The following is a 554,530-nucleotide window of genomic DNA, read 5'->3' on the forward strand; positions in this document are numbered from 1 at the left end:
TTACATGGACTGGATTCCTTTTTCTGGCTCCAATCTTTAGGCAGGGAACTAAGATCCAGGGTCCCACAAAGCACAGGGTATGCAGCCTGAGCCACAATTCTCTTTCAGGCCTTAGATCCAGCCCACTTAACTTATGACTGTCTCTGATTCTCCTCAGAACTATTTAGCTGTTCTCACCCCTTCGATTTTAAGTTTATTTGTAGTTTCTGGTACTTATGGACATCTTTTTCTTGCTTTGGAGCTCTAGCATATATAAGAAGAACTATTTGATGTTACATTTTATCTAGCATTTCTATGTGTCACTTGTGTGTATGTGTGTATCTTCACACTCAATAATCTGCTGTATTGAATAGAAACTATCTATTTACAGCTAAGGAATTAAGCACCAGAACATTTGCATGACCCAAGGTTGCACAGTGAGTTAATGACAGAACTGTCTGCACTCCCATTTCTGGTGTTTCCACTTTACTTTCCTGATCGTGTGGTAAATGCAATAGTTAAAATTTTAAGCCTTTTCCTAGCTGGGCGAGGTGGCTCATGCCTGTAATCCCACCACTTTGGGAGGTTGAGGTGGGTGAATCACCTGAGGTTGGGAGTTCTAGACCAGCCTGATCAACATGGAGAAACCCTGTCTCTACTAAAAATACAAAATTAGCTGGGCATGGTGGCACATGCCTGTAATCTCAGCTACTCGGGAGGCTGAGGCAGGAGAATCGCTTGAACCTGGGAGGCAGAGTTTGCGGTGAGCCGAGATCGCGCCATTGCACTCCAGCCTGGACAACAAGAGCGAAACTCCATCTCAGAAAAAAAAAAAAAAAAAAAAAAAGAACTGATAGGGGTGGGCAGAAGGTCGTGATACCCTCACAATGGATTCCCCTTTGTTTTAGAACAATTTGAAGTATATTTAATTTGCAAGCCTGCTGGAACAGAACAGTGCTTGGCAAACAAATACTGCCAAAGTTTCAGAATTCATATATAACTCAAATATTAGCCCTATGCAAATATGTTTGTTTATTGCAATTATATAGACAATATTTATAGCTCAATCCTTCATTTTAAATATATTTGTCTAGATTTAGAGATGCAGGTCAAATTCTGGACTTTCTCTTCCTAAGGAAGAGGCTGATATGGGATATATCAAAGTGAAAGTCAACGTTTGCTTTATGGCTCAGAGACTGAAAAAAAATTGTTATTAAAATATTCTCATTTTGTTGGGCTTAATCTATTTTTCCTTATTACATAGTATTTGAAGCAGTCAGTTGTCCTATTTGTGGTTGTTGATTACATTTTAAAAGTAATAATACTGAGAAAATTTCTATATGACCAAATACTCTCAAAATTAAAGCACTTTATTGATAGGATAAATTGTATAAAATAAGTAATCAAACATTGTAAGTTTATAGTTTTTGCTGAGACACTAGTAAAGACAAAACAAACAAATAAGCAAACAAAATAATATGAGTATAATATGCTGACCTCTCAGCAAACTTCTCCACTGATGTCAGATGGATATGAGACATAAAACGTGACTGAACCTTTATTACTCGTATTATTTTAAAGCAGAAGAAATGACCCCATCAAAAATGCATTCTAGGTTGGGTGTGGTGACTCAGGTCTGTAATCTCAGCACTTTGGGAGGCTGAGGTGGGTGGATGGCTTGAGCCCAGGAGTTCAAGACCAGCTTGGGAAACATGATGAAACCCTGTCTCTACAAAAAAATACAAAATTTAGCCAGGTGGGGTGGCATGTACCTGTAGTCCGAGCTACTCAAGAGGTTGAGGTGAAAGGATTGCTTGGGCCCAGAAGGTTAAGGCTGCAGTGAGCCATGATTGCACCACTGTACTCCAGCCTGGGTGACAGAGTGAAAAATAAAAAAAATACATTCTAAATAATTCACCACTGGGATGTAAGAATCACTTAACCAGAATTCCTTCTTTAATTTTGACATCCACATTAATAATGGCTAATGCTGATTAAAACTTGAGGATTAATTATGCTTCAATAAATGATAAAAGCTACCTTTTAAGCCCAAATTCTGCAAATTTTTATAGCAAATATCAGATGTAATAAATATTTAGTAATTTCTGTGGACTTCTCAAAAGCAAATATCTTAAGAGCACGCTTGTATATTTTGTGGGGCATTACTAATCCTTTTAAAAATATTTATTAAAAGGTAGTCACTGAAACTATATTTCATTTGACTTATCCTAAGAACCAAAATGCAATATACAGCCAAGAGATTTTCTATTCATGGTCATTAGTTATGAGTAGCCATCAAAGTCTGATTAATGTTACCTGGAGATGAAAGTGTCCATTGAGTGTCAATATTTATACAATTTAAAATTTTTTATTCATCTACATAATCTAGAAAATGTTAATAGAAGTTACAATTGGGTATGATATAATTGTTCTCATTCTAGAAAATACTTAAGTATTATGGGAGATAGGGACCCCAAATTCAAAATCACTGGCTGTCATTGTTTTTTGTTTTTTGAAACACAGTCTCTGTCACCCAGGCTGGAGTGCAGTGGCACAATCTTGACTCACTTCAGCCTCAATATCCTGGGCTCAAATGATCCTCCCACCTCAGCTTTCCAAGCAGCTGAAACTACAGGTGCATACCATGAAACCTGGTTAATTTTACATTTTTTTGTAGAGACAGGCTCTCACTATGTTGCCCAGGCTGCTCTCAAACTCCTGGGCTCGAGGGATTCTCCTGCCTCAGACTTCTAAGTGTTGGGATTACAGGCATGAGTCACCATGCCCAGCCAACTATAGACTTTTTAATCTTTCCTATTAAAAGAGAAAAGGATGTAAATTAAATGAACCATTAATTTATGTAAGTCTGGTAATCACTGAGAAATAATTTGGAAGCCCAAGAATTATGTGAGCACTTGATGAATTAATGTCTTCAGTTCTCTCTCTGAAGCATCAGGGAATCCCAGTGGTTCTGGTTATTCCCTTTCCTTACCCAGAGATCCAGGCAGTTTAGGGCCATGAGCCTAATGTTGAATAGAATGAGCCTTCCTCCCTGCGTTCATGCCTGCAGGAATTTATTAGCTCTGTATGTCCACATCTTTACTAGAAAGATTAAATCCTCATACTGTACAACCACACTCTGTTCTATAGGTATACTCTTTCCCATTTTGATCCTCTCTCTCCTGCTTTCAGGAACTTTTATAGCAGTTTATTAGCAAATAGCAGCCATATCCACAGTGACTACTGTTGTGAACAGATCGCTTACCCCAGTTGTTTTCTCCTTAAGTGACTCCATGTGGGTACATGAAGTAATGTGCCATCAGTAGCATCTTGGCTCATGGACCAACGTGTACATCTCGGCACACGCACCTGCTTTAATGTTATACTGAAGATGCAAACTGTGTCATTCTTTAAAATAAAAGAGCAAAGTATTTTTATTGTTCTTTTTCATCCTTTGCCTTTCCCTTCTTTTGATTCTCCCACATACACGTGTTTTCTCTAAGAAAAGAGGTCACCCACTGACCCTTTGATTTATCTTATAATTCCTGACTGTGCTTCAAGGAATAATAAGCTTTTTCAAGAGGATAGTGGGAACATTTTTATCTTAGCAATTCATTACTATTTCTGAAGGAAAAAAAAACATAATGGGGTGATGGTTATATAGCATTACAGGTCTATCTGTCTCTTTTACTCATTTCTTTCTGGAAGTTCTAAAAGCAAAATTTTCTACTGCTGGTAGAGAGAAAAAGATTGTGTGTGTAGTATAAAATAAGATGAAACAGTTAAGTAATTAAGAAAAACAACTACTTTTCATTTTCTTTTCACCTTCCCCACCCTTCACTAAGCATGTCCACACTAACCAACTCTGCTGAACACTCAAGAACATTTCCATAATGACCTCATTAGGCAGCAGTGCCAACACCTGATTATGCTCTTTTATCTTGTCAACTAAGAGACATTTAGTTCTCGTGGAAAAAAAAACATTTGAAAAGATTTGACTTTTCCCTCTTAAAAATACCTCAATTATTTTAAAAATGGTGACACATTAGCAATTACAATCACTCTTCATGAATGGGATCCTGCCTGGCTTCTCTTTAGGAACATTAGCTGCCTCCACACTTCACTTGGCTGCTCCAACTGAGGTGGTTCTCCCACTGTCACATAGTCTGGTGATTTGTCTCTTTTCTAGGTGGTCTTGACAATTCAACAATGGTGACATGGGAAGGGGCTTGATGCTTTGAGAAGATGATCACACTCTTTGATACTGGTGAAATCCCACAGGGAAGAAAGTATATTTTATAGAAGCCTTTTTGTGAAGTAGGTGGTGTCTAAGAGTGAGATATTTGAAATAGTTTGATGCCCAGTTATCAGTATTTACTGGATGGTAATACGGATGCTAGCCACCCTGTAGAGTGTGGGACAACTTTATAAAAGGAATAATGGTCCCATCAAAACGCCAAAAGTGCCCCTAATGAAACACCCTGAGTCTAGTGTATTTTGAGAAAGGAAGAATGTTGTTGTCTTAAATCCTCCCTGAGTTCCCTATCTGACAATTGCTCCTCTCTTTCATATGCAGCCCCTGTAGCTGCCAGTTCCCCCATGAGCAATAAGTCACTTAGCTTTTAGTTAGTTTCTTACACCCCTGACACAATCTCTTTTGGAGAATATTGCTCTCTCTCCATGGAAACCAACATGAGGACCAACTCCACCAAGTCTTTGTACTTTCCACATTCCACCATTCATGTCTTTATCTGATTCTGTGAAGATTTTGGCATAACCAAAGGGAATAGCATTGTAAATAGGAAAATAGTGAAAACTTTACATTAAATATAGCTTTCTCCATAGTTCAAGGGAAAAGAAAAAGTTCATGACCTTGCTAACCTGTTCTTAAGTCTGAAATGCTCCACTAGAATGTCCTCTTCTTTTAATCTTTTCCATGTGAGTCCATTTTTCAGAAACTTTGTGCTATATTCAAGCATTTATCTTGCCCCAGGATCCATCACTGTTCTCAGTAGCACATTTTTTGAAGTCTGGGTAAGTCTGTGCAGAATATTATGTGTGTGTGTGTGTGTGTGTGTGTGTGCATGTAACACTATATATGTGTAACATATATGTGTGCCTGTAACACTAGGTGGTTTACACACACACATTTACATCCACACACATAATGTTTCTCTAAGCAGCAGACAGAATTGTTTCCCAAATTATAAATTTAATCGTGTTGCTCAAACTCTCCAAAGATCACCTGTAGCATTTAGTTTAAAATGTGAAATCTTTTTGGCCACAAACTCTGAATCATCCACTTCGCTGTCCTCGTCTGTTGCTTCTCTGCCTGTGTAATCCTCTCCAGCCACTCTGGCCTCTTTGCTCTCTTGTTTCCATTTCAAGCCCTTTGCACTTGTTGTTTCTGCCTGGGATTCCCTTCTTTCTGATTTACATATCTAGTTCCCTTGCTTCTTTCAGGTCTCAAATGACGCACCTTCGAAAAGTGCTTCTTTGACCACCCATGGAACATAGCAGCAGCTCCTCTTCATATTTCCTTATCCTCTTACTCTGATAGAATATTCTTCATTGGTCTTATTTTAACTGACATTACATTAAATATTGATTAGAATGTAAACTCTGCAAGGGCGGGTATTTTGACTTTCCTGTTTACTGTCATACTCCTAAGGCCTAGTACAGTCTTTGGCACATACTAGGGGTTTAACTAAGACTCACTGAATGGATGAATAAGTAAATGCAATAATGCATGAAAAAGCTCCGCTCCCCTTCTTTCCTTGCAGTAAATCCTTTTTTTTATAAGATAGTTGGATTTGGTTTCTCTTGTTTGAAGTTAATAATCCTGACTAATACAGAATTGAATTTTTTTTTTTTTTTTTTTTACAAAATCCTTAACTTCTGAAGAAGAATCCAATGCAAGTCTAGTATTTGCCAATAGACCGAATTTGTCAGTTACTCTTGGCTGAACTCTCACTGTTTTTGGGCACTAGTTAAAAACCCTTCTCAGAAATACAGTTGAATAATAGTGGATTCATAATTCCATTTTAGGTGTTTAGTAGACTTTCTCCTAATGTGGTTCTATGAACTGAAATGAGATCTTTCCCTAACTCTGCTCACTGACTTTCTGATACCTGAGTAAATGACATACACAACAACTTCAATCTATGAATGTTGTTATCACCTGTTCCTGACACCTTCACATAAATACTTTATGAGGACCAAGCAACCAAATATATCACCATAAATCATTTCACTCCTTCTCTCTTCCTGCCCCTTTATTTCTGGGTGTAGCCTCTGCGTGACAGTAGAAACAGAGGTTCTGAGGAAGAGAGAGGTGGAGGAGGGACTCTGGCATCCCAAGAAGCATCATTCACATGGCAGATGGTAACTTGCCCAGTTTTCTGATTGGTGTTGTTTGTGTGACCTAGTAATTAAACAGTGGGGGGTAGTGAAGTTGTCTCACTCCCAGTTATCTTGTGGGTATTGCATGGGACCTCCATGTAGTTAGTTTTATCTGTAGTACACTTAGAGGAAATTCCTCTCAAATTCTGCAGATCAACTGAATGCCATTTTTAGGTTGTAGTCTCAGAAATGTATACCAAATTCTTTTTGGGTCTTTACAAATATTCCAGTGGATGTTTAGAGAGATCATGTCAGAACTTTAAACCAAAAACCCTAATAATTATCTCTATGCATTAGATTTCTTTTTTCTTTTGTTGATATATAATATTTTATGTATTTATGGGGTACATATGAGTATTTTTTACATGCATAGGATATGTACTGATCAGTTAGGGTATTTGAGTACTTATCATTCTATCCAGTATTTGCCAATAGACAGAGTATGTCAGTTATTCTTGGCTAAGCTTTCTTTACCCATGCTGGATGCTTCCTGCCCTGGAACAGGCCTGTGATGGAAAGGGCTGCTGTGAAGGTCTCTGACATACCCTGAAGATATTTTCCCCATTGTCTTGGTGATTAACATTTGGCTCCTTGTTACTTACCTAAATTTCTGCAGCTGGCTTGAATTTCTCCCCCCAAAAATGAGGGGTTTTTTTCTATCACATTGTCAGGCTGCAAATTTTTCAAACATTTATGCTCTGCTTCCTCTTGAAAACTTTGCTGCTTAGAAATCTCTTTCCCCAGATACCCTGAATCATCTCTTTCAAGTTGAAAGTTCCACAGATCTCTAGGGCAGGAGCAAAATGCCACCAGTGTCTTTGCATAGCAGCAGTGACCTTTACTCTAGTTCCCAACAAGCTCCTCATCTCCATCTGAGACCACCTTGCCTGGACCTTATTGTCCATTATCAGCATTTTTTTTTTTTTTGAGACAGAGGCTCACTCTGTTGCCCAGGCTGGAGTGCAGTGGCACAATCTCAGCTCACTGCAACCTCTGCCTCCTGGGTTCAAGCGATTCTTGTGCCTCAGCCTCCCGAGTAGCTGGGATTACAGACAAGTACCACTATGCCTGGCTAATTTTAGTATTTTTAGTAGGGGTTTCACCATGTTGGCAAGGCTGGTCTCAAACTCCTGACCTCAGGTGATCCACCTGCCTTGACCTCCCAAATTGCTGGGATTACAGGTGTGAGCCACCATGCCCAGCCCATATCAGCATTTTGGTCGAAGCCATTCAACAAGTCTCTAGGATGTTCCAAACTTTCCCACATCTTCCTGTCTTCTGAGCCCTCCAAGTCTCTAGGAAGTTCCAAACTCTCCCACATCTTCCTATCTTCTTCTGAGCCCTCCAAACAGTTCCATCCTATGCCTGTTACCCAGTTCCAAAGTCACTTCCACATTTTCTGGTATCTTTACAACAGCACCTCACTACCTGGTACCAATTTACTGTATTAGTCCATTCTCACACTGCTATAAAGAACTGCCTGAGACTGGGTAATTTATAAGGGAAAGAGGTTTAATTGACTCACAGTTCAGCATGGCTGGGAGCACCTCAGGAAACTTACAATCATGGTGGAAAGGGAAGCAAACACGTGCTTCTTCACATGGTGGCAGCAAGGAGAAGCGCTGAGCAAAAGCCGGAAAAGCCTCTTATAACTTGCTAAGTTTTCATCTATTATTTCATTAAATAGATTTTCTAACACTTTTGTTCTCTCTTCATCTTTATATAACACATTATATTTCAAATTGTTTTTTTCAGGGTCTTTATTAAAAAATGACATAAACATGCATATATAAACCAAACTAGCACTTGCACTTATACACTGCATTTATTAATTATGTGATTCTCTAATTTGAGGGCATGGTCTCAAGCTTTGAGCCCTCACCATTGCCGATATTGGAATTCTGGTCTCCCTACCTTCGTTCCAAAATTTTCTAGGAAGGTAATAAATTATAATACTCACCAGTAAGTTGTCAAATATTCCTGCTGCCTTGAGGCCTTCCATTCTCTGTTGGTCCATTTTTTTCCAAAGATGACAGTGACTTTACTGTGACTTTCAGCATTTATCTGGAGCCTCATTCATGGCAGCCACAAATTTCACTATTCTCACTAGTGAATGCCCTTGAAATACTTTTATTTTCACTTATATTTCAGTTCTTTGAATGTGGAGGTCATGCCTTATATTTTGTTAGAAGTCTGTGGGTCACTCACAGACTCTGGTGTCCTGAACAGAGGACTTGATTCCTGTTGGTTGATTGATCACTATTAAGGCTCAGGTTGTCACATGTCAAGTGGCACGCACAGATTGGGATACTGAATTTCAACTCTACAAGCCACTAGAAAACTGTAGTGTAATAGAGAAGGATTTCTACGTGTATTACATTTTGTTGGCATTTTCTGTTTGTACTAAGCACTTTCTATGTGCTATATCATTTAATTTAATATCATTCTATTTTTACTGACAGTAGAGTTCAGACTCAGAAGAAGTGATTACATGGCCACAAGAAATGCTTCTACATAAATTACATTCCAGAAGCTGAAAAAAATATTAGAGGATGTACATGTATGGGAAAAATTCTTTCTTTCTTCTTTTTTTTTTCCAGAGACAAGGTTTGACTCCATCACCCAGAATGGAGTGCAGTGGCTCAATCATAGCTCACTGTAACCTCAAACTCCTGGGCTCAAGAGAACTCTCTGCCTCAGCCCCCAAAGTAGTTAGGACTACAGGCATGTGCCACCACACCTGGCAATTTTTTTTTTTTTTTTTGTAGACATGGGGTCTTTCTATGTTGCCCAGGCTGGTTGAGAACTACTGGTCCCAAGTAATCCTCCCACCTTGGCCTCCCAAGGTGTTGGGATTACAGGCATCAGCCACTGCATCTGGCCTGAGAAATTCTTAAAGCATAATGAAGGCTAGGATAATCTGTCTGCTGGGGAGATAGCCTGGGCCTGAGACATAACTCAATAGAAACCTGGAGTTCTAGAACCATAGATTTCAATAGTAGGACCCTTAACTTAGAGGCATACTTTTGCAGCTTTTTTGTTATTTTCATTCTGAAGAAGCTATATCAGGGAATTTGAGCAATATCATAAGGGAATTTGAATTTTCTCCAATTACTTAGCATTTTACATTGTTCATTATTAATCATGCTCAAGTTGGACATCAAAAGCTCTTATCAGAATAATGACATCATTCCTGATTAAGGAAAACCATGTTTCCACTACTAATTGAGACATTGTCCTCTAATTGCCCTGGTAAATAAAATATAACTAATCCTGTATGTTTAATTTAATTTTAGGAGTTTTCTCCTTAAAGCCCTGTAGTTCAACAATGTGAAGTCTCAGCATCCTATTAGTCTAGTACAATGTTGTCCAATGGGGAGATGTCAATCAAGGTATGAAGTTTTAGCTACATAGGATAAATAAGTTTTGGAGACCTAATATACAGCATACTGACTATTGTTAATAATGCTGTATTGCATACTTGAAGTTTGCTAGAAGAGTAGATCTTAAATGTTCTTGCCATGCACATATGCAAACATCAGGTGATGTGATGTTAATCAGCTTCATAGTGGTAATCATTTTAAAATGTGTGCAAGTATCAAAACATCATGTTGTATACCTTAAATGTATACATGTCATATTTAATAACTATATCTCAATATAGCTGGAGGACATTTTCTGCAATAATGGATATATTCTATATGTGCTCTGTCCAATAGAGTAATAACTAGCCATATATTACTGTTGAGCACTTGAAATGTGGCTAATGAGACTGAGGAGTTGAAATTTAAGTTTAATTTTAATTAACTCAAATTTAATTTTAAATATCCTCATACGGCTACTAGCTAACATAATGGACAGTATAGCTCTAGTGTTTAGCTGAAAAAAAAAATCAATTTCTGGTTAACTCTCAGTCTGCTCTTTCTACTAAATTCTTGTCTTCAAACAGAGCATTTTCCTCTGTACCCTGATGTGATTCCTTTCTCCTCTCACCTTATTCAGCTAACTTTCTCTGACCACTTGTTTCCTAGCATTTTTCAGCCATTACATGCTTGCTTCTAGCAGAAATTTCAAAATTGCTTCATTTAAAACATTTAATCATTTTCCCTACTTCCTCACATATTTGGAAAACTAAAGATTGTGAAAGGTGTTTCTTTCATGTCCATTATTAATGCAAAGCAGTATTTCCCAAAGTATGGAGCATATGCTCCTGGTGGAATGAGAGACAATTTTAAGTGGCACAGTGCCAAGCATTTACATAATTATATTACTTATTTTTATTTTAATGGGTATTAGGAAAATGTGATTAGCATCTTAAAAGTGTAATTTCATGAATATTATTGCTTAACATGAAGCCAAAATAGGCATTTACATTTTAGAAAGTCATTTTAAACAATGTTAAGTAAGTAGTAGTACTATTGGTATACAGATAAAGCAAAATTTATTTCTTTATTTTATAGATAGCTAAACTCTAGGAAATGTAGTTGTTAAATAAACTTTTGTATCAGTTCTATCCCGTGCACTTCCCACACATTCCCTGAGCTCTATCCACCCTTGCAAACATAGTGTGCATTGCTTCTCCATCAGGCCTTTGTGGATTTGGTTACTCTTGTCAGGAGTGCCCTTCTGCTCTTAACCGCTCGTTCTCCACCAGGTGAAATTCTCCACAGTTATCAAGGTCAAATCAAACCCTTGAAGAAGTTTTCTCTGTAACCTCTTCTTCCTCAACTCTTTCACAAAGTGAGTCACACTTACCTTTCTATTTTCATTGTATGTTATTTATTCTTCCCTTGTAACACTTATCATATGATGATTTAGTTGGTTGTTATAGATGTTTTGCTCACCAAATTGAGAATTCCTTCAAAGCAGAGATAGTCTTTTTTTCCCTAAGATATGTCTTATTTTATCCTAAAGCACAGATCATAGGCTCCATTAATGATCTCTAACATCAACTTTATAAAGCAAACACATTATGAAAATATACATTTTTAATACATCTCAACCATAAGCTTTCATAAAGTAGTTGCTATGTATTGTGTATGGCAAAAGGCACTGAAGTCTAAATTATTTTAATAACTTTTACACCCACGAAAGTGGCTACTATTAAAAAAGGGCTAAAATAACAAGTGTTGCTGAAGATGTGGAGAAACTGGAACCCTTGAGCACTGCTGGTGGAAATGTAAAATGGTGCAGTTGGTATGTAAAACAGCATGGCAGTTCTGCAAAAAATTAAAAAGACAATTGCCACATGGCCCAGCAATCTCACTTCTGGGTATGTATCCAAAAGAACTAAAGGCAGAATGCCAAAGAGATATTTGCACACACATGTTTATAGCAGCATTATCCACAATAGCCAAGGGGTGGAAGGAGCTTAAATGTCCATGAATGGATGAATGAAGATAATGTGGTATATACATACAATGGAATAGTATCCAGCCTTAAAGAGGAAGGAAACTCAGATAAATGTTATAACATGGATTAACCTTAAGAACATTATGCTAAGTAAAATAAGCCAGTCACAAAAAGACTGCATGATTTTACCTATATGAGGCAGTCTTAGTCTGTTTTGTGTTGCTATAAAAGAATATCTGGGCTGGGTAATTTATTTTTTTTTAATGTTTATTTGGCTCACAATTCTGGTGGCTGGAAAGTTCAAGATTGGGCATCTGCCTCTGGTGAGGGCCTCAGGATTCTTCAGCTCATTGTGGAAGGTGAAAAGGAGTTGGCATGTGCAGAGGACACATGGCTAGAGAGGAAGCAAGAGAGAGAGCAAGACATTGTCTTAACCACTTTTATATCTTAGAATCAATTACAGTACCTGGTTCATAGTAAATGCTTAAGAAATATTTGTCAAGAAACAAACTCATGTTTTAATTTAAACTTAATTATGTAAAGTCAATTTTTAAGCACTCCCACTCCCCAACATTCATTACATTTGCAGACAGCCTTTGGCTGCACTATAGTAATAAATGCTCTGGGAAGCAAGTTACACTTAGTATTTACCAAAATAAAACAAATAAGGATGTTAAATATATGAAGAAAAATCACAAAACTTTCCAAAGCTAAAACACAATGAATTTTTGAAATTACTTTCACCTCTGCCACTAAAGAGTTAATTTATTCAAATAATGCAGTCTAAAATACCATGCTTTATTTAAAAATGAAGACTTTTTTTGGCTTGAATTATGAAGCCTATTTATGCTGATTTCCTTCACCAAGTAATTGGCTAACTCTCCTTTTCACTTTGTGTGGTTAGCTGCATTACAAATATCACATAGCTATTTACTATCAAGGTCAAACAATAAGAGAAATAGAAAGAACCTCTGAATACAATACATTTTCAATAAGCCTCTGTATATGAATGAGTCATTTACTTATGTCTAGAAAAACAGGCAAGACAGCAAAGAACAGTTTCTGTTTAAATAAAAAGTTAACTGCATTGCTTTCTAGAAATCTCTTGGCCTATTTTAAAAGTGTATTCTGGCTTGAATAGGCAATATATTTCTTCAGGAGACATTTCCTCTCCTTTTAGCTTTTTATTTCCAACCTTAAATGAAGTCTAGTATATAAGGCCTGGTTCCAACTTTTTTTTTTTTTTTTTTTTACATTATCTGATTTTGAAAATGTGTAGGACAATTCCCTAAGTCAGTTTCTTCATTGTCAGTCAGTTATTTGACAGATACTTATTGCATGCCATGTACCGTACTAAGTGCTGGGAAAGAAGCTGCATGAGACAAGGTACTTTAGCTAAAGGAGCTTATAGCCTTCAGATAAATACATAGAAAAATTGATGTTATGTTTGGTGCACTTAGAGAAGGCTGTGGTTACACTGCTAAGGGCATCTAATTAGGCTATGGTGTCAAGAAAAACTTCCTGGAGGAGGTGATTCCTGAGGTGGTTTTTTAAAAACAACTAATAGATGTCAGCTGAATCAGGAAAGGAGGGAGAGATATGTAGAATGAGCAACATGTGGGAATGCCCAAAGGCATGAAACAACACTACACAGTAGGGAAACTGAGCATTCTGAGCAAAGGAAGTGCACACTAGGGAATAGGAAAAATGAGGCTGAAAGGGGTTGGCAAGTGGCCAGATCATGAATGAGCTTCCATTTAGCTATGGAATTTGAACTTGGTCCTGTAAGCTGATGGAGCCATTGAAGGACTAACAGAAAGAAAGTGACAATGTAAGATTTGTGTTTCTGACAAAGCACTTTGGTGGGAGCCCAAATCAGAGGTCACTGCAGTGACCAGACTGAGACATGACAAGAACCTGGACAAGGCTTAGTGATGTGATAGGATAGGAGTGAATGAGAAGGGTTTTTTTAGGAGATAATACTTTAAGCCATGGTGACTGTGGGGTAACTGAGAAGGCACAGTTTGGGCATCTCCCAGCACTCTGTTTGAGCAACTGATTTGGGATTAATGTTATTCACTATGCCAGGTGCCACAGCAGGAGGAGGAGGTGAGTGGGAGGAGTTTGGGACATAGTGTTTCTGATATGTGTTTGGAAGTGTAGGGATTAGAATTATCAGACAGTTCAGAAAAAGAAATAGATTTTTAAAAATTTAAAAAGTTGATTAGAGAGAGCCATTGGAAGTAGCGAGTGACAGCTGAAGTCATATAGGTGGATAAGATCACCTAGAGACCATGCATTGAAAGTAGAGGACCAAGTTTGAGGCTCTGGATAAAACCAACAGTTAAGGGGCATTTGAAAGAGAAGAAAGCCTGTAGATGAGACAGACAACCAAGGAGATAGGAGAAAACAAAGGAGATGTTCTTCCAGAAGCAGAAAGAATAGAGCAATCAGGAGAAGAATGTCAACATTATCAAATATTCCCTGGAATATTCAGGTAAAATAAGAACAGAAAAAAAGTTAATTGGTGTGATGGCTAATTTTGTGAGTTGACTTTACTGGGCTAAGGGATGCTCACATAGCTGGTAAAACGTGATTTATGGGTGTGTCTGTGAGAGATTTCTGTAAGAGGTTAATATTTATATCAGTAGACTCTGTAAAGAAGATCCATCCTCACCAAAGTGGATGGGCATCATCCAATCTGTTGAAGGACTGAATGAAACAAAATGGTGAGAACATACAAGGTCCTGATTCTCAGGCCTTCAGCCTCAAACTGGGAGTTCCATCATCTGCTCTCCTGATTCTCATGCCATTGGACTCAGACTAAACTATACCACCAGCTTTCCTGGGTATCCAGCTTGTAGATGGCAGATCATGAAACTTCTTTGCCTCCATAATCAAGTAAATAACTTTATAAATGTAATTATAAATCAAATTATAAAGCCAATAATAAATCTCTTCTTATATTCTTCTGTATGTATTCTATTGGATCTGTTTCTCTGGAGAATTCTAATATAATTGGCTTTGGAAAATGCAAGAGATATGAAAGTTTTTGGTGACCTTAATGAAATCCATTTCAGTGATGTATTGGGGCAAAAGCTGTCCTTCAGCAGATTACAGAGTGAATAGAGCAAAATGGAAATATAGGCTTGGTGCTGTGACTCATACCTGTATCCGAAGACTTTGGCAGGCCAAGGCAGGAGGATTTCTTGAACCCAAAAGTTTGAGACCAGCCTAGGCAACACAAGGGAACCTCATCTCCATAAAAAATATTTAAAAATTAGCCAGGTGTGGAGATGTGTGCCTATAGTCCCAGCTACTTGGGAGGCTGAGTTGGGAGGATCACTTGAGCCCGCAGGTCAAGGCTGCAGTGAGCTGTGATCATGTCGCTGCACTCTAGCCTTGGTGACAGAGTGAGACCCTGTCTCAAAACACACACACACACACACACACACACACACACACACACACACACACAGAGAGAGAGAGAGAGTGAGAGAGAAAATATAGACAGAATATAAAACACTCCTTGATCAAGCATTTAGATGGAACACGGAATTGAGAGAGGTATTGGTTTTGTTTTGTTTTGCTTTACTTTTAAAGATGGAAGTTATTTCAACATGTTCATATGTTGAGGAGACAATCCAGTGGAGATGGAATTCAAACACTGGGTGATAAATTAGCCTTGGAGGGATTGGAGGGAGATGAGGGGGACATGGCATGTACTATGCAGAATAGAAAATTGTATTTAAAGAAAGATATTTGTAGAGTGGAATTTGAGGAAATTTTCTCCTGATGATGTTCATTTTGTTCCTGGAGAACCAGAAAGGAGAAAGTGGCAAGAGAAGGGATTTGACGAGAGGCAAAGTTTTGTGGTTTTGCAGCAGCTTGTAGGATTCTTCTTTCCCCCTAATTTCACTGTGGCCTGAAAGAAGGAAAAGAAAATTTGAAGGCTTGAATTTATTGATGCTAGGGACTTTTGGAATATGTGTAACTGGAGGACAAAGGAGATTAAGAAAAAATGTAAGCAAGTGACTGAAATGATAATCCACAGGGTTTAGGCTATTTGGCAAAACTTAAAATGCTGCAATAGATGGTAAGATACATAGAGTTTTCTCAAACTTTATTTCAAGATAATTAACTGTTAGCTAAGCAAAGGAGCGTGAAGGGGGTTTAATGCAAAAATCCATGAGGTGAAAGAGAGTGTATCCTATTCAAGGAAATGAAAATAATTTATCATACCTGGAACATAAAACATGATAGTGCAAAATTTGAAGACAGAAAAAATAAATAGGAGTCAGATTATAAAAGGTGTGATAAGCAAAGGGCAGAATTTGGACTTTCTTTTGTGAAATACTGGAAACTATTGAAGGGTTTCAAGCAAAGTAGCCAACTAGTCATATTTGTACCTTGTATAATCAATACGGAGCATGAATTAGAGGGGAGCAGGAAGGGCCAGACAGAATAGGATGTAGTATGAAGGAGGCATTGGGAGAAGGAAAGAGCGGACTCAGGAGACATTTGGGTGTTTGATGAGAGGCTGGAGATGACAGGGAAATGGTACATTCAATGAGTTAGTGAACAGAGGAAGAAGTTTCAGGAGAAAGTTATTGAGTTGAGGTTTTGCATTTTGAGTTTGAGATGCTTGGGAATAAATAAGTGAGATATTCAGTCAGTAGTAATTTATTCTAGTCAGAACCTCTGGAAAACAAGCTTGTCCTACACACAGATTTTAAAGTCACTGGCATGTAGATGGTAATTAAAGCCATAGGAATAGATGAGACTCTGTAAGGAGAGATTGTGGAGTGAAAGAGAAGAGAACACATTTAAGAAGCATGCTGAGGAACACATTTAAGAAGCATGCTGAGGAAAAGATTATTGCAAAATAATAGAGAAGGAACAGTCAGAAGAAGAAAAGTAAGAGAACAGAAACCAAGGGAAGAAAATTTCAAGAGGGTCAGCTGTGTCATATGTTTTATACATTACAGAAAATGCAGCAAAGTGTCTATAGATTCAGGTCATCAGTAACTTTAGAAAAAACAATATCTAAGGTGTGGTGTGTGGGAGCAGCGTGGGTAGAAGTATGGCAGCATAGCAGTGAGGTTGGGAAAAGGAGCAAGGAAATGTAGACAACATCGTCAGGGAGTTTCATTGTTGAGAAGAGAAAATACCCTTAAGTAAAAGGCATTCCTCTGACATAAACTCAGAGGAAGCATTGTTGAATTTTTAAGAAAGTGGAGATTTGAACATGTCTAAATGTGTATGGTTAGGAGACTGTACAGTGGAGAAGTTAAAATTATAGTACAGGCAGGGGTGCTTGATTGACCAAGGTCTCTGAGAAGGCAGGAGAACATAGGGTCCAGAGCATGGGTGAGGAGAGTAGCCTCAGGAAGGCTGAGGGACACTTCATCCACTATAAAAAATGAGCAGCTACAAAAGAGGTAAAATTGTAGGTTTGGTTGTAGGAAGCTGAGGGAATTCTCTTCAATGGCTTCTATTTTCCCCGTGGAGTAGGAGGCAAGTACCTGCTGAGTAGAGGGAGGAGGTGGTGGGATGGTGGAGGTGACGGAGGTGGTGGTCACAGTCATGGAATGGAGATATACTGCCAGAGATCATGAGGGTGGAAAGGTTTAAAATAGCTGCCAGTGAAACACAAGAAGATAAATGGACTACATTGAGGCCACCCTTAGGGCTGGAGGCCATTTCAGACAAGGAACAATTCTGCGTTATAATAAGGTCCAGGGTTTGGCCATGGGAGTGAGTTTTTAAATTGGAGGTGAAAATCCCATCAGATATAAAAGTAAAGCACCTGGGTGCTGATGAGTAATCTACATGAACCTGGAAATAGTGTAGGATAATCGCAAGTCCAAGGTGAAAGGCAAAAGGAAATCAAGTGAAGCAGAGTGATGAGAAGGTCAGTTAATGCCTATGAAGATGAGCAGATAAGGGCGAGTCAGTTAGATAGCATGTAAAAAAAATGTAAAAAAAGTTTGGAAGCAGCACTGGGAAGTAACAAAGCTGACTTCTTACTCCCCATACCTGTGAGGAAGTATTAAATAAGCAAACCCAAGTTGAGGAAGATTCAGGAGAAGTTGGGATGTTTGGGGAGGGCCAGATCTTAGTGAGAAGGTCGTGAGGAAGGGCATGTTCACAGTAGAGTTTGAATGAATAGTGGAGTCCATTCCTCCATAATTTATTCATGTATTTAATGAAAGTTTACTGTGAAACTACTATGTGCCAGGCACTTGATAGTGCTGGACATACAATGTGAGCAAACCCGTTCCCTACTCTTACGGAGCTTACTGTTTAGTGGGGAAAGCAGTCACTACTCAAATAATCATACAAATTTAAAACTGAATGGGCAGTAAAATGGTGATGAAGAAAATGAACTTATTTCTCTATAACAAAGGAACATAATCTATTCTGAATGAGGATCAGAGACAGCTTGAGGAAATAAAATCTGAGCTTAAATATGAATGAAAGATAAAAAATTTCTAAGCATAGCTGGGGGATGGTTGGAATGAGTGGAAGAAATGACAAATATTCCAGGCAGTGGGGCAGCATATACAAAGACTGTGAGATAAGAGACAGCCCTCCAATTTCGAGGAACTGACAGAAAGCCAATGTGGCTGACGCAAAGGAAAAAGTAGGAAACTGGAATGGGATGAAACCAGGTAGGGGAGAGACAAGAAGGAACTGAAGATAGCCTTGTAAGATTTGAGAAGGATATGAAAAATACAGAAGAGTTTTAAGCAGGAGGGTGGCATGATAACATTGTCACTTTGAAAAGATTATTTTGATTGCAGGATGGAGAGAATTTTGGGACTGGGCCAGAATGGATACAAGGGGAACGATTTAGGGACTACTGCAGTGGCCCAAACAAGAGATGATGTAGCTTGGACTAAAGCAGTGGCAGTGATGATAGAGAAATGATTGGATTCTGGAAATATGTAGAAGGCCAAATGGACAGGACTCACTGGTGGATTAAATTTGGAAAAGAGTGAAAAAAGTGTATAAGGGATAATAGTTAAATTTCAAGTTTGTGCATTTGGGGGGAAGGTTGGTGAGCATCAGTTTGGATTGAGAATAAAATTATAAATTTTGTCTTGGACATATTCAGTGGAAGATTTAAAACATCTAAGTGAAGACTCTGAGTTCACTGTATATATCTAGAAGCCAGAGTAAAATACCAGGCTGAAGACAATTTGAGAGTTATTCATTCAATTCATTAAAGCAAACTTTCTGAGCAAGGGCCATGTGCAAAGCATGTTTTATGCACTGGATAAGGAGGTGTTAAGTTTTAGAGGCAGTGCCTATAGTACTTGAGGATAGATTGGATGCTGGGGCAATGAAAAGAGGGATGAAAGGTCACTACTACATATTTTTGTTTGTTTGTTAGAGAACTGAATAGATGTTAGTGCCATTTGCTGAGATGGGGACGATGAATCGAGATTCATATTAGAAATTCAAGGGGAAATTTCAAGGTGGTAGTTAGATACATGAGCCTGGAGGTCAGGAAAGGAAGTGGAGCAGGAGGTATAAATTTTGGAGTTACTGGCTTACGTATGGTAATGGGACTGGAGGGATCACCCAGTAGGCATGTATATGGTTTGGATGTGTGTCCCCTTCAAATCTCACGTTAAAAGGTGACCTCCAATGTTGGAGGTGGGCCTACTGGGAGGTATTTGGGTCATGAGGGCATTTCCTTCATCAATGTCTTGATGCCGTCCTCACAGTAGTGAGTGAATTCTCACTCTATTAGTTCATATAAGAGCTGGTTGTTAAAAAGATCCTGGAACTCCTCCCCTCCCTCTCCCTGCTATCCCTCCATGTGACATACCTGCTCTCCCTCTGCCTTCTGCCATGAATAAAAGCTTCCTGAGGCCTCAGCAGAAGCTGAGCGGATGCAGTTGCCATGCTTATAAAGCCTGCAGGACAGAGCCAAATAAACCCCTTTTCTTTATACATTACCCAGCCTCAGGTATTCCCTTATAGCAATGCAAAATGGACTAATACAGCATGTATACATTAAAAAGAACAGGGATCCTAGGAAAGAGCCCCAAAGTTCTCCAACCATTGGAGGAAGAACAGAGAAAGCAGAGCTGGACAAGAGACTCAAAAAAGAGAGGCCAGTGAATTGGGAGGAAAGCTGGATAAATGTGTCCTGAAACCAAGAGAAGAAGAAATTTCAAAAAGAAAGAAACGATTCCTGGGTTGAATACACTGATAAATTGAATTATACAGAGGATTAAGTATTAAAACCAGAAACAAAGAAGTCACTCACACACTCGTGACCTTCACAAGTGTTGAATGGAATGATGGTGTAAACCAAAAGGTATCTGAAGACAGGTCTCCATCAATTTAGGAAGTTCATTTTGCCAAGATTTAGGATGTGCCCATGACACAGACTCAGGAGGTCCTGAAGACATGTGCCCAAGTTGGTTGGGGCACAGCTTGGTTTTACACATTTTAGGGAGACATGAGACATCAATCAATACATGTAGATGTACATTGGTTCAGTCTGGAAAGGTAAGACGAATCTAAGCAGGGAGGAGGCTGCCAGGTGATAGGTAGATAATAGACAAATGGTTGCATTATTTTGAGTTTCTGATTGGCCTTTCATTGAATACACAATTAACAGGAATAGTCTCTTATGCCTTAGTCTGGCTTAGTGAAACAATAGGGCAAAGAAATCAATCAGATATGCATTTGTCTCATGTGAGCAAAGAGATGACTTTGTGTTCTGTCTGTCGTTTGTTCATAAGGAATTTTCTTATGGGAAAATTCTAAGCAAGGTATGTAGCTTAAAAAAAATCTTTGTGGCTATCTTATTTAGGACTTGAATGGGAGGGAGTTTTGCCCAATGCAGTTCCCTGCTTGACTTTTCCCTTTGGCTTAGTGATTCTGGCGTCCTGAGATTTATTTCCCTTTCACAATGGAGACCAGAGCAGTAGTGGAACATGTTAAAAAAAGAGAGGTGAAAAAGTGACTATAGACAAGCTAACAGACTGGATGGCATTTAGAAGAATGTGTGGAAAATGCAATCAGGAACCTAGGAAGTCTTATTTTCTGAGATGAGAGATATTAATGTTAGATATATAGGAGAGACTGGGAATAACTAAAGGGGCGAAGCCTTAGAGTAAGCAAGTAGAGGGTCAGTGAGACAGTTAATTTTTTGTGTCAACCTGGGTAGGCTACAGTGCCCAGGTATGTGGTAAATGTTATTTTGGATGTTTCTGTGAGGGTGTTTTTAGATGATACTAACATTTAAATGGGTGGACTTTGAGTAGAGAAGATTGCTCTCCACAATGTGGGTGAGCCTCCTTCAGTTAGTTGGTAGCCTGAACAGACAAAAGAGCAAAAGGGAGTTCTGCCAGCAGTTGGTCTTTGGACCTGAACTGCAACATCATCTCTTCCCTGATCTCCAGCCTGCTGGCCCACCTTGCAGATTTTGGATTTACCAACCTCCATGATTGGATGAGCTAATTCTTTAAAATACATCTTTTCCTCTCTCTTATATATCTTACTGGTTCTGTTTTTCCTTAGAACCCTGACTAATACAGTCAGCCTTTGAGAGATATTTCCCTCATTGTATCTGGAGGAAAGGTAAAGAGTATGACTACAGATGCAGGTAGTTTTAGTGGCAGGAAGACAAAGCAGCTTCTGTCTGATTGTTTCTATTTTCAACAAAGAATAAAAAAAAAATCCTAAAACTGATGGTGGAAAAGACTCTGAAGCAGCTTGGCAGAGAGAGGAGAACGTGTAGAGAGAGGGAGACCAAATATGTAAAGAAACATTAATATCATTTTTGGAAAGTAATGCATATGTATTTGAGTTTTGCGGGCCATGAAAATAAAGAGATCATTCAGTAGGCTTTTGTGTTCTCCTTTAGCAACATCCAGCTGCTAGGTACATGCATAGAATAGACAAATGGATAAGCAATTAAGCCAGGTAGCATTTTGTCATGTAGATCAGGGGTCCCCATCCACTGGAACTTGGACCTATACCAATCCATGGCCTGTTAGGAACTGGCCAAAAGGCAGGAGGTGAACAGTGGGCGAATGAGCATTACCGTGTGAGCTCCGCCTCCTGTCAGGTTAGGAGGTGAGCCCTATTGTGAACTGCATATGTGAGGGATCTAAGTTGCATGTGCCTTATGAGAATCTAACTAATGTCTGATGATCTGAGGTGGAACAGTTTCATCCCCAAGCCATCCCCCTACCCGCCCACCCCTGTCCATGGAGAAATTGTCTTCCATGAAACGCCAAAAAAGTTGGGGACCGCTGATGTAGATGAAAGAAATTAAGGTAATTTGAAAAAGGATGTTGGAATAGAGGCTCATTGAATCTAAATTTGGTAGGGATGGTGTTGAGAATTTGAGAGGAAGTATTGATGAGGTCAGTGGAATGCTAAGGTGAAGATACTAGACATAGTGGTTAGAGAATATGATGGTTTTTTTATCCATGTATCAGAGGGCATTCAGTTTTTGAGATAAGGACCCTGGAAGTGAAAGACGAGTTGAAAGAAAATCACTGGAGCCAAGGAAAACCTCAGTGCTAGGTGACACAAGTATTATTTTAGGACTGTATCAACACACAGGTGATTAGTAATCCTCACAGGGTCTTCTGACTTTGTTAAAGCTCAGCTCTAACTGAACTTGACATGGGAAAGATTGGCCTTCAGAAAGGTTTCTGGCTTCTATGAAGTTTATCATCAAGTAGAGAATATGGAATGTTTAAGTCTGAGTCCGAAAATAAGAAACTGGAGTTAGGCACAAAATTAGGAGCTCATTTGGGTTTCCAGGTAAACAAAAATAACACAAATATATTTTTGTATACTTACCAGGAAGAATCAGTATAAATGGTTTAAAAATAAAAAGAGTTTAGAAATGCATGAGAAATTATTACTGGGTTGGAGGTAGACTATTCAGCTTTTTAATGTTCTACAATATGATATTGAAAGATATCCAATATGTGATACTTTATTCCAATTGACTTTAAACAGCCTTGAATAAGCCTAAATGGAAAAGGAAAATCTACTACAACCAACTGAATGAATAAACTCAACCATGTTTAACTTTTGATTTGTAAAGTGAAAAAGAAGTTTACTATCTTTCTATCTTTCCCTACCTTGTTGATAAAGAATATTAGCTAGAAAATAATGGCTTCTTGTTTTTATAATATTCTATCATTTCATATCTACTTAAAAGACAAGAAAATATTTGTTGAATTGCAGCTAAATTAATCTATTGGGAAATCGAACATTTATCAACAAAGAAAAAGTAGACATCTCTACAGAATGAAAGAATAATTGGCAAATTAATGAACTTGTTTGCAGATTTTCTGTGAAACTTCTTTGTTAGCCTAAATAAGAAACTATTCCAGCTCTTGGCATCAACCTCCAATTTTCTCCCTTAGCTGCAAGCTCCTCAGGAAGGTGCCTTGATAACACCAAGAACTCAACAGAAACAAAAATATGTATCAAGGTTACACTTATGTATTTTCCTTTTTTGTAATTAAATTTTGTTTTCAAAGTTATATCTAGAAATGGCTTAAAGAGTCAGATAATTCTACAAGGTTTGTTATGTAAAACAGTAGTGCTCCTCCTCCTTTTCCACCATTTTCCCCATCACTGGAGGCAATCACTTTGCATTCTCTTAGTTGATTCTTCTAGTGTTTTCTCACTATGAAAGCTGTCAATTTAGCTTTCATTTTTCCTAACTCCAAATATACCTATGCATCATTTTGTCCTGTCATCAGTCAAATATAGTTATCTAGATCAAAATTCAGTGTCTATGTTGTTATAGCTCAGCAAACGCTATTTAAAGCTTTGACAATTAGTGAACTACTTTTCATCTCCTGCCCAAAAAACTCTTGGTTATCATTACAGTTAATTATTATCATTTTCTGAAATTTTTCGCTTGTCATTAAATTGCAAATTCTCTGCCAGATGTCTAAATATACTTCCAGTTTATCAGTTTCTGCAAAAAAACCTGCTGAGATTTTTATAGGGATTGTATGGGATCCGTAGATCAATGAGCAGTATTGTCATCTTAATAAAATTATGTTTTCTCATTCATGAACATGGGATGTCTTTCCATTTCATTAGATTCTTTCATTTATTGCAATAATACTTTGTGACTTTTTATGTAAAAGTCTGGCACTGCTTTTATTACATTTATTTCTAAGTATCTTATTCTTTTTGATGTTATTGTAAATATAATTATTTAATTTCATTTGCAGATTGTGCATTACTAGAAAAAAAATACAACTGATATTTGTATATTGATCTTATATCCTGAAACCTTGCTGCATTTGTCATTAATTCTAAATGGTGTTTTTGTGAATTTCTTAGTATATTATACATAAAAGATCTTTTTATCTGTGAAGAGAGATAGGTTTACCTTTTCCTTTTCTTTCTGAATCTCTTTTATTTATTTTTCTTGCTTATTGAACTGGCTATATCCTCCTATCCTTCTACTGTTGAGTAGAAGTGGTGGGAGTAGATATTTTTGACTTTTTTCTGATCTTGAAGGGCATTTAGTCTTTAAATATTAAATATAATTTTCATTGTAAGTTTTTTGTAAATGTTCTTTCAGATTCAAATAATTTTCATCTCTTACAAGTTTTTGAGATATTTTATCAAGCATGAATGTTAAATTTTGTGAAATGCTCATGAAGATTTTGTTCCTTATTCTATTAATGTGGTATATTACATTAGTTGATTTTCAGATGTTAAATTAACCTTTCATTCCTAGGATAAATCCTACTTGGTCATGGTATGTAATTTTTTTAATATGTTGTTGGAATTCATGCACTAATATTTTGTTAAGGATTTCTGCATCTATATTTATGAATATTGGTCTGCTTTTATATAACTCCCAAGTCTAAAATGGTTTTTACATTTTTAACTAGTTAAAAAATAAAAAAAAAATTCTTGAATTGTGAAAACTATATGAAACTCAAATTTCAGTGTTCATCTTATAGATTATTATTTATAATAAAGTTTTACTGAAACACAGCCACATTCATTTACCTATTGTCTATGGCTACATTCACATGCAACAGCAGAGAAGTTGCAACAGAATAATTATGAGAGAAACTAATGCCTCCAAAGCCAAGAATATTTATTACTTAGCCTTTTACAGAAAACATTTGTTAACCTGTACTATAGATTATCTGTAACCTTTTCCCTGCTTCTTTGCATCTGCAGTAATTTCTGATTAATTGCTTGATATTATCAATTTACAGTATAGAGATTTTGGATGATGGCATCTTTTTCAAGAGAGCATTAAGCTTTAATCTGGAAGGCAATCAATTTGTCAGTGGATCACCTTTATCAGGTTGAGATTTGGTTTTAGGCTCTGTTAGGGAAGGTCTATTGTTTTGTCTTTAGTCTTAGGGCATAGCCCTTATTACATGGTTCTTATACTTAGGGTATGGCCTTTTTAAGAGTTTCTACAAAAGTCTGGGGACTCACCAAGTATTCTCTACAATCACTGTGCCTGAATGCCAACCTATATTCCTTTCAGCACTATGCTGCCTCTGAAATCTCTTTTCAGCCCTCTAGCTTCTGAGCAGCTTTCTTTGCTTGATCTCCCAGACTCTTGTGCTGCACATATATAGCATAAAAGTTGGCTCTGAGGGGAATTTTCACACAGTGTTTTTAAGGTCCTTCTTTTAGGTCCCTCCTTTTTGGAACTCTGCCCACCAAATTCCAGTTGCCTTTGCAGCTCTGAATTCCCATCTCTGTCCCTTTTACCCAGTGAGACTGCCACTCTGATTGGGCACTGTTTCTCTACACTGTCATCTGGAAAATGCCCATAGGGTGAAAGCTGGGATGAACATGGGCTCATCTAATGTGCTTCATTTCTGATGTGTTTCTGTTCCCCAAAGAATCATAGTCTTATATTGACTCCTGTCCAATATTTTATCCAGCTTTTAGAATTGAATTGTTCACATGGGAAAGTTAATTCCAATAACAGCCACTCTATCATGACCAGGTCCAGATCAATTCGTTTTTAAAAATAGTTTTTATGCCAGATATTCTCTCTCTTGCTATATATATTAGAAATTATAAACATTAGAAATTATAAACATGATTTTATATAATACATATCATAAAAATATAACCATGTTTTATGTTTATAAAATTATAAACATTAGAAATTTTATATATGATTTTATATATTATAAAATCATAGATGTAATCATGTTTTATATATTTATAAAATTATAAATATTAGAAATTATATATATTTATATATTATAATATATAAAATCATAATTTCTAATGTTTATGTGTTTTGAAAGGTATATACCTTATCCCCATTTTTTTTTTTTTTTTTTTTTTGAGACGGAGTCTCGCTCTGTCGCCCAGGCTGGAGTGCAGTGGCGGGATCTCGGCTCACTGCAAGCTCCGCCTCCCGGGTTCACGCCATTCTCCTGCCTCAGCCTCCCAAGTAGCTGGGACTACAGGCACCCGCCACTACGCCCGGCTAATTTTTTTGTATTTTTAGTAGAGACGGGGTTTCACCGTTTTAGCCGGGATGGTCTCGATCTCCTGACCTTGTGATCCGCCCGCCTCGGCCTCCCAAAGTGCTGGGATTACAGGTGTGAGCCACCGCGCCCGGCCCTTATCCCCATTTTTAAAGATTAGGAAACTTATGCTCAGAAAATCTGAGATAATTGCCTAAAATTAACCCAGTTTGTTAATGGAGCTGGAATTGGAACTGAGATTACTTGGGCTCCAAGTTCCACCTACCTAGCCCTAATAACTCAGTGTATAAATTCCACACAAAAGTCATTACAATTTTACCCACAATTTTCCATCAGTATTTTTATGTATTAAAATATTTAGAAGGAGAGAATATTGAAGTCACTGGCTGAAATAATTGATGTTTGTATAAGGATCTTTCTCCCTTATTCAGATATTTGATAACTGATTGTATGTAAAATAGTAAGCGCTTCTGAGATATCATCATCTATAGAATTTTTTCCTAATATCTTAGGATATTAAGATAATCCTACTCATTTAGAGGAAATTGATACTACTGAATAATTCCTTCACTGAATGTGGCAAACTTCCTGTCAACAGAGACTTACCATGTCACCATGACAAAGACATACCAAACCAGGCTTTTGGACATGGAATACTCTGCAAATAATACTTAGAAATTTTAAACTCATCAAAATGTAGTCTGACTCTGCAAAATTAGCCCTTATCCACAACTAACAGCACTAATCTCTAATCCTCCATCTCTCTTAGCAAAAAGGTCAATTATAAACCTACACAGTATTCTGGGTTTACTCCAAAGGAATAAGTTTCCAAAATGCAAAACAAAAAAATTACATAAACAGAAACATCGTGTAGAATGTGTGAACAGTCTTTGATATCTGTTGCCTAGTGTCTGTTTCCCTGCTCTGTGCATATTTTCATATCCACTAATACCATTTATAGACTATCTTCATTGATGATGATTGTTCACTGAAGTTCTGTGCTTTAACATGCCAATTATTGTATCCATTTCTTGGATGTAAATTGATTTACCCATTCTACTCCTCTGCCATTTCCCCTCTCCACAAATTTTTCACCAGTTTTGCCTGGCTTTCTCTCCCATTCAAGTTCTATTATGTGAATCAAAACCACAAAGCTCTATCATTCTGGAGGCCATAGATTCAGTACTACATGTTGAGAAGATTCAATCTGACTTAGGAGATAAAGAAAAAGATTAAAAGAATGATACGGGGAAAGCATATGGCCACTGGTCATTTGCAGCAGCACAAGCAATTCCAGATAGTTGTTCAGCAATTTGGGGAGGATCATCAGTTACCTCTGGTGCATGACTGTGAAGCTTTTTTCTCAATAACGTGCACAGGTGCAGTCTATGCTAAACAGATTAGTCAGTGCCTGGTGACTCTGACATAGGCCAAACTTCACTCTTCCCCACATCAGTGGACATGTCTTCAAAATGAGAAACACTAAAGAAGGTATAGCTGATAGCCAACTTCTGCTTCCTTAAGGAATTCAACAGAACTAGTCTGTGCCTGAAGAGAAATTCGGGTGATATAATGGTAAGAGAGGCAGAATTTTTTGTGGCATGGAAATTCTGCAATAGCATCATACCACTAACCACAGCTGACAAAGAGGAGGTAAACTGAGAAGTAGGCATGTCCCTGGAACCCACATGCCACCACTGAAAACTACATACAGATCCTTAGCCCATTGCCTTCATCTCCCTTCCTTTTGGTCAGAGCTCGTGAACTGATTTTGAGGTCAGGGATGGACAAAAGTCTTGCAGCAGGAAAAAGGGAAGCAGCCCTTTTCTACATCTTTTATGTTTAATTTCATGTCAGACACACCATTATGACACTTGGACATTTGACTCCTGTTTACTTACTTCACAAATGTTATCTAGCTACTTAAATATTTTTTTCTTTTAGAGATGGTGTCTTGCTATGTTGCCCAAGCTGGCCTCTACCTCCTGGGCTCAAGCCATCCTCCTGTCTTAGCATTAAGAGTAGCTGGGACTACAGGCACACACCAACACACTTGGCGGTTAGCTACTTTCTAAGAAATGAGCATGGAGTACAGAATCAGAGGATAAGAAGGGATCTGATGCTGTATTCCCCCAGAAATGGAGTAACAAAAGCATAAGGCTTGAGTCTGCATTGAGGTCTTACCAACAAGATCGAAATTTTACATCTCTCATCTTGTTGTTCTTTCATCTTGGTTTTCTCCCTTCCTGACTCAGAGGAGATGTAGAGCATTTGGATTTAGTAGTCCCTCTAGAGAAATGACCAGATGCAAATGCAGACATTGAAGTGCAGACACAGCACTGAGTCGTGATGTGCCAAAAACATTCAAAGGGAGGCAAGCCAAATGTGAAGGAAGAGGGCACTGAAGCAACCAGTTATTCAAGGCAGACACCTGAAATTACCATAAATGTTGTTTTAATAGAGAGACTTCTACCACGATTTGCTGCCAGGTTCAGCTGAAGTGCATTTTATTCATGTCTGCTACATTCGGTGGGTCCACTAAGGGTAAATTTATTGCCACTATTGGAATTTTAATGCCCAAGAGGCTACAAGCCTTGGTCCTGTTTGTAATAATTCTTCAGAGTGTCCTGTGCAAATCTGAGGTGGAAAAATCAGAGAATGAAAGGTTGTTGAGAAAGAACAGGACGACATTTTAATTATAAAAGGGAAAATGTTCCAATTGGGGTTAATTTCTGTAGAAAGAAACCTCAGGGATATTTCAGGTAGCAAGTAGGTTTTACAGAATTGAAATATAGATTGAAGAGATTTTGCAAATACCCGTTTTCTCATATTTTTGATGATTAAAAAAAGACTCCGAATTTTGTTAAAGGAATTGGACCTTGTTAACTGAACAAAGAATCCCATCTTATTTATATCCTTCCATATTCCTTTTCTCCTCTGTTGAAAGGACATAGTCCATTCCTTTTTTGAGTGTTATTTTCTCCCCAATTCCCTCTCTCAGTGGCAAATCCTATCACTGGTATTTTTAATTTGCTGGTTTCAGAGCATTTGGATTCAGTAGTGGTATCAGCATGCCTTTGTGTGAACAAACTTACCTGTTAAACTTACTCAATTCCCTGCACTGAAGCGAAGAGTTTTTTAAAATGCATATCATTTTTCAAGGCAAGATCCCTATCTAAACAGTCTAAATAAAGGAAAATTTGAAAAATATCTCTCTTTCAAGAATCGATTATTAATTGGGATCCGGATCAATTGGTATAAGAATGCCCGGGACAGAGAGTCAGTTTCCATTGGTAGAAATATGGTCCAAGATTTCTGTGGCAGATACACAGGACTTTCCCTTTTGGAGTTGGGGGACTATTAAAGGAGCTGTTAGGCTCCCCTGCTGCGTGGTTTACCTCATTTAAGTCTTACAACTCCCCTGGGAGAAAGACATGAGTAGTCTCGCTGCACAGAGAAGAATGTCTCAGAATTTAATTGCTTAGAGTCTCTGCGGATAAGTTTCAGATGTGCCACTGAAACTCAAATCTGCCTACGTTCCTTTCACAGCACTACATTGCCTCAAATGGAGACGTTTTGAGTTGGTCTGATATGCTTTTTCCAGTTCCCAGAATTGATTCTTTGTGAGAAGTAGTTTTTTCTCCCATTTCCACCAGGCCAATTATGGCGAATGTAGTAGGAGCAACATCTAGGATTCTCCGTTTGGGTTTCTAATCCGGGGCCGGCACCTGTCTCGGCGTCCTGCCGCTGTCCCAGGCCGGTGGTGCTGGATTCCGCGGCGCTTGGGCAGAAACGAGGAATCCCCGCCAACTCCACAGGGAGGATCTATTCCCAGCCCCCTTATCCCCCTAAAAAACACCCAAACCAAAACAATCACCACAACCTAGACCGTGGGCCTCTGCGGACGGGGCAGTAGAGGGTCGGGGGCAACAAGGCACCTCGGCAGCGCCCTCTGGCGAGAGGAGAGCGCGCAGGTCCCCCGCCCGCGCCCCGCTCTGCCGCCGCCGCCGCCGCCGCCGCCGCCGCCGCCGGCGCCCCCGCCCGGCTCTCCGGGTTCACCCTCGGTCTCTCACTCCGTGAGACACAGACGGTAGCTTTCCGACCGAGCGGGGCACAGGCTGAGGCGGCGCCAGCACAACTGCCGCCGCGCGCCCCGAGGAGACCCGGGCACGAGGAAACAAGGAGAAATCAGGACTCCTTCCCCGGAACCGACCGGCAGCTCCGCGCCCCCGCGCGACACCCTTCGCAGCCACTTCGCGGGGCGGGCCAGGACTTGGGGACGCGGCTCGGGAAGAGCCGGGGCGGGCGGCGGCGGCGGCGGCACGGGCGCGAGGGTGCGCGCACTGGGACTGGAGAGGAGTGAGTGGCGGGCTGGGCGGCGGCGGCCGTAGCCGCGGGTGCCTCCCCGCCTCACCGCTTCGCAGGCAGCACCGCCTCCCGGGCCGCGGCCGCCCGGCCGGGTCCTCTGCGCGTTCCCGGGCCCGGAACCGGCACACGATGCACCCGGCTGCGTTCTGATCGCCGCCGCGCCTCAGCCTCTGCCGCGATGATCCCCCCTGAGCAGCCGCAGCAGCAGCTGCAGCCGCCGTCGCCAGCCCCGCCGAACCATGTGGTGACCACCATCGAGAACCTGCCGGCCGAGGGCAGCGGCGGCGGCGGGAGCCTGTCCGCCTCCTCCCGGGCTGGCGTGCGCCAGAGGATCCGCAAAGTGCTGAACAGGTGAGCGGCGGCGCCGGGCGAGGGCGCGGGGGGCGGGGGCTGCGGGCGCCCGGCTCCGGGTCCCCTCCGTCCCTGGGGCGGCCCACGGGTCCTTTGGGACGGGGTTGCGGCCGGAGGAGACTGAGGAGATCGGGCGACGACGCGCTCCGCGGGCGCAGAGAGGCCGCGGCAGCTTTGTCCCGGCGCAGGGAGCCCTGGAGTGGTGGAGCTGCAGCTGGTCCGAGGCGGGAGTTCGGGGAGAGGCGGGGTTTTTCGTACCTAGCCACCCTGTATGTGTGTCCGCACTCACACCCTCCATACGCGTGCCGCCTCACTTCCCTTTCCCTCTCGCACCCCGGCTTTGCGATCGGGGGTCGGGGGGACGCGGGGACCCGGCCAGGGCTGAGGAGGGAGGCGCGGGGCTGCAGAGATGGCGTGGAAGTCCTGGGCCTCGTGCTGTCCTCCGCCCCGCCCCGCCCGGGGGCTTCGACCCCTTGCCGGGGGAATGGGGTCGCAGCGACAGCCTAGCAGGCGGAGGGAACCCACTTCTCCAGCCTGACGCTCCAGTCGCCTCTCGGACTCTTCCTGGCTGGGAGCAGCGAAGAGAGGGCTAGAGGCCTGGAACAGACCCAGCAAAGTGCAAAACATTGCGGGCAGGGTGTGAGCCGGCGGCGCCCAGTTATTCCGAAGCGCCCATGCCGGAGGGGGCGGGTGCCGATCGCCGGCGCCTCCAGTGCTGGAATCTGCGTAGTGGATTCAGGACGTTGACGTTTTAGGATGAGGACCTGGGTTGACGTGAAAATGGGGGTACCTCTGGCACCTCTGACTCAACTGTGATGTGAAAGGGACTTTTTCTACTTAAGTAACTTGAAATGGTTGACGAGCTGACACCTTAAAAAATTGTATAGGGAATGGGTTTTGTGTTCTTTTTTGTTTGGATGCGTGGGTGCCTTTCGATGCATCTGTAGGGGTAACTGTTCCAGTCGCTCTGTTCATACAGGTTTCTGTGTGGCATTGTGTTGGGTAGCAGAGATTCCCAACGAATTCACACGGAACTGTCTGGGGCTCAAAGCTCTGGTGGGAGTACAAACTATGTACAGAAATAGAATCTTGAGAAATATCCTTATTTTGGGAGTATAGTTTAATTTAGTTATATCAAATCCCGAACCATTCAAGAATCCCTGGTGGGGAATTAATGCGTGCGTTAGTTTATTTGCGGGTACTTCTGTAGCTTTCCATTTATTATCAAACAGAAAGAAATTCACTCTGACGGGAGACAGGAGTTGGTAATAGAACTAAGTCTTTGATTTGTAGCTGAGAATACCACCTTCCAAAAGATAAAGTAGAATAAAGCAAGAAGACGCTGGCTCAGTACATATTATGTGGGTTTTGTATTTTTTATGAATACCTGTGAGTTTTTTTTTCAATTGCAATTACCTTGTCATTGGCTGTTTAAATTTTTAATCACAATATATTTTAATTATTATTATTTCTCATCAAACTAGAAAATATTGATGTAATATTTTGCTCAGTTTCTTTTTGCTCAATTATAAGTTATTACTGATTCCATGTAGGTTATTTCTTGATATGTAATGAATCATAGAGCCCAGAAAAACAAGATCACTGAGGTAGGAGTGAGGGGTATGTTGTCATCATACCTTGGCCAGTAGCTAGACAAGTGGTTTGCAGCAGAGCCATTTATCTGCTTGGTCTTGGTTTCTTCATTGTAAATTATGTTTAATAATACAGTACTTGTTTTACTTCCCTACCATGATTTTGAGAATTAGATAATGCTGAAGAAAACACTTGGAAAAGTATAAAGATCTACATGAATTAATGTATTCAACTCATTTTTTTTCTAAGGTAAGCCTATGGGGTAAACATAGGCAAATGAAGTTGAAGTCATGCTACGTTATGGGTAGAACCTTGTGTTTCTAATGAAACGATCTGTGACATGAGTTGTACTAGTCCCAGTGTATAGAGGAGGAACTTATACTTATGTTGGGTTGACGGCATTTCATCGCAGGTATACAACCGTGAATGGAACCCTAGGTTTGTAGCCTTTAGACTTAAGCTAAAACAATTATTTATTTATTTGTCTTTCAAAGTTATTCAAAATTTTCAATATAATATTTTGTATTGAGTAACTGGCTTTTCCTTATCCTTAAAGGATAAGAAGAAACTCTTTGTTTCAAGAAAGAACATTTTTAGTAAGGAGACTGAAAAATCTGAGCAAGTTTTAAAATCTCAATGGCATAATTTATTTAGCATGCTGATGGGCTTGGCTTTTGTGCCATAATTATGTCAATGAGAGCCTTAATAGTGGCTATAGAGTGATTAGGCTCTAGGTAAAAGTGAGAGTATGGGGGAGAGTGAATTTTTGAGATTCTGCAGAGTGCTTGGATGTGGCTCCCCTCTGGTTTGAACCCTCATGATGTGTTGGACTAGTCAGTAATGGATATCAGGCAGGCCCATTGGGGCCTAATCATAAGCATCTTTGTCAATTTTCTAAGAACTCACCATCTGCTTACTTTCTCCTTTTTTGCTTTCTTCTTTTCCTCTTCCTCCTTCCTGAATACTTCACCCACATTGCCCTGTCCACTCATTGTCTTCATTTGTCTTCTTTCCTCTACCCTTGGCATGCAGCAACTTAGCTCCTAGCAGAAAGTGGTTCCAAATCGGGAAGCTGGGAGCCAATATAAAAAATATCCCTCCAACTTTTGACATGCAGATATATGGTTAGCAGCATTCTATTGCTGTGGGCTGGTAGGGCTAGTCTCTTCAGTGACTGAAATGGGGGCTGTACCACTGTCAGCTCCTAGCATCCCACTGGGCCAAAGGGGTAATGCTGAGACACAGAGTGGTGCAATGGGACGAGAAATATTAGACTGTGAGCAAGCCAAGCCTGGCGAATTGCCTGCCATTGGTCACAGTCTACAGGAACAGCTATCTGACAACCCAGAGGAAGAACTGCAAACACATACGCTATCTATATCCTGTCTACCCAGGGAGAGTTAAAGAGAGAATTGCTCATCAATAATTAATTAAAGGTACTTCTTGCTCTCAAGAAGCTTAGAATGAAATATAGTGTTATCTTAATAAAATCTGCCTTACATTATTCAGCATCATTTTATTTCCATAGTATACTCCATAGCCTCTCCCCTTACTCTAAAGGCTTGTCGAGTTGGATTGCTGCATTTTGTACACAACAATTGGGGTATTTCATTGGTTGACTACTCCCTTTCTGTGAAACAGTTAGATTAGAATGTAATTATATTCAAGACTTGGTGAAAGAGGAGGCACTAGATAATTTTTTAAAATAATTAATGGGACATCACATTTTTTCCCCTGGTATACTCAAAATTGTTTTGGCAAAAGGATGCAAGAAACATGACAATTTAAATGCTGGAATAATTACTACTCCTTTAATATTCAAAATTGTGAACCAATCAATATATTGATTCAAACAAGGAAAAAATACGGCAAAGTCTTCTTCACATTTCCCTCCCCTCCCCTCCCCTCCCCTCCCTCCCTCCCTCCCTCCCTCCCTTCCTTCCTTCCTTCCTTCCATCCTTCTGGCAGGATCTTGGTCTGTTGCCCAGGCTGGAGTGCAGTGGCATGATCACAACTTATTGCAGCCTTGACTTCCTGGGCTCAAGTGATTCTCCCACCTCAGCCTCCCAAGTAGCTGGGAATACAGGTGCACACCACCATGCCTGGCTATTTTTAAAAAATTTTTAAATTTTTAGTAGAATCGAGGTCTCGTTCTGTTTCCCAGGCTGGCCTCAAACTCCAGGCCTCAAGTCACCCTCCCACCTTGGCCTTCCAAAGTGCTGCAATTGCAGACATGAGCCACTGTGCCTGGCCTTCCCTTATTTCTTAGCATGGTATAGTATATATTACCCTGCCACAGGCAATCAGAAAATGACGAAAAGAAAATACTTCAAGGGCAACAGTTGATGACCCTCTCAAAGAAACTGCTGATCAGGTAGATTTCTTAGACACATACAGGAGTAGCTACTGACCTACATATTAAAGTGCCTGAAGATTTTGTACTCTAAATGATTTCTTAATGAAATGTTTTTGAGAAATGAGTGATAGCTTGTTTTGTGTTTTGCATATGTGTGCTTTTATCTTTTCCCACATGAGTATTATTTTCAGTTGTTAACAGAAATATCTGTGAATTTCTTGTTTTGATACACTTTCTTCCCATTAAGACATACAGTGGGTTGTCTCAAATTATAAAGGGGTTTCTGCCTCTTTGAGTCTTATGGCGGGAATGTTTAATCATTAGAATGGAATCACTACTGATTCTGACTCATCCATTCATTTGATTTAGAATGAACTGATTTCCAACTTATATTTAGATTTATTTTCAAATTTCTGAAACCTTTTTGAATATAAACCAAAGATCGTTAAGGATATACATAGAAGAGTTTGAAGCAAGCCTACATAAAATCAATGTCCAAGTAGGAAACTTACCATGTAAAATGGGACAATATGTGTACATAGCCTTTCTGAGTCATTAAATAAGGTGGACAGAACATCATGAACCAATGGATATGACTGAACTCTAGGTATTCCATACAGTTGGTGGAAACATATAATTTAGATGATCCTTTCTGATCAAGTGAGAAGGCTTTTGTTAGGAAATTAATGGTGAGAATCTTCCTCAAGCTGCTCCGTCTAAAACATGTCAAAATGAAAAGAGGAAGATCAGCTAGTAATGAGGTTGATTAATATAAAATATTCCAAGTGGAACTGGGTGGTGTGATTAAAAACAGACTTTTCTAAGATCAGTAGTAAAGAAAAGATGTCTGAAGGGTGCATTTGTTTTTAACTAAAAGGACAAAATTATAAAAATAAATGATTATACCAGTATACTTGTATTTATGCCCAGTGCTTGGAGAAACTAATGTTCACATTAAAGGGATATTTGGATTACCTCAGATAAAGATGATGTGTTTTCAGGTAATTAACGTGTATTAAAATATACTTGTCTTTGTGTGATTTTCTTTGAACTTTTACTTTCTCAAAATCCTTCAGTGTCTTAGGGGCATCTTAACTGATGTCTGTTTTCACTGTACACATCTATAGATGTAGAAGGTATAGGCAATTGAGCTGCTGCTCATATCGCTCATATAGCTCTAAAGTTACTTAATGCAAGAGATGTTTTATTATGTAGTTGCCATTTCTCATAAAAATAATATGGAGCATGTGAAAGTACCACCACCAGATTTTAGTTTAGCTTGCTTGTTCATTTGCGTTCAGGCCAATGAGCATGCCCTGTACATTGTTCAGACACATTAATTCTTGATTATGCTTCTCAAGAAGTATGCTTAGGAAGACAAACTTCAGTAGATGTATGGAAAAAACCTATGAATTTTGGGCATGTTTCTTAATGGTAACATGAACATATACAGGTCTATATTCATTTATTCTTAAGCAGTAACTGTATGCTGAGCCTTCTTATGGAATACACACATGTGACGAAACATTATTCTTGGGCCAAAACCTCAAAACCTAACTGGGAAACTTGACATGTGTATCACTATTTAGAATGAACGTTGTAATTCATAATCTGAATTGTTACACATAATGCCTAAATAAATGCTTCCCAGTGTCTAGATATTGGAATAATGTAAATGAGCTGTTCAATATGCAATGCGTATTAACCTTGTTCTGACACTTTGGAATTATACAGGGAATCCTTGAATGTACAATAGTTAAGAAGGAATTTCACAAGAAATGTCAAAGAAAACAATAACAATAAATATTCTTTAGGAAGTATTTTCTTAGAAAAAATGTTAGTGGCAACTCAGTTAGTTAGTGGCAACATGAGTATAATTTTTTGAATTATATTATAATTTAAGTTTTAAAAATATTGTTTCAGCCAGGGGCGGTGGCTCACAACTGTAATCCCAGCATTTGGGAGGCCAAGGTGGGAGGGTCATCTGAGGTCAGGAGTGTGAGACCAACCTGGCCAACATGGCGAAACCCCATCTCTACTAAAAATACAAAAATTATCTGGGCGTGGTGGTATGCGCTTATAGTCCCAGCTACTCAGGAGGCTGAGGCACGAGAACCACTTGCACCCAGGAGGCAGATGTTGCAGTGAGCCAAGATCACGCCACTGCATTCCAGCCTGGGCAACAGAGTGAAACTCCATCTCAAAAAAATCCCCCCAAAAACAAAAACAAAAGAATCCTATCTATCTATCTATCTATCTATCTATCTATCTATCTATCTATCTATCTATCTGTCTATCCACATATATACACACACGTGTATATGTGTGTGTATATATATAGAGAGAGTTTCTATTAATTTAAATTCTAAACTTTGTCTGAAGAATATTTACTATGTGACTCTCTGAGGATTAAAAAAAAAAAAGCCCTTAAATATAGTTTTGCAAGTTCCGAGATTATAAGCCACCAATTCCTAATAAATTCCATTTAAAAAAATAGAGAAACCTACTATAACTGAACAAACACTGAATAGATTTTTAAAACCAAATCATACTAATTATATACAGATTTAGAGTGACAGGGCTACAATTTGTGATCATATCTGAGTCTGAGAAAGCACAAAGCACTCTGGTCTGTCGTATAAGATAGATCTCCTCACATTCATTGATTCATTCATGCAGGGAGAATTTTATTCAATGAGTGTTTATTGAGTGACTATTATATGTTGGGCACTGCTGGATCACAATGGCTAGTATGGCCTCTGGGTGCCATTGGTGGAGTTTCTGTTATTACCCTTTGAATATAACCCATCAAGGGAGCAATTTAACTAAAATAGAAATAAAGATAACATATACCTCTCAAAATGCTATAGTTTCAAAAATGATGTTTTCAAGCTGATCTGACAAAAAATCCCCATAAATTAGTTGTTTCACTTTTAGGAAAACTGCCCAGGTAGAAGACTGAAACATAATAAAATTACTCAACGTCTACATAGATTCAAGAAGCAGACCTTTTTTGATGAATACCATTGAGTTTGTTTCACTTAGGGCTTAAAAAATATTAAAAAAAAAAGAGGAACAGCTATTAATGTTCATCCAACTTCAGAATGTTAGAAGGAAAAGGAGAACAGATTTGAATCCCATTCTTCTGTTCAGGGTGAACCTATCAAGGTCCTTGCCATGTAACTCAAGAAAATAGAGTTTTCTGAAAATATTAATGTGCTGACAGTGCATAGGCAACTTTTTGGGACTTGGGGACATGTTTATGCATTGCAGATGGAGAGATTTAAAATATGCAAGAGTATATTTTATATATGGATTTTTATATATAATTTGATACAACCTAACGAGAGTGTTTGAGATGTTTGAGTTAAAATTAGCATTTAGACAATGACTCAAGTTCTCTGATTTTACCTTATAAGGCATATACTTTATAGTATAAAACATTACATTGTATGTTTTTCTTCTAATAACAAAGATTAGTATTCTTATCCTTTTCTAGAGAAGAAAACAAATTTATGTGGTGATACAGCTAAGTGCTTTTGTAAAACCACAGAGGAGGGAGAGAGCATGCTAGGCTGGAGAAAGGTCAGGAGGGATCAGGGATGGCATTTGTCCTTGGCAATGAAAGATGGGTAGGAAAGGAATATGTGCAGGGAGAGGGAGGTGAGACAGGATGAGCCGTTCATGGAAGTAAGAGATTGGGGAAGAATTAAGTGTCCAGTTTGACAATATTATAGGATGCGTCAATACAAAGGGAAGAAGAGGGAATTAAGGCTAGATTTGTAGGATGGGATCAGATAACTGAAAGTCTTAGATGCTCTAATAAGCAGTTAGACTTATTAAGTTATTTTAGGTTACTGAGTAGAGAAATGACATGATCAGAGATGTGCCCAAATATGATACTCTGGGGGAAAATCTATAGGACAAAAGGAGAAGGAAAAGACCAGAGTTTGGGGATCAGTTAGGAGGCTACTGCAGTCATTTAGAGGGGAAGAAATGTGAGTCTAAGTGGGGTGGAGGCAGCCAGGACGGAGAGGGAAGTGCTCTGATTTGAACAGAATCTGGACCAGGTCAGCTAAAAGAAGATTTGATTATTTTTGAGAAGGCACTCAGCAGTGCCTGTCAAATAATGGGTATTTAATACTTGTTTGTTGAAAGGTTATTGAAAGCCACTACAGGAAAGAGATCTGCTCTCCAGGGCCTAGGGTGCTGAGTGAGCTAGAGGCTGCTGGGAGGACAGCAGCTAGCTATTCAGACCGTGGGCTATGGATGCCTGCCGGACTACAGACTGTGTGGCCAGACCGTGATGAGAACAGAAATTGGGAGTAAGCATTTAGAAATAACTGTAGCAGTTTGAGAGAGCACTTTTATATTTTTTGTCCTAATATTTAAGAATCGGGTCTTGTATTTTGGTTTTTGTTTTTTTCCATCTCATTTTTTCTCATAATTGATTTTTATTGTATTTCACAAAAGTATTGTCTTCTATGAATTGTTAAAAAACGGGTATTTTATGACAGAATGTTTGAGAAGCACTGGTGCCAGCCAGATATCCAAGTGGAAGTAAGAGTGAATTTGGATTCTGGGAGTGCATCTAATCATGGATGGGGGGAGCGGTTCCTCATTGTGGGGGCATCAGGTTGGTACTAGTCATGACCCTGAAAATCTGTACCTATAAGGTGATGATGTGGAAGCAGTAGAGTAAGGCTGACAATAGCTACAAGTATCAAGGCCCCAGCCAAATGGCCTGGTCTTCAGCTGGGGCACCTTGCCTGAAAGGGATGCCCTGGAATGTGAGGCAGGGAAACTATTTAGGAGTACAGGACAGCAGCCCAGGTCTGTAGAATGGGCAGTAAGTGGGGAGTAAGACTTTTCAGAGATCACGCAATTAAGGAGGTCACATTCTGTGTTTGGGTGACAGGAAGGTGGGTCAGGGTTACCTGGGGTCCCAACATGAGTGGCCAGACCACTGATACAGCTTCACCTCAAGCTCTGAGGAGCACAGACCAGGAGCCCCTCAGCCATTTAACAAAGAATTACTGAGTCAGGTTAGAGGCACAATCTAGCTGTTAGGGATACTTCGGGAAACAAAGCAGAAAAGACCTCCACTCTCATGGAGACTACATTCTACAAGAAAGGCAGGCAATAAAAACATGAAAAAGGTATCCAACAGTGGCAAATAATATGCAGAGAATCAAAGTGGGGTGATGTGACAGAGAGGGAACAGGTGGTACTTCAATTTGGCTGGTCAGGCCTCTCTCTCTCTCTCTGATGACACTGAAGCTAAGATTAGAATAGCCAAAAGGAAATGGCCACTGGAGGGTCTGGAGGAAAGTCATTCCAGGCAGAGATGCTAAGATGAAACAAGTCTTCATAATGATGTGAAAGAAAGGGAGGCTGGAGAGCAGGAAACAGGAGAGCATAAGTGAGGAGGTCAGAGAGGGTCAGTTGTCAGTTCTAAGTGGGCTGGGGAACAAGTGGAAGATTTTAAGCAGAGGAGTTGTCTGGCTAATGTTTTGAAAAGACCACTCTGGCTGCTGTTGGAGAATGGATTGCGGGAGAAGTACATACCTACTAGATGAAAGAGATGTTGGAAGCTGGCTGGCCTGTAGCAACAGAAGTGGAGACAAGCGGTTGTGATCTGCAGTGGTTTGCACTGGGAGGTGGAGTACACAGGACTGGTTGAGTGATTTGACAGGGCAGATGAGGGAGAGGAATAAAGAAACATTTCCAGTTTTTTGGGCTTGAGCAATTGGGTGAGCGATGGTGCCATTTTCTAAGGTGGGAAAGACTGGGAGAGGAACATGTTTGATGGTAGGAATTAAAGAGTTTACTTTGGCAAGTAAAGTTAGAGATGTGTAGTGAAACGGTCAAAAGAAAGCTGGAGTGTGGAATTCTGGGGAGAAGTCGGAGTGTGGAATTCTGGGGAGAAGTCAGAGCTTGGAATTTGGATTTGGGGATCATGAGTCCTGGATGCATGTGTAGATAGAGAGAAAGAGGGGTACCAAGAACAATTTGGGGGGCACACTAACCCTCAAACACAGAAGGACTCAGCAAAGGAACTGGAGAAGGAAGGATCTGAAGTAGGAAGGAAACCAGGAGAGTATGGTGTCCAGAAGCCAAGAGAGAAGATGTTTCCAGAAGGAGGCAATAAGCAGTCCACTGTGCTGAGAGTAATTGAGGAAAGGACAGATAAATGACCAGTGGCTTGGCAACACAGGGAACCCTGTGGCTGTGGCAACCACAGGGTCAGAGGAGTGGTGCAGCTGGAAATGTGGATGGAATGGTTTGGGAGGGAATGTGAGGTGGAGGTGTTGAGAATATGACTTTTGAGAAATTTTGTCCTAACAAGGAATAGAGTGTAAGGAGAGTCTTTTAATGGGAGAGATAATACAACAGGTCTGTGTGCTTATGGGAATGCTGTACTGAAGAGGGAAAATTGCAGGAAGGAGTGAGATAAAGGAAGGAGGGAACCTTGAGAAGGCTCAGATGGTGGAATTCAAAGCATGGTGGGGAGGAACTAGTCTTTGACAGGACTAGGACACTGTCCATAGTACAGAGGAGACACTGAGAATGGGGGTGTAAATGAAGGTAATTTGGTAGATTTCATGATTTCGTGGTGGGAATCATAGGCAGTTCCTCTCTGGTGGCTTCTCTTTCTCTGTGAACTCTGAGGCAAGGATATCAATAGTGAACAAAGATGCTAGTTGTTGGGGGAGGTGTGTAGGATGTTTGTACAAAGAGAAGTGGGAAACAGTCATTTCGAAGAGTAAGAAAGGAAATATACTAAAGAAGTGTTATGTGTAAAGTTGACATTTGTGGTGGGGATTCAGTAGAGGGCGTGATGAGCAGAAAGAAGCTACCGCTGTTTAGAATCTGCGACCTTGGAAAAGATGAACTCAGATCTGTGCCCAAGAAGCCAGAACCATCATCTTATAAATGAGGATAGTGGGGCAGTGCATATTTGAGGGGGCTCAGTAGGACTTGGGTCCTGATTGTACTGGGGAGTGGGGTATGAGAGAGAGAGAAGAGGGAATTAAGATAATTTTAAAATAATTTTTTTTTTAAGAGACAAAGTTTCACGCCATCATCCAGGCTGGAGTGCAGTGGTGCAATCATAGCTCACTGCAGCCTGAAACTCCTGGGTTCAAGTGATCTTCCTGCCTCAGCCTCCCGAGTAGCTAAGACTACAGGTGTGCACCACCATGCTGGGCTAATTTTTAATTTTTTTTTGTAGAGATGTTGGTCTTGCAATGTTCCCCAGGCTGGTCTTGAACTGGGTTCACGTGATGTTCCCACCTTGGACTCCCAGTGTGTTGGAATTACAGCCATGAGCCATCACACCTGGTGATGAGATGTGACTTAGCAATCACTTCAAGGTTTTATGTCTGGTCCACTGGAGTGATGGTGTCCCCTTTAGCCTGTGTCGTATGTTTTGTTTCAGGAAAACAGCTTAACTTTTGGGGGTTTCAATTCTCTCATTTGTAAACTGGTTAAAATAATTCTAGTTTTTCATTTCCCCTTGGATGTTTGGGAATTTTACATGCAATAACATCTGGGAGAGGGCTTGGAAAGCTGCCAAGCACCATGTAACTGTTATCCTGGTCCCAAAATTAAAAGGAGAGCCTGGGTTTTCGTGGCTTTGCGCTGTCATCTGGCCTGTGATAAATGCTGACCGGCTTCCTCGGCTCGCAGTGACTTTGATGCATAGTCCCTACTCTGGGGACTGTCGTTTTTGTCATGAGCCTTGTCAGTCAGAGTCTGAAGTGAAACCCACCGATCTATGAACTAGGACACTAGGCTGTTTACTTCAATGTGTTCATGTTTGTTTATATATATGTGTGCATATAAAGTATAAATATATGTAACAGAAAGTAAAAATGCATATGTATTTAATAAAAGTATAAATATATGTATTTATGGAAAGTATATAGCAAGCCTCCTCTTGGGAAGGCGATTTCAGCACTAGCATATGTTCTGCTGTCTAATTGTGCCTCTCAGCCCAGGAGCTCCGCGGTACCTGTGGTTCCTGAAAGAGAGTTTGACAGGCTTCAGGAAAGGGTTAGTGCCTCTTGAACTGGGGAGATTACAAAACGAGCGTGGGCCTAAAAGGCTCCACAGAGGCAGGCAGCGGGATGGATAGAGCGGCTCAGAGGGAAGGGACAGAGCCGCTTTAATGTGCTAATGAGGGGAAGCCCAGATGCCAGCGGGCTCAGTGGAGCTCTTTGTGACGCCGGGTTCCCGGGGCTGGCTGGAGTCTCTGTACCTATCTGGATCCTGCTGCAGGCCGGGGAAACACTGCGCTCTTAGAGAGGGGCCCTGTCCTCCACAGATAGCCCCGCAGACCCTCGGAACGCGGGTGGACGGGGAGGGCGTGCGCGAGCCTCGGGGCTTGGGTGGTGGCTGGAAAAGGGAGAACCAGGAGGCGGGGGAGGGGCGCTCGGACTACAGAGGACCGGACGGGGGCGAGTGTTCCGCGGGGTGTGTGGAGTAAGAGCTGGGACGGACCTTTGTAGCTTTGCGAAATTAACCGTTTTTCCTCCACAACTGCCAGCTCGGCGAATGGCCTTCAAGCCCATCCAACAGGAGATAATCTGTCCTTGGAACTAGTGCAAGTCAGTTTTTAACTACTTGCGGAGAAAGTCTGAAACGTCACAACCAACCAAACAAAAATGACCACCACCCAGTGAGTGCTGGAATGAAATTCATGTTCTGGTTATTTCATTCAGAGATGGCTCCAAGAATGCTAGATGGGAGGAGTTAGAGCACCCATTGAGTGGCAGCTGGGTCAGGGGGTTGTCTTGAAGTTGTGTTTGCATATCAAGAACACAGTGCAGGATTTACAAAGAGTATGTTTACTCGTACTAATCCATCTGCTAATGGAAAGATTGGGTAATGGGAGCTCCTCCAGCCACCCTTAAATGCTGCCTCTAGATTGCATTATAAAGTGTTGGGTCATAACTGTCTCTGGAAATATAAGTTCCCAGATAAAATAGACAGCTGAAGATGATCGATCCATGATATCTTGACCTTTTGTGTCCTATATTTCCTTTCTGAATATTCATGGGGGATATATAAATATTTAAATATAACATATATAATGTGTTATATATGTTATTTCTCAAATAATGAATATGAGATATTATTTGTAATGAGTCTTTGTCTATCCGCCTGAGTCTCTTTTTATGCTTTGCTCTATTTCTCTTTGACACACACACACACACACACACACACACACACACACACTTACTTAGACTGATAGGTAGAGGATAGTCTTTCACTTAATTGATGATAGCCCCCCAACTTTTTTTACTATGTTTTTTGGGAGGAGAGCTCAAGAGTTAGTTCAAGAAGAATGATTCATTTTTAAAGTGCTTCATTTCTATTTTGGAGTCACACTGAATTGATACCACCTAAGAAAAATAGAAGCATTTAATGTAGAATTACCCATGAGCTAGCTATATTTGGAAGTGTGAATGCACCTGTAGAACAGTCACCCCGTAAGGGGTTTCCCCCCATGTTCCTGAGCCATATATGGCTTCATTATAACACTTCAGTTCCAGGTGACAATAAGTACTGTGACTTGGATTTCAAATTTTACTCTTTTTTAGCTGTTCTAACAGTTTGTGTGATTTTAGTGCCTTTCAGGCAAAATTCTTCTATTTTATATAAAAAATTTCTCCTTGTTGCTTCCCATCTATTTCCTGCCCCTAGTGGGATACATGCCTTTTGGATTCACCTTCCTTAGTGAAAGCGGGGTGCTTTCAAGCCTAAAGAAGTATAGGCAATGAGGTGCTTGCTAGCACTAGTTTTAGAAAATTGATCATTTGCAACTCTTAGGCTGATAAATGAACTCATTTGTGTCCAAAGCAAAGAGACCCTAATTATTACTTCCCTGGCCCCAAAGTTAATTCCAACCTGAGAGCATGCCTTCCACAATGATGGAAGAAAAACACCATTTAATGCATTTATAGCAGTGGATATAAGATTGTTCATTTTGGATATCAATCGTCAAAGAAAATAGTGATTATGAAAAAATGTAAATGGGAATGTAGGTAGAATAAACTGGTGTACTGGACTTGCAGTTGGCTAGGCTGTGGCTTGGTGAATTAAGACAACAACAAAAAAAGATTTCTTAGCCAAATTGTCATCTTTATTGTCACAGCTAGAAAGCCATTCATTGGATTTAAGATCCAAGGATTCTCTTCCTTTTTAGTTGCTATTGAGCAAGCATGTAAAGGCCGGAGTCTACAAAGTACTTTTTTTCTAAAAGAAATTTCCACAGCCTGGTATATTCCACCACCAAGAGTGGTTGGAGGAGATAACACTTGTTTAATGAGTTAGTGGTGTGCTTATGGTAGGCTGGGGAAGAAAAGCTAAGAGAGTTGTATGGTAGTTAGGTAGTCCCAGCTCAAAGTAAGCATGGGGAAGGGAGAACAACATTTTCTTATTCTCATTCATAAATACTTTCCTGAACAAGTTCTACCAGTTAGATATTAATTTGTGTTAAATTTCTTCTGTATATACATCACCCTGGGAAAATTAAACAAAATTAGATTTATATCATTTGCATGTTACTTTAAGGACAGCGTAGTCCTAAATGTGATTAGCAGATGCAAAGAAGTATAAGGTTAGGTCCCTGCTCTCAAGTATACATATATTTTTATTTGTATGTATTCATGGAGTACAAGTGCAATTTTGCTACATCGTTAAGTATATTTTAATTTAGTTAATCAGTTATTATTTTAGTAATCAACTTGATTGCTTTCCCTTTAAGAGCTGAAATCAATCACAGAGAAGGATGGGAGCATTACTTGAAGGCATCTTTAGAACATGGGACATTGGACATTAGGACAGGTCTGATTGCAGTGCTACATGCTTGTAGCTTGCCCTGTCACTGGACTTTCATTATGTGGGATAATTAATATCCTCTTTGAGCCAGGTTTAGTTGGGATTTGTTTAACTTGCAGCTGAAAGCATCCCTAAGCATCTTCCTGTGTTACCAGCAGCCACTTTATGACCATGAAGTTGGGGTTTTACAGGGGAGCAAATTGTATCACTAGAGAGTTGGAAGCATTTTGGGCTAGCGGAGAACACATAAGCATGGAGAGCTTAGAGATCATCTTTGCTATCTTTAAAATATGTTCAGGACCCTCCACCAATGGAATCAAACATCATTTCACCAGATTTTCAGAGGCACACTGGTCAATAAATGTTTGAGAATATATCTGTGCAACAGCTATGCAAATTTTGACAAGTTTGCTGAAATACATGGTTTCTAAATCCCTGCAAACTCTTAAAATCCGTGATTATACATGACAATACAGCCCAAAGTCCTTCTGACAAACCAGATGAAGTTTATTTCTAAAGCATATGTATAGTCTTTCTTCTTAATGTGCTGGCACCTCAGAATAAAACTACAGCCCAGCCATTTCAGCAGTCATTCCGTGTGTGCTTGTGGCCTACAGGCAGACAGCCCATGCAGAGTTTAGAAATTAAACGTCTTGTGTGCTAAAGCTAAGCTCCGAAGAAGGAATTATTAGATACCCCAGTATATTGCGATAACCTTGCAAAAGTGGGTTCAGTTTAACTTGATAGGTTTTCTGTACTGGAATAGAATGGAAATTGACATACATGTATATATATATAAAATATATATATACACATACATGTGTATATACACATATATGGAATAGAATGGAAATTGACATACATATATACAAATACATATGTGTGTGTATATATACATATGTGTATATATACATATACATATGTATATATACATATATGTACATATGTACATATGTACATATGTATATATACATATATGTACATATATACATATGTACATATACATATATGTACATATATACATATATACATATGTATATATACATATATGTACATATATACATATGCACATACATATGTATATATACATATATGTACATATATACATATACACATACATATGTATATATACATATACACATTACATATATGCACATATATATGTGTGTACATATATACATATGTAGATACACATATACACATATATGTGTGTGTACATATATACATATGTGTTATGTACTAGATTGACACTTTATATATACATATATAGGGAATAGAATGGAAATTGACATACATATATACACATACATGTGTGTACGTATATACCTATACACACATAGGTACACATGCATATGTATATACACACATAGGTACACATGCATATGTATATACACACATAGGTACACATGCATATGTATATACACACATAGGTACACATGCATATGTATATATACACACATAGGTACACATGCATATGTATATACACACATAGGTACACATGCATATGTATATACACACATAGGTACACATGCATATGTATATACACACATAGGTACACATGCATATGTATATACACACATAGGTACACATGCATATGTATATACACACATAGGTACACATGCATATGTATATACACACATAGGTACACATGCATATGTATATACACACATAGGTACACATGCATATGTATATACACACATAGGTACACATGCATATGTATATATACACATACGCATAACACATATATACACATACCTATATGTGTGTACATATATACATATGTATATACGTATATACATATGTATATACGTATATACATATATATATGTCAAGTTCCATTCTGTTCCATATATATGTGTATTTATATATATTTAAAGTTTCTGTTAACCTAGTTGGCTTTTAAATTCCTGCTCCAGAAAACACAAATGTAACACCTTGAGGAGGAGGGCAATGCCAGAAGGTTGTTTACTGTGACAAGCTTTCTTTTCCTCTCTCGAGTATATGTTGCTTCACTAAAGCAGGGTGTTTTATCCAGTGTGATGTGATAGAAACTTGCTTTATAATAGTATCAAGGATCTGCCTACATAAAGAAGAATAATGAAGTCATTTGGCTTACATTTTTGATATCATTTGTATTGCCTCTGTGCAGGGTTGAGTGAAGCAGTTTCTATAGCTGCTGTAAGCAATAAGCCTCTAAATGTTAAATGCTGACTCAACATAAGCATGTCTGCAGAAGAAGATGATTAGCTTGAAGAGAAGCTAGCATCAGCAAGAAGAAATTCAACTACACATTCAAAAGGAATATAGAGTATTTACATGTGACATCTTCAGAAGCCACCTGAGAAAGAGAAAAACGTAATTGTGTTACATGGAAATAAGTGTGTTATCTCCCTTCTATCATTGACATTTGAGATTTTGTTCCCCAAAGTCTTGCATTGGTTTTCTCATCTAGTAAATCCATTTTACCTCAGATAGTTAATCTAAGCCAATTAGTTTATGGCATTTCTCTGGAGTCCAGGGCATGGAGATTGTTGTTGGTCTTGGGGTGGGCAAAGGTCCTGGGTTGGTACAACCAGATTGAAGATAAAGGACTTGCATTTAGATGGGGGAGGAGCTGTCCCTTTCTCTTGCTGAATTTGACAAAGCCATCTTGCTACCAGCTGCTAACAGTAGCCACTTTATGACCATGAAGGAAACCAGCAGTAGGATGTTACTAATGCTAAGGACAGCAGAGTGGACAGAAGGAAACTAGCTGGGTCCTTGGAGATATTATTTAGCAACTGATTGCATTGCTACATGCTTGAAGCTTGCCCTATCACTGGATTGTCATTATGTGGGATAATTAATATTCTCTTTAAGCCAGGTTTAGTTGGGGTTTGTTTGACTTGCAGCTGAAAGCATCTCTAACTAATATACACCTCTTTTACTCTGGCCTGAGACTGATGACCTTTGAATACAGTTCAGGGCCTTTTCATTTCTTTCAGTCTGGACACATCTGTCAAGGAAGAGCAGGGGCAGGTTTGCTCGAGTGTGTGATGTGCAGGGTGGTTTGCCCAAGATGTAGTTCTGCTGAGGGTAGAAAGAATGGGCTCTATGGTAGGTGTCATCCATACTGGTCTGTATATCCATACCAGTCTGTGGCACCTTTGATAATCCAAATCAGGTCTGGATTAGACAAATATATTGAGGAGCTTGAAGTACTGGGTGAAAGGCCCCCACTCCATGTCATCATCCATTTATTTATTTGATAAACATTTATTCTGAGCCTGCTTTGCCCAGGCTGGGGCTGGCATTGGGTATATGAAAGATCTCACACAGTATAATAGAAAACCATGGGAGCACTCAATAAAAGGAGTTGGGGAAGGCATCTAAGCATATGACAGTGATATGGTTTGGCTCTGTGTCCCCACCCAAATCTCACCTTGAATTGTAATCCCTATAATCCCCACTTGTCAAGGGTGGGACCAGCTGGAGGTAATTGAATCATGAGGGTGGTTTCCGCCATGCTGTTCTCTTGGTAATGAGTGAGTCTCATGAGATATGATGGTTTTATAAGCATCTAGCATTTCCCCTGCTTGCACTCATTCTCTCTCCTGCTGCCCTGTGAAGAGGTGCTTTCTACCGTAATTATAAGTTTCCTGAGACCTCCTCAGCCATGGGAACTGTTTGTCAATTAAGCCTCTTTTCTTTATAAATTACCCAGTCTTGAGTTTTTTTCGTAGCAGCATGAGGATGGACTGATACACACAGCTATGCTGACAACTAGAAAAAGAGGAGGACATAGCCAGAATTAAAAGAGGAGTGTGTGTGTGTGTTTGTGTTTGTGTGTACATGTGCATGTGCACATATGTGGTGGCAGTGGGGGTTATAGAGAATAGAGTTTTAGGCAGAGGAAACAATACATTAGAAGCCTGTGAGTGGGTGAGTATGTGATGAATTCTGGGAAATGAAACAGGTTCAGATGGCTGCAGCCATATATGAGAGGAAGAGATGTCAGAGGCTGGAGGAGTAGGTAGGGGCCAGATCATGCAGGGCTTTGGAGTTAAGTTGTGTATTTTGTCTTAAGAGCACTAAGTAGCATTGGAGACACTAAGCAGAAAAGTAACATGACTGATGTGTTCATAAGATCTGGCTGCCTGCAGTATAAACAGTGAATTTGAGTAGGGGAGCCCAGGTAGGAGACAGTTGCAGAGGAGAAATGGAGAGTTATGATGTACTCTAAAGTTACATTCTAACTACCCTTTTTGAAACCACGGGTTTTGATTGGTAATTACTGCATAAGAGAAATGTGAATTGAGTTTGATGCTGGTCAATGTTTGATTTCATTTGGTGTACCAACCTCGTGACCTCAGACAAGTTATCTAAACTCACTGAGCTTTAGTTCCATCATCTGTGAAATTCAGTAAGAGTACCTACCTCATAGGGATACTGAAGAGGATTAAAGATGGTAATATATTTATAGTTCTTGGCACCATGCCTGAAACATATTAGTCATTATAATGATTAATATTTAGCATAATGCATGTGTAAGGAAGAAGCACAAGAATGAAGGCAGAAGAAGAGAGTCTTTCTGAGCTCCTTCATGGTCTGAGAGTTGAGATTCACATGAAAATCACAAAGTGTAACTATGATGCTATCCTTTTATTCTTTGGGAGTGGGACTTGTAGTTATTATGTAGGCATCACATTTCTAATAATCTTTGATCCTGAAAGAAGCAGAAGTAAAAATCAAGACAAAACTGCAAAGCAGAAGGTGTGCTTATTTTTGGCTAAGAGGAAGAGGAGGGAAGGCGTGTTGACCTCACAGGGCAGGGAGAGAAGGAGTCTTATCCCTGGGAGATGCTGGGAGCAGGGGCTTCAAAAGACCTGTGCTTTTGCAGTGAGAACATTCTGCAGAGACACACCTGGAAGCTGATGAAAGTAGGTGTACATCTTTTAGGGCAGGGACTTCTGTTTGTTTTTCTAATCGCTTAGAACAGTGCCTGCCATATGGTAGATATTGTAGTCAACAAATATTTGTTGAATGAATGAATGAAAGGTGATGGGATGGATGTGCTTCCACCAAGTTTTGAGTTCTGGGATTAAAATTTCTGCCAGGGCATAGACACATGCTGTGTTGGGTTCCCTCCATTTGTTGCCTACAAAGCAGCCTTGTACTTTCTATTGCAGCCATTAGAGGAGCTAATCAGAGAAGCTAATCAATAGCTGATGAACTGATTCATGGAGATAGATTTCTCGAGCCAGAGTTTGAAAGAAAAGAACAGATTCTTTCCTTGAACTGTGTAAGCAGCTAATTTTAGTCAGCAGGTGTTGCAGCTTTTAAAAGGCATTTGGCAGGGTTTCCTTCTACTCCCATTTCATCCAAAATATGTAACTTTCATTGCTCCCATTCCAGAAACATGCTGCTTTGTGAGTGTTTTCTGAGTAGAAAAGGGAATTGTGGGAAAGTATAATCAAGAAAAAAAATGAAGTGCTTAGCTCAGAACCTGGCCCCAAAGAAAATGGGAAATAAATGAGAGCGAATATAGAACTGCCATTCACAGAGTCTGGATGGAGGAAAGAGATGGCGGGTAGACACTGCTTCATGCTGAACGTGGAGGAAATCTCTGCATCACTAGAGATAATGTGTTGCTTTTAGCTTCCGCAGTCTGAATCAATTTCTGTATCCAGAGCCTTGGCTTATAATTTTACACATCAATACCTATTTACTTAGGGAAGGGCCAATTAGTTTTCTTTATGCATTGCTTAAAAACAAACAAATCCCCTCCAAATCAATTGGTGAAAACAACGTAACTTAATGCCTTGAAAAAAAATGGATCCTTAGGAAAATAGTTTGATACATAATTCTGAGATGAGAACCAGGCCTCCAGAATAGTTATTTTCCATGATAAATTTCTAATCATTAATTAGATGTATGCCAGAAGTTGATAACACATATAAGCCATAGATACTAGTTTGCTCTATGTTCATACAGTGCACTGTGAGATTCCAGACGTAGGTCTTTGATGAAGACAGTGTGGACATTTTTTGCTTTTTGGAGAGCAGTTGCACAAGTCAATCAAGTATGCTAACAGCTTGCTTCAATGAGCTGTACATGGTCTGCAGTTATGGCTCATGTCTCACCAGTACTACAAAGGGGTTGGAGAACAGCTAGGTAGTTACGGTGATTGTGAAACTGGCCCAGTTGTCCCATAGAATTGATATTTATAGTTTCTATTGAATAAACATAGAAATTGACCCTCCTAGTCTTAAAAACTTGAGAAACCACATTTGCCTTATCTGAGTTCCTTTTTCAGGAAACCAATCATCAGGCCTTCCAGATAGTATGAAGGAACTGAAACTTACGAGATCACCACATCCGGACAATGAGATGCAAGAACCCTCACCCATCATGATTGCCTTTCTGACCATCAGCTTCCTTTTGACCAACTCTTCTTTCTTACCCCTCTCTAATTCCTGTTTTCCCACACATGGTTATATTTCTTCCCTGCTATATAAACCCCTAATTTTAGTTTGTCGAGGAGATGGATTTGAGGCTAATCTCCCATCTCCTCAGCTGCAGCACCAGAGTAAAGCCTTCTTCCCTGGCAATACTCATTGTCTCAGTGACTGGCTTTTTGTGTGGTGAGCAGCAGGACTTAGACCAAATCCCTGGCATTTGGTAATAATTGTGTCAATAGGATCTATCTATCTATCTATCTACTATATTTATATGTAAGTATAATATATTCACATTTGTATATATGTGTATGTATTTATGTGTGTGTGTGTGTGTGTGTGTGTGTGTGTGTGTATAGAGAGAGAGAGACAGAGAGAGAGATTGATTTACTTTAAGGAATTGGTTTTTGTAACTGTAGGGGATGGCAAGTCTCAAATTTGTAGGGCAAGCCAGCAGGCTAGAAACTCAGTCTGGGTTTCTATGTTACAGTCTTGAGGCTGAATTTCTTCTTCTCTGGAAAACTTCAGTTTTTGCTCTTAAGACCTTCAACTGATTGGATGAGACCCACCCATATTATCAAGGGTTATCTGCTTTACTTAAAGCTAACTGATTGTAAAAGCTAATGACATCTATAAAATACCTTCATAGCAAACATCTAAACTAATATTTGACTGAACAGCTGGGAACCATAGCTTAGCCAAGCTGACACATAAAACGAATCATCACAGTGATAATGACAATTAATGGTAATAGTGAGGTTACTCTCAGATGTCCTGGAATTACTATGTATCAGCCACTTTGCTAAGTTTTTACGTTTATTTTCCTGCTTAATCCTTTCAAACCATCTCCAATTTAAAGATGAAGATACTGAGCCAGAGACATCTGCTAAATTGCCCAAAGTCACATAGATACCAAGTGGCATTGTTAGGGCTTGAACCTATTTGGATCCGAGCCCATGCTCTTACATAGCTTTCTATAGAGCAGATATTAGTTGGTACCATTTTGTTTTGTCCCTTTGACAGAAAGTTGACTTAAGCTAGGATAAGCAAACATGGCAATTTATTGTCTTATGTCCTCAGGAAGTCCAAGTTACGTGGATCCAGGGGCTAAAAGGATGTTGTCTGGACTCTACATTTTGCTCCATCTCTTGGCTCTGTTTCCTCTTAGCATTATTCTGCAGACAGGCTCCCTTTTATTTATTCTGCAGAGGAAGGCAGGACTCATATCTTTTGACTCAACAAGTGGAGTAGAAATGGGCTTTCCTCTTCCACAGCATTATAGCTGAATTCATTTTGTGGGAGCCCTGTTTTTAGGGCTTGAAAGGAAAGCCCTAAACTATCTAGAATTTAAATATGTACTTAATTTTTTTTTCTCTGATTCAAAGTACAGGACCTAGATAGGCCTCTTTTCTAAGCCTTAATGCTAAATTAGCTTCCCAGTAGGTGCCTAAACAGCAAAAGCAGTCTTAGGGAGGTAATAGTGTGACCTAATGCTCGTATCACTTCATCCTTCCTAACTGCTGATCACAGACTGCCTCGAAATATGACTGTTTGTATTCCAGTCTTATCTTCCTTCTTGACTATGGCTATTGGCGGGCAGGCAGGGCCCAAACTTATTTCTCTTAGTAACTCACTGCAGTTCCTGGTGCAGATTTCTGTTGCAGTGGGCACTTAGTAAGTGCTTTTGAGCAAGTTAATGAATCTGAGTCATTGTGGAGTAAAATAACCCATTGTATGCAGCACTAAAGAGTTCTCCAGTGTAATTTCCGGAAGGAACAGGCACAGAACAGGATTAAAGGCATTGGTTCTGGGTCAGGCCATCTGAACTTGAGTCCTTTACCTTTTACCCTTTTAGCCTCTATACCCTTATCTGTCAAATGGAGATAGTAACATCTACCCCACAGAGATGTTTTGAGAATATATTGTAAGCACCTGGCCCGTGGTTAGTTTTCAGTAGACATTACGTGTTATAATTATTGGTGTTGTTCATTGTTTTTGGTGCTAGGAGGTTACCACACCCTATTTGAATGGTTTTGTTATGCTTATAATTGTGCCTCTATCATATATAAGAACTTAGGTCTCTTCGTGCTTGCATTGCAAAAATAAAGAAATATCTTTTAAAAAACTACTTGCTCCTTTTTATTTTATTAAAAGAATAATGTATATGTCAATAAAGTGGTTACAAAAACAGATACAAACAATACTAGTATACAGGTTGTTCTGTAAGGATCCTGATCTCAGGCATGATAAACCTGCAGCTGGTCATCTTGATAATCCCCAAAGACATTTTTTTCTTCAAGTTGACTGAATTATTTTCACTGTGAATGTGGCCCATTTCTCTCTAAGCTCATGTTTGACTAGTGAATTTAACCTTGTCATGTTAATTCTCTTATAGTTCAGTCACTTCCTGGCACAACATTTGATAATCTTTACATTCCAACTACATTCAAATCACTCACAGGGTTTTTTTGTTTTGTTTTGTTTTGTTTTTAACTGCAGGTAGATCTACTTAATTGTGTGAGTAGGTGAAGGTAGGGTGGAGTGTGTCAAGGCTTCTCTGGAATCCACTCTGGATTTCTGGAGATGTGGGGAGTACTAGAAGTGCTTGCAGAGAGGTCTTTAGACTTGCTGCATACAGTGCAGACTCCTGAAGGAACTACTGCAGCCAGTTGCTGCTTAATTATTGCTAGTGGTTTTTGAAAATCTATGGATAAAGAGTTACCTCCAGATCAAGGTGAGAAAATGCCTTTATTGTTTTTTGCTATAGTTGCCTAATACATTGCTGTGGTTTGAATGTTTGTATCCCTCCAAAATTTATGTTGGAACTTAAATCCCAAGGTGATGATTAAGAGTGGGGTCTTTGCAAGGTGATTAGGCCATGAGAGGTCTGCCCTCATCAATGGCATTGATGCCTTTATAAAAGAGGTTTCAGAGAGCTGCTTGGTCCTTCCATATCTTCTGCCACATGAGGACACAGTGTTCATCTTTTTTGCCCTCCCACTGTGTGAGGACGCAGCAAAATGCACCATCTTGGAAGCAGAGAGCAGCGCTCACTAGACACGAAATCTGCTGGCACCTGGAATGTGGATTTCCCAGCTTCCAGAACTGTGAGAAATACATTTCTACTATTTATAAATACTCAGAATATGGTATTTTGTTATAGCAGCAGGAACAGACTAAGAAATACATTTCAATTTTTTTGACCATTATCTATATTTCAAGGTATAAGAAACTAAGGCACATGAAGTTTAAGGTAACAGATCAAGTAGTAGAGCTGAGAGTTGAATTCAGACAGTTTGGCTTTAGTGTCTATTCTCTTAACCATCATACTATAACGACATAGATGGCAAAAAAGAACACCTTTTAAAGCTTCTGTCATCTCTTCTCAGATAAATTAACTTTCTGTACCCAAATCCAAGATGAAAAATGTTAGATAAACCAAATCTCAAGCATAGAGGCTTTTCTTCTGGATGACCAAGACATTCAAATCCTTCATTTCTAGAAATGTACTCTGTAGTGTAATTAGCATTGTCTGAACTACATCTTTTCAAGGATGATATGAAGTTTTCAGGAAATGAAAACACCATGTGGGACTTCCAGAACTTGGAGTAACTTGGAGTTGATTCCCATTTTCCTTTGGAGGTGACTGGCAAATGCAATCTTTAGGAAGCTCCTCTGACCCAAGAGACATGCACACATATTTGAGTGGGATTCCAGGGCCCGTGAGCCAGCAGTTTTCCCAAGGCTTATCTCCTGTCCTGCACCATCCCAGATCTCCCTGATAGACTTCTCGGAAGTTGCTGCTCAGAAAACTAGTGATAACAAAACAAGTTTCTTACGTTGATTTTACTAAAACTGTAAGGATAAGCTCACAACTTGTTTGACTTCTGCTTTTTATGCTTCATAACTAGAAGCATAAATCTGCACAAAGACTTCTGATGCTCATGAAATAAATATGATGTATATTGAAGTATGTTACAGATGAGGATACAAGCATTTATTACTACTGAATTGATTCCTTTCTTACACTTTTCACTCTGGTAGTGTCTCTTGGACATGCATACATTGTCTTGAGTTATAAACCTTATATATTTATGTCTTAAATAATTTATCAGTACGTACCATATTCTATATTTAAACTCCCCTCCCTACTGTTTGCTGCCTCCTGACAAAAGTAAACTCTACGAAGCTCTTCAAACTGTATTGTTTTAGAGTAGCAAATTGTCTTTAAAACAACACACTTAAGGGACTCCCATTTTCTTTTAAGCATTTTTATAAAGAGGGTATACCACACTCACAATATTTCTGAGTAAACATAGATTTCTTGTGATGTAGTGGTTGCCATAGTAATTAATCACCTCCCAAAAAGAATAGTGGAGAATATAAATCCACGTAAATTATTCAGAACACTGGTTAGAACTGCCCTCTGGGCACCTTGGTTTATGAGAAATTTTAGAAAAAAAAAGGATGTTTTCCTCTCTTTCAGCTTCATGGAAAGCAGGATAGAGAAAGCTGCTTTTGTGCTCTGATTGCCCAGCTCTCTCTCTTCCCACTGGTGAGTGCCAGAGGCTGAGCAGCAGTCAGGCAGCCATTGTAGCAGACAGAGAGGGCTCTTGTGATAACAAAGTGAAAAATACGCTTGGGTGTGGTGGGCTCCATGACTTTATGAATATTCTTCATTCAGGTTCTAAACTGCTAGTGCACTTTCTAGGACCCTGCGTGAGAACGTAGAGCTCAGTGCTCACTGCTTTGGTGGATGTGCTTCTGCTTGTCCCGACCTATGTTTTGTTTCAAATTAAAGTGGAATCAGTGGACCACTGATTTCCATTCAATGGAAATAACAAAAGTGGAAATCATTTGGAAAGTTGGCTGTTGATCATGGGTTTGCTCCGACAGAGTAAGGCATTGTGGAGGGAAATTCATGAACTACAGAAAAAGAGCTGCAAAGGGAATGAGCCGCTGAAGGGTGATCTCCGAAATTTAAACTATACTGAGCAGTTGCTGTTGGGCATCTAGGATAGGATTCAACTTTTTAACCGCTCCTTGTAAATCAAACCCATAGCTTTCAATTCTTTTAAAGACAGTCTGTGGTCCTCAGAAGTATGGTGCAGTTCAGCGTGGCTGATGTGAGCCATTCTTGATTGAAAGGATTTCTTACAGAAAAGCTAATGGAAACAGGTTAATAGGAAACAGGCTAATGGAAGGTGTTTTTAGCTAGGACAAATGCAGGGACTCATATTAAAAAGATACTCTGGGACAGTATTGGGGAGATACATTATGATAAGAGAATGATAATTATTAAGGATATATTTTTAGATATACTTAATAGTCGCAAAATAGCCTCAATAATTCATATATAGGTTTACCTCACTTTGCACAACGTATTTTAAAAGGAACTTGTAAAATGAATTCTGGTCTCAATAAAAACAAAGTTGCTTTGGCTAGAATTCAATTCTCAGTTATGAAATTCATAAATTATTATTTTAGGATTATATTTGGTTAAGATATAAATATCAAACATATGAATTAGACAAACCATTATATTTAATGGTTTCATATAAATAAACTCTTTTCTGATATTGTACAAAACAAATGTCAAGATATGAACATTTTTAATGTTTTACTCAACGGTAAGATACAGAGTTCAGTGTATAACCTGTTAGAGCCCTCTGGTGTGAAAACTACTCACTTGGCCGGGCATGGCAGCTCTCGCCTGTCATCCCAGAACTTTGGGAGGCCGAGGCAGGTGGATCATCTGAGGTCAGGAGTTCGAGACCCAGCCTGGCCAGCATGGTGAAACCCCATCTCTACTAAAAATACAAAATTAGCTGGACATCGTGGTGAATGCCTTTAATCCCAGCTCCTCTGAATGCTGAGGCAGGAGAATCGTTTGAACCTGGGAGGCAGAGGTTGCAGTTAGCTAAGATCACACCATTGCACTCCAGCTTGGGCAACAAGAGCAAAACTCCATCTCAATAAATAAATAAATAAATAAACTACTCACTTAACCATCTGAAATAACTTATGCACAAATTCTACACCAAGAAAACCTATCTATCTTTTCCATTGGACAGATTTCTACTCTCATACAGCCTAGTCTTGGATTCAATGGCTTTTTAAATCCACATGATATTAATTATACAGTTGATTTTTATTATTCACTGAAGTTATGCTCTATAAAGTTGCTGCAAATTAGTAAGTAAGCAAATACTGAATTCATGAATATAGAATCATTACTCCTAGGGGAAATACAGGGTTAGGCTCTTGTGAGCTACTGATGATAACATTTTCATCAACTGATTAATACAAACCTTTTTAAAATGTGTGTTTCTGTTGAAGACAGCTTATTTAATATATATTGTTGATTCATAAACATTGAGCCACAGTCATCAGCACTATAACTCCTGCCTGAAGGAAGCTTATCTAATATATGTATTTTCTCCTTAAAGAACATCACAACCTTTTGGCACCTAGGAACCAAGACTACTACTTCAGCACTATGCTTGGTGGAGGGGAGGGTGAGCATTTAAACAGTGAAATCACCAACAAAATGCACAAAAATGTGAAACATAGCACTAAAATGACCGCAAAAAGACACTTGCTTATAGTACGAGAGCTAAAACAAGAAAGCAGAGTGTTGCTTTATTTGACCTCAGCTAGGAATGTGCATGTTGTGTGACTCAAATTTTTTGCCACTCTAGATGTATGTCTGTGAATGATCATGAAAGTGGCAAGAGTATTGAAATGGGGTTATAAATAAGTTTTAGCAAGTAAGCAACTTCACAGTTATGGAGTCCGCAAACAATGAGGATCAACCATACTTCTTTGAAAGTCACCTTCTCTTTGTTCAAGTATGTTTGAACAAAAAGATGTTTGTGGTTCTCTTGATTGAATTTGGTGCCCTCTCTTATGGGGCTGGTTTTCTTGAACTATTTGATGATTCCTGTATGTGCTCATTGCTGTATTTGAGATTCCTTGCTTACTCACCTGTAAATAACATTTCTGCTTACTAGGATCTGCCTTTGTTGGAGGGTGAGAGTTGGGATGTGCTGCCAAGTGTGGTGTTTAAATGCTCCTCTTCTGCATATAGGGACTTTCTGTTTCTTGTGAACACTGACAGTCCAAGTCCCTCCAAAGTCTACTGTCCTCACATGCTGTGTAGGTCCAGGGGTGGATGCTTCTGCTATTGCTGTTGGGGGTTTGGGTAGTTGGTGGTAGGATTATAGAAGGTGTGAGGGTGGGATGTGCTAAACTGTTCCCCAGCCAATTACTGGCCCACTTCCCTAGGACTTCTTCCTGCTGCCTTGTCTGTCATCCCTGAATTTTGAGTGTCTCAGAGTTGCTCTCATCTTTGCAATTGAGTTCTCCTCCATGTTATCTGGATTGTGGTTTTCCTCATCAAAGACTGAATTCTTGTCAGTCTCGAAATCCATAAAATTTCTGTTCATCAATTCCACCCATTCTTGTTATCTAGCACTGTTGTGAATTTATTCTTTTTAAAAACAGATTTTTGGTATTTTTAGGAAATTGAGGTGGGAGTAGATAGGCATAAAGGCTTAGTCTGACATTTGGATCTAATTCCCTACTATTTTAATTAGAAAAAATTACAGTTCTTTTAAAAAAAAACTTTGTATTTTAAAAATGTTCACACAAAGATGTCTCAAATCTGGATATCAAGGCAGGATTTGCATGGAATCCTTTATTGATGGCTTATGTAGGCATCTATAAGAATAAACAAGTAGTTCCAATTTATTATTGTTACTGTTTTACTTACTGTATGATTTTATCTGCTTCAATGATTTCATAATCATTGAAAAATGCTTTATATTAGTTACCTTTTATGTGAGCACCTTCTGCACTCTAACATGTTTGCATCATAACAATGGATGCCAGACACTTTATGGTTCATTATCTCACTAAATTCTCACAGAGGTCCCATAAGGAAGTGATTGTCATTCTCATTTTGAGGATGAGGAAACATTTTCACTGACTTTAATTTACCTGTGGGTTCCAAATAAGTAGTAGAGTTGGGGTCTGATCTAATAACTCTTCGACTCCAAATTTCTTCAGTCTGCCACACTCTTATGGAAGATTGGCATTCATTCCATAATGCTGATTATTAGCTTTCTGCTTGTGTACTCATACACATAAGAATCAGGAAGGAAGGCAGCGCACTACGAGGAGTTAGATGCACATTGCAGGGACTGCGTGGTAAACATTGAAGCATATGCTACAGCCTTCTATTATTGGGTTCTTCTTCATGTTAGAATGAATAACTATTTAAAAGTTCATCTTTCAAAACAAATTAATGCTAAATTTACTGTCATTATCAACCACTAAAAAACTCCTGCCCAAATTAAGGCATAGCAATCAAACACTTATTTAAGGAAAAGAGTTCTTTTCTCCCCAGGGTTTTTTATTTGAATAAACAGATAATAAATCAAGAAATACTGTACCCAGCAGGCCTTTAGCTCAGAAGAGCTAAAAAATTCTCCCAGTGTCTCAACATCTATGATGTAAAAACAAAACGTAGAAGAATTATAATGATTGGATTTATGTTGGAAAAATACTGCTGCTTTTATCCTTAGAGATTATGAGTACACTGGGCAAAAACACAAGGTCCCAATGTCTAAATTCTCCATTTTGAGCTGTTCGAACTCAGAATGAACTCAAATTTAGGATAATTCCCTGCGAATTTCAGGCCAAACATCACATCCATGTTACACCCTCTACTTGTCTTCACCCTCCAGTGCCTGATGATCTGATTAGAAGAGAAGAGTTAGGTCATACTCTCTTCCAATGTGTACCTCCTTCCCCTTATGCCACCACACACCATACTTCAGGGCATAATTTCTCTCTGTGGGTCATGGCACCATATTTAGAGACTAGTTCAATCATCTATGGCATAAAATGACATCAAAACTAAATACAAGCCTGCTGAAATCAGGCCTTAGGCAACAGGTCTAAAAAATAAACTTACGTGTTTCTTGACTTCTCTGTCTCTTTACTATTTTGGGGGGCTCTGGGGTAATATAGAGGAGATGATTTGTTGAAATCCCAAGTGTTTTTATCTCTGCTAAGTGCTAGTTACTGATCTGTCAGTCTAAGTCATCTGAGAAATGTAACATATAAGTAAATATCACTAAAATTAAACTGGATAAGTTTCATAGGACCAAAAAAAAGTCACTCTTATGATTTTGGTTAATACTGCCATACTGGATCATATTGACATTAATAACTAAACTCACTATTCGAAACCTTGATTTGTTCCAACAGAAGCTTATCTCTTCTGGCAAACTTTCAGGAGTTGCCTCACACACCTCACAAGCCAGTCAGGAACCCCCTGTGCTGCCTCCTCATGCATTCTCTGCAGGGCTCACTGCCCCCAGCCCACCTGCCCCCCTGATTGGCATTTTGCCAGCAGGAGGGGCGGATTCCTGCTGAGTCACTAAGGCTCCTGAGAAGCTTCAGCCTGCTCCTGACAGCTTGGCCATCTCTTGGGAAGTGGGAAGGAAGATGTTTTCTTCCTTTTTGGTAATTCTCAGTGGTGAAGGGCCCAGAACAAGGGTTCTTGGGTCCAAACTATGGCAGAGTTGAGTGGGATGGCTTTGCCAGGTCATACTTAGTTCTTTGCCTGCCTGGGATATACGCACATCACAAGGTAGCTTTGTCTGAATAGATTTAAGTGCCAGCTTACTGAATGCTATCCCCCTCCCCCGCCCTCAGGCCCCTGGCTTGCTGTGTTAGACAACTTCTGCTCCTAAAAATAATTTTGTTTTACAGGCAGTCCCCTCTGTCCTCCCTGAATCCAGTGTCCATTCCTTTTACTTCCGAAGTTCTACCAGATATGCCTGTATGTGCTTGAATTCTTGTTCTTTTTTTTTTTTTTTTTCCGGAGACAGCCTCCTGCTATGTCACCCAGGCTGGCATGCAGTGGCGTGATCATGGCTCAAAATCTTGAGCTCAAATGATCTTCCTGCTTCTTCCTCCCAAGTAGCTGTGACTACAGGCACGCATCACCACAACTGGCTAATTTTTAAAATTTGTTGGTATTATTTTGTAGAGACAGGGTCTCACTGTCTTACCCAAGCTATACTTGAATTCTGAGCAGAGACATGATTCAAATGTTTCCACTACCCCACCAAGGCCTTTCAACCCTAATGAATATCAGTAGATGCAAATGTGTCATTTTGAGAAAAAGCAGCGCTTAGCTCTATTTCCCAGACAGATCTGAGTCTGACTTCACCCCAGCCAGGGACTGCATGTGAGTTTTGCATTTATTTATTTTCCTCGGGTTCTTGCCCTTCCTCTGATACTTTTATGTTTAAACAGCAAGTTAAGGTATGCTAAGATTCTGTGGCCATTCTGGATCTTGATCTTCTGTAACCCTCAATACATCTTTGAAATTTTCTGACACTGAAGGTTACTAAAAAATTTCAGAGTCAGTTGGAATCCAAGTAATACTTTTGTCCTAATAGTTTCCTGAAAAGTACCAGTTAAAAAGGACCTAAAGGGAATAAACCCGGAAATATAACAAGGACATCTTACTGTGGAGTTGATGGAAGAGAAAAATAGGGAGGAGATGGTTTTTTAAAGAAGTGAAAGGTTATGCTTTTTTTTTCACTTACTTTCTTTTGTTAAATTAGGAGAGTTCTCCTTTTAAATTAGCCCAGAGAGGTAGGACCAAGCAAGTGGAGTGGGGACAGGTCATTGCATCCTTGTTGCCTGGTGGGGTCAGAGCGGTGGAGGGTCCTCACACACTTTTCCTCAGGTCCTATAGCCCTGTGGCCCAGCACAGCATGGAAGGTAGAATGGGCAAATGAATGTGCATGACTTCAGTTGTCTTCATGCCAGTCTAGGAGCACACAGTGGGTGCTCTTTTAAGGCAGCCTTTACCTTGCTGATTAGAGAGACCCTGCTGTCAATTAGCCATGGCAATATAACCAAGTACATGGAGGCACTATGCAAGAAAACCATTTTTCATTTCAAAATGAGTATCTTAGAGGGAGAGAAATACATAAGGGTCAATAGCTCTTTCTGTGCTGATTGCTTTTGATTCATTATATATCTGTTTGTTTAATACCTAGAGGGATCAAAAACAACAAAACAAGCACGAGTCTTCTATTCACTGTTGGGGGATAGCCATAGGTACTTTTTGTTGAAGTGCTGATGGAGGATGGAGTTTTCTTTCATTACTGAGGGTCATCTGGGACATTTAATCTATACTAGGACTGTCTGTACGTGCTGCATTTGTTCTTGCTTATTTATTCATTTATTTATCTATTTATTCAGCATTATTGAAGCATAACTGACGTATAAAAATAGAACTACCATGTGATCCAGCAATCCCACATCTGGTTGTATATCCAAAGAAAAATAAATCAGTATCTCAAAGAGATATCTGTACCCCCATGTTCATTACAAGATTATTCACAATAACCAAGACATGGAATCAACCTGTGTTCCGCAACAGATAAATGAATGGAGAAGATGTGCTTTTTTTTCTCCTTTCTTTTTTTTTGTGTGTGTGTGTGTGACAGGGTCTTACTCTGTCACCCAGGCTGTAGTACAGTGGCATAATCACAGCTCCCTGCAGCCTCCACCTCCCAGGCTCAGGTGAACCTCCCACCTCAGCCACACGAGTAGCTGGGACTACAAGCACATGCCGCCACACCCATATAATTTTAGTATTTTTTGTAGAGATGGAGTTTTGCCATGTTGCCAAGGCTAGCCTCAAACTCCTGGACTCAAGTGATCCACCCACCTGGGCCTCTCAAAATGTTAGGATTACAGGTATGAGCTACCATGCCTGGCCCAAAGATGTGGTTTTTTAGATTATTTCACACATCTGAAAACTTCTCTTCAAAATACAAAATGGCAACTTGCATTTATATTTATATGATGCTCACTGTTACCTGAAGGCTGCATGTCAAATTTGATCCCTGGTCATGGTTTATCTCCTTCTTCGTTATTTTAAGACTTGGTGTCCCCATGTTGGCTATGCTGTTTACATTTGGGTTTAAGAATTTAAACATATTTTTCTGATTTATAGATTCCATATTAAAGAAAGTGTTTCTTAAAGCAAAATGAAAGCTCTTGTACCTCTTGAGAAAAACCTGTATTTAGAATCAATTATTTTTAGTTTTTTTGGGTTAGATGAGAAAACATATTGGAAAGAGTTTCTGGTATTTAAAAGTTTTTAGAAGGAAATGAGTCCTTCCACATTGTGTACATTCATGGTAAAGCTCTATCTTTACTATTCAGTTCTATGATCAAGATAGACAGGCTTACTGAATAGGGGTCACATCTTTGATGAAACTATGAAGCCAAAGCCATTCAGTAACAATAGCAAAACCAATAGCAAATACTACAACAATGACCCTTCAAGTAAACCAGGAATCATAGAGGTGTCAGGGACATCTTACCTAGTTGTGACATGCCTACTTACCTTTAAGCCAGTGGATTTCATTCTTTTCTTTTATACAATATTATATTTGCCTTTGGAGATTATTGATTTGGTTACTAATATTGCAATAGATTAGTTTTCAGTTAAGAAACAAATTCATTCCATGGGGTGAATTGTTCAAGTATCACTAAAAATTTGAGCCTATATTTAAACACCATTTATATTTAATAGTGTTTCTTGTTTACTTGAAGCTTTTCCGAAAGAAAACAGTCCTGCTCCCCCAATCCCCGATGTGGGATTCCCCATCCACATATGGAAAACCTGGATAAAATTAGCATGACTCAGTAGTTGTTGTTGATCACCCTGGAGTTATCTAAGCAGATATTCTTCTTCATTGTATCATCATTAGGTTAATAGTAACCTTATATTTGAATACATCTGTGTGCCAGGAAGACCTTTTTCTCAAGATCTTAAGCATCATTGTCATGGAGGAGAGTAAAGTGTCAGAAAGGTCAATGACATGTATTTTATCAAAATTATCATTTAATACTCTCAACAACACTTTGCAGTATCACATCTTTTTACAGACATTGGTACTTACCCAGCAGAACCTCAGTCACTTGTTTAAGATGATGCAGCTGGTGGTAGAGTGGGCTTGAATTCGAGTCTCACTGACACCAAGGCCCATGCTCTTGTTCTGGGATTCTGACCTAATTCTATTGTTGTTACAGAATATGAATTACATAGACACTGAGAGCTTAGATATTGTAAATATCCAGGAAAGGGGGAGAAGAGTTTTTTGAATATGTAGTCAAGAGATCAACATCACTTCGTTATAGAATGTTTTGACCCTGAGAATGTTCATGACTTTCTGTTCATAAATTTAAATTTTTAAAACTTAATTAACACTGGTTAGTCTAGTCTTTTCTAGAATTAACCTCCATTCTATACAGAACAGCTAAATTTCACTTTTTATGTCCATCTTAGTTTAATGGGATTAATTTCATTGGATGGCTTACATTTTGTATAGCTTTTAAAACAATAATTTAACATATTATTCAACTTTCTGGCATGAATTAAAATGTTAACGATTATAGCTTCTGTTATTGAAATTGCTGTTTCATGAAGTCCAGACTTCTTGGTCAAATATTGGCATGACTGAAATTTTACGAGGAAGATTTAATTCTTCTATCAGTGGTTAGCCACTGCCAATTTTGTGTTATTTCTACTAAATCTAGTTTTCTAAAATTGGTGTTGTAATTATCATTGTTGTTAGCAAAATCACATTTGACGTTTTAGCTATTATGAACTTTATTTTATCTTACTTATTGTTACAAGTAATGCATTTGTTTAGAAATGAATTAACAGCCTGTAGTTTTTATTTATTTCTTACCCAAGCCCTGAGACAATTATGATCAATTTCTCTTAGTTCACAGTTTATCCTTTGTCAATATACCATGCCAATCTCAATTCTTTCAGTTCTAACACAGTCAATAGTCAAGTGCCTCTGAGACAATTTTTTCCTGTCAAATGTACCGATCTTGTTATCGATCCATTTTGGATTGGGTCTTGCCGATCCTGTTAATGGATTTCTAAAATACAGAGGAGTGCTCTATTTCAAATTCCATTTGAACGTGACATGTGTATCTCTAACCGAATTGTTTGGTAGTTCATTACTGCTGATTGACCAGACCTGTGGAGGTAACCAAAACACATTTCCTGAATCAATTTAAGTGTTATTATAATTTTTCTAGTATATTAACTGCTAAGGTCTCCAATGAAGCCCTAGCTTATAAGTCGGAATTTAGGCAGGTGACACAATCATCTCCTTTGCATGAGCAAAATACGTGTTATCAGATGTGCTGTTAACATTTTCTGCTCCAACTTTCACTGAATTGAAAAAAACTAACAAATTTAATGTCAGGAGAAATTGAACAGTTGTTTTAATGCCTCTTGTTGAAGTGATGGACATTGATACCATTGTGAAATTTTGTGTAAAGTTCTTATGGCTTTAAGAATACATCAGTAGGAGGTCAGAAATAATTAAAATTATCTTTCAATGGAAATTTACTAAATCCTTGCTAAAAGAGTTGGCTCTATTTGAAATATTTTATGAAGGAGGTCTTTTCATGTGATTGTTGAAGTGAACATGAGGACTACTGGCCAGATCCAAACCAAATAAAAGTTTCCCATATTTGTAGGTCTGAAAATGTTCTTGAACCTCAGTTTAAAACCATTGATTTTGCTGGAGCTAGAAGAGATTCCTAAAGCTTTACATCACTTTTTATCATTACATCTGGCTTTAGTTGTTTTTCTTTTGCCTACTCTTATGTGCTCTGATAAACACATATATGAATTAAAGAGTGTTCAAACTTTGTAAGTATCAGTCATGGCAGCAGGAACTCTGGCAACAACACTTCCATGAGAATGTTTCTTCACCATCCATAGATCTGATCTTTTCATGGGGAATGTGAAGTCTAGCTTTGCAAGTGTGAAAAAAAGCACTAAAAATTGATGGTTTCATTGTCATTTATTTTTGAAAAGCAGAATAAGTGGCCATGATATGATAATTTTCTGTAATTATATTTGATACTCTTGTTGTCCTATATTTGTGGTTGCTATTCAAATATAAAACTTGAACAATTATGGAGAATTATTTCTATAATTGAACTTAGTCCTGTTCTTGTGTCTGTTTGCTATCAGTTTGCTTACTATATGCTATCTGTATACATCACTGGCAGTTCAAAAACCATTAGCAAAGAAAAGATAAACTGTCTGTGTGTAGGGAAGGGAAGAATCATCTCAGAGATCAACCTTGTGAGGTCAAAATATCCCACTTTGTTGCCAAACATAGTATAAATTTGGTTGTTAGGCTCAGAAATTCAGAGCCATGCTGCAATTGAAAAATGCTATGAATAGCTTAAAAGTTCAAAATATATTGAAAAAATACTGAGTATTGAAATGCTAGTTATTATTTTTGTTTTTATTTTCTCAGAAAAGCTTTCAAGTTTGTTTTTTGAGATCCCCCTCTCCCAAAACACACACATACACATACACACACACACACACACACACACACACACAGAATATATTCTAAATGCAAACACATGATACGTATTAGTTGATTTGTTTCAACTTACTTTACTACCATCCCTATGGATGCATCTGTTCTAGAGAGAGAATGCCTGCATATAAACAAGAGAAATTTAACTAAACTTTACAGGATTCCAGTTTTAAGGAGTAATTTGTAAGCAGTTTTTGAGATGTGATTCTTATTTCAGTATGAAGCCATTCTTCTTTTAGTTTCAGTTTTGTTGTCTAAATCTGAGTGCTTTTACTGTGTTCCCAAATGGTCTGGATCTGTCTTTGACAAGGTACAGCAGGCTTAGGGGGCAGAGGGCATTTGTTTAACAGGTATTAACTGAGTGCCTGCTCTGTGCCAAACACATTTTTGGGTTTGGGGGAAACAACAGTGAACAAAGTAGACAAAAATCTGCATTCATGGAGCTTGCATCCATTTGGGGGAAGACAGATGATAATAAGTTACATATATAAATATATATGGTATGGTAATGGCTGAGGAAGATCCCTCTTGGCAGGGCATTTGGAAAAGCTGTGGGGCTCCGAGGGCCAGTGCTGTCCCCATCCGTGGGTCATCTGGCAATTGCCCAGTCCTCCTCTAATGCTGCTCAGTCTCAGTTGAGTTGCACTACTGACTCTTCTTAAGTCACTTAGAGATGAAGTTGGCACTATTTGGAAAGATCTGTTGCAGCAAAGGGTATGTTTTTCCTTAAGTTATTTGTTTTCCACATATAGTCACAAATTTACTACTATTTATTCAGTACTTGCTACATGCATTGTATGGCTTAATCCCCATCCTGCAAGGTGGGCAGTAGTCACTATCCCATTTTACAGATGAGTAGATTGTTATTTAGGAAGAGTAACTCATATTATGGGTATATAATACTCCTCATAGCTTTTCTGAAAAAATAAAAGTTAAGTGCTCATGATGACTATTTTAGAGAGAGTTGCAAGAGTTTAAAATGATCACTGCTTAAAAGTTAGTAGCAGCATTCTTTTCCCGATTCTCTAGTTTTTAGACCTGCAAGTAAAGACATGCTTTCAGTATTGCAGGTTTAATGAGACTCTGCTGTCTTTTCCCCACTGATGCCATGCTTCCTGGAGTTGCCATGTGTCTTCACAGCAGGATTGAAGGGAAACCCTTTTCTTCTGCATAGTAACAAGCTTTTGCTTTCACTTTGTAGGACCATTTTTAATTTTGGAAAAAGTGTAAGTTGCTCAATATTATGGTCCCCCAGAGTGAACTTTTAGAGATGGGTCTCGGAAGATCTTAAGACCAAAACATCAAAAGAGAGAGACCAGGGTCCTAAGAGAATATGAGAGTTGTTAAAATCATGAGCATTTTCCGTAAGCTGCAGAGAGTTTTGAAAGTAATTGCAGTTTATGTTGTTGTCTTAGAACTGAAGAACAGAAACTCTCTTTCTTTGTGCTCCATTTTCCTGACCAGACCTTAGTGCAAGAATAAAAGGAAAATGAACTGGATTGTTTTCCCTGTGGCACTCATTTTCCTCCCTTCTCTTCACACCTAGCTTCCAAGTCCTGACCTGTTTCCAGATACTTTTTTTTTGGAAAAGGTTGAGGTTTGAGTAGGAGAAGAGTAGTCTAAATGGGTTTGCACCTACTCCCAAAAATATGGATTTAAAAATTATTATCTTAATAACAATGACATCCATATAAATAAACTGATTATGAAAGCAATCTGCAAATTGCCAATCAAATATAATTCTCACAACAATTCTAAGATAAAAAATAATGGCTGATTTTGTGCTTCTTAGTTCAAATAAGAGTCAGCTGAAGTTTTGAGAGATTGATGCATCTGCTCACAGAGGTCCTAAGGGCTGGAGCTTGGGTAAGAATTCAGATCCTATGACATTTAGTCCAGTGTTCTTCAGTTCACTATTACTTTCCAATTTTAAGCTGTCATAAGTTTGAGAGACCATCTAATATATCTCTCTTTGAGATGACAACCTACATGTAAACTCTTAAGTGGTTTGACCTAGAGGAAAGCCATTAGTGGCTAATTGAAAACTCTGTGCTTTTTTACATTACCAAAGAAGTGTGAACTTTGATACAGTACCAAAGAAGGGATGAATTTCTGTAGAAAAACATTGACCTTTTTGCACACTAAGATTATTTAGGCCACCCCACCTGATACTGAATTTTAACTATTGCAGACGTTTTTAGAAGTTATGGAACACTGTCATTTGTTTTTATTTTCAAAAAGCAGTCCATTTTCAACATGGAAAGCTGTTAATTTTACTGGTTCATGCATTCATTTAACAGGTGTTTACTGAGTGCCTGCTCTGTGCCAAGCACATTTTTAGGTTTTGAGAAAACAGTGAACAAAGTAGACAAAAATCTGTTTTCATGGAGCTTACATCCATTTGGGGGAAGATAGACAATAATAAGGTATGTATGTAAAATATATGGTATGGTAATGGCTAAGGAGAAGAATTTGAATTGGAAGGGTAATATAAAGTATGGAAAGGGTAATGAAATTTTAGATGAGATGGTCAGGGAAGTCCTTGTTGAGAAGGTGACTTTTGAGTAAAGACTGGAAGGACATGAGGGAACAAGCTAGTTAGATATCTGGGGAAGAGCTTCCCAGACAGAAGGAACCAGAAATGCAAATGCCTGAGCCCAGAGGTGTCTTGGATGTCCAGAAAATAGCAGGAGCCCAGGAAGGCTGGAAAGTACTGGGAGGACAGTGAGAAATGAGATTCTAGAGATGAAAGGAGGACTGGTAATTGGAGAAGGGCCCCGCAAACCATTGTAAAGACTTTGGGTTTTACTCCTAGCACAATGAGTCATTTGGGGGATTTTTTAGCAGAGAAGAAGTGTAATCTGATTTATAACAGCTCTCTGGCTGCTGTAAAGAAGAGACAGTCATAAGTGGGCAAGAACAGAATTAGAGAGATCACTTAGAATGTAACATCTAGATGCAAGAGAATGGCAACAGTGTCAATAATAAAAGGTGGTAGGATTCTGCATATTTTGAAGTTAGAGCCATCAGGATTTCTGTACTGATTGGGTGTAAAGTATGAGACAAGAAGTGTTAAAGGTTTGTCATCAATTATGATAGGGAGGGTGCAGTGAGCAGGTGTGGGGGAGGACCAGCAGTTCAGTGTTGTATTTGGAATGTATAGTATGTATTCATGTCAAGTTGTTGAGTAGGCAATTGAGTATAGGAGTCTGGAGCCTGAGAGAGGTATTGCCAAGCATACACTTTGAGAGTCATTGTATAGTTGATATTTAAAGCCATGTTACTGGATGAAATCTCCAAGGAATTGAGTATAGATGAAGGAAGAAGAGGACCAAGGACTGAGTGCTTGGTCACTCCTATATTAAGAGCTCAAGACGAGGAACCAGCAAAGAGATTAAGAAGGAGCTATCTGTAGCTAATACAAAAACATTTTGTGTATTACTAGATTTAATTCATGTTTCAAATTTCTTTTCATTATGAAACAAATGACATTCAAGGAATCTGAAAAAGTGTGGCCAATGGTTTAGGGAAAACCCAGGAAAATGTTCATAAATGACAGGGCTTTAACCAAGACAAATCTTAACTGTGTTAAGTAGCAAGACTAAGTGCATGGAGGTTGGGGTGAAAAAGCAATACCACTTCATTTTTTTTACAGTACTTAAGACCTATGAATTCTAATTTCTTTGGATTTGAACTGGTACTGAAAAATTATTTAAGCTACCATATCTTGATACTGAGTAAAGAGTACCTACTCCTTTACTTTACTCTGAGGTCAAGTCCCTTGCTCTCTAACTCACGTTCATATAATTTGGGGAAGGATTGGTTATTTTCTCTCTGATTTGATTCCCAATTATCTACTTTTCTTCTGGTGCTTGAGTTTAAGAGCATTCTGGTTCTGGTGGAGGGTCTAGACTTGTCATCATAGCCCTTATTCATTTATGTAGCAAACATTGTCCAGAATCTATCACATATCAAGTTTTGCATTTGACATTGGGGATACAAGTATCAAATAAAGAGCTCTGGCTGCTGTAAAGAAGAGACAAATGATACAAATAATACAATTGATAACTGCCTGCCCTGAAAGAGTTCCCATTCATGTGTGAATGAGCAATTATAATATAGGCTGATGTGTGCTATAGTGGAAATGACTATTGAGAAGGGATTCGTTAAGCAAACTCAAGGGAGAGAACAAGCAACTTCCTGGTAAGGGTTGAAGAGTACTTCACGCAAGAGATAATACTCAAGCTTAATCTTGAAGGATCAGAGTTTCTCGGGGACTAAGACAGCAAAAGATATTCCAAGCAGGGAAGCAGTACATGGAAGGGGAACTTAGTACAAAAGAGGAAGGACAGAGTTTCAAAGACATTTGGTGGATAAAATCAGAAGGGTTAACAGGAGCTGGATCATGAAGGCCATTTTATGCCCCAAGCGGGGTGCTATTCATAATGCTTTTTGTGTATTTACCCACTGAATTCTGAAACAACCCTCTGAGATGATACAGTATTTATCCAATTTTTGCAGATATGTGTCCTGAGGCATGGAAAGATTGAGTGGTTTTTCAAAGTCTTATACTCTGGGATGTTCCTTAACTTCACCAAGCATCCAAAACCTGGAAGTTAGTAAGAAGAAATGCCAGTTCAGAGTTGATAGTAGAGCTGTAATACGTTGTGCTTCTGATGCTGACAATGTTAGTTCATTAGTCTTAACATGCTTCTCCAGTATTTTCTTCTTGAAATTATTAGGAATAATAATACAAATGATAACCATTACAAGTTATTGTTTATTCCTCTCTTGGCACACCTGCTGTCTTCCATCATATCCAATTTGACAAGCACTTTATTATTTTTTTCGAGTAGTTATTTCCCCTCTTTCCAAAAATTTGAATTTAAAGCCTCTTTGTTAGGTTGGTAAACCTTCTGCCAAGGTGTGATTTATGTGAGACGCCCTTGTGACCCTTTCCAGCAGTCCACGGCTCAGAAAAAAAGCCTCCATCCTTTAACACCATTCCTGGAACTGACTGTTTACTATGATCATTTTCATCATGTAATTATCGCCTTCAGGTTGGACACAGTTTGAATATGTTACTTGTTCACCTGTGTCAGTGAAGTTTTTGGTTCATAACCTATCACTGTAGGTTTCTACTGAGTGATTTGCAAAGGGTAGTGTGTGTGGCATGGGACCAGGAAGTTGGTGCACCACCTGAAGAGCCACAGAGGATTTACGTTTGGTCATCTTTACTCTCTGTCTCGGGGATAACTGGGTTGGGGGGTGGTCTACGCACTTGATAATGTATCCTCTCAGGTGTTGTGCAGAGTGAAGTGTTTCTCCATCTGCAGGTCTAGAATCGTCCCCCACCCACTCTGGGCAAAGTCTTACCTCTTTTGAGTAGCTCTTTTGGTGTATGTAGCTTTTTACTCTGTGTTGCAGTCTCCGTTCACAGCCCTTCATTTGGGGCTTGATTCTATGCTACCCATTTTCTTGCCCCATACCCAATCTTGTTCTTTGGGGTGTTGTTTCTGGCCGTGGATTATTCATTTTCTTTAATAAGCTGGTAGAGATATATTCCTCAAGATCTTTCACATTCTTTCCTAGCAACGAGTTTGACTCTAAGTGGCAATAAGATGATTGGGGGCCCATACATCTAGCAAGGGCATGCCTGAAATGGCATTTATTGTAGACTCTACTGACTTCTAGATTTTGGATGCTTGTGGAAGTTAAATAATATCCCAGAATGCATACTACTATCATCCTGAGGCTTGAACCATGACTGGCTGGACTCCAGAGACACAGTTCTCTGTTACTGTGTTCTGCTGCCTCTCCCAGTTCTTAACATTAAGGACTAGTGATTTTGATTTTGCTGATTTTGTTTGATAAGCACTTATTGAGCATCATTTATTGAGTACTCTGTACCAGCTGCCATGGAAGATCCTTGGCATATATAAATCTGTGCCTTCAAGGGGCATCACTCTTCAGTAGAGTGACTCAAAAGATGGATGTGAATGACAATGGCTCTGGCTATTGACTTACTTCAAACATTCTTGGCACACATAGCCACAGATTAAAGTAAAATAGATGATTTCCATTATAAAATTAAGATGATAGATATAGAGAAACCATCTGAAATAACGTTTACAATTTAAATGAGTATTGAACATTAACAGTAAACATGATTAAAACATTTAATTTGAAAATGTGCAGTGTTGGAATTATAATTCCTTAAATTACAGTTAAGGCACAGAAGAAAGCAGGTGTTGAGACATCAATGTTGATAAATAAGGGCCTTTAAAATAGTCTAAGTCATTTCTAAGAAATGGAAATAAATTTTTTTCATATTATTTAACATATAGTCAAATAATACATTCTTAAATATGTCTAAACTAAAATAAAATCACAGACATGTACAACTGAATGAATTACTTTACTATTCACTTATGTCTAGATGTTCTATTCTTAGGCTCGAATGGGAACATTTCTCTTCATAAGTTTTCATATAATTTATCTTGATAGCATGAATGCAATCTATGAAAAAGATGTATTGTAGGGTTTGCACAGAGCCCAGAATCCTTCCAGAATGTACTGAGGGAGCTTTGGAGAAAGGCTGGAAAAGTCTAAAGATTTGTGGATGAAATTCAAAAAAGGAAGGGCTTAATCTGTGCTTTTACAGGAAGAAAAACAACAAAAAAACCAAAATCATACTAGAAGGAGTAAAGAGTTTTCTGCTGTTTGAGGTCGAAAAACTTAGTTATGTGTCTTGATAATGGTCTAAACATAAAACTGTCTTGGAGATGGAAAGAACAAATCTGACTTAATAGAAATTCAGCAGTGTGATTTTGTCTTGCCAAGAAAAAGAAACAAAATGAGATTTAGTTGTTTAGTAGAATTGAGTGATGTGGGGAAAATTAGGAGTATGTATAAGATACAATATGAGATGTTAATATACTCCAAGAAAACACAATAATAACAGAAGTAAAAGTAAAAGAAAACATTTCTGCAAGTTGAAGGCATGATCTAATTTTTCTTTCTTTTAAATTTCTGGCTTCCTTGAAAGAAGTGTTAACCAGTTTGCTTCTTTGTGCTGTGCAGGACAAGGAATATGCTAAGGATAAGAGACTGGGGAAAGAGCCCTGTGCAAACCCAGGCTAGTGTTCAAGGACCCCACACTAATGCTCTTTTGACTGGAGCCTAACCTTTGCCAAACAATGTCAATGGTGCAAGTAGAGTGGGTGGGAGAGAAGACCTAGGGAAATGACAAGGGATTCAGTCCTGATTGCCAATGGACTGCGCCTAAAGCTATCCATTAAGCCCAAGGGATTTCCTGCAAAGTGCCAGTGGAATGCAGAGCTTCTGAAAGGAACCTGAACTTACAGCTGGAGTGAATGCTGCCTGAGTTGTGGCTGCCAGCCGGCAGCCTGCCTCATGCTGTGTCCTTCTGCAGAGCAGCCATCTGCTGCAGCATTAATGAATGTATCTCTCTCATTTTGTTTTGTTTTGTTTTTTTGACAGAACAATAGCTTCCATGGTGTGATCTGCATTCCGATGGATTGAGTCCTTTGCTCACACTTGTGTGTGTCTGTATGAGTGTGTGTGTGTGTGCATGTGTAGGGCTGGGGAGGAGACAGTGTAAGTCTGAGAACTCTCAGGTGGGGCCTTGGATGTTTTCAAGAAGGTTAATGTTTTAAGTTTGTTTTTAATTAGAATGTTCAATCAATTTTTCCTCTGGAGACCTGTACCATGGGGCTGCTCCTCTTTACTCTACATTTTGCATATCTGTTGTCCCCTTTTCCATAGCCTGAATGCTAAAGGATGGATTTGCTTCTTTCAGAAAATGCTGGTGAAGTATAATTCTGTTAAAATAAAATATTTAAGAGGATTTTTCTTTTTCTTAAATCACCTGACATTAACTTGGCTTGATTAATCCCTTCTTGTTCCTCTTGCCTTGGCTGGTGTCTGTAAATCCATTTGGCTGCCTTTGAAGCAGTAGCAAGAAGAACCCTCTGTAGCAACTGTCAATATTTCTTTTCCCCGTGGTGTACATCAAACTCGAGACTGGAGACAGATTCTTCTTAATTACAAAGGAGAGAAAGAAACACCCCAAAAGACAAATCAAAAACTTTACCAAGAGAGGATTGATTTGGTCTTCAGTCTAATCATCCTTAGAAACAGAGAAAATCCTATTTTGCCCATCAATAATGGCCCTGTGTTTATAATTTTTAGCCTACCAGAACTAAAGAAGAACCTAATTTGGGGAAAAACTTTTGAAGATTGGTTATTGGGCTCAGTGAAGTCATCTAGTTTCTGGTTTTCAACAAAAAATTATTTCAAACAAAATATTACTGAGAACCTTCACCTATAAACCAGATACAGTTGTAACTGCTCTGGTTGAAGCAGAGAGAAGCGAGAGAAGTGAGCAGGAAGTGGGCACTGGTCCATGTTCATGGGCTCCACTGGACAGTCTGTAAAGATACTCATTGAGGGTATTTCTTTTTCTTGACACTGATGGTAGAGAGTAGTTGTTATTGTTTATTTTTATTCTGCCTTTTAACTGTTTGCATAAATGTTATTTTATATCCCTCATTGGTATCCTTTTCTCTCATCATTTTGGGCTACATTTGGCAGAGAATGTAATAGGTGAGAGCTAAAATCTCTTCCATTCTAAAATTCAAAGGCAAAATACCTTTACTTTCTTGTGGTTATATGTTGACATTTTCTTACACAGTTGTCACATGACAACCTTATTATTTGCTTTATTTTTTATTGAATTTTTTTCTAAATATGGCTTTGTACACATATATATCGACATGTATTTATTTATATACATGTCATATACATAAGAGACATGTTTGTATAACTCTTCCATAGTTCTTTCTGAGAGACACATATATCTAGTGGTAGACAGTAATATGGAAAATCTTGAAACTCCTATTTACAAATCCACTTACCAATCCCTGAAAAAATCATTTTTATAGTCCACTTACCTGTCCAGAAGCATGAACAAAACCTCACCCAGTGTAAAAGTTGTTGTTTCCCATCTGTGGGTCAGCCAGGGACCAGAACAGTAGGCCAAAGAAGCAGACATTTGTAGTTACATTTGTATTTGTCTTATAAGTGAATGTTCCAGAGTCCCCAAGTGGTTCTGGACCCCTACAATCTGGGAGTATGGGGAGATTCACATCTACAAGTAGGCCCTATATGAAGGTGTCTAAGTAGGTGGGTAACCTGCCATTGTCATAATGGGGCACAAAGCAGATAATTTATTGTTAAAACTGGGATCATTTTGAGAGTGATAGAAAGGGAACATGAATGGGATCCTGAAACAACAAGTTACCACCCAGGGCATGTGGTCAATCTCCTTGTAATTTTTGCTATCTCCCAGGGTCCCGTGGATGAAGAGAATCTTCAGCCTTATAGATTTCAAAGTATAGTCTTAGGTTGTATAAGCAATTATGAAGAAAACCTCAGCAACTCCAGAAAAGGAAAGCAGTCATATTTTTGTTAAAGCAAACTGATGCTTTATAGCAATCTTAACAGGTTACAGTGGCTTCATCTTGATCATGGATTATGAAAGCAGTGCAGTGAGAGAGCCAGTTGAACAACCATCAGTGTAATGAACATGGTGAATATGGTGACCAAGAAGACAAGAGTTTGTTTTTTTTCTTTTTCTTTTTTTTTGAGACGGAGTTTCGCTCTTGTTGCCCAGGCCGGAGTGCAATGGTGCAATCTCGGCTCCCTGCAACGTCCACCTCCTGGCTTCAAGGGATTCTCCTGCCTCAGCCTCCCGAGTAGCTGGGATTACAGGCACCCGCCACCATGCCTGGCTAAATTTTTTTGTACTTTTAACAGAGATGGGGTTTTACCATTTTGGTTAAGCCAGTCTTGAACTCCTGACATCAGGTGAGCCACCTGTCTCCATCTCCCAAAGTGCTGAGATTACAGGCGTGAGCCACTGCGCTTGGCTGTTTTTTTCTTTTTAAAGAGTCACTGAGATAATGCTACTTAATCTAGACCTACAGAATTAAAATATCATAAGTTAAGAAGTAGGGCTGGCAGGTGGAAATTATTCTCTCCGCTGGATATTTGTTCTACTGCATCCTAACATTTGAATATGCAGGAATCTGTGGACCCAAAACTTCTGTATGAAGGCTCATGATCCAGACTTTGCGTTCAGATGGTCTGATGGTGCCTAATCACAGGCTGTGTCCTTTGGTTCCCAGTTTTCTTGTCTATGTAAATGGCTAAATCTGCAAGAAATACAGTGGTGACCCCAAGATTTTCTTACTCATTGACTGTTATATGCTCAGTATAAAATTTGGAATGTTAAGCATATTCTCTTGTAATTCTTTGAAAATATTAAATATTACCTCATCTATAATTTATTTTGAACTCCAATTAGCCTTAATATTAAATTAAACTTCACCATGTATTCCTAGACTATTCCAAGTACCTGGGAGCTAATACTTCATTTAAAAATGTACCATGGGTAAGTTCTTTTTTATAGTTAATACATTTTTTAGCATTAAGTTGACTAACATTTTTACATGACATTTATGCAACTTCATCTATTATGGATTAATTTGGCTATTTTATATTTCAGGACTCATAACTCTTGATTTTCTAAGAGATTTTTAAATTGCTATTGCCAGAAGAAGTACCTTTTAGGAATTACAAGCAAAAATGAATACTTAAACTGCATTTTTAATACTTATTTACTCCACAAATTATGGAGATTCTGTTTCCAAAGCTAAACTTGGAACCTATTGTTCAATGCGTGGTCTGACAAGTGGTCTTGAGAAATGGATTCCTGTTTGGAATCAAGACTGTCTAGCCTGTGGATACCACACTCAGAGAGGCTGACACAGTGCTTTGCATAAGCTAGAAGAAACTTGCTGGAGTGCAGGATTGTATTGTGTCTGGCTTCAAGTTCTTCATTGCTTCTTTGGGTCTTGAAAGGACACTTGATGCTCCATGGTCAACAATTATAGACAAGATTTCCAATGCTGTTCCAAGAACTTTCTCCATCTCACCACTTCACCAGAGACCCAAGGTGAAGAAAATAAGTTAGAATAATCAGGAACTGGAAAGGGTGAGAGAAAAATGGGGATTGTGTTAGGATTCAAGCCCAGTGTGATCTTGCTTCAGTCTGGTGTTAGCCACTTTTTCTCATGCATGCCTGTGCTGACTCAGTTACTACCCTTGTTACCTTGCTCAATTTAAAGTTTTGTACCTGAACTCAAGTGCAAGCACAAGTACTGCCTGAGGGTAGTCTAATGTAATAAAAAGCAGAAGTGAAAACATAGAACTAAGCACTGAAAAGCAAATGTACAGGCATTTTATAACTGGAAGTTCATCTTCCAATGCCACAATAGTCATTAAGAGAAACAGCATGAGGGATCAATATCGTGCTGGCTTAAACCAGCTAGCTGTGCTCTGGCTCATGGGGATGGCAATGTTTTGTCACTTGGGAGAGTATGAGTTGCTTTATAGGAAGATTAAGAACCTCCAACCAGAGCTGAATGTAGTCCCTGCTTCCAGGCCTACTATTACATGTCTTTTCTGCAGTTGTATTGGATGCCCCAGGGTAGTGCACAAATACCTGTCTTTCAGTTCACAAACAGGTGTTGGCTTAGGAGTGGGGCAGGGTATCTTCCTACCGCACAGAATGGAGCACCTCAAGCTCTTTGTCTCCAGCATTCACAGCCTTCTGGACAGTGGACATCAGGCTTTCCCAGAAGGTGAGCAAGCCCTGATTCTTTGCCTTGCCCAGCTGGAGAGAACATATAAGGGGCAATGCAGAGCAATGGTGCTGTCTTTTGATGTGCTGTTGAACTGCCTTTTGCAGGGAGGATTCTGCCCCTTGCATTGTGGATGTGAAACTGTGATTAAACCTTCAATGAGTGCTGCTTTACTAGGCAACGCGGGGACAGTGCCTGGAATCTAGTCAGTTCATTGATAAAACTCGAGGTTGAAAGCATGACTGTTCCTTTGTGTAAGTGCATCCAGGCCTTATTAACGGGCCACTGCCCAACTCTGCCATCTGATTCAGCCACTGACTAATAGGAGACATTGCAGAGGCCATTTTAAAGTGCCTACAAGGGAAGCTTTTAATCTCTTATTGGAAAATTTCAGGACTCGCCAAATGTCAGTAAGGCCCCTGTTGGTAGGTTAGGATTTCAGCAGAGACTGTGGACAGTTAATATTTAGGCAAATATCCAGGAGGGCAGGGAAACCCTATCCTTCTCAGTGCACATATTTTCTGTATTTTCTTCAAGCAGCTATCTAACTTCAAAGTCAGGCATTTGTCATAACTCTTACCATCAAAATGAAAGCTGAAAAAGGAGAGAAGATGAATAAGGACATCTATTTCTTCCACTTTGGTCCATGGAGCAATATTCTAAGCCTGCGGTGATGACTTCCTTCCTGGCCCTGGGAGGGTGCTTTTTCTTTAGCCATGTGCTTGGTGGGCATCTCTCCTCCTGACTCGGGTATCCTGAGTGATTTGTGACTCTGCCTGTGCATCCAGCGTGTCATCATTTTTTCTTCCATCTTCCTCAGACATATTTCTGGGTAAAACAAATATTTATCAAAAGAAAGAATGACCCCAATCACCCACGTGAATATTTTAATATTTATTGATTCTAATTTTTTTTGGTCACTCTTCATCTCTTCTAGAAATACCTTTGTCATTTTCAGTTTTCAGAGGTTAGTGAGCCTCAAACTATACAACACTGGAGCCCTGTGCTTTAGAAAGCCACAAGAATTAAAGAAAAAAGAGCATCAAAGTGTAAAACATTGTAATGGTACTGAATATGTATAAGAATTTTCAGAATAGTTTCTACCAAGCATCCAAAAAGCTTGAATTTTAGATGCGATCTTGATAGAAATATCTGAAAAACAGTTTTGTCATACAGTCCATTGTTCCTTTGGACTATTTATTGAGAAATATGGAAGATTTACATAGGGTTATATAAAGTTGTGAGTCCTTGGTACTGGCTGTTAAGATATAGTCATGTGCCACATAATGACATTTTGGTCAGTGACAGACTGCATATACAGTGGTCCCATAAGATCATAATGGAGCTGAAAAATTTCTATCGCCTAATGATATAGCCATTGTAATATTGTAGCACAAGATACTACTCATGTGTTTGTGGTGATGCTTGTGTAAACAAACCTGCTGTGTTGCCAGTTGCATAAAAGTATAGCACATACAATTATGTACACTACGTAATACTTGATAATAAGTGAACAAGTTACTGGCTTATGCATTTACCATACTATGCTTTTTATTGTTATTTTAGACGGTACTCCTACTTTAAAAAAAAAGTTAACTGTAAAACGGCCTCAGGCAGGTCCTTCAGGAGGTGTTCCGAAAGAAGGCATTGTTATCATAGGAGATGACAGCTCTATGAGTGTTATTGCCTGTGAAAGCCTTCCAGTGGGACAAGATGTGGAGTGGAAGACAGTGATATTGATTATCCTGACCCTGTGTAGACCTAGACTAATGTGTGTATTTGTGTATTAGTTTTTAACAAAAGTTTAAAAAGTAAAAAGTAAAAATAAAAAATTTTAAAAATAGGAAAAAGTGTATAGAATAAAGATATAAATACAAATATTTTTGCATAGCTGTACAATGTATTTGTGTTTTAAACTGTTATCACAAAAGAGTCAAAAAGTTAAAAAAATTAAAAGTAAAAAAGATATAATAAGCTAATGTCCATTTGTTATTGAAAAAAGGAAAATTTTAAAAATAAATGTAGTATAGCCTAAATGAATCACGCTTATGGTCTACAGCGGTGCATAATGATATCCTAGACCTTCACATTCACCAACCACTCACTCACTGACTCACCCAGAGAAACTTCAGTCCTCCAAGTTCCATTCATGGTAGGTTCCCTGTACAAATGTACCATTTTTTGTCTTTTATACCATATTTTTTCTGTACCTTTTCTATATTTAGATATGTTTAGATACACAAATACTTACCATTGTGTTACGATTGCCTACAGTATTCAGTAAAGTAACATGCTGTACAGGTTTGTAGCCTAGGAGCAGTAGGCCATGCCACAGAGCCTAGGTGTGCAGTAAGCTATGCCATCTCGGTTTATGTAAGTACATTCTATGATGTTTGCACAAAGAGGAAATTGCCCAGTGATACATTTCCCAGAGTGTTTCCTCATTGTTAAGCTACACATGACTATATACTTCTTTATATGTTTAAAGAGTAACAGTTTTACATCTCACTTCGTTGACAATTCTTAGTTAGCCACAGAGTGTTTCAGTGAAAGACTATAGTAAAATACTCATTCATTTGGTAGAACTTTGCATTTTGAGAATATCTAATCCCTAATTTGTTGTTACCGTAACTGTGGAATTCCTGTTTTGGAGAGATAGTTTAGTGAACTAAGAGCATGGACTTCAGAGGCAGGCTGGTTGGTTTAGATTCCAACTTCCACGTGCTTGTTGCAGGATCCTGGGTGAATCACTTAAACTCTCCCTGCATCAATTTCTTCATTTATAAAATGAGGATATTCAAAGGGCTGTTATGAGATCTATCAAGCTGATCTAAATCATGCATGTTCCCTTGAACAGTGTGACACATGGGAACACTACACGAGTGTCCATTATTTCCTAACATTGTAAGTCCCTTAAATGGGTATAGTAGTGCACTCTGAGCAGGATGGGGAACTGCAAGAAGAGGAGACTGAGGCAGCCTCCTAGTTCTCTTGTTAGGACTGTGTTTGAGAGTTGAGTACCCTCCTTTTTTAAGCACATTGTACTAAATGCTGTCCTCCAGGTCCAGGACTTATGAGTGAGACTTCCATGTTACAAGGGCCTTTTGACATTTCAGTAACAAAATCTCTGTCTGTAGGGCCAGAGGCAAAGTTTCCCAATGCTCAGCGTGTCATATCTGAGGGAAAGAAAACAATTCTAGCATCCAGAAATAGACATGTCTTGCCATACCTGAGATGTAGGAAAATTAAATGAAATATATTTGTACATAATACATAGATATAAAGGTAGGATTCACTAAACACACTTTTTGGATGAATAATGTGTGGATTAAGAAAAGGAATGCACAATGGCATTTGAAATTCCTCCCCTCTATGTACAGTTGAAGAACAGTCTGCTGAACCAAGAAGTTTCGACGTATAATACCTGACATATATAAATGCATAAAGAATGCTACTTATAAGTTAAAACAATTATTTTTGATCCCCCTACTATGTGATAAACAATTTCACAAGCTTTCTCAATTAATATTCTCCATAGATATATGAATTATATGTTATTTTCATTTTTAGAGAGAGGAAAACTGAAGTCATGAGAGATTTATTTGAGGTTATAAACAGCTAATAATTGACAAGGCAGCATTCAAATCCAGGAATTTCTGACTCTGAATCCACACACTTTTCAGTATCATCTTACTCTTTCAAGGATAATTTAGTTCAGTCCAGTGGAAAATTACTAAGCCCCTATTGATTGCAAGGCATTGAAGAGGGTGCTAGGGTTATGAAACAAACCAGACTGGCATGCTCCCTGCCTTCGAGGAACTGATAGTCTAGAGGGGTTGACAAATATTACAAACTATCTATGTTTGCTTCTTTCTTTCTGTGTATTCCTAGATGTGTGTATTCAGAACACAGTGCCTTACAAACTGTCTAAACTGTATAAACTGTATGGTTTAGACAGTTTGTAAGGCACTGTGTTCCCTTGAAGATAATATCTTTAAATGAACTTGTTTGTACAGAAATATGCACATCTCACATTCTTAACCCCATTACCTAACATTGCCACCTGACAAGGCAGTTTACAGACTAGATTATGTACATTATAGGCTCATCATTGATTTGGTTTCTCTAAAGAATCAGGGGGAGGATTATAATTTAGCAAGTTACTATGTATTTCATGTTAAAATAAAACATCTTACTATGTCAGCTTTCTTACTTCCAACACTGCAACTAAAGCTGGGTAGATTTATCCTGATATTGTAGAGCTCATGTAGAAAGGGGGAAGAGGGAAAGAAAAGCGATTTATCTGGTATATCCCCCCCAAAAGTGGGTACAGTATGAATGAAGTGTATTCTCTGCAGAAGGAAAAGTTGTGTATCAAGTGATGCTTGATAGAGAAAGAACAATTAATAGTATAGGCATGGGAGAGACAAAAGTCAGGTGACCAGAGAAACAGGGAGAGAATGAGGGGTGATGGGATGTTTCAGAGCTTATTTTAGGAAAGATTGTACTGTTTGTTTCTTACGTCTACATAGTTATATGAAACTTGCATTCCTTCATTGACTGGGCTCTTTCCACCTAGGAACTTAAGAGCTTAAGAGGAGAAAGACATGTGCCATATGATACCCTGCTCTGAATCACTTGTCTTTGACTAGCTTGGTACTACTTAACATAGTATTACAATATCTCCTTCAGGTCTGTATGCAAAAAAAATTTAAAAAAATGGAATGGAAATCAAAAGGAGAATGTGTTACATTTCTCTTAAGTGAATCACACATTCCCTTTAGGTCTAGCCCCTTTCTTTTTTTCTATCCTCAGTACTTGGGCAGTTGCTCATTTACAATGGGAACCTCTATAATGAACTCCATGAAAAACTTGGAAATGAGACAGCTGAATCGCCATGAATGGATAACTGAAGAATCTCTAGCAGATTCAATTATTCTGACAACATTTTTATTCTGCTTTATCACTGAAACTATTCAGAAAGCTAGAACTACTGCAGGCAGGACACCAAGACCCCTGGTCATCTCTACAGGATGGGAACATTTAGTAAAACCAAATGGAAAACTTGTGAGCTCTTCCTTCCCAGCTGATGCTCAGGCAGTCTGGACAAAGGACTGATTAATAGAAGAGAGCTCAGCCTGAAGCTCTGGAGTTGCTTCGTCGGGTCTAGAAGGGAAGTGATTTCCAGGACCTCTCAATCCTGTGTCTGTCTTCCTATTCCTCCACTCCTCCTCTTAGTTGCCTTTTGTGCTCAGTTAACATAAAGCACAGATACACAGTGTTTCCTGAAGGACCTGACTGCCATTTTTTTTATTCCACTATCAGTTTCTTTAATCTAGCTATTAGTCCGTTCTGAAGTCTCACATTAGATATACAATCCAACATATACAAATGTAATGTTTCCCAGTAATCCACTGTGAAAGGAGAGATTTATTTCTAGGGTTGAACATACTAATATATGACATGTTTCATTTTCTGTGATTCTAATTCAATGCAACTCAATCAATAGCTCTTCCTATATTTATGTCTAGCTTGTGATACCTAGTCTTACAGTTTATACATAAATATATGTGGAGAAAAGTCTTGGCTGGAGGAAGATGGTGGTAAGTTATATCAGAACTCAGTTTATGCATAGAATAAATACCCATAGTAATTGTTATTCATGTGTGTGAGGACCTGTGTCTGATGATACTATTGAAGATGCTGTGTAGTTATGTTTTTAACATTTAGATGTTTAGTAACTCTTGTATTATCGACTGGATCACTCGGTTTCCATTTAAGGGTTTGAGTCCTCAATGTATAACATTGCTTTAGAATTCAGGATCAATCCATTGCCAGACTAAGATATAACCATATACAAGAGGTGAGATGAGCAGGGGACTGCCTTTCCCATCCTGTCTATCAGCCTCCCTTCTTGAGTACTGTGTGTAGATGAGGAAGCAGCATAGCTCATGAAATTAGTCCCCTGGTATTTTAATACAAAAAAACAAAACTTGAGGTGTGATGTTTTGCAAGGCAGTGAGAATTATTTTTTCCCTTCACTTATTAAAACTTCCCATTGTTTCAGTAGTTGTTTCAGCATGTTTACATTTTGAAATGACTCCCTCCTTGCTTTTTAAAAATGCAAGTCCTTGAACACCACCACACACACAAACACACAAAAGATTTTGATTCCGTCTTCTTTGATGTAAAACCGTGGGGTCTTATATAATCATCTGCTCACCCAGAGAGCAGATGCTGCTCTCTTTCTTGGCAAACAAAGCTTGGATGAAAAGGGCAACAATGCAGGGAAGATGTGAACGCCCACCACTCCTCTCCTACTGATAGACACTGGACTCCCCTGGAGGGCCTGCCAGCTCCCATCAGCTGCAAGACTTAGGGTACTCCTGGGGGATCAAAGAAGAAAGTGTCTTCATTGTGTACTTGCTGGAGAAGAAACACTGAAAAATGCAGAAAACATAAGACTCGATCAGCTAGGCACTCTTTAATTGTAATTTTGTTGCTCTGCCCACTTGCATAGTGCTAGAAGCTCTGCTACATGTGTGAAGGGGACAGTGTGTTAGAGCTTGTGCTGGGGGACCTGAGACATTGGGGCTCAGAGCCTCATTCCATCACTTCCTACCTCTGTGATCTGACCACACATCTTAAACTCTCAGAGCCCCGGTTTCCTTATGCTGTGGTGTGTTCGTAAACCCATTGGAGGGGAGGGGGAAGGAAGGAAGCCAGGGACCTGGATTTGTAACACTTGCCAATTTCCGTGATTTATCTACTTCCAATATGGCAATTTCAAAATACCTAAGGTTGTGGCTTGCAAAACTCTGGAATATTTAACAGTAGGCTCATTAAGTGGCCCAAGTACATCATTGCTGATCTATAAAATGACCATACTAGAATTTACCACATATGATTGTGGTAAGGATTACTGAGACAACATATGCAAAGTTCTCAGCACCCTAAGTTTTGGCGTAAAGTAAATAGTAAATACTTAGTGATTAGTTACTATTTTATTTTATTGTTTTTTTTTTTTGGCTGCATATCACTTTTAGGGGGACTTTGTGCCAGCGATTCTAACTCTGGCTTCAGAGTATCACACATCACATATGCACAAAATGGTTACATGTGCGCATTCTAAGGGTAAAACTAATTTTTATTTTAATTCTTAATCATTGTGTGCTACACGATAATATTAGAGGGAAAAAGGGATTCTTAAAAATGTGAAAGTAAACATTTCCAAGAAACTGTTAATTGATGCTTTTTAAACTCCTAAAGTCTTTCTAGACAATTTTCCCCCCTGAATTCTTGAAGATTTTTCACCAAATCTTGAATACTTTATGTATTTTTAGTGACTGATTCTGTACTCTCTTTCACTGGGGAACCTTGTTAAGGAGGTTTTATTGATGACCCTTACTTTGGTTGGGTATAAACATGATTGTTTTTGCTTGTTTCCCCACCACTTTATTTTTTTTAAATTAAATTAAATTTTAAGTTCTGGGATACATGTGCAGGGATACATGTGCAGGATGTGCGGGTTTGTTACATAGGTAAACATGCGCCATGGTGGTTTGCTGCACCTATCAAGTCATTACCTAGGTATTAAGCCCCACATGCATTAAGTATTTATCCTGATGCTCTCCCTTCCCTCTGTACCCCTGACAGGTTCCAGTGTGTGCTGTTCCATGTCCCTCCCTGCATCCATGTGTTCTCATTGTTCAGCTCCCACTTACAAGTGAGAACATGCAGTGTTTGGTTTTCTGTTCTTGTGTTAGTTTGCTGAGGATAATGGCTTCCAGCTCCATCCACGTCCCTGCAAAGGACATGATCTTATTCCTTTTTATGGCTGCATAGTATTCCATAGTGTATATGTACCATATTTTCTTTCTCCAGTCTATCATTGATGTTGCCCACCACTTTCACCTGTGCTTTCTCATGTTCTCTTTGCCCAGCCTTCACAACATATTGGGAATATCCCTAACCTTTCTGGTTGCTTTGACTTATTAAACATTTAGCCAGTCCAGTTTAAATTTTTACTCTCACATCCAATTTAAAACTTCCTCTCTTCTCTAGTGCAGACTCCACTAGTGACCTAAGTAGCTTGGAGGTGGGACCTAAACTACTATTTGTACACTGTTCTTTCCTGTTTTTTTCTAGGCAAACTCATCCATTATTGGCTGCAAGAAGGACCTGAGAAGAGAGGGTGATGTTTCATCATGTAATTGAGTGAGGCCTAGGCCTCTCCTTTTGCTGTTTCTTTGACTGATAGTGACTAGTCACTGGAAGAGGTGTTGCCTCTCCTGTAGAGCAGAGAGCACTCTGGAGGACCCTGAGGGCTTCCTAACTCCACTTCTCTCTGGTGTGAAGATTTAGGCTCTGGCTTGATCAGCATCCTCCCACTTAGCTCAAGCCACTGTTACAGAAACACCAGGGATTTGGTCTAGGACTTGCTGCTCACCACACAGAAACCTAATCACTGAGACAACAAGTATTGCCAGGGAAGAAGGCTTTAATCCAGTGCTGCAGCAGAGGAGACGGGAGGTCAGTCGCAAATTCATTTCTCTGACTGACTAAAGTTAGGGGTTCATATAGCAGGGAATAAATGTAACTACATGCAGGAAAACAGAAATAAGGGAGGGATACGGAAGAGGAGTTGGCCAACAGGAAGGAGACGGTCACTTAGGCAATCATAATGAGTGAGGAGTCTGACATCTCATTGACCAGATCTGGTCATCTGATAAGTTTCAGTTGCTTGATAGGATCTGGTAGAACTGACAGTTGATTTTCTAAGAAAGGAACTCAGATAAGACAAATATAATTTTCCTGAGTTTCTAAGAGGGTGGATTTCTATGTTTATTCAAAATACCCATAAACATCAGTTATATGAGACAGTTGGGTCAGTTTCCACCACCACTGCTTACCCTACAGCCTCTATGGTGGTGCCAGCAACATGCCACAAGTCCAGTGGCCTCCAGGAAAGGACATGCAAGTCATAGTTCACAAATCCTTGCCCTCAACCAAGTGGTAGGAGCAAACATTGAGCTACTGGCAAGCCTTTTTTCAGGCCTACCATCTCTCCTCAGTTCTTATGAACCCTGCTTAGATTGCAGAAACAGGTGAGGCTGCTGCCAAAGCAGAAGTTTTCCTTCTGGCATTTACCCCAGTCTTTTGGAATGAATGGCCTGGAGGCCCTCTCCATTGTATTAGGGAGGAAGAGCACCCGTCCTCCCTCCCCAAAAGGATTCTGGACCATGAGGTTGATTCCCTCACAGAGCTGAGGACTCTCATTATTCCCACCCCACAGCTGGGGTGGTAGACGGTGGATGTATGTGTTTGCTCTGGCTGACATAACATAGTACCACAGACTGGGTGGCTTAAATGATAGAAATTTATTTTCTCACAGTTCTGGTGTTGGCAGTGAGAGGTGAAGCCAGCTGGGCTTCTGGGTTGGGTGGGGACTTGGAGAACCTTTCTGTCTAGCTAAAGGATTGTAAATGCACCAATCAGCACTCTGTGTCTAGCTAAAGGTTTGTAAATGCACCAATCAGCGCTATGTCTAACTGATCGGGTAGGGGACCTGGAGAACTTTTCTGTCTAGCTAAAGGATTATAAATACACCAGTCAGCACTCTGTGTCTAGCTAAAGGTTTGTAAACGCACCAGTCAGCACTCTGTCAAAATGGACCAATCAGCACTCTGTAAAGCAGGCCAATCAGCACTCTGTAAAACCGACCAATCAGCTCTCTGTAAAATGGACCAATTAGCAGGATGTAGGTTGGGCCAAATAAGGGAATAAAAGCAGGCCACCGCCCCCCCCCCCACTCCCGCCCCGCCCCAAGCAGCAGCGGTACCCTGCTGGGGTCCCTGTCCATGCTGTGGAAGCTTTGTTCTTTCGCACTTCGCAATAAATCTTGCTGCTGCTCACTCTTTGGGTCCACACTGCCTTTATGAGATGTAACACTCACGGCAAAGGTCTTCAGCTTCGCTCCTGAAGTCAGCGAGACCACGAACCCACCGGCAGGAACTAACAACTCCAGAGGCACTGCCTTTAAGAGCTGTAACACTCGCCGCGAAGATCTGCAGCTTCACTCCTGAAGACCACCAACCCACCAGGAGGAGGAATGAACAACTCGGGATGCGCTGCCTTTATGAACTGTAACACTCACTGTGAAGGTCTGCAGCTTCACTCCTGAAGTCAGCGAGACCACGAACCCACCAGAAGGAAGAAACTCCGGACACACCATTTTTAAGAACTGTAACACTCACCACGAGGGTCCGTGGCTTCATTCTTGAAGTCAGCGAGACCAAGAACCAACCAATTCTGGACACAGCAGGATTGGTTCTTCTGAGGCCTCTCTCCTTGGCTTGTTGATGGCCATCTTCTCCCTGTGTCTTCACATGGTCTTGTCTCTGTTTCCTGTGTCCAAATTTCCTCTTCTTGTAAAGCCATTAGCCATATTGGATTATGGCCACTCTAAAGACCTCATTTCCACTCCATTACCTCTTTAAATACCCTGTGTCCAAATACAGTCACATTCTGAGGTATTGAGAGTTAGGACTTCAACATGTGAATTGTGGGGGACACAATTCAGTGCATCACAAGAGGGTAGGGCTGTTTCCTGGCCCCAAGTGTCACTGATACTTCTCTTTAGAAACTTTGATATTTTTGATTTGTTTCAGCTTGGGGCCTTTTCCTCCAATTCTACGAAGACAGAAATAGCCCACTCAATATTCCATTCACTGGAAATATAAGTAGCTAATGCTGAATATTTTTGAGACCCTTGCTTTCTTTAGTACTTTGATACTTTGCTATATCATCCAAATACTTGAAAGTATGAAACACACAAAATAGAACATTCTTAGAGCACACAGAAAAAGGAGCTGAAAAGAATGAAAGGAAAAATTAACTACAAAGCATGGGAAACAACTGGAAGAAGGATAGAAAATACAGGAAAAAAATGAAAATATCAAAAATACATTTTGAAACCATAGAAAAAATTTTTACTATATTTCTAAAAAATGAATAAACAGGATTCTGTCATCAAAAACTCCACTGAAGAGAGTGTTTTAAGAATTTAAGTAATCAGCAAAAAGGTACTAATGTTGCCTATCAGTAACACAGAAATTGGTAGGTTATTCCTACTGACGCTTGTGTCCTCATCCTCTTATGGTTTAATGCCTTGGTCTTTATGGGGGTTTCTTAACACTTCAAGATAACGTTTGTTCAACTTGACAAATTGAAGAAATCGACACATTGTGACCCTGTTTACTCTTGTTTCTAAAGTGAATTGCTGGCTTTTTGGCAATTTCTGAGGGTTAAGAACCATTAATGTCCATTGAAATAAATAAGCCATTGAGAGCAAAAAGATCAAACAATCTTATGCAATGAGTGAGTTAATGAAAGTTAACTTAATTATTCTGCTCCTTGGTAGACACAGCTACCAAGAAAGGGTGAGTTACCCAAAGGACATAGCTCTTTAAAGTAACTTGGGGGAGCCATTTCAATCCAATATGAGCATAATACAGGAACAAATATTTTTCTTTGTTTCAGAAACTCTCTTGTAAGTCTTCAAATTCTTAGTTATAGGGAGAAATAGAGAGATGGATATATATGTGAGCTTAATGCAGTATTGCAGAGGATGAAGATGTTAATATTTTCCCAGAACACTATTTTTATTTTATTTCTAAAATAAATGACAGAGAGATTAGCATAAGTTCTGGTAATCATTTCATAATTAGGTGTTTATGTGAATTGTATTTGACTTCTATACCCTAGTAGAACTTTCTTGTTTGCTTAAATTACTGCAGAAATGCATTCGTGTTCAGACAGTACCATTCACTTTTTTATCCTCCTTCTAGACCATATTCCTATTTTTTAAAGGAAAATAAGAACCTCATTTTAATTTGTAAAAATAATAAACCTTGCCAGATTAACTGATTTTGTGGGCTTTCTCACTGAGAACAGCTTTCCATATTAGGGCTTTCCTAACAGTGTATTTTATTTGTCTATTGTTTGGTAAGAAGTTACATTATTTGGTAGTATCAGGAATCGTACCATTTCAGGGAAGTTCAAGTGCAGGATGATTAATCATTAAGATTTCTTTTGGATGTTGAGGAGCAGTAGGGAGGGATAGAAAATAAATCGAAGAGAGGTAAAACCTTGCTTCAAAGAAGGCTTGGGGAGTGCCAAAACTCTACCAATATTTCGTTGCAACTATTTTTATACAAATTGTGCATTAAAGTCACAAGTGAGGTAGATTTTGTTTATTTTTATACATCCAGTGAGATTTGGATTGACAGTTGTATACTCAGAAGTGGTTTGGGATATCTAATACCCAATCTTTGGTATGTTTAAAGACTTTTGGAAAATATGGCCCCTAGTCTACCTGCATCAGAAACATCTATGGTATAAACCTGCTGTTTCTGGGTCCCTGAGATTCTGATTCAGTATGGCTGTGTCCAAAGACCTGTATTTGTATAGGGGTTTCCAGTTGATTCTGGTGCACATAGAGATTTGAGAACTATTGTTTTGGGAAAATAACTCTGCTCACAGACAATTTCTGTTGGAAGCATTGGAGTCTACTTGTCTATATATCTCTTTTTCCCTTCTGTCTGTTGTATAAGTTCTCCAACTCCTAGTTTTGCTCTGGAGAAGGGTTATGTGATGATTCTTTTATATGGGTAGCTTATAGCCTAGAAAATGTTTTCTTGTAGGTTGAAAGTTATTTCATAATTTCAGTACTATATTATCTACCCCATGTGCCTTTTAGTCTTGGATGGATGTATTTCAGCTCACAGAAACAAACTGAGAGAGATGGTCCTTTCTGAAGTGAGAAAAAGGAATTTTATTATAAAACATGTTCACATTTTCACAATAAATTTATCTGTAATATAGTTCAACATTTTTACCTGTAGGCTGAAACAACTTTATGCATCTTTAAACAAGAATATATTTTTTATTTGTGTCCATACTTTCCAAAAAACAAACTTTGATAGGAAGGTATATAGAGATCTTATTCAATTTCCAGTCAGGACTCAGTGACATGGTTGGTCTTGTAAAAAAGAAAACATTCACTTATTTTTATTTCCTGATTCAGAAACGTAATGTATGGACATGGTCTAACTTTTGAAATATAATGAAAAGTATAAAAACAAATAAACCCAGGCCAAGGAGGTAGGATCGCTTGAGATGAGTTTGAGACTGACTCAGGCAACATAGTGAGACTTCATCTCTACAAAAAAATTTAAAAATTAGCTAGATGTGGGCCTGTGGTCCTAGCTACTCTGGAGGGTGAGGTGAAAGTATCACTTGAGCCCAGGAATTTGAGGGTTCAGTGAGCTATGATCATGCCTCTGCACTCCAGCCTGTGTAACAGAGTGAGACCCTGTTTCTTAAAAAAAAAATCATCTGCAATTTCATAACCCAAAGAAAAACATTTTTTACTTTTTGGTGTATGTTTTTCTTTTCTAGAATATACATAGCTATTGTTAATATTTTATACCTAAATCTGTGGGCATTCCTGATCATCCCTTTAGGATAAATTCCAGAAAGTATAATTCCTGTAAAAGAAGATACATTTTTAGGGTTTTTGATACATATTGCCAAGTTGCTTTCCAGAAAAGTTGAACTAATTGGTATTCTAACAGTTGTATGGATAGTCAGACTTCATTGGTTCAAATAGATTATTTTTAAAATTTAACTTGTAAGGACAAAGGTGTCTGTTTTTAGGAAGTTCGTACATTTTTAGTGATTTTGTCTGAATTTGGTGACTTTACTTTTTGATGCTGAGGTTGTTGTAATCAGTGGATTGAATGGGGTACTATAACTGGATGATGTATTCATCATGCCAGTGACTCTGCCAACTGCAGTGTTTGAAGTTGAATACTGTGTTCACAGAGTTCACCTATAATGCTTACTCTTTAACTTACTCGATCTTTAGGAGCTCTCCTGACTATAGTGATGATAAGAACTACTAACAGCCACAGACCACAATGCAGCTACCAGGTATAGCCTCTGTTATTCATGACAACTCATCAAGCACCTTAGTGAAACATTTCACCTCCTTATAGCATTCTAGAATATAATAGACAGGTATGACCTTGAATTTCTCTATCTACTTTTTAAATAGTGTCTTTTCAGTTAGTCTCTTTTTCTACAGATTTTCCTTGTCAGCTCCTTGTGGACTGGGGAGGTGGACCACAACCACCACTACCTGGTGCCACCTGAGAGCCACTGTATTAGTCAATTTTCATACTACTATGAAGAAATATCCGAGACTGGGTAATTTATAAAGAAAAGGAGGTTTAATGGACTCACAGTTCCACATGGCTGGAGAGGCCTCACAATCATGGCAAAAGGAGAAGGAGGAGCAAAGGCATGTCTTACATGGTGGTGGGCAGCAGAATGTTCAGGGGAACTGCCCTTTATAAAACCATCAGATCTTGTGAGACTTATTCACTGTCACAAGAACAGCATGGGGAAGACTCGCCCCTATGTTTCAATTAGTTCCTACTGGGTCCCTTTCACGACATGTAGGGATTATGGGAACTACAACTCAAGATTAGATTTTGGTGGGGACACAGCCAAATCTTATTATTCTGCTTCTGCTCCCTCCCAAATCTCATGTCCTCACATTTCAGAACACAACCATGCCTTCTCAATAGTCTCCCAAAGTATTAACTTATTCCATCATTAATCCAAAAGTCCAATTCCAAAACCTTATCTGAGATAAGGCAAGTACCCTCCACCTACGCGCCTGTAAAATCAAAAGCAAGTTAGTTACTTCCTAGATACAATGGAGGTACAGGCATTGGGTAAATACACCCATTCCAAGTGGGAGAAATTGGCCAAAACAAAGGGGCTACAGGCCTCGTGCAAGTCCGAAATCCAATAGGGCAGTCATTAAACCTTCAAGTTCCAAAATAATCTCATTTGACTCCATGTCTCATATCCAGGTCATGCTGATGCAAGAGGTGGGTTCCCATGGCCTTGGGCAGCTCTGCCCTTGTGGCTTTGCAGGGTACAGCCCCCCTCCCAGCTGCTTTCACAGGCTGTTGTTGAGTGTCTGTGGCCTTTCCAGGTGCACAGTGCAAGCTGTCACTGGATCACAGTTCTGGCATCTGGAGGATGGTGGCTCTCTTCTCACAGCTCCACTAAGCAGTGCCCCAGTAGGGACTCTGTGTGGGGACTCCAACCCAACATTTCCCTTCTGCACTGCCCTAGCAGAGGCTCTCCATGAGGGGTCCACCCCTGCAGTAAGCTTCTGCCTGGACATCCAGTCATTTCCATACATCCTCTGAAATCTAAGTGAAGGTTCCCAAACCTCAGTTCTTGACTTGTATGCACCTGCAGGCCCAATGCCACATGTAAACCACCAAGGCTTGGAGCTTGCACCCTCTGAAGCAACAGCCTGACCTGTACATTGGCCCCTTTTAGCCCTGGCTAGAGCTATAGCAGCTGGGACACAGGGCACCATGTCTGGGGCTACATAGAGGACAGGGGCCCTGGGCCTGGCCCAGGAAACCATTTTTCCCTCCTAGGCCTCCAGGCCTGTGATGGATGGAAGGGCTTGCTGTGAAGGTCTCTGATATGCCCTGGAGACATTTTCCCTATTGTCTTGGTGATTAACATTTGGCTCTTCATTACTTTTGCAAATTTCTCCAGCTGGCTTGAATTTCTCCCCAGAAAAAGGGTTTTTCTTTTATATCATCATCAGGGTGCAAATTTTCCAAACTTTCATGCTCTGCTTCCTTTTGAATACTTTGCTGCTTAGAAATTTCTTCTGCCAGATACTTTAAGTCATCCCTCTCAAGTTTGAGTTTTCACAGATCTCTAAGGTAGGGTCAAAATGCCACCAGTCTCTTTGCATTGCAAGAGTGAGCTTTACTCTAGTTCCCAACAAACTCCACATCTCCTTATGAGACCACCTCAGCCTGGACTTGATTGTCCATATCACTATCAGCATTTTGGTCAAAGCCATTCAACAAGTCTCTAGGAAGTTCCAAATTTTCCCACATTTTCTTTTGTTTTTCTGAGCCCTCCAAGTGGTTACAACCTCTGCCTGTTACCCATTTCCAAAGTTACTTCTGCATTTTTGGGTATGTTTACAGCAGTGCCCCCACTCTGCAGTACCAATTTACCATATTAGTCTGTTCTCATGCTGCTAATAAAGACATACCTAAGACTGGGTTATTTATAAAGAAAAAGAGATTTAATGGACTCACAGTTCCACATAGCTAGGGAGGCCTCACAATCATGGCAGAAGGCGAAGGAGGAGCAAAGACACATCTTACATGGTGGCAGGCAAGAGCGTGTACAGGGGAACTGCCCTTTATAAAACCATCAGATCTCATAAGACTTATTCACTATCACAAGAACAGCATGGGAAAAACCTGCCCCCATGAGTCAGTTACCTCCCACTGGGTCCCTCCCATGACATGTGAGGATTATGGAAACTACAATTCAAGATGAAGTTTGGGTGGGGACACAGCCAAATCATATCAGCCACCCATACCTAGATCCCCATTATAAAATTAGGGATACTTCTGTTTTTCTTCATAGGCAAGTACCTAGATGCTACAATTTAATAAGTTTACAAGCATTATGATAAATGTTAAAATTGTGGAATTTTAAAAAATACAGTTGGATGAAAGAGTTTGGCTGGTGTTTTATCTGTTACAGTATCTGTTAGGACTACTATAACAAAATCCCACAGACTAGGAGGCTTAAACAATAGAAATTTATTTTTTTCACAATATCTCACAGGAGGCTGGAAGTCCAAGATCAAGGTGTCAGTGGCAGGTTTGGTATCTTCCAAAGCCTCTCTCCTTGGCTTGCAGATGGCCACCTTCTTGCTGTGCTTTCACATGGCTTTTTCTCTGTACCTATGTGTCCCTAGTCTCTCTCTTCTTATAAAGACAGCAGTCCTGTTGGATGACGGTCCACCCACATGACCTCATTTTACCTTCTTTAAAGTCCTTATCTCCTAGTACAGTCTCATCCTGAAGTGAACTGGGGGTTAGGACTTCAACATATGGATTTGGGGTTGTAAGGGGACAAAGGACATAATGACTGATTTATGTATTTATTTACTCATCTATTTACCTAAAAATAAGTGTTACTGAAGGTTCGTAGACATTTTTCCTGAGAGCTGGTTTGATGATGATATGCTTTCTGGGTCTCTCCACATTGCAAGGTCAAAACTTGTTTTTAAATTTATTATTATTTTGTTTATTTATTTATTTAATTTTTAATATATATTTTTTTGAGACAAGGTCTTGCTCTGTTGCCCAGGCTGGAATGCAGTCATGCTCATTGCAGCCTAGAACTCCTAGGCTGAAGAGACCCTCCTGCCTCAGCCTTCCCAGTACCTGGGAATATAATCTTGTACCACCATGCCCAGCTGGTCAAAACTTGTTTTATAGAAACTATACTTTAGGATTATGGGTAATATTAGGGCCATTTCTTCACAACTTTTATAACTGTGAATAAGTGAAGGATGACCAGAAGTACCTATCAATTAATTTTTTAGTCCAATAGTCAGAATCCAGGAATTAACAGTAAACTCAAAGTTATGGTTTCTTCCAGCTCTGCCAAGGTAAACTACATCCAGTGAATCTTGACATTGCTTTGGGTTTAGCTCTGTTACATGCAGCTGGTATGCATATCCAGGCCCAGTACCCTGCTGGATGGTGCCAGTTTTACTGGGGAGGTTATATGCAGAGATTCTGCTGGTTTGAATCCTGGCTCTGCCACTTGTCAGCTCTTTGGACAAATTGTTTAATCTCTCTATGCCCCAGTTTCCTCATCCATGAAATAGGAATAATAATAATACATAGGGTTCTTGTTAGAAATAAATTAGTTATGCCATTAAGCACTTAGTACAAGGTCTAGCACTTAGCATATACTTAATCAGTGTTAGGTCTTACTATTTAGGAGCAGGGCATATATGGTTTTAGTCTGAAAAGATACCATTTTATTTCCCCAGACTAGCAATGTTCCAAACATAGCTGTATTTTCACATGATAGATACTCAGTAAATTTTTATTGAATGGATGAATGAATGATATTTGAAAATTTCTTATTCTGCACTGAAGTGAAATTTAATTTGGATTTTGAGTAGCATAAAGTCAAAAATGCCTTTGAACTCTGGAGCACAGCAGGAGGTTGCTTTGATTCTGAAAATCTGGAAAGATTTTTTGGAGTGTCTGAGCTCAACATTAATATAACTTTTTAATGCTGAATCAAAATAAGAGATCTGTGACAGCTATTCTTAAGAATTTTGGTCTAGGACTCATTTACACTCTTTAAAATTATTAAAGACCCAAAGAGCTTTGGTTTCTGTGGGATTATCTCAATTTATATTCATTACATTATAAATTAAAATAGAGGAATTTAAAAATATTTATGACATGTCCAAAGAACAAAAGTAAGCCCATGTGGGTTAATCTAAATAATGCTTTTTAAATTGTGTTTTCCAAAATAAAACAGAAAGTGAGAAGAGTAGCATTGTTTTACATTTTTGCAAATCTCTTTAATGTCTGACTTAATAGAAGACAAGTGGACTCACATATCTGCTTCTGCATCAATCTGTTGCAAAACTTGCATTGTATACTTGTAGGAGAATGAGAGTGATAAAGGCAAATAATGTGTTAGTATGATTATGAAAGTAGTTTTGAAGGTTTGGACTTCTTGAAAGGATCTTAGGGATTTCCCACACCACACTTGGAGAGCCACTGATGTAAGTCAAGTCCATTAGGAATCCATAGCCTCTGAGTTTTGCAATCTCCATTTATCAGCACTAATGAGCTGAACAGATGGAAATGTTTACTTCCTTCCATTGATGTTTAGAAACAAGTTGACTAAAATGATTTTCCAATGTCATTCACTCACCCTTCAGTGCTAATGCCCATCCTCAAATAAATGAGAACATTAAATAGCTAGAAAAAAAGTTTGTTGAAGTTATTTGACAAAAATAAAGAAATTTTGATTAGAGTTAACTGCATTATAAATGCTTAAAGACAATGTGTGGCCTTTCTCAAATTTAGAGTCCGCTAACTGGGAATGCCAATTAAGCTTTGACCTGGGATTGGCTGGCAGCATCCCAGGAAAAGTCTGGCAGTGTTGTTGAAGAATACTATAGGACCTAATGCCTTGAAAATTTTTTTTCATTTTAGTATGATCTCCCTCCCACTTTGATGTTTTAGAATTAATTGTGTATCTTAACCTGTCAATCAGATGTGAAATTACTATAGTAAGGTGTAATTTTAAAAACTCCCAGATTAGAGTGATAGGAGATGTGATTCTCTTATTTATTTATTTATTTTTGTAGACGGGAATCTACTAACCTATGTAAAAGGGAACTTATTCTGTTCTACAAGTGCTCTGTGCTATGCTGAAGTTGTAGTCTGTATTCTAAATAATCTCCAATTTTATTTTGTTCCTGCGCTAACAAGTTGTTTTCATCATTTTTATTTTTCAAGAAATGATTTATGACTCTTTAAGAATTTAGAAAAGTTACTATCTTCTATCATTTCTGAAAGACTTGATCCCTCTTCTGGAAATTCTGCTTTTTACATGTGAGCACAGTACATCGTACTCGCCAAAAGGTAGATTATCACGTCCTCCACTGTGATAACTTCCCACGCAGTGGCAGTAGTACAGAACATTCACGTTGCCTCTCATGAATTTTAAGACAAGCTGTAAATCTATTGAATGTCAGGCACTTTCCCATACAAATGCATTGTATGTTGAAAATCTAAATAATCAGGAATTCTGAGATGATTTTACTTTAAGGAGTGTGATCTTCTTTGTCTAGTGAGCACAATTCTTTGTCTTCCCTCATGGTGAAATAACTGAAGTCCCTTTCAGCTTCAAATGTATTTTAAGGTTTTCATCTCATGCTCACAAGAGGGCGCTAATTCCTATTCATGCCTATAGTGGCAACAAGACATTTACTCAAATCTCTCACCTCCAAGGTAAACCGGAGAAACCCTGGCTGAAAGAAAACTGCTAATTGGCTTTCTTCCTTTTTAGAAGAGTAATTTCAAATTTTACAAATTTTAGGTTGTAAGAAAACAAATAACATAGTTGGATTATGTGGCAAACTCAGTTTTAAGGGAGGAAAATTTGATTTGGGGAGCAAAGATTTTGTTCTTTGTTCAGTTTAATTCCTGTTTATTTTTTACTGTATTATTTAGATGATAAATAAAGAGTTGCAGTACACAAGGTAATCATTAAATATGTAAATATAAATGTTTAAATAAATACCAAGGTATTTATTTATTGCCTTGTACAGGTCTAAGCCTATGCATATTCTTAGATTAATCTATGTTGCTATTTTCCTTGCTATAATAAAAAAAAAGTTCTTTAGCTAAATCTAGTTCTGCTCATTTTCTCCCCTGATTTCAAAAGTAGTACACATTTATTGCAGAATCCTCAGAAAACACAGGCAAAGTATTTAAAGGAAAACAATAATTGCTCCATAATCCTATAAATCATTTAATCACAGTTAACGTTGGGGCATATTTTCTTCCACTGTTTTCATGTATAATTGTAATCATGCTGTATATAGACAGATAAATATAGTTTTGTGTGCTACTTTGAAAATCTTAATATTATATCAATCAAGGATCATTTAAATTAAATTGTTTTAACTGCAATTTTAATGACTGTCCAGTATTCAATTTTAACTATTCTTTTATTAATGAACATTTATACATTTATATGCTTTTCCATTTTCTACACTATTATAAATAAGTGTGATGAATATCTTTGTAAGTCTTTGATGATACATGTGATGATTTCCTTAGGACAGATTCCTAGAAGTGGAATTCCTGGATGAAAGAACATGATTTTTCTTTTTCTTTTTCTTTCTTTCTTTTTTTTTTTTTGAGACGGAGTCTCTCTCCCTCACCCAGGCTGGAGTGCAATGGTGCGATCTCGGCCCACTGCAACCTCTGCCTCCCGGGTTCAAGCGATTCTCCTGCCTCAGCCTCCCAAGGCTTTTGACATATACTGCTGAACTACTTTCTAGAAAGGTTTTTTAAAACCAATTTATACACTAGGAAGGTGTTTGATGCTCACTACCTTAATTAGTGCTAAATATTTTAATTTAAAAAATAGCTAATTTGATACATGAAAATGTTAGCTAAGTATTGATATAATAAGGATTTTTTTGATTCCTAGGGAAGTTAGCTATTTTCTGTGTTCATTGTCCATTTTTTTTCCTTTTTTATAAATTATCTTCTCATGACTTTTTTCCATTTTCCTATGTGGTGTAAAAGATTTTATCTTCTAAAATGAGCTCTTAATAGTGTAAGACTAATATATCTCCATCTGCTATATCTGGGGTATTTCTAGGTTTGTAGTTTGCCATTTACTTGTCTATGGTTTTAAAAATATATGCATTTGAGCAATTTTAAGTTTTTATGTATTTAAATCTATTAAATACTTTTGTGGTTTTGGTCATTGATTTTTCTTTTAATGCATAGGATATTGAGGTAATTCTTTATCAAAATTTTTTAATGATAGGGAAAGATTTTCAGAGGCAGAGGCTTAAATTTTAGCTTCATTTAGTAATGGATTTCCAGAAGAAACAAGCAGTTGGAATAATAAATATTAAGATGAAAAATTATTTTTATGTTAATTTGGGAGTAGATTTAGTTTTTACTTGAATTTTAGGAAGATTGTGCTTCATATTGTACCAAAGTCTTTTCTGATAAACTAATACAAGTATTTATTACAGTCATTTTTTTCAGAGTAAATTATTTTATTTCTTCAGATGTGTTTATCTGAACTGAATTTGATTTCCTCTGCTATTGGACCTATCTTCTCCCTCCAAAGCAGTAAAGTGGTGCCTGATTTTTTCATGCTTTAGAAATGTCCAATAACAGAAATAAGGGCCTATTTTCTCTTTGGTTCCACTTTGAAAGAATATTCCTATGGAAAATAACTCTTCCCCCTCCCCTGGCCCCCACCCTCTCCAGTTTGCAAAGAAAATAAATCTTACCAGATTACCAGTTGTATGGAGTCTGTCACAGAGTCCAGGTCCCCTTTACCACATTTACTTAGTGTTTTTCTTCAGGCTGGATTAGTCGTTCCCTTTTTTGTGGACACCAACACCGTGTCCCTCCCCTTCCTTACATCTTCATCATAATGAGCAACAAGCCATGTGGTCTTAAGTGCTGTTTATCTTCAATACACAGTTACTCACTACAAAAACTTTACTTTTCCCTTCACGTTATTTTCTTCACTGGCCCTTTCCTTTGACTCCTAGCTTGCTTCAGACCTAAGTCAGCTTTCCTCTGGCAGAAACCCTGGTTCCCATTCTGTCTCACTTACACTGTCATTCCCTAGTCTCTCTCTTTGTCTCATTTAAGGCTACCTTGAGCCCCATTTCCTCATCTAGAGTTGTCAGATTTAGCAAATAAAAATACAGGACACCCACTGAATTTGAATTTCAGATACACAAAGAATAATATTTCTGTATAAGCCTGTCCCATTACTTACACTCCAAAATTATTCTTCATGTGTCTGAAATTCCAGTTTAATAAGACATCCCATGTTTTATGTGACAACCCTGCCCTCATCCTGTGGCTCATTTCATGGCTCTTGTTACTTTCCTTTGGGGGCATGTGGAGCTTGCTCTGGTAGCCACAACTCTTGCCTGAACTCTCAATCTGGTCCCTGTCAGGCTTGACCTGTTCCCCGCATGCCTAGTGTTATTAATTCTTTTACACAATGTGAATCCATTTTTCAGCTTAGCCTGTACTACTGTCTGACTCATTTATATGTTAGTAGATGCCTTTGTGGTCAGTTTAGATGGAAAGCTAGCGAAGAGCAGCTCCCCACCACATCCCCCAAACTTACACCTTGCTTGGACATCACCTCCTGTGTCAAAAAAGCTTCAGTTAATTATAATTCCCAAAGTTGGTGGTGGAACAGGGCTCAGGTTGGAGAGCTTTTCTTTGTACAGTCCATAATATCACAACCCTCCGTTACCCCATTGGAAGATTTTCTTATGAGTCAGAGGCTAGTTTCTGGTCCCTTGAATACTGTTAAGATTTAACTGTGGTGTAAAGCAAATATCAGCAGGTATAGCTTAAGGATTGGTTTTGCCTCACGATGTTTTTCCTTTTTCCAACAGAAGTAGACTTCAGATACATTCATTTTACCTAACCTGCATCTAGAAAATATTAATAGTGCTTTTTATTTCACTAACACAGCTTGCTCTCTAGTAATCAGCATACTGGTATGTTCCCAATCCTGCTGTGTTCTGCCTTTACATCAAAAAGAGAAAATCTTGCTTAAAACACTCTTCTTAAAGCACAGAGAGTTAAAATTTTATAATTATGTCTTTCTTTTCTTCTCTGTGGCTCTTAGTCCAAAGTCATGTAAGAGGGTCTGTTGTAGGAGAAAAGAGAAAATCCAGTTCTGCTTCCATAGGATGTGCTGCGCGATCATCAATGTCATTGTTCCTTAACTTGTATCCATGGGATCCAGCTGATGATGTTTTCAATATTGGAGCCTTTTGTTTCCCAGCATGATGGGATGATGGAGCACTTTGTACATCTCATCAGGAGTATCTGATTCATGTTTCTCCTAACTGTGCCAGCAAGAATTACTTATCAGAATTTTTTTCCCTTTACTGTAGTAAAAAGTTGCTGTTAGCACAGTTGTGAAATTTCTTCTACCCGTGTTGAGTTTGAGGCCTCTGATTCTTTTTACTCATCGAATGGGTTTCTGTTTTATATGTTTATGGTAACCATGGAACCTTGTCTAGAGCCTCATGTGTAAGATTGCAGACTCTGTTTGTGAGGTGTTCTCAACATCGTTGATTTTGAGACAATGTGTGAGGGGGGAAACTTCAGAAATCTACATAAGTAAACCTCCCACTGAGGTTTGGGTGATCAGATGGGCTAGACCTCCAAAACCTCTGCTAAATCTGGGATTCCAGGATGCACATCATTAAAGAAATGTAAGGGGTGGCAGGAGGTACAAGCACCCTTGATTGTCTTTGAAGAAAGCCTAATTATTCCCATTTCACAAAGCCCCTGATTACATTGTAGAATTACAAGAATTAGGTTGAACATCCAGTTCTAATGTTGTATATGTTGAGGTGCCTGACTAATTCAAAATACATTTCATTGGAGGATATTACAATTTCTAGAAATGTTACTGGATATAAGATAAAGAGAAAATGGAACAGAAAGGAGTTTCTGTTTTCATTCTCATTTATCAGACAATTATTAGTACCCTATATCCTTGGCACTGTGTTGGCTGTTGGGCTTATAAGGTCTCTGACTTTAGGGAGCTCAAATTTTAAAGTGAATATACACATGAAATAAGTAATCAGAGTACACTGTAGTAAAGACTAACTAGAAATATTTATAAAGTGTCATATGATTACTGAAGAGTCTGTGAAAGAGAATCAATTTTGTGGGGACTATTCGGTTTTTCAAAGGAGGTGACATCTGAGTTAAATCTTGATGAAAGTGGAGGAGTTCAACAGCTAGGCCCAGAGAGCATTTAAGGTAGTGGGAGGGATATTGCAAAAATGTTTAGAGTTATCCTGTGGCAACAGGGAACCCTGGGTGATTGTAAGCAATAAAGTGACATAATCAGTTCTGAATTTTGGGAAAAAAAACCCTCAAAATGTAGGAATACCAGTTAGTGGTCTATGATAAAAGTATGCAGCAGAAGCAGAGGTGGGGAAAGGAGAGGAAGAGATGAGTTTGAGAAAGCTTTGGTTGTAGGGCAAAAGGAGATTCCCTGTTTCCATGTAAAAAGGGTATTTTGGGTTGCCATTAAGTAAGATAGGAGACTGAGGTTGCACAGGTGTTTTGTATTTTGGTCATGTTGGCTCAGAGGTGGAAGATGCAGTTGGAGATGCTGGAAATCCTGATCTGGAGGGCAGGAGAGAGATGGTGCTGGAGTCGTGGAGATGATGCTGGAGACATGGAGATGGTGTTGGAGATGTGATCATTACCCAAATATAGCTGATGGCTGAAGCTATGGTACTGGAGGAGGCCATCCAGGGAGAATGGAGTATATAAAACTGAGAGTAGAGTTCTTAGAACATTTAAGATGGAGAAGGGAGCAAGAGAAAGTGACTGCAGGAAGGCTGAGTGGAGAGGCTTCCATGGTGTTGTCACAGTGCATGAGGGAGGATTGAGGGAGGTGACATCAGGGAGTGCTGGGAGTTGACAGGGCATTTAAATAACTTAGTGGGATTACATTATTGAAATGCCTCTGTATGGTTCTATTCCCAAGCATCATTGGAGGGCTTCTGCATGTTTATAGGGGCTGAAGTACGTGGGACGGCAAGCAGTCATGAAAAGAAAAAGAGGCTACGTGAAGTGGAATATAGTTAATGGTTAATGTTTTATTTTTGGAGTTAATGTTAAGCTTTACATTTTCTAAACTCTGTTAAACTATGTAACAGTGGTCAAAGACTTTTTTTTGTATATTCATACCACAACCTACACTATTCTTTTATAATCCCAATCTTTTACAGTAGTTATCAGCATTGTTTTTACATTGCCTTTTTTTCTTATTTTTTCCCAAGAAATCATTTTGGGGCAGGGAGAAATTCTCCATAGACTCCATGGTGCCTCTGCTGCCTGATGGATGTTAAGGATTCTGATGTCAGTCTGACAAGCTAGGCATTGCATTCTCTGTATGTTTCAAGATCACAGCTCCATGCTTATGCTTTTAAGAATACAAAAATACGAGATTCATATTTAATCTGTGATCTATTACAACCCCCAAATCTGTTTCTGTCAAACTTATATTTAAAATATATTTATTTACAGTTTCTGTTTTTCTTTCTAAATAAATTAGCCTTTCTTTATTTCTTTTTACATTGATGTGATCTGTAAATCAGTTATAGGAAATGAAGTAATTTTGACTCTAACTTTACTGGGTGTATTTCTGTCATGTATTTCTTGTTAGCTTTTCCTTCTGAGATGACAACAAATATTTTTGAAAATTACTGAATTGCAGATGGTATGAAAGGAGACCAAGAAGTCAATATTTAATGAGGATTTTGACTAGCATTGAAGCCTTTATTTCAAGAAATAAAAACTATGATTTTAGAGAACAGCAGGTTCTTTTCCCTAATCTTCATTCTTCGTTTCCATGCACATAAAATGTTATGGAAGTACAAAGGGTAGAAACTATTTTAATTTTCCTTGACAACAGCATTCAGAACATTAGCAGTGGTGAATAATGTGGGATGATGAGTTGACATTTAATTGGAGCAGAATCTGTGGTATGGATGGACAAAGAGAACCTCATAGGAGCTCTGACTTCAGAATAGACTCCACTCTGCTTGGAAAGTGCTTCCAACTGGCAGAATTGTATGAACATTATCAGTGAGAACTTCTCAGAAGAGAGTGCAGTTAAGGCATCAGATCTGGAGCTTGAGGTACTTCTACTCAAAGAGAATGAATACGGATCTGACACTAAGATCCATGGAGAATGAATATGGAACTGAAACAAAAAAACGTAGTTTTTTTTTCTCCAAATTTTCTGTACATAATTACTTCTTTTAAAATATCAGCAAATTAACCAATCTGATTTTGGGCCATTACCCAGGAGACTCTCTACAAATACATTTATTAACCTTTCTGCATCTTCAGGTTCTCAGCTACATGATCTTCATTATCCAGCATCATTCCCTAATACCTTAATGAGGTGGTGACATTTAAATTTCACCTATTTCTCTGTCTGCCTACCTTTCTTGATTCTATTCATTAAACTGGAGAGACCTAGACTAGAACACTTGGTATAGAAAAAAGAAAAATATAATTTTTCCCTTTACTGCACTCTGTCAATAGACTTGTCATTGTATTCCCTCTGTCTCAAAGGGCAGTCAGCAACAGGATGGTGATAGATGAGTCTGAGGCCTAGAAAACCAACTCCAAGCACACACCTTTGGACAAGTGGCTTGTACACAGTCTTTTGTGGAGGAAGCATTTGGTGGCTCCCGCCTATAATCCCAGCACTTTGGGAGGCTGAGGCTGGCGGATCACGAGGTCAGGAGTTCGAGACCCGCCTGGCCAACATGGTGAAATCCCGTCTCTACTAAAAATACAAAAAAATTAGTCGGGTGTGGTGGCAGTTGCCTGTAATCCCAGCTACTCAGGAGGCTGAGGCAGGAGAATCACTTGAACCCAGGAGGCAGAGGTTGCAGTGAGCCAAGACTGCACCATTGCACTCCAGCCTGGGTGACAGAGTGAGACGCAGTGTCGAAAAAGAAAAAGAAAAGAAAAGAAAATTCAGAAGCAGCTGTAAATCTATGCCATGTTTTTAGATAGGAAAAAAAGTTTTTTCCTGATCCACAGAACTTTCCTCATTCTGACCTCACTGGCGAAATAGAAAGGTGTTTAAAGATAAAATAATAAAAACCCATTTGTGGTACAGCTGAAAAATCAAAACAGAAATGGTCAGTCTTTCTCTTTATGTTTAGTTAGAATTCATGCTGATCCCTTACACCTGTTGTGACTGGCCTGATTTTTTGAATGTTAGGCATGTAGGTGAATCTAAACTCGTGTGTCTAGGCCACTGTATAAAATTAGACTAGCTAAAGATGGAAGCTACAATGGGATGATAATTGGCCTTCCTTGGTCCTTCTTGAACCCTTTGAGAAGTATATTGTATTACTTCAGGGCATCCATTCTAAACTTGTTATAACCTGCCCTCCAACAACAGTTTAAACAGTAGGAAATAAGTAAAAACACATTTACTTTGAAAAAACTCCTTATATATTTGATAGTAACACAACTATCAAATATATAACCTCTATCTTCAGTTACTATTATTAATGGCAATGCTAATAATATTTTTCAGAGTTTATTGTGGAGCAGACTCACTGCCTGTTTTTATACAGCTTGCAAGCTAAGAATTGTTTTCACAATTTTAAATGGATGAAAAAAATCAAAAGAAATAAGCAGGCAGATCACGAGGTCAGGAGATCACCTGGCTAACGCAGTGAAACCCTGTCTCTACTAAAAATACAAAAGATTAGCCTGGTGTGGTGGCGGGTGCCTGTAGTCTCAGCTACTCAGGAGGCTGAGGCAGGAGAATGGCGTGAACCTCGGAGGCCGAGCTTGTAGTGAGCCGAGATTGCGCCACTGCACTCTGGGCGACAGAGCAAGACTCGGTCTCAAAAAAAAAAAAAAAAAAAGGAATAATATTTCATGACACATAAATGTATATGAAATTCAAATTTTAGTGTCCCAGAAGTTAAGTGTTACTGGATCCCAGCCATGCCCATTCATTTATGGATTCTCTGTGGCTGGTTTTGCGCTACAACAGCAGAGTTGGGTAGTTGCTGAAAAGCTTAAAATATTTACTGTCTGGTCCTGCACAGGAAAAGTTTGCCAACCCCAGCTCAATACAGGCTTTGCAATGTTAGATCACTTAATCTTCACAATAACTCTAGGCAGTATGTGCATTTATTGTTCTCTTTCTACAGATGCGTAAACTGAGGCTTAGAAAGGATATGAATTAACCAGAGTGCATGACAGAGCTGGGAGAGTAACTCACACATGTCTGATGTGGAAGCGCTAGTCCTTCATCCTACACTAAACTGCATCTCTCATTGGCTAACAACTCAATTTGTTTCTACAATGGTGTTACTGTCTTCTACACTACTTCTTAATTCTTCCTTTCCTCATTAAATGCAATATATGTATACTATTGCACAGAAAGCTAAGAATACTACAGATCACACTTTGATAAAACTTCCTTAATTGAATCAGGAGTCTATCAAAGTCTGTAGTTGCCTGAGCTTTTGATACCACATATGTGAGAATAAAAAATAATGTGTTTCTTTCCCCATTCCATTAATACCTATTGATGAACTTCCTATAGTAAATGCTGAGCAAACTGATGTGAGTATAGATTGAAACTGAGAGGTTGAATCACAGGATAAGAATATCCTGAGTCAAATTAGCCCCTTGAATTTGTTGCCTGTAACTTTTTAAATTGAGCAGGGATGGTACTCATTTAAATGTCTCTGTTTTTAATGGTGATACTCAGCTAAAAACAAACATTAGACAATTCACAATTCACTTGTAATGGGCACATGGAGGGAGAAAGTGCTTGAGAAATGGTATCTGAATTTATAGCTCAACTTGTATGCAGAGTTGTTTGTTGTGTAGAAAAATGCAACAATTAAAAAGTCATTACATTATACATTTCTAATTGGAGCATCTCAAGATGTTCATTAAACAGCATAAAGGATCATCTGAGGCCATTGAATACCTGTAGTTGAGTGGCATAACTATCTATACACACTTTTAAGCCGTATGCTCTGTATGTTGTTAAAATATCTTCAGAGAAACTGTGAATACCTCTATCCATTGACTCATTTCTTTTTGACTAGCAAGTCTTTCAATTAGTGAAGACAGAAAACAGCTCGTCAAATTAGTTCATGTTTTTCTTAATGTATCTTTAAATTTATAGAAAAAAGTAAATATGCATGCACTTAAGTTGGATATCTGTCTTAAAGTTAGGCCTCCTTTGTTTGCAAATAACAGAAAATATCGCTAACGTGAATGAAAATGGGGAACTTTATTGTAAACAGAGATGGGATCCAGGGGTATCTCATGGAATCCAAAGGCAATTAATGTGATGGGGTATCACAAAGGACTGGGCAGGGCTGGAAATGTTTGGAAGCTAGGCAGCTATGTTTTCATCTCTTTCTCACTCTGTCAGGCCAGATGGTCTCTTGTTTCAGATTCTTTGTAGTGTCTGCTTTAAGCTTGTCTTTTCTGCTTCTCCATTTACATATTGGAATATGGCCTTCTCACAGCTCACCAGAGACTAAACAGTGTCCCAGTTCTCATTTCCTGGGAGACAGAATCTGTTTGGCTTAGCTTGGATCAGATGGCTGCTCTGGGGCCAATGAGCTGTGGCCAGGGATATAGCTCCCGTAGTTTAAACATGGCCATCAGAGACCACTCTTGGATTGAGGATAATTTTCAGGAAAAATAAATGTCAGTCCAGGCAGAGCCTCAGAAAGGTATTTATTATACTACCCTAATTGTTCATGTCAGACCAAAAATGCAGGGGCCGCTTATTAATCAGTTTTACTTTTCTTACTTAACTCGGAAAAACTTACTAAGGATATAGTTTTAGGTTTTTATATGTTCTTTTTATTTTCTACAAGTGCTAGAGCCACCCTGGAAGTTGGATGTTTGAAACTGAATGTTTGTAAAGCTCACTGATTGGCCTCCATCCAAGCCCTGTTCCGGATCACCTCTTCCCCTGGGCATCTGAGGGCCCTTTGCCTCTGCCTGGCTGACCCCAATGCTGTGTCACATGCCTGATTTTCCGTCTCCACTAGTGGGAAATTGTTAGTCTGTCCCTCTATGCTGGAGAATTTTGAAAGATGAGGAATCAGTATATTTACCTCACTTGTTAAATGTGACAGCATCAAATATATCTGAGGTGCCATTTCTCTTTACCAGCTCTGAAGAGCTTTTGCTCTCGACATCACTGGCAGCTCCTACTGCTGGAGATGATTTCCAGCAGCCTGTGTTGGGCCTCTTAGGCTTAGTTCAGTTCCTTATCTATCAGGTGGGTGCTCATGATACAGACAGGTAAGGCACTGACTTACATAATTAGGTAGGTATAATAATTAAAAAATGCCTAGGGTACTAAGGAGTGCAGAGGAAGGGCATTCAGATAAACTGCCAGGGTTGAAGGGATGCTTCTTACAAAAATCACGTTAAAGGCCAAGCCTGTGCCTCACACCTAACTGCTTTCTCAATTTGTTTGCCTCTGTCCTGCAGGACCACCTTTGCCATAAATCAGGCAGCTATATATGTGCACATCTGCTTCGGCCCTATCCACTCATCTCTTTGTGCATGGGTCAGTTCCATGATGTCTTTATTGGAACTAGATGATAAGTTTGATATCTTGATATCAAGTAATGTAAGTCTTCTAGTTTCCTTCTTTCCCTTCTTTTTTTTTTCTTCCTTCTCCTCTTGTTCTTTTTCTTCCTCCTCCTCTTATTCGTCCATTTCCCCTTCCTCTTCTCCTTCTTTTTTTCCTCTTCCTCCTTCTCTCCTTCTCTTTCTCTTTCTCTCTTTCCTTCTCCGTCTCCTCCTCCCTTCCCTTCTCCTTTTCTTATCCTCTTTCTTCTTCCCTCCTCTCCTCATCTCTTTTCCCTCTTCCTCCAGGACACCCAGCCCAAACTCTGCACAGACTTAGGGTTTTACCAAAGCTTTTGAATTTGAGCTTGTTCCACTTTCCAATCCCTTAAATGATGCATCAAAAAGCCTGGTGATTACCTGCTTAAGAATGGCATGGGGGTGGTGTAGAAAAGAAAGGGAATGAATCTAGGAAGAACAAAGACAAACTCATATTTCCATAATTATTTTGCTCTGCAGATATAAGCTGCTTGGATAGTAAAGTGCTATCCTCTCCCAGATGTATAAAGATTGAGCTTGTGAATTATATGCCTGGCAATTTTTCTAAAACACATTATTTTATGTGTTTTTTAAATAACTGACAATATTCATTGGCAAATGCAAAATTATAAATTTTGCAGTCCAGGCAGTGAACTTTCAAAGGCTGAAAAAAATAGTTGTTTTTTCCAGGAGGCTTGAAGCTTGGGATGTGCAGTTAGAGCCCAACAGCGGTGGGCCATTCATAAAGGGATGACCAGGCTTTCTAGCTCCACAGAGAGGAGAGCCCAGAAAACCTACATCACTCCAAACCTACACTCTTTCTAGAGCAATCCAGTGGACACACATTACTCCTTGAGAACTCCACAAAGCCAGGGATTGTGTGGGCTCCATCGTTACTGAGTTTCGAGCCCCAGCAAAGAGCAGGGTACAGCAGGTGCCCAACCATATTTATTAAGTGAATGAACTTGGTGTAGGTGTAAAGCAGAATTTCTTGTGTTTGAATCACTTTGAACTATAATTATTTTAACCTGAGGTTGGAGACAAGATGGTGGACTTTCTGCTTGTAGTCACTTCCCTTATATCCCAGAGCAGCAAACCCATCTAGGCTAATACAATATCATAATTCAGTTAACTTTCTTAATTTAGTTCAATCAAAAATATAAGGATTTCTCTAAGCCATAGGAGACTTTTCTTCAGAGAACACCAGTAGGATGACAAAACTCTCAAATCTCCTGGGTATATTTGTGTTTATGCAGAGTTGAAAACTTCCCAGAGCCAGCCCCTCAACCGAGATGGTCCTTTGGAGATAAGCCAGAAGTGTGAAAGTTGTTTCAATGATATTATTTGAATATGGAGAGATGTACCAATGTTATTAATATTGACCAGCCTGACCATTAACTCTGATTTTTTTTGTGATACTGAGGAATGTGCCAGCACAAAAAGTTCCCCTGGAAGAAGATAAACACCATGGCTTAATAATGTGGGAGAGAGTTGGTTTCTTAGTTTCTATTATTAAAGTCCTATTTACAGTAGGAGCAAATGGGGAGTTAGTGTTTATTGGGTACAGAGTTTCTGTTTGGGATGATGAAAAAGCTCCAGAGTTGGATGATGGTGATGGTCACACAGCAATGTGAATATACTTAATGCCACTAAACTGCACACTTAAAAGTGGTTAAAATGGGCAAATTTTATGTTATGTATATTAATCAGAAAAACAGTCCTACTTTGTAAGTTTTGGGAGGTGTCATATTTTGAAGCAGTTGTTATTATCTCCATAAAAAGATAGGTAGAGAGGAAGTTGGTAGTACCCAGGGAGCTGACTGGGACTCAAGTCTCGGATGATTCGTAGTCAGTGACTTCTCATAGGTCACCTCTGAAAGGGTCATTGCATTCAGCAATCCCTCCACTCCCTGTCCACTCCCCAAATCCCAGCAGCTCGAATGTTACATTGTGGTAAATAATGAGCCTCTGTTTCCAGACAAAACAGTTTCACAAACAGCATCCTTGTACCATTTTTAGCTGAACACATTTTATTCCTTTCTCTGTCCCCTAATGGGAAACCATCTCTGTACTGTCAAAGCATGCACTGTGCTTTCTGGAAGACTGTCACCAGTGGAGGAAGTGCTTTCCACTTGTAGCCTGTCAGATAATTTGGGATTCTTCTGCATGTGAAGTGGCATGTCTGGGAGAAAAGACCTCCTACTCAAAATAATTTTTGGTCCGATTGTCCTAGGTAGTTTTCATTTTGAGGCAGCTTTATCTCAAACATTTAATCTTGGGATGTTCTGAGGCCTCTTTGGTTCACCGAGGGAGTTTTAAAAATGGAAACTAGACTGTAATTTCTGAATTTATAAATGATTTGCTATTTTGTTAATTTTTTGTAAATTCTAAGTACAGTGTTTAAAGGTAAATATCCTAAAACTGGGAACAACTACTAAACTTAATGTTGGATTTAATTCATTTTTTCAGTGAATGGATATAAATTTATAGTTATAGTTTATAAGTAGAATAAAGTAAAGCAATGACTGGTGAAAGAATGCTAGTAAAGCTTTGGTATGCTTTAAGAAAAGGGAAAAAAACAAAGACTAGAGCAAAGCCTGTAACTTGATTTTCTAGCAAAGCCCTCACAGAAATATCAAGTTCATGTGGTCTGACAAGTAACAATGTTTTATCCATTTTGTAATTTTGCACTATGAATAAAACTATATATATGTGGTATATTTTTTGGTAGCAGAGCTGAGTCCAACTTAGCATATCGTCCTGACAGTGAAGCACCTAGATTCAGTATTTTCTTTCTGCTTGAATATCTGATTCCAAATGGCACCTGAGAGTTTTTATTTCCCTTGGTTAAAAGTTGCTAAGTGGATGGTTTCCATTTTAAGGGCACCTGAATTATTTAAAAATTAAAAAATATTAAAGGCATCAGGTGAAGATCCTTCATTCCAGTGTACTTCTGAATTTTACTGCAGAACTAGAATTCTGAATCCTGAGCTTTAGAGTCACAGTTATTTTATCTAGGAAATAACCAGACCTGTATACTAAGGAATTTCTGTCTCACGCTGGAGGCCATTGGGAAGTGTGAGTAGTTTTAGACAAGAATTTCACACTTAGGCTGTGTTTGCACCATATGCTTCTCCATCCTTTCTCCTCCCCAGTGAAATGTCTTCTCTGGTTTATCTGGTGGTAGATTTCCATGGAAGTTACTAGGTAACTGAAGAAGTATATTATTTCAATAATTTCAAAATTCAAAGAAGAAATAGGACATTCTGTTGTACAAAATAGTGCAGCTCAAGGCAACTCATCAATTGCTCCTTGCTTGCATTTGCATTGCAATTTGCATTTTACAGAGTGATTGCCTGTACACCAGCTCATTTGTTCTTAGAATTACTCTGTGAGCAAGTGCCTACTGGGTACTGAGTCCTGTGCTAGGTATCAGAAGGTATGTAAAAGAAGGTGGAGAAGAAGGCCTTTGTCCTTTTAAAATCAATTCTTGATTTTATGACGTGTTAGAGATTAGGGGTATTAATAGCAGAGAGGTTGTACAGAGAGATGAGAGAAGACCCAGACTCAGCTGGGGTGGCTGGTTTCTCTGTATTAGCTGCAGTTGGAGTGTTGGCTCCATCCACCAGTCTGCGGCTGGTTCTGCTGTAAGTCTTCATAAATGACTAGGTCTTAATGAGATTTGTTCAACTTTTGAGGATTAGTGGTACCATCCACCAAATATGAAAAAAGAGTGTAAAGTGAGTGGTTTGCCAGTTCTTAATTTTTTTCTGATTAGAAAACTAAGTGGGTATTCTGATTGCAGAATTTACTGAAAGTGCAACAAAGAAGAAAATAAAAATTATTTGTAACTGGGACCAGATCAAGATATTCAAGGTCGTGAAGCAATGGGTAGAATATAGTGCCCTCAACCCACATTTGTATTTCATAATGAAAACTGTACTAAATTGCATAGTAAATGTAAAGAAGTATAACTGTGATATGATTTTGTACATGATGACTAATTCATTGCTTTTAGTTTTTTTAATTTTGAAGTTCTTTCAGAAAAAAAAAATACTGCCTCTGCTCTGCTGGTGCCCTGGCCACCTACTGAGTAATCAAGTACTGCCTCTCCCTCCCACAATCCAAAGACAATCACTCTTCCTATTTTGGTTTATATACTTCTAGGGCTTTCTTATATAGATGAAAATAAATTTTGTAATTAAATTAGAGTACTGAACATGAAGTTTTTTTAAATCTTGATTTTTCACTTGCCATACCATGAAAACATTCTCATGCCTTTAAGAAATCTTTGAAGACATTTTCAATGGCTGAACCATGGTTATAGTTAACCAGTCTCCACGTGTTTCTAGTTTCATGTGCTTAAATAAGGTTTTATGAACAGCCTGCTGCATACGTCTTTTAATCCATTTCTGATTTTTATTTTTGTTCGTCACTTGGATCTGTTTTGTATGCCTGCTGGCAAGTCTGTCTCTTGGTACCTTTGACAATCCAAAGTAGTATGATTTTAACAAGGAATAAAAAACTTGTCTCACTTGATAGAAAATAGTATCTTGTTTTATTTTATACTTTTTTGGTTAGTACTGGGATACATTTTCAAAATATATGTAGTGACCACTTAAAAATGTCTCTGTTTGTGTCCAACTGAACATTTTTTTCTCATGATACCAAAATTTTTATAAGCTCTATCTCTATATTAAGGATATCAAATAATTTATTTTTGTTGGGAAAATTTTTTCTCTGTTTTTCTTTGCCTTTTAATGTTATGGCATATTTGATATAGAAAGATTTAAATTAATATAGCTAAGCTTATTAATATATTCTTTTCAATTTGTTCATTATGTAGAAAGCCTTTTCCCATCCTGAGATCTAATATTCAAGCAGATTTTTTTTCTAGGTTTACAAAAATTTTTTTCTTTCCTCTTTTCCATCTTTTTAACTTCTTGTATATTCTTTGATTTGTAATTGTTTTCTGTTTTACACAAAGTATTATTTACTTTCATTTATGAGATATTTAACATCATTGAATTTGTTCATTTCTTGAGTTTGGGAAATGAAAAAGGATGGTGTAAAAAAATCAACCAAAAATCGTTATGATTCTGTATTCTTTATTAATATTCTAAAATATCCTATACATTGGAGCAGATGTGAACTTCCCAACCACTCCTTTAGTATTCCCTCTCCCTATTTATTTCCTTTGCATTCTTGTCCTTCTTCGCCTCTTGTCTTCTCTCAGTTATCATTTGATAAACACGAAATCTATTCTTTGTCTCCTCAGCTAAGCAGGTATGAAGATCTTGGTCACAGAGAAGCCAAATTAGGAAGTTTGATTACTCTGTACATAATATGCCTTTCTGACTGAGAGAAATTGCTGACTTTTGTAGACATTAGAAATACTTCCTATTCAGCTCCATTTATTTCTCTATGAGAGAGATTTTTAATGGAATGGCTTATAATTATTTTTAAAGTGCCATGAAGAAATAGAGTGAAAGTTTTTTAAAGCTAGAATAGTGCAGAGAGAAATTCAATTCCTTATTTTGAAATTAATTGATAGACTTTCCAGCAGTCATCAGTATCTCTGAAGAGTACTTTAGTTTCATTAGCTTCACCCCTCTACAATATCTATCAGAAAGATAGGAATTTTGCAGATGGCATTGGGCCATGCTTCATTTCTGGTCAAATCACACCATAATGATGCCACTTATTCATCCATAAAAGCTTGTGGAAGTGCACTGAACATCTGCACATAATGCAACCATTCATGCAAAGAAAGCCACAGACCCCGTTTATCACAAGGGATCTGGGAGCTCTCTCTTCCTGCTCAGTCAGCCTCAGAAGTTTCAACTGCCCTGGGAGAGAAGTGCCAACAGCCCATTAGCCTAATGAGCCAATCCATAGAAACATGCTCTTTCTGCCCTCATGGGTGCCTGGCCAGAGCTGGGGCATAGCCAGCATGCATTTAGCTCTTCTGGAGCCTGAACAGCAGCATCCTTCTTTAACCCCCTACTCTCGAATCACTGCTTGGACATGTGGCTTCCTATGGTAATGTTTACCCTTAACCACATGGTCTTCATAATCTTTAGCCAAAATAAATTTGAATTTTTTGAAATTATAGTCATTCCTTTAGCTGATATTTTTACAGAAGTACCAGTTTAAGAAAAAACATAATAATAGTTTCCTATTTTCAGTCATTGTAAATATTCGTTCATTTAAACAATTAATAGATTTTTATTGAGCAGTTACTGTGTGGCAGGTACTATGGATATAGCAGTGAGCAAGAAGGAAGCCTTTTTATATCTTTCAGCTTAATTCAAGTACAACAAATGAGTGTGGACTAATCCTTTGAGAACTTTTCTGTATTCCCCGAGAACAACTCAGCTTTCACCTGTTCATAGTTATAGCATAATTTAGATCCTAGCCTGAAGAAAACTCTAGAAATCTGAGCAGTCTTACTCTGACAGTTGTCTTCCTGCTTCTTTGCCTTTAATTGATTTCTTGTTTCCTTAGCAGAAATGAATTTTATATTTATCCATGACATATCCTCAATTCAGGTTTGCTGTAAATAAAGGTGGCACAAAGGGCAGGCAGCTCCAGCTCTGGGGCAAGTCCAAATGCAAGTGTGTTCATTTTCTATCACTGCCATAGCAAATTACCACATACTTAGTGACTTGAAACAATGCAAATTTGTTATTTCACGGTTCTTCAGGTCAGAAGTCTGAGTGGGCTTAGATGGTTTCTCTTTACTGGGTCTCAAGAGACAGAAATCAAAGTGTCAGATGGCCTGAGCTCTTCTCTGCAGGCGCTAGGGGAGAATCCACTTCTAAGCTTGTTCAGCTTAATTCTAAGCAGAATTAAGTTCCCTGTGGTTGTAGGACTCAGGTCCCTGTTTCCTTGCTGCCTATAAGCCAGGACCCTCTCTCAGCTCCTGAAGGCCACCTGCATTTCTTATCACATTGCCCCCCCCATCCTCAACAGCAATGTCACATTGCTGAGAACATTATACTTTAAATCTCTTTAACTTTCCTTTCTGCTGCATCTCTCTGGCTCCAGCTAGAGAAAATTCTCTTAAGAGCTCCTGTGATTAGGCTGGGTTCACCTGGATCACCCAGGATAACCTCCCAATTTTAAGATACATAACCATCATTCCATTTGCAAAGTCCCTTTTGCCATATAACATAACATATTCCAGGGATTAGGATATGGACAGCTTTGGGAAGCCATTTTGCCTTCCACAGCTTTCATAGACCTCCTCACAAGAGCTATTTCCAGACTCTTCAAATCCTTACTACAACCCTATGAGACAGGTACTATTAATTAGTAGCCCTATTTTATAAGTGAAGAAACTAAATCCCAGAGGGCAAGGTATATTTTCAAAGCCTTGTGGCTGATATTTTTGGCACTGGGATTTGAATTCAGTCTGTCTCCAAAGGTACTATGCTTCATCTGTGAAAAAATGTTAGCATAAAATATTGTTGACTGGTGGAATGTCTGTCCACTGACATGAATAATTTGGTGGGTTAAATTTCATCAGAATGCTTAGGGATCCCCAAAAAGCTATGACAGATAAGTACATATATATATATCTTATTGAATCATTTCTGTGTCCAAAATTTACATGCCTATTTTTTTCAATTTTCAAGCAAACCAATTAATACAATTTAAAATGTTATTGCGAAGTAAATGCCAATGCCTTATCACTCATGTAACTGACATTTCAATCTGTAAGTAAAATTTCATATCAGCACTCCTTGAATTACAATACATGTTGGGGACCTTCTCTCCTGACTTCTCAACTAATGTAGGAATCTCCTATGCAGTATTTTGGCTTCCCAATATCCTCCAGCTTGAGTTTTCTCTTACTACTAGAATAATAACAGAGTCACAGAATTTACTATTTTGCAAGGTAACTATTTTTAACTGGTGAATAGCTTCAATACTTGTGGGTTCCTTCATTAAACAAAAATTTTGCTTCTGCCATTTTCTACCACTGAAATGTATTATAAAGCTGAGCATGTATTTTCCCATTAGAAAAGTAAGTTGGACAAATATATCCAAATGTTTTGCTAAATACCAATGAGAGCCTTCATGAATTCCACCCAGAGTTAAGTTCAATGAGGTAGGGATGTTGTCTTGTATACCTGACACCTAGGACCAGACATATGGCAAATGCTAAATAAATATTTATTGAATGAATGAAGCCATGAATGAACTTAGATTTTCCATATATACAAAGGGCATGTAATCCCAGCACTTTAGGAGGCCGAGGCGGGCGGATCATGAGGTCAGGAGTTTGAGACCTGCCTGGCCAACATGGTGAAACCCCGTCTCTACTAAAAATACAAAAATTAGCTGGGTGTGGTCGTGGGCACCTGTAATCCCAGCTGCTCGAGAGGCTGAGGCAGGAGAATTGCTTGAACCCGGGAGCTGGAAGTTGCAGTGAGCCTAGATTGCACCACTGCACTCCAGCCTGGGTTACAGAGCAAGACTCTGTCTCGAAAAAATAAATAAATGAAATAAATAAATAAAAATTAAAAAAAGGGCAGTCATATTCAAAGTTCTGTTTAAGAAATGGCCAAATCCATTTTAATTGGACATAGATTGGATGGATTATATGGTATCGTAAATCATCATAGTATTCTTTATTTGAAAGTGAGAAAAGAAAATGCATATTTTCTGTTTTTCACAAGAGCAAATTACTATTGAATAAATTGTCAATGAAATAAAATTACAGCAGAGGGGAAGATTCATTAATGCCATTTCCCATCTTTGTGGAAATAAGTGCTCTCCATGGCTGATGGAACATTACAAAGAGTATCATGCACATTTAATTTCTTCATATTTTTTGTATATAAATAATTGTCTATTTAATATGATTACTTCTTCTGAAATACCCACATTTAAGAGAAGAATATTAAAACTTTACATTTATAAATTTTAAGGTAAAAATCTCAAAAACAAACTTTAGTGTTAAGATTCTGCAGTGACTTTAGCACAAACTTTTGAAATCCTAGGGTACTAGATTAGTACAAAAGGAAAAACTTGCACAATTGTGCTAAATAAGAATTTCTTGAGTGGCAGCCAAGGTGGCCGAATAGGAACAGCTCCGGTCTACAGCTCCCAGCCTGAGTGATGCAAAAGACAGGTGATTTCTGCATTTCCGTCTGAGCTTTGAAGAGAGCAGTGCTTCTCCCAGCATGCAGCTGGAGATCTGAGAACGGGCAGACTGCCTCCTCAAGTGGGTCCCTGACCCCTGATCCCTGAGCAGCCTAACTGGGAGGCACCCCCCAGTAGGGGCAGACTGACACCTCACACGGCCGGGTACTCCTCTGAGACAAAACTTCCAGAGGAACAATCAGACAGCAGCATTCGCGGTTCATGAAAATCTGCTGTTCTGCAGCCACAGCTGCTGATACCCAGGCACACAGGGTCTGGAGTGGACCTCTAGCAAACTCCAACAGACCTGCAGCTGAGGGTCCTGTGTGTTAGAAGGAAAACTAACAAACAGAAAGGACATCCACACCAAAAACCCATCTGTACATCACCATCATCAAAGTAGATAAAACCACAAAGATGGGGAAAAAACAGAGCAGAAAAACTGGAAACTCTAAAAAGCAGAGTGCCTCTCCTCCTCCAAAGGAACACAGTTCCTCACCAGCAACGAAACAAAGCTGGACGGAGAATGACTTTGACGAGTTGAGAGAAGAAGGCTTCAGACGATCAAACTACTCCGAGCTACAGGAGGAAATTCAAACCAAAGGCAAAGAAGTTAAAAACTTTGAAAAAAATTTAGATGAATGTATAACTAGAATAACCAATACAGAGAAGTGCTTAAAGGAGCTGATGGAGCTGAAAGCCAAGGCTCGAGAACTACGTGAAGAATGCAGAAGCCTCAGCAGCTGATGCGATCAACTGGAAGAAAGGGTATCAGTGATGGAAGATGAAATGAATGAAATGAAGCAAGAAGGGAAGTTTAGAGAAAAAAGAATAAAAAGAAACAAACAAAGCCTCCAAGAAATATGGGACTATGTGAAAAGATCAAATCTACGTCTGATTGGTGTACCTGAAAGTGACTGGGAGAATGGAACCAAGTTGGAAAACACTCTGCAGGATATTATCCAGGAGAACTTCCCCCATCTAGCAAGGCAGGCCAACATTCAGATTCAGGAAATACAGAGAACGCCACAAAGATACTCCTCGAGAAGAGCAACTCCAAGACACATAACTGTCAGATTCACCAAAGTTGAAATGAAGGAAAAAATGTTAAGGGCAGCCAGAGAGAAATGTCAGGTTACCCACAAAGGGAAGCCCATCAGACTAACAGTGGATCTCTCAGCAGAAACTCTACAAGCCGGAAGAGAGTGGGGGCCAATATTCAACATTCTTAAAGAAAAGAATTTTCAACCCAGAATTTCATATCCAGCCAAGCTAAGCTTCATAACTGAAGGAGAAAGAAAATCCTTTACAGACAAGCAAATGCTGAGAGATTTTGTCACCACCAGGCCTGCCCTAAAACAGCTCCTGAAGGAAGTACTAAACATGGAAAGGAACAACCGGTACCAGCCACTGCAAAATCATACCAAATTGTAAAGACCATCAAGGCTAGGAAGAAACTGCATCAACTAACGAGCAAAATAACCAGCTAACATCATAATGACAGGATCAAATTCACACACAACAATATTAACTTTAAATGTAAATGGACTAAATGCTCCAATTAAAAGACACAGACTGGCAAATTGGATAAAGAGTCAAGACCCATCAGTGTGCTGTATTCAGGAAACCCATCTCACGTGCAGAGACACACATAGGCTCAAAATAAAAGGATGGAGGAAGATCTACCAAGCAAATGGAAAACAAAAAAAGGCAGGGGTTGCAATCCTATTCTCTGATAAAACAGACTTTAAACCAACAAAGATCAAAAGAGACAAAGAAGGCCATTACATAATGGTAAAGGGATCAATTCAACAAGAAGAGCTAACTATCCTAAATATATATGCACCCAATACAGGAGCACCCAGATTCATAAAGCAAGTCCTGAGTGACCTACAAAGAGACTTAGACTCCCACACAATAATAATGGGAGACTTTAACACCCCACTGTCAACATTAGACAGATCAACGAGACAGAAAGTTAACAAGGATACCCAGGAATTGAACTCAGCTCTGCACCAAGTGGACCTAATAGACATCTAAAGAACTCTCCACCCCAAATCAACAGAATATACATTTTTTTCAGCACCACACCACACCTATTCCAAAATTGACCACATACTTGGAAGTAAAGCTGTCCTCAGCAAATGTAAAAGATCAGAAATTATAACAAACTATCTCTCAGACCACAGTGCAATCCAACTAGAACTCAGGATTCAGAAACTCACTCAAAACCACTCAACTACATGGAAACTGAACAACCTGCTCCTGAATGACTACTGGATACATAAGGAAATGAAGGCAGAAATAAAGATGTTCTTTGAAACCAATGAGAACAAAGACACAACAGACCAGAATCTCTGGGACACATTCAAAGCAGTGTGTAGAGGGAAATTTATAGCACTATATGCCCACAAGAGAAAGCAGGAAAGATCCAAAATTGACACCCTAACATCACAATTAAAAGAACTAGAAAAGCAAGAGCAAACACATTCAAAAGCTAGCAGAAGGCAAGAAATACCTAAAATCAGCTCTTCCGGTTCTAGGCACTTCGGGAGCCGCGGCTTATGGTGCAGACATGGCCAAGTCCAAGAACCACACCACACACAACCAGTCCCGAAAATGGCACAGAAATGGTATCAAGAAACCCCGATCACAAAGATACGAATCTCTTAAGGGGGTGGACCCCAAGTTCCTGAGGAACATGCGCTTTGCCAAGAAGCACAACAAAAAGGGCCTAAAGAAGATGCAGGCCAACAATGCCAAGGCCATGAGTGCACGTGCCGAGGCTATCAAGGCCCTCGTAAAGCCCAAGGAGGTTAAGCCCAAGATCCCAAAGGGAGTCAGCTGCAAGCTCGATCGACATGCCTACGTTGCCCACCCCAAGCTTGGGAAGCGTGCTCTTGCCCGTATTGCCAAGGGGCTCAGGCTGTGCCGGCCAAAGGCCAAGGCCAAGGCCAAGGATCAAACCAAGGCCCAGGCTGCAGCTCCAGCTTCAGTTCCAGCTCAGGCTCCCAAAGGTACCCAGGCCCCTACAAAGGCTTCAGAGTAGATATCTCTGCCAACATGAGGACAGAAGGACTGGTGCGACCCCCCACCCCCACCCCTGGGCTATCATCTGCATGGGGCTGGGGTCCTCCTGTGCTATTTGTACAAATAAACCTGAGGCAGGAAAAAAAAAAAAAAGAAATACCTAAAATCAGAGCAGAACTGAAGGAAATAGAGACCCAAAAAAACCCTTCAGAAAATTAATGAATCCAGGAGCTGGTTTTTTGAAAGGATCAACAAAATTGATAGACCACTAGCAAGACTAATAAAGAAGAAAAGAGAGAAGAATCAAATAGACACAATAAAAAATGATAAAGGGGATATCACCACCGATCCCACAGAAATACAAACTACCATCAGAGAATACTACAAACACCTCTACGCAAATAAACTAGAAAATCTAGAAGAAATGGATAAATTCCTCGACACATATACCCTCCCAAGACTAAACCAGGAAGAAGTTGAATCTCTGAATAGACCAATAACAGGCTCTGAAATTGTGGCAATAATCAATAGCTTACCAACCAAAAAGAGTCCAGGACCAGATGGATTCACAGCCGAATTCTACCAGAGGTACAAGGAGGAACTGGTACCATTCCTTCTGAAACTATTCCAATCAATAGAAAAAGAGGGAATCCTCCCTAACTCATTTTACGAGGCCAGCATCATCCTGATACCAAAGCCTGGCAGAGATACAACCAAAAAAGAGAATTTTAGACCAATATCCTTGATGAACATTGATGCAAAAATCCTCAATAAAATACTGGCAAACGGAATCCAGCAGCACATCAAAAAGCTTATCTACCATGATCAAGGGGGCTTCATCCCTGTGATGCAAGGCTGGTTCAATATATGCAAATCAATAAATGTAATCCAGCATATAAACAGAACCAAAGACAAAACCACATGATTATCTCAATAGATGCAGAAAAGGCCTTTGACAAAATTCAACAACGCTTCATGCTAAAAGCTCTCAATAAATTAGGCATTGATGGGACATATCTCAAAATAATAAGAGCTATCTATGACAAACCCACGGCCAATATCATACTGAATGGGCAAAAACTGGAAGCATTCCCTTTGAAAACTGGCACAAGACAGGGATTCCCTCTCTCACCACTCCTATTCAACATAGTGTTGGAAGTTCTGTCCAGGGCAATTAGGTAGGAGAAGGAAATAAAGGGTATTCGATTAGGAAAAGAGGAAGTCAAATTGTCCCTGTTTGCAGATGACATGATAGTATATCTAGAAAACCCCATTGTCTCAGCTCAAAATCTCCTTAAGCTGATAAGCAACTTCAGCTAAGTCTCAGGATACAAAATCAATGTACAAAAATCACAAGCATTCTTATACACCAGTAACAGACAAACAGAGAGCCAAATCATGAGTGAACTCCCATTCACAATTGCTTCAAAGAGAATAAAATACCTAGGAATCCAACTTACAGGGGACATGAATGACCTCTTCAAGGAGAACTACAAACCACTGCTCAATGAAATAAAAGAGGATACAAACAAATGGAAGAACATTCCATGCTCATCGGTAGGAAGAATCAATATTGTGAAAATGGCCATACTGCCCAAGGTAATTTATAGATTCAATGCCATCCCCATCAAGCTACCAATGACTTTCTTCACAGAATTGGAAAAAACTATTTTAAAGTTCATATGGAACCAAAAAAGAGCCTGCATCGCCAAGTCAATCCTAAGCCAAAAGAACAAAGCTGGAGGCATCACACTACCTGACTTCAAACTATACTTCAAGGCTACAGTAACCAAAACAGCATGGTACTTGTTTCAAAATAGAGATATAGATCAATGGAACAGAGCAGAGCCCTCAGAAATAACGCCACATATCTACAACTATCTGATCTTTGACAAACCTGACAAAAACAAGCAATGGGGAAAGGATTCCCCATTTAATAAATGGTGCTGGGAAAACTGGCTAGCCATATGTAGAAAGCTGAAACTGGATCCCTTCCTTACACCTTATACAAAAAGTAATTCAAGATGGATTAAAGACTTAAACGTCAGATCTAAAACCATAAAAATCCTAGAAGAAAACCCAGGCATTACCATTCAGGACATAGGCATGGGCAAGGACTTCATGTCTAAAACACCAAAAGCAATGGCAACAAAAGCCAAAATTGACAAATGGGATCTAATTAAACTAAAGAGCTTCTGCACAGCAAAAGAAACTACCATCAGAGTGAACAGGCAACCTACAAAATGGAAGAAAATTTTCACATCCTACTTATCTGACAAAGGGCTAATATCCAGAATGTACAATGAACTCAAACAAATTTACAAGAAAAAAACAAACAACCCCATCAAAAAGTGGGCGAAGGATATGAACAGACGCTTCTCAAAAGAAGACATTTATGCAGCCAAAAAACATATGAAAAAATGCTCACTATCACTGGCCATCAGAGAAATGCAAATCAAAACCACAATGAGATACCATCTCACACCAGTTAGAATGGCAATCATTAAAAAGTCAGGAAACAACAGGTGCTGGAGAGGATGTGGAGAAATAGGAACACTTTTACACTGTTGGTGGGACTGTAAACTAGTTCAACCATTGTGGAAGTCAGTGTGGCGATTCCTCAGGGATCTAGAACTAGAAATACCATTTGACCCAGCCATCCCATTACTGGGTATATACCCAAAGGACTATAAATCATGCTGCTATAAAGACACATGCACACGTATGTTTATTGCGGCACTATTCACAATAGCAAAGACTTGGAACCAACCCAAATGTCCAACATTGATAGACTGGATTAAGAAAATGTGGCACATATACACCATGGAATACTATGCAGCCATAAAAAATGAAGAGTTTGTGTCCTTTGTAGGGACATGGATGAAATTGGAAATCATCATTCTCAGCATACTATCGCAAGGACAAAAAACCAAACACCGCATGTTCTCACTCATAGGTGGGAACTGAACAATGAGAACACATGGACACAGGAAGGGGAACGTCAAACTCTGGGGATTGTTGTGGGGTAGGGGGAGGGGGAGGGATAGCATTAGGAGATATACCTAATGTTAAATGACGAGTTAATGGGTGCAGCACACCAGCATGGCACATGTATACATATGTAACTAACCTGCACATTGTGCACATGTACCCTAAAACTTAAAGTATAATAATAATAATAAAATTTAAAAAAAGAAGATAAAAAAAGAATTTCTTTCTTTCTAGTTTAAATAATAATTTTTTCAAGGTCATATCGACCCTTTCTCAGGTGACTGTTTGCTATCAGAGATAATTTTCAGACATATGCAAAAACTTAACCTTTTTAATGATATGAGAATTTCTAACCTGTCTGGAAGAAAAGGCATAAGAGATCAGTAAAAGTGGAATTATTAAAAAGAAACCCAACATTATTTTTGAGAATTAAAAAAATTGACAATCATTCATAGAACTCCAACCATGCTATTATCAGATCAGTTTTATATTATTTCAGTTATATGTGCATTCTCAAGGGTTACTTCACCTCTTTACACCTCCCTGTGGCTATGAAGTCAGTCTTATGCAGTATTGTTATCTCTGCACACAATATCTAGATTGTGCTCAGTAAATCAAATAGCATATACATATATTGCACTACTTATTTAGGAGGAAACAGAATAATGAATGAACTGACAATAAGTGTGTCTTAAATTACATCCAGAAAGGTTTAGTTATAAAATATCATTGAAATCTCAGGATAAAATAGTTCAGGATATGTGGGCTCTCAAGGCTCCAGCATGTCAGAATTTCTTTTGCTGTGGCATGGCTGAGTCCTCATGTGTACAGGCTTAGGACTGTCTGAAGAGGTTAAGATAACTCTTCCAGCAAATCCAAAATAATGAAAGAGGATTGTTTATGAGATTCTATAAACATAGTTAACTCTGTAGTTACCAGGATAACATCATGGAATGCATAAGTCTAGGTGCAGCAGGTTCTGGTTGGTTCTGGTCCTGGTTCCCATGGCAACCTGCCGGCTGTGGTCTTCGGATGGGTCACATCAATGATGCATGGTGAGCTAGGTAGGTTGTCCTTATTGAGGTCTGGGCACTAATGTGCCCTTTGAGGGGCATTTCTGGATATAAGCTAAGAGTGTGCTGTTCAGATGTTGAGGGAGAATAATGGAAAGAGAAAGTTTAAATTATAATTCAGTTTTCTCATCGGTAAATGGAGATCATCCCAGTTCCTGTTACAAACATGAGGTTGTTCTGAAGATAACATGACTTAATATATGTGAAGGTTTAAAGTTACATTTCATACCTAATTTTATATTAATGATTTTACATTTTTTTTTAAAAGAGAGCACTCAAAATTATATAAAGCTTCAGATCTCACAGAACATGGATCTGCCCTTCCTGGCAGAGAGAAATGAGGAAAGCAAAATCAAAAAGAAAGCAGAGTTACTGCTCACATGAGGGAGATGAGGTAAGAGGAGAGATTCAGAACTGGTTCAGTCTCAGTATCCTTATTCATGAAGTAGGGATAGTGATATCTTGGCTATCCTTATTTTGTGATATAGTGATATCTCAACAGGGATATTGTAAGACTCAAATGCAAAATGCAAGTGAAAGTAACTTACCAATGTAAGTCACTAAGATATTGTTATTATTTATCAGTCTTTGTATGGAGGTCCTGTATTTTGCAAATTCAGTAATTAATCTGGATAAATATGCACCAGGCCACCTTCAATTTGTTAAATTTTTACTAAGCTTATATTTCTTCTTGGAAGTTGATGATTGCACAGGATGATTTAGGTGTCTGAGAGTGCTCTTTTGAAGTTTTCATTTTTATTCATTTCAAATCCTGAAATTGAGTAATCTCTAAATGTTCTTATGGAGAAATATCCACAAAAACGTTTGGGGTTACATTTAATATCCAGAATGTCTGTTTTATCACTGAGAGTTTTAGTGATGACTGAAAGTGCTAAGTTAAATTGTGTATATTTTGCTTATTGTCTGAAACTTAAATCCTATGTAAACAATGTACTAACCATTGTTTTGGAAAACAAAGTTCTAATCCTACTAGATTCTGTCCTACCATCACCTAAAATTCAGAAAAACTCAGTTTAAAATTTATTCAACAATCTTGTTTTCAATTTTTTTATTTTTTATTTTTTAAAAACAGGGTCTCATGCTGTAGCCCAGGCTGGAATGCAGCAGCCTGATCATAGCTCACTGCAGCCTCAAACTTCTGGGTTCAAGTGATCCTCCCACTTGAGCCTCCTGAGTAGCTGAGACTACAGGTCCATGCCACCAAGCCTGGCTCATTTTTTAATTTCCTTGTAGAGATGAAGTCTTGATATTTTTCCTGGGCTGGCCTCAAGTGATCCTCCCGCCTTGGCCTCTCAAAGTGCTGAGGAATACAGGCAAGCCAATATCGTACCTGGCCTCAACAAATACTTATTGAGTGTCTGTTAGGTGCTAGAGATAGATCTAGTTGCTGGTCATACAAAATCAAATAAGGGAATATACAGTCTCAGGCAGAGAAACAGACAAACACATAAAAACACATGCCTACAACATGGTGGATGTCATGACAGAGGTATTTAGTCACAGGCATGCTAGGATATGAAAAGGAAAAGGTTATCTCAGTTAGACTCGTCATTCTGAGAAGAGTTTCCAGAGGAGGTCTTACAGAAAGACAATGTGATGTATAGCTAGAAGAAAGCAAGAAGAGGAGAAAAGGTATGGAGGAGTGGAACTGCCTGATGTGTTCAGAGGTCCCCTGGTAGTATGGTCCCTATGCGTGTGTGCCTGCTCACATGCATACAGGTTGTGGAGAAGAGAGAAAACTGGCCAAGTCACAAGGAAGCCTTCAGTGTGACACTTAGGAGCTTGACCATTACTCTAGAAATTGTGGGGGCCATTGAACAGCATTGTCCCTGTTTCTTTCAATGAAACCACTGTTCTCCCAGTCATGTAGACTTGAAACCATAGTGTCTTCTTTATTTATTTTTTCTCTGATGTTACCCAAACTGTTTAATAACTACCCTTTTAATTCATCCTTTAGGGTGACTCTAGACATTCCCTATTCTTCCTAGTCTTATGATTTTGCCCAATTTTAGTCTCATCTTCTCCATGCTGAAACCACAGCTGTGTTTCCCTGAATGTTCTCCTTCCCTCCTTCTCTCCTGTCCTCCACCCTGTTCTCCCCCTCCTTGAGAAGTTAACCTACTTAAACCACTTTAGCATCAGAAACTTTTAGCAGCTTTCTGTTACTCACAGTATTTCCCCCCAATACAATAAATAAGTATGCATTTGGATTGGAATGCTTCCTTTGGCTATCCAAGTCCATGATCTAGCACTAACCAATTACCTGACCCACCGTCTGATACAGCCAAACTGGTTTCTGCTGATCCTCCAGCTCCTCTATGAATCCTCCTCTGTGCCTCCTTCCCATAGGATCACTTCTTCCTCTGAATTTCACTTACTGCTTCTACAACTTACATCCCAGCCTACCTTGGCACATAGATGCTGCCTAGAATTGTTAATTATTTTTGTTAATTATATAAGTTTATAACTTAGAATTATATTTGATTTTATAATTTTACAATTATAATTACAATTGATTTATTCAAATAAATTTTGAGCTCCCTGAGGGAAAAATCTATGAGATAATATGTCAAGTACTTAGCATAATCCATGATGCATAGTAGATTAAGTTAGAATTATTGCTATTATCATTTTTTGGTTTGTTTTTAGGATATTGCTTCTTTGCATTCATAAAGTATCTAGTAAAATAGATCCTCAAAAAGACATGCCTTCCTAATTGAGTGGCATAATCATCATTACTACAAATGTCTGAAAAAATGTCGAGAGTAATGATAAGAAGGCTTTCTCCTGCAGTGTTAAACTTTAAAAAGTATCTGATTTGGCCAGGTGTGGTGGCACATACCTGTAATCCCAGCACGTTGGGAAGCCAAGGGGAGAGGATTGTTTGAGACCAGGTGTTCAAGATCAGCCTGGACAACATGATGAGACCCCATCTCTACAAAAAATTTTTAAAAATTATCTGGGCATGGTGATGCATACCTGTAGTCCTAGCTATTTGGGAGGCTGAGGCAGGAAGATCACTTGAGCCTAGGGGTTGGAAGCTATAGTAAACTGTGACCACGCTACTGCACTCCAGTCTGGGTGATAGAGCAAGACTCTGTCTCTAAAAATAACTAAATTAAAAATAAATAAATAAAGTGTGTGATTCCAGGCATGCTTTTAGATCTTTCTATTCTTAAAGTATATCCTCTTATCATTAAAAAATTGACATTTAATGCAAAAATTTCCAAGTATGTAAAGTACACACAATAAAAAGTAAATGTCCTTCCATACACACCCCCCTGAATTCACTCCCAGAAGTAGCTCATGAGATGAGTAGTTCTTTAACCACTTGTTAACATGTATGTGAATATGTTACATGCATGTTACACACATGCTACATGTGTGTAAATGTTAATAACTTTAGACTACAAATTATAAAGAAATATGTTCACCATTTTCTTAATTTTTCAGAAAACATGTTATATATTAATAAATGTATTTATTCAGTGTTTATTAATTTGACAACACATGTTGTTTTTTTTTTTTACCACTGTCTTAATTCATTTTCTGTTGCTTATAACAATACTTGAAATTGGGTAGTTTGTAAAGAAAAGGAATTTATCTCTTGTAATTATGGAGGCTGAGCAGTCAAATGCCAAGACACTGCATCTGATGAAGGCCTTCTTGCTGAAGCGGGGACTCTCTACACACGGTGGGGGAGCTGAGGTCACTCTCCTCTTAGAAAGTCACTGGTGCCACTCCTGTGATAACCTCTTAATCCGCTATTCATGACCCAGTCACCTCTTAAAGACCCCCACCTTTCAATACTGTCACATTGGGAATTAAATTTTAACATGAGTTTTGGAGGGGAGAAATATTCAAACCACAGCAACCACCTACTATGTGCCGGACATTGTGCTAGGCAATGGAGGGCATGTGGTCTTCCACCAAGCTGTAATCCCCATGGTTGTAGTGACTTCAGGGGTGCACTCTTTATTATGTGATGGCTCATGTTCCAAGCATACCCCTGAGTTCAATCATTGTAAACTGGAGTTTATCCTTTCAAAGAAAGTAAACTGGATTTCACTTACCTTATCAATCCACTCATTCATAAAATTTTATAATATGCTCATTATTCTTTATCTGATTTATTAGAATTTTTTTGCTGTGTAACACATGACCACAAATTTGAAACAAACACCCATTTATTATCTCACATTTCTGTGGGTCAGGAGTCCAGGTATGGGCTAATTGGGTCCTCTGCTCAGGTTGGGCTGCAGTTCTTACATCTGGAGCTCAGGGTCTTCTTGGCTCATGTTGGAGAATTCAGTTTTAGGTTGAGCTGCAGTTCTTGTCTGCAGGTGGGGCTGCATTTCTTTTCTGGAGCTTCAGGTCTTCTTCTCAGCTCATGTTGGAGAATTCGGTTCCTTGCAGCCATACGACTCACATCCCATTTTTCTTGCTAGCTGTTGGCGGGGGGCTACTTCCAGCAATTGGAGACCAACTCTAGTTCCTGTGGTCTCCATAGGCCCTTTCAACACATGGATATTTGCTCTTTCCAGGACCAGTGCATATCTCTGACTTTTAATCCTCCTCTGGTCAGCTACAACAGAGTCTTCTATAATCGTAAGCTAGATAAATGTTTGAGATGATGTATATCCCAATTACCCTGATTTGATCACTAGACATTGTATACATGTATCAAAATATCATATGTGCCCCCAAAATATGTACAACTGTTATATACCAATAAAATAATTTTTAAGTAGTACACAGCAAAAAAGAAAAAAAAAAAGCAGCGACTATCACATTGTATTTATAGGCTCCACCTGCCTGCAAGGGAAGAAGATTATGTAGGGTGTGCACAGCAGGGGGCTTGAATTTGGAGGAGCAACTGAGAAATCTGCCTACCATGCCCATGCATGACATTGATATGTTGGGGTCAATATTTAAATTAATTTCAGGTTTGATGTTTACAAACAGTGCAGAAGCTGGACTCTGAGGAAGTTCGTAATAAAAGTTACAGCATGTGGCTGCCATCACTCACAGAATATTGGGCTAGACGGTCCATGGGCCTGACCTTATGGAGCCATTTAATAATATTCTTGCTGAAATAGCCCAAGAATGAAAATTTAGCTCACAATTCAGGATAAGAGAACCTTTTCTGGAATTTACTTAGAAAAACAGAATTTTAACCTATATTTAATGCTAGTGACAGACCAGATTAGACCTAAGCAGATGGTCAGTGACAACTGCAGATGGCAACAGCCTCTGTTTAAAAGTCTATCCATTGCTTTGGGGAATAACAATCTTTAATATTTTGCTTCCACTGTCTAAACTCCCTCTGGAGTTTGTTTCTTTGTACTTTCCCTCAGAATATGGCTCTTCTGCTCATGTTTTCATTTCTGTTAATATAAACTAAAGACCTATATGAAGGATTTCAGATGGTACTATTATAATTATTGAACATATCACGTTGGAGAACTTAAAATAGTTACAGCCCTTAGAAATATCTTTTGTGTTGATACTCGTGTACTGTCGTGAAGTGTCATTTATCACTTTCTGTATCTATGTCCAGTTAACGAGCAACAAATCAAGATACTCTGGTGATTTTGGTGTGTCGAATTATTCATTTATTCTACAAATATTTGCTGGGTGCCTGCCACGTGTCAGGCACTGTGCTCACACTTGGGATACCATAGGGAGAACACAACAGATCTGGCTTCTGCCTTCATGGATAGAGGATAAAGGGATTAGGCAGATTAAGGAGATCCTAAAGATGGTGGTACTCTTTAATTTTCCAAAATTAGACATTAGGTTTATTTTACAGGTGGTTAAATGGCAGTTCACTGTGGAATCAAAGATGCCTGAGGTCAGGACATAGGCAATGTCACATTGCTCAGTAAATCCCAGAATGCCACCTGGTCCGGCTTGTCACATATCTCCCCATTTTTAAATCTAAGGAAATCTAAGTAGAACTGTTTTGAGAGAACAAATAAGTATAAGAAAACAGAAAACACTGATTTGCTCTTCACCTTCAGGTCCCTGTGCCTCCACATTAATGCAAGTGGACAGTTTTGCCCAGGGTCACAGAGCTAATTAGAGGCAAGGCAGCAATTTGAATCCTACACATCCAATCATCTTTTGACTACAACTCTGTAAAGTACATTAACACCCTCTATTCTTTTGTCTTGTGTTGCCATTTTCTAGTGTGCTTGTAATTATGCACTCAGTAAAACTGAGTGCACAAAATGACAACCTCAGTTCCTTAGTATAAATTTTATTCTCATTTTCTTAAAAGATTTCTAGTTCAAATTTGTCCAATCCTGTTTTCAGATATTTTCTCTTAGATTTATGTTCCACCTATGCCTACTTAAGAAAAAATTTTTCTGATGTCGAGTGTCCACCTTCCTGACAAAGAAGTTTCGTTGTTAGCTTACAAGGAAATTTGCATGCCAGGGAAGTAATGACTTGGGAATTTATTGACTACGTATTTTACAGTTAACCTCTGAAGATAGAAACTGTGTGCATATTTGATGCTAATATTGTTATTTAGGATTCTTTTAAACGTAAGATACACTTCTATAGGTGGGAGTTGACTAAAATATTCTTAACTAAATGTATTTTGATAGCACATAGAGGAACTTTAGTATTTAGATCTCTAATTCCAGAATCTGTCATGGTAAATATTCCTCTGTGGTCCAAGAAGGTCTTTATATCCCAGACCTAAGTATAAATCTGGGATTTACTGATGGTTTGACACAAATGTTCCATTTAAGAGCCTCTAATTAGTTTGAATCATTACAGAACAGTAAAGTCTCTTGTTTTTATATCTGTCTGCTCAGTTAGAGATGACCATTCCTTCAATATTAATGCACTGCAAGGATTAATTAATTGCTTGTTGAAAGCTCTTGAATATATTTTCAGAGCTGACTAATACATCCTTGAGGTAAGGACAAATACAAGAGAAAATAAAAGTGGTTTATGATATTCCAAGAATGAACTCCTATTCTTGGTAATTTTTGACCCTTTTTAAGGCTATATCAATACATAAATGCCAGAAAATATTAACACATACAAAAAATGTTAACACGTACAAAAGGTAGACAATGCATACTGGTTCTGTTAGGCACAGTCCACTCATGTTGTATAAAATGTATGTTATGCTTCAGTGCTTTTATTATTGTTTTGGGGGTTTTATTTTTCCTCCCAGAAACTCAAAATTCTTTAACCAATCTTGTTGTGTTTACAGAATTTCTCTCAAGACCATTGCGAAGTGAGTAGACATTAGAGAAAATAATCTCTCACCTCACTGATCTCAAGCCTACCTCAAGAATGACACAGGCTAAACCCAGAATAACCTCCTTCCTTTTCTAACTCTCTCTCTCACACAGAGACAACCAGGCAGTATGATCTAGACAAGTGCTTCTCAATTGTGGATGATTTTGTCCCCAGGGAACATTTGGCAATATTTGGAGACATTTTTGGTTGTTAGAGCCTTGGCAGATGGATTGATATTGACATCTAGTGGGTAGAGGCCAGGGGTGCTGCAAAACATCCAATAGTACAGTGGTCCCCAACCTTTTTGGCACTAGGGACAGTTTTGTGGTAGACAGTTTTTCCACGGATGGTGGGGGAATGGTCTTGGGATGAAACTGTTCCACCTTAGATCATCAGACATTAGATTCTTATAAGGAATGCGTTATTAGTCCATTCTCACACTGCTATAAAGAACTACCTGAGACTGGGTAATTTATAAAGAAAATAGGTTTAATTGGCTCACAGTTTCACAGGCTGTACAGGAAGCATGGTTGGAGACAGCTCAGGAAACTTACAATCATGGAGGAAGGTGAAGGGGAAGCAGGTACATCTTCACATGGCTGGCGGGAGAGAGAGAGAGTTAAGTGGGAAGTACTACATGGTTTCAAACAACCAGATCTCATGAGAACTCATTTACTATCACAAGAACAGCAAGGGGGAAGTCTGCCTCCATGATCTAGTCACCTCCCACCAGGCCCCTCCTCCAACCTTGGGGATTACAATTCAATGAGATTTGGTTGGGGACACAGAGCCAAACCATATCAATTGCGGAACCAAGATTTCTCACATGTGCAGTTCACAATAGGGTTGTGCTCCTATAAGAATCTGATGCTGCTGCTAATCTGACGGGAGGCAGAGCTCAGACTGTAATGCTCACTCACCCACCACTCACCTCCTGCTGTGCTGCCCAATTCCAAACAGGCCACCAACCAGTACCAGTTCATGGCTTGGGGATTGAGGAGCCCTACAGTAGTACACAGGACAGCCCTGCTCAACACAGAATTATCCAGCTCAAATTGTCAATAGTCCTGTAGTTGAAAAGCCTAATATTGAGACAGAAGCACTGGTCTGAGGGACAAGAGACAGATATCTTTATTTGTCTCTGCTTCTTAGAGGTCAATCAGAAAAAGAAAGAAAAAGTGCTTTGAATTCTCAGAATGATCACCTTATACATATCCTGACATTTTAAAAAATGATATTAATATTTGTAATGTTGTTAACAACAGGGTTAATGGCATGCATAGATCTTTAAGCAAAAGAAAGAAACCTGGAAGGAAAGGATTAAGGAAAAAAAATCTTTTATATTAATGACCAAGATGGAGAGAAGGAAAAAGCAGGAGGTAAAGGAATAGGAGAGGAAAATGACAGGGACATTTGTAGTTACTTGTTTATTTAACTACATTTGTGATACTTTTTACCTTGTAGTAAACTTAGCAACTGTCATTTTATTCATCTTTTTCTTGAACTTGGAGCTATTGTAGGAAACAGCATGCAGGGACAATAAATGGGGAAAAAAAAAAAAAAGAAAAACTAAATGGAAGAAAAAGACCCTCTGGATACGTGACTGTGAGAGTCTTCATAGTGGCAGCAGCAGGAAGGATCAGCAAGCTGTTGCTTCTGCCCCCTTGTTTCTAGAGTTCCATACTTATTAGGAAACCTGGGCTGAGATGCCATGCTTTGAGAGCCATGCTTGGTGTGTGGACCCAATTTTATTAAAGGATCCTGCTGCTTCCTTCCATATTTATGCTTGCTAACTTGCTAAGTGTCTCCTGGCAAATCACTTAACCTCCCTGAAGTGAGAATATGCTTCACTTTATTTGCTTTCTGTAATTCAATGAGAATGGTGAGATGAAGTGAGAGCTCTGATTTCAGAGCTATGTGCCATTTTATAGATGTCATACTTAACATCATCATTCATTAATAACATGTTCAAGCACTGAAATGGAAATGGGGGCTACTGTTTATTACAAACCATTAAGTACTCTGCTTAGATATAAAGTCTTTTATGTGATCCACAGCAGTAGCTGCAAATTTTCCAAGCAACATCTTTTGCCAACACTAGCCTTCTATGGTGGTTACTTGGAATTTGGATAGATGTGATTTTTTTTTTCTTTTTGAGCAATTTGTTCATGATTGCAGCAGTAATCATGAAAGTAGGTCAGAGCCCTCTTCGAGTTGGGTTCTTATTCCCCCCTACCCCCACCAGAGAACAGCACTTAAATATTAATAGCATCACTGGGAAAACACGACAGCTATTTCCCTGTTTTCTGCAGCTCAATGAAGAGTTGTTCAGTGCAGACCCCAGTGCTCTTGCCTCATGAATGGACGTGATTGTGGGGACATCATCTCCTACTAAGGCAAAACGTGACACTGAGAACAAAGGCTGGTTTTTAGCCTGATGTGATGAGCTCACCCCAGTGCCCATGTGGGGACTTTGAAGCTCGTCCAGGTGCCAGTTTTCTGTGTATATGACATTCTTGGTTGGGGAGGGTGTGGACTGGGCAGCAGGCTTTTAAACATTGATCTGCAGTGTATGAATTACAAGGTCAGATGGGGTGAGATGTCATAATTTCTATTTAGTCTGAATTTCCCCCAGAGGAAACATATTTCCCTTACTCTTAGTAAAGAGAAACCACAATATTTTCAATTTAGCCAAACCAATAAGGGCTTTTAAAAAGTAAATTTATATAAATTATTTTCTCTGTGATTATGTTTGTGAATAGGAAAGTGCATTTCTCCTTTTCAATATCTACCCCACCTTTTGTGAGGCTATGCTAATGCTCAGGAGAAATACAAGTAGGAAAGTATTCTTAGCATAGCCGATTGAAATGGGAAAACCTGAAGCAATCGGTTTTTGATTCATGTGATGTCTTAAAACTACTCTACTTGGATTGTTATTTTTTTTCATTGAATTGACTGATTTGATTGTTTTAGCATGCTCTAGTCATAGCTTATTATATTGGCTCTGGGGTGGACAAATCCATCCAACTATTTGTGGATCAAAGTGAAATTAATTGACATCATGCTTTTTTTCCCCCACTTACATAGAGAATTTCTAGTCACACTACATGCTGTGTGCACAATAGTTAATTAGGCACTTACAATACACCTAATACAGTGTTGGGTGTTATACAAATTCAGAATAAGATAGTTTACAGTCGTGGCTTATTAGAAAAAATACAGAATAATCTAAGTCTGCTATTGCTACATAGTGGTAAAAAAGGACAGCTTTTGCATCAGACTTGCATTCGAATCAGTGTTTATTAGCTAAGTTATCTCAGGCAAGTTAGTTGACCTCTGAGTTTCATTTTCCTTACTTGCAAAATGGGTATAATAATATTTACTTTGAAGGCACATAATCAGGATAAAATAAGACATCGTATATAAAACACCCAGCACATAGTGAACACTTAGTACATATAACCTACTACTATAAAGATCTCAAAATGTATATTGTAGTTTGTAGGCTCTCAAGATTCAGGAAAGGTTGTTCTCTTCATGGGTTGGAGGCATTTGGGAGTAATTCTTCATGATAATTAAATGGGGCTCTTGATGGCCTGTGAGAAATGGTGGGCTCTACATGGTTAAGAAATCCACAAAGGATGCTAGGACTTATGAACCACAGGAACATGCTAAAAACAAGGATTGGTACAGACAGAAAGTGTACACTGGGAATAAATTGTGGTATTCAGATTTTGAAACCCAAGCTCACATTTGTCACTTCTCTACAACTCTTTAAAACCCAATTGTAATCAGATATCTTCTTGGGGGTTGGTGTGGTCATGACAGGAGGCAGCTTTGGATTTCTCAGGAGCTGTGGAGAACTCTGGGAGCAGAAGTTGGAGGTTAACTGAAAGCCAAAGGAGAGAAATGCCATCTTCTCAAGGAGATTCAGAGACACCAAATTTTAAGGAAGCAGAAATGGAGATGTAAATAAATGTCATAGAGCAAGTGTTCAGAGGCACAGACACAATAAAAACAGACTAAGAACAAGCCGGAGGACATCCTCAGTGCATTAGGCAATAGCCATCCTCTGAGGCTCACCTATATGGGCTGGCAGGTAAATTGGACTGGCTTAGTGATATGGTTTGGCTGTGTCCCCACCCAAATCTCATCTTGAATTGTACTCCTATAATTTCCACGTGTTGTGGGAGGGACCCAGCTAAAGATAATTGAATCACAGGGGCAGTTCCCCCATACTGTTCTCATGGTCGTGAATAAGTCTCATGACATCTCATGGTTTTATAAGGGGAAACCCCTTTTGCTTGGCTCTCATTCTCTCTTCCCTGTTGCCACGTAAGACATGCTTTTCGCCTTCTGCCAGATTGTGAGGCCTCCCAGCCATGTGGAACTGTGAGTTCATTAAACCTCTTTTTCCTTATAAATTACCCAGTCTCAGGTATGTCTTTATCAGCAGCATGAAGATGGACTAATACACTTAGGAGCTGGTCTTGGTTGATCCTCCGGAGAGATTGTTTTTTAACTTTTATTTTAGGTTCAGGGGTACATATGCAGGTTTGTTATATAGGTAAACTTGTGTCATGAGGGTTTGTGGTACAGATTATTTTGTCACCCAGGTAATAAGCCTAGTACCCAATAGTTATTTTTTCTGCTCCTCTCCTTCCTTGTACCCTTTATCCTCAAGTAGGCCCCAGTATCTGTTGTTCCCCTTTTTGTGTCCATGAGTTCTCATCATTTAGCTCCCACAGAGAACATGCGGTGTTTGGGTTTCTGTTCCTGCATTACTTTGTTAAGGATAATGGCCTCCAGCTCCATCCATGTTCCTGCAAAAGACATGATGTCTTTTTAATCTCTCCTTACTTCTTTTCACCCATTCTGAAAACAGCTGTTCTCTAAACAGAGTTTTCTAAATACACTTCTTTTCTCCATTTTTGACCACAACCATCAAAGACCAGACTAAATGAAAAGTCTTTGTTTTCCCAGCAGGAAATACTCATACTACACTTCTAAATTTTTTTATGACCTCACCCTTACCCCATGCCACACTTCTTTACCAGACTAAAAGCTCCTTAAGGACAAGGACTATAGTGGTAAATCCTTGTATTTGGCACAGTTTCTCAGAAATAGACAGTGTCTCTTATAGTGCTATGAACAGCTAAGAAATCCAGTTATTTGCTAAATAAATTGGTATGTATCCTCTTGGAAGATCATTTATAAAATTAATCTAATTCCCTGGAGATGATTTTATTTCAAAACAAACTCTATCAAATTTGAATGATCACACCTGCTTTTTGACATAACACACTTCCCAAACAGGCACCCATTCTCTAGTTTTCTTACTCAGTGAGTTCTACTTCTTGAGAATTCAGCTCAACCTTTGCTGTTTCCCACACCTTCATCTTGGAATCGGTTTGCTGTATTTTATAGGAGTTCTTCTCTAACCCATGCATTAATGTTTTCTCCTCTAGAATGTTTCTAAGTCAGCCTCAAGGAGTCAGCACAGTCTGGTATCACCACTCATGCTTCTTTGGTGTCATTTTGATGCTTGGGGCAAACGGCATGCCAAATATTTACTGTTTCATGCTGAATACAGAAAAAAGAAAAACATCCCCCATGTAACATTGTTTCCCACAAAAATGCTAACTTAAAGAAAGGCCAAGAAATCTGAATTCTGTAAGCACTTTATACATATGAAAACATTTGTCATGTCTAGTTCATCAGCAAGGGTGGGAGGGAAAGTAGCATGATTTATGTCCCATTTCTTTTAAAAGGCATAGAATTCATTTCTGAAATCAATATTTTAGGGTAGAACTGCAAATATTCTTTGTTCAGGAACTTTTATTTTTATAGACAACTTTGGTTCCAAGCTACTGTGTGAATATGATTCTGTGGAATCAGTGCCTGTACCATGCCTGGTAGTTAATATTTGCTTAGCGCTTGAATTAGTCAGCACTGGATTCTTTGCTGCTGTCCTTGGTTCTTCTCATCCAAAAGCTTCTTTTTAAAGACTCACAGTAGCACTTTTGAGGCTAAAAGGCATAGTTTCTAATGAATATTTTCAAAAGGAAAAGGCTCCAAGCCATCCTGTCTCTTCCCCACAATTTCCCTTCCAAATTTCTACCACCCTCGACATCAATAACAAAAAATCCTCTTGTGGTGAAATTGCAGGATGATTTTCCTTCCACATGTAACTGGTTCAAGCTATCAGGCATGTTGCTACCAACACAGGTTTGCTGGGAGAATAGGATCTGCGGAATCTCCTGTCTTTCCATCCCCGGAATATTTCTGGAAAAGTTACTGTTGCTTTAAGAACCAATCTAGGAGAGGAAAGATAGACCCAATGTCTTGAATGGACTCTAGAACCAATATAAACTGGTGGTGTTCTGAATGTTGCCTCACTTAGGCCTGGATTACATCCAGTGGCTACATTAGGACTAATCCCTGGGGACTTCCCGATCCTAGAGTAAACCTGCAAGCGGGCTGTGACCTGGGGTGTGGAATAAGGGGCAAGCAAATCCATACTGGACTGGGTGCTTCTGCATTTCCCAAGACAGGAAAACTTTTTTTTGTCCTTTTTTCACATGCTGAGTCCTAGGCAAGCCAAGGTGGCTGCTCAATAGGGACTTATCAGCAATATTTAGTATTGGCTGTTAGCAGCTAATGAAATCCCCTAGAATTTACAGCAGGATCATCTGCTCTTGGGCTACCATTCTTCAGTTTCTGCTGACTGTGATATTCAGTGGGTAGTAAAAGCTCAACTTCAAGTAGAGAGTGCTCTTCTAAATAATGGCAACTTGGCAACTGCATGAGCTCGTACTAATTATGTTTCTGTCACTCATCTGTGGTAGATCTTTTGTGGCTCTTGTATAAAATAGCTCCAGCGTATTATTTCTGCACACTTATGTAAGCCCTGCTCATTAAATAAAGTGCTCTAAGTTAAGTTCCCTTTTAATTTTGTTTTCTAAGATCATTATAATAAGAGAGAGACTGGACTGTAGTGAGCCTTTTTTTGTAGAATAGTTAATGGCAAGTTGATATAAGATCAAATTTTAAAAAATGCATAAAGAAGTCAATGGACCTTATCGTTACTTTACACTTTGCTTTTAAAGTCCTCCAGCATTAGTCCAAACTGGCATAGTAACAGTTCATATGGTGCCTCATAAGTGATCATTATCAGAATCTGGATTCTTTAAGTGGAAGGAGTGTTAGACTTTGAAAATCAAAGGACAAACTTTATTTCTAGCACTTAGTAGCTGCATAAGTTCCTCAGTTTGTCTCAACATGTCTCTTACCACTTAAAAATGGGCATAATAGGCCGGGCACGGTGGCTCATGCCTGTAATCCCAGCACTTTGGGAGGCTGAGGGAGGCAGATCATGAGGTCAGGAGTTTGAGACCTGCCTGGCCAACATGGTGAAACCTCATCTTTACGAAAAATACAAAAATTAGCAGGGCGCAGTGGCAGGCACCTGTAATCCCAGCTACTCGGGAGGTTGAGGCAGGAGAATTGCTTGAACCCGGGAGGCGGAGGTTGCAGTGAGCTGAGATCGCGCCACTGCATTCTAGCCTGGATGACACAGAAAGACTCTGTCTCGGAAAAAAAAAGAAAAAAGAAAAAAAGGCATAATAATTCCTACCTTACAGGGTTATTATGAGGTTAAATGATCAATTCTTTTATGTACATATATATTCCTTTATATATATCGAAAGCATTTTGTAGATTGGCAAATTATGTACATCTTTGTTATTGTTATTATTATTATTGTTGTTGTTAGTGCCATACTGCTTCAGATAGGGATAGTTTAAATATGCCTTGCCTTTCTATGTAACCTAAGTGTTTTATGCTTAGAGGTCTATATATAAGACTTTACTGGAATCTTTGAATATTTTTCTTAGTAAGAATAACAATAATATGTAGGAAAATCTCATCCAAAAACTGCATGATCTGCTACTGCCCCCATAGAGCTAGCTGGGGATGTGTGGCTAATGGGACCAGTTGCAGTGGTATGCAGTCCAGATTTATATTATTAGGCCACACAATGTACATCCTGACATCCTGGGTTGATTGACCTTTACTGACTTTTTCTCAACTTGGGAGCTTTGAGGACACTCCAATACACGTGCCATGACAGAGAATTCCAGTTTTGCTTTGTGGCAATAGTGCTTGATGAAGACTGTCAGAATAGACTGAAAATCATTTGAAATAATTTGAGCTCTTTAAGTTGAATGGGTCAGTTCAAACAAGATCAGTGGAGTTGCTATTCTTCACGTATCTTTTCTCTTATCCTGAAAGACAATGGTTTTAAACTTTTGCATGTATAAATTTATAATATGATTTTCATAATGTGAAACTAAGTTTTTTGCTTCCTAGTACTGGATTTGAATAAATATAATTGTAATTTTAGAATAAATATATTAAAATATATAGTATATTTGGTATTTTACAAGACATCTTTATATCCACCTATCTATATATATTTTATATAGTAGATAAATACATTTTTACCTGATATTTTCAGAGCCAAAAAATGAAGCATGTTTATGGTGTGGCCATTTGAATGCATCTTCTATGTAAGTGTGAATAAACAGTACTAAGATATTGATATACGCTGAGGTGGGCGAATCACTTGAGGTCAGAAGTTCAAGACTAGCCTGGCCAACATGGTGAAACCTTGTTTATACTAAAAATACAAAAATTAGCCGGGCGTGGTGGTGTATGCCTATAGTCGCAGCTACTGGGAAGGCTGAGGCAGGAGAATCGCTTGAACCTGGGAGGCAGAGGGTGCAGTGAGCCAAGATCACGCTACTGCACTCCAGCCTGGGTGACAGAGCAAGACTTCGTCTCAAAAAAAAAAAGAAATGGGTAGTTGAAGCAAGTTAAGTTAAAAGATTTCTTTTTACTTTGGATAGATGTATTTCATTAGCATTATCAGAAGATAATTAGTACCCACTATTGATGAAACATTCTTGCGAATATATTAAGGAGGGAGAAGAGGGAAGAAAGAGAAACTTCTAAAAATTTGGCATTGTTTTTTAGTTTTTAGCCATAAATAACCCTTATATATACCTTTCTAGTAGTTCTGTGGTCCCTATTTCAGCTTATGTAATGTATAGAATAACATATTATTCTAAAAACACTAACCTCATCCACTTTAACTCCTCTATTTCAGATTGAACCCCTTGGTCAATGCTAGTGGGGAAAATGTAGTTTATGTAATACTTGGACAGTGGTGATACTCTTCAGATAAGTTGCTATTTGTTTGTGGTGCAGTCATTTTAACAAAATGTTCATATTATTTTTGTTGTACCCTTTATTATCATGGAACTAATTCACCATAATGTATTTTTTTCTCAGTAGGAGTGTTTTTAAAAGTGTTACACAAATGCCACAGGATTTGAAACAATATCAGAGGCTGGCCTTTGACACATCTGAAGATTCAATGAAAACAGACATGATATTCTTCATCTTTTAAACTAGCCTAATGAGTCCCTTATAGTGTCTCCAGTTCTGCTCCCTTTCTCAGAGACACCATTATTAGGACATACTGTGCTGTACTTATTATACAGAAGTAAAGCTGAACACCGATCACACTGTCGAGGCTGCACAGTCAGTGTGGTATCAGCTTATAACCAACCAGTTTGAAAGTTGGAGTCTTCTGACTGATAATTGTATGCAAAGTGTTATAGATTATCTGAATGGGATATGACATGGTGCCCACACTCAAAAAGTGTTTGATTGGAAAGTGAAGGCAAATGATCACAAATGAAACATTTAGAACACAAATGCTTGACCAGGATGGAAAGGGCTTGATCTGGATGAGAGACTTGGAAGAATTATTGATTTCTCAAATGTGACAGCTGGAAGATTCAATCCCCTTATAGTACAGATGCAGAAACTGAAGTCATTCATCTGGCTTCAAATAACTCCTTGGAGCAGAGCAAGGATTAGCATCATGTCTCTGATTTAAGGTTCAGGGAGTTGAAGAGTTGGGCTTGAGTAGGTTCCCCAAGGATGGATTAGAGAGAGTAAAATATAGATGGAATGTTTTTGACTATAGGAGCAGGGTGAATATGACTGAGCACTTTGTAGTTATCTGAGAAAATTGACTGGTGTGGTGAAGGAATACTGGGAAATAAGTTTTGGTAGACTTAGTAGGGGAGAATTATAGGGGTCCTTGAAAATATAATAGAATGTATTGGCTCAGTAAAGTGGGAAATAAGGAATTATCACAGGCTTTTACATGGGGACATAATTAAAGGAAGTTTGTTTAGAAGATTAGTCTGAATTCTATACTTAAATGTTTGAAAGGCACAAGAATAGAGCCTGGAGACTAGCCATGGGACTGCTGCTGTAACTCAGTTGGGGACCTCGCCTCAGGGGAGGGGAAGGCTCTGGGGATTGAGATAAAAGGGCAGATCAGAGACATCTTGCAACAAGCAGTAATTGGATTTTAGAGATTGAGTAGAGTAAAGGGTCAAAGATAACTCATAGTGTCCTAATCCATGATGCTGTAGACTGGTACTGAAATGGGAAAACCATTTTGACAATTAGGGATCAAGTAAAGCCTTTCATCTAGTGCTTTGGTTAGGCATAGAGGAATTTCTTCAGACACCAATACAGAGCATCCTAAGTGACTTTAGTAACATGCATGTCCCTATGGCCTTCTGTATTGGGAAAGGGTGACTGTCAGTAGCACAGGCTTGTTCTTGGCAGACCTGGAAGAGCATTGTCACAGTGAACAGCTACATAGCAGCAGAACTCAGGGCTTGTGTTGTTCTCATCTATTCAATATGTGTAATTATTCTGTACTTGCTAAGGATGGTTAGTGTCTGTGATAACAACACAGAGATCATGCCTCCATTTATGCCCATGGAATTCTGCACACACAATTCTGTTGTCCCATAACAAACCATCCCAAGACATAATGGCTTAAGACAACAACAATTTTATTGGCGCATGATTTTGTGGGTCAGCAATTTGGCTGGAATTAGCTGAGCAATTCTTCCACTGGTCTCACAGGGGGCCACTCGTCTGGCTGCAGTTGTTTGGTGGCTCCGCTATGGCTAGATAATCTAAGATGGTCTCTCTTCCATGTGTGGAATTTGGTGCTGGTTGTCACTGGGGCCTCTGTCTTTAGGGGAGTGAGGTGGTGCGGAGAGTGGGGAATTTGCCAGATCTCTGGAACCTGAGTTCAGAATTCTTGCAGTGTCAAACTTCTGCCACATTTTGTTGGTCAGAGCAAATCAAAAGGCTACCCACATTCCAGGGGGAAAAGAAACAGAGTCTACTTCTTGAAGAGAGGATTGCCAAAACCACATTGCAAATGGGCATACATACAGGAGTGGAAAGAATCTGTGGCAACTAAAAAAAGTTTGCAGTATATCACAGAACATGATCAGAGTTTTGTTACAAAGTCTTTCTGACTACAGCATCAAAATGAAATTGGTGATCGGGAAGAAAATTTAGACTGGAAACCTGAGGACTAATCCGGAAGTTTTGGTAGCAAACCAAGAGTAATTATTGGTGTATTAGTGACCACAATTGCAAAGTGATGAACACATGTGAACAGACTCAAAATCAATATTAAGATGGTAAAACTCGGAAATGGATTTGATGTAGGGAAGGGTCAAGAAGGAAGACCAAGTGTCTGGTTTGGACAAGTGGGGAGCAAAGTGATGACATTGACCAACACAAGGAAGACTGAAGAAGGACCAGGCTTGGATGGCAAGTTGAGGGCTGCTGGAATATTGAGTCTGAGAGGCCTGCAGAGAGGCAGAGCTCTCACCTGAGGCAGAGCTCTCACCTGAGGAGAAAAGGAAGTTGATGGGGTTTAAGGAAACTGCTGAAATAGCTGTCACTGGGAATGGAGACTACAGGACACTGGGAAACTGGAATTATGGACAGTGCTGAGCACTTGTCAGGGAATAGAAATCATGAATGCAAGTGACTCAAGGCTACAAGCTTGGACAATTTTTTTTTTTTTTTTTTTTTTTGAGAGAGTCTGACTCTGTCGCCCAGGCTGGAGTGCAGTGGTGCGATCTCGGCTCACTGCAAGCTCCGCCTCCTGGGTTCGCGCCATTCTCCTGCCTCAGCCTCCTGAGTAGCTGGGACTACAGGCGTGTACCACTACGCCGGGCTAATTCTTTTTTTTCTTGTATTTTTAGTAGAGACGGGGTTTCACCGTGTTAGCCATGATGGTCTCGATCTCCTGATCTCATGATCCGCCCACCTCAGCCTCCCAAAGTGCTGCGATTACAGGCGTGAGCCACCATGCCCGGCCGGGCAATTTTTTCATAATGCTCAGCCACCCTTATACAGGAATAGAGAATGCAGCGAATAGATCCTGTCATTTAATATGTGGGCTTGGTAAAATTTCTTTGCTCAAGGTAAGGATAAGAAGTTTAGGTGGAGATTTCTGAAGATCAAAGTAAGGTATCTTAAAAGTCAGTGAAGGAGACCAGCTGCATAATTTGCTGGACACAAATGCAAAACGAAAATGCTGACCCCCTTGTTAAAATATTGTGTAGAGTTCAAGATGGTGACAACAAAGCATTAAGCCAAGCTGAGACCCCTCTGAGAGTGTGGCCCTGTGTGGCTCCATAGGACCCAGGCCTGTGAAGCTGGTTTGGCAATAGGGAATCCTTATGGGGATTGGCAGAATATAATCACTGAGAGAAAATTTGGATACTTCTCTTTGAACATCTTTTTCCTTTCCCCTCTTCTTTTCTCAAATATATAAATAACTAAGGTAATAAAGATGATGATATATGCTAGGGAAATGGTGGGCATGGAAGGGATTTGGTGGCATGATATATTTAAGGACTGGCCCTCACTATTCATCTGTGCCTATTTAAATGGAAAAACTGATGTCTCTGGCCTCAAGTCCTATATCACAGTGTCTGCTCCGTGACAGTTGGGTGAGTTCCCAAGCCATATTAATATTAAGGTTATCATCTTAAGCACAGTATTCCTAAAATCTTCTGTTTTCTTATAAACCTGGAGCCTTCAGCTCCATTGTCTTTGAGTCTGTCTGAATGCCGACTTCTTTGTGCTGTAAAAAAGGAAACTGCTCTCTAGCTTATTGAAGACTATTCCCGGAATCAAGGGAATAAGAAACCAATTTTGAAATCAATGTTGAGTTAGGTCTGCTGGGCCCCAGTGAGTCATATCTACTGAAGCACAATTTCTGTTGCAGAGACATTAACTCCCATCCCCATTTCCATTAATTTTGAAGAGTCTTCTTGAGAGGCTGTGGGATTACTAGGGAATTAGGCTCACTGTAGTTACTATACTCGGACTTTATAGCTGGAATTAATTTAGAGATAAGTGATTATGCATTATAATCTTTTCATTTTATAAGTGAGAAATCTGAGGCCCAGATTTGTGATTTGTTCCAAATCAGTTAGCTAGACAGGGAGGAGTTGTGAGCCTCTAGGAAACCACTCCTACGGCATCCCAACATACTCTGTTAACTTCCCGTCATAAGAAACAACTAACTAAACAAACAAAAAAATCCTTTCCCAGTTCTTCCTACTACATTTTCTCCAACATAGTGCTAATTTATGTAAAGAAGAGAAGCTCATTAAGATGAAAAGAAAAGCATATAATTTTAGCAATGGAGAATGACTTAAGATCTTAGCAGTGTCCAATTTCTTTGCAACTTCTTTTGGAAGGATGGTTGTGAAAATTAAGAACATAAAACCCTTTTTCTTTCTAATAGTGAAATATAATGTCCCTTCACTTGGAAGAGAGAAGAATTTAAGAAAAATCAGCCATTGTTTCAGGTCTTCAGTCATATTTTATTTTAGGTAAAGCTGACCACAGAGTGAATTTCTGTAAATAAATTTATATAGTTTTCAATAGTTTTCAGCATAAAATTGCATTTCCTTTTTGTGAACCCAAAATAAAGGAAATCACATGAAATATTAAGGCAATTATTTAAAATGATAACATTTGAAAGCAACAATCTTAGAACAAATATTAAAAGTATGAATTTTACTTGTATTAGAAACTTCATCTGCAACTCTTACCCTGGACAAAAATATGCCTAGGGATGTCTTTATCTATAGGGAGAATCTCATATAACTGAAATCAATATGGCCAAGTAAAGTTTTATGCTTCATGATAACTTTTTAACATTTGAAATTTCTGTATTTTTTAAATAAGACTTTTATTTTAGATAGATTTGGCTTTATAGAAAAATTACAAAGATAGTACAGAGTTCTCATATACTCCCCACCTAGGTTCCCCTATTGTTAACATCCTACATGAGTACAATTAATTGAACCAATAATGATACACTATTATTAACTAAACCCCACACTTTATTCAGATTTGCTTAATTTTTTCTAACTCCCTTTTTCTGTTTCAGAGTCCTGTATTAGGTTAGCACATTAAATGTAGTTGTATATCTCCTTAGGCCCCTCTTGGCTGTGACTTTTTCTAAGACTTTACTTGTTTTTGATGATCTTGCCAGTTTTGAGGAGCACAAGTTAGATATTTTGTAGAAGGTCTCTTGATGAGATTTTTCTGATGTGTTTCTCAGGATTAGACTGAGTTTATGTGTTTTGGGGAGGAAAAGTACCCTTTTTGTCACATTATACCAAGGGTACATGCTATCAATATAACTCATCGTCGTTGATACTAACCTTGATCACCTGGCTGAGATATAGTATTTGTCAGATTTTACCAGAAAGTTATTCCCCTGTGGTTTCCATGCTGTGCTCTTTGGAAGGAAGTCACCATGTACAGTCCACAATTGAGTGGGGAGTGATGTTCCATCTCCTTGAGGGATGATTATCTGTGTAAATTACTTGGAATTTCTCTAGTGTGAGAGATTTGTCTATTCTCCCACATTTATTTATTTATGATATATTTTGTGAGGATAGATTCATGGTTATATACATATATTTTATTTTTGATTATAATCCCACACCATTTTAGTTTGTTGCTCAAAGTGTTTTAGATTTGGCCTTTGAGAACTCTTTCAATTGCATTTATGTATATTTTAGTTGATAGTTTTCAAACACATATGAATCACTTCTAAGAGACACCAGAATATATCTTATATTTAACATAAATCTATTACCTTGAAATAAAATAGAGGTCAGTAACACTTTCAAATGGGTCAATATTCTGTGATTGCACCAGGTAACTGTGGTTGCACCAAATAAAGAGCAAATTTAATATTCATTCAACACATGCTTTTGGGTACCTATTACTTCAAGGCACTCTGCTAGGTGCTGTGGGAGATTCGAGGATGATTCACACCGTCTCCAGCCTTTGTCAGCCTCCAAGCTAGTAGGTTAATTAAGGCATTACTTATAGTAATGAAGTTAGGCAGTACAGAAGTTAGGAGTCATAAGAGAGATGTAGATAAAGGCTGTGGAAATAAAGGGAGGATGTTTGAAAGGATACTGAATATTTGGCGTATGAGCTAAACCTGAAAGGACAGCAAAGATTCAGATGTGATGAGATGGGGGAGGATGGCATGTGCGCAGAACACAGTGAGGAGGACTTGGAGGTGGGAGAAGAAAGGCCACTATGGGAGAAGTCAGGTGGTTCAGTTTGACTGGAATTACTGTTTTCTTTTTGTGTGAATTTACAGATAATACATTTAGTTTAAGTGACTGGCTGTACTTTTACAGATGGTGTTTAACTATTGTTTTGTTTTTAAATGGAAAAAAGACTATTCTGACTTTAGGATGTGTTAATAAGAATATTGACATCACTCTTGGTTCTCTGCTTAATGCCTTATTTTGTTAATACTCTCTTTGGGAATCCCAGCGTTGTTGAAATTTTGCAGTTTAAATTTTTACTTCTGTTTTGTTTGCAAAGGAGACTTTTACATTCAATCTTAAACTTGTTTTTATTATTCAAAGGATTTTAAAGTGTCATTAAGCTGGTATTGAGAAGTTATTTTCAGCATGAAGACGGTTGAGAACAAAAGTTAATGAGTTTGGGATGAAAAAACTAAAAGATTTTTATTCCTTTTTTCTGGTTTTTAAAAAGAAGCCTTGGTTTTTTTAAAGTTATGTTTATTGAGATATAATTTATGTACAGTAAAATTTACCCCTTTTAGGTGTAAAGTTCAGTGAGTCTTGGCAAATGCACTTAATTCTGTAATCACCATCACAGTTAAGACAGATAGTACATTTGTCTCTCCAAAAAGTTTTCTGGTCCCTTTTGTTGTCATTGCCTTCTCCTACTGCCAGCCCAGATGACCAGTGATTTGGGTTCTGTCTTTGTCTTTTCCAGAATGTCATAAATGGATGATAAACTATGTAGCCATTTGTGTCTGGGTTCTTTTACTTAGCCTAATGCTTTGAGGTTCATCCTTGTTGATGCATGTATTAGTAATTTATTTATTTTTATCACTGAAATATTCCATTTTATTTGCTTATCTTTTCTCCAGGTGATGGACATTTGGAATGTTCCCAGCTTTTGGCAGTTGTGTAAAAGCTGCTATAAACATTCATGTGCAGGCCTTTGCATGGACATATGTTTTCTTTTCTCTCTGGTAAATACCTAGGAGTGTGATTGCTGTGTCATATAGCAAATGTTTGTATAACTCTGTAAGAAACTGCCAAACTGTTTCCACAGTGGCTGTACCCTTTTGTATTCTCACCAGCAGTGTATGAGAGTTTAGTTCCACCACATTCTCACCAATACTAGGTATGGTCAGTCTTTTTAATTTTAGCCCTTCTAATAGGCTTGTAATGGTATCTCACTGTAGTTTTACTTGCATTTTCTTAATGACTTAATGATAGTAAACATTTTTTTCATGTCCTTATTGACCATCTTTATCTCTGGCAAAGTAACTGTCAAATCTCCCCTCACCTCGCCCTGCCAAGCTTTTAAAAAAAGTTTGGATGGTTTATCTTCTTATTGATTGGATTGTAAGAGCTCTTCATATATTCTAGATACAAGCACCTTGTCAGATACTGTTTACAATTTTTTCTTCCCCATCTGAGGCTGTCTTTTTATTTTATTTATGGTGTATTTCAAAGAGCAAAAGATTTTGGTTTGATGAAGTCCAATTTGTATTGTTTCTTTTATGGTTCACACTTTTTGAGAGACAAGATCGGGCATGTTCAGGGTGGTATGGCAGTAGACAGTTCACACTTTTTGTATCCTATCTAAGAGTTCTTTCCCTAACCCAAGGGGATTACAAATATTTTCTCCTTTTTCTTCTAGAAGCTTTATACCTTTAGGCTTAGGAGTTGCATTTAGGCCTGGGGTTCATTTTTAAGTTAATTTTGTTTAATATGGAGCAAAGTTATGGGTTTATTTTAAAAATGCTTTTGGAATTCCAAGACTTTATCTTCAAATGCAAAATCCAAAATAGATACCTGAATTTTTTATTGTCTTATATACATTGTCCTGTTTTATTCTGTTAATGCATCTAGGGGAGAGTTAACTGTAATAGATGGATTGAGAGACTCCTTAAGAGGTAAGTTTCTCTGTTTCCGCTTTCTCCTGTGTTCTTCTTCCACACTATAATGAACATCAGTGAATATTGTTTCCAGTTTTTATCTGCAGCCTTTTTCAAAAGACTGGGAGGCTCTGGAGAGGATCTAGTAAGATCAATGAAAATGAGTAGGGAGGGATAATAGGGCTATGTGGAAAACTGGAGGAAATAGAGATGGTAAAGATAGTAAACAGGTAAGTGAGGGAGTGAATCATATACTTTGAAAGGTGTAGCTTGAATATACAGGGCAAATTAGGAAGGATGAATGACTGGTTTAGAGCGACCATATTGAGGAAATGGGTGGATAGTGTTGAGTTTTAGAGTTCACAGGTGGAAGAAAAGAAGGCTGAAGGATGGGGGAGGATCCACAGAACAAAGTAACCATTCAAGAGAATGTGTACCTGATGAAATAACACTAAATGATGAGAATTGGGAAGGGCATAGGGAAAGAAAATCAGGCATTAAAGATAATTCCAACATTTAGAGCCTTGTAGACAGGGAAAATAGTACGTCCCAGGGAAATAGGGGAGTTTGGGATGAAAATCCACTTGAAGATGATAAAGATAGTGGTTTTTAAACTATGTGCTTTTGCAAAAGATAGCAATTGACCCTATCCAAGTTGCTCTTTGGAAATATAATCCTGGGTTTGGGTTAGAGTCATGAGGATCATTATAGAAATGAAAGCTGCAAATAAGAATAGTCTCTCCAAGAACAAGAAAAGTGAAAGAAGAAAAGTAATACAAAGATTTATCTTATGAAGGCACATGCAGTTAAACATTTCAAATTAAAGGCCAGATAAGAAACAACTGAAGGATACAGAGAAAGAGTGTCCAGAGAACTAGTTGAGGACACAGAAGAGGTAGCATGTAAACAGATGAAGAAGCTTCAGGAAGGACCTCATTATCCTCTAGATGTAGAGCATGGAGATCAAGCAGAATAAACATACAGAAAAAGCAACTATATTTCCTTAGAAAAAGTCATTGGTGATCTTGAAGAACAGTGGGGAAGAAAGGAAAAATACAGTAGCCCTCCTTATCTGAGGTTTCACTTTCTGAGGTTTCAGTTACCCACAGTCTACCATGGTTGTAAAATAGGTGAGTACAGTACAATAAGATATTTTGAGAGAGAGAGAGAGACAGAGAGACCATGTTCACATAACTTTTATTACCATGTATTGCTAGAATTGTTCTATTTTATTATAAGTTATTGTTGTTAATCTCTTACTGTGCCTGATTTATAAATTAAACTTTATCATGTTTGTGTCAGGTATGTTGTATATACAGGAAAAATCATAGTATATATTGAGTATATTTGGTTTGTTACTATCTGTGGTTTCAGGCATCCACTGGGGGTCTTGGAACATATTTCTCAAGGATAAGGGGGGATTACTGTACAAGAGAAGGGAAACATGGACACTATCTCTTAGCAGTGTTCCCCAACTTGTGTTCTCTGACAGTTATTAGTAATGCTACAAAATTTTATACTGTTTACAAAAGTTGAATGAAGTTAAAAACATTTCTTTACTAAAAAAGTATGAATTTTTTTTTCCAATACTTTCCACCCTTCACTACGCTAATGTGAATTACTAAGCCCTAAAGAGGGGAACTATAGTATGCCACAGTTTCCTACTTACTAGGCTTTGCATCCCTTTCCTTTCTTTTACTTACAGAATGTCTTCTTGGAGAGGACATTCCAACAAGGGAAGAGAGAAGTAATGTCAGTAAACTTTATCCTGTGCATTAATTGTGCCATGATAAGTATTGTGGATAAAAGTAAAGTAGGGAAAGGAGATACAAGGTGTCGAAGTGGTCAATTGTAAGGCTGATCAGCGAGAGATGACATATTAAAGACTTGAAGGAGGCGAGGAAGCAAACAATGCTTCCCTCTGGGGGAATCACATTCCATGTGCAAAGTTGCTGGTTAGAGCAGCCTAGTGTGTATGCAAGGCAAGAAGGATAGTAAGGCTGAACTGGGAGTGGGAGGAGATGTGGTCAGAGGTTTGTGTCTGAGTTTGTTTCTGGCAGCACTTGAACAGAGTGTAGCTCCTAGCACTGGGGCATTGACTTGAGATTGTATAGAGTCGGTTTCTGCTTTTGTGTCTCCCATCAGTGACAGCACATTATCATCTGTTGTTGCTCCTTCCCACTACTTTGGCCAATCACTCATAGACACAGGAGGAACTGTGGTCAGAGTAGTTTCTCATCTGACCCATTCTGGAAGAGCAAAGCTTGATTCTGTGTGGCTTTGGAGAAACAAGAAGATAAGTAGAGCATACTACAGATTGGCTTAGGATCTCTTAAAAAGGAGAAAGTTGTTGAGTTTCATCCAGGAGTCTGGGGGCAATAAAGGAAGAGTGTAAAGATCTTTGGGGGTGGGGAGATGGGAGAGAGGAGATGGAAAACACAATCATCCCCCTATGTTTATGGGTTTCACACCAAATAATCAAACATGGATTTGTTGGAGATCTTTCTGCTAGGGATTCTCTCAAATGTAATTTATAAAATTAAAGATCCTTGGTGATTTATAGCTGTTCTCTCTTTGAAGCTTTCTTCATATATGTAATTTTAAGAAATAGTCTATTATCTTTAACAGCAGAGGGTCATTTTATATTCCTATCTCACTCTTGAGAAATAAATGTCCTCTAAGTAGGTCTTAATTTTTTTCATAATAATATGTAAAACATTCAAATCTTTGGAATTTATTTTTTTAATGAATAAACTGTAGTTTTTGAGCAGTTTTAGGTTCACAGCAAGCCTGAGTGGAAAATACATAGTTCCTACATACCCCTCTCCCCACACAGGCACAGCCTCCCTCACTATCAACATCTCACACTAGAATGATACATTTGTTAAAATCAATGTGAAATTTATTTTTTAATCAGATGAAATGAGAAGTGAAAAATCAGTATCTTTTTGAGGCAGATGTGATTTGGAATGGACCTGTTCACTCTTAGTATTTTTTTTAAAGCCTGGTTTCTTTATCCCTTACATCTGAACTTATTAGTAATTTTTAAGTAAATGTATGTCTTAAACGATAAGTTATTTCTGCATGAAATACTACTTTCAAGGGCAGGTATGAGGTCTACTGTGATTTTAGCTAATTTGGAGATGAGTAATTTTAGCAAAGGATTCACACAGCTCTGAGTTGAAGGAGATTCCAGATTCTCATTTGTTCACATGGACCTGCTGGAAGTTCTACTGCAGTGAAGGATTTTTGTGGCAGCTGGTGAGTCTGAGGCTAGTTCTAAGGGGTACATGAAGAGCGAGTACTCTAAAATCCTAGTGATGCAGGACAGGGGAGCCCCAAAGTGGGGCTTAGCCTGTGAGGGTTCTTAGCTTCACCCAAGAAATAATTCAAGGGTGAGCTGGAGTTAGGGTAGAAGAAAACGGCTTTATTGAAGCGACAGTGTTACTGCTCCATGACTGCTCCTGCAGAGTAGGGCAACCCCATAGGGAGTGTGCTGCGAGTAGCAGCACAGGGCAGCTTTGCAGTCATATTTATACCTATTTTTAATTCCATTAGAGTAAGGGGCAGTTTATGCAGAAATCTCTAGGAAAAGAGTGGTAGCTTTTGGGTCATCGGGTCATTGCTATGGAAAGGGGTGGTAACTCCCAGGTGTTGCCGTGGCAATGGTAAACTGACATGGCACACTGGTGGCCATGTCTAATGGGAAGCTGCTTCTGCCCTGTCCCTGTTTTCCCTAGTCCTCAATTTGGTTTGGTATTCAATCCCGCCTCTGGAGTTGAGTCCTGCCTCCTCCCTCACTAGTGTAAATATAAACAAAGCATGAAGTTCTTATGCAGATAGCTATTTAGGAGGATGTGTGTGTATGTGTATAAAATATTTCACAGTATATTAACAATGATGCTTAAATTAGCTCAATAAACCCAGACATATTTTCTCCAGATACATTTTCTTTCTTTGGTTATTCATCTTTTGAATTCATCTGAGAAAATACTTTTTATTTATATTTTATAGTCTGATTTCTGTAATCACAGATTTTTTTAAAGCAGAAAAAATGAGGGTGGACATGGAAGGCACGAGAACAGGGTCCGTTTACAGATATAAGGACACAAAGCAAAGCAGAGATTTGTCAATTTTTATTAATTTAGTTAGTGTATTCATTTAGAAAACTTCGATTAATCATTTATGTCAGTCACTGCACTTGGGGCTAGACACATGAGGTTGAATAACTCACAGTCTCTGCCTTCAAGGAAGTGGAATGCATAGAGATGCCTTGAGAGAAAACATCTCCTCTGCCCTTTTTTCTGCCTTCCATCTTTCTTTTGTCTCCTCCTCTTTGGAGTAGAAAAAATAATAGTAATGTAGCCTTAAATAGATTATACACAATATGCTGTTTCTCTTCCAACTTGATTTAACTGTTACAGGTAATTCCAGTGTGATAAAAATGATTCTTAGAAATGTTATAGTTGGTGTTTTTAAAAGCTATTTGATATTATACAGTCTATTTCTTTTCCTTAGCCTGTAATTTGTCATCATGCTCTCCTGTAACCTAGAAAAGCTATTGGCATTTAAGGTCTTTACTTATTTAATACCTTTCATGAGCCAACTCAGTTTATTAACCTGGATTTTTTTTCTATCTATATTTTAGGTAGTTTAAAATCCTTTCCTTCAACTAAGTTCTTGAGTTTTATAATCATTCTTCTTTGTCTTTTCTCACCTTTTGCAAATTTGTGCATTTCTCTTGGGAACTGAAGCGTGCAGGTGATGTGCCATTAATCTTGCATCTTTTTTCTTTTGATGACATCTTTTCTTCAAGTCTAAGTTATTATGATTATTTTGGCCACCATATTGCCTTATCAACATAATTATTTTATTCAGCCTTCTCACATATATGTTCCCTCTGGTAGGGCTTCCCTCCACCAAGTTTTTCTATTTCATGAAATAAATAAATAAATGATTCCAAGCATTTTTCCAGGAAAATATGCTCATTTGCATTTTATTGAATGGCATTTTATTGAATGGCATTTTATTTTCTTCCAATATTAATACTGCCCTTGACTCCTTTTTATAATCTTTCTTACATGCTCTGGATTTAGAACTCAAATTATTATCAGTGGCTCAGTAAATGTTAGCTAATGCTTTTTAAAACATTAAGATGCATATTCCTTGGATTTGGAGATTTTTACATTAACTTTAAAATAAGGAGTTATTTTTGGGTGCATTAATAAAACCTCTGAGGCATTATCTTTCCTTACTATTCAACTATGTTAGTTTTTATTTTACATATGATGAGATTCAAGAAGAAACTTAAATTTGAGAGGATTGACAATTTTAAAACATCCCATTGAGGAAACAACAGGGCCACAATAATATATGTTTGCATTTGTATACATTCACACTAGTTTTTTTTTTTTTTCATCTTTTATCCTGAAGTGTGTTATTTCTCTATATTGTAATGATGAGAAACCTCAGGTCCAGAGAAGCATGGCACTTGGTATGGAGTGCATATTCAGCCACAGCAGCAAGAAGAGGGGGAAGACGTGCTAGGCTTACATAATCAGTGTTACCCACATGGTCAAGATAAAACTATGCTGGAGTGATTGATTTACTCAGTGAATAAGCATTTAGATCTCTTCTGTGAACCTGTAGGCTCATTGAGATCTGTGCTGGCCACCTTGTTCATCGTTATATTTCAGATTTAGTGGTACAGTGACTGAAATATAATAGGACTCTCTTACGTATTTATTGAATCAATCAATTAGTTAACAGGAGGCAGCAGCTAAATGGAGGGAAGAGGTCAGAATGGCTGCAGATGTACTACTGTCAGAATATTTTGTGAACCCACTTCAGATAGTAGAATAGTAAAATGACTTTTTAGTACTTTTTGCCATAAACTTGTTATCCTAGCAAGGATAGCAATTTTTTTTGTGTAAAGACAGAGTGTAAATATTTTAGGCTTTGTGGGCCACATATGGTCACTGTTACTTTTTTTTAAAACATCTTAAAAATATAAAACCTGTTCTTAGCATACAAAAATATGTTCAGGCAACACAAAAACAGGCCTGGCTGGGTATGGTGGCTCAAACCTGTAATCCCAGCACTTTGGGAGGCTGAGGCAGGCAGATCACTTGAGGTCAGGAGTTCGAGACCAGCCTGGCCAATATGGTAAAATCCCGTCTCTACTGAAAATACAAAAAGTAGCCAGGCATTGTGGCACATGCCTGTAATCCCAGCTATTCAGGAGGCTGAGGAAGAAGAATCGCTTGAACCTGGGAGATGGAGGTTGCAGTGAGGAGAGATTGCGACACTGCACTCCAGCCTGGGTGACAGAGTGAGACTCTATCACAAAATAAATAAATAAATAAATAAATAATCAATCAATAAAATGAAAATACTAAATCAGGCCTGAACTGGAGTGGGCCTGTGGTCTGTAGTTTCTCTGCTATAGAACAAAATCATTAGAAAATTACCCTTGGAGTTCATGTTATGCTTTGTTTCACCTGTGACTGTATTATAACAAGTTCCTTGAGATCTTTCTTTAACTAACATCATTTATATAATCCTCCCAGACTCTTTATTTCAGGGATTCATAGTAATAGGGCTCTGCTTCCTCTTTTTTCCTACAACTTTATTAAGGTATAATTTATAATGTTCTTACTCAAGTTTTGATGTTGGGTTATACTGGCCTTGTAAAACTAGTTGAGTAGTGTTTCTTACTCTTGTTTTCTGTAAATATTTGTGTTAGACTGGTTTTCTTCCTTGAATCTTTGTTAGAATTTACTGGCAAAACCACCTGGGCTTGGAATTCCCTTTTGAGGACAATTTTGATAAAGAATTTGATTTCTTTAATAGATACAGGGCTCTTTAGTTTCTGTTTCTTCTTGTGTCAATTTTGCTGAGTTTTATTTTTCAATATTTTTGTCTGTTGCATCTCAGTTATCAAATTAATTGGCATAAAATTGTTCTTAGTATTCTCTTATCTTTTAATGTCTGTAAAATCTGTGTGGATACACCTTTCTTGATATTGGTGCTTTCTACCAGTTCTCCTTTTCCTTAATCAATGTACTCGGGGGTTTATGCATTTTGTTCAACTTTTCAAAGGACCAACATTTGGGCCAGGTGCAGTGGCTCATGCCTGTAATTCCAGCACTTTGAGATGCCAAGGTGAGCAGATCACCTGAGGTCAGGAGTTCAACACCAGCCTGCTTAACATGATGAAACCCCATTTCTACTAAAAAAAAAAACCCAAAAAATTAGCTGGGCATGGTGGCACATGCCCGTAATCCCAGCTACTCGGGAGGCTGAGGCAGAAGAATTGCTTGAACCTGGGAGGCAGAGGTTGCAGTGAGCTGAGATCGTGCCAGTGCACTCCAGTTTAGGCAACAAGAGTGAAACTCCGTCTCACAAAAAAAAAACAACAACAACAAAACAAAACAAAACCAAAAAAACCCCCAACATTTGGCTTTGTTAATTTTTTTTTTTTTTTTTTTTTTTTTGAGACGGAGTCTCGCTCTGTCACCCAGGCTGGAGTGCAGTGATGTGATCTCGGCTCACTGCAAGCTCCACCTCCCAGGTTCATGCCATTCTCCTGCCTCAGCCCCCACATAGCTGGGACTACAGGCGCCCCCCCAACCACGCCCGGCTAATTTTTTTGTATTTTTTAGTAGAGACAGTGTTTCACCATGTTAGCCAGGATGGTCTTGATCTCCTGACCTCATGATCCGCCCGCCTCGGCCTCCCAAAGTGCTGGAATTACAGGCGTGAGCCACCGCACCCAGACAAGGCTTTGTTAATTTTTTAAAATTATTTTTCTATCATTTATCCCATTTATTTCTGCTGTTACTTTTGCTGTTTCCTAACTTCTATTTATTTTAAGTTTACATTGTTTTTATGTGTATAGCTTCTTGAGGTAGAACTTCAGGTTATTGGGGTTTTTTTCTTACCTAATACATGTACATAAATTTCCCTGAAAACACCGCTTTAGGTGTATCCCACAAATTTTGATATGTTATAGTTTTGTTGTCACTTAGGTAAATGTATTTCATGATTTCTCTTGTGATTTTAGTCCATACATTACTTAGAAATGTGGTTTAATTTTCAGATATTTGAGGAATTCCTGATATCTCAATACTATTGATTTCTAATTAAATTCAGTTGTTAGAGAACAAATTTTGTAGATTTTGATCCTTTTAAATTTCTTAAGACTTGTTTTAAATCCAAGTCTATGATCTCTCTTGGTAAATACAATTGAAAAAAGGGAATATTCTGCAGTCGTAAGATGTAGTATTCTATAAATGTCAATTAGATCAAGTTGGTTGATAGTGTTCTTCAGAACTTTTATGTTTTCACTGATTTCTTTTTTTTAAGACAAGGTCTCACTCTGCCACCTAGGCTGGAGTGCAGTGGCATGATCATGGCTCACTGCAGCCTCCACCTCCTGGGCTCAAGCAATCCTCTCACCTCAGCCTCCCAAGTAGCTGGGACTACAGGTGCATGCCACCATACCAGGCTAATTTTTAAACTTCTTTTGGTAGGGATGAAGTCTCACTATGTTGCCAAGGCTGGTCTTGAACTCCTGGCCTCAAGTGATCCTCCTGCCTTGGCCTCCCAATATGCTGGGATTACAGGTGTAAGCCACCATGGCAGGGCTGGATTATTAAAAATCAGGCTGTTCTATCAATTTCTGAAAGAGGGGTGTTATGACCTCTAACTGTGATTTTGGAATGGTCTGATTCTTGTTAATTCTGTTAATTTTTGTAACATATATATTTGAGGGTCTATTATCAAACACATGTCTCTACTCTGTTTTCTGATGAATTGTCCTTTTATCATTATGAAACATCTCTCTTTATGTCTGGTAATACATGTTGTCTTGAAATATATTTTATCTGATATTAATATAGCAACTTTGCCTTTGTAAAATTAAGTTTTGTATCTTATACCTTTTTCCATCCATTTTATTTCAACATCTCTATGTCATTATATTTAAAGTGTATCTTTTTATTTAAATCTTTTTATTTAAAGTGTATCTTTTTAAGACAATATATAATTGAGTCTAGCTTTGTGTCTGCTCTGACAGTCTCTGCCTTTTAATTGGGAAGTTTAGACCACTATCATTAACATAATGTTTAGCATTTTTTGGATATGGGTTTACATTTTTATCATTTTTTTATCTGTGTTAATTTTCTCTGCTTTTTGTTCTTTTGTTCCCCCTTACCTGCCTTTTTTGGGGTTATTTAAATATGCTTTGGTATTAGATTTTAAATTATTTATTGGCTTTTGGCTATAACAATTTGAATTTTGGGGGGGTTACTTTGAGTTAATATTTTACCATTCTCCTATAAAGACACATGCACACGTATGTTTATTGCAGCACTATTTACAATAGCAAAGACTTGAAACCAACCCAAATGCCCATCAGTGATAGGCTGGATAAAGAAAATGTGGTACGTATACACCATGGAATACTATGCAGCCATAAAAAAGAATGAGTTCATGTCCTTTGCAGGGACATGGATGAAGCTGAAAACCATCATTCTCAGCAAACTAACACAGGAAAAGAAAACCAAACACTGCATATTCTCACTCATAAACGGGAATTGAACAATGAGAACACATGGACACAGGGAGGGGAACATCACACACTGGGGCCTGTTGGGGGGTGGGGGGCAAGAGGAGGGAGACCATTAGGACAAATACCTAATGCATGCAGGTCTTAAAACCTAGAAGATGGGTTGATGGGTGCAGCAAACTACCATGGCACATGTACACCTATGTAACAAACCTGCGCATTCTGCACATGTATCCCAGAACTTAAAGTAAAATAAAAAAAATACTATTTCAGGTAAAATGTAGCTATCTTGCAGCCATATAGATCCCATTAACAAGCCCTTCTGCTATCTTTTTATATTATGGTTGTCATATGAGTTATATCTACATACATTAAAAGCCTACTGAAAAATGCTATAATTTTTACTTAAAGCAGTAAGTAACTTAAACCATTTTAAATAGTTTAAGTGGAAAAACCCATAGTCTTTTATATTACTGTAGATATTTCCCATTTCTGATTTTTTTCTTCATTATTCAGTCATAGATTTTTTTCTCATATTATTTCTCTTTGGCCTAAACAACTTTGTTTAGCATTTCCTGTAAAGCAGGACTCCTGGCAATAATGATAATAATAATAATAATTTAGTTTATCTGAAACTGTCTTTATTTTGGTAGGGATTGTGTCAAGTCTGTAGATCAATTTGAGGAGTGCTATATATATCTTAACAATGTTAAATCTCCAATCAAAGAACATGAGGTGTCTTTCCATTTATTTATGTATTCTTTAATTTATTTTAATCTGCTTTGTAGTTTTCAGTGTACCTGTCTTTTCTTTTGTTAAATTTACTTCTAAATATTTTATTATTATTATTATTATTTGAGATAAGATCTTGAACTGTTGCCCAGGCTGGAGTGCAGTGGTGCCATCTTGGCTCACTGCAACCTCTGCCTCCTGGAGTCAAGTGTGTCTTCTGCCTCAGCCTCCTGAGCAGCTAAGACTACAGTTGTGAGCAACCATTCATGGTTAATTTTTAATTTTTTTGTAGATACAAGGTCTTGCTTTGTTGCCCAGGCCGGTCTTCAACTCCTGGCCTTAAGCAATCCTCCTGCCTCAGCCTCCCAAATCACTGGGATTATAGTATTTTTGGTGCTATTAGAAATTGAATCATTTTCTTCATTTTATTTTTTGTATTATTCATTGCTAGTACACAGAAATAAAATTAATTTTTGTATATTGATGTTGTATCCTGCAACATCAGGTAATATTGCTGAACTCATTTATTAACTGTAATAGATTTTTTAAGATTCCTTAGAGTTTTGAAGAAAATGTCTTTATTTTGCCTTTATTACAGAATAAGTTTTTGGGATGTAGAATTTTGTTTCAACAGCTTTTTTCTTTCAGCGCTTTCAAGATGTTGTCTTACTGTCTTCTGACCTACATGGTTTCTGATGAGAATTCTGTGATTATTAGAATGTTTTATATGTAACATATCATTTTTCTCTAGTTCATGTCAAGATTTTTTTTTCTTTACGTTTAGTTTTCAGCAGCTTATGATGTATTTAAGAATGGTTACCTTTTAATTAGTCTGTTTGGTGTTCACTGAGTTTAATGAATCTATAAGTCTGTGTCTTTTACATAATCTGAGACGTGCTTAGCTATTATTTCTTTAAATATATTTTTTTCTATTTCAATATCTTTCTCCTCCCTCTAATTAAAAATATATTAGGTCATTTATATTGTTTCAAAGGTCTCTGAGGTTTGTTCATTCTTTTTTCATTTTGTTTTCTTTCTCTTTTTCAGATTGGATAATTTCTATTGGTCTATTTTCAATTTCCTTGCCTTTTTCATCTACTATTAAGTTCATCCAGTAGTCTTTTTTTAAAAAATTGCATGCATTGTATTTTTTTAGTTTAAAATATCTGGTTTGGTCTCCTGAGATTTCCTTTTTTCATTCAGATTTTCTGTTCTTCTTGTAGCAAAATTGTAGTAGCTGCTTCAATATGTTTGATAATTTTAACATCTAAGCATCTCAGGATTGTTTTTTTTGTTTTTTTTTTTTGCTTCAGACTGGCTTACTTATTTCTACTTCTTTGTATGTGTATGCTGGACACTAAATGTTATGTTATATAGACTTTGGGTTCTGTTATAATCTTCTGAAGAATGTTTGGTTTTAAACAACTAACTTGTTTGGGTTTCAGTAGACAATCAACTTGATTAATTCTGTCTTGCTTTCTGTTGGCAGTGGTTCAAATCTCAGTTCAGTTCTCTCAGCCTTTGGTATGCTGCTTTGGGTCTGTCTCACATATGTGTATTATTTTCAGTTAGGCTAAGACCTGTGTGGTCTTATACAGAATTAAATGTTTCCTTCTCTGTCTCTTTACCCTCTGGGATTTCTCTCCCACCCTCTAGCTGCAGAGACTCCTTTTCCTGTGCCTCTAGCTAGAAGGATGGCAAAGAATCAGAGTTTTAGCTACCTACACTGTAAGGCTGCTCTATGGCTGGGTTCCACCTCTGGGCAAAGGTACAAGAGGAAAATATAACTGGGAAACTAATCCCCATACTGAGTGTTTCTCCAGGTTTTGTCTGCCTGCCCTAGTCGTTAGGTAGTGTTGTTGCTTTTCTAGAATTTGTAGGCATAATCAGCGAAAAGGGATGGATTATAGGAAAATTACACTGCTATGGTAGAACTGGAAATTATCCAGTATCCTTTTATTAATAAAGACGAAAGTTACTTCTGTAAAGAACAAAACAGTGATAGGATAGCATGAGTACCAAGCCTACTTCTAGAAGTATTTAAATTTCTTTTATCATAGTGGGAGACAGTGTTTCCATAGTCAAATTAATTATTCTAGGCATCTGCATAGGATAGAATCTTAGAAATCTGGGGTGGAGGGACATTAAAGGTTAGTAGTTTAACCTCATCCTCATCGTTTTACATATCATGCCCCAAAGTGAGAATTGAGGCCTCAGTTAACTCAGTCCACTGTTCAGATTCACCATCTAGTTGCTGTATGTGCCATATATTTTCCCATAAGTATATGTCCTGAAGTCATAGTGTCTGTGTCTGGAGTGTGAACACTTTTACATCTCCCTAACCCCCAAACCTAAACTTTAGACACAATTGTATAAAAGAGGGAACCCAAACAAATAAACATTTGTTGCACTAAATTTAACCAGTTAGGTTTATTTTAAAATTACACTTATTTTGGTCCAGGGGCATAAATACAAGTTAAGATTTAATAGTTGTCTTTCTGATTTTTTCTAGTATTATAAGAAATATGAAAAAGACTTAAATGTTCTGTACTTTTATAAGAATATAACAAAACTGACTTTAAAAAATAATGAATGATTCAATCTAGAATCTGCAAGACTTGATGCAAGTGATGGTGGTGGAAGTAGCCAAATTGGCTATTTAAAAATGTTTTTAGCAAATTTATTAAAATATGAAGATTTATAAAGGAGGTTGAATATTTGGGGGTTTCTCAGAATCCTTTTCCAGTATCTCCCTGTCTTGAAAGTATTTTATATATTTACTTAAAGATATCTTATAAATTTACATCTTTGGTAATGTTACTTCCATGTAAAATACGTGCAGTACACATACTCCAACCCTCCTATAAAATTTAGTTCAGAGCGCTTCACTGCCTGTCAACCCTGATGGCCAGCCTCATCTAACACTTCTGTCATTCAAATAATACTTATTATTAATAAATGCCTACTATTGTGCCAGACAGTATCCTAGATATTGGAGATATAGTGGTGGGATGGGGGTGGGGAGACATTTAGACAAAAATCAAGTAAATAAGTAAGTAAACATCAAAATGCAATGTTTGGTACAAAGGAATAAAGCAGGTTTTCTAATCAAGAGGGTGGGTTGAAGGTGCATTAAAGAGGGAGATAGAGAAAGGCCCCTTTGACAGATCATATTTTAACTCAATAGTAACCGCCCTTCAGAGATCTTGCAAGCAAAGGGATCAGCAATGGAAAAACGCCCTGAGGCAGAAACAAGCTTGGTGTATCAGAAAGACAGAAGGAAGGTGGAGTGGGTAGAGTGGAGTCAGGGATTGGAAAGGCAGCGGGTTAGAGAAGTTGTCATGCTTGAGTAATTGGGACCTTATCTACTGGATGAGGACTTCAGATGTTATTCATGGTCATTTGCTACAGCCAAACAGACCATCTTCTTTAAAAAAAAAAAGCATCATCTGTACTTAAACTTTTATGCTATTGCACACATAGCTGTCCCCATATGGACACTCTCTGCCTCATTTCTTCCTGTTGAACTCTTAGCCCATTTTAAAAAATAAAGCTAAAATCCAATATCATCCATAAAGTCTTTCCTGATTGCTCTTACATGATATATATATTTTTCCTTTTCTATGTAGCCATCCATTCATTCTTGGAAACTCAATTAGTCACTGAGAATGCACTATGTTCCAGGCACTGTGCTAGACACTAGGAATACAAAGATAAATAAGACACTGTCCTAGCCTTTGTAAAGCCCATTATTTGGTGAAGAAGATAGCCATATGTGAGCAGATCATTATGGTTAAGCATGATGAATGCTCTAATCAATTAAAAATGAAGCACGTTGGGTGGTGGCACAAAGCATGAAACAACTAACTCTACCTGCATAGAGTTTCAAAGGATGAGTAGGAGTTCAGTGTCTGGGGAGCATGAAGAAGGTCATCTCAGACCCTGGGTCTGAATATGCAAAGACATCAAGACATGAGTGTGCCTTGTGAGTTTGAGTAATGGTGGAAGATCCAAGATGAACGTCAGAAACTTGAACATTAAGTTGCAGATGATTGTACAGGGCCTTCCACATCTTGCCAAGGAGTTTGGACTTGATAGGTTAGAGGGAATGTTACCTGGTGGCAGTATGGAGGATGATCTTGAATAGGGAGAGAAGATGAGGGATCATGTTGGTCTGTTGCAATAGTCCAGATGAATGATGGCAAGTATTTAAGCATACATTTCAGCAATGGCAGAATGAATGAACAGGAAGGGCTCGATCTAAGAGACAATTCTGCCTTAGAAGCTACCAGTATTGGTGACCAATTGAATGTGGAACATATGGGAAAAGGAGAGCTTTTGGAAGGGCTGGCTTGGGTGAATGATGTTCCCATTAACTAAAATAGAAAACAGAGGTGGAGGAACATGGTTAAAGGAAAGAAAATTAGTTCCATTTTTAACAGGTCATGTTGGAAATTCCTGCAGCGCACCCCAGACACATATTTTGTTTATTGCATTTACAGCCCAATGGGTACTTAGCAGCAGCTGCTGTGTGTACTGTGCGGTTAGGATTCTATTTATAAAGATGACTTATCTCACTGGGTAGACTGTTCGCCATAAGAAAACAGAATCATGCATTTCACTTCTCCATATGCTCCTTAGCAGTATACACATGATCTGTCCCTAACAGGTACTCAATAAATATATATTACAGAATAAATAAAAATCACTTTAACATTGATGATTCTGTTTTACGAGTTGTTTAACTGTTCTTTTGAGTCCCCATGCACCAATAGAATATTAAGCTCATTGGTTAAGTGCCAGCCTGGTTTTCTTGTGTCCACCTTTATTCTGGAGTTAGAATGTCTTAGCATCAAATCTGTCACAGAGAAGAGTTTTGAATAAGGATTTATATTTTTCTTAAATGGACTTTTTTTTTTTGCAATTTATGTAGTAGAAGGGGAAGGCATTTCATGGCATGTAAATGGTACCTTTTCAAGGCTTCATGTAGAAAAAAGGAGGGGCTATGTCTATCTTATTTTCAACTGTTTACCTGGTATCTAGAGTTAGAATTGGTACATAGTAAAAGTTCAATACATATTTAACAGATGAGTGAGCTAATATAGATTTCCCCACGTTTGTATATTTCACTGGGCATTTTCATATGTCTGGGATGGGGAGTGTTAGACATACGCCCTCACACTCAATCCTCTTTAAATTCTACAAGTACTTTAAATGTATTGTACGCTTATGCACTTTTAGAAAATTTACCTTTTTGACCTTTGTCAATTTTGCCAGACAGGCAGTGTGAAGAAATGTTCTAAAGTTTTTGCTCAGATCTACAGGTAAATAAATTGTTTTTCTCTCTGCCACCATTTTCAAAATTGCTTTTAAATCAGGCCTTTTAGAGGAATCTGATTTTCCCTATTGTCTGTACAGGATGTGACCTATTCCCCTTGGTTTTGACAAGTCTGTGGTGATTACTGACAGAGGAAGGCAAAAGGGACTGCCAACAAATCTCTTGATTGAGTGGAATGCAGTGAACTGGCAGCACTTTATAGATGCCAGGATGCAACCTGCAGGTGCAGGCCAGTGCCTTGGGATGGAGGGTGGGGAGAAAGAACAGTGCAGCCCCAAAGCCAGTACCTTCTTGGCCCCTTCCCCTTCAGTTTAGTCTACATACTTCTGGAACAGATGGCTTATTCAGGTTCTCATTGCACCCATCATCCATAGGAGCTGTGGACTGCTTCCCCTGTGTGGGGAAACCTCTTCTATCACACTGGAGTTTCATTCAAGGGCATTCATTCTTTCTGCAACCCTATCCCTGTCTGCCATCGCCCTTTCCTCCCACCTGGGCTTCCTGTCTTTCTTCCTGTGGTTAAGTAATTTTTTTCCTCTCTCTCCGTTTCTCTGAACTCTTGGCATCTGTTATATCTGCATGAAATCATTCTCCAGGGTTCTTCACTTTGGGTGGAGTTGCAGGGAGGGTGTTTCCTGAAGTATGCCTTCACTGGGGCCACCATGGCTCAGAGGCTGTGACTGGGAGGCCCTGGCAGTATTTCTGTTTTTTCCTGAGGTCCTTATGTCCAGGAATGTGGGGTCCAGCCTCAGAGTGGTCAGTTGCATAGCTGAATAGCCAAAATAATTACCAATTAATAGCCAAAATAATTAAGAATTATTCCAGCCTTTTGAAGGGTTTCGAAGAGGAAAAAAAAATGACATAGTCTATAGCTGCACCTACAAAATCTTCTTTCTCCTCCTGTCCACATTCCTCAAACTCCAAATGGCTGTCCTCTTGGATCCAACTGAACTCTGTTTACTGCTTAGCCTCCCACATTCTTTCCTAGCACTTCATCGTGGCTCAGAATTAACCTCTGTCTCTATGAGATGCAATCCTTCTAATTTAGGAAGGGGAGAGGGAATTAGAAACAATAGGAGAAAGGAAGTTTGGGAACACTCTTCCTGTGATAATTTTTGTACTATTATGTTATATAGTATGAAAATGTATTTTAAACGCTTCCAAATGAAGTCTTACATATACTAGTAGGTATGATGAGAAGTTTTTAAAATACATTTAAAATTATTTTGATATGCCATTTCTTTCAAAGACAAAATACTAGCTTTTCAGGAAACAACTCTTTGTTTGACAAATGTATTCTTAAATAATTGACTTTGTGATGTCAGAATGGGTAAATTTTTGCAATCTGGGGTTGTGTCTTCCATCAGAGGTTGTATCACTTGCAGTAAAGAGATTTTGAAATTAGACCTGCTTTGCAACCAGAAAGGAAGAACATTTAACAAAGTGTTCCTAGGCTGTTAGCTATGAACATACTTGTCAGTTGCCAGAGTTAAGAAGGTCTCAGGTCAAGTTCACTAGATATATGCTGTTTATGGACAGGGAGGTCTCAAGGGCACAGCACAGAGCCTAGCTTATAGGAAGCTCTTGATAGATGATCTCTGAACTGAGCTGCTACAGAAGCTCTGAAGTCCAGAACTTTACTTTTGGACATTTATCTCCCACAGCTGTGTGTCTTAATTTCTGAACTTGCCTCTCACACTCCTTTCTCTTCCCAGTCACATGCACATAAAAGCCCTCGCAACTGATTCCCGTGTCTTTGGGATTTACTGGGGATCTTCTGCCTGTGCATCAGGGTGATTATGAGGTTCTGGAAGGAGGATGGAAGGGACAGTATCAAAATGCACAGGCCTACCTCAGAAGTTTAGATAGATCACCTTTTATACTTGCTTTTAGATGACGCTGATGAAGTTATTATAGTGAGTCTTATTGCGGGGATGGGAGAAGGATGCTATGGTATTCTCACATGCTTTGGATAATTTTTCTCCTTTCTTTTACATTGTCACATTGTTACATTTACTCCTTTCTTTTACGTTTGTTTTTCCAGATACTGCTAATCTCTGGGTTGACCCCAAGATCAGTTTGCTGATGAGGAAAGTAGGTGAACAGGCAGAATACCTTTTTTTCATGGAGTTGTCACTCAACCAGATGGATAGAAACCTGTTATATTGGAAAGTACACCAATTACTTACAGCCAAATACTTAATGCGCAAAGGCATTTAAAGAAATCTGTGAACACTATCCTAAAATAATGCAAGGATCTAGGGACATTTGTCCTTTTAGAAAGTGAACTGGCTTTGTAGGCAAAGTCTTACATCTTTAAAACTAGACTAAATGAATACCTTTTCATATACTATTCATTACCAAGTGAAATTTGGCTTCTGTCTTAGATCTGCCCCTACTCAAAATTCAGTAACGACAGTGGCATAACACCAGTGAAGCTGTGATAGTGGCCAAAAATTCATGGTGCCATAAAGCCAGTATCAGTTCTATTATTGAGGCTCCTTTACATACTTGTCTATTCTGTCTTTCTGAAAATAAGAGATGAATTAGATAATGCTTCAAATGTGAGATTCATAATGTTGATACTTATTACCGAGTGCTCTTGCAAAGAGAAGCATGGAAATTTGGGTATGGGCTTTGAAATTGAACAGCTTTCGTTTGAGTTTCAGATCTAACACTTCACAGCTTTGAGGTGAATGTACATAAGTGTCTAAGGCTGTCTAGCTTCAGTTTCTTTATCTGAAAAACTAGGTTGATAGCAAGCAGTCTCAAAGTTGTGAGAATTAAATGAGAAAATGTTTGTATAGCTCCTAGGATAGTGTCTGGGATATTGCAAGCACTCCATATATGATAACTATTATAAACATCAGTTCATTTCATCTTTACAAAAACCCAGTGAGACAGGTAAAGCAGGGATTATTGTTATACCTATTTCTCAGACAAGAAAACAAAGTCCCAGGGAGTTGAAGCTACTTGCCAAAAGTTACACAGTAATTTACGTAGTGAAAATGGGACTCCAGCCTGTTTTCTGACTAAAATTTCTCAATTTTAACATATATCAAGCTTGATTTTATCCACAGTTTTCAATTACTGATAGATTTTTGAGATATAAAAAAATCATATTTAGTCTTCTGATTTCACTGAGCCTGGAGGCTCTGAAATGTTTTTCTAAGTGAGCTTAGTATAAATCCAAGAAGAGACATACTCTCAGAGATTCCAATAATTATCACACACCTTTTGCTTCCAGCAGAATATAAGAAGACAAGAAGCTATGGATAAAAGAAAACTCTGTTTTGGTTACTGAAACTTTCTGCTGTTTCCTACGCCATCAATTCCAACTGATTGGTAGTTCTATGGTAGATGTGTCAAGGTGGGATGTGGCAATTTTTATTCTGTTGTTCTTATCTTCACAAATTTTAGGTACAAAGAATTTATAACCTCCTTTCCAAGTTCAAAGGGAATTGTGTTTGTAGACATAAAACTTAGGGCATTCCCGTCACAAATTTGGTGCCCTCAGTATAGGTTTTGAGCCCTTGAGTGATGGCTACAATTACTAAGTGTTTCTAGGGTATTAGGTTTCATTTGAAGCACTTGAACAATTTTAGTAGATATGAACTTTTTTTAGTCAGCTTTATACTATTGTGGATAAAACAGTAATGTTGGTTGAGCAAACTTCTTAAAACATTTCTTCCAAGGCTGAGCTGTGCCTCTTTGAAATCAAATGATTTTTCCCTGAACTTTATTAGAAAATACACATGTTGATTTCCACTCTAACATCCATCTTTGTAATAACGGGAATTTACTTACCTTAGTGTCCTTAACTTTGGATAACTCTAGTAATCAAAATTTAAAACTGGCTCTGGAAATAATAGCAATACACAAGATGGTAACTGTCCTCAAGGAATTTACTACTTAGTGGTGGTTGGGCCTGTTGGGGCGCATGTTGGGAGTGGATAAAGACAAAGAACTGAAAAAGTAAAACAATTTGACTTCCTCTTTTCCTAATTGAATACCCTTTATTTCCTTCTCCTGCCTAATTGCCCTGGCCAGAACTTCCAACACTATGTTGAATAGGAGTGGTGAGAGAGGGAATCCCTGTCTTGTGCCAGTTTTCAAAGGGAATGCTTCCAGTTTTTGCCCATTCAGTATGATATTGGCTGTGGGTTTGTCATAGATAGCTCTCATTATTTTGAGATACATCCCATCAATACCTAATTTATTGAGAGTTTTTAGCATGAAGCGTTGTTGATTTTTGTCAAAGGCCTTTTCTGCATCTATTGAGATAATCATGTGGTTTTTGTCTTTAGTTCTATTTATATGCTGGATTACATTTATTGATTTGCGTATGTTAAACCAGCCTTGCATCCCAGGGATGAAGCCCACTTGATCATGGTGGATAAGCTTTTTGATGTGCTGCTGGATTCGGTTTGCCAGTATTTTATTGAGGATTTTTGCATCAATGTTCATCAAGGATATTGGTCTAAAATTCTCTTTTTTGGTTGTATCTCTGCCAGGCTTTGGTATCAGGATGATGCTGGCCTCATAAAATGAGTAAAGAGGAAGTCAAATTGTCCCTGTTTGCAGATGACATGATTGTATATTTAGAAAACCCCATTGTCTCAGCCCAAAATCTCCTTAAGCTGATAAGCAACTTCAGCAAAGTCGTAGGATACAAAATCAATGTACAAAAATCACAAGCATTCTTATACACCAATAACAGACAAACAGAGAGCCAAATCATGAGTGAACTCCCATTCACAATTGCTTCAAAGAGAATAAAATACCTAGGAATCCAACTTACAAGGGATGTGAAGGACCTCTTCAAGGAGAACTACAAAGCACTGCTCAAAGAAATAAAAGAGGATACAAACAAATGGAAGAACATTCCATGCTCATGAGTAGGAAGAATCAATATCGTGAAAATGGCCATACTGCCCAAGGCAATTTATAGATTCAATGCCATCCCCATCAAGCTACCAATGTCTTTCTTCACAGAATTGGAAAAAACTACTTTAAAGTTCATATGGAACCAAAAAAGAGCCCGCATCGCCAAGTCAATCCTAAGCCAAAAGAACAAAGCTGGAGGCCTCACGCTACCTGACTTCAAACCTTACTACAAGGCTACAGTAACCAAAACAGCATAGTACTGGTACCAAAACAGAGATATAGATCAATGGAACAGAACAGAGCCCTCAGAAATAATGCCGCATATCTACAACCATCTGATCTTTGACAAACCTGACAAAAACAAGCAATGGGGAAAGGATTCCCTATTTAATAAATGGTGCTGGGAAAACAGGCTAGCCAAACGTAGAAAGCTGAAACTAGATCCCTTCCTTACACCTTATACAAAAATTAATTCAAGATGGATTAAAGACTTAAATGTTAGACCTAAAACCATAAAAACCCTAGAAGAAAACCTAGGCAACACCATTCAGGACATAGGCATGGGCAAGGACTTCATGGCTAAAACACCAAAAGCAATGGCAACAAAAGCCAAAATTGACAAATGGGATCTAATTAAACTAAAGAGCTTCTGCACAGCAAAAGAAACTACCATCAGAGTGAACAGGCAACCCACAAAATGGGAAAAAATTTTTGCAACCTACTCATTTGACAAAGGGCTAATATCCAGAATCTACAATGAACTCAAACAAATTTACAAGAAAAAAACAAACAACCCCATCAAAAAGTGGGCAAAGGATATGAACAGACACTTCTCAAAAGAAGACATTTATGCAGCCAAAAAACACATGAAAAAATGCTCACTATCACTGGCCATCAGAGAAATGCAAATCAAAACCACAATGAGACACCATCTCACACCAGTTAGAATGGCGATCATTAAAAAGTCAGGAAACAACAGGTGCTGGAGAGGATGTGGAGAAATAGGAACACTTTTACACTGTTGGTGGGACTGTAAACTAATTCAACCATTGTGGAAGTCAGTGTGGCGATTCCTCAGGGATCTAGAACTAGAAATACCATTTGACCCAGCCATCCCATTACTGGGTATATACCCAAAGGATTATAAATCATGCTGCTATAAAGACACATGCACACGTATGTTTATTGTGGCACTATTCACAGTAGCAAAGACTTGGAACCAACCCAAATGTCCAACAACGATAGACTGGATTAAGAAAATGTGGCACATATACACCATGGAATACTATGCAGCCATAAAAAATGATGAGTTCATGTCCTTTGTAGGGACATAGATGAAACTGGAAACCATCATTCTCAGCAAACTATCACAAGGACAAAAAACCAAACACCACATGTTCTCACTCATAGGTGGGAATTGAACAATGAGAACACTTGGACACAGGAAGGGGAACATCACACTCCAGGGACTGTTGTGGGGTGGGAGGAGGGGGGAGGGATAGCATTAGGAGATATACCTAATGCTAAATGACAAGTTAGTGGGTGCAGCACACCAACATGGCACATGTATACATATGTAACTAACCTGCACATTGTGCGCATGTACCCTAAAACTTAAAGTATAATAATAATAAAATTTCAAAAAAAAAAAAGGAAAACAAAACCAAAAAGCAAAATAGTATTACAGTGCAATAAGGGCAGTAACAGAATAGCAGAGAGAATGAAAGCCTAAAAGAGGAGTGGCTAACTTTGACTGTGAGAAAGAGGCACAGGAGCAGAGAAGAATTATTGAAGTGATAGCTAAGGAAGAACAGAAACTATCCAGGCAAAGCAAAAAGGAGAGAAAGAGAGTTTTAGGCAGGGAGAACAACACACTTGAAGGACTGGAGGAGAGTGAGCACAAGGTCTGAGGAACTGAAAGAAATTCCCTGTTGAATCCTAGGTGAGAAGGGGAATGGGGACTAGCAGAAGCTGAAGAGGAAGGTGGGACCAGGCAGGCCAGGTTTTGTTGTAAACCATATTTAAGGAACTTGACCTTCATCCTAGGAAGAGTGGGTAGACATCAAAGTAAGGATATTGCAGGCAGAGTATGACTTCAATCATTTGTTAGCTGTTGACCTTGACTGGACAGATGGAGAGGGAACACAAGGAGTAGGGGGCTCCTGGTAGCTGTAGGGTGGAGAAAACATCTTAAGCTGATGAAATCTCATGGAACTGCATGTTCTCCAGCATGTAACTAACTTTAAAGATGAGGACATTGACATCCCCTTCTGCTATCAAATAAAGATATACAAAAATTGTACATACTTCATTAAAGGACATATGTTAAGAATTTGTGCATCCTCTCCTGCTAAATAAGTGTAGGAAATGAAGAAAAAAAGAATTTCTGCATTATAGATTTGAAATTTACTTCAAAGTCAGTTTCCTAGTTATCTGGATTGTCGACTTTTACCATTTATCAAGCATTGCCTTTAAGTGTTGTACCTATTTAATTATCTCTTAGAAACATGGTATTTAATTTTCCAAAAAAGAAGCTCAAAGTGTATTTCCTTTTGTTCCTTTATTCAGTATGCATTGATTCTTACTAAGTACTCATTGTGGAGCCAGCTCTCTTGACAGCTTTGCACTTGACTATTGCTCAGTACCTCACTGAATAATTGGGTAATTTTCTAATTACATGTTGCAATGAGTGTGATTCTTGCATGCTACTTTTTCAAAAAGATAAATAAAAGAATTTTCTAAATACTATAGTTAGAAGAAAAATACATTAATCATAATTACAAGTTTGCCATTCACTTACTGTATATTTGTCACTGTTTAAGTCTTTGGGTAAGGGTGGGGTTATGAAAAAATGTAAAATAAATAATACTTACTCCCTAGAGATTCACAATATTGGTGAGGAACCGAACATATGTGAAAAAAATGGAGGATAATGCAAGGAAAATATTAGTAGGAACTCAGAGTTATGGTTGAAATTACAAAGTGCAAGAAAGATGAAAAGGAGGTTCTCAGTATTAACCATTAATGAAGTAAGTTTTCTTGCAGGAGGGATGCTGGAGCCCAGCTTGCAAGCTGACTTTGGATGTTAATGACTTGTCTTGCTGGGGAAGGATTTATGGGTGAAAATTATTTTGATGCTTAATACAGTGCCAGAAGAACCAGAGTGGTGATCAGGAAGTGCATGGCCTCAATACCTTCCCTTATAAGACCAAGCCCTAATGTCACTGCTTTGCATGACTCATGTTCCAAACTACCTTCCATGTCTTATCAAGACCCCATCATTCCAGGGCTTGTCTCCAACCAATGTGCTGTACTTCATGACTCCAGGTGGTAAATGCTGGCTCTTCTCATCTCACCCTTCTCCTTGGGCTGTTAGTCCAGTAGAGAATGGCCTTTCAACTCCAGATATGATGGTCAAAAATAACAACCTGCAGCCACCCCTTCCCAACCCCTCCTTGCCTAAAACCATTTGGTAGTAAACACCATCTGTAAACAACTCACCATGTAAAAAGAAATTTTTTCTTCCCCAGGTGTCGTTCACATACAATCTCAAACCACTAAAAGAATTTAAAAAGCAAGAAGTCCCTAAATGCTAATAGGAGACTGAGAAAGTGAAGCAATCTTTGACTCTGAGTTTGTACTATCCTTGACACTTTGCCTCATTTTCTGATGTATAAATAAGTGCAGTACCTAGTTACTATTGCACAAAGACAAAGCAAATTATGGATAGGAACATCTTAGAAAAGGTGAATTTAAAAGAAGTCTTAAAAATGTAATATATTCAAGTGGAAACCAGCACAGAATTTTAATCGAATTACTAGTTAGTATTATCAGATATTATCACCTTCTTTTCAAATCACTTTCGTGTCTGACCAGTGAGAAAAGCAAAAATAAAGTTTAAGGAAAAAGTGTGTCATCAATTAAGTATACCAATTTCTATATATTATCTCTATGCATTTTTTCCTAAATTAAGAGAAAAGCTGTTTATTTGTGAAAAAAATAACAGGATCTAATTATTTTCATCATGGAACAAGAATTAGAATTTTATGAGAGAACAGTTAATTCTGGGTTAACACAAAATATTAGTATTTTTTCTAGAAAAATGTAGTTTCTTTCCCTATTGTGTAATTGCAATGGGGTTCTCAGGAGCTAAACATTTACATGAGGTTGTTCTTTCCATAAACTGTCTGTTATGTTCAAAGAGTGTTTGTCCTGTTCTCAAAGCCCCTTGTCTGTATCAGTGGTGCACAAGAGTGATTATCATTAACTTTGATGAGGTGTTCCAGGTTGATCAGGCAATGTAAAGGACTTGAATCGATACTGTGAAGAGCCTCATTTTGAAAAAAAAAAATTATCTGGTAAGGAAATTTACCTAAAGGAGAAGATTTTGTTTAAGGGCTCCAAATTAAATTAAATGTTGATAATTTCAGATTTTTTAGGAATTAGAAATCCAGTTTATGAAAGTCCTCTGCCCTCTGGCACTCCAAACAGAGGATGTGTTACTTTGCTGCTTCTTAGGCATAGTAAGATTTAAGAAGACTAGAAATCTGGATTATTGTCTAAAAATGAGGGTATGTGATAATAATTCTATAGAGAGCAGGCCAGCACTTAGAATACCACAGAGATGAGTAAGACACACACCTGGCCTTTAAGACCATAACTCAAATATCCGTGGAGGAAAAAAATCTTATCTCCAATAATCTTAAATTGTAAAAATAGTATTATAACAATGTTAATACAGAAGGTCATTAAATAAACCCTCCCTAATCCTATTATCCTGATACATGTGATTACATTTCATATAGTCTGTCTCTCTCCACATGTTTATTTCACCAATTATAATCATAGTGAACATATAACTTAATATTTATTTTTCACTTAATGGTGTATGGTTAACATTTCCCATATTGTTTTGATAGTGTTCATATTTGTAATTTTAAATGGCTGCATTATATCCTATTTGAAGCACTAGCACTTACTTAAACATTTCCCTCTTTTTAGGGTTTTTATTTTTTGCACTGTAAATGTTTATTATGTAATAAACATCTTAATGTGCATATTATTTTTATGCCTGAGAGATTTTTAGGATGAATTTTATAATTACTGGGTCAAAGAGCAAGAACACTTTTATGATTCTGGATACATATTGCCATATTATTCTGCAAAAGAGTAAAATCTAGTTTTTACATTGTTATTAGCAATATATTTCTGTGTTATGCCACGTTGATAGCACTGAAATTTTCCGTTATTTTTTCTAATTTAACATATGCCAAATGGTACTTTATTGTTGTTTTAAAGTGCATTTCTTTGATAATTGGTAAGGCTGAAGATGTGTTTGTTGAATATTTGTTCTTTCTTTCATGATAATTACCATGTATTGTTTGGAGTCTTGATTTACATTAATTCATTTATCTTTTGGAGTCTTGATTTCTTTCTTATGGTCATTATAACTTTTTGCAATTGGTTAGCAATGAGCAAGGCTTTTTGGGCAGAAGAAGCACTTTGTAGACAATAAGGCATTCAGAGAGAGGGAGCCCTGGGAACAGAATTTATTTGGCTGGGGTGAGAAGGCATAGTAATAAAATTCTCTGCTATAAATGTCTGTCCATTGTGCGAATGGAAATAAAAAGGGTACTGTTTTAGTCATATATCATAATGCAATTTCAGAATGTTTATTGATTGTATGATTGAAATATTTACTTTGGGACAAAATATAAAGGTTATTTTCCATCTTGGAATATAATTCCCTGCTCTTGGCACAATTACAAACTGGGATTGGAGAAAGGACATCATTTTCAGGGTCTTGTATTCTCTATATGCCATTTTGGCAAAAAAAGGTGATGTGGGTTTGTGAGAGTTATTTCCCCACGTGTCTATGGTATTTCACATTACCTGTCACCTTCTTCCCTTTCTGACACTAACTCACCCTCTTCAGTTAGAACCGATGGGTAGCAGATTTAACATGCTGAAGGCTCTGTTTTCCCAACTGTTGGAGAGAAGCCTGCTGCTGGGTTGATTGTGTGAGTCTGTCTCTCATTCTTTTCTTTCTTTTTTTTTGACACGGAGTCTCGCTGTGTCACCAGGGTGGAGGCAGTGGCGCGATCTCAGCTCACTGCAACCTCCAACTCCCTGGTTCAAGCGATTCTCCTGCCTCAGCCTCCCGAGTAGCTAGGATTACAGGCATGCACCACCACACCCAGCTAATTTTTGTGTTTTTAGTGGAGACGGGGTTTCACCATGTTGGCCAGGATGGTCTCGATCTCCTGACCGCGTGATCCGCCTGCCTCGGCCTCCCATAGTGCTGGGATTACAGGTGCGAGCCACCGTGCCCATCCTCCCATTCTTTTCAGTCAGTTGATGAATGTATCCGAGTATTGAAAGAGTATTTGGATATTGATATCTAGTTTAAATATTAGTAGGTGTTACTTTATCAGTGTTTGGGGATTTATTTGTTGTTAGATTCTACTTTAAATTTTGAATGGATACATGCATTCTTGAGGATGTTATGTTTAAACAATAAATGTTAATAAGCATCTTAATGTAGTTAGTTGTATTTGGTTTATCAATGACTCGGTGACTAAATATTTACAATACAGATATTGTTTTTGATTCTTGGCAAATTATTTAGTCAGGTTTTGATTTAAGGAACCTGGCTCTGGTAGTATCATGAGCATTTGGAAGAAAAGCCTCTTTCTTGGCCTCTCATTATAACTCACAAAAAGAATTTTTCATTTTAGGAAGGGGCTTATTTTTAAAGTGGCAAATTATTTTGATTTTTCCAAGTTAATTTAGCAATCACAGCATAAGTCAAAGAACTGGGCTAAAGCTCATAACTCAAACCTAATGGAGGAGTCTCTTTTCTCCTAAACCCAAACCCTAACCTCAGGATCTGCCATCACTGTGTTAACCAGATGAGAGCCCCATGAGGTCTACAAGCAGAAAAGTTGTGAGAAAAGGAGAAAGGCAAAGCTGACTCCAGAACTGCCCCAGGAAAGGCCCAGAATGAGTTTTAACCCAACTGCAAGGAAGAAGTAGACAGGAGAGAGAGCCATGCTCACATGCGTAAGCTGCTACTACATTTATTGATGAGCCTGGCCTTGTCAGTATCCTGGAACCAATCCAGTGATTATCAGCACCTCCTGCTCCCTGCTAGGAGGGCAAAGAAGCATTGAGAAAAGGGACAGAGACCAGCATCTTCTGCCTGTAGTCAGCATTTCAGAAAGACAATTGTTGGTTATCTGTGAATCATCCATCTACCATTTAACACTTATTTATTTACCCTAGGTTTGGGTAATAGGTCTATCAACAAGACAGGTCATTTAAAACTGGAAATAGTCAATCACTTATTTGAACCATTTGTGAAACTTTTCTAAGTGTTTGTGTTGCCTCAGATACTGTAGAATCAGAAGTCATTATTTTTTCTTAAATCTCTTATCTCTAGCATATATGTTAGGTTTATTTTATTGTTAAAATGCCCTTTGTTTAAAATATAGCTTAAAAGTATAATTTAAATTTGTATATCATTCTTTAAAATAATTTTGTTTATTTCATATCTTTTCAACAATATCCTTTTATTTTCATTAAAAATTAATGTTTTTTCTAAGAATTAAATCCTGACATAGTGTAAGCAGATAAATATACATCTCAAAAGCAGTGCTAGTCTCATCATATTTATTTGATATTTCAGATTAACATAAAAGAAGACTTTTTGATATTTTAGTTCAATCGAACACAAATTGCCAGAAGAAGTAAGTCCCCTTTTATATTCTGGATAGTGCTTTGAAACTATAAATATTCAGCCAACACCAAATCAATCTATAAAGGCTTGATAGAGGCCAGACAGTTCTTCAACTCAAATCTGGTTGCCCTCTCAGGCAGACAAAATAACCACAGCCAACTCTATCATAATAAATGGTGAAGTTGATACCTTGTATTCTAGTTCGGTGAACCCAAGAATAGTGTGTATTCGAGTGTGGAACAGAAAAATCAGTTGTCTTTATACAAAGACTTTTTTATAGGCATTTCCATGAGCCTGATAATCATTATCTTGGTAATTAATGCCCCAGGGTAGTAGGGAATTGGTCTTTATCTTATACCTGCTTTGCATTTGGGAAAACTAAGAAACAAAAAGGTTAAGAATGATTTGTCCTTGTTTTGATTATTAGACCATCTTGTTTGGCAGCGCTGACAAGTAGGAAAACTTTTTTTTTTTTACTTTGTCAGTAATAGCTGCTTAAAAAGAACAAGCAAACAAGGATAGTAAGAAATTAAAGGTGAAAAGTGTTCTGGTCCTAATTTAGTTCTCCACATATAGATTTGGTAGTAATGAGATAATTGCATTTGGGAGTGATTACCTCTGCCCCATGTAAATTTAAACTCCAGAGTCTATGAGAAGGCTGTCTTGAAGGTTGCCATATCACGTGAGCCATTTAGCAGAAGCAAGTGAAATTAAGGACTGAATTAGTTTGATTAGTGTTTACTGCACTGTTGTACCAATGTCATGCTAGAGATGTTAATAACTTGCCATTCAAAGGCTTTGATATAGGCTTTAATAGTGAAATTAGATGGAAGTGCTGCACGGGCAAGGGATCCTACTTGGGCAGATATACACTTCTGCCAATCCCAGTCCCAGAGGATCCTTCTGATGGCCACAGTGACCTTGATGGTCCCAAGCAGGAGGAGGGGAGGCTGTGAAATTCAAAGGATAACATTGAACACTGAGATTCTTGCAGATGAGTTGTATGGTGAAATTTGAAGAATTATTGTAAATTAAGCATCTGAGGAAGTATAGTAAGAAGAAAAAAAAATTCTCTTCTAATTTGAGAAGAGATTAATCTGGCTAAAACGCTATTGTCTTAGTCTTTGGCCTTGATATTTGGGTTAATGAGGTTTTGAAGTGCAGTAAGAGGTTGCTATGGTGGAAGTAAAATACTGGACAAATCCTGATTTATCAAAAGATTCTGGGAAAAATCAAGAGTAGAGGAGGTCTGTTTTTTGTCTCCAGTATATCCTGTTGGTGGAACAAGTTTGTGATTTTTCATAGGAAAATCTTTGAGAAATGAAGACAACTAGTTACTAGAGAAGGAAAAGACATTTGAGGAATGGATTTCTGTTGTGTAGAGACAGAAGGCTTGTGGAAGACAACCTCCTTTGCTAAATGTGTGGAAGCTTTCAGATTAAAAGGCAGGCAGGGATGTTTGGGGAGGGTGAGGGATGAGATTATTCAGCAGCAGGAGATATTCCTTCCTTTGAGGGGCTAGGAAAGCATCCACGCACTTTCCTGTTATATCTTGGTGAGGTTGGTACACGGAAAATTATCCCCTGGGGTGAAGGAAGAAAGTAATACAATGTCTCTTATTCTATTTAATCTATTTTTATGTATTTTTAATGAATATAATATAATGGCACATATTTATACACATAGAATGTAGGAATAAATGCATAGAATATGAGGGGGTGCATTTTCAACTTTTTTAAGCGACTATGGTAAAAATATCTAAAAATTTTGGGTTTTTAGATTTCTCTTTCCTCCAGTAACTCAGCCCGGCCTCTCTGAACATACTCCATAAACTAGGAACCCAAGGAACTGGTTTGTTTTCAATAGAGAGCACCTGTGAATCTTGTAAATTATTGTTTTAACTTAAGAACTCATCTTATTTCTGTCTTATTTCCAGACATTTGTTTCTCAGAGTCCCTATTTTCTCATTTCTTTTTTTAATCCCATTGCTCTGTATGCCTTTCTGTATACCACCTTGAGATTTTTATAGAACAAGGTGGGAAATATAAATAAAGTTAGAAGTGCTTAGAGAATATATTATTCATCAAGCTCTTAGAACTTTCCAAAGCAACTTCATAGCTCTAGAATCTCTAGGTAGCTTGAAATAGTCAACTTATTTAAAGTGCTATTTGTCTTGATAAGTATATTTTTCTTTCTAATAAATCTTTGCTTTGCTGTTTTTCTGTTTTCCTCTGATATTATAAGTTGGAATTGTGAGAATAGTTCTTAAAATAGAATGTGATTCTTTTTCTATAATAAGATCTGCTTTAATTTAGTCTCAGTGCAATGAAAATATAATGGAAGTCTCAACTTCAGAACATACAATCTGGAGAAATTTGCTGTCAGTAGCAAGATGCAATTCATAACCTTTTCAAGATATAACAAAACATTTCATTTTCTACTGAAATTTTTTGTGGGGCTTTAAAAATATTCTCTGATAATAAAAGGTGTCACAAAGCTAACCTCAGCGAGATGATTTTATTGCAATTCATCATTTTAAGAATAATTTAATTAGTTATTCAGGATATGGAAAGACATATACCACGGTATTTAATTATTAAGGCCAGTAAAAATGCATTCCACACATTTGAGTTACTTCTTGTATTCACTGCAACAGAACAGATAATGCACCTTAGCTGGTAATTTTCTCAACCTTTTATTTTCTTACAAAAAACACTAAATATCACATCATGTTATTCAGTACACTGAGTTCATGTAGAAGAATGGCTTCTGTACTGTGTCAACTACAGCTTCCCACTGTAACCCACTTCATGCCTGGGTAGTACAAAGGGGAAAATGGCAGAAGAATACAATTTAAGAAAGATTGATTTGGTGGGCTGTCACTCTGTAAATTGTCATAAAATGCTACGGTAAGCTTTCTTTTCTATATTCTTTTCAAGAAGTTGCCCTTTTTAAGTAGATGGGATCTTAAGGTAAATGCCAAGTTGGTTACATTCCAAGGTGCTGTATCAGTCAGTACAAACCAGGTTATGTTGTGGTAACAAACAATTCCAAAACCTCAGTGGCTTACAATAACCATGTTTATATCTTGCCCACTCTACATGTCCATCGCAAGTCGGCATCATAGTTTCTGAGAAACCCAGGTGTGGGAAGTACCATCACCACCCATGACTTCACAATTCCTGAGGCAGGGAAAAAGAGGCATGGACAGTCATGTGCTGGTTTTAAAAGCTGGAAGCAAAATTCACCACTTCCACTTATGGCCACACTGCTTTCAAGGAAACAGAGAATCTCAAAATTTTACCACATGCCCAGAGCAAGAGATCCAGCATTTGTAAACAGTCCTAATCACAATCATGGAGGCCACTGATTGAAAGATCTACTACTGATCTAATGATACCATTTTTATAGAGGTAGGAGAAGAAACACTATACAACATTATGTACCCATAGTGTTTATAAAATACGCTTTAGGGCTTTGTATTAGAAATAAGCATGGTTTGTATCTTCAAAGAGAAGTTAAGTATATAATTGTATGAAGCTGGATAATGGTATCTAATTAGAGAGAAAATATCTTCTATTATAAAGATCAAAGCCACATAACAAGCAAGGAAAAACATGGACTTTAGCACCAGACTTGAGGTTTTGTATGCTTCCTCCTCATTAGTAGCCTCTTTAGGTCTGTAAACAGCTAACAATATCTTTACCATTGGCTTATTGTGAGGACTAATAGATGCCAAATACAAAGTGCCTGCTACATAGTAGGCACTTGATTAATGATAATAATTATCAGAGCACTTTAATCTACAAAGTATTATGCTTCAACATAGTATACATGTAGCTAGGTATTTAGTGAATGAGTGTGACCATATATGACAAGTTTTTATTCCTAGCGAATGTAAATTTGAGTCTACATCTGATGTCATCATTTAAATATGTATATAAATATATTAATTCAATAATATTATATTTTTTCAAATGATTTAAAATTATCCCTTTATCACTACACAAAGGATACCCACATTTCTGTTAGGTTTGTTATTTTGTAGTGGTTGTTGTTAGTTATCATCTAGATTTTCTCTAAAACATTCAGAAACCTCAAATATTAGGTTCACTTGATGAGATGTGGTCATTTTAATTAGCACAAGTATAGAATCAGAAAATACAAAATGTATGAATGAATGAACGAATCATTAAAAAACTAAATTTTTCTGAAATAGGACACAACTCTGTATTATTTTTGTCAGCCTGAATGGAAGATATTTAGTAAAGCAGGAACAATATGTTAGCTAACATGCTTTGACTCATTTAATCCTCATAAGACAGGGCTGCTCTTTTACACGTTCTACAGATGTGGACATTGAGGCTCAGACAAATTAAATAGCTTGTCCATAGTTGCCCAATTGAGAGTAGATCCAGGAGTAAAGCCACACAGTGTGGTCCTAAAGCCCAAGCTCAGGCACCATAGCCCAGTCACTCACTCATTCAACTGTTCATTTATTTTCATTTTCTTTTTCTCTCTAGTAAAATTTTTGTGTCTCACAATTCCAAATGTATCTTGGAATATGAAATTCCAAGAGAATCCTCTTGATAAACTTATTGACAAGTTCTGGCCAAGTGACACTCACAGGATAGACAGTCATTAGTAGTTTCAACTGCCTTCCTGTACTAAGGTGAACATAAAAAGGAGGAGAATGGACCATCCATTCCCCGGAGAGGCTGGAGGCCACCACCATGGACTTGAAATTGCTTTTTACATGCATCAATTGAAATGGCCTCTGCATAGCAATTAGATTTAATGAAGGGAAGCTGCTGGTAACTAAAACAGGCTGTCAGACCTTCTGTTGGTTAGTTTTAGAGGAAATAGATGGTACAACCTATTTGGCCCCAGTTCCTGTCCTTCTAAAATTGCTTTTCTTGATGGATTTTTCTTTTCTTTCTGAATTAGAAAATCAGAATGAACTAAAGATTGTTTACTTGATAGCATCAAACAAACACTATCATTATAAAACTAGATATATGATTCTCAGACAACCTGTTAAACATAGCTGTAGGTATAAACATAGACATATTTTATGTGTATATATATATACATTTGTGTGTGTGTGTGTGTGTATATATATATATATGTTTGGTATCTTCTTATATGTTTTTATCTAGCTGTACATATGACTTGGGACTTCTCGTCATAGTTTAAACCAGCAGTCCCCAACCTTTGTGGCACCAGGGACTGGTTTTATGGAAGACAATTTTTCAATGGACTGGGCTGGGGATGGTTTTGGGATGAAACTGTTCCACCTCAGATCATCAGGCATTAGTTAGAGTCTCATAAGGAGCATGCAACCTAGATCCTTCGCATGCGCAGTTCACAATAGAGTCTGCACTCCTACGAGAATCTAATGCCGCCACTGATCTGAGAGGAGGTGGAAAAGCTCACTTGCCTGCCGCTCACCTCCTGCTATGCAGCCTGGTTCCTAACAGGCCACGGACTGGTACCGGTCTGAGAGTTGGCGACCCCTGGCTTAAACCATAGTTGAGCTGTAGTTTTACCCATATTCTAGTGGATACCTATTTTTTCTTAGTTTTAGAAAAAAAAATGATTATAAGTAAAGAATTCATATGTATATAACATTTGGGGTGTTTTTTGATAACTGAGCTGCCTACCAATTTGTCTGCAGAATCTGTCATTCTGGGAAGGTGCCAAAACTTCAATTAGAATAAATTTAATGTTATAAGAAAGCAAACCTGTTGTCAATGTTAACAGAGGGCTGATTGGCTATAATTTTTTTCTGAGGTCACATATTTTCAAAATGAGATCTAAAAAGATTAAATGGACTTTTAAAATGCCTTGTATTTGCATCTATTTCAAATTATTTCTTTTTTATTTGATTTTTTAAAATTTTGTGGCTACATAGTAGGTATATAGATTTATGGGGTACATGAGGTATTTTGATACAGGCATGCAATGCATAATAATTACATCATGGAGAATGGGATATCCACCCCCTCAAGCATTTATCCTTTGAGTTACAAATAATCCAATTATATTAAGTTATTATTGCAACAAAATGCTGAACTGACTGCACTAAGCTGAGCAAAATGTTTCCTTTTAAAAATAACGGCAACAGTCTTTAAATCCTTTTTGTTTTTCTAATAAGAAAATAAGAATGAGATTTTTTAGTACAGTACATGAAAATATGTGATTTTAAACCAAACACAGTAGTTCTATATGAAAATATATGAAATATTGAAAAAAACCCTTGTCTTATAAAAATCACATAAAAGATGTTCTGATTTTAATTAAGGGAGAAGTTGCTGAAGTTTAACTAATTGGATAAAAAGTGAAAATGAAAAACCAACTCCTAAAGTCTTACTACATAAATATTATTTGGCACTTTTCCTTAATTTTTTTAAAAAAGAAATAGAGCAAGATATAATTTTTTAGGGGGTGAGTAATATTTGCTTATAAAGGCATTTTATTTATCTCCTAATACTGGAATTTTGGGGGTATGTTATATCAGATAATTTTGCATCTCACATTTATATTATCGGGGAAAAGTAGCTAAGATTTGATGTCATGTGGTCACAAGAAGACTAGAAAGTTATTGTCTATAATCAGGAGAGGAGGGATCAATCTACTTTGGGTGAAAATTTGCATAGATTTACTGGTTTATCTTATACTTTCCCATATATTGTTTGTATTGAATTTATCAGATATCCACAGAAATATCCTAAATTTTTTTCACCACAAATTTATAATGGAGTAAGATTCATCACTTCATTATAGAGTTTTCTTAAACAAAGGCAAGAAAGTCTTAAGAGCAAGATTTTATTTCTTTCTTTTCTGTGTATGCTACTGTCCTCACCTAGTCTGATGCCTCTCAAGACTCATCTCTGTGAATTTCCTATGGTTAAGGCACCAGATAAAGGGGCAAAAAGTCTGTAAGGGAAATTACACAATATTTTCAGTGCAATATTAGGCAATGAAAAATGTATGCATTTTTTTCTCTATTTTTATTGACATACTTTTCAGTTATTCAGTGTATAAAAGAGTGATTGTTTCTGAAATTTAGAAATGGGTCAAAAGCCATCTTCCACCCCCAATCCCCACCCATATCAAAGCTGTGTATACAATTGGGCACTGCATTCTCATACAGTGAGAATTCTTCCTTTTCCTCAGTAATCACCAAGGATTACTGGGAGTAACTGATGTGCATAACCATAATCTTTTTAGATTTCATCCAGGAGAAGGAATCACAGCCTGGTGCTTCCAATATTGTTGATTTTACTCAGAAGAATTAGCCCGATTATGTTTTTAACAAATGCTTGAAAAAAAACTCAAGTAATTTTGGAATAATTTTGTTGAAAACTTAGTATCAATTGTTTCTTTTTAAATTTAATTATAGTGAAGGTGTGGTAATGCACAGGGAGTGATATGATTAATCATATAAAGAAGGTGCCTGCCTAGACTGCAGAAAGCAAACTGTATTAGTCTGTTTTCACACTGCTGATAAAGACATACCTGAGACTGGGCAATTTACAAAAGAAAGAGGTTTAATGGACTTAACAGTTTCACATGGCTGGGGAGGCCTCACAGTCATGGTGGAAGGCAAGGAGGAGCAAGTCACATCTTACATGGATGGTAGCAGGCAAAAAGAGAGCTTATGCAGGGAAACTCCCATTTTAAAAACCATCAGATCATGTGAGACTTATTCACTACCATGAGAACAGCATGGGAAAAACCTGCCTACATGATTCAGTTACATCCTACTGGGTCCCTCCCACAACACATGGAAATTCAAGATGAGATTTGGGTGGGGACACAGCCAAACTGTATGACAAACTGATAGTCTTAGTTCTTTTGCAGGCTGTGAGCATTTTAATTTAATGACACTTGAGGAATTGGGAATTACTTTTACATCATATCCTCACATAGGTAGTAGATTTTAGGTTCCAAACCACAGCACAATAGCCATTACACTTTGCAGTATCCCTTAGAATGGTCCCATTGTTTGGTCAGAGCTGCTAAACAGCTCTGCTCTATTTTGCAGATGACAGGACAACTGAAAGTCAAATGTAAGCAAAACCAGCTGGACTTTGGTGGACTCAGTGGGTTCATAGTGACTGTTTCTATTGGGAAGTCTCAGATCTCCTTGGATTTTGTCAGAGACTTAGGGTGCTTAGATTTCAGACTTAATTTTCTATGAATACAAATAATAAAGCCAAAATTCTGAGCTTGTATTCTAAACTTTGTAACAGCCCTAAGGAATTTATTACTATCTGCATTATGCCATATGTGTAATGGTTATCTGTGGTCATGCCTTTTCTCTCTCTCTGACTGCTAAGGGCTGTTATTTTGTGTTTATTTTAATCTTCCTCAGTATCTTGTACTTATTGGCTACTCCATATCAACCTGATGAATTGAACTACCCAAAACACAGGAAACCAATGCAAGGTTACACTCCCAACTGATATATTAGGGAAAAATCCTACAGCTAATCTACATAATTTGGGATGGAGGTGGTGAGGAAGGTCACCATAGATACCTGAATTAATTGGATTTACTCTGGAGAAGAATCCTAAATTATTGCATGATCTTCCACTAGAGGTTGATAACAGGGTACAAAGACATAGGAGTAAAATTCTGTGCCTCTAGCTTCTAGATTAGTGTTGCATCCATTAATGTGATCACATGGAACTTTCCAGGTAGGCTGAGTGGAGAAAAAATCCTGCTGTTGGATATTTTAATGCAGGATAATAAGCTAAAAACATGAACTCATATCCAATAATCTATAATCTGGTTTCTGCAAAAGCTAAGAGATACTTAAAGATAGGGCTGAATTAATTTTTAACACGATTTTATAGACTTTTTTCCTCCACTGGTTTTTGGTGGCTGATGGACTTATACTGTACTATACTGTGTTGCCTATGTCAGGCTGTACTCACAACAAAAAAGGCATTCTGAATATAAAGTAGAAAACTGTAAAAATTTGAGGTGATGGATATCCCAATTACCCTGACTTGATCATTACACATTGTATACATGTACCAACATATCACATGTACCCCAAAAAGATGTACAACTATGACATATCAATTTTTTTAAAAGCTGCATAAAAAACCTGTAAAAATAAAGGTACTGCTATCAAAAAAAGAAAAGATTGGACTAGTTCCTTATTGGAAGATTTACATGAAGCTGGCTGAAAACTTTTCAGCTAATTAAATTTAATGGAATTTTGTTTTTATAATGCAGATTACTTTCATAAAGATTAGGTAATGATCTGTCACCATAGACTGTCTTAGATTAGTAAAATTATGCTGTTAATTTGAACTACTCATTTTTGCATAATTTTTAAAGTAGATAAATCATCACTAGTGTAATTGATGGGATTTCCCTTGCATATGATTTTATAATTATGTTCAAAGACTTTTTTACTTTCTAAAATATTTCAACTTACTTATGTTTATTTTTTATTATATCTTATAGACAAGTGGCTACCAAAACATCATTCTTAGGACATATGAATTAGATTCAGTTAGGGTGCTTGTTAAATATTAAGATTTACTGAATCAGAAATTGGGGACTGACTGGAGCTCCAGAATGTGCACTTTTAACAAGCACCCTTTGGGATTTTTGCACAGAGAGTCACGGACATTGCAAATAATACATATTATTTAATCTTAGAAAAATACTTTTTTGTAACATTGGAATTTGGCTTATTTCTAATATTTAAATCATTTAACTGCCATGCAATTCAGTTGAAATATCATCAGAGTTACAGAATCTTCAAAAACCAAATCTCTATTATGTGATGTCAATAAAATGTCTAAGATAAAAGACAAAATTACGTCCTTTAACACTGCTTTAAATGCAAGTGGCAAGGAGTTTCAGGTGACCTCTAGGACCTGAAGGCATGCTCCAAGCTATGGTCAGTAAGAAGCGTCAGTCTTCAGTTGTACACCACAAGAAATGAATTCTGCCAACAACCTAAATGAGCTTGGAAGTAGATCCTTCCCTAGTTGAGCCTCCAGATAAGAATGCAGCCAGCCAATCCCTTAACTGCAGCCTTGAAAGACTCTGAGTAGAGAATCCAGATAAACTATGCCTGGGCTCTTGATCCAAGGAAACTGTGAGATAATAAATGTGTGTTGTTTTAAGCTACTAAATTGGAGGTAATTTGTTTTGCAGCAAGAGAAAGACTAATACAAAAACCAAGGAATAGAGTTCAGGTCAACAGTGATAGCTTATCTAAGGCAGTAGTTCTTTTTTTTTTTTTTTTTTTTCTTGAGACAGAGTCTCGCTCTGTCACCCAGGCTGGAATGCAATGGCGCGATCTCGGCTAAGGCAGTAGTTCTTAAAATTTGGTAGCATGAAACCCAACCAAGCTATTCACTTAAAATGCAGATTACCAGACCATGACTCCTTCACCCCGCCCCACTGAAAGTCAAATTCAGCTGAGTCTAACCAGATCTCAGGAATTTTTACAAGCACCATAGGTACCATAGGTGATTTTGGTCCACTGTTTAACATTGCTCTTTGAGAAACACTGAACTAGGGCTGCAGCTGGTGACACAGAGGAGAAGCTCTAAAGCAGTAAAGTTCAAACATATTTTAAAAATAGAATTGAAACAATTTGTGCACAATTATTTGTGAAAGATAAGGGTGAAAAAGAATCATGGATCACTGGGCAATGGAATGTCTGATAAGGTCAGATAAGGTCATAAAATGAGAAGAAATGCAAGAGGAACTGCAGATTTGTTGGGGTAAAGTTGGGGAGGATATATTAAATTTGAGGCCCAGATAGGAATACAAGTAGAGAGGTAGAACACAATTTAGAATTCAGGACTAGTGCAGAGAAATGGCTGGTGCTAGAGACGCAGATTAAGAGTCATCAAGGTTTAGGTTGAAACATGACTTGAGAGTAGGTGATATTGCCCAGGGAGAGTCAGAGGGAAAAGAGAAAAGGTTGCAGAACATACCACAAGAAAGCCCCATACATAAGGTGTGGATAAAGGAAGAACCACAAAATAGAAGTGAAGGTGTGCTTAGCGTGATGCAAGAAGACAGGTAGGAGCAATATCTTGGAAGCCAGGAGACAGAGAATTTCAAGAGGGGTAATGGTTAATAGTCTCAAATGATGATGAAAATTCAGATGGAATAAAGGCTAAAGACAGGTGATTCAAACAGGCAATTAGGTGATTTCAAGAGCAGGTGCAATTAATGGTGGGGGTTTAAATTAGATTAAAGCAGGACGACAAAGGGACAATGAGAAAGCAGAGGCAGGAAAGTATTGTGCAAACTTTAGCAAGCATCAGAATCACTGGGAGGACTTGTTAAAACAGACTGCTGTGCCCCACTCCTGAGTGTCTGATTCAGTAGACCTGGGTGGGAGTCAAGAATTAGCGTTTCTAACAAGTTCACGGTGGTATTAGCTTTCTATAGCTGCTGTAAAAATTATCACAAACTCACAAGCTTAAAACAACACAAATTTATTATCTAACGGTTATGGAGGTCATGGGAGGCAGGCGGTGCTGGTGCAAGTCCTGGAGTCCAAAGGCCAGAAAACCTAGAGTCCTGATTTCTGAGGGGAGGAGAAGAAGGTTCTCCTAGCTCCAGAAGAGAGAGAGTGAATTCACCTTTTTCCTGCCTTTTTGTTTTATTTGAGCCCTCAGTGTATTGGATGGTGCCCGCCCACAGTGAGGGCAGATCTTCCCCACTCAGTCCCCAGACTCACCAATCTTCTCCAGAAACACGTTCACAGACACACCTAAAAATAATGCCTTACCAGCTATCGAGTATCCCTTAATTCAGTCAAGCTGGCACCTAAAATTAACCACCACAAAGAATAAAGTTAGAGCAGCAGCCGCAGTATGGTTTCTGTGAAAGTTAGACATGTGTAAGAAGAATACATTTTTTTTTCTTCTTTGTGTCAGGGAAAGTAGAGGAGAATCAGATAGGAAGAGGTGAGGACAGAAGTCTCAATCAACTCTCCCCTTGCTACCTAATCCCAGCTGGAGGAAACAAATGGTTTTTCATTTTAATCCTTTTGTAAAACTTGGCAAAAAGAGTCTGATCTTTGCCTCTGGAAACTTCTTTTGGCAGTATATTTGCCACTTCTTAGTGGAAGAAAAGTTGAGGGAGATGAGATTTTTCCAGGGGAAACTTTTTTTCATTATCCCCCCTTAAGATGATTAGAGACAACCATAACCAAAGGGAAAATATACCATTGAAAATGGTCTTTAGTTACTAAGCGCCTATGTTAAGCATTCTGCGCATATTATCTTATCCAAACCTCATAACTGTTTTGTGAGGTTGGTGTTGATTGCAGACATCACTTTTTCATTCTATACCATAGACTTTACAAAGGAGGAATGCAAATACCACTAAATAGAAAACAAATTCCATTATTTTCTCTTTGAACAAGGCTTCAAGGTCACTATTTTAAGTTTAAAAGTCAATCAATTAAAAGAAAAATATTTTGTTAACCACAGAAATATAATATGTGCCAAAAGTCATATAGGTACTGGAATGACTGAAGTTTGGTAAGAAAGAAATTTTTTGACTCCCTGTGTTAGATTGAGATAGTTAAGAGAATAAAAAAATGATATAAAATGGTTTTCCTTTAACGTGGTTTTTAATTATTATTTCAAATTCTATCAGCATGAAACATAATAACGTGTTCATTTAATGCTTGCAGATATTAATTAACCACCTTATTTGTATAATATACAACTATTTCTTTGATCCCAATCAATTGTCAAATTGTTTTTGACAATTTCCTCATCATATGAAGGTAACACTAAATTTTTATTTCAGGACATATCGAATCTAAAGTCTTAACATCATTTTCAAAGTCCATCTTGGGGATAACCAAGGACATCCTTGAAGTTTTTAATTTGTTTTGATCTAAAGACCAGTATTTGCTTGAATATGAGAAAGAGAGAAGAATCAGATGTATTATTTAATATCTTTTTTTCCAGGCTCTTTCTCCTGGAATATGTCTAAGATCAGGCCCCTAAAGATAAGATGTTCTACTAAAGTTCCCTAGGCTGGTAAGAGTTATTTTCTCAAAGCTCTTGCTTACCACTCAAATTTGACAGTTTTATGAGACACATATAAAAATAAAGCAGAAGATTGTCAAAGCAATGATTAGCAAGCCTCATTGTTGGCTTCTCTAGCTAATATCTAGCTATTAAACTATTCTTTGCAGCAGAAATAATTATACTTATTTACCAGTTCTGAATGATTGAAAAATGGTTTGCTCAGTGTTAAGAACGTAAAAATGAACTTTGTCCCTTTTGTGTCTGAAAGAACAGAGACTCCCAGTACACAGCTACTTACCCAAAATGAGTTTGTTTCTGCAAGAATGTTCATTTAGGCCGGGCGCGGTGGCTCACGCCTGTAATCCCAGCACTTTGGGAGGCCGAGGCGGGTGGATCATGAGGTCAGGAGATCAAGACCATCCTGGCCAACAAGGTGAAACCCCGTCTCTACTAAAAATACAAAAAATTAGCCGGGCGCGGTGGCGGGCGCCTGTAGTCCCAGCTACTCGGGAGGCTGAGGCAGGAGAATGGCGTGAACCCGGGAAGCGGAGCTTGCAGTGAGCCGAGATTGCGCCACTGCAGTCCGCAGTCCGGCCTGGGCGACAGAGCGAGACTCCGTCTCAAAAAAAAAAAAAAAAAAAAAGAATGTTCATTTAATTAAAGATAAGTTGATGCATAATACATTATGCAGTGGAGGCTAAGAGAATCTAAGAGTAAAAAAGCAAACTGCTTCTCTCTTTTACCTTCAGATAGAGGTAAAACTTAAATTTTAGAGAAGCAGCAACCTGCAGTAAATCTTAACAAGTGAGTTTTATTTCCAAGTGGCAGTTATGTTTCCTCTGTGGCACAGTAGGTGTGAGCACATAAATCTTCTGTCAAGGAGCCGAAGTCTGCTTTAAACAATGACAGTAAATTCTACACTCTTGAATAGGACTTAAACACATGAACTATATAAATCTGATAAAAAGTATGCACATACACATACATAACTGAACACACATATGTATATAACGTAATAATTGAATACTATCAAATTTTTATAATTCCTTCCTATTGCACCACATCCTACCCAGCAGCACCCAGTCCTACTTCCCAGGTATTTAACTATTGTAGCTGTTTCTTCTTGTAGTTACCAGAATATTTCTAAATAATATGTCTTTCTTGCTATTTCTTTTTTTTAAATTTTAGACATCATCTACAGTACTAACTTCTTATGATAGATGAATACTTAGATTTTTTTACACTAGCCCATCTTCCATCTCCCAACCTCCCAATATAGTGATATTATATACTATATATACTATGTATACATATATTCTATGTATATATATACACATAGGATATATATACTATGTATATATATACATAGTAAATATATATACTATATATATATACATAGTAAATATATATACTATATATACATAGTATATATATACTGTGTATATATATACACATAGTATATATATTCTACGTGTGTGTATATATATACACGTAGTATATATATTCTACGTGTATATATATACACATAGTATATATATTCTACGTATATATACTATGTGTATATATACACATAGTATATATAGTATGTATATATATACATATATACATATATACATATATATACATTCTATGTATATACACACATAGAATATATATACTATGTGTGTATATACACACATAGTATATATATATACTATGTGTATATATTTTTGAAATGATCAGTACTGCTTACAGTATTGCTATATTGTTCACATGGTACTATACTATGCTAACATTTCTCTTTCTACACCACCTTTTGCTTTTCCTGGAGTTTCTAATTACTCTTCTTTGTTTCTTGCCCTGTTTTTTCATGGCCACATCAGTCTTATCTTCAAAGTCATATTAGAGGTTCCACCAAGAGCACCTTTTCCTGTTCTCCATCCCTCCATATTTCAGCTCCAATTATGGTTGTTCCTCTCTGGTCTCTGCTGCACAACTGCCATCTCTAGGACTTTCCTTCACCATCTCTTGGATTGTATCCAGGAATCATGACTCTTTTATCTTTCTTTTCCCCTTGTGTGGTTTATTCCCTTTTTCCCCCTAGAGCACATCACCAGAAAGGAGATAAATTTCCAGGACTCCTTTCATGGCTGCAAATCTGTTTATTTCACCCTGACAATGGATGATTTTGGCTCTACACTGTATTATATGGTAAGAATCATTGTTCCTAATAATATTTAAGAGCGTCTCCATTGTCTTTTAAGCACCTGCTATGGCTGAGGAGTCTGATGTCATCTAATTCTCATTCTGTTTTGGTATCCTGCTTCTCCAGTTCTTCCCCCAGAAGTGTCTCATATGTTTTGTCCAGAGATTCTGGAATTTCACAAGGATGTCACTTGCTGTGGGCTCTGTCCTCACTCATTGTTCTGGACACCTGCTGGGACCTTTCAACTTTGAGGTTCATATCCTTTAGCTCCGGAATATTTTTCTATATTATTGCTTTGCTAATTTATTTCTCTATTTCTCTGAAATTTATATTATTCAGATGTTGGAACCTCCTGGACTAATTATTTATGCATCTTACATTACCTTTTGCATTTTACATGTTTTTATCTTTTTATTTTGAGAGACTTCCTTGACTTTGTCCTCCAAAACTTCTATTTTTAAAAATTTGGAATACACAGATGGTTATGTTTAATTTCCAAGAGATTTTTATTTTTTTGTTCCTTTTACGAATATAGTACCTTCACAAATCTCTCTGAGCATAAAAATTAGAGGATTTTGACCAGGCACGGTGGCTCACGCCTGTAATCCCAGCACTTTGGGAGGCTGAGGCGGGTGGATCATGAGGTCAGGAGATCGAGACCATCCTGGCTAACATGGTGAAACCCCATCTCTACTAAAAATACAAAAAATTAGCCAGGCGTGGTGGCAGGCGCCTGTAGTCCCAGCTACTCGGGAGGCTGGAGCAGGAGAATGGCGTGAACCTGGGAGGTGGAGCTTGCAGTGAGCAGAGATCGTGCCACTGCACTCCAGCCTGGGCGACAGAGTGAGATTCTGCCTCAAAAAAAGAAAAAAAAAATTAGAGGATTTCTTTTTCTTAATCACATTTTTATTCTCTTTTTTTGTTTCCTACAGGATAATATTTCATTTTTTGTTCTAATATTGGAGGCTTCCTTTGGTTGTCTATAAATATTTAGGAATAATACATTTGAAAGCGAATTGGGAGTTCTGTGTATGTATGTTGAATGTGTTGTGTGGAGGGTTTTTATTTGAGGTGTTTGAGTGCAAAGTTCACTGATTCATTGAAAACACAGAATTCCAGAGTTTGGTTTCTTTTTCCATTCGTGACTGTTCAGTTTTTTCTTCAGAAGAAATCTTGCCTGGGATGAGTGGGTGAACAGCTCCTGGGCATCCTCTAATTGGAGGTGGAGTAGGGAAGATGGGGTTCCACATCTTCTGTATTCTAAAGAATCCTCTGACTTGTTATAATAGTATAACTACTCCCCATACAATTTCTGTTCTGGAAATTTGTTCACATTCCTTGTCCTCTGATAGCCCTTCTACTGTTTGCCCAGTTATTGCTTTCTACATTGTAATTCCTTTCCTAGCATTTAAATAATTATGTAAGGCTCTAGAAGGAGGGAGATGCAAAACGGAAGCCAGCTTCTACTGTGAAAGAGTCAAATCCTTAGTTACATCTCTGGATTTTATCCTCTATAGAAAAAAATGTATGAAATAGAGGCTAAAATATAGCCGAATGGTTAAGAGTTCTGATTTTGGTGTTGGGACAGCATAGATTTGAGTCTTGGTTCTACTGCTGTGAACTGAGTGACCTTTGGAAGCTGCCAAAACTCACCAAAGTTCAGTTGCTCATTTGTAAATAGGGTATACCTATTATAACTGCCTCATAGGGTTGTGATGGCAATGAAATGGAATAATACTTGCAAATAGTTTAGTATTGTGGTTGGCACATAGTAAACACTTATAAGTATTCACTGTTATTAGTTATTATTAAAGTAGCCATATCCTTACCTTGGCATTGCAAGAAACAAAGAACAAATAAAATGCTGTCTATATACTTAGGTATACCATGAGTAAGTCTGTAAATCCAAAATATTTAGTTATCTAACCCAAAATCAAAATGAGATTTATAAGTGAAATTTTATGTAACATGATTGAACAGATACATGTTATTTTTTATATCAATATTTGAAAAAAATTTCTGCCATTCATATTTAAATAATGAGTAATACATATTTTTATGTGTAACCTCATGTTGTATTTTAAGAATACCATTTACCACCTACTGATTTATCTAGCATAAGACAAATTAGTCTTTTATTTGTTAAATTGGTCCACACATTTTAAATTGATTTATAATATAAATGATGCAAAAATAATTTATCGTATCAAGATTTAAGGAAAGAAATATGGCCCATTTTTTATTGTTCTGATATCAGCAAATCCAGGGGAAAGCTGCTTGTCAAAATTGAAAAATGTTTCCTGTTGATTATATAAACTCAATTACTTTAGCTTTTCCCTATAGACTATATTTTTTTCCATTTGTTACAGCATGTTTTTATAATTATGCCCTGCAGTGGGGAAGAAACATTGCATTAAAAGTTGAGAAACTTGAGTTCCAGTTCACCTCTGTTGTAGATTATTAGTGCATCCCTTCTAGTCCCTGAAATGTGCAAAGCAGTGAGGCAATGATGTTTCTTTCAAATTCACTACAACCTTCTTAAGCTGTCGCACAGATAGTTACACCATTCCTACCTGTATAAAGAAAGTGGAGTAATTCAGGTTGTGCAAAACAATGTTTTTATGTTCCCAGCATGGAATATTGACTGAATTCACCTTGTGCAACCTGACTGTCAGGTCTGTAAAAGCCACTGTGTTTCTATATGACCTCCTCAAATCAGTGTGAGGAGGTCACACATTTCACCTCTATGTGACCTCCTCAAATCAAGCTCATATCATAAGCTTGACTTACCTGATATTATTTGTCTTCATTGATGATGCGGTTGTATGACATTCTCATGCTCAGTTCAGGATCTTCTTCAGGATTAAAATGTTTGTGGTTGTGGTGACTGAGTACAGTACAAAGTAAAGTGATGTGGTAATTATCCAGTTACTTTAAGACAGGTAGATTTTTCTTTTCTTTTTGAGATCGGATCCCACTCCATCATCCAGGCTAAATGCAGTGGCATGATCACAACTCACGGCAGCGTTGACCTCCTGGGCTCAAGTGACCCTCCACCTCAGCCTTCTGGTACCTGGGAGTAGAAGCACACACCACTATACCCAGCTAATGTATTTCTTGTAGAGATGGGGTCTCACTATATTGCCCAGGCTGGTCTCTAACTCCTGGACTCAAGCAATCTTCCATCCTTGGACTACCAAAGTGCTGGGATTACAGGCGTGAGCCACTGCTCCCAGTCGAGACACATAGATTTAAAAAGTAAACATTTGGGGGTCTGTGTGCTTCAATTTTGCTACACAAGTGCCAAAACTTTACTTTCCAATGCCTTTTTTATGCATCCCTGCTCTACGTGTGTTCAGTCTAAATGAAGAATGATGAAGCCATGTTCTGTTTTAGAACATGGTGTTTATTTAGTGGGAATTTTGGATCTTCAGAAGAATTTGGATAGTTAATGGAATTCTTCTTGAACTTGCAGTCAGTATCTTATTTATGCTGGTCAGAATATAAATGGGGCTCAGAACATTTCTCACTTTTAATTATACTTTGGAGGATTTTTAGTTTCTTCAGTAATTTTTATTAATTGTCACTGTACATTAATGATGATACAGTAAGAGCTTAATGCTACATGATAAATGGAAACTAGTGTTATTTCCGAAAGCAAACCTGTTATGAATTTTATATTGGCATCTTTTTAGCATCACTAAATAGTCCATCACATTTTGTGGTCACATATCCAGATTGTTTTCTTCCAGAAACATTTTATAACTGTAAGCCAATATGTACTGGAAGCCTAATGCAAAGATTAAGATGACAAATATTGTAATTAGATACACAAACAGCAGTAAAGCCCTGACTAATATAGTACTTACAGCCCCATTTGTATTTTTGTTTGTGCATTAATCTTTGAGTTACAGGACATCCTGTTATATAAATGCAGTATTTTTGATCTATCATTGCTTTATTTCTGGAAACAACATGATTGCTCTTTGGAGTTGATTGTGGTGCTTAATGGATATAGATTTTAAAGTATATATCTAAATAAACATGCTTATGACATTTTGTGGTAAAGGGAATGATCTTTATATTGTCAAATCTATCCATATTTTCCTTCATGGCTAAATGAGTTGAATCAGATGTTTTTCCTTGCCCCACACAGTGTTGTTCTTTTACAATTTAAGAAAACATTAAAAATGGGCTTTTCTTCCAAAATGCAAAAGATCTGATAATGCTCAGCCTTTGTTTCGACATACAGCTTCCATGTGGATGAAGCAGATACCTGCCAGGTACTTACTTCAGTGTGGAGGCTGAGTGTCAGCCTCACTACCCAAAAGCTTACTGTGATTCTGCTGGAAAAAAAAACAAAACAGAATTATTTTATCTAGTCTGATAATTGCTCGTGTATTGTGCCTGTTTGGCCCCATACTTACTTAAATTTATGATTTCTGCTTCATAGTATGAGCTTTGATTGTTAGAATACTTTTCTCACCCCCAAATTACATAAATTATAGTTTTCTATCTGATGGTATTTGATGCTTAATGTTTACATTTAAATACTTAATTTATTAAGAATTTACCTTTAACCTATTTATGAGGTGGGAAGTTTTATCTAGCTAATTGTTTCCAACATTGTTGGTGTATTAGGCCATTCTCACATTGCTATGAAGAGCTACCTGAGACTGCATAGTTTATAAAGAAAAGAGGTTTAATTGACTCACGGTTCTACAGGCCGTACAGGAGGCATGGCTGGGGAGGCCTCAGGAAACTTACAATCATGGCAGAAGGCAAAGAGGAAGCAAGCACATCTTCACATGGTGACGAGAGAGACGGAGAGAGAAGAGGGAAATGCTACATGATTTCAAACAACCAGATCCCATGAGAACTCTATCACAAGAACAGCAAGGGGGAAGTTCACCCCTATGATTCAGTCACCTCCCACCAGGCGTCTCTTTGAACCCGTGTGGATTACAATTTGACATGAGATTTGGGTGGGGACACAGAGCCAAACCGTTATCAGTTGGTTAAATAATTCATATTCTCACCATGAATTTAAAATACTGTCTTTACGATATACTGAATGATTCCATACAATTATATATCTAGCCTTTTTAGTAGGCAGCATTGATTTTTTTTTCACCCCTGTTAACACTGTAATTATTGTAGGCTTAGACGCTTTACCATATTTATTTTATATAGGGCCAGTTTTTTTCTCTTTCTTGAAACTTCCTTGCCTATTTTTGTGCAACCGTATTTTAGTTTTACTTGAGGATGACTTTTCAAGCCTCTTTCGTCTTCTCCATCTATATCACTGTTCCCAAATTTTATGTTTTTTAAAATGAAAAATTGAAATTTTAATGAGTTGACAGATTAATCTTTGAAGAACTTACATCTTCCAGTTTTGAGTAGTTGTAAAGAAAGCATTGACTTGTCCTTCATTTTAAACAGACAACAATACTAGCAAGATGAACACTCAAAGGCATCCAGGTGCAAAGTGCAGTGTGTGCAGGGGAAGGAGAGAGCCCAGGTTAGTCGGGGCTGCTGGGGAGAGGCTCTGCAAAGAGATTGCACATGGGCAGAGGCTTACAGGTGGGCAGAAACATACACAGGCAGTAGAAGATCCATGTAGAACTCCTGAACTCTTTTGTTGAGCCATAGTTTTCCAATGCATCACCCTAGTAAATACAAAAATGGACACTACAGTTTGACTACTCTACAAGAGAGACAGGGAAATACCCTTTGAGAACCTAAGTTGAAAGTTTGTAAGTTCATTGTTGGAAATGGAATGGATAAAATCCTATCAATCAAATATTCATTTTTTAAAGACACATTTTTGTCTAATTGACCTTACAGTAAGACTTTGGGGGATTTTAGTTTACTCATAATATACGTGTAAAGTAGTTACTCATGTTCAACCTCAACAAAGCAAATGTGATATAAAAATGCTGGACAGCAGATTGAAGATTTACAGTCGTTTTATTTAGAAGCTTTGTCAGCATATTGAAGGCAGTGCAGAGCATACAGCTGCCCCTGGAGGGTCCTAAGATAGATAAAATCAGCAGACTTGAAAAATAAATTAATTGCATTAGGAATAGACAAAAAGAATTCCCAAAAAACTCTGAAACAGCAAGAAATCACAGTCTAAAGACCTTGCATCCAACCATAAATGTATTACTTAAACATTTTTCACCTAGTCTGGCTGTGTTTTAATTTTCTAGATCACTAAGTTTTCTTCAGTAGAGGGTTAAGCTTGCTATAGGTTGTCAATTTAAGTTCTACCTTTTGGGATTAAAAGACTATGTCAGAAGGCAAGTGTCACTCTTTAATTGATGTCCTGCAAAGACTAAAGCAATGGAACCTTTTTTTTTAATGGCTTCTCATTTCACTGATATCACCTCAAATGCATAACACAGTTGGTGGAGTACATTTTTACTATTTTTTAAATTCATGGATGAGAGAAATACTCAAAGTTCAATCTTTCCATATTTCTATTCAAAGTTTATAGAAATAACGTAAGGCAAAAAGTACGTTCCCACATAGAGGCAGCTCGAGTTGAATACAATGAAAGTCAAAGAGATAGAAAACCTCATAGACCACTAATAAAAAATAGAACGGATGGAATTTGGGGGCAGCAATTTGGAAAGAGAGGCAAATTTACCTGTTCTGTTTTGGTTGTTTAACATTGTAAAAAATCTTTAAAGGAATACACACATGGGAAATGATGAAGGGGAAAAAATTGCAATATATACTCTATTGCCATTTCTGACTGAGGGCCAAAAGGCTTTATAGTCACACACCAAGTTTGGTAGGAGACAAAAGCTTGCATTAAGAAAAAAATAAAATAAAAAATTTATACAATTGATCTTATTCTGTTCCTTGACTCTTTAGTCTCGTGGTGGTGGATTACACATTGATTTTTACCATCATTACAATCCCTGTAAATCTTAGACTGGAGGTAGTTAATTCAGAGTTAATCTCTCTGTCAAGACTCTTGTAACATAGGGTCTCCTCTACTACTCCTCCACACCAAGATGGTGTCAAGGTGCAGAAAGAAGCTTGGGTACCCTTTCAGCATTGGTGCAGCTTGGTGGGGAGACATCTGATGTTCCTCTGTTCCTGGTGCTGGCATTTGAGTCCCTGCTGGCCTCTATGGAAATGTCACTCAGCCTGCCTGAACACAGGGCATCCTGAGTCATGGCTGTTTAAGACTGGCTTTTTGGAATGCCTTGTGAGACGCCTGACTGCTGAAGCCCATCTTTAGATACCGTGTAGCCTGCTGGTCCTTTTGTCAGGCCACTAGGGGTCCACTTAAAAAAATGTATTGTGGTAAATATATGTAACATAAAATTTAAGATTTTTTGTATACAATTTTTTTGTGTGTGTACAATTCAATGTCATTAAATACAGTCAAATGTTATGTAACTATCACCACTGTTCATTTCCAGAATTTTATCACCATCCTAAACAGAAACTCTGTAAATATTAAGCAATAACTCTTCATTTTCCCTTCCTCTCAGCTCTTGGTAGTCTCTACTCTACTTCTCCAGATACCTTCTATAAATGGAATCATATCAAATCTTTCCTTTTGTGTCTGTTCATTTTACTTAGCATAATGTCTTCAAAACTCATCTGTATAGCATGTATCAATTTCATTCCTTTTTATTATGGAATATTATTATATTGTATGTATTTTATTTGTTCATCTGCCAGTGGAGCCAGGTTACTTTCATATTTTTGGCTCTTGTGAATATTGCTGCTGTGAATATAGGTGCACAATTATCTGCTTGAGTCCCTGCTTTCAATTCTTTTGGGCATATACATAGAACTGGAATTGCTGGATAGGGGCTCACTTTATATCTATCAACTTTTTACACCCTTTAGAGACCTAAGAACTTGTGACTGCTTACTCCATACGTGACTGAAGTGGGCAGGATGCTTTGAGGCTGCCCTCAAATATGCTGGTACGGACATTTTCCTCAGTCTTCTCTCATGTGTCCTGGTGCTGGTTGAATATGGGTACTTAAATATTGCCAAGCTGTTCTGTGGACAAATGAAAAACTTCCCCTGTTCTGTTATTCCCCCTAACCTCTCTGGTTTGAGGTTTCTGTCCTGAGAGGGATGAGCTGAGACACCTCTGACCGCTTGACCCTCACATCCTCTCTCCTTTGTCTAGTACACAGGACTTTCTATGTCTCCTTCTTGTCAAAAATTTTTCCTGCATCATATTCTCTTACTTTCTATGTTAAGGCATGTAGAAAAGCATGTCCATATCTCCAAACTTTGCTTTTACTGTTCAAGGGGACTAGGAATTTAGAAAGCCTCTTATTTTCAACAAAGTCAGGCTTTCAAAACTGTTACCTCACTGAACATTAAAAAAATTTAGCTTGAGCCTCAAAGCTGAGCTCCAACTTCTTTCTTTCTGAATGGTACCTACCAGCTCCTGAAGTAATAGTTTCATCAATTCAGTAAGTGGGGAACTGCAGGGAAGAAAAAATATATCAAAGTAATATGTCAAAACTACTATCCCCATTGCATTAGCAATATCACTTATTTGGCCAATTTCTGGTCAGCTTCTCTTTTTTTGCTTTCATCCCATATCCCACTACTGCAGCTCTGATTTTGGTAAAACCACACTGCTGTGGAGGATTAGTGGGATCACATTTGGCTTGATGGGTTCTGGAGAGAGATTTTCAGTGTCCTTCTATTAGTATATGCATATGTAGGGTCTCTTTTCAGATATGATGAGTATTGTCATGTCAGAACACATCATGGCTAAAGCTTTGATCCCTGTCTTAAAATAGTACGATAAAGGTAAAGAATGATAAATTGGCTGCATAGTAAAAAAGAACTGCAAAAGTTCAGACTACTATTCTGTGTGATTATTGATTTCTGATGGCTTTGCTGTGACCTTAATTGAGCTATTAGAGGCTAAGCCAGGTTTGGAATAAAATGAAAGTGCTTGTAGCTTATGCAGGGGCTCTTCTCGTTTGATTGAAATAGTGATTGGGAAGATAGTGGGAGTCCTTACTGTGCTTGGACTCCTAGTGGCTACAGAGCTAAAATGCATCATCTCCTTGCAGGGAAACAAGGAGTTATCCTGTGCAGCATTTCCAATGTCTTCAGCTCAGAGAGTAAGGCAGAAAAAGCTGTTAACAGTCGGTGTAAAGAGAAAAAGCTAATGAAGAAATCAGCAGCCTACTTTTTTCCACTGGTGTTGACCTGAAAATACTAACTGCCAGCCCCTCTCACCCCTTTATTGTGTAATATATTGTGTATATTGGTCCCTTTACTTTCAAGGGAGAACCCTTGTCTAAACCTCAGAAGTGGGTTAGCCAGGGTCCTCTGCTCCATCTCTTCATTATGGCTAATTTCAGAAGCTCAGAGCGTCACATTAAATCTTCCCTTTAATCCTCTCTTCTCTTTTTCTCTTTTACCCCTGTTTGATCCAGGGTTGTTCATTGAGGTTTTCAATGATAGAACAATTCCTCATGCAAATAGTATTTTATATTTGGGACAAACCTTATAGAGATGTTAAATGACAGTTTCACACATACAAAAATGCTCACAGAAAAAAGACCAGAATGATGAAATTAAATAGCTGTGAATCCTTACACCTTTTCACTCTGTTTCCTTTAAAACAACCTGATCATGCCAGGCATGATGTCTCACACCTGTAATCCTAACACTGTGGGAGGCTGAGATGGGAGGATTGCTTGAGACCAGAAGTTTGGGACCAGCCTGGGCAACATGGTGAGACTCCATTGCTACAAAAAATTTTAAAAAAAAATAGCTAGGCATGGTGGCATGCACCTGTAGTCCCAGCTACTCAAGAGGCTGAGGCAAGAGGGTCCCTTGAGCCCAGCAGTTTGAGGCTGCAGTAAGCTGTGATTGTGCCACTGTACTCCAGCCTGGGTGACAGAGCAAGACCCTGTTTTCAAACAAACAAACAAACAAAAACCACCAGATACAACCTCATCTGTTCTTTTTCTGCAAATGGTATAATCTGGCCCATTCTTTCAGAGTGATGTGCTCAGTACATGTCACTGTGCAAGTAAAAATGCTGATCAGTACCAAGCCTTCTAAATTTCATGAATTCCCAGCCCAAGTTTACATTTTTAAAGGTTCTTTGCTGTGAGTCTGCAGAATGGCTGTGAACATAGATTCACTGAGGGTGACTTGGCCCATGATTTACTCCAGTAGTTCTCACACCTGAATGGTCATCAGAATCACCTGGGGAGCCATAAAAACTTTTAAAGACCCAAGGAATGAAAATTTCCGTTAATCTGTATCAATAACCTATGTTTTTAAAGATTCTGATGATCAGCTTAATCCATTTTCTTTCTTTAAAGAAGATATTTGTCTAAAACAGATAATTTCTAAACCACAAGACTGCATATGAAATGCTTACATAGCTTTTAAAAATACAGATTGGAGCCTCAACCTTTGAACATTACAGATGGCTCATTGAGATTAGGGTCTAGGCAATTACGATTCTTTAAAAAACCAAGTAGGTGATTCTAGTTTATAACTCAGTCCCAGGTGAAACACTGATCTAAATGATTGTTTACAGATAAGAACAAAGTTTAGTTTTAAAGATGCCCCAAAAAGATGTCTTGACTTAAAATATGTGTATATACTTATTATAAGATACTGATAACTAGTGACAGAATGACTGGAATTTGAAGAGCTCAGAGAATAATTTTAGAAAGTTATGGAACAAACAGGCCTGGAGTTTATCACTGATAGGAGAGGAGAACTTACGAAATGAAAGAAACATTGAATATTGAATGAACAGTAATGTCTGTCTTTTCCTTAAAGCTTTGTGATCAGGCTTCTTTTAGTTACAAGTAACATAAACTCAACTCTAACAAACAAAGAAGGGATTTTTTTTTTTTTCATAAAGGAGAAGACCACCAAAAGTTGAGCCTTCTGGGATAGCTGGATCCAGAAACCCAAGAAAAATGGCAGAGCTTTCTCTCCTTGTCTTTCAGCTGTTTTTCTCTTTGTGTTGGCTTTATTCTCAAGCAAGTTTTCTCCAAATGGCAAGAAAAAAAGATGGCTACTGACAGTCCCAAGCCTATTCCCTTAAGCAAATCCAAAGAAATGGGTCCCTATCTTTTGCATAGTCCAAATCTCAGGGAAAGCTTTGATTGGCCTTGCCTGAATCACCTGCTCATCCCTGAAGTTGTCACAATGGCCTGGAGAAGGAAGACTCTGAATAGTCAGCCTGGATGACACTCACCCCCGCCCCCAGCATACCCACCAGGACCACTGAGGGGAGAGAAGAGTGGCTCCTCAAAGGGGGAATGGGGAAAAAACTGCTAGGCAGAGAAAAACAACAGCTGTTATCTAAAAAACAAATTGAATGATTTTGCTTTGTCTGCCCAAAATTCTAGTGTTGATTAAACTTTGTAATCTGTGGGGAGTCACACACTAGGCACTTCTGGATCAAGGAGAATAAGTTTCTTATCTGGCTGTGTGTTTCTAATGGCCCATTGGGAAGGATATGTGACTGAAATGGAAACTAAATTTTACTTCATTTAATATTACCAAACTGAATTGATGAAGTAAACAAATGTTTGGACAGATACTAAAAAAGGCATTTTATAAACTTTTCCAAGATAAGTGGGCTGACCTAAGTGGTAAAGTAATAAGGATTATGCTATCCCAATATATTTGTATGCAAATATGTTCCTGTACTGAGAATACGTCCTTGAATTCAAGCCACCCACAGCTTCCCAAAACCTGTTTAGTGGTGCTTATAAGAAAAGAAATGAGGAAATGTTAAGGTACAAAATTTGTCATTCAAAATTCATTAAAATCATCTCTAAAGTACTTCCCTCACAGATATTAAAAGCAAATAATTAAAGGAATCCTTTTTTACTAAATCCAGTGATGCTCTCATGTCACTATTATGAAGTCAAGGTCAAAAAATAATTTAGTACTTTGTTCTCTGTTGGATGAGGTGCCCTTCAAGAATGTTTTGTGGTGGATCGTGATTGGTATTTGGCAATACATGTTATAACTAAAGTTTGGCTTCCAGATACAGATGAACAATAATTTGCCCTTTAGCTATCAGTAATTAGTATCATTTAAAGGAGTTCATTGTTGCCACTTCAAATTATGAAAGACTTTTCTCAGCTTCACAAATGCAAACTGTCTGTGCTATTGTCATGATTTCACCATTTATTCTGAGGTTATTGAATGACATTCTAAGCCTTGGCCACTCTGCTGTCTCTTTATACACGGACACTTAGCAGTAACACTTTAGAATTAGTTGTGTGACAGATTGTAAGCCCTTTACATGTGTATTTTGTTTAATTCTCATAACAGCCAGATGAGATAGAAGTTTTAATTTCCCGATTTTGCATAAGAAGAAGCTGAGTTTTAGTTTAAGTGACTTGCCCAGGGTCACATGGCTAATAAGTCCTTGCTCTGGGATTTTAGCCCAGTCTGGCTCCAAAGCCCAGATCCTTGATCCTTAGGTACTTTCCTTTCTTCTTCTCTTCCTAACTTTATAAAGTCCCATGACTTTATTAAGTTTTTTTTAAGTTTAAACTTGTTAAATTTAAGTGAAGGAGATAAAACGATACAAATTATAATTATGTGTATTGCCCAATCCGATTGTCTTTCATATCAAATTGGAATGGATATTTTAAAAGAATAGATGTTGATTCTTATTTTGCCTGTAATTTTCCACATGCACACTCAGACATTTCTAGATGTTTCTAAACGATACAAGGCTGTTCTCTGAACTTTTCTCATCTCCACTTATATGCTAATGTGTTCAAAGAGATACAGAATAATTTCAACACATTATTTGCCTACAAATGCTTTACCTTCTAGTGGGGGAGATGAGGCAGGAACAAAAATACCTACTAGAAGGTACAGTATGTGGTGTGCTTCAAAGCAATACTAAAGTACTAATATTCATCCAAACTAGGGGGTTTCAAAGGTAGGTGATCCTAATTCTGGCTCAAGCAATGAGGGTATGCTGAATGTAGAAGTCATTGAAAGGACTGGCAGGTTATCAGGAGAGATTTAGGGCAGGGGTCGGAGGTGGACAGGGTGCTGGGGAAATGGGGACCCTTGCTCCTTTCCCCAGCTGTCAGTACTTGCTCTGAGATGATTCCCTGGGACCAGGAAACTCAGCAACCTGTCTGGTGGGGGCTTTCAAGGTCTTATCACTTCTGTCCCTGGTTCTGTGGGTAGCCTTGACAGACTTATGCCTTTCCCTGCCCTCAGCCAATATCACATTAACTGAAAGGCACTGATTAATTATCCTTATTCTTTGATTTGTTTAACCATCCCCTCTTCCGGTTGTAGGTAGCCTGGGTGGTGGGGGTCTGTGTCTGGAGCAGAGACTGGGCCAAGCAGTTAGAACGGGATAGTATGTTCCTTACTGCCATCACATTGTGTCACCCCACCAACTCTCTTCTATGCAGGAGCTGCCAAGACTCTCCTAGAATTTGGGTCCACGTCAAAAGGGTCCTAAGGAATTGGTTCCCCCTTGGAGGAGGCTTCCTCTTGTCTAGGAGTCTCCTCAACAAGGCTGTTGCTAGTGTGGTCCACTTTCAGGGCTAACAGCTGGTTCTGATATAGTTAGGGCCTGTCAGCTCTAGCTTGGACCAAATCCCCTTGGATTTTCCTGGTGCAAACTAAAATAACATCCTTCTCACAAATTCATTAGTAATGTCCTTTGCGCAAAGCCTATGTCAACTAGTTACAGATTTTGCTAATTGTGTAATCATCCAGCCTATAGTTTTCTCTTTTTTTTTCTTTCTTTCCTTTTTTTTTTTTTTTTTTTTTTTTTTTTGAGGTAGAGCCTCACTCTGTCTCCCAGGCTGGAGTTCAGTGGTGTGATCTTGGCTCACTGCAACCTTCACCTCTAGCCTCAGCCTCCTGAATAGCTGGGGTTATAGACATGTACCACCACCAGACTACAGTTTTCTATCTTGTCTTTAAGATATGTCATGCCAAATATTAATCACGGATTTTACAGCTTGCCCTAGATAAATTAATTATGATTATGTGAATGACCTGCCTTGAAAAGTAGGAAGTTTCTCACCGTGGAGGAGTTCAAACATAAGTTGAGTTACAAACTTGTGGAAATTTAAGCATTTGATGGATGGATTTGGGGCCTAAATTATCCTGAAGGACCTGTCCAGTCCTGAAATTTTACAGTTCTATGTATTTTTTCATAGTGGTTCTATGCTGACTTCTGATGATCAAATTTCCCCCTTCTTGAGTTCATGAAAAATATGAAAGTTCAAGGAGTCACTGATGAAACTCCAAATAAAGCCAGAGAAGAAAGGTTTAAAAATTCTCCAACACTTCCTACAGGTAGGAAAAAGAATGTTCAGACATGCAAGAAAATGCTACTTGGTGTATTTATTTTTTTTCAGGCACAAATGACAAATATTTTCCTTTTTATTATGATTAAAGTTTTCTCCAATGTAAAAAAAATAAATTTCCCTTTCTTAAATTCTCACAATTCACCCATTGGAGACTAGTCCCTGCAATTGCTGTCGAACTGTCCATTTTATAGTTTGTAGGCTTTTCTTTCTTCCTTTTGGTGAAAATTAGGCCAGGCTGTGCCTGTCTTCTGTATTGTCTACCTCTTCCACTTTCTGTGCTTTCTCAAAGGTCAGTGTCAGCAGTTCTGCTGCTCATTTGCAAGTTCTGCAGTTACCTCAAGATGTGATTTATCGAGGTTAGGATACTTGAACTCACTCAGAGCAGCCATGTGCTCTCTTTTGTTATCCTTCACCTCCCTCAAATGTCAATTCCCTCTTAGCAAGACTCATTCCTGGTTCTTCAATCCATATCTCTTTCTCACAACAAAAAACTGAGGCAGAAGAGGAATGAAAGGTTTTACTTGCAGCTACTGTTTGGGAACATTAGAATGTCTTTGCAGCCCCACCTCCAGCCTCCTTTGTTCTTTGGCTACCAGCTCTAATTTAGGATGCTCTTATTGTTGACCCCCATAATTTTTAGAAGCCTTGGTTCACCGTGGTCTTTCCTCTTACTGAGGTTTCTGACTCGTTAATTTCTGTCAGATGCTTTTCCTTCATTGTCTGTCCTTCTCTCCTCATTTTGTACTTGTCCTTTAAAATACAGGCTCACTGGGAGGCTTGCCCATGCAGCTCCTTTGGAACCTCCTTCCTTTCTTCCTTGTCAGGTTCACTGGAATCATTTAGTCTTAGAAAGTGTATCATGCCTGCCTTTATTCTGACATCTCTGCTATCTTTAAAAGCATATCTGTAAAGCCTGATCTACATGTTTGGTCTACATGTCTGACTGTGTTCTTTGTTCCCCAGTCCCCCGGGACCCTAAGGTGCTGGGGCCCTGTATTGCCTTGTTATGCTGCCCTAACAGCATGCCACAGACTAGGTGGCTTAACCAACAGAAATTTATTTTCTCACAGTTCTGGAGGGTAGAAGTTCTAGATCCAGGTGTCAGCAGGATTGGTTTCTTTAGAGGCCTCTCCTTGGCTAGTAGATGACCATCTTCTCCTTGTGTCTTCACATCATCCCTCTCTGTCACTGATTGTGTTGATTTCCTCTTATGAGGACACCCGTCATATTGGATTAGAGCCTAGACTAAAGAACTCATTTTAACTAAATTACCTCCTTAAAGATGCTAGCTCCAAGTATAGTCACATTCTGAGGTACTGGGGGGCTAGGACTTCAACATATTCGTTTTGAGGAGATCACAATTTAGCCCATAACAGGCCCCTTACCTCTTTAGCAGCTGGTAGCAAAAGTCAGAATTAGAGTCACAGTCACATTTGTGGAGTGGTTTTTGTTGTTTGTTTAGCCTCTTTACCTTTTAGAGAAGAATTATCAGCAAGTCATTATGATTGTCTCTGCTGATGTGCTCTTGCTAGGCTCAGCCCAATGTTCCAAGACAGAATTCACTGGACCCTCCTCTGCCTACCTCTCCAAAAAGCAGCCTGAGTGCATGCCTTCCATGTCTTTGCCCAACAACTTCTATCAAAATCCTACTCATCCAAAAAGCTCAACTCAGATACCACCTACTGTTTTCCTGGTCTGTGCTGCCATAGTACTCTGTCTATATAAGAACATTTACGTTTATTTAATGTTTCTATTATGCTAATGTTATTTAGCTAGACCTTCTTGCTCATGTAAGATAGTGAGCACCTTTAGAAACATTTTGTTATCATGTTTATCTTTAATTGCCCTAAAGCACTAAATACTTGGTTTGGACCCAGAAACTGCTCAAGAAATACTGAATTGGTTTGAATCTTCTTATAGATTTAGAATAGCAATCAAAGCAATAAACACTTAAATTGCATTTTATAGTTACACATATTCTTAGAAGTACTCCATGACAAATCATTGATATGGTTAATATAATCACTGAGTTACTTTAATAGTTACTTTTAATGGTTACTTTAATAGTTACTTAAAGTATTTACCATAATTAAACTGCGTATCTTTTTATATATTTTTCGTGGTGATCTCACACAAAGAACTATTTATTCCTAGCACTAATTTCACATTTATTTATGGTGAAGTATCCTTTTATACATGATTCTAGATCCTTATTTTAAAATGTAGTTCCTTGGTGAAGAGAGGCTACAATTTGTAAGTATTTCCATCCCTGGCACTGTGTAGTAAACAGAGGTAATTCAATGTGGGTCACAGGGTTGCTCTCACATCAGGTATGCAGGGTTGCCATCTGACCATGGCCACAAAAGTAGTTTCTTGGGAAATAGCCCATTTGAAAGAATTATTGAGTCTAGTAAATAGGCAGCTTTCCTTTTAGGGTATCTCTCAGCCTTTTTCCTCCTTTTACCTCATCCACAGAGTGGATGTTGAACATTCATTCACTCTTCTTTCATATAAAAATATTTAATAAGCACCACTTGTAATGAATCTTATATTCAAAATAAATAGGACGTCTTAAAACAGAGTAAGGTGGCAGTAGAAGGTGTGAGGGGTGAGAAAGCAAGGCTACTGTGTTTGGTTGTGCAAGTTTACATTAAACAAGGGCATTCAGCCATAGGGGTGATGGAACTGACACCAGACTGATCAAGTCTTATCATGCCATGCATCATTGCATAAAGATGTGTTAGCCCAGAGGAAGCGGAGAAAAGGAGGGTTTTTCCTAATTAGCATAAAGACACTTCTACATTCATCAAGCTCTGCATTGAAGGACTGGATTCACCCACAGAAGGCACTTTTTTTGGTAACTTAAGTAAGGACACCCTGTGGACTAGCAGCAGCTGTGGGAATTAAGGAGAGATAGATCTACTACACATTGCACAGTTGGGGGTCCAAATGTGTTTTAAATCTTAAACCACATTTAAGAAGCTGTTGCAGAAACCCAGAAAGAAATCATGGTGCCTAGAACAAGGTAATGGCCGTGGAGATAGAATTGATGGATCTGCTGATGGGTTGGATACAAGAGGTGTGGGAAAGAGAGAGGACCCTAGAACTCTGGCATGAGCGTTTGATAACCATTTTTATAATTTACTAATATGCGGAAGACTCAGGATGAGGGCCAGAATGGTGAGGGAGAACTTGAAGAGTTTTGTTTTGAGGAGTCTCACTATAGATACTAACTGGGGATTTTATATTTTATACATACTTGGAGCCCCATAGAGCAGCCATGAGAAGGTTCATCCTTACGTATGCCCAAAACCTAAAAGAAACAAAAGAACTGGGGCTGGGAGTTCCAACAAGTCATTCAGCATCTATGAGCCTTTTGCTAAAGGAATTAGATACTCATTACTTCCAAAGTCTTTTCCTACCATAACATAATACTATTAATTTCTATTTCCTTTTGCTCATTTTTTATGATACACTCTCAGGAGGAGAGGGTGGCATTAACAACTAATGGTAAACTAATGAATGCAGATTCTCCAAGCTAAAAAACAAAATCAACAACACACACAAAGAGGCCTCAAACTGCTACCTAACCTATTTTTTGCAATAGTACTGGCTCAAAGACAGACCCTTGGAAGAGTTGTGGATCTATTTTCATGCCTTTATTGTCAGCAAATGTCATCTCTTTCACCATGACTTTGGATCTTGGGGACATTTGTGGATGACAGGGCTTCATGTTAATAGCAGTCCCCAGATAATCATCAGCCTCCAATTTGACTTTGCAAAACTGGAATGAAAGTCTTTCTTCCATAAGCCAATTTCATGAAACAAAACACAATGCCTTAATTCTTGACTCAAAGCCGAAAAGCTATAATGGTCCCATAAATGATTAAAACAGCAGCTGGTAATGTCTTGGAAACAGATTGATCAGTTGGAATGCCTTAAAATCTGTCTAGATTCTGCATGCCTTTGAGCAATATAAACTAATTCTGAGACTGAGTAAGAATGGGTGTTTAGAACTCAAAGATGTCAAGATAATTATAAAAATTCTGGCAGGGACTGAAGAATCTCTCTAGGGCAACTGCTAGCATATTTTAACACCTCAAGGTGGGTTATAAATTTTGGAAGAGCTTTGGCATATGGAAGCTCATGGATGACTCTTGTTTAACTGGCCAGGATGCTCTAAGTCAAATTTCCTAGTATTGTCATTTAGTCCTAGAAATGGGTTTTGAATGCCTACCATGTAACTGTCATGAGGATGTAGTGGTGAATAAGACAGAGTTCCCACCCTCACTGAGCATATGTCGTGGTGGGAGGAAACAGACAATAGCCTAATAAATAAAGAACATATAGAAATTCTCAAAGCAATAAAGCTGAAATGGTGAGATACTACTTTAAATTGAAATATTAAGAAAGGCCTCTCCAAATAGGTGACATTTAAGCCTCAACTTCAATGATGAGAAGGATGGAACCAACAATATAAATACTTGAGTGAAAATTCTGTCTATGTAAAGGCTCTGAGGGGAGCATGGGCTTGCCATAGTTGAAGAACAGTGAGAAGGAGATGAGGCTGAAGCCTGGTGAGGGAGGAGAGGAGTGGCAGGAAATATGATGAGAAGGGTTGGCAGAATCCAGACTAAGTGTTGCTTTCTAGAGCATAAGGATTGAGTTTAACTCTGTGAGAAATCAGTGGAGGTTTCAAACCAAGTTTTACATAAAAATAAGATCTATCAAATTAATACTTTAAGAAATACTCTAACTGCTATGTGGAGAATGGACAATGGGGGGGCATAAGTGGAAGGAGGAAGACTCACCACGATGTTATTGAAGTTCTCCAGACACAAGAAGATGGTGGGCTTGGACCAGAGAGGGAATGGGAGTGCTGGTCAGATGTGGCTAGAAGTGGAATAGAGTTTGAAGGAGGAGCTGATGGGACTTGTCAGTAGATTGGATTTTGGGCATGAGAAAAAGAGAGAGAAATAAAAGATGTCCGGATGACACATAAGTTCTTGCTTTTTAAGCAGTTGGGTGAATTGATCTTAACTGAATGAATGAAATGGGTCTTAGATGAAGAACATGTTTGGATGTGTTGAAACAGGCATTCCAAACTTATATTTGGACTTAGTAATATGAGATTCCTGTTAGATATCTCAGTGGCAATGCCTAATGGGTTGTCAGAGCTTACTGGATGAGTTACCAAATGATATGATTTGGCTGTGTCCCCACCCAAATCACATCTTAAATTGTAGTTCTTATAGTCCCTGTGTGTTGTGGGAGGGACCCAGTTGGAGGTAACTGAATCATGAATCATGGGGACAGGTTTTTCCCATGCTGTTCTTGTGATAATGAACAAGTCTCATGGGATCTGATGGTTTTATGAAGGGCAGTTCCCCTGCACACACTTTCTTGCCTGCTGCCATGTAAGACTTGCCTTTGCTCCTCCTTCACCTTCCACCATGATTTTGAGGCCTCCTCAGTTATGTGGAAGTGTGAGTCCATTAAACATCTTTTTCCTGATAAATTACCCAGTCTTGGGTATGTCTTTATTAGCAGTGTAAGAATGAGCTATTACAGTAAGTTGGTACCAGGTAGTGGGTCACTGCTGTAAAGATACCTGAAAATGTGGAAGAAACTTTGGAACTTTGTAACAGGCAAAGGTTGGAACAGTTTGGAGGCCTCAGAAGAAGATAAGAAGATGTGGGAAAGTTTGGAACTTCCTAGAGACTTGTTGAAAACCTTTGACCAAAATGCTGATAATATTGTGGACAATAAAGTCTAGGCTAAGGTGGTCTCAGATGGAGATGAGGAACTTGTTGGGAACTGGAGTAAAGGTCACTCTTGCTATGCGAAGAGACTGGCAGCATTTTGACCCTGCCCTAGAGATCTGTGGAACTTTGAACTTGAGAGAGATGATTTAGGGTATCTGGCAGAAGAAATTTCTAAGTGGCGAAGCATTCAAGAGAAAGCAGAGCATAAAAGTTTGGAAATTTGCAGCCTGACGATGCAGTAGAAAAGAAAAAACCGTTTTCTGAGGAGAAATTCAAGCTGGCTGCAGAAATTTGCCAAAGTAATGAAGAGCCAAATGTTAATCACCAAGACAGTGTGAAATATGTCTCCAGGGCATGTCAGAGACCTTTGCAGCAGCCCCTCCCATCACAGGTCTGAAAGCCTGGGAAGGAAAAATGGTTTCCTCCAGCCCCTCTCATCACAGGCCTGGAGGCCTAGGAGGGAAAAATGGTTTCATGGGCCAGGCCATGTGGTGTTGAGCCTGTAGGAATAAAGAAGTCAAGAACTTAGGTTTGGCAACCTCCACCTAGATTTCAGAGGATGTATGGAAATGTCTGGATGTCCAGACAGAAGTTTGGTGCATGGGCAAGGCCCTCATGGAGAACCTCTGCTAGGGCTATGTGAAAGGGAAATGTGGTGTGTGAGCCCCCACACAGAGTCCCCACTGGGGCACTGCATAGTAGAGCTGTGAGAAGAGGGCCGCCATCCTCCAGACCTCCACTGACAGCTTGCACCATGCACCTGGAAAAGCTGCAGACACTCAATGCCAGCCCATGAAAGTAGCATTTCATGGGCTGTACCCTACAAAGCCACAGAGGTGGAGCTTCCCGAGGCCATGAGAGCCCACCTCTTGCATCAGTGTGCCCTGGGTGTGAGACATGGAGTCAAATGAGGTCATTTTGGAACTTTAAGGATTAATGACTGCCCTACTGGATTTCAGACTTGCATAGGGCCTGTAGCCCCTTTGTTTTGGCCAATGTCTCCCATTTGGAACAGGTGTATTTACGCAATCCCTGTGCCCCCATTGTATCTAGGAAGTAACTAACTTGCTTTTGATTTGACGGGCTCATAGGTGGAAAGGACTTGCCTTGTCTCAGATAAGACTTCAGACTTGGACTTTTGGGTTAATGCCTGAATGTGCTAAGACTTTGGGAGACTGTTGGAAAGGCATGATTGTGTTTTGAAATGTGAGGATGGCCAGGCACGGTGGCTCATGCCTGTAATCCCAGCACTTTGGGAGGCAGAGGCGGGTGGATCATGAGGTCAGTGGTTCGAAACCAGCCTGGCCAATGTGGTGAAACCCCATCTCTACTAAAAATACAAAAATTAGCAGGGTGTGGTGACATGCACCTGTAGTCCCAGCTACTCGGGAAGCTGAGGTAGTAGAATGGCATGAACCCAGCAGGCGGTGCTTGCAGTGAGTGGAGATTGCGCCACTGCACTCCAGCCTGGGTGACAGAGCGAGACTCCATCTCAAAAAAAAAAATTATAAATGTGAGGACATGAGATTTGAGATGGGTCAGAAGTAGAATATGGTTTGGCTGTGTCCCCATCCAAATCTCACCTTGAATTGTAGTTCCCATAATTCCCATGTATCTTGGGAGGGACCTATGGGAGATAATTGAATCATGGGGGCAGGTTATTCCCATGCTTTTCTCATGATAGTGAATAAGTTCAATGAGATCATTGGTTTTATAAAGGGAACTTCCGCTACACAAGCTCTCTTGCCTCCGCCATGTAAGGCATACCTTGGCTCCTCCTTTGCCTTCTGCTGTGATTGTGAGGCCTTCCCAGCCATGTGGAACTGTGAGTCCATTAAAGCCCTTTTTCTTTATAAATTACCCAGTCTCAGGTATGTCTTTATTAGCAGCATAAGAATGGACTAAAATACACCAAGAGAATGAAATAGACATAAGAGAAGTCAAAGGACCAAATCCTAAGACTCCTCCATTTTCAGAGAGTGCAGAAGAAGAGTATCCAGTAAGGTCGGAGAAAACCAAGACAGTGTGGTGTCCTGAAAGCCAGAGGAAGGGAGTGTTGAGATGATGAGTAAGAAGAGGACTGATAATTGGCCATTATATTTGACAAGACAAAGGTCATGACTATGTTTGACAATAGCACTTCCTGTTAAGAGGTTAATAAAAGTTCTGAAGCGATGCATGTAAACCGATCTTTGAAGTGTTCCTGTAGAGGACTGGAGGTTAATCAGAGATAATTTGCAGGGTGGGTTTTTATCCCAGTTTTGCTTTTAAGGTGGCAGTTACAGCATAATTCTATGCTGTTGAGAATGATATGGGGGAAAATCGAGATGCAAAGAAAGAGAGCAGGGATACTTTCAAGAGCAAAGTCCTTGAGTAAATGAGAGAAGATGGAACTCAGGGCACAAATAGAGGGCTGGCACTGATCATAGGAGAGAATGTTCTTCCATTGAAACATTAGAGAAAACAGAATATAATGGGACCAGATGAAGTGGGTTTGTAAAGTATGTGATAAGTAAATGATGTAGAGCCCACAAAATTGCTTCCATTTTCAGGAAAATATGAAGCAAAGGTCATCAGCTGCAAATAAGGAAGGCAGAGAAAGTAGTATTGAAAGTTTAAGGAGAGAAAGAGATGGTAAGTTTTCCAGGAAGATGGTGTGGGATTATGGGGCAGTACTCAAGAGGTCATCAAGAGAATAAAATAGACAGAAGAGAAGTCAAAAGACCAAATTCTAAGACTCTTCCACTTACAGAGAATGCAGAAGAAGAGTATCCAGTAAGGTCAGAGAAAACCAGGAGAGTGTGTTGTCCTGAAAGCCAGGGGAAAGGGGTGTCCAGATGATGAGTAAGAAGAGGGAGGACTGAGGCCCCATGTGGTGGCTCATGTCTGTAATCCCAGCACTTTGGGAGGGCGAGGTGAGCAGATCACTTGAGATCAGGAGTTCGAGACCAGCCTGGCCAACATGGTGAAACCCTGTCTCTACTAAAAATACAAAATTTAGCTGGGCATGGTGAGGCACTCCTGTAATCCCAGCTACTTGGGAGGCTGAGGTAGGAGAGTCACTTGAACCCAGGAGGTGGAGGTTGCAGTCAGCCGAGATCGTGCCACTGCAGTCCAGCCTGGGTGACAGAGCGAGACTCCGTCTAAAAAAAAAAAAAAAAGTAGCCAGGCATGATGGTGTGTGCATATGATTCGAGCTACTCGAGAGGCTGAGGCAGGAGAATCACTTGAACCCAGGAGGCGGAGGCTGCAGTGAGCCAAGATTGTGCCACTGCACTCTAGCCTGGGCAATGGAGTAGGACTCTGTCTCAAAAAGAAAAGAGAAGGCGGATAATTGGCCATTGTATTTGACAAGACAAAGGTCATGGCTACACTTAACAATATCACTTTCTGTTAAGAGGTGGGGACAGAAGTTCTGAAGTGGATGCAGAACATTAGTCTTAGTTTGTGCTCTTTGTTCCAAACAGGTGCCAGCATTGAATATCTCAGTAAAAAGACCGTGGCACTCCAACAAGGACATGGAGGAGGCGTGTAACCTCAGGCACATCATTCCATTTTCAGATTCTCATGTTCTTTATCTGTACAGTCCAGATGATATTTCCTACCAGGCAGGTGATTGTCCATCTCAAATTAGACAACATGCTTGACAGGATTTTTTTTTCCTTTTTCTTTAAGAAACTTGCCTTCAGTCCTCTTTCAGTCTGTCATTAGACAAACAGCTGTAGGAATCAGTTAATTTCTATAGGCCCGTGTACTGAAGAAATTAGGTACTCATTACCTAATGTGCCCTTGTGGCCTAAAGTGAGCACTGAAATTTTGATATCTGCAGTATCAAAAGGAAAGGAACATCATGGAGGTTCCTTGACCAAATCAGACATACACAATAGGGCACTCAGGGGCTCAAACAGAAGTGGAGCCTGAAATTATTGGTGATGGAGAGCTGAAATAGTGTGCAAATGGAAGTGGAGTCAGAAAGAAGCAACTAGGGAAGAAAGGAGAATGTGGAAGCAGAAAAGAAAGGCCAGGAGTGGTGGAAGGTAGTTGTGGACTGGATGAATGTCACACACACAGTTCAGTGTTTCTGTTTAAGGTTCTTTGACTTGTCTTCATTATTACCAACTGAGTGCCAAGCCATAGACTTGGATCTCTGATTTACTAAGTCTACTTTGACAGAAGTAAGCTAAGAATGTGAGCCATGTGAGAGGCATAATATGGTGACTCTATACTCTCTCCAAAATGGGGAAAAGAAAATTGAATCAATGAAAGATTGGAATACTCCTGCTAAACCTTGTTTCTCCAAACTTTTTGGATCCCAATCTCAACCCTTTCCTTCAATCAAAAGAATTGCTAATTCAGGGCTGAATTTGCAGTTAGCTAATATTAAATAAATACAAATAAGGAAATACTAATACATTTGAGGAATATGGACACAGATATATTTAGGTAAGCCTTGGTACAACTTGGCCTGTGAAATTTTTACCTGATAGCTGAATTCCCATTTCCTTTAGTTAACGCATAGCAGAATCCAGTGAATGTGAGTTAAAAAGAGTAAAGCCACTTGTGAAAAAAATTTTCGTAGACATACTGACCCTTTTAGCCATCTCAAATCTTTGTTGGGAACAGAAAGGCGATGAATAAATAATCATAGTTCTCTTGGCTGAGTTTCTAGCGATTGGGTATTCAGTTTTGGCTGACTACACACTGAGCAGTTCCTGGTCATCCAAGCATTGTTGTAAAATCCCCTTCAAATGCACAATAGATGGGCCTTCATTATTTTTCAAAAGCCCAAGGATTGACTGCCAGAGATCACACTTCATCTCTTGTTCTCTTCATGCTAGGGCTTTCCTGTTGAGAAACTTTCAGTTAGCCAAGGGAGATACACCACTCACCTTCCTTTTGGACCATTTATTCATTCAATGTGTAACTGTCAACATGAGACAATATTACTGAAAAACACAGAATCATGATGGGAAACATATTCTACTATTTGTGGTTTCACTCCTACCCCAAAGCTGCTCTTTTTCCACTATGCCCCTATTCCCTGCCTTAGCTCAAGCAAAAGACTCACTCTCCTTTTTATTCCAAACAGAATTGATCATGGAATCCTATCAGTTCCATCTCTTTAGTATTTGCAGGATCTATTCCCTCTTCTTCATCTTCTTTACCTCCATTCAGGATCTCAGAAGTCTTTCACTCTTGGTTCTTAACTGGCCTCTCTTCTTCCTCTTTTATTTTCCTTTGCTGTTTTCCCTTTTCAGCTCAAGTGATCTTTCTAAAACTCAAAGCTATCATTCCCCTCTTCAGAATTCACACAACTGCTTCCAGTTGCCCCAGGATAAGGCCACATTCTGAAAACGACCTACAAAGTTCCCCCTCATTGGACTCCCACCTCACTTTCCACCTGCCTTTCTGGCCGCATACCTTTCTACATTCCTTTTGTGCTATATGCAGACCACATTATACTCCCTTCAGTATAGCTTAATAAATGTTGAGTGAATGAATGAATGAATGAATGTCTGCTTCCAAAGGGAGAAGGGGGCTCCAGGCAGGAGAGTTTGCCCCTTCCTTTTAAAACAATTCAGCCCCATTTCCAGTTTTCCTGAGCCAGAGCATTAAAGGCCTTTTTCCTCCTTATTTTGAAGGAAGTTTCCAATCAGTTGTGACTTGGGGGTGTGCATTTATCTCTGTCTCGTTTACTGTTGGACCCAGAGGGTGATGGAAACCATTTTGGTCTAAATGTCAGCTGTCATGAATGGGAAATCTGAGGGCACAGCTAGAGCTGACTCTGGTGGAGTGATATTTTTCTATGAAGATTGCTTTATGCAGGAAATTGTATTCAAATCACAAATCTCATTTAGAGAATTATTTTGCTGCCATCACCAGCCGCAACAGCTGATAATGCCACAGTGGTCATTCTTTGTCCCAGTTAAACAAAGTACTATCCTAGTCCGTTAAAAATAGCACTGAGCTTAAAACCATTCAAGACAATTACCAGCTGCCTAGTAATTATTCTAGAGTGAATTTTTCATTCTTACTAAGTGAGTAGGTGTGGTTTAGTATTCCTTAGTTTTCTCACATCTAATTATAAATAGATTTATTTCTTAAGCAGTATGTCTTTTTTCTAAAAATAAGTCGATGGCTGTATATCTCCTCTGCTCTGAGCTCTGATGCAACATGAATAGAAAATTCACAACAATACTATTACTCTTAAATAACAGCAGAGTACTTTGATTCATTCAATAAATATTTATTATCTATTACTTGCAAGCACAGTTCTAGGTGAAGATACAATGAACAAATCAGTTAACAGAACTTATTTCATTACTTCACAATTGTATAGGTGTTTGCAAAACACTTTTGTATACATGCCTACTTTTGATTTTCACAATAACCTCATGAGGTAGAGTGGGCAAGAATTATTACCATCCTCCTACAATTAAGACAACCTGGGTACAGAATGTCCTGAAGACTTAAATCAGAATACGTAACCCATAAATGGTAGCTCTAGCATCAGAATCAGTGTCTCCTGATGCTAGTGCCAGTGCTGTCTTCACTATCCCATTCTTCCAGTGGCAATAATTCCTTGAGCCAGAAATTATTTTGAGACACGTGGTACTTAGAAATAAGCCTGTTTCTAAGTCTCATGCATTGTGTACTGGGAGTGCAGATAGTTAAAAACACCCCACCATGAGGATACCCACTGTTGTTCAATCAGTTTCCCTTTCTTTGTACCTCTGAAGACTTTTTGCATCTTCCTTGGCTCCTGTCTTATGTCTTTTTTTATAATTCCCTCTTTGTGTGCAGCTTACACCTTGCATGGCTTTCCAGGGAAGTTGCTGTTGCCTGTATTCTCTCCAATGTATGTCTTATTTGATAACTAAGCTAATGTATTTAATTATGTGCCTTTGGGTAAGATGACTAGATGTGGACTTTATGTATAATGTTTGGACAAAGGGTACTATTGATGTGAAAGAAATAAGATAAGACTTTTAACGTATTTATTTTTATATATATTTTATTTTATTAGTAACACACATGAAGAGGAGAAGCAGAGGGGAGTTCCTTGTCCCCATTCAGGTGTCTCTTCCTGGTTCCCTTCATTTTCTCACCACTGTGTTTGGCCTATTTTATAAGGTACATCCTCTAGGTGTACCTTATATATAATGATGAATGTTAGTGTTGGATGGGCCGTAGATCCAAGGGAGAAAGTTGCATTAGGAAATGTGTTTACATGAAGGGGAATTCAGAAGAGATCTTGCTCATGGGATAGATCCACATTCCCTAGGGGCTGGAAAGAATTGTGACATTTGAGCAGGAAGGTGGTGAATGTGGCAGTGCCATGATGTCAGGCCAAGATTTTCTGATTTGAGGGCAACCTCACTTGCTGTGAAAAATCATCTAGAGTAGTGGTTCTCAAACTTAAGCAACAGAATCACCTATATGGAAGGCCTGTGAAAACAAATTGCTAGACACCACTGCCAAAGTTCCTGATCCAGTAAGTCGATGCTGCTAGTTGGGAAACCTTATTTTGAAAACTACTACAAAGCAAGGTCTTGCTACAGCTGTCAGCTATGGAAGGTATATAACCAGGAGATGGTTTGCATTAAGTTCTCTTTCTCTCTTTCTTTCTCTCTCTCCCCACTCCTTCTCCTCCTCCCCTCCTCCCCTCCTCCTCTCTCTTCCTTCTCCTCCCTCTCTCCTCCCTCCTGTTCCCCCCAAGAATTCCTATACTCAGTGGTTACCACTGACTCTCAGAGCCTGAAATGCTCATTCATGCAGTCTCTCATCTAAATAGAGTCAGAGCAACAAGGGGGCTGAAGGGAGTAACCCCAAGGTTAAAAATAGCCCGGTGGCCAAGAGAATATTCCAGGTAAGACATGAATTGAGACTGTCAGTGCCATCTGCCTCCACAGATTTCCACCTTGTGCATCCTGCATTGGGAGAAAATGCTCTGTGAGTGGCTGTGGTTCGCTGTAACACATGGGCAGATTGGATAGGTGTTCACCCTTGTTTCTCTTGTACTCTAAAAACAGTGGTGGAAACAACCTTTGAGTAAATATCAAAAAGCTGTGATTTGATATTAAAGAAGAGATAAAATACATTGGTATTCCTGGTTTCTTGGTTATTTTTTAATAAAAAAGCAACGCATTAGTTTGTGTATAATAAATAACATTTATGAACCCTTGAGAGCATTTTGCATATATAATGCATTTATCCTCACAGCAACCCAATAAGGTTGGTATTATTATTATACTCTCTTTATAAGTGAAGAAACTGAAGCATAGAGAGTTTGAATAACTTGCTCTAGGTCACATGAGCTATAAGTGACAGGAGCTGGATTTAGACCAAGGCAGTCTGGTGCCAAAGCCTAGGCATGCTTTTAACCACCATGCCATACTGCCTTGTTTTTATCCCTTTATCAGGCATTCTTCATACACCTCAATAAAATGGTCCCTGAGTTTTGAACCAAATAGACCACTGAGAAAACTACCCATAGTTAGCCAAACTTGAGGTTAAAGGCCCAGTCTCCAAGACTGTCCTCACTTCAGACACCAGCCTCAAGTTGAGAGGTCTCCAAGGCTACCCTAACTTCAGACCAGCTGGCTACCAATTTAGGGGCTCTATGGACTCCCTTAGCTTCAGTAATTCACTGGAACCACTCACAGAACTCAGGAAAGTGCTATTCTTGATTACAGTTTTATTATAGCAAAAGTATCAACATTAGAACCAGCCAAAGGAAGTGGCACATTGGCAAAGTCTAGGGGGGTTTCAAATGTGAAGCTTCTGTCATCCTCATTCGTACATTACCCTCCTGGTATCAAAGTGTGACAGTGTTCTGTGAGTATCATCAACCAGGGCAGCTCACGTGAGCCTCAGTGTCCAGAGTTTTTATTAATGTTGCTTAATGTAGGCGTGCTGGATTGAATCATTGGCAATGAACTCACTCTCCAGCCCCACTCTATTCCCTGATGGCAGGGCCTATATCATGTGGTACAAAGCTACAACCATCAAGTCACATGGTTGGTCTTTCTGTTGTGGCCTGCCCCCATCTTGAGTCACCTCATTAGCATAAATTATTAGTTGTGGTCCAGGGCCCCACCATGAATAACAAGGCACTCCAGTCACTTGGGAAATTCCAAGGGTTTAAAGGTTACCTCCCAGGAACTTGGGACAAACGTCCACTAAATTCTTTGTTATGCTAAAGCACAGAGCAGGAAGGTAGTGAAACAGAGTTGCCTGTTCAGATAGGAATTTTATGACATCTTTTAGGTCAGCAGCTCTATTTCTGTGCCAGGAAATTGTCTCACTGTCACAGAAAGGGGAAGAATTTTCTCCTGGCATTTCTGCAAATAATCAAGCACTATGTCAGAAAAGGTAACACTGGGGAAGAGAGTGTCTAAATTAGGAGGAAGCTAGAGAGCTCTGCATGGTGGAGGCTGCTGGTGAAAACCGCCCTAAAGTAATTTACAAGGAGTTCACAGGCAGACAAACCAAATACAATGTGGTCCTTGCCACAGGGAGGGAGTGAGGATCTGCTGTGTGAATTGAAGGCCACAGAACTCTGCCTTGTGAAGCTTTTATACACCCAACATGTAAATTACAGTGCTTGTGAATTGGGGTTGGTTCACATGTAAATGAGAAAATGCTTGAGTTAAGCAAGTCTGCCTCTGAAAAGAATGGATATCTAAGAACTGAAGACTGTACTTGCAAATAATAGGGATGGAGACAGAGCTGTTCTAATTCCAAGGGACTTCTAAAATGAAAAATAATGAGAAGTGGGATGGGAGAAGGGGAGGGTAAAACATCAGAAGAAGCAATCTTCCATGAAAATCTGCCTGTGTGCCATTAATGCTTGTCTTTCCAAATAAGAGCAAGCAAATGAGAAAAGAGCAAGGAGGTATAAATAAAGGGGTGGGCTCGAAGGGAAGCATGCTATGCATGGATGGAGCTTTTTATTTTAAAGGACTTGCTGTTATTAAAATATGTGCATTACATACTGTGTTTATAATTTACTCAAAACATGGGATTTCCTATTACACTCAAGCTCCCTTTTCTCTGAAATTGAAACCTCTCAAATCATATGAGTTTAATCAGGATTTCCAGTACAAAGGAAGAAGTGAAAGAATGCTTAATTTGGCCCAGGCATACGTCTGAGTACCCTGGATGTTTGCAAGATTGACTGGTTTTGCCTTCTCAGTGGCAAGCTTCCTTTACTCACTAACCACAGGGCTGGGAGAGCTGGAGTTTTATGATGGCCATGGCAGCTTTGAACTGCTGAGCCCCTTTCATCGGGTCTAATGCTGCTGATGTAAGCAACATAAACTGGCACACAATAACAATGTACAGGAAGGACTTTTTCCTTTTCCATTTAGTTATTTATAGACAGGGTCTCACTCTGTTACCCAGCCTGAAGTGCAGTGGTGCAATCATGTCTCACTGCTGCCTTGACCTCATGGGATCAAGCAATCTTCCCACCTCAGCCTCCCGAGTAGCTGGGACTACAAGCATGCACCGCCACACCCAGCTAAGTTTTAAATTTTTTTTAGAGACAGGTTCTTGCTGTGTTGCCCAACCTGATCTTGAACTTCTGGGCTCAAGTGATCCTTCCACCTTGGACTCCTTGGCTGGGATTATAGGCATAAGCCACTGTGACTGGCCCCATTTTTTTAAAGAAAAAACTGGATGCATATCTAGCTACAGCAACTAGCTGTGATTTTAATGTGACAGCCCTGGATGACAAGGGATTAAAAATGTCTGTGGATGCTAAGTGACAGTTTCACGTTGTGGCACAGCAGCTTTTGCTCTGAAATCAGCCTCAGATGGAGAGAAAGCAGCCACTGCTGTGCACCTCAGAAGCTCATCCGTGGGCTTTGAGGCTAAATTCCTCCTCTCCTCCCTGAGTTCTCCCATTTGTAGGTCTGTTTCCATCAGCTAGAGGCAAAACCAATGCTTTGCAGGAAGGAGGCTGTCTCCTTGAGAGGCAAGGGTCTCAATCCTGAAGGAAAGCTGTAAAGGAAGTGCCTATTTCAGACAGCCTGCTATGATATCATGAAGCTAGTGGAGTGGAAAGAACTGGGACCTTTGCATCTGCACAGATCTAGATTTGCACCCGTGTTTTGTGCTTAATAGTCTGGAGTAAGTATTGCATATCTCTGAGCCTCCCTTTACCCATCTGTAAAATTAGGGTAACCACCAGGTCTACCTTCCAAAGTTGTTTTGGGATCAAATAAGTCAACATTTCTATAGTTCCTGAAACACAGCAGGTGCCCCCTCCCAAGAATATGTTCAATATCAAGAACATATATTTCTAATGCAAAATTGAAGCAAGCAGTTGATTATCATCAACCTTAAAAGTTGATGGCTAATTTGTCTTATGAGCTGTCAACTTAGTGACCTCCTGCTTCGAGGATCCTATGATCCAACTGAGAACATTTATTTATTTTTTTAAATTTTATTATTATTATACTTCAAGTTTTAGGGTACATGTGCACAACGTGCAGGTTTGTTACATATGTATACATGTGCCATGTTGATGTGCTGCACCCATTAACTCGTCACTTAGCATTATTTGTTAATACACAAAGTGCCATTTGGCTCTCCTGCCCTGATGTCTGCCTGAGAAGAAGGCTGATTCTGTCTGTTTGTGGAGTGTGGGGAGCAGCCACTCCCACTGGATGTGCCCACCTGGGCCGCCAACTTCTGTGCCCAGGCCTGAGAAGCCTGACAGGGCACATTCCATCCACTTGCCGAACACACTGCCACAGAAATGGTAGGAGGCTGCTACATGGTGCGGAATGAATCCAAGAGTGTGTTTGCTGGTCTATGAAAATGCCAGCCAGAGCCCTATGAGTGGCTTGACTCTCCACCCTTTTCTTCCCCCTTGCAGGAAAGAGCGGACTTTTGAAAGGGTGGATTATGACCCAATAGATCTGGGTTTGCCTCGTTTACTGTTGCAGCTTTTCTAAACCCAGATGATTGTTCAGGCAACCTTGAAATGTTTTTTTTTCTGATCTCACATTTTAGTTTTCTGTCATTCAGTTCTGTGGCAGTTATTTTTAGCTAATAATGCCATCTAAAAAAAGTCTCAGAGTTTGCAGTAGGTTACTGTGTTTTATCAGCAGATGGCTTCTAGTAAACTTACACTTAAAAAGTAAACACATTGAAATGCTTCATATTCCTTCACAAGAATAACCATGTAGCATTTTAAATAGCAAGCACATGCATGCCAGCTCAGAAATATGCCAGGTTTTTCTTCTTCCTTCATTTCTTCCCTCCCCTTCCCTTCCCTTCCCTTCCCTTCCTTTCCCTTTCCTTCCCTTCCCCTCCCTATCTTCCTCTCTCCCACATTCCCTCTTTTCCTTCCTTTCTTTCCATTTTTAAGTACCTGTATTTAAATACTCCAATGGGCTACTTAGAGATTAAATTGTGTTTCCAGCATGGTTCAGAGGCTGTATAACATATCATTCTAGAATAAGTCTGAACAGGGCCAAATCTTGGCTTTACCATTTGTTAACTACAAGATCCTGAGCAAATTATTTAACCTCCCTAATTCTTAGTTGCAATGTCCATGAAATGCAAATAATAATATTGAGCTTATAAGATTCTTATGGATTTCAGATAATACATAAAGCACAGTGACAAACACAGTAAATGCTCAATAAATGTTAGCTATTTTCTTTATATACTTAGAGAAGATTTTGTAAGTTTTATTAATATTATTCTTGATAATTTTAAGGATTTCTCAAGTTCAGCCACTACAGAAGTTATATCATAACCAAATAAGTAAAAAGGGAGAAATAATGTGGCCCCTAATGTGATTTTTTAAAGTAAATAAAGGACTGATACATAATTCTGAACTCTCTCATCATCGTTATCTTGAAGATAGGAGCTGCAATGCTTTGGACCGGAGAATGTCACCCACCCACCATTTGGACCAGTGTACTTGCAAGTTAAAAAGACCTTGAGGCTAAATCTGCTTGTTCTCATCTCTCTGTCTAAACCCCATGGAGTAACTCCCTCCCTCCAAGTCCAGCCCCTCAGGTGTCTACTGTGACCATGATGTTCTCAGCACCTTGTCCTACACATGAGCCTTCTTGTTCCTTCTCTTCTGGACTCCTTCCACTGCACCCTCCAGAGCTGCTCCTTCACTCCTGTCTTTTCACAGCTTGTTCTTAAAGCCTTCCCTGTACTGCATCTGGGTTTCTCTTGAAGACACCATTTTCTTTTAGTCTTCTCAAAAAGTAGCTGAGTGTTACCTTGCATCTGTGGTTCCTCAGAGTGAGGTGGTAGATCTGTTACTCTGTTTGCTTGGTTGCATCTATGACCCAACCCCTTCTGTAGTGAACATGCCATTCACAGATACTATCCCTCCCTCTCCTTCTTGCTTGTTGTCTACTTCCCATTCCTGCTCATTCATTGAAGACTTTGGTAATTGGTTCACAAGCCTCATCTCGATCTTAAGTAAAGTTATAATGGATGGATTCAGTGTCCACACAGGCATTCAACATCCTGGGCCTTAGATCCTTCACTTGTTTATCTCTTCTTTCTTAATCTTTTATATTCCATACCAGAGACCTACTCTATGTCTACCCGGTGGACCTTGTTACCACCATCTCCAAAATAAATAATTCAAGCACCTTACATTCTGTCTGAAACCTTGTCTCATTTTAGTTTGCTTCACCACTCACACCGTGGTCATTCTTTGACATTTGTTTCTACTGCATCATTCCCTCCAATTCATTGATCTTTCTACGCATTGCCCAGGCATTTTTTAATAGCATCCTTATCTATTGCAGATTCCAAGGTTTCTTTTCTAATGGGACTGTTGCCAGTACCCCTAATTTCCTTCCATCTCTGTATTTTCATCACACTCTTCAGATAAAACAATTTTTCATTTCACACTTTTATGCTTAATGTGTGCCTGTTCCTGACCAGTGGAGTGCTCAAAAAGGAAAATGATACATCAAAGTAGATAGTATGATGACCTTATCCACTATCATACATCAAAGGAGATAGTATGATGACCTTATTCACGATCATACATCAAAGTAGATAGTATGATGACCTTATTCATGATCACCAACTTCAAAGGACCCTTAACATTACTTGGCAACTTTCCTGCTTTTTTCTAATCAGCTCATTGTCCCAGACTGCACAATAAATATTTCAGTGTTGCCAATCTTCTCAAATCTCAGTTATCCCTCTGTACCTGCCTCCCTGGACTTTGTAGACAAATTGGTAGTCATAGGAATGCGGTATCAAGCCTGCAACTAAGTATTGGTAATATAAAAGTTAGAAGCCTGAAAACCTATGACTGGTACCTGTCCTCTCCTCCTCACCTCCTGGTAGACTAGAAGAGCACACCCTCCTCATAACTAATAATGACCCCTCTTCCTAATCTTTGGATCCCATCCCTTCTGCTTTCTCTAGATTTTTAAACTATGAATTCTTTCTCTCTCATGTATACTCAATGTCTTTCTTTCAACAAGAACTCCTCAACTGCAAGAGAATTCTTTATTTCTCTCCCCATGTCCATCCAACAGTGCTTTCTCATTTTCCTGATGGCATCATTATTCACCCAGTTGATTATGACAAATTCCTCAAAGACAACCTTGTTTCTCTTTTTCTTACCCTGCCATGTACTCCATCAGCAAGACCTGTTGGCTCTACAGCCACTGCTAAGCTAAATCTGATCACTCCTCACCATTTCACTGTTACAGCTCTCTCACGTGTACTACAAGGTAGCTATCTAATAAGTCTTACTGGTTTAATTTTGTTTCTTTTGATCTCTTATAATCCATCTTTGCATAACAAAAAGACTACTGTTTAAAGTTTAAATGAGAACTTTCCATTCTCTCTGTTGAAAAGCCTATAATACATTTCTATTGTGATTAGAATAAAACTTCATGCCCTTTCTGTAACCAATAGGCTATGCCTCCAACTCAGATTTTATTTTCTCCCACTTCCTCTGGCTTTCACAATCACTGGCTCTCATTCAGCCCTTTGGACACACCACGTTGTGTGTTCCTGCTCAGATTGTCATCTGCTTTGGATGTTCTTACCTCATATTATTTTATGACTGGCTCCTTACTGAAATGTCACCTCCTCACAGAAGGCTTTTCTAGCCATTCTATATAAATAACATTCTACCCCCCAGCATCACTTTGTATAATTCTCTTTACAGCATTTATCATCAATAGAAACTAATGTTATTTGCTTATTACTTAATTCTGGTTTTCCCCAATGGATGGCAAGCTCAGTAAGGATAGGGATCTAGCCTGTCTTGTTTGTTGCCATCTCTGGTGCTTAGAATAGTGTCTGATACATGGTAGATGTACAAGAAATGTTGTTTAAATGAATGGATGCATACACAAAAAAACTGGATCCTTTTTATAAATGTTTAAAGCTGCTTAAGTCTGTGTCTTTTCAAAGGAAAAACAAAACAAAACAGCCCTACTTCCCTCTGTCCAATAACCCTTATCAGTTACTGCCTCATTTTCTCTTCTGAAACTCAAATTCTGTACTCTAACTTCCAAACTCTTTTCTCCCATTGTCCTTTGGACTGGATATTTACTCAATATCACCCTGAGTGACTACAGGGGGAACATATGCAGAATCTTCTTCTAGCTATTTGTTCCTCAAATAGAATACTGACAGATCTTATAACAACTCATATATTAGAAAAGATTTTCTCCATTGTCCAACAAACCTAGAAAAATGAACACTTAGCCTGTTGATATTGGGTATTTTTCCCTGGGACAATATTTTAGTTGGATCATATATGATAAGAATGGGACAGAAATGGAGATTAGACAATTTTTTCAAATAAAAAAGGCTATCAAAATAATACTGTCCACTTTTGAACTTGTGTGTAAGTTAGAAATGTATCTACACATATGGGCAACGGGTATGTGTGTGTGTCTGTGTGTGTGTGTGTGTCTATGTGAGATCAGAATTGTCTGTGTAGGAATGGTAATGAAGACAATAGTATGAATGGTGTTAGGGATCAAGGAAAAATTACAGACAATTTCAGGGTCAAACAAATCTCTAATCATTCCCTTAAATTAGAAGGAATTGTAGCTTGCCTTGAGTTTTATCAATAGGTGACCTTTCCTATTGGAACTGTGTGGCCTCTAGTTCCCACACAGCCCTAGCACAAGAAAACTTCAGATCCTACTCAGAGGTGCCATTCTGGGTTGAGGTGCTTTCTGAATCATTCCAAAAGAATGAACAGTGTCAAATTGGGGCATACGATCCATATAATTATTTGGAGATTGATAGTCTATGTCTACTGTACGTTGTAATTCTGTATAACTCAAATATTTGATTCACACACACACACACAAACTGTGTTTCCAAATAACAGAGAATTTGTTGTTTTGCGAGGCTGGTCCAGTAACTCTCTGGAACTTGATGTTTAACTGTACAGGTTTGCTAGTTCTATAATTTTCTTCTATAATTAAGTGTGAGGTGAGCTTTTATCATGGTCAAGTCTTGTTTATCACACTCATCATATTGATGCCAGTGCCTAAGCTACTTCTGGGTAAATTTTCTTAAGAATCTGAAGGAGTCACTGTGGATTTTTAAAATGGTGATTTATCATTGCTTTAGGCCCTGGAACAATCAGCCTGTATATCCATAGTTTCCTGGAATGGGGAAAGTCAGAAATTTCTTTAAGAAGCAAGAATCTTCAAAAATGTTAAAAGTACTAGGAGGTCTTGGTTTGCAGATACTTTTAAATATGCATGTATAGAAATGTCTTGGATGTATGATTAAATGAAAGGAAATTACTTGGAAATTTTTTCTCAAGAACAGTTGTTTCCCTGAAATACCTTATGTGTTGTTGCACAATGTTATTGCTAGAGTGTGGGTTGGGGAATTGTTTGGAGCTCAGTTATGCTGTGCTCTCCCCAGGTTGAAAACTTTCAATCAAATACTCCCCTTTAAATTTTTTTTCTTTATCAAACTGTAGATGAAGAAATGAGTTTAGCTTCTTATGTTACAGTGACATTTTATGGGTATGTTATTTTCTCACACTGGGAAAATTAAACTTCTCATAAAATTAAATTGCAATACTTATTGCTTTTCTTTGTTTTGAATTATTCTAAAGTCCTCTATGCCTGTGCTCCTTTGAAGGCATTTCTTCTGGGTAAATTATAACAGTTTCTAGTTGAAGAACTGGGAACACATAGTGAAAGCTAATGATGAAGAGTTTAGGAACAGATTAATTTAAAATGGAACTTCACATGTAGAAACAACTTTTGCCTTATTAGGGAATCATAGTAGAGGAAAGATGAAATTCAGGGAAAGCAGATGAGAAAAAGTAAGGCAAAGCGTTATCATAAAATCTGAATGTTTGAAGTAATTGGCTTTAAGAGGTTCACCTACTCAGAGAGGAAATGGGTGATGTAAACAGATGTGGAGCATATAGAAAAATGTAGGTGTCTAAAGGTTTATAATTATGCCAGCCCATTGGCCACAATCAAGGTGGCCAAGAATGGGAGTGACTTTGGCAATTCTAGCTCTCAGAATTCTGAAAGCATTGACCAATACCTCTAGAAAGTTTTTCCTTAATCACCCTTGCCTTTATTCTTTCCCATGCTGGAGATACAACCATCTGCTGCTCAAGGCTCAAGCATAAACTTCAGCTGATAACTATCTAGAAAAAAGCCACACCATTTTCTACATAGGCAAGCTCAAATTCAGCTTCAGTTGTATATGAGTTTATGTTATGCTCAAATTCAGCTTCAGTTGTATACGAAGGTTATGTTAGGAGTTCAACACCTAGCATTTAGAATGTAAGACCTTGGAGAATAAACAAACATTTGCTGGAAAAAAAAAAGCAACAGAAAAGGAACCTGAAAAAAACATTAAGAGACTGGTAGATCCAGCCTCTCACTGTCTGGCAGGACATCTCACAAACTATGCCAGACACACCAGGAGCTGGGCTCTCTAAGGCTTCTGAGAAAGGAGATTTCATGACCTGCTTAGTGACCCAGTGCAGTCAGTTAACAGGCTTCAGAAAACCCCTCTTTATGGCCAGCACTTACCTGTATCTTTAGTCTTTCATTCAGCGCATAATTATTAAGGGCTTTCCCTCTGTGAGGGACTATATTAGTTATTGGAGACACTTTGGAAACACAGCCACTGCTCTCATGGACCTAATGGGTCAAATGGAGGCAGCACCACAAACAAATGTACAGATACATCACGGTAAGTCTTACAAAGGAAAAGAGTCAGTGCTCTTAAAATGCTAGGTATTTGAGAGCAGCCTGTTTCCCATCTATGCCATGGATCTCTTGGTGGCTTTTATAAGAACCTCTGGTTTCAGGTCTGACGTGTAAAGGCTTGGAAGTCATTGCTCCCTTCCTCACAACAGCAACAACAAAAAGCTAAACAAACTGAAAATCAACAACCTTTACAGAGAATTGAGGTCACAGCAGAAAATGCTGCCCTGAAAAATGGAGAAATGGACAGCTATACACAGAGAACCAAAGCCTACGGGGAGCAGAGGCCCACAGCTAAAACCTGTATTGGTAGAAACAATAAACTGTAATTGACAAATTGCTGGAAGCTCAGGGAGAACTGACATGAGAATTAAAAAATATATCCAAAGGGGAGTGCAGTCTCTGGGGACAGAGGGCACTATTTGGGGAGTTTTATTTCCAGGAGCTCTAACAGTTTCTGCTAATTTTTTATTGAGAGCCAGACATAATGTATCAGACAAAAGAAAGTGAGATTGAGAGGCCTTTAAAGGAGGTCTTATACGTTTAGGAATTAGGTTATGCTTACCATTTGCTGGAGCTGTGGTGTCAGAGGCTGAAATATCCTCCAATGCCTTTGTTTTTGTCTCTCCTATTGTCTCTGAACATCCCTAGACATTCCTTAGATAGGATTTAAGGCTTGCAGTTCTTTCTTAGCTTTAATACTCTATTATTAGACAGCAGTCTTATGGATATACTAATAAGGTGTAACAGGGAGAAAGCATTCTATAGTCCTATGATTAGGTCTCAGTCTTTTGTAAGCCTGAATTGGGTATTTCCCTTCCCCCTTGTGGAAGGCAAGAGGGTGCTGAAGTTGGCTTTTTCCCTTCCTCCAGGGGTGTTGTTGGGCTTTGGTAAAACCCCAGGTGATTAGACTTTGGTACAACACTTTTCCTCCAGGGTAGGCCTTGTGAAGGAGAACAGAAAGCACTAAGTGTATTTTAAAATTATAATTTTCTCCTCCCCCATAGTAAGGAGTTTTTCTCCCATCTTCATAGTAAGAAACTGGGAGATAACTATAAAAGGTATATCATACATGTATGGGAATACCAGAGGGAAAAGAAAGACAAAAAGTAAGAGAACAAATTTTTGAAGTAATGATGGCTGAGTATTTTTCAAAATAAATGACAGATGCCAAACCAGAGATCAAGGAAGCTCAGAGAACCCCAAGCAAGTGAAATAACAAAAAATCTACACCCCTGTATATCATATTCACACTGCAGAAAACCAAAGACAAAGAAAATCTTGAGAGAAGTCAGAGGGGTTAGGAGAAGACATCTTACCTACAGAAGGGCAAAGATAATGATTATATTGCACTTCCCTTCAAAAACTATACAAGAAGAAAATAGAGGGAAGTATTTAAAAGTGTTGAAAGAGAAAAACTCCACCAACCTAAAATTCTATATCCAGTGAAGTTATCTCTTGAACGTGACAGAAACAAAGACTTTCTCAGACAAAGAAAAACAGAAAATTTGTTGACAATAGACCTGGCTTGCATAAAATATTAGAAGTTCTTCAGAGAGAAGGAAAATGATATAGATCAGAAACTCAGATCTACGTAAAGGAAGAGAAATAGAGACAAAATCAATGAATGTAAAATAAAATTTTGTTATTCTTAATTGATCTAACAGATAACAATGTATTTAAAAGAATAAGAGAAACAATATATTGGGTGATTAAGCTTATGAATAATTGAAATGAATTACAGCAATATTATATAGCATGGGAGGGAAAAACTAGGAACACTTTCTTATAAGGTACTTGTGTCAGAGGCATTGGAATCAGAGCGATTCCATCTTTAGTGAGGGCTAGGAATATGAGGCTGGGACTTGCTGGGCTGCATTCCCAGAAAGTTAGGCATTCCTAGCCTCTAGATGTTTATGGCTAAGGGAACAAATTAATAATGTTTTCTAAACAGACCCAGATTTGGGAGTGTCCAGATACCCCAATATCTTGAGAACAAAGGCCTTTCTTTCTTTCTTTCTTTTTCTTTATTTCTTTCTTTTCTTTTCTTTTCTTTTCTTTTCTTTTCTTTTCTTTTCTTTTCTTTTCTTTTCTTTTTTGAGACGGTGTCTTGTTCTGTCACCAGGCTGGAGTGCAGTGGCACGATCTCGGCTCACTGAAACCTCCACCTCCCAGGTTCAAGCAATCCTCCTGCCTCTGCCTCCCAAGTAGCTGGGATGAGAACAAAGGCATTTCTAATTTTGCTTTAAAGGTAATAATATTGATTCTTGCAAAGTATAGTAATTAAGAAAATTAATCTTTTCTCACAAACCCTTGTAGCAGAGTACATCTCCCCATGATCTTTTTAAATTCTCTATATACAAGCATTGTACCTAGGGTGGATATATTCCTCCTCTTACTCTCGGGAATGCCCTACTCTGTCTATGAAGCTGTTCTTTCTCCACTTTACTTTCTTAATAAACTTGCTTTTGCTTTGCACTGTGGGCTTACCCTGAATTCTTTCTTGTGTGAGATCCAAGAACCCTCTTTTGAGGTCTGCATCAGGACCCCTCTCCTGTAACACTTGCACTACCTGTGAAGCAGTATGGTGGAATTTGACAGTAAACTTGGATTAGTCATTAATGTATATTGCAAACTCTAGGACAACCACTAAAAATGTTTTAAAAAAATATAATTGATATACTAAGAGAGGAGAGGAAATAGAATAATGTAAAATGCTTAAAACCGAAGAAGCCAGAAAAAGAGTGGAAGACAACCAAAAAACAACCAACAAAGTCAACAAATAGAAAACACTTACAAATATGATCAATATCAATCCAGCTAACTCAATAATCCCTTTAAATATGAATGGTCTAAATATACCAATTAAAAGATGGAGACTGTCAGAATGAATTAAAAAACTAGTCCCATCTACAAGAAACCTACTTTAATTTTAAAGACAGACAATTTAAAAATAAAGGGATGCCGTAGAATGTACAACACCAAGAGTGAATTCTAATGTAAAATATGGACTTTGGATGACATTTAAAAAAATTTTTAATGTATTTTTATTTATTTCTAAAGATAAGGTCTTGCTCTGTCACCCAGGCTGGAGTGCAGTGTCATGAACATAGCTCACTGCAGCCTTGAACTCCTGGGCTCCAATGATCCACCTTAGCCTCCCAAGTAGCTGGGGCTGCAAGTGTGTGCCACCACACTGGGCTAATTTTTAAACTTTTTGTAGAGATAAGGTCTTGCTATGTTGCTCAGGCTGGTTTTAAACTCTTGACCTTAAGTGATCCTCTTGACCCAGCCTCCCAAAGTGCTGGGATTACAGGTGCGAGACCTCACCTAGCCAACTTTGGGCAATAATGATGTGTCAATGTAGGTTCACTGGTTATAATAAATGTACCACTCTGGTGGTGGATGTTGATAAGAGGAGGGGCTATCTATGTGTGGGGGCTGGGGTTAATTGAGATATTTCTGTACTTTCTATTCACTTTTGCTGTGAACCTCAAACTATTCTAGAAATGAAGTTTTTTAAGTAAGGAAATGGAGAAAGATATACCATGCTAACACTAATCAAAAGAAAGCTGGATCAACTATATTAATTTCAGGCAAAGCTGACTTCACAGCCAAGAAAATTGTAGTAACCTCTCAATATTATCTTTTCTAACTATACTTTCAGTTTCTTTAACTTTTCTTCCTGGGTTCTGTTTTCAAATATTAGCTATGTTTCTGACATTTCTCCCCAGCTTCTTATTTTAGAGCCCAGAATTAAAAATTAGTTGTCCAGTATGGTTTAATAATGTTGTGCTATTTTACTTATTTAAAAAGTGTATTGTCTGTCTTCTATTCTATGCCGAAGCTGTTAATATATTTGCAGTGCCAGTGTCATCTGTTAAATGATATATCTGCAATGTTCAATGACTTGTTTGGCTTCTACTCAGCATAATGTGATACATACACAATACTGCAATAATGGAGTAAAAATACTACCTCTAGCTAACTCAAATAAAGCCCTTCTATATGCATTGTATCATTTAGTTTTCACAAGAGATATATGCCAGTATTATCCCCATTGTACTGATGGGGAAACTACCTCTGAAAAGCTGCAGAACTCAGCCAAGCTTGCTAGTTTAAGTGACAGAATTGGGGCTTGAACTAGGCTGTGTTGGACTCCAGAGCCCAAACACTTAACCACTATACCTTACCTTTTTTCTTTATAAAGACTAAATTATCATCGCAATTATGTTTCATTTTCATTTTAGGCATGGGTTCATGTTCTTGGAATATTTTAGCTCCCAAGTGAATTACTCCTTTTATTTTCTTTTGATATCTTATATTTGGCATTGACTGTACTGTGTTCTTTAGCTTCACATCAAAGCTATTTAACCTCCTAACTCTTCTTCTAGTGGCTCAAACTCTCATTCCTTCTCCTATATTAACCAGTTAGTCTTTCCCCCACAGCTTTTAACTGGGACTACAGGGGCCCGCCACCACGCCCAGCTATTTTTTTTTTGTATTTTTAGTAAAGATGGGCTTTCCTCGTGTTAGCCAGGATGGTCTTGATCTCCTGACCTCGTGATCCACCCACCTTGGCCTCCCAAAGTGCTGGGATTACAGGCGTGAGCTACCGCGCCTGGCCAGATTCATTGACTTTTAAACTCACAGTTCTCTTTTAGAAACTCTTTCAACTCTTGCCTCAGATAATGCTGAGCATCAGTCAGCTGGTTTTATTGCCAGCATGGTTCTGCATTGATATAAAACAGGAACTAATAGTATTTACGATGTGCTACTTTTTCTGGCAGGTGCTTTGCTTATGTCTTCTAATCAAGCAATGGGTTGTAACTTGAAGTTCATTTCTATATAATTGCATCACACTGTGGGAATTAAGTTTTTAACCACTGAAAGGATAAAATGACTGTTCAGAGAAGCAGCATCTAGGATATCATTGCTTCTGTAAACTAGGATTATGTGTTTGTGCAATTAAGGAGGCTAGCCTTGACCTTAAGTGTCACCATCAAGATCGATCTCTATTGTATACAGAGACACAACTTTGTTTCAAACCTTGTGGCTGGTCCAGCAGAGTGTTCAGGTACAACTTTAGCTATAATTCCTCTTCCATGAGCTTGTCGAAGTGCCCCCAAGAAGACTGATTCATGCTTGGTGCATCAAAGCTAACCATCAACTATCTGCAGCAACAGGAGATGAAGGGAAGATTTGTAGAGGAAGAGAGGGTCCCTACTGCTGCTAGAAACAAGGTGCACTGACCACATAGCAGGCATGCACAGAGCACATGTTGGTTGACACCTGGAAGTAGAAGGGAAATAACAATACCAGCAAGGAGAAAGGTGAGGTGATGGAGGAATCAAGGACAGAGTGGTGGTTTTAATGATAACACTTTATTCTATTTATCCTAGAATAAAAATATGTGTTTTCTTAGTATTTTACAATACACACAACATTTAACATCAATTGTCTTTTGGGGGGTTTCCCACCAGATCTTAAGTCTCAGTGTTTTACAGCCACTGAAATGGCCAGCAGGGTGCATTCTTTGTGCCACACCAAGTATCCCTTTGAACCTGAGACTTACGCAGCTCTGTATATGCAGTTCAGTTAGTTCTTAATCTGACCTCTTAAATTTTCTTCTTGCATTTTACCCAGGTGCCACATAACTCTGGTAGCTTAATATGAAACTTGAACAAGTGACCCTCGTGCTGCCATCTGAGGCCTTATGTAAGAGTGAATACATGAGCAGAGCATTTGTTGACAAAATGACAGAATTGCACTCAGGTGAAAAAAATGATTATGGATTTATCATATCCAATATACATTTGGCTAAAGTTAGAAAAAGCGTTAATGTTAAAAAGTTAATATAGTTTGCCTGAAAAGAAAACATAAAACATCAACTTCCCTTCAATATGTGTTTCTTTTTTATTTGAAGATTTAATATAGATCTGTTCGAAGTCCATGGAAATTTTTACTTCCTCCTTGAAATAATTCAAATATGTGAGATAGACTTCAAATATGAGAGACAAACTTGGTGCCTTGATAAAAGAAGTATTTCAAACTGTCCTTTTGTATAGTGCCCCCAAGTGCTCCTTTCATACCAGGGCTCCCTGCCCGCAATAGGGAGAGGTAGTATAGGTAAGAGGTATGCCACTTTATAGAGTGGGAGAATGAGAATTGTGAAAGAGAGGCGACAAAAGAGAGCTGGCCTGCTACTCAACCATAAGTTATCGGCAGATTTGTTTAGGAAAGCATACCTAGAGAAGCAGATGACACAGAAATAGATTGCCTTCAAACTGACCATGCTTGCAAACCTTTGTAAAGTTTCCATGGGCACACAGAGTCTAGTTTGAAGATCCCTGGAGTATAGAATAAATGCAAGTGTGGTCAACGTTTTGCAACTTTGCAGTGAATAAAAATCTTGAGGGCATTCATAGGAATAAAGCCCATCTTCTGTGGACATTAAATGTGAATTGATTGAATGCAATGTCTAGGAGCCTACACAATATCCTCTCGTTTCCTTTCTCTCTGTCACTTTAGTTTTCCCTTTTCAAGTTGCCTTCTTTCTGTTGTTTTCAAAATCCATGTTCTTAAAGAAATTTAGAGAGGAGTTTCATTAGGCCCTGTTGATATCTTGTGATGCTCATCACTTTATTCTTATTTTATTTCTTTTCTTTGTGGCCAACTTCTCAAACTTGCTCAAACAAGCAGTCTATGACCACTAGCTCATTCCCTGTGCAGTCTAAATTTTGACCCATGACTTTGCTGAAACTGCAGATAGGAGACCATTAATGATTTAATCAAATAATAGAAGCTCAGTATTGAGTGACGCCTTGGAGATCAAGCAGCCTCACCCTCTTAGCCAATGCCGAGATAACATCTGTGACATTTGCACTCATGTGTATCCAACCCTTGGCTTTATTATTTCTAGTGCAATGAGGTGATTTCACAAGGCAGCATATTCTAATTTCATATAGTTGTAGATTTGAGAGGGTTTGACTTTGTACATATACAAACCCTGTAACTTGAACAAATGACTGTCATTCTGCCATCTGAGGCGTTATGTAGGCCCCACTCTTCTTTACCAAAATGAGATGGTCATTCTGAGACCTGCAGCAGTTGAGTGAGCAGTTAGTGATTTACACTTAACCGTACCAACACCCCTATTTGCATATATTGGATTTTAAATATTGTCAACCTTATCTGTACATGTATTTTCTAAAGAGTCTTACAAAGAACTCCTACTACATTTTCCTAAGTGAAGGAATACTCAATTTTGCAGAGCAGCTTGCTTCTCCAATGACAATGTGCTTATTGCTTATGGCATAGAACAAATGGAGAGGAAAAATAACAGAAATAGAGACTTGCAGCAACTGCATTCTGAAAACATAAATAGAAGGAAAATAAATGATATGTTTCCTGGGAGTAGTCTTCTGAAATTATCAGAGTTGATTTTTCTTGGGTCAATAATTTGGAGCCAAGTTTATCACTCTATAATAAATAGAGTAAGTTGACACAATAGTCCAGGGTAAAATTTTTAAAATTAGAGTATTATTCACATACAATAAATTTATCAATGTTAAATGTATGGTTTGATGAATTTGCATAATTATATACAATCATGCAACCACCACCAAAACCCAGATATGGAATATTTTCATCCCCCTAAAAAGATTCCTCATGCCACCTTGCAGTAAATCACTTCAGGTGCCCAGACTGAGGTAGCCCTAGATCTGCATCTGTCACTATAGTTTGACCTTTTCTAGAATGTTATATAAATGAAGTCACACACCGTGCATTCTCCTTGGGGTTTGACTTTTTTCACTTAGCATATTTTTTTGATTCATCCGTGTTGTTGTATGCATTACTATTTCATACCTTTTTATTGCTGAGTAGTGTTTCATGATACGAATATAGCACAATTTGCTTATCTAGTCACCTATTGAGGAAGATTCAATTCCTTGCAGTTTTTGGCTGTTATGAATAATGCCACTATGAACATTAACATATACAATTTTGTGTGGACATCTGTTTTCATTCCTATCTAGTAAACACCTAGTCATGGAAATTTGTGACTCACTTAGGAAATGTATGTGTAATTTTATAAAGTTTTCCTAAGTGTCAATACCATCTTGCATTTCCACCTGCAACATAGGAGAACTCCACTTGCTCTGAATCTTTGTTAATACTCACTGTCATCAGTCTTTATAACTTTAGCCATTCTAGTGGGGATACACTTAACACTGATAAATTTATTGTGTTTGAATAATACTTTAATTTTAAAAATTTTACCCTGGACTATTGTGTCAACTCATTCTATTTATCATAGAGTGATAAACTTGGCTCCAAATTATTGACCCTTGTTACCATGGAAAATCAGCTCTGATAGTTTCAGAAGCTTCCTCCCAGGAAACATGTCATTTCTTTTCCTTCTATTTATGTTTTCAGAATGCAGTTGGTACAAGTGTCTATTTCTGTTCTCATTGTAGTTTTAATTTGCATTTATCTGATGATTAGTGATATACAGCATCTTTTCACATGCTTCATGCCCATTTGTATATTTTGTGAGACATCTCTTCAGATCTTCTGTCTTTTTTTTAATCGAGTTGTCATTGAAACAGATTTTTAAAAGAATCCAGGAGTTGCTGAGTTCTCATGAACATTTTCATATGTGGTGAAACTAACAAATCTGGTGGGTAAACAGAGCAGAACTCATTTCAGGAAGGGACAGGGCTGGGAGCTAAGGAGCCTCTTTCCCAGTACAGCTGAATAGCACACTGCTGTGCACCCATGCACCACTGATTTATTGATACCCATGGTAAGATGTAAATGCAAACCTCTGAGATGAAAATAGCAGCTTCTAGGGATAGAGATGCTTTAGGTTTTTTGTTTGCTTGTTTGCTTTTTTTTTTTTTTTGCTACAGAGTTCAGACATGGATTCTTCTTGAACTAAAAATATAATAAACCATTGTTTTTAGACAGAAGTTCCTCCAAATTTGCTTAAGGTGGCATTAAACTTATGTTGAACTAAAGCTATGTGACTATAGATCTCAAAGCACAAAGTGGCTTAAAGTAAGATAAGTATTGCTCAGTGGTCATTCCTTCATATGTCTGAGGGGAAGCAATGGAGCATAAGTATTCTGCTTTTTAAAAATTTAAAATAGGATGCTTATATACCCAATGACGTAAAATAATTCAGCTGTAACAATGTTTTCTTATTTTAGATAGCTAAAGAGATGTATATATTATTGGCTAGTCTACAATAATGCTGTCTAGAACATGATAATTTTGTACCAAAAAGTAATTTTCACATGCTGTTTATTCAGCACCATTGTGTACATTTTGATGCACCCATGGGGATTACTCAACATAATCTCAGTCTTGACAGTTTACCTAAAATGTCTAGACAACATATAATATTAGCTGATTTTTACATGATGCAGTAATAACCGGCGCCCCCCCTCCACCCCGCTTTTTTTTTTGAGACGGAGTTTCACTCTTGTCGCCCAGGCTGGAGTGTAATGGCGTATTTCGGCTCACTGCAACCTCTGCCTTCTGGGTTCAAGCGATTCTCCTGCCTCAGCCTCCTGAGTAGCTGGGATTACAGGGGCCCACCACCATGCCCAGCTAATTTCTGTAGGCACACATTTTTTGAGAGACATCAAGGCCACTGTGGCTTCTCTTTTGTAGGCATCCAATTCAAATTACATAAATAACACATTTGGTACTTCTTAGCTTAATAAACTGAGTATACAACAGATGAAGAGATAAGAGATAAAATAAGTTGGGAAATCAAACATGATGAAAGTCTTTGTGAAAAGAATAAGGTCACATATCAAAAAGGATAATCTTTGACATGGAAACCAGAAGAGGCAGATGGCGTGAAAACAGCCACTTAAGACCATAGTTCAAAGAAAGACCACTCCAGCCCTTAGACTCAGGCTGGGTCATATAAGCCCCCAATTCAAGAGCATCTTTTTATTTATTCTGGGCTGATTTGACTACCAATATAAACACACAGATGGTTTCCCACCTTCTACAGTGCCTGGCCTGGAGTAGATAGTGGGTACAATTTGGCGAACTACATGGAAATTCCCAAAACCCAAAGAATTATATTCAGAGAAAAACTTTTTTTTTAATCCTTTATGTCTGATAGATAACAAGCAATGATACTACAAAGAGAGTTAGCTGAGACTAGGCTAATGCAGTCTGAGCTATCTGGATAATTCCTGAAAATCCATCCACCCACTTTTGCATGAATACCATGTCCTTAAGGGCCACATCAACTAACTGCCGTCTCATCACAAAGAATCACATTTAATTCATTCTAAGAGTAGATGAGAACATATGTTATTTTTAGAAATACATGTTGATGCATGCATACAGATGCAGGTTGATGCTTAAAATAACCTCAAAGATAGGGAATTCCCTTTATAGCTGTATATGTAAACTTAGGAGGGAAAGATTTGGTCATGTTACCCCCTACAACTTATCCACCCTTTTTTCATACAGTTTAGTCCCTGTGAACATGAATTTGTTGGTTTATGTTTTATGACTACATATAATTTCCACCTTTTCTCAAGATAATTCAAAATAATGAACAAGGGCTCAAACCACAAATTCATTATACATTAAAAGTAAAGACCTGAATGGACAAAAATTGATGATCGAGGGTGATGGGTGAATTGAAACCCCAGGAAGGGTACAGTAACCGCTTGAAATATTCCGCACTGAAACAACACAAGCAGAATTAATCCATTAAGATTCTTAAATAATTTAATAATGAAAAGAACCCTTTTGCCTTGGCTGCCAGGACTCTCAATGTAGAACTGAAGCCTCAATTGCAGTAGTTAAATGATTATATCTAATTCCCAGCATGATCATCTTTTTTTCTTCCTGCTTCTGTCCTTTAAACTCTCTTTTTAGTTGAAGTTTTTAGCAGTCCTATCAGAAATATATATATTTTTTTATTTCAAGTAAACTCAAATCTTTTTCAAAGAAGATAGGGTGCCAGTTAAAAATAGATTAAAATTGTAACAATGAAAAGAGGTTTAGAGTTATGAGCTATCAAAAGGCGAAAGAATAGGTGAAATAGACTTAGCATCTGTTTCTTGTATTGATCCCCCAATTCACCATGGTAAGCATTAGCATGACGATGTTCACTGCTTATTTTATTACATGCTTAGAGAAGGTATTTAGGTACAAGTTAGAATCTGTGGTACTACTCTATTTTTAGAAAGTTGGAAGGGACTTTAAGTAAAATAACTATTAACCTCTGAAAACACGTTGTAATCTAGACACCACCTTAAGGGCTTTTTATACAGCTCTATCTAATCTTCATAGAACCACTGAAAGTTATAATTGTCATTTTATAGTTGAGAAAATTGAAGTCCATGGAGATTATGTGTGTTGCTCAGAGTCACGCCCCTAGTAAATTGCAGAGCAAAGATGTGAACCCAGTGCTATCTGGAAATATTCTTTTCCACTGTACAAATACCTCCTTAGTGAACTTCCTGAAGGATCATTTCAACTAATCAACCTCTCATGCAGAATCCCATTTAATCACATTTAATGTAAATGTTTACTTTCAAAGGTATCCCTGCCATTCCCTTAGAAATGCATTCTGGTGCTTAACACCCCACTCAAGGGAATCAAATTGCTCTTTCCAACTAAGTTTATCTTTTGTATGGTCTCCCAAGTTCTTTCTCTTTTGTCTTTTGCTCAGTTGAGAGGAAGACTCTCAGAGACATTAACTACACACTGTGAGAGACATGAGGGAAAATACAGTGATCAGGTATTTATATACCAATAAAATACAAATTATTAGATGATTTAATGACAGCTCAGTTGGGGATTTCAGAATGAACTGCTCACACTCCCTACATTTGAATAACTATCCTAGTCTTTCAGAAGTCAGTGTTGCCATGAAATCCTATGAGGGAGAGATTTCCCCCCATTTCAAAGTTATATATTTTTTAATTTAAAATTACTCTCAGAAAATAGGAAGCTGATAAAAATGAACTCTAGTTTTATTTTTAGAGTGCAATTAAAGGGCTGTTGATAATTTTGTGTCTCAACTGATGCAAAATAATGATATGCTAACTTATTATAATTGAAGAATTTAGCATGACATTTTTGTATGTCCAATATAAGAATATTTTTACTCCCAATTCCTTCATTTTTTTCTCCTTTTTTTGTTCTACTCAGAAAAAAAAAAAACATGAAAATGCAACAAAAACGTGGACTCTATTGTTAGCTGGTAGCACTGCAGCTCAGCTGTGGTGAACCTGTGACAGTGTGGTAGGCTTGATTTCCAGTGGCTGAGTGCCCTGTGCTTGCTGAAATGAAAGAATTCAGTACCAAGCAAAGCTGCTCATTAAACAAGCTTTTGCCAAGTCAGAGAAACTTTATTTTTCCTGCCACAGTATAAGGTACCAAGTGCAATTCTGCCAACTTCCAATTTAACCCCAGCAATGGGAATCTGGAAAAGCTTGGAAAATGAGATGTGCATGATAAAGAAAGTTTACTTTTATTGTGCGCGTTTAGTATACTACCTTGCCAAACTTTTAACCAGAGCTTCCAACAAACAACAAAATGGACTTATTTGAGTCCCTAGGCTTTTATCTCTACCTCAACTCTGCCCTTCATTCCCTCATGAAGGAACTAACAAGCTGTGCTGTGGCCAAAAGGCAGGCAGCCGCAAAGAAAAGGAGAAAAAGCAAAGTCTGGTTAATTCCAGACCCTGGCTAATTGGCATCCAAATAATTAAGAGCTGGCTTTAAAATAAAATGCCCGACACCTAATAGAGGCCCAGTGATGAATAAGGCACAGGGAAGAGTATTCAAAATTTTGGAACATTTATCAACTAGTAGGAGTCCAAGGCTATGGGCTAAAAGCAGGAAGTTAAATAGAAACAGAGATGGCTATAGGAGAGAAGAAATTAGACAGCTAGCTGGCAGCAGCTAACTCATCTAATAGCTGGAAAAGAAAGATCAGCTTTCACTTTCAATTATGAGATGCTGAGTAGTTGGTAGTTTGAATAGTATTTATTCTCAAAAGCCCTTTTTTTTGTATTATGTTCCTTGTATTATGTTCCATTTATGTTGTATAATAAATACCCATCTATAAACTAGAGATAAAAACCTGGGAGAAACACTTCTCTGGCTATGTCTCCAGGTTCAATTAAAATGGAAGGTGAAGGCAGTCACCCAGAAGATTTAAAGGAAAACAGTCTCACTTTTGCCTAAATTAACAGGCAAATTCAGCCCAAAGCTTATACTTTGCTTTAACTCCAGTACTTAACTATTGTTGAGTAGAATTGATCATCCAAGGTAATACATTTGGTAGATGTTAAAAGGCCACTCTTAGAAATTCAATGCCAAATGATAGTTTTTTTTTTTTACAGAGTTACCATGGAGATAGATTCTACACAAACGACAAAATATTTAATAAATGGCAAGAAAAGAAATTGCCTATGTGCACTTTAAAGAGGTGACTTCTTTCTTTGCCTTTTGCTGTTCTACATGCAAGCGCTTTGGAAAATGCCAATTTTGGATGTGATGCATCTCTGCAACCTTTGATCTTCCCTAAAAAGAATGACAGATTTCTAGTCTTAAAATGGTAAACACTTCTGAATTGATACCCTGTAGCCCACAATGAGCTCCTATCTCTTGTCAAAACATTACACCATTTTCTGGAACACCTTGCTTAAACTGAATATCCACTTTTGTCCCCTTGGTGAGAGTTTCTGGAAACTCTGAGTCAAAATGGTAATTCTAGAGGCACTTGCTTTTAGGTGAACTACAGAACTTCTTGTAGGAGGACCTTTAGGAATCTGTTTAGTGAGCTCAGGGTAAGCAATGTTGGCTCAGCCTGCCACTGTCTTTTGGGAGGTGGCAAAGTCAGTAAAATGGTCAGTCCTATACACAGCAAATTGGCTTCCACAAATGCATCTTCAGCAGACACCCAAATCACAGACCTGAAGAAAGGTGCCCTTTCTCTTTTGAGAATTTGTCTCTTGAGACACTCATAGTCTCAGGGTATTTCCTGTTTTCTCAAAGATGAAGAACTCTGGGAGACTGAGAGATGATATCTGAACTAGGAATTAGGGTATCTGACCTCCAGTATTAGCTTTGCCACTGACAAGTTATGACCTTGGATTATTCATGTAACTTCTCTGAATTTTATTTCTTTCAACCCTAAAATGAAAATGTTGGACTATATGTCCCTTTAGGTCATGCAAACTCTCAGAATCTCATGATCTTAAATTAGTCTATAATTACCCTTTAGGCTCAAAGGCAAAGACCATTAAATCTGATTGACTTGGTTTAAAAGATAAAATCATGGAAGTGCTAGGGTAATAATTTTCTTTCTCTGAATTGTGCTCTTCAGTCTTGGAGCCCAAGAGCCCATCTATGTATTGGAACCTTTATATTCCAATCTCTGTTTAGAAAGGAGAGAAACAAAATATTAACAACAAATACTCCCATTAGAAACAAGAAGAGGACCCAAGATCTCTACTGTGACCTACTGACTGAGGTCATAGTCTCTTGTTTTGTTACTGAGCCGGCCCAGGCTGACAAGACCTGCATTGGATAATGTCCCAGGGTGACCTATCATGACCATTTGAAGGTTGTAAACCTGATGAGAGTCGCAAATCCTGATTTACAAACATTTTTTTCTTCTCCTTTTGGGTAGGACTCAAGTGCATATACTCAAATTTCATCTCAGGAACACTTCAGGAAATTCCATATATTCTCACAGTATTGCTAAAAACCTGAACTATAAAAAAAGACTTAAAGTTACAATTTTAAATGCCATTCTTTATGACTTCTGACCTATATCTTTCCACCACTCAATATTCTTCACAACGTGCAAAATAGATGGTGGCAAGATGAATGAACAGTAAATTATAATGATGCAAAACTCAATCACCCAGGAGCCATGGACAAAAGAAATGCTGGAAGGATATCCTGCAGCTCAGCTTCTAATATTTACTCTCACATTCCAGAATCTTGATGGCATAAGAAACTATTTGCACAAACTCATGTGTCTTAAAATATGCCGTGCTTGCAGGCATGGGTGTATACAAAAGAAAAGTCAAGAACCCATCTATTTAGAGAATACAAGAAGAAAATGATATTTTCAGAATTAAGAATTCAGGTTTTGCTTTCAGACTACTGATTCAAAACTCCTATACTAGCTAAAATCTATTGTTACAGTAGTGATGTGTCACTTTTCCCTCTGTGCTATTTTAACCACACAATTGTTTGGGAAAAGATGCCAAGTACATAGACAAAATTGTGAACGCTTGGTTTTTATTCATTTATGGTATTTTGGGGGGGGGGATCAGATACTTACTATAGACGTAGGTTGACATGTGATATGTAGTTATTTATTGGAATTTTTCTGAAAGGTGAAAATGAGCAAATTTTGCCATTGATAAAGTTTTGGGACGAGCAAGAACTAGGCTCTAACTGGCCCTGTTTATTTGTGAGCATATACTAAGTATTTTTGGCTTCCTTGGGTAGTATAAGTTAAACCTCATAGCCTTGTTTCTCCAGAGTTTCTCCCTTCTGTTAGCATTCAGAAAATAAGAGAACTCCCAGATTCCCAGTGGGTGGGCAGCCTCATCACTAGACCCCCAAGCTGGTTCTATCTTAACATGTTTCTAAGATGAGGAGTTTGCCAATGCACCAGAGACGTAGCAAGCCAAGCCAGATGACATCTGTGATTTGATGAGATGTTGGAGAAAAGGCATATTTAATATGTGACCTCATTGATACCATTCCATCCACTCTCAACTGGCCAGCTCAGGGATGGAGGAGGGCAAGCAGGTTTCAGTGGCCTGGAGCAGCTCTTGGGCTATTGCCCGTGGATAATCGCTGTTCTTTTTTTTAGTTTGTTTGGCTTTATTCCTAGGGCAATAGGCATTTTTGCTAGCGTTTGGCCATGGAAATGCTAACTGAGTTGGAAGTGACACTGGATTAGAACATTTTTTAAAAATAAATTCAGAACATATACATTCAGAGATTTACCTTGAGAAGCAGAATAGTCAGTGGTTAAGCCTTCAAAGATGACAGCCCCAGCACTCCCCTCACTAACAAGAGACTGCTGACTTTCCTGGACCTAGTGTCTCATCAATAAAGGAAAGATACAAACAGTGCTCTCCTTAGAGGCTTTTGTTAGGATTAGATGGATTAATTCATGTCAAATGTTTAGGAAATAACCTGCCATAGATCAGATAGTTGTAGATATGCGGCGTTATTTCTGAGGGCTCTGTTCTGTTCCATTTATCTATATCTCTGTTTTGGTACCAGTACCATGCTGTTTTGCTTACTGTAGGCTTGTAGTATAGTTTGAAGTCAGGTAGCATGATGCCTCCGGCTTTGTTCTTTTGGCTTAGGATTGACTTGGTGGTGCGGGCTCTTTTTTGGTTCCATATGAACTTTAAAGTAGTTTTTTCCAATTCTGTGAAGAAAGCCATTGGTAGCTTGATGGGGATGGCATTGAATCTATAAATTACCTTGGGCAATATGGCCATTTTCACGATATTGATTCTTCCTACTCATGAGCATGGAATGTTCTTCCATTTGTTTGTATCCTCTTTTATTTCCTTGAGCAGTGGTTTGTAGTTCTCCTTGAAGAGGTCCTTCACGTCCCTTGTAAGTTGGATTCCTAAGTATTTTATTCTCTTTGAAGCAATTGTGAATGGGAGTTCACTCATGATTTGGCTCTCTGTTTGTCTGTTATTGGTGTATAAGAATGCCTGTGATTTTTGTACATTGATTTTGTATCCTGAGACTTTGCTGAAGTTGATTATCAGCTTAAGGAGATTTTGGGCTGAGACAATGGGGTTTTCTAGATATACAATCATGTCGTCTGCAAACAGGGACAATTTGACTTCCTCTTTCCTAATTGAATACTCTTTATTTCCTTCTCCTGCCTAATTGCCCTGGCCAGAACTTCCAACACTATGTTGAATAGGAGTGGTGAGAGAGGGCATCCCTGTCTTGTGCCAGTTTTCAAAGGGAATGCTTCCAGTTTTTGCCCATTCAGTATGATATTGGCTGTGGGTTTGTCATAGATAGCTCTTATTATTTTGAGATACGTCCCATCAATACCTAATTTATTGAGAGTTTTTAGCATGAAGGGTTGTTGAATTTTGTCAAAGGCCTTTTCTGCATCTATTGAGATAATCATGTGGTTTTTGTCTTTGGTTCTGTTTATAAGCTGGATTACATTAATTGATGTGTGTATATTGAAACAGCCTTGCATCCCAGGGATGAAGCCCACTTAATCATGGTGGATAAGCTTTTTGATGTGCTGCTGGATTCGGTTTGCCAGTATTTTATTGAGGATTTTTGCATCAATGTTCATCAAGGATATTGGTCTAAAATTCTCTTTTTTGGTTGTGTCTCTGCCCGGCTTTGGTATCAGGATGATGCTGGCCTCATAAAATGAGTCAGGGAGGATTCCTATCTGATCTTTGACAAACTTGAGAAAAACAAGCAATGGGGAAAGGATTCCCTGTTTAATAAATGGTGCTGGGAAAACTGGCTAGCCATATGTAGAAAGCTGAAACTGGATCCCTTCCTTACACCTTATACAAAAATTAATTCAAGATGGATTAAAGACTTAAACGTTAGACCTAAAACCATAAAAACCCTAGAAGAAAACCTAGGCATTACCATTCAGGACATAGGCATGGGCAAGGACTTCATGTTTAAAACACCAAAAGCAATGGCAACAAAAGCCAAAATTGACAAATGGGATCTAATTAAACTAAAGAGCTTCTGCACAGCAAAAGAAACTACCATCAGAGTGAACAGGCAACCTACAAAATGGGAGAAAATTTTTGCAACCTACTCATCGGACAAAGGGCTAATATCCAGAATCTACAAAGAACTGAAACAAATTTATAGGAAAAAAACAAACAACCCCATCAAAAAGTGGGCAAAGGATATGAACAGACACTTCTCAAAAGAAGACATTTATGCAGCCAAAAGACACATGAAAAAATGCTCATCATCACTGGCCATCAGAGAAATGCAAATCAAAACCACAATGAGATACCATCTCACACCAGTTAGAATGGCAATCATTAAAAAGTCAGGAAACAACAGGTGCTGGAGAGGATGTGGAGAAATAGGAACACTTTTACACTGTTGGTGGGACTGTAAACTAGTTCAACCATTGTGGAAATCAGTGTGGCGATTCCTCAGGGATCTAGAACTAGAAATACCATTTGACCCAGCCATCCCATTACTGGGTATATACCCAAAGGACTATAAATCATGCTGCTATAAAGACACATGCACACGTATGTTTATTGTGGCACTATTCACAATAGCAAAGACTTGGAACCAACCCAAATGTCCAACAATGATAGACTGGATTAAGAAAATGTGACACATATACACCATGGAATACTATGCAGCCATAAAAAATGATGAGTTCATGTCCTTTGTAGGGACATGGATGAAATTGGAAATCATTATTCTCAGTAAACTATCGCAAGGACAAAAAACCAAACACCGCATGTTCTCACTCATAGATGGGAATTGAACAATGAGAACACATAGACACAGGAAGGGGAACATCACACTCCAGGGACTGTTGTGGGGTGGGAGGAGGGGGGAGGGATAGCATTAGGAGATATTCCTAATGCTAAATGACGACTTAATGGGTGCAGCACAACAGCATGGCACATGTATACATATGTAACTAACCTGCACATTGTGCACATGTACCCAAAAACTTAAAGTATAATAATAAAAATAAATAAATAAATAAATAAAAGAAAAGAAAATAACCTGCCATATAATGAGTGCTGCACTAGGCTACTTTAAAGTTTTTATCTTTGAAGCTCAGTGTTTTAACTTTGGCTATTTCATGAAAATACATGACTAAGCAATATCTACTCAACACATTTGTTACTCTCTTTCTAATATTTCACTAGATTGTTATTGATCCATTCATAGAATATTTATTGAGTGTCCCCTATGTGAGAGGCAAGGTGCTTGGAAGGCAAGATAAAGCAATGCACAAGAGATGCCTGAGCCCCATCCTCAAGGAGCCAAGTGTCTAGTTGAGAAAACACATGGTAAATAAGTAAGCAAATGAATCAATCAAGTAATTATGGATTGAGATTGGGCCTTAGAGGAAATCAATGAAAGCAATAGCGATAGTAGAGAATAATGATAATAGGGTCTTAGGTGGGGAGATGAGAAGTGGCTTCTCTAAGGAAGAGAATGGGGTGAGTGAGCATTCCAGGTAGTGGGAATACGAAGAAGCAGGCATAAAGATCCAGGTGCAGAAAGCACTGTCCAAGAGCCAGAGTGGCTGGAGATAAGTAAAAAATGAGGAGGAAGTTGCAGTGTCAAGGGCTTGTAAGCCAAGGAGTTACTTGGGGTGATTTGCATTTCCTGAACATTCCTTTAGCTGCATAATAGAGAACAGATTGAAGGGGGACCCTGATGGGAGTGAGGAGACGAGGTGCAGTCACAGGAATCTAGATCTAGAAAGGGGATGGTGGCTGGGATGAGGGTGTTGGCGGTTGCTGTAGGCGTAATGGGTAGATTCGAGGGATGTTATGGAAATTGAATCAACAGGACTTGCTGCAAATAGATTGGACCTAGGCTGTGAGAGAGAGGGGAAAATTAAGGATATGAAATGGAAGTCCTTACCTTAATTTTTGATGATAAATATGAATACCAAGTCATTGACACCACAGGAACAACCTTTACATATTTAAGAGATGATTTACATATAATACATTTAAACATAGAATCCTATACTGTGCCTTCTGAGACAGAAAATAGTAGCTGTAAAAGCCATATGATATTTTAGGAATTTCTTCACTGGCTATGAGAACACTGGGTAAGTGTCATTCATTTTTCTCTTTGCTAGGTTGCCTGTGGTCTCAGATGTATCAACTGTCAGTCTCCCAAACTCTCCATCCCTTTAGGTTATGGCTTCTAAACTACATAATATTTTCAAAATGCTTTACAATTCTAAAACATGTTTAGCATTATGTTATGGGCAGTTTGAGATATTTGTCTTCCTAGTTTGAAGCCTTGGGCAAAGTATTAACCTCTCTTGAACTGTTTCCACAACTGTAACATGGAAATTAGTAGAAGTACCTTCATCAGTGGGTTGTTGTGAAGATGAGATGACTTAGTACCTGTAAAATGCTATGTAAATGCCTGTCACATGGCATGATTTCAATAAATTTTAGCTATTAATGTTAGTAGTCTAGATACGCTTCTTAAGAGGCGTGTGCTTCAGTTTCTTCATCTGCAAAAGTGAAGATAGTTTCTTCCACAGAAGCAAGTAAAAAAAACTGGTTTACTTCGGGAGGCAAAGCTTGCAGTGAGCGGAGATCGCACCACTGCACTCTAGCCTGGGCGACAGAGCAAGACTCCATCTCAAACAAACAAAACAAACGAACAAACAAACAACAATAACAAAAAAACTGGTTTACTGAAAAAAATATAGTGTCTTTCTGAGGAATTTGTAATTCAAGAAAAGTTACTAGTAGTTTTTTGGGTAGAATTCACCAAAGGCATAATACTTGGCCAATCACATTACACAATGCCAAATGTTCAGAAATTCAGAAACACCTATCTCTTAAGGTAGTTTTTTTTTTCAATTTTATCTGCAATTTTGTATTCAGAGAATTGCCACTACTTTGTATGCATGAAGCACTATTACTATTTCTAGTACCTTTTTATACTGTCCTACAGTAAGACAGGATTTGAGCTGGATTACAATAAAGTGCTCAGAGGCCATAAATCATTTAAATAAAAGTAACAGAACTAAAGCCAATAAGGAAGGGAGAAATGATGTAAAGATTTTATAAATATTTTATGTTGTCTATAAGTAGAAATTTTTCATGCAATTACTTCAGAATACTTTACAATCTTCTAATTAATCTTCATAAAATATCTGACATGGCAAGGTAGCAAGTATTGCCCTCATACCACGAATATGAATTGTCACTGTTTGGCTAAAGTAGAAGGTTGGGCATAGTCAGCATATATAGCTAGTCCAAAAGCATGCTTTCTCCAAACACACACGAGTTTTTTAAAAATTTTTTCCTGCAATTTCAAGTCACTCCATGATTAACTTAAGAGAGGAGGATCTATTCAAACGTAAGAATTTTTTTATTGATTCATCAAAGTTGTAACATAGAAAGCATAAAACAAAAAAAATCTGTTAACATTCATAAAATACTATTATGCAGTTGTAGTCAAAGCACAGAAACAATTTTTATTAAAGAGTTTTTTGCTCAGCATTATACTTTAAGCATTTTTATAACTCCACAATCTTTTGGCAACGATAGGAAGTTGCTGCCTACCATTCAATCAAGTTGATGCACTATAACTTAATGAGCCATTAAGTTATAATAACATTTAGGTCATTTTCAATTTTTATATTATGAATAATAATTGTGATGCAAGTCTGGCTTCCCATCTTTTGGATTACTTCCTTTTAGTAAATTATCAGATAGGAGATTACTGAGAATGTCAAAGAATATGAATATTATTGCTTCTCAGTTTGCACTGCCATCAGCAATACAGGAGGTTATAAGTTTTGCTCCCACTATTTAAACATAGGTGCTCTCACTTTTTCTACTTTCATGAGTATAATTGATGAAAGTTTGCATTTGCTAATATAGTAACTTTAAATTTTGCGTTCTGGCATTCAAAGATAGGTGAATTTACTCCATTATACTAATTATATTATATTATTTGCACACATTCATGTGCAAATACATAAGTATATATTAATATAAGTAATATATATCACCCTACTGATGAATCATTTTGTCTCTATGCTTAGATCAGTGATCTTTTTTTTCTTAAACAGGTTTTTCTAGAAATAAGTAATACCACATAATATTTTTAAGTCTTTTGCTGAGAAAATCCTGTAAACTCCCCAAGTGTCAGGTGTATCATCCATTCTTTTTACTACTATTTTGTAAGGACCTCAAGAAATGGATATACAGATTTAGTAAATAATCCAAAGAACAAGCCCTACTCTTAAGAAGCTGTTGTTTCAAGAAACCGAAGCAGATAGTTAGAGGTCTTTAAGAATGGATTGCATCTCCTTTCTCCTTCCCTAGCCTACCCCATCTCATGTCACTTTATAGCCCTTTGGATCTGAGTGATGTAAATTCTAACAATGGAGACTTAGTGAGGGCAAAATATATGAAGGGAAAACGAAGTAAAATACAAGTTGTGATGTGAGGAAAGCAGTGCAATGCATGTTTGGCACACTCGTGTGCCTTTAGGTGGTATGTGTATTTGTGGCTGTGTGTGGCTGCATGGTTTCTTGTCAAGAATTCAAGTGCTGGAATTAGACCGAGTTCAGATTACGTTTTTTTGCCACTTGCTGACTATGTGATCTTGGGCAAGTTGCTAAACCACTCTGTGCCTCAGTTTCCTCATCTGTAAAATGGAGATAATAAAAATATTTACTTTCTGAGGTGGTTGTAGGATTAATCCGTGGAAAGCCTTTAGAGTGCATGGCACATAGTAAATGCTTAATAAATGTTAACTATGATTATTGTTATTGTCACTGTATAAGAGCTTATTTCTCTCAGTAAAGAATGATTCAGTAGAGACATTTTATTCCCTTTTATTTTGTGGCACATATTCTTAGATGTTCCAAGATATTTTCCCATAGGGAATGATTTGAGCAGTATCTGGAAGATTCTGTTCTTAATTGTATCCTCCACTAATTTGCCAAGTTCCACTATTACAGCCATTCCTTTTATTTAGTCTTGCCCTACTCATTTTACTGAAATGCAGAAGGGGCGGGGTATATCTGCTGTCTCCTTCGTATCAACATGGTTGTCGGGACTTTTTTAGTGGTCAAGACCACACAGGAGCCCATGCTGCTTCTAGAGGAAGGCATGGAGATGGGAAAGGCAGTCCTTCCAGTGGAGGAAGGAAGAGGGTTGACAGCTGGCTCTATATGCTCCCCTGGATATCGCATCTTGATGTGAGATGTGTCTGGAAAGGCTCTAACTCTCTGGGAATAACAGATTCAAGAGTTATATGGTGTATCTGAACAAGAGGTTTCTGCATGACACTTGAAAGGATATTTTCCTAGAATCAGTAATCTGTGATCTGCCCCTGGGTTCACAGGGAGGATCTTGTCCACAGAGCTCTGTGGACAGAAATTGGCTGATAGCAAAGAAAAAACAGAGGGAAGAAAAGAATTAAAAATGAAACCCAGGTGCAAATGCATGTAATCCCAGGGCTATGAAGGAGCAGAAAACTTGCCTTGACTGAGAAGCTTTTTCAAAATTAAGTGGCGCAACTATTTTTAGGTTCTGGAAAAAAAAGTCCTTTCTTCCCACTAACACTAGTTTTTAGATACATAAATGACAACATTTCTGGCTAGAAAAGAAAATGAATTTCCACCTAGGACAAGTTTATAGAAAGGTTAATCATATTGATAGAATAAAATAGGCCAATTTTCACTGCAAAGAAATATTTCAGTGTGCAGAATTTCCAGAGAGAAGAACATTTTCTCATGATTTTCATTTTGGAGTTAAATTTACAGGAAACAGCTTTTAGCTCTCAAGTAGAAATAGTTTTGAATTTTTTTCTCTTTTCCTTCTAGTAATGCAGAGATCCAGAACACCATCTTCTTGTTGCTGTTGCTGCTTATAGACTTTTTAAAATATAAAAATAGTGGGTTCTTCAATTTACTGATGGTTGACTTGACTCCAAGAGGTGACCATACCTGCCGTGACCTCCCTTGTCACAGTCTCTGGAACTGTGGGCATTCTCAGGAGGCCCAGTGCCTGCCATGGTATGGCAGTGTGGAGCAATCCAGTGCTCTGCTTCCTAGAAGCGTTGGCCTATCTCTCCATTGAGAACCTTCTTGGTCAACACCTGTTTCTTCCTCATGCTTGCTACCTTGCTTTCTCAGACCATCAGGACAGTCTGAATATAAATGCCACATGTTTGTGTGTGTCCTTCTATCTCTTCCCTAGAAATTGAAACACAACTCAGTTTTGAAAGTTTGAATCCTTATGAAATCTGAAGTTAATAAAGATATATCAGCAAGAGAAACAGAAAACAGCACATCAGAAAAAGGAGAAACTGCCTGTGCAGGGAAGGCCTTGATACTGTGTCTAAAGATGAACTGCTTCTGGTGGGTGTTTGCTAGGCCTGAGAGAAGAGTGCCTTGTTGGACAAGACATCTTGCTTCAGAGAGGAAAGTAATTTGGCTGCATCTTATAGTCCATTTATCTCATTGCTTACTATGAAATTCTCCTCTCTGCCTTTGAAACACTTACTTTATCATCTGTCAAGTCCAGTTGGAAACAGGGAATTAGAAATGTTGGCTGCTTCCAGCTCTGATTCAGCACTCCAGGGGCATAAGAGCCAGGAGAAATATGCTAGTCCACAAATGAGCTGCTCATAGTAGCAGGTGGTTGATGAAGGCTGGTCAGTAAATAGTGCTGAGTCCTAGAATAACACCATGCAATAGGCAAGCGTTTAATAAATGCAATCCAAAGGTGAACTTGCGGCAGAGACCTAAACCAAGGTGACTGTATGTGGTCAGCAACACGTATGAAGCCTACTCTGTGTTTGTCTTTGCTTCCTGAGTATGACCCTTTGAGGCAAGCCTTTTTAGGGGCATGGAGCCAGGGACAAGAAAATTACAGTACTTGAAAGAAAAGCCCTCCAAGACATGCACACCTGGCTAGCGGCTCAGAAGTGACTTGTGCCGTTTTAGAGATCTGCAGTCACTTCCCTCCACAAAGCAGCAGAAATGAACATCAAGGTCTGGCCTGCTGCCTCCTCCTCCCCTTCCTTCTACTCCCCCTCCTAAGTTTCAGCTTTCCAGAATTAAAGTTTGAATGTTTACTTCCTTTTTTGTCAAAGTGAGGGACGCAGTTGGAAAGCTTCTTAACAGGGGTTATACAAAGGCTAAATCAGTAGATGGAGGAAAAGGTCAAACAGAATTCAAGAACAAGGACGTCACGTTTCTATGGGCTTATGAGTAAAACATCCTCCTCTTTGTTATGATCTATACTTCTGAAATAAGGCATCCTGCTAGGCATTTTGTAAAGAATACTGCCTTACATCCGATCTTTAGTGTACAAGTACACTCAGGACACACAAGTCCACCAGAGGGTCATTAAAACTCAAAATATCCAAATTTCAATTTTGCCTCTTATTTGTTAACATGCTAACAAACCAAAAAGCTAATAATTATTCTGTCCTTCAGAATCATTCTCTGGGTTATAAACTCTTAGTCAATCATAACATACTCTCTAAAATACCATTCAAGAACCTTCCATGCTACTTGGATTCTATATTATGTTTCTACAACAGAAACACAGTTTATGTTGTTTAACAAAAAGATGCATGTGAAATAAAGAAGAGGCTAGAAGCATGGTGAAATCTCCCCTGTTGGAAGCATTTAGATGCCGGGTACCAGCCATCTGTGCTGACTGTTGTATGGGACCCTGCCCAGCCCTTCATTTGGCTTGGCTGCTCTGCAGGCCAGCTGAACTTCCTACTCACTCCACAGTCCAGTTGGATCTCAGCATCTGTCTCTGTATACACAGATTAAACACCTGCTGGTTTCTAAACACTCTAAAGACCTCTGCTGCCCAGAGAGTGAAGGGAGGTTACAGCTTTAACAGCACATTTGGGTGATTTCTGACACTCGCTACAATTAAATATACTGTACAAAATTCACATTCTCTCCAATGTATTTCCCTCACCAGTTCTCCTCCAGATATTTCTGTAGAGAGAGAATAGCACCAGGTATTGACCCACCTGTGTTACATAGTTGGAGGGCTGGTGTCTTCCATCAGGTCCCCCTCATAGGCCCAGCAGCCTGGTATTCTCTTTTGCCAGAGGTCCTATAAAAGACAGCTGGGTTACCACTCCATGCACTGGGCCTGCGAGAAGATGGGGACATGTAAGAGCCCAAACTCTTAAGTTATTGCCATCATGTTAACTATAGGGTTTGATGCAGTCAACCAAGCACCATGAAAGACAGAGTCTCACAGCCCCTTCTGATGATACCTGCTGTGAGCATGTGGTACCTCCTCCCATCCCCACTGCCTGCCTTTAACTGGCCATGGTGTACAGCATTTTTTGCAACCTTCCTCATGTAGCAATGATCTACATTTACATTGGAGTATTTGTGAAGAATTCAGAAGTCTCTCTACCCTTGTCTTCCATGTAATCTATGCTAACTCATTGAGCATGCTGTTTTATGTCTAGACCTCTCATCTTTGAAGAGATAGAGACATAAAGTTGTCCCTACAGTGCTGAAACACTTCACATAGGCTCATTTTAAAATACCTTCAGGTCTTTTCATTGTTTCTATTTGAGATTTTTTTGGTCTCTATGCTAACAAGTATGCCTTAGTAGGAAAAGTCTTTTTATTTCTTTTAGTTTCCAATTTTATCATAGTTGAGTCACGTTATTTGTATCTTGAAGGAATTTTAATACTAGTAGAGGCTGGAGACTTGATTCTACCTCATTAACGCATCTCCTTCTGCCCCTCCTTTTTTGGTCTTAAAGTCTTCCAAAGCAGCTCAGCAGTCTTTCTCTATTTCTAGGCATATACTTTTAATAAACTTTCCCATAAGTATCAATGACAGAGTGCTTGCAGATGTATTCTGGGATTGTCAATGGAACCAAAAGTTTATGTGTCAAACATGAAAAGGAGAGTTAGTGAGAAAACTAGTGCCTCTCATCTCTCTCACTAATATATCTCAGATAGCATTGAGAATGCATAGAGGAGAACACTCTGTAAGAAAACATTTTATGAAATATGTATCACAGCAGCCATCATGTTCTGTTCTTCAAAGGGCCTCATTTCTCACCTTCCTGGGATTAGCTATGGAACTGGAATATAGATTAGGCAATATCCATTCCTTTATAGCTAGATAACTTTCACAGGTTCCTAACCCACTCGCCTTTGATTTTATATGTTGTTGTTCTAGAAAAATAAATAATCATCATGTGAATAGAGCTCTGCTTTTCTAGATATTATTACACATGATCCATAACCTACTCCTCATTCATCTTTTATCACATCATTTAAGTGTCTTTTAGCTTTATAAATCTTTCTTTTCTGCCCCTTCCACATCCTCTTGAACTATACTTGTCCCCACTCCAAACCAAAGGAACTAAGAACCTTGCCCATAATAAAATTCCAAGCATTTCCCCAAGTATAGGAAAAGAGGAGTTGTTAAGGATGCAAGATAATTTACTCATGAATGACTTCTTAGCTGAACCAAAATAGAAATAAACTTTTCCAAGAGTGGAAGAAATGGTGACCTTTTGTTCCACAGATTTTCACAAGACAAATTGAATCTGACACCAATTGTCTTGGATCTGGACTCAGAGGAAATTCTCTCTAGGCCATTTGGGAAAGGAGTTCCCCCCTCCTACTCCCAGTTCACCCCAAACTCTCCCATCCCAGTCCTTCCATTCCCACCCATTATTCTAGGGCCATAGAGATGACTCAGAGTCTTAACTTATCAAAGTGCACTGGACCACCCATATGCATATTTCCCAAACCTGCACTGTCCTTTGGAACCCAGAAGGTTTGCTGGTTTTATGCCAGCCAACCTTGCACACAGGAATCTCCACAGGCTGGAAGCCCTGGTCCTTAGGATACACCTTTCCTAAATGGCCTACAACCCATTCTGCCTACAGGTCTGCAACCTCCCCCTCCCCAAAGTGGAATGAGGGGGTGGATCTAGGTCCCTATCATTTATAGAACCTACCATAGTCTTGGGGAATCTTCCCCCAACTTGATAGTTCTGTGCTGTCCTTCCTCTAGGTAATGTCTGCCTTTACCCCTAACATAATCCCTCCATGGGATGCCAGAAACAAAAGGGATACTTCTGGGAGCATTTGCTTTAGCCCCCTCAGTTTCCCTGCCTAATAGAAACTATTCAGATGCCAGGATATTCCAACCTTAGGGGAGGGTCAGGCTCAGTGGCTCACACGTGTATACCCAGGACTTTGGGAGGCCAAGGCAGGAGGATCACCTGAGGCAGGAGGTTCGAGACCAGCCTGGGCGACATAGCAAGATCCTGTCTCTACAAAAAGTTAAAAAATTAGCCAGGCATGGTAGTGCATGCCTGTAGTCCCACCTACTCAAGAGGCTGAGGTGGAGGATCACTTGAGCTCAGGAGTTCCAGGCTGCAGTGAGCCATGATCACACCACTGCACTTCAGCCTTGTATCATAGCAAGACTCCCACCTCAAAAAAAAAAAAAAATTAAAAACCTTAGAGGAAAAAACCACAGGAGGAAAATCACATAACTAAATGCCTCAATACGTTTTTTTACTATCAACATAAACTAAAACCTAGTCTCTTGTTAGCCAAGCTTTCTGAAGTTAACCTATGTTATCTATCTCTCTCAAGGAAGAAATGACCCAAGGTCAGGCTGATCTCTTATTCATTCCAAGGCACTATATCAGCAACCGAGTCATTAAACAAGGCCAACTCTGCCTTTTTCACTGTGAGAACTTCATTAGATTTATCTGAAGTGTGCTTGAAAAATAATCTAATTTATGTTGCTCCAAATAGTTTAATTAGAATTCAATTAAATTCAACAGAATGCATACATCATTTTACATGGTGCACCTTGATTTATTTTATTTGCTTTTTTTTTTAAAGATGCAGTGGAGTTATTTGACCCTGCAGTATTATATCCAAAATAATCCATTTCATGCATAAACAACCTGGTCTTCAGGAGCACTAAGGGGGAAAATAATGTGTGCTCATTATTATGCATGTCACGTACAACTCATTTGAATTTAGTCTCTTTGGCAACGCGTGCACCGGTGAGATAGGTGCATCATATCAGTTCACTTATACTTCCATAGAGGATATTTTTTAGCCCCTCCCTTGTTTTTCAGCAGAAACACACACACACACACACACACACTCAAATGGATCAATCAAGGAAAATAAATGATATTCAGATTCTGTTCAAATCACTTTCACAGTCATGACGAAAACTTTAGGGCGTCAAGGGAACCAAGGATGGAGTTTAAAACTGTCTTCTTTTTTTTTGTTTTTTGAGACGGAGTCTCGCTCTAGTGCCCAGGCTGGAGCGCAGTGGTGTGATCTCAGCTCACTGCAAGCTCCATCTCCCGGGTTCACGCCATTCTCTTGCCTCAGCCTCCCGAGTAGCTGGGACTACAGGCGCCTGCCACCATGCCCGGCTAATTTTTTGTATTTTTAGTAGAGATGGGGTTTCACCGTGTTAGCCAGGATGGTCTCGATCTCCTGACCTCGTGATCCACCCGTCTCGGCCTCTCAAAGTGCTGGGATTACAGGCGTGAGCCACCGCGCCCAGCCTTTAAAACTGTCTTCTTTATGGATAGTTCAAAATACTAAATCATCTGGAAATGGCTTTTCTGTTATGGAGTAGACATGCAGAACTGGGATACAATCTGTCTTGGGTACTATGTAAGTGCCATTGGAAGGATGCTGACTTTCCAGGAGATGACTGACTTTCCAGGAAGGCCATAAAAAGTCAGTCTATCTTTTGGGTTGTTGGTGGCCATGAATCAGATTAATATGGCAGAAATCTCCCATGGCTATTTCTGTTATTCCAGAAACATGGTGGGGATAGCAAGTGTCTTTTCCCTGTGTTTTCTTGCTCCCAAATTACTTGTAGCTGAAGCATGCACAAGTAGAAAGTGAAGCCAGTGTGCTCTTGGTTTACCAGTCTGCCGAAGCTGTTATCCTTAGCATTGTTCACCATCAGGCAGCATTATTGCTGCTGTTATATCAAAGGAGCATTAAATGGCTGTAAAAACCTGGGGATGGTGGTGGGGAGGAGGTAGGGAGCTAGAAAATATACTTTAGCACAAAAAATTTTTCGAGTTATAGTGTTTATTTTTCAGCTATTGAAGTTTTACTTCATTTTCCCTTTAGTGGAACTTTAAAAAAATGGATGAAGCCATTCCCATTTCTTTTATTTGAAAGACAAAATCTTAATGTTCTCTTATTTGGTATTTTGTCACATACCCATCAGATGTCCTGTGTGCCCGTGAAGAGTCTGGAAACATTATAGCAGCCTTTACTAGGTGAGACAGATGAGCAAGGTGCATTGAGTCAAAGATCTGAAATTACTTGGATTTACCCAAATTTTGACATAGGATAAAATGAAGGAAGTTGCGTCTTGGTTCAGGCTGCTGTAACAGCATATAGTCATAGGCTTCATAATGATTAGAGTCAATGATGGACGGCACATATAACAGTGGTCCCATAAGATTTTAATGGAGCTAAGAAAGTCTTATCACCTAGAGACGTTGTAGACTTCATAGTGTAGTAGCGCAATGTATTACTCAGACATTTCTGGTGATAGTGGTGTAAACAAACTTCTATGCTGGCAGTCGTACAAAAGTATAGCACATACAATTATGTACAGTAATACTTGTACTATATAATTACGTATTATAATACTTGATAGTAAACATGTTATTGGTTTATGTATTTACTATACTATACTTTTAATCTTTTAGAGTGTATTCCTTATATTTTTTTTTTTGTATAAAAGTTAACTGTAAAACAGCCTCAAACAGGTCCTTCAGGAGATATCCCAGAAGAAGGCATTGTTATCATAGGAGATGACAGCTTCATGGGTATTATTGCCCTAAAGACCTTCCAGTGGGACAAGATGTTGAAGGGGAAGACAGTGATATTGATGACCTTGATCCTTTGTAGGCCTAGGCTAATGTGTGTGCTGCATTTTAGTTTTAACAAAAAAGTTTAAAAAGCAAAATAAATAATGTTAAAAGTAGAAATAAGCTTATAGAATAAGTATATAAAGAAAATATTTTTCTATAGCTGTACAATGTGTTTATGTTTTGAGCTAAGTGTTATCACAAGAGTCAAAACATTTTTAAAAATGAAAAAAGTTTATAAGGTAAGAAAGATACAGTAAGCTAAGGTTAATTTACTATTAAAGAAAGGAAAATATTTTAACTAAATTTAGTACAGCCTAAGTTTATAAAGTCTACAGTAGTGCCCAGTAGTGTCCTAGGCCCTCACATTCACTCACCACTCACTCACTGACTCAAGCAGAGCAACTTCCAGTCCTGCAAGCTCCATTCATGATAAGTGCCCTATACAGGTGTACCATTTTTCTGTTTTTTATACCATATTTTCACTGTACCTTTTCTATATTTAGATATGCTTAGATACACAAATACTTACCATTGTGTTACAACTGCATACAGTATTCAGTACAGTAACATGCTGCACAAGTTTGTAGCCTAGGAGCAATAGTATAGGTGTGTAGTAGGCTATACCATCTAGGTTTGCGTAAGTACACTCTATGATTGCACAATTATTAAAATCACTTGAGGATGCATTTTCATTCTTAAGTGATACATGACTGTACCATAGACTGGGTGGCTTATAAACAACAGAAACCTATTTCTTACAGTTCTAGTGGATGGAAGTCCAAGATCAGGGTGCTAGGATGGTCAGGTTCCTGTGAGGGGCCCCCTTCCTGGTTGCAGACTGCCACTGTATCCTCACATGGCAGAAAGAGGGCAAGAGAGTTCTCTGGGATCCTTTTTACCCTGTTCATGAGGACTCCATCCTCATGACCTAATCAGCATCCAATGGCTCCACTTCCTAATACCACCACATTGTGGGGGAGGTAGGATTTCAACATATGAATGTTGGGAAGAAACAAACATTCAGTCCATTACGAGATGGTTTGTAAATGGTTTCATCTGGAGAACACAATAAATGACTGCTTTCCCTACCAGTCCTCGTTTCACTGGACTGGATTTCACTGAATTCCACTGAGCCAGGTGAACTGGAGTGTACATTTATGTTCACAAAAGTGATACTTCATTTTTTTTCCTTCTTTGTTCTTAAAGAAAGTGTCAGTGGTTCCCACAACTTGAGGGCCTGAGACTGGTTTTTAGTTTTATCCTTGGCAGTGGCTCCTCCTAAAACAGGCTAATTGCTTTTACATAGAATATGAATTTAATGAGACTGCTTATTTTCCGAATAAAAATCTTAGGTTTATAATCTGCCTGACATTTTTGTTTTGCCTGATGTTTTACCACAATGTTTGGTCTTGGTAGCTTTTAAAAAGGTTGAGCTTTTTATAAACCTCATAAACCAGCTTGAGTTGTCTTTTCTTTTCACTCCCAGCCCCCTCATCATTGTCTTTTTTAAAATAAATTTAATGTATATATTTAAGGTACACAACATGATGCTACTACATATATAAGATACACATATATATGGTAAAATAGTTACTAGAATGGAACAGATTAACATATCAAGTCTTTAAACATTCTCCTTAGATTGCCCTGCCTCAAGGGCTTTCTTTCCCACTGGTCTATCCTCCTTTTCTCTTCCATCTTAATGGCAACTGAGAAGCTTTTGAGATTTCCCACTTTATGACATCCCTTTCTTCTAATTGCCTTTTTCTCTGTTAAGCCTGAAGCAGGAGTGGCAGTAACAGAATTATATTTATTCATTTTTTTTGTTAGAATCATCCCTGCAGTAGAAATTTCAACAGGTCAAATTTCTTCCCCGTCATTATAATATTTAATTATGGTAAATATCCAATTTTCATTCTTATAGAAGACCTTTTCGTCTAGAATAAATTTTATCTAGCCCATGCTGCAAAAATTGGATTTCGATGTAATTTTGAGGCATCTTTTAAGGCAGTCTGTCAAAAGTGCTGAGATAAAATTACTCTTTTATTGTCAGGTTCTTGTAACAGGGCAATTGGAGTCATCTTTTGATGCAAAGAATGATGAAGAAAAATGTCAGCTAGCCTCCACTCTGAATTTTTTTACTACTTGAAAGCAAAGGCCAGATATCTTTGTCTTCTAAAATGAGGCATAACTCTCCTACTTATTTATCCAGGTTCTCTGCATGTTCTTTCAAGTTAAATGCATAATTGATTATCTCAGTTGATTATACATTTTTCAAGCAGGTTTTAATTATGTGTGGAGAAGTTCAGCACTCGATGGAATCTAATTTTCCCAATTTGCTCATCTTTAAATACACTACATTTCAAGCATAAAAATGTAGTAAATAAGTGACAAAATAATGAAATTTGACATGGGTTTTTATTTTAAGAGAAAGTGAGTCACCGATCCACTTGCATACTTTCTTTGTTTTTATTTATTCAATAGATTTTAAAGTTAGATGTTTGCCATTTGGCCTCAGAGTTCACTAACATAATTCAAAATGCAAAGCTAAAAGCATTGTGTAAGGAAAAATGCCAAAGTCATTTAGCAATGTATAAAGAAAAAAACAGCAAAAGTAATCCTTAAAAGGTTGCCCCCTCTTTCCTACTCTCCAAGATGTTATTAAGTGTGAGAACTAGAGTCAAAGTTCCTATTTAAAACTAAAATCTGTTAGTTTCATAATACTCATTTCATGTAAGACTTCTTAAATATTCCTCATTTCTTTTTTGTTTTCCTTCCTCAGTTTCTAAAGGGCAGGAATCCTCTAAACTTTCCAAACTGGAGAATAAACTTCTTAGTCAGAACTTGGGGAAAGAATGCTGAGATGCATGTTAACAATATTTTTTCTAGTTTTTTTCTAAATGTATCATAATGCAATTTTATAGACAAATTTAAGTAATCACTGAAAGTGTTGGTACTTCCAAATATACTTAAAGATAATTAAAACTATTCTGAATATCGACCATGAGGTAGTTACTGTCAGAGGCAGTTTATATAAACCACCTTATTTAATCCTCATGACAGCCTGTGGGATATGTATTATGATCTCCATTTTATAGATGAGGAAAATGAGTCTCAGCTAGTTAGTGGCAGTTAGGATCCAAATTCAGATCTATTTAGTTTCAAAACTTTTCATTTGACTATACCATGATGGTTTTCTGATGGAAGATGGCAAAGGCTCTTACCAACCAAGCTAGTGATTTAAAACTTATCTTTTTAGTTCAACCATTGTGGAAGACAGTGACTCCTCAAAGACCTAGAACCAGAACTACCATTTGACCCAGCAATCCCATTACTGGGTATATACCCAAAGGAATATAAATCATTCTATTATAAAGATACATTCATGCGTATGTTCAGTGCAGCACTATTCACAATAGCAATGATATGGAATCAACCCAAATGCCCATCAATGATAGACTGGATAAAGAAAATGTGGTACACATACACTACAGAATACTATGCAGCCATAAAAAGGAACAAGATCATGTCCTTTGCAGGGACATGGATGAAGCTAGAAGCCATTATCCTAAGCAAACTAACACAGGAACAGAAAACCAAACACAGCATGTTCTCACTTATACATGGGAGCTGAACCATGTGAACACATGGACACAGGGAGGGAAACAACACACACTGGGGCCTGCAGGGGGTCGGGGGGAGGGAGAGCATCAGGATAAATAGCTAATGCATGCTGGGCTTAATACCTAGGTGATAGGTTGATAGGTGCAGCAAACCACCTTGGCACAGGTTTACCTGTGTAACAAACCTGCACATCCTACTCATGTATCCCAGAACTTAAAAAAAAAAAAAATTGAAAATGTTAAAAAAAAAAAAAACCTTACCTTGTCAGTTGTCTCTAAAGTAAGAGTTCACATCCCAGGGGGATATGTGATCCCCTAGTATTACGGAAGAAAATATTATCATTACTTTATATGTGAAAAGGAAGAAAACAATATTTATTTTATATGTGGAAAAATAAGAAATTAAGCTTCATTAATTTTTAACATGTAAATTGACCCTTGTGCAATCACTCAGTTAAGTCAGACATTCAAATCTTTCTTGTTTTTCTTTTTCAAACAGCTGCATAATTTTATTTTTCTTTTCCTTATATTTTTCTTCTCTCTTTTATTCTCTTCCTTCCTTCTCTTTATTTTTAATAACAAATTTGTTGCGGTATAATTTACTTACCATACAATTTACCCATTTAAAGTGTACAATTCAATGGTTTTTAGTATATTAGTATTTCGTATACAGATCCATGCAACCGATACTACAGTCTATCAATGAACAATTTTATCACCTCAAAAAGAAATTCGTACCCATTCATTAGCTGTCACTCCCTACCTCTCCATACCCACAAGCCTAAGCAAGCAGCTGTTTCCTGTCTTTGTGGATTGACCTGTGCTGTGCATTTCATAAGAAGGGAATCATGTGGTCTTTTCTGACTGGCTTCTTTCGATGAGTGACTCTTTTAAGGTACATCAGAGTCTTTGACACAGGAGTGAATGTTCTGCTACCAGAAGGGGCTTTTCCTAACTTTGCTTTACTTATGTGGATCTGGTTAAAGGATTTTGCAGTTTTATCAGTTCAGTAACTAAACTTTGCAAAGAAATAGTATTGTTGATTTAAAAATAATTCCTACAGAGAAGCTGAAAGTCAAAGAGAATACCAAAATATACTGTAAGTAAGTAACACAAAAAAGGTCAATTAAAACTTCTCTTATTTTTAATCTGACCCTTCTTCATCAGCCACATTACAGAGTAAAACAAATAAAATAAAATGTAATCATATGCAACACAAGTATTAACTAAAATTTGTAACTGTCAGCAAGACAATTTTAAATATGGATTTATTTCCATTTTTATTAAAGATTGGCTTTGTTCTAAGTATACAGTATACCTTAAGATATTGCCTGACATAATGTTAGCAAGCAATTAAAAAACTAAGCAACCATAGCATAAAGATAACCTCTGCAGTTTGGGGGTGTGGGGAGGTTACATTTAAAGTTATGCAACTCATTACTTTAAAAAATTTTCATTAAATGTAATAATAATTGTTTAATTAGCCTCAAATTATTAAGAAATAAAATTCTTATACTATTGGGAAAACCCTTTTTCCTGTTACGGTAAAGATGGCTGCAATACACAGGAAAAACAGGATGGCCACAGATTAAAACACATTTTTGTGTTGACAATTAATGTTGAAAGACACATAGAAAGACATGCTGAAGATTTGAGGAAGCAAATCGTAGAACACTGATGCTTTGCCATATTGGGATGAAAGTACAGATGCATCCAGCATGCCTCCCTCAGACAGGCCTGTATTATGGAGCTAATGGAGTGAGTGGGAATGCCTCATTTGCAGAAAGAGATATCTGGTCTTCAATCTTGCCTCTTACTGAAACTCTTTTTTTAGCCATAATAAAAGCAGGATTTGTTTCTAACTAATGGAATGAGCAGATAAATATGAGGACATTATGGCTGGTGCTTACTTCATGTCTTTTGCTCGAAAATGTCAAAGAATGATTTCTTCTGAATTAAAACTCTACCCTGCACTTTAAATTCCTCTGTGCTTACCTCTGTTTACCCATATCTTCTATTATTATGATTTCTCACTGACCAGCCAAGTGATTCCATGTCAGTCCCTGCTTCTGAGACAGTAGGGCATTCCCTTTCCTGTGATGACATGCCAACTTCTCAAATTATGTCTCTCTCATTATTTAAAAAACAAAGACTCAAAACTATGTTCTCTAGAAAACATTTTCAGATTGGCTTTGTCCACTTTTAAAAACTAAAATTATCCCAACTTCCAGCAGTTTCATATAAATTTATTTGACTACATGGTTATTTTTATATTCTCTGTTTAGTTTAATTTATTTATGTTTCATGCTCCCTCTAAACTTCCTGGAGGCAGGGCCAAGCATTCCTTTCTCATAACCTGCACCCAGCAGGACTTGGCAAATGCTACTGACTGATTTGTTTCTCTGTGGCTAATCCCAAAACCCACAGAGTTTGCACATAATAAATGAATAAACATTGCGGGTAACTTGGCTACCAAAGAGTTTAATCAAATTCATAAAAGGAATAGATTTTAGGATCAAAGATACAAATTCCAAGAGTTGATGTGCACAGATCAGTATCTTCTAAAAGTAAGTCTGAATTGTGGAGTAGAAGAAAACATAAAGCTCATTATGTTAGCCTGAGTCCTGTAGAAGACAGATAGAGGCTTGTATGTTCTACTTTATTAAGGCATACAATCGCAAGGAGCAGGATTGAGGAAGGCAAAGAGGGAGACACAGCACAGGGGTGCAGGGTACACACTGAGAACCTTGTGAGTCAGGGCCATCTTCAGTATAAATGACTGCTTCACAGTGCATTCTGTGTAGAGGAAAAAGAGGGAAGAATGTGTCTGTCTGCTAGAGTTTCCTACTGGTCAGGTGCAGTAATTCCCCTGCACGTTCCAGTTGCTCATGAGTGGGCATGAAACAGGTTCCTGCAGGATCTGGTCCTCTGTATCAACTGAGAATCCCCAGGAAAGAAAGCATGAGATACACAGCCTGGGCATCGGAAACAGGGGACACAGGGCCCCTGGGTTGTGCCCACATAATGTTGGTTATAGCCTATGCAGAGTTGGTCATGGCAGCGACCACTGGAGCTGGAGTAAGTGCTGAGAGACACTGGAGATAGGTGAGATCAAAAGGATGAATATTGAAAGGGAGCATAAGAAGTGTCATACACACGTGTCAATCATCATATCCTTATTTTACATGAAGAAGCCCAAACCCAGAGTGAGAGATATGCGCAATCACGGAGCTTAGTTAGTGGAACTCATGGAGCCAGGGGCTTCCAGCTCCCTGTTTGGTGCCTTTTCAGTTTTCTATGTTACTTCTGTAAACATAAAACATACAGCATCCATGAGCATCTGTGACCGCTCCTCTCACACCAGTCTCAAAAATCTCCTACACTTAGTGCCAGTAAAACATTATGTTTAAAGCACTTCCTTGCGTCTTACTTGGTTTCTCTTATCTAATTAGAAAAACAAAATGGATACCATGGAGCCAAAGAACAGATTCAAGTCCATGAATGCAGAATGTGAGGCAAAGATACCCAATTAATGATAAATTTCTGGAGGTGTATATTTTCTTCTTGCCTAATAATCTTCTTACATATAAGTCTAATTAATGCTTGAATGTGATAAAAACCTTTCAGCAAAGAGCTTATAGAAGTCAATGGCCTAACTTCTGCAAACAAGAATCTTGTCAAAGAACATGGTAGAACACGCTTCTCCCACTTTCAAGGGGTATTGATTTTAGTCCAGGCAGTATACTTAGGTGTTCATTATGTATGCATGTTTGAATTCATATGCTGACTCAGATCTGACATGACTTTCCTGAGAATAGTTATCAGAATGAAGATGTCGCCACAGAAAAGTTGATGTGCTGTAATTCAAGATGATAACATAATTGTTTCACTTTTGTGGCAAAGAATTACAAGCAATATGATTATGTAACACTATGTTGAAATTCTTCATACCTTTTAAAAGAATGTATTCTTATAACTAAGAGAAGAAAACAAGATTAAGTTTATGCTTTATTTTAAATCTTACTATTTTGAATATCTAATTTGTAACACAAGTTTACTCTCAAAATTCTAAAGTCTGTTTCTTTAATAGAACGAAGTGCCGGTGGTAATGGTTATGTCAGTCTTTATGAATACAAGCTCTATTATAACAGGTATTTAGCTTCCAGCAGCACTATTTTTCTTGAGACTCATGCATTTTTCATTGTCTAGTCATTCTGAGTTTAAAGTGGATAGGATGTCCTTTTAAATGCATAAACAAAGAAGATGAAAATGTGTATCATAGTCTCCTCTCCATTTCTGCCACTAAAATTATAGGAACTATGTTTCTTATGTTAGAATGCATCTGGTGTGTTATTCCATATACTACATGAATAACCTACAGCTCGCTGTACAAAATTCCAACCGGCACCATATTTAGCATCATTTTTGCAAGATAGCACCTTACCAGGCTTGTTCTGAAAAGCACCAGAAAATAGCTTATTAATCTCAATGTCTAACTGGCAGATGGAATACAGTAAAAAACAACATGATTTTTGTCTTTCAGAGCTAGTAGTTTTTCAAGGTAAGATAAGCAACCATCTTCCAAATCTAAGACTTTGCCATTTTCATTTACAGATATTTGTTTACTCATAAATTTGTTCACTCTTTCATCCTGTGTTTATTGAGCATCTGTTTTCTTTCTGTCCAGCAGTCCTCAAGGCACTAGAAACAGAAAAGAATAAAATACATTCCCTTCTTTTCAGGAGCTTATGAGCTACACAATATGGTGAGTGCCAATAGTGATAGGGAAATGCAGGTGAGGACACTTGCCTCACCCTTGGGAGCAGGGAGTGGCTAAACAGAGGGTCTCTGAAGAAGACATTGTCATAAGGCCATGAGGAGTTAGGTGAAAGGACCACAGATCTACCATAGCAGTTATCTAAGGAAAAAATATTTAGAAGGGATAGTGCAACAGTAAATGAACTAAAGAGATCCTAAGGCAGAGAGAGCAGGGAGAACATTTTTGTACAACACATCGCCAAATGGATTTGTCCTGTGCTAATAGAGAACGAAAGAGAATTTGATCAGGGCAAGATGGCAGGGCAGGGGGTATAGTTAGCAGAGTGTCAACATTTAGGCATTTAGGTTTATTTCTATTTTTATTTACTGATTTATTTGGTGACTCCAGGAACTAGCTCAGATGTGCAGGCTGCAATAGCTACAATATCTAGCTCCCTGCAGTAGGAAAAAGACTCATGAACTAATCTGATAAAAGGTTCCTTTCATTCCTTCCGGTTTTACATGTCGTGCTCATTAGCATGACGAATAAAACCATAATTTGTATTCTCCATCAAATCACACCAGCAGCAGCTGAATGACATGGCCATTAATTAAAAGCAGAAATTGAATACAGCAGACTTGATGTTTTGTTTGACTGAAGAAACAAGAATAGATTTGTATTGACCTCTTGTTGAAAGGCACACATTACAGATATCTTGATGGAAGAGTTTTCATCAGAGGGTCAGTCCCAAACTTGTTTTTGTCTTTAACTCCTCTAGAGTATTTCTGGAAACCAACCACTTAGGTTTCTAGCTGTAAGTTCTTGCACTCAATCAGGACACACAGTATATTTTTGCCACCAAAATAGTAGTATAGCATAATAATTAAAAAGTTGAGATTTGGAACCACATAACCTAGTTTGCATCCAAACTCTTCCCCTTGTTAGCTCTGTGACCTTGGGCTGCTTGCGTAACTTCTCTAAGCATCAGTTAACTTATCTATAAAATCGAACAGTAATAATAGCTGCCTTATAAGGTTTTTATGAGGATTAACTAAGATAGTATGTGTAAGTCTAAGCTCATGGCTTGGCACATAGTAAGAACTTACTAAATATGAATTATTATTGTTGTTTTAGCTTAATCGGCTCCATTTTGTACTAAGTTATTTGAGGACCTAGCTCCCAAATCTTAGTTTTGTAGCTCCCCAGTGACAAGGACTGTGTCTTGTTCATCTTTGCATGCATAGTGTGTGACATATAGAATGCTATTTTATACTATATTGGCGCATATACATAAGAAAGACTAAAATTGTATTCTCTTATATAACTAATCTGTCATTTATTTGTGGTGTGATTTTGTTCAGGAAAGGCATAGCATATTGCCAAAGTTTTTGAACACTATAGTTGTAATTTATAGAACTGCAGGAATCCATGTCATAGCAATAATTTTCACCCTTCTTGTCCCAAAGAGATGCACTCCATACACAGCATTCTCCAGGAGACATACTCAGCATCAAGAACAACTCTTATATATTAGTTGTAACTCTATTCATATTTCTTCCATTTAGGAATGTAAGTTATTATGCAAATAATCAAGAATGACCCAGTGATAGGATAAGCTAAATTAATTTTTAAATCATTTTAAACATTATTATTTTAACTATCATTGATATTATGTTACATGGTGACTATATCAAATTCCTTCCATGAATTTTTTGAATTCTTCAAAATTCTGCAAAGTCAACATCTCTAATTTCTCACCATTTCCTTTTCACTTAGTCACTACTAGCTATCCCCTCCATGAAACTCTCTGTTCTCTTGGTTTTCATGACACCAATACGGCTGTTATTCTCCACTCAACCAAAACTCTTAAAGGATGGCAGTGACTACAAATTATGTCTTGTCAGTCCTCATTCTCTCTACCCTCTAAGCAACATTCAGTATTACAACTATTCAATCCATGAATGTCTCTTTCCTTTTGGTTTCCTTAACACCAAAAAACTCTCTTGCTCTTCCTCTTAGCCTTCTAACCACTTCCGACTCCAGTGATGTGCTTCTTCTCCCTCACCCACCTCCAACCTTGGGATTCTGCAGATATTTCCCAAGGCTCTCTTACTTTCTCTCCTACTCTCCCTTTCTTAGGGATATTATCCATTTCCAGTATTTTCACCATCACTTTTATGAGTATAACCTCTGCATATTTATCTCCTGGTTGACCTCCCTATCCCACTCTGATCCCATGCTACTAATGCTGCTGGATCATTTGGAAGTTCATCTGGCAACTCAAGTTCAATATACCTAAAATATGTATTGTTTCTCCACTAAAACCAGCTCCTTATCATTATTTTTGTCAGTAGATATTATACTTATCTTAGGCAGTCTTAAAAACCTTTAATTTTTTATAAGAGGTGGGGTCTTGCTCTGTAGCCCAGGCTTGAGTACAATGGTGGAATCATGGCTCACTTGCAGCCTTGACCTCCCAAGCCCAAGCAATCCTCCTGCCTCAGTCTCCCAAGGAGCTGGGACTACAGACATGCACCACCACACCTGGGTAATTTTTTTAATTTTTTGTAGAAATGAAGACTCACTATGTTGTCCAGGCTGGTCTTGAACTCCTGGATTCAAGTGATCTTCCTGCCTTAGCCTCCCAGAGTGTTGGGATTACAGGTGTGAGCCACTGCGCCTGGCCTTTAAAATCGTTTGAGTTAATTCTGGTACTCCTTTTTACCTCTACCTTTCTTTCTTTCTTTTTTTTATTAATCACCCCCTTTATTTCAATAAACTGTTTCTTGTTGCCTACGCCTCCTCTGCACTGTCTTTGAATCCCTCTATTTTCTACTTCCTCTGAATGGTACTGCCTGGCTGTAGACACAGTGAAGAACATGGTACAGGCATCACAGTCCAGCTGAGGCGAGAGGTATAAAGGCATTAGTTTCAATACAATGAGATAGAAGTAACAAAGAGATGCATTCCAGGGAAGAGAAGACGGAACACTTCTCAAAGGGAGTGACATAGAAGCCAAATCTTGAAAGATACATAAGAATCAGACTGGCAAAGGCGCAATGAACTTTTTGGAAATAATAACTTATACAAGGGAATGCAGACACAGAAGACCATATCTCACTGCTGAAGTGCAAGTAGCTCTGTAAGGCTGAAAGTGCTTCATGGAGGAGTAATAAGGGAAACAGAGGGTCAGGTTCCAGAGGTAGTGGGAATGGAGGGAGAGCGTTTAGGACATGATTTCAGTTATTTGTTGGTCATGTAACAAACCACTGTACATCTACATGCCCTAAAACAGCCTCATGTATTATTTCTTACAGTTCTTCAATTAGGCAGCAATCTTTCGGGGTGGTTCATCTCTGCTCCATGGTGGCATATGTTGGCATGGTTTGACTGGGGCAGGAGAATCCAGAAGCCTCACTCACTTGTCAGGACAATGATGCCTGGCTGGATTTCTCTTTTTTCCACATGGTCTCTCAAACCTGAAGTACAGGGAAGCTATCTTTTATGAGGGCAGAAAATGGAAGCTGTAGAGCTTTGTAAGGCTTAGGCCCAGAAGTCACATGACATCCCCTCCCCCACATTCTGTTGGTCAGAGCAAGTCACAAGACCAGCCCAGCTTCCAGAAAAGGAGAAAGAGACCCCTGCCTCCCTTTGGCAGAGCAGCAGGAATGTAAAGGCTATGTCAGCAGGCATCTTTGCAGATGTTCTACCACAGACCTTGTAGATCTCTGCATTCTGTGGGGAACTATTGTAAGATTTTAAGCAGCATACTGACATTTTAAACATGGATGTTTAAAAGTATGTCTTTGGCTTCTTTATAGAGATTGAATTCAGAGGTCAGGAGCCAGTACCTGGAAATAGGTTAACCTCAGAAAATTCTTCTCTGCATGCCCACATGCCTTACCACAACTTTTCCTCCTCATGGAAGCAGATGGAATGAACAAAATATAGCTGATGTTTTTTCTTTTTTAAAGCAAAATACAACCAAAGTACTGCCCAGGACTCTGTGCTCGTTCCAGAAAAATGGACTCACATCTGTTATGGGGGAGTAAATATGTAACACCGCAAATCCTTTGCCTAAAGCTTTTTGTTTAGAAATCATACTGCATTACAAACTAGAGTGATATAGTTAACAATAATATATTGTATATTCCAAAAGCGCTAGAAGATTTTGAATGTGCTCACCACAAAGAAATGATAAATTTTTGATCTGACAATTGTTCTGCTTTGATTATTATACAATGTGAACATGTATCGAAACATGAGACTGTACTGCATAAATATGTACCATTATTATGTGTCAATTAAAAATAAAATAAAACTTTCAATGAAAGAAATACTACTGCTTGCTTCTATTATATTACTGTTTCTATAAATAAACCAGACAAGTCAGATGTGACTTTCAGGGAGGGCAGAAATCTACTTTGTATTTGCAGGGGCTTTTTCTGTGTAAAAGCATGTGGGTGTATGTGACCATAAAGCTTGCGAGGGCATTTTATTTGTATGCAAAATTAACGCCTTGACCCTTGCCTGTAGTCCCTGCTACAGAGGTCTATAGGGGCAGCGCCTATGAAAAAAGCCACAAAAAATAAGTTGGCATAATTTGAAAGGTTGTATTACACCACCACAGTACTGAATCTCTTTCACGAATAGCAGTTTTAGTGTGTAGGCAATTGTAACTTGAGCAGAAGATGGCAGACACCTAATGCTCATCAAAGCTTCCTAGAGCAAACTGAGTTCTAGAGTCTGGGAATGGACAGCAGATGGTCCTTCTGGTTTTCAGGGATTTGTGTAGCCCCTTCACCTAGGGGTTTCTGGATCTGGGATTTCAATCTATAAAGAAAAGAGTCTCCCTTTATTGGTACGAGAACCTGAGGATGAGGTGGGAATATGGTCCCTCCTAGTCAGTGTTCAGGTACTTTCTCACCATCACTAAATATTTCATTAATGCTATGGTGAGCATGAAGATGATGTTCTTTCCCCACCCCCTTCCCACTACCATTGGCACCCAGAGGTCAGTAGCTAGAAGCCAGGCTCTTTCGGAGAGATTTGGTCTCAAATTCCAGTTTTGCCACTTCCTAGTTACATGACTGTGAGCAAACTCCTTAACCACTCTAAGTTTTGGTTTCCTCCTCTGTAAAATCTCAGTAATCATTGCACCTTCCTCGAGGGATTGCTTTGATGGACTAAAGGGAATAATATTTAATTGCACTTAATCCAGTGCATGCTACCAGTGCTCAAAAAGTTTTAATTGCTATTGTTTTAATGGGCTTCCTGCTGACCTTTGCTGTGTTTTTTTTCCTTTATTTCTCAGGGAGATGTTAATCTCTGTGGCCCTAGGCCAGGTGTTATCCCTCCTTATTTGTGGAATTGGCTTGACTAGCAAGTATCTGTCAGAAGATTTCCACGCCAACACACCAGTCTTCCAGAGTTTCCTCAATTACATTCTTCTCTTCTTGGTCTATACCACCACACTAGCCGTCAGACAAGGTAAGCTCACAAAAGCACCAGGAATATAACTTTTACAAACACCTAAAAAAAAGATGAGCCATGACCAGATAACGTTTTGTCACTTAAGCATCAGTTAAGATCATTGAAAACCCCAGATCTTACTTTTCTATTTTGCAGTAATACAGTAAACAAAATGAGTGAATAAATCACAAAGAAAATTAATCATATGAATTCAGCAAGAAGTGGGAACTGCATGTATAGGCAAAACTGTACAATTGCTCACTTTTTGAATCCCCGTTAACATTACTTCTACCCTCTCAGTGGAATTAAATGAGTTTTTCCCTGGAACTTGGAACAGGCCTGATGCAGATATTCTAAATAATGCTTGCTCTGAGAAATCCAAGGGAATTGCAGACAAATATATGTTCTGTGGGAAAGTGACACAAGAAAGATACAAATTGTAAACACAGACAACTCTATTAATAACATCACAGAAAAAGAAAAAAATAAAACTACCACAAATGGTCAGATGAGATGTGAAATTATTTTAAACTTGAAATAATTAAAGAAATAAAACAAGTCCTCCAAGAGCCAATGCAAGAAAACCTTTTTTTAAGGGGCAGTTGCAGTTGAAAAACCTCAGGGTGCATCCCTGGAGGGGATGATTCAGAGTCATGTGATATGCCACTGAATCCAGTGTGCTGTGGTTTGAATGTCCCCTCCAAAACTCATGTTGAAATGTAATTGCCACTGTGACAATATTAAGAGGTGGGAGTATTAAGTAAGATGTTACTAGGCCGTGAGGGCTTCACCGTCCTGAATAGATTAATGCCATTATCATGGGATTAATGCCATCAGCTAAATGTGGGTTTGGTCCCCCTCTTGCCCTCTCCTGCTCTCTCATGTGTGCTCTTGTGCCTGTCTGCCATGTGAGGATGCCGCGAAAAGGCCCTCACCAGATGTGAGCCCTTTAACCTTGGACTTCCCAGCCTCCAGAACCATAAGAAATAAATCTCTGTTCTTTATAAATTGTGCAGTCTCAGGTATTATGGAATATGTTATTCATTATAGCAGCACAAAATGGTTAGCACAAGGTGTAAGCACTTTTATCTATGGCTCAGAAATAGCCATCAATTTTCCCCAAAATAGTAGCTGTCAGCTGTAAAATGTGCATTGAAAAAAATCATTAATACATTTGGAGACCATTATATACATTAATAATAGATAAGGACACATGTATAGCTGTGTACATCAATTTCAATAGTCACACTTTTAGGAAACATGTATAAGACTATCAGTATTTAATTTTTACATTTATTTATTTGGATTACTGTCTAGAATAATAATGCTTAATTATAATGATTTGACCAATACTGGACTTCATCTCATAGGAGGAATAAATATGAACAAGTTGAGACTGAATTCCAGTTTAATTTTAATTTGTTTAAAGTATTGTAGAAGCTAATTTTATTTACTTCTCAAAAATTGGTGCTATCAATGCTTGTTTTTTAAAGTTTAACATCAATAGTCATTATTATTTTAAGAATAAAATAGGCCACCAAAGTTATTGACGTTGAATCTCAGCTATGTTTCCTGAGTGCGATTTGGAAGCTAATAGTTTTGAATGATGTAAATGTGTTATCTAAGTGTCAAAAAAAAAAAGCATGAAACTGCGTAAAATATTTGAAGAAATTTATTCTGAGCCAAATATGAGTGACCGTGGCCCCTAACACAGCCCTCAGGAGGGCCTGAGAACATGTGCCCAAGGTGGTCGGGGTGCAGCTTGGTTTTATATTTAATACATTTTAGGGAGACATGAGACTTCAATCATTTAAGAAATACATTGGTTTGCAAATACCGCATGTTCTCACTCATAGGTGGGAATTGAACAATGAGATCACTTGGACACAGGGTGGGGAACATCACACACCAGGGCCTGTTGGGGGTTGAGGGGCTGGGGGAGGGATAGCATTAGGGAAAATATCTAATGTAAATGACGAGTTGATGGCAAACCAACATGGCACATGTATACCTATGTATCAAACCTGCACGTTGTGCACATGTACCCTAGAACTGAAAGTATAATAAAAAATAAAATAAAATAAAATAAAATAAAATAAGAAATACATTGGTTTGGTCCAGTAAGGCAGGACAACTTGAAGCGCAGGGCTTCCAGCTTATAGGTGGATTTAAAAATTTTCTGAAACTATACTGCAAGATGGTACACTGTATTTAGTCTTTGAGTTCTTGTACATCTCACTTTTCAGGAATCCAGGGATTTAACAAAAACTTGAATCAGGAAAAAAAAAGTTAAGCCATTCTAAAGGGCAGGGAGAATTATTTCAACCATACCAATAATTTATAGGTAGAGGCTAAAAAAGCTTAGAAGATGAAATGTAGTAAAATGCCTAGAGTTAATAATTACAGTACCATCTATTGAGCCTTTATAATGCACTAGCCACTATGTATGTAAATTATCCTTTTTATTCCATCAATCCAAGGAAATAGGTATGATTATCCAAAATTTTATAAATGAGAATACCAAGGCTCTGACAGCCCAGGAAACTGCTTGAGGATATAGGAGAGCAAGGAGTAGAGGCCCATCCAACGCAGGGCTGTGAGGGCAGTGTGGCTTCAGGGCCCACCCTGCCACTCCTTGTGAGGTGCAGGGAAGGCAGGAGGAGGGAGCGGAGACCTTTTTGAAAAAAAGGAGAGGTTTTTTTCCTTTGAATTTCAAAACCCTGAATAGGAAACCAGCCCTCAGTGTAAGATGTAGTGAGATACCACTGTGCGGTCAGGAGGACTGTATTAGTCAGGGTTCTCTAGAGCCGCAGGACTAATAGGATAGATGTATATATGAAAGGGAGTTTATTAAGGAGTATTGACTCATGATCACAAGGTGAAGTCCCACAATAGGCCGTCTGCAAGCTGAGGAGCAAGGAAGCCAGTCCGAATCCCAAAACTTCAAAAGTAGGGAAGCCAACAGTGCAGCCTTCAGTCTGTGGCCGAAGTCCCCAAAGCTCCTGGCAAATCACTGGTATAAGTCCAAGAATCCAAAAGCTGAAGAACTTGAAGTCCGATGTTTGAGGGCAGGGAGCATCCAGCATGGGAGAAAGATAGAGGCCAGAAAACTCAGCCAGTCTAGTCCTTCCACGTTACTCTGCCTGCTTTTATCCCAGCTGTGCTGGCAGCTGATTAGATGGTGCCCACCCAGATTGAGGGTGGGTCTGAGTCTCCCAGTTTACTGACTCAAATGTTAACCTCCTTTGGCAACACCCTCAAAGACACACCCAGGAACAATACTTTCTATCCTTCAATCCAATCAAGTTGACATTCATTAACCATCACAAGGATGTCATAGACGATTTAGGGAGAGGGTTGGAGGTGGACAGGAAGAAAGACCAATGGAAAGAGGCTAAGGACTAGGAGCAGCAAGGAATTTGGAGGCTCTTTAGAAAGGAAAGGCTGAAGAGGGCTAGGGAAATTCTGACTACCGATACCAGTCTGTGATGGAGAGAATCAATTTCTAAAATACCCTCTGGAGATTTTTACCATTGCCTCAGATCCTCACTAAGTTTGCTGGCATGTCTTCATTTGGGTGTTTCCTCAGAATGATTATTTGTTTTAAGCTTCATCTTTAGAAGTTTTAATAGGCTGGCATTAAGCTAACATCTGGAAATGAACATAATAATTACATTAATTTTCTATAGGCTGATTCAGTACTATGTTCTGGAGACATACTAATCTTTCTAGTCAGGCACCTGAAAATTTGGGAAAGAATGAACAACAAAGAGGGAAGGATGGAAAGTGTGGTGTGTGCAAGGGAGAGTCTCATAGTCACAAGTTCTCCTTTCTCACCGCTCCGAGAGCTGCAAGTTAGGTCTGAGCCACGTGTTGCCACTCTGGGCCACCTATCAGCATGAAGTTAGACTCAGAAATACATTTTTAAACAAATCTTTCTTTATAGTTTTAATCATGTATCTTCTAAAATTTAATGATTGTCACATTTAAAACAATGTGCTAAATGCAAGAAACCTTTCAAGAGCATTAAGGGTGAGGTTATTATGAAAGCCTTGCTTAAATTTGACTTCAAAGTCAAACTGAATTCTCCCTATCAAAATTTCACTGGAGTCACGATCAAAGACTCTGAAGCAGCAGGCTCCACTGTAAGTTCCAAAATGAATTGGAGTTGAGTTTGCCCTTGATTATTAATTGATTCTTACAAAAATTTGGGTACTATCTTCCTTACAAAATATCATATCCAGTTGAGCAAATTTTAAGTCTAGCCCTCTTTATAGTTGGAACACCTCTATATAGGTGTTCTTCCAGATGGTTCTAAAATTTTTAAAAAATGCTCGGCTGGGCGTGGTGGCTCATGCCTGTAATCCCAGCACTTTGGGAGGCCAAGGCGGGCAGACCACGAGGTCAGAAGATCGAGATCATCCTGGCTAACATGGTGAAACCCCGTCTCTACTAAAAATACAAAAAAATTAGCTGGGCGTGGTGGCAGGCGCCTGTAGTCCCAGCTACTTGGGAGACTGAGGCAGGAGATTGGCGTGAACCTGGGAGGCAGAGCTTGCAGTGAGCAGAGATCGCGCCACTGCACTCCAGCCTGGGCCATAGAGCGAGACTCTGTCTCAAAAAAAAAAAAAAAAAAAAAAAAAAAGTGCTTACTGTTCATAACAAAGACCTTCAGAAATACAACTTTGTAGAAAGAAATGTACTCCACCAAAGTAGTTTTGTTGACATTGTATGAAGTTTGAGAATTTAGGTAAAACAGAGATAACTGTTACATCAATAGCTTAATTGTAACCACTTTGAGAAGTTAGTTAGGAAATTAAAATGTACCCACTGAAATAAAGCCTGAAATCCAAACAACTCATACAAAGTGACTAAGGAATGTGACTAAGAAAGTACAGTGAAGCTTCCAAAAACGTATGCGTTTGCCTAGGGAACTCTCAAAAGATGACTTCTCCTTGTATCTACTATCTTCTTAAAATTCCACGTAATTACAGCTGAAATCAGGAAGCAGAGGAACAAAATGCTGAGATTATGAACCAGAGGCGAGGACAGACTGGGGTCCAATGAAGACCACCAGGACTTGCTTTTGTGATGTAAGAGTAAGAAATGTGACAGACTTTTAAAGACAAAGGTGAAACTAGGATACAGTTCCTATCAAGAAAACATGTATCATCTAACTTTTTGCCCATAAGTTTCTCTTGTCTGTTATGACAAAAATCGTGCTGCTTCCCAGAGCTACCTTTAAATTTTTAAATAATAGATACCCATGATTCCTCTTTTAGCAGTTTTTAACTTCTGAGTGTATATAAATCATAAAAACTTTAATAAGCAATAATTTCCTCTTCCCTTTCTTCTGCTACCATTTTTCCACATTCTTGTTTCTCTAATTCCTTTTTGTTTTCACACCAGCAATTTACTCATTGCTGGAGGAGTAAAGGCAGGATGCTGAGGGTAAAAAGAAAACACTTTTAGCCTCTGTTTTCCTCCTCAATTTCCTCCTCAACTCATAGTGGTAGGGAAAAAATGGGTATCAGTAATGAAAGCATGACTAGAATCATAAGTGTCTGCTTCTTTTTATATACAGACCCTGAAAATAAAAGAAAATGTTGCCATCATTGAGTGTTATGAGTACTAACAACTTCAATATTCTTGGTGACTGGTTCTGCAAGTTTTGCTTTTTCATTGAAAAGTGTTCTTACGAGCTCTTCCAATTTTGATAAAAGACAAGCTTCCAGCTAAAAGCAATTTGATGAGTATGGCATGTGTTTTGCTTTTCAGTGAATTATTGAAACATATACATGAAACTATTTATTGAATCATGTATCTGTTTCTTTGTGTGAGTGTAAAAATGAAACAAGTCTCTAATAGTGCTAATAGAACACTCATAAAAATATCACCATGTAGAATCCCTTTGATTTTTTTCAAAGAAAGAATACTGAAAAGTGAACTGCATGCTTTACTCTTCATGAGAAATACTCACATTGAGCATTAAATTCTAGCAGATGGAAATCCTAGAGGTCTAGGTTCAAATGTTAATTGTAAGTGCGAAGACTGAAGCAAGGAAGTTAGTTAGGTATTCAAGCACCTGTGCTCTCCTGGCCCCTTCTGCTTACATCCCCTTTCTCCACCCAGAATATTCAAGTGGGGCAGAAGAGATAAGAGAAATATATAAATATGACAGCCCTGTCTACGCATACAGCTGGACGCAAATCATGACCCAATGGTCCAGTCCCACAAACCTTGGCATTTTAAATAAAAATTCTTCTGAGAGTTTGTGCCAAGAAAGTATCCTGCTATTTTTTTTTTTTTTTGAGGAGGTTGGGGGTGGTAGCCGAGGAAGCATTAATTAAGAGGTAATTGTTGTTTCTTCCAACTCAATAAAGGCTTCGTATTTGTTCTCTACAGAAATACTACATTTCTTACATACAATTACATAGGCTAAATTCTCCATGACCAATACCACATGTAAAATACTTACATAATTAGAAGAAATAGAGAATTTCATGTGAAATAAAATAGGCCTATCAGATAGCCACAACAAAGGCTTGGAAACTTAGGTAGCCAGCATTTCCCCGTATATCAGACCCTAGAGTCACCTGAAGATCTCACCTCCCCAGATCCGTGAATGTGCCTCTGCCTCTGTGAATCTTTGCCCCCTACTTTCATTGCAGTTTTCTTTAATGCTTCCCATAGGCAGTCAAAAAAAAAAAAAGCAGTGAAAGAATTAAACCAGGACCTAGGATTTTCTCAGAGCAGAAGCCCGAGTTCTGCTCACTCACAGCCCAGTTCTCAGTTCTCTGGGTAACACTGACTAAATCACTGAGAAGGGACTGTTATTAGCATGTGGGCATAATGAGAAAGCATTTGGCAAATGTAAATACTAAATTATAACTCCTTTGGGAGTCATGGGAGAAATAGTACTGTCACTTACCTAAGTCTGGTGAGGTAATATTCACTGGAGCCTCTTAAAAAGTCTCCCTTGTGGGAAATTACTTGGCAAATCTCCACCCCTATTTCTTGTCAGGTTGCATTTATTTTTACTTCCTAAGTATGATTGGAGAATTCTAGTCCCCACAGTATAAAGATTGCACCTCAGGGATTTCTGAGATGAATCTTTGGTAGATGCTTCATGGGAATTATGCTTCATGGGAATTATGCTTATGTTGTCTAGGAAAAGAGAACAGATTTGGGGCTGTGATGTTATACAAATATCATGCTGGGAAATTGGTAGAGAAAGTCACACAAGAAAATTAGAATCCACTTCTAGCAAAACTTCCTCCCAGTAGGTAGAGCAACTGGAACTCTCATATACCACCTGTACGTGGGAATACACATGGTAATGCTGCTTTGGAAAATAGCTTGTCATTGTCTTATAAGGTTAAACGTACATTTGCCATGTGACTCAACAATTGCATTTTTACAAGAGATGAAAACATAATGTCCCTGCAAAGATCTACATACAAATACTCATTGCATCTTTATTCATAATTGCAAAAAACTAAACTACCCAAGTGCCCATCAGCTTATGAAAGGATAAAAAAATTACAGTTAATTCATGCAATGGAATGTCACTGACCAATAAAAAGAAATAAGCTACTGATACGTATAATAGTATGGGTTAATCTCAAAAGCATTACACTAAGTGCAAGAATCCAGACGTGAAAGTTTACATAGTATATAATTACATAGTGCATAGTTATACAATGTTCTGGAAAACACAAAACTATAAGGACAGAGAATAGATCAGTGGTTTCCAGAGCGTGGGGTAGTGGTGGGAGGATACTGACTGCAAAGGGCACAAGGAAATTTTGGGAGGATGGAAATGTTCTGTGTATCTCGATTTTTGTAGAGGTTACCTGACTATATACATTTGTTGAAACTCTTCAAACTATACACTTAAAAGGAGAGAATTTTATTGTATCTAAGTTGTACTTCAATGCATCTGACTGAAGTGGGGAAAAAAAAGAAAATTAACTACTATAACTCGGCCGTTACCATGATGGAATAAGTTATCACTGGGCCTAGAGTTTACAATATGCAGCTATTCCCTCAGTCGCTTAGAGATATTAGGACATGCTGGTAAAACTTCCCACTTCCTTGTGGCATCCTTTTAGACAACAAGAATGAATACTGCTTCCCAAAAATTGTACCTGCATCAAGGAACTTGCTAGTGTTACATGAACTATCAAGCTTAAGTCCACCAAACAATACAAAACACACACATTCCATACATAAGCAGTGCTTACAGTGCTTACAGGGTGAATCTGCACCAAATAGAGTCTCCCACAGTCTTAACGAAACTTATAGTATCCAATAGTGCATTTCGTGTGTGTGCTAATGTGTATGAATCTTTTCTTTCTTTTTTTTTTTTTTGAGGCGGGGTCTCACTCTGTCTCCCAGACTGTAGTGCAGTGGTGCGATCTCGAGAGGCTCACTGCAACCTCTCCCTCCCAGGCTCAAGCAGTTCTCCTGCCTCAGCCTCCTGAGTACCCAGGATTACAGGCACGTGCCACTACCACCCAGCTAATTTTTGTATTTTTTAGTGGAGACGGGGTTTCACCATGTTGGCCAGGCTGGTTCTGAACTCCTGACCTCAAATGATCCACCCACCTCGGCCTCCCAAAGTGCTGGGATTACAGACCTGAGCCACCGTGCCTGGCCAATGTGTATGAATCTTAAAGAGAGTGATATCTTACATAGAACTCTCAGTATCACTTAGTACAATAAATGACTTATAGATGGAAGGAAATTGACATGAATATGTAACACCATCTACTCTTAATGAATCCTTACATAAACTTATACACAAACACACTCACACTCACACACACACACACACACACACACACTCTATACATCAGACATTGCTTCATTCCCCCATGCCAAATACTTTATTAATGAATGTCTTCCTGATTCTTTTATTTTAAACAGCATATAAGCTCAAGGGGAGAGGCTGTCTGCCTGTTTTATCTGGAGTCCATGTTGACTGTTAATTCTGGAAATCTTTAAGCATTCATCTATCCATGCTGAGAGCTAGCATAGAGAAATACTCATTCCTGGCACGCAGCTCCATCTTTCATGTGGGAGATTGAAGGGTGGTTACAAGATGATAACTGTATTGCCTGAAGGAGATAAGTCCCCTTCTGCCAAAATAGTGCTTTGTATGTAATTAGTGTAAAAATTCAGAGGAATAGAGTTTATCTTTACAATCATCTTTCTCATGAAAAAAGAATCATAATGGAAGAACAAAGCAGTCCCTGCAGTGAACTGAATTGCTTTCCCTAAGTTTTCATTAAATCAAAGACTCAGCAGTTAGCCATCTTGCAGACACTATTGCAGTCTACTGCATGAGATTTGCAGGAAAGAAAAAATGAAGCAAACAGTTTTTTTTGTTTAAGACTTAGAACTGCATAATAATTATCTCTGGATCATAATTTCCTGCCTATGCATTTTTTGAATGTCTAGTTTCATTGGTTTCCCTTTCTAAGATTTTTGAGGACTCGAAGAAGCATCATCATGTAACTCACCAAATTTAAATGTGATACTTGTTAGGACTTTTTACAAGTTAAAGTGATTGGGCTCTTTTAGTGGTCTATATGAGGAAAAACATAAAGGAAATAACTCCAAATAAAACAAAATATGATTAGAATTTATGTTTCTGGCCATTTTTTGTTTTACTATTTGAAGCTTCTTCCAAAAAATAGAGTGAATATCAATTTTTTGTCTTTAACTGCCTAATTACTCATTTCTAAGACAATGTCTATCTTTAAGACTCATATTTAGGAATTACTACTTAAGTCAACTAAATTAAAATATTATTTTAAACAATTAGGATCTGGGCTTTTCTTATTTCTCAATTCAGTCAAAATTCAAGAGTCATTGAGTCACCCTAATGAGTATCTATAATTTGTCTGTGCTGTATTTCATCATTTCATAAGTCAGGATAATAATAGTAAATTCTTTACAAGTTTCATGTGGGTTAAGATGATGCATAAAAAACTTATAGGACAGTGTGAGGCATACAGAAAACAATAAACTGAATATAATATGCCATCATCAACATTAGATTTGCTTACTAAATATTGATTCTTCTCAGCAAGTTGGATTTTATACATGTAACCCTTAATTTGAATAAATTCTACCATGGAGACTCTGAAATTCAATGACCATATTCCAGCATATATGTTCTCCTTCACTTGGCCCTGGATGCCAGAGTAGGCACAAGTGTAATTCATAGAAGGATCAGAAATAAAACAGTCATTTTAGATATTTTCTTACCACTTCAGTGGCCACTGTGAGAGAACTCACTGATATAATTATTATACTAGCCCATGACTAATTCCTAAATGCACAAGCTCAGAGACCCCTCCCCCAGGGTATAGAGTCAGAGATTTTCTGCCTGAGAAAGCTAAGCCAAGAGGAACAATAGGAACCCCAAATCTTTGTTCAGAAGGAGCCAGAGCCACCCTTGGACTTCTAGGCATAACTGCACCCAGATGGTCCAAGCTATGAGAGATTATAAAGGGGAAGGGAGGGTTGCCAAAGGAAGAAGTGGAGAAAACAATTTCCTAGGCCAGTGCTTGTTCTAGAGTTTTCATCAGAACTGAGAAACCTTAAGGCAGAATTACTTCCCACCCTTTCTCTCCCCTTGTTTGTGTGTGTGTGTTTTCTAGCTCTTCTCACATTTCCTCTCTTCACCCCAGCTTTTTCCTACTCACACAGCCTTAACTAATAGACAAATGGGGAAAAATGGTAAGAAAAGCATTCCTACTCCCTTGACTGAGACAGAACTTTTATTACAAATCCAGACATTGCAGAGAAGATCCAGATTCTGTTTAAGTCATGTCTGGAGTAAAACACTCCCAAGTTACTATTCTTTGCTCAAGAAAAGGCTCAGAGCACTAGGGTACCAATCAAAATAAAGCATGCTGTAAATGAAGCTTGACCACCTTCTTTCCTGAGTGTTTTCTCTTCCACAATACACATAGAATGCATTGTAAACTGCAACCAACTGAATATACATGCCATACAGAAAGCAGTGCAGCTCCAAAGCAGCTGGGAACACCTAATTTCCATTTGGCCTGCTGACCGAGGTACATGTCAACTGCAGAAGGTGAGGAAAAAGAAGTGTGATTTGGCCAAAGCCAGGACAGGATGGCATTCTTGCCCCTGATAACTTCCAGCAAGGAATCAGGTTTGGGCACAGGAGCCATAGATACTTTGGAAGACCCTATCATTACAACAGTAGAAATATTCAGATGCATTACCAGAGGGAAAATTGGGTCACTGTTTATAACCAGAATTCCAAATCTCCACCAATTATTTGGAATAATCAATGAACAACACATCCCTGTTAAGGCCATCACAGTGGAAACTACAGTAAGAACTCTGTAAGAGATCTGGCCTTACTAATGAACTTCTCCAAAGACAAGAACTATCCTTAGATGAGGTCATTAAAAGAAATTGGTCTCCCATTTTTAGGCAAGATAAGAATGTTCTATTTCAGAGTTGGAAAATAAAATCAGGGTGGGGAGAGGAAAAAAATTAAAAATAATGCAAGATTAAAAAAAAAAGAGTTGCAAAATGCTCTGAGAGAACACAAAGCATTGGAGGCTACAAAGCCACTTCTGGTGGAGAAGTGGCCACTAGGGTATCATTTGAGAAGGGGAGAAGGCCATGATATCACAGATCATGAATGGAGCTGTTGCTCAGCCATTGCTGAGCTGGAGGAGTGGGCTATGGACAAACTCAATGGACTACTGGGGCCTTACCAGATTCAAAGCAGCAGGTTCTATACCTACAAGTAGATTTCAACGTTTGGCTTAGTGGATGTCATTTGCTGAGGTCGAAATTTCCAGCTGTGCAGTGTTAAACTCGGGATGATTATAGCACAGCTTTAAACAAGCTATTGATTTTAAACTTTTGTTAGGCTAAAAGAAACTAAGTTAGATCATTCAGAAGCAAGTGAAGAACTCACCTTCTAAAAATAAAGTTAAGGAACTTGGTAAGTAACTTCTTTTCAACAGAGAAATGTGTGGGCATAGCTTATGTAAGTGACATAAATGTAGAAGTCTCTGCACTGTTAAAAATTGTAAGTTATTTACTACATGGAAACTTATTAAGTCTCTACCCCTGTTTTCTATTATTTGGACCTCAGATGTGTTGAGTAATCTAGACACCCAAAAGGAAAGTCATTGGTGAACGTGTTCCTATACTGAGAGTGTCTCTTAACTGAAGGAGCCAACCTGGTACGCAAGCCAAGGATGCAACTTGAGTTTTATACTTTTAGTTCTGAAGAGTTTTATACTTTTAGTTCTGCCCATGATTACTTTATATAGAACCTTCCAGAAGGCTCCAAACTGATTACATCTTATTCAGATTTCTCTTATATAAATTTCAGTTCCTCAGTCCCTTATTTCTTTCTTCATGAATTCACTCGTTCATTACTTCATTCACTATTCATTTATTCAGCAAGTGCCTTCGGGGGGCTTTCTTCGTCTGTCAGTCACTGTGCTACGAGATGCGAAGGATCCCTAATTGAGTAAAGATGATCTCCCTTCTCCTACCCCCTCCAAGTTCACAGATAAGAGGAGGAGAGTGACGAGTAAAGAGTCCCTGTAACTGCGCAAGAGTACAAATCTGAGTGCCACCCTTTCCCTTATCTTCACCAAACTTTAATTGCAAAAGCATTTACAGTCATGCCTCACTTAATATAGGGATATCTTCTGAGAAATGCGTCTTTAGGTGATTTCGTCATTGTGCAAACATCATACAGTGTACTTACACAAACCTAGATGTTATAGCCTACTACACACCTAGGCTACATGGTTAGCCTATATGGTAAAGCCTATTGCTCCTGGGGTACAAACTTGTACAGCATGTTACTTACTGTACCAAATACTGTAGACAATTGTAACACAATAATGAGTATATATTTGTGTATCTAAATATATCTAAATATACTAAAGGTACAGTAAAAATATGGTATAAAAATAAAAAGTGTACACCTATATAGAGCAGTTACTATGAATGGTGCTTGCAAGGCTGGAAATTGCTCTGGCTGAGTGGCAAGTGAATGTGAAGGCTTAAGACATTACTGTACCCTACTGTAGATTTTATAGACACTATGCACTTAGACTACACTAAACTTACTTAAAAATTAAGTAATTTCATTATGATGTTATGATAGCTATGACATCACTAGGCAGTAGGAATTTCTCAGCTCCACTAACATTTTGTAGGACCACCATTGTATACACAGTCAGTTGTTGACCAAAACATCGTTATACAGCACATAACTGAACCTCTCTATCATCCACTTCACCACTCTTCTCTCCATCCAGCTCCAGTCCTGTCTTCCCCACTTATTCACAGCAGAATAATTCATTATAACCGCTAGAATCAATAGTTTGCTGTTTCATGGCTTCCCCTTAGCCTTTCTTCAGTTGTTCACATGCAAAGGGATTTTGCGCAAAGGGACCCTGACTTTGCATTAAGAAGAGCAGCTTCTGTTCTTCCAGTCCCTGCGCTGTCTTCCCCTCACCTCTTGCCCCAACTATCTCTCTTGGAGAATACTGCACAGACATCATCCACTTCCTTTATTTAGACTTAGTTGTGGCCGCTTCTTGGTTGCTGGGCTTCTATGAACTAGACCAGAAGGCTATTTTGATAAATATAATATTCCCCCCTTATTCTCATGGAATACATCCCAAGACCCCCAATGGATGCCTAAAACAGCATATAGTAGAGAACCTTATATATATATTATGTTTTTTCCTATACATACAGGAATACCTATGGTAAAATTTAACTTATAAATTAGGCACAGTAACAAAAATAACATAATAAAATAGAACAATTATAACAATATACTGTAATAAAAGTTATGTGAATATGGTCTCCCTCTCAAAATACCTTATTGTACTGTACTCACTTATTTTCAGACGGTGGTTAACGATGGATAACTGAAACCGTGGAAAGTGAAAATGCAGATAAGGGATATGAGTCACTTCCAAGACTCTTAACTGTCTCGTCTTCCTTTACGAGCAGTTATATATAGGTCAGTGGTCTACAGCAACTGACTTCAGACCCAAGTGACCCCTCTATGTAATGGCAAACTGGCTTTACTCCTTTTCCTGGTGATTTGGGAATATACTTTCAGCCCTTGCTGGTATACTGAATTTAAACTCTTTTGAAATTTCTAACAAGTCCCATAAAATATTAGAAAACCACTATAATCTTATGTTATAAAGTGACCAAGTGAAAACACGGTGGAAGATATCAGGGTTCATGGGCTTTATCCTAGTATCTGACAGAGAACAAAGATATACAACAACTCACTGGGACTGTTAGCATCTGCAGAGGGGCAGGAAGAGAGAGCAAAATATCAATTTTTTAACCAACTAGCTCATCTCATTTTCTGAGTATGCAGCATGCTCCATTCAGCAAATGTTCTTCACATCTTTCAGAGTATTCGATTACCATATCATAGTATTCTAGAGGAGTAAATTAATGGTGCCTCTGATAGCAACATTGCAATATGCACAATTTCCACTAGTCCTAATGTGTTTTCAGAAAGTATCACAGGTAAATATTCCAACCAAATGTAGCAATGATCACTCCTTTGAAGAAAACATTATTGTGTCCTATTAATCTTATACCAAAATTTATGAGCAAAATCTATTCACGGCTTCACCTGCAAAGCATAAAGGGAATTTTCCCCTAGAGAAGGTCTCTACAACCCCACCACAAATATCTCCCATATATCTATGCAGCCTCCCATGGCTAACATTTAAGCAGACTCAACAAATGAACTTAAAGAACCCACATTATCTCTGGTTGGAGATTAATTTGGTTGAAGAACATATTGACTGATGCATAGTTGTCGTCAGTTAAATTTCATGATGATCTATTGAGCTGTGTTCCCAACACTATGAGACCCTTACAGATGCGCTCTCTCGATCCACATCAGCCCTATCACTGCCCCCAGCCAAGCCACCCATCGCGTCTTACCTGGACTGCTACTACCACCTTTGAACTGCTTTCTGTCTCTGATACCTGCCCACCTTCATCCCAATAATCCCTCTTTTAAAACATTATAGGCACTGGATGACCATGTAAACCTTTCATCATTTATGACATAAATTGAAATCAGGATTTAAAAAAAAACAGGGGAGGAATTGGTTAATAAAAAGTGATTATTTTCCATTTCTATTGAAATCAAATCAACATGTACTTCTGTGCTCTATTCTGTGAGCCAAAATAAGATCTTTTAATAAGGATTCAAAGAAACTCAAAATCAAGAATTTAGCAACTAGGATGTTGCTATACCTGCTTTCTAATTAACCTGTCTAGTTGAGGAAAGGAGGCCAAAGATGTACTATGCTAATTTTTGTTCTTTGAGCAGAGTGTCTTCTAAAACGCAGGCTAAGTTGCCTTGGATTTCAGAGTGGGAAACTTTGATCCTAATGTAAAAAAGCAAATAATATTTCAGGCACAAATTTTATAACAAATAATTTTGATTGATATTGCACTCTTTATTCAGCATTTTTGCTAAACTCAAAGAACCCCATTCATCTCTTACTATATGGAACTTCCAATTAAAATCAATCCAATTTGATTGAGAGTTAAAATAAATGGAAAGATCTCCTTAATAAAAATCTTTGAATCAAATATATTTGTTGGACTGCTTCTAAGGCACATGCCCACTTTATAGAATAGATATAACATGCTAATATGTCCACTTGCTAATATGTTTATATGCTAAATTCTACAAAGAAGCCGTGGAGAGCCAAGAGACTCTGAGACTATATTTGAGGTGATAACATTATAACCATTTTCTTTTTATTTTTCTTTGAGACAAGGTATGGCCCTGTCACCCAGGCTGGAGTGCAGTGGTGCAATTTGGACTCACTGCAGCCTTTGCCTCCTGGGCTCAAGCCTTTCTTCTGCCTCAGCCTCCCAAGTAGCTGGGACTATAGGTGTGCACCACCATGCCCAGCTAATTTTTGTATTTTTTTATACAGACAGGGTTTCACCATGTTACTCAGGCTGGTCTCAAACTCCTGAGCTCAAGCAATCCACCTGCCTTGGCCTCCCAAAGTGCTGGGATTACAGGTGTGAGCCAGCCACACCTGACCTCATTTTTAAGTTTACTTTAATCTTTTAAATTACCCAAGTAAGACATGAATATAAACAGTAAGTGTTTATGTAAATATAAACATTTCAAATATAGACATAAATATAATTTTTTTAAAGTAATAGTTTGTCTCATCTACCATAAATCCCATTCTCCAAAGGAAGTCTTGTTAAATTTTGTTATTTATCTTTCATGGCATGTTTCTGTGCATATGCATTTATATACATAATTATAATGTGTTTTTGTGTAAATGCTAGAAACTAAACAAACTGTTCTGCAGCTTGCTTTTTTCTTTGTTCTTCTTTTTTCTTTTGGAAACAGGGTCTCTCTCTGTCACCCAAGCTGGAGTGCAATGGCTTGATCATGGCTCACTGCACCCTTGACCTCCTGAGCTCAATAGATCCTCCTACCTTAGCCTCCCAAGTAACTGGAACTACAGGCTCACACCACTATGCCCTGATAATTTTTATATTTTTTGTAGAGACAGTGGGGTTTTGCCATGTTGGCTAGGCTGGTCTTGAACTCCAGGGCTCAAGAACTTTGGCCTCCCAAAGTGCTGGGATTGCAGGTGTGAGCTACCATGCCCAGCCTGCAGCTTACTTTTTTCACTTTAGTTGTTGTGATAACATTGATAAGCCCACAGTTAGTGGTCATACAAATTGTTTCCAATTTTGAATTATTCCATCCATTTTTATAGAAAACATATTTATAGGTATATCTTTGTATACATGTGAGTGTATCTTGTTTACATTTCTAAAAATAAATGCTGAGTCAACGGGCATTCTAAATATTAATAAAAATTCCCCTTCACAGTCCTTCCCCAAAAAGAACATTACCAATTCAAAAGCCTATTCTTGGTATTCAAGAGTACCTATTTCCCCACTTAAGTGTCACCATTGAATATTATCAGTAATTTTCTGGTCAGTCTGAAAGGTGAAAAATATTTTATTGTTTTATATTTCATTTCCTTAATTACCAGTAAAATGAGCTTCCTTTTATATGTTTATTGGCAACATGAAATAACTTTTAAGTCCTAAAGTAAAAATGTGAAATCATAATGATCTTGGTGTAAGAGTGTGTCCCAGTGGACTCCTTTTCTTCTTTCTTTCATATAGTCTCTTGTTTCATCTTCTCATGAATTAGTGCAAAAAAAGGGAAAACAAATGAGCCCTGTGATACCTTCCTCTGGAAGAATGCCACTGCCAGAGCATTGGATAATAATATAGGAATTTATACCATCCATAAACCTTTTATAGTAGTGTAATTAGTAGGGCTATTAATACTACCCAAGCCTGGCTTTCTTTATTGCTGTAAACACAGCTTGTGATCACATAAATGACGTCAGTAATAATCCTTCAGGGCATCATGTAAGCCAGAGTACTTGAGTCAGTTTAGCTAGGGTTTAATCAGAACCTCCATTCAAAAAAAAAAAAGACGATTCTTTTTGCTTAGAAAGCAGAGTATGAGGGATAACCCTTGGACATCTTCCAACATTTGGATTTTGGGTTCCATGGTAGGTTTACTGGTGTTGAATGGGCAGAGTGGATTAGAGACATAGAGGAATTTTAGCCAGTTATCAGTGCAAGGTTATGCCCTTCAGCCAAATGTATCCTGCCTTTTTCTATAACCTAATGTCACCTACATATGGTTTTCTGCACTCTTGTGGCATTTTTATTAACGTCTCATCCAAAAAAATGAAGTGAACTTAATATATACTCTTCCTGTCTCTTTAAAAAATAATGAATGTTATATAGAAGTAGGTTGCAGGAATCCCAAATCTGTGTAAATTAGCAGCATGGTCTAGATAACTGCTGTGTGAATCAAGACAGTAAAATTGTGTTCAAGAATAGTCTCTACTGTGGTTTATGTTCTTTCCTTAAGCAGGCTACCTTAAGGAAATCTGTGGCTCAGATTTCCTGGCTCAAAAAAATGGGGATATCTGTCAAATAAAAAGTATTTATTAACATATTTATATGCTTGGAGATATGAATTTGTAATTGTGGTTGTTTCATTAAAATGTTAATCTATTTGATGATATTTGAGAGTCAGTATCCAAGTGTATGTGACTTTTTTAGGGCTGGCTATTCATTTATTTAAGCCACAGCTCTGAATAAAACTAGTATATTTCAGGATGAATAAGATTTTCTGAAGCAACAGGTGAAACAGTTTATTCAACTTGGATGAACATTGACAAAGAGAAGCACACAATTAAATGAAGGAGAAAGAAATAGTGCACAGTGAATTTGTTTTTATAATCATACTGTGCACTATTTCAAGCACCATCCAAAGGAGAAAGGAAAAGATAATGAGAATATACAGCACATCATCTTTAATCCCCACAAGCATCCCATAGGTCATCTTACAGATGAGACTCAGAGAGGTTAGGTAACTTACTAAAAATTATGTAGTGACTTCTGTTTAGGATATAGTAAGCCACAAAAGATCAACTCTCATTCTATCAACAAAAACAAGCCTGATAAGCTGTAAAATTACAGTTTTCTGAACCCAACAGAAAGCTAAGGATGAAAAGAAACCTAAATGTACAAAACTCCAGAAAATTTCATTTGTAGGAGGAAAAATATTCATACTTCTCTCATCCCTAACAGATTACGAAAAAAAAGAATCCATCATAGAAAGAGTTAGTTAAAAAAAAAACAAAAAACAAAAAAAAAACAGCCAAAACTTTAGGTTTTAATGGCCACATATGGACCGGTGAGGCAGATTATAATTCTAAAGGACCTCAGCCACAAGGCAGGTCTACATATACCTGCAAACTCTGTTCCATGAGTCTTCACCTAGTGCTGGGCATGTGATATACCACACACTATACGGTAATGCAGGAGAGCTAAAAGCGATCCTAAGTGTGTGGAGCCTCCCAGTGCATGGCAGTCATCCTTTGCAGACGAAGGAGAGTAGTACAGAAGATCTGAGAGAAATGAGTTTAAGATACACCAGACTTTCAGCTGCCAAGCAAGGTAGGACTGGAGAACTGAGAGAAATCTTTTTGAGACATTTCAGGCAGAGAAAGAGAGAGAATTCCATAGGTGCAGAAACCCTGGTACAGGACTGGAGAGCAAAGAGAAGTCTCAAAAGCCCAAATAACAGCTGAATTGTAAAGCAAAGAGATACATCTAATGTTTCAGAAAGCTGGAAGCGTAGTTGTAAAGTGCAGCAATCTCCGGAACCTCACCCAGCACTCAGATTCCATGCCTGAAGAAGAGTAAGTACTGATTCTGCTCTCAAATTATTTGAAGACAATGGTAAACTAAGTCAAACTAAAGTTGCAAGAAAGACCAATCCCAGTTATCAGATGGACTCTGTTTCTCAATCAACAAGCCTGACACAAGTGAAATGGCATGGACTTAGAAGTAAATATTGCTTAGTTCAGTCTCTACTGTTTTTTTATACAAAATGTGCAGATACAAGTAAAAATGACTAGACATGCAATGAAGCAAGAAAATGTGACACATGGTCAAGAGAGAAAGTAATCAATAGAAGCAGACCCAGAGATGTCATAGATGTTAGAATTATCAGCAAATTATCAAACTTAACTATGATAAAAATCAAGTTCCAGTGGGATCAGTCAACAACATTCATGAAGACATGGGAATTTCACGAGAGATCAGGCACCTATTTTTAAGATAGTCAAATGGGAATGCTACAAATAAAAAACACAGTAAAAGAAATGAAGAATGTAGGACTCAACAGAGGAAAGAATCTGAATTAGATGGCAGGTAGGCACAAGGTATCCAGTTAAAACAGAATAAAAAGGAGAGGAGAGGAAGAAAAACAGAATGGAATATCCAAGGTGTATGGGACAATATTAAATGATCCAACATGCATGCAATTGGACTTCTGGAAGAAAAAGAGGGACAATGGTGCAGAATAAATATTTGAAGGGATAATAGCTGAGAATTTTCCATATTTGTTGAAACACATCAAACAGATCCATGAAGCTCAGCAAATCCCAAGCAGAAACTATGCAAAGAAAATCACATTTCTTTTCTGTGTCAAACTTCTAAAAAACAAAAAGAAAAAGAAAACCTTGAAAGCAGCAAGGAAAAAAATGCATTACACAAAGGGAAAATATACTTCTCTTCAGAAACAATAGAGGCAAGAAGTCATTTTTTAAAACATTTTTGAAGTGCTGAAGAAAAAAAAAACAACCCTGTCATCATATAAGTCTGTAAACCATAAAAGTACTCTTTAAAAGTGAAGACAATTAAAAGTCATACATCTAGTAAGAAGCACAGCCAAGATTGGAACCAGAGCTATAGAAGTCGGAAGATTGCTTTCAGCCACTTTCCACCCTGCCTGTACTTCATCGCATTTGTTATGTACTGGCACAGGTCTCTGGCAATGCTAACCTTTAAATGTTTAATTTTTACAATTTGTTTTTATTATAAAAAATAATTAATGGTCTTATTAAAAATTCAGTCCATATCAAAGTATAGAAAGTAAAATTAAAGTAAAGTCAAAGCCTCAATTTTCCACTTCCTACAGACTCAAATTGGCAAATTAGCAATTAGACAAGCTCCACTTTCCTTGATCTCATTTCTCAGGCTGGGATGTGAAAAGTCGTGGTGAGAATACTTGTCAAGCCTTTTCTGTTATGGAAAATTCTCACTGGCAATAAAAATAAGAAGCTCAATCCTTTGAATATGCAAATTCAGGATATCCTATTTTTATCAGTCAACAAAAATCATCAGAAACTTTGTAATCAAAACTTTTGAAATGAAACTTTCTAACCAATTTACCAAAATGCCACTAACATAATTATTTGATTTATAAAAGAAAGCAGAAAGTTTTATGTGTTTTCCTGCTACCAAAACTATCTGATGTTATGTAAGTCCACATGCCATTACTCAGATGTTTTCCACCTTAGTTTCATTGATCAGCCTCACCTTCACAAACACTACCACTGTCACAGGCATACATGGGAACACTTCCAGCAAATATGGCTGGCAATTTTAAAAGTTAACATTTTTCTGTATGTATTCCCAGAAGCTTCTTGAGGTAGAAGATGAGAGTCATACCTGAAGGTCAGAAGAGGAGGCTTAGTTTGACCAGGCACTTCTGCTCCACTTGAGAAAGTATCCGTAGTCATTCCATTATCCATAGTTTGCTCATCTAATTTCAGACACAGTCAAAGGTGAAAAATAACTTTTCTTATTTATAGTGAGACCAATTAGCGAGAGGGAAAAAAAAAGTTGGTGGAGATCCTTAGAGTCACCTACTCCAACTGTGGGGTCTCCATTTCTTCAATGTTAAGTATTTTGAGCTCATTGGATTCCAGGGAAATGTATCTCATTTTTGGGGAGCTCTGACCATTAAATGTCATCCTGATAATGAGCCAAAATATGTTTCCTTTTAGGTGATACTTACAATCTTAAATCTAGTTCTCTACCCCATGGAATATTGAACTGTTCTTTTATTAGATAGTCACTGAAATGTTTAGAGGCACACCCCACGCACACTTTTCTTTCCAAGCTAAATATCCCCATTCCCCTCTTCATTCTTATGACTCTCCTCTCAACAGCTTCAGTTCAGTTCATTTCCCTTTGAGACAGAAGGACTCACTTCTCTGCTGATCAGATTGGGAGGAGATTGATTAATTCCCTCTTTTCTCTCTTGTTTTTGGAGTACAGTGGCAATCATAGCTCACTGAAGCCTCAAACCCTTGGGCTCAAGCGATCCTCCTGCCTTGGCCTCTCAAAGCACTGGGATTAAAGGCATGAGCCATAGTGCTGGGCCTCTTTTTTTGCTTAAAATATTTGTTTATTTTTACTGGTCATAAAGTGTTGGTTATAGAGATTTGGGAATATATCTTTAAAATACAATGAAAAAAATCATCTGCAATCTCTCCAGAGAGACATTTTGGTATATATATTTACGTATATATTAAACCTTTAAAAATTATACAGTACATATTGTTTTATGACAAAGCTAACGTAGCTAAGCCTTACAAGGTACATTCATTTTGTGTGTTTGTTTTTCTTTTGTTTTGTTTTGAGCTTGGGAATAAGCACATCGTTTAGTTGTATTATACTTTATGTTGGCACCTTCCCTTGGGATGCTTCCTCCTTTTTTTTCTTTCTAGTGCCACATTTTTATTTATAGTTTAAATTTGTGCTTGTTTTTTTTGTATACTCACAGATCACTGCACCTAAATGATCACAAATGAAAAAGGGATCAATTGATTTTCTTACATCCTCCTACATCCTTATTGCAGGAAAGCATATTACCAAGCAGCTAGTTCTGTATCTTTTAACTTGTTAAAAGTTATTTGCCTGATACCTGACCAGAAGTTTTTCCATAGTGTTATAGACTCACTTCTTTCTAATAATCTTTTGTATTCCTGAAAGTCACCTCAAGTCACATTAAATCACCAAAACCTTCCCATCTTTAAGGACTGCTGCATGCTTTTTAAAGCTTTCTTGATAGGTCCTATTTTCTATGCCTATCATCGCTTTCCTTGCACATCTCCTGACTCTCTGATCTCTTCACACTTCCTAAAAATGTGAAACTCTAAATTAGATACTGTCAAGTATGTTATAACTGACCAAACTTCATCTTTTCTGAGCAAGCCTCCCTATCCTTTTGCTATCTTAGACAAATTTTATCTTATATTTCCTCTTCTAAATCAAAACTTACTGGAATGGCCAAGAAAGTAAAGGAGATAATCCCTCCCACATACCCTACAGTTAAGCAGTTCCCTTCCTGCTACATGGAATAGTTGTATGCTTCATTATAAAAACTCTTAGAATGAAAAGCATGGCTTGAATTTAAGAATTTCCTCTTGAGTTTGAGGAAATGCCAGAACCTTGGGCGGGGACTGATCTCTGTTCTAGTGTGGTCCGGCCTCTTCTATGTATTGGCCTCTAAACTCTTGTTATTGACCCTGCCACTGACTGGTTACAAATTACAGAAAATTCTTAGTTTTGTTTTAAAAAAACAGTCAATATTCATAATTTAAACAGAATTTTCCTCTGTTATAGTTCCATTGTTCTACATCGTTTTTGTTTTTTTTTAACTTACTACTATAGATTCTAAGTCCCTTTGGACTCTCCTGTGAACTCTGAAAAATGGTCTCTCCTTACTCAGGAATGTTTTCCATTGTAGTGGTCATGTAGAACACGCTGATTTTTGGCAGAAAGGAAAGGCCTTGGCTAAGTGCTGCCTATAAAGCCACTCCCCATTCCTCCTTACTTCTGTGCTACCTGCCGTGGTAGTACTGAGGTGAGGTAGGTGTCAAATGATCTCATGCTCACTTTTGTGAGGTTTGGATGTTCTACTCCTACAATAGCAGCTTTCCCAATCTTGCAGCTCAAGTATCTCCCAAAACTGGAAGCCACAGCTAATCAGGTCTCCATCACTGCTCCATGTCCCTTCTGTTCAAATTCCTGGGATCGCTGCACTAGATATCCACACCTCCTGGGGGTTGCGGATCTAGATTTTTTACCATCCCCCAAAGCATGCCAACTCTTCTGTCCCTCTCACCTTCCTTACCTAGAATGTTGGCCTCACTTTCTCCTCCACACCTCTCTTGTTAGAGGCCTTGTTTCTAGGGGCCAACCGCTTGCCCATGTGTGGGAAGATCCTGTGTTCCTACAGCTGTTTTTTTGAAAGAGTTTTCATATCCTTTTTACTTTTGTATTCAATGCAGCTGACCATCTTATTTATAACAATTTATTTTTAGTAAATGTTATTTCTTTAACCTTAAAAGTGAATATCAGCATATTTTATCTTTCTAATGATGCTTTTTACCTATCATTTACTTTTAAGGGGGAGGAGGGAGGAATCACAAATAGCTCAAGAAGAATCATATGTATTAGCCCAGGTGCCTTTTTTATTCCACAAAACCATGGATGTGGAGAAAATTCCTTACACTGAGCCTCAGGGAAGACCCTGCTCCTACCCAGTCAACTACAGGAGACTGACAATACCAATAAAGAAACCCAGACAGCCAGATGAAAAAGATAACTCTCTTATGTTTTTCCCAGGATATTTCAGTCCCTCTGAGAGTGGGTTTGTGCACTAAAAACCCAGGTCTGTGATTGACATATAATCAGATTCACCCATGGAGGTTTAGCAACTCAGTCTCTCAAAACTAAACTTAGATAATAGCAAAATAGTTTTGAACATTCTTCTTTAGAATATTTCTATGGGAGCCATAACAGAAAGATTATGTCCACGTTATTACAATTTTTAATGAAGACTTTTTAAATGCAGAATATACATGACTTAATTGATTCATCTTCTAGATATAGTTTAAATTAATGTTTCCCCTGAGTTAAATCTATGTATACCCCTTATACACTGAGAACTGAGCAGAAGCAACTGGAGCCAGGCTTATCTCAGGAGTTTTTGGAACAGGGGCTTGGGTATGCTTCACTTTTGTATTCATCAGTGTTCTCCAGAGAAACAGAACCAATAAGAGACCATATATATATAAAATGAGAAATTGGCTCACATGATTTTGGAAGCTGAGGAGTCGCATGATCTGCCATCTGCAAGCTGGAGAACTAGGAAAGCCAGTGATGTAATTCATTTTGAGTCCAGAAGCCTGAGAACAGGAAGAAAAGGAGCTGTTGGTGTAAGTCTCTTCATCCAAAAGCCTGAGAACCAGGAGCTCTGATGTCTGAGGGCAGAAGATGAATGTCCCTGCTCCAGAAGAGAGAAAGAGTGAATTTGCCTTTCTTCTGCCTTTTTGTTCTGTCTGGGCTCTCAGCAGATTGGAACACTTGCCCACATTGGTGAGGGCAATCTTCTTTGCTCAGTGGACTGATTCAAATGCTATTCTTTTCTGGGAACACCATCACAGATACCTGGAAATAATATTTTACTAGCCATCTGGGCACCTCTTAGCTTGGTCAAATTGGCACATAAAATTGACCATCACAGATTTCAATTTTTTTGTTTATATGTTGGGAGAAACTCTTCCCAGTACAGTACTCTTGGGATTGTGGAATGAATATTTTTTAAAGGCTTTTTTTAAAGCATAACTGACCTTCTAGTAAAGTTACAGGAATTTGTGGAGGCCAGATACGAGTGCAGGCCAGTAGCTCCTATAGACAGACACTCTCACGCTGGTTATGTAACTGAGGCATGTGACTGCTGCTCGTAGTGTTCTAGAACCTGGGTTTTAACAGTTGCCAATATGGCATTCAAAAGGAAAGGCTTGGAACGCAGCAAATGTGAAATGTTGGACCAGAGACCTAGAGTAAATCCAGGAAACTCTCAGTGGATGAGCTAGGATGAAATCTGTCCCATAAGAAAGGAAATAGGGAAATGTGCCTGTCTGAGTTTTGGTCTGTTGATAGCAAAATAAATAGGAAAAACATTTCTCCTTTGAGAATTTCTGACCATAGCCCATATGTATGCATATTTGGGGCTAGAAAGCATATTATCTGTATGAATTTAAAACCACTGAAGCTAAAATTTAATTTTAAGTAGTCTCAGATTGGTAGTTTCCCTAGGTGTTTGGCATAAACAATTACAGATCCTCTGGAAGAATGCATTTTAAAATAGGATCTCAAAGAATTCCCACAGGTCAAGTTCTAAGGACTATGAGCTACTAATTTTTTAACATTTTAAACAAATCACATGAGAAAGAGGCAGCGTAACAATAAGCTACAGAAACAGACCTGCAAAGATTACAGATGTTGGAATTACTAGATAAAGAATTAAAGTAAATATGTTTAAAGAAATATAAGACAGTTTTCATTGTATGACACGGGAGAAAGAGATTATCAAAAATTGATCAGGTAGATCTGAAAAAAACAACAAATAGAATTTCTAGAAATGAAAATGTAATAATTGATATTAGAAACCAATATAGAGATAAAACAACAGCTGTGATTCTACTAAAGAGAGAATTAGCGAACTGAAAGTTAGTTCTTCAGACTTTATTCAGGACGCAGGACAAAAATAGAAAGATGAAAATATGAAACATGTTAATTGACATGGAGAGTGAGAATGTGCAATATGAACTCAGATTCCGGAAGGAGATTATAGAGAGAAAGGGAGATGGGCACTAAAGAGATAATGGCAACAGATTTTTCAGAATTAATAAAAGACACAAATGCCTAGGTTCTGACAATCTAGTGAATACCAAGCAAGGTATTCACTGCATTTAGAATGAAAATAAGACCACATTTAGACGTATCGTAATAAAACTGCAGAACCCTAAGGAGACAATCTTACACAAAACAAAGGAAAGATAAAGACTACCCACAAAATAGTAACAATTAGACAAACAATGACATCTAGAGAAGTGTAATAATACCAACAAAACCTACAATTACATATGTAATAAAATTATCCTTTAAAAAAGAGGGTATATTGAAGATATTTTCTAATAAATAAAAGTAGAGTTTCCTACTAACAGATTTTCAGCAAGGGAACTTCAAATGATGTACTTCAGGGAACTAAACTGAAGAAGGAATGGTAAGTAAATAATATGGCAAACATGAAGGCAAATCTATACAAATATTAATTGTTCAAATCATAATGATACTGTTTTGTTTGTGAGGTATGAATCTGGAAAAAAATTAAACCATAGGCAAGAACAGTATTCAAATTAGGAAGTGGTGGTTGGGATTAAAATGTTCCAAGGTCCTTGTATTGATTTGGAGGAGGGTAAAATTAACTTTAAACACTGGAGTATTACATTTCTTAAGTAACCACTAAAAGAATAGAAATAGAACCCCTAATTTAAAACCTATTAGAGGGAAGACAATAAAATGAGGGAGGGAAATTCAATAACTCCAAGAGAAGGGAAAATGTGCAGCAGAGAGAAGAAACAATACATGAGACAAATCAAAAGTCCAAAACATCACCAAAATGAGTAGAAATATATCAGAAATCAGTATCAATGTCAATGCACAAACTTTTCCAGTTAAAAAATAAGTCAGCAGCATAAATTTTTAATATTCTAGATGTACGATGATTATAAAAGATACACTTAAAAATGGAAATACCAAAAAAAGATTGAAAATACAATAAGGAAAAAAATAAATTTGGTAAACTCCAAAAAGAGAGCTACTTTAGATATATTCGATATAAACTTTAAGACAAAAATGTTACTTAGTGATAAGACTCACTACCTATTGATTAAATTTTAGTTAGAGTTAAACAATCCTAAGCCTGTAAAAATACCTAGTAATATTGATTCAAAATAGATAAAGTAAAAACTGTCCTAGCAAAGTGGGAGATTTTGAAAGTGACTTTCAATAATGGTAGAGCAAGAAATAGTAAAGTGTGTTTGCTATTTTATTTTTAAAAGAAACAACTTTTCACTTGGATGATACTTTCTGTTATGTCTTTGTTTTATTTTTCATTATTTTTTCCACTCTTTTTATCTTCTTCCTGATTTATTCTTGGAGCTTAAGAAATTTAGTCAAGTATAGAATAGAATAAATTCAAGGTATTAGTAAACTCAAGCATGAAAAAGCAATTTAGGGCCAGGCACTGTGGCTCATGCCTGTAATCCCATCACTTTGGGAAGCTGAGGTGGGTGGATCACTTGAGCCCAGGAACTCGAGACCAGCATGGGCAATATCTCTACAAATAAAAAAGAAAAATTTTTTTTTTTTTAGTTAGCCAGGAGTGGTGGCACACCTCTGAGGCCTCAGTTACTCTGGAGGCTGAAGTGGAAGGATCTTGTTTAAGCCCCAGCAATTGAGGTTGCAGTGACCTGTGTTCACACCGCTGCACTCCAGCTTGGGCAACAGAGTGAGACCCTGTCAAAAAAAAAAAAGAAAGAGAGAGAGAGAGAGAAGGAAGGAAGGAAGGAAGGAAGGAAGGAAGGAAGGAAGGAAGAAAAAAAGAAAGGCAATTTAGGTCAGGTACAGTGGCTCACTCCTGAAATCTCAACACTTTGGGAGGCTGAGGTGGGAGGAGGATTGCATGAGGCCAGGAGTTCAAGACCAGCCTGGCCAACATGATGAGACCTCATCTCTATTTTCAAAATAAAAATATTTTTTAAAAACAAACAAGGTAATGGATGTGGATGTTCTATATTATTCATTGTTATGAAATGACATTATTATTTTCATATATAATATACTATGCACAAGAACATTTGTAATGTAGTCAATACTTTTATAGACTGATATTATCAAAGACTATAATGTAAAATAACACCTTGATGGTATGTTTTCAAAACCAAATTTAACCCTTAAAGACCATTACAGTAAAACTTAAGTTATTATCATGATTCCTCTGTTCAAATGAATATAATGTATTATTGTTTTTCGAAATGTGCACCCTAGAAGGATGTGTCTTTGGTCTGACTCCAAAATTTTAAACACCATCTTCAAAATCTGTTTCAAAGTAAGAAGAACTGTATGGCTCAGATTGTTGCAATCCATCATGGTAACTCTAGATGTCTTGAAATACCACTAGCAGTAAAGTTCTGTATTTTCTGAAGCTTCCTAGGTAGCTTTGAAACCCATAACAGTTAGCAAATGATTGGTTGGCATGTTTATATTTCATGGTCACAGTTTAAGCTAAAATTTCACTCCCTGAAAATAAGGTTAGAGGTGAGTTCCACCTGGATGATTAAGAGCCATTATTGACAACACAGAATAAAAGTTTCAGAACCACATTTTTCTTGGTGCTAAGACATGCGTGGAAGAGAAAGAAATAATGACGAGTTAATGGGTGCAGCACACCAGCATGGCACATGTATACATATGTAACTAACCTGCACATTGTGCACATGTACCCTAAAACTTAAAGTATAATAATAATAAAATTAAATTAAATTAAAAAAAAAGAAATTGTTTCTTACAGAAAAATTGCATAGAACTCATGAAATGACAACATTAAGAGTAGAAGTCAATACTCAATGGTGACCATCAAGAAACACCCTTTAAATAATAAGTCCTTGGGACCCAAAGCATGTACTTCCCAGTAAGCTCTTGTTACCTAGGATCTCAAACTAGGTAATTCAAGAAGCTCCAACCTAGTTAGAGATACCATCCTGGAATAGGGCTTAGTTAGGCCTAAGGTCTACAACAGACTCTGCAATTAATTTAACATTAGCAGAAGCATTTTACAAATTACTGTGAACATTTCTTCCAGCCATAATCTTTTACAGTTTCTTTTGTGTTTTTTAAAAGGTCATCTATTTGAATTCCTTCTTCTAAGCAAGAGTACAAATAGTCTCTTATTCTTTGACCTTTCATTCGTTTCCCTAGTCTTTGAATATCAGGAAGCAGAGAGAAATCTGTTTCTCTCTCCACCTACCTTACAACAGCAAAGACTTTTGTCAAATTGCTAGTGAATCGGCCACAGCTTGCCCTGGGTACTTGTTCAAATTCCTCTGAGTGATTTAGAAAACAGCAATTTCTGCCTATTTTCTAGGATGTGATGTTTTCCTGACAAAGCACAGGACACAAGTAACAATATAACATATACTATGAGAGTGTCTCCCCACGGTGGGGACAAGATGACCACACATCCTGGTTGGCCTACAACAATGTTGTGTTGTGCCAGTGTCCTGGAAAAACTATCAAGAGCAAGACTCTCAAAAGTTTTTCCAGATGATGGAGTACCTGGCTCTACCATATGTGGAGCAGATTTCCCAGAAATCCAGTCCAAGGAATTTCCAAGCTCCACCACAGTGTGGAATCTCTCCCAGATACTCTGTTAAAGGGAGTAACACACTAAGTGAAACCTTCTCTCCTCAGGACCAAGATACCATCCAACTTCTGAGTAAGCAACCAATGCCCTAACTCCACTTTTCCTGCTTCTCCCTTTCAGTCCTCCAAAGGACAAGAGTATTCTGCACCTGAATTTCTAGGGAGGGTCCAGCAGGAACTGTCTTTCGAGTCTTTCAACATCAGGATATAGGATTTGTGGCAAAAAAGAAAAATATGTACCATACATGTCTGTCTTCACACACACAAAAATAAGTCTTCTGGAAGGACTTTGCAGGAAAACATGGGTACTTTAGTGTGTGATGTCTGTGGGTTTGAACTTCGGGGCACATCCAGATATGTAGGAATAACACATCAGTGTATTTTCTGTGACTCAACCCATTTTAACTTAGCCACTAGTGAAAGTAGGAAGAAAACTTCACCTCAGTCACATTTAGGGCTCTCCCCTCCCTTTAGAAAAGATCTTGGGCCATGATTCCAAAATCTTTCCCCATATCAGAGATAGGGTAGAGATTCTGTGACTATGGTCAGGGTCAGGATTAGTCAGGAGATTTAGTCACCACCAAATTGCACCTGCTGTCTTGGCTGCATAGCTCCTTCTTGTCCAGCAGCTCTTGGCAGCTCCTGATGCCACACTTGAAGCACAGGTATACTTTTTTTAAAGCTGCCAACAGACCACTCTGCCTAGATGTATCAGTGATAGCATTAGCAAGAGGCAGAGCCAGTATCTTCACTGCTCTGAGACCCGTGTTTCCCCATTTCTTCCCCCTAGCTCTTCTGAGTCCAGGAGGAATATCTTTCTTGTGTGGGGCAGGAGTTAAGTGCTGCTTTTTCCCTTGGTTATCCAGAACTCTGCATTTACTGGAAAATCCTTATTCCTTTATCTCTTCTGCAAATTACTCTTCAGGTTTTAGGCTTTGGGAAAATAAAAGCCAGAAAGATTTGCAGGCTAATTTTGCATTAGCCCTGCCACATTTCCCCTGAGGCAACATAACAGAAAGTCAGCTACCAGCTTGAATAAGGGTAGGAATAGAGAAAAATAAGGGAAGGGGAAAACATCTCAAAACAGTATCTAGCCACGAAATCAACAGGAAAACAAAATCAAACAGTGTTAAGTTGCTCTCTCCTTATCCGTATAGTAACCTGATGAAAATGTGTTTTCTTCAGGGAAGCATTCCCTGAGGAGTGTAGGCACTCCTTTATAAATATTCTATTGAAAATCAGACCTGGCAACAGTGAATCTTCGTGACTTCCTGCACAACCCCAGGAAGTGAGCTGTGGCTTGCCACTCAGACAAGGCCACCTAGACAAGGCCAGTACCCTTCACTTGGCCACAGTCTCTGTTACTCATCCAGTAGACCCTTGAATTTGAGAGCCTTGGTCCAAGCACCTGTGTTGTAAGTTCTGTGATGTCAAAGATTGGGGTTTTTTTGTTGATTACAACAAGCACAGTGTCTGGCACATATTAGGACTTGATGTGTATGTCTACAATGAATAGATTCAAACCTCCTCTCCCTCCCAAAACCCATAACATTTTGTTTTTATTCAACTCTGCCTTATTAATCCTCCCTCCCAAAAGGATTTGATGTATTTATTATACATGACAACTGTATCCTGACACTTACCTGCAATATACAAGGTTGAGCAGAGTGAGTCTTCTCCTCAGTGGCCTCCAGCCAGAGGAAATACTCATATGACCTCCTGGGCCTCTCTGGGTCACGATATCTGGGCTGCTGCCTCTACACACACACACCCCAACATATACCCTAGCTGTATCTGGAGTCAACCTCATTGTGTGTCTAATATCAGTCAGTCTCCCCATCTAGAACGTGAACTCTAGGAGAGGAGTAAGAAGAGTTCTGGTTCCATTGTACCCCCAAGCCCAGCACAGCACCTGCCATCAGAAAGGGTACTTTCTACTCTATGAGAGTAAAAGAAAGATAATAGCGCCCCCACCCCCACACCCTTACTTAAATTCCAAATGTTTCTCAGGTGCACAGTTCCAGGGTAACAAAGCATGTTTTACTTCAGGTTCCTTTATTTTATGCATTGCCATAGCTGCATGGCAAAAGCATTTACTCCTTTTGTACTAAATCACTGTCTTCCTCCTCCCTTCCCAATCTTTAGTTTTTTAAACTATTCCTAAGATAATATAAGTATTTCATTTTGACTAAGTTTACTGGGATTGGGTCTGCCCAATTTTCAAATAACAAATACATAGTGGTTCAACATTCATGGCATTCATTCAGTAAGCATTGACTGAGCTGCTTTTATTTGCTAGATACCAAGCTAGGTGCTAGAGATATAAAAGTGAATAGGACCTGTAGTCCACAGTCTCTAAATGAGGCCATAAATGATCCATCCCCAGGGAAATGGTGAACTCAGAGAACCCCACAATGCAAATCAAGGTACAGCTTTTCCTGTCTGATGAACTGTTAAGGACTTAAGATAAGTTTCCTAGACAACTTGAACCAAAGCCAGCTTCCCAGGGTTTTGGGTTATCTTCTAAAGCTGATGTAGTCATAAATTTTCTATAGACTCCCAGCCCTTCCAGAGATTCCTCTGTTTTCCCATATCAATCCAATTACTCATGCCCAACTGTCTCTCATTCTATCTCTCTATCTCATTCTATCTCTCTGGACCTTTATTCTGGAGAGATCTCATTTTCTTGTAATGTGTACAAGTTGTGATTTGTTCACTACCCCATGCTCTCTGTCACTGACTCAAAATCTGAAATGAGATAATGTATGTAACAACAGCCTGCACTAGGCAGGCATGTGAATGTTACCTCTCTTCTCCCTTCTTCCCCAAAATGCCAATGCTGAAATTGCTTCTCTGTCAAATGGAGCACTCACATTTTGAGAGCTTGTTTTTATTTCTATTTCTTTCTCCCTCACCATCTTTGCCGAGACTGACAAATGTTCCAGTTAATGCCAAGCCCCCTTCCCTCAGATGTAAGAAAAAAGAGGCCTGAAAATTGTAACCAACTCATGAAAATAGTTCTCTGAGCAGATAAGTGAAAGTGAAACAACAAAAAGAAGTTGAATTTTTTCCTGCACTGTTTCACCTTTTGGTCATGACAAGACTTCTTCAATGATAATGGAATGTACACTTTGCTCTGTTTTTTCCTTGACAGCCCTTAATCAGTTTTCCCCTAGTTATCCAGCGCGTGGGTGGCTGGAGGGACTTCTCCCAAAGCTTCAAGATGAAATGACTTTCTGAGAGATGTATGAACCAAGACTCCAGCCCACTCAAAGTACAGATCCTAATGAGTCATTTCAATTTTAGGAAGCATATTAATCTAAAAGGTGCCTGAGCCAGAAAACAAAATTCTCTTGACTGTGAGAGTTAAAAATAGTTTTTGTTACAAGCAAAGGGGAAACTCCTCCTAGCATATAAATCATTCACCATTGCCACATGGAAGATGTCAACTTAGGCTGGTGTCTCTGGCTTTTGCCAGACACAGAGTTGTTTCAAAAATAATGGCATAAATTCCTATTGCCCAATTCCTCTGGGACCACTACATAAAGCATTTAATTCATATTCTGTCAAGTCATTGAGCAGTCAGCACTTACCAAAGAACTTAATACTGAATGTGATTGCTTCATTATGTGTAACTATCTTTAACTTGAGCAATAATGCTATGGGGTCACTTAGAACTTGACACAGAGTCGCAGATTGAAGGGGAGGTCTGCTGCCACAGACACCAGCTGACCTCCTGACAAAATGATTCACTTTTTCCTGGTAGTGGCACTCCAGATTCTCAGAAAATTCCTTTTACATTTGTTATACTTTTGTCTTTCAAGTTGTCTTCATTTACTAAAGTTCAGTGAAAGAAAATCACAGTATAGGAAAAACTAGGCCAGGCACGGTGGCTCACGCCTGTAATCCCAGCACTTTAGGAGGTGGAGGCGGGTGGATCACCCGAAGACAGGCGTTCGAGACAAGCCTGGCCAACATGGTGAAACCCCGTCTCTACTAAAAATACAAAAAGTAGCTGAGCGTGGTGGCATGCACCTGTAATCCCAGCTACTCGGGAGGCTGAGGCAGGAGAATCACTTGAACCTGGGAGGCAGAGGTTGCGGTGAGCCAAGACCGTGCCGTTGTACTCCAGCCTGGGCAACAAGAGCAAAACTCCATTTCAAAAAAAAAAAAAAGGAAAAACTATACTTCTGGTTGAAATCCCTTAAACTTATTGGACAGTGCATTGGTAATTCAGTATCATGTTTCTTAAAGAAAAAGAAAAACAAGATCTTTTAAGGCTGAATAATATCTCATTGTATATATACACCACATTTTCTTTATCCTTTCATTCATTAACAGACACTTACGTTGTTTCCATATCTTGGCTATTGTGCTTTGATGAACAAGAGAGTACAGATATCTCTTCAACATACTGATTTCATTTCCTTTGGGTATATACCCAGAAAAGGCATTTCTCGGTCATATGATAGTTTTATTTCTTACTTTTTTGAGGAAGTTTCATAACCTGCACTGATTGACATTTTTGTTTGTTTGTTTTTTGAGACAGAGTCTTACTCTCACTCAGGCTGGAGTGCAGTGGTGCAGTCATGGCTGACTGCAGCCTCGACCTCCTGGGCTCGAGCAATCCTCCCACCTCAACCTCTCAAGTAGCTGGGACTACAGGTGTGAACCACCATGCCTGGCTAGTTTTTAAATTTTTTTGTAGAGAGGGAATCTCACCATGTTGTTCAGGTTAGTCTTGAACTCCTGGACTCGCAATCCTCCTGCCTCGGCCTCCTAGAGTACTGAGATTATAGGCATAAGCCACCATGCCCAGTCCAACTTACATTCTTACCAGCAATGTACAAAGATTCCCTCTTCTCTAGACCATCAGTGACACCTGTTATCTCTTGTTTTCTTGATAATAGCCATTCTAACAGGTGTGAGTAATATCACACTGTAGTTTGATTTGCATTTTCCTAATGATTAGTGATGTTGAGCACCTTTTCATATATACTTGGCCATTTTTTATGTCTTCATTGAAGAAATGTCTATTCAGGTACTTTGCCCATTTTTAAAATCAGATTATTATTATCATTTTACTATTAAACTGTATAAATGTCTTACTATATATTTTAGATATTAACGCCTTAGCAGATATATGGTTCACAAATGTTTTCTCCCAATCAGTAGGCTGTCTTTTGATTTTGTTGATTGTATACTTTGCTATGCAGAAGTTTTTGAGTTTGATCTCTTAAAAGAAAAATTTTAGACAAATTAAATGTAACAGAGTTTAATTGAAAAACTCCAGCTGAATTAAATTTAAAGGAGTTTAAGCAATAAATGTTTCACAAATCGGGCAGCCCCCAGAATCACAGAAGATTCAGAGAGAATCCAGGGGGCCTCGTGGTCAGATCAAATTTATAGACAAAAAAAGTAAAGTGATATACAGAAATCCAAAGTGAGGTACAGAAACAGCCAGATTAGTCACAGGTTGGCATTTGCCTTATTTGAACACAGTTTGAACACTTGGCAGTGTATGAGTGGTTGAAGTATGTCTGCTGGGATTGGCCAAGACTCAGCTATTGTTATAGGCACATACTGCTAAGTTAAGTTTTCAATCTTGTCTACTTGTTAAATTAGGTTGCAGTTAGTTCACAAGGACTCAGATATAGAAGTATGGAGTCCTTCTCAGGCCATATTTAGTTTGCTTTAACAATTCCCCCCTTTTAGTCGTTTTCTTCATTTTGAGAGACTGACCAAAATGTTAGTCATTGATGCCACTATTACCTTGTAAATGTACTTATTTGGTCTTGGAACCCACTGGGAAACAGTAGAACAGTGAGTTTTGCAAAGGTAGGAACAAGGGTTCCTCCTTATACTGGAACATCCTGTTTACAGGAGAAAAACAAAACCTGGTCTGTTCTGGACCAGGATCTATGTGTTTCCTTAAAAACTTAGTTTGATTATATCACACTTAGCACGAGCAACTCCATTTTGGTTTGGTTTAGTCTGTTAGGGCCTATTGCATGAGCTCAGTCCAAAAAAATGGACTGCCATAATTTTGCTTAAAAAAAAAAAATCCCCCTTTGGTCAGGTTCTTACTTAGGTGAGAGTATGATTTAAAAAAACTTGGGGCCTTAGCACCACTCTCAGCGTGATTTTGGGTTTCTAGTCTCAGCATATCATTCATAGGTTTGGTATCCTCATGGTCACACATTTCTTTCAGCTCTTGTCATTCCACTTGAAGAGAGACCATTTGACATTCTAGAGATGGCTGCATGCAAATATTTAAGACATTTGAGAGAATACAGCGCACCAGGGGTTCTACTATTGTGACTATGGGGAGGATAATACCAAGAGTTTGCAGTATGCTCCTTACCCAGAGCTCCCATAAACCAAACCACCTAAAGTCAAATAGATCAAAGAATTAGTTAGTCTACTTGCTTAACTAAGCACTCTTTTTGTTAATCCCCTACAACTGAATCTCTAAAATATCCAATGTTTTCTCCATAGGCCATGAGTGCCAGTACCTGCACAGATACTTTCCTGTTTCGCCAATTCTATTATTTAGCATAACTTTCACAAGAGAATTTAAAGTCTGTTGTGTAACCATAGCCTTTACAGTAGAATCTGCTATAGAGCCTATCATGAGGAATACACTTCTAGTCATTGCCTCTTTTATTCCAAACCATGGAAAAAGGACCTAAAACACGATGCCCTTCTAGAAGAGTAAAGGCCTCCTGGAAGTGTTCTCTTTAACCCATGATGTGGGTTAAGAGAAGTGAATCAATGTTCTGTTTCTTACTGATTATGCGGCGACATATGTACCATTAAAGTTTCTCACCTGCATTGGGACTTCTCTTTCATCTATCAAAGTATAAGGTTATCTATGTATAAGGCTAGCTGAAAAATCCTTCACAAATAAAAGTACACACAGTGGGATACAAAAGTATCCCATAAGTGCACACAACAGACCCCCTATTCATTTCTATTGTTCATAGAGGCATAAACGAAAAGATATTCATAGATAAGAGTCTCATGATTGTAGAGAAGTCTTGATCTGTGATCTTGGGAAAAGCTGTTCACATCAAGGATACCATCTCCCTGGTTAGCTTTACCTTAAGCATTCCAATGGGTGTACAGTTCCAAGAGTGTGGAGGGACCCTTCTCAGTTGTGAGATTATGAACCGAAAGTTCAAGGTTCCAAAGTTTGTGTTGCAGTGTGGATAGCAAGGGCAGTCTTTCTCTTATGTTCTCAGAAGATAGAGTTCTTGGGTTCTAGATTGTAAAGGGGTTGAATGTCATCAGTGAACCACAAAAACCTTTCTTTACCTGGTGAAAATACAGTGTAGCATAATAATCTACTGTTATAACATCAGTGCTCTTACATGGGAGAGCTTTTATACAACCAGAAAACATGCATTGAAAATGACAGTTGAATGAAATCCCTTTATAAAATGTTTAAATGGCCCATCAGGTAAACAAATGTACTTGAGGCTTTGATTGTTTTTCCAAGAATATGGGTTTGACAAACCAAATATTGGTTATAAGCTATTTTAGCAATTTATTAGTCACCACACCAATATATTTAATTTGGATCATTTTATCTTTTCCATTATGAGTCATGGAATGCAGAACTTTTAATAATAAAAGCTTTAAGGACTCAGGAAGGACAAGGTGGCATGAGTCCTTGTTTAATATTGGACTTATATCCTCTTGAATACGAGTTGTTATTCCAAATTAGGTGTCTAGCACTGATAACTGATGAGTTACCATAGGTAATTTGACTTAGACCATGGAGTTCATTCAAATTGTATAGCTAAGCAGTTTCAGTATTCGCTGATTTAACATGCAAATCTGGCAAAGTATTTCCTTGGTATTCAATTGATTTTTGTTCTCCTTGGGTTAGCAGTTTTATAAACCAGTCAGTCTTTTTATTAAAGTTTCAGGAATTCTTATCCAGTCCAATCCTTGGGGAATTGGGGAATTCATGGGGAATTTTTACCCATGATACGATTTTAAAGTTATTAGAAACCTGTATTCAAGAGTGCTTTTCAGGGTCCTTTTCATCCTTTCATGAACCTCCTAAAAGACACCATATTCTAGGATTTTCCTTGCTTGTGAAGTTCAGAAACTGCATTAGCATTAAGCAGTTAACTGTGGAAATGACTTTAAATAGTCAGTTAAATACACAATTAACAAGGAAATTTGGTTATTTCTGTGGTCTACAATAACTTAACATAATAACCATAGTTATGATTGATAGCATATACTCAGACATATTAGAATTTTAGAAATCCCATACAATTTTGGAACATATTGATGGTATACACTAAAATATAACCTGAAGAAGGTTAAACATTATCTTTTATTTTGACAATGCTTCCCTTATAACTTAACATGTCACATAATTCTGTTTACCTCTCTTTTGCATGCTTCAGGAGCCCTCTGCAGCATCTCAAAGTTAGAGGTCAGAAAAGACAATTTTGAAGCTGAAATTTGATTTTGGGAAGCCCATCAAATATATTAAAGGTTTGAAACACTTGATATTATTAAACAGAATTCCAGGTTGCCATAAGTCATTCATTTAGCCAAAATGATGACTCAAAATATTTTAAAAAGGCAAAAACCTTTACTCATTGATGGAGGGAAGACTTAGCTTTCCAAAAAATTTGTCTTTTATCTTTCCCTTCTTTTTTCGGTAGTTTATTCGAAAGGTAAACAAAAATCTTTCATTATCTTTTAATATTACATGAAAATCTTGTTCAAGAGAGAAAACCACATTTCACCCTTGCATTAGTGTACTATTAATGTCAACCTCAACTTTTAATAAAACCTTATAGACAAGACAAATCTATCTAATCTTAATCAGTTTGACCATAAGGTCAAAAGGTTTATTCTCATAAAGCTTTTATAAGCCTTTACAAATTTTGGTTAAAGAGCAGATCAGTGCTTTAAGAAAACCCTGTTGTGCTCTTATTCCAATGTTCAATTTATGGAAAAACTTAATAATACCCCTTTAACTTTAGTCAGTGTCCACACAGAATTTCTTTTTATAAGATTGATTTTTCACAAACCTTCCACAACTTGTTCAAACTTTTAGCTTTATCCTATCTAATATAAAACAATCCTTTAACCCTCTAAACTTAGGCAAGAAAATCCACATTTTTATGCATTCTTATAGTCTTTTCTAAAAATACATTTTACTTTCTTTACATACCTTGCATGTAAAAATTTTTTTCAGTGGTCTCCATTACATATGATAATGGTAACTCTTAGCAATTTTCAATTTTGGTGAAAAACCTGGTAAGTTATTTTAGTTATATACTAGGTGTGGAGCCTAGGAAATCAGACAGAAGTGCAGATAGGGTCTGACTCTTTCCAGCATAGCTAGGGGTGTGGCTAACTCCACACATGCCCAGGCCTTACCAAGCTGTAAAGCAGGAAAGATGAACAATTTTCAAAAACCAAAGAAGCAGTTTATAACCTTAAAGCATTTAGCAAACCTAATATCTGACCTAATTTAGACCAAATGTCTTTATTTTAAATTATCTTTAAAACTTTTTATTTCTCAAAGATTACAAAAGTCACATGAACTAAAAGCCATTACAGTTTTTATTTTTCTTTCAAAATATTTGATTTAAGCACTTATTTTTAAGCCAATTAATTAGAGCTCTTTTATATGAACATCACACACACACAACATATATATAACTACACAGACAGACAGAAGAAGATCCAATAGTTGTTAAGATTTTTCATTTGCCAGTTTTGAAGTTTCTTAATTGGATTACTGGATTTAGAGTGGAGTCCTTAGAGGAATAGGGCCAGGAAAGCATGCAGTTTTTACAAAATCTAGAATCTTCAAAGGTAGCTCAAAGAAAGGAAAATTCAAGAAGAGAAGCCAGAAGTTGTTCATGGAGGGGAAAAGATAAAGGTCATGCAGATATTAAACCAGAAAGTACTCATTCCCTAAGCCAGGATTCAACCTGGACCACCATTGTAAAATGGCAGACATCAAAAGAAAGTACTGCCATGTGGTTACAAGGTTTAGCTCCCAAGGACATAAAACAAGATGGAGGCCTCATCTATTTTTTTTTTCTTTCTTCAGAGATCTGCAGCAAAATTTATAACAGACCAGCTTTCTGGGCCATCTTGAATAGCGAGCTTATGGGTTCCTAAGCCCGTGTTCTATCCTAAGGTACCCCTCTTTATGACAGAATGACAAAGAAAGACAAATTCATATCACAAAATACACCAGATTTGCTACAGCTTAAGACTAGCCTCAGAATCCTTTTTCACATTAATCAAAACTTTACAGAGGAGATAAACAGTGGTTTTTACCATTCCTTTAACCGGTTTGCACAGAGAGAGAGGGGCCAGAAGTCTGACTGTAAGAAATTCTTGCCCTTTTGCTGGCATGTCAGCTTTCTAAGTTCTCTTTCCCTGAATGGCCCTAGCGACCCTGCTTGCCACACTATAGCCCTGGAGACCAAGCCACAACACAAAAGAAAATCTTTTTTTTTTCCCCTCTCTGTTTCATGGAACCCCAGGCAGAAGCCTCTCAATTTTGTAAGATGCTGTCCAAGGAGTTTCATCCGGTAACCAAATTAACATTTTCCATTCCTGCCAGAGCAAAATGTGTGTGACAAAACATAGACATTAGCCACTCTGCTTAGCACCCAGTATTAGACTGGCAAGGCTCAAACTTGCCCCCGGTTGGGCCTTGTCATCTTTAGTCCCTTTTAACCAAGAAGGACTTTACTGAGGGGAGGGCCTCTAACCCAAACTTATCCTTTACTCAGGTAAAATGTACCCCCATTACTTATCCAAAGTCAGCCAATTGGTGCTGCCGTCTATTTCTTTGGATCAGGATAGTAACTAAGATAAAAGGTTAGCAGATTTAATTTTGGGGAGCCCTCATTTTTAAATACACTTCAATGTGTTGTTTATCCAGAACATTCCACTGTAAGTTATCTTTAGTAAGATTTTGCCATTTCTGTAAGACTTTGCTCCTCCCTGGGTCTAATGTATAAGTCAAAGGGAACTCAGTTTTTCAGCAATTCAGGATCCCATTTTTACCTAAAGTATTGGCTTTGCTCTCAGGTTCCCTTGGTTAACTTAGCCAATGATTTTTTTTTCCTACCTAAGTGCACAAGAAAAGTGAAATGAAGGGGTAGAACACAAAAATCCCTGTGAATTTTCAAAAGCCAAATTTTACAACCCCTGCAATATTATCATTTACTACCAGTTTCTTCTGACCCAGTCAGATGTAAGAGGCCTCTAACTGGATCCAAGACAGTTAATTACTGGATCAAATCTGATCCTGGACCTAGTCCAGTTTCTGTTGTGACTTCCAAACCCAGTTTGGAACAGAAATTTGTTCAAAGAAACTCAGAGAGCTCAAAACACAAATCCATGGAACTCTAAAATTTAAGAGAGAACTTACCCATGATTCCCAGCTGCTCTGAGAGATCAGCGGACACAGGTGGGTCCTGCGGGTACCTTGAGTGTTCACTCCGCACTCCTGGGGTCGTTAAAGCTCTACTTCGGACCCTGCTTCTGACACCATCTATTAAAAACTCCAGCTGTATTAAGTTTAAAGGAATTTAATCAAGCAATGAATGATTCACAATTTGGGCAGCCCCCAGAATCGCAGCAGATTCAGAGACTCCAGGGGGGGCCTCCTGATCAGAACAAATTTGTAGACAAAAAAGTAAAGTGACGTATGGAAATCAGAAGTGAGGTACAGAAACAGCTGGATTAGTTACAGGTTGGCATTTGCCTTATTTGAACACAGTTTGAACACTCAGCAGTGAGTGAGTGGTTGAAGTATTGCTGCTGGGATTGGCCAAGACTCAGCTATTGTTGTAGGCACATGTTTCTAAGTTAGGCTTTCAATCTTGTCTACCTATTAAGTTAGATTGCAGTTTGTCCACAATGATTTGAATATAGACGTACAGTGTCCTTCTCAAGCCTTATTTAGTTTGCTTTAACAAGTCCCATTTGTTTATTTTTGCTTTTGTTGCCTGTGTTTTGGGTGTGATATTCAAAAAATCAGCTGGGGCCAGTGGCTTATGCCTGTAATCCTAGCACTTTGGGAGGCTGAGGCGGGCAGATCACTTGAGGCCAGGAGTTCGAGACTAGCCTGGCCAACGTGGTGAAATCTCATCTCTACTAAAGATACAAAAATTAGCTGGGTGTCATGGCAGACACCTATAATCCTAGCTGCTGGGGAGGCTGAGGCTTGAGAATCACTTGAACCCGGGAGGTAGAGGTTGCAGTGAGCCAAAATTGCGCCACTGCACTCCACACCCCAGCTTGGGCCACAGAGTGAGACTCTGTCTCAAAAAAAATAAATTAAATAAATAAATAAATAAATCATTGTCAAGACCAATGTCAGGAGCTTTTCCCATATGTTTTCTTCTAGGAGTGTTGTGGTTTTAGATCTTAACATTTAGGTATTTAATTCATTTTTAGTTGATTTTTTGTACATAGCCTAACATAAGGGTCCCATTTTATTCTTTTGCATGTGAACAGCCAATTTTCCCAATACCATTTATTAAAGAGACTGTCTTTTCCCCCATTGTGTCTTCCAGGTACCCTTGTTAAAAATTACTTGACCATTTTAGATACTCTTGCCACACCAAAAAAAAAAAAAAGTACTTCTGTGAGATGATGGGTGTTAATTTGCCTATAGTAACCATTTCACTATGTATATCAAAACATCAAGTTTTACACCATAAATATATACAATAAGAAAAAAATTCTAAGTGTATCTTAGTTATTTTGCCTAGCAATTGAATCAGCTGATTTCCTCATTCTTTTTTCTTTTCCTTTCTTTACTTCCCCCCTTCCATCTCTCCCTTCCTTCATTTCTATCCTTCCTTTCTATTTCTTTTTTTGTCTTTAGATAACCTAAGAGATATCTTTGACTCTCCAAATATCTGGAAACTAGATGATCTGAGAAACTAGTAACATTAGAGTTTTTCTCTTAAAAAAACTCAGTGAGCCTTTATGCTACCTTTATTGTAAAATACATGAATAAAATAAGGTTTTACCTTAATATGAAGTTATTTTCCCCCATCTGGTTTAGAAAGTACAGAGGCTCAGACAAACTCTCCTATCTCTGGGATTAAGTAAAAGTTTCCCTATCTGATTCCAGGATAATATTAACACGATAAAAGAGGATTCAGGAAAATATAGAACTCTGAGCTTACGAAAATTGATCTCCTGCCTCCTGAGGCTTTGGCACAAATAAAGACTGTGGCCTGAGGCCCAAATTGTACTCAGTCCTTACAAATGCCCTTGCAACAATTCAGTGTTGGTTTTCTTTCTTTTTTTTTTTGAGACAGGGTTGAATTTTTAAGACTTTATGTTGTCTGCTTTCAGAGGGAAGAAAGCAGAAAAATCACTGCTTTACATTTGAAAAGCTCACTTTCTGAAACAGCCGGTTCCCCACTGGGACAGCCAGTGGCTGGCAGTGGATTTGTAAAGGCATCACTCTAATAACTTGCTGACAAGATAAATACTGCTTTAAATTTAAGGCCTCTTTTGGGTCCTAAAATCTGTAAGTTGTTTGCAGTTATGAAAAATTTACAGAGGAAAGAAAATTTTCTTTTATTAAGAGCATTTTCTATATCATTGATACTCTGCTTCTGAATGCTTGTCCCCTGAAATATTTAGGTGACTTGTGGACTCTCAGTACTATGATAAATATAATTTGCAGGAAATGTTGTGATCATTTTCCCCACTCATTCAGACAATTAAATAAGCTTGGACTTCAATCATGCAATCTGTGAAGGTAAACATGCTTTGTTTTTGCAAGAATATTTTTCTGGACTACATAAAATTCAGATTTTGAACCAGTGAATTATGTCATTGCTCACAGATATGCCAGTTTCTCTTTAATACTGCTTACTTCATGCACTGAGGCATGACATCTTTCAGATCTTCTGAGCTAATATCACAGAAGTAACATGACCATAAAAGTGTTTCAAACTGAAACATTTTTGAGAATAAAAGGAGGCCCTATTATTCATGAGGGGACAACAGGCAAACAGGAAGACTTCCCTGAGCTATACATGAAAGATTGAGTGTTTAAAATCTGAAAGCAAATTAGTGAAAGGTAAAAAATATTCTTATTTATCCCACTGCAATTTTTAAAAAATAAAATAACCGCTTCGTATTGTAAGCATAATTTATTTTAGAAAAATTAGAAAATACATTTAAGCATATAGAAGAATTAAACACTTACACTTCCATCCCAGAGATCATCTTTTTTATTGCTTTGATGTATTCCAGAGCTGAAATATATACCCATATGTCACATTAATGTTTACACACCTGTGTGTGTATATGTATGTGTATGTATGTTTATCCACACATATACACATTGTTAAGCAGAATACCAGCACCTGTTGCCAATCCCAGGGGAGGACTCTAAACACCTTACTAATTCCTGCTTAGTTTCCTACATCTGGAAGGTTTTGCACAAACCCAGCTGTTAGAATGAATTCCAGTGATAGAGAACACTCTCACAGCAAGTCAGGCCAAGCAACGTTATGACTCACAGACAGCAAGAATCAACAGAAGCCTAGGATCCATGGTGAGCCAGTCCCCCAAGCCTGGGAAAAGCTGCCCAGGGCAGATGGATTCTTATTTACACACACTCCATTTCTCACCAAAGCTGAGGGACCCTGAAAGTATTCTGCTCTGAGTTTTACACATCTGGGGAAACTTGTATTGCTGACCCAAAGTATTGTAGGACATCCTGTTCTAGGAAGGATGAGGAGAAGACCTGGGCTATTCAAGACAGTTCTTTCTTATCTCAGGACACTGCATTTTCAGCACATTCTACAGTTACCCTGAAAACCTGAGAACCCCAAGTGGGAGGGGTAAAAGCTGGGTCAGTCAAGGTCATCTGGGGACTTGTACTCTTGCACACACTTATATTTACATTTTTATGCAAGGTAAACTCATACTGTGTGTGTTGTTCTGAAACCTGCCTTATTCTATGTCAATAAATTTTCTTCTGTAACAACTTGTAAGGCTACGTACCATTCTGTTATATGAACGTGTCATGATTAATTAAACAATCTCCATATCAAAGGATAAATTTTTTAAAATGATTCCCATATAGGTTTAAGTGAACATATGTTAAAGTTTTCTTTATCTCATTAATTAATGAAGAAACTAGTAAGATATTGAACAACCAGTTCAAAAATGACCTCAAATTATCCCACATTTAGTCACATTTTTTAAAATGCTGAAGTAAATTCACATATGGTTGCAAAACTGGTAAAACTAGTCAATGTCTACAGGGAAATAATCAATGCATTTCACCAGACACTATTAGTATTTCTATGGACAGTAATTATTTGCATTACTGTGAGTTTTCTACATGTGAACTTCTATCTTTATGAAGTCATAAAATAGCATACTAAAAAACAAATAATAGCTGTCTAGCTAGACAGGACACATAATAAATTTCAAAATCTTTCCAGTGTTTTTCCTTACAACCACATTGTTGTATTAAATGTTTCAAATAAATTGTACATTTGACAACTAAATCTTTTTAAAAATTTTTAAATTTAAGATAAATTGCTAGAAATGTGATGACTGGGTCAAAGAGTAGGCAGTTTTGGGCTTGGGAAGGTGGAGAGTTTACATACATGTGAAGACTTTTGATACATAGTACCAAATTGCCCTTCAGAGAGATTATACCATTCACACTCTCACCAGCAGCATAGGTGAGTGCCAGTACCGCTGACATACATACATATATACATACATACATACATACATACATACATACATACATACATACATAGCAAACCAGAGCTGGACAGTAGTTACAGTGGCAAAAACAGATTTTATTCAGGACTATTTCAATAGGAGAAAAGAAACCTCAGTATAGAACTGGGCTCAATTCTGAATATAGTATGGACAACTGGGGATTTACAGCCAAAGAACAGGGTGGGGTCAGTGGACAGAAAATACTAAGTGGAAACACCAGGAGTAAGGGAGGATTCTGGCTACACCAACTTGACAGGATTCCTGCTGTAATACCCTGTCCCCTGCCAGTGTCCTTCCAGGTTCCTGGTTGCTGAAACAGCAGGAGTCCCTCAAGGAATAGAAGAAATCATACCAGGGTTAAGTAATAAAAGCCGTAACTCAAGTCTAATCAAGACCTAATAAAATTATCACCTTATATCTAAAGGAAAACAGCACCTTTAGGCTTTTAGCCCAGATTTTTAAGGGACCAGGAGGGCCTCACAAGCTACATATTTCTGTTATACCCCAGTGTGTTAGTTAGAGTAACACCAAGTTTTGCCTTAGAATTAGAGGTTTATATTTTTCTATCGTAACAGTGCGATTATGGGTCAGTTTGGGGGTTTTGCTCCATGTAGTCATTCAGCACCCAAGATGATAAAGATCCTGCAATCGTCAACATCATGTGGCTTCCAGAATCAGTGTGCTTACTCCTTTTCTTTTTTTTCTGTTTTTTGATTTGGTTTGGTTTTTTAGAGACGGAGTCTCACTCTGTCATCCAAGCTGGAGTGCAATGACGTGACGATTGCTCACCACAGCCTCAAACTCCTGAGCTCAAGCAATCTTCCCGCCTCAACCTCCTGAGCGATCTTCCCACCTCAGCCCCCCAAGTAGCTGGGACTACAGGTGCATGCCACCATGCCCAGCTAATTATTTCTTATTTAAAAAATTCTTTTAGAGATAGGATCTTGCTATGTTGCCCAGGCTGAGCATGTTTATCTCCATTCTATTGGCAGAGGGGGTGAAATGCATGGAGGAGCATGCAAAAAAAGATTCTCTGTGCCAAATTTGGCAGAAGTGGTATACTGCTTTCCCTCAGAATTTGCCAAAGATCAGGTACACAGCCACCCAATTGTAAGGGGGGCTAAGAAATGTTATCTAGTTGTGTGTCCAAGAAGAATAGGAGAAAATGGATTTTACTGAACAAGTAGCAGTTTCCAGCACATATCATTTCTCGTAATCAGATTTCTTCAACAGATGTGAAATAAGGTAGGAAGTTGTTATAGAAACCACAAACATTTAGATAGATTGTTCCTTAAGGTAGAAACTACAGTTGTTTACCTTTGTATCTCCATCATTTAGCCCTGAGCCTGTTACAATGCAGTTGATGAATACATGTTGAAAGATTGAATGAATGAGTAACATCAGGTATCATGCATGGTTGAATGACTTGTAAAATAATGTCTTTATGGAGATATAATTAACATACCATTGACTCAATTAAAGTATATAATTCGGTGGGTTTTAGTATGTTCACATAGTTGTACAACTATCACGATAAATTTTAGAACATTTACATCACCCAAAAAGAAATCCCATACCCCATTGGTATGACTAGCAGTCATTCCCCATTTCAAGGCCACTCTCCAGTCCAAGGCAACCACTAATCTGTCCATGTGCTTATTCTAGATATTAAATAGAAATGAAATCATATAATATGTGGTTTTCATGAATAGCTTCTTTACTTAGCACAATATTTTCAAGGTTCATCCATTTTGTAGCATGTATTATCACTTCATTCCTTTTTATTGTAGAGGGTGTTCCATTTTATGGATATATCCTATTGCATTTATCTTTTCATCAGTTGATGGTCATTTGGGTTGTTTTGGAAAATAAGAATAATTCTGCTATGAATATTCATGTTCAAGTTTTTATGTGGATATAGGTTTTCATTGGTATGTTTTCTTGGGTATATACCTAGGAGAGAAATTTCTGGATCATATGGTAACTCTATGTGTAAACTTTTGAAGAATTGCTAGACTGTTTCCCAAAGTGGCTGCACCGGAGCAGGTGCAGTAGTTTATGCCTATAATCTCAACACTTTGGGAGGCTGATGCAGGAGGATTGCTTGAGGCCAGGAGTTTAAAAGCAGTCTGGGCAACATAGAGAGCTTCCATCACTACAAAAATTAAAAAAAAATTAGCTAGGCATGGTGGCACACGCCTGTAGTCCTAGCTACTTAGGAGGGTGAGGCAGGAGGATTGCTTGAACCCAGGAGTTTGAGGCTGCAGTGAGCTATGTTTGCACCACTGCATTCCAGCCTGGGTGACAGAGCAAGACCCTGTCCCAAAATAAAATAAAAGAAAATGGCTGCACTGTTTTGCATTATTGAGTGATTTCTTGAATCTCCAGTATTCACAAAGTGTCTGGTACCTACTGGATGGTAGATAAGTTCATTGAGTGCTAACAATGTGCCACACATTCTTCTAAACACCAAAGTTATGATGTGACAACATTCCTGCTTCCATGGCAATTCCAATCTAGTGAAAGGAGACAGACAACCACATAAACAAATACAATAGGTGATTTCATGTAGTGATAAGTGTTCTGAAAGCCATTACATAGACCTGAGTGACAGAGAGTAGCTGGGCAAATGTGGGATGCTCCTTTAAGCTCTGTCATCAGGGAAGGCCTCTCCGAGGAGATGACATTTGAGCTGAGACCTGAATAATAAGTTCTAGCCACATCAAGTTTTGGATGACAATTTTTTAAGCAGTTTAAGTGGTAATTCCAAAGCCCTAAGTGTTTATTCCTTTATAACAAATTGTGCATAAGAACCAATGCAGTAAAAAGCCTGAACTAACATCTTTGAAGTGAGAGATCATTGTTCCTACCTATGGGTAATTTATTTCTGGAAGACAGCATTCAACTAAAGACAACTCAGCTGCTCTCACACAGCAGTCAAGATCTAATGACTGAGTTGAGAGTTTCCACGTTCTCTCCTCATATTCACTCCTAAGCTAGGCCATGTCTCTGTGCACATTCCCACCCTATTCATGAAGGAGCCAACTGGGCCAACTGCTCTCTGAGGTTCATAGGGCTCTGAGGACAGTAGTTATCTTGAGTGAAGCACAGGCTCCTTAGAGCAACAGGGTCCTTTTAAGTATTAGTACTCTGCCATCAAAGGTCATCTGTGTGAAAGAATGCCAAATGCACAAGATACCCTCCCCTCAGGGCTGTCTTTCCAGAAATCAAAGCAGGATGTTACAATCTGAGGGCCACACAACCTCTTCTGTAAGTGGCTTGCTGTAGTCTCTTTCTATTATTTTATTCTCTCTCCTTTCAGGAGGGCCCTTCAAAATCCCACAGTGCTTAATCTAACTATCTCCCTCTGAGGGCTCTTTTTGCAGTGGAAAAGCATCTGAGGTCATTGGAGTGAAGCCTTGCTCTTGGAGGGAAAGGAACCATGCCTTTGGGAGGGATGTGTCTGTTTCCTGCCAAGACTTGTAGGAAAGCCTGTCAATAGAGAGACACCAGAGGAGAAAAAAACTGCAAACTGTCTGTTACTCCTCACTGAATATCCATGTAATCCAAATTGCACTATGGCAACTATACATGCCATTTGCTGTGGTCCACTATGACCCAGTTTCTTTGCAATTAATTTAGAGCCATTCATGGCTTCATTCATTTATGTAACAAATAGGCTTTTGTGCACTCCTACACACTTTGAACAGTGCAATGTCTAGACAGTATAGCAGTGAGCAGGACTGACAAAGTCCCTGCATTCATGGAGAATTATATACTAGTGGGGAAGACAAGTTAGCAAGAAAATTGCTAATAGTAATAAATGCCGTAAAGGAAATAAACTAGGAGGTAATATAGAAAGCAATAATTAGGATGGAGGGCCTACTTTATCTAGGATGGTCAGAGAAGACTTAATTAAGGAAGTGACATTTGAGATGAGACCCAAGACATAAGGGAGAGTGAGAGTGAGCAGGAGAGCTAAAGTCATGGGGACAGCCAGGGAGCCCAGCCCAGCCAAGGGAATAGTGGACACAAAGGAAAGGGCAAGAGAGTGAGCCGAGTGGGATTGAGGAACACAGTGGGGATCTGTGTTACTACAGCATGATAAGGAAGTGAAAGAGTGATACACGATGAAGACGCAAAAGTGGGCCAGACCATGTGAGGCCTCCTGAGCCAAGGCAAGGATTACAGGTTTTGTCGTAACTGCAATGGGAAGCCTTGGACACTTTTTACTTTGGGGAAGGTTATGATCAAAATTGACTTTTAAATAATGTCATCCTGCCCTGTGATAAAGGGACAAATGAAGCATATCTTCTCGTAATTTCTGACCACTAGTCAATTCCTATGTTTATTTTCTGAAATACGTACAGCTCTCAGGCTATTGAATCTAGCTGTGCCCTCAAAAGTGACTTACCTACTGAACAGAGGTATCATGAAGCTATTGACTCTGTTGAGTAGGCAGAGTTTTTCTTTCTTTCTCTTTTGAGCTTTTATTGAAGTATAACAAACAGAGAGAATAGTGAATAAGTTATAAGAATTTTTCAAACAGAACCACCTCTGTAACCAGTATCCAAATCAAGAAACAGTATTACCCACTCCTCAGAACAGAAATCCCCATCCCCATAACCTCTATTAGTCTACTTTCAAAATACAGAGTTCGAAGAATCTTTTCATTACATCATCCACTGACTAGCTGATTAGCCACACTAAGCATTAAAGCTCCTTGCGTGCCAAGAAAAATGGTAAGAAGGTCCAAAGAGCAAGCAATCCCATGAATAATACGAGGTAAGACCCAGGCTGACAGAAAGCTACGCTGGAGCTCCCTAGTAAGGCAGGAAAGCCTTTCACCTCTACTTCTTTTGTCAGGGTTTCTTTGGCTCCTGCAACATCCAGGAGGCCGCAGAAGATGTTACTCTTCTCTCCTGATGCAGCTCTGCCTGCCCTCCCCATCCTCCGTCAAGTCAAGACAATGCTGTGAAGGCAGCTCATAGGACATTGCAAACCTGTGTGTGGGAGTTTTAGGGTAGAGTGTTAGCTTATGGGCAGATTCTAGTGGAGGAAGATGTCTGTGCTATTGGTTGGAGGTAAAGCAGCCCTTTAAAAGCCACCACTCACAATAAAAAAACAAAATGGAAAAAGGACTTGAATAGACATTTCTCACGAGAAGAAGATACACGAATGGCCACTACGCACATCTATATAGCTGATGGTCTGGCTTTTATGCTACTTTCTCTAACATTGTTGGTCATTAGAGAAATGCAAATCAAAACCACCATGGGTTACCACTTTGCACCCACTAGGATGACAATAATACAAACAAAAACCAGAAAGTAAGTGTTAGCAGTGATGTGGATATATTAGAACACTTGCGCATTGCTGGTGGAAATGTAAATTGGTGCCATGCTATGGAAAATGGTTCCTCAAGCAGTTAAATGTAGAACTACCATATGAGCCAACCATTCCACTTCTAGATACATCCAAGAGACTTGAAAGCAGGGACTCAAACAGGTATTTGTATACCAATGTTCACAGCAGCATTATTCATAATAGCCAAAGGTGGAAACAAGTGTCCATTCACAGATGAATGGATAAGCAAAATATATTTACATATTATGGAATATTATTCAGCCACAAAAGAATGATATTTTCATATATGATACAATATGGACTACCCTTGAAAATATTATGCTAAGTGAAATAAGCCAGACACAAAAAGGACCAATATCCTGTGATTCCACTTATATGAGGTATATAGACTAGGTAAGTTCGCAGAGACAGAAAGTAGAAGAAAGGTTACCAGGGACTGGGGAAGGGGGACATAGGGAGTTATTTTTTATGGGGTACAGTGTTTGTGCTGGGGATAATGACAGAGTTTTGGGTACAGATGGTGACGGTGATTTCACAATATTGTAAATGTATGGCTATATGATATTTTAAATGTATTTAATGCCAATGAATTATACACTTAAAAATAGTTAAAATGATTAATTTATCTTATGTATATTTTACATTACATTTTTGTTTTAAAAGAAAGAAAACAGCCACTACACTTTGATTCCCTTTTCTATATAGCTGATGGTCTGGTTTTTATGCAACTTTTTCTAACATAACTTTTTCCCTCTTATTAGTCATCATGTTAACATGCTATCTTTAGAAAAATTGTTCACAGGGGGCCAATTTTGGAGAAAGTACTTTGGGGTTATACCCATTCCTTCCCTAACCTTACTTCTTACTCTCAATGGCTTCTCCCAGCAGGAGGGCATAATCTCAGCACTGTGGGTTAGTGCAGAGCACCCAAAGGCAAAATTTTCAACATAAAATCAGATTTTGAAGCTATGAGTTCTCATTATTCATATGCTGACAATAATGAATATATTATGCTAAGCAAAGTTATAAAAAATCATTTTTGGATTTTTAGGCCACGTGGGAGAATGGTGTGATTATATTTACATATATATTTCTAAAACAGAAAAAATTTCAATAAACTTTAGGAATCTTATGATGGACCATGTAGTTGGGCCACTTGAGAGGTGGGACATTGCCACCTTTTGTATCACAGAGGCCATCTTGTTACCAAACCAAATATCTTCTGTCCATCACAGGGAACCAAGAGACAAATTGAACTAGCTGTACTGTGAGCTGGCAAGATCACAGCATTTGCATACAATGCTTGTTTTCCCTGCTGAAGCTCTTAGCATTTAGAAAATTCAGGATTAAACAACTTGTTGCAGCTCAGAAGCTAATACTCTGAACAACTGAATTGTCTTAGTGTTTAAAAAAAAATAAAAACAACTTTGAAGTGATTAATTTAACAAATTCTGACATGTGCAGTGAATGAAGGCTTCCTTTCCTTACCCTTAATAAATCAGAATGTCTCAATTGAGAAAATCAAAGGGGAAGCAAGAGGTAGCCTTGAGGTAAAATAAACAGGTAAAGTAGGATAAACCTAGGCAAATGTATATTATAAACCTAAAGAGGAATCTATGGGCATGGAGTAGAAGCACAGATCTCAGAAGAGCCCTAGGAAATATTTGCTTATTTTTATAAGGAATGATTGGATTAATCAATATTAAAATTCCTAAGTTGTAGGTTAAAATAAAAAGGCATATTTAAAATAAATTAGTCACTGAAGGTTAGTAAATGAGTCAGAGTTTTGTTGATTGTTTAGTTGATTGACCTTAAGAAATAATTCCTTGCAGAATATTTGTATGTAATAAATTGCAAGGCCTAGGAAGCATGTTCTGCAGAATATGACTTAGAATCATTTTCTGGAGTTCTGAGCAGTTATGATGCACAAACAACAAATATCAGAGGCTGTGTTTCTCTATACACATGTGAAATAGACTGTTGTACTCAAAGGCAACCTAGAACAAAGTCGTAGACATCAGTATGGAAAGAAACTTGGGCTGGGGGATGTGCAGGGATGGGGAGAGAAGTGTGGAGTTCAGAAGAGGGAGGAAAGTTGAAGGACAATGTCAGCAGACCTTCCCAGGGACCTAATAAACACTGAAGCAGTTTTCTGTTTCTCCAAAGCTGAGACCTCGTCTGACTTCAAGGACAAATTGCTATTTCTCTTGCCACCTCGGCCCTCCCCCTCATCTAAACTATGACTTACTATCACCTAGAATTCCCTTAATTGCAGATAAAGACCTTTTTTCCATTGTTAGGCAAAAATACCATTAACACTTAAATATTTAATGGAATTAGCTACCTGGTATGAATGAAATCCAGTTAAGATTAAAAGATAACAGCAAATCATTCCCTTTTGGGATTGGGGCGATGATTTCTGTTCTGAGTAGAAAGCTGGAAGTCATAAGGCCCTTGAAAAGGGCAATGCCTTCTTTAGTAAAAGAAAATGGAAACATCAAGGGAAAGAGAGCCCCCCTCCTCTCTCTCTCTCTCACACACACACATACACACACATGCACGCACACACACGCGCGCGCGCGATCACACACACACACACACACACCCCTCTGCTGCAGTGGTACCCCCGCTGCCTGCATGCAGGCCCTGGCTTCCACTGCTTGTGCACACAGGGGCTGGAGCACCAGGATAAGGCACGTCCTATATGACCAGTGGGTACCCTCCACTTAGCCAGGTTGTGATGAGATCTCCAGTTCTTTATGTTCCATTCATCTGTGACCCTGGGAAGTAATTTTATCCCTCTAATACAGAAACACCTGGTAATGAAATGAAAACCTATCACAGAGTGTGAGCACTGCTCATAAAATAATGACAAATGATTTTCCAATTTCCTTTGACCAAGACATTTATTATTTTGTGTTATGGATTAACTAATTCTCTGATTTCTTTATAAATCTTTTTAAATTAAGAGAGCTCAATCTTATCTTGTAACAAGAAATTTATTTTAAAATAACCCTTTTATTATTTAGAGTACACAGACTTTTTAATGTAATAAGTGCTTTTTAATTATGAAAGTAATTCATGCTTATTAAAGAAAAATCAGAAAACACATGTAACTAGATAGAAAAAATACCCATTGTTCTACCATCCCATCACAAACACCTCTGTTAATATTTTCATGTCATCTTTGAAGCCTTTATTTTGGGGGCTCAGAAAATAATACCCCAAGTGTGGCGCTGTGGCATGCTGAGTACTTTAATCTGAAGGAGATTGGAAGGCTTCAGAAGCAGCCTCAGAAACAAAGTCCCTCTCTGACCTTCTCCTGCCCTTCTGTCTTCCACCCCTGTTTTTCCCCTAAGCAAGTTATAGAACCAGAAAAATTCTTCCTCCCCAAGGTGGGTCATAGAAACTAGAGCTTCTCTCCTCCAAAGCAAGTCATAAAACATAGAAAGGTCACTCTCTTCCTTCTCTCTTTTCCCTTGAAGACCCTCATTCCAAGGGGTCCTGCCCCATACCTGAAGGAAGGAATGCTACACAGAATCAAAAGAATCTGAACAGTGAGGGCTTGCTGGGTTTATCCCTGAGTCTGCTATTAGATCATTCCCTCTTCCCCAGTCACATTCTGCATAGCTGCCCTTTCTTCCTCAAACCTAAGCCTAAAAACAGTTTTCCCTGAGTCTTTGGGTCTTCATTTCTGAAGGCTCCCATGCCACATAAAACTTTGATTAAACAAATTTGTTATGCTTTTCTCTTGTCAGCCTGTCTTTTGGTATAGGAGTGTCAGCAGTGACCCTTTTGATGGGTGTGGAAAGGTAGCACACCTTTCAGCATCTACACTCTTCTTAAGTACTTGTTCTTTTAAAATAATTGAAGTCACACTGTGGTTATAATTCCCACACCTGCTTTTTATATGCTTAATATTTTATTGTAGGCATCTTTACATTGTTTTACAAGGCCTTTCTAAAAATACTTTTAAAAATAACTGCTACAGAGTCTAACAAGTGGATGTAAGGAAACATACCTCTGTAATTGGATAATTAAGTATTTAAATGCCCAGAATTTTGAAAACTAAAGTCTATTAAGGATTATAGAATAGTATTTCATTTTAATATTATATTAAAGATTATATATATTGTCTTCTTTTTGGTAGCCATGACATTTTAGGAGTTTTAATAATTGCTAAAAAATAAAATACTGACCCCTGGCCAGTAGAGTACTAAAATTATCTTAAATAATCTTCAGAGAGTTTATGTGTCCCTGGTGCTGTGAGAGTCCAGCAATGTCCTATCCAAGTTTTCATAAATGTTTTGTTATCTTAAATACGACTTTCCAATATTTCTCTTAATTCTATCCTCCAGGGCAATCTATATGACAAAAAGGAACAGAAGTGATTTCCAAAGATTTGATTTGTACGTTTGCTATTCTAAGCCAAGTAATGGCAAATATCATTTAAATGGCCTGCTATATAAAGTTATCTTTATTTTATAATTCAGTGGAAACAATAACTGTAGTTTGCTAAGACACTTAGTTGGAGCAAGCAAAAGAACAAAAGGAACCCAATTATGCAAATATGTGCCCCTTCAGAGCTCTTCCACCTTGAGGAGCTTGTCAGGAAATGAGAGAAGGTGGCAGATTTATAGTTTTCTGCCTCTCTGAGTGAGTAACCCTCCTCATAATTAAAATTAGACCTAATTGTGATTATCACTATTATTTTTCAACAATTAAGAATTGTCCACCTGATATACTTAAATGTTTCATGTTCGTCATTTTCTAATTCCTTCTGAAGACTTTTTCCCTGTTAAGATTTTACTGCCTAATCTATGGAAAGTCTTGTTTGGAGATTGGGACTCTTGTGAGGTCAAGGGACAAAAAAATCTAATTCTAATTTGCTTGAATTAAAAACAAAACAGCAAAAAAGAAACGAAGTACAAACAAAAGAGTAGAAAAACTGAAGGGTAGTGTGGACCTAATGTAGCTTGACTGGCTCAGAGGTAACTTAGGATCTGATTTCCAGATTTCTACATCTCTGTACTCTGCCTTCCCCTGGGTAAGAGCCGTTCTCAGACAAGGCTTTTCTCTCCTTGTGATTATTTAAGACATCCACCTCAGCTCTAGCCTTTGAACTTCTAGATTAAGGCATTTAAGGGAAGAGGTTCTTCCTATTCACTCAAGGGGAACCTGTTGTGTCTCCTTGACTCTGGTTATGTATCCAATTCTAAATCAACCACTTTGTTGAGGGTAAAGTTATGGGCTGATTGTTCCAAATCTGGGTCAGCGTGGAGCCATAGTCCAAGTGCTGCCCTCTTTCATGAATCCATCCCTAACCACCTGCTATGGGCTGAACTGTGCCTCTCCCAAATTTATATGTTAAAATCCTAACACCTCGTATCTCAGAATGTGACTGTATTTGAAGACAGGGTCTTTAAATAGGTAATTAAGATAAAAAGAGGTCCTATGGGTGGACCCTAATCCAAAATGACTGGTGTCTTTTAAAGAAGGGATTAGAACACGAAGGAAAATACTATCTGGAAGACACAGGGACAGGACAGCCATCTACAAGCCAAGAAGAGAGGCTCAGAAGAAATCAACTCTGTCAACCCTTGGATCTTGGAATTCTAGCCTCCAAAACTGTGAGAAAATTAAATTTCATTGCTTAAACCATCTAGTCTGTGGTACTTTGGTATGGCAGCCTTAGTAAACTGACAGACAACCCTAGTCAGAAGTGAGCCCTTTTTCTTCTAAACTTCCATTGTCTTTTTTGGCCTTTCTTACTTTCTACCTTGTGTTTCAATTATGCATGTATGTGTGTCTCATAACTCTCCTCCCAGACCATAAGGTCTTACGCAAAAAACCTTAGTCTAATTCATTTTCGAACTGCCCACATCACACTCATTAATTCATTAAATGATTATCATGTGCATACTCTGCATATACAATAGTCTTACTAGACCCTCAATAAATATATGCTAAATAAATGTGACTCCAAAGAAACAAGTGACTGACATCAATCATTATGAAATATCAGTGCTTAAAGAATGCATGATCAATTGGAGAACAACAACCAGGAACATATGGACATACCCTTGAGGAGAGTTTATGCCAAGAATACCAAGAACATGTCATGCTGACTATAGCATTTTAATATTTTCATGCTGCTTATTCCTATAGGGCTGGAAGCTCAAGTGATGTGAGCAGGTCATTATTATAATAAATTCCATGTCTGACCTTAGCCAGAATTGTACAGTGCTGAGTGGAAAGGAGTTTAAGAACTTAGTTGATGCATTACCTAAATAATTGGATTTCTCAGGTAAGGATATTAACTGTTTATTTTCTCAGAATAAATTTAATACACAGGCATCCACAGATAATAAAAATGCTATCATGTGGTAGACATTAAATATATATTTATTCAACCCACTTGTAACAGACATTTGTTGTTTTGAGCCAATCAGCATTCAGTCCCCTCTAGTTTAGCTACAGTATTCTTATTTCCTCAGGTAAATAAGCTCTTTTTCCTTTGTATGCATTCTTGGTGTAACTTTATTCAAGGTGCTTCATCTTTCTTTGACCAAGAGCTGGGCATGTCATTCAAGCTAGGCCAAAGTTTCTTTTCTCGCATGTCTTTGAATCTTGAATGGAGTGGGACAACTGTGAAAACAGTTGGTTTTGATTTGTTTCAGTAGTTGCATCTTGCATCTTAAAAAGACTGTCTGCTTTTATTATACAGATGTCCCAGAAGTCCTGAATACTGACTTTTCTCAAAACCAGTTCCCCTGCCTTCCAACCATTTACTTTTTCTAATTACAGCTACTACAGCTGGTGTCTGTTGATTTTAATTATAAAAATCTTGATTCAGAAATAATCATATAGCTGGGCGCAGTGGCTCACACCTGTAATCCCACCACTTTGTGAGGGTGAGGCAGGAGGATCACCTGAGGTCAGGACTTGAAGACCACCCTGGCCAACATGGTGAAACCACATCTCTACTAAAAATACAAAAATTAGCTGGGTATGGTGGCAGGCACCCGTAATCCTAGCTACTTGAGAGGCTGAGGCAGAAGAATCGCTTGACCCTGGGAGGCGGAGATTGCAGTGAGGTGACATCGCTCCATTGCACTCCAGCCTGGACAAGAGTGAAAAGAAAGAAAAGAAAGAAAGAAGGAAAGAAGGAAAGGAAGGAAGGAAGGAAAGGAAGGAAGGAAGGAAGGAAGGAAGGAAGGAAGGAAGGAAGGAAGGAAGGAAGGAAGGAAGGAAAGAAGGAAGGGCACTTATCCAAATTCTCAGCAGCACTATTATAAACTATTTAGGACAATAATTTATCTAGTTTTCTTATAGGAGTAGATATCATAATTAACTTTGGGAAATCCTAGTGTTTGAACATCATTTATATCAGGAAATAATTCCTATCTAACCTGAATATTGTCTATAAAAAGTTAAAACCATAAGTATTGAAGAAAGAACACTGAGAGGTGGGATACTTCATCACATTATTGTAAACATGCCAGTACAAGTTGAGGCAAGTTTGAATCCATCTGGGCATCTTTTTAAAATTTAACAATGCATAAGTATGTACTCCAGTTCTGTTCAGATTATCACTTCTCAGCTCTACACCTCTTCCTCTCACTAAGCTTTTAATTATAACCCACTATATTAATATCAAAGAGCTAAAATCAACAAGTTATGGCATATTATAATTATTAGCCCTGTACTAGCAGTCATTTAAGGACTGTTTTTTCTAGTCTTTATCACAAAACATTAAACTGATGAGAGATTATCCTCTTTGTTTGTTGTGAGATAAGCATGCAGGATGTGTCCCGTTTGTGTTAGCAAGGATGGGGAGACGGGAACCCATACACAGTGCTGGTGGAGTATAAATTCATATACTTTGGGGAGTTACTTGGTTCAACTAGAATGTGAAAAATGTGCATATTCTATGGACCAGTATATTTGGGTACTGGTAAGTTTTACACAGGCCCAGAGACATGTTTATTGTAGCATTGTTTATAATAGCAAAAATTGGAAATAAACTGTGAGTCCCACAATGAGAAAAATGGGTAAATAAAATATAGCAGACTGCTCTGCAGATTAAAAAACGAGGCAGACTTATTTGTATATAGCATGGATAACTCACACACACAGTGTTGAGTGAAAAAAATCCAAGTTGCAAAATTATATATAGATCAACTAGAGTATGATACCAGTATTATAAATTTGATAAAAATTACAGAAACACATTATATCTAGATATGCATACATATGCATATGCATGTGTATAAAAACAAAAATGGTTTGCAAGGCAATTCATAAATTTTCTAGCATTGCTTCTTAGGATAGGAGGAAATAGTACTGGATGTGAAGGAAAGTGAACACTTCAACTTGACATGGAGTGTTTTACTTTTTAATTTTACATTGTTCTTTAAAATAATTTTGAAGATATTTCAAAAAATTATTAAAATTACCAGTTTTCTGTCATGGCTACATTGGTATAGCCAATTACTTTTCTGTAGTTTTTGTTGTTTCAAAACTAAATGTTTTCTCAAGTTCACTACTATGACACAAGATGCTTGATTTATTCATTCACTCTTCAGCAAATATATATTACTTGTCTGCTATGTATACGATACTGTCTGGTACCATAGTAAGCAACAAAAATGTATTTAAAAATGGTCCTATCTTCAAATATCTTGTAACTTTAAAAGTTCTTATTGGGAAAAGTATGTGTAGGTTCAGGTATGCCTCATTGTGGTGATATTTTCAATAGTCTTATGATATGAAATTGTTACAGTTGTCATGAAATTACATGTAGGTGGGTTTCACTCTATGAAAACATAACAAGAAAATTACCACTTACAAAAGATTAAATTAGAGTGTGATTGACACTTTAAAAGAGAATTATTCCCTTCTCAAAAAAATGATTCATTGTAGGCCTTTTCTCTGAACATACAAAATGTGATGGTATATTTTAAAAAGTCACCTTACGCCAACCTTTTTGGGCAACACATCCATTATATAAAGTAAGGTATACCAGTATAAGACAGAGACATTTCACCTGAGAGTATTTTCAGGGGGTATACAATTAATAAGTCAAGCACACGTAGAAACTTGTAGATGAGGACCTTCATTGTAGCTCCATTGTCAGCTCTGGGTCCAGGTGGATAAATTTGATCAAATATCTTCTGAAAACCCAATGGGAAAGCATTCCCTGGGATGTCTCTCCATTACAACTTTGTCTACAGTGGGGAAGGAAGGTGAAGAATAGTAAGCCGAACACTGTCTCTCAATGAGACAAAAAATGGTAGGCCATGAGTGCTTAAGGGGTGTAAATCAATGACATCCTTAGTTCTGTTTATGAATGTATGACTTGTGCTCTTTTGTTTTTGCTCCCTTTTCCCTAACCTCTTTTAAAAGTAATCAACTGATAATTGACAGGCACTGCCTAGGTTTTATTTTTGTGAGCAATCCGTGTCCCAAGACATTTCTCTAGGGACCTTTGTTACACTCTTCTCCCTGGTATCAGGAGGCAAAGGAGAATCTTAGCCTCTCTCCTGGGTCTGGTCACTGATACCCTTGGCTCAGGCAAAGTGGACTTTGAGTTAGGAGTCACTGAAAACCTGGGGAAAAAAAAATCTGTCAACTACAGTGTTCCTTGACATTCAGACATGTTCTGTTCCATGGGGATTTCTATATTTGGCCAGACCGCAAGGTATTGAGGTAGATGAAACAGAAGAGATCTGAAAACTGCACGCTGAATTTCTCCTTGAGGTCTTATTTCTCAAAAATATGAGGCAATTTAAAATGTATGTGAGAAAAGAGTATTTTTGAAACTTTTCAAAAATAAAAGAAAGATCAAGAAGTGCTTTTAACTAATATGTATTAAAGGTTATTTGCCTGCATAGATAAGACGGTCTTGTTGCTAGGCAACGGAGACACCGAGACAATGGTGGGCCATGAAGGTAGAGGAGCTCATGAGTGTTTTAGTATGAATTCCTGTCACAATAGGAGCCAGGCTAACAAGCTTCTCCCAAAATGGGAAATGGCAGAAATGACGATATGATGGACAGAGAGGTGAGGCATCTGGATTTTATTTGTCTAACATACCCAGTTTTTGTATGATGTAGTTAATACTTTTATTAATGTAAAATGGCCTGTTTATCCTAGTAGGAATTTTTCTAACTTTGCAGCTTGTAGTTGATGACTCTGTTAGTGGAAGGAGTTGCAGAACTTCAGATAACAATGTCTAATATACAGATAGTTCTTAGAGAACTACCAGGGGCAGAGGCAAAGCTACATTATCTTAGCACTGTGAATATGGTGTATTCAGAAGGAAAAACAAGGGCTCAGTCCATCACTCTTCTATCAAAGGAATTTAGTTACCACTTAAAAGTGAAATTCATTTGACAGGCAATGGCAGATGTTAAAGTGTACTTTGTATCATAGATTTTCATAAGAGCATAATATTTTTCATTTTAAGGATTTAAAGATTTTGAATATTTGGTATGCACATTTTTATTCTAGATCACTCTAGTCTTCTTGTTTTTTGTTTTTTGTTTTTTTTTTTTTGAGATCAGGTCTCTGTCACCCAGGCTGGCGTGCAGTGGCAAAATCACAGTTCACTGCAACCTTGTTTTCCTGGGCTCAAGTGATCCTACCAGCTCAGCCTCTCTTGTAGCTGGGACTACAGACATATACCACAATGCCTGGCTAATTTTTTTTTTTAATTTTTGTAGAGACAAAATCTCACTATGTTGCCCAGGCTGATCTCAAACTCCTGGCTTCAAAAGTGCTGGGATTACAGGCATGAGCCACAGCACCCGGCCAAGATCAATCACTATAGTCTTTAGAATTCTTATTTTATAATTTCTACTACTAAAATGTTGTGTGGGAGGCAAAGAAGATAAGTTCCCTTCTTCCCCCTACCCCCACTTCAAAAAAAAAAAAGAAAAGAAAAGAAAAGAAAGACCAATGGAGAATGTGAACAGAGGACTTTTTAATTATTTTGAGACAGAGGAGCAAAGCCAGTCAGGAAATGGTTGAAATTGTGTCAGAGGCCTTATAGCAACTTACTTAAAAGAAACCCTACATTATAAGAATTGACTATATTTATTAATTGTCAATAATATACTCATTACACAGGAATTATTTCCTTATTGTCTTTATTTGAAGACTTCAAAATGCTAAACATAAAGTAGCACTTTACTATGGTCATGATTTTTGAGGTGTATAGATTGCAAAAGTATCACATTTTACGCAGGGTGGAAGTATCACATGGATATATTACAGAACTTCAGCTCAATGCAAAACAGTACCTACCCAGATTTCCCACAAAGTGTGAACATAATAAGGCATGTGTCCCACCTTCATACTCACCCCTTTTCACATAGAGTGGCCTTAAGTTGAGTTAGATTCCAGCGTGATTCAAACTGAGTTGTCATGCAATGGCCTGAGGCTCCAGTGATTCAGAAGAGCCTGTGTGGATGACTACAAAGAAGAACCAAAACAACAGAAAAAAAAAGTTCCCTACAGCTTCATTTATCATTTGACTTCACATGATTTATTTATAAAGGATCATCATCTCAATTCCACTTCTATATACATGCATATTCAAAAGGACTGAAATCAGAGACTTGAACAGATACTTGCCCCAGTGTTCATAGCAGCGTTTTATTTGTGATGGCTAAGGTGGAAACAACTCAAGTGTCCATCAGTAAATGAATATATAAACAAAATGTGGTATATCCATACCTTGGAATATTACTCAGCCTTAAAAAGAAATGAAATTCTGATACATGTTGCAACATGAGTGAACCTTAAAAACATAGTAAATTGAATGTCAGACATGAAAGGACAAATAATATATGATTCCACTTGTATGAGGTACCTAGAATCATCAAATTCATAGAGACAGGAAGTAGAACAATGGCTCCTAATGGCCAGGTAAGTGGGGAATATTGTTTAATGGGTACAGAGTTTTAGAATGGGGTCATGAAAAGCTCTGAAGATGGTTAGTGGTGATGGTTGCACAACAATGCGAATTTACTTAATGTCCCTGAACTGTGCACTTAAAAATAGTTAGATGGTAAATGTTACGCTGTGTATATTTTACCACATGGAAAAAACAATAATCATTAAAAAAATTATATAATTGCCTCACCTAATTCAACATTTGAATTTCTCCTTGCAGGAATTATGCCCCCCTGCTTTTTCCTTTCTGACCTCAGGTTCAAAAATATAAAAGTGTCATTGCAACATGCCTTAATTTAAACTCTGGTAGGATATTGCAAGATCAGCTCAGCAATTTTCTCTCCCGGAAATTTCACCTTCTGTTGCTTTCTTGAAACATTATTTATTTATCCATTTACCTGATAATGCCAGCCACATGCTTAGGGCATCATGAAGACATCAAGAGAGAAGCCTAATTCTTCCTGCCTTGGTTATAGCTTGTAGGACAGATGGCATGGTATAGACGGCAGGTCCACAGACTGGATGGATGGCCTGATCTTCATTCCAAAGTAGAATGCAAGTCTTGGGATTTTGATTCAGTTATAACATACCATGGATGAGTCTAAGTTTCTGTTATCAAGGAAGAAATGAGAGGCCTCTCAGGAAAATAGTTAAGCAAGGAGAAGGGAGAAAGTATCAATGGTGTCTAGGTATGGTGTGCCCAGACAAATAGGAAGAAGCACTCTTAATGTCATTTGACATTACACCTGTTCACAGTCAAGTTTCTTACTAAGGAATTAGTAATGTGAGAAGCTTCATTTCTCAGCTAGAGGACTATCTACAACCTTCAGGCACCCTTCAGACTTCCAGCCATACCCTTTGCAAAGCAGCACTCTCCGTTGAAGTCAGATCTAAAAATAGACTGTTTGGTGGAGGGAGGGCGGGGATAGGTACTCCAAGTTTGGTCTTTGAATTAGATCTAAGATGTAAGAAGCAAAGGAAGTAAAAAGGGCTGATGGGCTTACTTTGAAGAATAGCTTGAATTATCTTCCAGATTTACATTAGGAATCCTAATTTTAGCTTACGCCTGTTTCTTACCTCCTATCTTGACTCCTAATTGGTAATCCAAAGAGTTTTCTTTTATTCACCTTTAAGCTCCTACTGTTTCTTTATGTCCTGAGGAATCTACAGACAAATGGGACGTCATATTAAAAGCTGTGTAGCCAGTGATTCTGGGATATATTATGATCAATTTTGGTTCCCAAGGGTTCATCTCACATCAGTGGTTGTCCAAACTAACCTCAAGTCCTGGAAATGTATTGGTAAACTATTACTTGAGTATTATTATTTTACAAGCCACCTGCTATGCCTCAGAGTTAGATACTATTCAGAGACAGTGATCTTTCAATTCTCAGTGGTTTAATTTCTATCTGTGGGTACATATCCAAGAATAGAACCATTTTTCAAGAAAGACAATTAGTATGGATCATCAGGTTTTTATTTGTTTGTTGTGGGTTTTAAAAACTTATAATATTTTTAAATGGAGCTTTTGAAGGAAGTCTATTTCTATGAATTTTAACACGGACCTTTAGGTTTTGTCATTGGCAGTGCACAGGAGCTGACTCACTAGTGCCACCGTTGGCACATAATAAATAAGTGGATAAAATCTTTGGAAAGTTAAAATGTCCCCAATAGAACATGTAAATGTAGTAGAAGATGATAAAAATAGAGACCTTAAGTTCTATGGAATAGATCTATATCATGTATGTTTCAGGATTTATTTGTAATAGAATTTCAGTAAATATTTGTTAAGCAGACAATAATGTATGTTCGTAAGAGTGTAACAGAAAAAGATCACAGAGCAGAGTCTTTGTTTTCTTAAGTTACTACTACCCAGAAGAAATACACACATGAAACATTAGAAAATATATCAGAAAGGGGCCATAAGAGAAATGCAAATCAAAACCACAATGAGATACCATCTCACATCTCACACCAGTTAGAATGGCGATCATTAAAAAGTCAGGAAACAACAGGTGCTAGCGAGGATGTGGAGAAATAGGAACACTTTTACACTGTTGGTGGGACTGTAGACCCACAACCATTGTGGAAGACAGTGTGGCAATTCCTCAAGGATCTAGAACCTCAAGGATCTAGAATACCATTTGACCCAGCCATCCCACTACTGGGTATATACCCAAAGGATTATAAATCATGCTGCTATAAAGACACATGCTACGTATGTTTATTGCAGCAGTATTCACAATAGCAAAGACTTGGAACCAACCCAAATGTCCATCAGTGATAGACTGGATTAAGAAAATGTGGCACATATATACCATGGAATACTATGCAGCCATAAAAAAGGATGAGTTCATGTCCTTTGTAGGGACATGGATGGAGCTGGAAACCATCATTCTGAGCAAACTATCGCAGGGACAGAAAACCAAACACCTCATGTTCTCACTCATAGGTGGGAATTGAACAATGAGAACATTTGGACACAAGATGGGGAACATCACACACTGGGGCCTGTCGTGGGGTTGGGGGAGTGGGGAGGGATAGCAATAGGAGATATACCTAATGTAAATGACGAGTAATGGGTGCAGCACACTAACGTGGCACATGTATACATATGTAACAAAGCTGTAGGTTGTGCACATGTACCCTAGAACTTAAAGTATAATAATAAAAAAATTAAAAATAAATCAAATATTTTTTAAAAAAGAAAATATATCAGAAAGGATACAATTAAGTTCCCAAATCAAGAGAACAATGCATAAGGACTGTGTGAACTCAGAGGAAAAGTCAATGTGGGTCAAATTGAGGAAATTTCCCTGAGAAGGCAGGAATCGGGGGAAGTCTTCTAATATTATATTTGTGGATGAATAACCCCATTCCCTTCCCCTGGGCTCTGAGCAACGTAGAACAGATATCAAATTTATTCTTATACCAAAAGCTACCCTGACAGTTGGTTCCAGTCACCAGCCAAGAAGGTAGCAAGCCCTGGAGTAAAATGCCTCAGAGAGGAATAGGCCCAACTTATTTATTACTTTAAATCAGTTGGCAAAATGTAACCAGAGACAAGCAGCATTGCAGTCTCTGAGAGGCTTTTAAAATACAGATTCCTGAGCCCCAGCCCAGACCTACTGAGTGAAAATGTCTGGGGTGGAGCCCAGAAAGCAACAGCTTTCAAAGCTCCCAGAGTGGTTATCTGTGTAAGAGAATCAAGTTTAAAAACCAGACTAGACAGAGCTGGGGGAGAATGGCAGAAATCTGATGTAGTCAAGAAGTAAATAAACATTTATATAGTCTTATTGACAACTGAAGCACTGGCTTGTTTTGTGTTACTTTGTTATCTTCATTCCAAAGAAGCTTGGCATTGTCGAATGCCTTCTTTGAGGCCTCTGTATGTGGTTAAGGATAGAGTCATTCTCTGGCACCTCACTGTACTATGGCCTGTGATATCTGTGCTTCCCAACATGTTTGTCACACGACACAGAAGGCTTCACTTGGGATGTTAGCTTATTATTTGGCATCTTTTCCTCTCCTGGTTCTTGGCAGGAACCATAATTCAAATTATGTCCTCTCTTATAATTGTGTTAGATATTACTGTGTCCAGCTGGGTCTACCTTATTATTATCTACCTAACTGAAGACAGCACTACCATGCCTTGAGAGGGTGACTATTTAGCTTCTGAAGCTTCCATACTGGGTACAGATACTGCGCTACCCCAACAAAAGGTCCTCTATAAGGACTTTTGTGGTCCAAGCATAGATCGCTTTGTCTGTAAATGCAACAACAAGGGCAGGGAACAACTTGGCCCGCAGCACAAGGGCAAGGCACCTCCGCAAAAACAGAATGCCGGGAAATGAACAAGAAAGGTTCTTAGCTATTATGAGCTTGTCAAAACCTCTGCTGGAAGAGTTGCCAAGTATTCCTCCTGACCTCCAAGACTGAAATAAGGACATGGAAGTAATAGAATTCAAACTTCTGCATTCTCTGGCTCCTAAAGAGTATAATACTACCTATAACTCAAGGACACTGCAGGGAGGAAGGAGGGCACAGACACAAAAACACCATTGATATTCTTATGCTCCAGCCAATGCTACTTCATAGCTAAACCCTCCCTTTACAATGGAATTCTTCTTTTTGTAGCTTTCTTATCATGAAAAATTTCAATCTTATAGAAAAGTAGACAAAACAGTATAATGAAGATCTATGTGGCACTACATCAGCTTCAACAAATTTCAACTCATGGCCAAGCTTATTTTATCCCTACCCTCACCATTTCTCCCTTCCTGTATTGTTTTGAATCCAGTCTCAGATGTTATATCATTTTAATTTGTAACTATTTCAAATGTGTGTTTTTAAAAGAACTTAAAAATGACATGACAACAATGCCATGATCACATGTAAAATTAACAAGAATTTCAAATGTCCTGTCAATGTTCAAATTTCTAATTTTTACATATATGTATACAATTTTTTTATAGTTTTTTTGGGTCAGAATGCAAATATGGTCTGCACATTACAGGTGGTTGATGTTTTTCTTAAGTTCTTTTAACCTATGCATTTCTCTTATTTTTATTCATTTTTTTGTTGAAGAAATAATCATTTGGCCTATATGATCAGTGGTTTAATGCACACATATCCCCTGGGAATTTGTTCTAATGCAGGTTTTGAGTCAGAAAGTCTGGGGTGGGCCTGAGATTCTGCATTTTAAAAAGCTCTCAGTCTATCTCAGGCAATGCTTTTGCTGCCATTCGACAGACCAAACTTTGAGTATCCAGCTTATAGCATATCCCACAATCTGGATTTTGCTGACTGAATCTTTCTAGCGTATTTTAACATGTTCCTCTGACCTTTACATTTCCCATATTGGTAGTTGAGTACAAAGACTTGATCAAATTTAGGTGCTTTTTTTTTTTCTTTTTGGAACCACATAAAACATAATGCTTGGTTGTCTCTTTCTTTGTAATGCTAGTAACTTGACCTTCAAGGCCTATTTTCACTAATTTATTGGGGGGTATAAAAATATTACCATAAAGACAAATTTCCCCTCATCTACCACCTACAGGTATAGTTCCTATAAGAATCCCAGAAAAAAAACTTAATTATTTTCATTTACCAATTTTCAAAATAATAAGTTGGTTTACTAACATCTTCCAATGGTGACCAATTAGGGTTTGGATTTTTAAAAAATATTTCCCTGGTGGTGATTGTTGTTGTTGCTGTTATTTTAAAATTCATTACTAATTCATGGATTTAAACATATTTCTTGCATCTTAATCCATTTCACTTGTTACCTTCATGTGAAAGACTCTCCAGGTTGGCCACTGAGTCCTTTTGATACCACCCTAGTAGTCTTTGAGTGCCTCATTGCTATTTTGTGTAACAAGATATTTCAGGCTTAACTTGTATATTACATTTCCTGACCCAGATCTGCAATCAGCCACTTCTCCAAAGACTATTATTGTTTCTTTTAGTGGAAATGTATTTAATGATGATAATCTGGGTTCTATGGTGCTTGTTGTCCCTAGGTTGGTATAATGGAAACTTTGTAACCACACAAGTACATGCTTTAATATTTTCAGTTAGAAATGCTGCATTGCTCATAAAATGCTGCTTTTCTACTGAACTTGATTTCAGAAAAATAATATAAATAAAAATGTTACTGATTTGTTTTATTAAATGTGCCATGCAAACAAAAACATGATTTTTATGGTGAATACTTTATAATAAAAAGCCAGGAGAGACCTCGGAAAAATAACTTAACCTCTTCCACATCCAATTTCATGATCTGAAAAATACTTTTCTCACAGGGCTGTTAATAACAAAGCTATCATTTACCAAGCAGTTACTGCGAGCCAGACACTTTACATACACTTTTTTTTCCAGTTAATCCTTATAGCAGTTATTTTCAAGTAAGTGGTGCTTGCCTCATTTTATAAATAGTAGACTTTCCCAAGGTGACACAGCCAGTTATGTGGCAGAGTCAGTACTTTAACAGGTCTCTCTGGCTCCATGCTCTTAACCTTGAGTATAGGGTGGTAATTACATGAGAGAATGAACGTATGGTGCCTCTGGCCCAATGCCTGACAAATGGTGTTCAATGGAAAATAAATGTCAGGTAATAGAAGTGGCCTTGGTGGGTCTGTGCTTGGCATTTGGGATGGGAGATGGGAGAGCAGACGGGGAGAAGAGGCCAGCCAGCTTTCTGCTTTACCAGGCTTCTGGCCCGTTGACACTCCATCTTGCTAATTTCCCATGTTGGTTCTAACCTATGTGTCCACCATGACAGATGCTCTCATGTCAGAGCTCAAGGTCAGCCCTCAAGAGTGCAGGCTGGCACCTTCTGTCATGTTGTCTCTTAAATCTACTCAGCAAGTGGCAGTAGTCTGGAGGCAAGTCTGCCTTGGCCTCTTCCCCTTACATCGTGCGTCATTAGCTGCTCCATGGCTCTTTGTTCAAAACAAAATTCACAAAACTGACAGATTCATCTGCTAATGTCGGGAGACATCAAAGCCAATTACAGGAAACTTCCAAAAGGCAAATAGGGTCACTTTTCACAAAATGGGATTAAGGAAAGGAAAATAGTCTTGTCATTAAAAAGGACAAATACATTTTCCCCTCAGCAGGCTCACCCTAGGAAAATAGGGAGATTTATATGAATACATAGTTTCATTATGATTGCTTTGAAAAATTTCAAATCAAAGCATCCACCCCACGTATAGCCAAGCTATCATTAACCATTTTGAGCTAGTGAGCAGTATTTTTCACTGTAGGTGATATCTTCATGATGATGAAAATTTAGGTGTAAAGTGCAAAATTTTGGCAGTCATTCAAGATAGCAAATAATCACATACATTGTTTTAAATCACCTGGAAAGGAAACTAGTTGGCTGTTTTTTTACTGTTTTGTTTTGTTTTTGAGACAGGGTCTAGCTCTGCTGTCCAAGCTGGAGTGCAGTGACATGATCTCAGCTCACTGCAATCTCCACCTCCCAAGCTGAATGCATCCTCCCACCTGAGCCTCCTGAGTATCCGGGACTATAGGCACACTCATTTATTTCTTACAAACACTCAAGGAAGCAGGTCCACCTAGTAATACTGATGTATAGATGAGGGAAATCAAGGCTTAAAGTGACTGAATTGATTTCTAGGTATTATTTTGTATTATTAGTAGCTGTTATAAATGGGATTGCTTTCTTGATTTCTTCTTCAGATTGCTCTCTGTTGGTGTATATAAATGCTACTGATGTTTGTATGTAGATTTTGTATCTTGCAACTTTACTGAATTTGCTTATCAGTTCTAAAGTTTTTTGGTGGAGTCTCTAGTTTTTTCTAAATATAAGATCATATCATGTGTGTACAAGGCTAATTTGACTTTTTCCTTTCCAATTTGGATACCCTTTATCTCTTTATCTTGCCTAATTGCTCTGGCCTGGACTTCCAGTATTATTGAAGAAAAAGTGGTAAAAGTGAGCATCCTGAAAGAGCTATACAAGGAAAAATATAAAATACTGATGAAAGAAATTGAAGAGGACACACAAAAAATGAAAGGATATTCCATGCGCATGGGTTGGAAGAATTAACACTGTTAAAATGACAGTATCACCCAAAGCAAATTATAGGCTCAATGTAATTGCTATCAAAGTACCAATGACATTCTTCACAGAAATAAAGGACCCCAGTAGCCAAAGCAATCCTGAGCAAAAAGAACAAAGCTAGAGGCATCACACTACCTGACTGCAAAATATACTACAAAGTTATGGCAATTAAATCAGCATGGTACTGGCATAAAAATAGACATATAGATGAATGGAATAGAATAAAGAACTCAGATATAAATCTATGTATTTATAGCCAACTAATTTTTAACAAAGGTGCCAAGAACATACAATGGGGAAAGGGAAGTCTCTTCAATAAATGATCCTGGAAAAACTGGTTAACCATATGCAGAAGAGGGAATCTAGACCCCTAGCTCTCAACATATACAAAAATCTAATCAAAATGGATTGAAGACTTAAGTCTAATACCTGAAACTATGAAAGCACTAGAAGAAAACATTGGGGAAATATTCCAGGACGTTGCTCTAGGCAAAGATTTTTTCGTGTAAGACCTCAAATGCATAGATAGCAAAAGCAAACATGAACAAATGGGGTCATATCAAGTTAAAAACCTTCTTCACAGCATCCTGGCTAACACGGTGAAACCCCGTCTCTACTAAAAATACAAAAAAAATTTAGCTGGGTGTAGTGGCAGGCGCCTGTAGTCCCAGCTACTTGGGAGGCTGAGGCAGGAGAATGGCATGAACCCGGGAGGTGGAGCTTGCAGTGAGCCGAGATCAAGCCACTGCACTCCAGCCTGGCTGACAGAGCGAGACTTTGTCTCAAAAAAAAAAAAAAAATCTTCACAGCAAAGGAAACAATTAACAAAGTGAAGAGACAACCCACAAAGTGGGAGAAAATATTTGGAAATATTTATTTTATAAGGGATTAATAACCAGAATATATAAACAGTTATATATAAACAACTAAATAGCAAAATGTCGAATAATTTGATTTTAAAATGGGAAAAGACCTAAAAACACATTTCTCAAAAGATGGAACAAATGGCCAACAGGTACATGAAAAAATACTCAACATCACTAATCATGAGAGAAATGCAAATCAAAACTATAGTCTCAACCCAGTTATAATGACTTTTGTCAAAAAGACAAGGAATGACATGCTGGTGACGATATGAAGAAAGGCGAATCCTTGTACAGTGTTGGTAGGAATGTGAATTAGAATAGCCATACTATGGAAAACAGATGGAGATTCCTCAAAAAGCTAGAAATAGAACTAACCATATGATCCAGCAATTCCGCTATTGAGTTATGCCTAAAAGATAGGAAATCAATATATCAAAGAGTTATCTGCGTTTCTGTGTTTATTGCAGCACTATTCACAATAACCAAAACATGGAATCAACCTAAGTGTCCATCAACTGATGAATGGATACACACACACACACACACACAATGGAATATTATTCAGCCACTAAAAGGAATGAAATCCTATCATTTGCAACAACATGGATGGAACTGGACGTCATTATGTTAAGTGAAATAAGCCAAGCATAGAAAGACAAATATTGCATGTTCTCACTCATACATGGAACCTCAAAAAGTGGATCTCATGAAGATAGAGAGTAGACTCGTGGTTACCAGACGCTGGGAAGAGTAGAGAGGAGTGGTAGGGGATGAGGTGAGGTTAATTAATGGGTACAAATATATACTTAAGACCTGTTGTTTGATAGCTCATTATAATTAACTATAATTAACATTAATCAACTGTACATTTCAAAATAGCTAGAAGAGAACAAATGTTCCTAGCATAAAGAAAAAATAAATATTTAAAATGATGGTTATCCCAGTTACCCTAATTTGATTACAGGAATGTATCAAATTGTCAAATGTACCCCCAAAATATGTACATCTAATATGTATCAATCAATAAATAAATTAATTAAAAAGTGACAAAGTTGCTCAACATTGTGCACACCATGGGTGGAATAACCTGGGTGACAGCCCACTGCGGAATGGCTCCACTGCCTTCCCTCATGGTGCACTGCCAGCAAGAAGATGTGGCTGCCATCATGCTCAACTGCACAGGACACCAGGCTTGATTTATCTGAGAAGGCTGCTTTCTGGAGCCTGGAAACATGGCAGCCCTGAGGGAGAGGCCCAACCTGGCAGACTCGCTGTGCAAATCAAAAGGCAGGAACTCTTGGGACTACTTTTCAGAGCAAGAACCGGCACATGTAGAAAACTGCAACAGGTGAAGCAAGATGGTCCTCAAGAGGAGTTGCTCAAAAACAGGCATCAACTAGACAGGATTTTGGGGTATAAATATGTACTTAGTTTAAATGGATTACATTTTAGGAGGCTGACGGTATTTATGAAGAAATGTGTCTGTTAAAACTAGAAATATGGGACAAAAGTGTTGGTTTGTGTTGTATCTATTCTGTCTGCAATGATATCTGTGCATTTATGGATTTTTCCATAGTACTCAGCTTAACGTAAAAAATACCAGAACCTTATGCAATGATGATTCATTGTATTTGCTTTTAGATATTTTTCCAAATCCATATTAGGCATTTCTTGAAAAAGGGCAATTGAGCAGATTTTAAAGGTCTTACATTGAGTAATTAATTTGTCTCAATCACTATGCTAGGCAATATAGGGTGGGCAAAAACAAAACAAAACAAAAAAGAATGAAAAGAAAAGTGCTGAGGAACTGGGAAGGGGTGGCAGAGAATTTGAGAAGGCTTCATGTGGGAGGTAACATTTAGACTGGATCTTGAAGGATGAGTAGGAGCTTTAATGAGTTGGGTGAGAGGGGAACAAAATGAGAACGAACACAAAGTTTCTTCTCTTGTCTTTCTTTCCACCCTTCTGTGCAGTTTCCTCTTTGAAGTCTTGCATGTAGTGTGCAATATGTGTGGAATCATTAATAGTAGAAAGATTGAGGTTCAGAGCCACTAACCCAATTCCTACGTGCCACACAGTAAGAGGCAGCCTGTGGCTAAACTCAGGTCCGTTTGTTACTAAGCCAAAATATCAAAGGGCTGCCTTTTATACTTTTCCCAATCTCACTCTCTGGATCTAATAATAAAAATAAATGAAAGAAGACAAGATAAAATTTATTTATCTTTTCTGTATTTCATCCTTCACTCAGGTTTGCATTATGAAGAGCAGCTGATTGCAATCGTTCTCATGAACAATTTAGATTTTCTTTTTTATATAATTAGGACATTAATTTTGTTCACTTTTCATACTAAATGGAATAGTTTTAAACTCTAAATCCTAATACTATATTTTAGCTTTTAAAGTAAGTAATTATATGTCCATCATAAGTCATACTTATTTTCAAATTCACTGATAAGTAAAACAGGCTGGGTGTGGTGGCTCACATCTGTAATCCCAGCACTTTGGGAGGGAGAGGCGGGCAGATCACTTGAGCCCAGGAGTTTGAGACCAGCCTGGGCAACATGACGAAATCCCGACTCTATAAAAATTGGTCAGATATGGTGGCGTGCATCTGTAGTCCCAGCTACTTGGGAGGCTGAGGTGGGATGATTGCTTGATCCTGGGAGGGCAAGGCTGCAGTGAACCAAGATCACACCACTGCACTCCAGCCTGGGTGGCAGAATGGGACCCTGTCTCAAAAACAAAACACACAAAAAATACTCAAACTTTCCCCTTTGGAGTTCTGGTAAAAGAGATGATATTAAGGCATCACACTGTGAGCCAAAAAGGTGTTTATTCAAGTAAGGATCTTGCCCCCTGTGCAGGAGCATCACTCTTGCTGCAGACTGTGAAATGTGTGCTGAGTTTTGTTCTGGCGTAAAAACACCATGAAGGATGACACCACCCATGAGATCCCTTAATGAAAATGCAGTTCCCAAAATAACGCAGCTTCTTGTCCCCTCAGCTGAATTCATCTAGGGTGCTGTCTTGCAGCACTTTTATTATATACTCAGACTACCCCTGGGGTGAACAAGAATACTATGAATCAAGGCTCTTCTGTTTTCCAGTCATTGGCTTGGATGTGGACTGTGTTTCAGCCCTTGGGCAAAACTTTTCATTCCCTCAACATTTATTAGCCACTACCACCCTCACCCCACCCCATGTGCAACCACTGTTACTATGTCTGGGGCCTCAGCAAGTAGTCGAGCATATGACGATTATTTTTGTAATGAGACTTTTTAAGCCAAAAAATTGATTTAAAGCCTTATTTCACATTTCACAGGAAAAATTCTCTCATAGACTTAGATCAGGCAAGGAGACATCAAATCCCTGATACTGAACTGATGGTGATGGGACACATTCTGATCTCTAAGCTGATTCAGAGCTGAGGGCTGGCAACTCCTGGGGAGCACCATGCATATACTAGCACTCCAGTATGACAGGCACCCCTGGAGTTGGCAGTGGGGTGCCCTGCAAGTGAGTTTGGATCAGTAGGTCAGGAAAGATCCGTTAATGAGAAATGCATGACTCATGAGGATAATGTCATAATTACAAATCAGCAAGGCAAAAGAAAATATTGCAATGCTAATGAATATGAAGCCTAGTGCCAAATTGTCATGAGTTCAAATACTGGTTTATGTATGTGATCTTGTGCAAGTTACTTAACTCCTACAGGTCTCATTCTTGTCATCTGTATGTGGAGTTAGTAGTAGCATCTAATATATATAGGGTTTTAATGAGGATAAGATAGCATTTGTAAAGCAAGTGGACACTCTCTGACACATAGTAATTATCCTATTAAGTGTTTGTTTAACAAATTATAAAACACATTTGATTGGTCATCCTGCAGATGCTTAGCAAAATTAGACATGAATCACATGGCCAAGATTTTTTCCTGTCTATTCTCAAACACTGAAGTTGTTGTAATGCTATCTTACTTCAAATTAGAATGACTTTCATTATGTTTTACACATTTGCCATACTCTACAGTCCTTTAAAGAGAGAGTGAAAACAAAACTCTATATCAATTATAATGATACATGTGTATAAAGACATAAGTGTCAGCCAGGCATGGTGGCTCTTGCCTGTAATCCCAGCACTTTGGGAGGCCATGGTGGGCCGATCACAAGGTCAGGAGATCAAGACTATCCTGGCCAACATGGTGAAACCTCATCTCTACTAAAAATACAAAAATTAGCTGGGCATAGTGGCACGTGCCTGTAGTCCCAGCCACTCGGGAGGCTGAGGCAGGAGCATCGCTTGAACCCGGGAGGCGGAGGTTGCAGTGAGCCGAGATTACACCACTGCACTCCAGGCTGGTGACACAGCAAGACTCCATCTACAAAAAAAAAAAAGAAGAAAAACAAGAAATATATGTCTTTTACTGCATTGTTTGAAAAATTAGAACCAATTAGAAGTCTATCAGTGGAAGATTGAATAAATTGTGGCATACTCATAAAACATAATAGTAGACATCATTTAAAATAAATGAATTAGCTCTCCATGAGACAACAAGGATGCATTTCTAAAACAAGGATAAGCCATGAAGAAGCCTAGGAGAATATTTACAGCATTTACAGTAAACCTTCACATAAAATTTAAAAACACATGAAAGAAAGTCATATACTATTTTGAATACACGCACACATAGAAATGTGAACCAAAACAGGAGCCTAAAAGATACATAACAAAATCAAGATGATAAGGCTGGCGTGGTGGCTCATGCCTGTAAATCCCAGCATTTTGGAAGGCCAAGGCGGGTGGATTCTTTGAGCCCAGGAGTTCAAGACCACCTGGGCAACATGGCAAAACCCCATCTCTACAAAGAAATGCAAAAATTAGCTGGGCTTGCTACTCAAGAGGCTGAAGCAGGAGGATCACTTGAGCCCAGGAAGTCAGGGCTTCAGAGAGCCATGGTCACGCCACTGCACTCCAGTCTGGGAGACAGAGAGAGACCCTGTCTGAAACAAGCAAACAAACAAAAACACCCCCCACAAACAAAAACAACAACAAAAAAACAATATCAAGATGATCATTTGAGGAAGGAGGGATGGAAATGAAATCTGGCAGGGACAGAGAGGGGACTTTTATTTCATCTGTAAAATTTTCTTTCTCAAAAAATAAAGATCTGAGAAAAACACAGCAAACTGTTAACATTTATTAAATCAGGGAGGAGGACAGATTATTCTCTAATCTTTTTACTTATATTTTAACATATTGATAATAAAAATAGTAAACAGAATGCATTTAATTGCCAAACTGTAATTCTAAAGTTTCCATCCATGGATTTTATTACTTCTCCCAGTTAATTTAAAAAAAGGTGGGGTGGATTTCAAAACATTAGCATATTACCAGCTGTACTGGTGTTTCTTATAGATGGCCCTGTTTCATGAGGTTTGGGTAGTGCTGGCATGGGGACTCTAAGGAATGTATTTTCATTATTCTAGAAAGAGTTTTAATGGTCTGTTGCAGATCAGCATTAATGGGAGTCATGTAGATAAATCCCCAAGCTGGCTTTTCAACGGTTGCATTTTTTGCTTAGCCAAAAATAAAAAAGCCTTCCTCTTGCCCTCCTGAATAATTCTGCTAAGCAAGCATGTTGTCTATTTTCAGGTACTTCAAATGAAACAATATGGAAGCATTTATTTAGGGTGTTTTGCACTGCAAACTTCAGCAGAATGGCAAGGCAACTAATCATTCCTTTGAATCTATGTAATGAAGAACACTTTGAATATGTTATTGATTGATGGAACAAACAGCACCATAGCCCATTTTTTCAGTGCTATGTATTGAGATGTGGCTGGTGCGCTCTGAGTCTGGCAATTCTGTGTTCACTGTGTAAATTAACTGGGACAAGGGTCTGTGACTTTAGAATTGCAGTGTGAAGGTTAAATATGCCATTGACCTTTTTATGTCCAAGGTACAGTGTATTATGTGTAAAATGTTCACCAAATTAATTTTGTCACACGTTGTCTACATTCTAACTAGAAAACAATTCTCGTAGGCTGAAACATGAATGTTTCTAATAGATATATTTTCAGTGCCTCAATTGCAATGGGATTTAACATTGCTGAGATTATTAAACATGAAATTTATTTATACATTTATGTTATTTATTGACTGCCTGACATGCACTGTGGGATCTGGGAATAAAGTGACTACCAAGACAATTCTGCTCTCTCCAAATTATTAATAATCTAATGTGTAATAGAGTGAAGAAAGTAGGTAATTATAAGACAGGAGGATAAGCACCATGTATAAATAAAGGGTGTTGACTGGGCATAGTGGCTTACGCCTGTAATCCCAGCACTTTGGGAGGATGAGGCAGGCGGATCACAAGGTCAGGAGATTAATACCAGCCTGACCACATGTAGAAACCCCGTCTGTACTAAAAATACAAAATTAGCTGGGCGTGGTGGTGCATGCCTGTAATCCCAGCTACACGGGAGGCTGAGGCAGGAGAATCGCTTGAACCCAGGAGGTGGAGGTTGTGGTGAGCCAAGATCGCGCCATTGCACTCCAGCCTGGGTGACAAGAGTGAAACTCCATCCCAAAAAAAAAAAAAAAAAAAAGGTGTTAAGGAAGCACACAGCAGGAAAACCTAGCCCAGTCTAGGGTACTAAGAGTATCAAGGAAGGCTTCCTGGTAGAAGTGTGTATGCTGAGACTTCATTTGGAGACAGAAGGAAGAATAGTCCAAGCAGAGGAAACAGCACATGGAAAGGCCCAGAGACAAGAGAAAGCGTACTTTGGGCCAAATGTTCAGGTCATTTCTTTGGTATGAAGAGTCTTCACCACTCTGTGGTTGTATCTCTTTGGGATTCTTAGCTCGAGTCACCATGAGAATGGCCATTGAAAATTAATCATCTAAAAGTCCTAGTTTTGATCCTCAGTGCAATGCACAGGCCCCCACCCAAGACCAGTTAAATCAGAATCTCTAGAAGGGGGGCTGGTCCCAGGCATTAGGACTTTTCTGGTTTTTTTTTTTTTAGACGAAGTCTCACTCTGTTGCCAGGCTGGAGTGCAGTGGCGCCATCTCGGCTCACTGCAACCTCCGCCTCCTGGGTTCAAGTGATTCTCCTGCCTCAACCTCCTGAGTAGCTGGAACTATAGGTGTGCACCACCACACTCAGCTAATTCATGTATTTTTTAGTAGAGACAGAGTTTCACCACGTTGGCCAGGATGATCTCGATCTCTTGACCTCGTGATCTGCCCGCCTCAGCCTCCCAAAGTGCTGGGATTACAGGCGTGAGCCACCGCGCCCAGCCAGGACTTTTTAAAAGCTCTCCAGATGATGTGAATACGCAGTCAGGTTGAGAATCACTGATTGACAAGACAAATCCTGACGAATGTGTTGATTGTCAAACATGTAAGGCAAGTCAGAGAGGCAGAAGAGCTGTTCAAAGACTGCCAAAATGATCTGGCGGTGAAGAACTGACCTTGCGGATCACATCTGCCAGCCTTCTCATGTGCAAAACCATGAAAAGAGTGACTCATATTCTAGCACTGGCTCTTGACATATTCAGACAGTATTTCACTTTTTTTTTGTTTTCAATTCATTGATTCATTCACTCCAAAACACTTAGCTAACCCTTGCTATATGTCAGTATGCTAGAGGCTATGGATAAGTATATGAGTAAGACATTAACTCTACCTTTGGATAAAAGCACCCAGTCTAGTGAAGAGTCAGTAATCACAATCCTATGAAAGGATTAATCAGAGATGGATGTGCATTACCCAGTTGGGGAAAGGGCTTAGCCAAAAGACCAGAGAAGGGCTACATTTTGAAAAATGAATAGGAGTTTGCAAGATGGGGAGCGCAGTTCCCTGATACAGAAAGACTTTGTGCATGCTTGAAGGCTTGAAGGCTATGAGAAGTGTGGCTTGGAAGAGTAGGCTGGCAAACTGATTTGACCACCAAAGGTCAAGAGACCCTTCTCTCCTATTGTCAACTGGCCACAACTCATGCTTTGACAGTCTGTATGTAACTGAAAGCTTTGTGCTCACAAGTCTTCATAGGGTTGGAAAGACCACCTCATTATCATGGTCATTGGAATACAGCTAAGAGCAGAAATAAGTAGCTCTGATTCTGAGAGTGGTCCAAATACAGCTGAGGATCCAATGTTCTTCTGAGGCTTTGAGGACCAGCTGAAGTACATCTCTAGGACTAAAGATGTGTGTCACTGTTTAGGCAGCCTCTAAGATGGCCTCCAAGGATCTCTGCCTCCTGGTATTCACTCCCTTATGAAATTCTCTCCCCTTGAATGTGGGCTGGACTTATTGACCCTTTGTTAAAGAATACAGTAGGGTAGAAGTGTCACTTTTGAGATTAGGTTATAAAAACCTTATCTTCCATCTTTGGTGTTCTCTCTCTCTCTCATTGTTTGTCCTGGGACAAAACAAATGCCATGTTTTGAGGCAGTACTGTACAAAGGTCCTTGGGGTAAGGGACCAATGCCCACCCACAGCCATGTGAGTGAGCTTGGAAGCAGGTCCCTCCCCAGTCATTTCTTCAGATGACACTGCATTCCCGGTTGACAACTGGCTGCAACTTACTAGGAGAACTTGAGCTGGAGACACTCAGTTAAGCTCTAACCTGGTTCTTGACCCACAAAAACTGCGAGATAATCAGTATTTCTTGTTTTAAACAGCTCTGTCTCTGGATATCTTGTTACACAGCCATAAATATGGTATATAGTCACCATTCACTAAGTTTCTGTACATCTACATCCTCTATGAAGACCCCACAGGTTGGCTACAGAGAATTATTATTGTTCCTGATCATGATTGCCCTGCCTTGAGAAATAAGGTTTATCTCAGGCCTGAAATATATGTAAAAATAAGAATGAAGAACTAAGAGATTCAAAGTCTGTTCTTATGCTACCAGTTTAAAAATGCAAGATGGTGAAGATTATAGTTGTTGGCAGTATTAAAAGTGTTGTCAAATGGCACTCTTTTTCATCTGAGAGTGATGCCCCAACTTGCTGTCTCTTCCCATCACCCACAAACCACTAGAGTGCATGCAACATTCAAAGCTGATCAGGAACTCAGGATAGCATCTCAGAGTCTTACTACAGATCTGCTGCCAAGCACAAGCCTTTTTCTGTTTGGTTCTTTCATTTTTATCTATTTTATCACAATCCTGAAATTTAGAATGATTTGGAATGTTGTGTTTATGCAGCCTTTCTGGTACACCTTTCCTTTCATTTTCATATGATGTAATTATGTTATCCTTCATTTATTCACACACAAAAGATGTTTTGCATGGTAAGCTTATAACCTGCCCAGTCTTACTCTGGCATAGAAAGTAACTTGAAAAGCCAAAATCTGCAATAAAGTTAATTTGCTAAATAAAAACATGTGGGTATCTGATACGTTGATTTATTTGTTTAAATATTTGGTAAACTTTAGGTTAAAAATATATAATGTTGCAACATATTAGAATTCTTCTAAATGTACAATTTATTCTATTTCAGGAACCTAACCCATTTCTTCTTAACTTTGTAACACAGGAGAAGAAAACCTCCTGGCAATTTTACGACGAAGATGGTGGAAGTACATGATTTTGGGACTCATAGACCTGGAAGCAAATTATCTGGTGGTCAAGGCTTACCAATACACAACTCTGACCAGTATCCAGGTACCCATGGTTCTTCTTCCCTTCTCAACTTCCTCTATCCAGATGTAGTTTACTTTCAGTTTAGTCCTTGAAAATCTCTATACTACAAGTTACTATCTGTATACTATACTATAGTATACAGACTGCAGTATACAGATTCTGTATACTATAAGTCTATGAGTTTTGCAACAAGATGGAAACTGGTTATATAAAAATTAACTTGAACTTTATTTATATGTCTTAATAATCCTTTAAATTTAAGTGTAATTGGACATATGTTTTCTCTTTGTTTTGAATATATTGCAATTACTATTGACAATGTAAAAAAAATTTGTGGCTTTGAATGCTGTCAACTAATCTTATGTTAGCAGGAGAATTATTAATAAATATAAAAACAAATCAATTTTAATCACAACTTATAACTTTTTAGAATGTTAATAGACTTTGATTAAATAATCAAACTGCTTAATAATCTTTTCTTTTAGCTTTTTTAATGTGTAGAATTTGCAACCTGAAGGGACAGGATTTTTCCTAAAGGGACAAGGAGTCAATTCTTAAAATGTGTTATGCGTGAAGATAGCTACTGTGTTTCTTTCCCCCTTCTTCCCTCTCCTTCTCTTTCTCACATGAACACACACACACACAATTGCAAGTTTACCTTCGCTTTTCACAATTTTTGACAGACATATATATTCCTCATTACACTGTAAATGATAAACTTAACTATTTTTGTTTCATCTTCACTTCTTTTTATATGGTAATATTATTAATTCCATACCATTGCAAAGCTCTAGGATAAAACACAAAACAAAACATTGTTCTCATATTAGATTTAGTTTAGCTTTGATACTTCCTGCCATCTTGTCTATTTGCTTACGAACAATAATGACAAAAATGGAGAAACAAGCAGCAAAGCACTTGAAAAAATTAGATGAAATACAGTGGGTGGGAAACTATCTACACCTGACTTAGTTTTCCTACCATCTGATTTTCATATGAACTTCAAAGATAGCTTGAAATGAAAGTAATTAATGGTAGCATTTTTCCAGGACCACCTCCATATGCACGTTGTGTTCCAAGAGCTTTTGTGGGATCAGATTCCTAGTCAGGTGCATATTGAAGAAAATAGATAACTGATAAGGGAGACCTGAGCCTGCCCGGTCACTTTAATCCTTAGCACCCTGTGACTTTTAGACTGATGTTGGAAGAGATACAAGGCAATAGCCAGATGCCTCATGAGACTCCAGAAGGAGTGCATTCTGCCTCTTGGCACTTGCCTTTTTAAAAATTTCCTTGTATGAAATCCTTTCTCTCCCTTTTAGAACTTTCTTTTCTCCAGTTTTTAGAGCCCTGCTCTCCCTAAAGTTGGCCTTTTTGTTTCTTTTTCATCCTCTCCAAGATGAAAAAGAGACACAAAATGCCTCCATGCACAATATATAACATTTCTTTATGTTAAAAAATATATTGGGGGATACTCATACTCTCTATTCTCTATACATTGTCAGTGCTATTAGGACATTTTTAAGGACCTTGAAAGCAAGAACTATGACTTTTTTAAAGTTAATTTATAAATCTACCTGGTACAGCATCATGCATAAATTAGCATTTAGACATAAACACACCAATTATAAATATGATTAAGCCATCACCTAGGACTCCCCCAGTTACATTTTCTTTATTTTGCGCAAGACCTCATGAATTCTAAGAAAACACACACACACACACACACACACACACACACAAAATGGTTGCAAATTCCAGAGGGAGAATAATTCAGTGCATAACTTTTTTTTTCCTTTGTCTCACTTTGTTACCCAGGCTGGAGTGCAGTGGCAGAAACATGCCTCACTGCTGCCTCAACTTCCTGGGCTAAAGCGATCCTCTGGCCTCAGCCCCCACAAGTAGCTGGGACTACAGGCACATGCCACCACACCTGGCTAATTTTTGTAGTTTTTCTAGAGATGGGATTTCCCCATGTTGCCCAGGCTGGTCTTGAACTCCTGGGCTCAAGAGATCCGCCCACCTCAGCCTCCTAAAGTGCTGGGATTACAGGCATGAGCCACACGCCCAGCCCGTATGTCTTCTTTAACAGCGATAGTTATAATGTCCTTCATATTCACCTCTCCATACAATAAAGCTTTAAAATGGAAAAACCTTTTAGATACGTCGTAGTTGCACCAGTAATTTGGTATGCTGTGTGCAAATGAAATGAGTTTCATAAAATTGGTGAATTTACCACAAATGTAATTTTGAAGTCTTATTGTATATTTCTATGATACATACTAATACACTGAAAAAAATTATGGAAATAAAAATTATTGGCAGTGTTCTCTTTATGTATATCAACATTCATTATTCAGTGCAATCTGAAGTTCTCACTAGAAAAAAACATTGTTTCTTTCCTTCCACCTCCCCTCTTCCTTTCTCATCTTAGAAATGGTATAAGAATATTTCCCACTACAGATGTCCCATAAACACCTATGTTTCTCTCTCTTAAACACACACACAATTTGCTACATTTTTAAAGTTAATACCCTGCTCAAGGTGTTTCTATTACTTGGAATATCCTTTTCGTCTCCATCCCCTACCTAATGAAGTCCTATTTATTTCAAGGACCTCTGTACCTTAGGATGCTTTCAAATTATGAATAACGGAAAGCCCAGCAGAAACTGTCTTTTGATAAGCCGGGCATACAGTTGTGCACCTCTGTAGTCCCAGCTGCCCAACTACTGGGGAGGCTGGGGCCAGAGGATTGCTTGAGGCCAAGAATTCAAGGTAGTCCTGGGTGATATAGCAAGATCCCATCTCTAAAATAATAATAATAATAATAATAATAATAATAATGGGAATTTATTGATTCTCATAACTGGAACATCTAGTAAAAGGATGATCTTCAGGATAGTTGGCCAAATGTCTTAATAATGTCATCAGGGACTCATTTTTGTTTTTCGTTTTTCCCATCTTTCCCCTCTACTGTCCCTTCTGCTAGATTTATGTTAAAGCAGGCTCCTCTCATGGTCATGAGATGGTTTTTAGCACAAATTGGGAGTACATGTCCTTCTTCCTTCATGTCCAATGAGAGACAGAAAAGATGCTTGCCCACAACCATTGAATAAAAGTCTAGCACTGTATTCTGATTAGGCCACACTAATGGCCAAGGGGAATGCTGTGAGTTAATTGGCTTAGACCTGAAGTATCTGAATCAATAGAAGAGGAGATTTCTCTCACTGATTTAGCTGAACATTTCTCAATAGAAGTACTGCTGGCATTTTGAGTGAACAGTACCCACTGATAGAGTCAGGGTGGGATCAACGCCATCCGGTCACATATCTGTCACCCATTAAGGGAGAGGTGAGACAGATGGATGCAGGAGGAAAAACCACAATGTCTGTACACCCAGTGTAGCTCCCATCTCCCATCAACAAACCCCACAATGAGAACAAGTCTCTCTCTCTCTCTCTCGTCTCCCGAGGTGCTTTGCTTTTTAGCTCTATTTGCAGTCTTTTACCTGAGAAGGATGTTTGCATATTCCCATCTACTCCACCAAACTGTGAGCTCTTTCATAGCAAGGATAGTCTCTTGTTCACCATTGAATCTCTAGTACCTAGAGGAAACCCCAGCACATACTAGATACTAAATACATGTTTGAAGAAGTTAATTGTATACATTGATTTCCAGTATTTTGGTGCACAGGAGCTCCCAGTGGTCCTTTATCTATATTTAGAGGCCCCCAGAATGTTCATAGAGGTAGGATGGGGAAAGGGAGGGAGGAATGTTAGCTTCACACCAAAACTGGACCCATTAGCCCAGAGTCAAAATGTATTAATGGACCTAAGGGGGAAATGAGGAGTGACTTTCCTGTTTGGAACCATAGTTGGCTTTTTTTTTTCTGTTAAGCATTGAAAAAATTACAACAAATTGTTTCTTAAGTTCAGTGAGTTTTTTTTTAAGTTTTTTTAAGTATGTTTTGCCTGTGAACAGTGACAATTTATTCTTAATAGCTGGTCCCCTGATCCTCAGGTAGTTAGTTCAAACCTATGTTCTATACCTGCCACTATATCCATCCTGCCATCTTTCTCAAGTTAGCCATTTGACACCCTATTTAATGCTGCATTCTATGAAAACGTTTATTTTAATTCTGTAGTAAGAAAAATAATTTCAGTGAAATATCAATTAGTCCTCACTGTAATTTACTGAGCAAGGAACAGGGAAGTAAAAAGGCAAGTTGAATCTAACAGTTCTAGAACCATTTTTCCACCTATAACAAATAAATCTATTAAATAATAAGTGATCAGAACAGAAGGCATTTCCTCTGTGAGCCATGTTTATAGTGCTGTTTAGTAATTTAGTTCTGTTTACTCACTACAGATTTATGGAACTGACAAGTACCTACTACAATTTTCCCTTGTTTCTATAAATATTAATTGAACACATAGTATGTGTTTTACTCATATTAATCCATAAAGAAGACACGTTTATTTAGCTTCTGAGAAATGCAATAGTTACTGCAGGTGATATAAAGAGAAATGAATCAGCCTTGCCCTATGGGAGCTTATGAACTTCTAAAGGAGATAAGAGACACAGCTTAATGATAGTAACACCAAGTGTGGCAAGAGAGCAGACACCTAAGTGCTATGATTTTCAAAGGAGGCAGAGATGATAGTTGAAGAAAAGTCAAGAAAGTGTCCATTCAGATGGGTCTATGAGGTTGGATAAAAAGTGGAGAGGATAAAATGTGGGTATAACTTTGCATATGAAACAAACCTCATAACAGAAGCCTGGAGTCCCAAAACTCAAGGAATATGATTGGAGAACAATTATTTTCATCTGATTAATACAGTCACTTCAAAAGTAATTACTGAATACTTCGTGTTCAAGACACTGTATTAGGTGGTGAATGTATATGTAAGCAAAAATAAATACTGTACATATTCTCACAGAACTTCCAGTCAAGTGGGAAAGGCAGCTTTTAATCAAATAACCAAACGAATGAAGACATAATCAAGAATAAACATTCTGAAGGAAATCAACACAGTTCTCTGGGAACGTTTGTCAAAGCAATCTAACCCAAACTGGAAGGTTGGGAAAGATTTTCCTGAAGAACTGATGGTGGAACTGAGTAGATTAGTTGGAAGGGAAAGAGATTCAGGCTAAGCAGACAGCGTGTTCAAGGCCCTATGTTGGGATGGACCATGGCAAGGATGAGGTTCCGAGCAGGGTCGTGTCTGGGCAAGGACACCAAAGAGAAGAGTGGCACAAGATGGCGAGACAAAGAGGCAGGGATCAGCCCCCACAGGTCTGGGTGGCCATTTCAAGTGTTTGGGTCTTTAGGCTAGTACCACCAGAAGCCACTGCAAAATTTTTAATCTGCAAGGTAATGTGACACATTTGAGTTTCAAAGACCATTGTGGCTGGTATGTGAACAGATTGAAGCAATAGGTACTCTAAAGGGAATAGAGGAAGTGAGAGCCAAGAGTTAAGCTGGGCCATATTGTAGAAGGTCTTCAATGCCAGAATGACTTAATGTTGTAGGTAAAAGAAAACCTGAATTTTTCTTAGGAAACAAATGATAGGATGTGACCCAAGCACATTTGTTTTAACAAGAGAGATTTCATTAATAATTGGCAGAGCACCAAATGCTCTTGTTTTCAGATTCTCTCAAAAACAGAGATGTAAACAAAAAGGCATAAAGAGTCACTCCTTGCTCTATCCTCTTGCCCTTTCAGTTTCTGCACCACACTTATGGTTAAATGTCACAAACAATTGATATATGAAGCTTGAGAGGAAAATGTATATATATTGCTGCAATTTCATGTGAATCTATAATCATTGTAAAAATATAAGATCCTTTGAACCCTTCACATAGCTTTCCCCAATGGTGACATTTTCTATTACTTTAGAATAATGACAGATCCAGGATATTGACTGCAGACCTTATTCAGTTTTCATACATTTTTACCTTCGTGTGTGTGTGTGTGTGTGTGTGTGTGTGTCTGTGTAGTTCTATGCACTTTGGTCTCATGTATAGATTCATGTAACCACCACTACAATCGGGTACAGAATTATCCCATCACCACAAAGGAAATCCCTTGGAGCTACCCCTGTGAAGCCCATCACCTTCATCTCTGTCACTGGCAACCACTAATCTGTTCTTCATCTATACAATTCTTTCAGCTAGAGAATGCTATATAAAAATTGAATTTTACAGTATTTAACATTTTGAGATTGGCTTTTTTCACTAAGCATAATGTCCTTAAGTCCCTCTAAATTGTTTCATGTATCAATAGTTTGTTCTTTTTTATTGTTGAGTAGTATCCCCTGGTAGGAATAAACCAGAATTTGTTTAACTATTTACCTGTTGAAAGACATTTGTGTTGTGTCCACCTTTAGGCTTTTATAAGTAAAGCTGCTGTGAACATTCATGTGCAGGTTTTTGTGTTAATAAAGTATTCATTTCTCTGGGATAAATGTGCAAAAGTGCAATAGCTGGGTCATATGGTAAGTGCATATTTACTTTTAGAAGCTGTCAAGCTAATTCCCATAGCAGCTGTACCATTTTACATTCCTACCAGCAATGTATGAGACATCTATTGGTTCTCCATCCTCACCAGCATTTGGTGTTACCATTAATTTTTATTTTTGGCAACCTAAAAGCCATGTAGTAATATTTCATTGTGGTTTTAATTTATATTTACAGAATGGCTAGTAATGTTGAATATCTTTTGAGAGAAATATTTTTAACTTTTGCTTTATAATCTGAAGCTAAAAAAGTTAACACTGGCAAAAATGATAACATTTATGCAGGAAAAAGATGATGAAAGAAAGATATTGAAGTGGAGAAACCTAGCTGTTTTCCTTATTAGAAAGTAAAAAGAGAGGTGGTAGCATTATCATGTTGGATTTATAAGGATTTTATTCTAAAGATGCATTTGTAGGCTTGTGTATCTTGACTTGTGGAGGATGAATAGATTGTGCTGTGACTTTGAGAGAGATTAGCAATGACATTTGGACACATTTTCAAAGCTACGCTATTTTTATAACTGTGCTATATGAACCATTACAGTAGAAATACTAGCTGTATGACTTCTTATCCAAAGATTATTCATCTTTTTTCAGGCATACAGACTAAAATGCAAACAGATTAAACTAGTGTTTCTGTGAAATAAGAAGAAAGTGTATCTCTTCAAACACGATAGTTTGGTAATTAAAATTCACTCACGTTGGGAACAATTTCCCATACACTTGCTAACCATGCTGAGGGGTCTGAGCCTCTGACATCATATCCCCTCTTTCACACAGTGCATATTTCACAGCTCTTCAGATTCTTTAAGCAGTTTCCATCAGGAGTGAAGGACAAGGAGGTAATCCTTCCAACACTGATTATTTTATTTTCTGCACCACTCCTCTGACGTGGGCATGTTAGTAGAGATTAATACAAAACAAATGCCAGCCTCCCTAATGTGCAGTGTGATATCCAACCTTAAGACTAATTCCACAGGGCGTATAAAACATATGCCTGCAACAGTTAGTCTCATCACTTTATGTAACTCTCAGGCCTTTCTGGGTTCACTCTTAATTAATTTCCGTAGGCTAAGTTGTATCAAATACAGAGAAAGGCCAAGTTGTTTATACTTTTTCATATGTCTAGAGTCTCATGTTTAAGCCATATGAGTAGATTTGGCATACGTATTACTTTATTGATTAAGAAATGCCCTAGACAAGGCACGGTGGCTCATGCCTGCAATCCCAGCACTTTGCGAGGCTCAGACAGGAGGATTGCTTGAGCCCAGGAGTTTGGGGAAAGCCTGGGCAACATAGCAGGACCCCAATTCTACAAAAAGAAATGCCTTAGCTAAATGCTAGGGATACAACCCCTGATCAGACCTGAGCCCTGCTATGAGGCAACCGACAGCTACGTTAACACTTAGAATACAATACAGTAAGCGTGATGATAAAAGTCTGCAACCAGCTCCATGGAGACACAGGAGAAACAGCTCCCACCCTTAGGTTTCATGTAAGTGTGGTCCCATAGTCAAGAAGTATGACAGATGACAGAAAGTCACTAAGCAGACTTCTAAAATTTGTAGCCAACTTAAATGTTGACCTCTGTGGATGAGCCAGAGAGAAAGCTTGCCTATTTACATTAGAAACGGGTCCCAGGAGCTAGGGTTTATGACTAAAGCTCAGCTCTTAAGGCTATATTTTCTTCTTTATCCTTGCTGTTTTTACCTGTCCCTGATGCAGGACTATGGAAGTTTAATGACTATTCAAACGATATTCTTAAAGTACATTAAAAGGCAAAGCTTTTAAAACCAAAGTGCTTGCCCCCAAAGGGAACATGATATTCCAAATCTCTTTCAGAGTTCTTAGATCCAGACTTCCTATTGCCATGATTGTGAAAATGACTTAAATTTGTAGCACTTCAAATCTAACTATTTGGTTGGGTGCTGCACAGTTTTCTGTCAGGCTTTTGTCCTGATATGGGGCATAAACACCTGCATATCATCAGAGGAACACAGTAGAGCTATTGTCAATCTCTCTTTAGTTCCATTACCATACCCATTCCTACACCATCTTTAAATGCATTCTCCATGACTGCCTACCACAGAAGGTGATGCAGGACAGGTGAGCCCCAAAGTGGGGCTTAACCCACAGAGTTCTTGGCTTGGCCTAGGAAAGAATTCAAGGGCAAGCCAGAGGTAGAAGAAAATGGCTTTATTGAAGCAGCAATGTTACAGCTCTGGCAGTGTTACAGCTCTCTGACTCTTCCTGTAGAGTGGGGCTACCCCATAGGCAGAGATCAGAAGCTTAGGGCAATTTTGCAGTCATATTGATACTCATTTTAAATTACATGCAGATTAAGGGGTGACTTATGCAGAAATTTCTAGGGAAGGGCTAGTAACTTTGGCAAAGCCATTGGAAAGCAAGGGACGTATCTCTCACCCTTTCCTTCAACTACATTCTGTAACAGCCATGTTTGCAAGATTGGAAAACATGTATTTGATCCTGTCTGAACTCTTTATTCATTTCTTCATCTTCAGTTTTCTTATAGTAACTGTCACTTTCTACTCTATATGATAATTGTTTATTTGTATATTTTCTCTTTCAAGTTTGTAAAAATCTTTGAAAGTGGGACTTGTGTACTTGGAACTTAATAAGCCCTGAATCAATTCCTAATGTTTGAATAAATGCAGAAACAATTCATCTTTGTTTCCTTCACAGTATCGTGTATGTGATAGATGCTAAAAATATATCAAACGTTTGAAAATAAGTCAATGAATGAAAGGATGAATTTCTAAAGGCCAGCTATTGGGCAAGGCAACACAAGTGACCTCTAGTAGTTTTATCACTAGTAAGTGCATTTATTCACACAGGACACAGGTATGGAACACTAAACACCTTTTCAGTATTCTGCTATGGTCTGGAAATGTAAAGATAACTAAAAAAGATCCCCTCTCCGAAGAAGCTTTAAGTATTATAGACATAGAATGGATGCAGGTTCATTCATGCTACACTTGGATGTCCAAAGAAACTGTACTTTCTTTATATTCTATAATCGATCTAATCTTTATAGTGAACCTTCTTCCAAACACCCTCCACCTGGCTAAGTAGCAGTAGGTGGAGGGAAAAGACTGACTAAATGTAAAACTTGCCAATCCCTTCTAGTTTAAAAACTCTCTTTGGATAACTCAGTTGCTTTTGGACAAATGCTCAGCCTCTCAGACATCACAACCCCCACACTCATATCTGAGATGGTCTGTGGATTTCCAGGAGGTTTGTGTGACCTTGTGGCCTGATGTCGGTCCTGTGCCTAATGTCCCTAGGGGCAGCTGGCTAGTAGTTGGATGTGCACCTGCTGTGCTGGACACGGAGCTGCTGTCTGGCGTTCTGCTGGCCTCTGCTGCTCTCTCCTCCCAGCAGTTGTCTCTCTCTTCTTGTGGACTGCTCCCACCTGCGCTTGATTCTCACTGATAAAGTGAACCTCCAGATGTGAATGCATTTGGTTTCCAACCTTTGTGATTCCTGCAACATAGACTGTTCCCCACCTCCCAGCCGGCACCCCTTCTCAGGCAGGATACACAGATGTCTAAACATCTTCCAGCAACACAGGAGCTGAGGATAATTCCAGGACCTTTAGTGCTCTGCTAAGCACACATCACTTAAGTTGTTCTCTGATGTGGCTTCCTCAGCTGGGTGTGGGGCTTCTGCCTCCCAAAAAACCTGGTGCTTTTTTTTGGTTTGCCTTCAAACTATCTAGCATTCTCTCTATCCTCTGGGACTTCAGAGAGGGCACATCTTGGGCACATATGACTTAATACTTGTTTCTCCCTTGTCAGTTTCCTTTCCTCTTTGCACAATCAGTGGATGAGAGGGAGAGACAAGCTCTCCCTCCCTCTTTCTCTCTAGTATGGACTTCCTTGTCTCCCTTCCTCATCTCCCATCCTCCTTCCAGGGATACCGGGCCTGGTTCAGCCTCTAGAGAGAAGAGGCAACCTTTCACATTCTGGAAGAAACTCTGATATGGTTGGCAGTATGGATTATTGATATGTTGGAAGGAGAATTTCAGAATTTAGAATCCCTTATTTCTCCAGGATTTCCAAGATGCTTCCTTGCTAAAGAAGTCAAGAAAGTCAGCTTTGGGTTTTAAAGCTGATCACTGACCTCTCTGTTCTATAAAGGACCGGCCCTCTTTTTCTTCATGGCTCAGCTTTACAGATAGATGGCTGTATGGAGCATGATTTAACAGGGGAAATTAAATTTCCAAACTTTTATGCCTATTTTGCTGGAAGATAGATCAGTAAATGAATTACAATGCAGTGTGAAATATAGTAAAATGGAGCTACACACGAAATGCCATGGAACTACAGAGGAGGAGTGACTGGCTCTACCCCGTGACAGACAGGACTCCAGAGGTGACACCTGAACAGGATCTGTAAACCTAAGTTTTACTGACAACATGAATCTGACGATAAAGCAGGCCGCTTGGTTCTCTGGTCATTTTCAGCTCCAATGGTGCACGTAGACAGGTTATAAATCAGTGAGGTGCCCTTACATGTTTGTTTTCTCTCTCTGAGCATCAATTTTCTCACCTATAAGTGAGAATAAAAATCCTTTCCCCTGGTGTGATCATGGTATGCAAATGTAAGATTGTATTTGATGGTCCACTAAGGCAAAAATGATGCAACCAACAAAAAAAGTTCTATGATTTTTATCCTGCCACCAGCTCCTAATGTAGTCTCTAACTCCCTCCCTGGTGAAATTCCTCAGTCCTTCCTACTAAGTGACTTTTAACAGTGCCCCCACTGGTCTCCTTATGCTCTCAAGCTTGCCTGAGATCCATATGATAGTCAGATGGCCAAGCTGGGACACCCATTATCTTAGCAATGTCTCCAGCACATAGTAGATGCTCAATAAATGACAGGTCCTGTTACTCACATATTTTCCACTTCATCTGTTCTTTCCATCAATCCAATTTAAGGAAAATACATAAAGAAGATACATTTTGCCTAACCATCCCATCTTCTTATACACTCTTACTCTTGGATAACAAATTTAAGAGGAATGGTGAATTTCAGTTGCATGCAAAGCCATCTAAGTGAAAGAATTTGCTGGAGACAAGGAGAAGGTTAGGAAACCCACATTCCAATTAGCTTTGCCACTGACCTATTATGGTGTTATCCCAGGTAAGACCAGTGCCAGTCAATAGAGGTGAACTCTCATAAAGATTAATGACGCTGCTGCTAGATAGGAACAAAATTATTCCAGCCCACTCTGTTTTAGAGTGAAAGTATCAGGGGAAATTGTACAAGCAAGTGTGGTAGTATCCTACTTGGAATCATGTTTTCCCAGTACCAGGGGCTAAGCTTTGTCTGCAATGAATGTGTTCCCAAAATAATATTTTCAAATATATTTTTGCAAATTATTTATATTTTTAATATACTGGGAAATACACTAGGCAATTTCTTATAAATCAAAAAGTCATTTTGTGCTATGAATAATAAATCACATTTTTTCTTTAGATATTCTTTCTATACACTAAATCTGTGAAGAGTGAAACACTTCTGTAGTCCAGTATTACACCACACACAAAGTTTCCTACTTAAATTCTTAGAACCAATGGACAAATTGCCTGGCATATTTGGTGGATAAGGTTGGATAGGCAAATATATCATTCTTCAAAGTGCTATCTTTTAATAGTATGTACTTATTCTAATGTGGCTACCATTTAGAATTTCTCTTTTGAAATCTCCTTCAGAACCAGTTTTAAGTCATTTAAGTTTCTTTATAATTTATCCTTCATTTGAATCCAGAAAGTATTATCTAGCATAATCCAGCATTTTGGTTCTTTCCAAATAGTAAAACCTACCCAAAAAGTATGAGCAACTGCTTTCATTAAGGATATTCCAATGAGTGCTCAGAGGCAATTTCAAAGAGTTCATATGTTTTTGAGTGATGAAAGATTCATTAAACTACAACCATAACCTTCCAGAGTGACTATCTTGAATGATAACCGTGTTTGGATGAGTGAATTCCAGTGCATTACAGAAGATTAGATATGTAAACACCTGCACATCCTGCTCAATAAGTGGCAATTTTCTTCTTCCCTTAAAAGAACTTTCCATTATTTTCAAGGCACACCTTTCATTATGCATGAACATAGCTGGAACAGTAAGCAGAATAATGGCCCTCCAAAGAAGTCGATGTTCTGATCCCTATAATATGTAAATATGTTACTTTACATAGCAAAAAAGACTCTGTGGATGTTATTAAACTCATGATGTTGCTATGGTGAGATTATTCTGAATTATGTGGGTGACCTCAATGTAATCATAAAGGTTCTTTGAAGAGAAGTCCTTTGCAGGAGTCAGAGTAGAGGGAGATGTAACATTAGAAGTGGAGTTCAGTGTCAGGGAGAGACTTGAAAACACCACATTGCTGGCTTTGAAGATGGAGAAAGGGGCTACAAGCCATGGAATGCAGGCAGCCCCTAGAAGCTGAAAAAGGCAGGGAAAGGGATTGTCTCCTAGAGCCTACAGAAGGAACACAACCCTGCCATCCCCTTGATTTTAGGACTTCTGACCTCCAGAACTATAAGATAAACGTGTGCTGTTTTAAGCCATTAAGTTTGTGGTCATTTATTACAGCAGCAATGGAAAACTAATACAGTTGGAGACAATATCTAAATCCTTCCCACCTACTATAGATTGAGTGTTTGTGTCTTCCCAAAATTCATGTATTGAAATCCTAACCCCCAATATAATGGTATTTGGAGGTGGAGCCTTTGGGAGGAGACTAGATCATGAGGGTGGAGCCATCCTGAATGGTATTAGTGCCCTTATAAAAGAGACCCCATTGATCTCCCCTGCCCTTTACCATGCACGCGAGGACACAGAGAAATGACTGCTGTCTATGAACCAGGGCGTGGGCCCCTACCAGACAGAATCTGCTGTCTAAGTCTTTGATCTTAGACACCAACCTCCAGAACTGTGGGAAATAAATATATGTTGTTTATAAGCCACCAGTCTATGGTATTTTTTTACAGCAGCCTTAATAGACTGAGGCACCACCCTCCAGGCAGGTTCGAAGGCACTTATCTTCTGAGAGCCTTCTCCAAATAGAACTGGAAACATAACTGTAAGAGCAGGTTCTCCTGCCCACCCTTGCTTGTGTTTCCATTGTTTGAGAAAAGTATCCTGCCCAGGAGCTGTTCCTTCTTTGTGGTTACTAAGGTGCCAATTCTCCCAATACTGCCTAGATGGGCTCCTTGGAGAGCACCCTGGTGCTGTCTGCCCAAATAGATGCACATGAAAACACTTCTACACCTTGACTGGTTCCAATGACAGACGTGCTCATTTTGAGTCTATCACTGTACAAAATTCACCTGTAATAAATGGTTAAAGTGGGAAAGAGTCCTTGCATGTAAAAAAAGAAAAAGAAAAACTATGCAAAGCCTGCTTCCATTGGCAATGCATTTGAGGAGATGGGTTTGTTCATAAATCAATAAAAGGCTTCGAGCTGCTTTTTGACTGAAGGGTACAGTCTTAAGGCCACTGAGACTTTTTAAGACTCAATGAGAATGCATAGAAACACCAGCATCTGAGAAATAGCAGGAGTTATTTTTGTCTCTCTCATTCCTTTCTTCCCTCTTGTTTATGTCTTCTGAGTTGGGGCCGTTTCTAATTCAAGAGCCTTTGAACAGGAAGACAGACCATGACTGGGCATTTCCTGAGGCCATTAAGTAGGGGGCTCTGTGAGTAGTTTAGGAGCTGTGACACCATCTGGGCCAGAGAACGATGACAGGAAGTAGCAGCTGCCCAGGGCGCTCACCTTTGATTCCCCGTGGCAGAAATCATCTCAATAAGTAGATTTATACAGTACAGCTAACTCGATGACAGTGGAGCTCCCCAAGTGGTTCAGAGTAATAGAAATTATTCATTGCTTCATTGGTTATTCATTCATTCAACATCTACTATCTGCCAGGCGATGCAATGAGCACCTCAAGACTTTGCTCAACTGTCATCTTTTCAGTGAACTCTTCTCTAACCACCCTGTTTAAAATTGCAACCTCACACCTGCACCTATACTGCCTCCCCTCTCCCCTGTTTAATTTTTCTCCATAGTTCTTATCACCACTGACGTAACTAATTTTACTTAATTGGCTGTCTTGTCTTATAAACTCTGTAAGGGCAGGGAATTTTCTTATTACCTGGAATTTGTATTTTGTGAGATAGTGCCTACACACAGAAGGTGTTCCATAAATATTTTTGAATGAATTCATAAAATACTTGTAGGGTCACTACTGTGTGCCAAGTACCACCCTAGCTGCAGAAGATAAAACTGAGCAGAAAAGAGAAAAATTCCTGCGCTTAAGGAAAGGAATTGCATTTTAGCGTAATCAATACAATTAGGTAATACAGAGACGTATGGGAGCCCCTCAGGGGGCACCTAATCTGGATTTAGGGAGCCAGAGAGGGCTTCCTGGAGGAAGCACTGGCTAAACTGAACTCTGACAAGGGAGAAGGACATGAGAACTCCAGACAGGGGGAACAACATGTAGAAAGAAATGAGTCATGGCAGCCAGGTGCAGTGGCTCACACCTGTAATCCCAGCACTTTGGGAGTCCAAGGCGGGTGGATAACTTCAGGTCAGGAGTTTGAGACCAGCCTGGCCAACATGGTGAAACCTCATCTCTACTAAAAAATACAAAAAGCCGGACGTGGTGGTGCGTGCCCGTAATCCCAGCTACTCAGAAGACTGAGAATGGCTTGAACCCAGGAAGCAGAGGTTGCAGTGAGCCGAGATCGTGCCACTACACTCCAGCATGGGTGACAGAGCCAGACTCCATCTCAAACAAAAACAAAAAAAAGAAAAGAGAAAGAAATGAGTCATGGCCAGGAGCGGTGGCTCATTCCTGTAATCCCAGCACTTTGGGAGGCCGAGGCGGGCAGGTCGTTTGAGCTCAGGAGTTCAAGACAACTCTGGGCAACATGGTGAAATCTCATCTCTAAAAAAATACAAAAAATTAGCTGGACATGGTGGCATGTGCCTGTGGTCCCAGCTACTCAGAAGGCTGGGGTGGGAGGATCACTTGAGCCCCAGGTGCACTTCAGCCTGGGTGACGGAGTGAATAAATGAGTCAAGAAAGACCATGGTATGTTAAGGAATGGCTTCAGCATTGAGTTTGTGGTTGTGTTTTGTGTGTTTTTTAAATTTTTTTTTTTTACAGTAAGAACCCTTAACATGAGCTCTACCCTTATAAATTTTCAAGTGCCCAATACAATACTGTTAACTATAGGCAAATGTTGTACAACAAATCTCTAAAACTAACAACTCTTGTATAACTGACAGCATGGAGTTTAAAGGAGGAAATGAGCAAAGAAGAAGATGAAAAAGTACCTAATGACGGATCACAAAGGGACTGACTTATAAGCCATATTCATGAGTTTGGGCTTAATTCTGAGAGTTTCTACTGTAGGAATAGCATGATGAGATTTGTAATTTAGCAAGATCCCTTGCATGATCTGATCTTTTTTCAGATCAGATCAGACAGAACAGGACAAGTAAAGAGATTCTAAATAGTTTTAAGTGGCTAAAAAGAAAGGACTTGGTGACTTATTCGGTGTGTGAGTGAAAAAGAAAGAAGGATCAATTCATGTGTATTTGTTCAGGGCTCAGCAAATTTTTTTGAGCATATATTATATACACTTTCCCATGGGCAACTAGACATATAGCATGAAGAAGACTGTTCTTACCCTCATGAAGCTTCCTTCCTAAGGCATACTTAGGTTTCATTTTCTGACCCTCCCATTAGAATATGTGGGAGTAAAATACGCATAGATATGGGGAAGAGAGTTCCAAGCAAAGAGGACAGTATAAGGGTGAAGAACTTGAGCATGTCAAGTTTAGGAAATTGAAAGAAGTTACTAGTAGTAAGAGACTAAATTCAAGATGAAGATGGGGCAGATTATATAAGACAAAGTCAAGGAAAGGAGTTTGGATTTGCTCTTAGAAAAATTATTAGACTGTGTTGGGCAGGGGACCGATGTGATCTAATTTGTATTTTTAGATCGTCATTGCTGCTGGTGGAGTATTGACCTTTAAGGAGTAGAAGTGGATGTGATTAGACAGTCAGGGGGCCACTAAGTGCATGATGATCATGACTTGAAGCCACTTGCTAACTGTCGATGTGGATAGAGGTGGTTTGATGCATTCAGTAGATAAAGCCAATAGGATTTTCTGAGCATTCATAGAGGGGATAGGGGAAGTTGGAAAGAAAAGAAAAAGAGCCAAGAATGGTTCCTTAGTTATTGGCCTCAGTCACCGGGGGAATGGTTGTGCCATGTGGTAAAATGAAGAAAACTGGGGAAGAGAAGATGTGAAGCAGAAAATCAAAGCATTCTGCTTTGGTCATGTAGATTTGAGTTTCCTGTTAGACATCCAAGCAGAGCTTGGTATAGGTGGCTGAGTATATGTGTCTGGAGTTCAACAGAGAGGCTGAAACTGGAATTATGAATGTGGATGTCATTCTCATATAGATGGCGCTAAAGGTCATTGTATGATTAGGTCATAGTGGAGTGGGTATAAATAGAAAAGAGAAGAAAATGAAACTGAGCCATGGAGCACATTCAGAGACTAGGGGAAAGCAGGCTGAGGAGAGGCTAGTGTGGTAGAGGAGAACAAGGAGAATGTAGTATGTCCTGGAAGCCAAGTGAAGAAAGTGTTTCAAGGGGAAGTGTGACCCCTGGATATCAGACACTCAGGATTCAGACCTGAGCAACTAAGTCACTGGTGGTCCCATTCAGGGAGGGAAGAATCACAAGAGGAGGGATAATCTGGGAACAAAGATGAGTTATGTTTGAGCCTTGATGAGCTGTGGGGATTTTGGGCACATTCACATTAGATAAGTAGGTGGTTATATGGCTGTGGAGTTCAGGAGATAGATCCAGATTTGAGAGGTACTTTTGGAAGTCCTCAGCCTAGGGATGATTTTTAAAGTCAGAACGGTAGGTGAAATCATTCAGGGTAAATGTGGAACAGTGAGAAGAGACATTATGGCAAAATCCTGAGAACACAATATTTGAGAGATGAGAGTAGATGCAGGAGCCCATAAGCCAGGAACGCGTAAAGGAGTCTGAAGAGGCCCGAGGGATGGAATGAAGGGCAGGGGATGGTTGAGAGCACCAAAAGAAGGAAGGAGTGTCAGATTCTTCGCTTAGTAAGAAGAGGACTAAAATGTGTCTGCTGGGTTAGAAAACAGGGAATGTTTTTGATCCATTTTGATCGTGTTTGGGGAACAGAAACCAGATTGCAGTGAATCGAGGTGTTGAATGGATGTTGATAAGATGGAGACAGTGGCTAAATGCAACTCTTTTAAAGAAGTTTGGCAGGAAAGGAAGTAAGAGGTGGGGTGAGAGCCAAAGAGTGGCACATGTAGAATGTGAAAATAAGACAGCCAAGGATAGGTCCCTCAGAAACACCAACGTTGAGAGGGACCAAAAGAACAAGATGCATCCACAAAAAGACAGAACAAAGGGCCAAAGAGGTAGGAGGGAAAAACAACAGATAAATCAAGAGAGGGAAAATTCAAGGAGAGAGTGGTTAGCAATGCCAACTACTGCAGAGAGGTTTAGTAAGATAAGAAGTCAGAAGCGGCCAGGCAATTTAGCCTTGGTGATCATAGTGAAAGGAGCTGTCAGTATTGCTGTAGCTTGAGGAATGAATGGAACCAAGATGCCAGAGGCAGTAACTGTAGATTGATCTTCACAGGCTGGCTGTGAAGAGGAAAAGATAAATAGCTACAGAGCCAGTGGGCATCGAGAATAAGACCAGGACTTGTATGGTGAAGGAACACAGCAAGCAGAAAGGGATGAGGATCCAGGAGGGAAGTGGGATAGCTGCTGGAGCAAAGCCTCAGAGACAGCAGATGGGGAGAGGGGACGGCTCCAAAGAACAAAGGGCAGAATTGCCTTCCCCACCAGGCAAGTCCTTAGGGGAAGAAACTGAGTGTCAACTGGAGGAAAGAAATGTGTGTTCATTGGCAGCTGTCCACCTGCACCTGGATGTAGAGTATTCACGCCGGTATCCTCTGCATCTATAACAATCCTGGTCACTTAGTAGGCATTCAATAAATGTCTTTTGGATGAGTAAATAAGTGACTAGTATAAGGTAGTAAAAATCTGATTTTTGCATTTTTCTTGCTCTGTCACATAAGCTGGAGTGCGGTGGTATGATCCTAGCTCACTGCAGCCTCAAACTTCTGGGCTCAAGTGATCCTACCACCTCAGCCTCCCACGTGGCTGGGACTATAGGTGTGTGCCACCACGCCTAGCTTATTTTCGTATTGTTTGTAAAGATGGGGTCTCACTTTGTTGCCCAGGCTGGTCTTGAACTCCTGGCTTCAAGTAATCCTCCCACCTCCATCTCCCAAAATGCTAGTACAGATGTGAGCCACCACACCCAGCAATTTTTGCGGTTTTCTAACGAAACCTGGAAATAAACCTAGAAATAAAACCCAAAAAGTATAAGATGCTTTCCTCTGGCTTTTGAAATTATTTCTCCATACTATTATAATGTGGAGAGGAATCAAAAGTAATGCAAAATTAATGTAGAATTAATATTTTATCAGAAAACTTTTATTTCCTTCAATATGTGCTTTGAAATGTGTACTTGCTTTAATGTTACTGTTAATGTTCCTATGTTCATGAATTCTATAAATTAGAAGTACAAGTTAGAGTTTGGCTGACTTAAGACAACCACTTCTCCAAAAATACCCAAGGTAGCCACACAGTATCAGAAAATGAATGGTTCTAATTCTCATGCACTTTGTCTTATAACCTATACTTTATTTAATGTAAAAAATGCAGAGGAACACCCCCAACCAGTGACCATTTTTCAATAGCCTCAGAGTTTTCTCTCTCTTGCATGGTACTCTCAATGTAAGAGAGAGCTCACAGATGCTAGATTGATTTGAGGCTAATCCAGTCTAGACAACTTTGATGACTGGATCCTGTATAGTTTCTGCTCCACCTGGGCCTTGATTACTTAAGCTCATTTTATGTAAGGAGAATAGCAGGCCTGTGATCACATCCTGGCTCTGACATTGCCAGGTGACTTCAAGAAAGTTACCTACTATCTTTAGAACTCCATTTCCTCATCTGTAAAATGGGAAAAATAAGAACATGTATCAGGGAGCCTGGCATATAGTAGGCACTCAGTAAATGTTAATTCCTTGCTTTTTACTTTTAGAATCTGGTTCACTGATGATCAGAACTTGTTTTTAAAGCTGATAAAGGCTTTGATGATACCCGATGATCCTCAACAAGGAGGATCTTGCCCCCAGGACAGCTCTGCTCTCACCGAAGGCAGATTTCCCCGCAACTGAGCTAGAGAGCTTGTGTCTAATTATCTGTATGTTCCGGTCACCTAGATTTCTAGGTACTTGTCCCAGATTTTCAGTGCATGGCAGTGTCATTTCTTTCTTTCTTTCTTTTCTCCTTTGAGAGCTGAAGCCAAAAGTAAAGTGAATAAACTTGAGCAACTAGAAAGTTCGGATGACTGGCACAAGGGGACATATACAATTTACACATTTAAATTCCTATTGGTAGGAAAAGAAAAGTAGTTTGGTAGAAATATTTTTCTAAATCCAAAAAAATAGGGTATTTCCTGGAAAAGGGCTGTTATATATAGTTAGCACAGTGACACATTTGATTAGCTTAGCTCTCTTGGACAATGTGATGGAAACATGGCTTTATCCAACATGAATATTTTAAGACAGTAAAACCTAAACAGTAAATTCTAAGGTATAGGGTTTGGAAGGGGAGAGCGCTGTGAATAACATAGCTCTGAGAAGGAAAAAAAATCTCAGGGAGAGAGTGTAAGAGAGGTGGTGGCTGTCTACCAAAAAAGTTTGTTCCAGATGAAATATACTACTCCCTGGAATTACACTCCTGGTCAGATTTTCAGATGCCTCTGGGATGGTGACAAATCCAGGCCACAAAATTAAAATGGTTATTGATTGTATGTGAATGTATGTTCCACAAAATATTTTCTACTCTCTTCAGCTGGCCTGTCAGCTTAAAGAAGACTTCTGGTGTGTGTGTGTGTGTGTGTGTGTGTGTGTGTGTGTGTGTGTGTGTGTGACTGAAGTTTGTCCTTTTAAAGATCCTTCCCTGTTAACACTTCAGTTTTACTCACTGGAGATGAATTTATATATGTCACTTTTAGAAACATGGGAGAATTGCCAATTAGAAGCAGAGGAAGGGAGAGTGGGGAAATGTTCTCTTTCCTAGAATCACCTACCAGTTGCCTCAGGTTTAGCCTCTGACAGCTGGGCCACTTGAGGAGAGCTCTTTGCCTGTGATAGCCAGAGGGGAGCATTAATGAGGATCTGAAGACTGGCAGAGGAGTCTCTTTTGGGCACAGACCATTAGAAAGAGGGATGAGGTCACCTCATTATGCTCTGCTGGGATTGGAGAAGTTTTTTAAAAATAAACTTTTTAAAATAAACCATCAGCTTCCCTTGAAAACAAACCATCAGCTTCCCTTGAAAACACTGACCTGACTCTTGTAGATTTTTGCACTCTCATACATAACATATGTTGTTTTATATATTTTGAAAGAAGTACAGATGCTCCTGGACTTATGATGGTGTTACATCCCTATAAACCCATCATAAGTTGAAAATACTGTAAGTCAAACCATCCTAAGTTAGGGACTGTCTGTATATGCTCGAGAGAGGAAATTTGGAAACCACAGAGAATTTGGGCCATGGAGTTGTGAAGATTCAGTTATCCCATTCAAAGATAACCATTGTTAACATTTTATTCTTATAGATTCTAATTTTCTCCATCCAGAAATTTTTATGCCTAATACTATGATATGTAGATGTGTAATCAGGAAACAAATTTTTACATGAACATGTATGTCATCTAAAGCAAGCATGGTATAAAGGGAATGTAGAAGGACTCCTGTCCTTCCCATGATACCACCCAGGTCAGGGAAGACTTCCATTCCCTTCTAAAAGCTGAGATGATGGGAAAAAACTGTCTCTCTCTCTCTCTCTCTCTGTCTCTCTCCATCTTTCCATTCCCTACTTGCTCCACCCCAAAGAGGAAATAGCTAAAGTTAATATCCAGTAGGAGACTTTACCACTTGGTGGAGTTGTGATGCTTTAAAAGAAAACTAAAAGTTTTGAGGAAAAAAAAACTACAGTGCTTCATTTCTGCCTGCTCTATGTCCCTTGCTGGAAAGACCCCTGAAATACAGAGTCCAAGACCTGAAGACCATTTCCCCCAGGATATCTGGCTAAGAAAGTTGAGGCTAAGTTAAATTGGAGTGGGAGATGGGAGGCAACACTGCCTTCTCCAATCCAGGTCTAAAATTAATACAGCTGTTTGATCTCCATTGGTTCTTGGGGTCTTTTAGGTGAACCATGTAGAATACAACCAATTTGACCTACAAATGTGGCAGTTTCAAATGAATCAAGCTATTATTTTCTGCCAGTTAAATCCAAGAAGAGAGGAAAACTAGGTGATTGGGACCACAGCATCCAACATTAAAGAAGAAAACAGAACATGTAGTATTTTAGACACAAAAGACAGCCTCTAAATAGACATTTTATTAGAATGAAAACATAGTACTATACTCAGCTTTTCTGAAGGTAGTTAAAAGCCATAAGTTGAAGATAAAGAACAAGCATTGCCGAGTTGTTAGGTTTGTAAGTAGAAAATGGAAATGCTATGGAGATTTCCTGAAATCACTGTTCTTAATTTGCAGAGCAGTTTTCCAATCTTAGTTACCTAGATTTCCTTGTCATTTTCATCCATGTTGCAGAGCATATAAGTCAGAAAACATAAAATACCATAATGTACTAACTTTATTACACTCTGATTATTTTTTTCATGAGTTAAGGTAATTATTTGAACAGGTAAAACTGAAGTTACAGATTTGATCTTTTAGAATAAAGCACTTCCTGCTTTTATGGAAAGAAGTAACCTACTGGCCTTTTCCTGCACTTCTGGGCAAAGCTACTCATTCTTTTGAAAGTACAATGAATTTTGTTATTACTTTGGATTATTTTATGGAACTTTGCATAATCAACTCAGAAAAGCTAACAGTAGGCTAAAGTCTAACATTTAAGTGCTATGTGACTATCTAATTTTTCTAACGAAAACCCTCTATCTTGTTTATCTGACATCAATATCACTGTGCTCTTTTCGAAAAGGGTAATTTTTACCCAACTGATATTTTCCAGCAGTAAATACAAATATCCAAATTCAAAATTTCATTTGAAACTCCATAAAAGTTTGGAGAAAGATACAGATTTTCCCCCAAAGCCTTCATTTAACATTTGACAATGAGATAATGGATGTAAAAGCTCTTTGAAATCCCTGGGGATTTTTTAAGATGGGCAGGGATGTTGAAGACTAAAAAATATGGCAGTAAATTTCATCTGAAGGGAAAAACAGATGAGAATAGCCAAGATAATTCTGAAAACAATGAATAATGAAAACCAATTTGCCTTAGAAAACATTAAAAATGCATTGGTAAAGCTACAGCAATTAAAGCAACATGATACTGTTGGTAGTATGGTATATAACATGACCCTAAAATGGATCTTAATATATATAAAATATACTACAGAGAAAATATTGCAGAGCAACAAGAAAGGGACCGATTATTCAACAGATGCAGTGAGAAGGTTGACTGTAATAAGAAACTGAATTAGCTATTAACTTAATTTCATGCAACAAAATATTCTAGATGAATTAAAATTTTAAATGTTAAAAAAGGAATCATAAATAACTAAAAGAACACATAGATGACTTACCATAGTTGACTACTTCGCTGATTTGGGGAGAGAGAAGAAGTTTTTTTAAAATGAGCTTATAAATAAATATTTAAACCCATAATTTTTTTAAAGCTATAAAAAATTTTCAACAAATACGATAAAGGTCTAATAGCCTTAATAATATATAAAGATATTTTATATATCAGTAATAATACTAATACTTTAATAGAAAGAAAAAGTTTTGCTTCATCAGTAATCACATAACAAATTTAAAACAATTATAAAAGTTTATGTTTGATATAAATTGGCAATAAAAAAGATAATGTACAAATTGATAGGAGTACAGTAAGATTGGAACATTCATACTCTGAAATTGAACAAGTAAATAGCCACTAACTTTGTGGAGAAAATTTTGACAGTATGCATCAAGAGTTTTTAAAAGTGTATACTCTTTAGACCTATCATTTCATGGTTGGGAATTTATCCTAAGATAATATTCAGAGATATAGGCAGAAGCTCATATTTAAGTGTGTTGTTTGAAGCATCATTTATAATTCAGAAGAACAGGAACAAATAAAATCATCAAAAATACAAAAATGATTAAAATAGTACTTTATAAAAATATTGACAAATACCTCATTTAAAAATGGGCAAATAATTTGAATAGATATTTTTCAAAGAAGATACAAAAATGGCCAATAAGCATACTAAAAGGGGTTTAATATCATTTGTCACTAGAAAAATGCAAATCAAAATCATAAGGAGATACCACTCCACACCCAGCAGGATAGCAAAAATCAAAAAAAAAAATACAGTAACAAATGTTGATAGGATAAAGAGAAACTAGAACCCTTGTACATTGCTGATGTGATTGCAGAATGGAATGGACACTGGAAAAGAGTTTAGCAATTCCTCAAAGTGTTAAACACTGAGTTACTATATGACCTGGCAGGGCCACTTCTCAATATCTACCCAAAGAAATGAAGCCCACATGTTCCTCATAAAAGCTTGCTTGAAAATGTTCGTTGCAGTATTATTTATAATAACCCAAGAGTGGAAACAACCTAAATGTTCATCAACTGAGCAATGTGTAAGTAAAACATGATATATCCATACAGTGCAATATTATTCAGCAGTAAAAAGGAATGAGGTGTGATACATGAACAACATGGATGAACCATGAAAACATCATGTTAAATGAAAGAAACCAGTCACAAAGGGTCACATATTGTATGATTTCATTCATATGAAATAGTCAGAATAGGTAAATCCATAGAGACAGAAAGTAGATTCATGTTTGCCAGGAGCTGTGAGGAGAGAGGAATGTACAGTAACTGCTAGTGGGTATGGAGTTTCTTTTGAGGATGGTGAAAAGGTTCTGAAATTAGATAGTAGTGATGGCTGTACAACTTCATGAATACACTAAAAACCACTAATTGCATACTTTAAAAGGGTGAAATTTATAGTATATTTATTATATCTCAACAATGTTAAGCTAAATCTAATGATATGATAAAGTATCTATATTACAGGTTTAGGGTTTTTAATTTTTTTTAAAAAAGAAGGCAACTTCTTTTGGGTGTCTTTATCCTAAACTGGGAGTCCCTGGAGTGCAGGGACAGTTTTATCTACCTTATCACAAAGCCTGGCTATGCCCATATAAAGCAGTCACACAACAAAAAATTATTAAATAAATGAATGTAGTGTTTCCTTATGGTGTTATGAATTTCCTGAGGGAAGAAAGAAAGGATATCTTGTTCATCTATATATGCCTTCACTGTCTCCACTCAAAACCTGGGATTTGGTAAATGCCCAGTAAATGTTAGCTGAATGAAAGAATAAACTTTTCCTGGCTTTATTCTTCCTCTAATTCTGCAGTTCTCATGACTTCCTCACTACCATTCCGCTAATTTCATTTAACCTATTTCTTCTACAAAATATGAATTTTATCCCTGTAATATTAGTTGTGTGTATCTACGCCTTTGTCTGTGAATGTATTTAATTGACTTGTGTCTGTCTCTCTAATGTCTTTGTGATTATAACTGAATTTATAAAACTCTGAAGTTACTCTGTTCACTTGACTGGATGAGGCCAACTGGCACTTGAATGATGGTGATGATGCAATATTTTTGACCTACACAGATTCCATTGCACAATCACTCTTATAAAGTTATATGGTTGTGATAAATGCAATTGTACTACATGACTCTCAAAATTGATGCAAAGTGATTAAACAAAGAAAATAATATAAATTCTGTCCCCATGGCATGTCTTATAACCACACGAAGCCCAACAGCCTCACCTGTGGTGTGATACCTTAGTATCCAGTCAATATCATACTTGGCCTTGGATTCTCTCCTGAAACATCCAGAGGCCTTCCCTGGTGCTGACTGATGAAGGAATTCCATTTCATGAGACTTAGGCCATAAAAATATGCTTACTGCAAAATGGCCAACTATCTCCTCTTCTTGGATTTGGGCTGGCTCAAAATTATTCAGAACAACACTATATACAAATATGCATATATACATATGCATACACAAGCATAATAGTCAACACATTTTCTTTGTAGAAAATTTAAATTAAAGTGCACAGTGTCAGAGTAACAGAATGCAGGTCAGCAGGATTTAGGGCCCACGTGAACGCACACAGGGGCTGGGGCTTTGGGCTTTGGTAAACGCTCAATAAATGTCAGCTGAATGAAGAATAAACTTTTTCTGGCTTTATCTCTCCTTTAATTCTTGAACTCTCATGACTTCCAAGGGGGTTTTGCAGGAAAGAGCCAGAGAAACAGAGAAGAGAGTGAGGTTCCCTTGGATATTGAAGGGAGGGGGGCTGTAGCAGCTGGCCACCCACTTGGCAGGGGTGAGGCAGAAGCACCGATGACCCAGAGGACTTCCTCTCTCTGCTTTTCCTAACTCCCTCTATCCCACCCCTCTGGGGCTGGGATGTGCCAGCAGTTGCCCGAAGCCCCTGGTAGCATTGCTAAGGGGAGACAGCCCCCTAATCCCCATCCCATGTTACTGCTCCACAGCCTGTGCCTCTCCCTGCATCCCAGACTTAGAGTTGTGAACTCTTGTGGACCAAAGACTTGTAAAATATTCTGTAAAACCGGGATACAATTGGGGAGACACACCAGCTGTAAAGAGGGTTTGCAGCCTGAAGGCAGATCTCACAGACACTCAGAAAATGTTCCATCTTCATGAGACTGTCCACTACTGGGACAGCTTCATGACCGTGTTTGAGGGGGCTGCGCGCATCATGATGAGCACACTTTCGGAAGTGTGGGTGTCTAAAGCCAGGTTAAGGGGTCTGCGGAGTGCTGGCAAAGGAAGGGAGCATCCACAGAAGTCCAAAGAGAAGCTCGAGTAGATTTTGGCAGGAAGGAAGGGATGGGATGCGTGTGTGCAGGAGAGGGCATAACCAAATGTGATTAAAGGCCACAGAGAAAGGCACAGTGATAAGATGGTCAGAGATCAGCTGGAGTGGAAAAGAAAAAGAGGTAGGGAGAAAGAGGGGAAATTAAATGACGCTTCAATCTTCCTGTACATATACATATTTTTAAAATTTTAGTGCTACTTAATGTTGACTGTCTTCTGTTGTCTTAAAAGTAATGTCAGCATGAACCTTTTTTATTTAAATAACTTTTGGAAGCTGCACTTGAACTCCGATCTAGCAGTCCAGACGCTAGTGTTTTAGCCCCAGTTCTAATACTAATTTGCTTTTCTCTTAGACCATCAGTTCCCTTATTTATAGAGTAGATACAGTCATAACTCCCTTAAAGGGCTGTTGTGAAGATTTACTTTGTCTACCATAAAAATAACATAATCGTTTTTACAAACTGTAAGTGCAAACTTAATGCAACCAACTGTAAATGTTGTTTAAAACTACAGGGTTCAAGCTGGGCGCTGTGGCTCAGGCCTGTAATCCCAGCAGTTTGGGAGACTGAGGCAGGAGGATTGCTTGAGCCCAGGAGATTGAGGCGAGCCTGGGCAATATAATGAGACCCCATCTCTATTTAGAAAATGAATTTAAAAAAAAACTACAAGGTTCAAATTGTAATCCTGTTGCTATCACCATGACTTCAGAGACTTTTCTCCAGCCATTGTGTACTGTGTGCCTCCATGTCTCTATCTTTTTGTTTGTTTTGTTCTGTTTTGTTTTGTTTTGAGACAGAATCTCACTCTGTTGCCCAGGATGGAGTGCAGTGGTACAATCTCAGCTTCTTGCAACCTCTGCCTCTCAGGTTCAAGCGATTCTCCTGCCTCGGCCTCCCAAGTAGCTGGAATTACAGGCATGCGCCATCATGCCTGGCTAATTTTTGTATTTTAGTAGAGACAGGGTTTCTCCATGTTGGCCAGGCTGGTCTCGAACTCCTGACCTCAAGTGATCCTCCCGCCTCAGCCTCCCAAAGTGCTGGGATTACAGGTGTGAGCCACTGTGCCCGGCCGTGTCTATAAAATTAGAAAACAGAATCGTAGACACCTCTGGCATGTGTTGCCTAAGGATTCAAGGCATAAGGAGAATAAAATTCGTTTAAATCCTTAGGGGGAAAAAAGGAATCTATGTAAATCTAAGAGTAATAAACACTTCACTTTTCCATTAAAGTATTTTTAATGTCCTTGGAGATTTTTCAGAGCATAAGATGGTTATAAAATAATATTTGTTTATTTTTTCATATGGATATTTTATAATTTCTTTTTAGATTCAGAGATGTATGCAAAGAAAGTTAAATCTACTGAAAAGATTAATGGCAATCAGAAGAGGAGTTTTTGTTTGTTTGTTTGTTTGTTTTCTTTTTTAACAGTTTCAGTTATAATGCTTCTCTTTTCTACTTCTCTAACAACCACTTAGCCAAGGAATTAAGCTACGAGAAAACTGTTGAAAAATTATTTTGTCAGTATGTTTTATGTTATGTGACCACGAGGGGAAAGCTGAAGGCAAAAATCACTAAAAAAGAATAGCCTGTTTACTAAGAGCAGCTGCCAAACAGTTTCTCTTCAACAGTTACAGATGCCATGGTGAGAGCTTCAGCTGTAGCAATTAAATATTCCTGTCATTGACCTTCACTAAAACATTGTCCAAAAAATTATTATGACATAACTTCTGCTGATACTAACAATTTGTGTGACCTTGAGCACATCATTTCACCTCTTAGGACTTAGGAAGCCTCAACTATTAAATACAAGGGTCTTGGTGATTCTAAACTGAGGAGATACTGCCCTCCAGGGGCGTTTGCAAATGTGTAGAATGTTTAACGGTCAAGGCCCAGCAATGCTAACTGCCCTGCAGAGAGCATGAGACAATCTTGCAAAATCAGTTGTCCCACCCTAAATGCCAGTAGCAACCTTGATTATCTCTAATGTCCCTTCTGACAGTCAGTGATACCATATGTCTGACAATTCATTGATTTATTCAGCCACCAATTACTGAGGCCCCATTGTATGATAAGCACCAGGCTTCTCTCCTCAAATGCCCCAGAAACACTGGCTTGATTGTATCCTTCTTTAAGAAAAATTATGATTATATTCTTCTTTCCCTTCTCTTCTTTCTAAAAGTTTGCACTTACCCACAGGACCACCTGACACTTACAAATAAGGATTTTCCAACTCAAACCATTAGAGGAATAGATCTCAGGACTCATCAAGTGCTTTGGCTTTTCTAATGACACTGAGAACCTAAAAGCTCACTTCAGCTCTCCTCAAAGATTGGACCATGGCCTAGCTTGCCCTCAATAATTCAGGAATAGAGGCCTTCAGCTCCACTGACTGAGGGCTTCCAGCCAGATAATGAAACCCTAATTCTGTAGTGTGCAGCTAAATATTTCAACTTGATTCAATCATTTTTAATTTTTAACACAAAACACCAACTGTTTTATGCCCAGTGAACAGTTTTCAATGACAAACTGAAATTTCCTAATACACTGAAATAGCATCTGAGGCTAGCTGTAAAACCTACCTTAGAGCATATTACCACATCATTAACTCACATTGCTAATTAACTGCAGTGAGCAACTGTGTGCTGTAGTACAATCCTACCTGCCACCACCTCCTTCCTGTAGCCCCTCCAAGAGTGCTGTGACCTTTGGGCTCAGCCCCCAGCCATCACAGTGCTACTTAGCATTCACGTGGTCCTTCCTCACCTTATCATCTCAGCAACCTCAGGGATAGCTTACTATTCTGAGTGCTTGTTTCATTTTGCAGAGGAGAAGACCAGTGCACAGAGAAACATGAGCATCTGTCCAGGTCACAAAAAGCTTTGGGGATAGAGGGGATTCACAATGCTATTTGCAGTGCCAAGAAGCCACTCTGATGTTCAGGGATGCTTTGCAAATACGCAAACCTTTTCCAGCCTTCAGTGAATCTTGGAGACTCTATTTTGATGTTTCTGGTCATTAAAAATCTTTGTATATATTTGTTCAATAACTCTTATTGAATACTCCTCTTAATCCCTGCAGTGTTCTGATGCCAATAATCCTGTGCTAATTAAGTACTATTACAATTGGAACTACAGAGGAGAAGTACAGCATTCAACAAAAGCATCAAACAGGACTCGACCTAGCCTGGGGATCTAAGAGGCTTTCCTGAGGAGGCAAATTATAAGTGCAGGCCTGAAGGATAAAGGAGGAGGAAGTTCAAGCAGTGGAGCTCCTCCAGAAGGAGGAGTGTACATAAGTGAAGGCCCTGGGGCATGAAGGAGAGGCTTGTTCCATGTAGCAGAGGATGTTAGCTCAGTCTAGGTGGCAGAAGTGGGAGAGGGTGGCATGAGTAGATTTGAGAGATGTTTGGAAGATTAAATTGGCAGAATTTGGTAATCAATAGGATATAGGCAATGAAAGTGAAGGAGTATTGAGGATCACTGCCCTGTACTGGCAGCTGGGTGGTAGAGGCCACTTGTTTAGAATTCCAGCAAGGAGATATACTGGATGGTTGGACAAATCATAAGTTCCTCATGTGGTACAAGGAACTTGCAGTTCTATGTGACATCACTTTGTCTAAGAAAGACCCTGTCTTGGATAGTGTATCCAGAGGTCTTACCACAGTGTGGTAGAATCTGAATTAGTTCCATGGAGCCCAAAGAGTGTGTTTGAAAGCAGAGTTATAGACCAGCAATGAGGGCCTCGTGATTTAAGAATTACTTTCATATGTAGTATCTCTGAGGTTCATGCTGATCTTTGGGGAAAGTTGTTATCTTCATTTTACTAACAGAAATTTGAGGCTCCTGAGCTTGTGATTTGCCCAAGGTCACATAGCTGTAAATGAGAATCTGTACTCAAATTCAGGTCTTCTGGCTCCTAGCACAGGGGTCTTCTCATTTCACCACATTATCTCTCTACATAATTGGGGCAAATTCTCTATCAACTCTTTGGACTTACATGTCAGATGGAATCTCACTATTTGTACAAAATATATAAAAAATGAAATCAAATTTTTTTGCTATACTCTATTCAACTTTCTTTAAAAAATTTTTTTTCTAATAGTTCTTTTAAGTATTTCTACTTTTGAGACTCATATTTGTATTTATATTTAGAGCACTTTTTTATTTTAAGAATGAAATGACAAGAACAGATCAATTTTTACTGGTAGCAGGAAGACAGCTGTCCAGGAGAAATTAAATTCAACTTTTGTCTAATTTCTAATAATTCATAAAACATTATAAGACCTCTGCACCCTCATCTCCCATTCCCGGATCTACTCGTAAAATAGGGGGACAATGTAAAAAGGCTGGGTGTACTGTCCCCGAACCAAAGATGTTCCCATGGAGCATGGCCTGGCCCTGAGGAAGACAGGAGGCAGAGCTGCCCCAGCACCTGGAGGCAGGAGACTCTTCACCACCAGCCTGTCTTATCAATTTGCCTTCTCCCCTTTCCCTTAAAGTTTGGGGGATGTTTACAATTAAGTAAATAAATAAAGCTAATTTCCATTTATTTCAGAGTCTGTTTTAAGTACATCAAGTCTGGGTCTACACAAAATCTCAGGTTCAGGGGAAAGGCAGAACCCTTTCTGCAGAACTAAATTACTTTTCCCTACTACATGGAATGCTTCCTCCTGAATCTCCTGTTGTTGTTTACCTTCATCCCTCCCAATAGCTCCTGGACTGTTTTGTGATCCCAGTCGTGATTTTGCTCTCCTGGTTCTTCCTGCTGATCCGGTACAAGGCTGTGCATTTCATCGGCATCGTTGTCTGCATCCTGGGAATGGGCTGCATGGTGGGAGCAGATGTGCTTGTGGGAAGACATCAGGGAGCAGGTGAGTCTTCGGATGTTCACCAGGTTCCTTACCTCTGCGGGTGAGGCCAAGGCAAGAAATGGAATGTTCATAGTTGGGTGAAAACAAGGACCTTAGGAACCTGGATTTCCCACTATCTGTGTCCTGTTCATGTCTGTTCCCCACACCTGAAACAGGGCACACAGGAGGTGCTTAATGCATGTTTCTTGAGTGCATGAGTTTGCAAAATACAGCTTTCATGCCCTTTCTGCATCCATTCAGAAACATGCAGACAGTGTTTAAAACTGAGAGTCATGACCTACCAAGAAGATGTTTTGGAGGTCAGTCCGTTCCTGAACCAGCTGCCTGGCCCAAGCCCTGGTCCTTGGTAGAGTTGGTGGTAATGAGCTAATTCACTCCTGAGCCACAGGGCCTTCCACACATTTCCCCAACCCCAAACCTTTCTCTGTCAAGCCAGAGAAAGACTGAGCTTTCAAACTACTGGGTGAAGGTTGGTTTATAGGCCCACGAGTAAATAAAGTTTGAGGACTAGTTAGGAGTGCTCCATAATTTTAGGAGGGAGAGTTAAGTTCAGTCTTCTCACACATGGTTTTTAATTTGCTTTGCGAGGAGGGGTTATTGGTATCAATTAGAGTTTATAAACCCATAAGGTAAAGCTGCATGATTCACTCATCAAATTGCTGTGAATCTGCTGGGGGAGCCCTGAGTCAGGGTGGTTTCCAGAAGACCCTTTTTAAAGCATTGCAATTCTTTAAAATATACCAAAATTTTAGCTACAGAAGGGTTTTTGGAACAGAAAAAAAATGACCTTCTTTGTTAACATTAGAAATGGGATAGAAAGTACCCACTTTTCTATAGTTCTTGGAATTGCCCCTTCTTCTAGGAAATTAGATGATAAAGAGTCAAAAGTGGACCGTTTCTCTTTATGAGACAAGGTCACGTTAAGTCTCTGAAACAATGTCATGTATGTTGTACCATAGAACTTTATAACTGAAAAGGACCTTGTTCAACTCCTTTGTAATTGACATATGTGAACACCAAGATCCATCCAAACCAAGTGAGTTGCCCAAAGTCACAGAGCTGACAAAGCAGAGACTGGAACACAAGGCCCCCGGCCTCCAGGGCAGGCCTCTTTCTCTGTCCCATGTTGCTGGGAGCTGAAGATACAACATAGAACAAAAGAGAGACAGCCTCAGCCTCACACATCCACACCATCTACACAACACCATCAGTCCCCACTTCAATAGAAATCTGAAAATAAATACCTCAGTGTTTCCCAGATTCTCTTCTATGAAACACTGGTTCCATGACATATTGATAGACGTCATATGAAAAGGCCAATATTATGCTATATACATGTAGTAATGTTGATATGAATAATCTTTTTGGACCAATCAGATAATATTTTTGTCTTATACAATGTGGCCAGTTGTTCTAAAGTCATATATATGTATATATATATATATATTTTTTTTTTTTTTTTTTTTTTTTTTTGAGACAGAGTCCCGCTCTGTTGCCCAGGCTGGAGTGCAGTGGCGTAATTTCAGCTCACTGCAACCTCCACCTCCCGGGTTCAAGTGATTCCCCTGCCTCAGCCTCCCAAGTAGCTGGGATTACAGGCACCTGCCACCACACCCAGCTAATTTTTGTATTTTTAGTAGAAACGGGGTTTCATCACATTGACCAGGCTAGTCTTGAACTCCTGACCTCAAGTGCTCCACCAGCCTCGGCCTCCCAAAGTGCCAAGATTACAGGCATAAGCCACTGCGGCCGGCCTAAAGTTGTAATTTCATTACACTTTCTCAGCTTTCCGCACACTGTGTAAACACAGGCTAAGCAGAAGCAAGTACCCTTAGTTATAAAAACTCTATCTTCATGAACCCCAGCCATTCATCTTGGCCATCATCTTGCATTCGATAGTCAACTATAAAGATGAACATTTAAGCCTAGAATGTTAAGCTAATTTGAATTGATTTCACTAGATTGTATTCATTAATCCTGTAAAAAATGTTGTTTTGATTTTAAATGAAGTGTTAGAAAAGAAGCAAAACTGCTTAAGAAAAAGAAAGTAAGTCTGTTAGAGAGTCTTTCCAAAGTGTCATTTTTAAAAAAACAATGTAGATGTGGCTAAAACATACTGGAGTGGAATTTGGTTTCTCCATGTGAATCTGCTTAAGGCCCACAGCATCATTGCTTTTGTGATATACAAAGCATCAGTGTTAACAGAATTAAGCTTTATCATTGTGGAGCACCTTCTGTGCTATTGAAATGGTGCCCAAGTACATAGAATGATGTTTTAAGACCAGCCCAGATATAGGATCCAAGGACTCATTTTATAAAATTATGATTGGACATGCTCTGCCTCTATAAAAATATTAAAGTAGGCAGCAATTTAAGCCATCACAGAGAACATATTTTTTTAAAGAAAAAAAAACCCACTGGTTTTGAGGTCAATAGAATCCTAAAATTGTTACATATCATTATCAAAAATATTCCTTTTTTTTCATGTCTATGGCAGAGTTGGTTCAATTGCATTAATCAGCCAGGGTCACAAAACTTTTCTAAAATACTGCAGGTACTCACCAGAACATAAGTCAGGCATCCAAGTCCATATAAGATGTCATCACCAGGCCAGGCACATTCAGAAATCCCAACGACTCAAGAGGCCAAGGCAGGAGGGTCACTTGAGGCCAGGAGTTAGAGATCAGCCTGGGCAACACAGTGAGACCCCATCTCTACAGAAAAAATTAGCCAGCATGGTGGTGTGCACCTATAGTCCTGCCACTTGGGAGGCTGAGGCGGGAGGATCGCCTGAGCCCAGGAGTTTAACGTTATAGTGAGCTATGATTGCACCACTGCACTCTAGCCTGGGCAACAGAGCAAGACTCTACCTCAAGAAAATCACAGTAATAATAAAATTATCACTGTATTAACAATTTTGCACAGGAAAAGAGACTGTCTGACTTCATCCTTTTTATAATGCTTAATCTATGTTTCATCTTCGTTTGGGATTTTGACAATTCTGTCTCCAAGCACATTGATGTCGGCCCTTTCAAAGTTTCTTTGACTTCATTATAATTAAAGCAATTGCTTTAATTCCACTTCGTCAGCATGTTTCTTCATTAGCTATCCAGAAATTCTTTGTTTTGATTTAAGTCTGGCTGAAGGAAACTTCTTAGATGGCATTAAGTACTTCATGTACAAAATATAAGTTTAAGGGCACAGAATGATGTGCCAGGAATAGGGCTTTTGATGAAACTTGACCAGCAAGTTTTCCCACTCTAGACAGAGGTGGAGAGAAAGCATCCTAGTCCCCAGCCTGGAAGACTCTGCCTTAGAGACTATAGAGTGGTATATGTGTTGGGAAGGATGCGAACAGCACTTATGTTCTCATTCTATGTTTGTCACCTGTACAACTCATCACCCACTATAGGATGCTTCCACGCCTTTGAGCTCACTTGAAGGAAATGTCTTTTCCAAGCTTACTGGTAAAAAATCAGTGGGCTTAATATGTGTATTCTCTTTGTCACCTTGGCTCCATGTCAGCAGTATAGGCCTCCTCCAAAAGACCATCTCTGCATTTACTGATGTGCAGGGCAATAGGCAATAGAAGTGGCTTCTGAGAATATTATAACTATTATAGATGTGTTGGAGTGTGTAAAAATGACTTAGTAAAGTTGAAAAGATTCAGCACCAGGACTTCTCTGCTTGCCTGGGAAAACTTAATGGATATAAAAGGCAAGGTTAGAAGGTAATAAGATTAAGATAAAACCTAATCAAAATAGCTCCTTGTTATGAAATATCCTTCTCGCCCTTCAAAATATCCTTTTCTAACACAATACATTTATTGCATCTTTTAGTTCATTTATCAAAGATGTTAGATGCCAACAATAATTTTTTATTACACTTACTTTTACATTTATTTCAAGGAAAGGAAAATATTTTCAAGGAGCCAGGTAATCAAACACAATCAAGTAAAAATGACACTTTTTATTGAGTGCCCACAGGTGTCAGGTACTTTATTATATATTATTTCATTTAATCCTCCTAACTATGCAAAGAATTTTTATTGTCATTCTTGCAGCTGAAGAAATCAAGCCTCAGAGAAGATAAGCAATATGTTTAAGGGCACACCATCACCAAATTACGTGGCCCAGATATGAAATTTAGCCATTATTCTTTTTGCTGTAACACTTAGTCCTTATTTTTCCATAATTGTGACTTCTACAACAAATGTAAAGACGTTTTATCATAGTAAATTAGTGTAAGTGACTGCCCTAGGTTGCCCAGAATGGAGAAGTTCCCCAGATGTGGAACTTTTAGTGCTAAAACCAACAGAGTCCCAGGAAAACAAGATAGTTGGTTCCCCCTATTTGAGAGGCAGATGTATTCAATGGGATGGATACATTTTCAGGAACTGCACTGATAGTCTTTCAACACTCTAGAATAATATAACTCACCATTTATTTCTTGTCCTAGTAGTAAGTCATGATTTCAAATAGCCTTCCTTTTTCCTCCCACCACCACGCATACACAAACATGTCTCCAAACATGATGTTTCTAGTACTTAAACAAAAATCGGATAAGGAAAGCCAGTTTTTGCAAAGCAATTATGACTAGGTTGATTGGAATCAAGGAGCAATCCAAAATGAGAAATGCCCAACCCAAAGAGACAGGTGCTTCAGGAAATAATTTATTCACTTTTTTAAACTACCATTTAGTGAACACTTACTAAGTGTCAGATACAATGCTAAGCATTTTACATGTCATATTTTATTTTATTCTCACAGTAACCTAATTTTAATATAAGGAAACTGAAGTTCAGGAAGACTCTGTAGTTTTCCCAGTATTACACAGGTAGTAAGTGATAGAGATGTGATCAGACCCAACTCTACCAATAAATTGAAAGCTGTTCTCACTGAAAACATTTACCATAGGATGTATTAAGACTTGTTCAGTCAGCTCAATTCATGTAGCCTTTTATTGAGAATGTATAATGCTGCAGGATTCATGCTGGAGACCACACAGAATATACAGCTGAGTGAGCCACAGTCCCTGCCCTTCAACCATGATTTGTAAGAGAACAGTTGGCTGCGGGGAAATGAGATACACAAGTTAACAAGTAACAGACAAGGAGTGGAGTATGGTGGGTGCCATAGACAGATACCAATGCTGTGAAATTCAGAGGAGGGAGAGAACTATCGGTTTGGGTAGACACTTCATAATTTTAAACATGTCCATTTACCCAAAATTTGTAAATCATTATCACGTATTGTGGTTTTATACATACATAAATGACAGATGTTCTAGCATAACTTTCACCATGAACATTGTGCAAAAATTGCTATCACCGTGTCAGGCATCTACTGCATTAGCTGTGCATAAACTATGTTAATATTTTATATGTTATTAATGCAATATGTTATAATTTCCAGTTAACTAGATACAAATTTTTTTTCTGCTGCTTATTTTAATAGGTAAGAAAAAACAGCTTTAGCTAAGCAAACTTCTTAACAGAGGAAATATAATTTTATAGTAAAGGGTTGATTGAATAAATCTCATTAAAACATATTCTCCCTGGATTAAAAAATATATATGTGTGTGTATATATATATACATATATATATATATGTATATATATATACCATTTTTTAGCATAGAAATTTAGACCTACAAAAAATGAGAAAATGTAGATAATAATTTTTCCACCTGGAAATAACTAGATACAAATTTTAGGCACAAAATATTAGTCTTAGTACCTACACTTTTTATTATATCAAACACTTCATTATATAATATAATTGGATAAAATTATGTTCTGGTTAATTTAATTATGTTTAATTAACTAAATTTTAATGTATGTTATATGTATAGGTACCTACTTTCAAATGACTTAAAAACTGACAAATATAATTATCAGCAAATTATAATAAATAATATTTAATCTTTTTGTTAGTGATAACTTAGAAAATACTTGTGAACTTGTGGTTACACAAAATTGTGTTGTGATGATCAATAATTATTACTGAATTGGTGAAAACTCAAAGTACTGATGAGTATATTTCCTACAGTCAAAGGCTAGTTAACAGAAGAGGCCATAACAGTGTGGCGTTTGAAAAATATTGGTGAGACTATTCACTGAAACAGTGTGTCCTCTTTTTAGGACTTTTAAAAGGTAGATTGATGCTTCCCTAATTTCTATTAAAATATTTCATTATGATTTAGCTTTCTTCAATTCATTCTATAACATTAAATTTATTAACCAAGAGTTATATTATGCAGCACTTCCACACTTCACTAGTACAACAATAATTGATATTCATAATAATGACCCCATGTCATCACAAGATTCTAAAATGTCTTCTGAGTGAAGAGACTGGATCATGTTCATTATAATTTTACAATTTTAGTTATAGATACATTCTATTTTATGGGTCATTCTTCAGAGGAACTACTTAAAATTAAAAGTTTGTCATTGTTTTATAGTTGACACATAAAAAAGATTAATCAGGTTGCCAAAGATTTCACATTCTGTCACAGCAACCTTAATTTTCCTAAAAGATCTGCCCAGGGACCTCTCACCAAGTCTGGTTTCTCATTAGGGCCTCATCAGATTCTCAGCTCATCTCCTGGGCAGTGATGCCTAACTCCCCATGAACCCAAAGAGAACTTCCAGCTCTCACAAAATCCCATTCTCAGCTCCATTCCCTTGAGGATGACTCCAGCACAATGCTGCCTTCAGGATCTCTTCCCCTCTATCTCCAATCCTTGACAGGAAAAAGAAGTTGCCTTAGAAAAAGTGGCACCATTTAGAGATAGAATCTTCCAAGGTGACCACAGATTCTTTGATGTGAAGCCACTGATTCTTTGATGCCCAGATTCTTTGATGTGAAGCCACTACCTAAAAACACTCAGTGCTCCCCACTGAACAGTGAGAACCCAGGCTCATCGGGGAATCCAGGGCTAAGCTATCATGAGTCCTTTCCTTAGAATCATGCTGGAGTAAGCACCCTTTCCATCCTCAACTTCCACTGCCCCAGAGCTGCAGGTCAGCTGAGCTCCTGCACTGCTGACTTATGCAGGACAGAGCCAGAGACCACTTGGGTACAGAGCCCACCAGTGAGGCCACTCTAGCTGCTTATTTCTGCTCTCCTCCTTCCCTGGCTCCATACTTCCTGGAGTGGGAAGTTTGCCCAATTCTAGGAAATACCTGGGTAAAGCATTTATTTTGTTTTAAATCAACCAAAATTGAGTTTATTTTTATTTATTTATTTATTTATTTGAGACAGAATGTCACGCTTCCCCCAGGCTGGAGTGAAGTGGCATGATCTCGGCTCACTGAAACCTCCACCTCCCGGGTTCTGAGGGATTCTTCTGCCTCAGCCTCCCAAGTAGCTGGGATTACAGGCACCCGCCACCACATCTGGCTAATTTTTGTAGTTTTAGTAGAGACAAGGTTTTGCCATATTGGCCAGGCTGGTCTCGAACTCCTGATGTCAGGTGATCCACCCGCCTCGGCCTCCCAAAATGCTAGGATTACAGGCGTGTGCCACCACGCCCAGCCCAAAATTGAGTTTAAAACAAAAAGAATTTTTAATGAAAAAATATTAATGTGATAGTGAATTACATATATTTACACTCTTATGTTACTTACCTCAGGGGAGTTGAAAATTTCAACCCATAAATCCTTTCACTCTCATTTTCTAACAGTTACACATTTTGCCCATGGTCAAAGTGCAATCTTGACGGCTTCTGTTATAGCTTCCCTCCCTGAATAGCAGAGGGTGGAAATGTATACTGATTCTGTTTGTTCTATGCCATGTTCACTAAACTGCTGGAAAATGTCCTGAAACCAATATAACTTGTGCATGTATTAGCATATATTCATAGACATTAGCCAGGTGTGGTGGCAGGTGCCTGTAATCTCAGCTACTCTGGAGGCTGAGGCAGGAGAATCCCTTAGAACTTGGGAGGTGGAGGTTGCAGTGAGCCGAGATCGTGCCACTTCATATTTGTATAAATCTGATAAGTGAAAATCTGATACCTGGACAGAAGATAGTGGGCTTTGTAGAGAGGGTGTGATCTGGAAGAGACTGATCTCTTTCTTAGAGAAGACTTCTAATTGTGTCAACATAGGCAAACTTTTTATATCAGAACGTGTCTAGAGCACAGATAAACTTTACTAAATCTCAGTTGGAAATTGCATGACTTCTATAAAAATGTCAAAATAGAATAGGCAAGGGAAGCTCAATTTGCCGATGCCAGATTCTTGTTAAGAAAGTTTTAATGATGCTCCCTCTGTTTGTTTGTTTGGTTGGTTCCTAGGGGAAAATAAGCTGGTAGGGGACCTTCTGGTCTTAGGAGGAGCCACACTCTATGGTATTTCTAACGTCTGGGAAGAATACATCATCCGAACTCTGAGCCGAGTGGAATTCCTGGGAATGATTGGTCTCTTTGGAGCATTTTTCAGTGGAATTCAATTGTGAGTAAAAATAACAAGAAATATAGATAGTAGAGGGACTGTCAAGACTTATTCTTACAATTTTTGTTCTTGGGATGTAAAAATCAAGGCTGGAATCCAGACACCAGCTTCCTGTACAAAGGACTTATGTAATCTGCCAACTCAATATCTTTATTAGTAAATCACCTCCAAATTAAACAAGTTTAATATAAATTTTTACAAAACACTTAATGTTTATAAAACATTGTAAATAATTTGCAGGAAAGCATTAGAAGCATTAGGATTGATTCTCTGAAATCCATGAGTGGGTTATTACTTAGAGAAGTAGAAAAACTAAGCATAAATGCCCCAATTCAATGCATTTCCAAAAAGGAACATTCTGTCTACTAGTGACAACCACCAATAGAAAACTTATAGTATAAAATTACCCTTTTATAAATGTGTGATTTTACTGCCCGTGGATTTGCAAGAGTGGACCATATTTCAAATTTATCTCTTAGAATTTAGCATTTCTATTTTCCTTAAAAAGGTGAAGTTATAATACAGACATTCACTAAGCATCACAAAGTCAAAAGCACCAGTTTTGCAATAATTCTACAACTGGAACGTATAAGTCATCCCTGACTATTGCCTCAGAATTTGTTATGAGCATAAGTTTCAATCAAAGCAATTTTCCACCAGTAAAGACCAATATTTTAGCTTCATGAAAGACATGAAGAATGATAGTATAACCTCCAGTCAAATTTTACTGAATCCCTTTCTACAAACAGGTAATTCTGATTTCACCAATCTCTTTCTACAAAGCAAGCACTTTCTAATTGCATGGGTTCAGTGTCTGAAATTATTTATGGAAGATATTTTAGCATCACCTTAAACAGGTTTTACAAATAGGCTGTTTTCAACAATCCACCAAATTTTGGTGTCTTGAGATACTGGTGAAAAACTTCACAGCAAACAAGGCACAGTCTGAGAAGGATTTATTTGGGGTCCATTTTGAAAGTGATGGCATTTTAAAGCTCCTAAATTTTGTGCTTCAGCTTTGTGAAAGGAAAAGGAATTATCTAGTTCAACTATTCATAGCCAACATTTTGTAGATAGATGGCTTCTTTTATGGGTTATTATTCTTGAGTCCAAAAAATATGTTCAGAGATCTAGTGCTCATTTGCTTCAGTTACAGTCTATTAGAGTTGAGTGTTCCCTTTGGGGGACAATGCCACCAAAATAATGGAAGTGGCACTAGGGTGTCCTTGGCAAGTGGGATATATTGAGGGCTCACTGGAATCAAAGTAATGCTGGTGGAGTGATACCAATGCCACCTCCCCATTCTCTTCTAGATGAGAGGTTCTCAAAATATGGTCCTCTGAGCAGCAGCACTGACATCACATGAGAACTTGCCAGAAATGCACATCCATGGATCTCACCGGATCTCTGAATCAGAATCCCTAGGGTTGGGACCAGGAAACAGTGTATTTTAACCCACTCTCCAGTTGGCTGTCATGTACATTTAACTTTGAGAACCATTGCCCTAGAAAACACTCAATCAGAAAATTGATTACACCTGCAAGCACAGACATTTTCTGAACCTCACCATTTGCTTTTCAGAAAGTATCTGTCAAACAGAAACAAAGGCTGTAGGCAGACTGTTTGGGTGAGAAGAGCAGGAAGGGTTGAGCGCCCCAGGGCCCCGTGGCACACCCTCACACACCGACCGGGTTCTTCAGGGATAAACTGCACTCTGCCTAATTAGACTTGCTTCTGCATGACCCAAAATTCTTTCTGAAATTCATCTGGTTGCTTCATTATTTGTATACATCTGATAAGTGGGGGGGAAAAAAGAAAGAAAGAAAGTAGAGTGCATTCTAATCTTGCTCATCAGGTTCATTTCCTTTGAATTTGCAGAGCTATAATGGAGCATAAGGAACTGTTGAAGGTGCCCTGGGACTGGCAAATAGGTAAGGAGTTGGCTCACATACGATGCTCTTTTTATAACCTGAGAAATGTGTTTGAAGAATGATGTGGGTCGGGTGGAGCACAAACAAGGAGGGGATTTAGAGTGGTAGGGGACAAGGGAAAATGAAATCCCTTTGTCATTTCAGGAAATCCTGCACACTCTGAGAGACTAAATTGTATTATTCATAGTGTTTCCTAATTGAGCTTCTGCCCATTTTCATTGCCAAGATGCCATTAGGGGAGACACAGAAGTGTGTTATTAGGTTAAACACCAACAGAAAAAAAAAACTGGCCTGAGGCAGTGGTAGCACATAAGTGACAGCAATTTGCCTTAGCCAAGAAACACTAAACTGATGTAACCATTAAAAAGTGCTACTTTAGTAAAGGGAAAAAAACTGAACTTAACAAAAAGCCATGAAAGGAAACAATGTAATGGGCATTCTGAGCCCATAAAAACCTTTCAGAAGGGAGCAGTTTGCACGAAAGAAATGGTTAATTGGTCTCCAAATGGATTTAGAAAATACCAGACACGCTTTGAGCTAGTTAATAGTCATCCAGGACTTCTCAGGTTCCACCTGTTTCTAAAACCACTTTCCTCAAAGAAATTTAGGACAAGGATTTAAGATCCTAGGACATGCTGTAATGATCAATCTCAGCAAGCCCTAAAAGGGACTGACATTTGCTACCCTCAGAAGGTGTCTCCACAGTGAGCACAGAACGTGGCTTATGGAATTGCATGGAAAATGTGTGCAGAGTGAATGTAAGTGGCAGGGAGGGGGCTACAGACTCTTCCCCACACTGAAGCTGGCTGCTTGAGCCATCTCCCCCTTATATGACCTTTGATACAACTTTAGCCAAATTCTGTGTCCATAAGGAAACACAATAAAAACATAAACTCCCGTGCATCACTTTACCTACCTGTCCCCATCCCCTAAGCATATGAGGCCAACTTACTGCAGACATCATTCCCTCTGAAGGCACATTGTGAGCCACAGAACTGTGCCTGACTCTCCCTAGGGTTTCTCTCTAGTGACTTCGAGGGCTGACCAGCCTTGTGTCTCAGAGTCCTGCCATTTAATTTCTCTCCAGTTGTGCTACAGAATTATATAATTAAATGAAAATCAACAGGGCAAGGAGAGAGAGAAGAGGAGGGCAACAGGGAAAGGAAACCAGTTGCATGTTACAGAAAGCATTTGTCTTTGTGACCCACAACACCAGAAAACAAAATGTTACCTGTGCTTGACAGCACTTCACATGCAGTGGTCCATGAGTATAAATTAATTTTATATTGATGGTAATAGTAATGATCAAAAAGAATTTGTCCTCAAACTATGTGGATGCCATGTGCATATCCACTGAGGTTCTGTTATAATTCAGTGTTAGTTAAATGAGTCATCAAAAGATAGTTTTATTCTGAGCTCTCATATTGCCATTAAAACGTCAGTCCCCTATAGTTGAAGATGATGAAGGACAGTGTAAAAGGAACACATTACAGAGCCATCCATTTAATTTCTGATTGGAAATGAGGCCAAAATGGCCTCCATAGCACAGTAGGGTGAATTTAGTTAACAATAATTTATTGTGTATTTCAAAATAGCTAGAAGAGATTTAGAATGTTCCCAACACACACAAAAAAATTAATCAATGGTTGAGGTGATGGATATCCCAAATGCCCTGACTTGATCATTACACATTGCATGCATGTATCAAACTATCACATGTACCTCATAAATATGTACAATTATTATGTATCAATAAAAAATGGCCTCAAAGGGGAATCAAATACTCATCTTCCTCTTTCTGAAGCATTTGTAGGGTTGCGTTTGGGATGTGTTTACACCAGGGCCTCCTTGGTCCTCATTATCTCGCCCTGACCTACTGCAAGGTTGTGTTGTTAGCTCAGTTCTAGACACATGGCATGCAGGGGATAAATGTTTACTAAGTGAGCAAATGAATGAATGGCAAGCAACAAAGATGGTCCTATTCTTTCCTCTCTCACCTCACAAAATACAGACAAAAGGGAAGAAGTGGAGACAATGGCAGGAGACTTTAAGCTTGACATTGCACTTTCTTTCTGTGGAACTGGGAGATGGCATAACAGCCACTGCAATTCATGGGTCACAGAGGCAGGGAGATATCAAGGGAAGGTCAGCACCCTCTCAAACCCACCCCACACTCCTTGAGAAGTCACCCGAGAGGCCAAGCTCTGATGACTATGTCCTGATGGAAAGCTCACATTCTTCTGTTTAGGAGACCAGAATCCAATAAGCCTTCATTTCTCAGCATCTGTCAATGAATTTCTCTGCCTCCCCACTTTCCACATTAGTAATCTAACCTCATATAATCTCTTGGACAACTCATGTGGTTGCCATTTTATCAAAGTGGAAAGATGGTTGTTGTTGTTGTTTTCCTTGGGGTTAATAAATATGTTTTCTATTTTTTCCTTTGGGATACATGTTTTCTATTTTCTTAACCCGAAGCACTTTTAAAAACAGATTTTGTTATTTTCCTACAACACTGGCCAATTGCAAAATATAGAGCAATTAAAAGCAAGAAGATAATAGTTATTGTTGTTTGTTTTTATTCCATTGTTTTACAGTACTGAACAGAAAGACTGATTGTGATTATCTAATCAGTAAACTCAAGTAAAATGTATGATCGAATACAGCTAAAAATACCCTTCTGGGGAGCAGGAATGTTAGAGTCACATTCATAAGTCTAATAAACAACTTAAACATTCCCTTTACCCCACGGGTCATACTGTCATACTGTGGGTCATACTGTGCTAAAGGATGTGTGAACAAGTGCAATCAATGTGAAAGTCAAATGTCAGAGAAAAGAAAAAGTGTGCCGGGTCAGTGAGCACAGGCTTGTGGTATGCAGGGGCCTTCTTCACTTTTGATGTTGTGGTTGATGCTTGTCTTGGTTTTGGTTTTAGTGTTTTTCCTGGAGGCCAAAACAAAAGAAAGATTTGGCCTCTCCCTGAATATGGAATAATGGGACTACAGAGCAGGAAAAGACCTAAAGGATAATTAAGAATACACCTTTCCTGGCCAGGTGCAGTGGCTCACACCTGTAATCCCAGCATTTTGGGAGGCTGAGGCGGGCGGATCACTTGAAGCCAGGGGTTCAAGACCAGCCTGGCCAACATGGTGAAACCGTGCCTCTACTAAAAATACAAAAATTACCTGGGTGTGGTGGTGCATGCCTGTAGTCCCAGCTACTCAGGAGGCTGAGGATCACTTGAACCCAGGAGGCGGAGGTTGCAGCGAGTCGGGATCACGCAACTGCACTCCAGCCTGGAAACAGAGCAAGAGTCTGTCCCAAAAAAAAAAAAACAATACACCTTTCTTTTTACCCATGTTGAATCTGAGGCCTAGGGAGTTGAGGTGACTTGACGAGCATTACATATCTGAGCAAAGCCAGCCCAGTGCCCTTTATACACTTAACCTAATGCATATGTTCTGAGAAGTCATCTAACCTAGCTATTGTTTTTAAGAATTACAAATAATATTTTAAAACTCTGGTATGTTCAAAATAAAGAGAAAGAACACAACTGAAATCCCAAAGAAAAAGACGAAATCAAATATATGTAGCATATACAGACACATACTTTATATATATATAGTAACTCTCTCTCTCTCTCTCTCTCTCTCTCTCTATATATATATATATATAAAATATTAACTGAGGTATTGATAGGAGTCAAATAGGATGTTCCTTCAAAGCCTTATTTCTCTTTATAATAATTAAACAATATAGATGAGTGTTATGTATTCAGAATTTAAAGTCAGGCTGCCTATGTGACCTAAGGGCAAGTTACTTAACCCCTGTAAGCTGGTCTGTTGCCTGTTTACTCACAGATCCATCTTTTACCCTTTCCTCTGCTCTGCTTATGCAAATCCACATCCCAGCCTCCCTTGTCAACTGGATTCCAGTCAGTTTTGGCCAATGGGAGGCAGTAGAGGGAGATTGGAGGTGGGAGAAAGAAAGAAAGAAACCATTGTTTCTCTCTGTGTCCCTCTGTTTGGGGTCAGATCTCCTCTAGATGTGGCTGAGTCTCCTCTGTGATTCTACCCCTGCTGGGCTTCCCTAACTTCTGATCTCAGGTAATGTGGCCTCCCTCTTGTATTTCCCTAGCTCTTGGGTTGTGAGTAACTCCCTGGTATTGCTAATCTTCAGGTTGTCTCACCATCCCTGTTTCCCCATCACCCATTTGAACACCTTTGTAACTTGTACTCCATATAACATATCCTCTATTTAACCCAGTATGGACTGTGTTTCTTGACTCTATAAGCCTATTTCCTAACCTGTATAAAGAGGATAGCAATAGTTATCAGCATTACACTGTTGTGGAGATTAATTACTGTACATAAAGTACATGACACATAGTGAGTGCTCAATCCATATTAGCTGATAATAGTATTTCCCATCTCTGTAGCTTAAATCACTTTAGTGCATAAGGACAAGAGTGATCAAATTCTATCCTTAGTGAGAGAGAGAACATTCCAAGAGGAAATGTTTATACACATACTCTGTTATAAATGTAGTTACTGCAGCCATTTTGTAGTTGTCAGTCAAAAAGTAATTCAGTTCATTTGTATGATCATGCTGATCAATTGAAAACCCTACCTGGACAGCAAGTTGGACTTTCAGAGGCATTGTTAATGTCCATTAACTATCTAATGTCCATCTAAGAACAGCCAAGGAAGGGCAACGATACTGCATTCCAACTCTCAATTTAATCATGTGTTAACTAGGCTGGCTATGCTTTGCTTGGGAAACAGTATATTCACATGCAAAAACATCGGTTGACCTAGTTGTCAATTGTGATAGTGTATATATTCCACTCCTGTCCCCCTACCTCTAATTTCTGCAACATTTAAAAATAGGTTGAGAATATTTTAGCTGGAAGCATCATAAGGTAGCCTGGTTAGCAAAGTGCCATGTATTTATTTCCCTACTCTCCTTTGCTCACCAACTGGGCTTGTAAAATCTCACCACTTCTCTGAGTCCTCCAATTATATATCCAGCTCCCTACTGGACAGATCCTTTTGGATAATGCATAAGCGTCGAAAACAACACATTCAAAATGGAGCATTTTATTTCTCCTGAAAATCTGGTCCTCTTTTAGCTCCCTCCATCTCAGTATATGGCGTCACAGTTCACCTAGTTTCTAAATTAGCCAGAACCCCTGGGCATCCTCCATGCTCTCCTTTCCCTCACCACCTACATCAGTCTATCACCAGGGCTTCTTGAGTCTTCACAGACCACTTCCCTTCTCCACTGCCGTTTCGAGCAAAACCAAGCAAGCTACCAGCCTCTCTTGCCGGGATTGTGACACCGCCATTCTAACTGGTCTCTGTAACTGGTCCCATGCTTTTCTCCTTCCAATCCCTTCTCCACAGAGTAGCCAAAATCACCTTTTGAAAATGTAGATCAGATTCTTTTAGTCAGCTGCCGCAAACTCCTCAATGGCTTCCTCGTACAACTAGAATAAGATACACATTCCTTTCTGAGACCTGCAAGGTCTGGCATAATCCATTCCCTTCCCAATTTTCCAGCTTCCTCTGCCCGTTCTCTTCATTCTGCTCAGCCATTGTGGCCTTGGTCAGCATCTGGGACACTTGAGGCCCTGTCCCTTTCAGGAACTTTTCATGTGCAGGTTTCCTTGGCTCCTCTCCTGGCAATCTCCTTTTGGTCCTTCAGCACTCGAGGTAAATGCCACCTCCACAAAGTAGCCCTACCTCACCACCCTGTCTAAAGCAAGCTCCTGACATTCTCTTTAAGAAACACTTGTCTTTCTGCATAGCATTAATAGCAACTCTAAGCTTCTTGTCTATCCTGTTTTTCATTGTTCCTAGCCCACAGCAGAGTGCTCAGGGCATGGTTAGTACTCAGAGAATAATAGTTGAATAAATGAGTGAATATACCAACAGAGCCCACAAGTCAAAGTCCACGCAAAATGATGGAAGGGTATTATTCTGGAACTTTCTAACCCAGTCATGGTATTTAAATCAGTGACACCTTCAAAAAACAAAAGAAAAACGGAAACAAGGCTCTGGTGCCTAGATTGTGTTCCGATCAAGTTTTATTATTTTTAGTGGATTAATTTGAGGATTGATCTTGTCCCTAGTCTGTTAATCACAGATTTCTTTAAGGAGTACCAAATTAATTTTTATGTCTTTTCATGTATTAGTCATAAGTTATGTAATACTTATTGCATTTTTAGTAGTTTGGTTAAAAGGAAAATGCACTACAGGGAGCATGAAACCCACATGCAGAAAAACGGTCCGTTTTTAGAGAATTCAAGCTTCTGATAGAGAATTAAAAACCAAACTAATATTACTGCGATAGAATCTACACGTAGGACTTTTACCTTTCCGAAATAGGAAAGTGGTTGTTCCCCCTTCCTCTGAGGGCACTTCTACCACGCTAGAGGGGGCTGTTGTACTGAGTTTACTTACTTATGTTCAGAATAATTTTTTTGTAGATCTGATGTGGCTTTCATATGGAACGATGATTTGTGCCCTTAAGCACTTTTCATATGGGTAAACCCAATTTATCTTTGGATGAATCCCTGGTCTTCATAGTCAGAAAGACCAGATATTCGGTACCTACCAAACTCCCCAAAATCCCTAAGTCAGAGGAAGCAAATCTGCCCACAGCCCACACCAGATACATTTAATCAAGGATTCCTTTGGAAAGGTTATTTTTATTATGTTGTAATACCAAGGCAGACACTGAATTTTAGCACTTATGCTTATCCTATGCCTTATTCTTTCAAGGTGGAGAAAAGAGCATTATTTTTTTTTTACATTTGCATTGTATCAACATTTGGGGAAAGTATAGATTTAGCTGTAAACTCCTGCTTGGGACCCTGCAAAACAGAGTACCCATGTCTAGGCATAATTACAGAGAAAGAGAGAGATTTGAGGATGAGAGATTGGCCACATAGTATTTTAAGGTCATGAAAGCCCACATGTGAGAGTTCACAGTATGCCAGGACATGTGATGGAAGGGCAGGATTCTGTGTGTTTTGGGTAGAGCAGAACAGAATTCAGAAATCTGGAGGAGACTGACAGATCATCATGTATTCCCAGCAATGAATTCGTCCACCCAAGGCCACACAGTCAAGATTCTAATTCAGTATTCTAAGTCCAGGTCTCTTTGACATGCAAGCTCTTCAACTTTAAAGACTACGTAGTTATTCATCATTGTGGGCAATACATGATAGCAAGCAGTTTTGTTGCTATTACTCAAATTAAAAACTAAGAGGTAAAAAAAAGTTTCAAAATAGATGAGTAGCAAAAGCTGATTACAGCACAATTGGGAGAATTCAAAAACCTTGATTCTGTGTTCTGACTATCGCCACTAAGAGGCACTCCTTCCCAGAAGAAGCAAAATGTCAGCAATGCAATAAGAAGCAGAAAGTTCATTTTTCACACTTAATTTTTTTTAATCTAGTTTAATTTTTGTACTGTGTTATCCAATAATAAACATCAGTGAATAGGGGAAAAGAGAAACTGCCTTGTGTGAGTGACAAGTGGTGTGCACTCTTCCCCTTCTTTCCTGCTGTGGATGCTGAAGATGCCCTGGAGGAGGCCCTGACGCTGCCTTCTCTTTACTCTTCCCCCAGGACTGCTCTACGTTGGCTTTAGTGCCTGCATGTTTGGTCTCTACAGCTTTATGCCAGTCGTCATAAAGAAAACCAGTGCCACTTCAGTCAACCTCTCCTTGCTCACAGCAGACTTGTACAGCCTGTTCTGTGGATTGTTTCTCTTCCACTACAAGGTAAGTTGAGTGAGTGCTCCTTTGTGAAGATGATACTTTGTAGGAAACAATGAACATGGGTAGGAATGCCTGGATGTGAAATGCCCTGATTTTGTGTAGGGAATAGTAATGTAACTGGGTGTGCTAACCTCCATGATTTAGGTATTCACATTTCAGCTATAAGACAGAGACATTTTGTCCTATGAGATCAGTAACTATGGACAATTGATAGGAAAAGATAAGAAACAGCCATAAAGGAAAGAGCTTTTGAATACTGGGGACAGCTTTCCTGATAGCATTCAGCCCAGAAGCTACTCTTTTTCCAATACGAACCTAGGAAGAGTTGTACAATTCCCAGACTACAGCTGCAAAATGGATTCTGCGAAAGGCCTTGGCAGAGTATGTTCTCTTTGGAGAAAAGACACAATTCCTGCAGTTTCTGCTTTGCAGATTTTTTTATAGCAAATATGAATGGAAAATGCTAATGCACTAGAAATAGTTTTTTTACTAAAAGATTGGGGTTTGAGTAAAGGAATGCAAAGAGATCATGTGAGGCACTTGCAGTGAATGCATCAGCCCTGAAGAAAAGAAGAAACTGTCCAGTCCAAAGATGTCAGCCTCTCAGAATGCAAAACTCTACCCGCATCTTTGCCCTAGGGAGGCATGACTAATTGATTATGGCACACTGAGGTCAGATCCTACTCCTCTTAACACCACACTCACTGCTGCCAATAACAATCAATTAGAATTGACATATGAGAAGATACCACTTGCCATTCCTTAACAAGTCCTGTAAGACAAGAGTCAACAGGGACTATGACCCAGTGTGAAACAGACCAAATATGGAATGTCCAAGCAGATAAGACCAAACTTGGATAGCTGAAAGAAGAAGAGGCAGAAGAAAAGAGACACTACTCTGGCCACTTCTAGCCAAGTTCCTCACCAGTGGTATTACAGCCACCATCCGCAGCACTCGGGGGTGGCCAGATGATGGGGCACCTTGGTAGGCAGAGCATCTTCATCCAGATGAAACAGGGTGTAGACGTTCCTGGAGCAACAATAAGCTAAAAAGAGCATGTACTTGATATGATCAGGGCAAAGCAGCTGAAGTGAATAATCAGGATTACTACTGAGAGAAGCAAAAGTCATAGCCAAGAAACCGATGCAGAAGGGCAGACACGGGTGAAAAAGAAGTTACAAACGAAGCTAGTTAGTAGCTAGGAGGATCAGAAACAGATCTGAGAGATGGTACAAGTTGAGAAAGTGGCTGTGACAGCAGACAGGAATAAAGTTCCTATTTTTCCTCCAGCTTTATTGAGGTATAACTGAGGAATAAAAATTGTACTATATACAGTATTTAAGATGTACAACATGATTTTTGGATGTATGTATACATTGTGAAATGTTCACCACAATCAAGCTAATTATATCCATCACCTCACATAGTTACCTTTTTTCTGTGTGTGTGTGTGTGTGTGTGTGTGTGTTTGTGTGTGTGTGTGGTGAGAATACTTAAGATCTACTTCCTTCGCAAATTTCAAGTACAGGTTACCACTAACTATCATCACCATGCTGTATGTTAGGTCTCCAGAACTTACTCATTTTATAACTGAAAGTTTGTACCCTCTAGCTATCATCTCTCCATTCCCCCAACAAGTTCCTATTTTATATGGAGCCTTTTGCCCAATACAGTGGCAAAACCGAGAGCTTAAAGAAAGTATCTAGGACTAGGCAATGTTTATTGTTTGCAGTTTGTTTCGTCTGTATGGAACAAGCTGCTTCCCAAGCTACCTTGGTCCTCATAAGGGTAAAAAGCAAGATCACAATATATTCCTCTCGTGCTGCTCCTAACCAGTGCTGGGAAGACCAGCTTCCTTCAAAATCCCCCTCCTCACACACCCAGTCATTTTCCAGAGCTCTGGGGAACACCTGGCTATGGGTTCATCCTCACAGCAGAGTGGCCACCAATATTCTTCTCTCCTCTTCAGTTAAGCATCCACATCTAGTCCATTACTTGGTGTGAACTCAGTTCTTAGCAATTAATCTTGTAATTTGCTTTATAAGCTCCTGAACTAGGAGAATCCCTTTAATCTTCCTTAAGGGAAGATAACCAAAATCTGTTGTTCTGCTGAGGGCTGCAGTCACTGCTTGGGCAGTTCAGACCCAGGCCAGCTCCCAGCATGCCTGAGAGCAGTGTTCTCGAAAATCTGGTTTCACTGGGGTGCTTGATAAAAATGCAGATTTTTGGGCCACACCCCTAAGCCACAGAGTCAATATCTGGAGATGTGTCTGGGGGAGTCTGGTTGGTAACATGTTCCCCCTGGCAGTCTGATGCCCTCTGAGTTTGAGAACCACTGTCTTTGATAACAGTGTACTCGAACAGTGCCTGTTCCTGTCTGGGTCTGTCCTTTCCCACACTTCCACTGATGTGGGGTTAAACCTGGGGTTCCTCAAACTTACACACATCAGGAAATGAGAGGGCTGATACGCTAATTCTCGGCAATCTATCCTCTCCTCCTGTCATTTGTATATTACTATTCATTGAGGATAAGTAACTTCGCTGAAGAGGAAACCATGTAGTAACCCCTCATTATGCCATCAGAAGGGAGGCTGTGTTATCTGAAAATTAAATTACTGTATTCACTAATTTAGAATTGTAATGGATATTTTTATTTCATACAGCAATGATTTGGGTTTTTTTTTTTTTTGGTATGGCAAAATACACATACATTTTGTTACTATTTGAAAGATAAATTTTCTTAAAGCAGGGATTGATCCAACATAGTAGTCATTTCTTCTAGTTAAAATTTATTTCTATTGCCTTTTTAAAAATTAAACTATGAATATACTTGTAGATTCACGTGCACTTTTAAGAAATAATAGAGAAAGCCCAGTTAACCCCTGTGAGCCCAAGTATCTGAGATAGGTCTCAATCAATTTGGAAAATTTATTTTGGCAAGGTTAAGGGTGCACCCGTGACACAGCCTCAGGATGTGGTGACAATATGTGCCCAAGGAGGTTGGGGAACAGCTTGCTTTTTATACATTTTAGGGAGACATAATACATCAATCAATATATGTAAGATTTACATTGATTTGATCTGGAAAGGCCAGACAACTCAAAGCAGAGGCTTCCAGGTCACAGGTTAGATTTAAACATTTTCTGATCAGCAGTTGGTTGAAAGAGTTATTATCAATAGGAAGGAATGCCTGGTTTACCATAAGGGGTTGTGAAGACTGGGGTTTTATCATGCAGATGAAGCCTCCAAGTAGCAGGCTTCAGAGAGAATAGATTGTAAATGTTTCTTATCGTATTTAAGGTCTGTGTTGATATTAATGCCAGTTGGCTCTTCCTGAATTCCAAAAGGAAGGAGGGTACAGTGAGGCATGCCCAACTCCCCCTTCCCATCATGCCCTGAACTAGATTTTCAGGTTAACTTTGGAATGCCTTTGGCTGAGAGGGAGGGTCCATTCAGATGGTTGGGGGGGCCTTAGAATTTTATTCTTGGTTTACACTCTTCACCTAGTCACTCACCCCTAGTGATAACATCTTGCCAAACTGCAGTACAAAAAAACCCCACAAAACGGTAGTACAATACCAGGATGTTAACACTGATACACTCAACATCCAGAACATTTCCATCAGCACAGGGATTGCTCATGCTGCCCTTTATAACCACACCTACTTCCCTCACCCACCCCCAGCTCCTCAAAATCACTAATTTGTTCTCCATTCCTATAAATTTGTCATTTCAAAATGTTATATAAATGGAATTACACAATGTGTTACCCTTAGGGATTGAGTTTTTCCACTCAGCATAATTCTCTGAAGATTCACTCAGGTTGTTGCATACATCAGTAGTTTATCTTTTTTATCATTCAGAAGTTGTCCATGGTGTGGATATGCCACAGTTTATTTAACCAGTCACCTGGTGAAGGACATCTGGGCATCTCTACTTTTGACTATTACAAATAAATCTGCTGTGAACATTCATGTACAGGTTTTAGTATAAACAGGAGTTTTTATTTCTCAGAGATAAACACCCAAGAGTACAACTGCTGGGTTGTTTGATAACATGTTTAGTTTTTATAAGAAACTGCCAAACTATTTTACAGAGTCATCTATTGTCTTTTATTACAAAGCAATATATATCCATTGTAAGAAAGTCAGAAAATGCAGATAAGTGCTCTTGTACATTGGTACCATTTTAGAGTGGATGTATATTTTTACAGTGCACATATATTTTACAGCTTATATATTTTTAATAAAAATTTAGTTATACCATCCATGGTTTTGTCATATGATTTATTTAAACTTATCATGTATATGTTTCCATATCATTTAATGTCTCTATATTATATAAGCCTAAATTTGTGGTTCTCAACTCTGGCCATACCTTACAATCACATGGAAAAAATATAAAACATAGTCATGCCTAGGTCCTGCCCAAGAAAGCGAGATCCTGATTAATTGGGAGCAGGTTTTTTAAAAGCTCTTCAGATTATGCATCATATATGCTAATATACAGCCAGAGTTGGGAGTCACTAATCTGTACTATTATTTTAATGGCTACACAGCATGCCACAAAATGGTTATACTTCCATTTTTTTAACCCAGGCTTCCTTAACCATGGCGATGTTGATATTTTAGACAAGACAATTGTTTGTTTTGGGGGCCTGTCCTTTGCTTTATCCCTGGCCTTGATCTACCAGATGCCAATGGCATCCACCCAGTAGTGAGAATCAAAAATTTCTCCACACATTGCTAAATATTGAGAACCACTGATTTAACAACCCTTAATTATTGAATTCAGGTGTTATCTCTTTTTGGCTATTAGAAATAATCTGGAAAATTAGCTTCTAAGTTTTTGTTCACATCCAATATTTCAGTGTTTTTTTTTTCAAAATAATTTATATGTAAATATACAAAATTGACTTTTTAATTTCTAATTTGAAACAGAAATCTTTAAAATAATTAGAGAATTCTACTGACCAAACAAGAGCCCTGCACAGAAGCAGTACATGCAAAGCCCTGTTAATATCATGACAACCAATATTAGGACATAGACATATGCTGTATTTCGTCTTCCCCTTCATTCTCATTGTACTTAACTGATACCACACCACTTAGCTCCTGAATAAACACTACCTTGTATTGTTTTCCAGTTGCTTTATGAACAATCATATTTAGTATCTGCAAAAAAAAAAAGCAAAATACTCAATTAATTTAAATCCAAAAATTAAAAAAAAAATTTATTTGCCTTAAAGAGTCTCTAAAAGGCTCTTCCAGGCAATGCTTGAATTTAAAATCAAGTAGTCATTGTTTGGAAAATTCATGTTTCATCCTCAGGGCCCTACTTCCCTGTCTCTAACATTGGCCTTGGGGTCTTCAGGTGGAGAGCCAGAACAGGGAGAAGTGTAGCACTAAGAGGCCCCCAGGTTTCCCACCACAGCCAGATGGGCTATCTCAGAAAATCGACTATTTTTTTTTTTTTCGAGACAGAGTCTCACTCTGTTGCCCAAGCTGGAGTACAGTGGTGCGATCTCGGTTCACCACAACCTCCACCTACCAGGTTCAAGCGATTCTCCTGCCTCAGCCTCCTAAGTAGCTGGGACTACAGGCACTCGCCACCATGCCCGGCTAATTTTTGTATTTTTAGTAGAGACGGATTTTCACTATGTTGGCCAGCCTGGTCTCGACCTCCTGACCTCATGATCCGCCCACCTTGGCCTCCCAAAGTGCTGGGATTACAGACATAAGCCACCATGCCCAGCCAGAAAATTGACTTTTAAATAACATTTATTGAAGTTACTTTTATCATTATGAGCAAATTATGGCCAATGCAAAAATCTTGGTAAATTTTGTAACATTCAAAAATGGTTATGGTGATGATATGGGAGTGGGAGAAGCAGCTGTATCATGTATACACACACACACACACACACACACACACACACACACACACACATATATAATAACTTTGGGAAAAGCTGTGTGTATATATATATCTTTGGGAAGATACATAAAAAAAGTCTATTTTGGGGAAAAAGTATTTAAATCCTTTCCCATTTTTAAATTGGTCACTTGTCTTTTTATTATTGGGCTGTAATAGTTCTTCAGATATTCTGGATACCCGACTCTTATCAGATATATGGTTTGCAAATATTTTTCCCATTCTGTGATTGTCTTTTTACTTTCTTGCTAATGTCTTTAAAACACTAAAGTTTTAAATTTTGATCACACTTTAAATTTATCTATTTGGTTAAACCTGTATAAACATGAAAGGAACCAAGTTAATGCCGCCGCTGCCTTTGAGCTGCCAGGCATTCCCTGGTGGCTTCCATATACGTCTCCTCTCCTGGGCTGCAAGTAATAACTGCTAATTGCCTGGCATTGCTCTAAAGGGATAGTTGGAAATCACAGCCTTCAGGAGAGGCATCTTTAAACTAAATGAAATGTTGTGTGGAAAAGGGTTTAGTCAGTAAGCTTAAACTGAAGAGTTTAAAAAATACTGATGTGGCTGGGCACGGTGGCACACACCTGAAATCCCAGCATTTTGGGAGGCTGAGGCAGGTGGATCACCTAAGGTCAGGAGTTCAAGACCAGCCTGGCCAACATTGTGAAACTCCGTCTCTACTAAAAATACAAAAATTAGCTGGGCATGGTGGCAGGGGCCTGTAATCCCAGCTAGTCGGGAGGCTGAGACAGGAGAATTGCTTGAACCCGGGAGGCAGAGTTTGCAGTGAGCTGAGAGCAGGCCACTGCACTCCAGCCTGGGAGACAGAGTGAGACTCCATCTCAAAAACTAAATAATAAATAAATAAATAAATAAGATACTGATGCTTGGGTTCCCCTCTCACTGATTCTAAGCACCCAAGCATCAGAGGTTTAAAGGCTCCCCAGGTGATTCCAGGGTGTAGCCAGGGTTAGACCCCTGGTTCAGACTTACTGTACATGGCTGCAAGCAGGTAGAACTGGGACCAAAGGGTGAAGTTTACGAGCTTATTGCTAAATATAAAGACACATTGTTAACAAGTAGCTGAAAGTGCAATACACTGTCTTGGGAAGCAGGAGTTTCCATGGCTAGAGGAAGCAGGACACTGATGTGAGAGAGTACCGAGGGGCCTCAGCTTCTGTGCTGAGGATTGGACCACTGACCTAGTAACCTCTGAGAGCTCACTTGGTTTTACTATGGTCTACAATTACAGATTATTCTTTAACTTAATGATGATGTCTTTGAGCAGCTTTCTGGTCTGGTTATAAATATCTGCATGTTGGAGAGGAGGGCTAGTTTTTCACAGATGTTGCTTATCCACGCAGAACTAAATGACTAAATGAAGCTCGCCTGCCTAACATTGATTATTTGGTTGTTTTTTTTTTTTTCACTTTCCACTCTTGGAAAAAATCCATTCCTTTTCCCTCCCATCATTCCGCTGTCTGCAACAGCTCTGCCTCTTGCGCTGACTGCTGTGCTGACTGGACAGTAAAGCCCCATGTTCCTGGGAAGCAAATGACCTAATTCTAAATTCATCTATCTGAAAGGCATAGTGCTTCTGCAAACTCTAAATCTTACAAGACTTTGAGAAGTGGTTATGTATTTCTATTCTTTATTACCTGACAACATTATTGAATCCAGAGCAGTAAATCTATAGCCATCCACAGAAAGCACAGGAAATGAGCTTGACTGGGCCTCAGAGACCCCTGAAACCAAGCCCAGGAAGAGACTGACATGGAGGCTTTTCCATTGGAGGGTGTGCTGGCTTTTCAAGGTCAGAGCTTGGTCTGAGGTCTATCATCTTATAAGTATTGTACAAACAAGACACTGTTGAAATTGAAAGGGTGTTAGTTTCCTATTGCTGCTGTAACAAATTACCACAAATTTAGTGGCTTAAAAAATAACCCAAATTTACTATCTTACAGTTCTGGAAGTCAGAGCCTACTTGGGCTAAAATCAAGTATTAGCAGAGGTATGTTGGTTCTGGAGGCTCTAGGGGAGAATCCATTTCCTTACCGTTTCCAGCTTCTAGAGGCCACCTGTATTTCTTGGCTCATGGCCTCTTCCTCCATCTTCAAAGCCAGCAGAATGGCATCTTCAAATCAGACTCTGCCATGCCTGCTTTTCTCTTTTGGACCTGCTATTACATTCAGCCCACCCAGATAATTCAGGATAATATCCTCACCTCAAAATCCACATCTGCTAAGTCCCTCTTACCTCATAAAGTAATATATTCACAGGTTTAAGGGATTAGGGTGTGAATATCTTTGGGGGATTATCATTTTGCCTACCCCAACAGGACTAGTAATAATTCTACCAGGACAATACGAGTATACTGACTAGAAGCCAGGCCAGCTGGGATGTATGGACATGTGGTTCAGAAGCTGTGTCTGGACAATGACGACACATTCTCTGCCTACAGACACTATGCTCTGTTGAATTTCCTAACTGATTTTTAAAGTAGTTCAGGTATCTTGCTAGTATGTGATTTTAATAAAGAAAACACTAAGTCATGTGGAGAGAGAATAAATTGGAGTGGGAAAACTATTTCAACATCTGCCACATAAAGTGTGAATTAAGCAGCATGGTGTGTCCGAAACAGCATGGACTTCAGAGTCCAAGGAGCCTAGATTTAAACTGGCTTCTGTGTATGCTTTAAGTTATTTGGGCCAGTTACTTATTCTCTCTAAACTTCAAGGTGATGAGATTTGCCTTATGGAGCTTCACAGGGGATTAAGTTAGATAATGTATAAAAGGTGACCAGCAGTGATACAGTTCTCTGCTTAAACATATGTTTCAGGGTTAGTAATTCCTGTCTTATTTCATTTTTGGACTATTAACCTTATTTTATGATTTTGTAACTAGATGTACTGCTTAACAATTTTGTATGAGTTCTCTCCAACTTTTTTCCTGTTTGAAAAGGCAAGCCTGGGGTCTCATGCATAAAAATGTAGAAAACATTGTATTAGTCATTTTTGGCTGATTTCTTTGATTCCTTTATTGCTTACCATAGAATTTTTAGGTGACAACCAGAAATACAAAACATCTGAGGGTTGTTAAAGTAAAATGCCAAACAGTTCTTTCACTGTATGCCATCGCGTGCTGAACATTCTTCAGGAAAATAGCAGCTGACATGAAATATACAGAAAATTCCTTTTTGCCTGACATTTAAATGACGATGGCTTATTTCACACATTTACTATTAACATGTCAAGGCTTAATATTGCCACAAAATTGTTGTAATAAAGTTGAGAGTAATTTCATGAGAACATGTTATTTTCGTAACTTTATTAAAACAAACTAGAAACTAATAGACAAAAATGAACATCATAAGTACTCTCCAAGTCCCCTTTAAACACTTCACTTGGGCCATTGGTTTATATGGCTCTCCATGCTGAACAGGCTGAAGCCACAGACCATCCTGTTTGAAGAATATCTTAGGAAGATATGGGCTCCATAAAACTATTCTTGCATCAGGAAAGTGTTTTTTATCATACAAATAATTACTAAAAAAAAAAAGAGAGATTTCAAAATCAGTTATCCAAAAGTCAACTCCAACTATTCTAGGTAATGTGATTAATGTGAATTTTGTAGGATTTCATGTGCATGTTTTCATTAGAAAACATTCTGTGTGTCTTAGTCTCATATTTATACCAGATAATTTTTAAATAATTGCTTTGAGTTACAAAATAATCAGAAAAGTTTTTAAATGTCAGCAGCCTGTGCTGGCAATCCAGGTGACATCCTATGAGGACAGGTGTAGAGCTCCACAGTCCACCCTGACCCTCCCCGTCAGCTCCTAAAATTATATCTATCCCATATGTGCCAGCTTCTCTTACTGTTTTGTTGTGGTGGTTGTTATAAGAGATTTGGCAAACAAAGTTAAATAACTCTGGACCTGAGGTCATTATAATAATATATTATTATGTATTAAATTTAAAAGAATGATATCCAGACAATATTTATTTATTCTGTACCTGTTATGTGCCAGCCACTGTTTTGGTGCATAACTTTTTATTTATAAGTGAAGATGACAGAAACACCAAAAATCACCAGGCAGATTAATGCAAAGGATAAGGTTCCAAAACACTAAAACTTTAGTAGACAGCAGTATCAACTATCCTTAACATCTGAGTCCCAATGCCAGAGAGTTTACAGAGACTGGAAACTTTCATTAAGAGTGGAATCTTTCATTAGACATGAATCAGAATCCTGAGCCAAGCAACCCTGTTGATCCTCTGTGTCAGTGAGCAATCTCAGTAATGTCACTGCACTTGAAAACTAGGGCAGGCAGCCTCAACCTGTGGCAGCTGATGAGCATAATAAAAGCAATACTTCACTTCTTATTTTTTAAAATGCCCTCATAAGTAGCCTGTTAGGTTTCTTGTATGTAAAAATGACATCTTAAAAGGCTATGGATGTTAAGCTTATAGTGCCCAAATGTAATTAGAAATAGGAGATTTAAAAATTAATACTTAGCCTTTTATGACTTTACAATACTTTTTAAAGTATTGCTAGTGAGAAAAGAATTAGGGAAACTGGCATCTCTGAAGCCCAAAGTATTACACATGGAATACCAAGGTGGAAGAGCAATGAGCGTTTGACTTTGGCTTTCCCCTGCACTGTTAAGAGTACAGCCCCTTTTGAGGCTTCGTCTTGCTGAATAACTTAGGGTAAGTGTTGCTAGCTTCTAGCAGTGGGGAAGGGATGCATTTCCATGCAGCCATTCAGGAACCCAGGTGCCTTCCATTTTGTGGCTCTGCCATCCTCTAGTGCAGGAGTCAGAAAACCCTAACCTGTGAGCCACCCCCTATTTTAGTAAATAAAGTTCTATTGGAGCAGAGCCATGCCCATTTCTTCACATATTATCCATGGCTGCTTTTGTGCTACAATGGCAGTGTTGAGTAATTGTGACAGAGTATATGACCCATAAACCCAAAATAGTTACTACTGTCTAGCTCCTTAAGAAGTCTGCCCATGCCTGGGCTAGGCACTTGGAGTCCTCTGTGGGACTCCTTCTTAGACAGCCTGGAGACTTTCATGGCTGTGTTTAGAGTGGTGTGTCTACAGCCCCTCCCATTCTCTTGGCCAAAACTCAGTCACATGGCCACACCTAATAATTGCAAGGGAGGCTGGGAAATGTGGTCAATCTATGCAGGAAGAAAAGAAAATGGGTTTAGTGAACAAGTAGCTGGTCTCTGCTACACTAGCAATTTCCATTTCCCAGGAATATGAGAAGGATTAGAGAAGTTGGGAATAAATGGTGAGGCAAGCCCAGAATTATAGCCAGAAGCCAAAGTTCCTTGTACAAAAATCTATTCATGAACTCCACATCACAAAACAAATATTTTGAGCTCACGTCATCATGATAAGCTGTGAGGAAAGATTGAACGGGCTAGAGGTACTGCAGAAGTTTCAAACGGAAAGGATTGTGATTGGATTGGGGCATAACCAAGAAAAAAGCAGCTAGTTGTCTCCCAGGACAATGCCTGGAATGTGTTTGTCACCAAAATGAACAGCCTGGCCGTTCAGTCGTATTCACAAGATTGAATGGCAACAATCTTGCCCATTCAGTCTCCTAATTTTGTCAGCAGACCTGTGTGGATCCGTCTTCCATGGACCAGAATATTAATAAACCAAACTCATAGAAATCAGAGTATCAGTTTGCTAAGATGTAAAACAAAGATTGGCTCGAACATTAAAGGCTGAAGCAGAACCACTACTCTACACATCTCTAGGGGCCACCAAGGACTGAAGACTTTTTTTCAACTCTATATTTAAAGTGTTAAGAGTTGTGATTTACTCTCTTCCATGAAAGATGATTAACATTGTCCTCCCTCATTTCCTTGACTTTTACTGTACTGTTTTTATATTATCAATATTTTAATAGTTAACTTCTGTAAATATAACCCCTATGGTTTTTATACCATACTTCCACACTTACTACATTTGCTGTACCACCAGTCTCTGAAATATAGGTTCTTCTTTTCTGAATTTATTTTGATTAATCCCTTAGGAGGCTGGATTTCATCACTACTGGTATTGTCAAGAGGCAATACAGCTATGTATGGTTGTACAGGCTGCACACAGTGCAATTTGACCATTTGTAGAGAATATGTTCCCTATAATGCGAAAGCAGATGGTCATCAAGTGTCTTGATTCACTGCGGAAGTGCTATTGGGTTAGCAGTGAGTCTACCAGGAAATGTTCACAGGGGTTGCATTCCTAAGTCTTTACTTCTTTGAAAACATGTCTACTCTTTAAATTCAAAGGATAATTCTATCCTAAGTTGCATTTTTTTCTCAGAACTTATATATATATATATAAAAAATATATATATAATATATATAATATTATATAAGTTCTGAGAAATATATATTATATATATAAGTTCTGAGAAATATATATTATATATATAAGTTCTGAGAAATATATATATATAATATATATATAATATATATATATACACACATATATTTTTTTTCAGTTGAGCACTGCACCCTGATATGGTTTGGATGTTTGTTCCCTCAAAATCTCATGTTGAAATGTAATCTGCAATGTTGGAGGTGGGGCCTTGTGGGAGGTGTTTGGGTCATGAGGGCGGATTCCTCGTGAATGGCTTGGTGCCATCTTCATGGTAATGACTGCATGCTCTGTGAGTTCACATGAGATCTGGTTGTTTAAAAGAATCTGGGACTTCCTCCCTGCTCTCTTGCTCCCTCTCTCATCATGTGACATGCCTGCACCTCCTTCACCTTCTGCCAAGATTGTAAATTTCCTGAGGCCCCCACCAGAAGCAAAGCAAATGCTGGTGCCATGCTTATACAGCCTACAGAACCACAAGCCAAAATAAACCACTTTTATTTATAAATTATCCAGTCTCAGATATTCCTTTATAGCAATGCAAATGGACTAATACACAGCCAGTCCTTTTTCAATATCGTGAGTCACTGGATTTTATCATTTAAGGAGTTGTGTGACTTCCTTTTCAAAAATAGAGCTCACAAGTATTATATCTCAGGGTTCTCTTTGACAACATCTCTAATGTCTTTACATTCATAGGTCATCTTGACCTATGACCCATCCAACTCTCAGGAGTATAACCCCCTTGTGACCTTATTTCCCCTTGAACTAGAGGAGTTCAATTGCTCCTCTAGTCCATCACAAATCCCCAGATAATGGCAAGCCCCAGTGACTCTCTACCTCCCCAAGAATCTTAGGCAGTACATAATGGTTTCTATTCCTGACAATAGTTTCTTGACTGTTTCCTGAGTTCACCCAAACACCACTTCAATAAGTCCTCTCCGAATTGCAAAGTTTTCTGTTAATCTCCAGAGTCAGCCAACTCCACTTCTTTCCTCTGAATGACTTCTGGTAGGTAATGCTGGGTTAGCAACAATGCTGATTCATGCTGGAATCTCCTAGACTCTCCCTTGACTAACTTTTCAAAATTTATGCCATATGATTAAACCGCTTTTCTTATTTGGTTGCTACCAAAAATTTGGCTGGTTTTGACTTCAGAGTTCATTCCCTTAAGCACTGCTCTCCTCTGACTTCTTTACTCAGAAATACTTTTATTGTGCTGGGCATGGTGGCTCATGCCTGTAATCCCAGCACACTGGGAGGCCAAGGTGGGAAAATTGCTTGAGCCTAGGAGTTTGAGAACAGCCTGGGCAACATAGGGACACCTCATCTCTACAAACATATATATTTTTTAAATTAGCCGGGCATGGTGGCATGCACCTGTGGTCCCAGATACTCGGGATGCTAAGGTGGGAGGATCACTACAGCCTGGGGGGTCGAGGCTGCAGTGAGCCATGATCACACCACTGCACACTAGCCTAAGCAAACAGTGAGACCCTATCTCAAAAACAAACAAACAATAAAACCTTTTATTGGCATAGTCGCATGCATACTTTCATATATAAACATTTAAGCAAGAATTTGTGTCCATAGAGACAAATCTGAAAGGATGTTTATGAAAATGTAAACGTTTCCAAGGGCAGGCAGAATGGCAGCGTTGTCATGAGTTGTTACAGCCCAGCTGTGAATTCCAGCTCCACTTCCTACCAATGGGTCCATAAATTTGTTGTGCCATGGCTCAGTTTGGCAGTCAGATGAAGCCTAGAGATCTGTTTTAATAATGTTTTAAAATGTCTAAAATAAAATATATGGAATTGCAGAACCAACTATATTAAAATAACATTATCGGAATATTTTAAAATGTGATGATATAGTAATATACAAATCACAAGATCTAGAAGCAGATCTATTAACTACTGTCATTTCAAAGCAGTGATTAGCATAAGAGATATTTGGAGAGATGTGCAGCGATTGTAATGCGAAGTAAAAATATACACTGTGTATGATTTATGTTGGTGGAAAAGGCTAAAGTGCTTCTAATACCACTGAAGCTCAATGCCTACATTTGCAATTGAAGAATTGCTAAATGTCAGTTAGAGGTCAGTGAAAATAAGGTCCAGGTTTCTCATCCAGGCTCACAGACCCCACGAATTCTATACAGGGACCCCTGGTTAAGAATCCCTGAAACAACCAGTTACACAGCCTCGTGCAAAAGTTACATCTCTAAACTATAGTTTTCCCACCAAAGGGGGGTCATAATAGTACTTCTCTCATTAATTGTGAGGCATAAATGAAATAGTACATGTAAATCATTTACTGCAATATCCAGCACAGTGAATATTCAACAAATAATGCTGTTATTAAGGCTAGTAGAATTGTTAGTACAATCAGCCCTCTGTATCCATGGGTTCCATATCCATGGATTCAACCAACCATGGATTGAAAATAATTAAGGGGAAAAAATTACATCTGTACTGAACCTTATACAGACCATTTTTTTTCTTGTCATTATTCCCTAAAGAATACAAAATAACAACTATTTAGATAGCATCTGTATTGTAGTGGGTATATCGTAGTGGGTATTATATGTAATCTAGAGCCGATTTAAAGTATACAGGAAGTCATATGCAAATACTACACCATGTTATATGAGGGACTTGAGCATCTACAAATTTTGGTATCCAAGGAAGATTCTGGAACCAATTCCCCATGGATACTGAGTGATGGCTATACTTGTATTTCATGTTCTTCACACTTTTAAGTATTGCAGAACTTATGTATTGCTAAAACACTATATGAACATTTGTTACTTTTACCCATTTTTATAATCACAAAACAATAAAGTTATTTTCAGTTTGAAAACAAAGCTAGCAATCCCCTTGAATAAGAAGGAACTCTAAATAGGAATCTTTGCCATTGAAAAAATGGACAAAATTATAACAGACACTGGTTAGAAGATTAAAATGGTTTATGATCAGTTTTAATTGACAAATATGAACAAAAAAGTCTAAGTTTTTCATTGTTTCTGTTTTGACTATTGTTATATTTAAGAACTCTTCACTCATTAGATTGCTAAGTACTAACTTACAGTCATATGCCTGGTTTCCTTCTCATTTGAATTATTTTAGAATAAAATTTTATTTTTTAAATAAGTACATTATAACCATTCTGTGAGTCCTCAGCTTTAGCAATGTGACTGAATTTAATTAGAATGTACATGTTGGTGATCAGTTTCACACCCGCTTCCTTCTGGATGCTCATGAAACCAGACATTCCAGGTGCAGGAATGTAGCTGTGTTCCATTGCTCTGTGGAGGTTTCCGTAGTTATGAATTGTACTGGTGTTTCCTTTGTGTTCCAACCAATTCCATCTTTAAATGAAAGGACTGGCTTTATGTTGGAGGTCAGGACTAAGTTCCAGGATGACAGAGACCTCATAGGGCTCCTTCTCTGCTGGGTGCTGTGTCTCTGATGCTTACTGCAGAGCCTGGCACAGTAGGTGTTTGGTAATTATTTTTTTAATGAAGGTTTATTTTCACAGGAAACATTGAAGTTTAATCTTCCACTTTCTAGGCTGAACATTATCTAGAAATTTTCATGTTGGAAGCCAGAAAGCTTTTGATAAATGTCAACTCTATGTCTCAAGTTGATGAAACCAGCTGAAAAACAAAAATTCAGATCCCACACAATAGTGAGCCACTGTTTTGATTCATTCTTTGATTGAATTGATAGATTGCTTAGGGAACATCTCAAGGGAACATGGAAATCAGAAAATGAGTTCAATACCATCATAACTGTATGCAGTGTTAAGGGGGGGTATGAAGGAATGGAACTCACATTAAAGGCTTAACATTTGGTAAGAAATTTATTTGTAGAAAAAATAAATTTTAATATTATAGCTAATATTTAGATTTATTTTTCATATCATCCCACATTAAATTGTGAAATTAGTCATTATCACATACAATGTTTAGGCATCTATATTGGTAGCTATAGATATAGATATATTGGTAGGCCAGCAGTCAGCAAACTTTTCCATGAAGGGGCAGATTATAAATATTTTAGGCTTTGCAGGCCATACGGTCTCCATCACAACTACACAACTGCCGTGGACATGGCTGAGTTCCAATAAAACTTTATTCACAAAACCAGGTAGATGCCAGATTTGTTAGTTTTCTGACCCTTGATGTAGACTGTAACTGTCCTTGCAAGCTTTTCTTTAGTCTTTGGCACCAGGAAACAACCATTTCCTCAACAAAGTGTGTCATTAATAAAGCTGCTTAAAGGTTGAAGCTATACACAAAATGTTACAAATTTCTTTGCACTTCAAATGTGCAAACTTGTTTTCAAAGCCAATTGTAATTATTTCTACCCAGTTTTAAGTGAAGTGTCTGCCCCCTATTTGAGTTCTTGGTGGCATCTAACGCCGTATCTATTAGTTTTGTTATAAGGATATCTGTAGCATACACACAATGCTGTGAAATATCTTCAGTTTAATAGTTTATGGTTTTCACTACTTACGAGGAATGAGTGGGTACCAATGCAAACCAGTAGCCCTGAGCTAAGATGTGTGAGAGAAGGAATGTTAAAGCAGTAGCTTATAAAGAACAGTCAACTATTTGGGAAGGAAACGCATGGGAGACAGGGAGAGCATTCTAAACTGATTTCACACATATAGTGCACCCCAGGAGGAACCATTTCAGGAAGTAACAATAATATTATCAAATTAACTTTTCCCAGAATCATATATCCAGAGAAAAGAGACTGGTATACACACAGGCTAATTTTACAACAAAGAAGTCCTTTTCAAGTTACAGGTCTTTTTACAGCTTGGTGATGTCTCACCATGCCCATCTTCCTCAAAAATACATAGACACATATAGATGGTTATGAATATATTGGTTCATGAATGTCAAACTTAGGGGACACCTCTAGATTTTGAGGGCAAAAATTTGCTTACATAATAATAGCATAACTCAAAGTTCACTTTGTTTTCAAGTCTTAAGACATTAGACAATTTAATTTTTATGATATTAATAGGTATAAAGTTTAATTTTAAAAAGGAAAAAGAAACTAGCAATGTTATTGAATGTCTCAGTTACATTTTTTCCTACTACCCCATGGATTTCAAGGAATATACAGTACTGTGAAAATTCAATAATAATGACATTGTTAAGTTTTAGTATGGAATACTTTGAGCCCAGTGCCCATACTTCTCCATGATACTCTGGAATTTAAAGGTGAATATTGAAGGCTATTTGCGAGAAGGTAGCAACTGTTTATCAGGAAACAAACAGCTTATTTAGAAAAAAAAAAAAACATTAAACCCATAATATGATTTCTTTTTTGACAGCTGCCATTTCATAATATTCTTTACAAATAACTTACTCATCTACTTATTTCATTTTTTTGTCTTTCTTGCCACCACCAGGTACATGAAAGAGAAAGAAATATAGAATTCCAATACTGATGCAAGGGAGCTCATTTTTCATTTTGTCAAGGGGTTTCCTCCTTCCCACAGCCATGATAGTATTTCCTGATGATTGTTCATTGCTATAAATTGAAAAAGAACAGCTTCCAAGTTTATCAATAATCCATTAAGGGTGTTCCAACAGAAGTTGAATTAAAGTTGAGTCCTTCCCCTATGCAAAAGAAAGATAGATTGCCCTTAGAAGCTTGAGTATAGGGAATGGAAGAAACAAAAAGAATTACTACTTTGTAATGCAGCTAACAAAGTAATTAGGAGAGAGGGAAGAGAATTGGGCCAAGGGCCAAGGCCTTTGGGCACTGTGTAAGCTGTCACTACAAGATCTGAGACCTAGGTGTACTGCTAAACCTCCTAGTAGTACCTACTAAACCTCCTCACACCTCCACCTTCCTTAGCATCAAGATGCTTATCATGGTACTCTATGCTTATCGTGGTACTCTATGCTTCTCTGAGGGGTTGGTGTTTTAAAAATGAAATGATATATACAAAAATACTTCGGAAGCAGTAGACTACAGCTTTGTTTGCTAAGATGATCATACCTAATTTAGAGTTGTTACTCATTATGCTTTCCTGAATATTGTTTTCTTAGAATAAGAGAGAGCAAGCTCTCTGGTGTCTCTGCTTAAAAGGACACCAATCCTATTGGACCATGGTCCCACCCTTATGATTTCATTTAACCTTAATTACTTCCTTAAAGGCCCTGTCTCCAAGTACAACCATATTAGGGGTTAGGCTTCAACATATGAATTTTGGAGAGACACAATGTAGTCCATAGCATCAAGGATAATCTCTCATCTCAAGATACTCAATTTAAGCACATCTGCAAACACTCTTTTTCCAAATATTGTAATGTGTATAGGCTCCAGGGATTAAGATGTGGATGTCTTTTGGTGGACTATTTTTCAGCCTACCACACCAAGGAAGTAAAGTGAATTGCTAGAGTTACTCATATATGCTCATGGGTGCTCAAACATGATTTGTGCCAATGCAGAGTAGTTGCTCAAAATTGATAAACAATGTAAACAGAATAGAAAATTATGAGGATTCCTGTGACTTATGTAATTATGCATTATTAAAAATATCTCACTTGGGAAGCTGAGGCAGGACTGCTTGAGAACAAGAGTTTGAGGCTATAGTGTGTGATGATCTCACTTGTGAATAGCCACTGCATTCCAGCTTGGGCAACATAGTAAGACTTCATCTCTTAAAAAAAAAAAAAAGAAGAAGAAAAGAAAAGAAGAAGAAAGAAAGAAGGAAAAGAAATCTTGAAATAAACAGGTCCAAACATGGAGTCTATAAGCCAGAGGTTGATTATTTGCACTGATGAAAATGCCTTCTATTCCAGATGGGTTGATTGTTCTGTTCTTTTTTTAAATAGCCAGTTCCATAAATGCATTTGCAATTCAAATTGATTTGTGGTGAACTTTTCAGAAAGGCATCTGAGGAAGATTTTTATACCAATCTTGGCTTTAGAATTTACTCTTCGTGATGTAAGGATAACAATCACTGACATTTGTTTAACATTTAGTATGTGGCAAGCACTATACCAAGAGTTTTATATCTCATCTCATTCGATGCTCACAATGATTTCATATAGCAGGTGCTATTATTGTCCTTAGTTAACTGATGAGTGGCCTGAGGCTTGGAGATGTAGGGAACTTGTCCAAGACACAGCAAGGAAGAGGCAAACAGGCATGTAAATCCCATGATTTTGATTCTAGAGCTCATATCATGAAACACCACTTGATATTCCCTGAAAAATATCATTAAACATTGCACTTCTAAAACTTACACAGAGAGAAATTGTTACAAGTTTACATCACAGTCAAAGATCTTTAGTGTCACAGATTGTCATTATATTAGCAGAGAAACAGAATCAACAGGAATGTGTGTGTGTGTGTGTGTGTGTGTGTGTGTGTGTGTGTGTGTGTTCAGAGAGAAAGAGAGATTGATTGATTTTAAGGAATTGATTCAGGCCATTGAGGGCTGACAAGTCCAAAATCTACAAGGAAGACCCAGCGGGATAGAAATCCAGGAAAAAAGTTGTCTGAAGGCAATCTGGAGGTACAGTTTCCTCTTCCTGGGGGGCCCTCAGTCTTTTTTTTCAAGACCTTCAACTGATTGGGTGAGGCTCACCCCACCCACATTATGGAAAGTGATCTGTTTTACTCAAAGTCTACTGACTTAAATGTCAATCTCATTTTTAAAATACCTTCACAGAAACATCTGTTTTGTCCAATACCTAGGTACTGTGTCCCAGCCAAGTTGACTCATAAAATTAACCATCACAAGTCCATCCCTTTTCAACTTGGCATCAATTTCACATGTCTTTTAAATAATACTTAATATCTAAATAAAGACAATAATAATAAGGTGCTATTTTTGCCTAACATGATATGACTATCCTGCATACAATTAGAAAACACACTAACCCTTGCCTTACAAGCAGATGCAAAGTCCTTAGATGATGATGTTCACCCTTTTCCTTCATATCCTTTAATATTATGATATAAAGTCAATATTATATAATGTTATCTTGTGTTATATAATAAAGAGACAAGGGTAGGAAGAAAACAAATATATTTGCTATATATACACACACAGAAGTGTGTTCATAACAAGGAAGAACTATTTATGACAATTACGGTCCTCGTTTCTGTAACTGGTCACATGGTTGCAGCTGGTATGTTCTTCCACTGTGGTTTCTGTATTCCCTGGTCATGGTTATTTACCTCGTGGAGTGACTCTAAACCTTCATTTCTGAAGGGTCAAGTACACTAATAGTACTGCCTGGATTGATTTATTGTAGTTTCTATTGACTTTTATCATAGGTCATGATAATCCTAAGAGATGCCCTAAAGGACCTCCTCCTGTATGCCAGACAGGCTCTTCCTTACTTCCCTGGTAAAGTAATAGTCCAGTTTCCCCTCGGTAATTAAGTTCAGCCACACAGCCAGAACTAAACTCCCTTCTTTGCCTATTGTTTCAGAAGCATGAGGAGCCCAAAATGGCCAGGTGGCAGCCTTAACTTTCAGTGCATGGAACCTTTGTTCTGTCTTCCGGCAGAAGCGTTCTTCTCTCTGACCTTAAATTTTTAAGATCAACAGAGCAAAGGTTGCAGTGACAGGAAGCATAAATTTTGCTAGTGGCTAACAGGGCTAATAGAAAATGATGACATTTCCATTTCCACCCCTTGATTCCATTGTAATGGGGCAGAAGTCTCTGGGATCTGTTGAGCTGCTACACTACCACTTCTACAAACTCAGTATTTTTCCCTGGCTTTAAAATTCAGTCTCTTACAAAATTGCTGTAGCCCAGCATGTACCTCTGTGTTTTGCAGAGGGAAAGTAGATGTCTTGTGATGCAAAAGTCCAAACGGAATGAAGGCCACTGCTCAGTGTGCCTCCCACACAAATGTAATGTCTTTTTGACTACTGATAATAAGAACGATGCATGGGAAGGTGACATAAATGAGCCATTGAATGGCCTTTGTTGTAACTGAGCCTATAATTAAACATTCCCACAGAGTAAGCCCCTCTGTTCCACTTCTGGCTTGGCTATTACGGCCTCTCTTTTTTATTGGAATGCAGAAAATAGAAATCTGTGTGAACAAGGATTTCTATCAGTTCATCAGACCAAGTGAAACTGTCTGTTTGTCATATAGAAGATAATGGCAGAAATCCATTTTTAGCTCCCGATTGCTGTATTCATGTGTGAAATTACCCACAGGGGAAGATATTTGCCTATAAAAGAGCTCTTATTGGCCTTAGATGTGATTGGCTGCACAAATTATACTGCCAAATGAATTGGTTTTGCAAACTAAACAGAAGGCCTCATAAACCAAACTGGGATAGCAGCTCAGAGCACAGCCTTGCCCTGGGTGATAGTGTAGGCACACAGAGGCCAAGGGCCATGGTTGCTACTTCTCTTTGCTTTAACAACACAATGCTTGGAGAATAAATCATTTCCCAAGTATTTAAATCTTAGCAATGATTTGGTTTTCTGATACGAATACAGAATCCATTTGGCATTCTGACTAAGGCACTCGTTTGTTTATTTTTGTCTTGATTAAATTAACATGAATTGAGATTCAAATTCTCAAATTGGAGAAAGAAGGAGAGGCAGGGGTTTGTGGGGGTCATTATTCTTACTCTCTAAAGACAACTGATTTTGGTATTTGTCAGTAGATTCTGTAGCTTTCCCATGTTTAATATTTTGCATTGAATGACCTAGAAGAGCAAAATATCACAATATTTAACCAGAAAGATTTAGTCCTTTTTTTTTCCTAACAGAAAAGGAAATAAGGAAAAAAAGAAAAAGAGGAGAAATAAGGGACATGAGAAAGGAGACAGAGCAATAATTGAGGAGTTTGAAAGTATCTGAAAAAGCTCTGGTCTCTTCTGGCAATTTATTTCCAGTTCAGTAAACTCAGAAGCCGAACTTTTGCATTTTTAATGCACTTCATAATAATAAAAATGATCTTGTTGGTCTAGTGCAGAGCCAAAATTAGGAGGTCAGGCATCAACTTGTTTGTGTTCGTTTTTCCATGGAGCCAGGTTCGTCTAGTTGTCTTGGCCTGAATAGCAATTGGCTCGGGCCCAGTGGCAATAGATCAGGACCTGGCAGAGCTTTTCGTCCCAGGGTCTTACCGTTACAGGCCACAGCTTACAGCACGCTCAGCACTAACCAACATCCTTTCGTCCTGCACCAAGCAATTGTACCCAAGCTCCAGGTATGATCCTCAGCCCTCTGAGAAGCACAGGACTGCCAAGAGTTGAGCTGTATTGTCAATGCTGAATTGTCCTCTCCCTCCCTATAAGGACACGCAGAGGGTTGGCTTCATTTCTTCGAAGACAGTTGCCGAAAGGTCCACCCTTTAATTCACATATAAAGTGGGACTCCCCTTTTAGTTATTCTTCACTATAGCAGCATTACATTGAATGAATGATTTACTCTTAATTCACGTTACTTTCATTTAGTCACTGATGGATCTTTAAAACTACTCTGGTACCCAGGACTGCCAAACTGGTAATCTTCTTCCAATTTAAACAGAATTGGGCTCATTTATTCCTTCTTGATCTAGAAGTTATGGTTAGCGTGCAAGTTGATTTATTTTCATGTGTGCGTTTTATTTCACAGAGTAGGGAAGTAAAGGACACTTTGTCTTACATGGCAAAGAATAAGCAGTACAGTTTTCACAAACTTAATTAAAAGTCTCATTTTTCCCAGGAATAATGTGCCTGTTGAAATTAACAGACCAGTCGCTCTACATGGAAATTCTCCCTACTAGCTCCGAAACCCACATTTTCTGGGCTGTGCTACATAACCTTGAGAATGGCCAATCACTGCCAGGTATTTTCCTGCTTACCCATGGTTGCATTGATTTTGAAGCAACTGTTAAATTTGCAGATTCCAAGACTCTACCCTTATAGATGTTTTCTGCCAAAGAGTTAAAAATATGGGAAAGTTTAATTACATCTGTGTCTTTTTAAAATAAACTGAATAACAACTAGAAAGGACATGGTTATTATGGTCACCTGATGGCCACATATCCTTCATATATGCGAAATACCTTTTCATCAGAAGTCATGTCTAATAACACTTAGAAATATCCTTGTATTCATTTCTGTGCAGCCCCTTATGCAGTTCATGGACCAGTTTCAACTCTTGCCATTATCATGTTTCCAAGTAGTACATCTGTTTCAATGGCAGGCTTATATCCAATAGAGCCCCAAAAGGTAACATGTCTTTTGAAGTTTAACAATAATAGCACCCTTGAGCTACGGTGTGAAATATTTGGTGTTTGCTTCCTCCACTCATCATAGATAGCCTTGGGAACATCTGAGGGCTTGAAAGCATTGGCCTTAGCTCATGTGTGGTACATGAGAAGCCATCAGGGGCAGTGTTCTCTCAGGCTACTCACAGTGCTCAAGGAAAACAAGCATTCATTATACGAATGCAATTTCAGAAGGCAGATGGTATCAGGTCACCAGAAGGGGCCTGTAGATGTGTGTGTGTGTGTGTGTGTGTGTGTGTGTGTGCGTGTGTGTATTTTTTTTTAAGAGACAGCTTACCCAGGTGTAGTGTAGTGGCAGGACCATAGCTCACTGCAGCCTCAAACTCCTGCCTCAGCCTCCTGAGTAGCTAGGACTACAGGCATGCATTACCACACCAGGCTAGGAGCCTTTAAAAGCTGTATTACACAGAGACATATGCTTAAAGGGACTCTTTAAGGTACACTTCCCAGGGAAAAAGGAAAAAACCAGGCCCACCATATAGAAGTACTTGGTACATGCATTCAATAAAAGTAGAGCTGAAACCCAGAGTCCACTTTGTGCCTCTCTAGGGATCACCCATGTTCTCCTCTGCTGACCTCTGCCATGTTTTCAGTCAAGCTAGAAAAAGAAAGTTGCCCTTGAAGCATTGCCCTCTTCTTCACATAGTCTAGTTGATGTATTTATAAATGTACTTTGAAATGACTTTCAAACCACATGGTTTTCTACTTGTATAGATTTAAGTCCATTGAAGTCATTAGTTTGTTAAAATTCAACTTAGAAGTTAAATGCCAAAAATAAAATGAAAATTTGGTCTGTGATGTGCTGAATGCCACATCAACCAAATAGCAATCAAACTGACAGGCCAGCTTTCTAAGAGCTAGGTTTAACTCTGTCTGGAAGTTAAAGAGCTTTGTACAGGCTTATTATCCATCCTCCAAGCCACCTCGTCCTGTATAATAGCTTGTGTCTCAGTCAGATTGTTTTAAGCAGCACTCGGGGATTTTCATTATGTGCAGTGAGTGCCTTCTGACCTGTGTTCTCAAAGAGATTCATGAAGGTAGAAAAAGACAGCAGCAAAGTAAGCAGTGTCTGCAGTATGATCCTGTTAATATAGGATGTATCCTTTCTCAGATTCTTAGAGCTTCCAGTTAGATAAAATGCAGGAAAAACTATGTCTGCGGCACAGAACAAACAGCATATTCTGATGGCTACAGTTTGCAAAGGAGAAGACCTCCAAGTACACTTTGGACAGCAAGCAGCCCCTGCTCTCCAATGGAGACAGCCACCTTCTGCCTGAGCTTCCCTTACCTGTAACTCAGAGACAGCTTTCAGTCCTCATATAGCATTCCAGAGAAGTTCCTGATGTCTTTCCTTGGGGAGATAGAAATAAGTATTTCTTTGCAGTTAGTAAGTAGCCTAGATTGTACAATACTTTTGTCTGGTTGATTGGTTTTTTAAATGAATGTTCTACAAGATAAGTGCACCATCCAGAATAGGGGATCATTCTATTAGCCCTGATTCAATTTTCTTTTTCTTAATTAAACTAAAAAGAAGGAAAAATAAAACTTTTTTTACTTTTTTTTTAAAAAAATAAAACCTTTCTGTCAACATTTATAACATTCAGCATTTATCCTGATTAATCATAATGCTTGCTTGACTGCTGTCTTTTTGGACTTGTATTTAAAATGAAAACTTTCTCTACCATTTATTAATAAAGCCTCTTGGGTGACTTCCAAGATACTTCCACCATATAAAATCCCATGCTATCTATCTTTGGAGCTATTTTTTGACTGAATTCCATATGAATTAAATAGAAGTGCATTAAAAATAAACTATGTGTTATTATGCTAAAGCTGTGTCCCAAGAAAACAATTCTGTAAGGAATTTCTCGCTCAACCTGATGGTTCCATGTCCAAAAAAGGGATGATCCTTTAAGCAGTACATTACAATAGCGAGGGCATTAGATTTACAAAATTTAACAGTATATTCTTTGTCATATTGATCAAGTCTAAAATCATAAATGGAGAGGAATCCAATCCTTCTACCTGGATACTCTGTATCCAATCCTTTCCTGTCTCTACCACTACATTATTTCAATTGCCAAATCCTGCCCACCCCAAGTTTATGACATCTCCAATGCCAATCCACTGATCAGCAGCCCTGAGTCTTCTATCCAGACTCTAGCTTTCTTCATTGTCTCTTCCAATTCATTGTCCTATCATACTCCTCTGAATGACCCCAGGTTTGAAGATGATTTTTGGAGTCAATGATTGTAGATTCATACTATGACTTCCTTCTTAATGGGTTTTTGTTGAGCATTTTATGTAGTAGAAAGGCACTGCATTATCTAGTTTAAAGCTAAAAAGTTTGAACTACTCCACTGGTACAGGCTGATTTTTTATTATGTTTCTTTCTTTAGTCTGAAACTTCCCCATTATTCATTCAAGATAAAAAAAAAATAGCAGATAATACTTAGTAGATGTCTACATGGTGCCAGGCTCTGTACTTGACATTGGTCAGACAAAACACAACCTCATAATCAGGAGACTATTGAAAAAAGACAATTTAGGCCAGGCGCGATGGCCCACGCCTGTAATCCTAACACTTTGGGAGGCCAAGGCAGGTGGATGGCTTAAGCCCAAGAATTCGAGACCAGCCTGAGCAACATGGCAAAATTCTTGTCTCTACAAAAAATACAAAAATTAGCCACGCATGGTGGCAGGCGCCTGTAGTTCCAGCTACTTGGGAAGCTGAGGTGGGAGGATCACATGATTCTGGAAGATTGATGCTGCGGTAAACCATGATTGTGCCACTGCATCCAGCCTAGGGTGACAGAGGTGAAACCCTGTCTCAAGAAAAAAAAGAAAAAAAGAAAATGTAATCAATGACTATATCAGATTATTATAAAATATATCAGTATTACTATGATAAAATAAGTGCTATAGTAATAACAAAAACAATAATAAGAATGAAGCTAATGTGAATTGAATGTTTACAGCAAGATAGGAACTATAAGTGTTCTACATGCCTTATCTAATTTAATATTTTAACCACCCTATAGTAGGTGTGCTTTACTGAGAAGGAAGCCTGGACCTGGAAAGGTTAAGAAATGTGTCCAGAATTGCAGCTAGAATGTGGCAGAGCTGAGATTTGAAGCCAGCTTGGTGGTTAGAATGCAGTGATAACTATAAAGCGCTCATTCTTCATCTCTCTACCTCCATATGCTGTAGTAGAGGCAGGTTCACACCTAAGATGCTTTGCTTGAAACTAGAGACGTATGGGTGGAGTTTTGAAAGTGAAAGTAATTAATAAAATATTTGAAATGATGGTAATGTTAGGAACAGACCTATTTCATTCACCGAAGTTTAAGGTAAAGGGTGAAGCTCCTGAATGTAGAATTTCAGGAAGCAAGTTTGAGTGTAAATAGGTTTTCTGAGATCATACACAACTGTACTGTTAGTGGTCTTCTTTTTATACCATTTTATTTTACAAATTTATGAATCAAAGAATGAGGCACATTCATTTTCATTGGGAAAAGTGAATTATGTCAAGTTAATTAAGTGAAGCTGTTACAAGCTGAGTCTAGTACATAAATCCATCTGAAGTAGGGTTATCATATGGTTTCAATGTGAAAAATAAAGGAATTGAGGGACAGGGTGTGGAGTGCTCTAGAAAGAAAATCAGAAAAGCATCTTTAGTCTTAGCTCCCTCACTACTGCAAAAAGAAAGAAAGAAAAAAACGCTGTAGCAGGGACGTTTAGCCGCAGGGATACCTTTTTTTATGAGCCATTTTCAAGACTCCCTTTCCTATTATTGAACTACAGTTAGAGCCATCTTTTAGCTTTGTACTATAGCCTTGTAACTTACTTCATAGAATCTCTGGGTCATTTTCCTGTTTTCCTTTCTTCCAACTTCCAATTAATTTTTGTCTTTTTAGCAGTTTTTAGTTCTTTCAGTATTAGCATTAAGGACAATAAAATTGATCCTTTTTTCCCCATGGACGCAGGATGTGGTCAAGACTGGGATATTAACTATTGACTGAAATGAGATTTGGCATGCTGTAAGTGCATTGTGTTGTTTTTGTCTATCTGTACCTGTTCGGCCACTGAGACAATTAAGTCCTAAATGGTAGGCATCAACATATTTTTCATTTCTCTTTCTCCAGTGCATAGTTCAATGTCTGATATAGAGAAGGCATATAAGAAACTATTCATTTAGTGAAGGAGTGAATGAAGGAATGAATGAACGAAACACCAGAAATGGCAATACTCATATTGTTACCATACTCTTTCCCCAGTAACTACTGAAGTAACTACTTCCAGTGTAACTATTCAAGAAGGTCCAGGAGTCATAATTTTCCAAAAACATATGTAAATTCTTGCGACTTGTGTAAACCAGTATTTTCTCTCCCTCTCCCCGCAAACTCTATGAATTGTCAAGCAAGTAGATTAGGAAGCAGAATGTTGTATATACAGTCCTGCTTGGTTTTGTTTACAGATTAGTGGGGCAGGAATGGAATGTTGTACTATTTCTTTCTGTTCAAGGATAATCTAATCTTGCAAAGATATTTACCAAAGTCAGTAACAATTCCTCTTAGGAAGACAAATAGTGTCTGAATTGGATTAAGGTGAAATGAGAGTGCCCTGATGCAGCTGTCAGTGAGCGGTTCATTGTTTATGGCTTCATTACAACCCTAAAGGGGATATCTGTATTTCTCTAGGTTTAATGAAGCCACAAACAACCAACTTTTTATTGACTGATACTGGAGATTTTTTGCTTTTAACTTGATGCATTTTAATTTGTGCTTAACTAGTTCTCGCACCATACCAGATCCTCAGATTGGCACTTTAGAGATGATTAGCTAAGTGTTCCTCTGTGTTAGCCACAGGGTCTAGGAAAGATAAGGAGAATCAATAGGACCAAGCCAGTTTATGATGAGAAAATTCATTCTCCATCAACGGTGTTGGCCAACTCATCATGCTGCCTGTTCTGAGAAGAAGCAGCTCTGCTCATGTTTCTGTGTGCCTCATTAATGTGTCAGTGGTTCTGCCCTGGCTGTCAAATGACTTTACTGTTGTGTTTTTTTAGTTTTCAGGACTTTATCTCCTGTCTTTCTTCACCATCCTCATTGGGCTGGTGCTCTACTCCTCCACCTCCACCTACATAGCCCAGGACCCCCGAGTGTATAAGCAGTTCCGCAATCCTTCAGGACCTGTTGTGGACTTACCGACCACAGCTCAGGTGGAACCCTCAGTCACCTACACCAGCCTGGGCCAGGAGACCGAAGAGGAGCCTCATGTTCGTGTGGCCTAGGGTGAGGCCCGCCCTGCCAACTGAGGCCAACTCATTGGCCATGTTTTTGCCCATCATCTCTGTATTGTACATAGAGAAAGGTATTTACTAGGTGCAGTTTACACAGGTGGACTGCAAGGTAGCAAATCCTCCAAAAGCTTGTGAAAGGAACAAGCTCAACATCACTGGAGACACAGGCTCTAATCCACCTGACTTGGAAGGATGCCTAGCTAACGTGTATCCTGATCACAACTCCCCTGCATTCATTACTGTGAAAATTTTTGAATCAAAAGCAAGTATTATTGTTATTATGATTTGTATTATTATTATTGCTGTTACTGTTATTACACCAACTTTCAGGAGGATGTTTTGTACTCCTGATGGAAACTATTGCCAGACCCACATGTAGTCAACATAAACCCCACTTTTCTATGGCAATTCACTTTTTAAGAGTCATACTTTATTTTTTTGCACAGACTATATGAGTGATGCATGCCACAGGAGCTCCACCCCTGAGAAGTTTCCTTTTCCTAGGGACCTGGTGGTTAATGGTTTCCTCTGTTACCTGTTGGATTGCCTGCTCAATAAGTATTTTGTGCTGTGACCTTTGTGGGGAGGGGCAACTGACCATATACTTCTCTATTCTAGGAATAGATATAAAAGAAACATTTTAGCCTTTTTATATTTCGATCTCTGATTACTCCAGGCCATTGCCTTTCTGTTGTGCCACGTGATTCTGCTAATCAAGTCCCTGTAATAACAGGATAAGGACTGTTCCATTACTGTGGCTTTTGGGAGCCCCCAGAAATAATATCATTTGTGTTTAGGACAATATATAATTATAAAATCTTTCTGCTCCTCCCTGTAGCCTCTCTTCAAAAACTATCTTTTATTTTTTTTCCAGATTTCCTTAGTGATAATATGGAAATTAATCAAGGCACTGGAAAAAGCCATGGTCCTCTGCCCTTTTAATTCTGTGACACCTTTTTAAAAATACACCAGCATGGAAATTACCTTTATTGTGGAAAATCATTGGTTGTGCCACCTCCTAACAAAGTCAAGGTGCTGATGTGGAGCAGTCTTTGAAAATGGCTTAATTGATTTGGCCACTTTGCAGTGGTAACAATGTCATCATTGAAAAAGTCTGGCATTTTGGTCATATTTGGCATCCATTCAATAACAGATATATTGACACGACATTCTTTTTTTTTTTTTTTTTTTTTTTTGAGACGGAGTCTCACTCTGTCGCCCAGGCTGGAGTGCGGTGGCACGATCTCAGCTCACTGCAACCTCCGCCTCCGGGATTCACACCATTCTCCTGCCTCAGCCTCCCGAGTAGCTGGGACTACAGGCACCTGCCACGACGCCCAGCTAATTTTTTGTATTTTTAGTAGAGATGGGGTTTCACCGTGTTAGCCAGGATGGTCTCGATCTCCTGACCTCGTGATCCGCCCACCTTGGCCTCCCGAAGTGCTGGGATTACAGGCGTGAGCCACTGCGCCCGGCCGACACGACATTCTTATGGACCCAGAGAATACTGCAGGATCCTGATAAGACCTTGAGTGATATGTCACTAGTCTAATCTGTTGCCCTTAAAATAGCCCTTTTTTCAAACACAGGAAATTAAGAAACACCACAGACCTCTATTATTTAGAATAGATTCTATGTGTCAGTATGTGATGTACTCTTTTAGTTTGACTGACTTCAATACCATTCAAAAAGATCCTCAATGGAGTTACAGGGTTTATAGGGGAAAAATACATGTTTATGAGACATTGGGCAATTCAAATCAACATGTGTTACATAAGCAAGCAAAGCAAAACACCAGTGGGGTCTCTGGAAAGTAAAAGGACAGACTACAGTAGAAGGACTGATCCCAGAGTGCCTGTACAAGGCCTAAATCTGGCAGGCAAAAGCATCCCACACTGTCTGTCAGCACCCACATGGCCTTTTTGCCTGCCTTCTATAACGGGTAAGTGGACCTACCCTTGGAGATAGAGAAGAAAAATTATCTTCTCTGATATTCGGATGTAATGGTCATCTCAGTTCAGCCCCCTAGGAAACATGTTTTATTTTCCATGGGGAAAATATCAGCGTTAAAGCTCTATCAAATCAAAACAACTTTGCCAACATCTTCTCTCTGCTACCTTTTAAACCAATTAAATACCTTTCTCTGAATATTTTGTCCATTCAGATCCGAAGACCTTTAAAGACTGTGGTTTTATTTTTGTGTTTACATTCCTTTGGTTTGAATAATTTGCTTGATTTATTGCATTTTTAGTATTTATTTTAAGCCAGATGTTTTCATCTTTGATTCATTTTTATGACATTAATTTGTAGACACTTAGTAAAGTCTTATGAGAAGCAAGTGGATGAAATTATCTCCAAGTCCACTCAGTAGACTGGAGTTTTTTAAAAATATAAATTTCCAAAAAGTTTGCAATCAACAGATGGCTAAAGGTTGCCATCTGAATTATTTTATAGGATATTTTAATTGACTCCATTGTATGGAAACCAAGTGTGAATGTTAAGATGAATTTGCCGTATACCCTTTATCATTCGGTGTCCTTGTACTCAGACTTTCATGTCCCTGGGTGACCTCAATGTGTTGGTTTGTCTCCATTTAGAAAGGTTGATAATATATTGAATTGTTCAAGATCAGGAGTTCCAGACTGACCCTCCAGGAAAAAAAAAATCGCAAAGAACAAATTCTTTTTCTGTGTAAAAAACACTGATCCTTTGGGAATGGGGCGGGAAATGGGAGTAGGACAACATTAACTTTAGCTGTTTTAGTTTCTGAGATTTCATAACCTCAGTAGACACCAGCAAAATTTTCAGTTTCTAACTCCACCACCAATCTCTCCTCAATGAATAAGACTTTAGCAATTTATATAGAATTTGATCAGGTAAGAGCGAACCACAATTCTCCTGAACCCTGCTAGAGATTAAGTGGTGGTTCTCACTTCCTCAATGAAAACTTGCACTGGGGACAGCGCTTGCCTTGGTCAGACCTTCCCACATCTACATACTCTCAAATACATGACCAGGTGATCAAGCAATGGAAAAATTTGCACCACCGTGTCCCATGAAATTGTTTCAATGTTTAGTTTAGATATTGCTAACTTGTGCTATTAACCTTTTGACAAGCGTGTAGTATTGTTTGTTTTGGGTTTCTTTTTGATTTATAACTATTTAGTAGTCCCCAGCTAGCTACCAGTACAGATTTTACCCCATGGGTAGGATTCTATTGTTAAGCCACATAACAAAGCACACTAATTCTGACAACACTGCAAATGGAAAATACGAACCAAAAAAAAGTTACACCGATAAGTTCAACAAACTGTCCATTTTTGATATTTGCATGCTCCCCTATGGACTGGCTGTGGCAATGTAATGCCTGTATAATGTTTTCAAATAAAAATAAATGCTTTATGAAAGCACCGAATTCTTGGTTTTCTTTTGTGTTTGTCTGCACTATGACAACCGTGGAAGCAGCTCCCTTGGGATACTAGAAATAGCAACAAAAGTAGATGGCTGGGTACATGTCGAAATAAAAACCAGAAAGAAAATATTTCCAAATTAGGAAGGGCACAATTGGTCTCAGAAGTATAGTTTCAAAAGCCAAATTAAACATGTTCATAGTTTGCAAAGTTAATTATTTATCTGGGTACATAAGAACACTCTGGGGCTTCAAGCCCACATTTAAAACACATGTAAGACAATATAAATTTACCCCCAAGGAAAAGTTTCTCATAAAGAAGAAAGTTCTGTGTATGCTGGCCTTGGCACACAACAGACTTAACGGATGAGCATTCTTCCAGAGTGCAATGTTTATAAAGCAGAGATTGCTCAGATTTCTGCTCAGAACTTACACAGCATCTTATAATCATCCCTCCTCTACTAACTGCTGTCACTCCCCATAAGTACCTAGATTATAAATCTATCCCCATAAGTACCTAGATTATAAATACATTTACATGTTCTTGTCAGTTTTTGCAATCAGACCTCAAAAATTAAATGAGCCAAGAAGACTGTGTGTCTGAGTTATATATTAAGAATAATGTTTAAAGAAAAACATTCATTTTTCAGGAAAAAAGGAATTGTAGGACACTAAGTGCTTTATAAAGTGCTCTCAGGTTGAGATCCATCATGAGCTGCTTTTATAAATAGTTGGAATAGCATGTACTTAACATAAGTAATTTGCTTGAGAAATGTGACTCTCAGTTTAAATCAGTTTTTTTCCTTGAAAAAAATGTCAATCTTTCTCTAAAGTATTGTTTACTTCCATTTAGTAAGCTCTTTGATCAAAGATGAAATAAAGTTGAACTTCAGCCCAGCCTCTGTCCAAATGTGCAGCAATTCCAATTGATTGGGGCTCAGATTGTATATACAATAAATGTATGTCATGTTTCCCCAATGAATTAAGATTTGTTTTCTTAAGAGAAAGAACCGGGTTTCCTAAAGAACTTGAAAGTCCTTGCAATGGTAAGAGAAGGAAGCACTTGAGTGATTCTCATGACTATTAGCATGAGAGAAAAATAGAAACAAGTAAAATTCAGCAGGAAGGCTGTAATTTATTATATTGTCTTAATGTTCCACAAGAAAACAAATCGTAATGTCTAAAATAACAAGAGCTGAAATTAGATCCAGTTTATATATTTTCAGTGCCCAGCAAAACACCTTGCACATGGAAGGCACTCATACATCTTGTTTTAAGGGAATCAAGCTTCTAAACCATAAATACAAAGTACAAGGGTAAGATATTCTGTTACAAAATGTTCCTTTCTTCTTCTATTACTCTCGAGTACTTTTTTTTTTCTGTAAAATTCCTGCATCTTGGAAAGGAAGAAATCACCATGTCCACTTAAATGCACCCTTCTAGGGAATTTTTTACAATCGCTTACAATATTTGGCCTTTCAAATTCAGGCCTGAGGTATGAAATAACAAAGCAAAGTTTTGTTTTGTTTTCTCCTGCAAATAGTGTTTTGAATTTATAATATTCCTTCTTAGTTATATACACTGATCTTTCTTTTTTCCTTCTTCCTTTTTTCCTTGATTTCTTCTCTTTTTTTTTTTTTGTTTATTTTTCGTTCTTTCTTTTTTCTGCAAGCATAAACAGAGGGCTCACTATGAGCCATCTAGGCAGGTTCCTTTCATTCTCTATATGCTTAAAAAAAAGAAAAAGAAAAAACATTTAATTCAAAAAAAATTATAATACAGCTGGAAAGCCCTTCCCCTACCAGACGGCCTTTCATCAGTGCCTGAAAGGACAAACCATTGTGCATCACTTTTCAGACAAGTTGCCTCCAAACACTACTACAGCCTGATTAACAAGGGAAGCTAATGATCAGAGGGTGGAGGTCTCTGCGAATAGGCTCTAAGATTAGGGCCATCCATCTGGATGGACAAAGGCCTGGTGTGGACAAAACTAAAATCTGTAAAAGCATGCAAATGAGCTTGTTCACTGAGCCTCAGCATTAAAGCTGGGACCAATCCCATAACGCTTGAAGGATAATTTCAGGACAGATAAAGGTAAATATTACTTCACACAATGGAGAATAATCTTCCTGAACTCATTGCCTCAAACTGCTGGTATAGGTTAAAAATGTAAATGTTAGGTCACCTAATAGATGACAGAGCTACAAGGGGACATTAAGTGGGCCGAGTATGCAATTCATTATCCAATTGTTAACACTTTCAAAAGTGAAAGTGGGCACTCAGTAATGATGCCTGGACAACAGGTGTAGACGTGGTCCATCCCAGATGAACCTGCCTGTGTGGTCACTGGCTTTAAGAAATGCACTGGTCCAGCCCTCCCACTGGGAGGCCAGCAGCACAGTGGATTGCTACATCTTCCTGACACTAGCTGTCACTGTCTGCAGTAGAATAGCGGGGTGGAGGCAACCACCTGCTCACAATGGTGAGGGTGTTTGTGGATTCTTACTGCTGGAAAGCAGCACACTGGCCTCAGCCTGACTGTTCAGACCTCCTTCTTGGAATCATCTATGGCCAAGGTTGGTAGAGCAATGAGAGGAGTTCCAGTGGTGATATCTCAAGCATCTTCCCCACTGTTTCATTGCTAAATGTGTAAAAATGTAAAAAAGCAAGAAAGAAACAGGTGACCCTAAAAGAGGCAGTACTGCTGGAATTATTTAAAATTATTCATAAATTACAGTAAAAGCCTACACACCCATCCATTTCAAGAAATGCCAATGACAAATAAATGCCTGCATAAATGAATGCATAGCTCTCATGAGAGGGAGAAGTAGATTCCTAGGCACTGAAGAGTAGATGACTATGGCAGTCGATCAAAACCATCGTTCACTCAACTTTTTCCCAACAGGGTCCACAAATACCACTTCTGGAACTTTGGGCTAGTAGGTTGAAACATGGGGTGATAATGTCTATTTTTGTGCAAAGTTGGGTCTCATTAATGCCTTTCTTGGCCTTGTCTTTATAGGCAGGGAGAATTACTTTCATAGTAACCGAAGAGGTTTGATAAATTTTAAGTAATAGTAATAATTGCAGTTGCACAGATGGTTGGCCACTTGCCAATTTCACAGCAAACTAGTAAAGCAATAAGAAAATCTACTTGCTCTTAAAATGACTACTATTCTAAATGAAATTACTAAAGAGAGAGGAAATGAGCTAATCACTGGACTAATCAAAACGGTCTCATTATGGGACTCCCTGTGAGCTTTTGTTTGAATTCTCTAATGTGGTTTTTGGCATTAAATAGGATTTTAAAAGCTAAATAGGTCACACTTGCATACAAATGGTTGAGTGAATCACATAACTGCTTTATGTTCCCCAAGATTCTGCTTATCAGGCTGTGTTTTAATTAAAAGGAAAATTGTCAGGGATAGAGGATAACTCAACGTGGGGAATTTGGTATCCTTAGTTGAAGACTAAGACTTCACTTTTTATTCACTTTTCAATTCACAGTCATGATTTCCAAACAACATGAAATTCATTTCATTTTAGTCACAAGCTTAGACACAGAATTTGAAAGCTGGAGGAATTGGAGATCATTTTGTTGAAAAATCTCAAGTCCAGTCATTTTATGGCATGTGTGAAGATGGCTTAGCTAGAAAGAGAGATGTTTAGCCTTGAGAAGCAACAGTAGCCACTACTGGCAAAATTCTGCAGATAACACAATAGTGTGTAAGTCCTCAGTTAGGAAGGCTGCTCTGTGATCACAAGAAACGAAGGTCAGAGAGCAGAATGTAGGTCCTTTCCGCTAAGCGGCCCAGAGCAGCTTCTCAGGCACTTGGATAAGAGATCTTTAGGAGGATCCCTGTCGCTAACCAACTTTTAAGTATAATACGAAAGAAAAAACGTGGTACATGCCCATTATGAACTGCTTTTGTCCTTCTGGATTGAGTCCTTCTAGGAAAATTTGCAGGTGGGGAATTGTCCCACTGCTATTCCTACTCAACACACAAATGTCAGAGGGGTCGTTGGCCCTGGCCTTGTCCATGTGACTCCCCAAAACAGATATGCCACTAGAGCTGCAACTGTCCATCTGTAACTGCTGAAGCCGGGGTTGAGAGCCCACTGCTTCCACGGGGATTTCTCATCCCTAGACATGCACTAGCTGCCACTCACTATATTCTCCAATGACCTGTGTCAGGTCAGCATCACTCGTGAGGCTGCTGCCCTTAGAAAACAATTCGGCTACCACTGAATGCAAACCAAACTTGACTGCAAGGTAAAGGAGTGTCTGTTTTCTTCCTGAGCCACATGAACCACTTGGTCAAGCGGTCCTTGTGAGGTAAGGATGTGGAGAGATGAAAATCATCGAGCAAGAGGTCAAGATCATTGGAGCTCTGAAATTTTAAAAGCAACAGCTGTCCCTGCCTGCCCTGAGAAGTACACCAGAGTCTCTTTACCACCCTCTAAACAGGAGCACTATAGGGCCGCTGCCTCCTACTCTTGGGTTAGTGAGGTGTTTGTGTGTGTGTGTGTGTGTGTGTGTGTGTGTGTGTTTGGTAAAAACATCCTTCCAACAATTTCCCTTGTAGTTGGTTGAATGGCTTCCTTTGGTCTGTAATGTTTCTGTAACGTAATCTCTTTTTCTTGACTTTTGACATTGTAAAGAAATAGACTTTTATGTACTAATGCAATTTTCATTATTTCCATTATCATGATAAAGTAGAGTATCTTCTTCTGGCTACAGCATAATTCCCATCTATTTCTAATGCCATTGCAGTAGCATCTGCTTTCTGGCACCTTCGTAGGATTTCTGTCTATTCTTCCTAAAATGATTGACCCAGCTTCACTGCAGCAGTCCACATTTGCTATCATCTTCTCAGCTTGGCCTACTTCACTAGTTCATTCATGGTGATAGCTTCTTTGAGCATTTCAGGAAAATGGTTTTCTTTGCTTTAAAACTTAAACATAACCATCTTTGATCTTTTGTCTTTAAATTCATTTAAGAAAAGGAGAAAACTCCACTGAGCACGAATATATCGCAGATACTGTCTCCAGGCTTTATGAACATTTGTTTTAAAAAGTGGAATCAAATTAGCTTGTTTAATATCACACTGTGGCCGGGCACAGTGGCTCATGCCTGTAATCCCAGCACTTTGGGAGGCTGAGGCAGGTGGACCACGAGGTCAGGAGTTCGAGACCTGCCTGACCAACATGGTGAAACCCCGTCTCTACTAAAAATACAAAAATTAGCCAGGCGTGGTGGTGCCCACCTGTAATCCCAGCTACTCAGGAGGCTGAGGCAGAGAATTGCTTGAACCCAGGAGGTGGAGGTTGCAGTGAGCCAAGATTGCACCACTGCACTCCAGCCGCCTGGGCGACAGAGCGAGACTCCATCTCAAAAAAAAAAAAAAAAATCACACTGTGTATTCATTAAAAGAAAACACTCTGGCTCCTGAATGACAGTATTTTAAAACCGAATCATGGTTTTAAAAGATTAAAAATTACTATTTTTTCAATGTCCTTACATGTCAACACTACAAGATTCCCACATTAGCAAAATACTGTGAAATATTTTACTGACGGTGAAGTTGGCGCATGCCATCTGTCCTGAAAATGGATCTTATTTTCTTCAATGGAATCAGTGGCTACTTTAATTTACCTTTCTCTTATATTTTTACTTCCAACGTTTCAAAAAAATTATTACATTACTTTTTAATTCATCCAAAGAAATATTCTTGAGGGGAAATTATGACCAGGTAGAATAATGTAGAGACCACATTATATAGCAAATAATTCAGACTTGTATGCCATCTTGATTACAATGAACTGAAAGTTTTCCCTTTTTCTTATATACTTTAATCATTAGAAGAACAAAATTATTAAGTAAAAACGCTAATTTTAACAATGAAGATCCAAGAAGTTAATAAGGTTAGGCCCCAAAACCAACCTAAATAGGAGTTTTGGTTAAAGTGAGATATTTTGCACCAATCCAGGTTCTGTCCATGACTGGCTTACTTGCAAGAAGTGCACAGGGGTAGACAGGGATCCTGACAGACTTAGTTCAGGTCATGTGTTCAGCTGTGTGGTAAAACAGGTGCCAGCAAAGCCATGTGCCGTGCCTCCAATGGAGGCAAACTCAAGATGATGGGAAGAGAATCCAGGTTAATTGAGATAACCTGTGGCACCTTCTATTAGCCCATAATTACCCCGATAGCGTTCCTGTTTGGAGTCACCATAAGGAAATCCAAAACCTATCTCTACGTGTGGACTTGAGATCATCTTTAAGCTACTTGCTTACAGATTAAGTCCTATTTGAGTTATGAACACTAGGTGATGATTTCCTCCAAGGAAGGAAATTTGAAAATTCTTCCACCTCTACCCTTCTGTAACTTGATCCAGTAACAAGGTCTATTTTTACCTTAAAGAGACGTGTTTCTCTTCATCTTCTTCACTTGAACATCTCATTCCAGCTGTCAGTCTCCAGCAAAGATGTCAACTCAGGGCGCCAAGATTTCTCTGGGAAGCACAAGAGCAACTAATAGCAAGACCAAAGGCATTGATTTTGCCCAGCATCCCATGGTTCAGAATGCGATGAATGCCTGAGAGCAAAGCAGTCAGGTTACATTCCTCCCTCCTGAATGTAACTCTAAGAACTGTGCTTAGGGTGATGAAATGCCCTTTTCAGTTAAGCAAATGAAATCCCTGGAACATGCCAAACCTAACGTTTCCATTTGCATCTCTAAAGAAAATCCAGTTGCTTCCTTTATGAAATCAAGCCCTGTTCCTCTGATATTGACCGTTGACAATGGAGACCGTCCTGTCACTTGGGGGATAATGTGGAGCTGCAGTCATTATTGCAAGATGTTCGAGGGGAGAATGAACCTCGCCCTCGGCGTCAGACCTCAAGGCATCTTCCTCGTAGATACTCTTTGCTCACTGCCAGGCTTGGAGTATCCTGGTTCAAATTTTTAGCAAGTGCATTTTTTGAAATCTATTATAGATTTTTGTATAGTTGCAGCTATAACCAGTATCATTTATTCTACTGTGTGCTAAGCACTGGACTAAGCATTGTGGAGATTGTCTCATTTGCAAAGAAACCCTGGTGGGGGGGAGTTGAACTTGTACCCCATTTTTATTGATGAGTTAACGGAGGCATAGGTGGGTTACACAAAATGGCCAAGGTTACGCAGCTAGCAAATGATGGGGCCAGGATTCCAACCCAGGCATGTCTGACTGCAAAGACAACAGAGGTTGTCTATATATACAAAATGTCTGATGATAGCTGAGAAAAGGATTTAAGTTGACAAAATCTTTGAGGAGCTATCCACAAAAACACAGTGATAAGAAGTGTGTACAAGAGGAATGAAGTGAATGCATCCAAGTTGAAAGTCAGTTATGTTAAAATGATTAAACCAGCTAGTGAAGAAACCTATGCCAACTACATTAACAGCTCACCGTTGATATGGGAAATGGGTGACTGGAAAACTCCTTTTCGTGTGGTACCAACAAAAACAGCTGGTCTGAAGAAAATAAAATAAAACAACAAACAATTTATCAGCCAGCAGAAAAAAAATTAACTCTAGAAGTAGGAAGATATAGTCAGGAGTGACATCCCTGACTCCTTCAACAGGTCCCATTTCTTCCTGCTGAGGCGGAAATGTGACCTCCCCCAGCCCCAACATCTTATCTGCACCTCGTTCTGGGTTCTTCCCCCTCACTGCCTGACCTCTCAGCAGCCTGGCTCAGCCAGTCACACCCTCCTTCTGGAAACACTGCTTTCCCTGAGGTTTGTGGAACCACCTTGCGGTGTTCCTGCGCCTCACAGGCCACTCCTGCCTGGATCCTGTGCAGAATCTTCTTTCTCTCCCATAACCACTCACTGGGGTACCCCCGCTCTGTCCTTAGTTTGCTTCTCCTTTTAATTTATATTCACTCTCACTGCTTTCAGCACCAGCTTCATGCCGATGACTCACACGTTGGCATCCCCAGCCAGACCTCTCTCTGCCTGCTCAACGTCTCCATGTGGATGTCCAATAAACCTCTCAAACCTAACGTGTCCAAAACAGAACTCTTGATTCCCCCCAAACCTGTTCCTCCTCCTTTCCTCCCCATATCACTTCACAGCACCCCATCTACCTGGTGGCTCAGGCCAAGTACCCCAGATGCATCATCGATTTTGTTCTTGTCATCAGCACCCACATCCAGTGTACCACTAAGGCTTCTCCTGCAACTCCTGTCCTGAATTGGACTCCTGGCCACAACTGCTTCTGCCGCCCTGGTCCAAGCCACCTTGCTCTCTATCCTGAACTGTGGGAACTGCATCCTATGTGCTCTCCCCTGTCTACCTCTCTACAATCCATTGTCTACACAACAAGATTTTTTTTTAACATGTAAATTACATCCTGTCATTTTCCTGTGTAAACCTTTCCAGTGTCTTCCCATGGTTACTGGAATAAAATTCAAACGTCTTACTATGGTTGGTAGGACCCACAAAACTTGGATCTTGCTTTGTTTCACACCTGCATTTTTCTCCTCTCCCCTCACTCACCATAGGACAACTGTCTCTTTCTCTAATAGACCAAGCTCCTTCTCACCTCCATGGTTCAAGCAGTTCTCGTCCCTCAGCCTCCCAAGTAGCTGGGAGTACAGGTGCTGGCTAATTTTTGTATTTTTAGTAGAGACGGGGTTTCACCATGTTGGCCAGACTGGTCTCAAACTCCTGACCTGAGATGATTCGCTCACCTCAGCCTCCCAGGATGCTGGGATTACAGGCGTGAGCCACCGCGCCCGGCCGAGATTGGTATTCTTTATTCTTCCTGCTTGCTCATAATGGAGTCCAAGTGCAAATACATGAAATTTGAGGTAAGATGAGAATTCACTGCAGACCAAAGGCTATGTGCCTCTGACCACTCAAGAAGTATTTCTGACAGGACAAAAAGAAAAGTTGGAATTGCTGTGAGTGCTAAAGGGCTCATTTCTGCTTTGCCTACCTGCCCTGGCTCTACTGTTTATTTTTTCGCCTTAGAAAGCTCAGAGGCAGTGATGATGTTTTCAGACACTCTGACCCCCTAATTGCTCCCCAGACTTGGCCTGAGTTGCCATCACCAATGCCAACATGGTACCAGCATCAGGCAGAAATTCCCCACCTGGGCCTGTAAATGAGCCCAAAATAGAGCAAGAATAAATGATGATGCTACAGCTCAAGCACTAACATTCAGTTTCTCTCAACCTCTTCCCCTAGGCAAGTAATAAAAACATCTAGACCAGATTTAGAAGTATCCATCCATAAATCATGACCTTGCCCTGGAAACTTCATGTTTATTTATATATCTACATGGGGCCAGCAAAGCCAACTTTTATTTCTGGTATATTTTTTGATATTTGGAACCCCAACAGCAATTATAAAAAAAAATTTATGTACATATTTTTATTCACAAAATAAGTCAGTTTTGGTGTAGTCTTTTTCAGACTTTCAGTGGAAACATACAGGCCCTTAAATGAGCAGGAATGTTTATTTCCTGGTTAGCCAAGCCAGACAAGAAGTATTTACCTCCTAAATGTCAACAAATCAGTCCCCTTGTCCCCATGCCCCATTGGCATGATCCTAATTTCAGCTCACTTTATCTTTTACCTGAATAGTTGCCTCCTACTCAGCCTGTCTCTGATCCATTCTCCACTCAGCAGCTAAAGCACAGTCCCTATCCAGTCATAGTCCCACTTAACACATTTCCCTGGCTGTCCATGGCAGTGTCATCCTATTGCACAACTCTAGGGGGCCACTCACATTCTCCTTAAGATAAAACCTCAACCCCCACACTTCCATTCCCTTCCCTGTTTTCTCTGTAGTACCTATCACTTTCTGACACAGTACATATTTTGTTTGTCTTTCTCCCCCAACCTGAATGTAAGTTTCCTTAGGGCAAGAATCTTGTCTCTTTTGTTCCCTCCTTTATCCCTAGCACATGAAAGAGTACCCAGGACGTCAAGGGATCTCAACAAACATCAATTGAATGAGTGGATGAATTCACGAATGAACAAATGAATGACATTCAAAAGCCCTGACCATGGCACACAAGGGCCAGCATGACAGAATCACCACCTTGTTCTCCAGCCTCACCTCCCATGTCTCTCTACTTTGCTTTTGCACCTCCGTGAAATTGGCTTTCTTTTAGTTCATTGAACACATCCTGCTTCTTCCTGCTCCAAGGCCATGGCACTTGTTTTCTCCCCTGCTGGAAGACTCTCCCTTCCTCTCCTTTTGCCTAGATAATTCCCACTCATCCTTGGGAGCTCAGGTTAAACATCACTTATTAGAGAAACCTTCCCTGGCTCCCAGGAGAGATGCAGGTCTAGTCCACTGGTGCATGCTTCCATGGCTTTCTGACTTCTTAGCTCTTGTTTCCCTTCTAAAGACTGCCTGGCCAGGGTAGCTCACACCTGAAATTGCAGCACTTTGGGAGGCCGAGGTGGGCAGATCACGAGGTCAGGAGTTTGAGACCAGCCTAGCCAACATGGTGAAACGCCATCTCTACTAAAAATACAAAAATTAGCCAGCTGTGGTGGCAGGCACCTATAATCCCAGCTACTCGGGAGGCTGAGGCAGGAGAATTGCTTGAACTCAGGACGCAGAGGTTGCAGTGAGCCGAGATCGCACCACTGCACTCCAGCCTAGGTGACAGAGCAAGACTCCGTCTAGAAAAAAAAAATATATATATGTATCTATATATAGACTGGCTAATGTCAGTATCCTCCCTCCCAACCCTGTGGAAAATGCAGCCCATTAGGCACAATCTGGCACAGTGTCTGACCTGGAGCAGACACCCAGCAAGCTTTGTTGAATGAAAAAGGAAGACATGTTAGACTTGTTCAGTCTACAAAGGTTAAAACTAGAACCAAGAACAGGAAGTTCAGGAAGACAAATTTCAGCTCAACATAAAGAAGGACTTCCTAAAAGTCACAGCTGACCCCAGTATGGGGTGGCCTGTCTCAGGTGGTGGAACATGCAGGAAGGAAGCTGATAGAAACCAAGAATCAGATGGGACTTTGGACCTGATCCATGGTTTCTACACTGAGTCTCAGGATGTGCGGACAGTCTTGAAGTCTGCCTTAAGGTTTTCTGGCACTGCAGATTTTGCCTCTCTCTGTCTTTAGAGAAAAGAATGTAAATTTCTGTGGAAGAGAAACTGTGGGCTTCAAAATTGAACACACAGTGTATCTTATTATACTTGTTTAATTATCCATATTCTCCACTAGAGTATAAACTCTGTAAGACTGGAAGGAACATGAGACAGTTGTTTTTGTCTGAAGCAACAGAAACAATTCTAACTATATTAAGGAAAAAGGGATTCATTGGAAAGTTTCTGACTCAGAGGTAGAATTTTGACCGCATTTATGCTCCTGGTACCACCTTAAATGTCTTTGAAAGACAAAACCTGGCACATAATCACTAGGAAGCATTTTTTTAAAAAAAACAAAAACAGATTATTTTAAAAATTATTTACCCCCTTCATAATATAGGGAGGTGAATGACTAACTTTTAACCAATAAACCCATGGCCATTTACTGAAATCTGGGCACAGAGAACAATCTATAGAGAAGAAGAAAATATTTCTATGTGAAAAATATGAAGTAAGATGATACTGTTGATGAAGACTATCTCTTAAAGAAATTACTCAGCCAGAACATCAAATTCTGATAAAAAGGAAAATCAGAAAACAATTCATCTTGGGCCTGGACAATGGACTCTATACTTACTTAAAAGTGAAATAACCCTTGAAATCAAGCTTGCAACTTATTTTTAAATAAAATGAATGCAAACATTAATAAGGAAGCTGCCTGAACATGATATAAAATATTCTTATTGAATAGATATTTCTAGATTCTCTTGAATGCAGCACAATGTACATTCTAGAAACAATAATGTCTGAAGCATTATGTTCTTTCGTGGTTGAAGCGTGGATGTTCTTTCATGATAAAGCTTCAGTTATTACAGTCCTGCCATAGTAGGCGTGCAATTCACTAAGTTGGGATTGAATCTTTTCCCTAAGTGATGAAGTCTTAAAAAAACAAACAAACAAACAAAACAAAAAACCAAAGAGACAGGATTTCCTAATAATATAAACTTTCCAGCACTATTGATGAAGAATAGTTGAGGGTTTGTTAGCTTAACTATCATATAAAATAAACACACTTTCATATTGAAAAATAAGGTTCTGTAAAAGAGTTAATAAAAATTCTTAAACACAAATTTTAAGAAGCATTTTCATTTCTTTTGTGACTCATGAGTGTTAGCCCCACTGTATTAGTCAGGGTTCTCTAGAGGGACAGAGCTGATAGGATATATATATATATATATAGGATGTGTATATATATATATGATGTGTGTATATATATATATAGGATGTATATATATATATAGGATGTGTATATATATATAGGATCTGTATATATATATATAAGTTTATTAAGTATTAACTCACACAATCACAAGGTCCCACAATAGGCCATCTGCAAACTGAGGAACAAGGAAGCCAATCCAAGTCCCAAAGCTGAAGAACTTGGAGTCTGATGTTCAAGGTTAGGAAGCATCCAGCATGGAAGAAAGAGGTAGGCTGGGAGGCTAGGCCAGTCTAGCCTTTTCACGTTTTTCTGCCTGCTTTATAGTCTGGCCATGCTGGCAGCTGATTAGATGGTGCCCACCCGGATTAAAGGTGGGTCTGCCTTTCCCAGCCCACTGACTCAAATGTTAATCTCCTTTGGCAACACCCTCACAGACACACCCAGGAACAATACTTTGCGTCCTTCAGTCCAATCAAGTTGACACTTAGTATTAACCATCGCACCCACAGACTTGCACATCATACCAGGAGATGATCCTCTTCTGGAATAAAAAGAAAAGTAATAGGCCAGGCACAGTGGCATATGCCTGTAATCCGAGCACTTTGAGAGGCTGACGGGGGTGAATCACTTGAGCTCAGGAGTTCACAACCAGCTTGGGCAACATGGCAAAACCCCGTCTCTACAAAAAAAATAGAAAAATTAGCCAGACATGGTGGCTGTAGTTCCAGTTACTCGGGATGCTGAGGTAGGAGAATCACCTGAGCCTGGGGAGCTCTACAACATGCCTGTAGTTCCAGTTACTCAGGAGGCTGAGGTGGGAGAATCACCTGAGCCTGGGGAGGTCAAGGTTGCAGTGAGCTGAGATCATCTCACTGTATTCCAGCCTGGGTGACACAGTGAAACCCTGTCTTGAAAAAAAAAAAAAGAAACAAAAAAAGAAAAGTAATGAATCTAATGAAAAGTAGGAATTCAAGGAAATAGATAATGGGCAAACTTTCATAATTTTTAATATCCTTCATATGGTACCCACGTTTCAGTCTTTGAGGAATTTTCAAATTTAGAATATCAAAATGAAGCCCAGCTTCCTGTCGTCTGACATACGAGATACAAATGGTTCAGAAAGAGTAAAATGTGCAGATCACACTAAAACATTCATGTTAGTCAATAACTCCAGGCTTTTCCTCACAAGATGTTTCTTCCTGAGGCCTAACAAGTGGCAAAGTTGGTGGATGTGAGTTTTGATTCCTCTTCCTTCTTCAGCCTACCCCTGACAGTTTCTAGAGAACGAGAATGTGGGTGGTCTATAGTCAAGAGCCAACTGTAATTTCTACATCCTTTTCTGCCTCTTGAGAAGATATTTTAAGGAACACTTGATATTGAATACTTAGACATCAAATATTGCAATTTCCTCTGGAAAAAAATGATGTGGGTACAGGTTACAGTCAATGTCATTCTTCAAGAATTAGTTCCAAGGCAAAGGGAAAATGTGACCTGAGAATGAAAGGAAAGAGAGCCACAATTATTTGGCTTCACACTGTTTAAAAGTCCAATCCTTTTTTGACACCATACTTAAGAGTCGAAAAAAGATTGGGCTTTTAAATAATGTAAAGCCAAATAATTGTATAGCTTATAATTCAATTCTAAAATGCCTGAGTTATTGAGTGAATTTTTCCTATGCATAAATGTAATAAATGTAGAGAACCTCTAAAATAAGCAACCATAGAAGTAAGAGTTAGAAAATTATTTTTAATGCTTTAAATAAAAGCAGGGATGGGAATCTTTAGGAAATGGGGACATAAGGAACTTTCTTTTCTTTTGTGCCATGCAGAGAGTTGCGAATGAAAAGCTTCCACTGGGAGCAAAGGTGGGATGACCAATCATGTTCCCAGTGCTCTGCCTCAGCCGGGTCCTTCCCAGCAATGGGGACTGTAGAGAGAAGGAGGAACCCCCACTGAACCCAAACAACCAACACTAGCTCAGTCAGCTCTCAGGTCAGCATAGATGCCCACAGACACTGTCCTGTGTTCACACAGAGGCCTGGCTCTGGCAGAACAAATGGTGCTATAGTGTGTTGATTGCTGGTTGCCCCCCCAGAAACCTGTTCACGTAGAACCTGCAAGTGTCACCTTATTTGGAAAAAGGTCCAAATAAGGAAATGTAATCATCCTAGATTACTGAGCTGGGCCCTAAATCCAATGACAAAAGTTCTTATAAGAGACAGAAGAGGAGAGAACAGAGACACACAGAGGAGAAGGCTGTATGAAGATGGAGACCTAGATGTGAGTTATGAAGCCATAAGTCATATTTGTAAATGCAGTAGATAAATACTTAGACATTCAGATCCAAGTTCATATTTTGGGGGATTGTTCTTTCAGCTTCACAAGTTAAAGCCAACCACCTGGCTGTTATGATTCTTAGGATGCTTGCTTTTCAGTCCAGGATTTTCTACTTGATGAGTAAGCTCAAGCTCTCAAGCCCACCATAATATTCTGAAGGAAGAGTTTCTACCCCAGAGATGTTCCAGGACTATTCTGCATGTGGACTCTGATTTCTGATCATTTGTTTTAAATTTATCAGCTCTACAGATACGGCCCTCTCAAGTTAGATCCAGAGTAGAGGCCATCCAATTTTTTGTAAGTTCCCTAATGAAAGACCTATGGGCTAACAAAATGTTCCATCTAAACTGTGTCTTTCCCTATTACTAGTTAAGGTTTGGCCTGTGTGTTATGGCTAAACATGGAAAACATGGCTAATTTGATAACTAAAACTTGAGTCGCGGCTTACCCCTGTGTCATTTTCTGGAGAAATTGGACAAGACTAAAATAATCTTTCCTTAGCTTTGAGTTCCATGAGAAGGAATCCGTTATGGGCTGTATCACCAAGATTCTTTATTGCAACCTGACTACCTTAAGCAGAAAAATAATTATTGGGAAAATACTGGGTAACTCAGAAGCCCAATGAGAAGGCTGGAAAATTGAGCTCACAAAACACACAAAACCCAAAGTAAAGACATAGTCAGCTAGGAAGCTGCTGCTGAATACTTCCCTGGCCACTCTACTCAGCTGCCCCTGGATGCTGTCACTACCCATAGACACTGTTGTAAACCACCATGAGAAACACCGAGGAACAAATCTCACAGTCCCTTCATCACTACACCACTCACTTAAGACTTAGAGTCTGGATGTACACTCAGCCAAGTCAGGTACAAGGAAGGGGTAGAGCACCTCCAACTCACAGCTTCTCCAGTGGTTCCTGTTGTCCACCACAACTCTCGCAACAAGGGATTTCCTCACACTAGAAATGTTCAATGACCAAAAATCATGACAAATGAGTTAATCTTTAAGACTCCTAGAGACCCTGGTCATTTCTGTCCATGTAGAACCCAAACCATAATGTGACTTTCATTGAGACTCAAGATCGGAAGAAATAACTTCATGACAGATGTGGATAATGACTTCCACTGAACCAAAAAGCCATGCAGTCTTGTTCTCCTCCTTTGAGCTTATTCTTAATACTACTTTAGGAAGAGCACTTCATACCACTAGGCCTTCCCATTTACAGAAACAGAACTTAGCAGTCTCTTACATGTAGGCAATGAGGCTTCATCATCACAAACTATGGTAGCCCTAAACAATACTTCCCTCCTTTTCTCATATCATAGGCACATGTTCAATATAGTAACATCTAGACTCTCTAAAATCTAACCTGGATTAGTCCAATTAACAGACACTGAGCACTGGATTCACTCTACTTTTACTGAAATGACCTTTTGGACAATGCCATTAATCTGTATTAAAGGTATTAATAAGAGAAAGTCCATAACAATTAATTACTGTGTAGACTGCATGAATGAATGCAGTACGTTCTCAATTGCAACCCACAGGAGAACTTTTCCTCTGGTCTCAGTATCAATAAAAGCTGTGCTCTTGAGCACCTGTTTTTGTTTTATGTCACCAGCAGGACACTGTGAATCTTGTAATGGATCATATTTCCCTGCTAAACTGGCTCTGAGAGGGTTAGAATAAAACTTGAAGGCCAGCTCTTACATGTTTACAAGGCTCTAAGGCATGCATTTTCTGTACTAACTCACTTCTGGATCTATCTTATTTTCTTGCCTTTACTTTCCCTGACAAATTTCCACTAATTTCACCCTGTTATTTGTATGTGTTTGTAATCTGCTTTAGATTATTTTAGGAACAGAGTGAGGACAGGAGTAAGGGAATGAGAGAAAAAATGAAGAAAGGAAAGAAGGAAGGCAGTCAGACTGCCGTAAAATTCTTGACCTATCATGTTTGTTTGGCTAAGTCACATCTAGAAGGTGAGCTCTCTAAGGTGAAGACCATAACACTGATTATTATACACTCAAACTTACAACTCTCAACAAGTGAATAAGTTTTAATGGATAAAAATATCCAATGAATGTACTTACATGCTACTGAATTATGCATTTGAAAATAGTTAAAATGGTAAATTTCATGTTATATATATTTTACTGCAATGAAAAATCTAATGCTCTCCATTAAGATAAAATCCATTAAGATTCTGTAGCTCTAAATTAATTTTAAGTTGCTTCGAGGAAAGAACTGTCTTATTTATCTTTGCAACATAACTTCCGTGCCACCAGAGTCTACAACAACAAAATGTACATGTCTGGTGTTTGATATATGTTTCTTGGATTGAATTACCTGTAGATAAGTAGCCTTTACATGTAGGCAGTCACTTATGTATATGATTTGGGGCCCCTAATGGTTCTAGATGCAAGAAACTATCCCTTCGTCATTTGTATTAATAGTAACTGAAATCACTACCATTCCTTTGGGTTAAGCCCATACTAAAGATAGACATCTAATCATTAAAAGGGCATTTTTTTTATTGCATCACTTAAATAACTATCTGGCTGAGAGTATGACTGGGAAAAGGAGCTGGAAAACAGGTGAGTTTGGGTGAGGTTGATGTTAGGAGGAGAAATTGAGATATTTCAAACAAGGTACATTTTAGAACATAGCAAGCCTATGAGGCCTGGTGAGAGGGAGAATCCATACTTTGTAGTGGAAAGCCATGAGCGTCCAGAAAGCATGGTAAGGGCACTGCATAACCCTGGGGCAAAGAGACATTCCGAAAGATGGGAAAGGGGGTGCTGCAATTCTGGAAAGTTGTTTTTATGAATATGAAGACTGAGCGGCTTTCTGCCCAAAGTAGCCTAGAATCACACTGAACACTAGGTCATCGGCTTCAGAGCCGGAGGGAATCTTAAATGTCATTCAATCCCACACCCTTCCCTTACAACTGTAAATGCATAGACACAAAGAGTGGCGATTTGTGATATAACCAAAAGAATACCCAGACCCCCAAGTCAGTGGCACTTCCACAGAATCCTCCTAACTTGTTTATGTGGAATGGGAGAAGATTTTTATTTCCCAAATTGTGCCTGATTATTTGATTCTAGCAGCTGGAACACCAATGATTTCTCAGAGTAATGGAGTGCTTAATACACACCAGGTGGTAAAGCTTGTGATGATGGGGGAGAATTCAAACTGCAAACCACAGCAGGTGAAAATCCCACACTGACTCAGGAATACTGTGTGTAATCTTTCCCTGATGGAGGTGGATGATTTGTTTACATTTTAGAAGATACTTGGCAGCCCTTGCTGCCATTTTGCCAAGAAAAAATCTCCTTCCAACACTACATTCACTTGGGTATTCATTATTCCAACCCCACAGGCTAAAAATATACAAGCACCATGGGAGGAAGGAGAGGGGAAGGGGGCAAGCATATGCCTTACTCAGTGCGCTACCACCTCATTAGTGCCACTCCATCTTGCAGCGGCCAAAATGGGTTTAAGCCATTGTAACAAGCAGTTCCCTTGCTCAGCTTTAGCACCCATCTTCCCTCCCACTGATCCTCTTCTGTATTTTCTCTTTTTCTGCCTCTTGAAAGTGCTGTATGCTTTTGATAACCATCTGGTTCATTTCCATTAGGTGTGGCTGCCTCTTCTTCTCTTTCTTTCCCCTTCCATGTTTGGGAAACACATTCAATGTTACGCAGTGGCTCCTGTATACTCAGTGTGCTTGAGTCACCATGTTTACAGAATCTGAAAGACAAAGGTAAGGTAATTCAGAAGTACCTCTGTGTCAGTGAATGTTTCTACCCTTAAGTTCCCCTCAAAGATCTGAAGTTGCAGGTAAGTAAGAGTTAAACTCACATGGAAATGACAATTACTAACTCCTTTTTTAAATTAATTAATTTTTTTTTATTATACTTTAAGTTCTGGGATACATGTGCAGAATGTTCAGGTTTGTTACATAGGTATACGCGTGCCATGGTGGTTTGCTGTACCCATCAACCTGTCATCTACATTAGGTATTTCTCCTAACGCTATCCTCCCCTGGCCCCACACCCCTCAACAGACCCCAGTGTGTGATGTTCCCCTCCCTGCATCCATGTGTTCTCATTGTTCGACTCCCAGTTATGAATGAGAACATGTGGTGTTTGGTTTTCTGTTCCTGTGTTAGTTTGCTGAGAATGATGGTTTCCAGCTTCCTCCATGTCCCTGCAAAGGACATAAACTCATCCTTTTTTATGACTGCATAGTATTCCATGGTGTATATGTGCCACATTTTCTTTATCCAGCCTATCACTGATGGACACTTGGGTTGCTTCCAAGTCTTTGCTATAGTGAAAAAAATGCTGCAATAAGCATACGTGTGCATGTGTCTTTATAATAGAACGATTTATAATCCTTTGGGTATATACCCAGTAATAGGATTGCTGGGTCAAATGGTATTTCTAGTTCTAGATCCTTGAGGAATCACCACACCGTCTTCCACAACGGTTGAACCAATTTATACTCCCACCAACAGTGTAAAAGTGTTCCTATTTTTCCACATCCTCTCCAGCATCTGTTGTTTCCTGACTTTTTAATGATCACCGTTCTAACTGGTGTGAGATGGTATCTCATTGTGGTTTTGATTTGCATTTCTTTAATGACCAGTGATGATGAGCTTTTTTTCATGTTTGTTGGCTGCACAAATGTCTTCTTTTGAGAAGTGTCTGTTCATCTCCTTTGCTCACTTTTTGATGGGGTTTTTTGTTTTTTCTTTGCAAATTTGTTTAAGTTCTTGTAGATTCTGGATATTAGCCCTTTGTCAGATGGATAGATTGCAAAAATTTTCTCCCATTTTGTAGGTTGCCTGTTCACTCCAATGATAGTTTATTTTGCTGTGCAGAAGCTCTTTAGTTTAAATAGGTCCCATTTGTTCATTTTGGCTTTTGTTGCCATTGCTTTTGGTGTTTTAGTCATGAAGTCTTTGTCCATGCCTATGTCCTGAATGGTATTGCCTAGGTTTTCTTCTAGGGTTTTTATGGTTTTAGGTCTTACATTTAAGTCTTTAATCCATCTTGAGTTAGTTTTTGTATAAGGTGTAAGGAAGGGGTCCAGTTTCAGTTTTCTGCATATGGCTAGCCAGTTTTCCCAACACCATTTATTAAATAGGGAATCCTTTCCCTACTGCTTGTTTTTGTCAGGTTTGTCAAAGACCAGATGGTTGTAGACGTGTGGCATTGTTTCTGAGGCCTCTGTTCTGTTCCATTGGTCTATATATTTGTTTTGGTATCAGTACCATGCTGTTTTGGTTACCATAGCCTTGTAGTATAGTTTGAAGTCAGGGAACATGATGCCTCCAGCTTTGTTCTTTTTACTTAGGATTGTCTTAGCTATCCGGGCTCTTTTTTGATTCCATATGAATTTTTTTTTTTTTGACATGGACTGTCACTCTTGTTGCCCAAGCTGGAGTGCAGTGGCCCAGTCTTGGCTCACTGCAAACTCCGCCTCATGAGTTCAAGCAATTCTCCTGCCTCAGCCTCCTGAGTAGCTGGGATTACAGATGCCCACCACCACGCCTGGCTAATTTTTGTACTTTTACTAGAGACGGGGTTTTGTCCTATTGGCCAGGCTTGTCTGGAACCCCTGACCTCAGGTGATCGCCCGCCTCAGCCTCCCAAACTGCTGGGATTACAGCCATGAGCCACTGCACCCAGCCTCAGATAAAATTTAAAGTAGTTTTTTCTAATTCTGTGAAGAAAGTAAATGGTAGCTTGATGGGGATTGCATTGAATCTATAAATTATTTTGGGCAGTATGGCCATTTTCACAATACTGATGTTTCCTATCCATGAGCATGGAATATTTTTCTATTTGTGTCCTCTCTTATTTCCTGGAGCAATGGTTTGTAGTTCTCATTGAAGAGGTCCTTCACATCCCTTGTAAGTTTTATTCCTAGATATTTTATTCTCTTTGTAGCAATTGCAAATGGGAGTTCACTCATGATTTCGCTCTCAGTTTGTCTATTATTGGTGTATAGGAATGCTTGTGATTTGCACACATTGATTTTGTATCCTGCAACTTTGCTGAAGTTGCTTATCAGCTTAAGGAGATTTTTGGCTGAGACGATGGGGTTTTCTAAATATACAATCATGTCATCTGCAAACAGAGACTATTTGACTTCCTCTCTTCCTATTTGAATACCCTTTATTTCTTTCTCTGCCTGATTGCCCTGGCCAGAACTTCCAATAGTATGTTGAATAAGAGTGGTGAGAGAGGGCATCGTTGCTTGTGCCAGTTTTCAAAGAGAATGCTTCCAGCTTTTGCCCATTCAGTATGATATTGGGCTGTAGGTTTGTCATAAATACTCTTATTATTTTGAGATATGTTCCATCAATACCTAGTTTATTGAGAGTTTTTAGCATGAGGCGGTGTTGAATTTTATCAAAGGCCTTTTCTGCATCTATTGAGATAATCATGTGGTTTTTGCCATTGGTTCTGTTTATGTGATGGATTACATTTATTGATTTGCATATGTTGAACCAGTCTTGCATCCCAGGGATGAAGCCAACTTGATGGTGGTGGATAAGCTTTTTGATGTGCTGCTGGATTTGGTTTGCTAGTATTTTATTGAGGATATTTGCATCAATGTTCATTAGGGATATTGGCCTGAAATTTTCTTTTTTTGTTGTGTCTCTGCCAGGTTTTGGTATCAGAATGATACTGGTCTCATAAAATGAGTTAGATGAGATTTCCTCTTTTTCTATTGTTTGGAATCGTTTCATAAGGAATGGTACCAGCTCCTCTTTGTAACTCTGGTAGAATTCGACTGTGAACCTGTCTGGTCCTGGGCTTTTTGGTTGGTAGACTATTAATTACTGCCTCAATTTCAGAACTTGTTATTGATCTATTCAGGGATTCAACTTCTTCCTGCTTTAGACTTAGGAGAGTGTATGTGTCTAGGGATTTATCCATTTGTTCTAGATTTTCTAGTTTATTGGCATAGAGGTGTTTATAGTATTCTCTGATGGTAGTTTGTATTTCTGTGGGATCAGTGGTGATATCCCCTTTATCATTTTTTATTGTGTCTATTTTATTCTTCCCTCTTTCTTCTTTATTAGTCTGGCTCGTGGTCTATCAATTTTGTTGATCTTTTCAAAAAACCAGCTCCTGGATTCATTGATTTTTCAAAGGGTTTTTCATGTCTCTATCTCCTTCAGTTCTGCTCTGATCTTAGTTATTTCTTGTCTTCTGCTAGCTTTTGGATTTGTTTGCTCTTGCTTCTCTAGTTCTATTAATTGTGATGTTAGCATGTCAATTTAGGTCTTTCCTGCTTTCTCTTGTGTGCATTTAGTGTTATAAATTTCCTTCTAAACCCTGCTTTAGTTGTGTTCCAGAGATTCTGGTGTGTTGTGTCTTTGTTCGCATTGGTTTGAAAGAGCATCTTTATTTTTGCCTTAATTTCATTATTTACCCAGTAGTCATTCAGGAGCAGGATGTTCAGTTTCCATGTAGTTGTTCGGTTTTGAGTGAGTTTCTTAATCCTAAGTTATAATTTAATTGCCCTGTGGTCTGAGAGACTGTTTGCTATGATTTCCATTCTTTTGCATTTGCTGAGGAGTGTTTTACTTCCAATTATGTGGTCAATTTTAGAATAAGTGTGATGTGGTGCTGAGAAGAATGTATATTCTGTTTGTTTGGGGTGAAGAGTTCTGTAGATGTCTGTTAGGTCTGCTTGGTCCAGAGCTGAGTTCAGGTCCTGAATATCCTTGTTAATTTTCTGTCTCATTGATCTATCTAATATTGACAGTGTGGTTTTAAATTCTCCCACTATTATTGTGTGGGAGTCTAAGTCTCTTTGTAGGTCTCTAAGGACTTGCTTTATGAATCTGGGTGCTCCTGTATTGGGTGCATATATATTTAGGATGGTTAGCTCTTGTTGCCTTGATCCCTTTACCATTATGTAATGGGCTTCTTTGTCTCTTTTGATCTTTGTTCGTTTAAAGCCTGTTTTATCAGAGACTAGGATTGCAACTCCTGCTTTTTTTTTGCTTTCCATTTGCTTGGTAGATCTTCCTCCATCCCTTTGAGCCTATGTGTGTCTTTGCATATAAGATGGGTCTCCTGAATACAGCACACCAATGGGTCTCAACTCTTTATCCAATTTGCCAGTCTGTGTCTTTTAATTGGGGCATTTAGCCCATTTACATTTAAGGTTAATATTGTTATGTGTGAATTTGATCCTGTCATTATGATGCTAGCTGGTTATTTTGCCCATTAGTTGATGCAGTTTCTTCATAATATTGATGGTCTTTACAATTTGGTATGTTTTTGTAGTTGTTGGTACCGGTTGTTCTTTTCCATGTTTAGGGCTTCCTTCAGGAGCTCTTGTAAGGCAGTTCTGGTGGTGAAAAAAAATCTCTCACCATTTGCTTGTCTGTAAAGGATTTTGTTTCACCTTCGCTTATAAAGCTTAGTTTGGCTGGATATGAAATTCTGGGTTGAAAATTCTTCTTTTTAGAATGTCGAATATTGCACCCACCCACCCCCCTTCTGGCTTGCAGGGTTTCTGCAGAGAGATCTGCTGATAGTCTGATGGGCTTCCCTTTGTGGATAACCTGACCTTTCTCTCTGGCTTCCCTTAACTTTTTTTTCTTTATTTCAACCTTGGTGAATCTGACCATTATGTGTCTTGGGGTTGCTCTTCTTGAGGAGCATCTTTGTGGTGTTCTCTGTATTTCCTGAATTTGAATCTTGGCCCATCTTGTTATGTTGGGGAAGTTCTTTTGGATAATATCCTGAAGAGTGTTTTCCAACTTGGTTCCATTCTCCCCGTCACATTTAGTATACTAGTCAAACATAGGTTTGGTCTTTTCACATAGTCCCATATTTCTTGGAGGCTTTGTTCATTTCTTTTCATTCTTTTTTCCTAATCTTGTCTTCACACTTCATTTCATTAAGTTGATCTTTAATCTCTGATATCCTTTCTTCTGCTTCATCTATTCAGCTATTGATACTTGTGTATGCTTCACCAAGTTCTTGTGCTGTGTTTTTCAGCTCCATCAGGTCGTTTATGTTCTTCTCTAAACTGGTTATTCTAGTTAGCAACTCATCTAACCATTTTTCAAGGTTCTTAGCTTCCTTGCATTGGATTAGAACATGCTTCTTTAGCTTGGAGAAGTTTGTTATTACCCATCTTCTGAAGTCTACTTCTGTCAATTCATCAAACTCATTCTCCATGCAGTTTTGTTCCCTTGCTGGAGAGGAGCTGTGATCCTTTGGAAGAGAAGAGGTGTTCTGGTTTTTGCACTGGTTCCTCCCCTTTTTCGTGGATTTATCTACAAAGATTTATCAAAGACCAAAGTCTCTGCTGCTGGCGATCTTCAGATGGGGTTTTGGTGTGGAGGTCCTTTTTGTTGATGTTGATACTTTTCCTTTCTGTTTGTTAGTTTGCCTGCTAGCAGTCAGGCCCCTCTGCTGCAAGTGTGCTGAAGTTTGCTGGAGGTCCACTCCAGCCCCTGTTTGCCTGTGTATCACCAGCAGAAGCTGCAGAACAGCAAAGATTGCTGCCGGTTTGTTCTTCTGTAAGTTCCATCCCAGATGGGCACCTGCCAGATGCCAGCTGGAGCTGTCCTGTATGAGGTGTCTGTCAGCCTCTGCTGGGAGGGGTCTCCCAGTCAAGAGGCATGGGGGTCAGGGACCCACTTGAGGAGGCAGTCTGTCCTTTAGCAGAACTCAAGCATTGTGCTGGGAGATCCTCTGCTGTCTTCAGAGCTGGCAGGCAAGAACGTTGTAGTCTGCTGAAGCTGCACTCACAGCTGCCCCTTCCCCCAGGTGCTCTGTCCCAGGGAGATGGGAGTTTTATCTATAAGCCTCTGACTGGGGCTGCTGCCTTTCTTTCAGAGATGCCCTGCCCAGAGATGAGGAATCTAGAGAGGTAGTCTGGCTACAGTGGCTTTGCCAAGCTGCGGTGGGTTCCACACAGTTCGAACTTCCTGGTGGCTTTCCTTATGCTGTGAAAGGAAAACTGCCTACTCAAGCCTCAGTAATGGTGGATGCCCCTCACCCCACCAAGCTAGAGTGTCCGAGGTCATCTTCCAACTGCTGTGTTGGCAGCGAGAATTTCAAGCCAGTGGATCTTACCCTACTGGGCTCTGTGGTGGTAGGATCCACTGAGCTAGACCACTTGGCTCCCTAGCTTTAGCCCCCTTTTCAGGGGAGTGAATGGTTCTCTCTCACTGGTGTTCCAGGTGCCACTGGGGTATTAAAAGAAAATCCTGCAGCTAGCTCAGTGTCTGCCCAAATGGCTGTCCAGTTTTGTCCTTGAAACCCAGGGCCCCGGTGGTGTAGCTACTGGAGGGAATCTCCTGGTCTGCAGTTGTGGAGATCATGGGAAAAGCGTAGTATCTGGGCCGGAATGCACCATTCCTCACGGCACAGTTCCTCACAGCTTCCCTTGGCTAAGGGAGGGAGTTTCCTGACCCCTTGCACTTCCCAGGTGAGGTGACACCCCACCATGCTTCTGCTTGCCCTCTGTGGGCTGCACCCACTGTCTAACTAGTCCCAATGAGATGAGCCAGGTACCTCAGTTGGAAATGCATAAATCACCTGCCTTCTGCATTGATCTCACTGGGAGCTGCAGACTGGAGCAGTTCATATTCAGTCTTCTTGCCAGCCACCTCCTCATGTTCTTGATTGTTTGATTTCAACTTCGATTTCATGAGATAGCCTAGTGTATTAGCCTATTCTCATGCTGCTATAAAGGACGGCCTGAGACTAATTATAATTATATAATTTATAAAGGAAGGGTAATTTATAAAGTAAGAGGTTTAATTGACTCACAGTTCTTCATGGCTAGAGAGGCCTCAGAAAACTTACAATCATGGTGGAAGGGGAAGCAAACACGTCCTTCTTCACATGATGGCAGGAAGGAGAAGTGCGAAGAAAAAGGGGGAAAAGCCCCTTATAAAACCATCAGATCTCATGAGAACTCACTCACTATCATGAGAATAGCAGCATGGTAACCACCCCCATGATTCAGTTACCTCCCACCAGGTCCCTCCTATGACGCATGGGGATTCTGGGAACTACAATTCAAGATGAGATTTGGGTGGGGACACAGCCAAACCATATCACCTAGAAACCTTCCAATAAATTATTTTTCCTTAAGCTAACAAGAGCCACTTTCTCTTGCTTCATGTTTTCTCTGATCTCCCAGAGTTTACCTTCAAGAGGAATTTAAAACACTTTAGCAAGAAGCAGCAAAACATGGTTGCTAAGTATTCTAAGAGAGAGAAGTGGAGTGAATGGACCATGTGAGTATGGGATCTAAGCCCATAGGTTGGGAATAAAAGTTGAGGAGAAGCAGGAATTAGGTGGGCATCAAGGGGAGCCAAATATTCTAGACACAGGCATGAGTTTGACAGCCCCGAGCCAAAAGAAAGCAAGACATGTTTGAGTAAATGAAAGCAGCTCAAAATGATTAACACATGTAAGTATATGAGAATGGGGATTCATGATAATAATGACTCATGTATTGAGAGTTTATGTTCCAGGCACTATTCTAGGTCATTAGAGGCAATAACTGATTTAGTTCTCACAATATTCCAGTGAAGTAGGTAACATTGTTGGGAGACATATCTCCCCGGGTCTCTTGAATTTCTGCACATCTTATGAGCAGAGGCACTGACAGTTTATGTTCCAGACTGGTATTTTTAAGGATTGCAAACAGCTTTCAAAGATAGAGATTATGTCTCTCCCAGAGCAGAGGGCAGATTTGTTCACTGTTATAATAAAGATACTATTTCATGCTGAGGCAAAGTTCAGGTGGATTTGCTCACAGCCCAGTTAAAAAGAGCTAGAATTCCTAAGCTCAGGGTTTGTTAGCTGTGATGCAACCCACTGTGTGTACAGCATCCAACTGGACTTGCCAGGATACGAACGCTTGTGAATGTGCTCTGGAGCTTATAGTCTTAACCACAGCAGTGAGACTAAAGAAGCAAAATGGAGATAAATCACACAGGGCCTTGTAAGTCCTGTTATACAATTTACATTTTATCCTAAGAGTAATAAAGAATCTACTAGTTTGAGTGGGTTAGCTGCTGTAACAATTAGACTTCAATATGTACATTGGCTGAAACTCAACAGAAAATCATTTCTTGCTCACGTAATAGTTTGAAGCAGAAGATTCAAACTATTACATTCAAACTGTCGGTGGGCAGTCCTCTTCTTAACGATGACTCAAGAACTCAGGCTTCTTCTGTCGTGTTGCTCCATCAACCCTTAGGGTCTTATCTTTTTCCAGCCAGAAGAGATAAGAAGACAGCATAGAAAACTACATTTATTTCTTAAAATCCATGGCTTGTAAGTGACCTACACTATTTTTGTTAACATTCCATTGTCAAGAGCTTCATCACATGGTCACACCCAGAAATAAGAATGGTCTGTCAAATGTAGTTGCAGCTTTCTGAAGATAACTCTATCCTACGGAAGGGGAACATATATTTTGGGGGACAGCTAGCCATCTGTGCCACAGGGAGCCACTCAAAGATTTAAACAAGTGGGATAACACATTTATACTGCAAATTACTGGCTGCAATATGGATATTTTTTGGAGCGAATAAGACAGGAGATGGGGGGGAAAAAACAGGGATTTATTGTAGTAATCTAGATAAGACACTAGACCAAACCAGACAAGAGAAAATAAACAGGAAAGAGGAAAGTAGACGAAGTCAAGAAATATTGAAGAGGTGAATTCTACAGGATGCTCTCTCCACTAAAGTACAACCATCCTCCTACCTAACCACTTATTTGCAGGCCTGTTTTGACCCTGTCCCTGATTCTATTTCTGTGTTTGTATTTGCAACACAATAATGAATGTTAAATGGGGTTGGAGGGGAGAGATAAAACTAACATTTTTAAAAATTCAAAATGAAGACTTTCAGGCAGGCTCACATCCTGACTTTCAGAGACACATACCAGATCCAGGGTTCCCTGCTCTACATGGCCCACTGCAGAAGGAACAGTGGAGCGGGGTATAACAAATAATTCATGTTTGAATAATCTATGCTTATTTAAGAAATATGTGTGTGTTGGTGTGTGTGAGGGCATGTGTTCTAGTTTCTAGTCTTCATAATAAAGACAATAGATAAGGATTTGGCAATGGCATATACTATATTTATATAATGATATAAAATGGAGTTTGGGTTCCCCAGAAAGCAACTCTGTGATGGAGATTGGCACACAGGAATTTTACGGGGGTGGGATTGCTCTCAGAGTCATCACTTGTAGAGGCACAAAAGGATTATTGCTTAGAGGAAGAAGTTGATCTAGGATACAATAGCAATTAGAGCCTCCGCTGATACTACACAGAGGTTGGATGGCCTTCAGAATTGTCCCCAACTGGGGCAAGGGCATTTGTATTCTTGAGTGAATCAGTCATATTGGGTGTGGACTGCCCTCAGGAAAAGGGCATGACCTTGGGCAAGAAATCTCTCTTTAGCCTGAGGGAAAGTCCTGGAGAAGAACTGAGCTAAGAGCTATCAGCTGCCAACGTTCCCAGAAGGTGGGGGAATAAACACCTGAGTTCTGGAAAGAAGAGCTCAGAACAGCCTACCTCAGTGTCTCCTATACAGGTACTTGCCGACTGACTCTGGCCTTGACCCCTGCCACACACATGCATGCATACACCACACACACATGCACACCCACATGCATACACACTTTGGTAATATGCAAGTGTTTCTAGAAATAAGATAATGTACTGTAACACAGGACTCATTTAACTAATATTTTACTGGAGTACATATTTCTTATCTCTCCTTTCATCTCATCCTAAAGAAATATGATATCCTTGGGGCAGATTTTAGTTTATCCCAAAATTAACAATATAATCCCCTCTCAGACCTCTCTCTAGTGTAGAATATGCAGTCAGGTATTAGAAAGAAACAGAGCTGGGGCTAAATCTTAATTCTGTAACATACAGTTGTGTGGTGATATACAAACCATTTAACCTCTATCACTCTTAATTTCATCATCTGTAATGCAGGGAAAATTAAAGCACTTTAGTGTTGTGAGGATAAAATGAGATAATGCAAGTAAAGCGTTTAGCATTGTCCTGGCACATAGAAAGCTTACAACAAGTGATACTATGATTAATACAGCATGGATTTAAATATACAGTGGGTCAAATCATGGCTGTTAGTAGAATAAGATCCAGCAAGGTTCTCCAAGAACAGAGGTAGCGAACATATTCCTGAAAGCTGCCTGTAGAGGAAGTCCAGTCATTTTGTTTCATCACTACAAATTCTCTGTTCCTCAGAGGCTTGCTCCGTATGAATCCTTGCTAACCTATGTATGGATGAATAAAGGTGAGATTTCAAAACACGATTGTATCTAGTCTTAGTCACAAAAAGCCTTACTCTAAACCCTGAGTAAGGTTGTGGTAAGAAACACAGGGCACCCCATTATCGTTAGTAACCACCAACAAAGGCTTTATTCAGGCATCACTTCCTGGCCTGGATTTTGGGTCCTTATTTCACCCTTCTGTGTCGATTTCCTTTTGTAAACCAGTTTTTAGGCTTCTCAGCTTCACTGTTTATAGCTATAAGAAACATTCACCAACTGTCTATGCAGGGAGCTCTTTGTGAATCTGGGACTGTTTCCTGTGCACACAAGTAGATGACATTTCCCAGCATCCCTTGCAGTCTGTGTGACCAGTTGACAAGTTCTAGCCAATGAAACATGAGCAGAAGCGGGGTATGCCATGACCAAGCAGGGTGACTAGCTGTCCCTATTTACCCAGGACTGAGGGGTTCCCCTGGATATGGAACTTTCTGTTCTAAAAGCAGTATATACAAAAGTTCCCTTTCCTGGCCAAAAATAAAAATAAAACCAGTATAATTTGAAGAAAATCAGGTTGAGTTGGTAACCCTAGTTCCTGGCCTAGCCCACAAAACTTCCTGCACATCACATCACTGCCATGTTTTTTCTCCTTTCAGTTGCTTAAACAGCCATCACAAACAGCAAGCTCGGAAGCTGTATTTTGAAGACAGCAGAGGCCCTTGTCAACCTACCCACAAGAAGAAGCCACCTTACTGTCACCCCATTGACTTGGAACATCCACTATGTGGAAAAGATACTTCTATTGTACTTAAGTCACCACAGCCTGGGCCTATTTTCACAGCACTTTAGCCTGTCCTGACTAATGCGCAGGCACTCTATAAACAGAGCTAAGACGCAGACTTTACAAACTTGAATAACACAAAGGCAGGCACACCTGAAATACATGCGCTAACTCTTGGGGAAAGTTTTTACAAGGAGAATCGAATTTCAAGAGAAATGAGAGGCAAGGAAGGAGAGGCTAACCCTCATTTTACCCAGCTCAAGTCCACCATGAGAAATTCCCAAATCTCCTCTCAGGGATTAATATTACTTTAATAAAATATATCACACACTTCAACCTTGCAGGCTGCTGTAGCAAACAGAGCAGGGATTAGAAGTCAGAATAAATAGGTTCACACCAACTGCAGCAGGTAGCAGCTGAGTGGTGGTTGTAAGTCAGTAACCTCTCTAGACCTCAGATTCCTCATCTTGGATATGAAGGTTTATTCTACTCTCTGATCAAGCATCTTCTATAAGCCAGTCCTGTGCCAGCTACTAGAGATACGAAGATAAGATATGATAAAGTCTCTCAAATAGAAAACAGGCTAGCAATGTCTTAAAGTGAAGTAAGGCTTTTGGTCACCTGGGACCAAAGCAAGAGGAAAAGAAGAGGGAGAGTTTTAAGTCCTCTCTCTCTTTTTTTGTGAGACTGGGTCTCACTCTGTCTGCCCACGCTGAGTGCGGTGGTGTGATCATGGCTCACTGCAGCCTCAACCTCCTGGGCAAAAGCAATCCTCCTGCCTCAGTCTCCTTAGTAGCTGGGACCACAGGTGCATTCCACCAGGCCTGGCTAATTAAAAAAAAAAAAAATTTTAGAGATGAGGTCTTGCCGTGTTGCCCAGGCTGGTCTGGAATTCCTGGATGCAAGTGATCCTCCTGCCTTTGCCTCCCAAAGTGCTAGAATTTTATGGGCGTAAGCCACTGTGCCTGGCCAGGTCTTCTCTTTATATTACTAAGTAGACCATGGCAATGAATAACTTTGCCAGGCTCTGGGATCTGTAAAGTGAAGAGCAAGGAGCAGAATCCAAGATGCAAGGAGTCTTATGAGCAGTAGGAAGTGAGATTTCCTCAGTCAGCAACCATTCAAACATTTATTCACTGCCTCCCAGTTGCTAGGCTTGTGCTATCCTCTGGATTCAAGGATGAGGAAGACACCTCCCCCTAGTTCTTCCTTGTTCAGTGGGGCAGCAAATAAATACACACTAAAAAACTAAGCAATGGGTGTCATGACCAAGGGGACACAGAGCGGGGCTTCTTATGTGGAATTGTGGGGCTTAGAGAAGGCTTCCCAAGGAGCTAAGCCATGAAGCACAAGTATGTGTTAGCCAGATGGAGGGAAGAGGGGAAGTGTTGGAAATAAGAGGGAACATGGTGACTTGGCCGAAGGGAGAGTAAGAGTGTGGAACAAGGAATGGTGCCAACGTGGATGCAGGAGCCAGAGGAAGAAAAGACCTGTCTTCCTCTTTTCTTCTCTCTCTTCCTCCTTCTCATCCTCCCTCTCTCTCTCCCTCCCTTCCTCCATCCCTCTCTCCCTCTCTTCCTTCTGTTTTTCTTTCAATGTTAAGGAGTTCGCACTTTATCCTTAAAGTTGTCAAAAGCCATGAAAGTTGTTTCAGCAGAGGTCTGAAATGTAGGAACGCCCTGACAGCAAGGAGGTGCAAGGATTAGACAGGAAGGAGGACCACTTAGTGGGGTCTGCGATCATCCAACCAGCTGGGAAATGACAAAGGCCTGAATCAAGGCAGTGACAGGTGAGAAGAGGAGCTTACGGCTATGAAGGTTTTCTGGGAGGCAGAATTTACAGGAGCTGGGGACTGTTTGCACCTGGGGCGTGTGTTGAATAGAACCTTGGAGGCAAGAGGCTTGGCTTATCCAGGGAGTCAGAGGTAAATAGCAAACTTCAGACATCAAAGGGCACAGTTAGATTGAAAAGTGAGTGAAAGTTGACTCTGTCTAAGGCTGTGAAGACATAAGGGACGACCTGGTAATACCCTTTAGTCAGGACAATAGAGAGCCCCAGATGACCTCAGGGAGGGCGGCTGCCTCTTGGGGGTGAAGTTGGGGAGTGAAAATTCTCAGTGGAAAAAAGGTTGCATAGCTCATCCACTAATGCAAAAGCTTGGCAATGTTTTAGCTTTTGGAAAAAATACAAAATGGCCCCGGTTCACTCAAATACACAAGACCCACTCTAGCTAATAGCCACGTTCTTGGGCTGTGATTTGACTAAGTAGTTTAAAAGATAGTTTATTTAATGTGGAGTCCTTTCGCTTTTAGGGTTCAGTATGTTTGAAACTGCTGTTTCTTTTCAAAGTTTCACAGCATCTCCAACTGTTTATAATTGGAAATTAAAATAAAAAACTGGAAAGGACAAAGAATTCATTTAACTAAAAAGGAAAAAAAAAGTTTGCTGTGTCTTAGGTGTTAGCCTTCCATGTGGACTAAACTGCTACCCTTTAATTTTCATGGTGTTCAGAAATTACAAGGATGTGGCCTGCAGTAGAAATTCAACAAAGTAATTGAATTAGAGAATTTAACTTGTCATTTGTGGTTATTCAAAAACCAGAGGATGTATTTCTCCAAGAAACCTGTCCTGGGGAGGTTTCTAGCCTATAGAAATGTGCTTTCTGGAAATTCAGAGAGAGTCTTAAAGACGTAAAAGTCAAATTACTGTTAACAGGAGAGAAGGCTGAAGCTGCTCCTAGCCAGCATGCCAAGCAAGGGTCAAAGGAGCAGCCAATGGCCGTGCCCAGACACTGTCTGCCCTAGGCCAGCATGGCCCCTCCCAGGACTAACATGGCGAGCCCCAGCAGAGAAGAAGCAGGGAGCAGGGGATAAGAGGGCAGGCTCTGCAGTCAGGCACATCCGGGTTTGAGACCTTCTTCTGCCACTTCCTAACCTGTCAGCTTGGCCATATTCCCCAACCTCTCTAGACATCAGTAGAACTTACTCTTCATCTATCAAAATGGAGCTAATGCTTCTTTCTTGGGGGAAAAAAAAACAACCTCAGTCCACCAATGTAAGTGACACACATGCTATCCTCTCTCAGGCTAGAAGCAATTTGGCTTAATTATATCTACTATTTACAGATACCATTTACATACCAAATTCTGCCAAAGATGCCAGGCATGGTGGCTCACGCCTATAATCCCAGTACTTTGGGAGGCCGAGACAGGTGGATCACCTAAGGTCAGGAGTTCGAGACCAGCCTGGCCAACATGGTAAAACCCCATCTCTACTAAAAATACAAAAAATTAACCAGGCTTAACCAGGCGTGGTGGTACATGCCTGTTATCCCAGCTACTCAGGAGGCTGAGGCAGGAGAATTGCTTGAACCTGGGAGGCAGAGATTACAGTGAGCCGAGATCATGCCACTGCACTCCAGCCTCGGTGACAGAGTGAGAATCTGTCTCAAAAAAAGAAAAAATAAATTCTACCAAAGAGAAGATTTTTATCTTTCAACAGGTGGGAGGCCCTTGGGTATTCTAATCCTAGTTGATCTACGCTCTGCTGTCACATCAAAACATCACTAAATGAAGTGGAAAATCCTCTGGCGTGTCCTCTTTAAAGTAAGGAGATGGGTTCTAGAGTATAGGAAGGGTTATGACCTCGGGGAGATGCTGTGACGACTACAATTTAGAAACTATATGCTGCATTGTAAATAGGATCATGTGCTTCTCACCAGCTACCATCCAAGATAAAGAGCATGACACAAAGCTTCAGGAACCCACAGGCAGGCATGTTTACACTAGCAAATTATAAGCAGATGAGTTCTGTTTATCTGCGTTTATAAAACTCAGCCTGGCCCAGATACAAAAGCTCATTAGGAATCTACAGTGTGCTCTAAGTTGTACCTGTGTTGCCAGGGTGCCAAAACAAAGGGCTGATTTAATGACCATAAACAATCAACTCAACTTGTTGTTTGACATATACAAAACTATACTGTAGACCATGTTCCAACAAAGCTAGAGTTGGCCAACTGAAGTTTTCTTTTTTCACTTGCCCAGGTATTACACAGACAGTCATGTTCCTAGAGCATATACCTAACAAGCCAAAATATTCAGGTTTAAAATTCAACTTCCCGCTATGCTTTGGATGGACTGTGATCTCAGTGGTCTTTTTCTTTGTGGACCAGCTGCTGATTAGGGCTGTCAGTCACAAAGCATAGGGTGTACTGTAACTAGCTTAAGCAGAAAAGCAATTTCTTGGAGAGTATTAGGTAACTTTTTCCAAAATCCCTAAGAAGACAAAGGGATGGGACTTGGTACTAAGCAGCCAGGAACCGCAGACTTACTGCAGTCCCAGTCCTGGGCACGGGACCCCACTGTCAGCCACCACTGCTGTCTCTGAAAGCTGCTGCCTTTTCATTCCACTCAGACTCCTCCATGGGAAGCAAAACCACACCTCAGCTACTTTCAGAAGAGGAGTGTATGGGTGGGCCAAGTCACATGCCATCATCCTAGTTCAAAAAAGGCTGGTAAGCTGAATTCTAATTCCTACATTGGAGAGGTAGGACTCAAGTGGGAATGCCCCTAAATATAGAATGACTGGTCAAAATGCAGTGGCCAGCCAAAGTATGACATGCGTATCCACAAAACCATAAAGTATATCTTTGTCTTACTTTTCTTGGAAACCATTTGGTTTATAACAAGATCAAAGTTTATAAGGATAAATATAGCAAGGTATCTCCTGGTTTTGAATTGACTTATGACTACAGTATGAACTCTAAATTCAAATAAATGTATATGCCACTAACAATCATTTTCCTAGTAGACTACCCAAAATGGGTCTGATCACCAGAGTTGATGTGGTCTGTGTGGTGCTGTGAAATAAGCAGCTTAAAAATGAAAAAGGTCTTACTCATTAATCTGTGTAATTTTTCACCTGGCTACATCACATGAGACTTTCTTTATAACAGATAAAACAGAAAGCTTCTCTCTTTGCCTAGTAGTTTATATTTCATGAATATCTGCTTCCACTTATATGTCCCTTTTTTCCCCTTAAAAAAACATGTTTTTAAAATTGTGCTTAGAAATCAGACCCAACTGTAAATCAGGGAAACAGCCCTTGTATACATTTACATCTATCAGGTTTCTGGGTTATACTAGTAATAGATGAAATAAAACTGAATCACCTCCCTGCATTCCACTAAAATGCTCATGAATTAAAATATGGCTACTTCAACCTATAAGCCCCCATCAGGCCAAATAGGAAAATGCTAGAGGTATTCTCGTTATAGTCAGGAATGAGAAAGGAACATCAACAATTAAATCATACAATTTTATACTTATATGAAGATAACTACAAAACCTCTCACTATGAAACAAATCAATTCCCTATGTGAAAATTAAAAGATAAGTATAAGCCAAAAAATTGGAAGGTAAAAACTTAATATTTTCTTTTATCTCCAGGTAAATACTTGTTAAACAAAAACAAGGAAATCATAAGGGAAAATAGTAGTACAGTTTATTATAAACAATTTTTAAACAACATTAATATGCCAAAAGTGCCATAAATAAAATTTTAAGTATAATAGCGCAAAGAGAAAATATTTGTAAAATGTGACAGTTCATTTGTATTTTCATCATAAATAATTCTTATAAATAATGGGACAAATAACCTACGAGGAAAATGGGCAAAAGACAAAAAAAAAAAAAAAACATGTCCCAACAGTATATTTTTAAAAATCCATCTTACTAAACCATAAAGAACTGAAGATTAATACAACCAAGTGAGTGCTGTGTTATTTTGTTAGACTGTCAAAGAGTTGTAAATGATAATACTATCATGAAATAAGGATTTATATGTCTCTGATTAATGTGAAAATTCATCAAAGAAATTCAGCAATTTGATTTGAATCTTGAAATAAAATTCATGCCCTTCGACCAAGTGTTAGGCCAAGTGTCAGGTTCCAGCCCAAGCTGAGGACTGAGGGGAGTGGGTAGACCAGTGGCAGGTAGCTGGAAGAATACTCAAGGAATCATAAACAGTTTCAACATGGCTTTTACTCTCTCTGGGTGTGAGCAAGCCCAGGTGCAAGCTGTGGGCATAAACCTGGGCACGAGCCTGGCCATGAGCCTGGCCTCAAGCCAACCTGGGTGCAAGCCATAAGTACATTCTCTCTCTGGGAGTGAGCCTGGGCATAACCCATATGTACAGCGTTAGCAGGGTAATTATACCATTTACAGACAACAGTGGCTCCGAGCCAAGCACAAGCTCACATGGGTGATCACCTAATGTGCCTCACATGGTGTGGTTTCATAATGTGCAGAGTTGTGCACCTGCACTCCAAACCCATTGAGTCATGCTACATTGGAAGGCCACCTTGGCCTACCCTTGACTGCAGCACATTCATTTTCCTTACATCAAGTCACTTTAATACTAATACTATTTACTCAGGAAATAATTTTTAAACAATAGACTCAACAACAATAAGCTAGACTATAGCAGAAGAGAACAAAAATGGAAGACAACATGAGGTAGCCAGCAGAGTTCCTTGTGAGAGCAAAAATGAGCCAGTTCCTGTGGAATTCATGGCCTATCTATCAGGAATTGTTGATGGAAAGGGTGCTGTGATGTGGCCATCACTGCTGATGGCCCAGGTATGGCTAGTGACACCCACCAGTGTCCAGGGAACTGATGATGAGGGATTCACAGCCACTGTCTCCTGATAGTCCCACTCCAGGTCTCTATGAGCATAGCAGGCAGTTTACAAAGGGAAAGTCTGTGAACATTTCAGCCTGGTACCGATCCATGTAAATTTGAACAGTAGATGTAACAAAAACTAAACCTTGAATTGTTGCTTATTAACAAACTATAAATTACCTACTACAAGAAATGAAGCCCAGTTGCCAGACCAACATAGGATATGGACAACTAACTAGATGAGGTCTCAGAAAAAGCAATGGAAGGCTTGCTGACTTAGAGTCTAATGCAACTTTAATGTAATCTTTATCAAGCAACTATGCTATAATTTCTCTGTCCATGTTCCATTAGAACATCCAAAATCATCTACCTGAACCATCAATCCCTTGCTGCCATTCTTGATGACAAGTTGGGATTTTCTAATTCAGTAAAAAAATAGAGTATAAGAAACTAGCCGCATGTAAAAACCCCAAGCTTAGACAATCTCTCACTGAGCCAGATAGAGGGAGCCTGGATAAAAATCAACACACTATGCCATCCATTGCAGCTATTATTAATTCAAAATTCCCCTAACACTTGTGACAAATTTTTAACATATCTAAAATTGATAGTTCCATGTGTGCCAAACACCCTTTATATGGCCTATGGATGCAAACAGACATTGTTGGCTTTGTTCAACTTTATGCCTTTCTCTATTTTACTCATTATACCTCAAACCACATTGTCACTTTCAGTTCCTCAAATACATCAAGCTTATTTCTTTCTTGAGATTTATGTACCTGCTGATCCCACCTCCAGGAATGCCGTTCCCTTGAGTCTTTACATACCTACTTACCCTTCAAGTCTCAGAACAAATGAGACGTTTCTTGACCTTTCTAGTGATTCTCAACTAGCCCTGTATAATTGGTTCTCAAACTTGGCTGTACATTGGAATCATCTGAGGTTTTTTAAAAACATTGATGCCTGCATCTCCTCCCCAAAAATTCTGATTTAATTTGTCTGGGGTAAAGTCTTGGCATTTAATTTTTAAAATACCCCCAGGTGATTCTAAATTGCATGAAATTTTAGAATCACTGGCCTATATCTTTTCACCATATTTGTTTCCTTTATAGCACTTTGCAGGCTATAATAGTGATTAATGTGCTTTTTTTAAATTTATTGGCTGTTGACCATAAAGGCAGGATTTATGTTTATTTTATTTATCACCAAAAGTATTTGATGAGTGAATACATAATGGAAAAAAATCACTGAGCATTTCATATTCGACATTAAAAAGTCATAGTAGCCCAAACTACCACTTCTGCAAGTTCAATGTTCCTATAAATCATCTAGCGTCTTGTCAAAATATGAATTCACATTCTGTATGATTTGGGAGAAGGCCGAGATTTTACACTTCTAACAAACTCCCACATTTTGGGTAGCAAGGGTCTAACATAATGTTTGCCCGAACATCCCTAAAAATAAGAGTCACTTGCAACCTCTAACTAAAAGAACAAATTACTGGTTCCCAATTCAGAATTACTTAATCAGAATTTCCATAGGAGGAGAATGGTAATCTGCATATATAATATGCATCCCAGCTGATTATTAACTTCAGGGAGGTTTGGTAAGCTGAAGAGTTACTCAGATACTATTACTTATTGTGTCTGTTTTCAAAAGTAATAAAAGGAAATTGCTAATTAGATTAGCAATTAACCCCCCTCCCCCCTATATATAAATAAAACTCTGGACAAAATAGAATGAAAAACTACCTGAAGATTCTGGAGAATAACAAAAGCAAGTAGATTCTGAAAGGAAGCTGACACTTGAGAAAAGAAACTGGTAAGGGGTTGCTTTTCCCTTTTTATGGCATTTAGTCCCAAATCAGTCATGCTGAAGTCTGTCGGTAAAGAGAAGCTAAAACTCTAATGAAAAAACAGAAGTCTAGGAGAACAGACTTCAGGGTAACCATGGTCACTTGATTATATAGGAGGAAGGCTAAAAAGTAGCGACCCAGAGGGAAAGAGCCCAAAATCTGTGTGCAAACTTTTGCCTGAATCTCTAGCTAAGCCCTGAACTGTGCATGGGTGGGTAGTCTGCAAGCAAACCACCTAAGGATAAAACAACTGAATGGAGATTTGAGTAACTGCCAAGAGGCATAGTTTGCAAGTTTAAGTCTAACAAACTTCACTGGCAACCAAAATAAAATTGCCAACATTCTTAAGAGGATTATAATTGAATCCAGTCTCCATAACACAACATTCACAATGTCCAAGATAGAAATCAAAATTAGATACAAAAAGACAAATATTGTGTTATTCTACTTATGTAAGGTATGTAGAATAGGCAAACTCATAAGGACAGAACATAGAAGTTACCAGGGGCTGGAAAAAGGGAGACTGAGACTCTGGAACTCTTTAATAAACAGAGTTTCCATTGGGATGATGAAAAAGATCTGGAGATGGACAGTGGTGATGATTCCACACATTGTGAAGTACTTATTGCCACTGCAATGTACCCTTAAAAATGGTTAACATTATACATTTTATATTGTGTATGTTTTGCCATAAAATAGAAAATAAACCCACTATAACAGAAATGAAGCCTGCTTTCAGTAGATCATCAGTAGACTGAGCACAGGTTAGAAAAGAAGCTGTGAGCTTGAAGATATGTCAACAGAAAATTCCAAAATGAAGAGTAAAGAGAAAAAAGAATGAAATAAAAAGGAATAGAATATCCAAGAACTATGGGACAATTATAAAACTGTAGGACAATGATGCAATATATGTGTAATGAGAATGCCAGAAAGAGAAAAAAGAAGAGAAAGAAACAGAAGAAATATTTTAAGTAATAATGGCTAAGGATTTTCCAAAATTAATGTCAGACACCAAAACATGGATTCAGGTAGCTCAGAGAGCAACAACCAGGATAAACACCAAAATATCTATACCTAGGAATATCATATTAAAACTGCAAAAAAAATACAAAGAGAAAATGTTGAAAAAAGCCATAGAATAAAAATACTTATAGAGAAACAAGAATAACAATTACATCAGACTTATCTTCAGAAATCATGGCAGCAAGAATAATGTGGAGGGAAATATTTTAAATGTTGAAAGAAAAAAACCCACTAAGTGAGAATTCTGTTTCTACTGAAATTATCCTTCTAAAGTGAAGAAGAAATAAAGATTTTCTCAGGCACACAAAAATTGAGATAATTTGTTGACAGTATAACTGCTTTACAAGAAATATTAAAAGAAGTTCTTCAGAGAGAAGGAAAATGATATAGGTTGGAAACTCAGACCTACGTAAAGAAAGGGAGCTGGTGAAGGAATAAATGAAGGTGAAATAAAGTCTTTTATTTTTCTTGTTCTCAATTGATTTAACAAACAAGAGTTTATTCAAAATAATAATAGAAACAATCATTGAGTGATTATAATTTATAGAGAAGTGAAATGCAATACAATAAGGTAGAGAGGGAGGGACTTAGGAATATTCTGTTACAAGGGCTTGCACTAGTCATGAAACAGTATAGTATTATTTGAAATTGGACTTGGATTAGTTGTAAATGCATATTGCAAACTCTAGGGGAACCACTAAAAAAGTTGTTTTTTTTTTAAGAAGGATAATATATATGATAGAAAAGGAGAAGAAAGAGAATCATATAAAATGCCCAATTAAAATCAGTGAAGGCAGGAAAAGTATGAAAGACAAAAAAGAAAACCATGGCAACAAATAGAAAACAGATACAAATATGGTTGATATTGATCCAACTATATCAATAATCACTTTATATGTGAATGGTCTAAATACACCCATTAAAACACAGAGGCTATTGGAGTGGATAAAATGAACAAACAAACCAAAAAAAAAAAAAAAAGACCCAACTATATTTTGTCTAAAATAAATCCACTTCATATATATGAAGACATAAATAGATTAACAGTAAAATAATGAAGATATACTATGCTGACACTAATCAAAAGAAAATAGAAATAACTATATAGATTCAAATAGAGCAGACTTCAGAGTAAATAAAAATTATCAGGTATAGAGAAAGAACACTTTATATAACAACAAAGGGGGTCAATTCTCCAAGAAAACATAACAACCTCCCCCGCCCAAAAAAAGCCATAACAATCCTTAATATGTACATACCTAAAACAGAATGTCAAAATACATGAGGCAAAAATCAATAAAACTGCAAACTAAAACTATTATAGCTGAAGACTTGAACACCCCTTTATCAGTAATTGAGAGATCCAACAAGCAGAAAAGGACATAGTTGAACTGAACAGCACCATCAATTAACCAGATCTAAATGCCATTTATAGAATATTTCATCAAACAACAGCAGAATATACATTCTTTTCAAGGTCACATGAAACACCCATCAAGATAGATCACATTTGGGGCCATAAAACACACCTTAACAAATTCTGAATAATAATAGAAATCATACAGAGTATGTTCTCAGACCACAATGGAATTAAACAAGAAATCAATAATAGAAGGATATCTGGAAAACCTCAGAATATTTGGAGATTAAACAAGATATGTGTAAATAACAGATAGGTCAAAAAATCTCAAGAGAAACTTAAAAATATTTTGAACAAAATGAAAATGAAAACACAGTTTATCAAGATTTGTGGGGTGCAGTGAAAGCAGTGCATAGAGGGGAACTGAGAACACTGAATGTATGTATTAGAAAATAAGAAAGATTTAAAATAAATCTAAGTTTTTACCTTAAGAAACTAGAAAAAAATAAACAATGAAAACCTGAAGCAACAGAGAGAAATAATAAAAATTAAAGCAGAAATCAATGAAATTAAAAAACAGGAAAACAATAGAGGAAATCAATGAAGCCAAAGTGTCTCTTTGTAAAGATCAATGTTAGTGACAAACTTCTAGCCAGGCTAACCGAGGAAGAAAGAGAGGTGACACAAATTATCAGAATATGAAATATCAGAATGAAATAATATGAGAAATGTAAAAAAAAGAGGAATACCGGTGGTGTAATTCAGTCTTGAGTTTGAAAGCCTGAGAACCAGAGGAGCCCATGGTGTAACTCCCAGTCTGAGGCCAAAGGCATGAGAACTAGCGAATGGGAGGAGGAGTGAAGGTAGGTGAGGGTGTATGAGCCCCAGAGTGCAAAGGTCCAAGTACCAGGAGCTCCAACGTCCAAGGGCAGGAGAAGATGATGTCCTAGCTCAAGAAAAAAAAGAGAGAAAATTTTCTTTTCCTCTACCTTTGTGTTCTATCCAGACCCTCAATGGGTTGGGTGTTGCCCACCCACACTGGTAAAGGCAGATCTTCCTTAGTCTACTGATTCAAATGCTAATCTCTTCCAGAAACACCCTCACAGACACATCCAGAAATAATGCTTTACCAGCTATCTGGGTATTTTTAGCCCAGGTAGTCAAGTAGATACACAAAATTAACTATTACAAAAGGATAATAAAGGAATATTATGAACAACTCTGCCCAGAAATTCTTTGAATGAGACAGTCTATGAAAATTCATACAAGGAAAAATAAACAATCTCAATGGCTCTATATTTATTTAAAATTTTGATTCAATAATTAATCATCCTCCAAAAAAGAAACACCAAGCTGATGGTTTCAATGCTGAATTCTACCAAACATTTAATGAAGAAATGATATCCATTCTCTACAATCTCTTCAAAAATATACAAGTGAAGATATTACTTCCTAATTCATTCTATGAGACCAGCATTACCAAAGCTGGATAAAGACATTACAATAAAGGAAAATTACAGACCAATATCTCCCATGACAGATATAAAAATCTACAACAAAATATTAGCACGTTTAATCCAACGGTGTTCTTTGAAAAAAAGAAATATGCACCACAAGCAAGTGGAATTTATTCTAGGTATGTATGGCTAGTTCAACATTCAGAATTCCATTAATGCAATCTATCACATTAACAAGCTAAAGCAGAAAAATCGTATGATCATATAAATATATGCAGAAAAAGAACTTGACAAAATCTAACACTCACTCATGATAAAAGCTCTCAAAAAAAAAACCAGGGATAGAGGGGAACTTCCTCAGCTTGACAAAAAAAAAAAACTATTTAAAAAAAAACACAGCTAACATTATACTTTAATGGTGATAAATGAGGTGCTTTCCCCCTAAGATCAAGAAGGTAAGGATGTCCCTTCTCACCATTTCTACTCAACATTAACCTGGAAGCCCAGGCTCATGGCAGTAAGATAAAAAAAAGGGAATAAAAAGTATGGATATTGAGAAGGATGAAATAAAACTCTTTTCTCACAGATAACAGATTTGCTACGTAGAAAATCCCAAAGAATCAACAAAAAAAACTCCTGGAACTAATAAGCAATTATAAAAAAGTTGTAGGACACAAGATTAATATAAAAAGTCAGTTTCTTTCCTATATGCCAGCAACTAACAATTAGAATTTTAAATTAAACACACATAGCATTTTCATTGGCAGCATAAAAATTAAACACTTATGTATAAACTTAGCAAAGTACATATAAGATCTACATAAGAAAAAGCATAAAACTCCGATGAAAGAATTTAAAAGATTTCTAAATAAATGGCTATACTGCTCCACATTCATGGATAGGAAGACTCAATATTGTCAAGATGTTAGGGTTTCCCAACTTGATCTATGGATTTAATGTGATCCCAATCAAAATGCCAGCAAGTTATTTTGTGGATATCAACAAACTGATTCTAAAGTTTATATGGAGAAGCAAAAGACCCAGAAAAACCAACATAATACTGAAGAGGACTGATATTACCTAACTTTAACACTTAGTACAAAACTACAATAATGAAGACAGTATGGTATTGGTAAAAGAATAGACAGTACATCAATAGAACAGAATAAAGAGTTCAGAAATAGACTCATACAATACAGTTAATGGATCTTTGACAAAGAAACAAGGGCTATTCAATGGAGAAAGCATAGTCTTTTCAATAGATGGACCAGAAACAATTGAACATCCACATGCAAAGTAGTGAATCTAGACCTTACACCTTTCACAAAAATTAACTCAATGGATCATAGGCCTAAATGTAAAATGTAAATTTATAAGACTTCTGGAGGCCGGGCGCGGTGGCTCACGCCTGTAATCCCAGCACTTTGGGAGGCCGAGGCGGGCGGATCACGAGGTCAGGAGATCGAGACCACGGTGAAACCCCGTCTCTACTAAAAATACAAAAAATTAGCCGGGCGCGGTGGCGGGCGCCTGTAGTCCCAGCTACTCGGGGGGCTGAGGCAGGAGAATGGCGTGAACCCGGAAGGCGGAGCTTGCAGTGAGCGGAGATCGCGCCACAGCACTCCCGCCTGGACGACAGAACGAGACTCCGTCTCAAAAAAAAAAAAAAAAAAAAAGACTTCTGGAATTCACACAAGACAAAGTATAGGTAACCTTGCATTTGGCAATTATTTTTAGATATTAGAGACTGAAAAAACAAGCCACAGGCTGGGAGAAAATATTTACAAAACACGTGTCTGATAAAGAACTTGTATCTAAAATATACGAAGAACTCTTAAAACTCAACAAGAAAAACAATCCCATTGAAAAATGGACAAAATATCTGAATAGACATCTCACCAAAGAACATATACAGATGGCAAATAAGTATATGAGAAGATGTTCAACATTATATGTCATTAGGGATTTGCAAATTAAAGCAACAAGGAGATACCACCACACACCTATTAGAATAGCCAAAATCCAAAACGCTGACACCACCACATGCTGGGGAGGGTGTCAAACAGTTGGAACTCTCATTCACTGTTGGTGGTAATGCAAAAAAATACAGTCGTTTGGAAGACAGGTTGGCAGTTTCTTACAAAGTTAAAACATAGTCTTACCATACAATCCAGCAATCCTATTCCTAAGTATTTATGCAAATGAGCTGAAAACTTACATTCACACAAAAACTTGCACACAATATTTATATCAGCTGTATTCATATTTGCTAAAAACTGGAAGCAACCAAGATGGCTTTCAGTGGGTGAATTGATAAGCAAGTTGTGATACAGCCAAATTCACTAAAATAAAAATGCAATTTACTTTTAAATTAAAATTTTTTAAATTAAAAATTACATTTTAAAATACCAAATCAACAATTTATATAATATAGATAAATTCTTTGAAAAATATCCATGAACTAGAAAATCTGAACAACTCTAAATATTTTTTTAAAGAAAGTGGATTCATAACCAAAATCTTCCCACTAAGAAATCTCTAGGCCCATACAGTTTCATTAGTGAATTCTATAAAATTTTCTGGGAAGAAATAACACCAATTTTACGCAAGTGCTTTCTGAAAATCGAGGAGGATGGAACCCCTTCGAACATGTTTAATTAGGTTAGCATACCCTGGTACCAAAACCTGACAAAGACATTACCAAAAAGAAAAGTTCAGATAAATATCCTTTCTGAACATAAATGCAAATATACTTAACCAACCTACAGCTAATTGAAGCTAGCAATGTATTTAAAAGATTTTACCTGATAGGGATATGCTAGGAGTGGAAGGTTGGTCTAACACTTTAAAAATCAATGTAATTTTTCATATTAACAAAATAAAAGAAAAAAGATGATAATTTCAATAGATGCAGCAAAAGCATCTGACAAAATCTTATGTTCATTCCTGATTGTAAAAAAAAACTCTCAGCAAACTAGAAATAAAAGGGAACTTCCTCAATCAGATAAAATCATCTATAAAAAACCTCTGCTTAACATCTATACTTAATGTGAATATTGTCCTGTAAGACTGGAAATAAGACAAGCATGTACACTTCATTGCACATTGTCCTGGAAATCCTAGTCAATGCAAGAGGACAGGTTTAAAAAAAATGAAAGGAATAAATATTGGAAAGGAAGAAATAAAACTGTCTCTATTTCTGGATGACACATTGTTTACACAGAAAATCCTAGGACATCTATTAAACAACTATTAAAATAAGTAAATAAGTGAGGTTAGCAAGGTTGCAGAAATCATAATCAATATACAAAAACCAACTGTAATTTTTCATAATAAAAATATAAACAATTAAAAATTGACGTTTAAAAATTGATATTATTTATAATAGCATCAAAAACATAAAATACATAGGAATAAATTTAACAACAGACATGCAATTCTTCTATACTAAAAACTACAAAACATTTGTAAGAGAAATTTTAAAAGATCTAAGTGAATGGAGAGATTGAGCATATTTATGGATTTGAAGTTTAATATTCTTATGATATCAATTCTGCACACACTGTATAGATTCAGCACAATCTCAGTCATCTCAACAGGCCTTTTAAAAAATAGAAGTTGACAAGCTGACTCTAAAATGTGTATTGAAATGCAAAGGACCTAGAACTGGGCAGTCTAATACATACAATAGCCAGAGTTGGCTGTTTATATTTAAATTTTAATTAGTTAAAATTAAATATAATTAAAAATTTATTTCTCCTTTCTCATTAGCCATATTTTAAGTGCTCAATAGCCGCACAAGGCTAGAGACTGTCGTATTGAACAGCATAGATATACACCTTTTCTATCATTGCAGGAAGCTCTATTAGAAAGTGCTGACCTAAAATATCCAAAGCAATTCTAACAAATAACAAAATTGGAAGACTTATACTACCTGTCTTTAAGACTCACAATAAAGATTCACTCATCAAGAATGTGTGATATGCACATAAGGATCAACAAAATAATCAACAGAACGGAAGAGAGAGCCCAGAAATAGACCCCTATTTATGCCGTTATTTGATTTTCAACAAAAGCTCTAAAGCAATCCAATGAAGTAAAATAAATCTTTTCAAGAAATAGTGCTGAAATAACTATCATTATAAATAAAATGAACAACCACCTCTATGTCACACTATATACAAAAAATAATTTGAGGTGTATTCTAGTCTTAACATAGCCAAAATCACAAAGCTTTTATAGGAGAACATAAAAAAAAAATCTTTTTGACTTGAGAGTAGGCAAAGTTTTCTTAGGTTACTAAAAGCAATAACAATAGAAGAAAAATTGATAAATTAGACTGCTGGTGTGCACCTGTAGTCCCAGATCCTCTGTAGGCTGGGGTTGGAAGATCGCTTGAGCCTGAGAGGTGGAGGTTGCAGTGAGCCATGATCACACCACTGCACTCCAGCCTGGGTGACAAATCAAGACCCTGTCTAAAAAACAAACGAACAAAAAGCCACATACTAGAAGCAAACATTCACTAAACATATATTTGACAAAGGACTGGTACCAAGACACATAAAGAACTTCTACAACATAGTAAAACAATCCAATTTTAAAATGGTTAAAAGATTTAAACAAACACTTTACAGAAACACACACACACACACACACACACACACACACACACACATATATATATATATACGGCCGATTAGTACATGAAAAAGTGTTCGACATCACTAATCTCACAAATACAAATTAAAACCAATTGAGATACCATAACACTCCCATTCACACAATTCAAAGAGGTAGACACTGTTATTATTCCCATTCTACAAAGAGAGAACCAAGATATGGATAAGTAGTCATTTGCTTAAGGCAATATTTAGCAAATGGTGGAGCTGAGACTTAAACTCAGGCTGTGTAGTAGTAACTCTGTCATGATGACACTCTATGAAAGTATTTTCATCTGGGTCTTCTGTTTCTCTAGTGCCCGCTTCCCTGAAAAGAAGAAAGGAAAAAAGAGGAAGAAAGAGAGAGAAAGAGAAACGGAAGTAAGGAAGGGAGAAAGGAAGGTTGCTTCAGTCTCTCAGAGGCAAATCCTCTTTCCAGTTGCCTGCCCAGAAGCACTGTGGCCTCAGCCCTTTCAGGTGAGTTGTGCCCTAAAAGTCTTCCCTCCAATCTCTCAAAGAACTATGAGTAAAAGAAGATTGGTCTCAGAGCCTTGCTCTGTCTAGACAAAGAGCATAATACAATCACTCATTTTTCAATTGATATTGACCTCTGCAGTTTCACATGCTATATTCAGCAGTTAATAAACCTCTAGAATTCATTAAAACTGCTCTAAGTTCCTGGAAAAGAAAAACTAGTCATTGGAACATTTACAGCTGACTGAGCCCAGAAAGTGCATTATAGTTTCATTTACAAGTAAAATTCCACCTTATCATTTGCCTATAATAACTACGTCACCAATAATAATGAGGCTGTGCTTGTTTTTCTTCCTTTTCCCAACCATTACACATAGGAAGAGGGTAAGACTCTGTCTTAAGCACAAATAAAAATAAAAGAAAATGTACTAACAGGGATTTATAAGAATTAAAATTATAACTATGTGTTAGATGAATAGAACAAAATATTTGGTTAGACACTGGCTTTCCTAGTGTAGGATATGCAGAGCACTATAGGCATTTGCAAGTGAATGTGGAAGGAAAAGTATCAAGTATGCTCTCTGCAAAGATTGAGGGTTTTTTGGTTGTTTTGTTTTGTTTTTCAAGACAGGGTCTCACTCTGTCACCCAGGCTGGAGTGCAGTGGCATAATCTTGGTTCACTGCAGCCTCGACCTCCTGGGCTAAAGAGATTCTCTTACCCCAGCCTCCTGGGTAGCTGGGACCACAGGTTTGTGCTACCACAACCAGCTAATTTTTGTATGTTTGTAGAGATGAGGTTTCACTATGTTGCCCAGGCTAGTCTTGAACTCCTGAGCTCAAGCAATCCACCTGCCTCAGCTTCCCAAAGTTCTGGGATTACAGGCATGAGCCACCATGCCTGGCTGTTTTGTTTTGTTTTGTTGTGTTTTAAGACAAGGTCTGGCTCTGTTACCCAGGCTGGAGTGCAGTGGCATGATCATAGCTCATGCAGCCTTGAACTCCTGGGCTCAAGCTATCCTCCTGCCTCAGCCTCCCAAGTAGTTAGGACTACAGGTGCACACCAGCACCCCCCAGTGAACTTTTAAAACATTTTGTAGAGACAGGATCTCTATGTTGCTCAGATTGGCCTTGACCTCCTAGTCTCGAGGAACCCTCCTACCGGAGCCTTCCAAAGCACTGAGATTACAGGCCTGAACCACCACTCCTAGCCAACATCGAGATTTTGGATGAGGTCAAATGTGACTTCTGGAGAGAAACTGTTGAAACTGACAAATTTGAGAGGGTTAAAAAACAATGTCCAGAGGAGCTTCTCTCGGCCTTTCCATAAACTGCTGTTAGTATTTCTCAGGCTTATGGCTACTCCCTTAAGAAGATAGTATTGCAGCTGGTGTGACCAGTGAATTGGAAACTATTCTATTAATAGTTTCAAAGTACCTTGCTTTATCCTCTAATTGGCACATACTCACAAGAATCAATTGATGAAAACAGCCTCTCTGCTCAAATCTGCAGCCGTTTACTCATGAAATGGAACACATCCAACCAAAAACCATCAGGAAACTGCTGTCCAGGAAAAACCTGGAAATTTTGGGCCAGTCTCTGAACATCCAATGTGGGGTATCATGTCCTGAGGCCAGTTGATGTTTCAAAGGAGACCCAAAGATATGAGATCTGATTGCCAATGTTTTTAAGGGGTTTCCCTGAAGAGCTCAAAACAAATCTAGTCATTTAATGATGGAATAAGTAAATGGTGACTAGAGAGAAGCATTGCCAATGCTCTTATTTGTAACATCCTTGCAGTCCCAGGGTTCTTCCTCAGATCACAATGTGTCAAAATGACTTCTTCAGAATGTTGAGGAGTATCTTGCCTCCAGAAAGTTTACCATTTAGTTGACCTTCCCCAAGCACCAGTCACAAGTTTTGCTGTGTCAGTTTGGTCAAGGTACAAAAATCTTTGCATCCAAACCTCTATACCTCCAAGTAATAAAATTTTTAACAATTAATTTCAACTCTGGCTCTTTGCTAATATATAACACTACCATTGTTTGACCAGTTATTAGGTACATGACAATCTACTAGAAATTCTACAGGCAATAATTCCAATATATATAACATCCTGATGTGAGCTACTATTATCCCTGTTTTGGAGGTCAGCAAACAGAGTTCAGAGAATTGAGATTATTTGCCCAAACTAGTCTACAATGCAATAAATGGTAGACATTGAATTTTGATTCAACTTATTCTTCCTTCAAAGCCTCTGCTTTTTCTCTTAATGTAACAGCTGAAGTGGATTGGATCAGCTTATGTGGGTCGTGTCTATAGGATTCAGAATTCATGTCCAGGGCAGGTGTCATCATCCCCAGTAAAAGACAGTTCACAAGTGCTGTGCACATGGAGAAAATGAACTACCATCATCCAGCTCCTAATACTGCAAACCCAAACATCAGTGATGCCTCAGTGAGCAGTGGGGCCTGGCTTTCTAATCAGGGCAATATTAGCCTGACACCCAGACTATTATCAATGCTGGTGCCTGGTGGGTGTGTCTGTTATCATAAAGCCCACAGCCAAGCTGGTTGGGCTCACTTGCTATTCATGACCACAAATTCACATCCTACCATCTCACTCCTCAAGTCACAAAACCAGACTTCCTTCTCTACCACAGCACTGAAATGACCATAGTCAAGCTTACCAATAAGCTTCATGCAGTGAGACACAAAGGCAACTTTTTGGTCCTCACCTTCCAGAGGTATTGACATAACTACCCACCATATCTTTGAAATTCTCTTCTCTCTGGGTGTCTATAGCCCCGCCCTCAGCTGGGCTCTATTGACTACTCATTCTCCATCTCCTTTAGTGACTTTTCCCTTGGCCCAAACTCTAAATGTCTTAACATGACACGGTCTCAGACCCTCTACTCTTTCCTAACTGTGATCTCTCCCTAAAGTATAACTTTTAAAAAAATCCCATTGAGTACAAGCATATATATCCCACCACCACAGATGCAGAAATCCTCAATAAAATACTAACTAACCAAATCCAGCAGCACATGAAAAAGCTAATTCACCATGATCAAGGAGGATTTATTCCTGGGATGCAACATATGCAAATCAATAAATGTGATTCATCACATAAGCAGAACTAAAAACAAAAACCACATGGCCATCTCAATAGACAGAGAAAAGGCTTTGGATAAAACTTAATATCCCTTCATGTTAAAAAACCCTTAAGGAACTTAGCAACAAAGGAACATAGCTCAAAACAATAAGAGCTGTCTATGGCAAACTCACAGACAACATTGTGCTGAATGAACAAAAGCTGAAAGCATTCCCCTTAAGAAAACCAGAACGATACCCACTCTCACCATTCATGGGTTTTTAAAAATTTTTTTAACTTTTATTTTAGGAACCAAAGAAGAGCCCAAATAGCCAAAGCAATCCTGAACAAAAAAAAAAGAGTGGGAGGCATTATGTTATCAACTTCAAACTATGTTACAAGGCTACAGTAACCAAAACAGTATGGTACTGGTACAGAAAGAGACATATAGACCAACGGAACAGAATAGAGAGCCCAGAAATAATGCCTCACCACTCCTATTAAACATAGTACTAGAAGTCCTAGCCAGAGCAATCAGGTAAGAGAAAGAAATAAAAGGCATCCAAATAGAAAGTGAGGAAATCAAACTATCTCTCTTCACAGATGATATGATTCTATAACTAGAGAACCTCATAGTCTCTGGCCAAAGTCCCCTAGAACTCATAAACAACTTCGGTAAAGTTCCAGGATACAAAATGAATATACAAAACTCAGTAGCATTTCTATACATTGATAACATCCAAGCTAAAAGCCAAATCAAGAACACAATCCTAGTCCCAATAGCCACAAAAAGAATAAAATAACAGGAATACAGCTAACCCAGGAGGTGAAAGATCTCTACAATGAGAACTATAAAACACTGCTGAAAGAAATCAGAGAAAACACAAACAAATGGGAAAACATTCCATGCCCATGGATAGGAAAAATTAGCATTGTTAAAGTGGCTATATTGCTCAAAGCAATTTACAGATTCAATACCATTACTATCAAACTACCAATGACATTTTTTTCACAGAATTAGAAAATACTATACTAAAATTTATATGGAACCAAAAAAAAGCCCAAATAGCCAAAGCAATCCTAAGCAAAAAGAATAAAGCCAGAGGCATCACACTGACTTCAAACTATACTACAAGGCTACAGCAACTAAAACAGTATGGTACTGGTACAAAAACAGGCACATAGGCTGATGGAACAGAATAGAGAACCCAGAAATAATGCTGCATACCTACAATCATCTGATCTTTGACAAAGTTGGTAATAATAAGTAATGGGAAAAGGACTCCCTATTTAACAAATGGTGCTGGGATAACTGGCTAGTCATATGCAGAAAATTTAAACGGGACCCTTTCCTTTCACCATATAAAAAATCAACTCAAGGTGGATTGCAGACTCAAATTTAAAACTTAAAACTATTAAATCTGTAGAATAAAACCTAGAAAATGCCATTCTGGACATAGACCTTGACAAAGATTTCATGACAAAGTCTCCATGACAAAGTCTCCAAACACAATTGTAACAAAAATGAAAATAGACAAGTGAGACCTAATTAAACTAAAGAGCTTCTGCACAGCAACAGAAAGTATCATCAACAGAGTAACAGAAATCCTACAAAATGGGAGAAAATATTTGCAAACTATGCATCCAGCAAAGGTCTAATATACAGAATTTATAAGGAACTTAAACAAGTCAACAAGAAAAAAGCAAACAACCCCATTACAAAATGGACAAAGGACATGAACAGATGCTTTTCTGAAGAAGACATACATGCAGCCAACAAGCATATGAAGAAATGTTCAACATCACTAATTTTTAGAGAAATGCAAATCAAAACGACAATGAGATACCATCTCACACCAGTCAGAATGGCTGGTCAAAAAAGAACAGATGTTGATGAAGAGGTTGCAGAGAAAAGGAAATGCTTATACACTGTGATGGGAATGCAAGTTAGTTCAGTCACTGTGAAAAGCAGTTTGGAGATTTCTCAAAGAACTTAAAACAGAATTACCTTTTGACCCAGAAATCCCGTTACTGGGTATATACCCAAAGGAATATAAATCATTCTACTATAAGGACACATGTAGGCATATGTTCACTGCAGCACTATTTGCATCAACCTAAATATCCATCAATGGTGGAACAGATAAAGAAAATTTGGTACATATACACCATGGAATACTATACAGCCATTAAAAATGAAATAATATCCTTTGCAGCAACATGGATGTAGCTGGAGGCCATTATCCTAAGGAAAATAATGCAGGAACAGAAAACCAAGCATGCATGTTCTCACTCATAAGTGGGGGCTAAGTACCCATGGACACAAAGATGGGAAGAATAGGCACACCAGGGCCCACCTGAGGGGGGAAGGTGAGAGGAGGGTGAGGGTCAAAAAACTACCTGTTGGGTACTATGCTTACTATTTGGGTGACAAAATTATTTGTACACTAAACCCCAGTGTCATGCAATTTACCTGTGTAACAAAAGTGTACACATACCCCCTGAATCTAAAAGTTAAATACCAAAAAAAGAAAGAAAATAAACAGAAAGTTTTCCAAAGATGTTGTATCTTTTAAAATCCACTTTCAATTTCTTCAAACTGCAGTATAACACTATTTGGTAGTCAAACATCCAGGAGTCATTCATTAATACATACATAAATAAATATTTAGTGTGAAGTACAATAAGGAGAGCACTCAGAGAAAAGCTCCAACGCCCCACCTCTCTCCAGGCCAACTCCCTGCTCCTCTGCCCCTTGGCACATGGAAGAAGAGGGCCTGAATGTCCACTTTGCCAGAGCAGAGGGAAGGGCACCTCTGGTCACTTTAATCTTTCCCACCATGTGCTTCCTTGATGAGTAAAAAACTAGAAGCCAACATTCCAAGTAGAATGGCCTGGGTTCTGTCTTGTGTTGAGCATTCTGGCTCATGCTCGAAAGCAGATAAAGAGTGGCACATGCCTGTGGCTATTTCAGAATCTCAGAGATGTGCAGGAGGCTGTCCCTCTGAGAAAATGGAGCAACAACTAATGTATTATTCATATATTTGAGCTTCCAGAAGAAAGGTCTACTCCGAGGACAGATTTTTTTCTGCCATTAATGACCACTTTTTAAAACAGATATCTGATGGCAATGTCATTTGGGGGCTCTTTGGGTACCTATTTCCCATCAAGATTAAATAGATTTACCTGATCAAGGGCTAAGAGGAAATAAACCTAATGCCCACAGACATTTTCAATTACCAATGTTTAGTTAGGGAATACTCTAGCATCTTTTTACAGTTAACTTAGTAAGGCCTTTGAACAACTTCAACCATTCTTGGGAATAATCACCTTTCTGTTGAGTGATGGCAAAAGTCCAAGCACTAGAAGAATGATATATTGGACTTTGGGGCCTCAAAGGGAAGGGTGAGAGGGGGGTGAGGGATAAAAGACTACACATTGGGTACAGTGTACACTGCTCAGGTGACGAGTCCACCAAAATATCAGAAATCACCACTGAAGAACTTATCCAAGTAACCAAACACCACCTGTTCTCCAAAAACCTATTGGAAAAAAAAAAAACAAAACAAAAGTCCAAGCACCGTGTCCCTCAATATCTAAGACACATGTCAACCCAGCACGGACAGCCAAGGGAACAGGCACCGGTACTTAAGCATCTTAGCCCCACTCAGACCCCTTGAGTTCGATTCCATCCTGGCCCTTCCAGGGCTCTATCAACCCTTAACAATCCTAAAACACCTAACCCCTGAAGTCATTCTGGAAAAGAGGAAGAGTTTCCCAAGGGCCAGAGAAGAAGTCTTAGAAACTAGAGAAGGTAATGACCCCCTAGAATCTTCTTGATGCAAAAACAAGCCACCAGGATGACCAAAGGGCAGTGCAGTCTTCTCACAGCATCCTCTGACTTAGACCTGGGCTGCTCAGCTTTCTCAGAGCTGAAGACTCCAGGACTTTCTGAATCTAGATTCACATTTCCAAAAGGAGTATATGTCTAAGACATTCCAAAAAAGTGGTCATGTTTGGTGGGAATGAGGTTTTCCTGCACAATTATGGTTAAATCTCACGTTAGTGAAGATTTTGTGGTTGAAGCCATCTGGAATCCTCTCACTAAGTGGCTTCCCATAGCTCTGGCCAGAAGTCACCTTGGTTGGACATAAGGACATGATTATATATCCTGTTGTTCAGACCTAAGCCTGAGTACTCAATCAGGTTATTAAATTGTTTTTACCCTCACCCTGGATTTTTCTGTAACAAGGATCACCTTGAAAACAGGCTAGACTCTGCTATCTAAAGGTACCTTTACAAAGAGTCTGAAAACAGAATAAATATTATGTTTTCTTGATGAGGCGTTTATTGTACCCTCTGAGCATCCAAACTTAATGGGTCAGAAGAATACCAGGTGCTGCTCTTGTTTGATAAAAGCAGTTATCACATGCTATTTAGAGAGTGTGTGGAAGGAGTTCTTGGCTGTGATTGAATCCTGCAATTCTGTCTCCAACAGGCTTTCAGCAGCCATGGCTCTGAGTCATCTGCCTGGTGACCAGAAGCTGACATCCAATATCATGTGCCTCCCCAGATAATGAGGTCAAATGTGCCAGACCCACAAGGGGCTTGATAACAGCTTATTAACATCCCCAAATGATAGCACTTTTGATTAAACCTCACATGTCTGCCTGTCCCCCCTCTCATCCTTTCTAAAATTAGAGCTGGTATTTTACTAACCATGCCCTTGCTTGAACTTTAGAATGGTTCAAGGATAGTGCAAAATCATGATGTCTTTTCACTGTAATCCCCAAGAACAGGGTTTTTCTGGGTCACAAAGTCTTAGATTAATTCAAACTTTACTGAGTTTTCCTCCCCTTTGGAATAAATTAGATACTTTTTGGAAAGCCAACAAGGTACAAAACAGAGCACAAAGTTTAGATTCAGAAATCATGTGCTCTAATGTGCTTTGTTCCCTAAGCTAAATAGTATGTAAACCAACAGAAGTCACTTTGCGTCACCGTAACTCAGTTTGCCATCTACAAAAATGAAAGAGTGCTACTTTTTAGAGCTTTGTGGAGTAGGAATCAAATAGGATAATAGATAGAAATCCCTCTTTCAATAATGAAAGCAGTATATAACTATTATTATATACTGGTATGTAATATTATTACCATCATAATTATGGTTCCTGTTTCTAGGTTTTATATTTTGTAGCAACATTTATCTGTTTGAGAATTTTAATTGCCAAAGTCAATTTGTCCCATTTTGATTTCAAGACATAATATATTATAAGAGAATTTGAAAATATCCTCTGATGTGCCCCTGGGCCTCCAAAATGAAGCTGTTCTGGGCTGGCAGGCAGCTCTAGAGCCCCATGAAAGTGAGTAGAAGAAAGTTAAGGGCCAGACTGATGAACAGCAGAAGGCAAGCACAATAAGGACTGGGGTGTGGGGGGTCGATAGCAATAGGGAGAGTCTACAATCACATGGAAGAAAGGGAAAGTCAAGATTTCCCTGTCATGGAATAGTTTGTTTGGCATCGGGGGAAGCTGATCAAGGTGAAATTACAAAGAAAAACTAGGAGTGGGGAGGGCTTTCCAGAGAAAATTAAAACAGCTCAGGTGGAAGATGGCTTGCTTTTGGACATGGATTTGACTACAGAGAGGGAGAGGGTAAGACAGGTAGGATAGAAAGTCAAGGATAAATCTGCACCAAGACTCATTGGGTAAGACATACAATGAGTGCCTGAAATCCGAGGCAGGGGCTCTGGGCTCACAATGTCAGCGTGAAGATCATGATGAGGCTGCAAAGCAGATGAGAGTGAAGGAGTGAGAGGGCTGGGAGGAGAGGAAATTCAGGCAGAGAGAGAGATGTGGGAACTTAAGAACTTAGAGGAAAAGAGTTCTGATGGAGGAGATATGCACATGGGTGTGGAGGATGGAAATGGGAGAGCGGAGGTGGTGATTCCTGAAGTGGAGACAGTCAAGAGTCCATTAGACCAGGATCTTCACTGAGTACCCACATTGCAAATGGAATCTCCCAGGCTGAAGGTGGGACTTATAAAGATGGGAAGATTATGATGCACACAAGAACCAATTTTTTCCGTAAATTTAGAAAAATGACCAAGAGTTTAGAAGATGAGAGTGACAAGAAAGGGAAGGGATGATATAGCCCGCATTACAGGGAGCCATCCATAAGGGGATAAGGATATTATTTGGAAGCCAACTCTCCTCTCGCTTCTGATTTTTTTCTTCCTCATCCCATCCTCAGACTCAGGCTCAGAGATGGTGAAGATGTTGAAGAATCAGCAGGCTCCACACGATCCTTGAAAAGACTACAAAATTAATGATGTTTTCTTCAGATAGTCAGATGCAGGTACAGAACGAGGAAGTCAAAGGAATTGCTCTGTGATCAGGAGGAGTGTGTAGAGGACTCTGAAGGACCAACAGAAAGCCTGGGTGGGAAGACAGCCATGGAAGGATTAAATGAGAGGCAGAACATGAAAATTCAGTGGGCAGAGGGGCTTGCATTTGGGGCTATGACTGGCTGACGAGGATGAGAAACAGGGTGGAATGAACTGACCTCAAGATTCTAGGTGAGCCCCCGGGGTGGTCTGAGACCTCAGGCCTTTCCAGAAACCCAATGGCATCAGGATTCTTAACAGAACATTGAAGGATGTGTCCAGGTGCAGACTGGCCCAGGAGCCCTCCCACATATAAGCTCAAAAATGAGGTCTTTCATATGTTCTGCCGGAGATTATGAGTTTGGAGGTGCCATAGTCTCTTTCACCCACTTGCATAGGTTGTAGCTTCTGGACACTCACAAGGCAGCTACTTTCAGCCAGCAAGTGGCCTGCCACCATCGTATCTGAGGTGTGGTAGCCTGAGGTCAGCTCTCAGTTATCAAAGGCCTGATGAAACATAATTCTGACTGTGTTTTGACATTGAGTTCTCAGATTATCTAATGGCACAGATCAACTCCCTTCTTGCTCCTTTACCTTAACCCTATTTTATTCACCCCTTATTCCCAAATTTGTGACATTATTGGTGACCTTGAAAAACTGGTAGCAACCTAAATGCCAAACAATAGGAGAATAGTTAATAAATTATAGCACATTTGAGATTCAGAATACCAAAACGCAGTTTTAAAAATGGGGCAAACTTGTATGTGCTATTGTGGAAGGATCACTATGATGCTTGCTGGGTAGAAAAAGGATTTGATGACATAACTAGAGGGGATCCCATTTTTAGAAGGAAAGAAGGGAGGGAAGGAGGGAGGGAGGGAGGAAGAGATGGGAAGGGATGGAGGGAGGGAGGGAGAGAGAGAGGAGAAATTCATACTTACGTGTACTGTGTGTATACAAGTATGTGTGTTTGTGAGTAGAGAAGATTTTTGAAATGATACCCAATTGATAACTCCAGCTACCTCCAGGTGTAAGCCTGGGGATGATGGGAGGGTAGACAGGAAGAACTTTGCTACTTACACTGTACATTTCTGTGATTCTTGAATTTTTTACAACTATTATTATTTATTATGTTAGTAATTAAAGACAAACAATTCTATAAATGATTGTTTAGATCTGATATTTACAAGCTCTAGTCACACTCAAGTTTTATTAACTTTGGATTTGGGCATGATATAAGCAAGCAGAAAATGTTTATTTACTCACTGATGGCACATTGTTTGGAAGAGCTTGGAGCAAAGATGATGAAAGCAATTTGCAAAATCACTCAGCAGAAACTGGAAAATGTCAATGAGTTGGAAAATTGTTCTGAACAATGCTTGATGAGGGTTAGTCGCTGGGCTGAAGCTGGGAAATTCGAACTGCCTTGCTTTTGTATGCCATTTGCTATCTTCTGATTATGAGTGAGAACTGAAATTATTAGAGTTTCAAGTTACATAAGCAGGCAATTTTCTCATTTTTAAACGAAGATTTAAAAGTCATACACAAATAATTGCAGGTTTTGAAGTGTTGCATCTGAAACCTATACTATAAATATTTTTTAAATAGAATTCAATTTAATTTTAAAATACTGAAAGGTGAAGTTTTTATAATTTACATATTTGATTTGTTTTTATAATTTTCCACCGAAAGGCTAAGTGAGCAAACTTTCCACCCAATTACTCAAAACTCCACTAGAATTGACACCAATGACTTCATCTTATATTAGCTTCCTATCTAAATATACCACTGAAAAAATTATTGCAAATAACCTCAGTGTTAAAAATGGCTTTTTGAACAAACACAATCTCCCCAACAGTGTAAGGGAGCTGCACTTGGAAATGTGTTCCTTGACATTACTTTCCAAAGTCAAGAACACTTCACTAACCCCCATGGCCCAGGTATCAAAGGAAGAAAAGGACAAAGATTGCAGTAGAAAAGGTTTGTCCTCACAGTCAGTCTCATACACACTCTCCCCCAATCCCATTAGGTCCAAGACACTGGTTCTGCCTCTCCGGGAGTGCTCTCCCACCCCACCCTACCAGGTCTGAATTCTCCCGGTGTCTCTGCAGGTTTCTTCTGTAAAATTAACTTGTATGTTTTAAAAACCAGGTCCAATGAAGGGCCATTCAGGAAGAGCAAGTTCAGTCCATGTTTTGAGAAAGGGAAAGAGCTGAATTTCATCCCAAAAAAGAAAATAAAATAAAAGAATCATAGACATTTTGAATTGCAAGAGATTACCAAAATCTTTGAATCCAGTTCTCTCTTTCAAAGCTGAAGAAACCAACTCCCTAAGAGCTATGACACCAGCCAGGACCAAATGGTTATTTTGCGGCCAATTTATTGCTAGATAGAAAGAGATTATCTTCAGTACTATGATATTTCTGGAACATATTGGTGATATTCAAAACATGATTATATTAAAAATGTAGTACATTCAGATTATATACCCTATTAGGTGACAAAAAAATGATATGATAAATTGCAACTTCTTGGTATCTGTCTGTTTTTTAAACCAAGGCTTAAACATTCATCTATTCATTCCGCAAACATTGAATGCCTATTATATGCCAGGCACTGTTCAGATGCTGGGGAAGAGCGGGAACAAAATGGTCATTGGTGAGTTTTGAGGACAGAAGTGAGATGATCTGAATTATCATGTTAAAGGACCTCTCGAGTTGCTGTGTTGAGAAGAGACCATGAGGCAGGGTGAGAGTCAGGCAAAGGCAGAAGCAGGAAAACAAGTTAGAAGGCTGTTGGCAGTAAACATAAGCAAGCATGGTGGCATAGACCAGCAGAGCAGTGCTGGAATCAAGGAAGAGCCAACAGGATTTCTTTCCTCAAGAAAGGAAAGAATCAGGGTCTAACTCCAAACTATTTGGCTTCAGCCACTGAAAGAATGAAGTTGCCATTAACTGAAATGGGGAAAACCAGAAAGATAATAATTGGGAGATAAAATCTGGAATTCAGTTTGGGGCACACTGTTTCAAAACTCTATAAGACATTCAAGAGTGATACTGATAAGCATGGTTGGGCCTAGGATTGCGGAGTTTAGTAGAAATACTGGGTTGGATATTTTCTGACTTTAATTTTGAAGTGAAGAGCCTGATGATAGCTAGTCACCCACAAAGGCTATAAGAAAGTATTTCTCCCTAGAGTATTAGTAGCTATTACATTACCTTGATTCAACCAGTATTTATTTATTAGGCGCTAGGCACTATAACAGGTTCTGAGTGTATAAAGATGATTACGGTTCTTCTTCTTTGACTAAATCTAAAGGAAAAGAAAGAAAATAAACACCACCAACAAAAACCTCAAATACTATAAATGCTGCAAGAGTATGCCCAAGATGCTAGTGAAAAACACAGATGCAGATGTCATGAACTATACCTAGGAAGGCCAGCGGTTGTGTTTGAGCCAGCGTCTTCAGGGTTGCGTAAGAGTTTTACAGACATCCGAGGGTGGGTTGGGCAGTCCGGCAATGAAAACAGGCACAAACACACCAAGGCAGGAAAGAGCAGAGCCCCTGCTGGCACCTGCATGGTGCCTTGTGGCCCAGGCCCAGGCTATGTGTAGGGGAAGGTGGCTGCTAAGAGCTGGGATGAAAGGAAAGTCGTGGGTGTGGTGCGCGGGAGGTAAGATGCGCTGGGTTGCTACGCTACCTCATTAAGGAAGCAAGAACAAACATAGGCCAGCTGAGTAGACACACACACTAGTGCTGCTTGGGGCCCTGCTGTGCTCTGTTGAGATGCAGTTAATCTCCTAGCGGCAGAGGAGTTGGCCCTGCTGTCAGGGAGGGAGGAACAGGTGCCAGGAGCTGGCACTGGCTTGAAAACACTTTCAAGTGTGCCCTTCAGTGGGTTCTCTACAGTTCCTACAGAAGTGGGCCAGCTGCTGCGGGGGCTGGGCAGTGAAAGCCAGGTGCACCGGCGAAGGACCTGGCCTCTCTCTGAGAGGACGGAGGGCCACTGGCAAGCTTTAATTTGGAAAGCGGTATGATGGGCTTGTCCTAAAGGGTTACTTCTTCTCTAGAGACTTTGACAGAGAATAGTACTTCGACTTAGAGAAATTCATCTCATTTAGCAAATATACAGAACTGAATCACAAGCTTGTACAGAGAACACTGGTGCAGATATTTCTCAGATCATATTCTGTGAAGGGCCAACTACCCTGTTCTCATTTAAGAATGGCCTGAAAATGTGTGATTTCTGCCCAGTCTTAATCTCTTAGAGTCACAAAAAAATACTTTTACTTAGGATATTTCAGAAATATGGAACGTCTGCAAACACTCATCAGATTTTAACAAAGAGTTAAGATTTAAACACTATATAAAGGATCATGTATTATCCTGTTCAATATAGCACAGGAAAAAAAAAGTAAAAATAAAGGATCATGTATTGAAACTATGTTCTTATTTCAAAATAACATGTACATGACAAATATATACAGTTTTTTGTCAATTGAAAATAAAATTATGTTCATTGTGCTGTGTGTGTTGGCACCGAGGGACAAAGGAAAAATCAAAGGTTATAAAAGAGGATATTCTCCCTCAGCTGTGCTCCTCAGGAACATTTCTTCATTGATAGATTTAGGCATCTGTCCCTATTCATGACATAAGTTGTGTGGTGTGCCCAATAGTGTATATAACAAGACAGCTAAAGGTGGATTGTGCACTTGTGAGCATGGTAAGTCTCCAAAAGTGTTCATAGGATGATGACAGTGTGGTGGTGATATTTTAGAGGAAGAAAAGTCTTTTTCAGACTGCTGTTCCACTACTGGCTTTTAGAGTATGGAGGATGAATAATGCAACTCATCATCACTCTTTCTTGTCTATTCCTTCCCCTTCATGTCCTCTGGAAAACAGCTAAACAACTTGTATCCTCTTGTACACAGTTTAAGAAACGACCAGCTACAGAGAGCCAAATCATGAGTGAACTCCCATTCACAATTGTTGCGAAGAGAAGAAAATGCCTAGGAATACAACTTACAAGAGATGTGAAGGACCTCTTCAGGAGAACTACACACTACTGCTCAAAGAAATAAGACAGGACACAAATAAATGGAAAAACATTCTATGATCATGGATAGGAATAATCAATATCGTGAAAATGGCCATACTGCCCAAAGTAATTTATAGATTCAATGCTATACTCAACAAGCTACCATTGACTTTCTTCACAGAATTGGAAAAAACTACTTTAAACTTCATATGGAACCAAAAAAGAGCCCACATGACCAAGACAATCCTAAGCCAAAAGAACAAAGCTGGAGGCATCGTGCTACCTGACTTCAAACTATACTAAAAGGCTACAGTAACCAAAACAGCATGGTACTTGTACCAAAACAGATATATAGACCAATGGAACAGAACAGAGGCCTCAGAAATAATGCCACACATCTACAACCATCTGATCTTTGACAAACCTGACAAAAACTAGCAATGGGGAAAGGATTCCCTATTTAATAAATTGTGTTGGGAAAACTGGCTAGCCATACGCAGAAAACTGAAACTGGACCACTTCCTTACACCTTAAACAAAAATTAGCTCAAGATGGGTTAAAGACTTAAATGTAAGAACTAAAACCATAAAAATCCTAGAAGAAAACCTAGGCGATACCATTCAGGACATAGGCATGGGCAAAGACTTCAGGTCTAAAACACCAAAGCAATGGCAACAAAAGCCAAAATTGACAAATGGGATCTAATTAAAATAAAGAGATTCTGCACAGCAAAAGAAACTATCATCGGAGTGAACAGGCCACCTACAAAATGGGAGAAAATTTTTGCAATCTATTCATCTGACAAAGGGCTAATATCCAGAATCTACAAAGAACTTAAACAAATTTGCAGGGAAAAAACAAACAACCCCATCAAAAAGTGAGCAAAGGAGATGAACAGACACTTCTTAAAAGAAGACATTTGTGCAGCCAACAAACATATGAAAAAAAGCTCATAATCACTGGTCATTAAAGAAATGCAAATCAAAACCACAATGAGATACCATCTCATGCCAGTTAGAAAAGTGATCATTAAAAAGTCAGGAAAAAATAGATGCTGGAGAGGATGTGGAGAAATAGGGACACTTTCACACTGTTGGTGGGACTGTAAACTAGTTCAGCCATTGTGGAAGACAGTGTGGTGATTCCTCAAGGATCTAGAACTAGAAATATCATTTGACCAGCAATCCCATTACTGGGTATATACCCAAAGGATTATAAATCATTCTACTATAAAGACACATGCACGAGTATGTTTACCGTGGCACTATTCACAATAGCAAAGACTTGGAATCAACCAAAATGTCCATCAATGATACTCTAGATAGAGAAAATGTGGCACATATACACCATGGAATACTATGCAGCCATAAAAAAGGATGAGTTCATGTCCTTTGCAGGGACATGGATGAATCTGGAAACCATCATTCTCAGCAAACTAACACAAGAACAGAAAACCAAACACCGCATGTTGTCACTCATAAGTGGGAGTTGAACAATAAGAACACATGGACACAGGAAGGGGGACATCACACACAGGGACCTGTAGGGGGGTGTGGGGCTAGGGGAGGGATAGCATTAGGAGAAATACCTAATGTAGGTGATGGGTTGATGCGTGCAGCAAACTACCATGGCATGTGTATACCTATGTAACAAAACTGCATGTTCTGCACTTGTACCCCAGAACTTAGAGTATTAAAAAAAGAAAAGAAATAACCCGCTGCAATTTTGACTTAGTTGTTTTGTTATTTTGGGAAACAGGGAAGGTGAGAAGAAACTAGTTTACATATACAAAGTCCACACACACACACACACACACTCATATTCTGGGCTGTGTGTACTTTCATTGTGCCTTAAAATCTGGAAAACATGGGCTCAGATCTCCTAACTCCACAATTTATGGAAAGTTCAGTGCCCTTGCCAAGAGCAATCTGAATTTCCAAGGGTGTTAGGCTAATAGGGTTGCTTCTTTATTTGAGCCCCTGCTTCCGCTAGACTGTTTTGCCCAGAGCGTCACTGCCCTGCATGTGAGGAACCTGATCCACATGATGGGAAACCGGCCATGGATCTCCCCCACATTCAAAGAGTAACCAAACATGCTACTCACCCAGGGTCTTAGGATGTGAGGTCGACTTTATTGAAGGTTTGGGGGAGATGATTGAAAGTTTATATCACAGAAACTCATACAACTTTAAAGCTAAACAACCTCCACCTCTCTCCTTAAAAGCCCTTGACCTCTCCGTTTTGTTGCTCTTTCATTTCACCTTTCTTTCTCCTCTACTTTTTTAAAAAAAAAAAATTATCTATTTTTAAAAAATATGATGAAGAATTCCCCACCTGCGAAACAGTTAAGCTATCTCCATTCCCTACTCTGAAACTCAACGCAAACTACTTGCTCATAGAAGACTCAGGGAACTCTGATGCCCAGGGTTGATGGGCCTGGCCTTTCTTGGCTGACTGAATCCTTGAACCAGGACTAAAAATCTCACAGTCCATAGCTCTGCCTGGCAAGATCACAGCTGATTGCTATGTTGCTCTCTGTGCTTTCTCATATTTTTCAAATTGTTGCCCATATTTTTTATGCAGGCAAAAGTAAATGATCAAATGCTTTTAAAATGTTCTGCAAAAATAAACCCAGGCTCTTGTGGAAAATAGTTTCTTGGAGGATATATATCAAGGAAATTTGAAGGTGAAGTGGATGCTAAGAGCAGGCAGTCCCCGAACTTTTCCTGTAAAGAGCCAGAGAGTAAATATTTCAGACTTTGTAGGCCAAACACTCTCTGTCACAAATATTCAACTCTGCCATTGTTGCCAGAAAGCAGCCAGCAACAATACACAAACAAGTGAGCCTGGCTGTGTTCCAATAAAACTTTATTTACAAACTAGAGGTAAGCCTGATGATTGAGTCCGTGAGCTATAGCTTGCCAACGCCTGCTAAGAGGAAGTGTTGAATGTATATATGTGCTTGATGGGAACTTGAATGACACTCTCACAAAGGGGAAAGTTAAGATGATGTGGTAAAGCCATCATATAGCTTTCATAAAATTTAATTGTTTCTCTTTTTAGTATCTTTCAGAGAAAGTTTATTTGTTTTTTCGTTTGTTCTTGGGTTTGTTTGTTTGTTTGTTTGTTTGTTTTGAGTCTTGTTCTGTAGCCCAGGCAGGAGTGCAGTGGCACAATATCGGCTCACTACAACCTCCTGCCTCCTGAGTCGCTGGGATTATAGGAGTCTGCCACGATGCCCAGCTAATTTTTTGTATTTTTAGTAGAGACGGGATTTTGCTATGTTGGCCAAGTCTCAAACTCCTGGCCTCAGGCTATCCGCTGGCCTCAGCCTCCCAAAATGCTGCAATTACAGGCATGAGCCACCATGCCTGGCCCAAAAGTTTAGAAAGAAAAATGACTTAGCTCCTTCAAAAACTAAATTTTAAAAGGAATTGGAAGGCTAAGGTGCTAGGTTCAAAGAAAAAGTAAGTTGGATTAGATAAAAATACATCTGTCTGGTGAAGAAAAACTTTCTTGTTAGCGGAGAGGCAACATTAGGCAAAGAACTGCTGGCCATGGTCTCAGGAACCCTGAACATGTCTGGCCTCTGGCAGGAACTTTGTGACGTTCAAATCAGTTAACTTCTCAGGGGCACAAGCTTCTTTCTGGTAAATGATAACGTTGCATTAGATGAGGCCAATGCTTTTCCAGCTCTAGGATTCCATTAAAGATTACCTCAGAATCTTACAGAGAATTAGGGGCAGACACGACAATCTATTTTTCCTCTTTTCCTCCTTAAGAGTTAATAAATCGATCTAGTGCTTCCCACCAGCCAGGTGGTTGCTTTACATTATCTTACTTCACAGCTCTCATCCCTGGACATGTCCAGTTGACCCTAGAGTTTGGGTATCATTATCTTGACCTTTTAATAAAGAACATAGGCTTCTCAGTAGTCAAATGATTTACCCATGGTTATATGTTATATAAATAATAAGAGTTAGAACTGAGAGACTGACTCTAGGCCCAGCATTTTAGGCTATAGCACTAATTTCCTTTCATCATAGATGTATACCCTCCTTGTTGTCAGGAAATAAAAAAATTGGATACTGAAAAACAAATGGGAACTTTCTTCTGAGAGTTAGCACAAATGGGAGAAGTCAGTAGGAAATTTGCAAAGTACATATTGGAGGTTCAACTATTGAGGGAAACCTTTGACAGCAAGAGTAGGTTTAACATAAGTTAAAGGCAATTTTCTACATAGGTCTAAAAAATAAAAACTAGGTTAGGTTGGGAGAGATGGTTGTTGAAAAAGAGTGTGAAGGAGGATCCAGATGTCAATTCCAATCTGTACCTGGGGATCCTAAAGGGAAAAAAATCTTCCAAAGGAGAGAGAACTGCTCTTGCAAGTTCATTTCCCAAGTGAAAGACAGCTTTGCTACATTTGCAGCTAGGCTTTACAAGAAAAAGGATGGTATACCTGGAGGCAAGCTAGGATTTTCTGAAGGAGGAACAAATTGTACATCTTTCTCCTACTGCCTTCTGACCTCTGGTTAGTCCCCTAATGAAGACCAATAGATTATTTTAGACCTCACAGAAGCAGGGCAGAGGGAAGGAGGAGTGGTGCCTTACTCACAGAAGGAAGTCATTATCATCTTTGAAGATGACTTCAGACACAGCAGTGGCAGTGATAGCCTTTTGCTTTCAATTACTAACATTTTGAGTAAAAGAAATGGTAGTATCTTAGCATCAGGCTTTTGTTGGGAAATATGTTCTAGCCTATTTTTTTTTTTTTACTTTCATATTGTGTGTAAGTGTGTGTGCATGCATGTGCATGCATAAAAGTTTTCTGGTCACGAAGGGCCTTTTACTGTCACTAATGGAAGCAGGAGAGACCATTACAGAACATGGAAGCATTAGTGCCCAGGAAATGTGTTCTTGTTTGGAGCCAGATAATTATGGTGAATAGAGAAGCCCTAGCTACCATCAGCTTGTTGATGTGCCTTTTGGGGCATCCTGACAAGGAGGTTACTGTTAGTCAGAAGAAAAACAAATCAAAGTCGGATGAACACAGGGAGTTCATGAGGAAGGAAGATGAATTAAATAAGCAGGAAGACAATTATCCTTCTCCACCAATACAGCCATAAGCTTTGTTCAATATTTCCAACTTAAGACATTCAGCTAATGGTTTTCGGGCAAGGTCAGGTCGGTCAGTCTAGAAACGAAAACAGCTCACTCTGCTGTTTCACCTGTTCCCTCACCTCTTTTTCCACAGGGAATCTTACAAAAGTGAATTGCATTGACAGTTCAGTCCATATCACCAGCTGAAATCTCCACTGTGTCAATGCAAAAAATTATGTCTGCTTTTAGGAACTGAGGCATTTTAGTGGAACTTGGCTTCCTCTCAAATTAGGATAAACTCTTGAAACTGAAGATTAGTTTATATTTTAATATCGTTAGAAACTGGCCAGGCATGGTGGCTCACACCTGTGATCCCAGCCCTTTGGGAGGCCGAGGTGGGCAGATCACTTGAGGTCAGGAGTTCGAGACCAGCCTGGCCAACATGGTGAAATCCCATCTCCACTAAAAATACAAAAATTAGCTGGGCAAGGTGGCGTGCACCTGTAATCTCAGCTACTCGGGAGGCTGAGGCATGAGAATCATTTGAACCTCAGAGGCAGAGGTTGCAGTGAGCCGAGATTGTGCCGTTGCACTTCAGCCTGGGCAACAGGGTGAGACTCCGTCTCAAAATAATAATAATAATAATAACATCTTTAGAAATCATTATAATCAAATTAAATCAAATCATTGTACTTTAGTAATCTTTTCGTGGTAGAACTCAAGCAGGTAAGAACATCCCTAAGTGACTAAACCAGGCAGAGGACACATTTAAATTAGATCAGGCTGAGAGGTATTTAAAACTGGGAGGGAATGGAAATTAGCCAAATGTTGATCAGCTATATTTATTAATAGAGGGGTATATTGCAATTGTGGAGGCTACATGGGAAAGTCCTGGTCAGAAGTCATGTCTGGCAAACGGAAAGGAGAAAAGTAATCCTGCCAGGTAAAAAGGGTTCTGCTGAGAAACATGGATCCCCACAGGGTATTGTGGAAGAAGTAGAACGAGGAAATTCATTTAAATGCCTTCATGGAAAGGAGGACTCTCAGGAGCTTTCCCAGCTGCCTTTTCAACCCCACAGGGTCTCCCCTCACACATCTTTAAAAAGCTTTCATTTTCTACATCAACACCCGGGGGGGTCATGTGCTCATCCTTCCTTGCTCAAAGTCTCTTTCTCTCTTTTCTCTCTTCCAGAGTGCAGTGGTAATATAAAGACAGCTTAGATCCCATGACCCCCACGTACCTCCATTTTATCAGATTTCTTTGAGTCAGCTTGCACAGCAAGTTTAAACTGGGGAGAGGACTAAACCAAAATTCTCTAAGGAGTATTTCTTCCATGGCTCTGCTCTACCTGGTCTGAAAAGAAGCAGCAGAAGAAAAAAGTGACACTGAATACCATATTGTGTAGCATATTTTAGGAGAGGGGTAGCTTCTGGCTTTAGTGATTGTTTTGTGTTGATAAGACGTAACTGCTTATGTACAAACTCTGAAGAAAGAAAGGCTTGGTTGCCCTTAAGCTGCGGTCAAATATTTGAAGGCTTGTTCTAAAGAAGAGTACTGAATTTATTCTTGTTACTCCAAAGGGAAGAACTACAACCATGTGTAGAATTTATGGAAAAAATATTTTGACTCGGCATTAAAAAACAGGCGTTACCTTTACTGCCTTGAAAAGTAGTGAAACTTCCAGCACTGAGAATGTTCAAGCAGAATGCAACCTGAGTTGTATTAGTCAGGGATGGCTAAGCTGAAGTAACAAGTACACCCAAAAGACTCAGTGACCCAAAGAACAAGAAGTTTGTTTGTTTTCTCTGCTGTGCCAGCCCTGGGCAGGTATTCCAGCCAGTGGTTCTCCCTCCACACCCCCACCATTCCACAGTCATTCAAAAACCCAGGCTAAATGATGATTCTGATGTGTCTGAGTTGTCCTGGACACCACCATCCCAGTGCCCTGGAACAAGGAAAGAGCATGAACATCACACAGGGGAAGTTGTTATAGGCTAGGCTTGGAAGTGGCACACATCCCCATCTCCTCCACTACTCCCAGTGTATTGGCTGGAACTCAGTCTCATGGCCATAACTAACTGCAAGGGAGACTGGGGAACATGGTCTACCTGGTGATCTTGGACTAGCTATTTAATATCTCAGCCACATTTTCCTCAACTGTAAAAAATGAAGATAACTCAAAAGATACTATCAAGAAAGCAAAAAGACAACCCACAGAATGGGAGAAAATGCAAGTCATATATCTAATAAGGGTCTCTATAAAGAATAAATAAAGAACTATTATAACTCAATGATAGAAAAGACAACCCAATTTAAAAATGACAAAAGATTTGAAAAGGAATTTCTCCAAAGAAGTGTATAAATGGCCAATAAGAACAAAGAAAAAAGCTCATCATTGGTCATCAGAGATACACAATTCAAAACCACAATGAGATACTACTTTACACCCATTGAGAAGGCTAGAATAAAAAAGACAATAATAAGTGTTGAGAAATTGGAACCCTTATACAACACAGGTGGGAATGTAAAATGGTACAGCTGCTTTGGAAAGCAGTTTGACAGTTCCTCAAAAAAGTTAAACATAGAGTTACCACATGACTCAGCAATTTCACTCTTAGATATATACCCAAGAGAAATAAAAACATATAGCCACACAAAAATGTATACACAAATGTTCACACCTGAATTATTCATAACAGCCAAAATGTGGAAACAAACCAAATACCAAATGACCATCAACTGGTCAATGAACAGATAAGCAAAATGTGATATATCCATACAACGGACTATTATTTAGCCATAAAAAAGAATGAAGTAGGGAGACAGGCTATGGCATGAACCTTGAAAACATTATGCTAAGTGAAAGAAGCCAGACACAAAAGGTTACATATTGTATTACTCCATTTATATAAAATGTCCAGAATATACAAATTCATAGAAACAAAAAATGGGTTAGTGGCTTAGAAGGTTTTGGGGGACAGAGAAACAGGGAGTGACTGATAATAGACATAGTGTTTCTTTTTGTAGTGATGAAAAGTTTCTGCAATTAATAGTGATGGTTGAACAACATTGTGAATACACTAAAAAACACTGAATTGTGTAACTTAAAAACGTGACTTCTATATGTAAATTTAAATAATAAAGCTATCCATTAAAAATAATACCTACCTGTGCTAAGACTGCAATTTGATACTATTTCGCCTTTCTTTCATAGTAATAGGATTATAGTTGAGACCTAGCTGTCCAGTGAGGAACTACATTTCCTATGTTTCATTGCACAAATTGGGGTGGCCATGAGGTAAGTTCTCGCTAATGAAACGTGGGAATGGTAACAGCTAAAGCAAGCTTGGGAGCCATATCTTGCAGAAAACAGGGCCACTGCCAGCCCAAGGGTATAGATGACATCACACAGCAGAGCTGCCATCAAAACTCACCTCAAGGCTGTTGGTGGAGAAACACACTTCTGGATTCTTAAGCCACTCTATTTTGGATTCCATTTGTTACAGAAGCTAGTGTTACTCCATCCATGCAGAAGTATGTAAATGAAATAGGTGCTATCTTAACAAAAATCTAATATGCATGCCATTGGCTTAACAGTCAGGCAGTGAGTGGTGAAGAAATAAACATTATAGGCTGGGAAGTTGGAGACATTTCTATACCACACAAAACATTTGTCTGCAGTAACATGCAGTAGTCCCCCCTTTCCCAAGGAGGATATATTACAAGACGTCCAGCGTATGCCTGAAATCTTGGATAGCACCGAACCCTATATATACTATTAAAAACTATATTTTTTCAATCTGATAACCAAAGTGGCTACTAAGTGAATAATGGATAGATTATTTATACAGCTGGACAAAGGGATGATTCACATCCTGGGCAGGACGGAGTGGGATGGTGAGAGACTTCATCACCCTACTCAGAATGGCATGTAATTTAAAACTCACGCATGAATTATTTATTTCTGGAATTTTCCATTTAATATTTTAGAGTCACATTTGACCTCCAGTAACTGAAACCACAGAACGTGAAACCACAGATAAGGGGACTACTGTACCTACTGAGCCGGTAGCTCTGAGGTAACTGCTTGAACAGAACTGCACATTTGTGTGTATTGCCTGCTCCTTGCTGTTTTTAGCATGACTTTATAAAAAAAGAGAACACAATATAAAAAAAATGGCTGGAAGGAAATAGAACCAAAACACAACAAAAAAACGGAAGGAAATAGAAAAAGTACAGAAATCTATAATTTCATATTCATTCATTTGTTCATTCATTCAACAAATATGTTCCAAGCACTTGGACTACACCAGTGAACAAAATATACAGTAAAGCTTATGAAATTTCAATTGGAAAGACATAATACAAACAAAACATATAATAAATAAATTATCTATGTTACAAATATGTCATGGAAAACAAAATTATGGAGGACAGTGAGCACAAGAGTGGGGGACAGTTTGTGATTTTGAGTAGGATGGTCCTGGTTAGCCCTATTGAGAGGGCAATAATTTGAGCAAAGACTTGCAGATGAGGGAGTTCAATGAATAGGTGCCTAGAGAAATTGTGTTCTAGGCAGAAGAATAAGATGGTCAAGAGCCTGAGATGGATGTGACTAGTGTTTTCAAGGAACACCAAGGAAGCCTGTGTGGCTGGAGTTGTGTTAGCAAGGGGAGTTAGCAAGTAAGTGACAAGTCACAGAGGAAAATGGGGCTGTCCATATGACTTTAGCTTTTACTCTAGTGAAAAGGGGAGCCTTCCAGGGTGTTGAGCAGAGGAGCAACATTTCAAAAGGCTCACTCTTGCTCTGGGAGGGAAATGCAGAAACACATGTCTAAGTCAAGAGGTGCTAACAGTAACCCGGGCCAGGGATGAAGGTTGCTCAGACCAGGGTGATAGCATGGGAGGCCAAGAGAAAAGATGGACTCAGGTTAACTTTTGAAAAGATGTTTTTGCTGAAAGACTGGAGGTGGGTTGTGAAAGAAAGTGAGGAATAAATGACTCCAGAGTTATTAGAAGAATAAAGTTAAATGATGCAAATAAAATATAAACACTAAGACCAAAGCCAAATGGATGTCAAATTGTCAAGTTATACAAGAGGGTATTTCATAAAGTGTGTCAGAAATATGGTTTAGGCTTAAGGCAAAAATGATCTGCCTAGTACCCCACAAATATCACAACTCCCACAACTGAATTAAACTGGTCCTCTGGAAGCTGAAGAATTTAGGGAGGGGACGGCTGATTAGCACATAGACATTGGAAGAGCAACGGGAGTCTAGCACATCTGAGAATAAGTTGTCCAGCAAAGCAGAAGAGAGTCAGGGCCCATGAATCTCTCAGTGCAGCCCTCTCCCCACAGCAACACACTGGATAGGATGCTCTCAGCAATCTCCCAGTGGTCATCCTCCTCCCTCAGGAAAGAATAAGAACACAGTGGGAAAAGAGACTAGCAGCTTTTCCCTGGAAACACAAAGAATGAGGAATAAAAAATGTTCTCCATAACAATCAGGATTATTGAACTGTACAAATAGAAATATATTTACTTTTAGAATAGAATAATTCTTCAGGACATGTCTTTAAAATCTTATTTTAGAGGGCATATATAAAAGAATTAGTTCATTCTTATGTTTACAATATTCTTCATCGCTTAGCCAATGAATTTCTCTGAGAGGCAATAGTGTTATGAAAACAGCCTAACTTTGGGGGGCCAGTTATAATCTTGACCCCTCCACCTACTAGCTGTGTAGGTAAGTTACTTAACAGCTTTCAGCTTCAATTTCCTGGCTATAAGAGAGGAGCAATGGTACTGGATGAATGAGATGCATATGGAAGGTAAATATTATAGTGTCCCCCTCATAAACTGCACCAACAAAGGTTAGTTTCTCCTTAATACAAGAGGCTCAGTTGTGATGTGGAATGCCAGCTTTCTGATATACTTGGAATAGAGCTGTTCTTCCTGAAACACTGGCTCTCATATATGACATGCAGCTTGCCCAAGTTGAAAGGGGACATTTTACTTTCCATTCAAACTCCCTCGGCCTCATTTTGGGGCAGCTTCTGAAAGCTTGTTGACCCCAAGTGCCACACTTCTGATAAGAACTGATAAGAGAATTCGATACAATGATGAAAAGGATCATCTCATGAAAGAAACTTTTCTTGTGATGTCTTCAGCCCTAGCTCAAAGTCTTGTGGTTGCCAGCAGATCAAAAAAAGCCTGGGGTTAAAATAAAACCTCCATGGAGGTTTGTTTGTGGAAGCTGACTTGCTGGAAGACTACATTACTCAATGATTTTACAGTCTATTCTTATTGATGATATTTCAATTATATGCAGTTGATTACAAATTTTTCTAACACCATAGTACTGGTTCAGAGCTCTTACTAATTATGAGAGATGCTGTGGAAAATTATGATAAGGGAATTTCAAATGCTTTAATTAAAATTATTCACAGAATTGACATTTATGACTAATTTGGTTCTTCTTTTATGCTATAAGTTAATCCATATTTTGTGTCGTATATGAAAGGAAATTAGGAGAATATCAGGAGCAAACTACTACCAGCAGCAATAGCAGTTGTCTATTTATAAAATAGTCTCTAGTGTTCAAAGAAAAAAAATCTATATAGAAAGATTTATTTTAAAATGGTCTGAACATATTACTAGATGAGAGTCAATTGCTTCATAGCATTCTTTGGCATTCTTCAGCATTTTCCCACAGCAATTTATGCCTTTGTGTAATATGATATAATAGAAAGAAGTAGACTTTGGGAGTTTAAAAGTTCTTGGTTTTGGCCAGGCGCGGTGGCTCATGCCTGTAATCTCAGAACTTCGGGAGGCCGAGGCGGGTGGATCACGAGGTCAAGAGATTGAGACCATCCTGGCCAACATAGTGAAATCCCGTCTCTACTAAAAACACAAAAATTAGCTGGGTGTGGTGGCACGCCCCTGTAGTCCCAGCTACTCAGGAGGCTGAGGCAGGAGAATCGCTTGAACCCAGGAGGTGGAGGTTGCAGTGAGCCAAGATCATGCCACTGCACTCCAGCCTGGTGACAGAGTGAGACTCCATCTAAAAAACAAAACAAAACAAAACAAAACAAAAAACAGTTCTTGGTTTTATCTTGGGTCAGCTGGTTATTTGATATCGAGCCAAAAAACCCCAGTTTTCTCAAATGTAATATAGGGATAACTCATAAGATTGTTCTACAGATCTAACAAGTAAATCGTAGAAAACATCTAGTGTTGGGACTAGTATCTAGCAGGCACTCGATAAATGGTAACTATTATTTACATGGATAGCTATCATAATTCTTTTGATTCTATTTCTGAAGGAGAATGCTATATGAAATCCGAGTCCAAAAAATATATATGCTGGAGAGAGATATTCATAGCTATAAAGTAAAACAGAAGAAAATGGAATCTCATTTTTTAAGCTACCTATTATTTTTGCATGATTATTATGTGGCAGACAATATGCTGAGACATTTACATGAGTTGTCTTATATAACACTCACAATAACTTTTTTTTTTTTTTTTGAGATGGAGTTTCACTCTGTTGCCCAGGCTGGAGTGCAATGGTGCGATCTCGACTCACTTCAAACTCCACCTCCCGAGTTCAAATGATTCTCCTTCCTCAGCCTCCTGAGTAACTGGCATTACAGGCACCCGCCACCTCATCCAGCTGATTTTTGTATTTTTAGTAGAGACAGGGTTTCACCATGATGACCAGGCTGGTCTCGAACTCCTGACCTCAGGAGATCCACCCACTTCAGCCTCCCAAAGTGCTGGGATTACAGGCATGAGCCACCACGCCTGACCCACAATAACTTTTTTTCTTTTTTAAAAGTGAGATGGAATTCCCACACTATAAATTTACCAGTTTAAATAGTACAATTCAGTGGGTTTTAGTATATTCACAAGATGGTGCAACCATCATCAATATCTAATCCCAGAACATTTCCTTACCACAGAAACTCTACACCCATTAGCAGTCATTGTCCCACTCCACAGCTCCTGGAAACCACTGTCTTAGTCCATTAGTGCTGCTATAACAAATACCAGAAGACTGGATATTTATAAATAATAGAAATTTTATTTCTTACAATTCTGGAGGCTGGGAAGTTCAAGATCAAGGTACTAGCTTTAGATGTCTGGTGAGGGCCTTTTTGCTACATCCTCACATGGCAGAAGGGAGGTACGAACAAAAAAGGGACTAAGAGGTCAGGCGCAGTGGCTCACACCTGTAATCCCAGTACGTTGGGAGGCTGAGGTGGGCAGATCACTTGAGGTCAGGAGTTCAAGACCAGCCTGGCCAACATGGTGAAACCCTGTCTCTACTAAAAATACAAAAATTAGCTGGGCATGGTGGCAGGCATCTGGAATCCCAGCTACTCAGGAGGCTAATGCAGGAGAATTGCTTGAACCCAGGAAATGGAGGTTGCTGTGAGATGAGATTGTGCCACTGTGCTCCAGCCTGGGCAACAGAGCAAGACTCTGTCTCAAAAAAAAAAAGAAAAAAGAAAAAGAAAAAGGGACTTAGCTTGTTCCCCTCAACCCCTTTATAAGGCACTAATCCATTTGGGAGGGCAAAGCCCTCATAACCACTTTCCAAAAGGCCCAACCTCTTAATACCATCACAATGAGGATTAAGTTTCAACATGAATTTTGGAGGGAACACATTCAAACCATAGCAACTAATAATCTACATTCTGTCTCTATGGATTTGCTTGTTCTTGATATTTTATGTAAATCAAATCATACAATATGCAGCCTTTTGTCCCTGGCTTCTTTAACTTAGCATAATATTTTCAAAGTTTATCCATGTGGTAGCAGCTGTCAGTACTTCATTTTCATGTCTGAATAATATTCTCTTGTGTGGATATAACACATTTCGTTTATCCATTCATCAATTAATGGCACAATAACATTTTACAGCTGAGAATATTGAAACCTAGAAAGTTTAAGAAAACTTGCCAAAGATCACACAATTAATCAGTACCAGGGCAAGGATTTTAACCATAGCTTTTTTAAAATGCAAAGTTCATATTCTTAATCATTTTTCCTTATTATATCTAATTTTAAAAATAGATTGGTATATAATGAGAAATAAAAGAAATACATCTCCATGCCTTTGGCTTATTTTTCTATAGGATTTTTTATGTCTTTCTTAAGGATTTAGAGGTGTTCTTAATGTAGATATTACTTTGATACTAATATTTTGTTGGTAGTGTGTATTGTAAATATTTTCTTTCATTCTGTAACTTTTTTCACATCTTGAATATGTATTTTGATGAATAAAATTTCTCAACTTTAATATAATCAAATTTATCATGGTCTTATAGATATAGTTTCTGTGTCTTGTTAAGGAACTCTTCTGCTACACTAAGGTCTAAAACATATTTACTTATATATTCTAACATGAGTATAAAGTTTCATTCTTTATATTGAAGTTCTCAATTGACCTGAAGCTGATTTTGTATATGAAATGTGGAAAGGTTCTAATTTTATCTCTTTCCAAATATTATTCCACCCATGCATTTCATAAAAGAGGAAATACACATGGCCAAAAAAGATTTGAAATAATATTGAACTTCATTAGCAATGGAGTAAACACAATACAAAAACACAGTTAATAGCATATTATATTCTTTTAAATGGCAAAAAAATTTGAAGTTTACAATATCAAGTATTTAGAGAATGTGGTTCCACAGGATCTCTTACATTGCTGATGGGAATGCAAAATGTTAAAACCATGAGAAAAGCAATTTGATATTTGTCTTGGTCCATTCGGGCTGCTAAGATAAAATACCATAACTTGGGTGGTTTATAAACAACAGAAATTTTTTCTCACAGTTCTGGAGGCTGGGAAGTCCAAGATCAAGGCATTGGCGGATGTGGTGTCTGGTAAGGGCTTGCTTTTCAGGTCCTAGATGGCACCTTCTTGCTGTGTTCTTACATGGTGAAGGGGATAGCTAACTCTCTGGGTCTCTTTATAAAAACATTAATCCAATCGTGAGGGCTCCACCCTCATGACCTAATCACCTGCTAAAGGTAACACTTTCCAACAGTATCACCATGGGGGTTAGGATTTCAACATATGAATTTTGAGGGAACACAAACATTCAGACAATGGCAGTATTATAAAGTTGAACATTCACACCCCCTGTGAGCAACAATTCCACAGAAACAATACACATAGCACCATTGTTCATATTAACAAAACATGTAGAAAACCCAAGAGCTCATGTCAGGAGACTGGTGAATAAACAGTATTATATTCACATAAAGTTTCATAGAGTGGTTAAAATAAATGACCTTCAATAACAGACAATAATATGAAAGCATCTTAGCTATATATTATTAAGTGAATAAAACTAATTCCTAGAAGATAACATACAATTTGATATTCATTTTTGTAACCTTAAAAATAATTTTAATAAAAAGAAAAAAAAGAGAATGATGAACACCTCTTCAGGATGGAGGTTACCTTAAGTGAGGGGAAGCAACAGGTTACCATGGAAGGGGACCAAAAAGGCATATGTAGGCTAGCTTTTTTTTCTGAGTAGCAGGTTCATGAATGCTGATGACATTATTAAAGGTAACTAACCAACAAACAAAGATATAAAAGAGGCCATATATGGAGTAATATTATGAGTAACCTTTTTTTTAGAGATAGAATTTCATTCTGTCACCCAGGCTGGAGTGGAGTGGTGTGACCATAGCTCACTGCAGCCTCAAACTTTTGTACTTAAACCATCCTCCTGCCTCAGCCTCCCAAGTAGCTGGGACTACAGATGTGCACTACCATGCCTGGCTAATTTTTCAATTTTTTTTGTAGAGATGGGGTCTCACTATGTTGCCTAGGATGGTCTTGAACTACTAGCCTTAACCAATCCTCTTGCCTCAATCTCCCAAATTATTGGGATTATAGGCATGAGTCACTGCACCTGGCCTGTTATGAGTATCTTGAAGCAGAAATTTGATTACTCTAATTCTGAGTAGCTGTGGTGTAATACAAAATAAAAACAAAGAAAAATAGCTAATAAACAGCCATGTTTAAAAGGGCATGAATTTGATAAAACAGATTCTTTGCTAGGACCATTCCAAACAATAATGGTCAGATAAATCTAAAATTATAGTAGAATTATATATAAAAATGCAGGTTTTCATCTGAAAGTCCAGTAGCAGATTGATGAATTTTCATAAGAGAAGAATGAAAGTGACATGATGAAAATATTAGCTTTAGCTTGTTTGTTTGTGGAAACTCCATTCCAACTACCTCATATAGCACTTGGCAGACTTTAAGCAAGGATTCAGAGAACAAGTGGCAAAAGCAAAAGTGCACAGGTCAGAGGGCCGTCCTGAACATGTTAGCAGAAGAATGTTTCACAGCAGAATACATTATCATAGGCATTGTTATAAATTGAATTGGGCCCACCCTCTCCCAAGTTCACATACTGAAGTGCCACTGTAACTGTATTTGGAGATAGGATCTTTATATAGAAAGGTAATTAAGGTTAAATGAGGTCATAAGTGTGAGTTCTAGTACTTTAGAATTGGTGTCCTTATGAAAAGAGAGATACCAGAACTTGCGTTTGCTCCCTCTCTCTCTCTCTCTCTTTTCACCGCAGAGGAAAGGCCATATGAGAATACAGTAAGAAGGTGGCTGTCTGCAAACCAAGAAGAGAGCGCTCACCAGGAAACTAATCAGCCAGCATCTTGACCTGGAATTTGTACCTTCCAGAACTCTGAGAAAATAAATTTCTGTTGTTTAAACTACCTCATCATATTAACTACCTCATCATATAAACTACCTCATATTTTGTTATGGCAGCCCATGCTGATGAATACAGACACCCTGGTTAGAAGTTGGACTGTTGGAATATTCAGAGACATTAGTCCAACTCCTACACACACAAATTGTCTGACTAGGAGTTTTTTTTTTCAATTACCTACATCCAATCACAGTCTTTTTCTGGGCTGATAAGGTGCTAAGCGCTATACAGAACAGAAATGCGTTTGAGCTGAGTTCACAGGACTCACAAGAACACAAAGGGCTGTTCTTGGCCTGAGAACACCTGAGTATGACCTCTCAGATGCATCTATAGTCCCTTTCACTTCAGCTTACTGTCAAACCAACAATTTTATGTTTAGTATTCTCTTACTTTTCTTTATGGTTTTACCACATGTATATGTATTCCTGAACAAATATTTTTAATTGATTTTTTCAATCTAGACCAATTTTTTTTGTTTTATTGTCTCACTCCCCCTGCCAGATATAAGCTCTCAGAGGGCAGAGATTTTTGCATGTTTTGTTTGCTGCTATATTCCTGGTGCCTAAAACAGCACCTGGCACATGTCAGGTGCTTATATATATTTGTTGAGTAAATGAATTAACTGATATAAGTGAGTGGAAGTAGTTCCTGAGGCCTTCCTCTTTTCTCACAGATGTCCACCTAAAGATTTGTGTAAAGTTAGTATCTGTGGGAAAAAATTATCTATGTTACAAAAGCCTAGCCTTTTATGCTGTCAGTACTCAAGGATTCATCCTATTAACGCATGAAAAATTCTTGCTCAATTGTACATATGCACTTTTGCTTCCTATTTATTGCTGTGTCACCAAGCTTGCAGCAGGCCTGGCTACAGTCAAACCATCAATCCCACAGTGATATTACACAGCGTTTTACTGTCATACCTTATTGTGTCAAAGTTCATCCATTCTACACTTCTACATCTACATCCCATCATCATATTTTTCCTAAGACAGAGTACCATATTCTTATACAAATGGCCTTCTGACATTCGTGGGTTCATTGCCTAATTCCTGGGACATAGCAGTCCTGTGGCCTCCAGTAAGAGACCTTCCCAGACTAGCCTCCATAAGCTAATCTGAGCAAGAAATGAGGAGAAAGAAGGCAACAAGCTCATCTGACCATTGGTCTTTCTGACCTGTGAAAATGGAAATCCAGATGACAGAGATGAATTCAGAGATGAATTCAGGGGTTCATCTTGGGTCACCTCCCTGTTCTCTCTCTTCCATAGCTCCACGCCTCCCTATTTCCTGCACTCTGGTTAGATCTTCATTCTTGCCCTTGGATTCAGAGTATGAAGCTCCTTCCTCAAATGTCAGACCCTACATTCTTTCTTCACATAGTCCCACCTCTTCCTTTGCTTTGCCCTGGTTGCACCCTTTTGAAGCCCAGAGACCACTAAATCCAGGTCAGCAGATTATAAAGTCCTGCTTAAAGTTGGCAAGAAGCATCATTTCCTCAACCTCACAGGGCTTCCAGAACTGACAGCTGCAGACTTCAGTGAACCTTTGCTCAATATTTCCTTGCACAGAGCTGAGAAATAGTAACTTCCATCCAGAAACATTCTTCTGAATAAAGATGCACTGGGAGGTTTAAGGATAAATTTTTGGTCTCAGAGCAGTCATCTTTTCCTTTTCACAATATTCTAATTTCCTGCAGATTTCTCATAGCCCAGAATAAAGACACTGGGATTTTTTAATACATATTGAGAGAATTTCAGAGACAAGGAGCATTTATAACACATACTCTTGAAGTAGATGAGTTCATTTGAACACATCAAGCTAATTGCCCTATTGTGAGGAGGGTGGTAGCTTGTTTCACGGGGTTGCCATTGTTACCCATTCCTAAGAGGGCAACTGCACTTAAAAAGGATTTTCTAATTCCTGAGCCACCTCTTTGTTTCCTCCTGTCTTGGATGAAGTCACTAAGCTATCTTTATAACTTCATATCATTTTCCAAGCAACACACTGAGAAGCTATAAACAGAACATTGGGGAAAGCCAAACCCACACAACTTGTAGGAAAATTGGATTAAACATTGGTCTGTAATCAAAAGTGATCCTGGTGAAAATTAATTAAAGAGAAATATTTCTGTTGCCTGTGGCGTTATTCTGCTGTGCAGAGAACAACTGTTCCAGATAATAGCATTTGACTCCCAAAGTGAGAGTGGGATTTATAATTTTTCTCTCTTAAGAAATTACTAGTCATGGACAAGAAGAAACCCCCTGCCTTCTAGTGTGCCTATAAAAATAATTTGGTGCAACTTGCAATTTGCATAGATCCAACCTTGGACCTTGGACATTAAATCCAAGGTCTAAGATGAGAATTCTCTTCTTGACCAGAGTGATCGCTCATCCTTGCTTGTTTCCCTGCACACCCTTCATCCCCTGACATACTAATAAAAAATAATTCATCTGACAATACAAGCTCTTCTTTCTTTGAGTTCTTTCAGTTTTTCTCTGAGTAATTTCAGCCTATCCACTTGGGTCACGAAAATTTGCAGAATATGTTATCTTAGAGGTAGATCAAAACACAAAATGAAAATTTTCTGATCCCTTTCTGGCCTCTTCCCTCAAAAAGAAATAGGAGCTAGTGGTTAGCAAGTCTTTGAACTTTTCCATGTTCTTTCCTTGAATTTTGAAGAGTAGTTCCGCAGTAAGTTGCTTTTATTTTTGTTTTATCAATGTATCTATATTGAGTTCTTGGTTTTAACTAGTGATGTTACTTTATCACGTTTCAGTCCCTCTAAGGCTATATTTTATTCATTTAATGTGATGTAGTTTGTATTTGACCTATTTTCTGTGGGGATATGTTTTGTATATTTTCAGAGTTTATCTAAAAAATGACAATTAAATCTTGAACAAGTTCTTCTATTTCAGTGTAGCTAAATTTACTGGTAGCCAGAGGAAGAGTTGTTAAGAGTTAAGAAAACATATATTTACTTTCCACTTAAAAATAGAAAAGAGAGAAATGCACTTTGCCCTATCAAAAATATAACTTGGATAATCAAAAATTTCATGAGGACCTCTCGAGTCCAGACCGGTAAATGTGTAAACTATCCAAGGTAGGAAGAATTTGAAATTAATTGAGGCAATGAGAGCTGGGATATTAAAACCATTATTTAAAAAGTATATGATATAAACTTGCAATTAAATACACTGTATGGAAAACAAATGTAATAAAAACTCATCCCTTCCTCATAATTTTACTGCATTTTACTATTACCTGTGTTCTAGGGGTCATTTATAGGCATTGTATCTGGGATGGAATATAATGCTGTGCTGCTTGCTACACATTAAATCTTCCGAGCTCCATGTGCAGTCATGTGAGGTTGGCAGCTTGGAGCAGCCATATAGGAGTATTTATACCATGGAATTTGCCACATGGTACAAATCAGGGCTTTTTTTCTCCAGCCTTTCAGTTGTTTCTAACATTTCCCAGCACCCTAGTACCTAACAGAATAAGAATCTTGCTATTTCCAGGTGTAAATAGATTGGAAAGACCTATTTTAGAGAGCGATTTCCCTGGATACTTTTTGGTTTTTGCTTCCCATCACCCTTTCCCTCCTCATCTTGTATGATCATCCCTTTCTCTGTGGAATTTCCTCTTTCTCATTTCATGTAGTTGGGCCAAAGGGTGGGAGTCCACAGACCCCAGCCTTTCCTTGCCTCGGGTGGGCCCATGAGTTGAGTCTAACCAGTCGTAGTACTTCATAGCATTGGCCATGTCCCTGGCCACTGGGTCAGGCATGAACATCTGAACCAAACTGGGACAGAGTCCTCCTTAAAATGTCATGAATGGATGCTGGCTGGGATAAGGAGTTGCAAACATAGGCTTGAGGTTACCATTGGCCATCTCTCCAACACATGATAATACATGAAGGGAAGCAGGACACTAATGACATTACACAATTTAAAACTTGCTTGAAGCCAGATGCTCTTTGGACTTCCCAGTTACCTAAGCCAATATATTCCCTTTTTCACATGGCCAATAAGCATTTTATCTTGGGTAATTCTGGTAAACACCATATAATGTGACATATTCATGTGGGAAGCATTGTCGATTCTTCTTATGTTACAGTGACAGAGATGCCTGGAAGGGGGTTGAAATTTGGTTTATATTGTTACCAGATCTGTGGACTAACAAGGTGCTCTTTAAAAGAGTTCTTATTGCACTTATCAACCAGAATTCTATGTAATTTATAAGATTGTATGTAAAAGACTAAATATTGTATTAACTTGGCACTTTGAAGTTTGTGAAAGGTAAGGACAATACAACACCAATCACTATATCCCCAGGAATTATCTCAGCATCATATGGAATATAGTAAGAAATTGCTCAGGGAATCTTTGTTGATAGAAGAGCTGTCTCCTGAAAACTGTGCATTCATCTGTACCATGACGATGATTCAGCAGTTTTATGCAATATCCCACGGCTTGCTTTGTGTGAAAGGCATATGGACAACACTGTTTGATGTGTGGCAGAGTAAGCAGATTCAATAAATAAAGACTTTCTATCAGTATGCTGTTTGACCTTGAGAACTGAACTTGTTTCTGTATAAACCAGATTTCCCATTTCTAAGACTCTGGGCTCAAAGGAACCAAGCAAGAGAAATACCCTATCCTGCTTTATAATAAGCTAAAATAAATTAATCCATTGGCTATTTGCAAAGGAATTTAACAGCTAAAACTGAGCTTCTGAGGTTTTAAGAATATTTTTCTAATATAGCTCATCCACTTACAACACCCAACAAGAAAACTTTTGTGAAAACAAGAGCTTTGTCCTCATTTCAGTTGATATCTGTTGGGAGAATACTTGCTTCTCCTTCTACATTTCGATAGGGACAGAGCAGTATTGGGGTGAATACTTCTAGATCTTCTCACTGTCCCTTTATGGATTCTTCCTTATTAGAATAAAAAGAAATCTGTCTGGGAAAAGAAGAATAAGCTGACACACATTGACCATGCTGCCAGGAGAGGCTGAGGCACAGCATCAAAAGCCCAGCAGCATTCCAGCCTCTCTGTTCCGCCACACACTGACTATTGAACAATCAAAATCCTCTGTATGGTTGGCTGAGTAAAATGTGTGCTCTGCAGAAACAGCCCTCCCTACACGTGAGGAACAGGGCCTAGAAGAAGAAGAAAATAAGAGGCCTCGTGCCAACTAAGCCTGAGCTCAACCATCTAATATTTGTTAGGGGTTACCAAGTCAACAAGACTGAAACTCTACTGCAAGGTGCATTTTACTTCATTTTGCTGTGTTCAATTGATTAAGGACCTAGAAATAATGTTACTTCTAAGTAATTAGTACCCTAGGTACCAACATAGGACATTTTGATGAGAAAGTAGCATTTGGATGGCAAAGAACCCCATGGGGAGCCTAGTGTTTTGGAGTGCTTCTTGTGGCTGGTGCTCTCAGGAGTTTGAGTGGTAACTGGCATGATACCACAAGCTTAAATGTTTAAGTATTAATTACAGTGTTGCCTAGTAACTTAAGGCACAGGGCCCAGTCTGCATTTAGAAAGAAATGGCTTCATTTTTGGATTAGTAGGTTTTTCTAGAAACTGAAGTTGAATGAGAAGAAATGTCCTTGAGTGTAGAGAAATTCACTCCTGTATTTGAGAGAGGGTCTTTCTGGGAGTTTATACTAGAGTGGTGGCTTTACTTCTTTAGGGACCATAGGGCAGAAAGTCCCTACTGCATGTTGATAAGGTTGGTCTCAGGGCCATCAGAACCTTAGAAGATAGGCATAAATGGGAAGAAAAATTCTCAAAAAAATTGTTTAAAAAAATTACTTAACCAGACTACAGCTATAAAACATGGGCAGGAGATAATCAAAGTAATGGTATTGTAGTTGTTGTGGCTGCCATTCAGGACTTTGCATTTCTATGCTAAGCTCAAATTCTGTTCAAATTTACCTTCTTTGGACTATAACCAGTTAGAATGAAGATATAATTTCAAGGGAGTAGGCCAAAATGGCTTGAACATAGGCATCAAGAATCATCTCTACCATGTTGTTTCAATTTGATTCTGAATTAATTACCTATGCTTTGAACATGATTGTAACCTTGCCTAGTCAGGAATAAATATATTTTATTATAATGTAGACAAAGAATGGATCTTTCATGTTACAGGGTATATACCAACTATTTGAGTTGTAGTGAAAAATACCAGTGGAGTTATTATATTCCAAAGAAGACATTTTGAAAGCCTGTGTTAGACAATCTATAGAAAATTATTTTTTTCAGACTCAAGGAGAAAGACCACTGCAAAAAGCAAGTTTGAATCTTAAACAGAATCAGACAGAAAAAAATGAGAAGAAAATTACAATTTCCTTCAGTAAAAAGTTGAAGTTTCAGTGGCCCAGGTAGAAAGATAGGATAGAAAAAAAAAGGGGGTAAACCCTTTCCTAGATGTTCCTAGAAAGAAAACTGGGAAAGAGAAGGGCATTTTAGTTGACACTAGATTAAGATTACAGTATTTTCACACTCTGCCCATTTACAGAGTTCTATCTGCATAACTCCTCCCCAGACCTCCTCATCACCAGTCTTTCAGTCCTACTGCTTCTAATTTCCTGACAATACAGACAAATAATTAGCAACCAACATAAATCAGTATAGAACGGAACTTCTGGTCATTTCCCCTTCTAGCTAAAATGAAGAACGAGGTGCATGCACTGATGCAAATTCTGCTCACTGGGATGATTTTCTCCTACTGTCCTTCAGGGTTATCCCATGGCGGGTCTGTAGTGCTACAGTCATCACTTTGGGTATAGCCAGAATATTGTGCAGAATCATCTATAAATAATTCTCAGATGTTTTTGTCCTCCATTCTGGTCATAGGAAACCCCCTATGAGGCCACGGATGAAGACTGAGAGAGAGAGAGAAAGCTATGTAGCAGAAGTAGAGACCACAGGCATTTGGGTTAGTTACTCATGCCCAGTTAATGAGCCCAGTCTCATATAAAACATTTTCATTTAATAATGAAGTGCTACAATCCAAGTAAAACTTCATGGCTTGGTGGGTCAGAAAACATCTTGTTCATGATGGGCAATTCAGGTCTTACAGTAATTTGATAGTCCATGGTCAGCCTCTACTAGTGCCCAGGGGCAAGCCAAGAACTGTTCCCTTCAAGAGAAAAACAGTTATCCATAGAGCACGTCATGCTTTTGCTCCAAATCTTAAAGGTACCACTATAATTCACCTATATATGCTATGTAAAGCTCCTATGGCATCCCTATCTGTTACAGACACTTCAAGTACCATCTGATCTGCTGGGTCATACAACACCCTTGAATTTTTGTGAATTTTTGTGGGATTTTTTGTGAACTTTTATTTCCCGCCCTCTGGCACATGTATCCTTACCAAGATGTTTAGAGCAGTTCCTGCAGCCTGCTCACTAAGTCCTATCAGTATAATATCATAAATGTATTGATATCCTGTGGAAAGGAGAAGTGATCAAGGTCCACGTCCACCAGATTTTGACTTAGGGATAGAAAGTTTATATGGCCTGTAAGTAAGAGAGTGAAAATATATTGCCAGCCCTGCCAGTTGAAAGCAAATTGCTTTGATAGTATTTACTAATAGAATAGGTAAAAAGGGAAAAGCACCAAATCAATATCTGCATACCAGGTGCTCAGGGGATATGTTGATTTGCCCCAGCAATGAAGAAACACCTGGAACAGCAGCTATAATTTGATTAAATTTATGATGAGCAATCATCATTCAAGATCCATCTTCTTCACAAACCAAATAGCAAATGAAGATTTAGTAGGAATAATCACCTGAATCTTTCAAATCCTTGATGGTGGCATTAATCTCTGCAATCATTCTAAGAATACAATATTACTGTTGGTTTGCTAATTTGGTGGGTAGAGGCAGTTTTAGTAGCATCTGTTTAGCCTTTCCTACCATAACAGCTCTTACCTCAAAGGATACAGAACCAACTTTGGGCTTCTGTCAGTTTCTGAATATGTCTATTCCAACAGTGCAATCTAGAACTGGAAAATTAATCACAAGGTAGGTTCAGGAACTCATTGAACCCACTTCCAGATTGACACAAGCCAAAAGCTCATTTATCACTTGACTTCATTTAACCCTATTCTGACTGGTGGACTGCAGTAGCATTTTGTTTCTCCAGGAATTAGTGTCAATTCAGAATCAGAACCACAAAGTCTGATTATTCTTCTTTTGCCAATGCACAATTATCCTGGGAAATGACTATAGGTCCCTTTTGACAAGGCTAAGAGGAGTATTATAATATAAATATTGCCTGTGTAACGAGTTTTTTCTCAAAGGAATTCCATATACAAAGATCCTTCATTTAAGGGATCCTTCATTCAAGGGACTTTTTATCTGTCAAGAGAATAAAGTCTGAGGATTGGTTGAGAGTATATTGACTCTCTATTATGGCGTTTCAGATCAGACTTGTTTACCAGACCTAGAGCTACTTTTCAAATCGAGTAAGACTTTACTAGGATGTCTATCTACTGCAGTTCTAAGGATATCATGATCAGATACCAATACCAAAGATTTCTACAGCTCAGACCATTCTCACAGCTACTTCAGCTCTGCTGTCCATTAAGTGCTACCACTTGGCCCATGCCATTCCTGGATGCTGTCATTCTCATTGAATTCAGTTATTGGCAGTACTTTCTGCTGTCATTTCTGGACTACAGAAAATAGCCACCACAGAGCTTTCTAGTGATGCTGTGGCTCACTTCACAAATGCATTTCTTAAAGCCTTGATTGAGGAAGCATCCTTGGGACACTTCTAGGGGTGTGGGCATGAATTATGGCATGAACAAGCAGACCTTTGATGGTCGATTCATTCTAGCATCCTAGGGTCGCTAAGCCTTTGTATATCTTCTAAAGGGTTTCATGAAAGCTCTGGCATTTAAACTTTATTTAATGTAAGGGACCCTCTGGGTGGAGGTTTCTGTCAACAAACTGATCAAACTATTAGAGCCCCTCTCAACCATTTGAACTAAGTCAGGAAATCCAAAATCTTGGTTTGGTAAACCTATATCAACAAACTCCTTCCAAACTAACATATGCCTTCACCCTGATCCAGTACCTGTAGCATCAATGCCCAGTTTCTGAGGTTTCTGGTGGTATAAGTTGGCAAAATCTTGCTATCTTTTTTACATGTTGATTGTATCTTCTTATAGGGCACACTTTATATCTTACTACCTGGGGCATGGCAAAAATTTAGTCCTATCATAGGTCAAGAAACAATGAGATGTGGTAGAGGTATGTCCTACAGAAGATTAGCAGTCTCCTCAAAGAAGGTCAGTACTGCTTCCTTCAGCAAGGGAGCCATCCTCATCAGACAGAAGAGAGAGGTATAACTTCTGCTGGCAAAAAAGGTTTCGTGGAATTTATGGGTTGAAGGTCCTCAACTTCCATAGAATCAGCATAAATGTCCCAATCAAATTTTTAGGGCCCCACTCCTTCCCAGTCAATGGCCTAACTTTAACATAGACATCTGGTGAGGTTGAGAATTCAATTTGCCTTGTAATTCAGCCATTTATCATTAAACTTGGTTTTCCAAATCTTGGTCCCATGGTCACAAGACATTTCTGTTAGGGCATTATTATAATCTTCACAGTTGTTTGCCTATATATCGAGCTGATAATTTAAAGCCATGAACTGATCATTTTCCCCCCAAGTTTTCTATTGCACTTAAAGGCAAACAATCAAAACCCTTACATCCTTATTGTCACTAAAAGTATTTTATGAAAGCAACTACTTTGTCATCCAAAGCCTTGTCTTCTATAGACAGTTCACAAATGAAATTTAAGTATCTATATTCTCACTGCATGCCATGAACTACCAGTGTCTCTTTACCATTGGAAAAAGGGTCATTTTAAATGTTTCAGATCTGAGAACCTATTCCAGGTAGCCTAGAACCAATTCAGAGAATCCATCCTTTGGGTTCTGTTCCCCTGGAACTACTTCCAACACCAAATTCAGTATCAATCAAGGTTTGATCCAAGAAGTGGAACCATGAAGAGTGACATAGTAGAATAAGGAACTTACTGTAGGGAATACATGTTATACTTTGTGTCTGGTGATGGGCCTTCAATAGCTTTAAATCAGCCAGGCTGGCAGTCAAAGGGAAGAGCTAGCCATGAAGTGGGCAAGAGCAAAAACAAACTGGAGTGCACAAGGAGGAAATAGAATCCATGAGAACAAACTGGAACTCATGAAAAACTAGAGCCTGAGTCTGTCTCTAACTGACTCCATAATCCATACAGCATATAACCTGCAGGTGAAGCTGGTACCTTTATCATGGAGCTTCAACACACCTGGCTCCAGTCTCAAGTCAAAAAACGAGGACCCTCAGGAGCTGAAGCTACCACAATCCTGAGTGCTGTTCCACACCAACAAGGCAAGTGAGCCCTTCAGTGAGGCATGTGCAAGCTGCCACAGGCCAAACACCCAACACCAATCTTCAGATCATAAAACAGATGTTGGGTGAGAGTGGCCAAGATGGCCAACTAGAAGCAGCTAGTGTACATGGCTTACATGGAGAGGAATGGGAGAGGAAAGTAAATATAGCACCTTTGACTGAAACATCCAGGTACTCATATTGGGACTAATCAAGGAAACAACTCAACCCATAGAGAACAGAGAAAAGCAAAGCAGAACAACAGCCCACCTGGGAGTGACATGGAGCCAAGGGAAACTCCCCTGCCCAGGGAAGTGGTGAGTGAATGTGCGACCCCAGCTTCTCCCATGGATCTTTGCAAGCCTCAGATCAGGAGATGCCCTCATGAACCCACTCCACCAGGGCCTTCAGTCTGACACACAGAGATACATGGTGTCTCAGCAGAGCAGTTGCCCAGGCACACATGGAGATCTGGGAGCTTTACATACTCTGGCTTTCCCGGCTTCCCAGCAAAAGTAGCTGCAACTCTAGCAAAGTGGGAGGTTAGACCTCCATAAATACCCCTAGGAAATAAGCTGAATCCAGGGGGCCAAACAGTGACAGTCTGTGGGCCCCACTTCCACAGTGCCTCACAGGTTAAGACCCACTTACTTGGAATTCCAAGCAGCCACTGGTAGCAGTGTTGTGCCTCCCCCCGTCAGTGTTCTCTGGCCTGCAGGAGACTTGAAAACTCCCTGGGACAGAGCTCCTAGGATGAGGGGCAAGAATCCATCTTTGCTGTTAGGGCAACTAAGCAGTTTCAGCCTTTGGGCTTTGGAGAGTCCAAGCTGACCAGGGGTGGAAGTGGTACCCTAGCACAGCACATCTGCTCTACGGAAACATGGCCAGACTACTTTTTAAAGTGGGCCCCTGATCTCATTCCTCCTTACTGGGTGGGGGGTCTCCAGCCACCTCTTACAGATGCATTCAGATGAGCAACAGGTCAGTACCTCCCTGGTACAGAGCTCCCAGATGGAGAAGCAGGCTGCCTTCTTTCTGTTTTGCAGCCTTCACTGGTGATACCTCCAGGTACTGGAACATCTGAGGTGACTAGGGACTGGAGCAGATCCCCAGCATGCCACAGCAGTCCTACGGAAAGGAGGCCAGACTGTTACCTGGGTGCCCATTCCCATATCTCCTCACGAGGTAGGTCCTCCAGGTCTGGGCCTCTAGCCACCTCCCACCAGAGCTGTTGAGCCAGTAGCAACTCGGCAAGTCCCTGGACAGAGCCTCCAGGAACAACTGAAACCTCTCTGCCACTGCCTCTTCAGTGGAGCTGTCCTTGCTACCCTTGGGCTGAGTAAGAAGCATATCATTACCATAAGTGCCTTATCTACACCTCCAAAAAGCTGCCATCCACCCAAAGAGAGGAGTCCAGTCTGTCTCCGACATGTGCCACACCTCCCCCCGCAAGTGCTCATCACCAGACAGGGAGCTTCTAGCCTGGGCTCACAACATAGACCCTCCATCCTGGGATGATTGCACTGAACAATTGCTGACCCACATCTCTCTGGGGTGGAGACCCCAGGAGACAAGCAAATGTGGGGCAGCAAGCCAGCTAATGTGGAGCCCAGAGGGTTTGGTGTGGCAGCATCTGTAGCAGAGCGTGGCCAGGGATGGTCATTCCTCTAGGCTAGACTTGCTCCCATGAGACTTTAGCCATAGAGGAACTGCCAGACCTGATCTCTGCAGGGTGGTCTTTCACATCAGACAAGGTTGGTCCAACCTGAGCACTCCTCGGTCTGTTGGCCTCTCCTGGCATGCCTGCTTACAAGGCAGTCTTGGGTGCCTTGGGATTCTATACCATAACTTCTGCACCAGTGGACCACTGGTGAAGAGCTCCAGCAAGGCAGCCCCTACAGCTGCACACCAGCCTGCACATTCCCTCCCCATACTTCAGCTTCCCCTGAGCCCATGGCAACTCCCCACATCACTTTGCTGGTGCATGTCTTCACTGGTGAGTTTTCTTTACTTGCCCCACCAGCATGCAGGAGTGCAGTATGCCCCCCTACCCCTGCTGACCACCATTACAGACAGAGCCTCGGCAGGCACAGGGCCTGCAAGCCCCACCACCACCAGTGCCCCACCTTTACGCTAATGCTATGCAGAGAAAAGAGGATCCTCTCATACCTTGAGTGATCACTCATGCTTTCAGGGCACAGAGAAGGCACCCAGACCTGTGCTGGCCAGCACCCTGCCCCAAGCCAACACCACCTCCAGTGCAACATTGCTCACTGTCTCCAGCAGGGGCCCCCACTTCCCCCCAGCTGCCTTGCCTCTGCCACTGTGGTGAATGACCGCAGGGAGGCAGGCACCCTTGCATCTGCTAGCACTGCTGCCACACCTTGATACCCCCAGTGCAGTAGACCTGATACCTCGAGGAGCCGGAGAACAAAGTTGGGGACCAATAGAAGTCACCCAGAGGTAGCGCACACAGTCCAGGAGTTGGGAGTTGAGTGTTGGCCCCCTAAAATCTCTCAGAAATGAAGTCAGTTAGCTGAATCCACCTTTTTCTACAATCAAACCCTCAAGGTTATCAAATAGGATAAAACAAAAGAAAACATTCCAAAGGTCAGCAACCTCAAAGACTGAAGATAGTTAAGCCCACAAAGATAAGAAAGACATAGTGGAAGGATGCTGAAAAAGGCCAGAGTGCCTCTTTCCTCCAAATGACCACATCACATCTCCAGCAAGGGTTTGGAAACAAGCCAGAAGAGATTATGGATCAATATTCAACATCCTTAAAGAAAAGAAATTCCGGCTGGGCACGGTGGCTAATGCCTGTAATCCCAGCACTTTGGGAGGCTGAGGTGGGCAGATCACCTGAGGCCAGGAGTTTGCCACCAGCCTGATCAACATGGAGAAACCCCATCTCTACTAAAAATACAAAATTAGCCAGGTGTGGTGGCACACACCTGTAATCCCAGCTACTTGGGAGGCTGAGGCAGGAGAATCGCTTGAACCCAGGAGGCGGAGGCTGTGGTGAGCTGAGATCATGCCATTGCACTCCAGCCTGGGCAACAAGAGTGAAACTCTGTCTCAAAAAAAAAAGTAAAGAAATTCCAACTCAGAATTTCATATCCGGCAAACTAAGCTTCAGAAAAGCAAATGCTGAGGGAATTTGCTACCACCAGACCTGCTTTACAAGAGCTCCTGAAGGAAGCACTATATATGGAAAGGAAAGATCATTACCAGCCACTACAAAAACACACTGAAGTACAGAGACCAGTGACACTATAAAGCAACCACATAAATAAGTCTGCAAAATAACCAGCTAACATCATGATGACAGGATCAAATTCACACCTATCAATACTGATCTTAAATGTAAATGAGCTAAATGCCCCAATGAGAAGACTCGAGAGTGGCAAGCTGGATAAAGAACCAAGACCCATTATTATGCTGTCTTCAAGAGATGCATCTCACATGTAATGATACACATAGGCTCAAAATAAAGGGATGGAGGAAAATTTATCAAGCAGATGGAAAGCAGAAAAAACTCAGTGGTTGTAATCCTAGTTTCTGACAAAACGACTTTAAAGCAACAAAGATCAAAAAAGACAAAGAGAGGTATTATGTAATGGTAAAGGGTTCAATTCAACAAAGAGATCTAACTACTCTAAATATATATGTACCCAACACAGGAGTACACAGATTCATAAAGCAACCTCTTACAGACCTTCAAAGAGACTTAGACTCCCACACAATAATAGTGGGAGACTTTAACACACCATTGACAATATTAGACAAATCATCAAGATAGAAAATTAACAAAGATATCCAGGACCTGAACTCAGCACTGGATCAAATGGACCTGGCAGATATCTACAGAAATCTACACCTAAAAAACAATAGAATATACATTCTTCTCATTGCTGCACTGCACATACTCTAAAATTAATCACATAATCGGAAGTAAAACACTCTTCAGGAAATGCAAAAGAATGGAAATCATAACGAAGAGTCTCTCAGACCGCAGCACAATCAAATTAGAAATAAAGACTAAGAAATGTACTCAAAACCATACAATTACATGTAAATTGAATAACCTGCTCCTGAGTGACTTTGGGGTAAATAATGAAATTAAGGCAGAAATGAATAAGTTATTTGAAACTAATGAGGTCAAAGATACAACATATCAGAATCTCTGGAACACAGATAAGGCAGTGTTAAGAGGGAAATTTATAGCACCAAATGCCCACATCAAAAAGTTAGAAAAATCTCAAGTTAACAACCTAAAATCACAACTAAAACAAGTCCCAAAGATAGCAGAAGACAAGAAATAACCAAAATCAGAGCTGAGAGCTGAACTGAAGGAGATTGAGGAAATAAAAACCATTCAATAGATCAATGAATGCAGGAGCTGGTTTTTGAAAACATTAATAAAATAGTTAGACCACTAACTAGACTAACAAAGAAGAAAAGAGAGATGATTCACATAAAAATAATGAGAAACAAACAGTGGGATATTACCGCTGACCCCACAGAAATACAAAAAAATATCAGAGGATATTGTGAACACCTCCATGCACATAAACTAGAAAATCTAGATGAAATGGATAAATTCTTGGACACATACATGCTCCCAAGACTGAACCAGGAAGAAACTGAACCCCTGAAGAGACCAATCCTGAGCTCTAAAATTGAGGGAATAATAAATAGCCTACCAACTAAAAAAAGTCCAGGACCAGACGGCTTCACAGCTGAATTATACCAGATGCACAAAGAAGAGCTGGTACCATTCCTACTGAAACTATTCCAAAAAATGGAGGAGGAGGGACTCCTCCTCCCTAATTCATTCTATGAGGGCAGCATCATCCTGATACCAAAACCTGACAAAGAAACAACGAAAAAAGAAAGCTTCAGGCAAATATCCTTGATGAACAATAATGCAAAAATCCTGAACAAAATACTGGCAAATCAAACCCAGCAGCACATCAGTTAGCTTATCCACCATGATCAAGTAGTTTTGATTCCTGGGATGCAAGGTTGGTTCAACATATGCAAATCAATAAATGTGATACATCACATAAACAGAACTAAAAACAAATCCATAATTTAAAGCTGTTAACTGATCATTTCCCCCCCAAGTTCTCTATTGCACTTAAAGGCAAACAAAACCCTTACATTCTTTATTGTCACTAACAGTAATCTATAAAAGCAGCTACTTGGTCATCTAAAGCCTTGTCTCTGATAAACAGTTCACAAGTGAAATTTAAGTAACTATTTTCTCACTGCATGCGACAAGCTACCAGTGCCTCTTTAGCATTGGAAATAAGGTCATTTTAAATGTATCAGATCTGAGAACCTATTCAAGCTAAATAGATACAGAAAAGGCTTTCAATAAAATTCAAATCCATTCATGTTAAAAACTCTCAATACACTAGGTATTGAAGGAACATAACTCAAAATAATAAGAGCCATCCATGACAAACCCACTGCCAACATCATATTGAAATGGCAAAAGCTGTAAACATTGCCCTTGAAAACTGGCACGAGATAAGGATGCCCTCTCTCACCACTCCTATTCAACATAGTATTGAAAGTTCTGGCTAGGGCAATCAGGCAAGAGAAAGAAATAAAGGCATCCAAATAGGAAGAGAGGATGTCAAACTATCCTGGTTTGCAGACAACATGATCCTGTATCTAGAAAACTCCATAGTCTCATCCCAAAAGCTTTTAAGCTGATAAACAACTTCAGCAAAGTCTCAGGATACAAAATCAATGTGCAAAAATCACTAGCATTCCTATACACCAACAACGTCAAGCTGAGAGCCAAATCAGGAGTGAACTCCCATTCACATTTGCCACAAAAAGAATAAAATACCTGGGAATATAGCTAACCAGGGAGGTGAAAGGTCTCTACAAGAACTATAGCCAGGCATGGTGGCTCATGCCTGTAATCCCAGCACTTTGGGAGGCCAAGGAGGGTGGATCACCTGAGGTCGGGAGTTTGAGATCAACCTGACCAACATGGAGAAAACCCGTCTCTACTAAAAATACAAAATTAGCCGGGTGTGGTGGCACATGCCTGTAATCCCAGCTACTCAGGAGGCTGAGGTAGGAGAATCGCTTGAACCCAGGAGGCAGAGGTTGCAGTGAGCTGAGATTGCACCATTGCACTCCAGCCTGGGCAACAAGAGTGAAACTTTGTCTCAAAAAAAAAAAGAACTATAAACAACTGCTCAAAGACATAAGAAATCAGAGGACATAAACAAACAGAAAAACATTCCATGCTCATGGATAGAAAGAATCAATATCATTAAAATGGCCATACTGCCCAAAGCAATTTATAGATTTAATGCTATTCCTATTGAACTGCCATTGAGATTCTTTACAGAACTAGATAAAACTATTTTAAAATTCATATGGAATAAAAAACAAGCTTGAATAGCCAAGGCGATTCTAAGCAAAAAGAATGAAGCTGGGGGTTGGGCACAGTGGCTCACGCCTGTAATCCTAGCACCTTGGGAGGCCAAGGCAGGTGGCCAAGGCAGGCTGAGGCTGAGGTCAAGAATTTAAGACCAGTCTGGCCAACATAGTGAAACCTCATCTCTACTAAAAATACAAAAATTAGCTGGGCATGGTGGCGGGTGCCTGTAATCCCAGCTACTAGGGAGGCTGAGGCAGGAGAATTGCTTGAACCAAGGAGGCAGAGATTGCAATGAGAGAGCAAAAACTCCATCTCAAAAAATAATAATAATAATAACACAAAGAATGAAGCTGGAGTGATCATACCATCTGACCTCAAGCTATACTACAGGATTATAGTAACCAAAACAGCATGGTACTGATACAAAAACAGACACATACATAAGTGGAACAGAATTGAGAACCCAGAAATAAGACCACACACCTACAACTATCTGATCTTCTACAAACCTGACAAAAACAAGCAATGGGGAGAGGATTCCATATTCAATAAATGGTGCTGGGATAACTGGTAGCCATATGCAGACTAAAACCAAACTCCTTCCTTACACCATGTACTAAAAGTAACTCGAGATGGATTAAAGACTTAAATGTAAAACCCAAAACTATAAAAACCCTAGAAGACAATGAAGGCTATACCATTCAGAACATAGGCATGAGCAGAGATTTCATGACAAAGATGCCAAAAGCAATTGCAACAAAAACAAAAATTGACAAATAGGATCTAATTAAACTAAAGAACTTCTGCCCAGCAAAAGAAACTATCAACACAGTAAACAGACAATCTAGAGAATGGGAGAAAATTTTTGCAAACTATGCATCCAACAAAGGTCTAATATCCAGCATCTGTACAGAAGTTAAACAAATTTACAAGAAAAAAAAACATTAAAAAGTGGGCAAAGGACATGAACAGACACTTCTCAAAAGAAGACATACAGGTGGTCAGCATCATATGAAAAAAAGCTCAACATCATTTTTCATTAAAGAAATGCAAATCAAAACAACAATGAGATACCATCTCACACCAGTCAGAATGGCTATTACTAAAAAGTCAAAAAATAACCGATGTTGATGAGGTTGTGGAGAAAGAGGAACTTATACACTGTTGGTGGGAGCAGAAATTATTTCAACCATTGTGGAAGACAGTGTGGCGATTCCTCAGAGACCTAAAGACAGAAATACCATTCGACCCAGCAATACCATTACTGGGTATATACCCAAAGGAATATAAATCATTATATTATAAAAAGACACATGCATGCATATTTTCATTGCAGCACTATTCACAATAGCAAAGACATGGAATCAACCTAAATGCCCATCAATGATAGACTTGATAAAGAAAATGTGGTACATATGCACCACAAAATACTATGCAGCCATTAAACAGAATGAGATCATATCATTTGCAGGGACATGGATGGAGCTGGAGCCCATTATCCTTAGCAAACTAATACAGGAACAGAAAACCAAATACTGCATGTTCTCACTTATAAGTGGGAGCTAAATGATGAGAACATGTGGATACAAAGAGGGAAACAACACACACTGGGACCTATCAGAGAATGGAGGGTAGGAGGAGGGAACGGATCAGAAAAAATAACTAATGGGTACTAGGCTTAATACCTGGGTGATGAAGTAATCTGTACCACAAACCCCCATCACACAAGCTTACCTGTGTAACAAACCTGCACTGTATCCCTGAATTTAAAATAATTTTTTTAAAGTTGATATCATGGGAGAGAGTAGAATGGTGGTCACCAGAGGATGGGTAAAGAAGAAATGTTGGTCAAAGGGTATGAAGTTTCAGTTACAAAAAAGGAATACATTGTAGAGATTTATTGCACAGCATGGTAACTGTGGTTAACTATAATGTATTATATATTTCATAATTGTTGGAAGAGCATATTTTAAATGTTCTCACCACAAAAAAAATAGGTCAGGGGATGGATATGTTCATTAACTTGATTTACTCTTTCAACAATGTATACAGATAGCAAAACAACATATTATATCCCATAAATATAGACAATTATTTGTCAATTAAAAATTTATGAAAACTTTTTTAAAAAAAAACAGATGCTCCTTTATCCCCTGCTTTCAAATCTCATGCAAATTTCCCTTGCTGCTAAGCCCAACACAAAACCAACAGGAAGAAAATTTTGGGAGACATATTTTTAGCTCAGCTAAGTTGACCAACAACCAAGTTATCAGAAGGGACTTTGGAGGTACTGGCAGCATTCTTTTTCTTTTCGTGGATGGTTGGGGGCTGGAGGTGTCCACAAGCATAGCTTTTAAATTATTCATTAAATGTATATTTACAACTTATGTGATTTTGTAATTACTTATTTTTAATGCTTTTTAAATGTTTATGCTTTTTAAATGTTTTAAATGTTATTTTAAATGTTATAAAACATTTTAAATGTTATATAAAATGTTTGTAAATGTTATTTTTTATAAGTCTAAAATTTCTCCACTAATCCTCATATTTCCATGGAGAAGAGAGGATTTCTGACCAAGCCTACAAAAGGGAGAACCAATGAAATCTCCTCAGAGGAAACACTTCCAGTCTGTCTTTCTGATCCCTTACTTGCTGTTTCTCTTGGGAGAGATGCCTAATCCAATTGGCCTATCACACCGGTAGATGTCACAAAAACAAGATGCTATTTATTGACTCTCCCTTGGCCTCTTGACTTACTTATCACCATGCACGGCAGGTGTCTGTACTTCTAGACCCCATGCAGTAGGCCCCTTAGTAGGGTCTTCCCTTCTCCCACAGAAGGGGCAAGCCATTCTATGGTTGCACAGCTACGTCCAAGGCATAATAAACCTGGCTCTCCTCTCTGTTGGCCCAGTCATCTTTAATTCAGGGGAAAGCATTGGTAACTCCATCCACATTGGCCTAAGGTCCAAGCTTCATTCTCAAATCCATCTTTGTCATTATTTCAGTACCCATTTGACTCATTCCTGTGTTTATATTATATCAGCCAGAACTCTTATGTCTCCACCAGCATTAGAATCTGGGACTCTGACATAAGGTCATAAGGTTCAGGAAAAGAAGTCTCCAAGTAGTGGGGATCCCTCAAAATCATGTGGTAACAGCATTATAGTACCAAATCATCTATCTGGAAACAATTGAGACCTGATGACAGGATTTAGCCCTGATCAATTACTGGGGGCCAGGGTCCTAAGACTCATCACTCCCTCTAAGCATCTGGCCAAGTGTATGCACTCAAATATGCAAGCCAAGTAGAAAACAAGTGTCATTTTTTCATATCTGTGAAAGTCCCCTACGAACTCCAAAGGCAACCCTTATTCATTGAAAATTAGCTATTGCCCAACCAACCCAACCCCTAAAAAATGTGGCCTGTTAGGCAAGTTTGCCCTGAAGTTGGCATCATGCAAAAATATGTCATTTAGGGGACAATTAGAGTCTCTGATAATTTTTACAAAGCTAATGTGCTTCTGCAAGAACTGTTCATGTGGTATTAAAAGTCAGTGAACACTTTTAACTTTTATTTGCATTCCATTTTTATACTTACCAGAAAGAAAAAAGTGCAGAAAACACTCTCCCTATATCAAACTACAAATTCCAGCTCAGTTCAAGAAACTAAGAGTAGGGACCCTGCCTTCTAACTGATGCATAAAAGAGTGGAGGTGCTGCTTTTTAAAAAGGAGGCTAATAATAAAGCAAGAACAGCCAGTAACAGTCCTGGGCAGGGAAGAAATCAGCCAAACTCTTGCCAAAAATTATTGTATTAAATGCTAAATCCTACTTTAAGGTAGCAACCAAAATTTAATCTTTTCAAATGTTTCCCTTTATGAGTAGAGCCTCCTACTATTTTCTAAGAGGCGGAAGCACTGCTCTTTGCAAAGTGATTGACTTTTTTGACAGGAGCCAGAATTTAAAACTGGCATTGAAACTCAGAAAATCTGAAACCAGGAAGAAGAAAGAAACAATTGTTTATTGTATGCTCCATACACATTTTCAGTATATTGATGCCATGTTTGCCAGAGAACAAATTTCCAAAGTCTGATTGCAGACCTCCTATCTCCTGACTTTTCACCTGCCTCTGTAAGTGTATGATGAGATGGTACTGGTGATTATTCGGAGCCATCACCAGGGGCTGCTTCCACTAAGAGCAGCCCAGTTAAGCAACACTTCCATGGTGTTTCTTATAGTGACCAATGGACCATATCCATCTACCCCAGGTCAATGAAATCCCTTGGCAAATGAGGCACTTATGTGGAATTTCACATGACTGGCCATATTCAGGCAGAGCCTTGACAAGGAGGATGTGGAAAAGATTCTAATTTGAGGGGAGAAAGTTGGGGCAGAGCTAGCCGGGGTGGCAGATGAGATGTTGTTTTTTAAATGTTCTAGAGATCAGAATAGGTGTGCGGGTTCAGAAGATCATTCAGGCATACCAAAATAATGGCACCTCCTCTTCACTGTGGAATGTTTTAAAATGACTGCTAAAATTGCCGGGCACAGTGGCTCATGCCTGTAATCCCAGCACTTTGGGAGGCCAAGGCAGGCAGATTACATGAGGCCAGGAGTTCGAGACCAGCCTGGCCAACATGGTGAAACCCCGTCTGTACTAAAAATACAAAAATTAGCCGGGTGTGGTGGTACGTGCCTGTAGTCCCAGCTACTCAGAAGACTGAGGCCCAAGAATCGCTTGAACCTGGGAAGCAGAGGTTGCAGTGAGTCAAGATTGTGCCACTGCACTCCAGCCTGGGTGGAGACAGAGTTAGACTCTGTCTCAAAAAAAAAAAAAAAAAAAAAAAAAGGAAAAAGAAAAGAAAAAAAGAAAAGATAAATAAATAAATAAATAAAACGACTAATAAAAATGAAAATATCTTCCCTTTAACATATTTTCAAAGCCTTCAGTAATAAAAAATATCTGCTTCTTTAGCCATTTCGCATGCTTAAAGAAAAACTTACAATGCCATTAGCATGGAAACTGTGAACTCTAAGCCGCCAAGTATTAAAAAACATATAAAAAGACGTTTAATCTTGAGATTTAACTCTGAATCCTCAGTCTTCCCAAAACATGCTCTAATGATCAGACATCCTAATGTGTTGATCATAGATCTGTAAAGAAGGTCATAGCCTCATAGAAACACATATCAGTTGTTTAAACTTAGGCATTAGATGAGAAAGAAATAATTGATAATTAAGGGAACGGAAGTTGAGGCTCGGCATGGGAATCCAGAAAGAAGTATCTACAACTGAAATAAAAGGTGAGAAATACAATATATTCTGGGAAAAACTTATGGCCATAGGACCTAGGATTATTCTATGACGCCTGTTCTCTTTGTTTTCTATTTATCCTTTATCACAAAGCTCCATATGCCCTACGCTCCAATTATATAAAATATAGCTTATTAAGTGTTCTACCCTAATACTCCTCCCACACCATTTCTTCCTTTAGCAGAGAACATTGTAGATAAAAGTCTTTTTAAAAATAAAATGTTTGCATAGACACAAAGGACATGATTTTTATCTTCACATTCCTTATGAAGACAAACCACAGTGGTCTTTGTTCCCTGTATCCTGAGAGCCTAGAACAGTGCCTGGCACATAGTTAAGTGTTTGTCTTAACCTTGAATCCCCAGAAAGCAAAGCTGAAGACAAGAGTTTTAAGTTCAACTACTTTGCCTGTGAATGAAATGCCAGGGAAGCAAAAGTGAGGATGAAGATAAGGGGTTATGAAGCAAGAGGGAGAACCATTCCTTAAGATGAATACCAAGGGCAAATATTTGCCCCATCTCAAGACATCATCTTCTGCTAAGCATAGAAACTGCACCTCAAGACTGTCCTCTGAGGGAAGAATTCATCCACTAGCCCCATTTCCCTTGTACTCCCTTGCCTTTTTGAGCTGTGTATGCATGGGTGCTGTACAGGGACCCCCAGAACCTCCTTCCTTGTGGTCAACAGAAAAGGAGCAAGTAGCTCAGTGTGGGATAGTTGCCCCTGGAGGAAGCTGGTAGGAGCACACACAGAGACAGGTGAGGAGGAGAGGACCTGCAGTGGTGCATAAAAGGAGTCTGATACAGCACTCAATAAATATTTGCTGAATGAATGTGTTTTTTTTTTTATAACGGTTCCAGTTATTGATTGAAGAGGGGTAAAAAGTCAGCAGTAACTCATCATCATAATCATCTGTAGTTTAGTGAAGAAAAGACACAGGTCGCCCTTTGAAAGAGCTTGTTACTTGGAATAATTTTAATATTTGCTGATTTTAAAAACATTTTTCCAATTGTCAGCTTGGCATAACTGGAACTGATTAGTGACAAAAAGTGATAGATGATGCACCTGTCCCTCACTTGAACTGAAGAAAAATTGTTCATAAAAGCATGGACATTTCCACAAGCATCATTAGTAACAAATATCTGCTGAGTTAGCTTTTATGCTCCTTCAAATTAGCCACTCTCTCACATACTGATCCTTCCCACATTGCAGCATCACTTTGTTACTACAACTCATCCTTTAAAGCTTAGCTGAAAAATCACTGCTACCAGGAAGCCTTCTCTCTCTCTCTCTCTCCCTCCCTCCCCTTCCTCTCTATTTCCAATTTGTGCTAGGTGCTTTCAAGTTACTCAGTTTTACTGCTATTATTGCATCTCTCACATTCTATTGTAACTGTGATTGTCTATCTCCCTCACTAAATTATCAACAGTGGTGGGACTGAGACATTTATCTTCCTAGCACCAGACACATAGCAGGCATCCTATGAATTTCAGCAGAACCAAAGAATGTGTAAGTCACTGAATCAGTGTTTGACAAAACTGCAAAGGATATTGGGAAATGAACAGTAGCTGATGTTTATCACTGGTTGGGTTAGGGAAATCTTAGAGGAGCTGGATGTGGGCTGGATGCAGAAGGAAGATGAGACTCATGGATTTGGGGAGAAGGAAAATTGCATTACAGTTGGGTTTCTGGCCATGAGACAGAAATGCACTTAACCTACCATAAAGCAGTGAATTATCTAGCTAGGCAGGGGCAGAAAGATCTGGAGCACTTCACAGAGAATAAAACTGAACAGGAAAGTCAGAGTGAGATTGTAGAGAGCATCAAATGTCAGGCTAAGCAGCTTTGCCTTTTTCTTCTATTTTATATTCTCAGAATTTTCAAAGCAGTAGGCAACATGACCAAGTGGAGTTTCAAATGGCTGGTAGATGTGTGGAAGAGTAATTAGAAAAGAGAAACCAATTACACAGAGAAGAAAAAAGCAATTCCCTTTGTCAAACTATGAGCCAAGGAAGTAAGACAAAGTTTGGCTTTAGAAAAAATAATTTGGGAGGATTTAAAGATTATACAAGTTCGGTGATTTCCTATTCTTTGTTTAGAGTTAACGTTCTCCAAGACGTAACCTGAACTCCATAATCTACCCTGATTTCTTCATCTCCTGCCAAACTGAACTGTTAGTGCATACATGACCTCTATTGCCTCATGTCTGGGAAAATCTTGGTGCCCGGAATACTCTCCCTTCTACCCATTTTCTTCTGTCAAAGCCTGAACTGCACTTTAATTCTCTTTTCTAAGCTATCTCATCCACAATAGAAAGTATATGTACATCACAATTAGAAGAACTAGAGAAGAAAGAGCAAATAAATTCAAAAGCTAGCGGAAGAAATAAATAACTAAGATCAGAGCAGAACTGAAGGAGATAGAGACATGGAAAACCCTTCAAAAAATCAATGAATCCAGGAGCTGGTTTTTTGAAAATATTAACAAAATAGCTAGGCCACTAGCCAGACTAATAAAGAAGAAAAAAGAGGTCACTTCCAAGATGGCCAAATAGGAACAGCTCCGGTCTACAACTCCCAGTGAAATTGACACAGAAGATGGGTGATCTCTGCATTTCCAACTGAGGTACCTGGTTCATCTCATTGGGACTGGTTGGACAGTGGGTGCATCCCAAGGAGGGTGAGCCAAAGCAGGGCAGGGCATCACTTCACCTGGGAAGTGCAAGGGGTTGGGAGATTTCCCTTTGCTAGCCAAAGGAAGCCATGAGTGACTGTACTTGGAGGAATGGTACACTCCTGCCCAAATACCATGCTTTTACCATGGTCTTCACAACTGGCAGACCAGGAGATTCCCTCCCATGCTTGGCTAGGCAGTTCACACGTCCATGGAGCCTTGCTCACTGCCAGCGCAGCAGACTGAGATTGACCTGGGATGCTGGAGCTTAGTGAGGGGAGGGGTATCCACCATTGCTGAGGCTTGAGTAGGCGGTTCTATGCTCACAGTGTAAACAAAGAGGCAGGGAAGCTTGAATTGGGTGGAGCCCACCGCAGCTCAGCAAGGCCTACTGCCTCTATAGATTCCACCTCTGGGGGCAGGGCATATCTGAACAAAAGGCAGCAGACAGCTTCTGCAGACTTAAATGTCCCTGCCTGACAGCTCTGAAGACAGCAGTGGTTCTCCCAGCATGGCTTTCGAGCTCTGATAACTGACAGAATCCCTCCTCAAATGGGTCCCTGACCCCAGTGTAGCCTGACTGGGAGACACCTGCCAGTAGGGGCTGACAAACACCTCATAGAGGTGGGTGCCCTTCTGGGACAAAGCTTCCAGGGGAAGGATCAGGCAGCAATATTTGCTGTTCTGCAGCCTTTACCAGTGATACCCAGGCAAACAGGGACTGGAGTGGACCTCCAGCAAACTCCAACAGACCTGCAGCTGAGGGGCCTGTCTGTTAGAAGGAAAACTAACTAACAGAAAGGAACAGCATCAACATCAACAAAAAGGACATCCACGCCAAAACCCCATCCATAGGTCACCAACATCAAAGACCAAAGGTAGATAAAACCACAAAGATGGAGAGAAACCAGAGCAGAAAGGCTAAAAATTCCAAAAACCAGAACACCTCTTCTCCTCCAAAGGAACAAAACTCCTCACCAGCAAGGGGACAAAACTGAGTGGAGAATGAGTTTGACAAGTTGACAGAAGTAGGCTTCAGAAGTTCAGTAATAACAAACTTCTCTGAGCTAAAGGAGCACATTCTAACCCATTGCAAGGAAGCTAAAAACCTAGAAAAATGTTAGATGAATGGTGAACTAGAATAATCAGTGTAGAGAAGAGCTTAAATGACCTGATGGAGCTGAAAACCACAGTACGAGAACTTCATGAAGCATACACAAGCTTCAATAGCTGATTCAATCAAGTGGAAGAAAGGATATCAGTGATTGAATATCAAATTAATGAAATAAAATCAGAAGACAAGATTAGAGAAAAAAGAGTGCAAAGAAATGAACAAAGCCTCCAAGAAATATGGGACAATGTGAAAAGGCCAAAGCTACGTTTGATTGGTGTACCTGAAAGTGACAGGGAGAATGGAACCAAGTTAGAAAACACTCTTCAGGATATTATCCAGAAGAACTTCCCCAACCTAGCAGGGCATGCCAAAATCCAAATTCAGGAAATACAGAGAACACCGCAAAGACATTCCTCAAAAAGAGCAACCATAAGACACATAATTGCCAGATTCACCAAGGTTGAAATGAAGGAAAAAATGTTAAGGGCAGCCAGAGAGAAGGGTCGGGTTACCCACAAAGTGAAGCCCATCAGACTAACAGCAGATCTCTCAGCAGAAATCCTACAAGCCAGAAGAGAGTGGGGGTCAATATTCAACATTCTTAAAGAAAAGAATCTTCAACCCAGAATTTCATATCCAACCAAACTAAGCTTCATAAGTGAAGGAGAAATAAAACCCTTTACAGACAAGCAAATGCTGAGAGATTTTGTCACCACCAGACCTGCCTTACAAGAGCTCCTGAAGGAAGCCCATAATATGGAAAGGAACAACCAGTACCAGCCACCGCAAAAACACGCCAAATTGTAAAGACCATCGATGCTATGAAGAAACTGCATCAATTAATGGGCAAAATAACCAGCTAGCATCATAATGACAGGATCAAATTCACACATAACAATATTAACCTTAAATGTAAATGGGCTAATTCCCCAATTAAAAGACACAGACTGGCAAATTGGAAAAAGAGTCAAGATCAATCAGTGTGCTGTATTCAGGAGACCCATCTCACGTGCAAAGGCACACATAGGCTCAAAATAAAGGGATGGAGGAAGATCTGCCAAGCAAATGAAAAGCAAAAAAAAGCAGGGGTTGCAATCCTGCTGTCTGATAAAACAGACTTTAAGACAACAAAGATCAGAGGAGACAAAGAAAGGTTCATGACATAATGGTAAAGGGATCAATGCAGCAAGAAGAGCTAACTATCCTAAATATACATGCACCCAATACAGGAGCACCCAGATTCATAAAGCAAGTGCTTAGAGACCTACAAAGAGACTTAGACTCCCACACAATAATAGTGGGAGACTTTAACACCCCACTGTCAATATTAGACAGATCAACGAGACAGAAAATTAGCAAAGATATCCAGGATTGAACTCACCTCTGGATCAAGAGAACCTAATAGACATCTACAGAACTCTCCACCCCAAATCAACAGAATATACATTCTTCTCAGCAACACATCATGCTTATTCTAAAACTGACCACATAATTGGAAGTAAACACTCCTCAGCAAATGTAAAAGAACAGAAATCACAACAAACAGTCTCTCAGACCACAGTGCCATCAAATTAGAACGCAGGATTAAGAAACGCACTCAAAACTGCACAACTACATGGAAACTGAACAACCTGCTCCTGAAGATTGAACTACTAGGTAAATAACAAAACTGAGGCAGAAATAAAGACGTTCTTTGAAACCAATGAGAACAAAGACACAACGTACCAGAATCTCTGGGACACATTTAAAGCAGTGTGTAGTGGGAAATTTATAGCACTAAATGCCTACAAGAGAAAGCAGGAAAGATCTAAAATCGACACCCTAACATCACAATTAAAAGAACTAGAGAAGCAGGAGCAAACAAATTCAAAAGCTAGCAGAAGACAAGAAATAACTAAGATCAGAGCAGAACTGAAGCAGGTAGAAACACAAAAAAACCCTTCAAAAAGTCAAAGAATCCAGCAGCTTGTTTTCTGAAAAGATCAACAAAACAGACCACTAGCAAGCCTAATAAAGAAGAAAAGAGAGAAGAATCAAATAGATGCAATAAAAAAATGATAAAGGGGATATCACCACTGATCCCACAGAAAAACTACCATCAGAGAATACTATAAACACCTCTATGCAAATAAACTAGAAAATCTAGAAGAAATGGATAAATTCCTGGACACATACACCCTCCCAACACTAAACCAGGAAGAAGTTGAATCTCTGAATAGACCAGTAACAGGTTCTGAAATTGAGGCAATAATTAATAGCCTAACAACCAAAAAATGTCCAGGACTAGACAGATTCACAGCCGAATTCTAACAGAGGTGCAAAGAGGATCTGGTACCATTGCTTCTGAAACTATTCCAATCAATAGAAAGAGAGGGAATCCTCCCTAACTCATTATATGAGGCCAGCATCAGCCTGATACCAAAGCCTGGCAGAGACACACAGAAAAAAGAGAATTTCAGACCAATGTCCCTGATGAACATCGATGCGAAAATCCTCAATAAAATACTGGCAAACCAAATCCAGCAGCACATCAAAAAGGTTATCCACAATGATCAAGTGGGCTTCATCTGTGGGATGCAAGGCTGGTTCAACATACATAAATCAAAAAATGTAATCCATCACATAAACAGAACCAACCAAAAAAACCACATGATTATCTCAATAGATGCAGAAAAGACCTTCAATAAAATTCAACAGCCTTTCATGCTAAAAACTCTCAATAAACTAGGTATTGATGGAATGTATCTCCAATAATAAGAACTATTTATGACAAACCCACAGCCAATATCATACTGAATAGGCGAAAACTGGAAGCATTCCCTTTGAAAACCATCACAAGACAAAAATGCCCTCTCTCACCACTCTTATTCAACATAGTATTGGAACTTCTGGCCAGGGCAATCAGGCAAGAGAAAGAAATAAAGGGTATTTAAATAGGAAAAGAGGAAGTCAAATTGTCCCTGTTTACAGATGACATGATTGTATATTTAGAAAACCCCATCATCTCAGCCAAAAATCTCAAGCTCATATGCAACTTCAGCAAAGTCTCAGGATACAAAATCAATGTGCAAAAATCACAAGCATTCCTATACACCAACAACAGACAAACAGAGAACCAAATCACAAGTGAATTCCCATTCACAATAACTACAAAGAGAATAAAATACCTAGGAATCCAACTTACAAGGGATGTGAAGGACCTCTTAAAGAGAACTACAAACTACTGCTCAATGAAATAAAAGAGGACATAAACAAATGAAAGAACATTCCATGCTCATGGATAGGAAGAATCAGTATTGTGAAAGTGGCCACACTGCCCAAAGTAATTTGTAGATTCAACGCTATTCCCATCAAGCTACCATTGACTTTCTTCACAGAATTGGAAAAAAGACTACTTTAAATTTCATATGGAACCAAAAAATAGCCTGCATAGCCAAGGCAATCTTAAGCAAAAAGAACAAAGCTGGAGGCATCATGCTACCTGACTTCAAACTATACTACAAGGCTACAGTAACAAAACAGCATGGTAATGGTACCAAAACAGATATATAGACCAAAGGAACAGAACAGAGGCCTCAGAAATAACATCACACATCTACAACCATCTGATGTTTGACAAACCTGACAAAAAACAAGCAATGGGGAAAGGATTCCCTATTTAATAAATGGTGTTGGGAAAACTGACAGGCCATGTGTAGAAAACTGGAACTGGATCCCTTTCTTACACCTTCTACAAAAATTAACTCAAGATGGATTAAAGACTTAAACATAAGACCTAAAACCATAAAAATCCTAGAAGAAAATCTAGGCAATACCATTCAGGACATAGGCATGGGCAAAGACTTCATGACTAAAACACCAAAAGCAATGGCAATAAAAGCGAAAATTGACAAATGGGATCTAATTAAACTAAAGAGCTTCTGCATAGCAAAGGAAACTATCATCAGAGTGAACAGGCAACCTAAAGAATGGGAGAAAATTTTTGAAATCTGTCCATCTGACAAAGGGCTAATATCCAGAATATACAAAGAACTTAAACAAATTTACAAGAAAAAACAAACAACCCCATCAAAAAGTGGGCAAAGGAGATGAACAGACACTTCTCAAAAGAAGACACTTATGCAGCCAACAGACATATGAAAAAATGCTCATCATCACTGCTCATCAGAAAAATGCAAATCAAAACCACAATGAGATACCATCTCATGCCAGTCAGAATGGCAATCATTAAAAAGTCAGGAAACAAATTTGTGGAGAAATAGGAATGCTTTTACACTGTGGGTGGGAGTGTAAATTAGTTCCACCATTTTGGAAGACAGTGTGGCAATTCCTCAAGGATCTAGAACCAGAAATACCATTAGGCCAGCAATCCCATTACTGGGTATATACCCAAAGGTTTATAAATCATGCTACCATAAAGACACATGCACATATATGTTTATTGCAGCACTATTCACAATAGTAAAGACTTGGAACCAACCCAAATCCCCTTCAATAATAGACTGGATAAAGAAAATGTGGTGATTACAGGGGCAAGATGGCCGAATAGGAACAGCTCCAGTCTACAGCTCCCAGCGTGAGCAACGCAGAAGACGGGTGATTTCTGCTTTTCCATCAGAGGTACCGGGTACATCTCACTAGGGAGTGCCAGACAGTGGGCACAGGACAGTGGGTGCAGTGCACTGTGTGCGAGCTGAAGCAGGGTGAGGCATTGCCTCACTCGGGAAGCGCAAGGGGTCAGAGAGTTCACTTTCCTAGTCAAAGAAAGGGGTGACAGACGGCACCTGGAAAATCGGGTCAGTCCCACCCTAATACTGCGCTTTTCCGACAGGCTTAAAAAACAGCGCACCAGGAGATTATATCCCACACCTGGCTCAGAGGGTCCTATGCCCACGGAGTCTCGCTGATCGCTAGCACAGCAGTCTGAGATCAAACTGCAAGGTGGCAGGGAGGCTGGGGGAGGGGCGTCCGCCATTGCCCAGGCTGCTTAGGTAAACAAAGCAGCCGGGAAGCTCAAACTGGGTGGAGCCCACCACAGCTCAAGGAGGCCTGCCTGCCTCTGTAGGCTCCACCTCTGGGGGCAGGGCACAGACAAACAAAAAGACAGCAGTAACCTCTGCAGACTTAAATGTCCCTGTCTGACAGCTTTGAAGAGAGCAGTGGTTTTCCCAGGACGCAGCTGGAGATCTGAGAACGGGCAGACTGCCTCCTCAAGTGGGTCCCTGACCCCTGACCACCAAGCAGCCTAAATGGAGGCACCCCCCAGTAGGGGCAGACTGACACCTCACACGGCCAGGTGCTACTCTGAGACAAAACTTCCAGAGGAACAATCAGGCAGCAGCATTCGTGGTTCACGAAAATCCACTGTTCTGCAGCCACCGCTGCTGGTACCCAGGCAAACAGGGTCTGGAGTGGACCTCTGGCAAACTCCAACAGACCTGCAGCTGAGGGTCCTGTCTGTTAGAAGGAAAACTAACAAACAGAAAGGACATCCACACCAAAAACCCATCTGTTCATCACCATCATCAAACACCAAAAGTAGATAAAACCACAAAGATGGGGAAAAAACAGAGCAGAAAAACTGGAAACTCTAAAAAGCAGAGCGCCTCTCCTCCTCCAAAGGAACGCAGCTCCTCACCAGCAACGGAACAAAGCTGGATGGAGAATGACTTTGACGAGTTGAGAGAAGAAGGCTTCAGACGATCAAACTACTCCAAGCTAGAGGAGGAAATTCAAACCAAAGGCAAAGAAGTTAAAAACTTTGAAAAAATTTAGACAAATGTATAACTAGAATAACCAATACAGAGAAGTGCTTAAAGGAGCTGATGGAGCTGAAAACCAAGGCTCGAGAACTACATGAAGAATGCAGAAGCCTCAGGAGCCGATGTGATCAACTGGAAGAAAAGGTATCAGTGATGGAAGATGAAATGAATGAAATGAAGTGAGACGGGAAGTTTAGAGAAAAAAGAATAAAAAGAAACGAACGAAGCCTCCAAGAAATATGGGACTATGTGAAAAGACCAAATCTACGTCTGATTGGTGTACCTGAAAGTGATGGGGAGAACGGAACCAAGTTGGAAAACACTCTGCAGGATATTATCCAGGAGAACTTCCCCAATCTAGCAAGGCAGGCCAACATTCAGATTCAGTAAATACAGAGAACGCCACAAAGATACTCCTCAAGAAGAGCAACTCCAAGACAAATAATTGTCAGATTCACCAAGGTTGAAATGAAGGAAAAAATGTTAAGGGCAGCCAGAAAGAAAGGTCGGGTTACCCACAAAGGGAAGCCCATCAGACTAACAGCAGATCTCTTGGCAGAAACTCTACAAGCCGGAAGAGAGTGGGGGCCAATATTCAACATTCTGAAAGGAAAGAATTTTCAACCCAGAATTTCATATCCAGCCAAACTAAGCTTCATAAGTGAAGGAGAAATAAAACCCTTTACAGACAAGCAAATGCTGAGAGATTTTGTCACCACCAGGCCTGCCCTAAAAGAGCTCCTGAAGGAAGCACTAAACATGGAAAGGAACAACCAGTACCAGCCACTGCAAAATCAAGCCAAATTGTAAAGACCATTGAGGCTAGGAAGAAACTGCATCAACTAACGAGCAAAATAACCAGCTAACATCATAATGACAGGATCAAATTCACACATAACAATATTAACTTTAAATATAAATGGACTAAATGCTCCAATTAAAAGACACAGACTGGCAAATTGGATAAAGAGTCAAGACCCATCAGCATGCTGTATTCAGGAAACCCATCTCACGTGCAGAGACACACATAGGCTCAAAATAAAAGGATGGAGGAAGATCTACCAAGCAAATGGAAAACAAAAAAAGGCAGGGGTTGCAATACTAGTCTCTGATAAAAACAGACTTTAAGCCAACAAAGATCAAAAGAGACAAGGCTATTACACAATGGTAAAGGGATCAATTCAACAAAAAGAGCTAACTATCCCAAATAAATATGCACCCAATACAGGAGCACCCAGATTCATAAAGCAAGTCCTGAGTGACCTACAAAGAGACTTAGACTCCCACACAATAATAATGGGAGACTTTAACACCCCATTGTCAACATTAGACAGATCAATGGGACAGAAAGTTAACAAGGATACCCAGGAATTGAACTCAGCTCTGCACCAAGAGGACCTAATAGATATCTACAGAACTCTCCACCCCATATCAACAGAATATACATTTTTTTCAGCACCACACCACACCTATTCCAAAATTGACCACATAATTAGAAGTAAAGCTCTCCTCAGCAAATGTAAAAGAACAGAAATTATAACAAACTGTCTCTCAGACCACAGTGCAATCAAACTAGAACTCAGGATTAAGAAACTCACTCAAAACCACTCAACTACATGGAAACTGAACAACCTGCTCCTGAATGACTACTGGGTACATAACGAAATGAAGACAAAAATAAAGATGTTCTTTGAAAGCAATGAGAACAAAGATACAACATACCAGAATCTCTGGGACACATTCAAAGCAGTGTGTAGAGGGAAATTTATAGCACTAAATGCCCACAAGAGAAAGCAGGAAAGATCCAAAATTGACACCCTAAGGTCACAATTAAAAGAACTAGAAAAGCAAGAGCAAACACATTCAAAAGCTAGCAGAAGGCAAGAAATAACTGAAATCAGAGCAGAACTGAAGGAAATAGACACACAAAAAACCCTTCAAAAAATCAATGAATCCAGGAGCTGGTTTTTTGAAAGGATCAACAAAATTGATAGACCGCTAGCAAGCCTAATAAAGAAGAAAAGAGAGAAGAATCAAATAGACGCAATAAAAAATGATGAAGGGGATATCACCACTGATCCCACAGAAATACAAACTACCATCAGAGAATACTATAAACAACTATATGCAAATAAACTAGAAAATCTAGAAGAAATGGATAAATTCCTGGACACACACACCCTCCCAAGACTAGACCAGGAAGAAGTTGAATCTCTGAATAGACCAGTAACAGGATCTGAAATTGTGGCAATAATCAATAGCTTACCCACCAAAAAGAGTCCAGGACCAGAAGGATTCACAGCCGAATTCTACCAGAGGTACAAGGAGGAACTGGTACCATTCCTTCTGAAACTATTCCAATCAATAGAAAAAGAGGGAATCCTCCCTAACTCATTTTATGAAGCCAGCATCATCCTGATACCAAAGCTGGGCAGAGACACAACCAAAAAAGAGAATTTTAGACCAATATCCTTGATGAACATTGATGCAAAAATCCTCAATAAAATACTGGCAAACCAAATCCAGCAGCACATCAAAAAGCTTATCCACCATGATCAAGTGGGCTGCATCCCTGGAATGCAAGGCTGGTTCAATATACACACATCAATAAATGTAATCCAGCTTATAAACAGAACCAAAGACAAAAACCACATGATTATCTCAATAGATGCAGAAAAGGCCTTTGACAAAATTCAACAACGCTTCATGCTAAAAACTCTCAATAAATTAGGTATTGATAGGACGTATCTCAAAATAATAAGAGCTATCTATGACAAACCCATGGCCAATATCATACTGAATGGGCAAAACCTGGAAGCATTCCCTTTGAAAATGGCACAAGACAGGGATGCCCTCTCTCACCACTCCTATTCAACATAGTGTTGGAAGTTCTGGCCAGGGCAATTAGGCAGGAGAAGGAAATAAAGGGTATTCAATTAGGAAAAGAGGAAGTCAAATTGTCCCTGTTTGCAGATAACATGATTGTATATCTAGAAAATCCCATTGTCTCAGCCCAAAATCTCCTTAAGCTGATAAGCAACTTCAGCAAAGTCTCAGGATACAAAATCAATGTACGAAAATCACAAGCATTCTTATACACCAATAACAGACAGAGAGCCAAATCATGAGTGAACTCCCATTCACAATTGCTTCAAAGAGAATAAAATACCTAGGAATCCAACTTACAAGGGACGTGAAGGACCTCTTCCAGGAGAACTGCAAACCACTGCTCAATGAAATAAAAGAGGATACAAACAAATGGAAGAACATTCCATGCTCATGGGTTGGAAGAATCAATATCGTGAAAATGGCCATACTGCCCAAGGTAATTTATAGATTCAGTGCCATCCCCATCAAGCTACCAATGACTTTCTTCACAGAATTGGAAAAAACTACTTTAAACTTCATATGGAACCAAAAAAGGGCCCACGTCG

The 554,530-nt window shown here is 38.8% G+C and overlaps 1 protein-coding gene, 4 long non-coding RNA genes and 1 pseudogene across 6 annotated transcripts, besides 3 other annotated features; 3 read left to right on the forward strand and 3 right to left on the reverse strand.

Annotated features, from left to right (window-relative positions):
• Nucleotides 1–28,709: 28,709 nt before the first annotated feature.
• Nucleotides 28,710–29,981, reverse strand: LOC124901480 (uncharacterized). Its single transcript, XR_007059904.1, has 2 exons — nucleotides 29,327–29,981; nucleotides 28,710–28,868 (listed from the first exon to the last, which is right to left on the reverse strand). It is a non-coding gene; the product is annotated as an uncharacterized LOC124901480 (long non-coding RNA).
• Nucleotides 29,982–30,314: 333 nt separating this feature from the next.
• On the forward strand, nucleotides 30,315–440,722 carry SLC35F1 (solute carrier family 35 member F1). Of its 2 annotated transcripts, NM_001415931.1 has the most exons (9): nucleotides 30,315–30,950; nucleotides 277,496–277,671; nucleotides 358,560–358,687; nucleotides 390,046–390,205; nucleotides 398,510–398,666; nucleotides 400,545–400,597; nucleotides 408,235–408,389; nucleotides 437,079–437,304; nucleotides 438,187–440,722. In NM_001415931.1, exons 1-8 carry the CDS (start codon nucleotides 30,778–30,780, stop codon nucleotides 437,301–437,303), a joined length of 1,227 nt encoding a protein of 408 aa, NP_001402860.1. In that variant the 5' UTR covers nucleotides 30,315–30,777; the 3' UTR covers nucleotide 437,304; nucleotides 438,187–440,722. The 2 variants fall into 2 exon arrangements, with proteins under 2 accessions (NP_001402860.1, NP_001025029.2); NM_001029858.4 differs by having other exon boundaries at nucleotides 437,079–440,722.
• Nucleotides 78,357–79,556: an enhancer, noted in NCBI's record as "CDK7 strongly-dependent group 2 enhancer chr6:118276469-118277668 (GRCh37/hg19 assembly coordinates)". NCBI's record gives its function as "activates an origin of replication core promoter dependent on BRD2, BRD4, P300/CBP, MED14 and CDK7 cofactors, with strong dependence on CDK7, by STARR-seq in HCT116 cells {active_cell/tissue: HCT116}" and the evidence as "EXISTENCE:reporter gene assay evidence [ECO:0000049][PMID:35650434]".
• Nucleotides 121,979–122,620, forward strand: RPL29P4 (ribosomal protein L29 pseudogene 4; annotated as a pseudogene).
• On the forward strand, nucleotides 208,954–218,523 carry LOC105377967 (uncharacterized). The gene is made up of 3 exons (NR_134601.1): nucleotides 208,954–209,093; nucleotides 217,425–217,506; nucleotides 218,340–218,523. It is a non-coding gene; the product is annotated as an uncharacterized LOC105377967 (long non-coding RNA).
• Nucleotides 254,239–302,357, reverse strand: LOC107986523 (uncharacterized). The gene is made up of 4 exons (XR_007059722.1): nucleotides 302,265–302,357; nucleotides 298,828–298,921; nucleotides 258,905–259,029; nucleotides 254,239–257,581 (listed from the first exon to the last, which is right to left on the reverse strand). It is a non-coding gene; the product is annotated as an uncharacterized LOC107986523 (long non-coding RNA).
• Nucleotides 311,201–311,414: a silencer, noted in NCBI's record as "fragment chr6:118509313-118509526 (GRCh37/hg19 assembly coordinates)". NCBI's record gives its function as "represses an EF-1alpha promoter that drives an FKBP-Casp9 reporter gene in an ReSE screen in phorbol 12-myristate 13-acetate-treated (for megakaryocytic differentiation) K562 erythroleukemia cells {active_cell/tissue: K562(+PMA)}" and the evidence as "EXISTENCE:reporter gene assay evidence [ECO:0000049][PMID:32094911]".
• Nucleotides 403,373–403,432: a silencer, noted in NCBI's record as "silent region_17500". NCBI's record gives its function as "represses an Ori minimal core promoter by ATAC-STARR-seq in GM12878 lymphoblastoid cells {active_cell/tissue: GM12878}" and the evidence as "EXISTENCE:reporter gene assay evidence [ECO:0000049][PMID:35858748]".
• LOC124901387 (uncharacterized) lies at nucleotides 423,691–433,518 on the reverse strand. Its single transcript, XR_007059723.1, has 2 exons — nucleotides 433,299–433,518; nucleotides 423,691–426,367 (listed from the first exon to the last, which is right to left on the reverse strand). It is a non-coding gene; the product is annotated as an uncharacterized LOC124901387 (long non-coding RNA).
• Nucleotides 440,723–554,530: the final 113,808 nt, after the last annotated feature.

Source organism: Homo sapiens, chromosome 6, assembly GCF_000001405.40.
Source record: "Homo sapiens chromosome 6, GRCh38.p14 Primary Assembly".
In the NCBI taxonomy this organism is placed as follows: Eukaryota; Metazoa; Chordata; class Mammalia; order Primates; family Hominidae; genus Homo; species Homo sapiens.

Coding starts and splice junctions, on each gene's coding strand:
- SLC35F1 (NM_001029858.4), top strand. CDS start 30,778: ATGATCCCCCCTGAGCAGCCGCAGCAGCAGCTGCAGCCGCCGTCGCCA. Junction 277,672..358,559: donor CACACTAGCCGTCAGACAAG/GTAAGCTCACAA, acceptor TTTGTAACACAG/GAGAAGAAAACCTCCTGGCA. Junction 358,688..390,045: donor CAACTCTGACCAGTATCCAG/GTACCCATGGTT, acceptor CCCTCCCAATAG/CTCCTGGACTGTTTTGTGAT.